This window comes from Homo sapiens, chromosome 3 (genome assembly GCF_000001405.40).
Source record: "Homo sapiens chromosome 3, GRCh38.p14 Primary Assembly".
Classification (NCBI taxonomy): domain Eukaryota; kingdom Metazoa; phylum Chordata; class Mammalia; order Primates; family Hominidae; genus Homo; species Homo sapiens.
In genome coordinates this window covers 107,407,685-107,984,400 of record NC_000003.12, presented here as the reverse complement: position 1 = coordinate 107,984,400, position 576,716 = coordinate 107,407,685, and the positions used below count along the sequence as shown (strand labels likewise).

Here is a 576,716-nt window from a genome sequence, read left to right as displayed (position 1 = left end):
GTATCTTTGTAGCATCCTTTATAGTAAAATGGTGAATGTAAAAAAAATATATATATAAACATATTTATTTTATATATAATATAAATTCCTGGAATTGACCAATGGAAATGACCAATTTGAAACAAACTGAATGAAAATACAAAAGGATTAGCAAAAGATAGAGAATCAGGATGACAATCCCTAAGAAAAGATAGGAAAAGAGATGTTTTACTATTTCTTAGGAGGAAGGGATTGGGTTTAAACATCAAAACCACACTGCATATTTTATATTGAATGGTCCATAACTGAGTCTCCAGGAAGGGCTTACAGTCTATACAAGTTGAAACTTCAAGGATGTCTACTAGGCCTGTGGGCAAACTTCAAGCCATCATTCGGATACCAAGGGGCCTCGCGGCATGGAAAATTGACTGGGCATTTTGAGGATGACCACTGAACCCTGGCTCTAAAATGCCTAAGCCAGAGGAAAACAAAGTTTACCTCTAAACACCCTCCCCTCACCCAGCCTCCGGCAGTGTACAGGATGGGCAGTGTTCCCTCCAGGCAGAAGCAGGAGAGTTGAGTTAAGCAGTAACTTCCTTAGGTATGCAGGTTCAATAGCGGATGCCAGATTGGCTACCAAGTCAGCCTCATTTGGACCAGTTCCATAAGTTATAAGGAGAAAGGGCTATATGATACAGAGCAAAATATAATAACAGCAGTAATAAACATACAAAAAAATCTGAAGGCACAAGACAGCACTGCCTTACTTATGGTAAACTTGAAGGGATATTTCTTCTCTTCCATTTCAGAGAGAGATGTTTGGTATGGAAAGGAGGGGAAACAATGATCACACATTGGAAGAAGACTGGGAGAGACTTGGTAATGAAACTGGCAGTAGAAATAAAATGGGGCCCCACAGGCTCTGCAAGGCACTTCTGTGGCAGTGACGGACTTCCCGCTCTGGCCACTAGGATGGTAGGAAGGCAGCCATCTTTGGCAGTGGCAGAGACGGTGCTACTTCTTCCACAAGCAATTGTGTGACATGCTATGGGTTTGTGCTGGGACCAAAGATGGAATTAGGGAGTAGTGAAGACCCTAGAGCTGTACCTGAGAACAAACCCAGGAGTTTCTTATATATCTCTTAGAAAGACTGATTTGCAGGTGTGGAATAGGCAAACTCCAGCTAGTGACTTTGATTATTCTTAAATGACATATTCTGTTGTCATGTATAAATTATATGATAAAATAACCCCTTCTTGTAGATGGTTAGATGTCTTAGCTAGGTGTGTCCACTAGAAAATTTCAGCAATCCTTCTAGTGTCCACCTTTATATAAGGATGTTGGGAAGATAAAGTAGTATCACCTTTAGGAAAGCAATTTACCAATACATACCCCATGAATTTAAAGTCACTTTTACTCTTTGTCCAGTAATTCCATTTTTAGAAACTTATCCGAAAGAAAGAATGCTAAATGCAAAGATCGATGCCTAAAGATGTTTATTATTAGTGTGTTATTTTCCTTTTTTTAAAAGACAGGGTCTCACTCCTTCACCCAGGCTGGAGTGCAGTGACTTGATCATAGTTCACTAGCATGATACTTATAAAAGTCGAAAAGTGCTATCAATCTAAATGCTTAAACATTGGAGATTAAGTAAATTATGAAAATCCACATTATGGATGTAATGGAACTATTAAAATGATGGTTATAGTTTTTTTAATATCATTGAGGTCTGATATTTTAAAAGGAAAAAAGCAAGCTAGCAAAATTTAATATTCAATATAAATTCTCAGCCATATAAAATAATATGCAGTATACATAGAAATGGGAAATAGATTAAAAATTATATCTCTGAGTGATAAGGGTCTCTGATTTTTATTCCATTATGTTTACTTTTTTAAATATTCTGTTTCTCAAGTTTCTATAATAGGCAAATAACCTATAATCTAAAAAAGAAATGCATACATGTGTGTGTATTTCTACATAAACAGGCATGCACACACACATATATATATTTGGTGTCTTGACAGGGAAACAGCTCCACCTGTATATGATGTTTGCCTCCTGTGTCACAAGCTCATTATCTTTATAGCTTTTTCCCCCTAGTTTGAATAATAGTTGTGAATATATTTGTACTATTCCTTTTATTCCCTCTCCCCATAAACTACCACACACACCCTACATACCCACACAACACACAGACATACCCACACACAATTAAAATCTTTGTCGACAGGGACCTGACATCCATTTGGATAATGTACATAAACTCCCTCCTCTGAATGTTTTCTCTCGGGCTCCCTTCCTCCCGTTCTTCCTTCCTTTTTCACCTTCCTCTTTGCTGCCATTTGCCACTCAGGCATGCCTGTGGCCTGAGGAGGAACTGAGTGAGATGGAGGTGGGGAGGGGAAGCAAAGGCCAGCAGATTTCCTTGGCAGGAGCAGAGGTGGCCGTGTCAGCGAGCAATGAGCCAGAAGCTGCTGAGACAGGGTTCGGGGAAGTTGGCCAAAGGCCTGGGAAGCAGGTTGGAATCATTTGGATAAGAGGAGACAGGCCATTTGGAGCCCCAGTATGTTGCCCGGCAGGAATAACCAACATTCCAGAGAAGGCTCACTGTAAGCATCGCCCCTGGCCAAGGTGCACTGCACAGCTTGCGAGCCTGTCCTCACCTCCAGTGTGCCAGGAAACACAGCAGCAGTGCAGAGTTGTTCTTTTGCAGTGTGTTGAGGAGGATATTTCCTCTCCCCTTTCCCTATATCCCTGGCTTTGTGTACAACAGAGGTCACAGATTCAAGTGCCTCAGGATGAGGCTGTTATGTAAGTGAGGCAGGCTAAGTGTGATGAGACACGGAGTGACAGGGACTGCAACATACTGGGAAGGCTTGCTCCCTGAAGTGGTCAGGCATAGTTTCATGCCAGCATTTTTGCTTATCAGGTATAAGGCCAAGGGTTGCAGGTCTTCCAGTTTCTTAAGGAAAGCTGAAAATCCAGAGAAGCTTGGAATTCTTGCATGTGCACACACTCACATGTGTGTATATGAAATCTAACTGTTTAAAATGTTGGCTCAATTACAAAAACACTGTGTAGACCAAATACAACATATCTGCTGGCTGGATTTAACCTATGTACCACTGGTTTGGGAATCTAAAATAAAATCATATAAGACTGCCTCCCTTTTTTATGGCTAGTAAGAAACATGATGTCTCTTATAAAGAGACACATATTTAGCTGCTATTATGTACCCATCGTTATCCTAGATACCACAAGGGATCCATGAGAAAGAGTGTTGTTCTCTGCCTTCTAGGAGCTTAAAATATTGTTGAAGCAATAAGATTTTCACTCAGGAAAGTTAGGTAATAGTGCTATGCTGGATATCAATATTGAAGCCTAAATGGATCAGATCAGATACACCAAAATCACCTTAGAAAGAAAGAATGGCTTTTAAATCTACAGCAAAACTCAGCCATAGTAAAACCAGTGGCATGAAAGCATCTAGGGTATTGTTCACCTTTGTATTCCCAGCACTTGGCACATAGTAGGTGATGTTCAACAAATATTTCTTGAATAAAAGAATAAAATTAATGAGTCACAGGAGGGAAAAAGTCTTGGGGGCTTAGAAAAATGTCAAAACAGAGAGGCAGATACTTTTATTGTTGGTATGACACTATTCACTGGAGAGAGACACTGAATTTGGGAGACTGGAGCATTTGGTCATTAGGGTCTTCATGGCTGCTAGGGAGCAGAAGTATGTAACCAGCTCTCACTGTAACCCATATCATAGTTTACAGGACTATTTGCCTTCTTTGTTAAAAACATCTACTCAACCTCCTAATGACCAATTAAGCTTCCCTGACATTTTGATGCAAGGAGAAAGGAGCCTGGACAGGGGACCCGGCACTCTGCTGATATGAGTGGTCTGTGTCTCTTCATAATGAGCATTCTGATTTACATTTTGGTGTCTGGATTATTGGGTTAGCCTCCTTCCATGTCCCCTGGTCAGCTGCCACTCTTTGGGATCCTGTCTTGGTAACTGCAACCAATCTTCCTTGAAATACCTCAATGAAATCAGACCCTGTCAGACCCTTGGTCCAGTTCATCATCCGTTTACTCCTGCAATTGGCATCACAGAATAAGGGCCCAAATAAGCAAAGCAGATAGGATGCACAGTTGTAGATCAAAGACGGAACTAATTATTTTGTTTTCAATAGTCAAGGGAGTCTCAGAAACAAAAAGGGGCCAGGGATGGGTTTTAAGAAAATGAATCTGTTCTGGAAAGATGGAGAGGATGGAGAAAAGATGATTTGGATGGTGGGGATGAAACCAATTTGTTTTATCAGAAAGTTTGTTTTGGGGGAGCAGGGAGAAAGAATGTTGATTAGGTCAGCCTGAAAGCCAGGCTGAAGGTTTGGGCTTTATCCAACACATGTATGGAGGAGAAACTAAAATTCTGAGGAAATGAATGACAGGAAGAAATTGGTGTTTTACTTAGATTGTTTGGTATCGGTGGACAGAGCTTCATTGCATTCTCATTATTGTTCAGAATTAATGAATCAATCCTGAAGGGCTTTGTGGGAGTCAAACAAGGCCCTCGCCAGGAATGTGAGCTGATTGCAAATGCCTTACGCTTGGTTTCCGGGAGACAGGTGGACTATCTGAGAACACAATGGTCCCTGGATTTCTGGAACAAGCTCAGCCATGAAGAATGCAGCATGAGAAATACCTCGATGAAATCAGACCCTGTCATTATTAATAGCCCATCTTTGTCAATCCTGATGGAACAAAGCTCATGTTTTCATGGTTGTCCTGGACAACATTTCCAACACAGCCATTTACACCCCTTAGAAGCACGCTTAGCCTTTGGCAATGCCAGGAAATCAAAGTTGTAGCCATGCGAGTCCCCAAGATTTAGAAGTAAGAGAAACTTCCCTGGGCCTCATGGTCACAGTTCCATGAGGAACTCCTGGCAAGCAGCAGGGACAGGTGCTCACAGGGCCACTAAAATGAGCTGGGGAACTTGCACAGGTCACAAATATCTGGAGCCACAGTTTTCCATTTGTTGTGAGCTTAGAACCCATTCTTTAAATGAGAACTTATCTAGAATTCCAATACATTGAATGGATAAAAATGCCAAGGCTCTGGCTGGAGGATGGGGGTGTCTTTTCTGATGAGTTTTACCCACCAGGCTGTCCACAGCTAAGAGACCTCTATCTCTGGGGAGCCTGAGCCATCTCCACCCAATCCCAGGGATCCCTAAAACACAATGTGAAGCCAACTGGCCTAGGGCATACACCTGCAGGTGAAAACTTGGCTTAGCTGTGGCTCACGGTAATGTTATTAATTATAGTCACACTTTTAAGTTACACTTATTTTTCACTTATTATGTGCCACAGATTATTCTAATAACTTAACATTAATTTATTGAACCCCCCACAAAAACCCCATGAGTTAGGAACTATTATTACCCTTCTCTTAAAATCAGGAAGCCAAAGTCAAAGGAAATATAGCAATTTACCCAAGCTAGGAAGTGGTAAAGCCAGACTTTGATCCCAGGAAGTCACATTTCAGAACCAGCTTTCTGAATAACTCAGTCTAATTAGTTCTACCTTATTACCTTGGGCAAGTTATTAAATGTGTAGGATTTGTGTGCAAGCGTCTAGTTTTAGCTCTCTTCCCCTTCCCTAAAAAGAGAGGAATGGGCAGAAGAGCCAATCAGGTTTCGCAGGGGCCTGGACCCATGGCTAGGTTTCTTCTGTTCCTCTTTGCAACACTGGAAAACAAACAACTCCTCTAATAGCGCCAGAGAAATCTGACATCCTTGCTCAGTGTTTCACAGGAGGAAGAACTATAGCACTGAAGCCATGGCTATAAATATCAGAGTTAATGAGGGAGGACTCCTGGAGACCTAAATGAATCTATTTTATGGGTTTGTCATACAGCAGGTTAATATGATTCTGACAAATAATTATATTGAAAACTGGACAGGGACTGAGAATGTTGTTATTCCTTTTGAATGTTACAGCAGAGTCTTCTGGCCAATTAAAGGGTGATGACGCCAACACCCAAAGTGCAGAGCAAAACTGTAACAATTTGTGGCATTTAGACAAAGGAGCTTGCAGCCGGCGCCCACCCTGGCACAGGCAATAGGATTGTCATTGTCTAATTCCTTAATGAGCAGAGAAACTCCCTCATATAGAATATTGTATGGTTAGACTTGGTGTGGATCTAGGAGGAAGGGGATAAAGGCAGATGGACTACAAATGTGGCTTTTCTTTTCTTTCTTTCCTTTTTAAACACCAACTATAAGGTTTTCACATGGAGGGACATATACATTGGGTGAGCCCCGAAAACAGATTTTCAGTTTAAATATGTCAAACCCTGATGGCAGCTGCTTCTTGGGCTGGAAGCATGGCTTATTCTCTCTTGGGTTAATTACAGTGGCCTCTGAGGGGAAAGGGCTTCTTACTGAAGAAAAAAATAAAAAGATATTCTGTGGCTGTGATATTTGCCCTCATCTAATTGGGTTGCCCAGAAGTCCTGGAGCTGTGTTCCAGCCAGGAGGGCTGGGACTCCCAGGAAGACTGATCCCAGGGAAGACATTCAAGTTCATGAGTCTTTCCTCAGCCACTGGGGGCTTCTCTCCCAGGTCTACAGGCTGTTACTGCACAAGGGCATTTTCCCAAGGGACTGCAGAGAGGCTGAAATTCAGCCCTTCCTCTCTCACCCTGCCTGACCTCCTGGAGGAAAGGGGACATTTTCTAATTTGTATAAAGATGCTACCAGGGTTAGCAGGGGTCCTCAGCTCTTCCGTCATGGTCAAGGACCACTGCTTGGGCTGCAAGAGCAACTTAAAGGCACGATTTTTACTTGTCTTTCTAATGTTCCCACGCTACTGCCATTGCCCTCTGTATTTTTCTGCCGTATCTGTCGCCTCTCATATGGCGTAAAGAGAGTGAGAAACAAGACATACAGTTACTACATTAAGAACGAAATCCCATCTGGCCTTGACTCTGTTGGCGCTGTTTCTTTTCATCAATAAGATCCTTTTCTCACTATGTCCCCCTTCCCAGTAGTTTTCCAGCCAGGAATTGCAAGTGAGATATTTTTCAAATGTCCACACCAAAACCCTCTTCTCACAACCTGAGTCAATCTGGACCTTGTGCAAAGTAAAACTTAGGGGAACTGCTTTAGCAAGAAAGCAACTCAGACACTGTGACCAATCAATGGATCAATCAATCGATCAAATTTAAAAGTACAGACTTCAACAATGAGCTTTTCTTTATAACATCCTCTAAAGCAGTTCCATATTAAATTGTTTAGCTAAATTCTCATGAAGGTAAGTGTGGTGACTTCCAAGAGAAAACAAATCATAATATTGCCATGAGAAAAACTCTCAATTCTTGAGGACAGCTGCACCCTCCCCTCATCCAAAAGGTTGCAAATAGTGTGGGACTCTCTCCAGGTCACTGAGCACTGGCCTGGGGACCCTCTGCCAGGCCCCTGTCCCTGCGTGGCTCACACTCCCTTCCTGCCACCACCCAGTTTGAGCAGAGGGCCCTTGGTTTGAGCAGGTCATCCCCAAAAACAGAGAAAGACCTACCTGAAGTTAATCCCTCAAATCCAGTATTTGGAAAAAAAAAAAAGTCCGTCCTCCTTTATTTTCTTTCCCAATTTCAAGCCAGGATAATGCCATATATTTTTCTAGACAGCAGATACACAGCATAAGATAAAATCATTTTTTTCCAGTTAAGCCTCCTGCTGGGTTCCCTAGCCAACTTTCTGCAGCTCATAAAATAAACACAATTCCCATTCATCCCCCTAGCACAGATCCATCATTGCTTGGCTATGGACAAACGGGCAGGTGGTGCTGCACAACAGGCTGGGATGAGCTCTTTTTTTCCTTCCTGGACGGAAAAGGTAGGATTAACACAAGATCTTTTCTATTAGTGGATGACAGGGCAGACAACTGGGAAGTTAGAGTAAATTTCATCCTGGAGGAAAAATAAATACGGAGGTGGTCATCAGAACAGTCTTGCTGTCTCCATAAAGGCAAGTCTGGAATCTTCCATATAGATCACTATCTCATGCACAGTGCAGGCTGGCTTTGTTAGATGGAGATAAGCAACTATGTATATGTGGGGATGTGAGGCGGTGAGGGGGTGGGGATTGGAGAGGTAATAATTTGAGTGCATCAAAAGTGGACCCTGATGCCAGGCAGTGGCTCATGCCCAGCATTTTTGGAGGCCAAGGCAGGAGGATCGCTTGAGGCAAGGAGTTTGAGATCAGCCTGGGCAACACAGCAAGAACCTGCCTCTACAAAATAAATTTTCTTAAGTGTGCCCTGATCAGAAATATGATGACCTACTTACAAAGCATTACTTCCTGTTAGCATTGCTTCCTTTTAAATTTTGAAAGTGTGGGGGGACTTCAATGAAACAGCTTCAGCAAAAGAAAGACATACAAACAGACATAGATTTTCTATAAAGTTAATAGAGCTTAAAGTCCCTCAACTGCTTGAACCTCTGAGTAGTGAGAATTGTTGGGAGTTGCAGAATGTTCTAGGTGGGGAGGGGAAGCCGGGCTGTAATTAGAAAGCATTTCTGTACAAGCACACAGTAATTTCAAAGCTGCTGAAGCTTTTCTGTACAATCACACACACACAGCTGCCACGTCTTTGAGCTGCTGAGATGTTGCCATGATGTGGTGGTGCCTGAGGAGTGGTCCTTTCTTTGGCATCTGCAGGCCCTGAGGCATGGTCTGGAACTGGAAGAGGAACAAAGGGTTGCTGAAGTCTGCTTTGCAGGTAGATGTCAAGTGCTAAGGTTGCTAGAGGAAGAGTTAGTTGTGCAAAATTAGTGCTGCCATTAGAAAGAGTGTCTCCTCCTCAGTTAAGATTCAGAAATTTCTGTCTCTGATAATTAATGATTTCTCTAGGACCTTATCTACCTGCAAGAATATGATGCACTTGATTCAGTGACAACCTATTGGATGAGCTTGCATAGTGAGGAGACAATCTGTACTTCATCCTATAGGAAACACCACAAATAGTCCTGGACTTGGAGTGCAAAAAATGCTTTCTGAAGTATCCTAAAAGTCCCTATCCCCACTGTTTCCTGAGGGAAGGATGGGATGGATTCTAGGTCAGGGTACTCCTTCTAGCTGGGGAGCAGATTTGCTTGGAGGTGATCTACATATAAAATTGTTAAGTGAGAATTTGTGAAGGGTCAGAGATTTTGTCTCACTTCCAAGCTAACAGGTTAGCTGGCCACAGTTTTCACCTAATGGTTCTTTTTGCCTAAGGAGGCAATGTGACCTCACATCAGTTGCCCAAGTCAGCTAGACTCATTGGATGCCCTTGACTTCAACTACTGCACACGCCTGGATAATTCTCAAATATGCATCTCCAATTCAGCTTCTCTTCTGACCTATCAGACATCCTCATTTGGATGTGACAAACGTACCCCAAATCTGTGATGCCCAAACACACATATATACAATGTATAAATTTAACAGATTGATATGCATACACACAGATAAATAAACATATATATATATATATAAATACATAGATATATATGTATACACACACATACATAAAATATGAGATCTCTGGGTCAGAGGCAAAGATCTTTTATTACTGTTAGCAAAATCAGCAGGTTAGAGTAATATCCCCCACAGAGCTATGCAGTGAAGGCCAAATGGCACCTATATGCACAGTGGGGTATGTTATTGGAGAGAAACCCCACAATTAGCAAACTCTGGTCTTATATAGAGCCGCGAGTGACCTGCACATCATACTATCCAGAGAAACAAAAGTATTATCTTTACTCTGAAATTTAAGCTGCCCTTCTTTGGGTGAAGGACATGTAGGCTTTTATCTATACTACCTTGAAACATCTCCAGAGAGGGAAACCTCTCTAAGGTTTACTATCTTGGAATATCTCCTTATACAAGTGTTCTCAATTTGGCTGTAAATATCTTTGTTCAGAGGACCCTGACTTTGAAGAAATGTAAGATATTCGTAGAACATTCTCTTCCCTAAAAAACATGTAGGCAAAATAAAAATCCCTGTCCCCCAGCACAACGTCCTTTTAGTTATACACAACCCTTAAGGAACATTTTGTATAATGATGCTGCCTCTCCCATATAGTAGCATTTTGGACGCTAGAAGTAAGGACAGTAAAGGGAAGTGTGGCTAACTTCCACATTTATCCTTTTATTACTGACCACATGTGGAAAGCAGCTTTCTATTAAGGGAGGCTGGAGTCCAGGTGTTTGAGGCTGTGACCATCAGTAATGTGAATGTGGTCGGAAGAACAGCAAAAAAGAACACATAATATGAAGGAACATCTGCCCAGCAGATAGCTCAGTAGAAAACATTGGATAAACTCCCTCTTTCTCAAAGTACTCTAGAAGGATGCGAATCTTTATGCAGAGAAGCCTTATACTTGGATTGCAAGGGCACATTTGTTTGCTCTAAGGTGTAGCTGGCTTGCTGAATTCTTCTCCTTTGCCTAAAGAGAGAGGCTGGACCATTCCTAATAAGGTAAGCTCAGGCCTGGAAAATATCGGCTCATCACCTAGCTTCTTCAAGCCAAAATGCTTTTGACCTACCTGCACACTGCTCTTTTGCTAACAACTCTCTTCCTATCTCTCTGGGTTTCCCTATAAAGAAGATAGAAGGGTCTGTTTCTCCTTAAGGTTTGTAGGAACTCTATCCCAAAAATAAATCCCTCCTTAACTGCATAGCGGAACGGTTCACTGACAGCTCCCTGTCTCACTGTGGGCTGACCTTCTCCTGGCTGACTCTGCCAAGACCCTCATATTTTAAGGATGATGTCTTACTTCCCAGTTTCCACCCCACAGCCCACCTGCCTCTTCCATTCCTCCCTCTACTCAAGCAGGAGATCGATGATCTAAATCCCTATTTGCAGATGGTGAGAATGAAAGTAATATAAGATATAAAGTAATAAGGCATAAAGATGGGACTACTTTTAGTATGAATCATTTGAAATTCCTTTCTCATTGGTCAAAAAGCAGTTAAATATTGGCAATTTCAGATGATTCACCTAACGATTCTTTTTGCCCAAGGAGGCAATGTGAGGTGCACATCAGTTGCCTAAGTCAGCTAGACTCATTGGATGCCCTTGACTTCAACTACTGCACATGCCTGGATAATTCTCAAATATGCATCTCCAATTCAGCTTCTCTTCTGACCTATCAGACATCCTCATTTGGATGTGACAAATGTACCCCAAATCTGTGATGTCCAAAATGGCATCATTGTTCCCCACTTCAGACCTGCTCATTCTATATCCCTGTGGCAAGTGCCTCCATTATCCAAAGTCACCAAATTCTACCCAAGGGAATATTCGTAGCTGTTCTCTCTTAAATCCTCCGTCTCAGTTGATAGACACATAAGTTAATAATATCTCCTTCATCGTGTTTAATCTCCTTTCTACCTCCCCACTGCTCTCTTCTAAATTCTCATAATTTCTTACTGGCATTCTAGTAACAACCTCCTAATTATTTTCTCTGCCTCCAGTTTTCTCACATCTCCAAAGCCTGTGGAATCCTTCAATCAGGGACATTTTTCTGAAACACAAATTTGATGATGCTCTTCTTCTTCCATGTCTCCTATTGCCTTTTGGTAAAGGCCTCATTCCTAAACACCCACAAGAATCTTTTATCTCATGGTTATCAAAGGAGGTTGGGATCTGGCAGTATTATCTCTCTCTGTCTCTTTTTTATTTTCAGACAGGGTCTCACTCTGTTGCCCAGGCTGGAGTGCAGTGGCACAATCACAGCTCACTGCAGCCTCCACCTCCTGGGCCCAAGCTATTCTCCTTCCTCAGCCTCCCAAGTAGTTGGAACAGCTACCTGTGTGACCTTGGGCAAGTCACTTGGCATCTCTGTACCCCCATTTATACAAAGGTAAGGTAAAGATGAACTAAAGTTTATGGAAAGGTAAATTAAAATTTGTCCTGTGGGATTTTGGATGTTTAAATGAGGTGATACATGCCAAGTACTTAGAACACTGTCTGCTACAGGGTAAGTACTCAATAAATATCAACTAATATTATTATTAATAATAGCAAGAGTATTATAAAAAACACTAGCTTCCCTTATCAATGACAATCATTATTAATATTTTCTTATGTATTACTCCGGAAATGTTATATGCATACATAAATATATGTATGATATACTTATGGTTTTTGAAGAGCAAATGGCAGCAAATTACGCATGTTTTACCTTTTTCATTCAACAATATGCTTAGAGACCTCTGCCTAACAGCTCATGCAGCTCTAACGTATTATTTTAATGGCTTTATTGTCATGGCAATACCATGATTTATTGACTAGTTTCATAATTTTTGGCCAGCCCTGCCCCCACCATTGATAAATATTTCCAGTTAATTTGCCATTCAATGAAGTTTGTTGCTGAATGAGTGTGCTCATCACAGATAGTTCTGTCTTCCTCGGTAGAAGGGAGCCTCAACTTACTCTTTAAACCCTCGAGGCTTTTGATCATCAGTCTTCACATGGTCTCCCACACTGCCCTGTGCTGATGGAGCAGAGACGCAAATGACGTGGGCCATCCACTTTAACTGTCTTTCAAGGCCTTTCCACCAGGACAGTACCTCACAGGCCTTATGGCCTTTGGAGTCTGGACAGCCTGAATTCTCATCAGTAAATACTTCAGGTACCTAATTACTACCCAGGGAGGAACAATGTGGAACTACAAGCCCAGAGATGGCTACAGGTGGGCAGAAGCGGGAGACATGCACCATCATCCTTCCAGAAGAGGAAAGTGATACGTAACTGTCAGAAATCTGATTAAAATTTGCACATGAAATCAGTTAGATAAATTATAGAACATAAGTCATGATTCTACTTCTGAAAAAGAAATAATGGGTAATTTTTCATCAAAATAGAAAATAAATATGAATCACTACAATACCCAAGTAGTTGTTCCCATCCCTTCCACCCCCAGCAAATGTATGCACACCTTGTGCCAGTGGATGGGATGCAGTATTGGAAGTAGAGGAGGCTGGAGGGGGTGGAGGGTAGGAAGAAAGAACCCAGATGGGAAGAGGTGGGAAAATGTCAGAGAGAAATTTCCCTTGAGTCCCAATTTGCCTGGAGCTGCTTCTGCCTGGAGCTCTACAAGAAAAGCTGTTCAGAAAGGAGGCCAAAGAGAGAGGGGAGAAAATAAACTCCTTTGTGAGGTTTTCCAGAGGTACACATTTCTGAAAAGCTGATTGTATTTCTTCCTAATCATTCCAGTCCAGAGTCCAATCAGCACAAAGACTGAGACAATAAACTCACATCACAAAAGTTTCTGGGATCCAGGCTTCTTTTCAGGGACAAATAATACAATTTCCATCTGGATAATTTGTTCATCATGGCCCTATGTTTTCTTAACTGTCGAGTGGAGAAACAAAGGCAGGACTCAGTACCAACTTCTATCCTCTGTGGATAGCACAAAGACATCCTGCATTTGCCCTGGAGGAGCAGTTCATCATTTGACTGTATTTTGTACACAAACAACCATTTTTCAATCAGATCAAGATTTTCCTACTTTCATTCATCCTAATACCCTACTTCTGCACAATCAGTCAGATTGGCTGAGCAGAAAGGCTAGCTTGTTCATCCGTGTCTGGAAATGCCAGATGTACTTTTTTTTTTAAGCCTGGAATGTTTTTCACTGAACTTGGCCAAGTGTCTGCTCAGAGGGGAGCTCCAGGTGCTACCCCTGGACTACCGGCTCCCGGGCTGCAAGGGGTCTGGGTCTCGAGTTGGATTGTGAGGGCTAGAGCATTCCCACTCACCCCAGTACCCTGCAGTGAGCCGGCTTGGAGTGGTGGCAAGAGCATACATTTCAGAGACAGTTTCTAGCAACCTTCCTTACTAGCTCTGTGACTTCATGTCTCATAGTTGGCACGCAGTACATGGTAGCTATTGTTAACATTTATTAGTGACAAATGCCACCAGCATTAAGACACTATTATCCTCTAGTCCCTTGCTACTCATAATGTACCCACAGATCAGCTGCTTCTGCATCACAGGGAGCTTGTTAGAAATGCGTCAGAATCTGCATTTTAGCAAGATCTCCGGGAAGTTCCTACACATTAACGTTTGGGAAGTGCTGCAGTCTAGTCAACACTCCCTGGCTTCCTGGAAGGGCCAACCCACCCAGTCACAATGCTTTTTTCAGGACAATCTCTCCTGTGTTCAACATTTTTTTCTACAACCCAAATCTTGGCACATAGCCAAATCAAATATGAATTCATCTAATGGAAACAATGAGGTAGAATATTTGACATTGAGTTTCACTATCACTATGTTTAACTCCTGTCTCATAACCATTTTGCTTTCCTATATCTGAAAAAGGGGAAGAATTATTTTAAACAGTTCACCACTCCAGCCCCTTTTATTCTAGTCATGGGTGAGGCTATATGTTAGCTTTTTATGCATTTCTCTGCCTAAACATTTCTTCTAAGGAAAAAAGATTCCCCAGCAGACACACCATGGGAATCTGCCTTCTTCTGGAAATCAGTCCCTGCACTGATGGAGCTGGTCCAGGTAACGCCTGGCGTCCCCTCTTCAGTGAATGCCACAGGCCCTGCCTTTTTGATGCCCCTTTATTTCAGCTGCGTGGGCAGGACACCAGGCTATTTGCAACAGCAATTTCTGAACATGACTTGCAATGCATACTTGCCAGAGAGCTACCACTTCATCAGGACTGACTGAATTAGAGGCAGAGACAGCTGCTGCTGGTAAAGTCTTGGTTTCTTGGTCCCAGGCCTCTGGTTCCCACATGCGATGCCATGGAGACCCTGTTTGGAAGCAGCAATGCCCCCTGAACTGTGAGCTATCACTCTAAATGTTTGTGCAAAGGGAGTTCAGTCCACATTCATTTTTTGTAATTATTTTCTATTTTTCCGATTTTCCATTCTAGAAGATATATATGTTCACGGTATGAAACTTTCAGCCAGAGTGGGCCTCATCAAGTAGCCTTGACCAAGAACTATGTAGTTCATGGGCTGCATGGAATTGCTCTGGCAACCACTAGAATCAAAGGAGGGGCTGACTGTGGGTTCTGGAGATAGTATGATATGGTAGCAGGGATTTGGTCATTTCCAAGTAATACAAAACCAACTCAAACCAGCTCAGATTGGCTTGGTAACTAGGAAGAATGCTGGGTGGCTCACAGGTAGAAGAAAGAGTTATAGAACCAGAAACTTATGAATTGTAATGGGGATCTTAATGTTTCCAGGAGTTTCTCTCCTTGCTGTGTGTGTGTATATATGGATCTATATCACACCTACACACTTACATGTTTGCATGTATTTGGTTATAATGAAACCTCATTAAATGGTGGTGTGCTGGCTTCCTTTATTCTACCAGAAAAGAGGGCTATGAGTCTTTCTTTGTCTCATTTTTTCTCTAATATGACCCTAAGGGGTCAGCAACCTACTGGCCTAGTAGCCTGTTTCTGTATACCCCCCCACTCCCACACCTGGCAAGTTAAAATGATATTAAATTTTTATAAGGTTGTGAAAAAGCAAACAAATAATGAAGGCTATGAGACAGGACCATATGGCCTGCAAAGCCTGAAATATTTACTATCTGGCCCTTTATAGAAAAAAGTTGCTGACTCCTAGAAGGTAAGAGACAGTCCCTTACCTCCTCCATCAATTCTAACAGAAACTTCCCTGGGAGAGAGGAGTCCTCCCTGAAGAGTCAATGTGGCAAGGGAGACCAGGGATGCTGATTGACCAGGCTCAAGTCCTGTGACCTCAGGGTACCTGGGGGCAGAACAGGAGCTCTCCCAAGAAAAAGCAGTGTACAGTTTCCCAAAGAAAAGGGAAGAGTCACTGGGAAAGCCCAGTGGGATACCCTGTAAGAAAACAGATGTCACTCTTAAAAGAGGACTATTTGCAACAGCATGGACAGCGTGGAAGGATGGAGAAGAGCATTGGGACTAGGAACAGAGGACTCTTAGGCCTGAAGGGGTAAGGGAGGGGAGTCATTACCTAAATCTACAGGAGCCTTGACTGTCAGCTTGGTCCCTGAGCTGGAGAGAGAGAGAACACAGCAACCACTAAACAGCAGCCCAGGGGTAAGAAAGCTCCCACTTTCCCCACCCTCCAGGCAAGCCAACAAGAAGCCAGAGGCCAAGTCCGAGAGGCCAACTTCCTGGGCACAGAGCAAGGTAGAGGAGTGTGGGGAGTGGATTAGGAGCAGCAAGTGGAGGAAATCCTGACACCATGTCCACAGGAGACAGCAGGGTTCATGTTTTGAATCTACTCCGGGTGACTTACACCCTGAGCACTCACAGAGGGCCTGAACGCAGAAGGTTCCTGTCCTTGGTTTCATGCTCTGCTGTCATGTCCTGAAATTTTTAATAATATCTGAGACTGGGTGTGGCGGTGCATGCCTGTAATTGCAACACTGTGGGAAGCTAAGGCGGGAGGATCTCATGAGCTCAGGAGTTCGAGGCTACAGTGAGCTGTGACATGCCACTGCACTCCAGCCTGGGTGACGGAGGAAGGCCCTGTCTCGAATAGAAAAAATAAATAAGTAAACAAATAGATAGATAAATAAATAAAAATAATAATGTCTGAACAAGGGGCCTCACAATTTTCTTTTGCACTTGGCCCCACAATTTACATTGTCAGTCCTAACTCTATTCTATGACTGCGTGATCTCAGAAATAATTTTCTCTCCTCTGACTTTCAGTTTCCTCATCTGTACCACGAACTTAGATACGCAAAGGGCCTGCTCCACAGGCATGAGCAACAACACAGACAGTTTCCTGCCTTTCCCCCAAGTACTCTCTCTCCCTCTTTCCCAGGAGATGGACCTAAACAGCTCTGAGCAGCCAACGGAGGGAAGAAGAGATTCCTAGAAGGCAAGAAACAAAATGGCCAGGTAACCCATCTGAATAGTATCCGGGCATTAGCACAGGCTACCAGCCAATCAGAAGCAAGGAAGTGAAGAGGAAAGGAGGACTGAGGGATTGTTTTGGCTGCTGGTCACTCAGAGACTAAGAGAGAGAGCCTTCAGACTCCCTCATTCCCTTGTGGGATTTATGAGGAAACTAAGACCCATAAATATCAAAAATGTGACCCAAGGCCTTGGATATAGTGATTGTCAGAGTTGCCCTCAACCTGGGACCTCTGGGATCAAGAGAAGTGAGCCTTGGACTAACTACATGTTCACTCTCGCATCGGAAATTGGGTGTAATTTGGCTTAAATATGGGGCTTGGGGATTGTTATCAATTTGTTATGGCACAAATTGTCCTTTTTCAATTTGCCTTTTCTCTTCCCTTCTTCCCTCCAAAATATCCCCCTATTCTTTCTCCCTCTGCACTTCCAATTCAGAGGAACTCAGGTTTTTACTTCCTTAGGAGGACGTGCTAGCATCACCGGTGTTGTGGGCCTTGAGCCGAGGGCCTCAGGACTGTGATGAGGCTCAGGGCCACAGTAAGAGCAGGGTTTCCTGAACACAACACTGCACTTAACCACACCTGGGTGAAAATTTCATTTTCTTCACACAAAGACTGGGCTCTAAAGTGTCCAGTGTTCTATGAGTCTCGATAAGGTGAAATAATTCTGTTATTGTTGACTCATAGATTTTCTGCTTGCATGTATACCTAAAGACTTTTTGCAATTCTTGCCAGGGTATATATTTTTTAAGATACAAAACTGTCTTACACCCCACAGCAAGCTTTAATCCTGTGAGGACAATCTGTTTCTCCTGGCAACACTAAGGCTACTAGATGAACAGGGGTCAGCCGGGTAGTTTGAAGAGAAGCCTTGGTAATCTGTTAGACAAAGCTGAGAATTCTCTAAAGAATGTCTAGCAAAGATACTTCAGTTTGAAGTGAATAGAAAGGGTTTTGTTCACAGGCCCTGCCTTGCTGCTGGATTCAAAGAATGTGCAGCACCAGAAAAGGACATCAATGTCCTTCTTGAAAATGAAACACACACGCGCACACACACACACACACACACACGTGTCTTCTTTTCTGCCTGCATTGAGCATTGCATAACTGTGGAAAAGTTCATCACGCCTGAAAATATGTATCTTTCCTTTGATCCAAAGCAAGTGCTATATTGGAATAAAGATGCCATATCTTCCGCCTTTAGTAAAATGAATTGTCAAGGATTTTGCTTCAGAAAGATCAAGAAAAGACCAAACGATTCTGCAGGGTGAGGCCTCAGAGTTCAGGCTGTTGATTAGGAGTTAGGGGCCCTGTAAGTCTTATTGGTTCTCAGCTTTCTCACTAGCTCATGTTTGTGACCTTAGGCAAGGCACTTAAGCTCTTTGTACCTTCATTCCTCCATTTGAAAATTAGAGATAATACTTGCCGCCTACTTAAACTCAAAGGGATATGTGAGGATTAGCCAATTAAAGTTTGCCAAATGCTTGGGAATCAATGGAGGGAAAAATCTGTATGAATATAAGGTATCATTGTCAGTCCCGCCTGACTCCCTCTTCACTCTCTTACCCCTCCTGTTTCCACCCTCTCTTTTAAAGGATTGCCTTCCTGGGAAACTCATGAGCATTATGCATGGTTTTACTTATGGTTGCTATTGTGGAAAGTGGCCATCTCCTATTATTAAGTGATTTGTTTGAAGTTGGTCCTTTCTATACCATCACGGGGGAGGTTTCCAAATCAAAGCATCCTAGACTGATTGTCAGTGAGGCACAGCTGGCAAGGTTTCTTTTGGGTTTACCTTTAGCATCCTGTAGAGAGGAGAAAACAACCATTTTAATGTAAAATAGTAAGCATAATTTGGAAATATTTGCCCATTAGGAATACAAAGCTAGTGAGGTACAAAAATAAAGTCAATTTAGAGCCCTTGTTACAATCCTTGAAGAAATTCCCCTTTTAACCAAAACAATAATAGTGCTTCCTATTTCATAAACGTTGCTCCTCTGGCTGTTACAGCCACGTGAAAAATGAGTGTAACATAACTATGGCATATTATCTGTTTGTTTCACAATTGGAAAATTGAGATGCAGAGAGATTAAGTGACTTGCTCACCACAACTTAGCTAACGAACGGAACGGCAAAGCCAGGGCTGGACTCCAAACATCTTTATCTTCTGGTTACAAGGGCAGTGGATTTCCCCACAACACCCTGATGCCACCTATGACTGTGGCCCAAATGATGATAAAAGTCCAAACCTTGTTGCTTTGGTAGGCTTTCCTCTACTTCACAGAGCATTTGGACTTGAGCAATGTATCTAGTCTGATCTGAGAACCTCCTGGAAAGCCTAGAGCACCACTTCCCCTGTGCTGTGGGATCACGTAATGCCAAATGTTCAGAATCACCTAATGGAAGATAGGAAGTCAGGACCTAGAATTCTTATTGAGAGTGTTTGTCTCACGGTATTGCCACTCTCTAATTCTGCCCATTCTGTTGCTCTGCCATGTCTAAAATGGGGTACACGGTCCATCTGTCAGGAGTGTTTTGTAGGCCTAAATCAGAGTTGGAAAATAGTTTTTATCTTGTGGATCCTTATAATGGAAGTTATGGTGTGCCAATCAGATCCCTCTTTCGAACCAAAGTTCCCACTTCCCTAGATTCTGGGCACTCTTGGCTGAGTTCCTCTCTAGCAACTGGCAACAGCCAGATAGTTGCCTCCACCAAGATCATCCTCCCCTCTCTGGCAGAAGAATGTTTGGCTAAAGGAGAAGTCCAACACCTCTTCCTCAGGGCAGAACAGCTCTGACAGACCATCTCTTTTCCAGAAGTCCTCATAAGCTTGGCTGAGGCCTTTGTTGTAATTGCATTACAGTTCCATTTCTTACTAGGCCCAATACTTTTCCCTTACCTCTTATGGCTATTATTCTCAAAAGTATGCTCTCAATAAACCTTCTGCATGGAAATCTAATACTATCAGAGTCTGTCTCCTTGAAAACTTGACCTGTCAAAGATGGTACCAAAAGTGGCTTGAGAGAGCAGACTTGGGCCTCCTGGAAATGATGACTCCACCATTGGTGGGATATGAAGCATGAATAGCCCTTGGCATGTACTTGCAGTACAATTGTTAAGTTTATGGGGTGAACTGGGATGGGATATTGGTGGAAGGGAATACAGTAGCAAGTGCAGTATTTCTGGCATCAGAGAACTTTGTGGTAAATAAAACTATTAGGACTTTGGATTTGGAAGACTTGCTAGGGGCCATCCATGGATTAGAGAAAATCAATGAAAAGCTGAAGACAACTAACCAACAGGGGAAACCAAGTATGGAAGCCAGAGGACCTCCTTGGCAGTATTTCAAGACTCTTCTGCAGCAGGAAGACAGAAAAAGCTGAGGGTCAGGACCACAATTTAAGTGGAAGAGTAGCAGAGCTTCCTGGAGGTTGAAATCTCAGCTCAACAGGTTGTCTGCACCAAAGTCAAGTGGGAAAGAGTGGGACCATGAGATTTAGGCTGAGGAATCTAAAATCTCAGATTTTTCTGGGTTCTCTGGGACTAGTAAAAAGAAAAGCACCTTCTTTTCTGTTAAATGCTAGTGCTTCCTCCTTACTTGAAGTTGTTGCAGAAGCCTCTGCCTTGCAAGACAACATGCAACCCTAAGAATTCACCCCATCTCCCCTGCTAATCACCAGAATAACAATGTAGGGTCAAGCCACAACATAACTCGGTTGAGGAAGTGCTGGGATTGCAAAGCAAAGAAAGGGATTGTACACTAAGGAGCTGAAGGACCTAGCCAACATTTACTGGCAAAGGCCAACAGAATATAAATGGACTGGCTTCTTGGAGGTGCTGGATTAAAGGAGGTAGAATATAATGTTGGATTAAGGATACTTTATTATTGGTGTGCTCATCTTTAGTACAGAATTCCTGACCCTGGCAAAAACCTCAAGAGACATACCAACATTATTGGGGCAAATGATGAAGAAAAGGATGGAAATTGAGCATATTGAAGCAGGTATATTTTGCAATGTCAGAAAACCTGTTAGCTGATTATGTTCTGCGACAGAGTTCAGAGGACATTCCATTTACCAAAGTTAAATGGGATGCACTAGGGAGACCAGTATTGTTAAGAATCTCGGTCGTGGCTGACCTCTGTAGATCAGGATTGATTTTGGAAGATGCTGTCCCCAAAATGGGCTTTCAGATAGCAAAGCACTGATAGATGCCTAAAACAAAATAGAGAACAGATGGTAGCACTTAGCTATCAAAAGCAAGGTGAGCTCAATCACTGTAAAGAGTGGCCAGGCTGGGGGAGGGTGGTATGACTCACATAGTGCTATAGAGACAGTTAATAGAAAACAGCGTTTCCAGGGTCAAGATACAATGAACAGGCAACGTGGTTATTTCTCAATCTACACAACAAAAAGAAACAAAGGCTGAGGGCTGCTGTCCCAATAAAATGTCACAGTTTCTTGCTGAGTTTCTGTACCTGGTCCTGTTCTCAACCCTGAGCCCACATGACTGAAGGAAAGGCTGTGTCTCATCAGAAAGAGACTGCAAAATCATGGCAAGTTTTAATTTTTAATGATTCTTCCTGTCCTTCTCCAAAAGGATCTACAATCATCTACTTAGGTAACAATGTACTGGGGAAAGGGGAACACTTAAGCCTTTCAAGAACTGAGTGTTAACATTAACACCTGGGGGCCCAAAGCATCATCAGGTACACACTCATACACACACACACACACATACACACACACAAACACACCTATTTTAAAGGGTGCAAATGAGGACTCTGGATAAAAATTGGCTCATAGTAGATCAACTACGTGTATGGGCCCAACCAGTGGTCATTTCCCTAGTTTCTGAATACCTAATTAGAAGAAGCAATTGACAGAACCCCTCTATTGGTTTTCTGGCCTATAAGGTAAGAATTATAATGGGAAAGCCCAAAGAAGCCTCTGATACTACTCCATCAACTCTGGACAACACATTAAATCAAAAACAATATTGCATCCTGGAGGAAATGACAGAGATTAGAGTCCATCTTGAAGATCAAAAGGATGCAGGGTTAGAAGCCACACCCTATCCCTATTTAATTGACCAGTCTTACATCTATAAAAGCCATGTGGCTTCTTGGTATGAATTTTTGGGCAACCGACAATTCTACCAAGTAGCAGCCCCAATTGTAGCTGCTGTACAAATTGTGGTGTCTTTGCTAGAGCAAGTTAACACGGTGTCTAATACATGCTGTGAAACTGATAAGAAATACACATATTGGTTTCTGCCAGCAGTCCTTGGCACAGAGCTCCTCAAGCCTTCATAATTTCCTGATGAATAGGGGTGCTACAAGCATCTTGTATTTTAATATTTGGTCTTTGACTCTGGATCCTGACCCAGCGCTCCTAAGTCCTTTGGCATTTTCTGGGCGACAGGAGCTTCTTTTGCTCTAATAAGGTGACTCTTGGTGGGCTTTTGCATAGCCTCAAGATAAGAGCCAGTTATCAGGGAACCAACTATGGGATTAGAAGGTTGGAAGTTTCAGCCCCAGCCCCTGACCTCCAGGGAAAGGAGAGTGGCTGAAAGTTGAGTTCATCACTAATGGTCAATGATATAATCAATTATGCCTGTGTAATGAAGCCTCTATAAAAACCCAAAAGGACAGGGTTTGAGTGGGCATACAGATAGCAGAACACATGGAGATCCCTGGAGGATGGTGTGCCCAGAGATGGCATGGAAGCTCCTCCTCTCCCATTCCTTGCCCTGTGTATATCTTCCATCCGCCTGTTTCTTTGTAATATCCTTTATAGTAAACCAGATAGCATAAGTAAGTATTTCCCTGAGTTTTGTGAGCTACCCTAACAAATTAGTTGAACTCAAGGAGGTGGTCACAGGAGCCCTGATTTACAGACAGTAGGTCAGAAGCAGAGGTCAGACAACCTTGAGCTTGTGATTACCATCTGAAGTGTGGGGCAGTCTTGTGGGACTGAGCCCTCATCCTGTGGGATCTGTTGTTGATTGTTGAGTGGGAGAATAGAAAAAGCCCTTTGGTTTGGTTTTCTCCTATACACCACACATGGCATGCAGCCATTGATCTGCACTGAAATGAACAGCAATATATACTTATGATCTTGCCCCAGGACTATGTTAACTCTTTCCCTCTCTCCTAGTATAGTGACCAGACCAGTAGCTCCTGAGAACCATACATTTCTCCACTTTAAGCAGGAAGTCACAAGCATTTTGGAGGACTTGGTGAGACATATGAATTGCAGAATGTGGAAAATACATCTAATGAAGATTGAGGGCCCTGAAATATCAAGGAAATTTCTTGATGGGGTCTAGTGGTTTGGGCATGCCATGACAACCCTCTCAAGGCAAAGAACAAAGTATTGTATATTACCCCTCCCACCACTAAGGAGGAAGCATAATGCCTGGTGGGCCTTTTTAGGTTCTGGATGTAGCATATTACATACTTGGTAACAGTGCTCAGACCAAGTGTTCATTGCTATGTTCAAAACATAGCTTAAAACAATAATCATTTTATTGGTAGTTTCTGTGGGAATCCAGGAATTCAGGAAGGTGTCATTCAAGTGAATCTGGTTTGAGTCTCTTGTGTACTTGCAGTCAAACACTTGTTGGACTTAAAATAGTGGGAGACGAAAGAAGACAGCCAGAGAGAGGAAAGGAAGACTGGAGCCGCTGAGAACTGGCCAGAGTCCCCTCCCGCTTTCCCCCTTCCTTTCTCTCTCCCTCCCCACTGTAGTCTCAGGATCTCTCCAGATAGTCTCTCCACATGGACTAGGTTGGGCTTCCTCATGACATAGTAGCTGGGTTTCAAAAACAAACATTCCCAGAAGGCAGGGTTGAAGTTGCTTGGTCTTTTCTAACCTAGCCTCAAAAATCATGCAGCATTACCTCTACCATTCTCCATTGGTTGGAGATGTCACAGACCCCATTCAGACCCCTGGGAGGGGGACATAGGCACCACCTTCTGATGAATGGAGGTTCAAAGGATTTGGGGGCCATTTTTGGAAACTGCTATAGTATGATACACTGGAATCAGCACCAATTCTAGAAAAATCTTGGCATGTGTCTTGGCTCTACCATTTTCTGCTTGTGTGGTTATGACCTATAATCTCTCTTTGCTTTAGTTTTCTCAATAGCAATATGGAGGATGACAATGCTTTTTAATAAAACTCCTTTGAATGCAAGGAATAGAGACTCATTCGTATTACCAAGGGTTGCCAGAAAAAAAGAAAAGCAGACTAAAAGCAGGAACTACAGCTGTCCCGGAACTGGAGGTGGATCTTCATGACCTTAACAGTAGGAGGTCATGGAATCTCACTCTAGTGCTCTTGAATCTATCTGACTTGGCTATTCTCTACCTTTCATTTTCTCCCTCCTACTCCCTAATCACCTTCTGCTGTCTCTTTGTCTCTTCCTTATCACTTCCGCTGACTCATAGTTTTTGCTCTTAGAACTTCAGCTAGCATCATGGCCTCTGCCACATCTCTCTACATTAAGACATTTCAACATCAGCTCTCACCACTCTCTTACTCTTTGGGAATTTCTTGGTTCAAATTCTCAGGAAAGGGATAATTTGCTGGCCTCAGAGTGGATTGTGTTTGGGTCACATCCTTTTCCTGTTCATTTAGCAACCACTCTTGTGTAAAGAATAGCTTAGCTCTTAGCAATTCAAGATGTAAGGAAATACAAGCACGCCAGCATATTAATGTATATTAGCTGGCATAGTCCAGTGGAAATGTCTACCTCAAAGGACTGTGGTGTGGATCAATTTAAATAAGGAAAGTAGGAGGTACTATAAAATACAAAACATATTAAGGAGATGTGATGCCAGGTTTTAAACACTGCTGTGGTTTAAATGTGTTCCCAAAAAGTTCATGTGTTGGCAATTTGGTCCCCAGTGCAACAGTTTTAAAGGTGGAATCATTTGGGGGTAATTAGGTCATCATGAATGGGTTAATCCATTAGTGGATTAATGAATTAATGAATCAATGGGTTATTGAGGGAGTGGGCTAGTTATCATGAGAGTCGGTTTGCTGTAAATGCCTTCTTGGCTGTCTCTCACGAGCCCTCTTGCCATGTGATGCCCTGTGCCACCTCGAGGCCTGCAGAGAGTCCCAGCCAGCAAGAAGGCCCTCATCAGATGTGGCTCTTAGACCCTAGGCTTCCCAGACTCCAGAGATGTATAAAATATATTTTTTTAAATAAATTACCCAGTCTGTTGTATTCTGTTATAGCAATGCAAAACAGACTATGACAAACATACATTTAAATGTATCCACAGATTTATTTTGTAATAATCAATACATCAAGTTAACATCCTTGGTAATTAGCCCAGCAAATTGATATTTATAGATTAATGTTTTGTTTCCACAAATGATCATTGCAACCATTCTTCCTTAGCATCCAGCCATATGCTAGCTATGTCAGGACCTCCACCAGTTGAGACTGAATCTTGCAAGTCTCAAGCAATTAGGCATTCAAATGAATGCTGTGCTAATATATAGATTTTAGCATTGTATTTTCTTGGGTTCTTTTTAAAAAGGGGAAACTCAAAAATTATTCTTTGTTCAATAATAAAGGCTTGACAATGCATCTGTTTCTAAGTGCATGCAGTATCTACTCAAATCTGTATTGGAAAATTACACTGTAAATGCTTTGTAGGCTTTTTTTTTTTCTTACTCATTTTCAGTCTCTCACAGTCTCTCACTTCTTAATCAATTCCTATTTTCTCAACACAGACTGCATTGCCACCAAGCTATCAAGTAATAACTTTTTTAGAACTCAGAATGAAAAGAAAAAGCCCAACCAAACAAACAAACAAGAATGAAGCTTCAGGAACCCTTTTCTCCTGTACCGGTACACGAAGTCATCCATCTCTGCCACAGTGGTGGTTGAATTCAGATAGGCACCTGATATGCTGATTGAAATTTTTTAGTTCAAGGTTTTTTAAGAATCTAAAATAAATTTCCTTTTCCTTGTCTTCAGGAAAGCCTACAAGTACCAAATCCAATTATGAGAAAAATGTAATTTCCCTTTTGGTCTATGACACAGCACAACAGTTATCTGTGGATGTTTAAAAAAATGCATGAAGTAGGATTCTCTTGGTTCACACCAGATAAAGTCCCCAGGAAAGTGATCCATAGTTGGCATCATTTGCTGACATTCATGTGTGATTCAACACCTCTAGACAATGATTTGGGGGAATCTGTTTTTCTATTATAAGCCAGACTTTGTCTTCTTGATAGAAACTGAAAGGATCAGCATTCCCAGCTTTTAAAGTAGATGCTTCCTGTGAGACCCAGCGCCCAGAAGCCACTCACAGACCCTTGCGGGTGTCTCTTCACATGCTGTTCAGTGCCATTGTAGAGATGAGGCATCCAGGTGACTGACGAATTTCTCACTTGTCCTCTGGCTGCTTTTGCATCTGTGGATACAGTCTCTGTATTTATAGGCGTGATTAGATTGAGAATTCTTGGGTCAACCACTCACAGATTGTATCAAAAACAATCAATCTAGTTTGACTGTCTTAACATTTTGGCTATTTTTGTTGTTAAGGCAAGCAGATCTGATGAAGTGTTCACTCCTTAGTTTGATGTTCAGCAATTGTCTGTCATGGTTCTGAAGTTGGAGGGAAAAAAAAGTAAAAATCAACTGTCAAAACAGTCAATCCAGTCGTGAATTTCTCCCTGACACCAGAGAGCATTGCTTCTCTTCTCCCTCCCCCTTTCTTCCCTCCTCCTCCTCCTTTCCTTGGGTCTGTCCCTCCCACAAACAGTTTCTCTTCTCCAGTGATGTTGATAAAAGGCAGAGAAGGAAGATATTTTAGGTTTGCAAAAGCTTACATTCTCCTCAAAGATTTCCCTTTCCTTTGTTTCGATGTTGATTATCTTTTGCTATTGAGTAGTACTGAAAGGATGGCTACACTGTATGTATGGAAAATGTGTATCTTAATGGAGAATTTAGGCAGAAGTGTCCTCTGCTTTCTCTTTCAAGATGAATTCCACTTTTCAGGGCGCACAGTTCCAAAGCCAGTGAGAGGGAGGCGGCTGGCTTGCAAAATCCTTTCCTGTCCCTGAGCCCGCTCCAACCTCCTTGGAACAGAAGAGCTCTGAGTCTGGCCCTGGTGTGGGATGTGGCTGGCTTTCCAAGTTGGGAAATGTGTTAGTAATTACTTTTTACTGCTGTCTCCATTTGTGTTTCCAGACTTTTCCCCCTCAGCCGGTGTTTTTCTCCACCCAGCTTCCTATGTCATTCTCACTGCTAATCTAACCTTGGCTCCTTTCCTCCAGAAACGTTTGACCTTGTGCAAGAACTTGGCATCCACTTCTGTCCTCCTTCTTCCCTAGAAGGGAAGCGCTGGACTGGGATCATTAGCATGAGCAGGCAGTGCTGCCAGCTGCCCGCCTGTGTCCTCTGGGCTCCGGCTGGTACAACAGTAGCCCCCATTTTCTGAGCAAAAGGGTGGTGGCCACTGGTTGTCAGGAGACCTTGTCCAACATTTTGTTTCAAGATGGTGTTACCAGGGATGTGGACTAAGTAATTAGCTCCTTTAATTGAAGGAACTTACAGGAAAAAATGTAGAAGCAATAAAACCTCTTTAGTTCACACATCCTTGCTTTGGATTTGAAAGAGCTCAGTCGATATTTTTTATGAAGACATGATACTCTGCATTAATTTGAATCTGGAAAGGGTTACAAGGAAACTGGGAGTTGTTTAACCTGCTTAAGAGAACAAACTTTGCAATCACTTAAGAAATGCTCACATTTCTTCCTTCTGTTGATAAGCTGATTACATACCACTTTTATCTTTCCATTAATTAAGTCCCCAAGGACAAATACCATGCATAGTTTTATAACTGAAATACCATCATATAGATACTTGAAATTAATACTACTTCAGTTCTTTAAAAATACTCCACAATTCCATATTTTCACTAATTCAGTCCAAACTTTCTTGATTAAACTGAACAAGTGTGATTTTACCATATCTGTTTGTGAGTGTATGTTCCTGGAGTTTATAGAATATAGCTATTTTTGTAAAATGCCTTAGGTTATAGGGATTTGGTATAGAGCTGGAAATTGGTTGCGTAGGGATGGTGATAGAAGCTGAGGGTGGGAACAGTGACTAGTCATTTACAGTACGCATTCAATATAACCCAGACTATGAAGGGGTATACGAAGTACAAAATTGTGGATAATCTATTCTATTCCTTTATTTATTGGACGGGGAGAGGGAAGAAACTTACAGGAGGGAGCAACTGTATGGGTCCAAGTGATAAGGTCTTTATATATTAGGAGATTCATATCCAGAGATAGGATTTCTCCATCTCATTCCTCTCAGATAAATGAAAAATCGGACTGTTTTTCTGATAATGAGATTTTTCCCTACCCCTACGTTGGAGGACTAGCTTTTTAGTTCAACATAAGCTTTCAGTAATGCAGTATACTACATATGGCCAGAAAGAGTGGATGTGGGAGCAAAAGCATCAGCTCTAGAGCTAAAGCCCTGGCTTGCATACTGGCTTTCCCAGTTATAAGCTGTAAGATCTTCAGTGTATAAATTATAGTAAGTCAAAACTTTGTCGTAGAAAAATACGAAGATACACGTAAAATTTTATTATTAATGAGGGAAGCATTAGGATTTTAAAATTGATTCCAGAATCAAAAAGACTAAATGTATATTTACAGATAGATAAATAGGTAGATAGATAATGTCCTCTGACATTATACTTTTTATTGAACAGAAATCATTTGCATTTTTATCAAACAAAAATCTACCAGCTAACCACAGATTCATAGACTCTCGTCCTAATCAATAGTAAACAGTAAATCAAACAAAGGTGTAGTCTCCAATAGAATTAATAATCCCCTGGGCCCAGTTTGATATTGAAAGGATATATAGGCATCTTTTTGCCTATTTTCAGGTTTGAGGTAATGTTTTTCAACAGGAGGTAGGGCAAATTACTTCATCTCTCTGAACCTCTGAAAAAAGAATATAACAACATCTACCTTACAGGTTGCTGCAAGATTAGCAGAAAATCAAATATCTAAAGCACCTCCCATGTCAACCTAAATAGCAGAGAGAGGCTCTCTAAAAGAAAATTATGTTTATTTGGGAATCGAGTATTGCAATGGGAATACACGTGCCATAGTAAATTATATGCGTATTAAGGGAAGTAAAGGGAGACAAGGGTTTTTAAAGAAGAAATGAGGAGGACTATTACAGAATTGTTTTGAGGCAATTATCCTTGGCTACAAAAATCAATAACAAGGTGGCGCCTGTCTGAGGTTGACAGGCAGTTGCTGGGCAGATGTCCTTGCAGAAGTATTTTTTGTGTAAGGTTATGGTGGCTTTTGCACAAAGTTGTGGTTTTTGCAGAGTCTTTTGTGGTGGTTTTATTTTTGGGCATACGAGCATGAGAACCCTCTCTTCATAGCCTTCTCCAGCTATATATGTTAGGGTTTTTTGTTTGTGTGTTGGTTTTTTAACATGACTGACTCCATTCTGATTCTGACAACTTTCACACCTACAATACCTCAATAAAGGGTAATTCTCACCTCTTCCTGTATTCTCCTTACTCCAGGTTATCTGACATTTTGCCAATCAGTTCTCTTTCAATTGGTGCTTTCACATATAACCAAAATAATAACTGAAGACTATGATGATAACACTGAGATTCTTCGCAGTCACTGTGTCATTACAGATAAAACTGTGTTTTCAGCATAGTATCAATGTTAGGTGTAATTGATTATGGTCTGCATTAAAAAAAAAACTCATTATCCATGGACATTGACTTAGTTGAAACAAAATAGTTAACCAAAACCATATCTTCCAGATTATTAAGCATAAAGGAAAATTCTAGCAAGGGTTTTTACCTGGAACACCAACTTGAATTCAGAAGTGCCTTTGTCAAGCAGTAGATTTGAACAAATGTTCTCTACATCTCCTTCCTATTCTAGGATTTTATAAAAAATGTGTAGAAAGGATACCTAAAAAAAATAATATGCAGAAAGGAGAAAGCCCATGCATTTTAATCACCAGGAAAAAGAACTACAATAGTGTATTAAAAATAATGAAAGTGGTGATCATATTTTTATTTCTTCAAAAACATGTAATTATGAACAATTACAAATATATACAAAATTAAAAAAAAAAACACTCAGGTACCCACTACCCAGATTTAACACATCTTAACATTTTGCCATGTCTCCTTAAGGTTTTCTTTTTCTTTTTTTTTTTTCATAAATAAAGAAAATAAGATAAAGCTAAACCTCTCTTCCTGTCTATTTCCTCCTGTAAACACATCTAATAGCATTAATTTAAGCGTACCCTTAGAATGACCCTATCTGGCAGATGCACCTGAATGTGTGCTCTGAGTTAGAGAATCCAGGAGTGACCAGCCCAGAGATTCATTCCTTGTCTATGAGGAACATCTGAGCCCCCTGCCTGTCCCATGGAACACGGGCTGTTAGGGAATTGAGGCCCTGAGTTTTGGGTTAAATGAAGGTTGCCAGATAAAGGTCGTTAGGGGGAGGGTATTAAGTGAAGATGCCGTATCAGCTGCATGCTGTTTGCAAGTGGTTGTGGTTTTCCTGTCCAGCCCACCACCACTTGACAGTATGTAAGCCTCCAATAAAACCCCATGTTTTGTATGTAAGCCTCCAGTAAAACCCCATGTTTTGTATGTAAGCCTCCAGTAAAACCCCATGTTTTGTATGTAAGCCTCCAATAAAACCCCATGTTTTGTATGTAAGCCTCCAGTAAAACCCCATGTTTTGTATGTAAGCCTCCAGTAAAACCCCATGTCTTGTTTGCTGGCTCCCAGTCTCTTCTTCAGCCTCTTGAATCTGGTGCCATCCCTACTGAGGTTGATAGGGGTTTGGCACGACACCTCCCTACTCCCCTATCTCCCAAGAATTACCATTATTCTGAAGCTGATCTATGCATGGCAATGTTATGTGCCCATAACAATAGATAGTAAGATTTTATGAGATTTTGGGATCTGTCCAAGTGCTGTCATGCGGTATACATCCTGTTCAAATTACCTGTTTTTCACTCAACATTTCTTTTTGAACTTTATCTGTTCAGACACATCTAGATGTATTAGATGCATTCCAAAATGTAATTATCTCACAATTTATTGAACCATTTCTTTACTGAGTTATTTCCTTCAGTGTTTTGCTATAGCAACTCTGCCAACACTACCTTTATATACACAAAGGGTTTCCTAGATTATAGGGAATGTATATCTTCTACTTTAGTAGATATTGCCAAATTGCCCTCCAAAGTGATTATACTGATTTATCTGTTTACTAACATGCATATTTTCATGTAATTTTGGCTATGTGCCTTTTTGACGAGTTGGCTTTTCATAATCTGTGCCCGTTTTCCTATTGGATTGTTTCATAGTGATTTGCAAATATATATATATATATATTCTTTTGATGGTTGCATGCATTGAAAAGATTTTCTCCTTGTATTTGGGTTGTACTTTTAATTAGTTCATTTAATATGTATTATTTTAACTTGAATGTAATCAATGTTTCTATCTTGAGAGGTAGTATAGAGCCAGAATGCCTGGGTTCAACTGACACCTCTACCACTTACCACACAAGATATGGAAGATAATAGTCTCTCTAGGCCTCTGTCTTTTATGAAGATTATAATAATAACTGCTTCATAGGTTTTCATGAGAATTACAAGAGTTAGTTAGATTATATATTCAGAATATTGTATAGTACATAGAATAGCTTAATAAATATTGGCTTATTATTATTTTACTTTATGGTTTGTACTTTTTATGTCTCATTTAAGAAACACTTATCTTCCCTGATATAAAAACATTTTTCTTAAATTTTCTATTAAAAGTTTTAAAATTTTGCTTCTACATGGATCCATCTGGAATTTATTTTTAAGTGTAGTATGGGTAGGAAGTCTATTTTTTTCTCACATGAATAGCCACTTTTTAGCAGTATTTATTGATAGCTTAACTTTTTCTCATAATGCTACCTCTGCCATGGACTCCCCAAATATTTATGTTTTGACAATGGAGTCTCAATTCTACTCCAATGGTCTATTTGTCAATAGCATACTGTTATATTTTCTGTAGCTTTATAACACACCTGCAGATGTGGTAGTATGAGTCTTCCCTCCTTATTCTTCTTCTAAATTTCCTTGATTATTCCTGGCCGTTTTCTCTTACACATGAATGTTAGGACCAGGTTGTCAAGTTCTGTGGAAAGTTTCACTAGTTCACTTTGGATTTGAGGGAGGTTCAATTACAAGGCTGTATTTTAAGGAAGTTCATTTGCACTACATGGCAGGCAGTGTGTTAAGTGGAAAGAGCCCAACTAAGATTTGAAGACTTGGGTCATAATTTGCAACTATCCAAGCTCCCGTGGACAAGCCCCTTCTTAACTCTGGGCTTCAGTTTCCTCACCTGTAGAACAGCCTAGCTCTTGATCATACAATAGCAGACCAAAACCATGCTTCTCAGAGAATAACTCCTGGAAGCGCTGCCTCAGCATCACTGGGGAGTTCCTTAGAATTGAAAAATAGAATCTGAGTCTTGAGGATGGAGCCCAGAAATCAGCTCCCCAGGTGCTTCTTCGGCATGGTGGATGGGTAATTTAATGTGTCAGTTTGGCTAAGCTACAGTACCGGGATATTTGTTCAAACATTATTCTAGAATTTTCTATGAAGAAATTCTTCAAATAAGATCAACATTTAAATCAGTTGGACCTTGAGCAAAATAGATTGCCCTCCATAATGTGGGTGGGCCTCATCCAGTCAGTTAAAGGCCTTAATAGAAAAAAGACTGACCTTCCCTTTGGATTCTAACTGCAACTCTTCCCTGGATCTGCAGTCTACCCTACAGATTTCAGACTTGCCTATCCCCACAATTACATGACACTCCAATTCCTTAAAATTTCATAAAATAAATTTCAATTCCCTAAAATAAATCTCTCTCTCTCTCTCTCTCATTCTTTCTCTCTCTCTCTCACTCTGTCTCAGGTTCTGTGAAAAAGTCTACTAGTTCACTTTGGATTTGAGGAAGGTTCCAATACACTTCCTATTGCTTCAGTTTCTCTGGGGAGTTCTGACGAGTACACACGGTAAAGTTTGAGAAGCTCACCCTGCAATGTACTTGGCATTAATCCATCCTTTTATGTATGACTTGTCCAAATTCACCTATTTATGGAAGAACTGTGTCTAGAATCTAGGTCACAGGATGCCCAGTTCTCTGTGTTTTGTTGTTTAATAAAACATGCTATAAAGAAAATAAACTGTTTATGTTGAGTGGGTGAGTTAAGGAGAGCAGAAATTTTATTTTCACAGTGAATTAATTTAAGTGTTCCTTTTAAATAAGGAGTTCGCTTGGTAATTCATTTATAAATTTCTATATGCTTGACAGAAAAAGTATCAGCAGGGGACTGAACTGTTAGAGCTAAATACCCATTTAAGGCTGAATCATTAATGAAAATAAAGTATCTCTGAAATAAAAACATAAGACTTCATAGGTTTTCAATGTAAGCATCTTTTAGCAAAATATTTGGTTGCCCTATACAATTTAAGAAGCTTTTTTTTTTTTTTTAATGAAGCCATAGCCCTAAGTGTAGAAATAAGCTGTGCATCCTCATTTGCCTGGGCCCAGAAAGCACTTCATGGGGGAAATTAGGCCCTGGGGATGTGAGAGACCTCACTGTCTTAGTTAGGGATCTCCAGAGACACAGAACCAATAGAATATACAGTGCATAGATACATAAGAGGAGAGTTTATTATGGGAATTGGCTCACATGATTGTGGAGGCTGAGAAGTCCCACGATATGCCATCTGCAAGCTGAAGAAACAGGAAAGTCGGTGGTGTGATTCAGTCAGGAGGCTGAGGAGGAGTGGGCACTGGTGTAAGTCCTGGAGTCTGAAGCTCCAACATCCATGGGCAGGAGAAGACAGATGACCTAGCTCAAGAGGAGAGAGACTGAATTTACCCTTCCTCTACCTTTTTGTTCTATTCAGTCTTTCAGTTAATTGGATGATGCCTGTTCACATTGATGAGGCCTGTTCACTATTCAGAGACTGAATAGTCTACTGATTTAAATGCCAATCTCTTCCAGACTCCCCGCCCCCGCCGGCCACAGTGCCAACCCCGGCCCCCACAGACACACCCAGAAATAACATTTTATTAGCTATCTGGGCATCCCTTAACCCAGTCAAGTAGACATATAAATTAACCATTACACCCACATCCAAATAAGAAGGGAGAGTGTGTATATGGAGCTCTAGACTTCATGCACTTCCCGCCCACATACCTAGGATGTGGGGAAAACAGCACACAAGGATGTAGGGTTAGCACACAGGAAAAGATTCCATTATGTGAGCATTTTGAGATAATGGAATATACTCCACATGACCCATATCCAAATTCCTACCCAACAGGTCAATGACCTTTGTAGTCCCTGCTAGGTCTCACATTTTATGTTTCTAAATGTACGAACCTATTACTGGCAAAGAGATTCTGCTGACTTGGACTCAATAATGGATGAGGCCTTAGCAAGTAACCAGTGGATTTAGCAAAAGGAAAATTAAAAAGAGCATCTTTCCAATTGGCAGATCTGTTTTCTCACTGTGTGAAGCACAAAACACACAAAACCATGACTACTTATAACAACTGGGAGAGTTTGCAGAGAGTGAGACTAATCCTCTCATGTGGAATACGAGCTTGGACACACAGACATGTATAACCTTTTATCTTCACTGAAAAGTCTTCTGTGTTTTCAAATGGCTCTGGCTTGGCTGGGGCTGAACCGGGGCCTTAGGAGAAATTAGGCACTGACTCTCTTGCTAGGGTGGGGAGGCTGCACAGAATCAGTGGGAGAGGCACTGGAACACTGCATGAATATTTATAAGTAAAAATGTGTCAGAAGAGCTTAAAGAACTTCTATCCCCAACCCTCCAAGAGACAAAAGAATTGTCCAAGGAAGACAGCTGACTGAATTTTTTAAGCTTTGGATATTTTTAAACCTATTATTTTTAAATGGCACCTCTCCTCCCAGCCATTGAATGGGGAATTTCAAACATACAGTACCCCATCCCCTGCCTTTATCAGTTGTCCTCTTAGGGACCCTTTTGGGAAACTTTCTTTTGAGCTTATCAAACCCAACTCTCCAAAGGGAAGTCAACAAAGCCAGCGTGTTTCAGAAATGCATATGCTGTCATTAAAATAGCTGTCCGTTCTCCCAGAGTGCCTCCCATAAAAGCATTTTAATTCTCTAACGAAAATGTAGTTCAGCCTTTATTCTGCAAAGCCAATTTGTTTATGTTTCCAAGTTCAATCACAATCTATTTGTAAAACCTATTTAGAATCAGAGTCACATAGCCAGAAATGATCATGCTCTAATTTCCTTATTAGAGAGATTCTTGTTGCAGCTGGCAGCTTGATTTGACTGCTCCCAGAGTCTGGAGCGACATGTTCTTAACCTCTTTTCTCGATTTTGTTCATCATTTCTTTTAGCTTTTTTCCCCCAACATACAAATATTAAGACAGAGAAGAATAATTCCAAACCCTGTTGCTAAGATGGAGGTAAAATAAGAGACTACCACCTTTTTACCTATGGAAAAAAAAATGAACAAAATTGGGCAACTCAGAATATCTGCAGGGAAAAGAAAAGGAAGAAAAGGTTCACAAAATACACCATGACAAGAAAAATGCTTTAGGATGCAGATGAAAGGTCAATTATTTCAAAAGACTTGAAGGGCTGATGTTTTCTGGATAATTGAATCCAGATTAAAGCAGAACACCAAGGCAGCATTCAAGAAAACTTCTTATTTCATCTACTTTTTTTCTTTAAAAATTTTCTTTATAAAACAGGTGAGTCAATCTCTCTGATGCAGCCATATATGTCTTTTCAAGACAATTTAAAAGTTCTCTGATGATGCAGGGTCCTGAGGTACTCAATGCCTGCTGCTTCAGTTGGTGAAGTCTTACTCATCCTTTAAGGCAGTGGTCCCCCACATTTTTGGCATCATCGGGTCCGGTTTTATGAAAGACAATTTTTCCATGGACTGGGGTTGGGGGGATGGTTTCAGGATGATCCAGGTGCATTACATTTATTGTGCACTTAATTTCTATTATTATTACATTGTAATATATAATGAAGTAATTATACAACTCACCATAATGTAGAATCAGTGGGAGCCCTGAGCTTGTTCTCTTGCAACTAGACAGTCCCATCTGGGGGTGATGGGAGATACTGGCTGATCATCAGGCATTATAGTGGCTAAAGTAATGTCATATCATAAGGGTCACCCCTGTAATAGATTTTCAATTGGCTACCACCTTTCTCAAACTAGATTGAGAAGCAACATGGTCTACCAATAAGTAAGTGTCAGATAAATGTGTAATACTTGTCACTGAGCACTAAGCTTGTTCTCCAAAAGAGTCTGCAGTACAGGGAACCAGGCAAAATGGAATGTTCCAGATCTCAAAATGGAGTTTTAATTTGAATTGGGCAAATCTAGCCCTCCTTAAGGCCATAGAATGGTTTCCACAAACATCCAATCTAGTATAATCTCTTCATTCATGCTTCCAAGTCTCTTTGGGATTGCTCAATGATCCACTCATTCTTTCTGTTTTTCTCTCATCCCTCTCTCTCTGTTGAAATGCCACCTCCTCCATGAATACCTTAAGACATGCTGATAATTGCCCATTCAATATTCATTCATTCACCCCCTTTTTCTTACTAATTTATTCAAGGTACAAGTGTCCAATTTAAAATAATTTTCCAGACCCCCAGCAATGACCATATGACCCAGTTTTGGCCAAAGTGATGAAAATGAGATTTACTGGGCAGAATTTACAAAAACTTTTTTTTTTTTAAAGAACAATTCATCTGGCATGCTCTTTTGCCCTTTAATCTTGGTCTTTACCTTTTTCCATCTTCTTGTCTGGGACCTGGACTTAGCATTTGGAAGTATAGCAGCCATTTTGCAATGTTAAGAACTGTAAACTAAGGATAATTAAATTGTAAGATTAAAGGAATTTGGACTTTTGATGACATTGCAGATTCACCCCACTAGTCTTAGACTGCCTAACTCTAATCTTCTGTGACATGGGACTAGTAAACTCCTTTCCATTTAAGCCACTCTTTTTTGGGTTTTGTTGCTTGCAGCTATAAACAATCCTGACTGATACACCCTTCATAATCAATTGAGAGGCTCATAGTAAATTTGTCTGGGATTTTCCCTGTCCAAACATACAACTCCAATAACTCCTATTTCACTCTCCACCTATATTAGTCAGGATTCTCCAGAGAAATAGAAAAAAATATATATATGAACATTTTTAATTTTATGTTGTTTAAAAAATACATATTTTTAAGGAATTGACTCATGCAATTATGGAAGCTTAGAAGTCTTAAGATCTGCATTCAGAAAGCTGTAGACCTAGGAGAGCCAGTGATGTAGCCAGTCCAAGTCTGAAGGCCTGAGAACCAGTCCAGGGGATGCAGCAGTCCCAGCCCAAAAAAAAAGGAAAAGACTGATGTCCCAGCTCATACAGGTAGGGGGAGTTTCCTCTTACTCAACATTTTGGCCTATTCAGGTCTTCAGTTGATTGGATGAGGCCCACTCACATTAGAGGACATCTGCTTTACTCAGTCTTCCAATTCAAATATTAATCTCAATTAGAAACACCCACACAAACTGCTATGGTTGGCTCTGTTTTCCCATCCAAATCTCATCTCGAATTGTAATCCCCACAGTCCCCAAGTGTCAAGGGAGGGACAAGGTGGGAGGTGATTGGATCATGAGGGCGTCTTTCCCTGTACTGTTCTCATGATAATGAGTTCTCCCAAGATCTGACGGTTTTATAAGGCAGTGCACCCCGCTGTTGCGTGCTCTCTCTCTTTATCACCTGCCACCATGTAAGACGTGCCTCTTCCCCTTCTGCCATGATTGCAAGTTTCTGAGGTCTTCCCAGTCCATGAGAATGGACTAATACACAAACATACCCAGAATAATCTTTGGCCAAATATCTGGGCCCCCTATAGTCCAGTTTGACATCAAATTAACCATCAAAACCACTCCATCACCTTCCCTTACATGAATGTTTGGCAGGCGTTGTCCGAGACACTGGTAATCCATGTAAATGAAATTCCTGGAGATTATCAAAGCCCTCTGATTTTTAACCATTTTTAGGGTTGCCAGATAAAACATTTTCATTTGCTAAATCTAGGAACCCCATTTTGTTTGGAAACATCTAAAATGTTTTCCATGCTTTATCGTTACCTTGAACATTTTATAGTTTTTATATTTTCTGCATGTTGCTGTGATTACTACCTTGTGCTTCCTATACAATGCTCTTTATTGATACTTACTGATGTGTTTCCCCTGTATTACATTTTTCCAATCCACACAGTTTTTGGAATATATAAATGAATATATCAGTATGCATATAAGCATGTGTACACACACACACACACACACACACACACACACTTTCTCTTCTTGCCAGCTGGCACTGCTTTACTGTCAGAATGCCTGTCAACAACATCTTGACCTTTGTCTATACAATTTACTGCTGCTAATCTGTTTTTAATATGCCTATGTTAGAATTTTGTCTAAAATAAAAAATGACTCTAAAGAATGATTTGAAGGACTAATTTATTAGTAAAAATGATGGACTTGGTAACATTTATTTTGACTGCTCCATCACAGAAATGTTTCTGGGCTCCTGGTTCTGGATTGTGTTTGGTTGTAGTACTTGTATATTCAAGTGATCTCTTAATCAGAGAGGTACAGCTATACAATTTGTCTCTTTCAATATTTGCCCATTCTGTTTGTGTGTATGCATGCCTGTACATGCTCATGCATATGCGCACACACACACACACACACAGACATACACATATAATCAGGAGTTATTTGATAGTTTTTGTGTCCTTAAAAATTTACCTATATGAGCATTATCTGTGTTAGCATTTAAGCTCTTAAATGACAGGGAACAATTTTATTGAATTCACTTGACATCCCAGCATTACTCATTAGCTGGGCTTAACCAGTGGTCTCTGTTGGTGTGAATTCCCTCTATATTCTTGCTACTATGCAAGGACCCAAGGCCTGGAAGCACAAGCCTAGCCAGGGAGCTTGTTAGAAATGTAGACTCAGAAAACCTTCCCCAGACCTACTGAATGAAAATCTGCATTTTAACAAGTTCCCCAAGTGATGGTTTATCAAACTTTAGTGAGTCTCAGAATCCCCTGGAGGGCTTGTTAAACCACAGGTTGCTGGGCCCACCCTCATCATTTCTGATCCAGCAGGTCTGAGGTAGACTCTGAGAATTTGCATTTCTAACAAGTTCCCAGGAGGTTCCCAGGTATTGACAACGGGTCTTTGGACCACACTTTTGAGAGCTTCTGCTCCAAAGGAAACATAATAACAGAACTGGCCAAAATCTATTGGCTTAATAACAAGAGGTCTGCATTTTAGCTTTTATTCATCAAGCTGTGTGACCTTGAGAAGGTCTTTTTTGGTCTTTTTTTTTTTTTTCTTGTGGGTAAATAAAACAATGTGAGGATCGAGTGTAGCACAGTGCTTGTCTTCTCAACATCTGTTTACATGCCTACTCTCTCCCCTCTGCACTGTCAGCTCCTTGAAACCAGGAAGCATATTTTATAATCATTTTATCCTCAGTGAGACCATGAAGTCTCTTTCTTGAATGAGTGAATAAATGAGCAAATAAAGAAATGAATCCAAGACATGAGATGATAATGGTTGTAAAAGTGTCTTTAAAATGAAGGGTATTTTTATTATTGTTGTATATGGTGCCTAATTCTTTAAGATGGCTGATAAACTACTGTAGTTTCAAGGACATCTATAATAATAATAACAACAATTGCAGCAACTAATTTATATGGTAGTATTAGGCTCCATGCAAAAAATAATAATTGGTGGGGAAGACATTTTCAAAATACTGAGTCCAATATGCATGGAAACTGTAAGACACCAAGAGGCATGATTTGGTGTGTGTAGAGAAATGAGGATTGGAACGATAAAACCAGACTCAAGGCTAGTCAAAAGTTCTAGCAAACTGGCAGCCAACTTCTGCATTAAGGTTGCTGCAGCTTGGGTGAGTCAGAGGACTTTGGGGGAAAGAACTCTGCAGTTTGAAGCTTAGCAATTTTGCTCTCTTTCTGGAGGAGGGTTGGAGAAGTAAGCAATCATGGGAGGGGCTGGGAAAGCCCATGTTTGCCTGTATCCCATCCCCTATCTGTGCCAGGTTCCTCTTGGTTTATATGGCAGATGCACCCAACAGCGATAACTTAAGCATACTCTGAGAGTGACCCTATGGCTTAAGAAGAATATGTGTTCGGAGTTCTCAGCTAAGGAATCTGGGAGTGGCCAACCCAGAGATTCATTCCTCATCAATGAGGAACATCTGAACCCTCAGCCCACCCCATGGAACACAGGGCGTGCAGGGGATTGAGGCCCTTTGTTCTGGGTTAAAATTTGCCAGCAAAGGCTGCTAGGGGAAGGATGTTAAGTGAAAATAAGCTGCATGTTTTTTACAAGTGGTTGTGATTCTGTCCGGCCCACTGCCACTCAGTTGCCCTGTATCTAAGTCCCCTCCATAAACCCTGTATCTTGTTTGCTGGCTCTAGGTCTCTTCTTTGGCCTCTCAAACATGGTACCATCCCTCTGAAATTAATAGGGTCCTGGCATGACATGGTTCCTTGCACAACCTTCAGGTGCAACTCAAAGCTCTGAGCCAGGCCTTAGCTCTCTAACTCTGATTCCACAGATCCTGCTATTTCCAAGGGACTCAGCCTGGCTTAGAATTCTGTTCCCAGCTGACCTTGTTGTATACAAGGTCTGACCCCAGGAGAGTTTCCAACTTTTTTGTCATCTTGGAAACTGTGAAAGTTTCCCTGCAGGCCACAACCTTACCACATCTGATTGCAATAAAACCAAGAAGCAAATGTTTCTGCGCCAAGAGAATATAACTTTTACAAAGGAAGATTTGATCAACAGCTCTCTACGTAAGAATATGAGCAGCTGAATGTGATCAGGAACTGGCAATATCATTTTATTAAGGGAGAGTAGATGCCCTTGGTACTTGAGAACTCAAATCTGTTTCTTTCCAAAGTTTTCATTTTCCCCTGCCTTGTGCATCTGTCACCTACTTGCTTGTATTGATTAAAAAAAAAAAAAAGAAGAAGAAGAAAAGAAAAAATTTAGCCTATGTCTAGGCTACAACGTGGTACGGTTTAATTCATGTTTGGAAAGTAGTAGAATTTATTCGATGAAAGGTGTTGGCTGTCACTCAGAGTCTTACAGCACAATTTCCTAGTGTTTATTGAGGTTTTAAAGTGAAATAAAATTCAATTGGATCTGAAACACTGCTGATGGATGACTTTTTATTTAATAAGTTAAGGAAACTATAGCATGAGATTCACTTAAGCACCTGAGTGCATCTGTGATATTGTTAAACTATAACCCAACATATCTGCAGAAGAAAAAAGGTTACAAAGCCCAGAAAAATGGGTATCAGCTTTCTATCAACAGATAATAGTAACGACGATTGTGGGTTCCTGAGAGGTATGGCAGTAGAATCACCAGGATTCCCTGGTGTTTTAGGCAATTTACGTAGGAAAGTTGAATGTTGCTACAACTTGTATTTGAATTTGCAGTGGAAATTGGTAAATCTAAGGAACAGAACATTTAAGCACAATGTGGGTGTAGCAAACACAAACATTTATGTATTTACGTGTGCAAATTAGTATAAACATTTGATGGGCTTCGAATTATTTTGAATGGCTTTTCCTTCTCTCTGATGAAACTGAATTGTCACAGTCTCCAAGCCCTCATGCTTCTCCAAGAGCTAGAGCGGCTCAAGCCCTCCTCAGTGCATACCTACTCTTATTTGAGGCATAGTTCTAACGAGTTTGTTTAGGTGGTTTCTAAACCCACGACGTGTGAGAGGTGGGAAATTAGATCAGGGAGTAGCCAGTTACTCATTCTCTGAGTCTGTTTCCTCTGTAAAATATGAATCATAACAGAACTTAACCTAAAGGGTTGTTCAGAGGATCAAATGAGATAATGTAAGGAAAGCACTTCGCACATTTACAAAGGTTGATGTAGGAAACACTTTGACCTAGAAGAGGTCCTGACAATCGAATGATCTTCACACCTCATTTTGAAAATTAGGAAAATGAGTTCCAGAGACGTCAAATGTAAAAGCCAAACATTGGCAGAACAGGAAATTTGATGAAAGGAAAGAAAAACTTTTGGAGACCTAGTCTATACCAGGAATATCACATCTGCATCATTTGTGAGCCTCAGAAAGTTCTATAAGTTATTATCTCTGTTTTCTGGAAGAATAAAGCTCAGAGAGGTCCAGTGCGTAAGGCCACACAGTCAGTGTGTGCTGGAACTGGGTTGTACACCCAGACTTGCTTGACTTCAAAGCCCATGCTCATTCCTCTTTCCTACTCTGTCTTAACTCTGTCTTATGTAACCAACTTGATAGTGGGTATAAAATGCTTAAAACAAACCAGAACACTCTGGAGGTATTATTACTGGGGTTAAATCTCTTTAATTGTATCATAGAGGTATCCAATGGAATATTCACTTTTTAGCTGAAATCCCAATATTAACGTTTCTTTTTAGCAAAGGCAGGGAAATGTGGCTCTCTTCACAGCCTTAATATGGCAGAGAATGCTAATAGAGGAGAGAAACACAGACAGGGCATGGAGGGCACAGTTCTGAGCAGACAGAGTCACAGTGCCATGTAAACAAACCCAGAGAGAGGCATTTCTGGGCAATTAGAGGCAGGTTATTTTGCAGAAAGTATTGGCGGGAGCCAATCTCTATAGAAATCAACAGACAAAGAATGTATTTAAAGCAAAATCTAAGAAATAGCAGAGATGGAGAATAAGCTCCAGATAGCATCAAAGTTCCACAAAGAGCTGCCACCATTCTAGCACTGGCTGCCCATCACCAAAACAGCGGAGGAGCCACAAGGACCAGCAGAATCTGATAGTGGACAAGTCCTGCTCATTTATAAGCAGCAATGACTCCTTTAGTCACAGAAGAAACTGGAGCTTTTCACTAGTCCACATTCACCATGTATTTTTTGAGGGATGGTTATCATTTATCACATGGGATTCGAAATCAGACAGCTGGGTGTGAATCCCAGCTTCACTCATTGTCAGCTTTACAACCTGGGGCAAGTTCCCTAACCTCTCTGCGTGTACTTCAGTTTCCTTATTTATAAAATGGGTTGAAAACTCGTGCCCATACCACATGATACTAAATAACCCACAGTATTACTGGGAGAATGAAATAAGTAAATAAGGGCATGCATGGCAGTTGGAATAGTTCCTGGCACAGAGTGAGAGCTGAATAAATCTTAGCTGTTATTATGACCTCGTAGAGTTGCTTAGAGGAAAAGATGAGATAGAATTCTTGCCTGGCATGTGGTAAGTACTTGAAAAATGTTTGCCATTGTTTTATACTTGATGTATTTATCATATACAGGTTTAATGGACATTTATTGTTAAATTCATCAAGTCCTAGGTTAACGAATCCAGATATAATTGTAGATAGATATCGGACTTGGCTAAACCCTACCTGACCTTTGCCGCTAAGATTCTAGTACACAGAATGGGCAAATGGGAAGTGCCAGCCCCCTACCCCCACCTCCACCATGACAAAGGCTGTTCTAGAAAAAGATTTCTTTCCAGTGCCTGCAATGTAATCCATCAGTATGAGATTGTGGTACACTTTCTTTTCCTGATAACTTTGGTAATTAAAGGACACCAAACACCCATCATGATTCAGCATTCTCTCCCAAAAAATCATATGGATTAAAGGCATCACAGTATCTATATGGCATCTGATCCTTTCCCATGAACCTCTTCCAAAATTCTCCTGCAGGAAGCAAGCCCTAACCTGCAGTGTCTTGGAGTGGGAAGCTCTAATACTGTCAACAAAAGATACTTTATTTAAAAAAAAACCATAACTGATCCTAATACGCAAAAGCTGAGAAAGATGAAAGTAGTGAAAAAGTAGCAGGAAAATATACGGACTGTCTTTGCACGAGTCAATTGAGATTCAGAATGAGGTTCACACAAAGGCCACCCTCCAACTGAGATTTACATGGTCTAAGTAATAAAGCAGCCACGGGGGAAAAACTCACTAACAAAAATGTTGCTTCCTCTGCTGCCTGACTGCAGTTGGAGAATGCAAGAAGCCGTGTGATCCCCAGAGAAAGTAAGAGAATGTGCGGTGCATAAGGAAGGGGTTAGGGAGGAGAGCCAGATCCAAAGGCTCCACTTTAACCTGAGAAGTACTGAAATTATCAAGAAGCAAAGAAAGCCTTGGCACCCTGTGGTCCATGATAAATAAAGCAACATGAACCATGTGACAAATCAGATGCCAGCAAAAAGTATGCTGTCTCTGGCCATCTTTTCAAACCTACTAAATCAACATCCCAAAGGCAAAGCGTCCATGATACTAAATAACCCAGTCTTAAAATGTCCAGTGTGAAGTTTGTTTGCTTTTTTGTTTTAAAGAAGCAGCTTTGTATTCTCAGGCTGTGTCTATATGCAATTGCTTTGATCATTTTCAGTGACACGGGCAGTCGATGCAATTGAACCAAATCAAATAAGAAGTGTCCTTGGTCAAACAGCTTGTTGGATCTGAGTGGCGCACTTCTCTCAGAACCTTCACACAGGTGAAGATTGCAGTATGGCTGGCCAGCCAGTCAGGCAGTCCATCATTCAGTCAGGATATCTACATCTCCTATGGAAGAGTCCTCAGGGTACAGTGTGGCTCCAGTGGAAACCCAATTTAAAGTGGTTACCAGATGACCAGCCTGGGGCCTCTCTGTCCAAAATACAGAGAACCTTGGGGCTGCGTCTTTAGTTTAACATGACTATCAGCCACTTTGATTTCTCCTGGCAGGAAAAGTAAAAATGAAAATTGCGCATATCCTGCTTTTGACGTAATGAAACATTTCATAAACTGAAAATCTTGGGATCCAATTATAAAGGCCAAATTGCTATTTTACTCACTAAGATAAATAGCTATGGTCTCCTTGATCTTGTCCTTTCTAATTTACCTTATCTCATGGATTCCTCACAATAACTCCATGGAAAGTATTTGTTCTAGTCAGGGATCTGTTGGTTGTGGTAACAGAAGCTCAATTCAGCTCAAGAAAACAGAAGAATAGGGGTTGGGGAGATGACTGTACAGTTATAGCGTAGTCTCACAGAATCTAGGAAAAGCTGACTGAACCATCAGGCTTCAGGACAGACAAAGTTGCCATGGTTCTCTCCTTCCACCACACCTCCCTTGAGTCAAGTGCCTACCTTGGTCTCAGCAGCCTCCATTTGGAGGCAGGATCACATGGTTAAAGCAAGAGGTGTCCAATTATCAGGGCCAAAGTGAAGGTCATATTGCTGAAGAAGAGGGCAGAAGCAAAGGATTACCCCCAAACAATTCAAATACAGCAATATGATATCCATTTGTCCCATTAAAAAAACAGGCACAGAAGAGTCAGGAGGGTTTAGTTATATGGCTAGCAAATGGCTCAGGCCTTTCAAGACCATAGGTGTTGAATTCAGACAGGTTTAACTTTTAATCCTACAGCTCGCTTGCTGTTGGCTCCTGGGCAGGTTATTTAATCTTTTTGCTTCCATTTCCTTGCCATTAAAATGGGCTCATGTCAAAGGTTTGTTTTTAGGATTAATTAAATGAGATAATTTATGTAACCCATCAAATTTAGTGCCTGGAACGTAGTAGCGCGCGCACACACACACACACACACACACACACACACACACAAAATAGCTTTTCTCTCACCTCTGAAACCATGTCCTAAGCTGCATGACCGTTTTACCATTGAATTACACATGGTCTCCTGATGTTCTTCTTCCATGCCTATGTGCTGCCACTCCCAAAGACTGCCAGCTTCCTGGGGACCATGTCTCATTTTTCTTGCATCAGACACTGGGGCTGGCTGAGCACATTGGCAGTCTCTTCAAATTCTTGTGGAATTAAACTGGCTGAATCAGTTTGCATGTCACTTCTTTTCCTAGAAAATCCCCTGAGGACCATGTACCATCTTGGTTTTATTGAGTCTTTCTCAGGCTATCTACTTCTCTGGAACACCAACCTATTTTTCCCTCTTTTCACTTCTCTCTTTCTTTCATGCAGCTCCACCTGGAGGCCAGTGGCTTCAGTTTGTCACAAAGACAAATTTATTACAGCAAAAAAGTGCCCCCTACTCAAGAGCTGTTCAACTCCAGAAGACTCCAAATGAAGAGAAGGGATCCTGAATTCTGCTTCTTGGGTATGTTATCATGGGATTTATTTGTTGTGGTGTGGAGTAGAGGGCGGGCAATCTTTATGCCAATAGATAATTGAGTAGTGTTTAAAGTGGAGAAGTACTTTTATTTTTTTAATTTTATGTATTGATTTTATTTATTTTATTATACTTTAAGTTCTAGGGTACATGTGCACAACGTGCAGGTTTGTTACATATGTATACATGTGCCATGTTGGTGTGCTGCACCCATTAACTTTTACATTAGGTATATCTCCTAATGCTATCCCTCCCCCCTCCCCCCACCCCACGACAGGCCCTGGTGTGTGATGTTCCCCTTCCTGTGTCCATGTGTTCTCATTGTTCAATTCCCACCTATGAGTGAGAACATGTGGTGTTTGGTTTTTTGTCCTTGCGATAGTTTGCTGAGAATGATGGTTTCCAGCTTCATCCATGTCCCTATCAAGGACATGAACTCATCCTTTTTTATGGCTGCATAGTATTCCATGACATATATTTATTGCAGCACTATTCACAATAGCAAAGACTTGGAACCAACCCAAATGTCCATCAATGATAGACTGGATTAAGAAAATGTGACACATACACACCTTGGAGAAGTACTTTTAAAGCAAGTATTCACATTATGAGAATATATCAGGTAGGAAGTTGATAATTGCTTGTCCAAAGATGTCTTCACATTAGTCATCTCACAATCTTCTGTGAGTTATATGCAAAGTCTAGATAACAACACAGTGCTTAAAAATCTCCTAGACAAGGTTCTGACTTTGAAGAAAGATATAGCATAAGGATGCATTAAAGATAGAATTAGGAAGGGGAAGAAAACTCATATATGACAAACATTATCATGTGTCTGCATTGAATTAGGCACTTTTCATGCAGTATTTCATTTTCCTATAGCAATTTTGCAAGATTGGTAATATAATCCTAATTTCAGAGGTGAGAATTATAAAGTTTATTGCCATAGGCTATACAATTAGTAAGGTGATATGCTGGGACCCAGCAAGAGGGTAGCAATAAGAAGATACCAAGTCAATCTTGCTTTCTCATACTGTTCATTTCCCTTTTTCATGCTTTAGGCAACACAACTTGACCACTGTGGACTGAGAGAGAAGAGTGGTCATCAAGGTGATTGGCTGAGTAGAACAGAAAGGAGGAATGGAGTTGTTTAGAAACCAAGCCACTGGATTGGCCATCATTCCAATGGAAAGTTTTGCACCACAGGTTTGCAGCTATTGAAAGACCATTCTGATTATTGCAAAATGATTAGCACATAGGCTTTTGAATCAAATTGAACTGGGCTCTGCCCTTTATTATATGTCCTTGGGCAAGTTACTTAACCTTGCTAAGTCTCCATTTTCTTACGTGTTAAAAAGGAGGATAATATTAGTAATTACCTCATAAAACAATTGTGAAGATTAAATGCAATAGCTTGTATGAAGTGATCCTTGTTTAGCATCCTGGTTCATAATAAGTACTCCAGAAATGTTAGCTGCCATCAATAGCGCATAATTTTAAAGAAATGGGCATTTTTTTATTACTGGAATTGCTGCAAAGATGACAAATAGACATCCTTCCTTAATAAAGGGATGTGATTCGTTTACAAATAGCAGCACACATTTGCATGTAGACAATAGTGTGATAATATTCTTAAATACAGTTTGTTCAGTTTGTTCTTCTAAGAAAATAAAAACACACTGCTTCCCGTTGATCCTGAACATTTCTCCCCCTCTTACTTGTTTACATTGTTAAATTGCTTAGCAACCTCTTTTTTAGGCTTGACTAGAGACATACAATTTCAATCAAGAGCAGGACAAAATACCACAAAACTTAAATAAATATACTACTGCCACATTAAAGATAAAACATAAAAATCACATTTATTTTTAATCACATTTCTTTTATCTTCTCATGACTTTGACTTTCTGCAAATTCAAATGTTTTTCCTTCCCCATATAAGAGGTGAAGTTTGGCTTCAGTAGCTCAGCGTGTGAGTGGAAGGGTGAGGAGCATCTCGGGAAGGGATGGGTCTCTCTGCTCTCAGTTCCAGAATCCCATCTCGTCATTAATCTTGTACTTTTTCTTCCCTTACTTTGGCACTCTGGACTAGCTCAACAATCATAGAGGGGGGAAAAGTGACAGTGATCAACTTTCCCTGTAGAAAAGGATCGAAACATTTCCTTTTTATGTTTTCAAAGGACAGGAACCCAGTCTTGTCTCATTTGCTCTGTTGAGTGGAGTAATTCATGAGCCCACATCACCTAGTCCTGAAATTCCTTCAACTACCAATGTACCCCTGCCAAAAGTAATATTCTCAGCTTTCTAATAACAGCCTTTCTTACCCTCTATATTATCATCCTATTTGCCTCATCTGTAACCTTCCCCAGAGGAGCTCTCATCATTGGCAAATTATTTTAAATCCTGTTTTCAAACCAGGTAGAACAACAACAACAATAATAATAGGCAAATGTTAGATGTAATAATTGGCTCAAAAGACCTAAGTGTGTTTTCCAGTGTTTCTGAGGGTAGGTCACTTCTGAATTCCAGAATTGGAGCAAAAACTTCAGAATTGCTCTCTGTTTCAGGTAGAGCCTTCCACAATATCTTCTCTCTTCCTCTCTTTCTCTGCTCCCTGTCCTCTTGAATAATAGATGGGATCAGAAGACCTCCCTCAAGTTTACCTCAGGTCCAATTTCTAGCTTTATCGTTTTTTTGGATTTGTTTGTTTGTTTTTTGTCTTGAATACATCACTTTACAATTCTGAGCACATGCCAAAGTCCGTTCAAGCTCCAAAATTTCTGCCCCCTTATACATCTGAGAGGGACTTTCATTTCTAGATAAGAAGTAGATGGGCTGGGCCCGGTGGCTGAAGCCTATAATCCCAGCACTTTGGGAGGCTGAGGCGGGCAGATCACGAGGTCAGGAGATGGAGACCATCCTGGCTAACATGGTGAAACCCCATCTCTACTAAAAATACAAAAAAAAATTTTTTTAATTTAAAAAAAAAGAAGTAGATGGTCACAGCAGGCTAACACACACACTGTTGCAATAAGAAAAAAAAAACAGGTAAACTGAAAGCGTCATTAAAGACACTATCTTGTTGGAAGCAACAGGAACTAGATAAACTCAAGTTCCTACATGAGCTTATAATCACCAGCTGTTTGCTTCCCAAGGAGCATTTGTTCATTGCAGGTAAAGGCTGAAGATGAGATTTCGGCCAAAGAGAAGGACTTTACTGGGTAAAAGAAAAATCAGCAGAAGTTTTGGTGAATGAATGGGATTGGCATAATAGATGGGAAAATAGAAGAGTGCAAAATGCAAGGCTCATTTCCATATGTTTTGGAATGGTGGGGAAGTCTTAAAGGGGCAGAACCAGAAAGAGAAAATAAAATCTGCTGTAGTCTGCAGTGCTTGAGAAACAACATCTTGTTAGAAATACGGGTTTACAATAAATGTCCAACAATTTTTCCTCATAAACCATTTGCCAGATTTGAACCTTTGTGGCATGGATATCTAAGATACAGCCTCTAAACCTCTGAAGAGCAAACTATTTAGAACTGTGGAGACAGGTAGCTGCTAGGCTTCTCATCAAAAGCCCAAAATTGACCTCTGCAAAAATCAGGGACAAATAAAAGGTGAGCTGGGATTTGCTAAAAATTGCAACTCAACCTCCTATCCAGCACAATCTCTGCCTGTCTGCCCATCAGAGGATAGGAGGAACCCTTGCTGGTAGACATTTCATCTGAACATTTTGTTTTGTTGTTGTCATTATTTTGTTTTGTTTGGGGTTATTTTTAATACCCAATATCTGTAAGATAACTAAAAATTACTAACATGAAAAGAAAATTGAAGGTATGATTTATAATCAAGAGAAAAAAATCAAACAATAGAAGCAGACTCACAAATATAAAAATTAGCAGAAAATGACTTTAAAATAATAAAGATTATTATGTTAATGGATACAAAGGAACTAGGTATGTATTAAAGGTTAAGAGTTTCAAAGAGAATAAAAATGGCTAAGAAAGCCATATGGTTATTATGGAATTTGGAAAATATAATATCTAAACTTAGGAACTTATTGCATGAATTTAATAGCATGTGGGACATAGCATATTTAACTCAAAGACAAGATCAGTTTTTAAAAATGACCAAACTGAAATACAAATGTGAGAACTAAGATAGAATAGAAAGAATGGAAAAAAACATTACAGACATTGACTACACAGTCAGAAGATCTAATACATGCATAACCGAAGTCCCAGAACGAGAGAAAAGAGGGACTATAGAAGAAATTGTTGCAGAGAAAACAACAGAATTTTCCAAAACAAATCGAGGATATCAACCCACAGATCCAAGAACAGGGAATATCAATAAGAATAAAAACAATGAAAACCCTATTTAGGCACATAATATTCAAAGTGCTAAAAATTAAAGACAAAGAAAAAATATGAGACAAATCAAAGCAGAGGTGGAGGAAGGGGGACACATTACTTTCAAAGTAACAACAAAATTGATGGATGATTTTTCAGTAGAAACTATGGAAGCCAGAAGACAATGTCTTAACATCTTTAAAGAGATAAAAGAAAAATATTGCCAACTTAGAATTTTATACCAAGTAAAAATATACTCAAAAGTTAAGTCAAAATAAATATATTTTCAGACAAATAAACCTTGAGCAAGTTTAAACTTTTTTCCACTTTTGTGTTTCAGTTCAGGCATTTTTAAAAAATGATCTCGTCTTTGAGTTAATAAGTTGTGTCCCACATGCTCTTAAACTCATCCAATGAGCTCCCAAGTTTAGAGTATCTAGAGAATGGCACTATAAGTTTTACTCAAGGAAATGTTTCAGGCTGAAGGAAAATAATCCCAGGTGGATATATTAAACTTTAGGAAAGAACAAAGGGCACAGTAAAGGAAAAGTCTGTGTGTAAATATTAAAAGGATACTGACTTTTTAAAACAAAAATAAGGAAAGAGTTGGAGGAACATAACAATGTGGAAATAAAACTAACAATATCACAAACAAACTGGAGGGCCTTAATGAGGTTAAACTGTGGTAAGCTTTTTGCATTGTTTGTGAAGCGTAAAATATGAATTTAAAATATATATATTGAGAAGCTAGGAAGGCATATTAATTTCCCACATAAGAGCTAATAATGTCAGGAATATAAAACTAATAGAGGAGATAAGTGGAATGAATACAATATACTTAATTCAAAACCAAGTAGAGAAGGAGGAATAAAGGAACGAAGAACAGATACGATAAATAGAAAAAAAATAGCAGGTAGGTAGAATTAAAGCAACTATTTCAGTCATTATATACGTAAGTACACTAAGCACTCCAAAAAGAAAGATATAGTAGATATTTTAAAAACAGAAGACTCAATTAAAGGTTCTTTATAAGAAATATATTTTGAAGTTTAACATTCTTATCTGAGAAGCAATAAGCCATAGCTTTGGCGATGAAGCACTCTGGGTTTGAATTTTAACTTCTAATTATTAACTGTTCAAACTTTAGTTAGTTACATAACTTCTCTGAGTTTTAGTTTCCTCATCTATAATGAAAGAACAATAATATGTATCTAATAGGGTTGATGTCAGAATGAAATAAAATTAATGAGAAAATCTAGGGCAGTGACTGGTAGACCCTCAATAAATGATAGATATTATTTTCACTCTCAGCACCAACACCTCCTCATCCCAGTCTCTCTTAGGGAGGCACTCTTACATTTTGATTAATAACCAGGGTGATAGAATTACATTACTTGACTTTTAATTCCATCTCTATCAGTTACTAGCCATGCAACCTTGAGTAAGTTGTTAAAACTCCCTACACCTTGGTTTTCTCACCTGTAAAATGAGTACTTCTCAGAATTATGAAAGTAAAATGAGGTCCTCTGTTAAGACACTTAGTACATTTCCTGGAACATAATGAGTACCCTCTACATGGTAGCCAGAGTACCTATTAAAACATAAGTCAGGGCCAGCCGCAGTGGCTCACTCTTGTAATCCCAGCACTTTGGGAGGCTGAAGTGGGCAGATCACCTGAGGTCAGGAGTTTGAGACCAGCCTGGCCAACATGGTAAAACCCCCTCTCTACTAAAAATGCAAAAATTAGCTGGGCATGGTGGTGGGCACCTGTAATCCCGGCTACTCAGGAGGCTGAGGCAGGAGAATTGCTTGAACCTGGGAGGCGGAGGTTGCAGTGAGCTGAGATCATACCATTGCACTCTAGCCTGGGCAACAAGAGTGAAACTCTGTCTCAAAAATAAATAAATAAATAAGATCCTGTCAATTATTTGTTCAAAAGTTTCTATTGTTCCATTTTACTAAAGTTTCTAAAGTTCCATTGTACTTACAGGAAAAGTGAAAATCTTTACACATACCTACAAGATACTTCAAGATCTATTGCCTCTTTGAACTCATGTCCTAGTTACCTCTCTTTACTCATGTAACTAGTCACCCCCTTGCTTATTCCAGTTACTTTAGACATACTGGCCTCCTTGCACTTCCTTCAGATTCATGGCAAGTCAGTCATGCTGTAATCTCAGGGTCATTGCCCTTGAAGCTTTCATTAAGGTTCTTCCCTCTGTGACCACCCACACCTGCCCCTCAGATCAACATAGCTTGCTGCTTTAGCACTGTTGGGTCTTGCTCAAATGTATTATTCAGTGAGGGCATACAGGACTTTCCTAAATAAAATGGTATCTCACTGCCCCACCAACTCCACTTCCCTATCTTACTTCCTCAGTTTATTTTTCTGCTTAGGGGAAATCAACAGTTAACATTCTTTTCCATGAAAATTATGTGTGAGTTTACTGTGTGCCGTCCTCCATAACAGTGTAAAGCCATAAGGGCAGGAATTTTTGTCTCTGATCACTGTTAAAACTCCTAGCACTTTGACGACTACCTGGTAGATAGTAGGTACTCAAGAAGTATTTATTAAATGAAAGAATTTTAAAGGTAGTCACCATTATTATTTATTTCTTTGGTCATTTCTTCTTTCTTTAGTAACCATTGGAGACATTGGGCCATAACTGAATTCAAAACATAGCTAAGCCTAGTCGTCACTTCCTCAAGGACTTCTCCCCTGAATTCTCTGACTATGTCCATTCCTCCTGTTTTACCCACTCACAGCATTGATCTCTGTTTTGTGATTCTTTGGTTTAAGTCTTTCTTTTCCACAAGACCCGTATCAGTAGAGACCTCATTTATTTTTGCTTGCCGCTCTGTTCCCAAATTTTGTACAGTGTGCTTGGCACATAAAATGAATGCAACAATGAATGAATGATCAAAATGCGCTCGCATTCTTTTTTTTTGCCTATAATAAAACTAATTTTGCACATTGTTTGTCCCCGCTGGCTGTGCTATGTTTAGTGTTTGTTTGTGGATGATAAGCTTTCCTCATTGACACTGCACTATATGACTTAAGCTAAGCTGTGTGCTAGTAGGTATTCACAACTGTTTCTCTTTGGTTTGTATTCAGAATAAAAGTTAGAAGAGCAATAGGTTGCTAGTTAGCAAAAATCCATTTACTATTGCTCATGTTTGTGAACATGTCCAATTAATATTATGCATTAAAATTTCACAATAAGGATGACCCTGGAGATCAGACTAGTAAGAAAAAGAACAAAGTGAAGATAGAAGAATTCTTCTTTCTAGGAATAGGAAGATTATGGCAACTGTAGCATGGCCAAGAGAAAGGAATGGCTGTGTATTGGAAGGCTGTCATACCAGATTCCATTCAAAGTACTTTGCATTTATGATCCCATTTGAACTAAGCCACAATGGCAAATGTGGAAATGTGTGTGTGTGTTTTTATGTGTGCATATTTGTGGGTGTTTGAAAGTAGTAAGCTCTATCCCTGTCTCTGCTTTATATTAGCTATGTAAGCTTGAGCAGGTCAATTAATGCCCCTGAGCTTCTGCTTATACATACCAGCTTGGAGATCAAATAAAATAATGGATATGAACAGTCTTTGAAAATATCGAGAACAAGTGTATGTGTGTCCATGTGTATGTGTATGCGATGTTACAGGGGTCAAAGCAACAACCTGTTCCTCTGGATACATAATAATTTTGCATGTCCCCAGGTGAAAGGTTAGACTTGGTGTAAAGTCATACTATATCATCTTATTACCCATTTACTCATTGCAACTCAGTCCAGAAAATGTATTAAACATCTGTAATGTGCCAGACTCCATAAGGACATGGAGAATAAAATGAACTAAATATGATCCTGCCTCGTAGAGTTCACACTAGAGAGGAGGAAGCATATGGGCATAAAAATAACTATAAAACTCATGGCAGAGTATGCAGAATGCTATTAGTGGCATTTTACAAACAAGACACTAGGAAATCACACTCAATAATTTATTTAATCAATACTTACTGATTTCCAACTATGGACCAGGCACTATTCTAGAACCCAGAGAGATCACGGTGTACAAGAAAGACAAGGAGCCTGTTTTCATGGGGCTTACATTCTAGTGTGTGGAGACAGAGAACACCCTGGTAATGCCATGGATATATAAAATAATGTCAATTAATTACTGTGTTGAAATGGAATAGGGTAATGTGATAATGAGTACAGTTGAGGGTTGGGACAGAAGGTGGTCAGCTCTGATACCTGAGCTGAGGCTGGAATAAGAATGAAGTAGATTTGCGAAGAATTTATGAAGGAGATCTTCCACACTGAATGAATAGCAAGAGCTGGGATTAGGAGACAGAAATAAGCTTGTGGGGCTTTGGATCTGAAAGAAGGGATATGTAAAAGCATGCTGTGACAAGTGAAAAAGTGATATGAGATGAGGAGCGATGAGCGAGGGTGGATGGGGCAGATGGCACATTACATTTTGGCTATGGTGAAGAACTTGGGGTCTAATCAAGGTGCCATGGGAAGGCACTGAAGGTTCTAAAAAGAGAAGAGATAGGATTTGATTTCCATTTTAAAAGAGCAATCTTTTAAAATGCTATGTGGCAAGTGAGGACTGCAGTGGGGAGAAAATGAATTCAGGAAAACCAGACAAGAGGCTATTTTTGCAATCCAGGTGAATGATGATGAAGGGTGACCAGTAACTAAACTAGGAGCAGTCTAGGTGGTGAGAAAGACAGATGCAGGATATATTTTGGAGGTAAGCCAACAAGAGTTGGAAGAAGAGGAGAAAGGTTGTTTCTAAATGAAGAATGCTTCCATTTCTATCTTTAGTTCAAAAGCCTTTTATGTCAAACAATATAGCAGCTAATAAATTGATTCTATAAATATATCTAATGTACATTTAAGCTAATATTAAATTTCTTTGGGTCTTCAGAGTTTTTACTGTAAAAAATAGCACAAAATAAAAATGCTTAATAAAGAAAGTTGTAAAATACAGAAAAGCATAATTTTTAGATAAAAATATATATTATAAAATATGCTACATACATATCTAAGATGAGAATGCCTATTTTTTCCCTTAAAAATGTGATTCGATCTCGTATTTGGGGGCGGGAGGGGCATGCTGCTGTGCTGTATCAGGTTTTGCCTCTTTTTCTGCAGCGTCTTTCAAAAACTGAAAACAATTTAGCCACGTTATCCCAAATGCTAGGTGTGGACATTTATTTCCTCATATATGGGCGGTGACTTCCACCATTGGGGCAAACGGACCTGGAAATGCCGAGATGTCCCAGGAAGTCTGGAGCTGATGGAGCCCGTGTCCATCTCACCAAGACCTTAAATATAATGCAGAGTCCCTGCTGCAAATCCATTCCCATCCGTGCTTTGAGACGGAAGGAGGGAAATTGCAGCTATTTACAGCAACCACCATCTGAGCAAGGACTGATTCATGCAGTACCTCGGGGAAGCTAGGTTGGAAACCCTTGTCAACATGCAGTCAAGTCTATGGTTAGAACTGGCCAGTGTGCGCCCTGCATCTGCGGGAGGGTCCGGGGGCCATTTGGAATTTGGTTTTTTTTTTGTTTGTCTGTTGTTTGTTTATTTGTTTTTTAGCCCTCTCTCTAAGGGCTAAGGATTCCATCGAGGTAAGGAATGGGCGGGAGTGAGTCCTAAGCGGGCGCTCCCGGAAGAGCGGCTGCGAGCAGCGGGGCCGCAGTTCGGCGGTATGGATCCTACCCCTGCCCGCCCCGAGCCGACCCGGGCTTGATGAAGTCCCGGGCAGCCCGCGAGGCTGCAGTGTGTCACGCACCAGCTCCCGGCGGCGTCCTCTTCCCCGCCGCGCGCAGTAATGGATCTCTGCGTCCTAAAAGAGGAAGATAATGCCGGTGTTAGCTTATAAATAGATGGTTGCATGCTCTCCCTGCGAAGCATTGATTGAGGCCGCTAAGCTGACTATTGATCTAATTTTAACTTACATGTTCGCACGCACCCTCCCCGCCTCCCTGTCGCGGCTTGGTGGAGCGCGGGGCACGCTGTCTCTCGCGGCCGCCAGAGGGCGGGCCACTGGTCCTCCCGCCACCCTGCCCGTCTGGCCTCTCTGTTTACGCAGACGTACAATGCTGGCCTTTATTGGGTTTGAAAAATAGGAGTTTGATTTTCCTGCACCGGGATGACCTCATCACTCATGAAAGTCGGAGGAAAGCGGGGAATCGGATGACAGGCAGCCGGGAAAATAAAGCTTGCATTTCACCTCCTCCCACTCCACCACCTACACAGAGTACTCGGGATGTGCTTCTCATTTTAAAACCACCTTGCCGAAGCCGGGAAGTGGGAGACGGCGGTAGGAGTGGAATGTTAAATTCTTCTTGGTACTCTGGCACTCGGTGTGCAGCGGCTTCTGTTTAGAAGGTTAATGTCACCTACTCTCTGCCTACAGAGCCTCTTGTAAGGGCGCTCTCCTGAACTGTCACTAAATGGCAATGCAACAACATTATCTAGGAGTGACTTGACTAACATATTACTAATTATTTCTAGACATAATTCATCTTGCCAAAGTTTAAGCAATGGTCATCAGCAATTTTATACTGCTGGCTTGTAAATTTCAAATCTGCTTATGACTTCAAATTATTAAGGTAGGGAATTACAGTCTATCATAGTTTTGCTTGCCGCCTTTTGGGACCACAGCACATCAGGATGGGGGTATAGGGTAAAGTAAATGAGAGGGAAAGGGAGACAGAAGACAAAGAAAGATGCCTTCCCTGAAATTCTCCAGCCCTAGAACTCAGCACGTGAACAAACTTTCCTCTGGGATTCAGTGAAACATATTAATAGGAGTCAATGTTTATCAGGCACTTGCTATGTCCCAGGCATTGTACTAACCGTTTTATATTTGTTACTTCATTAAATCCTCAAGACAACCTATTGGTTAGATTATATTATTATCCATATTTTAGAGTTGAAAAAAACTGAGGCAAGTTAGTTGCACAAAGTCGATTAGCTAGAAAGGGACAAAACCAAGATTCAAACCTCAGTAGAGACTGACCCAGAGCCTTGCTCCACATCACCATGTCGAGTGTCTTGACGACATACCTCCCTTGGCAAAGTCTTAAACTCTCTGCATCTCTAAGCAAAGGAGGGTGCGTGTGAAGAGAGATGGCCACTTTCAAATAAGGCCTATCTAGGCTGAAATGGAAAAGCTCTTCATAGGGAGAGCTCTTGCAAAAGTGAAAAACGTACAAAGAAATGATCATCCTCAGTGTTGCTCCTGATAATAGCTTATAGGATGGAAATAAACCAGAAGAAGGAAACTTCCATTAAGGGGACCTCACCTGGCTATTCATTCCACAAACATTTGCATACAGTGGACTGGCCATTGTGGTTGGCACTGAATTATGGTAATGAAGAAGACAGAAGTGCTCTATCCCCTCATGGAACCTCGTGAGAGAAAGGGGTTATAACTAAGTGAACAATCAAACACATAATTGTAATTTGTGATGATTACAAAGGGGCCTGGTATACTTCGGAGGAGGGAGTCAAGAAAGCCTGTCCGAGGAAATGCCATTTACACAGACAGATACAGCATGAGTAAGGGTTAGCCGGGTCCAGGATGGGCCTGGGCATAATATGGAGAGATATGAGGAAGCCTTGAGGAGGAAATGGTGTTGGGGAATGAGTGGGAGAGGAAGCTGGAGAGCTCACGTGGGATCTGATAAACCAGAGTAAAGATTGGTGACATCATGTTAAATGCAATGGGAATACCCCCTTAAGAGATTCAAGAATGAGAATAAAGCGATCCAAATTGTATTTTAGAAAGATTGCTTTGTTTGCAGTGGGGAGAATGGATAGGAGGTAGGATGAGGGAGTGAGTGTGGAGAGACTTCAGGAAGTTTGTGCACTAGCTCAGTGAGGATTGATAAAGGTTTGGACAAGGCCTGCCATAGTGGAAATTGAGAGAAGTGGATAAGCTATTTGCAGTTTGGTGATGGATTGGACAGGATGACTGATGGACAGAGCAAGGTCAAGGATCTCTCCCAGTTTCTGGCTTGAGGCACTGGATTGAATGAGGCATCATTTACTAATCCAGATGACATGAAAAGAGGAGCAAGTTGGGGAACCCTTGGTTTGGGCCTTTCCTATTTGAAGAGTGAAGGCTGCTGACCATCCAGTCAGAAAAGAGACTTCAAAAGTAAGGTTTGAGTGAGTTGCTGATATGGACAGAAGACAGGGAAATACTGGGTAGAAGAGGGCGATTCCCCAGCAAAGGCCCCACCCTCAAGCCTGGATACCCACGGCCCTAAATGAGGACAGGCATTCTTGTTTTTGCTCCCAAAAAGTTGCCCTTTGGCCCACCATACCCCCTAACCTGTACCCATATAAACCCCAAACCCCAGGCTCCAGAGGCAGACTAGGAGATGAGGAGACACACAGATGAATGGCGGAAAGGTGAGGCAGAGAAAGAGAGAAGAGAAGGAGCATCTGAAGGCTGAGAGGAGTTTGGCTGGGGACAGTCAGAGAGGAGTTTGGCAACTGGATGGCCAAAATCCAGGGTAAGATCATCTTCCCATTCCCTTGCCACTTTCAGCTCCCCATCCATCCTGCTGAGAGCCACCTCTACCACTCAATAAAACCCCTGCATTCATCCTTCAAGTCTGTGTGTGACCCAATTCTTTTGGGATGCCTGGGTACCAAGGGGCCAATGAGCTGGTTAACACTTAAGCCATCTGTGGATGGCAGAGCTAAAACAGCATTGTAACACTAGGGTTGCAGGCACCCACCCCTAGACGCTGCTGTGGGGCCAGAGCCCAAAAGTGCTCGCCCCAATTCCTGCACCTGCCTGTCTGCATACTCCCCCTCCCGTAAGGGGTTTGAGCTCATGGAGGTCGAACAGAGAGCTGCACCCCTTGTCACACACCCTGCAAGGGGGGGCCAGAGAACTCTCCCACCTCATTATCATTTCTTTATTGAAGTGACCTATTTGTCATTGTTCTTACCATTGCCACCACTGTCAAAAAGCTCAGCTTTAGTATTGCTATGTGTGAAGTGGAAGAAGAAAACAAGAAAGCTATGGTATATGTATTTGCTTTTTGATATGTTTTGGATCTATGTCCTTACCCAAATCTCATGTTCAGTTGTAATCCCCAATATTGGAAATGGGGCCTGGTAGGAGGCGATGGGATCATGGGGACAGAGTTCTCATGAATGGTTTAGCACAAGCGCCCCAGCGCTGTTCTCCTGATCCTGAGCGAGTGAGTTATTGTGAGATCTGGTTGTTTGAAAATGTGTAGCATCTCCTCCCGACACTTGGTCCTGCTCCTAACCATGTAAGATGCCCGCTCCGGCTTTGCTGTCTACCATGAGTAAAAGCTTCCTGAGGCCTCCCCAGAAGCAGATGCAGCACCATGCTTCCTGTAGAGCCTGTGGAACCATGAGCCAATTAAATCTCTTTTCTTTATAAATTACCCGGTTTCAGGTATTTCTCTATAGTAGTGCAAGAAAGGACTAATATACTTTTGTTACAAAACCTGGAGTCTGTGGCGGCCAAACTGAAAAAAACAACAAGCAGCAACTCTTTACCTGTATGTCACTTGCAGGACTGGTAAGCAGCATTGTGGTTTATAGCCCTACATATGAGGAGAATCACAGAAAGTTAGAACTGGAAAGGATCTCATTACACTCATTAGGAAACCAAAGACACAGAGATGAAGTGATTTGTCCAGGGTCACACAGCAAGTATGTAAGTGAACAAAAGCGGGGGTCAGCGAATAGGTCTCTGGTTCTTTCTTATGCCACCCTGCCTCTCAAGGGTTAAGACTTTCTCTGTTAGACACATATGCCTTATTCATAAGGACAGGATGCCAGGCTATTATTAAACCTGGGAATACACTTTCATTCAACCTCTGAGAAATGCAAGTGTCTAGACAATACATTCTCCTCACCATTCTGCAATTTTCCAGGACAAGAACCCCAACTTCCCTTAGCATAGCTTGGCATTTGGCTAGGCCCGAAGTCATCCAGCTTCTGGCAACAGATCATTCTCCAGGCAGTGGGTATGGACAGATCATTTTCTTCCTCAGGTCCAGTAGGATGTGCTCTTGCCTGTGGGAGCCTGCCAATAATGAAGGAAGAGTTGATCACCTGCTATGCATCAGACCCTTTACCTACTGAGCTCTCCTAAGTTATCATAAAGACTGGTTGCTCCTTTCCTTCTTGCTCATTCCTTTTCTCGCCTTCCATTCTTTGAAAATTTTAGAATTGGAGTGGAACTAGAAATCATTATTCTGTACTAAAGAAGCATCTCTGCTTTAGAGTCATAGAAATGTCTGTTTCTTCTTCCTGATATGTGTAGAAACATGAGATCAAATCAGTTGTCCCAGGACTTTGACTTATTAAGAGTGGCAACATAATTAAATTTTGCCACTACCAAGGTAAATCAAGAAAGATGAAAATGGTTTAAGTCTATTTATCCATCACACCGTTTTGAAATAAGGTTTTCTACAGCTATGATTTGTGGAGGTTATGGATCTTAGATGTTAGATACGAACAGTCCTATATCCCCAAATTCATTAATTTATTTTTGTCTCTTCAAGTAGTAAATACTACTGTTCATTCATTCATGATTATTCTGAAATATTTCATTTCTAGAATTATCACCCTCTCTTTCTTCTATTACAAGGACAGTAATATTTAATGGCAGTAGTTTTGGAAAGAAGGATACATTCTGTGCTATGATTTACAGAAAAGCATCTGATGGCATTTCTCAGCAGAGATTGGCATTTATGTAACAGAAAACAGTCAAAACAGTTTTTAAATTAAAAAACTACGTAAAAACAATGGCACAGAGAGATAGTTAGGAGTCATTCCTGCAGTGTAGAATTCAAGCACTGGGGACTGTCAATAATTTAATCAAATTACTTAAGTGCAAAAAGTTGCCTCATCATTCAGTCATAGTTCTTTTCAAGAATTCTTCCCACCTTGTCCATGGGAGATTTAATATTTTTATTTATATTTTTCTGCATTTTAAAGTTTTCTATAATGCAAATATGTTACCTTTTTCAAGAGGAAAAAAAGCAGAAACATTTTTTGAAATGTATCCTGCATTGGAAAGACCACCTCAAAATTTAGAGGATTATTGAGTAAAAGGTAGATGCTCCTTTGATATTAATCCCCAAAAAAAGTCATTGGGGGCAAGATGCCTGCAAAAGCAGGGAGGGTCTGCCATATAAATCAAGCTTGTCCAACCTGCAGCCCAAGGGCCACATGTGGCCCAGGATGGCTTTGAATAGGGCCCAACACAAATTCGTAAACTTTCTTAAAACATTATGAGATTTTTTCGCGATTTTTAAAAAAGTTCATCAGCTATTGTTAGTGTTAGTGTATTTTATGTGTGGCATAAGACAATTCTTCTTCTTCCAATGTGGCTCGAGGAAGCCAAAAGATTGGACATCCCTGAAAACCATAGGAAGAGTTTAAGAGTTGGAAATACTATTGATGAGGCTGCCCTTAAATGGGAAAAACATGTTTATTCTTTGATATTGGAGAATAACAGTGATTTACCATTCACATACCAAGATACACCAAAATGACACTGCTTTGAGTTATTTCTCCAGAAGAGGCTAGGCTGGTGCTGGCCCAGAACATAGACGTTAAATTGGAAGATGTCTATTTGGGATTAGGTGTCCAGTTTCTAACTATAAAATACAATCAGTTAATGATCCTAATTAGGTTTATAGTCCTTAACCTTGACCTCATTAGCAGACAGTGGTCCTAACTGCTCACTCGCATGCAAGAACATTCTTAACATAAGGTGCAAAGATTAATGAAGAAAAAGGACAATTTAACACTGTAAGAGACCTTTCCCGATCAGCCAATGGGCAAGGGATGGCAATTTCTTTCTGGAGATTGTAAGCAGATGAATTTTTAAGAACAACTCTCTAAATAAGCAAACAGAAGCATTTTTTTTCTGCTTTTCATGCTGCTTATCTGGCCTTGGCAAGCTGTTCATTGAAGGGAAAACATTTCTTTAACAACAAAGATTTTAGGAGGTTCCATTCTTTTCATGGCCATCTTGATACCCTTTGACATGCTGAAACATAAACACAGAAACATGGTGCTTTCATCATCTCTCCCTACTGGGCACACATAGCTTTTTTGTTTGTTTGTTTTGTTTTGTTGTTGTTGTTGGTGGTGGTAGGAAACTAAATCTGTCTTCCTGATGCTAATCAAGGAAAGAAGACTGGGAATGAAAATGTCTAATTTTTGTTTTCAGTTGCGTTGAGGCAGAAACACCTTTTCCTACTCTTCAGTTGTTTTAATTGTTTCCTCTCCTTTTATTCCTTCCATTTGGAGTTGTGGTTCCCCATGCTTTTCCTGCAGAGATCCACATATATGCATGTGCCACCCACTCCCCGGGTGCAGAGGCAGGATGGGCTGCAGGCTGGTAACACTCCTCCACAACCTTGCAAAGGCTTCACCCACTTCTCTCCTACTCTGAGAGCACATGGAAATGTGTGGGAGTGAGGTGACCTTAGGCAAGGATAATCTCACATCCACTCCAATTTACATGAAAAATGCTCCATTTGCAAACTTCAGAACTTAATTACTTATAACAAATTACTTGTGGAAAACTCTACAACTGACTGGGGCAGTATGTGACAGTGCTGTACTTGGGAATTAGAACTGTAATATAGTCCCATTTTCACGACAGAGTGTGGGACAGGGTCTATAGAATTTTGCCACAGGGGGCCCCAAGACCATCCAACCACAGGATTTCATATTCAGAGCAGAAGTGTCTTTGTCCGTGGTGAGTCGGTGTTTAGTCTGTATAACAGAAAGACCTTAATTCTTTAAGACCTGATGCAAATTAAAGAATCACCATGTACAGAAATACTGAAACAATCCAGATAAGAATGATTCATATTAATATTGAAAAGCTACATTGATCAAGGCACTTACCCTTTTGGTTACTCAGTTTCCTCTTCTTTAAAATGACTAGGATAATAGTACTTACATCATAGGACTGTTAATACCTGTAAAGTACTGTGAATGCTACTTGCCATACAGTAAGTTCTCCTTAAAGGTTAACTCCATTATTATTACTCTCATTACACCAACACGGCCATTTTTGTGGCTAAACTGAGGATAAAAAACACTGCTAGTGTTGCTAATTTTAAGTTCTACACTCACCCTAAGTATAACATAATAATGAAAGAAAGATGGATATATGAGCATCCTTCAGCCAGTTCAATTTATTGTTGAGTCAGAATGAGATACAGATAAATAGAAAATTAGCCTTTAAAATTATTTCTAGTGGAATTGTAAATCAACACAAACCTTCTACAGGGTGTTAAGAGCCTTAAAATACAAATACCCCATGCACCAGCAATTCCTTAACTGTGAATTTATCTAATGGGCACAATCAGAGATGTGTGAAAAGATACATGTGTAAGATTCTACATCAAACTTATTTATAATACTGAAAAATTGGAACAGCCTTAGTGTTTAACAATAAGCTACCATTTAAATAAAACACATACATTCATGTGGTAGATGCTGCACAGACATTAAAAACCATGTTGTAGAAGACTATATATTGACATGGACAAATGTTCACGATATATAACCCAGTGAAAATAGCAGGTTGCAAAAGAGTGTATCATAACAATCCTATTTGAATGTAAGTGTAACAGTTGGACTGAAGTAGATCCATGCAAATTTTTTTTTAATGAAGCTTGCTATATTCTCAAAACTTCTTTGAACCTTAAAATCTACCCAGAGCATATGTCTTATTTTTTGTCCTATTTTTGTTTAAATCTTAGTCTAGTCCACTGATTTTTGTAATCTATTCTTGTTAAAGTCTTAGGCTTTCTCTGTTGACAATTCTGTCAAAATTCAATATCATTAGCTGTCCTTACTCATAGGTACAAGCTTTTTCTCCCTGAACTAATACTGTCTATCCCAGCTTCACCGACTCCAACCCCAGCGGGGAGGAGAAAGAACTCCTCTTCTTGTGGCTGGGAGCAGCAGCCTCAGTAGTAGGAGGTGCCTGTGTCCTGATCTGGTGGCACTTTGTTCCGTGGCATCTGCTATCTTGCTGTAGCTGTATGCATGGTTTCCTGAGGCCATGTTCAGCTTCATGCCAGCTCCCTCATGGGATGCTTTTGCCCTAGAGGGGCAGCTGCGTGTCCCTTCGGCCCCCACTCAGGTTGCTGTACACCTGTGATCTCTCTACAAAGCTCTGTGCTTCCAGCAGACATCGGGGTCCTCTTCTGTGCCTGAAAGTCACAGAGAACAGGGGAAGGCATGTCCACTTCCTCCTTCCTCCTTCCTCTTCCAGGCACACTAAAGGATCTCTTCAAGCCCCACTGGCATACATTATGCCATCAAGCCTTCTACCTTCTGAAATTGCATGGAGCAGGAACCTTCACTGTCAAAGAGATGCATGTCAAACAGCTCCCTTACTTTCTGGGGTGGTGGTGGGAGGAGTGGGATGGCATGGGATGGTGGAAGGACCATGGAGCAGAGAAGGACAATTTGTCATCCCTGAGGGATCCCAGAGAGCCACCCTCAGAATCCCTTCAAATACTCCCTCTATTTTTTTAAACAAATCAACTATATTAAATTGTATTACATAAGATGAAATGCACCATTATAAATGTACAGTTTGATGAGCATTAACAAATGCATACGCTTATGTAAGCACCACAATCAAGATATGGAACATTTTTATCCGTCCACAAAGTCCCCTCTTACCCTTGTCAAGTCAATACTGGCTCTCCTATCCTATGCACCACTGATCTTCTTTCTGTCCCTTGAAATATAGTGCACACTTGCTAGCATTGCATGTAAGTAGCATAACACAGCATGTACATTCTTGCATGTGGCTAAGCATGATGTTGCTGAGATTTTATCATGATGTTGCTGTAGTTTGTTACATTTCATTGTCAAGTTGGGTCCCATTATATGGATATGTGACAGTTTGTTTATCCATTCACTGATTGATGGATATTTGGGTTGTTTTTCTGAGGGGGGGCTATAAACATCTATGTACAAGTCTTTATTTATGTGGATTTGTGCTTTAATTTCTATTGGGTAAATACCTAAGATTAGAGTGACTGGGTCATATGACAGTGTATATATAACTTTATGAAACTGCCAAACTGTTTTCCAAAGTAGTTAGTTGTACTATTTTTTATCCCTATTGGAGGTGTATAAAAATTCCTGTTCCTCCACATCCTTGCCAACACTTGTTTTTGTCAGTCTTTATAATTTTAGTCTAGTGGGTTTATAGTAAATCTCATTATGGTTTTAATTTCATTCCCCTGATGATTAATTACGTCGAGCATCCTTAAAGTGCTTCTTAGCCACTTGTATGTGTTTGTTGGTGGGGCGTCTGTTCAAACCTGTTGTTCATTTTTTTTAAAATAAACTTTTTATTTTAGAAGAGTTTTTGATTTACAGAAAAGTTGCAAAGATTGTGCAAAGAGTTCCCATATGCCACACACCCAGTTTCTTCTACTGTTAACATCTTACATTAGTATGGTACATTTGTCACAATGAACAAGCCAATACTGATATATTATTATTAAAGTTCATAGTATATTCTGTGTCTTCCTTTCCTTTCTTACCTAGTGTCATTCCCTACCTCTCCCAGGATCCCATCCAGGACAGTACATTAAAAATGGTTGCTATATCTTTTTAGGCTCCTTTAGACATCTGTTTCTCAGACTTTCTTTGCTTTTGATGACTTTGACACTTTTGAGAAATACAGGCTAGGCATTTTATAGAAGGTCCCTCAATTGGAGTCTGTGATAGCTTTCATGTGACTCTACTAGGGTTGTGGGTTTTGTGGAAGAAGACCACAGAAGTAAAGTGCCATTCTCCTCCCATCATATCAAGGGTATGTACTGTTGGGAACAGGTCCCCCAAAATCTGGCCATAAACTGGCCCCAAAACTGGCCATAAACAAAATCTCTGCAGCACTGTGACATGTTCGTGATGGCCATAACACCCACGCTGGAGGGTTGTAGGTTTACCGGAATGAGGGCAAGGAACACTTGGCCCGTCCAGGGCGGAAAACCATTTAAAGGCGTTCTTAAACCACAAAAAATAGCATGAGCAATCCGTGCCTTAAGGGCATGTTCCTGCTGCAGATAGCTAGCCAGACCCACCCCTTTTATTTCAGCCCATCCCTTCGTTTCCCATAAGGGATACTTTAAATCTAACATCTATAGAAACAATGCTAATGACTGGCTTGCTGTTAATAAATACGTGGGTAAATTTCTCTGTTCAAGGCTCTCAGCTCTGAAGGCTGTGAGACTCCTGATTTCTCACTTTACACTTCTGTATTTCTGTGTGTGTGTCTTTAATTCCTCTAGCGCCACTGGGTTAGGGTCTCCCCGACCGAGCTGGTCTCGGCAATGTGCTATCAGCATGACTTATCACTACTGATGCTAACCTTGATTACACAGCGAAGGTTGTGTTTGTCAGCCTTCTCCATTCTAAAGTTACTCTTGTGTTTTCCTTTCCCATACCATACTCTTTGGAAGGAAGTCGCTATGCAGTGCCCACACTTACATGATGGGGAGTAATACTCCACCTTCTCAAAATGGAATGTATGAATAAATTATTTGTAATACTTCTGTATTGTAGGTTGGTCTATTTAACCAGATTTTTAAAATCCAATGATTTTTTATATCCTATGGAGAGTATGCATTCAGTATTTATTTTCCACTTTGGATGGATTATAAATCAATATTTCATTATTGATTTTGTTGCTCACATTGTTTCAGCTTTGGCCATTGGGAGATTCTTTACTTAGTTCCTGTATCCATCTGATATATCCCCATCATTGTGTTTTCTCGAGCCCTTCCTCACATTCTGAAACTACAAGATAAGCCAGGCTCATCTAGTATAGCCCTTGCCCCAGCCCTGAGACCAGCCATTTGTCTCAGGAGCCACAGTTCTTTTATTGGAGAATGTTAAAAGAAACATAGAAATAGGTTCTGAGTGTGATTATTTTTACTAAGGTATCTGTTGTCTATTTGTAAATTGGATTGTTTATCTTTTCATGGTGGAATTATAAGGAGTGTTTTGGGTTTTGTTTTGTTTTTGATTCTAGATACATATTCTATATCTGATATGTGTGTTGCAAATATTTTCTCCCAGCCCGTGGCTAGTGGAGGGAGGAGGGTGGGTGGAAGGGAGTGCGAGTATAAAGAATTGTTTTGGTTACTTGGATGAGGCTAATCAGGACATCATTGAAATATTTTTAAAATGTTCTTTACATGGAATTCCCGGTGCTCAGACTACAATTGTGGGTGTCGTTTTGCCTCAAGGTCCACTAGTCTCAAAGGAGGAAAGTGTCCCCAGGGTTTGTTCCTTCTCCTCGGATGACCAACAGTGTGGAACGAATGGCTGTGAGACACTTGAAGAAATGTTGAATTCAAAAGTGAGTCCACAAAAGACTTAAGCTTCAATAATGGCTTCAATAAAATCTGAGCTGAAGTGAGCATGATTATTTTATATGACATTGAAAAAACTCAATGTCAAATATGGCTGCTGTTTTTAGGCTTAAAACAGAAAAGAAGCTCATGTGTGGAGATAGATGTGTAGCCACTCACAGTCTAGAGCAAGAGGAATGTTGACACTAAAGTTCTGGCAGTTTTAAATTGTTTCTGATGATGGAGATTTCAGTGGCATTTTCTCAAAATATAACAGTAGGCTAAAATATTCATTTCCACACCAACTGAATGACTACTATGTGTAGGCAAAGCATTATGAAGGAAGAAAGATCAAAAAGTACTTCTCTTTTCTCCATAAGCTTATGGTTTGGTGCAATGATTTCTGGATTTTTAAAATTGTACACCCACATTTAATTATACACCCATGAGCTAGAGTATGACCTAATCCTAAAAAATAAATTCAAAATGATGAAAATTGAGTGAATTCAAATCAGTTAATTAATAGTATCATTTGACTATAATTGTTTTGCAAGCTTAGCTACTATTTAGAAACTCAAGCGAGATGGAAACAAGTTGACTCAGGACTTACCTTAAAAAAATGATCATGGTTGTCAGTACACTTTCAGCAAAAAGTCCTCTGCCATTTAACTATATCTTATTGTACAATCTTTGTACAATAGGAATTATTGATTATTATACTGTGCCTCTGTTCTAAGGTAATCTACCGAGTCATTAAAGAAAACGTGACATTGTTTCTAGTTTGCTCTTTTACTGAGGCAGGGAAACCTTTAAACAAGATGTGTTAGAAATCCAGACTTTTTCAGATTTTTGAAAGGTAACATAATGCATGAATAGTATATTACATAACCCCCCAAGCAGGATCTGGGACAGATCCCATAATCAAACTCATTAATATCTCTAAATGAATATTTGAATATAAATAGTATGCATAAGGGCTATACATAATCTCCTGTCAAACCAGTTAGGTTTTGCCACCAAATGACGATGGCACAAAATACATTTTTTAAAAGAGAAAAGTTTTATTTCTAGAGATTTGGGGATTTTGAAAATTCAGGTAAGAAGTTGTCAAACTGAGTTATGTTTGAAAAAAATTTCAACAAAAGAATTAAACCTAAAAGGAGTTTTGGGTCTTGTGTCAATTAATAAAAATTGTGCATCAGTCAAAACATCTTCATTTCTATGAAAGATAGTCATTTGAGATAGGCTCTTCACTAATATTTGTGGGGGCTGGAGCAAGAACGTAATGTGTTGTAGAAAAAAAATGGTTTCTTGTCACATGACCAGGAAAGATTAGGCTCATGGACACATAGAAGGGTTAGGAGTGAAATTTTTTGGGTGGAAAGGAAAAAGGAGAAACAACTCAGCAAAATAAGATACAGTCCCAGTAACAGTCTCTCCACCTCAACGATATAATCCCAGGTCCCCACCCAGGAACAGGAGAGGCCAGGCACCTCCCCTCTACAAATGGTGAGAACTTCTCAAGGTTCCACCCCGTCCTCCCAGAGCACAGGCCAATAGGAGATTCTCCGGTGAGCCCTTTTTACTTGGCTGTCTCAAATGGGGACCCTCATACCATATGCTAACAAATTGTTTAATAAATATGTCCTGTCTGTCTACCTTTTTAAGGATACCTTCATAATGAGAAATTTTAAAAAGATGACTGCATTTTATTTTTTTTATATGACTGGGTATCCTGAAAGGGTGAGTAATAAAATAAAGACATATATAATTTATGAATTATTATTTGCTTGCTCCATAAAATTGAATATTTCTCTTCTCAATATAAAAATACAAATTATGTTGTTATAATCAAATTTATACGATTGACAGTAATGAACTAATTGATTAAAATCTTCAATATAGATTAATAAAAATGTAAAAAGTTAATGTAAAACTTTATATTGGCAAATAAAAAAATTTTACGTTTCCCAAAAAATATATTTTTATCTATTAAAATTAAAAGGCAGAATATGAATTATATGACAATACATTTTAAATTTAAAAAGTATATGAAACTAAAATTTATTACTTTATTTTTAAAATGTAATTACCTTTTAAAAATGCATGTATAATAAAATATTCATAATTCTAACATTTGATGTTTATCTAGTTGCCAATGTTAAGAATCAGTATCTTGATTCTTGCATGTTATGTCTAGACCTACATATATACATTTATGCATATATACACATTTAAGAGTAATTCAAACTTTTTAGCATTGCAAAGTGTTTCTCAGCTACCATGTGGAAATGCTGTGAACATCACATTAATGCATGAGCCCTTCTGGATCATGAATCAGATAGAACACAGAAGGAAACAGGAAGGTGGACTTTTAGCCTACTGGCAGAGGATTCTTCATTGTGCAAGAATCTACTGCATTTTTGCTATTTGAGAGAAAAGATTTGATGAGTTAATTTCCTTTTTTCCTACCCAAGTGCTTGAAGGGCTCAAATCCTCCCACTCTCTGTGGCCATGACCCTCTTAGCATTCAGACACAATCTTTTGTTTAGAAGACATTGGGCAAGACCTGTAGAGAAAAATTTCCCTGTAACTTAAGTGAAGTTCATAGAAAAAGAGGATTAGGTGACTGGTAGTCCTGTGACAATATTGAGTAGAAGATTCTGCATGTCAGAAGCACCAATGTGTTAAAGGAGGAATTAGCATATGAAAGCCAACCCAAACAAGTAACTGCCCAATCTGTTTTTAAAATCATCCAACAGGCGGGGCGCGGTGGCTCACGCCTGTAATCCCAGCACTTTGGGAGGCCGAGGCGGGCGGATCACGAGGTCAGGAGATGGAGACCATCCTGACTAACACGGTGAAACTCCGTCTCTACTAAAAATACAAAAAAATTAACCGGGCATGGTGGCGGGCGCCTGTAGTCCCAGCTACTCGGGAGGCTGAGGCAGGAGAATGGCGTGAACCCGGGAGGCGGAGGTTGCAGTGAGTCGAGATAGCGCCACTGCACTCCAGCCTGGGGGACAGAGCAAGACTCCGTCTCAAACAAAAACAAAAACAAAAAAACCTCCAACAGCAGAGCATTTCAGCCAACGGTTCCAATGTTTAAATAACGTTTTCCTATGGATGCTCTATATCTGTGGTCAGCAAACCCTAGCCGGCAGGCTGAAACCAGACCACGGACTGTTTTTGCAAATAAAGTTTTACTGGAACACAGCCATGCATTGATTTGTGTTTATGCCTGCTTTCAGGCTAAGATGACAGAGCTGAGGAGTTAAAAAGGCTGAAATATTTACTCTCTGGCCCTTTACAGAAAAAGGTTGCTGACCACTGCTCTATTTCTTTTTTTTGTTTTTATTCATTTATTTTATTTTATTTTATTTTTGAGACGGAGTCTCGCTCTGTCGCCCAGGCTGGAGTGCAGTGGCGCGATCTCGGCTCACTGCAAGCTCCGCCTCCCGGGTTCACGCCATTCACCTGCCTCAGCCTCCGAGTAGCTGGGACTACAGGCGCCCGCCACTACGCCCGGCTAATTTTTTGTATTTTTTAGTAGAGACGGGGTTTCACCGTGTTAGCCAGGATGGTCTCGATCTCCTGACCTCGTGATCCGCCCGCCTCAGCCTCCCAAAATGCTGGGATTACAGGCGTGAGCCACCGCGCCCGGCAGACCACTGCTCTATTTCATGACTAGCTGAAATCTTGCACAACAAAGTGGGGTCATTCTCTTCAGTTAGAGCCTCACTGAAAAATAGAGAACCACCCACAATGCCATCTCTACAAATAACCTTCGTATGAGAAGTCTTAAATACCCACTCTTAAAATGAGGTAACCTTGTTTATCTAATCCCCTTGATTTAACCTTCTCTCTTTTACCTGCAACCAAAATTTACAGTTCCCACATGTGCTTAATTGTTAAACAGGTTCACAGGTTAAAAGTATGTATGAAGAAGGCTAAAACGTTAATCACATATTATTCAAAAACTTAGGAGTAAAATTAATTTTCTCCTTAACCAGAGGCCCTTGAACATTTAAAGAAGTGAGCCATACCTAGATACGTCATGGGGTTCAGATCATTCCCATTTTTCTGCTCCCCTAAATTCTGAACACTGTGTCAATTTTCAGAAATGCTTTGGGCAGTCTGTGTGGCAGGGATACCACAGGTATAGCAAGGTCTTCCACACTAAAATGCAAACTGGGTTTTGATGAATGCAACTATTGCAAAACTATGAAGTGATTAGAAAACTTTTTGTTCTTTCTGCTTAATGTGGGTAAGCACTAATTTACTTTCTTTTCTTCTCTGTACATATTTCTCCACAAAAATGTACAGACTACTGAGAATGATTATGAGAGCAATAAAGAAAGGGCTAAGCCTCCAGATAGCTATCCTAACACAAGGATGATGTGACTAAGAATTCTGTTGCCCGAGGCTAGCAGAAGGTGTGCTTGTCTTTGTGGACAAGTGGTGCAGCCTAGTGGAAAGATGGTCGTGCCTGGCCTTGATTGCTAGCTCAGCCACCCACAGTTCTGTGAACTTGAACAAATTCTGTACTCTGTCTGAGCCTAACCTGTAAAATGGAGGTTTCCTGTGTCTTGCAGAGTTACAATGAGGATATGAAATAATAGCCATCCAGCATATGGCATTTGATAAATGACAGTTTTCATGACTGTTATTCTTATTGCCAGGACACTACACAGCTACCTACTCCAAGAGTAAGAGTGTCAGAGGGTGAGGTGAGAGGAGACAGACCACAGGCATTCTGGAATAACCACTATGGTCACCACCTCACCTCCCTTAATGTTGACAGTTTGCATGGCCCTGGAGATGTTTAGAGAGCACTTCCACAGTCACCACCCCACTCGCTTTCCTTTTCTCCCTCTGCCTAGAAAGTCAGGGACCTCTGTGACAAATTGCAGACACCCCTGGAACAAATGCAATGAAAGCTCAGAACCACAGGGAATTCCTAGACATGCAACAGCATGGCTGGGTCCTGCTTTTACTCAAAAAGTTCATTTTCTCTAGCTCCAGAGAAACAGACAATTTAGGATTGAAGTGGGAGCTTCACTTGGTTTCTCTTCCAGTTCCCCTCACAGCCAGTGGGCCTTTGGTTTCATCCTGAAAGTGCCCTAATAAGTCCACATCCTGTTCATCTTTCTCTGAAAGATCAAGAAGGAACAGAAGCCCGTGGACTCCATGACCCTCAGGAGGCCAGACCGGGGACTGAGGCATGAGGAAGCCAAGAAGACAATCTGTAGTGCTCACCCCAACAAGGCTGGCATTAGTAGGTGTGGGAGAGGCAGCTGCCTGCATCCTACAACCTGGGAGGAAGGGGGCGGGGGTGGGACTTAGAGAGAGTATATTATTTTGCTAGGGCCACCACAACAAAGTACCACAACCTAGATGGCTTAAAACAGCAGAAATGTATTGCCTCACAGCTCTGGAGGCTGAAAGACTGAAATCCAGGTGTTGGCAGGGCCGTGCTCATCTGAAACCTGTAGGGGAAAACCCTTCCTTCTGTCATTTGTGTGCAGCACTCCATGCTGCCTGTGACATCACATGGCACTCTCCCTGTGTGTCTTCACATTGCCTTCCCTCTACTTGCCTCTTCTCTTCTTATAAGAACACCAGTCATACTGGATCAGGGCTCACTCTACTCCTGTGTGACCTCATCTAGACTTGATTATGTCTGCAAAGACCCTGTTTCCAAATAAGGTCATATTGAGAAGTTCTAGAAGTTAAGAGTTCAGCCTATCTTCTGGGGGAGGACACAATTTAAACCCATAACAGGTAGTGAAAGGGGGGCGGTGGACTCCGGAGGTCTAACTTCCTCAGGTCTCCCCGCAAGCCCGGCACGACCACTCTTTTTTGCAGTAATATCCTTAGGGTTTTTTACCTTTAACCTTCAGTCAGTTTTTCCCCTGCAACACCCAACATTACAATCCTCTGTGGGATCTTCTTCACAGCTAGATTCCTGGGGAGTGGGATAGGCAGAAGAGCTGCAACCTCAGAATCTGCATTTTCTAGCCAGCCTGAGAATCACAGCCTTCAGGAAGAAAATAGGAGATTTGCTCTATTGCTGAGTTGGAGCAGGGACCCCTCTCTAAGAGGCTTGTGGTCTCCCTAAGCAGAAAAATAGAGGAAAATCTTGAGCTTCTCCAAGGGAAATTCCAGGCACCTAGCTAGCCCTGAGAAGTAAATAAGCAACTTGTTAAGCTAGAAGGTAATAGTAGCCTACAAACAGTAGCCAAGGAAGCTAGATTCACAGGATGTTTGGTTCCCCTATAGAAACTAAAGACAACATCTTAACATATATCTCTGAGTTGTTTTTTTAGAAACCTGGACCTGCACCAAATGGATCCTCCAGCACATAGACCTCAGATAAGGGGGAACTGAATACCGAACTCTACCTATCATTCTTCGTCCTAAATTTCTTCCTGAGGGGCCTGGAGAAAAGTCACACTCAGGGAGCTAACATTTGTTCTGCCAATCCTAAATTTTTGTTATTTATTTATTTATTTATTTATTTATTTATTTATTTAGACAGAGTCTTGCTCTGTGGCCCAGGCTGGAGTGCAATGGCAGTATCTTGGCTCACTGCAACCTCTGCCTCCCTGGTTCAAGTGATTCTCCTGCCTCAGCCTCCCGAGTAGCTGGAATTAAGGACATCTGCCACCATGCCTAACTAATTTTTATATTTTTAGTAGAGACAGGGTTTCACCATGTTGGCCAGGCTGGTCTCGAACTCCTGATCTCAAGTGATCCACCCGCCTCGGCCTCCCAAAGTGCTGGGATTACGGACGTGAGCCACCGCGCCCAGCCAACCCTAAATTTTTAAACAAAGCTCCTCCTTAACCAATTGCAAATCAGAAAATCTTTGAATCTACCCATGACTCACAAGGCCCCACTTCAAGATAATCTCTCCCTTTTAGGCCAAAACCAGTGTGTAACCTCCATGTATTGATTTATGATTTTACCTATAACATCCGCTGTCCTGAAATTTTCCCCTGCCTTGAAAAACACTTGCCTGCAAGCCACTGGGGAGGTCAGGATTTTAGTGTTAGCTGCCTGGTCCTCATTGCTTGGTGCCCTGCAAATAAATGCCTGGCTTTCTTTTGCTGCTATCCTGATGTCAGTGTTTGTCTTTGCTGTGCCGGGCAAGCGGATCCCAGTTTGTTTTTATAACATTGCCAGCCACATCTGCTATATGGTGAATGATCGCAGATCCTTTTGGAGTTCAGATATGGATAAAGTAAAGGAAAAAGAGAAGGCTTGGGGAACTTGGTGTGGGATAAAGAGGACAAGGGATTAGAATAAGGGTGCTGAGAATCTTAGATGGGGGAAACATCTTCCCACTACTCTCTTTTGCCAACAATTGGCCCTGGACACCAGCCTTTATATGTGGAAGCCAGGATAAATATTCTGCTATGTTGCTCCCATTCCCTTGTCAGTTAGCAAGTAAGGGCAGTCAGCCCAACAGGCTAGGCCAAGTTCTCCATTCCTCTTGGATTCTCAGGGCACAAACTGAGGCCCCCTCAGTCAAAACACCATTACCTGAGTAGACTCGGACACCTTGCTGATGTGGAGATGTGAGAGTGGTTTAAGAAACAGTAACAGGGTTTGTCCTGCCCTACTTCGTCATATGCTCCATAAGTGATAGATGCATAGGGCATCTGACTAGGAATAAGCCTGTTATTCCACTCCAGGGTAGGGATGTTCCACTCCAGGGGAGGGATGCTGGTGTATATCTTCTCTGCACACTCTGGGCCCCAGAATTTTTATTGCAAAAAAGAGTTGAGGGGGGACCTCCTTTGTAGTAGCTATCTATTACCTTTGTTGTAGCTGAAGACGTTCTTCCATGGAACTCAGTGAAAATAACAAAAAGGAAAACTGAGAGTGGTTGAGCCAATACAGTGAAATGAATTATCCACAATTTACTAAGTACACAACAAGCTCTAAATAATAGAGTTATAGCCTGGTGTACTTCCCATGCATCCTGTTAGAAAGATCCTGACCTTCCAGATATTGGAAGGAGACTCTGGGTTCCTCTTCTTCAACTTCCTTTCAATACTGCTTAGCTTCCTGGAAGGCTGGTGGCTGCCTGGTAGAGGAGAAACATATAGGAAAGCATTCAAGAAATGAGTCATTGATCTTGAGCAAAGTAAAGAAGAGAGGCTGTCCCAGAAGTGAAAGGACAGAATAGACTCTGCATTTCCAGAAGGAAGAGTAATATTAAATGTCCAAGTACATGGACAAAGATGCCCCACTGAGGAAGTAGGGCAAGGAAAGGAATACTGTGGCCATTCACAAGAAGGGCTGGGCTAAGGGTAAAGATGTCAGTGTCCATCAACGAAAGAGACTTCTGGGGAAGGGTGTGGGAGGAATATATAATCAGTTTCATGCTTCTGTGTTTGGGGCCTAGAACACTAGGATGTAGTCCTGTTTTCCACAGTCGATTAATTGATATAGAATAAACTGTTGTCACTAGTAGCTGTCAGTGGAGCACTGACTCTGGAGCTAAGACTCTCTGGGTTTGAATCCTAGCTCTGCCATCCTAGTCGCATGACTTTGATCCAATTTAATTATCTTATCTGTTTCTTAGTCACAAAGGACTTATCTATAAAATGGAGATAAAAATAGTACCTACTTTGAAGTGTTTTGTAAAATTGAATTCATCTGAATAAAACAGAGCGTCTGGAACATAGTAAAGACTCTTAAACATTCTTTGTAAGAAAACTAATTAGCCAAAATTGCCTTGAGGGTCTGGTTTGATTCTGGTTTTGGCTGGGGATCTGAGTCTGCATTGTCTTCTGACCCCTTTCTAATTTGTACTTGACCATATTTTCCGATGTCCCACCATAATTCATGCTGAATAAGTCAGAACCTTATGAGGGGGGAAGATAAAATTTCAGAGAATGTGTGTGCGTTTGTTTACAGTTGAAGGTTTTTCAAATCTCTCTCTCTCTTTTTTTTTTAGTATTTTTAAATATGTTCCCCTATATCTAGCTATTTCTGTTTGTGCTACTGCATAGATTCGGGCACACTTCTCATCTTCAAGAGGGATAGCTCTTCTGTAGTTCTTAAAAATGTCTGTTGTAGCTTCCTGAGAATGCCTCTTCCACTTGCCCTGCTATGATGGGATGGGTTTGTGGACTCTCCTGGCTTTCCGTGGGAAGAGAAAAACTTCCAGATGAATTTAACCCAGTAGTTCCCCCACTACTTAGAAGTCATTTACTAGGTGCATATTTCCTATATTGTACTGTTTATTATCAGTATCCTCTTCCTCTCTCTCCTTTCCTACTTTACCCCTACTGCCCTATCTCTCTCTTTCAATATAATAAAAATGTCCACAGACATCTGTGCCCTGAACAGTTTTCTGTTTAGAGTTCATGTCCACTTGTCTTGCTTCATATACAGTGTGATTTGATGGGTGCATATGGCTATATCTGCCCCTAAACATCATCTATTTTAGCTTCTCCCAAAGTCTGAAATTTCCATGATTAAACAGTCTCCTCTGGCTCAAGGCATCTTCTCCTAAAGACTCCTGTACAAATACAGGTGATCTCCCCTAGGAAAGTTGACTCATGGGTAACATCTCCATGGTTTGTTAGATTCCTCCTTGACACAGTGTGGCAGCAGGCTCTCAAGGGCACCAAATTAGTCTGTGAAGGAAGAAGAAGTGTGGTTCGATAAGAAGAAAAATCCTTCTGCCCAGCAGGCCCTAACAGCCCAAGGAAGGGGGCTGTCCATGCATGATACTCTATGCTGGGATCATGGCAGTACTGGGCCATCAGACAAGGAAGAGTGGGGACAGACTGTTCCAAAGGGTGAAGAGAGAAACACCAAAGATGAACTCAACTTGTTAGCAAAGGGCCTTCAATGAGATCTACTGTTTAGTTTTGGAATTCATTTCTAAAAGGCATGCTTTATGTTTTAGGGACTTTCTATTTTTTGCAGCTTAGAAGAACATGTTTTCATTAAGGAGAACTGTGCCCAAGATAATGTTACTCAGAATGTTAAAGTTGACGTGCAGACATTGCCTTGAAAAGGATGTGTTTTCATTCCTTTGCTTGCTTTTAGAATCCCCGAGACAGGCACAGCCCTAGGACTCAAGGGTTTCCTTTCGTACTGGGGTTGAATTCCTTTCCCCTTCTCATTCCAGCCTCCCTGGGAGTGCTCTCCTTGGCCTTGGGGCTCTTCTCCCTTCTGCACAGAGCACCCCTAGATTGCTGGCTCCCTGTATCCTTCCTAATAAGACTCTGTTTAACCCGAAAATTTATTATTGTGCATTTTGAATTCTACTTTTATGAGAATGAAACAGCTATGTGAAATACACATAGGACACATAACAATTAAACAAATATAATCCCTTTTAAAATTTTTTATAAGATTACCCTATCTGTTTAAAGCAGATCTCTGCTTTAGAATAATTTGATATTTTTTTCCCTTCTTTTCTTTTTAAAAGAAGGCAGCAAGTCACAATGAAAAAAACTATGAGCTATGGACCTGGACACACATGAATTCGAACCAATTCTGTCTCACTCCTGAAATGTGGCTGGAGAAGTTGCCTAAGGTCTCTGTGAGCTGCACCCATTCAGCTTGACTAGAAATCGTTATGTCTTAGAGTTGTTGTGAGGATTAGGAGTAATTCTTCCATCCTAAGACTGCTTTGAGGACTTAAAAAGTTCATATATGTCAACTAATTAGCAAACTGTCTAGTACTTAGCAAAAGCTATAAATACCATGTACTCTTATTCATATTACTGATAAAAATCATAAGCTATAAGGAAGAAAAACTAGAGACAGAAAAATAAAATTAAGCCAGAGAACAGAGAAGAAACACTGAGCAGAGAGGAGTAAAGTTAGATTCTTTTTCACTTTGAGTTAAGGTCCCGACTTTCTGACTCTGGGCACTCAACAGCGGAAGAAAGATGAGAACCTCCTATGGCAGGGAAGATGGAGCGAGGAGGAAAATGACAGAGGAGAAGGGGGCATACAGGCTTTCAAGCAGCTACAGTGTGGAAGCATTTGGTAATAGCTTGAAAATGGAAAATGCCATTATCATAAAAGCATACAAACAAGGAAATAGAGTACTGTTCATTGTTTTAAAGTCACTTAGTCAATAACATTTATATTTTTGTCTGATTATGAAAGTAGTACATTTTCATATTGAAAAATTGGAATATGCAGAAAGACACAAAGACTAAAATGAAAATAATCTGTAACACATAGAGGAACATTCATCATTTAGGGTAAGTCCTTTTAGCCTCATCTATATCTATTTACATTTCTTCTAGAAATTTGAGCTTATTTTATGAAAGTAGTACAGCTAATGAGACAGCCAAGTAAAACGGGGTCACCGGAGGATCTCCTACTGGCCTGCACACTGGGAGGATGGGGTGGAGCCTGGGGAAGTTCATGCCATTTGCAGCAGGGAGGAGTCTGGATCGTCTTGTTCCTGTGTGGTAACCTGGGATTCAGTCAGTGAGGTGGACAGCCTGTTAGCAGGACTCCATCGCACTTTGCTGAGCTGTTTTTCCTTTTATCCTTTTCGCCCAATACATTCCATTCCCCCTCACCCTTCAAAGTGGCTGTGAGCCAAATCTTTCCTGGTCGTGTGACAAGAATCCAGTTTTGTCCTACAACACTAGGTTTTTACTTAATTATATATGAACATTATCTATGTCATGAAATATTCTAGCATATCTTTCTTTAAAATGTCCAATTAAAAATTCAAACATATGAAAATAGAGAGACACCAAAATAATAACCCTCGTGTTCCTATCACTCAAATTCAACAATTATCAACTCATGGCCAATTTTCTTTCATCCATACACTTATCTACTTTCTCCTACTCAACTCCTTAGATTATCTTGAAGCAAATCTCAGACATGAGGGAATTTTATCTACAAATATTTCAATATGTATGTATCTCTGTAAGACACGGGATTCTTCTAAGGAATAGAATTAAAATGGTCACACTTAAAAATTAAAATTAATTTCTTAGTATCATGAAATATAAATATGCTGCTTACTTTTTCCCGATTGTCATATCATTTTTTAACTGTTTGAACCAGGATCAGATTTTTGATGTTTAGAGATTAGGCCAAAACTCTGAGTTTAAATTGAAAGTATTAATATGAACTCACAATACATTTTATCTGAAACAAAAACTGTAGTTTTTTAAGCTCTGCATATTGAAAAAGCCTAGAGACAATGACTAACCCAGGAGCAAAGAACACCTCTAATGCCAACATTATAGACTCCAAATACCATTTTTCACTAAAAGAAAATAGGATTAATTGAAGAAATGTTGGATTCCAGGTCTGGGGCAAGAAAAGAACAAGATAAGCCTGAAACATCATATATCAGAAAGCAAAGAACGTGTGCAGGAATATTAGGGTGAAGTCCAAATGATTCAGGTTTTTGGTTTTAATTCTGTATATGTGATGAATCACATTTATTGATTTGCATCCCAGAATAAGCCCGCTTGATCACAGAGAATTAACTATTCGATGTGCTGCTGGATTCAGTTTGCTAGTATTTTGTTGAGGATTTTTGTATCTATGTTCATCAGGGATATTGACCCATAGTTTTCTTTTCTTGTCATGTCTTTGCCAGATTTTGGCTTCATAGACTAAATTAGGGAGGAATCCATTCTCCTCAATTTTTTGGAATAGTTTCAGCAGAATTTGTACCAGCTCTTCTTTGTACGTTTTGTAGAATTCAGCTGTGAATCCATCTGGTTCACAGGTTGGTTGGTAGGTTTTTTATTACTAATTCAATTTTGGAGCTCAATATTGGTTTTTTAACCAATTGTTCAGGGTTTCAATTTCTTCCTGATTCAATCTTGGAAGGTTGTCTGTTCCCAGGAATTTAATTTCCTCGATATTTTCTAGTTTGTATGCATAGAGGTGATCACAATGGTCTCTGAGGATCGTTCGTATTTCTGTGGGATTGGTTATGATGTCACCCTTGTTGTTTCTGATTGTGTTTATTTGGATCTTCTCTCTTTTTTTTCTTTGTTAATGTAGCTAGCCATCTATCAATCTTGTTTATCCTTTCAAAGAACCACACGATCGTCTCAATAGATGCAGAAAAACCTTTTACTAAATTCCAACATCCTTTCATGAGAGAAATGCTCAATAAACTAGGCATCAAAGGAACATACCTCAAAATAATAAGAGCTGTCTATGACAAATCCACAGCAAGCATCATACTGAACAGGCAAAAGCTGGAAGCATTCTCCTTAAGAACTGAAGTAAGACCAAGGATTCCCACTCTCACCACTTCTATTCAACATAGTACTGGAAGTCCTAGCCAGAGCAATCAAGCAAGAGAAAGAAAGAAAGGCATCCAAATAGGAAAAAGAATAAGTCAAATGATCTCTTTTCACAGATGATATGAGTATAAACATAGGAAACCCTAAAGAGCCCACCAAAAGGCTCCTAGAACTGATGAATGACTTTAGTAAAGTTTCAGGATACAAAATCAATGTAGAAAATTTACTAGCATTTATATACACCAATAACATTTGAGCTGAGAGCCAAATCAAGAACACAATCCCATTTACAATAGCCACAAAATAATGAAATACCTAGGAATTCATGTAACCGATGAGGTGAAAGATCGCTACAAGGAGAACTACAAAACACTGCTGAAAGAAATCATAGATGATACAAACAGATGGGAAAACATTCTATGCTCATGGATTGGAAAACTCAATGTCGTTAAAATGGCCATCCTGCCCAAAGCAAGATGAAGATTCAATGCTATTCCATCAAACTGCCAACATCATTTTCACAGAATTAGAAAAAAAATCTAAAATTCATATGGAACCAAAAAAGAGCCTGAATCACCAAAGCAATCCTAAGCAAAAAGAACAAAGCTGGTGAAATCGCATTACCTGACTATAAACCTTACTATAAGGCTACAGTAATCAAAACAGCATGATACTGGTACAAAAATAGACCCATAGACCAATGGAACATAATAGAGAACCCAGAAATAAGGCCACACACCTACAACAATCTGCTCTTCAACAAAACTGACAAAAATAGGCAATGAGCAAAGGACTCCCTATTTAATAAATGATGCTGGGATAACTGGCTAACCATATGTAGAAGAAATTGGACCCCTTCCTTATACCATATACAAAAAGCAACTCAAGATGGATTAAAGTTTTAAATGTAAAGCCTCGAACTAAGAAAATCCTAGAAGAAAAGCTAGGGACTACTATTGTAGATATTGGCCCTGATAAAGAATTTATGGCTATGTCCTCTAAAGTAATTGTGACAAAAAAAATTGATGAGTGAAACCTAACTGAACTAGAGCTTCTTCACAGCAAAAAAACAAGCAAACAAAAAAACTATCAAGTAAACACACACTACAGAAATGGAGGAGAAAATTATAGATGAAAAGGAGACTTAAGAGACATTCAAGCAATTACACTGTATACTACAATTTTAATTTATTCAAGCTGTTTTGCTGAATACCTAGTTGGTCCAAATTTTTGTTTTAATAACTAAGACTATGACAAATATCCTGTTACATGCATACATCTTTGCACAAATTTATGTTTTTTCCCTAACTGAAATTCTCAGAAGCTAAATTCCTTGGTCTAAAGTATATACTCTTTAAAGCATGGTACAATTTTGTTTTTATTCATTGGTGATTTAACAAATACCATGAGACTGGAACTCTTAGACCCTATGAGATAAACAAAAAAAAAAGGCATGACTGTTACTCTCTAATCTCAATTCAATTCGAGATATAAAAAGAGGATTTCAAATGGTGTCAAATTAGTGGGCTGGATTATAAGTACTAGAACAGTTAAGAGAAAAAAGAAAGTTCTATGGGTTGGAGTGATCCAGGAAAGCTTCAAGGAGGAGGTAGAATTTGAGTCCATGATTGAAGAAAGGAAAGATTCACAGAGTTGGAGGGAAGCATACAGACAATATCAGGTTACAGAACATACACAGGCCAAATTGGAGCCACAGTGGAGCTTGATTTGGACAGCAGAGTGTTTTTCTTGTTTAATTTTAATTAGTTGTCAATATTTCAAAATCAAGAGATTTCTTATGAAAAATCTGTATTTCTGACCTAATAGAAGACTGACCTGACAATACTGGGTGCACAGTCTTTCATGCTACCAGTTGACTGGAGTTGAAAATTGGCACCGCCATTTAGATGAGGCTTGCTCTCTCTAGCATTCTGTGGGCCCCACTTGGCCTATGGCACTCATTTATTTAACCTGTCCCTGTGAACTTGGGATCTGGTATATAGCATGAGGAAAGTCACATGGGTGGATGAGGAAGATCATGCCCCAAAGACATGTAAGTGGACTAAACTGGTCACTGTGGATGGGTCACACCTGGGAGTAGTATGAAATGATGTTGAAAAAGTAAGTTGGGATCAGATCATGAAAAGTCTTCCATGCCAGACTCGGAATTGCCCTTAAATCTTGCAAGAGAGTCTTTCCCTTAGCCTCGTGTTTGAGAAGGCCCTGCTCTGACCCTCCTCCAGCCATACCCCTCTACACAGGATTAGTAATCCACAGGGATAAGGGACCATGTCCACCTTCTCCCAGCACTGTCCTCCCCCTCTAGACCATGCTCATTCTCATGTTCAGGACCCTGGAATTTGCTGCCTCCATGGCCTTACCCCACTTCCAGGTCCTGAACAAGCCTCTTCTTCTAGTCCATCCTCTTAAGGATAGACCACACCACCAGCATACATCCCTAAATCCAAGAATGGCCAAGAGGTGACTGTTTGCAGGTGGAGGCTGGAGGGTTATGGACAGCATTTGACTGTAGGGTGGCTATTCACACACATGCCTATTTGGCCCCTTGTGGAATTGAGAGAGAAGAGGGGTGAGTCAGAGACCTTATTTGTATTTTTATTGCAGTCCTACAAATGTTATACCAATGTCTGATGGCCTAAAACGTTTTTAATACAGCATTCCCTAGGCAATGGGGAGCCAGGGATGGGTTTTTGAACACGGAAGTACCATGGTGAGAAAAAGAGTTAGGAAGGTTTCTTTTGTAGCTCTATAGAGGATGGATTGATTGGATTGGGAAGGGAGACAGGAAGCTCAGCTCAGAGGCTCTTGCAATAATGTAAATAAATAAATTATGAGTCAGCTGGGATGGGGATAGAAACAGAAATTCAGGAAAATTCAAACACCACTAAATTGCATGGCAGTATAATCTCCACTTCTGAAAAATTACAGTATTGCCCAAATATTCCAGATCTGCTTCTACGTGATAGTTCTATTGGCAAACCTCAGAAAGTCGGGTTTATAAAACCATGATGGTAACTAGATTAAAGAATCAATTAAAAATTTGTGGACTTTGTGCCTAGATATGATTTCAAAAGGACAGTTAAGGCAGAAGTGAAGTGTTCATTTAGAAGAGGGCACACAGGATGGCTATAACAGAGAAAACTTTAATAGTGAGATGTACCAGAAGTTGGTAGGAGAAAGCTAACAGTGAAATTGTGGTGATGGAGCAGAGAAAATTTTCAGCAAGGGAGATGGAAGGCAGATGGGAGTACTGTGAAATTAAAGAAGGAGGCAGGGTAGTTATTCATAGCTATTCTTCTGTTATAACTCTGAAATATGTGTGCTTAAAGAATAAATAGAAAGTAATTGATTTGAAATAGAAAAGCATTAAAGCTTAGAAATATGGAAACATGAGAAATGACCCTGAATTAAACGTGTTTGAAATGGTTTTTAGGGCTTTCTTTGGTCCATGTAAGTCACCTTAACAAAATATTTAAATAAATCATTTTGAAAAAATAGTCACTGGACTTTTTGAAAGAAAAAAGCCCTACTGACTCAAGGCAAACTGTATGGCTAAAAATTATGAAAACTGTTGTAGGACTCCAAAAGGCAGCCCTTGCCTCAAGGTGGGTGCTGGTTTTTGTTCCCCAGAGGGGGGTCATGTTATCAAACACCACTTGTCCCAAGTCCGGTTTTCTAGACGAGACCCTGCAAGGGGTGAAGTGACCAAAGGCGATTCTCTATAGAGGAGGACAGCTAGGCATGGTTACTAGCCAGCATTGCAGCCGCTGGGAGACAGGTGCACCAGCTGGTAAGGCAGAGCTGGCAGGGCACTGAGAGCCCCCACTACATCACCTAATCATCTTCAACCTGGTGATGCATCCCACCACGATGAAATTGTGTGCTTTCATCACAGTCAAAATTAAAAGACCATGAGGCAGCTTAGTGCAGAGAAAAGAATCCCTTTGATGGAGGTAGCTGACCTGGGAAAAGGTTTCTCTTCCACCACAACTATGAGATTTGGGGCAAGTCACTCGGCCCCTCTAAGCTTGTTTCCTCATTCATAAGGTCAGAAAAATTAAAAAGACTATTTTGAGAGTCAGACTAGGAAATTAATATAACATACATAGACAATATATTGATGCATGATATGCAAGTGTACCATATATTTACTTGTTTATATTAATAAGAAAAGATCTGGAAAACTATATGCTAAGCTTAACTGTAAGTTATCCCTGAGGGAGGGGCACTGTGGATGGTCGTAGAGAGAAGTACAACAGTGTGGTGAGCAGCGCTGACTTTGGAGCCAGGCTGTTTTTTGGACTCTGGGCAAGTTGTTTAACCTCTCTGTGCCTCAGTTTCCTTTTCTGTAAAATAGGGATAGGTAAAAACCTACCTCATAAGGTTGCTTTGACAATTAAATGAGCTTATATGTAAAAATCATTTACAATTTTGCCAGGCATGCTGTAAGAGGAATATAATTGTTAGATATTCATGTTCTTTTATTTTGCTTATTCTTGCCCCTAATTGTCTATAGTGATTGTACATTGATTTTACAAGAAAAACGTATAAAACATAGAAAAAAGTTCTTTTTAACATGTGAACTATTAATAGCTGGTAGACATTTTAATTAACCTTTATTTTAAATGGGAATAAAATAATTAAAACTGTCCAAGCAATACATCAAATAGAGAATAATGGTCATAAGCTTTCTACTGCTCCACTCAGGAGCATTAAGTTTCTTAGCCTTGAGGTTGATGTGTTTGCATGAGTTTTTGCTGCTATTATTTTTATCTCTCCTTTTGCACAGCAGTGGGAATCCGAAGTCCTGCCTTGCATTCTGTTTTTTCACAGCCAACTCTGTGTAAATGCAACATCAGTATTTCAACTTTTAGCAGTGGGGGTCATCTTGTATAGTTGTCTAAACTGTGCAGCGTTTTTTTTTTTATTTTAAGAGTATAAAACAGTAACAGCTGCTGTCCCACTCATAATAGACAAATGAATACAAAATGGCTGAATCATCAGCAGCTCCTGGCAGACCCTAAGACCTGTGGACAATAAACCTCTCCTGAGACCAGACACTTCGGTTACAGCCTTGTGCTGTCATGGCCACATGTGAACTCAGCACGTTCTCCACATACCAGGTGTCTCTTGCCTAAGGTGTGGGTTCAGGACAGGCAACTGCTGTTTTATCAAGAATATTCAGCTGGCTGAGCAAGGCCAATATTGAAAAAATTTATTATTTGAATTGTTCAATTCCCTGGGAACTTTCCTTTTATTGCACAGGAGGAATGAGGAAGTGACAGCACCACACATACACACACACACACTCACACTCTCACACTCACAATGCTTTAGGTCAAATTATCATCAAGGAGCCAGTAGGATTTCTAAGAGAAAATGGGCTGCTGCAATCATGTTTTCAATCTAGCCACTACACTTGGCAGGTAATTGCAAGCCAGGGGCAAGCCACAAATACCATTAAATACAGACATTATCGTTCCTGACACCCACAAGCGCCATCATAATAATGAACTACCAGTATACTCAGATTTCCTGATCACATGGACTATACATTTCACAAGAACTTTTAAAAGTCCAGACGAATGGAGGAACTCTCCAGGCTGTAAGATTTCTTTGGAGACTAGATGAATTCAGCGGGATAAAGTTAATTGAGGTAAAACAAAAATGGTGATGGATTTATTCTAAATTTAGAGAGCAGAAAGGTTTTTCTTTTTCAGTTCAGCTCTTTCCTTCCAAGATTTCTTTCTGTTTTTTTTCCAGTGAGTCTATTAGGAAGGCTCTCTAGACCTAATTGGCAAACGGAAATAAATAAATCATGGGCACCCACCCAAGCATTTTGAGGGAATTTATAGCCAGAATTGTGTACATATTGATCAAAACAGGCATCCTGCCACAGTCGATGAGGTCCCCGGCAGACAGACCTCAGGAAAACTGAGCAAAATTATAATACCATAAACCATAGAATCACTAAACATTTCAGCATGTATCACAAATAAAGCATTACAATTTTTATAAGAGGAAATTATTCCTGATAGAGCCACCAGACTGCTTGGAGGTGGTAGGCGTGAAAATATGAGATTCCAGGAAACTCAATTTATTTCCATGTTTCAAAAACCTTAAACAAGGCTTTATTTCAAAAGTAATTTAAAACATTGTCAGCCTGAGTTGGGGTGGGGACTTATTGGGGGAAATGTTCATTAAGAGATTTTGAAACAAGTCAAAGTTTAATTTAAAACATTGTCAGCCTGAGTTGGGGTGGGGACTTATTGGGGGGAATGTTCATTAAGAGATTTTGAAACAAGTCAAAGTTTAGGGCCGAATAAGTGTTTTTCTGGAGAAAGAAGCATACAAAGTAGCATCTCTGGAAAAAAGTGCCACTTAATATATTTTATAAATGATCAGGAAGAGGGAATACAGAAGAAGGAATACCTTCAGGGTTGCAAAGACAGTAGATGTTTCTAGGTGGTTTAATGGTAACTGAAGGAATCAATTGAGTCTGTATGGAGTACAATATGACATGAGAGCTTCAAGATGGGTCACTCAGAGGAAAAATTGCTTCCAAAATTATAGTCTCTGACATAATTGGTTCAATTAACAAATATTCAGTGTCTTTTATGTGCAAGGTACATGTATGCAAATTCTGGAGCAGGGCAACATTGCTTTACAAAGTATCCTGAAGATGTGGGGCCAATGTGTTGCTAAAGCCAAAAGGGACACTAAGCTCTAGTTATCATTAGAGTGAGAACCAGAAACAAATTGGAAAATGTCTTTAACTTTTAGACAAAATCGTGGTGTGTGCATATCTGGAAAACTGGTTCAATTTTGGACATGAAATGTAGCGAAGCAACTGAATAGGGAAAATATCCTGGGAGGTCAGAGAGCCTGATTCACACATAAGGGGAGACACAGATCTTAACACTGGGCTAAGAAGAAATCAATATCTGTTCAATGACATTTCAAGGGCTTCTGAGAAGGTTCATATGACCTTAATCTCTATCCTTCCCTTCTTATGCAAACTTCTTAATAATGTATATCTTTTACATTTCCAATTTTGATTTTCTTCCCTCCATTTCAGTCTTTAATCATTTAATCAAGTATCTGCACTCATTGCTCCAATGAAGTAATTTTCTAAGGGAATTAACAATTTCCTAACTCCAAATCCCATAGAGAACTTTTCTTCTCATTGATTTGCTCTTTCTCCATTGGCCGTTCCCTTCTTAAAGTTCTCTTCTTCCATAGCTCCTGTGGTGCCACCCTCCCTCGTTTGCTTTCTGCCTTAGATTATTTCTTGTCCCACTAATGGCTCCTTACCATCTGCTTGCCCCCTCAGTTAGGTCATGCCTGCCTCTTCTCACTCTACATGCCCACCTATGATCCTAATCATGCTCATGACCTGAATTACCACCTGTTCTCTGATGAGTTTCACAATCCTGCTCTCTTCTCTGGACCCCAGCCCTCCTCTGAGCTCTAGATCCGTATTTTTGATTGTCAACTAGACATCCCAGCTGTAAGTCCTTAATAAGTACAGAGACAGCATGCCTAAAATCAAACCTGAGTCTCCCTACACCCTCAACCCACTCCTCCTCAATCTCTGTGCCACTGGATGGAACCACTACCAGAGACCTTATGGGCACACATTGGGTTTTGGATGAATTAACAAAAGACAGCACTTCTCTAGCCTGCTTCACCCCAGCACCAGAGAGGACAGTGGTGCTCGGAGAAGACTTTAGCTTTCCCACCCCCTCTGCTGGGTATCGTTGTGAAGGACACAGATGGAACAACTGTTGGTGGTAAGCAGTCCCGCCATCTCCTTATCACTCAAACAAAACTGAAAACACTGAGTCATCACTTCTATAACTACTCAGTCATCAAGTTCTGTCCATTTTATCTTAGAAGTGTCCGTACTATATTCCCCAACAGAAATATATGTTAGGGAAAATGCTTTTGCCTAATGTACCAACCTTCAGTTCATAAAGTACAGATTAGCAAAGCTTAATTTCTTTCTTATTTGTTGAAAAAAATAATTATCAATACAAGTTCTCATATTTTCTTTCTCAGCCTAGTAGATAACTCTGTGTAGACTGATTTATCTCACTTTGGAGACTACTGGTAATGAAGTCCAAACTCCATAGCGTAATGTACAAGACCTTTTATAAGTGGCAACAGAATGCCTTTCCAGCCCCTGTTTCATTACTCCATGCTTACTCCACCAAGGCCATGGCACGTGGTGTTTCTTCAATGGATCCACATAGCTTCATGACTCTGTACATTCGCACATGCCCTGGGTCTCTGGAATCTCCTGACTCCTCCTTTCCTTAGTGCCCTTTTTATCGTTCAAGGTTTAGCTCAGATTACTTCTTCTGTCAAGCTTCCTCCAATCCTTCTCTCACCTTCTACCTACCCAGCTGCCATCCAGGGAAGAGTTGCTCCCTACCTGTGCTGTGGCCCCTAGCTCCTTCCTCCTACCTGAAGTATGTACAACAACCCTCTCACACTAGTTGATTACTCTTTTTTTACATGCATTTCTCTCCTGTTAGATTTTTCTCTCTTCGAAATAGAAATCATGTCTTATCCATCTTTGTATACCAAAGACTTAGGATTGTTTGACACATTGTATGTGCTTTGTGACAGTTGAATGAATGAACAAATACATGAATGAAATACACCTAATTGAAGTTCTCTTCAAATATATTGGGCTGTCCCAGGAAGCTGGAAGTTCCTTTTCTCTGTGTCCAAGCAGAGGCTGATTGAAGGAATTCAAACATTAACTACATATGTGGAATAGAGATGCTTTGACATACATGAATAACATGTATGTGCCAACAAGACCCTCTGTAGCCCTCTGAGTTTGATGTAATGACAGACATACATGACTTCCTTCTGACCACACTCTCGTCTGGGAGAGACCTGGGCTGTGAAGTACAGAATTAGGAGAGTATTAATTATCCCCGCATAGTTAAGGTTTTTGAGTTGATCACTCACAGATGCCTAAATAATAAGCCTAACCTTTTATCTGGAGCATCAAGAGAAGCTCCTTTCATTTTCAGAGAACAAGGCATTTCCTCTCCACATAGCGCTCCAGACACACAAAGGAAAAGTAGAGATCACAGAGCATCAATATAGTCAAAAACCTAGAGGCTTATCCTGCTTTTCCCATACAGAAATTTTTAGACATTTTAACAGGAAATTTGTGGCACAGATGGAAAACAAATTTCATCTAAGTTAAGCAGAGTAGATGAGGAAAAAAAAAACCCTCAAAGATCAAAAAGCTGTGTAAGAGATACTCTAAGGACCCAGATTATATAAATGCCTGTAGGCTACGACTGTTTTCATACAGTGCTATTAAGGAACCTGCAATTAAGGTGTTGGAGGTTTTTCTTAAATACACACACACACATCCATACACTCACAGGGAAATCAATCTCCTCTCATAAAAGAACAGTGGTAGGTGTGTGGAGCCGTTTCTGTGCCCCAGGAAGACACAGCGCTTCTCCTGGAAATGCAGCCCCCCTCAGGTCAAGTCGATCTAACCTATGGAAAGATAAAATTTGCTGCACCACTGAGAGCTCGCAGACAGCAACACCTCCCTGGGAGCCTGCCACTTCTACAAACCCCAAACAAAGAGGTATGAAAAACCCTGCCACTGAGCAGGGGAAATGTGTTTTCCTATCTGGAGCCAAGGCGGGGATTTGTGTGACACTGCTGTCATTCCCTAACTGAATTACACACATGGGCTGCACACCTGCAGCCTCTCTAGCTTCAGGCCTCCATGCCTTGGCTTAGCCAGATTGCATTAAGGGCACAAACGGACTCCAATTTCAGCAAGACCAATGTCACTGCCAGTGCTCTCTTCCCAGTGCTGACTCACAATTAAAGTGTTTGAATAATTTAGACCCACTGTCGTCTAAAAAATCCAACTTACACTTGGATAAATGAGACTCACCCAAAAAAGCAGGATATGGGGAGAACCAGAATTCTAAATCATTTCCTTATGATAGTAGCTCTCAGAGTGTAGTCCCTGGACCAGCAGCATTGGCATTAACTGGGAACTTATAAGAAATACAAATTCTCCAGTGTACATACTCCAAAACATATAGTACATACCCAATACATATGATTTTTTATTTGTCAATTTAAAAAAATAGAAAAGAATAAAGGAATGAAAAAAACCCACTCTAGACCTCCTGAATCAGAAACTCTGGGGGACAACCCGGCAATCTGCATCTTAAGTCTTCCAGGTGATTCCCACTTAGCACCTGGTAAGTGAGATGCCGTAGAGATGAAAGTCATGTATGATCCCATTCTATGGCTATTTATAGAATAATATGAATGCTAGAGCAGAACCTGGCTGTTTCCAAAGGTTAAAAAGCAATTATGCTTCTACACTTTCAGATGAGAATTTGCAGCTTCTTGGCTTACCTAACTGATTTCAGAAACCATGGTTAAAATCCCAGAGAACATCTAGCCCTACTTGTTAGGCTGATGGCTGCTGTGACGTTTGTGCAGCCTGCATCCCTTAACCTTAAACTTTCCAGGGATGCATTATAACTGAGTCTAGTTCATCACGTTCCATATGGGATGAATGCTTTCCTAGAGATGAGGAAACTGCGCACAGTCAGTGCTCACTGTGTGTTGATAATAGGTAACCGTGTTTTGGTTGTGGACATACACAAAGCCCCACAAAGAGGAAAGTAGTTGTCCCCCAACCAACAGCCACATCCAAGCATCACAGAATAGCACGAGCTTCAGGGCAAAGGCAGGTAGAGAACCACAATATTGTGGCATTATTCCCTCCTGTCACTCAAACTTCTTCACTTAGAAAATGTAAACTTTCTTCAGAATTAAAGAGGTGGAGGACCCATGGCTTCCACTTACATTTAAAATAGCCTCTCAATTCAAGGCTTTTACAGCTATTAAGCTAATGTTAGTACAGTGCTTCTGACTTACAAATGCAGAGAGCTAAATAACTGCATGTGTAATATGATTAAAAGCAACAGGAAGCAAAATGTCAGGGTAGAAAAAAACACAAATCCTATATCTCATTGTTCTTCTGACATGCTTGCTCTGTTGCACAGGTGTCATTAATCCCAGGGAACTGACCTGTAATTTCTTTAATCATAATCACCGAGTATTATATTAAATAGCTCTGAGGGTAGGATTTTCTTTTCTCCTAATGTGTAGTGAAAAGGATTTCTGCAATCTGGACATTATGCACAGACTATGGTGGCAGTTGTGTGACAACTTGAAGATAAAATGTGACTGTGTTGAGAATGTTGAAGTGAATAGATGGAAAGAACCTGAGTCCCTACTATGGTCACTGAGTCACTGGATCAAAGCTGGAACTGCCTACCTACTACCAACACACTGACATGTAAAATAATTAAATATCTGTATTGATTAAGTATTGCTGTTTGCAGCCCAGGTCATTTGAAATTGAGATATAACCATAGGTCAAAAATTTTGTTTTAGTTTTTGGTTTAGAAAATATCAATGTAAATTTTGGTTAATCAGTAAGTCATCAAAATATTTTTTGGAAGAGATTTCCTGCAAGTTCCTTTCTCTCCATTCACATTGTCACCTTATGTGATATGTGGATCAAAACCTGTTTGGGACTAAGAATCTTTTTCATAAGGAAGCTTAATATTAATTTTTATTTTAGAGACATTATAGACAACAAATGAGGAAAATATAAAATAATACTTATTGATCAATTTGTATATATCAGGAGCTTTTATTCTTAACTTCCTCATAAATAATAATTGTTGTTGTTGTTATTACAATAATTATAATTAGAAATGGGGAAACTGAAGCCCAGAAATGTTATGAAACAATATGTCCAAAGTCTCTTTAATAGGAGTCAGGGTCAGGACAAGTCCCATAATCTTTTTTTTTTTTTTTGAGACTGAGTCCCTCTCTCACCCAGGCTGGAGTGCAATGGCATGATCTTGGCTCACTGCAACCTCCATCTCCTGGGTTCAAGTGATTCTCCTGCTTCAGCCTCCCAAGTAGCTGGGATTACCACCATGCTCGGCTAATTTTTGTATTTTTACTAGAGACAGGGTTTCACCATGTTAGCCAGGCTTGTCTCGAACTCCTGACCTCAAGTGATCCGCCCGCCTCGGCCTCCCAAAGTGCTGGGATTACAGGCGTGAGCCACTGGGCCCAGCCAAGTCCCATAATCTTAAGGCAATGACTCCATTCTTTCCTCCTTACCCAAACCCTCCCTCCCCCACATTCTTACAGAACTTGGCTTATTCTATTCATGAAACTCTTTACATATTGTCTTTCAATATAGATATTTGTATAGATGAATGCACGTAATCATTGGCAATATAATGAATATACAGTCCAAAGCTTATTTACCTACCTTTATTTATTTGCATACCTTTTTTTTTTTTTTTTCAGTTTGAGCCCTTGAGAACAGGGACTGTGGACCTGAGAAATTATGCCTGCACACTGAGGTTCCAGTAACTTGAGTGCCTGGTGCTTGATGAGAAACTTACATTCCTATTAGGAAAAGTGTAAGTTTATAACCATTTCTCGGAGTTAGAGTTTTTATAATAAAAATGTTATTAAAATAAAGATTGAAGTCATTAATTTTAAAAACTAAAAACCTTAGTGGATGACAAAGGTAAAGAGTTGGGGATAAAATATTTTGCGAAATTGAGTTATTGTTTCACCATTAAAAGTGATAGGGTATAGAATAATATGTTTTTGAATAAGACTGTGAGTAGGAATTTGCCATGTTATAGGTTCTATAAAACTCTTGGTACCCTAAGGACATCTCACAGATGGTAATGGTTATTATCACCCATAAAAGTACCAGTGATGAGATCATCAGAATACTGTCCAATCTAAATCTTAGTAAAATAAAAAGTATTAACTAATATAAAAGCAAAGTACATGAAAGTTAATTATATTCATCTGCCAGAAAGTTTAATATACATATACAAGTATTACTTATAATAACAACTGGGCTTAAATAGGGTAAAGGCTCAAAATATTTTTCATCTCATTCCTTTGAAAAGTACCGATTTTATTTTAGGTAGATGAACATAAGAAAGGAATAAAAAACACCCTCCACTTTAATACTCAGGTACTTTTCAAGAACCATCTAGCTGTTGTTCTAACTGCCTAAAAATAAAAATGATTTAGGAGTAAGAAAGTTTGAAACAATCTTTAAGTCAAGTAGTATATAAAAGCAATTACAGGGGGTAACATGTTCTACGCTATGTGGAGAAAACTGTATAAAAATGTCCAAATAGTAGCAATAAAAAGACAATAAACTTCATCCTCATGACCAGTCAGGAAATGAAAGATCTTTGTACAGGCTATGCTTTGAAAAAGTTAAAAGTGCTCATGAGTTAAAGACATTGCTGATCATTACAGCTTCCTAGAAAGGATAAGGGGGGGAAGGTATATACAACATAAAAGTAGTCGTTTTATAACTTTTTTTCCATTTCTTTGTACATGGGATTTCATGAGGAAAATAAAAGGCACATGGGGTTTGTTCTCATGTTTAGGTGCAAGCAAGCTCTGTACAAAAGTGACAGTGTAGTCACACATCCTTGTCCTCCTTTATCATATTTTCTGCACTTATACTTCCCTTTTGTGTTGTACCCTCTGCCTCTGCATGGTGCGAAAGCTTCTCTTTGTAGATCCCACCTGTACCTGTCTCCCAAGAACAACTCTATGTCTTTGTCTTCTCTATTCCTGTCTTTCCCTAGCAGCATTAACCTACCCCGAACTCCATTCTCTTAGTCTTGCTAAGTAACTTGCCAAAAGGATAAATCATATAAGCCAAATATGTCTCTCACTGATAATAGCAAAATGTGTTATCCAACCTAGAAGACATTTCATTTTTTTTTTTTTTAATTTTTTTTTTTTTATTATACTCTAAGTTTTAGGGTACATGTGCACATTGTGCAGGTTAGTTACATATGTATACATGTGCCATGCTGGTGCGCTGCACCCACTAAAGTGTCATCTAGCATTAGGTATATCTCCCAATGCTATCCCTCCCCCATCCCCCGACCCCACCACAGTCCCCAGAGTGTGATATTCCCCTTCCTGTGTCCACGTGATCTCATTGTTCAATTCCCACCTATGAGTGAGAATATGCGGTGTTCGGTTTTTTGTTCTTGTGATAGTTTACTGAGAATGATGGTTTCCAATTTCATCCATGTCCCTACAAAGGACATGAACTCATCATTTTTTATGGCTGCATAGTATTCCATGGTGTATATGTGCCACATTTTCTTAATCCAGTCTATCATTGTTGGACATTTGGGTTGGTTCCAAGTCTTTGCTATTGTGAATAGTGCCGCAATAAACATACGTGTGCATGTGTCTTTATAGCAGCATGATTTATAGTCCTTTGGGTATATACCCAGTAATGGGATGGCTGGGTCAAATGGTATTTCTAGTTCTAGATCCCTGAGGAATCGCCACACTGACTTCCACAATGGTTGAACTAGTTTACAGTCCCACCAACAGTGTAAAAGTGTTCCTATTTCTCCACATCCTCTCCAGCACCTGTTGTTTCCTGACTTTTTAATGATTGCCATTCTAACTGGTGTGAGATGATATCTCATAGTGGTTTTGATTTGCATTTCTCTGATGGCCAGTGATGATGAGCATTTCTTCATGTGTTTTTTGGCTGCATAAATGTCTTCTTTTGAGAAGTGTCTGTTCATGTCCTTCGCCCACTTTGAATCTCACTCAAAGCCACTCAACTACATGGAAACTGAACAACCTGCTCCTGAATGACTACTGGGTACATAACGAAATGAAGGCAGAAATAAAGATGTTCTTTGAAACCAACGAGAACAAAGACACCACATACCAGAATCTCTGGGACGCATTCAAAGCAGTGTGTAGAGGGAAATTTATAGCACTAAACGCCTACAAGAGAAAGCAGGAAAGATCCAAAATTGACACCCTAACATCACAATTAAAAGAACTAGAAAAGCAAGAGCAATCACATTCAAAAGCTGGCAGAAGGCAAGAAATAACTAAAATCAGAGCAGAACTGAAGGAAATAGAGACACAAAAAACCCTTCAAAAAATCAATGAATCCAGGAGCTGGTTTTTTGAAAGGATCAACAAAATTGATAGACCGCTAGCAAGACTAATAAAGAAAAAAAGAGAGAAGAATCAAATAGACACAATAAAAAATGATAAAGGGGATATCACCACCGATCCCACAGAAATACAAACTACCATCAGAGAATACTACAAACACCTCTACGCAAATAAACTAGAAAATCTAGAAGAAATGGATACATTCCTCGACACATACACCCTCCCAAGACTAAACCAGGAAGAAGTTGGATCTCTGAATACACCAATAACAGGCTCTGAAATTGTGGCAATAATCAATAGTTTACCAACCAAAAAGAGTCCAGGACCAGATGGATTCACAGCCGAATTCTACCAGAGGTACAAGGAGGAACTGGTACCATTCCTTCTGAAACTATTCCAATCAATAGAAAAAGAGGGAATCCTCCCTAACTCATTTTATGAGGCCAGCATCATTCTGATACCAAAGCCGGGCAGAGACACAACGAAAAAAGAGAATTTTAGACCAATATCCTTGATGAACATTGATGCAAAAATCCTCAATAAAATACTGGCAAACCGAATCCAGCAGCACATCAAAAAGCTTATCCACCATGATCAAGTGGGCTTCATCCCTGGGATGCAAGGCTGGTTCAATATACGCAAATCAATAAATGTAATCCAGCATATAAACAGAGCCAAAGACAAAAACCACATGATTATCTCAATAGATGCAGAAAAAGCCTTTGACAAAATTCAACAACCCTTCATGCTAAAAACTCTCAATAAATTAGGTATTGATGGGACGTATTTCAGAATAATAAGAGCTATCTATGACAAACCCACAGCCAATATCATACTGAATGGGCAAAAACTGGAAGCATTCCCTTTGAAAACTGGCACAAGACAGGGATGCCCTCTCTCACCGCTCCTATTCAACATAGTGTTGGAAGTTCTGGCCAGGGCAATCAGGCAGGAGAAGGAAATAAAGGGTATTCAATTAGGAAAAGAGGAAGTCAAATTGTCCCTGTTTGCAGACGACATGATTGTTTATCTAGAAAACCCCATTGTCTCAGCCCAAAATCTCCTTAAGCCGATAAGCAACTTCAGCAAAGTCTCAGGATACAAAATCAATGTACAAAAATCACAAGCATTCTTATACACCAACAACAGACAAACAGAGAGCCAAATCATGAGTGAACTCCCATTCACAATTGCTTCAAAGAGAATAAAATACCTAGGAATCCAACTTACAAGGGATGTGAAGGACCTCTTCAAGGAGAACTACAAACCACTGCTCAAGGAAATAAAAGAGGACACAAACAAATGGAAGAACATTCCGTGCTCATGGGTAGGAAGAATCAATATCGTGAAAATGGCCATACTGCCCAAGGTAATTTACAGATTCAATGCCATCCCCATCAAGCTACCAATGACTTTCTTCACAGAATTGGAAAAAACTACTTTAAAGTTCATATGGAACCAAAAAAAGAGCCCGCATCGCCAAGTCAATCCTAAGCCAAAAGAACAAAGCTGGAGGCATCACACTACCTGACATCAAACTATACTACAAGGCTACAGTAACCAAAACAGCATGGTACTGGTACCAAAACAGAGATATAGATCAATGGAACAGAACAGAGCCCTCAGAAATAATGCCGCATATCTACAACTATCTGATCTTTGACAAACCTGAGAAAAACAAGCAATGGGGAAAGGATTCCCTATTTAATAAATGGTGCTGGGAAAACTGGCTAGCCATATGTAGAAAGCTGAAACTGGATCCCTTCCTTACACCTTATACAAAAATCAATTCAAGATGGATTAAAGATTTAAATGTTAGATCTAAAACCATAAAAACCCTAGAAGAAAACCTAGGCATTACCATTCAGGACATAGGCGTGGGCAAGGACTTCATGTCCAAAACACCAAAAGCAATGGCAACAAAAGCCAAAATTGACAAATGGGATCTAATTAAACTAAAGAGCTTCTGCACAGCAAAAGAAACTACCATCAGAGTGAACAGGCAACCTACAACATGGGAGAAAATTTTCGCAACCTACTCATCTGACAAAGGGCTAATATCCAGAATCTACAATGAACTCAAACAAATTTACAAGAAAAAAACAGACATTTCATTTTAATGGCTTATGCCAAAAAGAAAATAACAAGGCCAAAAGAGGAAAATTCCGTAGCTTTGTTTGAAATTTTTTTCAATTAAACTTTCTTACTCAGATTCCTAAACCCTCCCTAATTCAACGAAATCTCGACTTTTTAGTCTCATCAACTAGTTCCACGTGAAAACACTAGATGTTAGAGTCTGAGATCTCCCTACCTGAAAAGATGCTTTCATATAAACACACACACACACACACACACACACACACGCACGCACATGTTAAAATTTAATAAACTGAGTCTTTAAGCCGAAGTAGAAATTTTCTGTGATTGTATTTGTTTTTTATTTTTGCATAAAAAATTACTGCAAACATAGCAACTTTAACCAGCATCCATTTATGAGCTCAGAGTTCTGTAGGTCAGAAGTCTGGGCAGGCCCAATTGAGTTCTCTGCTTAGGGTTTCCTAAAGCTAAAATCAAAGTGTCAGTTTAGGCTCTTCTTTGGAGTCTCTGGGGAAGAATTCCTTCCAAACTCATTCATACTGTTGGCATAATTCCATTCCTTGTGGTTATGATGGAGATCTCCATTTCCCTGGAGGCTGTCACTTAGGGAACCACTCTCAGCCCTTAGAGGCCACTCTCAGCTCCTTCCCCTGGGGCTGTCTCCATCTCAACAACAGACAGCTTCCTGCACATTCCTTCTCTCTCTTGCTTTACTCTCTGACTTCCTCTTCTGCTACCAGCCAGAGAAAACTCCCTTCTTTTAAAGGGCTCATGTGTTTAGGTTAGGTCCACCTGGAAAGCTTTCCTGTCTTCAGGTCAACTAATTACTAACCTCAGTTACTCTGGAAAATCCTTTTTTTGCCACGTGAGGTAACATAATTTCAGGAGTAACACCAGGGGGCAACGTTCATTGGGACCATCTTAGAATTCTATCACAGTGATCTTACAGAAATTTGCTTACAACACTTTTATGGTCTTCTTCATTTTTGCCTTTTAGTGTAGGTGATTTTTGTATATGTCTTGGCTCTCTCTACTAGAATGATAACAACTTAAGAGCAGAAAAGATGTTTTTGTTCTCCAAAAATTACTTTGGGATAGAGCTGAGACACACAAAAAAAGAGGGTGCTGAATTTCTTATGTCAAATCAGGCAGCAAAGATGTAAGTTACAATATAGCTAGAGAATTCAGATTCCATCTATGGAAATCAAATAATACAAAGTTGAAAATGTAGGTAAAGATGAAACTTGACAGACACATGATAAATTGAGTTGTGAAACTAAATTGTATCCCAGTTGAGATCTACAAGCTTGGAGTGTGCCAGGGATGAAGCAACTAAAACCAGATTATAGGAGGAGACTTGGAAGGTATTATTTGGTGGCTTAGGAAGTACCATTCTTTAAGTAACACCTAGATAGTGTCCCCAGGCCACAGTCCCTACCCCAACCTGAGTTGGTAACCTTCTGATGATCCCAAGTTTTACACAAGTAACCACAGCAGGCCCTTGATGATGGTTACTTGGGTAACCATCCTCTTAGTTGGGTAACTAAGTGTCCAACTCCAGGAAGTATAGATTTAAGTGGAATTGATTTTTGCATGTGTAAGCTATTTTATAGTCATTGTGTTGCTTCATATATGCTTTATCTGCTTTAAGATGTTTGAAATGGATAAGAGAATCTGCTTTATTAAATTTGTCTAATTTATTAAATTTATTAGATTTTCACAAAGATTGCAAATATCTTGCATGTTAGACTTGTAAGTTTGCTTAATAGGTGTTTGAATTATTTGGGAGAACTGGTTTTCAAATTGGTAATAATTGTTTGAAATGTCTAAAAATATCTAGTTAATAAAGTTTCTATATACTGTTAACATTTGAGAGATCTGATCCATAAAATTTATAAACTAATTGAGCATTAATTAAATAACAAATGAAGTTAAGTGCTTAAAATTCTTACACCATTATTAGATTTGCAAATATAGCAACAAGATTTGTGAGTTAAAAGTAAAGGCTTATAAAAACTAAGTTATAAAATTTATACCTTTTGTCAGTTCAACATTAACACAATCATAAGAAACTATCAGCATTAACTTCTGTGCAAGAAAAAAAGTCACATTTTGGGAACTAAAAACCCAATTACCATTATTAAACACTGAAGAGCAATATAACTGAAATGGAGATGAATCATCATAGCTATCATTTATTAGTTCCAACCACATAACAGTTCTGTGATAAGCTCTGCATTTGTGAGTTTGTTCATTTGTTTGTTTTTGAAGGTCAGAGATAATATAACTAAAGTATCTTGCCTCTTAAGTATATGTTAAACTGAACTGACAATCTTTTTAAATCTAAAAATATTACTTCACATACCAATCACAGTTCCTTTGCTCACAGGTAACAGAAAATCGGTCTAACTGTTTAAATCATAATAACAGCAACAACAGTAATAATATAAAGATTTTGTGGTTCAAGTAATTTAAGAAACCCAGAAATGGAAGGAGGTGTACTACTTACTTGGATCTCCCTTCAAAAAAGAACAAACTATCCACGTGTGCAGGATGCCGGTAACTGACAGCCGCCAGCCAGTGGGCATTAAGGGTCCTCTACAGTGTTGAGTTGGAACAACAGTGTTGAGCTTTCTCGACAGCCCTGGCGAATAAGTACAGTGGGAGTACTAGTGTCTGGGCATTTCCGCCCATTGTCATACTCTTCCAACAAGCAGCTTTTGCTCTAGATCTCCCTTTGGTGCTGGCAGAGACTTTATGAAATCTGCATCACAGTTTGAGGCCCTTCCTGCCCAATCCTGCGGGGTTTCCCTTTGTTTTCACAGGTGTCAGGCCTGGATCAAGGTCTGAAGGGTTTTGCTGCCCATATATTTCCTGTGCCTTGCTTTTATCTTTCACAAACATTACCTCAATAAAGCTTGGACACTGGTAATTCCATCTCCATATCTGCTTACCAGATGACCCTTCAGGTAAGCTTGCTCCAGCAGTTTAATGATGTCCCAGGACCGACTTCCTTTCTGTGTCTCAGCCTTCCCCAGTGGCAGAATAGCCCTAAAACTATTTTGATAGCTTCACCATATCAACATAGTTACCAGAACAACTGGGGTGGTTGCTTCCTGATTCACAACCAGTGGATGAAGGGAGCATCTTTTTTTAGCATCCATGAAAGACAGAATAATTTTATTCTCCAGATGCTCCCCATCAAACATCTTCTCTCTTTTTGACAAAGTTTGGATCATAATGCCATCCCAACCACTGTAACTAGGGCCCATCCCTGGAGCTGCTGTGAGATTAGTCCCAACCAATCTGCATGTCCCCATCAGAAAGGGAACAGAGAGAATGAATGCTGGGGAGGCAATCACTAAATTTCCATGACTACGAACATAAGCATCCTCAAACAATATCACACCACGGAATTAGTCTCATGAAGACACCGCTGCTACTAACAATGTGTATAGAAATTGGAGCATAAACCACTAAGAATACAGGCTGTAGAGGCCAGAAACCATTGGAACTGCACCGCTGCAGTTTCTGGAAGCTGAATGTCCTGTTGCTTCTGTTCCCGGTGTTGCCAGAGTAGACTCTGTAGAGTTCTTCCTTCTTCAAGTCACTGTATTTAATTCAAACACGAGCTGGTGCATCCTGCAGGCAGAGCCTACAGCTTGAGCCAATGTACTGGTTTCAGGAGAAGCAAGGGAGAAACTGTCTATTTCATCCCAGAGTGGGAGAATGTCACCTGTGGCATCACATGCAGAAGATTCCAGATTCTGGATTCTTTTGCGTTTGCTTTAGTTCTGCTAAAGTCTCCTGTGTATGATCCTCAGAAAGACATATGAGGGTTTTCCTCAGAACCTAAATTCTGTGAGTAAAGAATGCACTAGTGCTGAAACATTTGGGGCAAGAACAAGCATCAGTCACAACCGTCAACAATCACTCTCAGTTTTAACTTCTTTGGGGAAGCTGGTTACCGTACTTAAAACACTTGTATTCCATTTTGTTTTGTTAGTAAGACAAAAATGTATTGCCTTTATTAATACCAAACCCGTAGACTTTATACAGAATAGTTGCACTATTACCTCACTATGCCTATAAACATTCATCCTGGAAAGATTAAATTTAGACCAGCAAATGTTTATTCAGCTCATAATAAATGCAAGACCTTGTGCTAGGCGCTGGGAGATGACAAATTTGTCTTAAATTGTCACTGTGGTGACTACTTAGTCATTATTTTAATTCCTTCATCATGGAAAAATTGGGTATTAACTATTCATGATCTACTTTTATATTTCACTGTCAATTTTCCATTATTTCCAATTCTACAGAACAGCTGCATAATCTTCACAATACATTTTTAGAGGTTAATCTTACTATAATTTCTCTTTTGTTCATATCACAAATATCATTTTGGAATCCAAGGCAATAGATTATTTGAATAGAAAATGCAGCTATTAAAGATGTAAATTATTCTTATACTCAAGTTATTACTATTATTTTTGTGACAAAGGAATGTTAGAAATTCACAAATGTTTGTGTATGTTTTAAGGGGATATACTGTTTATGCTTGCGTTTGATGCTAACATATTTAGTAAGTGTCAACAGCAGAGAAGCCTTATAAGAAAACATTGACCAGAGCTCTATTTTAATGCTACATTTGGCACAATCCTATACTATTTGAACTGGATAAAAAGGTAAAGGTCAGGACACATCTTTGAACTGAGCTTTGAATTGACTTTCATCTCCATATATTTGTCACTTTGTGACCCACATCAGTTTTTCCATATTGATTCTATATAGCCTTTTCATGTTATACTCGAATCTTTTCATTTCTCCATCTGAAACCAAATCTACCACATTTGATCACAGGGGTGATGAGGCTATACTTTTTACTTTTATTTTCATGGTGGTTAGCCATTACCTGGGTAAAGTTAGTAGTAACTACAGAAGAGGTAACAGTTAAGGCCTGCTTCTCTATAGTAAAACAGCCTGGGCCAGGCCTGGTGGCTCATGCCTGTAATCCCAGCACTTTGGTAGGCCGAGGCGGGTGGATCATGAGGTCAGGAGACTGAGACCAGCCTGGCTAACACGGTGAAACCCCATCTGTACTAAAAATACAAAAAATTAGACAGGCGTGGTGGTGGGTGCAGGTAGTCTCAGCTACTCGGGAGGCTAAGACAGGAGAATGGCGTGAACCTGGGAGGCGGAGCTTGCAGTGAGCCAAGATCATGCCCCTGCACTCCAGCCTGGGCGACAGAGTGAGACTCCTTCTCAAAAAAAAAAAAAAACAAACAAAAAAAACACCCTGGGTTTATCTGCACTAGCCATGTAATTTTAGGCATACCTAACCTCTGTAAGTCTTAGCTTTGATTCCTGAAAAAAAAACCCAAAAAACTAACAATAGTATATTTTCCACAGTTGACTGCTGGTGAGAATTAAGTAACATAATATATTTGAAGCTCTTTGGCTGGGTATGGTGTCTCATGCCTATAATCCCAGCACTTTGGGAGGCCAAGGCAGGAGGATCGCTTGAGGCCAGGAGTTCAAGACCAGCCTAGGTAACATAGTGAGACCCCCATCTCTATTTAAAGATGATGATGATAGATAGATGATGATAGATAGATAGATAGATAGATAGATAGATAGATAGATAGATAGATAGATAGATGGATAGATAGATAGATGACAGAGATGATAGATAGATTTCAAGCTTTGTCACACAGCCTGACAATTCATTTTTCTTGGGTAAATACCCATTTCTCTTTGGGTAAATACTTAGGAAATGGGTAAATATTTACCCATTTCTCTTGGGTAAATATTTAGGAGTATTTACCCATTTCTCTTGGGAGTATTTACCCGAGAGAAATGAAGGCATATGCCACCCAAAAACCTGTACACAATTTTTTAGCAGTTTTATTTATTATTGCCAAGAACTGGAAATAACCCAAATGTTCATCAACTGTTGAATGACCAAGCAAAATGTGATGTAGCTATACTATGGAATACCTCTCAGCAATAAAAACGAACAAACAACCAATAGACACAACAACATCAATGAACTTCAAAAGCATCTTGCTCAGTGAAAGAAGCCAGGCTCAAAGGTTACATATTTTAGGATTCTACTTATATGGCATTCTGGAAAAGGTAAAACTAGAAGGACCAAAAACAGTTCAGTGTTGCCAGAGTCTAGGGGTGGAGGTAGGAGACTGACCACAAAGGGGTACAAGTAAACTTTTCGGAGTGATGAAAATATTCTGTATTTTGATTGGGTACTAGTTACATGATGGCACATATTCATCAAAACTCATAGAACTGTACACTTTAAAAGGGTGCATTTTACTCCACGTAAATTATACCTTAAAAACCTGACATTTTAAAAAATCACTGATGATATCATTATATATTGATTAAACATTTTAAAAACATCCTCATGAACAGTGTGCCTAGCACTCAGTGACATTAATGTTAGTTGTTGTTGTTGTTACCATTGACTAAGGTGACAAAAGTATAGAAAAACAAAAATAAATTAGAAATAGTTTCATTTATTATAGAACCAAGATTAGGATCTAGTCAATGTAAGGGTCCAAAACTTTCGTTGATTCTATAAATTCAATATTTTAATTTAATCAAGTAAAATGTCTTGTGTACAATGTTGCTAAACAGTAATAATCATTACAAATAGCAATTCTGTTAAACAGATGTAAGCTGAATAATTAGGGCTGTGTGTGATACCACCTCAGATGCCAGAGTGACAAAGCCTTTCAGGAGTTATCAGGCTGCTTTTCCACCTGTCAGATGTGCACATCTAGAAAATCAATTTTTATCAATGCACTCTGAGATGATAACGTTATAGGAGACTGATTTACGTTAACGAATCTTAGAAGGCACTGATGTATAAACCCGATGTACAATGTGTCACTCAACAGAATGATAACTGCCACTTGGGTCACCACAGTACTGTGCGCTGATGTGATCATCACATTTTTTCCTTGTGGGCAGGTTTAAAGGGGGAGCCGAGCATTAATCAGCTTCCTCGGTGGGCAGGGGGTCAGAATAAGGAAGAGAAGTTAGTGTTAGAGGACACACAACCCAGGTCATAGTAAAAGTTCCACAAATCATTCCTGTTCCCATAATTCACCAGATTCAATGTCTTTCTTTATTAAACAATGTGGTATAGAAACCAATATAATCTTGTTGGTAACTCTCTTTTATGTAGATTTCATGTTCCTCACTCTTTAGTCTTTCTGCAGATCTGGTACATTACCATTGAGAGAATCAGCTTTCATGATGACAGTCACTTCTGTTCCTTCCTTCCTGAGATTTTGCCTTTATTGAATTTGGTGTTCCCAAGTCTCCTCCAATGCACACTTAATAGATATCATCTGATGTTACTTCTACAGATAATCTCATCCTTTCATGGATTGCTTTTGCTAGTTTAACAATCAAAGAGTGTTTTGGTTGCCTATTGCCCCATAACAAACCACTCCCAAACTTGGTGGTGTAAAATACCACCAATCATTTTATTATTAACTCCCACAAGTTTGGGAAGTTGCCTGAGCTCACTTAGGCGGTATTCACTCAGAGTGTCTCACACACTTGCTGTCAGACAATGGTTGACACTCAAATATTCTGAATGCTTGATGCTCACGTGGCTGGCATGTGGGCTGGGACCACTCAAACAGCTGGAATTTGGAACTTCTAGGGACCCTAGGAATGCTTCTTTGTCTCTGTGTGGTCTCTTCAGCATAGCAACAGCAGCGTAGCTGAACATCTTACGGATGGCCCAGGGCTCCAAAGGCTCGTTTCCTAAGTGAGAGAGAGCCTGGCTGAAGCTGTATTACCATTCATTCTCCAGCCTCCGAAGTCTCAAAGCATCACTTCCACCATACTCTAACTGTCAAGACAAACACAAAGGCCCAGGTAGGTTCAAAAAGAGGGGGAGTAGGCTCTGCTTCTTGATGCAGATGTGGCCAGGTTCTGGAGGAGAATGTGGGACAGGAAATATTATTGCAGTTCTGGAAAACACAATCTGCCATGAAAGGCAATCTCAACTTTCAGTTATTAGAGGACTGAGGGTATTTTATTACATACTAGTCAGATGCCTATTTTCAGGAGCACTGAATACTAAATATACGGCCCCTCAGCCCTGTGAGGTAGAGTGAAAGTTACAGGAACGGCAAATGAATAAATGAAGACATCAAGATGATTTACAAATTCATAAATTTCCCACAAAATATAATATATATATAACATAATATATATATTGGGATCTCTGACTCTGATCTAAATAGACAAATGTTTTTCAAAATGATACTTTGATTTAGAAAGAAGAATACACTATCGATGTTCCTTTTAAACAAGTATTTGAGTAAAAGCGATGTTTCCAATGTGTGTCAGAAAGTGAATACTTGTATATTTCCGCACGGTTAGAGCTGAGCTTTCCGAGCAAATTTTACTGGGACCCGGTTGAAAGACAGGTCTTGGAAGTGAAATGATGACTGACTAGATGGTAAGAGATTTTCCTTCCAGGAGGTTTGTGTTTTCATTTCAAGTGGGGGATGAGACCCAAAGCCTTTGAGACATTCCAGAGGTTGTAAACTCAGAGACGGTTGTGTCTTCTTTCCTCATGGAGACATGTATTTATATTTCAAAGAGCAGCAACCCAGAATCCTCCTTTTTTTCTCAAGGAGAATTTGTTTACATTAGGTAGATTCAGTTTGCTTCTCATCCTCAGAAGGGGAAATTTTATACACGCTCCCAGGTTCATATTTTTGGGGCTTCCTCACGACAGTACCAACCCCATTACATGTAGAGTGGCCTCCAGCTCTGTTCACATCACTCCAAAGGGAAGCATTGGGAAAAAGGGCAGCTGAGGAGATTGTTACTGTGAGTAACTAACAATCTCTCAGTCCCACAAATCTCATGTCTATATAAATACAGAAATCAAAAATTTATCAATATGAAAACAGTACAAAATATACCCAAATATGTCTATTTAAGTATATTATTTTGAATTCTCTTTTTCTTGCTGATAAATTTAGTGTTGCACTGGTTTTGCTCACAGAGGAAATTAGAATTCACTGAAGTTTCTTTATGTGTACAATTAAGGGGCTTGTAATATATTCACAGAGTTTTGCAGCCATCACCAGAGTCAATTTCAGAACATTTATATTCCCCCCCAAAATAAACCCCATATCCATTACCAGTCACTCTTCATTTCTCCCCACCCAGCTCCCAGCCCCAGGCAACCACTAACCTACTTTCTGTCTCTCTAAATTCTTCTATTCTAGACATTACATGTAAATGGAATCATACAATATGTGATCTTTTGTGACTGGCTTCTTTCACTTAGCATAACGTTTTCAAGGTTTGTTCGTGTTGTAGCAGGTATCAGTACTTTATTCCTTTTTATTTCTAAGCAATATTCCATTGTACAGATGTACTGCTTCTGTGTATTCATGCATCAGTTGATGGACATTTGGGCTGTTTTCACCTTTTATTATTGTGAATAATGCTGTTGTGTTATTCATGCATGTACAAGCTTTTGTGTGGACATATGTGTTTATTTCTCTTGGGCATATACCTAGGAGTGGAATTGCTGGATCAAATGGTAAATCTATATTTAACATTTTCAGAAACTGCCAGACTGTCTTCTGAAGTGGCTATAATATTTACACTCCCATCAGCAGTGTGTAAGTATTTCAGCTTCTCTACATCCTCACCGACACTTACTATGTCTTTTTTATAGCATCATTGTATTTTTTAGTTTGAATTGTTCATATACTATCTTACTTTTATTTGTATGCATTTTGCAACTTTAGTACAAAGCACCTTCACATAAACTCTTTGTTTCAATTGGTGTGTGAGATAGATATTATTTTCTCTAAAATCAAAAGGGTTGAATGTATTGCCCCAAGTCATATAATTAATAAATGGCCTAGCCAGAATATTCTTCAGCCTAGGTCTTCTAATTCAAACCCTCAGATATTTTTCCTTTTCTACCCAAATAGTCTGATCAAGTGATCATTTCTTTGGTCTTAGAGATGTGAGAAGGGAGGAAAAAAGCAACCAGTAGTAATCATGACTATTCTCTGTCTTCACATTTTGTCATTTGAGAATCAGCTACACATTTTCACCATCTCCTTCCATTCTACCCAATATCAGAAGGAACTTGATGAGGAATTTGCCTGTTGAGTAGTCACGTTACATGGAATGATCACCTTTTCTTCCCATCTTCATTGCCCCAGTTAAAGGAAAGATCGCTTTCAGTTTCTGAATACCCATGGAAGGACATGGTTATATTATGTCATATCATTATATCTGACCCAGTTTCTAAGGATCCAGTTGCTGATATAAATCCGAGGTTGGATCTTGCTTCATACATTACCTGGCTTAAATCTTCACCCAGCTTTCCAGGGGTTTCAACTGTATTAAATTTCCCTCTTTCTCGTTCTGAGAAAATGTTCTCATGAAAAAACAACAACAACCACCTCCTAATCTCCTTCCACTATCTTTGGGAATTTTGGAGGCCTGGTCCAGCAGGGTGTCTTCTGATCTGATGTTCAGATCATCTCCAGGCTCTGCTGTTCCTAGTGACTCCATCTCTGGCACCTCCTTGCACCAGTTGACAACTGCTCCAATCCTACCTTCTGTTTCTGGAGCTGCTTCTTCCCTCTGCTAGGCTTCAAAGGACCTTCTCCCACTCATCTGAGAAGGTTTGCATATGGTCCCAAAGTCTGTGCTTCTTAGGGTTCCACATTCTCTATTTTGCTGCCACCAGGGAAGATTTAAGGCAAGGTATCCCAGAGATGAACCAGGAAGCTACTCACTACAGTTCCACACATGGCACCAATGTGCCTCCTTCTGAAAGGAATCAGAATGTGCTTTCTCAAAGGAAGCCTCTTTGGCATCAGGATTATTTTGAGCTGAAGACAACTGAGAATCAGCAGATGCTAGACAAGTTCTCTGCCCTTCCCTTATGTGACTAAGGACAAGGCATAAATTTCCCATTGAGGAAGGTACCCTGACCCTGCACCCACCACCCTGTACCAGGAAGAGAAAAGGGAATCTTGTCATCAAAAATGGGGAGTCAATACCAAGATGAGTTTGCATAAACAGACCTTACTAAAATAGCTCTTATGTTCTGTCAGTTCCCCCCATATATTTCCTAGTCACTTCCCCGCAGTTTATCATCCCTTGAAGCCCAAACTCTCTTTCTTTTGTCAAGAAAGGAATACAAGTTTCCTGGTCAAACCACTTCTCTGAGCTTTACTTATTTTCTTTATCTCCTGTACACATAAAATATTAATACAAATTGTGTGTTTTTTCTCCTATTAACATGTCTTTTGGTAGTTTAGTATTTAGGCCCCCAGTTTCTGAACCTAAGAGAATAGAGAAAAAGCTTTTCTTTCCTGATGCTTCACTAATGACAACCTTATGTCCAGAAAGGGAAAATCACCTTTAAATTTATCCATATCAGGGTACTTTCCCTAGGGACTAAAAGATAGTCTTTGATATCTCCTCTTTACCTGGACGTCTTAATCCAAGGGGCCATGATTATAGGTCCTGAAGTCCTTTTGACTGGACCTATCATGGGGGTAGAAAAGCCTTACTTCCCAGAGAAGACAGGCACAGACCCAGTAGGGATCAGTGTGCCTATTTCATGTCAATATAGTATGAGATTAAAAGTTTGATGGAGTCAGAAATTTTTTATTTGTCTCTTCCACAGTGCCTTTTTAATAAGTGTCAGTTGAATTGAATTCTATTAATCCACAAAGATCCAATTTAAAGACAATGAAACTCTCTGGCCTGCTTAATTTAGTTTGCATCTCACCATTTACAGGAACTACTTGTGCTAGAGACCACAATTCAGAAATGGAGTATTTTGCTATTTATGTCAGTAGGCAAAGGCACACCATTGCCCTGCCCCTGAGTGGGCCTATTTATTTTATTGTTGTTATTATCATTATTATTATTGTTATTATTTAGACAGAATCTTGCTCTGTCGCTCAGGCTGGAGTGCAGTGGCATGATCTCAGCTCACTGTAACCTCTGCCTCCTAGGTTCAAGCGATTCTCCTGCCTCAGCCTCCCGAATAGCTGGGATTACTGGCGCCCACCACCACACCCAGCTAATTTTTGTATTTTTAGTAGGGACCATGGATCTATAATCACCATGTTGGCCAGGCTGGCCTCAAACTCCTGATCTCAGGTGATCCGCCTGCCTTGGCCTCCCAAAGTGCTGGGGACCTATGTTTTAAGGACATTTGAGGCAGGAAAGAAAGCCCAATGATTTAAAACCTTCACATGTAACCACTACATTTTCTCTAATCTTTGAAAGTAAATCATGAGCTTTTGTCAGTCCCACTTTCACTAGGTTTTCAGGCAAGGCTGTGGATCTGAGCTACAGAGACAGTGAAATGAGGCAGGGCTAACAGGTTTTTCTCATTACCGTTATAGTAGTAGCAACACAATTACAGTCATGCACCAAATAAAAATGTTTTGGTCAACAATGGTATACAATGATGGTCCTATAAGTTTATAATGGAGCTGAAAATTTCCTATCACCTAGTGATGTGGTAGCCATTGTAATGTCATAGCGCAACACAGTACTCATGTGTTTGTGGTAATGCTGGCGTTTGTTTATAACAAACCTACTGTACTAATAGCACATACAATTATGTACAGTATATAATACTGGATAATAAATAGCTATGTTACTGGTTTATGTATTTACCGTGCTAAACTTTTTATTGTTACTTTAAAGTGTACTTTTGCTTTTTTTGTTGTTTTTTAGAGAAGGGGTCTCACTATGTTGTCTGGAGTGCTGTGGTGGAGTGGAGTGGCTATTCACAGGTAAGATCATAGCCAACAACAGCCTTGAACTCCTGGGCTCAAGCAATCCTCCTGCCTCAGCTTTCTGAGTAGCTGGGACAGGCAGGCACCACTGTGCCCAGCTACTTATTTAAAAAAAGTTAACTGTAGCCGGGCGCAGTCGCTCACGCCTGTAATCCCAGCACTTTGGGAGGCTGAGGTGGGAGGATCACCTGAGGTCGGGAGTTCGAGACCAGTCTGTCCAACATGGAGAAACCCCATCTCTCCTAAAAATATAAAATTAGCTGGGCGTGGTGGCCCATGCCTGTTATCCCAGTACTTGGGAGGCTGAGTCAGGAGAATTTCTTGAACCCGGGAGGCGGAGGTTGCAGTGAACCGAGATCGCGCCATTGCACTCCAGCCTGGGCAACAAGAGTGAAACTCTGTCTCAGAAAAAAAAAAAAAAATGCTTACTGTAAAACAGCCTCAGGCATGTCAGGTATTCTAGAAGAAGGCATTGTTATCATAGGAGATGACAGCTCCGTGTGTGTTACTGCCCCTGAAGACCTTCCAGTGGGACAAGATGTGGAGGTGGAAGACCATGATATTGAAGATCCTGTCCCTGTGTAGGCCAAGGCTAGTGTGTGTGTTTGTGTCTCAGTTTTTAACAAAAAAGTTTAAAAGGTAAAAAATGTAAAAATAGAAAAAAGCTTACATAATAAGGCTATAAAGAAAATATATTTGTGCAGCTGTACAAAGTGTTTATGCTTTAAGCTGTGTTATTACAAAAGAGTCAAGTTTTAAAAAATTAAAACGTTTATAATGTTAGGAAGTTAGAGTAAGCTCATTTTATTATTGAAGAAAGAATTTTTATTATAAATTTAGTGTAGCCTAAGTGTATAGTGCTGATAAAGTGTACAGCAGTGTATAATCACGTCTTAGGCCTTCACATTCACTCATCAGTCATTCACTGACTCACCCAGAGCAACTTCCAGTCTTGCAAGTTCCATTTATGGTAAGTGCCCTATAGAGGTGTACCACTTTCAATCTTTATTTTATTTTATTTTTTGAGACAGAGTTTCATTCTTGTTGCCCAGGCTGGAGTGTAATGGTGCAATCTCGTCTCACTGCTACCTCCGCCTCCCGGGTTCAGGAGATTCTCCTGACTCAGCCTCTTGAGCAACTGGGATTACAGGCACCCGCCACCACGCCTGGCTAATTTTTGTATTTTTAGTAGAGACGGGGTTTCACCATGTTGGCCAGGCTGGCCTCAAACTCCTGACCTCAGGTGATCCACCTGCCTTGGCCTCCCAAAGTACTGGGATTACAGGTGTGAGCCATCGCACCCAGCCCATTTGAAATCTTTATAGCATATTTTTATTGCACCTTTTCTATGTTTAGATATGTTTACAGACATAAATACTTACCATTGTGTTTTAGTTGCCTATAGTATTCAGTACAGTAACATGCCATACAGGTTTGTAGCCTAGGACCAATAGGCCATACCATTTAGCTTTAAGCAACATGTGACTGTACTTGATAAGTCCCAACATAGGGCCAGCACAGGAGGCTACTCAACTGGTTCCCCTGATATGCATGAAAGATGATACCCTATGAATAAGTAAAATTGTACTGAACTGAGAAAGTCCATCCTGTGTTGATTCTATCCTCAAATGTAAGCTGCCCTCCAGCAAATTACATAGACATTCAAGCAGGAAAGCCAGTTAAATATCAATCCTCAGAGAACAGTGATGTTTCCTGAATAAATTACCTTACCTCTTAGCAACACTCAGTTTTTTCCCCTTGACTCAATTCTCACCCACTGAGATACGATGATGCTCAGATCAGATAATGTAATGTGGCTGCCTGGATGAAAGTAAAATCCCCTCACAGAGGGGCATTTACACTGGTGAACTCACATAACGAATGGTAACTGCACTTTAATTGGTCTCCACTGTTTAAATTCACAATTACTTTTGATTAGGATATGTTTACAGCAAGATGAGAGACTAAGTAATCCCACAAAGGAAGATATATATTATTCACATTTGTCTGAAAAATTAAATATACTTTCAGAATTATTCACAACCTGATATTTCAGCAAAGCTAATTGTTCCCAGAATGGTGTTCAGCAATTACAAAATAAAGACAGGAAAGGAAATATCCACATTATAGGTTATTTCAATGACTTGGGAATTTTCTCATATGTAACATTTATAGACATTTCCATTTAGCCCTAGTTTAAGTCACTTATTAACAGATATAAGAAGAAAATTAAAAAGAAGGAAGGAACAGAAGACTTTTTCTTTTCAAGGTAGCTATAGAGATTGTGTCACCCTAAAGAGTCAAGCTTAGGGAGGAAATTAATTTATTCAAAACACATTTGTTGAACTGCTAGGGATAAAAATTGGTGCAACCTACTTTGGAAAACTGGTGATTTCTATGAAAGTTGGAAATATGTGAAACCTATTATTTATCAATTTTTGCCTTAGAAATGCAAATATATGTGCACCAAAATACATTGTTAAGAAAAACTGATGGAAGGCCCTTAGGCTGAATTGGCTCGACTGCCTTGGGTCTTTTACATAAGCAAGCAAAAGCCCAACTCAATGTAAACAGTAAAATGAAACTTAAGCTTAACTAATCAGAAACCACCAAACTAACCTCTAACTAAGGACTTTCCACTTTAACCAGTCAAATATATTTTCTTGGTGTTGCTTCCAAGAACACCTTATAAAAGCTTCCCCCTCATGTCCTGTGAGTAGAGCCCAACTGCTTGTGTTCTGATGCTGCCCAATTCATGAATGGTTGTCTGCTCAAATAAACCCTTCAAAATTTTAATGTGTCTAAATTTATCTTTTAACAACATGTGTCAGAATGTTTATAGCAACACTATTAACACTATTGATAATAGTCCAAAACTAAAAACCTAGAGGTCCAAGAACAATTGACTGGATAAATTATGGTGTATTTATACAATAGAAAGTGATCAAGCTAGGAAAATAAACTACAGCCATACACCCAAAAATACTTAGATGAATCTTACAAACATAATGGCTTATGAAACAAGGAAACACAAAATGATGCAAAATTGTATTATTCCATTTACATAAAGCTCAAAAATAGGCAAAATGAATGTATGGCATTAGGACTCAAGATAGGTGTTAGCTTCGAGCAAGTGAGAGGCATTGAAAGAAAACATAAGGAGTGCTTCCAGGGCTCTGCAAATGTTCCATTCTTTGATCCAGAGTGCTGGTTACATGGGTGTGTTTACTGTCAGAAATCAACTGAGCTGTACATGTATGACTTGTGTAATTTTCTACATTGGGTAATGTTAATTTAAAATTTTACATTAAAAAATAAACCAAACAATTTTGTATATGCTGGGTACTGAGTGACAGAAGAAAATAATGAAGACAGAGCCCTGTAGCAGCTCACAGCCTTGAGAGGAGACTGGCATTCAAGGATGAGATTTTAAATAATAGTGAGTCACTGAGAGATAGTGTGGCAGCTCCAGAGCAGGGGCCTTGAAGTGGGCAATAGGAGTAGGGAAAGAAATCAGGAAAGATTCCTGAGGGAGGTGAGGTCCATCTGATGCTGAAATGACAACCAGGAATTATATGGTCTAATAAAGCCAGTAAGGTAGCTATAAAGGGGGAAATCCTGAGGGGCCCCTGAAAACAGGGAATATAGAGGAGCCTGTTAGTTCTAAAATGGGGGTTTTAACGTTTTTGCAAGGTCTTTGACTGTGTCTCAGTTAATAATAGATGAAATCTTGAAAGTTTCTGCCTGAGAATTAAGATCACCTATATCAACACCATTGTAAACCTACATGGGATATGGCACCATTTTTTAATTTCCTCCTCTTTTCCCTACTAAGAGATTACATCTCTTTTAATCACTAACTACTCCACAATGTTTACACAGAAATATGCACCTATGGACTTGAGTTTTGTAGGATTTATTTAAAGCCAGTGAGCTTAAGTCCTTCTAAGGGAAAAAGCATTCCACATTATGAGCATCTCAAGAACTTACAGCAAATTGCTGTCCTTTTGCAATTTGATTTATAATTGAATTAACCAACCTCTTGCATGGGTGACCTTAGCTTGTTCTCTGCAGCCTCTACCTGCTGGCTCAGTTTCAAAAGACTGTTTGATGAGCAGCTCCTTGAGAGGAACCAGAAAACATCCCACCCACAGTGCTTGTTAAGGGAGCTTGACCTGAAGCCCAGAAATTAAGGTTTTAATATTCTTATCTCAAGAAAAAGGAGATACTTAAAAATAAAGTGCTCCTCTTAAATACTCAGATACTAAGGCTTCTACACTCCAACACAATAGGGTTTCTTTCTTGGGAGTTGCTGAGTCATGCTCATCCATTCCTTTTTTCAGGAACTAAACTAGAATATTTGACAAAATCCTTTAATTCTTGTTCACATGCACCTCCCCTCCCCCATAAGGCTTGGGGTGCCTACTCAAATTAAGTCCCAAAGACTGATCACTTGGGTATCCCAGTTCTTCCAAGTAATTATGCAGATTTGGCTGCAATATGTCCCTGGGTCAAAGCTATATATTGAAAAAGAGCAAGCTATATCACCAAGAAGGAGATGGGATTTGCAAAATCCCTTCTCTAGAGGAGAAGTCATAAACTGAAGTCTTGGGATAAGGCAGAGGGGGGAGGAAGAGGTGGAAAAGCTGATCTGAATCTGTCAAAATCTTGCTCAGTGTTGCTTAGGATGAGGGAGGCAAGTGCAACAGAGCCACACTCCAAAGAAACCCAGAAGTGGAGAGTTGTGGTACTCAAGAAGATAAGTATTATCAGGATCACACACAGGAGAAGCTGGGTAGACAGCATCCACTGGGCTCAGGCAAATCTGCTGTGAATACCATAGCACTGCTGCTTTCCCACTGGGCCCAGGACTTGACAGTGCTGAGAGGCTTCTCCATGCACCATGACACGGTAGTCAGGTAGTCAGGGGCAGAACAGCAAGCAGTACCAGGGAGTCCCAATTCCCTGCCTAGGGCTTTGCCTGGGCCAGTGGGATTTCAGGAGTCACAGCACCCACCAGCTCACCAAATATTTGAATAGAAAAATTGGTAAGAGGCTAGTTTTAGCAATGTTACAGACTAAATAATCTGAAAATTGTCCATCTACCAAGAAATGCCAAGAGAACATAAATTCACATCCTTATACATTTTCATTTGAGAATAGTAGAAAGTAAAGAAAATTCCCAAAGGCCAAAAACAAAAAGGAAACTGGAAGCCAGAGTAGAAAATGCATGAGATGATGCTGTGCCAGCTGTGGAGATAGAATGGTGCCTGCTTCCATTACCTAGGGGCTTGGGTGTTAACCCCATAAAGGAACAGGAACTGGGACTTACATAATGAGGCAGGGAGGACTGAAACTGTGTCCATTCCTCTTCCACATGAATCCAGGATTCTTGGAATGGACTGTAAAAGTCTGGAATCAAGACTTTGTGTTTCCTCTCTAACATGTAAAGAGCTTAGAAGTTGTCGCTATTGCCCTTACAACAAAATGAAGCTGGACAAACTGAAAATCAATGACTTTTCTTGGACTCACTATACAGCTGAGTTTGCAGAGTAAACCACTACCCTGAAATCTGGAAAGGCAGGTGCACCCACAGATCCTCAGCTGAGATCCAATTACCTGAAATAGAAGCTGCCATTAGGAACACTTAAAAGGTAATTTTAATGAATTGCTGGAAGCTGAGTGTGGAATAACCTAAGGGTCAGAAACTCCTGGAAGACATAGTATTGGGGCCCAGGTGGGGCACATTTTTCAGGGTCATTACCTCCAGGGACTCTACCAGATTCTCCTGGTGAAGATCTAAGAGAGATTCCCTGATGACTCTGACTCTGGCTGGGAAGAGGGCAGGGGTGGGCCAGGAGATCATTGTGAAATACACCCAGAGATCTCCCGGGGAAAAGACTTTGTCAGAGCCTTATCCCAGAAAGAGAAAGTACATTTCTCCAACTCTAGCTCCCTTTAATCTTCTTGTTTTCTGTAAAGGGGCTTGGGGCATGGGGAGGGAGAATAGAAGTCAGAGTTTGAGGAAGTAGATTGGGAACACTGCAGCTAGGAAAAGAGTTGGAGACTGGTGCTGGGGGCGGGACGGGGGAAGCTATACTATTGGAGAAATATTTCTGAAGGTAAAAGACTTGAAACATAGACTCAATAATGGACTGAGATTTAATTTAATTGGAAGATTATAGAACATTTTCCCTCCCATACATCTTAGTGCCACACAATCGGGGCTCCAGAATAACACTGGATACAGCTAAAGGAGCTGCAAAACAGAGACTGAGGATAATGAAAGCCCTAAGTCACGAGTGGAGACAAAGCAAGGACACTAGACGAATTTGAAGCCTCTGGCACCTACAGCTACAGAAAACATTAAACACAATCTGTCTTAATCTGTTCAGGCTACTGTAACAAAATACCTTAGACTGGGTAACTTATACACAATGGAAATTTTTTCGTTCACAGCTCTGGAGGCTGGAGTTCACCATTCAGCATCTGGCAAGAGCTTGGGTATTAATCATTTTTGCTTTGAAGATGGTGCCTTTTCACTGCGTCTTCACATGGCAGAAGGGATAAATGAACTCCATTGGGCCGCTTTTATAAGGGCACCAATCCCATTCATGAGGGCTCCGTCCTCAAGACCTAATCACTTCCTAAAAGCCCCATCTCTTAATACTATTGCACTAGGGATTAGGATTCAACATTTGGCGAGAACAGAAACATTTAGGCCATAACACAGGTAAATTCCTAGCCAGATCCTCATACAGGCTTGTTTACCTCAATCCATATTACCTGACACAACATTTTCAGCTTTTAACAAAAGATTACAAAGCATACCAAATGGGAAACAAAAATACAATCTGAAGAAATAAAGCAATCATCAGGATCCAACTCAGATATGAAAACGTTGAAATTATAAGACAGAATTTAAATAACCATGATTAAAATGGTAAAGACTCCAATGTAAAGAGTATACACTGTGTAAAAACAGAGGGCAAATGTAAGCAGAGACATGGAAATTCCATGAAAGAACTAAAAGGAAATATTAGAAATCAAAAACTTGGTAACAGAAATCAAGAATACCTTTAATTTGCTCAACAGTAGATGTTACACAGATAAGGAAAAAATTAGAGAGCCTTAATATAGGTCAACAGAAACTTCCTAAACTAAAATGCAATGAGAAAAGAGAATGTATGTATTTTTTAAAGAAGTTGTGCTCACATTTGCCTTTTTTTTTTTTTTCTTATATGAATTTATAGGGTAGACATGTAATTTCGTTACATGGATACATTGCATAGTGATGAAGTCAGGGCTTTTAGTGTATCCATCACCCAAAGTAACTTTTTATTATCCACCCCCTTCCAATCTTCTCCACTTTTCCAAGTCTTTACTGTCTGTTATTCTGTACTCCATGTCCATGTGCACATGCTATTTAGCTCCCACTTGTAAGTGAGAAGAGGTGGTATTTCTGTTTCTCAGTTGTTGCACTTAAAACGATGGCCTCCAATTCCATCCATGTTGCTGCAAAAGACATTTCCTTCTTTTTTATGGCTTCATAGTACTCTGTCATATATATTTATATAGTGTGTGTGTGTGTGTGTGTGTATATATACACACACCACATTTTCTTTATCCAATCATCTTCTAATGGCCACTAAGGCCAATTCCACTTTGGTATTGTCAATAGTACTGTGATAAACATGAGTGAAGGTATCCTTTTGGTACAATGGTTTCTGAGAAAAGATAATTTAAAAAGGAGAACAGAACATTCAAAAAAATTGTAGAACAATTGCAAAAGGCATAACGTGTGTAAATGAAATATTAGAAGAAGAAAAAGAAGAAAGTAAAGTAGAAAAAAATACTTGGAGTAATAATGGCTGACATTTTCTCAAAAATAATGACAGACACCAAACCACAAATTCTGAATGCTCAAGAAACACCAAGCAAACACCAAAAATGGACTAAGCATATCATATTCAAATTGTATAAAACCAAAAACAAAAAGAAAAATATGGAAAAAAAACAGGAGAAAAATCTTATCTATAGAACACGAAGAATAATAATTATAAAAAAAATTTTGATTGCACACCATGCAAGCAAAAGAGAGTGGAGTAAAAGACTTAAAATGTTGGAAAATAACCCCACCATCCCAGCATTCTATATGCAGCAAAATTATCCTTCAAAACTAAGAATGAAAAAAAGATTGCTTAAACAAAAACTGAAGGAATTCATCATCTGTTTTGCAAGAAATGTTCAAATATTCTTCAGGCAGAAGGAAAATAATACATGTTAGAAATTTAGATCTTTAGAAAGAAAATCATCGGAGAAAGAATGGATGAAAGTAAACCATAAACCATACCAATTTATCAGTTGATCTAAGAGATAATTTAAAACAATAATTACACCAATTTATTGGGTAATCATAGCATATCAGTAAGTGAAATCAGGCTAGGCATGGTGGCTTACACCTGTAATCCCAGCACTTTGGGAGGTCGAGGGGGGCGGATCACAAGGTCAGGAGATCGAGACCATACTGGCTAACACGGTGAAACCCCGTCTCTACTAAAAATACAAAAAATTAGCCAGGTGTGATGGCAGGCACCTGTGGTCCCAGCTACTCGGGAGGCTGAGGCAGGAGAATGGCATGAACCCGGGAGGCGGAGCTTGCACTGAGCCAAGGTCGTGCCACTGCACTCCAGCCTGGGCAACAGAGCAAGACTCCATCTCAAAAAAAAAAAAGTGAAATCAGTGACAGCAATATCTCAAGTCACAGGAGAAAGGAATTTAAAATATTCTCTTGTAAGGTCCTTGCACTACCCCTAAAGTAGAATAGGGCTATTTGAAAGTAGACTTGGATTTGTTGTAGGTGTATACAACAAACTCAAAGGAAACTACTAAAAAAGTTGTGTAAAAAAAGTGTAATTGATATTCTAAGAGAAGAAAAATTTGAAATAATATAAAATGCTCAATTAAAAGCAAAGAAGGCAGAAATGGAAGAGGAAAAAAGAAAGTATAAATGCAACAGATAGAAAAGTTATAAACATGATAAATATTAATTCAGCAACATCAATAAGTTGATATTTAGATATAATTATGTATTTAGATGTAATTATCTAAATACAGCAGCTAAAAGACAAAGATTGTCAAAGTGGGTTTTAAAAGATCCAATTATACATTGCAGCAAGAAACTCACTTCAAATATAAAAACCCAGATAAACTGAAAGAAAGAGATAGAGAAATACATAACATGTTAGCGCTAATTTAAAAAACTGAAGTATCTTTATTAATTTTAAGCAAAATAGGCTTCAGAATAAAAATAAGTCAGTATATACTTGTTATTATTTGAATAGGAAGGAAAATACCAGAAGAAATACATAAAATAATTGGAAATGATTGCCTCAGATATTGGATGATGACCAGGTACCAAGTGCTTTCCATTATAATGTTAGTGGTATAATTTGATTCTTAAAACTATGTGTGTGTATGTATTACTTTCATATAATATTATTTAAAACAGGGTATAGTCATATAAATGTATCTTCTTAGCAGATTAAAAGAAAAAACTATATAATCTTCTAGTAGATGAAAAAAAGAGCACATGATAAGATTCAGCATCTTTTAATGATAAAAATCTTAGCAAAATAAGAAGAAAACTTTCTAAACCTGATAAAGGATATATATATAATAGGAACTCACAAAAAACTCATAGCAGACATAATTCTTAAAATTAAAACATTAGAAGCATTCCCTTTGTAGTTAGAAAGAATCTAAGAGTTTCTTTTATCACAGATTTAACCAAACATTATGCTGGAGGTTCTAAACAGTACAATAAGATAAAAGAAAGGTACTAAATTTATAAAGCTCAGAAAAAAAGAAAACTATCACTACAGGTAATATGATTGTCTCCAAATGAAAACTGAGAATATACACCAAATCTCCTTAAGCTAATAAGAAAATTCAGCAAAGTTGCTGGACCCACAATCAACTCACTAAAACTGATTTTATTCATATGGACCAGTGACAAATACGTGATTGAAGGATACCATGTGCAATAGCAGAAAAACTCCAGATATCGAGGAATTATGCCAACACAAGATGTGCAAGATCTTTACCAAGACATATAAAAGACCTAAATAAATGAATAAATGAACAAAATTCATAAACACAAAGTCATATTGTTAACATCTGCCAATAGGAAGGTGGACAAATAACATGGTTTATTTAAAAGTTGAATGCTATATAGCCGTTAAAATGAGTAAGTTATAACTACATGCATAAATATTGATAAACCACAAAAAGGCAAGTTGAGTATAAAAAGCACATTATAGAATATAAAATTATACAACATGTATATTTTAAAACATGCAAAACTGTATTTTGTTTATAAATACACATATGTAGTAAAAATATAAACATCAAATATTGGATGGAAGTTACCTTTGGAGTGGGAAATAGGACAGTATTTTCCAAACTTTTCACATGTAATAATTACCTGCAGAGCTTACAAAATACTAAAGGCTGCCTCTCCCAGACATTCCAGTTTAATTGGTAGGAGGTGAGACCTGGGAAATGGGAGTTTTAAATTTCTCCAAGTGATTCTAATGTGTAGCAAAGTCTGGGAAAGAGTATGAGTTAAGGGCAGTGTCGTTTTAAAGGTAGCTTCAATTCTAATTGTGAATTTCTATTTCTTAAACTAAGTGTATTAGTCCATTTTCACACTGCTATAACTGAGACTGAGTAATTTATAAAGAAAGCAGGTTTAATTGACTCTCAGTTCCACATGGCTGGGGAGAGCTCAGGAAACTTACAATCATAGAGGAAGACAAAGAGGAAGCAAGGCAGGTCTTACGTGGTGGCAGGAGACAGAGAGCACTCAGGTGAAACTGCCACTTTAAAAACCATCAGATCTCGTGAGAACTCCCTCACTCTCACGAGAACAGCATGTGGGAAACCAGGGAAACTGTCCCCATGATCCAGTGACCTCCCACCAGGTCCCTCCCTTGACACAACAGAGATTACAATTTGAGATGAGATTTGGATGGAGACACAGAGCCAAACCATATTAGTAAGTATTGGATGAAATATCAAAAAATGGTAAGACTTAAAGTCAGGTGACAGATATAAGGGTATTTGCAATATCATTTTCTATATTTTTCTGCTTCCTTGGATTTTCAGAAACGGGAGGGAGGGAAGGAAGAAAGGGAGAAAGGGAGGGAGGGAATCATAGTCTATTCCTACTGACTCAGTCACTCATACCAGTGCTATATCTAGCTGTTCAGAATGGAAGATCATACCAGTTCTCTAGTTCAGCTGTTGTCTGTTTACCAAATTTGTTGCCACTTAACTGGAACACAAAAGTGGTGACAAGAAAAAAAACCCTGGAATGCTGCCCTTGTTAGCTAATCCTGGTTCTACATTAATGGAAAACACTCAGCTCAGAGTACGGGTACATGGTAGCAGCTGAATGTTTACACATTTTGTAACAGGTAGAATTATTTCTAGATTCTTATTGTGACATTAATCATTCAGTTTGAGCCTACTGTGTGCAAGACACAATAATAATAATACGTTTTTGTTATTAAAAAATAATAATAATAACACATTGGGTGGGCATGGTGGCTCATTCCTGTAATCCCAGCACTTGGGGAGGCTGAGGCAGGAGGATCACTTGAGCCCAGGAGTTTGAGACCAGCCTGGGCAACATGGTGAAACCCTGTCTCTACAAAAATACTAAAATTAGCCAGGCGTGGTGACATGCACCTCTGGTCCCAGCTACTTGGGAGGCTGAGGTGGGAGGATCACGTGAGCCCAGGAGGCAAAGGCTGCAGTGAGCAGTGATTGTGCCACCGCACTCCAGCCTGGATGACAGAGCAAGACCCTGTCTCAAAACACACACACACACACACACACACACACCAAACAAACAAACAAAACAAACACATGTAAGGTAAAAATATGCTCTAACATTGTATAACAATCTCAACACTAACATTTGTTGGTGGACATTTATAGATTTACTAAAAGACACCATCTTTTTTTTTTTTTTTTTTTTTTTGAGACAGACTCTCACTCCCTCACCCAGGCAGGAGTGCAATGGTGCGATCTCGGCTCACTGCAACCTCTGCCTCCCAGGTTCAAGCAATTTTCCTGCCTCAACCTCCCAAGTAGCTGGGATTACAGGTGCATGCCACCACACCCAGCTAATTTTTTTTTTTTTTTTTGTATTTTTAGTACAGACGGGGTTTTGCCATGCTGGCCAGCCTGGTCTTGAACTCCTGACCTCAGGTGATCCACCTGCCTTGGCCTCCCAAAGTGGTGGGATTATAGGCATGAGCCACCACGCCTGGCCAAAAGACATCATCTTAATTAAATGAAACCCATCTCTTCTCGATAACAGATAGAAATTCATAAAATTAAATGATAAAGTCAATGGTTTGAGAGTCATAGCAGCTATTACTTGAAGGACGTCAAGATGGGAATGTTGATTTATATAGGAATATGGAAAGAAAGAATAAACTAAGCTCTATAAACACACATTTTCCTGGGAAAACTGTCCTCTGGCAGAAAAAAAAAAAAAAATGAAATGCTTCTCCTACCCATTTCTACCTGGAAGGAAATCAGTGCAGTTGGACTAAACAATACATCTCAACCCTGGCTGCAAGTTGGGATCCTCTAGGGAGATTTTTTAAAATGTTAGGGTCCCGCATAAATTTACTGAATCAGAATACGTGTGGATATAATTTGTCAGCGAGGGTTCAGAACTAAGGACTTAAGTGAACAGGAAATTTAGGAAGATCAAATTAGGTGATTTTCAAAATAATTTACCAAGATATAAAAAAGAAGATACAAGATATAGAAAAGACATTAAGTTGTTGGAGACTCTTCTTCAAACCTAATTAAAGCAAGCCAATTAAATATATAAAATTTGTGTTATGCTAGCTTAATCAAGGTTGGGAGGGGAGTGTTAGGGTTGGTAAGAGAGTAAATCACATCTGTTCCTGCTCATACATCCTACCTCGCTTTCTGTTCCCCAAGTTGCTGAGTGGTTCTGGACTCCTTGGAGCCCACATTTAAAACTTCTCCTCTGAAAGTTTCAAACATCTCATTTGACAGGTTAGGTATCTATGAAAAAATACACACTGACGATACAAAGAAAAAGTCTCAATAATAAGTGCAGGCCTAGTGTATTAGTCAGCATTCTCTAGAGGGACAGAATTAATAGGAGATATATATATATATAAATATAAAGTGGAGTAGTATTAACTCACACTATGTAAGTATTAACTCACTCGATCACAAGGTCCCACAAGAGGCCATCTACAAGCTGAGGAGCAAGGAAAGCCAATCCAAGTCCCCAAACTGAAGAACCCGGAGTCTGATGTTCAAGGAGAGGAAGGGTCCAGCACAGGAGAAAGATGTAGGCTAGGAGGCTAGGCCCATCTAGTCTTTTCATGTTTTCCTGCCTGCTTTATATTCTAGCTGCGCTGGCAGCTGATTAGATGGTGCTCACCCAGTTTAAGGGTGTGTCTGCCTTTCCCAGCCCACTGACTCAAATGTTAATCTCCTTTGGCAACAACTTCACAGACACACCCAGGATCAGTACTTTGTATCCTTCAATCAAGTTGACACTCAGTATTAACCATGGCACCAGGCAAAGATTATTAAATGTCTTATTAAGACCATTACAGTGAGGGCTTATTTGTCCACAGTGGTTCAATATGAAGGCAGTAGGAGGGACCAGATGAACTCGCATGATTACACATTCACATCCGATATTCCACCATTCAGCTCTTCTTCCAGCTCTTTTCCCAGTGGGAGAGCACTAAGACTACTGGTTTGTGTGGGTTTTTTACAGATATTAACTTAAGCTGTTAATTACTGTTGCTGTTTAATGATTCACTTATGATAATTAACATATTAATTCTTTGTACTTGTGCCCTCAAGCAATTCTGTGAAGGGTGTAATTTTTTAAATTCAGCAAATACAGCTAACAAGCAGTAACTGTCCAAGCAGTACTACTTAAGTGCTATTTCATGAATTATAATATTTAAATTCCATTAACTTAAAAGGATTAGCTTCCAAGGGACTGTTGTCTTCTGATCCTATTTCATATTAATTACTTTTGCAATACCAATAACACTGGCATTTGGACAGCATCTTTCTTTCACTGGGTCTTCATTTGTAGTGAAGATGAGAGCTTACAAAAACAAAGGCCAGCCTGGGCAACACAGTGGGATCTTGTCTCTACTAAAAATAAAAATTAAAAAAATTAACCGGGTATGGTAGTATACACCCATAGTCCTGTTACAGAAAGTTAGGTAGACATGAGCAGGGCAGGAAAGCCCCCTCCCCCATAAGGAATATCAGACAACTAAGAGGCAAAATAGCAGAGTTTAACTGGTATACGACCTTCCTCTAGGAATACTTTCCTGGTAAGGGAAGAATGCCCCTTAGTGCTTGAGCCCACTGGCCCAACTCCTGAGATCTTATTGGGAAGCTACTAATCACCAACTTCAGGTGTTTCTACCTATTGGGAGACTGCCTTTTCCTGGCACCACCTACAACCAATTATTATTTTAGAGAGAGTTTAACAACCACCTGACCATCACCTAATGGTTGCCTGATATTCCAGTGGGGTGAGGTGGGGACCTTTCTGTCCTGCTCGTGTCTGCCGGACTACCTACTGGAACAGCTCTAGCTACTCGGGAGGATGAGGTGGGAGGATTTCTTGAGCCCAGGAGTCCGACGTTGCAGTGAGCTATGATTGCACCACTTCACTCCAACCTGGGCAACACTGCAAGACCCTGTCTCAAAAAAAGGAAAACAAGAGAAAAGAGAAAGAGGGAGAGAGAGGGGAAGGAGAGGGCAGAGAGAGAGAAAGGGAGTGAGGGACAGAGAGGCGGGGGGGAAAGGTCAGTGTCCTCAAGTTCAATTAAATCCAACAGCTATTTATGGAATGCCTGCTATGTGCTGGACATGTAGACAGATACAAAGATGTGAGTGACAGTCAGTGGTTCAAAGCAGGGTAATGGGCGTTATAATATAATTGCTCCAATTCATTAGGGACCTACGATATACCAGATTTGCATATATTTTCTTTAATCCTCATGACAGTGGTTCAGGGTAGGAATCAAAATCTCTATTTCACAGATGAGGAAAAACTAAAAAGAGTTAAATGGCTTGCTTACAACCACCCAACTAATATTTGGCAAAACCAGGATTTGAACCTAGCCATAACTTGCTGGGAAATTCTGCCTTTTCCTCATAGAATATGTCAGCAGAAGACTCCAAGCAACACTGTGAAACAGGCAATGCTTGCCTTTGGTCTCCCTACCACTCTTATTTTATGTGATCCTATTTCTCTATTGGAGCTCTTCCCCTCCCCCACCTACATTTTTTCTAGTACTTTCTTGGCTGTTCTCTGGATTTCAAGTACAACATAGAAACAATGTATTTAGACATGCTCTCCCCATTAAGTCCCCTACACTCTAGACCAGAGCTGTGCAATCAACTTTCAGCACATTCAGAAATGTTCTGTATCTGCACTCTCCAATATGTCGGCCACTAGCCACATGTGGTTACTGAGCCCTTGAAGTGTAGCTAATGTGACTGAGGAATTGAATTATTTTATTTTAATTAATTTAAATTTGAATTTAAGATTAAATAGCCACATAGGGTTAGTGTCCATCGTTTTAAACAGCATAGCTCCAAAACATTCTCAATTCACTCTGTGCTTAAAATGTTCTTTTTCCATGTTTTGTTTTTCAGAGCCTGTTCTGCTGGGACACAGAATCACTTGCTCCATCTCATACATTGATGATGATTAATTTGTATGTGTACCTTCCAAAAAAGATGGTTGTGTTTGAATGGAGGCCTTCTGGACAGGAAAATGTAAGTTTTCATATGAAATGACAGGCCACTTGGGGAGGTATTTGATGATCAAAAGGGCCTTTAAACCTCATTAATTCCATACATGGGAATGGCCAGATGTTGGTCCCACTTAATTTTTTGTCACATTCACCCTTTACGATAATCGAGCAATTTGTATCACACACCTTGACACAGAACTCAGATGTTTTCACATGCTTTTTCCAAGTACTTTTCCCAGGGTACATGTATTCTGCTTTCTGCTTTTTTTCTGTCAAATAGCCCAAATAGTTAATACCAACTGGAGTGCCCAGTTTCCTGAAAAATACTGTTGACAGGAGCCCAAAAGCAATAGCCCCCACCTGTCACAAACCTGTAGCAGGTCTCTGGGAGATGCTAGAAGCTACAACAGGCTCTCCGCCCCAGGGATATTGCATTTTCTCCCTAGAGTTATAAAAGGGAAAGTTTTCAGAGTACAAAATTGAAGGCTTTTACAGTATAAAATTGAAGAGGCACAAAGTATATAGCTGAGGCACAAAACCGGACACTAAGGGCTGACCTCAGCCAATTAAGAGATTCTGAGAAAAAAGAAAGAGGCAGAGGGCTGGAGGAAAGGTGGGTCCGGAATCAAAGCAGAAGCCAAAATCCAAGGACCAACAACACAAACTCCAAATCATGTCCAGGTGGGAGGGGACAAGTTCCAAGGGGCTTACAAAGCAGCTCAAGGTTTTCAAGTTGGTTTTAGGGTCCGTTGGTCTGAGAGTACCTTCGCTTTCCAGAAGGTCGCTTGGTCTGAACTTAACATGGCGTAACACAAGGATCTGTGAGGATTTTTCTTGCTATACATCCTTTCTTTCATGTGTACAAATTGAGTGCAGATCCTTAGACGAGCTACATGCTGTTGGTCATTAACTTCAGGAAACTGGCATGGGTCCGCCTGAGGAGAAACTCGGAGAGATGGGCCCTCCAGAACAAATACGTTTATTTTGCAACAGCAGGGGATGGCAATACAGGATATGTGTGCCATGACAGATCACACGCACATCCAAGGGGGTCAGGGCAAAGGGGAAGCTTTTAAAGACAAAGAGAAGTCCATGTGAGTTGCTTTTTAGTAACATTCATAGGTCACAAGCTCATGGCAGTTAGTGTTTGTTCGCTGGTGGAGACTGTTGCTAAGTACCTGTCCTTGTGTGAGTGGCTTATCCAGAATACTGCCATCTCGAGGAAGTTCTTGAGATAGGTCCCGTTACTGATCTATGTGCTAGAGTGTCTTCTGTAAGGCTTGTTACAGGCATGTGTGCGTAAAGGCTTCTTCTTCATGGCCTCCCCTGACTCACTCTGTTTTGTTACAGTTTGACATAAGTGACTCCATTTTGGCACCAGCACCTTTCACACATGGTAGGGAAAGAAAGGTAGGAACCCACAGAGAACAACTGAACAGAATTCTTAAACAGATGCCTCCAAATTTTTACTCAAATACGGCTTAGGGAAAACCATCCTTCCATCCTTGTAGGTATCATCAGTGTTTATTCTCAGAAATGTTTTAATTCCTCCATTCAGAATCAGCAGACCTTCACTCTGGGTTACTCACATAAAAGCACCACATAGCTCATTTCTTACTGAAATTAGAGGGTTGCCCTCCACGAAGAGCATTAGGGCTTATTCGTTTATCCATCAGACACAGACAGCTCTTGAGGTATCTGAAGCCTGTCTCTTCAGGTACACAAAGCATTACAGCATTAAGTCAGCAGAGCGAAGGACCATGATTTTGCAATGAAAATAATAATTTAGGTGAGTAAAATAAAACATCCTTTTAGAGGGTTCACAACCATTAATTTTCTGTCTTTCAAAAATTACGTTCTGCATTGTTTTAGATGGAGAGTGCGTGCTTTGGATTCAAGACTGGGAATGAGGGGACCAGAAACCTATTCTGTGGCTGTTTCTTGTTAGGACTTTCCTAAGCCTCTGGAAAAGGTGACTCTGCTGTGCTCACTGCTCTAACTCTTTAGGTTTCTTTCTGCATACATATTAAAAGGAGCTTATTCTCCCTGACAGAGCATTTCTGATTTGACAGAACGGTGTAAGATATATTCACTCAAGTGAGAAAAAAAGAAATTGAGGTCTGTTTGTATTTCCTTTAGGCTATAAGCTTCTTAAGCAGAGACTGTCACGTTTTTACTCCTTAGTGGACTGTAACGGTAGCATAATATTCTGCATCTAATTAGTCATTTCATTAATTTTATTGGAACCAGAATGGTGACTACTGGCCTAATTAGAAGGAATCGCCCTTGGCTTCTAGGCTTAAAGATAAGCTCTTGTCGTTCAGAGAGAGAAATGCACTTTACAAAAGACGTGACTATCAGAGGCACAACCCTGTTCTCTCTGCTTTGCATTTCTCATTTCCTTCAGGTTCAATCCTGCTGATGCTCTCCATGGAGATGGTCAGCAAGGTGGGTGCCCACGAACCAGAGAAGAGTGAGGAGGGAACAAGGTTCCTCTGTGTGGTGATTTGTGGCTTTGGGATAGCTGGTGTCAGTTTTATCAATGTATGATTGGGTTTTTTAAATTATGAAACTATTTGAATATACATATGTGTGTATGTGTGTGTATATATGTGGATATGTGTGTGTATATATATATATATATATTTTTTAATCAAAAGACATTGCTGTCAGTAAAGATGACAATTGTTTAAGAGCCTTTACCAAATTTATAATCTACATAATGGTGAATATTCAAACTGACTTTCCTCAAAACACTTCTTAGCTAATTTTTCAAGCTTGCCCAAGAGTGCTCATGACAAGCCTCTGCCAACACCCAGGGGAGTTCTGTTGTGTCCACTACAATTCCAAAGCTAAAAGTAGAAGGAGATTTCATTTTCACACCTCAGAGAGTTTATTTTGCTGTTCTCAGAGGCCAGTTCCTGCCCCCAGTTTCCCATAACAATTAATTATAAAAAGGTGATTTCCCAAGGAACAAATGGTTAAGCACAAAGATTTAGTTGTCCTAGTGTTTGCATGGTTTTATATCCACTGTTTAATTTTTCCAGTGCAAAGTACAATTAACATTTGAGTCTGTCTGAGTCATGAAGAAATGGAGATTACTGAAAATAATTCATTTTGGTATCTTCTTACATCCTGAGAGACTAATCTTTCCAAGTTCATCTGAGGCTCCTCTTCTCCATGACAACCTCATCCAGGGATTTCTTCCTGTCCTGGTGTTTTATGACATGTAAGTGAAGACCCACATGCTGCTTTGTATATTTTTGTCAAAAGAGGAAAAACTGTCTTGTCGAGGACAGGAACTAAATTATATGCAGTATTTCTTTAGAAGCCCATTCAGCATCTTAAAGTGTTAGGTACAGAGAAGGCCCTCCATAAAAATTTGCTAAATTGAAACTAGGAGCAAACGTTAAGTCAAGATCAAACTCAGGAATAACTATGGCTATTAATCATCTTTTACCCAGAATTTAAATAATTTCATAAGTATTGCCTGAAATCTTTTTCTTTATGTCAATAGTAGCATGTTTTACTGGTGGTAGGATGTCTGGGGTGAATATCAAAGATCTGGCCCAAGTTGTTCCTGGGAGCTGGGGGTTAGGGAGTAGGAGAGAAAGATATTTAACTCTTCCAAATACCTAGTGGATTAGGATCCCACAGGGAACTACTGAAAATGCAAATGGGGCTGGGGTAGGGGCTCACACCTGTAATCCCAGCACTCTGGGAGGCCGAGGCTGGCGGATCACTTGAAGCCAGTAGTTCAAGACCAGCCTAGCCAACCTGGTGAAACCCTGTCTCTACTAAAAATACAAAAATTAGCTGGGTGTCGTGATGCACGCCTGTAATCCCAGCTACTTGAAAGACTGAGGCAGAGAAACATTTGAATCCAGGAGATGGAAGTTGCGGTGAGCTGTGATGGGGCCACTGCACTCCAGCCTGGGCAACAGAGGGAGACTCTGTCTCAAAAAAAAAATTAAAACGCAAATGGGATCATATCTTAAAATCAGCCAATAGCTTCCCATTATCTTTAGAGGAAAACTCCAAAGTCCTCCTTGAAGTGGTACCCAAGGCCCTCCTGAATCTAGCTCTTGATTTCTTTTCCGCTCATGTCTCACAGCTCCCCAAGGCACTACCACAACCTGAAGCATGACATTGAAGTTGCCTATGGTTTGCAATGCTTTTCCATTTCCCTGTCCTCATTAATTTCCATTTATTCTTCAAGGCCCAGATCAGGCTTCAACTTCTCCAGAAATCCTTTTCAGACACCTCTATTCTGGATGAGTTGCCCTTCCTATATGCCCCTACTCTAGCTTTGCTTACCTAAGTATACTAACTGTTGCATAGTATCATCATTTTCTGTCTTCCTCACCTGTCCTACCATTTAGTAGGTTGTTTTTTAATAAACTTTTTGTCTTAGTCCATTTGGGCTTCTATAACAGAACACCATAGACTGTGTAGCTTATAAACAACAAAAATTTATTTCTCACGGTTCTAGAGGGTGGGAAGTCCAAGAGCAAGGCACTGGCAGATTGGGTGTCTGTTGAGGGCCCTCTTCCTGGTTCATACACAGCCGTCTTTCTGCTGTGTCCTCCCATGGAAGAAGGATCAAAGAAACTCTCTGGGACCTTCTTCGTGAGAGTACTAATCTCATTCATGAGGCTTCCACCCTCATGACCTAATCACCTCCCAAGGCCCCATTTCCTAATACCATACCATTGGGGATTAGGTTTCAACATATAAATTTGGGGGAAAGAGGTCACAAACATTTAAGCTACAGCAGTTTTATAGTGGTTAAGAACATAAGCCCCGAAATAAGATTTCCCTAGTTAGTATTTCATCTCTGCCTCTCATGAGCTTTGAGAACTTAGGTCAAGTTATTTACCCTCTCTCTCCTTTATTTTACTCATTTGTAACATTAAATGAATATAGTAGTACCCACATACAATGCAATTAGATGCTTACCACAACGCAGAAAGAAAGTAGTTAGCTTGTGCATTTATTTGCTTATTTTTTATTTTTATTTTCTCTCTGGAATGTAACCTCCAGGAGATATTGGAACTTGTCTCCTCATTCACTGCTGTATCCCAAGCACCTAGAACAATACCTGTAATATTCTAGGAGCCCAGTGCATATTTGCAGACTATCTGTTGAATGGATATATTGATAAATGGCATGTGAGTTAGTCATAGCATCTTCAAGCCACTGTAGGCCTGCCAATTTTCTTTTTATTTTTTTAAAATTTTTTATTTCCATAGGTTTTGGGGGGAACAAGTGGTATTTGGTTATATGAGTAAATTATTTAATAGTGATTTGTGAGATTTTGGTGTACCCATCACCCAAGCAGTATACACTGAACCCAGTTTGTAGTCTTTTATCCCTCACCGCCTTCCCACCCTTTCCCTCTGAGTCCCCAAAGTTCATTGTATCATTCTTATGCCTTTGCTTCCTCATAGCTTAGCTCCCACTTATGAGTGAGAAAATACGATGTTTGGTTTTCCATTCCTGAGTTACTTCACTTAGAATATTAGCCTCTAGTTCCATCCAGGTTGCTGCAAATGCCATTAATTCATTCCTTTTTATGGCTGAGTAGTATTCCATCGTATATATATACCACATTTCTTTAGCCACTCTTTGATTGATGGGCATTTGGGGTGGTTTCATATTTTTACAATTGCGAATTGTGCTGCTATAAACATGCGTGTGCAAGTATCTTTTTCATATAATGACTTCTTTTCCTCTGGGTAGATACCCAGTAGCAGGATTGCTGGATCAAACAGTACTTCTACTGTTAGTTCTTAAAGGAATCTCCACACTGTTTTCCATAGTGATTGTACTAGTTTACATTCCCACGAGCAATGTAGAAGTGTTCCCTTTTCACTGCATCCACACCAACGTCTATAATTTTTTGATTTTTTGATTATGGCCATTCTTGCCGGAGTAAAGGTGGTATCACATTGTGGTTTTGATGTGCATTGCTCTGATCATTGGTGATGTTGAGCAATTTTTTAAATGTTTGTTCAGCTCTGCCAATTTTCTACAGAAGTAGAAGTTCCCTGTCTTCCTGGTATGGTCCCACACATAGTAGATACTCAACAAATATTAGTTTTCTGTCCTGCCCATTGTCAGCCACAAGGTCTTGCATGAGAATGAAACCCTTTGGCAATATCCGTTTTGGAGTTTGGTGACAGTGACAAATATGAGTACAAATATCAGCAACTGCAATCTCTGTTTCAGACATGCACATATACAGACTCGCAATGAACAATGACAGTCATAACAACTATTTCAAAACAACTCAAGCAAAGCAACTTCCTAGTTATCACTCATATCTCAACAGATATTAGAATCCAAATCTTTGTAGAGTTTCTATCCTCAAGCAGAAATTCATATTTTATAGTCACTGACATCATCATATAACAAATAGAGCTTGACATTTTCAATATGAGAAATTTATCGTGACTACTTTTTTCTACAGAAGAAATTTTTAAAGCATCTCAAGTAAAGAGAGCATTATATGCCAACTTTTTTTTTTTTTTTTTTTTTTTGGTTAAAGGGCTATTTTTTACAAATAGAGTTTGGGGAACATTGCTAAATTCATCAAAGTTTGAACTTATTTTTGCTCAAGCTAACTTGAAATCTTGTGTATAGGAAAGAGTATTGAACAGCGGATAAGGAGGCCAGGTTTTATTGCCCCCTCAGTTTGCCCCTGCCTGGCTGTGTGGCCTTGAACAATGACTACCTTTCTCATTCTAGGTGGAAGGGGACTGTAGCAGGTGATCTCCAAAGTCTCTGGAGACTTACTAATGTGGTAATACTAACTTAAGAGCTGTGGGGGTAGGTGAAACGGGCTTTGAAAGCAGAGCAGTGCTTTGTTCCATTGCCTTGATGCCTTGGTTTTATTTCAAATACACCATTTGATTTGTTTTAAAAGACTGCAAAATCTTTAAAAAGATTTGCTATGCTAAAAAGGATGTGAAATGTGTTATTTCTATGGTAGGGAAGGGGTACAAGAAGTGGTAGGTGGTGGGAGAAGATGGTGGTAGGATGGATTTAAAAGGGTCTCGTGAAACAGGATGTGGATGCCAGCTGTGCGATGTTAAACAAATTCCTTCACCTCTCTCCCTGTCTTCCAGCATCCTCATCTCGCTTGTAAGGATAATAGCCTTCCTCCAAACCTCACACACTTTTGGAGGAGATCACTTTTTTTAAAGTGCATGGAAATGTTTTGAAACAGTGAAATCTATAATGATAGGTTTCATAATTCTAACATCCACACCATATGGTAAGGACAAATAACACTAGGTGACATGAATCTTATTCATAATTCAAATGTACAAAAAAATGTAAACTTTCTACCACTAAACTTAATGTCTATTTTAAGCCTAGAAACTCAATCTCAGTCACTCTTGTGTTTCCTTCCTGTGGAATTCTGGGGGTTCACAGAGTCCCAGGGTGTGGATGTGGTAGGAGTCGGGGGCACCTGGTTGCCAGGGTCATCTCTCCACACAGATGTCTGCTGGGGCATCCACTTGCCCTCAGTTGTTGATCCACAACAGGCTGCAAGTGACATCCTTTCTTTCTGTCCAAATGGCACGTTTAGGCCCCACCACCTCCCTGCTGTGTCTATGCCTCCTTGGAGGTGCACAGGCTCCTGTGAGGCTATCTACAGCCCCTCTTCCTATATTCTCTCTGAAGTCCCTCTCTGGGGTCTTCCTGTCCCTGGGCTCAGTCAGCTTTTCTCATCTGTCACTTCATTCTAAGATCATCTCTAGGGCTAGCTAGGTATTAACAGGAAGGAAACACCTGTCCTCTGCTCTTTGGCCTCCTCATCTAGTCTGGGAAATCCCTTCCAGTCCTCAGAGGAGCCTTGCTTCCCTTATAATATCCTTCTTCCCAAATATTTTGTTTTTCCTCAAAGCCCTCACAATTTCCCCTGAGGCCTGAGGTTCGGCTTGCTCACACTTCTCTCTCCCCTGCTTCCCACAGAATCACATCCTTCCTGAGATAATGAGCACACAATTGCCTGGATACCTGAAGGAATGGAGACAGCGGCAGAAAACACTGCAGAGAGGTGGAAACATCCGTTAATATTTTAAAATCCCATTACTGCTACCAACAATAATAATGGATGCATAGAAATAGATCTGGATTAGCTGAGCTTGAAACAGTCCATCTCACACACACACAAAAGAATTTCAGGTAATGAAGAAAAGAAAAGGAAAAAAATAACACATGGCCTCTGTAACATTGTTGCTTTTGAACCTTATTGGATTTGTGGCAAACTGGGTGCTTTTGGGACATGAGTCTCCTACCACTCACCTGCCTCTGAGCTCTCCTCTGAGGCCGGTCACTGCCCAGAAGGGATGCACCTGTCTTCTGTCCTGTGGTCTCTGGGTAGCCCCTGGGTCAGCATTTTGGGTGCTAGCATCTGATGCAACTGCTACAGTTGCTGATGAGAAAGTAGCTACCCTCCTCCACTCCACCCCTGCCGCCCAGGCCCTGCCACTCCTGCTAACCTGTCAGGCTACATTTTCAATTACTGGCTTTGAAAAATGTCCAGGTGGATTAAATCAATGAATGCGATGAGCTGAACACAAGGCAATGGCAATTCTGTGGCCTCCCTCGGGATAATTGGTGAGTGCATGGGGTGTTGAAAATCCAAGCCTGAAAATCATTGCTTTGAAGAAAGGGAGGACAACAACCAAACTATTTCTTCCATGAAAATGCATAACATTTAAATAATGTCCCCGTTCTTCTCAGTGCCCATCAACCTTCATTTTTTAATGCACTGAAAAGTCTAAATATTTATTCAATTCACAGGATTTATTACAGCTTCATTCAGCTAGGGCACATACACATTTTTTAACTACATGGCACTTTTTAAATAGCATCATTTAAAAATAATTAGGAAATAATTGTGATTGTATTCTAAAGATGTAAGATACTATCTAGTTTTAAAAAGTAACCAGAAAGAGTGTTCCTAAAGGACGACCCATAATCAACAGCTAGAAACAGCTGGCATTTATTTTACATAGAAAAACAGTTCGCATGTAGGGAATCACCATCTGACTCACTAAACTGCCCAGTGTTGTCGGGAAAAAATAGGCTGGTTAGAAAGTCAGCTTGTGGCTAACCATGTTCCAGACCACCTGGCCTTGCTCTGCTATGAGGTCAAAAGGCTGGTTTTGTGTTATCATGGAAAGAGGTGAGATTCCAGCCAGACACTTGCCGCGTGCAAGGTCACCTGGGCGTCACCTTTTAGGACGGCTAGAGGAGATGTCAGGGATTGAAGGGGGTGGCGAGGAGGAGCTTTGTCCATAATCTCTATAAGCCACTCTCCTTCATTGATAACATAGACAATCAGAATTGCCATTTTCTGTTTCATCTAAAGTGCTATGAAACACAGCTTCAGCTTGCTCCTTCCAACAGATCCCTACATAGATGCTCTGGAACGGCCTCTTTGTGTTTATTAATGGAAATTTCCCACAATAACTGCAAGTGACTAAAAAGATGCTGTGTCTTTCATCCCTGTCTCTGTCATCATCATGCTTTCTTAACTAACATAATTTTTGAGAAATATTGGGAAAATGCCAACAAAGAAATATAATTTGAAATTCCACCATCCAGAGAAAATCACTTTTCCTAGGGAATAGAGACATCTTCCAACTTATGCAATTTATACAATCATCTGTTTTTCAAAGGTCTTAAGTAAATCATATTTCATATACATTGAAATGCTTTCGATTTGCTTCTGCGGCTTTTTGTATCACCATTCATGGTGTTACAGTTCCTTTTTAAAATGATTTAAAAAAAAAAAAAAGACAAGGTCTTTGAAATTATTGAGCCACCCATGCCTAGCCACCAACTTTGTACTAGGGGTGCTGTATCTTTCCCTTTACGCCTTCAAATAGACTGCTAGCCTCTGTCCTTATCAGCACTTTCCAGTTGAAATTAGAAGGCAGTAAAGGCGAAATGACACAAACAACATGGAATTAGCGTGGCTGACACACAGAGATCACAGCAGGTAATGGAGACAGGTGAGGACCCAGTGAGGGGCATGGGGAAGGGGCTGTGGAGCTCTGAAGTGCATTTCCCACATTTAGCCTTGCACTGGATGTACAAATGTCCACATCTCTAAAATTAAATTATGTACCTTATGGAGCAATTTGCATAAAACAATTTTGTATCTGTTGTGTGTTTCATAACCTGCGGTACATCTGTACATTTATAGATTTTAAAAAATAGTATATATCCTGCTTTGTAACATGCTTTTTTTGTTGGCACATGCCTCTTTATGTCCATAAATAAATACAGACGTCATAATTGCCGATGACTACAAAACCCTCTGCTGTGTGTATCTATAAGAATTATTTAAACAGTTTCCAGTGAGTGGATCTTCTGGGTGTTTCCAGTTCGGCTTATAATGGACGCCTCGGGTTCCCAGGGTTGTGTTCTTTGGTCTGCCTCTGGTTTCAGCCATAGCTGCAATGAACATGGTCATGAGAGCTCAGACTCACATGGAAAAGCTAGCAAAGGGGCTTTTCCGATGCTAAAGAGCCTTGAGGCAAAGGAGAGTCTTTCTCCTTGCTCCTAGACAACCTTAAACCAGTGGGGACGGACTGGTGAATAAATGCTTCAGGAGACCTTGTGAGTGTTTCGCGAGAGGGCGCTGTGGAGTTGAGTCCCAGCAGCCCAAGGCATCAGCCTCACTAAGTTTGCTTTTCCCTCTTCCCTACTCTCTCCCTCCTGCTTCCCAGGATCATGTTGGAAATAAACTACCTGTATCCAGACAAGTCCTAATCTCTCCTGTTCTGAGCCAAGATAGGGACTCTGATAAACAATGATGTGGACAATATCCTTGAATGCACATCTCTGCCGTGGATCTAGTTATTTCCTTAAGACAAATCTCTAGAAATGCTCATTGCTGATCTGGTTATTTCCTTAAGATAAATCTCTAGAAATGTTCACTGCTGAGTCAAAGGGCATGGACTTTTAAAAACAAGCTCAAACAAGTGCTCTGTTTAACAGAGCTCTTAACTGTAAGGCGATTGATTTTATTTTATTTGCCTTTGCCTATTCAATCCCAGAGCTATCATGAAGCTCTCTTCCATCAAGAAGCAAAACATTGATACTAACTTCCTGTAGTCTTTTAAGCCACCCTCTCCAGAGGCCCCAGAAATCCCTCCCCGTTGCTGTCCTGCAAACACGATGAATGGAATAGTTGGAATGCACACCCACTGTCTCTCAAATAGACAGCTCACTTTATTGCCTGGTAGTTATTAAGAATGAGTAGTAATTTTGCTGTAGAAAAGACTACTTATAGGGAAAGTAAGAAACGAGAGAAACATTCACTCATAATTTAACACAAGGAAATAAAACCAACCAGAAGATAAAATGTCTGTTTCTCAAACAGCTCAATCCTTATATCACTAGTAGCACTGGAGCTCTTAATTATAGATAGTAAAGCCTCTGGATGTTATTTTTTACCCAACATCAGTGGTAACAGACGCATAAGGAACTGCTCAGAGTAGTACAGAAGGAACTCTAATGCGCAGGCGCTTCGGTGGGGCAGCAGCAAATGTGCGTGATCTGGCTAAAGAGGGAACCCAGAAAGGGTGTCAGCTCCAAATATGGATTAGCCACAGCCTTTCCACGAGGGGGAATGGTGACCATATGTTTGCAAGTATAATTTACAGAAACATATATGTGATTATTTTTTAAAATAAGTGAACTATTTATAAATCTTAGCCAATGAATCTTTGTGACATCTCCTTTCAGGAAGCCTAATTTTAAAAGGTATATAAAACCGTTCTCCTGGCCAACACTTGCAGGTTCTGCCCGCTTGGATGGCTTCCCTAAAAAAGGAAAAAACAAACAAAACCAACCTTCCTTGGCTGTGTTTGCCATCAACATCAAGAACTGCAGCAAAGGCATTCTGACTGCTGTTTATTACTACTGTTTATTCTGTCATAATTACTATCACCAAACCCACATGATTACAGTGTTAGTAATTTTATTGATTATAAATAGCACTAATGCTGTAATACATTAGCAAAGACACAGCATTAGGGAGACATGGTCCATACTCACTTGGAGAGTTGCACCTTTGAGGATGATTGTTTAAACCATCCTGGAAAGCATTATCCTTACATGGCCCCGGTTTCCAGTCACTCCAGTGAAGGTTTCCTTTAAACACTACCGCCATTCTCCCTGCTCAGTGTTTCTGTGGCCTTCTCAGATGTCCTTCATGCAGTCTAGGCTGTGCTTTGTATTCAAAAGAGAATCCCTTGATAGTATATGGACCCAGTAATGTCCTAGTTTCTTGAATTTGCTAAAAGCAGGGGCATTAGATTGTGAAAGCCCACTACAGCCATTTCTATTTTAACAGTGATACATCTTCCTTTTGGCAAGAGTACTATTGAGTGAATTCGTACAGTCTTGGGCCCTTCCATGTTTATTTAAAGATTGTATTTTCTGAGGGAGGAGGACAAAGGGCACAATTGGGACTTTACTCAAAACACCCACATATCATAGAGGGAATCTACATTTACTGTTTAATTTTAGTTTTCAAAATTTATTGCAAAGAGTCACCTGGATAAAGAGAAATCCCCCCACAGAACAATGTCTTTCTGCCTTCTCCAAAGCACACTCCCTTTTCTGAGGAGTGATGCTTTCACTTAAAATGGTGTATATTGATTAAAGTCAACATATTTCCTGTTTTTTAGGTGTCTGCTGGGTTCTTGGGAGCATTTTTTTTTTTTTTTTTTTTTTTTTTTTGAGACGGAGTCTGCTCTGTCGCCCAGGCTGGAGTGCAGTGGCGGGATCTCGGCTCACTGCAAGCTCCGCCTCCCGGGTTCACGCCATTCTCCTGCCTCAGCCTCCCAAGTAGCTGGGACTACAGGCGCCCGCCACTACGCCCGGCTAATTTTTTTTGTATTTTTAGTAGAGACGGGGTTTCACCGTTTTAGCCGGGATGGTCTCGATCTCCTGACCTCGTGATCCGCCCGCCTCGGCCTCCCAAAGTGCTGGGATTACAGGCGTGAGCCACAGCGCCCGGCCGCATTTTTTTTTTTAACATAAGCCTTTCTTTATTGATTCAGAACTAGAAAACATTTTAATATAGTGGTAACATTTAGTCACAATGGGGAGTGTGCTTTTGGCAATTCCCTGGTTAATGGCATGAATGTCTGTGTCTGTATGTGTGTATAGAAATCCATTAGACTCATTTTAAGGTGGTTTTTTAAAAAACACTAAAATATGTAAATATCCTGATGATTGAGACTACAGGTTGATATTTTATAATGTTGTTTTCTGTTCACATTCAGATACAGTGAACCCACATGTTGAAGCTTTCTAGTATAATAAAAATTTCAACTGTTCTGTTGAATCATCTGCCTGATTGGAGGCTACAGAAAAGATGTCATCTTAGGTAAGGACTGAAGGGTAAATGACTGTAAAACATGATTTAAAAAGACACTAAATGTAAGAAAGCCTTAGCCCAACTTTTACTTCAAAATTCCTATTGATTTGTTATATCAGGAAGAGTCTTAGAATAATTCCTTTGATTGTCCTCTAAATTTACTTCAAGTTAAATTCATGTTCTCTCGAATCTTCTCACCATTCTCAGGCTGTATGTAGACACCAAATGGGTGCAAATAATGAAACATATTCTGTAACTAGCTGCCTTGTATAGACCCAACTTAAAAGAAACAAAAAAAAAATGATGGATTTTTGGTAATGTGCTTTTATTTTAAAAGGATAAAGAAAATTCAGCCCCATCGTGGAACTTATCTGTAACATGAATTAATCTTCTTAACAAATAAAGTCAGTCCCCCTATTTTACTTGACCCTGCCCCAAAGGGAATATATAGCCTCCCAGATTACTACTGAACATTTTGAGTAGCAACAAACTTCAGATCCTTGCATATCTTAGTCTGTGTTGCAATAAAGTAAGCTTGTCCAACTCGCGGCCCATGGGATGCATGCAGCTCGGGACAGCTTTAAATGCGACCCAGCACAAATTCGTAAACTTTCTCAAAACATTATGAGTTTTGTTTTTTTTTTTGCAATTTTTTTTCGCTTATCAGCTACCATTAGTGTATTTTATGTGTGGCCCAGGGAAGCCAAAAGATTGGAAACCCCTGCGAATACCCAAGGCCAGGTAATTTCTAAAGAAAATGGGTTTATTTGGCTCACAGCTCTGTAGGCTGTACAAGCAGCACGGTGCTAGCATCTGCTTCTGGTAAGAGCTTCAGGAAGCTTCCAATCATGGCAGAAGGGGAAGGGGAGCCAGTGTGTTACATGGTGAGAGCAGAAGTGAGAGAGAGAGAAAGGAGGTGCCGGACTCTTTTCAATAACCAGATCTCACAGGAACTAAGAGTGAGAACTTAATCATGAGAAGGCCATTAAGCCATTCATGAGGGATCTGTCCCACTGGGCCAAACACCTCCTAATAGGCCCCACGTCCAACTTTGGGGATCCATTTTCAACATCAGATTTGGAGGGGACAAATACCCAAACTATATCATTGCAATGATTGTGACAAATGTCAAGTGGAGAGAGTCTGACTTCATTTTATTATAACTACTTTACATGAAAAGTCCTTTTATGAGGCCCAGAAATTTCTATGAAAAGTAAAATGTCCCCAGTGGCTCAAATGGCTGTATGGGGTTTTATGTTGAGGTATACCAGACCATGACATATTTCATATTTACTCTGATTTCATATTTACTGTAATTTCATATTTATTCTGATTGAAGATCTCATGACTTGACATAAGGATGATATTATATAGACTCAAATTCCAGAATTCTTATATGTTTCCAGAGAGAATGGGCAAAAAGCCTTCAGTTAGAGTCACATATTGCTTACTTTTTTTCTTTTTAATTCTAGGAGTGCTTGCTCTGAGTGAGGCTCATCTTCAAATCTGAATGACCACAAGGAGATTTGATTATACATGTGAACACCTCAGAAGGCACAGCCCACCCAGAAGGCAGACAGGTCAGGCTGCTTTTTCTTCATTGCTTGGATTCAATCCTCCGGGCGGCTCAGGCTCAAACATAACTTAAGCATGATTAAACTTTAGAAGAAGCTGCCAGGAAGACTGTGAAATCTTCATGCCCAAGGATCCCTAAAATTAGGAGCAACAACCACTTGGCTCAGACGGTTTATGGAGGCAAAGGTTTGGATGGGATTAGAGATTTCTAAATGTGAGTTCGTGTCCTCTGCCAGACCACCTTACTTCCACCATTCCTCAGCAAATCAAGAAAAACAGGAGAAAAGACATGCCTTTCCATAAGTTAAATCTATTCTGTTTTAATTCTATATTATATCTGCTGTACAACTTCTTTTGTTTGTAACACCATATTGTTGCTAGTAACTGGAAATTAATTTTCACATGCCTCAGCTTAGAAAAATAAAAAGCAGCCCTGCATCAATCCCAATTTCCTTTTTAGTTTTAATGAGCCTTGAAATCCGAAATTTCGGAAACCATTGGTCTAGATAATCTTCATTCAACAAATATTCATTCAGCTGCCTGTTCTTATGTCATACAAAGGGAAAATAACTTTTTCCACAGGATTATGAAAATAATTAAATGAACTAATATTCATTGCGCATGGCACCATGTTAAGCGCTTTACATATGCAAATTATTTTATTTAATTCTTGCAAAAACCCTAAGACAAAGACAACCAACAAAAAGCATGGAGGGTGGGATTCCTGCCAGGTCACCTCTGGCATAGGCTGCCATAATTAACCTAGTTTTTACTCTGCTAAGAAAATGACTGGTGTTTGCAGGGAGGTGGCATGATAGCAGAAACACATTTTAAACTTTTTAATGTTTTGCTTTTTTCATGAAACCAAAGCTTGAGTGGTGGGATGGCTGGGCATAGTGATGCAAACAAACAAACGGTGGACGATAGAAACATCAGTGGAATTTGTTGATGTGTGAAACACCTCCAATCAGTCAGAATTCAGAGTTAATCAGAGACCACTTGTTCAGAGGCCTGATCTTTCTGGCTCAACAAGCCAATCACATTCCCCTCTGTTTCACATGATGTCTGTCTTCCGCTCCCTGATTTGTGAGAGCAATTCTGCATGTGCTGAAGAACTACAGGATATAAACAGGAATTAACAGCTAGACAACTAGCTATTGGCGATGGCTAATTATAGAATGGAGAAAAATAATACTTTGCTTTGAGCCACTTCAATCTGAATTTTGAATTCAAAATCGAGGGTAGGAATGTTATATGCCAAGGCCTCTTGGAGCTACCATCCTTAAAGCACTAAGCCCCAAACTAAGTGAGTTATCATTTTGATACTATTTTTCACAGGTAGAATGAGAACGTCTCCTGCACATTAAAATGACTTTTTGTTCTTTTTATGCAGAAACAAGACAGAGATCAGAAAGCCACTTTGGCTTAGGCACAATAAGGGAAGAAAATAACCTTTAAGTTACCAGAGTTAGTTCTCCCCCTATTAGAGGGGAGTGATTACCCTGAAGATATTCAATTAGCTCTTGCTATGGACTGAATTGTGATTTCCCCTGCCACCAAAAAAAAAAAAAAAAAAAAAAAATTCATATCGCTGAAGCCCTAATTCCTAATGTGATGCTATTTGGAGATGTGGTCTTTGGAGATCATTAGGTTTAGATAAGGTCATGACGGTGGGCCCCTCATGATGGAATTCGTTTCCTTATAGGAGGAGACAGACACTAGAGCTCACCGGCTCGCCCTCTCACTCCTACTCATCTGAGAAGGCAGCCAGCTAACCCTTCAGCCAGGAAGAGGGTCCTCATCAGAACCTGGCCGTGGTGGCATCCAGATCTTGAACCTCCGGACTCCAGACTGTGAGAAAATAAGTGTGTTGTTTAAACTACCCAGTCTACGGTGTTTTGTTACGGCGGCCGCATAACGAGCACTCCCTGTGCAGAATGAGCAGCAAATCTGTTCTCTCTCTTTCGAGTGCTCCTCTCCCACTGAATCGGCCCGTGCTGCAGGCCACACAGGACAGGAGCGATGATGCTCCTTGCTTGACCAAACTTTGGACTGTGAGCTGGTAACTCAATTGCAATGGAAAGGAGTTGTAACCAGCACTTTTTATCTGAGGTTTGAAAAAGGAAAAGAAGCTTGACCCCAAGATACCTGAGTTTTTGAGGAGTAGAGTCGGGAAAGGTCTGCATTCATGAGGCGCTGGATGCCTGTTCCACTTCTGACCCGGTGGATAGAGAGCTGCAGCTCCAGCCAGTCAAGCAAGGCGCATCATCTCTCCAATCTTATTTATGCTACCTTCATCTGCCTCAAGTTCCCTAGTGATTCTCCCACCTGCAACATACCCACCAATCTCACCCTTATGGCAGATCTCTCCCTAGACACAGGATCCTCCTGCCCTGACACAGAGCTCCTCTTCTTCCTGAGATTCTGTATAGGACTGAGTTACTTCCAGGCGCTGCCCACATCCCGTGGAATCCAGCAATTCCTCTGGGATCCTGGGGTCTTACCTTTCCCAAGGCCTGAAGTTAACCATTCATTCAGCGCATGTTTGCATGTGCCGGGCACTGTTGTAGGGACTGGGGATACTGCAGTGAACAAGATGGACAAAGTTCTTGCCTCCTACAGGCAAAAGGGAGATAGGCCAGTTCAGTGGGAAAGGAGCAATCAAAAGAGAGAGAACAGATTTGCTGCTCATTCTGCATAGGGAGTCCTAAGCTGTTTTGCACTTTTTTTTTTTTTTTTTTTGAGATGGAGTCTCCCTCTGTCGCCCAGGCTGGAGTACAGTGGCACGAACTCGGCTCACTGCAAGCTCCACCTCCTGGGTTCACACCATTCTCCTGCCTCAGCCTCCCGAGTAGCTGGGACTACAGGCGCCCGCCACCACGCCCGGCTAATTTTTTGTGTTTTTAGTAGAGACGGGGTTTCACTGTGTTAGCCAGGATAGTCTCGATCTCCTGACCTCGTGATCTGCCCGCCTTGGCCTACCAAAGTGCTGGGATTACAGGCATGAGCCACCGTGCCCGGCCCTGTTTTGCATTTTTTAATCAGAGAAAAAGAGAAGATATGTCCCCTTAGTTTATTGAGTTGTTACAATAGATAGAAATAAAGAAACAAAATGGCTTCTTTTCATATGAAAATTATCAACTCTGAGCCCTGGAAGTTCTCTTAGAGAGGCAGTATGGCATGACGCTTAAGAACAGGGGCCTGGTACCTCATCACCTGGCGAGGCACTCCAGCCCTGCCCATTTGCCAGCTGAGTAACATTAAGCAAATTCCCTTATCTTCATGTGCCTCATCTGTCAAATGGATGTAATGATAATGCCTTCCTTCAGGAGTTGTGGTATTAAGCATAAATAATTTAGAACTGCACCTTGCACAGAATAATTTCTTATTATCAGTTTTGGCCTCAATATTTTATATAACAGGTTACCAAGACTCAGAGGTAAATTCCAGGAGGTTACAAAGCAACATAGTATCATTATTATTGCAAACCATGTTAGGCTGACTAGCTGATCCCAATTTCCCAGGACTAGCCCCAGTTTTAGCACTGAAAGTCCTGCATTCTGGGAAAACTGGGAGGGTCACCCTACAATGATGAAGATAAAGTCACATAAAGTGGAATCAGCTGAATGAGGCCCCAACCACAGAAGAGATATTCATTTGGAAGGCAGCAATGTCACTATGGAAGATATGACTCCAAATGCAGGCACCTGGTGTGAGACTCTGATAACAGTTAAGAAAGCATGTGTCGAGTTATGTGGAACTATATAAAACAAAGGTTCTCTAGAAATGTATTAGTTTGGTGGTCAGGAATTTTCCAGACATGCTTTCTATCCTCTGGGGGAATTCCAGCAGTGCAGATGTGGTCTTTATGAACCTGGTCTCATAAGCTGCAGGTCTGTCCTGATATTTACAGAATAAAATTTTGACTAATCATCTAAGATTGCATTTGTAGAGCGTTTATCTCAAAGGAGCTCGGTGTTCTTGGCAGTCATTATTTAATTAATCCTCACACTGTCTCTGTGCGACACAGAGCGGCAGGTGTAATTATCTCTGTTTTGCAGATTACATGACTTGGAGTTATGCCTGGTTATAAGGTGTCTTGGAAAGAGATGTTTCACTGTGATAACAGGTTTGATTTGGTTCTTATTCTTTCCAGTGAGTCTTAGACTTGATTTGACTCTAGGGAACCCTAAATGAACATCATAAATGATATTCTCCATATCCATAGTTCATCTTTCTTTGCCTGTCACCATGTTTGGTGACCACGTTAAACAGCTTGTGTCTAACAGGCAGGAAACTCAGCTGTGACACTGTGATCATTAGGTCAGGCCTCCAGAGGTCAGAATCAGCACTCATTCCATTCCCTGCGCTAAAGTTGTTCATGCTATGCCTTTTTCTAAACTGCAGAGATCTTTACTAAGTAATGGATTAATAAATGAGAAATGTCATAAAACTCAATCCACACCATTGCCTCAAGAGCTGTAAATCCAAACAGGAATAGGATAAATGAGAGAATAGACATTGATTTCCCCATCAGAAGAGATGGGCTGAAAAAATGGTGACAAGAATAATGAGATGACAAGAACAGCCAACATACATTGAATTCTTAGGATACACCAAGCCCCATTCTAAATGTTTTATATGTATAAATTCATTGAATCCTCCCCAAGAAGTTAGGAATTTATATTTCACATAAGGAAACTGAGGCACAGAGAAGTTAATTTGCTAAAGGTTACACAGCTAACAAGTATCAGAACTGGGATTTGAACCCAGGCATGTTGGCTTCAGTGACCTTGGTCTTAACCACTATGCTGAAGGCAAAAATAAAATACTTAATAATCATCAGAGACATCTGCACTCCCATATTCATTGCAGCACTATTCCCAATAGCTAAGATATGGAAACCACCTGAATGCCCAGTGATGATGAATGGATAAAGAAAATGTAGTGTATATACACAACGGAATATTATTGAGCCTTAAAAAACAAGGAAATCCTGTCATCTAAGACAACATGGATGAGCCTGAAGGACGTGCTAAGTGAAATAAGCCACACACAGAAAGAAAAGTACTAGAAGATCTCATTTCTATAGAATAAAACAGTCAAACTCATAGAAGCAGAGAGTGGAATAATGGTTGCCGGGGGAATGAGGCAGGGGTGGAAAGATGGGGTCAAAGGGCCCAACATTTTAGTTAGTCAGGAAAAAGAAGTTCTGGAGCTCTAATACACAGCATGGTGACTATAGTTACTGTATTCTATACTAGAAATTTGCTAAGAGAGCAAATTTTAAATGTTCTCACCACACACACAAAAGTAACCAACTGTGGGAGGTGATGGATATATTAATTAGGTTGATTGTGGTAACCATTTTGTAATGTATACATATGTGAAAACATCACGTATGCCTTAAACACACAATTATTTGTCAATTATACCTCAATAAAGCTGGAAAAAACAAAACACTTGAAAACATAATTTCCTTCTTATTAAATGAAACTCACATCATGCCTAAATGACAAACCCAACAGTCTCATCCTTTGATGCTCACCTGCTCTGACTGGTGGAGGTGCAAGTTTCATCTAACCTGAGACCAGGAGGAGTGACCCTACTGGGCACAGCAGCAGGTTTGGTGATTAAAGGGTTTTTTTGCTTTAACTAGTTTTCCAACATGTCATTCAGGTTAATTGGAAATCAACATATTTCTTCAATGCCAATGCCTCCAAATTTTTTTTGAGATGGAATCTTGCTCTGTCGCCAAGCTGGAGTGCAGTGGCATCATCTTGGCTCACTGCAACCTCCGCCTCCTGGGTTCAAGCAGTTCTCCTGCCTCAGCATCCAGAGTAGCTGGGACTACAAGCACGCGCCACAACGCCGAGCTAACTTTTGTATGGTCTCAATCTCTTGACCTCGTGATCCGCCTGCCTCAGCCTCCCAAAGTGCTGGGATTACAGGCATGAGCCACCGCACCCAGCCCAAAATTTACTACGGTTTGCTCACAGGGACACAAGCTTATCATTTATTAAGACCACAGCTAAAGCACCTCAGTTTGTCCATCATGCAAGTCAGGAGGAGGTGGGAGGCTACTTCTGAGATAAAATATTTTGGAAGTGCTCAGATCAGGAAGGGAAAAGTCTGTTTCATTTGGAACATTTTGAAAATAGTTCCGAAGGTTCAGAGCTGTCACTCATGGGTCCCAGGTACACTCCAGGCTCAGGTCACCTCTACATGCATTTGCACCTCAGGGGTCCAGGGCCTCATAAGCACAGTGCACTGACAGATAAGTGCATTGACATAAGCTAGTGCTCTGACAATCCTAAAACGTTACAGGGTGGTGGCCTCATCACTGGGTGTCTTAAATCAAGCCCCATAGGCAATTCTAATCAGTAGATGCTTTTGTGAAACTTTGGAAGTTGCTTCTACTCTGCTGGGGCAATAACAACTTAGCACATTTCCACTTCAGCTTTACCTTTAGAAAAAGCCAATGTAAGCTGGCATATCACTTGCCAGTTTGGATATTACTCTTAGTAAAAAAAAAAAAAAATTGAGTGTCACCAACCTCCAATCTTATTTATGCTACCTTCACCTGCCTCAAGTTCCCTAGTGATTCTCCCACCTGCAACATACCCACCAATCTCACCCTTATGGCAGCTCTCTCCCTAGACACAGGATCCTCCTGCCCTGACACAGAGCTCCTCTTCTTCCTGAGATTCTGTATAGGACTGAGTTACTTCCAGGCGCTGCCCACATCCCGTGGAATCCAGCAATTCCTCTGGGATCCTGGGGTCTTACCTTTCCCAAGGCCTGAAGTTAACCATTCATTCAGCGCATGTTTGCATTTGCCGGGCACTGTTGTAGGGACTGGGGATGCTGCAGTGAACAAGATGGACAAAGTCCTTGCCTCCTACAGGCAAAAGGGAGATAGGCAATAAACAAAGTAAACAAGAACCACTTTAATTCAGGAAGTGAAGACTGCTCTAAAGAAACATCAAGCAGGGGAAGGACAGAGAGAGTGATGCAGATTGTGGAGTTGGGGGAAGTTTTACTCCAAGCCCTAAATTGTTGGCTGGGATCCCATTAGCTTAGAAGAAACACTGACCTCCCCTCCCTAATCCAGGCCGCATTTTTTAGGACTGGCACACTAAAAAATAAATAAAATTTAAAAAAGAAAAATGCCAAGCCCGTAATGAAAGAATTATTTAAAATTTCAAGATGGCGGCAGCAGAGCCTCAAACAAGCTCGGGGCCCTGTGTGCCCGCACACTGCCTCGACCATGATGATGGTCCTGCCACACCTGCTACCTTTGGAGGACCTGCCTGAGATCCCACGGTGGGTTCAGCTCAGCCTTCAGGGTGCCTGATGGCTTCGTTTGCTACCAGAGGTACTGCCTGTTTGCCTCCGAGATTGCTTAGTATTTGAACCCTGTGCCTGGGCCCCCCTTGCCCACCCTCCGTACCGACCTCCCAGAACCTCTCCTGGCAGCCAGGCCCACTTCCCAAGATTGTTCTACAGAGGGGCGGCTCCACTGGAGACCCGGAATTACCCCTCCTCACTCCGCCCCCTGCCCCTCCTCTCAATACCCAGGCTTTGGCCCCACCCCATTCCCCCCTGCTTCTTCTTAGTCTTGTGATCAGCAGTAGAATTCCATCAATGCACAAAAGTGATGCTAGTATCTGGCCTTGTGTTCAGAACCCCTGGGCATCTTCTTCTAAGCACCACTTAAGGAGAATGCTCAAGGGATCGCCCACAAGGAGAATATGGCTGCAGGGAAATAGCCAGCCTCTCCATTCAAGAACACAGATTACTCATTTACCAAAATGTGGCTGTTGCAAAGATGTAAGTGGGAATCCTTAGCGAGCGGTTTAAGCCACAAGCAGAGGCATTTCAGCACCCAGGTTTAAATGCCAGGTGCGTCCCTTCATCCTGGCTGCGGAGTGAGATGAAGGGGAGGATATAACTGAATATGTGTTGTCGAATCAGCTTCTGTGACAAGAGAGATAACAAATGTGACTTAGAAGGTGAAAGGAATAGGCCTTGCAAATAGGACGCAGCCTGGCGCTTTCTTCCGTGGATGGAACGCAGAGTCGAGTCACGTGGAGAACATCGGGCTTGGTAAGCTGCTTTAGTGCATAGGAATGAAGGCGGACGATAAGGACTAGAGCCTGGTACTCATTATTGTATGTCTAGGAAAAAGAGAACTGATACCCTTTCTAGTTTGGTAATGAAGGGGATTAAAAATGTGCTTTCAGAACTGCGTGGGCTCTTTTTTATTTTCTCTGGCCGTAGCAAAGAATATTCATTAACCCGGACCCATCTTTCCACCACATAAAAACTATGGGAAAAATATTTTTTAATATTATAAACTGATACGACAAGCATATTAAGCTAATCTGAGACGGTGGCCTGTTATTTTGAAAAAAAGAAAATATGAAAGCATGCAACAGATCTTTAAAGACACCTTTACCCAAGGCATGGTTTCTCTCAGAATCAAGACAAGAGTCAACGGGGGAAGTTTAAGCTTGAAACCGTGGCATTGATTCCTCCCAAAGGAGAAAATGGTGAGAGGATGATGCCAGCTGCGCCGCGGGGAAAAAGAGCGGCCATGCGCTGGCCTGGCCCCTGCAGCCGCGCTAGGTTCCCTAATTCTATGTTCTTTCCTTCTCTCCATTTTCCTGTTCTGTTCTGTTTTTGTTTTGTGTATCTTGGCCACTTCTGGCTATGGTGTCCTTGACCTTGAATTTCCCTCAGTGTCCATTTTCATCTGTCTGGTTTTAGATTCCTTTCTGGGTGATAAGGGTCCCCTGGGATTCTGCCCTGATCATCTGCAGCCTTCAGAGCCATCCAGCTCTGGAGCTGAGCGTTCCTGGACAGCGCTGCCCAGAGCAGTGGGTTTCTAACTGTATCTTTCCCGCAGGCAGCTCTGTTCCTTAGCTCCTCCTCGTCTCCTCCTCCCTGCTTTGTTCGTGACTTGTCTGCTACCTCAGGTTCAGCTGCTACCAAGCGAATAGAGTTCATGGATAAATGTCATTGAACAAAAGCAGACAAATTATTTGCTACTTTCCTGTCTCAGCCTTTCTAAAAAGTGATTTTTTAAAGCTAAGCCTGGATTCTATAAGTAATATATGTAGAAGTGTCTTGAAAACTGTAAAGTGCTGTGAAAACATTACCTATCATGTTCCATCTGAAGGAACCCTTCTCTAATGGCAGGTAGAAATGAAGCTTTCACAAGTGGGTATATATACTCACTTCAGGGTTTTGTTTTTGCTTTTCAAAAAGACTCTTAAAATTCAAATGCCACTTAATATTTGAAAGTTCCCCTTATCCATACTTGAATCATAGCTCTCTTAAATAATTCTATTCACAGCACATGCCTATTGTATGAAATTACAAATTACCCTGGAGTCCCGATAATCCCTGACAGGCAAAGCTCTGTGCTAACTAGAACTTTTCAGCGTCCTGGTAAAAAAAAATCTTCCCCAGGATAATGTCTACTTGTACTCAAAAGGGAGCCGTGATGCAAGATCTTGGGGTATGTATGCAGGGAAACACATCTGTGAACCTTTAAAAATATCTCTCCAATACGCTGTTTCAATGATTTATCAACAACAAAATTTCCCAAATCTATTTGCTTATTCTGTCTTTATTGATCCAGAGTGATACATGATAACAACATAAGATTTAATTCTAAATCAAGGTTTATAGGCTCTTTAGTGATGGCATTAACTTGAAATGGGTCTATTATATCTAAAATACTTTATACTGTGCCCATGTTATTTATAGTCAATACCACATTGTTTGCTTAGCTTCTCCATGTTTGTTCAACATTTTGCTAGACTCTTATTTATTTTATTTATTTATTTATTTTGAGGCAGAGTCTCGCTCTATCACCAGGCTGGAGTGCAGTGGCGCAATCTCGGCTCACTGCAACCTCCGCCTCCAGGGTTCAAGCAATTCTCCTGCCTCAGCATCCCGAGTATCTAGGACTATAGGCACGTGCCACCACACCCAGCTAATTTTTGTATTTTTAGTAGAGACGGGGTTTCACCATGTTGGCCAGGATGGTCTCAATCTCTTGACCTCATGATCCGCCCACCTCGGCCTCCCAAAGTGCTGGGATTACAGGCGTAAGCCACTGCGCCCGGCCTTGTTAGACTCTTATAAGTACTTTAGGAAGGTCTGAGTAGAACAAATTGAAAAATATTTGGGAGTGCAATTCATGTACCTATGTTTTATTTTTTTAAATATGCAGTAAGAATTATTTTAAGAAGATATTCATAGCCTTACCAGTATAATGTGAGCTAACAACTCAAGTTACTGCTAGTGTAATAGTTAAATCAGTAAGTGCATTCAAAATTAGGTCAGACTTAATGTTCAGCAGTTGGTGTTATGTTACCTTTGTATTTGGCATAAGATTTTTCATATCACACTTAACCTTGATATAAAATAAAAAGGTACATGTTAGAGAAAGAAGTCCTGCAGATTTGTCATTTGCAGCCCTAATTGCACATTAGAATCACCTGGCATGTTTTTAAAATCTAACTGCTAGGCCCCATGTAAGACAAATTAATTCCAGTTCTCTAGGTCTGTGGTTCTCAAATTGTGGGCCCTGGACCAGGCACTTCAGCATTACCTGGGAACTTGTTAGAAATGCAAATTCTCAGGCCTACCCAGGCCTACTGAATCAGAATTCTGGGGCTAGAGATGGTGATGGGAATGGGGATGAGGCCCGGCCACCTGCGTCTAACAAGCTCTCCAGGTGAGTTTGATGCAGTGTTTGAGAACTGCTGCTCTAGCTACTTACATTTGTATTTTTTTTTAACCTCCAAAGATTAAAATATGCATCCAGGGTGGAAAATTATTAGGATAGTACTGCTCTGACTTCAGAGGCATAAAACAGGAAAGAAATTGCTGGAACAGAAAGGTACATAAAACTTCTAGCTATAGGGACCTGCCTCCTACAAATAGAGCTCTGTGAAGAAACTAGTCAGTATAGCTTGCGTAGGTCATGCATGCTTAATGAATGGAATAGATGTGGCCACCTCCTTTGATGGGACATTACCCACATCCCTGGCACCCAAGATCTGCTTCTCCTGGTCAGGATGCAGGTGACAAGAATCACTAGTCAGAGGGTGCTTGACCCAACTGTAGGGTTAGACATTTTCAAGGCCTGCCTCTATAGAGAGCATTTTAGACCAGATGGATGAATTTGGAATTTCACATACATAATAGTTGATATGAACCTCTACCTAGTAAGTTTCATTGAAATAAATATTCCAAGTAATTATCTTTAAGAACATTCAGATAAATACATAATTATGACAGAGCAATAAATGCTTCTACTTCATCAAGCGTTCAGATTGAATACAATAAATCATTTTCAACAATTATTTCAAAACTCATCGCCTCAGGAGTGAGTCTATAAGAGGCTGATAAGAGGCATGTGGAAAAATACTGATTTGAGTTGATATTATAGCTAAGCTTTCTGCAATTAATTCCCTATACTAAATTCTTGGTAATTAAATGTATTTTTATGAAATGACCTATTTCATTTTCCCTATAGTTCAGTTGTTTTAGTAAATGATAGTTAAAAGTTTACAAGTTCTACAAAAATAAATGTATGAATAAATGAGTAAATATATGTGTGTATAATGTGTGTGTATCTATATATCTTCCTAGATGTCAATAGAAATTTAAAATTATCTAATATTTTTAAGCTTACTTGGGTACTTTAGGGTTAAATAACTTTTCACTGAAATCACGTTTTTCAGAAAGAAAGGAGGTCTTATATTTACACCCCGTAAAATATATTTAAAGAATTATTTAAAATAGGCTGGGCACGGTGGCTTATGCCTGTAATCTCAGTGCTTTGGGAGGCTGAGGTGTGTGGATCACTTGAGGTCAGGAGTTTGAGACCAGCCTGGCCAACATGGTGAAACCCTGTCTCTACTAAAAATACAATAATTAGCCAGAAGTGGTGGTGGGTGCCTGTAATCCCAGCTACTCGGGAGGCTAAGGCAGGAGAATCGCTTAGACCTAGGATGCAGAGGTTGCAGTGAGCTGAGATCGCACCACTGTACTCCAGCTTGGGCAACAGAGCGAGACTCTGTCTCAAAAAAAAAAAAAAAAAAAAAAAAAGAAGAATTATTTAAAAGAATACTCAGAAAAAGAGTCAGAGTAAGAAAAAAGGTATTAGATGCAAAGTCAGCTCGCAGCAATGTAAGACTCCTAAATGGAACCTTCTCATTAGTCTTCAACCAGAAGGCTGCTCCTCCTGCGTGCCCTCACTGCATGTGGATGAGATTTCATTTAGAGCTGTTTGTCATTCTACTTTGTGTTTGGAAAAGATATCATCCGATGCTTGAATCCTCTCTGCTATGTCCCTATCCAGTTGTCTCCAACCTGTGCCAGATCACCTCCATCATGTGAAACCACCCCCTCCTGACACCAAGGCTGCATGCTATGATTGTTCTGAAAGTTAGAAAATTACTTTTTCATATTGACCCTTTCTCTATCTTTCTATTGCCCATATCTGTCTTGCTCCTAGCCCCTGGACACATGGACCATGTCTAATCCCTCCACAAATATACTAACCCTTCACATGTTTGAAAATTGCTACCAAGATGATGAAATTCTACAGAGATAAATGTAAAGTTTTCCACTGGGGCCTAAGAAACACGCTGTATACGTACAAGATTGAAACAACGTGACTCAGTCCACGTATTTTACCTCCAACTTATAGAAGAGGAAGCTGAGACTGAAAAACAAACTAGCACAGAGTTCACAATGTTGGTCCTCCATGGGATAAAACTTGAGCTCAGGTCACATTATACCAAATCTTGTTCTTTTTCCACCTTGTCTACAATGGCACACCTAGTCTGTTAAGGTTTTGTTTTGTTTTGTTTTGTTTTGTTTTGTTTTGTTTTGTTTTGTTTTGTTTTGTTTGAGACAGTTTCACTCTTGTCACTCAGGCTGGAGTGCAATGGCACGATCTCGGCTCACTGCAACCTCTGCCTCCCGAGTTCAAGTGATTCTCCTGCCTCAGCCTCCCAAGTAGCTGGGATCACAGGCACATGCCACCATGCCTGGCTAATTTTTATATTTTTAGTGGACACGGGGTTTTACCATGTTGGCCAGGCTGGTCTCAAACTCTTGACCTCAGATGATTCACCCACCTCGGCCTCCAAAAGTGCTGGGATTACAGGCATGAGCCACTGCGCCCGGCCTGTTAAGACCTTTTAGAATTTCCACTTTAATATCCAGTTTATTTTCTTCACATGCCAGCACACTCTATATGGTGAATTACATGCATCTTCCTTGGCATCCCTTATAAAGACGTTTAATTTAGTCTGCAGTGTCCCATGGCATCATACATATTCAGATGTGCAAAAAGCATTTATTGAAGTGAAATGAGGGGCCATCTATCTTTCTGTTGACAATTTACTGTCTATAAAAGCAACAAAGATTAATATAAGAAAAAGGAAAATTATCTCAATCCAGAAATGTAATTCCCTATTTTTGAAAACAAATGTGATTTTACATAGCATGCAGTTCCTGGTGCCAAGGATATGTCTTAGTTAGTTTAAAACTTGCATCACTTATTTTTTTTTTTCTAAAGATGTGAAGGCTTTAAATACAGTTCTAACAAATGCTTCAATATTTTTGCATTTGTCTATTTCTCTGATTAAACATGTTTCCTGACCAGTGTCTCTGCTTCCAATCTTTCCTCCAAATCTGTTTACAAACTCTTTCTATACTACTCTCCCTGCATAATTAAATGAGTCCCCTAACCTCCAGAGTCAGTTGTATACTCCTTGGCATGGCTCAGGGCTGCTTGATCTTGCAGACACCATGCACATCCAACCAGACCGAGCTATGTGCCCTTCTCCAAGACCACACCAACTTCTCCTGCCCTGTGCTTGCAATACTCTTTCCACCATTCTGCAAAACTATGGAATTTGAGCAGTTCCTTCTATGGCAAGATTTCAAGAATAAAGCATGGCTCGATCAGGACAGTGATGACATGAAAAACAAGTGTGTGGTGCTGAGGACCATTCTCTGTACTTGTTTTCTGAATTCACTCTTGTGGCTAGATCAGCTTTATTTGTTTTTGATTCCCTTCCCAACCATTTCTTAACATTTCCAAAAAATAATCTGGTTCTTCCCATGACTCTAAGCCCTGAAGGGAATGCATTTTCCTTCCTGGTTAGTCCTCACATAGGTAGGGGACTGGTAGAGGACCGGCTTAGTGTCATTGATTTGCTCCAGGTTCAGCCTCATTGGTTGTCACTGGGAAAAACCTCCTGACCTGGCTTCTTATGAACATTCTGTTCTATCCTTGAGCCAAATGGTGATGCTGAGGAGAAGAATGAGCAAGTAGTGATAGCTAACTTTAAGTGGGAACTTACTGTATGGCAGGCACTGCTCTAAGCTCCTTCCATGTACAGTCTTATTCCCCTTCTTTACAATCCTGTGAAGTGCATACAGTCCCTATGAGAAAATCGAGGCTCAGAGAGGTTAACTTACCCAAGGTCACACAGCTAGGAAATGGGGGAACAGCACTTAAATCTATATAGTCTGATCCAAAGCACTGGCTTTTGAACAGCGTGAAACATTGCCTCCCCAGCGTTAAGCGTTTGTAAACACCTACTTTGGGTAGATTTGGGCACGCTAATTATTGTCCATTAGTACCAGATAGATCTATCCTCAGTGCCAAAGGACTTTGGGACTGACTCTCCACATTGATGTGTACAGAAGTAAACCATCTGATAGTGCTCAGATTTTGCTGTGATTCCTTAACCTGGGTGTATACTAGAACGAACTGGTGGGCTCTTCAGTTGCTCCTGCAAAATTAGAGATGCTCAACCCCAGAAATCCTGATTAAGTTGGTTGGAGGTGAGGCTCCAATATCTGTGGTGCCCAGTTGCCACAAGTAAGTGGACTAAGGCTTTACTTTATTGAGGAGGGGCCCACAAATCCACTCCTTAGAGTGCAGCGAGTCCGCTGGAAGGGAAAGGGGACACCAGGGCCTCCTTACTCTCAAACTCCTGCCACGTTTCACATCCAAGAGTTTCAGAGCCTGCTCTACAGGCCCAGAGGAGCAAAGAGAAGCCTTCGGGGGTGCGTAGAGCTTCCAGCCAGTGTCCGAGTCTCCGAGGCACCCAAGGCCTTGGCAAAGGCCCAACAGGCGGTTGTCACCAGAATCTCCCCGGGGACACTCAGAGCAGATCCCTCAGCTAGCACAGCTTCTAAATCTGTCCTCCAGAATGATTAATCTGTTTAAGCAAATTCCTGGAGCATAATTAAGATGCTCTAATCAAGGAAGGAGATTGTTATGCAGCAGCCTCAGGCACTGATTTGGTGGCAGGAGCTCATGACCAAAAGGCCTCAATAACCTAGTGGAAACAGTGAAGGTGACAGAGGATGGCTCGGCCAAGGAGACAGGGGAAGGCAGGCCACGGGGAGGTCAGGAATGTCAGAGGAGGAAAAGGCTGTGAAGGCAGAGGGGTCGACTGTTGACGGGTGAGGGTCAAGGGCAACGAGCCCTGAGGCCACACCTTCAGATTTGGGGGTTTGAGTTTTTAACGCAGTAGTAGTTAATAACCACAACCAGCAGTAGTGGTTGCGGAAGTGGATGTTCTTCCAGGAGAAACAGCTCAAGGAAGATGAGAATTGGCTACTTGGGTCCCTGGGGACTTCTGAGGCTGGAAAGAGTGTCAGGGACCCTTGGGGACTGTTAAAGAAATGGGTGGGGTTTGCGGGCAGCTCCCCAGTGATGGACTGAGGTGGGCCCGTGGCGCCCACTCTGGCTGCTCACACCTCTTCCCTGGGAAGCAGAGTTAGACAACGATGCTCAGATGACATTTCTGGGCCCTATTGATTGACAGGAGTATATCCTCTCCCCGGGAACCCCCAAGTCCTAACAGCACAATGGCCTTTGCCTTGTCTCCGTTTTGGCTGGGCACTGGGGCTACTGCTGCCATGCACGTGTTCTGCTGGGACATGCTGACCTTCCCGTGATCCCAGGCCTCAAACTGCAATGACAGGTAGGAGATCCTCCTCTCCTCCTCTATGCGGGGCAGTGTGATCTGGAGAATTAGGCCCACTGCACCTGCCCACCCTTTCCTGGAGAAAGCTTGGGTGGGAGGGGAGCAGGTGCTTGGGGGGCCGATGAGGGGAGACTGGGCAGAGCAGGCGGGGGTGGAGTGGGTGTGTTTGGCATCACTCCTCTCCCTGGGGTCTCAGGTGCCATCTGCCCTCACTGCCTTCCCTTCCACTGTGCTGTGTCACTCTGTGCCTCTGGGTAACCGGCATCTCATCTCATGAGTTTTCTCCTGCAAACCAGATGCCCCAGGGCAGGCTGCAGTCACTGATGGCAACTCAGAGTTTGCCATTAGCTCTCTAATTTCTTCCCTAACCTGCCTGAGGCCCACAACGTAAAGCATTCTTGCAACTCATGCTCTTAAAACAGAAACAGCTCATAGGGCTGCGTGGTCAGAATAGGGAGGATGGAGAATTCAACCCTCCCTTTGTCCTGGGGACTGGTGATCTCTCACCCACAGACCTCAGCTGGCATACAGGGTCCCAGAGGTACAAATTAGGGCAAATGAGATGGGGACATGACAGATACAGAGGCACGTGTGAGACATAGAGTTTGGTACCTCTCAGAAACATTTATTACCTCTTTCACCTGCCCGATGGCTCAGCTCCCAGCTGGTAAATTACTTTTCCTTTTGTGACATCAGAACATAGTTTCTGAATTAGGGGCCAGGTTAAGCAGAGGCAAGTGGGCTCAAGTGTGTGAAGCCAGTGCCAAGAAGCTAGAGAAAAGCTTTCTAGGAATTCAGGGGGAAAGGAGAAGGTACATTGCTCTGGAAAAGAACCATGTCTTTCTCCAGAAGTGGAGGCTCCATACTGTACCAAGGACAAATGCATGCCCTCTAAAGTGAAATTGGCAGGAGCAAGAATAGCAGCCGGTGTCTCTCTACAATCCTTGCCTTTGTTGCCATCCTGCCACAGTTCATCCCCCTCCTCCAATTCAAGAGCCTCTTTGAGTAGCCTGCACGGTCCTGATTCCTACTAAAGTGTTTTCTTAGGTTTGTTGACTAATATTGAAGACAGATTCCAACTCCCTAAAGAGTACAGCTATGGAACAATGTCAACAGCATTAATGTTCTACAAACACAAGATATGTTTAACTCAAATATTTAAATATAAATGTTCTGTTTTGGTACGTAGCGTAGATGAAGGCACTCTGCTGCTTTTCACTGCTGAGAGCTAGTGAGAGATATCAACATTATTAAATAACACAAACATTTTCCCCTGGAAAAATCCACTGGGGTGTTGTGTGCTGACCCCGATTATTTTCTAAATTGGCTGTGTGTTGACTCCGTGCTTTGCTTGTTTGCTTTTTTATCTCTCCAGTGGGACAGCTTGCCTCTTTAAATATGTGTCTCTCTAACCCTGACAGGTTTGAAGTATGCTGTTGTCACTAGAAAGACACAGAGATTGTGGGGGTGTGGGGGTCTGTCTGGTGGCAGAGCCTATGTGTGGCCTAGTTAACAGGTTACAGTTCTTCCCTGCCCTTCAGGATGTCAGCAGAGCCCCTCTCAAGGTCACAGCCAGTGTACTGAGACTGAACAGAACATATGGTCCTTCCTTGGGAGCCTTTGATATTCTGGGCTGGAGTTGACTGATGAGGACCAAATTATTCAATTGTGCCATCTATTTCCTGCTGGGACTTAACTAATACAATATTGACAGGGTTCAGGACACACTACCCAAAAATATGGCATCTTGCATAGCTAATATTTTAAGCTGAAGGAATTTAAGAAAACTGCAGAAGCAGAAAGGCCACTCTTATCTTGCCCTGCCATTCTCCTCTGAAGCAGATCATAAAACCTAGGAAGGATTTCCTGGCCTTGCCCTGAAGCAGGTCATAGACCCTCAGGAGAAAGGGTCCCTACCCTCCTAGAGGAGAGGAACATCCTTATCTCTGGAGATCAAGGGTCACAGAAGAATCTAGACAAACAGGCCTTGGTAAGTGCTCCCCCGCCCCCCCACACGGCAGTTTATTACCATTTAATCATACCCTTTTTGCCCTATCATATTTCTCCATGACTCTACTCTTCATAAAATCTAGCATAAAAACATACATGTTTAGCCATTTGATATGATTAGGCTTTTTGTCCTCACCCAAAACTCATCTTGAATTGTAATCTCCAGGTGTTGAGGGAGAGACCTGGTGGGAGGTGATTGGATCACGGCGTGGAGGAGGGAGGGGCAATTCCCCCATTATGTTTTCATGATAGTGAGAGTTCTCACGAGATCTGATGGTTTTATCAGTGTTTGGTAGTTCCTCTCTTGCTTGGTTCTTCTCTCTCCTGCTGCACTGTGAAGAGGTGCCTTCCACCATGATTGTAAGTTTCCTGAGCCCTCCCCAGCCATGCTGAACTGTGAGTCAATTAAACCTCTTTTCTTTATAAATTACCCAGTCTTGGGCAGTTCTTTATAGCAGTGTGAGAATGTGCTAGCACACCATTTATCTGGGTCTTCATTTTCTTATAAAGGTTCCCATGTCAAATAAAATTTATACTATTTAATAAATAAGTTTGTATGCTTTTCTCTTGTTAATGTCTTCTATTATAGGGGCCTGAGCCATGAACCTAGTGAGAAAGTGCTTTTTCCTCCCCTACTATGCCAAGGTGCCATATTTTGGAGTAGTGTGTACGGGACCCTGTTGCTATTGCATTAGTCAAGTCTCAGCAGGAAATAGATGACACATTCAAATCAGGCACATGTCAACTTATTTCAAAAATGTTTCTTTTGGTGCCCCAGCCTTGCTGATGCTTTAAGAATATATTGAGAATTAGTCTTGGTAATCTAGTGCTTCAAGTGAGGGCCAGTTTGCAGTACAGAAGGACAGGTCTTGAACTTCCAAAACAAGAGCATCTGCCCTCTATTATTAAAACACTGTAGATGTACTCAAGGGCAGATGGCCATTGACAACAAGCGTAGGAGCCCAGGATGGGAATATTTAAAACCAAATAGTCAGTACTTTTTTTTATAAAAATTCAAAGAGTGATTATGGTTTTTAATTTAGTATTACTGAAGATCATAAACGATTTTATTACCAAAATCTAATTAAATAAAAATGATTTGGTTTCAGCACTGCCAGCTGAAACATTGTAAAGAACCTAAAACATTGTGGAGAAAATATGATTAAAGGATCAAATTTTGTAACTTTTGTGCTCACTTGGAAATCCACCTGTAAACTAAACATAAAATCCTAAGTCCCTCCACCAGATGAGCGGGCTCCCTTGTGGCCAATGGGAACCCAGAAAAACATTAAGACTGAGTTCCCTGCCAAGACGGCACAGGAGGTCAGACACCCCTCATTATATTCCCCTTCCATTTATGGTTTAGACACAACTGACCAGCATTCATGTGAAAATAGACATCACAAGACCTAAAGAACAGACTATGGCAATAAGATACTAAATTATAAACAGGACCCAAGGCTATGCTGGGCAAGGGTTAAGTCACGGTCCCCCTACACTTAAGGAATAAACTATACTCTTAACTGCCACAAGGGTTTTCTTTTTCTCTGGCAGCTGAACAAGCACTGGCCTCGAGATAAGCAATATTAACACAACTTGCAGCTCAAGATCGGATGCTGAGTAACTAGCCCCCTGTTCCACTAGCCATAACTAACAGCTTTGATTGGACAAGAGACTGATTTCAGTAATTTTCCAGCAACTGGTTCTGGCTGGTTTATGGAGATTGTGCACTTGCGTGCCTTCATGTCCTGAAAAGACCTTCTGACACCTAGAGCCTAATATTTAAATGTTAATTCTCCACCCCAAAGTGAACATGGATGTAACACGCATGTTTGTTCAATACCCATGTGTTAGGACCATCTTCATGAATATTCATATCTCCTCCTGTAACCTGTTGAATATGTATGCTTAACCAACCTGTTCAGCCTAAAGCTCCTACTCCGATCCCTCGTTTTTTGAAGTGCCTGTCTCTGGTCTCCGCTAGAGTCTCGCTTTCCAGCCTGTGGGATGGGATGGTCACGATGCAGGCTGTAACCCTAAGTCTCCCCTCTTTTTCTAAATTTACAAATTGTGTTTTTGTTTGTTTGCTTTAACACATCCATGCTTTTTCTCTCTTTATGCCAGGGTCTTTGTACTTCCTGCAGAAGATAAACGAGCTACTCTACCGCCAACAGTGAAAGATGTGTTGGCCTGTGATAAACCTGATTCCTTGGTGGCCTGTGATAAACCTGATTCCTTGGGTCAGAAACAGATTTCAGATGGCTTGTCCTGATTCCAGGCTAATTAGTTATATCCTTTGAGAAGCCTCCTGGCTCCCTCAGGCGAAGGAACAACTCCCTCCACGGCATTCCTAAAGCACTGAAAGCATTATTATTTTATATTGCAATGATCACATTTCTTGTCCTCCCAACAGATTGTGATTTTGTTGAGGGCAGAAATAAGATCTTTCCCCGCTATCTCCCACATGAACATGACCTCTCCCCCAGTTTTCAGTGGGCTCAGTAGATGTTTGCTGAGTGAATGGATAAGTGAATCTGTGTGAGAATGAAGATACACCACCTCTCAAAATAGATTCCTCCTTCTCAGATTATTTTTTCAGTCCCTAATCAATGTAGTACTAGCAAACCTGCTATGAAATGGGTGTCCCAATAGTGACAACGTTAGTAAGTCATTTTTTTCTAAACCTGAAACACCGAAGTGGTTTAGTCAAACACCCCAAGTCACAACTGCCTCCTTTTTGAACTGCATCAGGACTTTCTGATGAGCATACTTATAAATATATTATTTATATATTTATATATATATTTCATATCTCAAATAAAGCCAGAGCACCTGTGTAAAATGTGATGGCTGTCCTCCAGAGAGATTCATTTCTTTTTATTTTCATTTAAGTACCATGTTTACCAATTTTTTTTTGTATATGAGCCATTTCAGGAAAATCAAGTTTACCAGTGATTTGTTTTTTCCTTTCAAAGTAGAAAAATAAAGCCTTTGTTGAGGCCCAAAGGAGGAAAATGCCATATATTTTTTTACTTAGTTTACCTACTTTATTAAACAGAAAATTGTCATTGAGAAAATTAGCATGGCTTTTTAGCCGCTCAGCTGTTCCTCTTTGGTGATATTCGAGTAGACACTTGGCGGAGGCTTTCTAATTTTTTGTTGACTTAACAGACTTTATTTTTTAGAGTGCTTTTAGATTTACAGAAAAATTGAGCAGAGAGGACAGAGAATACCCACATACCCCTCCTTTTTTCCAACCCTCTCCCACCTCCCCCCACCAACTTTCCCTATCATTAACATCTTGCATTAGTGTGGAACATGTGTCTTACAGTTGGTGACCTAATTTTGATACATTATTATTCGCTAAAGTCTATAGTTTACATGAGAGTTAACTTTCTGTGTCACACATTGTGTGTGCTTTTTTTCTGTTTTTGTTTTTGTTTTGAGACAGAGTCGTTCTATTGCCAGGCCAGAGCGATGTGGCGGGATCTTGGCTCACCGCAACCTCTGACTCCTGGGTTCAAGCGATTTGTGTCTCAGCCTCCCGAGTAGCTGGGATTACAGGCGTGCACCACCATGCCCACCTAATTTTTTTGTATTTTTAGTACAGAAGGGGTTTCACCATGTTGGCCAGGCTGGTCTTGAACTCCTGGCCTCAAGTAATCTGCCTGCCGTGGCCTCCCAAAGTGATGGGATTATAGGCGTGAACCACCATGGCTGGCCTGTGTGGGTTTTTTTTGGCAAATGTATAATGTTATGCATCCACCATCATAGTATCATACAGAACAGTTTTTCTGCTCTAAAAATCCACTGTCCTTCACCTATTTACCCCTCCCTGAACCCGAACCCCTGGCAAATACCAATGCTTTTACCATCTGTATAGTTTTGCTATTCCCAGAATATCATATACAGTAGTTGAATGCATGCAGTATGCAGCCTTTTCAGATTGGCTTCTTTCACCTAGTAATCTGCATTTAAATTCTTCCATGTCTTTTTGTGTCTTGATAGCTCATATAATATTCAATTATCTGGATGTATCACTCTTTCTTCATTCACCTCTTGAAAGACATCTTGTTTGCTTATAGTTTTGACAATTATGATAAAAGCTGCCATAAGCATTCTTGCACAGATTTTTGTGTGTGTGTGGACATACGTTTCCGTTCGCTTGGCTAAATATCTAGGGACATTTGCTGGATTGTGTGGTAGGACTATGTTTAGCTTTGTAAGAAACAACAAAATTGTTCCAAAGTGGCCGTAGTGTTTGGCATTCCCACTAGCAATGAATGAGAGTCCCAGTTGTTTTACATCCTCTCCAGCATTTGATATCATCAGTGTATGGGATTTGGGCCATTCTAACAGGGACATAGTGGTATCTCATTGTGGTAACTTACAAGTCCCTAATTACATAAGATGTGGAGTATCTTTTCATATGCTTACTTACTATCTGTAGATTCTCATTCCTAAGGTGTCTATTCAGATCTTTTGCCCACCTTTTAATTGGATTGTTTCCTAATTGTTGAGTTTTAAGACTTCTTTGTATATGTGGGGTACGAGTGCTATATCAGATATGTGTTTGCACATATTTCTTTTTCCCAGTCTATGGCTTCTCTTTTCATTATCTTAAAGCTTTTTAATTTTTTAACCATTATATTCTTATATAGCATTTTAGAGTTCACACAATTTGTTCAAATGTAATATAGCATCCCCAAAGGACCCCTGGAGCTAGATGTTATTATGGCCACATTAGAGATATGTTGGCACTGCATTAGTTAGGTGCTGCAGAGCTGTACAAACCAGCTCCCTCCTCCCAGCCTGACTGATTCCTGGGGAATTTATGTTTGTTGCTTGTCCTGGGCTGTGGGTTTGTATTAAGGAAGATTCTGATTTTCAGAGTGTCCAGTCCTCCCACCCACATCACTTACATGAGGCTGATGCTCTCCAGCCAGTGCTTAGCCGCCATCCTGGAGTGCTTGTGGTCCCGCCCTCATTGGGGGCAGATACCTTGAGCCAAGAAATTTAAAAAACTTTTTTCGGAGTCCAAGGTGATTGTCCTGGAAACTCTTTCTCCTCCTTTGGCAGAAACAAAACAAACAATACCAAAGAAAAAAAAATGAAACCCTAAGAACTTGTGTCTGGAGTTGGTTCCTTCCAGTGGGTTCGTGGTCTTGCTGACTTCAAGAACTGAGCGCCGGACCTTTGCGGTATTACAGCTCTTAAAGATGGCAGGGACCCAAAGAGTGAGCAGCAGCAAGATTTATTGTGAAGAGCAAAAGAACAAAGCTTCCACAGCATGGAAGGGGACCCGAGCGGGTTGCTGCTGCTGGCTGGGGTGGCCAGCTTTTATTCTCTTATTTGTCCCCTCTCATGTCCTGTTTCTGTCCTATCAGAATGCCCTTTTCTCAATCCTCCCGATTGGTTACGTTTAGAATCCTGCTAATTGGTCCATTTTACAGAGCGCTGATTGTTCTATTTTACAGAGCGCTGATTGATCAATTTTACAGAGCATTGATTGGTGCATTGTACAAACCTCTTGCTAGCTACAAAGCACTGATTGGTGTGTTTTTACAGAGTGCTGATTGCTGCATTTTACAATCCCCTCGTAAGACAGAAAAGTTCTCCAAGTCCCCACTCGACCCAGGAAGTCCAGCTGGCTTCACCTCTCAAACTGACATACTGCATTTTGGATCAGTTGTGAACACATTTATTAGGGGCTGCTGATCACCACCTTCAGAGTCTCAGGAGGAGGGTAACACCCCCTGAGATTCATGAACCACTGGGAAGCTGAATAGGCTTCTTCAGTGTGAGCATTACTAATGTAGCAAGAAATTATGATGACGATGCACTATGGATAATCCTAATGACATCTTCCATGCACAACCTTCACCTACTTGGATCCACCAACCTAAAGCAGCACTGGGGTCTCTGAGCTTTGCATCTTTCCAGAGTCTAGAGATTTGTCTTCTAGTTTTTGCTGAATTAAATAAAAACAGAATTAACAACACAAAGACTTTCAGGGAGTGGTTAATGGTGTGGGTGATGTCAATAAGTATTTGGCAGCATCTGCTGAGGATAATCTGAGAGGAACAATCAGGAATTGACAGCCCTTCTTATAAAGCAAAATTGCCTGGATCTGGTGATATCAGTCGTTATTGGCTTCCCTGCCTGCAAAAATGTCACACAGTAATTCCAATAGAGTTGTTTACACAAGTGGAAAAATCTGACTCCTTGATAACATGTTTCAGTTGCAAACCACTCTAATGACACTCAATGGTTTTCTAGTAAGAGAGAAATTTCCTCCAAACTCAAGAAGTTATCTGGGAACAGTGCCCTTCTTCAGTCAGGTTATTTATGTTCATTGGGCTAATGGTTTTTGTCCAGTAATACATTTAAATTGCTTTCCATTTTACTGTTATGCTTCACTATCACATTTCAGAATGTCGCTTCTCTTCCTCTGTGCAGCCGGCAATTTTTCTCAAGTATGCAATGAGAGCATTGTCCTTTCGAAGTCATTTGAAATAGACCTGGTCTCAGCCATCTCAGGAGAATATTCTCTGGCTGATAATCATAGCCAAGTGGAATGTACAAATGAAGTGAAGCTGCCTAGCAGTTCCTTTCTCTCTGGTTTCCTGGAGGCCTTGTTGCAGGGTGACAGTGCACCTATTGATCTGGGAAGAAGCCAGACATTCAGCCTCTGATGATACCTAAGAAATAGTTCCCCAGCTCTGGTATAAGAAGTACAAGGAGGTTGAGAGGAGACACTGTCTTCAAATGATTTACAAACTGAGTCACACATATCTGGCATGGATAAAGAAAAGGAGGTTCTGTAGAAGTGAACACAGTTAGGTTTATACAACCTTACAGAAGCAATTGCTCAGTAAAACCAGCAGCTTATGAGCAACAGAGGGGATAAACCCATATCCTTTATTTTGAATTTTTTTTTTCTTTTTTAGAGATAGGATCTTGCTTTGTCACCCAGGCTGGAGTGCAGTGGCAGGATCATGGCTCACTGCAGCCTCGAACTCCAGGGCTCAAGCAATCCTCCTGCTTCAACTTCCCAAGTAACCGGAACTACAGGCACACACAACCACATCTGGCTAATTTTTTAAAATTTCTGTAGAGATGACATCTCACTTTGTTGTCCAGGCAGGTCTCGAATCCCTAGCCTCAAGTGATGCTCTAGCCTCAGCCTCCCAAAGCACTAGGATTATAGTCTCGAGCCACCACACCCAGCCTAAAACCCATAAATGGAAAAGGTAGATCAGGCTGTTGAGTGACTCGGAAGCACATATAATTCTATGTAAACATCTGGAGTAATTAGTGCAACACAAGTGCTAAAAAAAAAAAAGCTGTATTTAAAAAAAAGCAGAGGCAAAGGGGTAGGACAAGTGCCCATTTCTTAGCTTCTGAGTGCTGGCAACACAAGGTCATTGTTTACATGACAATGGACCACCTTTGTGCCTGATGCTCAAACTCGGAAATGTGTATGTATATTGTACGTTTAGAAGGTAAAATTAAGAAAAGCTAATTTGAGTTTAACATTCGAATGAAAAAGTTTTAACCTCAAAATAAAATTGACTAGGAAAAAAAATGAGGTACTAGGAAGTGTGAATAGTGCTGCTCATCTGCAGCAGTGTAATCCTGGAAACTCCGGCTCTGTTCCAAAACTTGGAGAATTATGACAGCAGACAGTGCTCCTCAGCAGGGCAAGGTGAACTGTCGGGGAAAAACTGTTCTCTGCTGAGTGACTGGAGTATCTTTCAGCATCCCGCCTGCTGTGGAATTTTGCCGCTTGGTTGGTTCTGCCCTCCTTTTGAATGTGGGTGAAGCCCTGCTATTCCCCGGAAAATATTATTCATCAGTTAATTTATGACTTGCTTCATCTTGCCACCACTAATTACTGGTGTTGCTGCTCTCTGCAGTAGGCTCAAAAGCTGAGACGGATTCTATCTAAAATAGATCTTTGGCTGAGGAGCAGGCAGTGGTGGTGGCAGGCTAGAATGTCACACAAAGGCAACTCGGAAAAGGAAAAGCCTACACCTGGACCAGAAAACTGTGTTTTAAAAGGAGACATATGGGCAGGGTATGGTGGCTCACGCCTGTAATCCCAGCACTTTGGGAGGCCTAGGTGGGGGCAGATCACGAGGTCAAGAGATCGAGACTATCCTGGCCAACATGGTGAAACCCCGTTTCTACTAAAAATAGAAAAACTAGCTGGGCGTGGTGGCACGCGCCTGTAGTCCCAGCTATCAGGAGGCTGAGGCTGGAGAATCGCTTGAACCCGGGAATTGGAGGTTGCAGTGAGCCGAGATCACGCCACTGCACTCCAGCCTGGCAACAGAGCAAGACTCCGTCTCAAAAAAATAAAAAAATAAAAATAAATAAAAAATAAAAATAAAAGAAGACATATGGAATATTGGATGTGTGGGCAGGGGAGTGAAAGAGGAAGCCAAAAAAGTAATTTACATGGATAAATGCCCATATGTAAAAGAAAATATCTTGGTCTGATTCCAATTTCAGTGTCCCAAGGAGGAAGGTAGCATACTTATTACGGTCAACCCCTATGCACTATGGTTAGAATTTTAGGTGCCATATCAGGTGGGCAGGTGGAGGTGTCGGAAGACAAGCATCCTGCCTGTTGGTCAGCCAGTCCTCTGTACACATTAGGTGCTTAGGAAATGTTGCTCCATATGTCACCAACTCACTTAAAGTCAGATCTTTGGGAAGTGGGGAGAGGAAGTTCAAATTAAACCTTTGGCAACACAGATTTTATTGACTGAATCTTCAGGGGCCGCGGACAGGTGCCTGATGAACTTTAAATTAAACTCTAAATTTCTAAAACTTTGCTGCATACATACATAAATTACAGTGCAGCTTGCATACCTGAGAGAGATGGTTTTGCTTTTTTAAAAGATGTTTTCAGAGTTAGAAGAAAGAATTCCTTTAACTACCAATTCCAGAAAAGGGGATTTTGATTTGGTCACATGAAGGTGAATGTTTAAAAAGTAGAAACAAAACCTTCCCTACTCCCAAAGGAAAAGTAATCCCGGGGAGTCCTGTAAGAATAGGTACCTTCTGTAGTAAAGTCCTTTTTTAAGGATAAGGATTAGCAAGGGCTCACGTGCCCAATTTAGACCCCAAACGAAGTGGGGGCAGCACTCATCAAAAATGAGAAACCTTTATAGCAGCTCCTTTTTGTTCCAGGAATCCTCCTAGAGCAAAGGATTTCTTGAGTCATTCCCTCAGCCATAAAAACCTTACAGCTATTCTCAGTGAAGAAAAAAGTAAAAAAGAAAGGGAAATTAAAATAGCTCTGGTGGGCATGGGGTGCCATCCCTGTAGAAAAATTCAACGATTGAAAAAAATTAGATTTCAGCAGTATGTGAGAGCTGGAACTAAGGTGAGGAAAGAAGGGTATGGCAAAGGGAGAAGGAAAAGAGTTGGGGGAATCACACTATCTGGTGACAGAACCACCTCCTTCCTGGGCCAAATGTTTGAGCTGTACTTCCTGACCTTACGTTTCCAAATATTCTTAGGCTATGTCAAGGCTGTAGCTGGTGCACAACCCAGCCCCACAGTGACATCAGTCCTGGAACCAGCCTGGCTGAGATGCTCCCTATCCTAAGCCACTCAGAAAGGAAAGGTACACAGCATGATGGATCGCCCCCAAAGACTTTGATCACATATTTGTCAGTCTTGGAGCTCTGTGGCCTAGTCTCAGCAGTTCCTTTTGTCCTTGCGCTAAGATCTTTTCTGTGAGAAAAAGTTTTAAAAATAAAATTTTAAAGAACAGTAACACATACACTTTTTTTTTCTTGATGTCTTCAAAATGCAGATTATCGAGTTTCCCATGAGCTCATATGTCATTTTCCCCTGACAGGCTTTGATCCCCAGCTTCATCTGTACTGCATTTCAACAGACTGTCTCTAACCCCTGCTAGACTGTCTTCTTGGTACTTGCACACAGTAGACATCCAATGCAGATTTGCTGAATGGATTATTGTTATGGGTGCATGATATGAGCTGTGGGTAACAGAAAACTCTTCTGAAGTCAAAGCATGGGAGATGAAATAATTTTCCATGGGCTTTGAAACAGAGTAATGGAATGAAGAACTGTATGCAATTTTATTCTAACAATACAGTTTTTAATGCAGGTGAGGCTAGCATTCACCTGTTAAATACTTCATATCCTATGTATTAAAAGGTTTAAGGTATTCAAAGATTCATGTGCAGAATATTGCTTTTAAATTTATTTTTAGCACACTACCAAATACCCAAGCCAAGATACATGGTATGGGAAAATTGAAAATATTTTATAAAACAATGTCTAAATTTTTCCAGTATTTATCTCAAGGATTATATATTTTGACCTGGGAGAAATTTTTTTATTCTACAAATTCGCTTTTCTATTAAATATATTTGAATACTTCAAAGTATATGGTAAATCATTACCTGTTTTTGTATCTATTATATTTATATTGCTTGTACATATTTTTCAGGGCCTCATATGTTGATTTCTGGAGGATATAAATTTTATCTGAAGTTTAATTGGCCTTTTATAAGCACCATAGATAATGATGCCCAACAGTAGAAAAGATCAGGAAAAAATCATTGTACTTGAGCTTATTTCTTGGACATATTTTCATGCTGGCTTTAAAACCATTCTGACTTCTAAACATAAGATATCCACAACCTATTTTATATAAACTTCCCCTTTCCCCCTTTCATCCTCTATCACCCTTAAGAGACTTTCAATCTCACATTTTTCTCTTCTGACTCTCCTACATACAACCCTGCAACAAAATGACCTTTTGTAAAATTCCACAGGGTAAGGAATCTCCAAGCGGGGTGAGCCAAACTATCATTTTATCTCTTCCAGAAAGAGATTTCATTTCATGCTTTAATTTTGGGCCAACTGACCTAGCATTTCAGATTTTTAAAACCTTTGGCAACTTGCCTTCCAGGGCTCATCTAAAATATTCTCTCTACCCCTCCAACAGATTTTCTCTTGCAAGTCTAGGGGAGAAAAAAATGCAGTGGGAATAGTGTGGGAGGGAAAAGTGTAAGGACATACAGTTGACACAAATCAAGTTTTAGCCTTTGGGCCTTTCATTAGGTCGTCTAGGGAAAAAAGAATCATAAACAACCCTCCCCCTCAACCCCTAAAAAAAGTCATCATAAAGAAGGGATCTCTTTGATGAAGTAAGTTAAAAGTCTCTCTCGACACCGTGGATCAAAAAAGGTAAATACAGAGAGAGCAAATCTGAACAGTGTCTTCTAATTCCAAATGACTTTCACTTCAGCACTTCCGTTCTTTGGGTTCATGGGTTCCTTTATGCTTTAGACAACATTTTTGGAATCATGAGGAGAAAATATTTAAAAAATTAAAATCTGTGAGTACCAAAAGATTCACTTTTAAAGGCTTCTCTGATAATTTTCTCAGATGAAATGTTTCTGGGATATGCATATCTTCTGGGGTACGTAAAAGGGAAAAAACAGACACAGATAAAACCAGAGTGGGAAAATGTTATTTGTTGAAGCTAGATTATGTGTATATGGGGTTCAAAATACCTCTCTACTTCTGCATATACTGTATTTGAAAATTCCTATAATTTCAAAAAGGTAAAAAGGTTTATGATAAATTATGATTCATAATTTTATCTTTAGTATAAATCCTTTTAAAATATGTATGGAATGGAGTCAGTAGTATGTTTTAGCTGACTGTTGATTAGAATCACTTAATTTTTCCTTGCAATAGGTTTTATGTTCTATTCAAAAGGATCGGTGCAATTGTGTAATACACACAGGACCATAAAACTACACTTATGTATATCCTGTCACTTTTTTCCTAACAGAATTTTAATCTTTGGTATGGACCCCATGTTCTCTCTCTCTCTCCCTCACACACACACAATCTTATTCTCAGCAATGGAAAGGAGGTGTGCTGGAATATCTCGTATAATTCATTAGACAGGCTAATTTTATAGAAAAATCTTACATAGTGCTACATATAAAAGTTATGAGTTAATGGGTGCAAATTTTTACCTATTCTGAGTTTTCCATACCATCAAATCTCCTGCAACAGCTTATCTCTACAGCATCAAAGTTTATCTTGAATAGTTATACTCATCATATCTTTTGAATGTACTTAAAAAAATGCTAACCTTACAGTTGGAATTAAAACAATACAATCAATAATTACCATTTAATGGGCATTTATGCTACAGGCCCTATGACAATATTTTCATATATACTCTCTTTTCTTCACCACAGCAATGGTATGAGGAGGTATCATCACTATCAATAAATCTGAATTAGGGAGGTTAAAAAAAACCCAATGGTACATGGGTAGAAGAACTGTCTGAATACAAAGTCTATTTGTTGATAATTAATACTGTGTGCATGCATGCGTGTAGTTTCCAAAGGATTAAAAAAAACAACTTAGGAACATTGTATTCACCAAATCTGAGGTGCGAGTTTATACTTAGGTAACACTCTTAATGAAATCGCTTCCACAGTTTTGTCCCAGTTCAGGGAAAGATGGTGTGTTCTGATCACTAGTCCCAGAAGCGCACCCCAGAAGCGTTCACCCAAGTGGCGTACTGAAGCATATCCTCTTCTTCTATTGGGCTGATCATCACTCTACACTTTTGGGAAAAGCAACCAAGGCTGTCCAGACAATGGCAAATCACAGGCAAACACAGTTTAGGGGGACACATCATTCGATGTTCTAAAATAGTTGAAATATCTTACTTTTATTAGTATTTTTCCTACTGTTTTTAGTGAAAATGGTACATTAAAGGCACATACTCTACGGCCAGTAGTGTGAACATAAAGAAATATATTTGAATAATATCTTTAAAATATTTCAAAGTTTTATTAAATATTTTTATTCAGTTTTAAGATCACAGTTAAAGTACTTTAGCATGTTATACACATGACTTACATGTGCAATTTTTAGAAATATCAAATTAGGTATAAGATTTTGAAGAAAGAAATTATATAAATGTGTATATTGACTTTTACTACACATACATCTAAGAAAGCAATAATTCTGTTGTACCATTAAGTGGAAATCATTTATTACATGGCATGTTTACACCAACTCTAAAGAGAACCAAGCCAATTTCTGAAAGCAAAAAAAAAAAATGAGCGATTCAGTCATGCTGAAACTGTCAACAGACTTTAGACCTGGTGGTCAAATGAAGCTGTGGTTAATTTATGACATGTGAGTAAGCAATTCAAACCTACGAGAAGAGTTTATAATCTGGTATGTGGAGTCTCAGGTGATTTTATTCTTTTTTCTGACAAATTCCTGAGAGCAAGAGACTTGTTTAGTGCTAATGAAATGGAGAAAACGTTGCTGAGCCAGTTGCTGAGCTCCAGATCGCAAACCTTCCCTACCCCCCGTTCCACGGCTCTTAGAGCTGAGGCACTCATGTGAGGAGTCAGGGGACATGAGCCCACCCCTCTGGTGGGCCACAGAGCGAAATCAGTGTTAATGCATGAAACATGCATGTCTCTGTGATTTAGGTTAGAGCTTGTGAGGTAAGATTTGCATTGTGGGTGGAAGAGTTTTGAGGCATTGAATTAGATCCTTGTTACTCAGTAACCACCTCTGGCCCAAGTTATCAGGAAATCTTTGGAGGGAGCAGTAATGTTCACAATAACTAGTTCTGTGCATAAAAATCGATTTAAGCACATGATCAGTTTTGACCACTGACTGCAAAAAGAAAACAGCAGCCATATAATTTTTAACCACAAGGTTTCCTCTCTCAATTTAACAGTATGAATCATACCACCATAGATCAAATTTGGCCAGAAGAGGAACCTTTTTTTTTTTTTTTTTTAAAAAAAAGATGCACATTTATATATTTGAAGGAAGGGTAGCACATACAGATGGGGATTATGAGGGAGTCAAATACATTTGTCTTTTTATTCACGCTTGTTGCTTCTTTGTTCTGAAATATAAGGAAGATAAGGTCCTCAGTGAAATGAACAAAGTTGTTTAATATAGAGTATAATAAACTTAGCTATCACTTCCAAACGAAAGTAAAGCAGTCCATCAAACCCTGAATACTTCGCCAGACACATCTGGTAAGATGAACTGAACAACAGCTTCTTTTAAAATTGTAAGTATGCTGTTAGTCAATCTAAATAAGATAATTTTTAAAAATCCAAAAACTCAAAACAAAATCCAAATCTAGTTCTTTGGGAATGCTTGTATAAACAAAAGCAACATCTAATTAACAATTAGTATACTTTTTATAAGGTGCAAAATAAGGAGCTATTTGGGAAAGCTAAGTTTTAATTTCTACCTAGCAGTCACTCTGAATACTTTATAGGTCAAATGTAACAACAGCATTTGCTTCTACTGCCCATTTTCAGCAATACATTGTTCTCTCTGGAGGAGGCAGTTTGTGAAGTCAAAACACTGCAGTGGAAAATAGTGGCACTGAAGGTAGAAGCAAAAAAAGACAAACTTTTGAAACAGGACTTACTGAAATTAACTTTTAAAGCCGAGGTAGCCCATTAGGATTGGCCTTATATGAGGGCTCTGTGGAGCAGTGCAATTGAAGGTGAATCTCCTCAACAGCATCACACCCCGCAACATCCCCTTTACAAATGATGGCTCCAGGCCTCCTGCAATTTCCTTCCTTTTCCCAGATGAAGTGGTGGGTGCTTCTCCTTTGCTGTATGGAATGCCATCCTCCAGCCTCCAGCTGCTCGTCTTCAGAACATTTACGATTCATACAGTAGTTTAGCAGGCAGCATGGTCCCACTGCTTCACATTAATGTCAAATGCCAAACTTGGAACAGAGTTTTTTGGTATTTTCCCTCCCCTCCCCACCTTATAAACAAAACATGGCATTCAGTTTTCAGCTTACTCCTGTTCTGTAGCAATTTGTAATTAGCTTGTGACTTTACATAGGTGCAAACATTTCCATACATTGAGCCAAAGACTGCAGAGTGCAAACAAAATTTTATCTGACTTACAGTAGCATCTGACTTAATAAGAAAACAAAAGGATTTGAACACATTGGATTCTAAATAACCAGACCAGTTCAGATGCTCCTTTTTGTTCATAGTGTTCCATCATTATTTTGTTTCTCCAGCAATTTTAGTGGCAGGAAGTAGAATCACAATGATAACGTGGGAATTATTTTAACATGGCTTTGGGACATGGCATCGGTAGAAAGCTCATCTGACAGAATTAAATAAATATATTTCTGATATTTGTGGGAAAAAGACTATCGGAATTACAACAGTAGAATTTACCTTTTAAAAGGGGTTTTAATGAATTAACAGTTTTGATCTAAAATCTGGGAACTAACCTAATTTGGGGACAAGAACCTGTATTTCCAATGTGGCTGTGGGACATTTTTCTTTTTCCTGATCTCATATACAGTACCCAAACAAATAAAAACTTTAAGGATGTCTTACAGTATTTTTTCTTTCACTCAGCTTCTTACAGCTGCAGCTTCAGTTACTATAATATACTCTACACACTTCAAAATTACATAGGAAATACCCAGAATAACTAAATAAATAAAAGGCTAAAGAAAACTGGAACAGTACTGCGTCTCCATCTGAGACGCAATCTTCTACTTCCAGCATCGCAGAGAAGGGCTAGGACAATTTTTTTTCAAAAGATTTATATACAGGCTTGAATCCAGAAATTAAGGTTAAAAGCATAAATATTGATAATTTCAACTAAATTCAGAATGGTTTCAGAAAGATATGATACAACAATTTAGAATAAAACAAAGCAGAAGAGCATCATATTTTGGTTTGCTTGAGATATATATAAGGTGCAACAACTTTTTCTCTTGAGGATGCTGTGGGACAAATGTTAGTGTAGATGGTATCTGCTGGCAGATTAAAGTACACACTATAGCAATATGATTTTCCAAAATAAAAAAGAATGAGAGAAATGAAATGAAAATGATAACAAAAGGTGGGGTGGAGAGCACTAATATTGGTCTGAAATATTTGTGCTAACGAATGTTGTTACCTGAAAATAACAACACTCCTCTCCAGCAGTTTCAGGGCATGAGAAGCACAATTATTGAAATCAAGACTTTACTCAGAGAATCGACAAGGTGAGTCTAAGGAACTATAAAGCTTTGCAGGATTTCTGCTACTCTCAGTGCCTAACCGCTTAAAAATTAAGCATTTCTACAAAAAGGTTTGTTTTAAAGTATCTGAAAACAGTCATCTCCAGTAAGTTGCCCTCCCACCCCCAACCCTGCCTAAGGGAAAAGCCACTGAGGTTTAGGAAAAGCAGATCAAGTAAGATATTAATCACATAGAAAAAAAGTAATCTTTTGTTTTGCTTTTTTTTTTTTTAAAAAAGGTCCCAGGAATATACAGCAATCTCGTAAGGAACTCTAGTGAAATGTAATCGGAGGACTGAAGGAGGGTGCTCTGGCAAAAATAGATCTATTCTAACGTGTTCTATAGAATAACAAGTTAGTACCATTGTCAAGGTGCATGTTCCGCACCATACAATTTTTGTTGTTGGTTTTTTGTTTTGGATTTTAGCTAATTATAATCTTCAAATCACTGCTAGCGAGTGGTCCAAAACTCCAACAGCCACCAACATCGGGACCCAGCAATTTCAAACATTCACTTTTTGTTTTGAAATTTAGAAAATATTAATAAAACAGCATCATAGTAAAAATATTATGCAAAAGTCTGGAACTGCTCACTTGATTTATTCCTACATGAATGGGGTTAAGTTGTAACGTTTGATTAACCTTTTACTAATGCCTTCTTCCTCCATCCCCACCAGGAATATGCATTTTTGAGCACATCATTCCGATGCTTTGCTACCCTCTTTACCTGCTTTGGAAAAAAAAACAAGAAGAAAAACCTCTATTTTTTTTTCAATCCTGTTAGTATGTTGTACATATTTTCCAGCACCGGAACTGAAGTAATATCTACAACCATGAGAAGCTAAACCTAGTATGAATAGAGTCATTTTTTGTATGGCTATTACGTCAAATTACAATTAGAAAAAAAATCATTACAATTCAGTCAAGTATAAATAAGAAAGCTAGATAAAACCATGTAAACTGTCACCATTTAGAGATCTAATTCAAAAGCTTCAAACTCGAACTAGCACTGTCAAAATTCCGCCAGTTTGAAAACCATTAAAAATTATTGCTGGAATCCAATAATTAAAATTTGGTAGTTTGTGCTGTGACGCAAGAGTGGGGAAATACTTTGTGCTATAGAACAAATACCCTGTAAAATCTGTAGCCTCAGACTAATTTTGATTTATCACTTTGCATCTGTTGCTAGGAAACAAGACACTGTGAATGTCAGGTGGTTAAGTCAATATGTTGAATGTTCTAAGCCAGTTAATCCACTTGGCGCTGCTTATGTATGGTTGGTTTTATGTTCAAAAGCAACAAAACACAAAAAGGAAACAGAGACTTGCAGGTGGATCTATGACTGAGAGTCCCACTCTGGTCAGGCATACCTCCCTCATCATTGACTCAGTACCTCCTAAACAACACAAACTCAAAATGGCTCTAAAAACCTGCAGTGCCAATCAGGCTGTGCATAGCAATTGCAACCCGTCCAGCCAATCTGTGATGGATGTAAAAGGTCTGTAGCTCCAAGTCCACATGAAGTGAGTGTCTTCAATGTGTTTAGAATAGTGAAGTAATACTAAGGTCACTTCTGAATAATATTTTTGTCTTTTTTTTTGTTTGTATGAACAATCCATTGGTCACTTAGACCCCTATGTAAAAATAAAAGAATCCTCAAGGCATGAAAACACCAGTAATCTGTAATCTGCAGGACTCTTCCCCTGTCTGGGAAAATATTTGCCACAATTTGCCTCAAGCAAATTCTTCTTGGTCACTCAAGGCTAAGAAAAAAATTCAGATTGTAAGAGTTGTAATTTTTTCTCTCTCTCTTTTTTTTTTTTTTTTGCCAGCAAACTACCATTCTGGTGGCAAATATAAAAGTGCAGAATATATGGACCACGAGGCCGAGCATACACCACTAACAATGGTACATCTGCCTGCCCAGGCTGCTTGGGAGTCTCTGGAACAGGCTTTTTAATATTTATTCTACAATATAAATGTAGGTATAACCTATTATATAAACCATCTTAAACTTAAATCTCCATGTACAAAAAAGACTAAGAATATCTAATAATAACTAGTGCAGTGCGTCAGTTTTTGTTTTTTTTTTGTTTTGTTTTGAAAGAATAACTAGGTAATATATGAAACTAGTTTCACACTCTCTGGTTGGTAAAAGAGATGCTGGGTGAGCTACAGTAAAGGCAGCCTTTTACCAAGTTACCACCTATTACCGTCAAAAGCCTTCAATAGAAAGCAAAGCTCCAGGATCATTCTGTTTCTGCTCAGTATCAGACAGATAACCTTACCCTCAAAGATTCTGGGTTCTGAGAGAACAAACTGGCCCAGGATGCTAACTTCTGCTTCAAGTGAATCTGGGCCGTGTGGGGCAACAAGCACTTGTTTGCAGTCTATATTTTCCACCACTTGGACTCACTAGCATCCCTCGGTAAAGACAAGGCTAGGGTAGTAGGTAAAGCACAATGTTTTACAATGAAAGGGCGCTTCACTGGTCAGCGCAGGAAATAAGTACAGGAGCCTGCGGCATTTCTTTTGGCTGTCCATCATGGGTGAGCGGAGTTGACCTCTGACCTCTGTAAAATAAAAGGAAGAAAAAGTCACTTATTCAGCATATGTTATTAGAGACAGGAGAGGACGATGAATAACAAGTGTGTTCCAATATCTTGTTTAACAGTTACTGCTGTTACTTACATCATTTAATGAAAACTGTTTTTGCTTTAGAGTTTTTTCTCTTCTGTCCCCTTCCTTATCCTTTTTTTCCCCTTCCTCCTTCCCATTCTGTCTCCCTTCCTAAGATTTTATATCTGAATTCCCCTCATACAACTCAACAGCATACCCTCTGGCCTCAAACAACTAACCACTTCCATTTTGAAGAGATGAAATTTTAAGTACCAACAGATTTGGGGCAACTCTTTAAGAAGTGGGAAAATTTCAATCAAGGACTGGGGTTCTTGGACAATAATTTTCCTGTTGATCCATTGGTATTAAAAATGACACATTCCTTTTCTTGACTTGCCTGAAGGGAAAGTTCTCCTATAGTAATTGGTAACCTTCAGGTAATTTAGTGATAATAAAAGCAATGACTCTGGAAGAGAAACAGAGATGGACTGTGACTCCAAAAAAAAAAAAAGGAATGAAGAAACAATAAAACCCTCTGAACTCACATGCACATGGACAGAGAGTGTTTAGAGGAAGAAAACAAGCACTGATGCTGGATTTTAGATTTTAACAAAATCTACCCTAGTTGGGTGAAAATCAATACACATGGAGGGAGAACTCCAGACAGGACTAGAAAATTCATGGAAATTTTCATCATTTGGATAGAACCTATGCCAAACATAGCTGATTTTTCATTCAGCTTTTGTATAATTAGTAGTAAAAATACAATTTACTTCATGGTTATGAGAAAACTGTCCAAAATTCTTGGTAATTTCTACAGAGCTTCTCATTCTAAAAAGATAGGACTGGGTACTTCCTTGACATTTTCCAACAGGCCTACCAATCCTAGAAAATGCACACTCACTGCTCTGTAACCTACAATGGTCTGTAGTGCATAACACTGTGCTGAAAATATGTGATGTATCAGCAATGTTTTCATTGGGATGACCTTTCAAAATCGTATCTTCTTCAGAGTACATAGAACAAAAGGAGCTATTTCAAGATTTAGCTTGTACCTGCTCTATAACTATACTCAAGTTTCTCTTGATGCACAAAAAAGAAAAATAATGTAGACAAATTGCAACATTTGGGGGTTTCAGAATCAAATGATCACTTAATAGCCCAAGATATTTAGGATTTTAGAAAAGCAAAACATTTTAGAATCAAACCTCTGGATTAAGCTATTCACATGTGGATGTTATAGATACCACCTGTTCAATATGTTCAGCTCTTTGTTCAAGAAAGATGAAATTAAAATGCTACTTTTTACTTTTAAGATATTAAAAGACCCAAAAGAATTTTAATAAGTATTAGAAAAGGAAAAAAAAAAACAAAAAAGATGAAAAGTGCAATGTAAAAAAAGATGGCAAGAAGGAGAGAGAAATTGGGGTGAAAGTCCAGCTAAATCAATGGAAAAAGGAAAGAAGTCAGAATCACAGTGGGAGAGGACTATGTGCTGCAACTGATGATTCTAGCTCCCAGAGGAAGGGTCAGGTGAGATTCTTCATGATTTTCTCTGACATGACTGAAGCTTTCCTTTGGCAGTACGCGAGATAAGGAGTTCAAATCTTGACTTGGGCACAAATTGGCTGTGTGCTCTTGGCAAGTTAATTAACGGTCATTAAAATGGGACTAAAAAGGCCCACTTGGGAGGGCTAATTTAACTTCTAGTAAATAAACTGGTCTCTTAACAAAGGTTTGTTCCAACTCTCTATTTTGTGTATTTTGTAAAACTGTCTAAGTTAGGTTTCTGAACCTAACGTTAGATTTTTTCATGGCATGAGTGCAGGTCGTATATTTCCACCCCTAACTCCATGGGCCACCCTTTAAACTATGAACCGAGTTGATGCTGAAGTAATGCTTACTTCATTGGTATGCAACCCAGGTTCAATAACAGTGAGCCTACAGGTAGAAGCCTGGTGGGTAGATCTGCTTTAACAGGTAGGGGCTCAAGTTACAGCTAAGACTCTCCAGGGTGATCTGTCCTTCTAGCTATTAAGAACACTAACCATTTATTAGGTTGATGGTAAAATTCTAGTAATCATTACTGTTCTTTCTAATGGAAGGTTAAAAAAAATAAAAAGAATCTTTACTCACATTATTTTTTCTATACCTGTTATCTAACTTAGGCAGTCATACTTCAGAAACTACCTCATTTATTCATTCACCCACTCATTTGTTCATTTATCAATTGTTATAACAGGAACTAAGCAAGCTGGTAACATAGAGAATAAAACCACTGTTTTGCTTTCAAAATATACTGAAAGTAGACAGAAGTATCGACAAATCAATACATCCCAATGTGGTCTGAGAGAGGTGTGAGCATAGCATGCAGGAGCAACAAGAAACACACAGCCTAGGGCATCAGGAGGACTGAGAGAAGAGGACCGGGGACTAGGGTGGGGAGAAGGAGAGCAGTTCACCTGATCAGAGGATGTACAAGGCAAGAGCTTGGCGTATCTGGAAAGGGGTAAGTGATTCCACCTAACTGCAGGGTAGGGAGTGTGGAGGGCAGAGACAATGAGATTGGAAAGGTTTGCTGTGGCTTTCTGCTGATGCAAATTGGGAACCATGGAGGGCTGGTTAACAGAGCAACGGTGTGACCACGCTTAGAACACAGGCAGCAGCCAAGCTGCTTATGTGCTAGCCTTTTCCTACCCTTGAATTATTATCCCTCTCTCAATTCTCAGATTCCCTCTTATTTCCACAATTCACAGGGACACTTAATAACATTCAGGCAGATATTTTAAGTTCTCACTGCACGTGTATGTGCTTGTCCTCTATCCTTGACTGCACAACTCCACAAATGGAGAAGTATCTGTGCATTGTCTCCCTCAGAGACCTCACTGAATTTTAACAATGTCTGTGAGCATTCACTTGCTATTAGGAACTTGCAGTGTACACATAAAGAGGAATTTGACTTCTTGGAAATATCTAGAGGCTATTTGTGAGGAAGTACTCAAACTGTAATATGACAGGTAAATAGCAAGAAGCAAACCAAGCTCACGTCAGGGGACTCCAGGTTTACCTGGATGTCAAAAAGGAGCATGGGGCCTACAGCTGGCTACACAAGCTGCACTGGGTTGAGAGCTCTTTTGTACTGAAGACTGAAAGTCTAAGAAAGCAGCTCATCCATGGGTAATCCACTTTGAATAGGAATATAAAATACCTGAATTTACAACAGGCTTTTTTGCCTTCCCAAAGGATCCATTAAGTAGCAGAATACCCAATTATACACTTAGAACTTAATATACTTTCTGTGGGGCTTCGCTGAGTTCAAAGGGTTTTCACATCTATGATCTCGTCTGATGCTTACAACTTCGTAATTCTTTGGCGATATCACTATGCTCAATGTGTGCTGAGAAAACTAAAGTCCAGAGAAAAAAATTACTTTGTAGGAAATCACAGAAGAGTTGAAGAAAAATCCAGGCCTCTGGCTGCCATGAGTCAGATGCCAAAATGCTCTTTCCCTTGAACTGCACTGTCTTCTGATGGCTGGTGATGGCACCAACACCATCACCAATAAGGGGCATTCCACACACCAGCACTGGGATGCTAGAGTTACCCCACATAACATCTCTGTGAAATGAGTGCCACCTGCCCCTGTTTTTTTAGAGGAAAAAAACCAAGGGTAGAGAGGTTAATAATCTTGGTCAAGATCTTTCGGTTTGCAGGTGATGGAGCTAGGACTCAAACCTCAGTCTGCAATGGGACTCCAAAGCTCATTGGTCAGATAATACTGCTTCCCTGCTCTCAGGCTTTTTACGGAAATGAAGTTTAGCCACAGGATAACATATTCAAAATAAAATACTTGGCTGACTATATTCCCTGGTATTTTCCCGCACTGCTAATTAGCATATATGCTTTTGTAATACCTCATATAACCAATAGTGCTCTTGAACCAAGTTTGAACCCCAATGCCCTGTAAAAAATGTCACAAATCACATCAAAGAGGTTGATCTGGTTTCCATGTTGCTTTCTCCTTCCACCTTCTACCACTAACCTGTGCACATTTTCCATGGCTGCCACTTCAGCCAGCGCAGCGAGGCTAAAGAACGCAGACACGGCAGGCATTTCTGGAGTACTGCTCCGCGTCTCCCCGACCTCGGTGTTGTGTGAGCATTTGTCATTGCAGTCTGTCTCAGTTGCTTTAGGGAGACTCCTCTGCAGTTGTTCCTTTGGTTTGTCATCTGTAACAAAAGAGAAATCCATCATGAGAGGATCACTCTGTTCTCTCCAGAGAAGAGACATAGAAAACGCTGTGCCAGTCAACATGAAAAGAGCTAACATTCTCTACCATTCACTTTTGCTATCCATCGAATATTAAGGCTTTTACAGAATCTCTTCTCCTCAGTAACAAAGCTCTTTTATTAAGCTTAGTTGCAACTATGGACAGCACTGTGCCCTGAGGCTGAGCTGAAGAGAAGCTGTGTTTTATCTGAGGTCAAAGAATGGGTCAGTCTTGGAGTGAGAAGGAAAAATGAGCCTCAGCTAAAATAAAACCCAAGGGACTTCTGTAGAGGGGCCTGTAGATGCTGTAAAAGAGCCCTTAAAAACCCAACTGACTAAGCATTTCTCATGAAGCTGTAGCATGCCCTACTATGGCAACTTGGACATTGGGTATGCTGTGATACCAACACTTAGGATGGCCTATACAGCACATTAACCAGTTCTAATGAGAGCCCAAGTTGTTATTTTGTTCTAAAGACCTACTGGAGAGAAGACAAAGCCCTCTGGTCTTTACAAAGAGGTGGATGAAATGCTGTGCAAGTATGCCTGCTACAAATGAGTATACTTTCTTTCTTATGTAGCCATTATAGAGAAGGGAAATTTTTATCATAGTTTTAAAAAAATTGTAAATATAGAAAATGACTGATAAAAGCTTTAAATATTATCTATTAGGACACAAAAGTGGTATGACACTTTTCTATGTAAATGGGACTGTTCTCATATTTCTTCACTCCTCCTCCAAGTGAAAACAAATGTGGATGTAACAATCTACAAAATGAAAGTCACAGAACAGAACTCAGATTGGACAGAAAAGGAGGGAGGGGACTGCTGGGCTAAACATCAGGACATCTAGGTGTTAGTCCTCATTCTACTTCTATTGTATTGAATGTACTCAAACAAAAACTTCCACCTCTTTGAATTTTTTCTCTTATATGACAGGGCAAAATCAGGGCCTTTAATATACTCTATGTTTCTAACAATCTAAATATTCAAAACACACAAAAGAAGTGCACAAAATTCATAAACTGTCCTCTAACTAAGCAAACAGTTCCCCTCTATTAACACCTAGATTAACCCAAATCACATAAAATAAAATTGCGGAGGTGCTGAGAGGCAGAAAGGCAACAGCCAAGGCCACTAGTACCTAGCTGGTATAGCACTCCAAGATTTTGCGGCCGGGGGGTCTCAGTATCACTCTTCGGCCACACCCCTTACCTTGGGCTCCTCCGGTCATTCTACTGCCAAAGAGGCTACCAGGAACAGCAAACAGACAACAGGCCATGATTGAAAATGGAGAAATTCACCAGTTGGTGAATTAAATCAGATAACTCAAGAAATCCAGAAGCATTCTCAGGCTCCCTGCATGGTCTAAACCAGTTATATAGGAAGTGAATGTTGGATGCATTTTAAGCTTAATCTACTGGTTTGAATGCCTGGTAATCTGGCTTGTAGTGACCCGAACAGCAGACCATGGTCAAATACTGATTCATCTAGTATCTTTAAAAGTATAGGATCTCCTGGAATTAAGATTGCTTTTGTGCACATTGAGAAAGATAAAGGGAAGATGACAGTCCTAAAAACTACCTTTCTTTTCTAGGAATTCAGATATGCTCTTGGAAAACTAGCTATGATTTTAAACATGGAATAAAACATGTTTGGAGGTCTGTAGAAAGCTGCAGAATAGACTCATTTTTCAGTAGGAACCACAGTTGCTTACAGTCATTTGCTGACATGGTGGTCATCTGCTTGCTCTGGTTATCTCTGTCTAAAGCAAGCTTGTCCAACCCATGGCCTGCAGGCTGCATGTGGCTGGGGACAGCTTTGAATGCAGCCCAACACAAATTCGTAAACTTTCTTAAAACATTCTGAGATTTTTTTGTGTTTGTTGTTGTTGTTTTTTTTTTTGAGACAGAGTCTCACTCTGTCGCCCAGGCTGGAGTGCAGTGGCGCGATCTCGGCTCACTGCAACCTCCGACTCTCGGGTTCACGCCATTCTCCTGCCTCAGCCTCCCAAGCAGCTGGGACTACAGGCACCCACCACCAGGCCCGGCTAATTTTTTGTATTTTTAGTAGAGATGGGGTTTCACAGTGTTAGCCAGGATGGTCTCGATCTCCTGACCTCATGATCCACCCACCTCAGCCTCCTAAAGCGTTGGGATTACAGACGTGAGCCACCGCGCCTGGCCTGGTTTTTTTTGTTTTTGTTTTTTTTTTTTTTTAGCTCATTGGCTATTGTTAGTGTATTTCATTGTGGCTCAAGACAATTCTTCTTCCAGTGTGGCCCAGGGAAGCTAAAAGATTGGACACCTCTGGTCTAAAGCTCTCTCTTCTTACCCAAAGTACCTCCTGCTGGTGATACCCGGCCATCTGCTGTCCTGACAAGGTGTGTAATCTTGGTTTTCCTTGCTTTTCTCTTTTGGCTGCCCACCAAAGGTTCTTGCGTTGTTGTTGGCTCTGGAGTGTTGAAAATGGATGGGATATTTTTAACCTTATGAACAGGCTCCATGGTGTTTCTGTCTTCTGAAAATATGGCTGAAATAGGAAATACCATGCATAGTTATGCACAAAAACAGAAGGCACCAAAATTGCTCTTAGAAGGAAACATGTCTAAATTTCTGACCCGTCTGAATGGAGAATTTACACTCAGAGTTTTCAAAGTACTGATGGAAAAAATGAAATAAAACGTTGCCCCTAACTTGTTTACTACCAATTGATATTTGCTTTGATAAATTAAATGCAGTGAATTAAGACACCCCCTCTTTTTTACATTTTCTAAGTCTCTGGGTGTTGCACGTTGGTGGGGACGATAATTTAGGTAAATCTGAGTAAATTATGTCCTCTTGTAAATTATGTCCTAGTTGTGATCAGGGTCCCTATCTGAGAGATCCTTTTGGCCAGTTGGCCTAGAGAGGATGGTAAAAGAAATTTCTTCAGAGGACACTAAAATTAAATATGTCCTTCTTAAATTTATATTTATGGTTGGGACATTTGCTTTTAAGCACCAGGTTGAATTGATCAGAAAAGAAATTGAGGCCTGACTTTCTTTCATGTAGATTGACTGTGCAGTAAGGACAGGACAAACATTGTTGAAGCCAGCACGCCAAGGAAAGAAACTCTCTTTCATTCACTGAATTCTAAAACAAGGAATACACTTAGTGAGATAATTTAATGAAGTCCCACATGTCATCCTGGCTTGTGGAGAGGCTAGTTTTAGGTATCCTAATTGTAACCCCAATGAATCATTTGATAGCACACTCCTATATTCTGAGTCACTCTGTCAAGAGCAAGGAAGACACCTGTACCACAGACTTTTCTCCTGGTTTACACAGATTGGGGAAGCTTGTGTCTTTTCTTACATACTCATTTTCTTAGCAGTTTACCCCCTCCTGACCTTAACTTAAAAGTAAGACAAGATGTGTAGATATGAGTTTAGTAAGTGTTTAGGGGTATACCATAGTTGAGTTTTATGATTGGGACTTTAAAGAAATTCCAGTGACCCAAGGGCTTTTAAGCCGGGAAAAGATGCACTTTCATAATTTTTAACTATCCAATTTCTTAGGATAGACATAGAAATTATTTTTGACAAAGAAAAGGAGAATGTGGGTCAGAAAACTAATGTCAGACATAACAAGCCCTAAGCAAACTAAATCCAGAGGAGGCATATCTGAAGGTAGATATTGGCAATAAAGCTATATATATATATATATATATATATATTTGGAAGAAAAGCTAAACTAAGAGGAAAAAAAAACTAGAGCAAGAATAACTCAGGGTGTGAAAAAATGAACTTGTTGGTATAAACACTTGCACAGCCCTCATTTAAAATGTTTAATCTAGGTGTTTAATGGATTTAGGTACATCCTCAAGAAAGAAGGCTATGAATTAATAAGATTATTTGTCCTGGAAATCATGGCACCTTGTCTTTAAAAGATGTTTCAAAAGAAAGGCTGATTCCAGGCTTCACATTCCTAAACAAGTGGGAAATAATTTCAATTACATCAAAAGAAAGTATGTAAAGCAGAAATCACACCATCATTTGTGGTTTGGCCTTACCTCAATATTGCATAACAGATGGCTGTGTGCAGACAGGCTTAAGATAACAGTTGTTTTAAAAAACTACTTGGCAATGCTCCCAAACACCTTTTCAAGTAAGTAATCAAAGGTCAGAAAACATACTCCTTTTAGATTGCAGATCTATTCCCAGGTCAAATAGATCTACCTCAATGGTGGATTAATTTACTCAGTTATTATACTTAGTCTTAGAATATTTATACTTTGATATTTAGCTTAACATAGGCCAGTGGTGGTACATATTTTAAGTTTTTTTTTTTTAGTTTAAACTTCAATAAAAGCTTCCAGCAAAATAAAAAATAATTCGGTAAGAAACACTCCAAAGAAGATGCATGATTCTATTTTAGCCTTAAAATTCAAAGCCTCCTTTAAGTATAAAGAAGCCCAAAATCTGAATTTACAATGAGCATTAAATAACATCTATTGCACATTCATAAGCTTCGAGATTTCGAATTTCTTATCCAGATCCATCAGCTGTCCCTTCTGATTACAGGAGTCTTGTTTACCTCTCCAATAGAATCACCACATTGTGGATGGACATTCCAGAAAGAACATTAACCTCTTCCCTTTTCTACTTCCCCTTCCCAGGAAAGTACAGAACATGTAGAAATAAGGGTATATAGTGGGGTTCCAAAGATGGAAAGGTGTATCATATCTTACATTAGAACTGACTGCGGAAAGAAGAACCAAGGAGGTCAATGAAAAGGCATGGATACCAGAAAAAGGCCAAGTCGGTTGGGAAAGATGACTTGCTTTTTACACAGAGACCATGGGGTAATGGAAGTAACAGTCACAGAGAGACCAGAATTCTACTACTGACTTTTAAATTTACTAACAGCAGTCCAACCAACCATGGGCCTCTGTTTCTTCATTCAGAGATGGAGGTTGGACTGTATTAGCTTTAAAGGAGCCATCTAGCCCTAAAATAACTTTGCTACATAGGCTACCATCAGAGATCTGGCCAGGGGCAACAACAACAACAAACCACCAGTCAGCTCCAGAGTCATAGGCTGGGAAACAGTACTCCTGTGACTAGCACTGTTTTTGTTTGTTTGGTGAGCCTTCAAATGGTTTCATTTCTACTTAATAGTTGTTCCTTTTCTAGTTTGTTCCAGATGAATTGGTAAAAACACAGTAAGAAGCGTAAGGCACAGCTGCAAAAGGGTTGATTGCAAATGGAGGTACAGTTTCTGCCTAAAACCAGACTGTGACTATGGAAAGCTCAGAAACCAGCAGGCAAAGAGCCTGAGGGCCCAAAGCAGGCCAGCAATACCCAAGTCCCAAGGGTCAGTATATTGGAGGAAAGTAAAGGAGTGAATCAGACTGCAGACCAAGTGGAAGAGGCAAAAAAAAAAAAAAAAAAAAAAAAAGACTACGTCGGAGGTTCTCATAAGTTCCCCAAAAGAAGGTAATGCCAATTAACCAGAGGTCTCCTCTAAACCTACTATTACATCAAAATGCAATGATGGGCCCTGCAGATGATGCACATTTGCAAAAGGTATGTAATGTGACCTTCCTAGAGTTTGAAAGAGGATAAGGGTCCAGACTAATGTTCTGACCCAAGGGTTAACCCCAGAACGTATGGTCTTGTTTGGTGGTTTAGACTGAGGACAGCCTTCAGGATCAGCCCTCAGGGAGACCCTTCCCCTAAGACAGAAGAATTAGGGAAGGCAGATGGGACTGTATCCGAGAAGTAATTTTCTGGAACAAAACAGTAGATCTGAGTCCAACGACATTGGCAAAGCAGACAAAAGCTTGGTGGTGAGGGACATGAGATGAAAAAAGTTCAGAGAGGGAAACAAGCACAAAAGTTGAGTACAAAGATAGCAAGCTAGTTCCTCCCGACAACCCGCAACCTAATGGAAATGTAAGAAAAGAAAGGCTTTGTGGCTCCAAAACAAATTAGTCATTTCTTTTCCAGCTTTTAATTGAGCACACAAAACTACCCGAACACTTCAGAACAAATCCACTGGGCTAGTTTTTACACCCAAACAATAACCATAACACACTTGGTGCGTATCATCTGAGAGTGATGATGCAAGCTCACTCCTGGAGCCACATCAGGAATGTAGCAATAAGAGACCGTCTTGTTTTCCAAAATCTGATCCCAAAATGTGGAGTAGGTTTTTTGGGAAAGCAGCATTGCTCTTGTATTGTACCCCATGAGGCCACTAGAGTGCTCCAGAGTCATGAATTCACATTCCAACTGGGGTTTCAAACTTGCACTGAAATTATTATAGCCAGATCTGGAATCTAATTGCCTTTGGTAGGTCTCCCATGAGCTGAAACAGCAGTCAGATGCTGAATAGAACACAGGAAAAAGAAACGAATGAGCCTTATCCAACATCCTGGGAGACTTTGCTGAAGTTATATAGCAACTATTTCAAACTTAAGAAAAGAGATCGAGTTAGATTGGGCACTGTGGATCGTGTGTGAAAATCTAACTATAAACCAGAATTTTCCTGCCTGTAATTAGATTTATACACTGCAAAGAAGTGAATTTTAACAGAGATTCCTAGTCCTAGGTTTTGGGGTTTTTTTTTTCCCCGTTGTGAAATACCATTTATATTTTCAATATTTGAACCAAATGAGGGTTAAAAGTCTACAAATATGAAAAACGGAAAATGTAGTAGCTGATGTACTTAAATGGAGATATGGTTTCTTCCCTATCTGCTTGTGTTGCTCAGGCCATAATTCCTTACCATGTATTCGGGGCTGATAAACCCTCCTTAATTCACTGGGAATGCTGTTAAGATGAAATTGAAAAAAATATATACATATATATGAAAGCCCCCTGTAAACTATAAAGTGGTAGTAAGTATTAGTTATCATCATCATTATTATTGCAATTAGAAACTTCTAGCTTAAAGCATGAGCATATGGCACCATAACTAGGTGGAAAGATAAACACAGTGGCAGAGGTAGGAGGTAGTGTTCTTGGTTTATTTGAAAATCCTACCTTTAATTCTAGCCTGTGGACAATTTTTTTTAATACATATATACCGAAATTTCAAAAAGTGGTTTAACAATTTTGAATTGTAAAAGCCCAGGGTTTAAGACACATTATAAACTTAGCATTTAAACATATTACTAAGCATCTAAATATTTCTGATATTTTGAAAAAAAAGAAAGATTGCAAGGTGCCTGTACACAGGGCAGTATAAAGAAAACACAGTGAACTTGAAGTCATCTACTTTAGAAGAAATCAGAATAGCTGAACAGTTATATAGCATCAGTTGACTCAATATTTCTATTAAAGACATCAGCTACAAACAATGCCTGTCTAACATTTGAGCAGGATTTTAATTTTAGACATGTTTAAATTATTCTATATTATTGCTATATTTTCTGTCATATATTTATACCCTCTCCAAGGTGAAGTTTCAATAAGCAGTGATATAGTCATAGACGAGAGAGAGGATTAAAGGCCTAGAAAACTCACAAAGCACATAGTCACTACACAAACAAGTAAATGTTGGAGATAGTAAGAAAATGAAAAACCAAAAATGGTTACTTTAAATTACTAGTAATTTCTGATGCTCAAATTGATTCCTGTTTTTCCTGGCCACATAAAATGAGTTTGTACTCTACACTAAACAATGGACATGCATTTTTCAGTGCATATTCTCCAAAAGTTGTTTCATATACATTAATAATAAATATAATTAAATATCACCAATTATAACTATATTTCTGCTAAAGCCTGGGACTGCCTGTAAGACTCAAAAGTGATTTACTTTTCTGCCCCCAAAAGCAGAAAATTAGGGCTACAGAATATAGTACTTCTAGTAACACAATACTTACTCAAGATATCAGAGCAATAAAATCATTATCAAGTGTTAGAGGGGAAACAGAATTTACAGTCTGTGTACTACTACATCTCATCATTCACCCAATCTCTAAACACACAAATTATATATGTACTTAATACCAATGTGGAGAGTAATCCTAGTGAGGTTAAACAATTTGTCATACTGAAAAATGCTGATTAGTGGCAGGTCTGAGACTAGAACCCAGATTTCCTAACTCCCAGGTAAGTGCTCTTTCTACCACACTGCACTTGCTCTGGTACCTCTGTAGGGTTTTCAGTGTTTAAAAAAACAGAACAAAGTACTTAGAACAGTATCATTTTAAGTAAAGAGTAAACATTTTAAGTAAAGAGTAAAGTGGTCCTAAATGTCCTTCAAACTCTTCTGCTAGTTCATCAGTGCCTTACATTAAAAAAACTATATGGAATATATTTTTAAAATATACAAGAGCTAATGTATCAATTTGAGGATGTTAGGATTTAATGCTGTGAACAGCAGAATTCATATTTTGTTTTGCCAGCACTGAAGCAGAATATTCCATAGAGGCTGTGAATGTGAATCAACAAGTGAGATAATAGATGTAGTGCTGGCGTTTTCTGTAAAAGTAAAATGACACGGAAGCTGATGTGGCTCATGTAAATGATGCCTACTAAATCAAAAATACTTATGTTTAACATGAACTCAAACTTGACCATTTTTGCTAGCTATCTTAAAAACATGAATATTTCTGATAAGTGACTTACGTCAATTGTGCATTTTTTTTCTCATTTTCAGTAAAGGAATGATAGCATATTTGAGAGTCAAAAGATGTGGACTAGGTCATGAAGTTCCCATTTCTGGATATAAGTGAATCAAAGGAGTTGAAACAAATCATCTCTAAAATCCCTTCTAGTTTTCAAATGAAGTGACTCCTAATTAAGCCCTACAAAAATGTCAGCTCTTTTAAAATATCTGCAATGAAAAAAAGAGAATCAACAGGAAGAAGGGAGAGGTGGCCTCTTAACCATTGAAGAAATTAGGCTTCACCTAAGGGCTCAATGCTTAACAGTAATAATATAAAGTCACAAATAAATATGGCCGTGAGAAATTTCAAAATCAAATCTGCACCTAGGACCTATAACATGACTAGTTAATATTGGATTTTTCTTGGGCTACCCATAAGCCTCAGGGTGTTCTATTCTTTTTTGTTGTTGTTGCCCAGGCTGGAGTGCAGTGGTACGATCTTGGCTCACTGAAACTTCCGCCTCCCGGGTTCAAGCAACTCTCCTGCCTCAGCCTCCTGAGTAGCTGGGATTACAGGCATGCGCTATCACAGCCAACTAATTTTTGTATTTTTAGTACAGACGGGGTTTCACCATGTTGGTTAGGCTAGTCTCGAACTCCTGACCTCATGATCTGCCCGCCTTGGCCTCCCGAGGTACTAGGATTACAGGCGTGAGCCACTGTGCCTTGCTGGGGTGTTTATTTTAATGGGCTAGGAAAACACCCAGGTCAGAAGTTACTCCTGCAGGCCTGCCCATGCCCAGCCAACCAGGTTGTTATTCCAGCTCCCACTGGGCATAAGCATCTGCCTGCAACATGAACTGCAATGCTGAATACATTTAGCTATGAAAAACTCCAATCTCTGATTAATGCGATTCAAAGGTTACAAATCGCCCTTTAACAGATTAAACACCACATGACACATTGCCTGACCCTTGGCAGGAGTCCCCCAAATAGCAGCTTTGATGTGAAAATTAAAAATAACCTAATTATGAACACATAAGTCTAGTGCTGTTGTTTAAACCTATATAAATTATACCTTTTAAAAACCTATACAACTTATGTCATTTCCAGCTCCGATTGTCTCAAATTAAATAACATTGCTTGTCTTACCTTCTGTAGGGTGAATGGCATCCAAGAAGAGTTGCTTGTTTGACCATTTATCCCCACTTCCTAAAAACAATGACAGAAAAGGAAAGAAAAGTGAAACTCTACTCTTAGTAGATTCCCCATACTACAAAAACAAGATGATATACAAACTAACTTTTGAAACATCACACAAATAAAGCTGAATTTTATGTCAATTACTTAATTCTTAAAATGGTATTTGCCAACTAAAATAATGAGGCTGTACAGAAAATGGATTAAAAATAAAATTTTTGTCTTTTATGAAATATAGTGTTGGATTATTTCTGTAACTTTAATCAAAGTAATCTGAAGATCAGTAAAACGGAATGAAAAAAGCTGATGTTTTCACCTAATGAATAATGTTTCTTTACTGTAAGCAGAAGAAAAAATAATATCAATATACAAAACAAAACTAAGAAGCTGAAGTGGAAGTGAAAAGAAGGCCCAAAGTAAGTAAAAGGTTACATACAGGAACATACAGGCACACATGTCTACACACAGGAGACAGCTGCGTTTAAAGCCTCATTCAAGAAACACGGAATGCTTCACATCTGGCCATGCAAGTAGGATGCAAATGGGCACCGGATGAGTTGGTTTATGGTAGTCACGACACTAACATGCAGGGAGATGCTAAAGAAAACCCGACCTACAGAATACTTGGCTGCACTGAGCCAGATGGGAAGATTTATCTTTTATGTGAAATAAGAATAGGAGTCCTGCACTATGGGAAGAAAGAGATCTTAAGATGAGCCCTGAAGAGGTTTAAAGGCCCATCAAGATCATACCAATGAGACAGACGTTCCGAGTAAAGAGGGGACAGAGTACAATCAGTCTCTACTGCCCTTTCAAGTAACAGGCATGTGACTGAAAGAGGTCGGAACAAGAGCCTGGCAAACGAGGGGGGGTGGAAGAAGAGACACAGGTTACAACTTAAGAGTGGAGAAAAAGGTCCGCAAGAATCCCCAAGTGTCAGAGGAAGTACAGAAACGGGGGCACTTTCACATGAACACGAAACTGTAAGATTTCATGAAGTAGGAAAATGTGGTCATGGTATGAAGGGCTGCCAAACATGTGAAAACCAAGAATAGTCAAAGAAAATAAATGGATAAGTGGTCAAGAAGACTGAATTGCAAAACGCACCAAATACAGATGAGAAGAGGCAATTTTAGGATTCATATGGGGCTCTGAAAATAGAGACAAATATGGATTTGAACAGCAATCCAAGTGAAGGAGATTTGCATTAGCTGCAGAGTCCGGAAAGAATGAGAACACCCGCGTCAGGAGCTGATGGCACTGAAGCAAGCAGAGGGGAGGACAAGGCAAAGGCAGTGCATGGGAGCATTACTCAAAGATGAATCACAATGGAGGTGACCAAGAACCCTTCATGGAGGATGGAGGGCACCAATACCTTTTTCCGGAACATTGGGCTTCTCCTTTTTGTGCTTATATTTGCTGACAATTTTGTGGAATAAGTTCTTTTTCTGAGACTGGAAAGGACCTACAGACAATATTAATATAAATATATTTTAAATTCACAATGTTTCATAAAAAATATTGTGTATTTCTCAACAATTCCACCCTCCTCCCTCCTGTGGAATAAGCAAATTGAATCTCAATAAATGTCATCTTGCATCTTCACCTACTTAACTGGTGCTTAGCCCCCTTTTTAGGCTTATTTAAACCCAGTGAGATTTTCCTTAGAAATGTATTGGGCAAAGCCTCCATTAGGGCTGGGACTCCCTAAGCAGAAACTGCAGATACAGTGAGTAGAAACAAACTACAACCAATAACAGCAAAGTGGCTAGAGTCTGTAATAGAGAAAAGATTTTACTTTAGACTCCTAAATACCATGAAGGAAAGGATGGAATATGTGTTTTATCTCTCCAATGAAACTGCTTTTCACAACAAGGATAGCACTTTCAGGACAGCAGTTGACCCGACAGCATTAGATAGCTTTCTGGCCTTTTATGAGAATAATCTAAGAAGAAAAAATGACTTAAAAAGAGAAAATATCTGCCAAAAAACTTTATTCTGGTTGGAAGGGGGAGATGTTTCAGATTCTTAGTTTTCTCAGATAAAGAAACAAAATTGAGATTTTTTTTTTTTCAGTGAACAATCAGAAATACCAGCAACAGCACTGACCTCCCCAAAGCCCCGGTGGCATCTCTCCACCTACCAACAGCTGCAACTACATGCTCTGCCTTCTGGCCACAGGTGAACCATTTGATGCTCCCATCTGGTCAGTTCCTCCACCCATGGCATAGCCCCACCCTCCTTGTCCAGCTCAACACCATCATTTCTCCCTCTCTAATGGGCCATTCCATCACTATACAAACAAATTCTTTTAACTTAGAAAAGAAAAAGGTGGCTCCTAACCTAACTTCCCTCACATCAGTTACTGCCTTAGTTCTTCATTCCTTCTGTAGCAAAAATTCCACAGAAGGGTTGCCTAGGCTGTCTCCAGTTTCTCTCTTTCCATTCTGTCTTTATTTATTTATTTATGTATTTATTGAGACAGGGTCTCACTCTGTCACCAGGCTGGAGTGCAGTGGGATGATCTCGGCTCACTGCAACCTCCACCTCCTGGGCTCAAGCAATCCTCCCACCTCAGCCTCCTGAGTAACTAGGACTACAGGTGGGGATCACCATGCCTGGCTAATTTTTTGTATTTTTTTTTTTGTAAAGTTGGGGTTTCACCATGTTGCCCAGGCTGGGCTCAAGCAATCCGCCCACCTTGGCCTCCCAAAATGCTGGGATTACAGGTGTGAGCCACTGTGCCCAGCCTCATTCTGTCTTAAACTCACTACAACTAGGTTTCTGCCCTGCCACTCATGGAAAACTGCTCTTCAAGGGGTCATCCAGTACCCCCATGCTGTGAAGGCCAATTGTGGGTCCTTATTGCACCAGGCTGTTCCTGTAGCTTCTGACCACTAGAGCCACACCCTCTGCCTTGAATGCCTCCTTCATTGGGCTTCTAGGATACCACCTTCTCTTCTTTTCTCTTCTCCATCACTGATATTTCCCTCTCTCTCCTTTGCTTATTATTTTCCCTGACCTCTTAATTTTGGAAAGCTCTGGGCTTGGCCCTTGTCCTTGTCTCTATTCTCACTCATCTGGTGATTACCTCTACTGTCAGGGCTTTAAAATAAAATGAAATAAAATAAAATAAAATAAATACCAGCTATAGGTTGAAGACTCAAAAATGCATCACCCCAGCCAGACCTCTTATATTGGGTGTATATGAAAAGTCAGCAATCTTATACTATCTTACGAGGACTTAAGAGATCCAGAGCTCCATTACCTCCATAACCTCATATCCTGCCACTCCTTTCCTTTGAGTCTCTCTAGCTGCATGGGCCTCCTGGCAGTCCTCTGCACATGTAGTCTCAGTGTTCCTGACTTTAGGATCTCTGAACCAGCCATTACCTTGCCTAGAAAATGTTCTTCTCCAAGATGGCCTAGAAAATGTTCTTCTCCAAGATGTCCGCACGGCTAACTTCCTCACCTCCTTCAAGGCTTTACTTAACTATCTTCAGACCACTCTATATAAAACTGCAAGCCAACCCCATGCCCATCACTTGATCTCCCGTTCCCTCACAAACCTATTGTTTTAACTGATTTTTAAAAACAGCTTTGTTGAAATATAATTAACATACCATACAATTCACCCATTTAAAGTATAAAACTTGTGTTTATATTCAGATATTTGCAACCGGCACCAATTTTTGAACATTTCATCACCTCAAAAATAAATTCCAAACCTTTTTAATACTACTACTCCTATACCTGTATTCCCCCTCTCCCTAAGCAACCTCTAATCTCCTTTCTGTCTCTATAGGTTTGCCTATTCTGGAAATTTCATATAAATAGTATCATATAATGTGATTTTTGACTTAGCATAATGTTTTCAAGGCTCCTCCATGCTACGGCATGTATCAGGGCTGAATAATATTCCATTTAATGGATTGTTTATTCATTCAACAGTTGGTGGGCCAGGTGCAGTGGCTCACATCTGTAATCTCAGCACTTTGGGGGGCCAAAGCGGGTAGATCACGACATCAAGAGATCAAGACCATCCTGGCCAGAAGAAAGGAAATAATAAAGCTTAGGCCAATTTCTCTACATCTTTGTCAACATTTGTTATTATCTGTCTTTTTTATTATGGCCATCCTAAGGATGTGAAATGGTATTATTCCCATTGTGGTTTTGATATGCATTTCCCTGATGACTGATGATATTAACTGGATTTTCTTGTACTTATCGGCCACGTATTTGTTATATATCTTATTCGGAGAAGTATCTATTCAGATCACTTGCCCGTTTTTATGAGCTGTCTTTTACTGCCAAGTTGTAAACATTCCTTATACAGTCTAGATAAAAGTTTTTTTATCAGATATGTGATTTGCAAATATTTTCTCCCATTCTGTGGGATGTCTTTTCACTTTCTTGGCAGTGTTCTTTGAAGCGCAGAAGATTTAAATTTTGATATGGTCCAATTTATCTATTTTGTCTTTTGTTGCTTGGGCTTTTGGTATCATATTTAAGGATTCACTGCCAAATCTGAGGTTATAAAGATTTGCCCATTTGCTTTGAAAGTTTTATTGTTTTAGCTTTAACATTTAAGTTTTTGATCTATTCTAAGTTAAATTTTGTACATTGTATGAGGTAAGTGTCCAACTTCATTTGAATGTAGATACTCAGTTGATCCAGAATCATTTTTTGGAAAGACTCTACTGTTCTCATTGGATATTCTTGGCACCCTTGTTGAAAATTAGTTGACCAAAAATGTCAGGTTTATGACAGGTTCTCTACCAATTCTATTCCACTGATTTATATGTCTGTCTTTATTCTAGTACAACACTCTCTTGATTACCATTGTTTTGTAATTAGTTTTAAAATCAACTACTATTTTCTTCTAAGATTGTTTTGTTTTTTCTGAATATCTTGCAATTCTACATTAATTTTAGACTCATTTGTCAATTTCTACAAAGAAGTCAGCTGGGATTCTAAGAGGGGTTGGGTTGAATCTGTAGATCAATTTGGGAGAGTGTTTCCATCTTAACAATAAGAAGTCCTCCAATCCATGAACATGGGATGTTTTTCTATTAATTTCTATCATATTTGTTTCAGCAATGATTTGTTTTCATTGTACTGTACTTCTTTTGTTAAACTTATTTCTAAGTACTTTACTCTTTTTGATGCTATTGTAAATGGAATTGTGTTCCTAATCTCATTTTTAGATTGTTCATTGTTTAAGTGTATCAAAATATAATTAAGTTTTATCTAATGACCTTATAACCTGCAGCTCTACTAAACTCATTTATTAGCTGTAATAGTTTTTTGGTGGATTCCTTAGGATTTTCTATATACAAGGTCATGTTATCTGAGAATAAATATAATTTTACCTCTTCCTTTCTAATCTAGACACCTTTTGTTTCTGTTTCTTACCTAATTGCCCTGGCTAGAACCTCTAGTCCAATGTTGAATAAGTGGTGAGAGTGGATATTCTTGTATTGCCCCTTTGCCTAGGGGGAAAGCATCCAGTATTTTACCATTAAGTATCATGTTAGCTGTGTATTTTTTGTAGATGCCTTTTATCAGGCTGAGGAATTTCCCTTTTAACTCTAGTTTGTTGAGTAATTTTTTTTTTAAAGGGCATTGACTTTTATCAAATGCTTTTCCTAGATCTATTGGGATGATCAAGTGGTTTTTGTTTTGTATTCTATTAGTAGGGTATGTTACACTAATTGGTTTTTGAATATTAAAGCAAACTTGCAGTCATGAGGTAAAATCCCATTTAGTCATGATGTATAATTCTCATATGTTGCTGAATTTGGTATGCCAGTGTTTTGTTGAGGATTTCTGTGTTCACATTTGTAAGAGATATTGATCTGCAGTTTTCATTTCTTGTGATGTCTTTGTCTTGAGAATGTCTTGAATGTCTTTGACATTAAAGTAATACAGGTCTCACAGAATGAATTGGGAAGTGTTTACTTTTCTTGTAATTTCTGGATTCATTTGTGAAAAATTGGTGTAAATTCTTTTTTAAATGTTTGGTAGAATACAGTGGTGATGCCATCTGGGCCTGGGCTTTTTTTTTTTTTTCCCCCAGATACTTTAAAAATTACTAGTTCAATGTCTTTATTAGTTATGCATCTATCAAGATTATCTATTTCTTAAGCCAGTTTCAGTAGTTTGTGTCTTTTTAGGAATTGTTCATTTCATACATGTTATCTCATCTATTGGCTTTAGTTGTTTATAGTATTGTTTTATAATCCTTTTCATTTCTGTAGCCAGTAGTAATGTCTTCTATTTCATCTCTGATTCTAATAATTTGAGTCTTCTCTTTTTCTTCTTGGTCAATCTAGCTAAAATTTCTCAATTTTGTTATTTTCAAAGGACTAGTTTTTGGTTTCATTGATTTTTCTCTACTGTTTTAGTATTATTTAATTAATTTCATTTCATCAACTTCTTCTCTAATCTTTATTATTTCCTTTCTTCTGCTTCCTTTGAGTTTGGTTTACTCTTCTTTTTTGAGTGTCTTACAGTAGAAGGCTAGGCTACTTATTTGAGATTTCTTTCTTAATATAGGCATTTAGAGCTATAATTCTCCCCTTCTCCCTCTAAGTTTGCTTTAGATGCATCTCTTAAATTCTCTTATACTGTGTCTTCATTTTTATTCATTTCAAAGTACTTTCTGATTTCTCTTTGATTTCTTTTTTGATGTGACAGTTATGTAGAAGTGTATTTAATTTCTATATATTCGTGAGTTTCTCCAATTTTTTTCTACTACTGATTTTTAAATTTCATTGTACTATGGTCAGAGAACACACTCTGTATTATTTCAATCCTTTTATATTTATTGGTTGGTTTTATGGATTAACATATGGTCTACTGTGGAGATTGTTCCATGTATGCTTGTGAAGAATATACATTCTGCCATTACTGAGTGGAGAGTTCTATATGTTTGTTAGTTCTAGTTGGTTTGTAGTGTTGGTTCCAGCCTTTTCTTGTTGATCTTTTGCCTAGTTGCTCTATCCACCAATTCTTTTTCCACTGTACGTCTCACCTTCAAACAAATTATATATTTTGCTTATTGCTTAGGCTTATTTATTGTCTGGTTCCCCCATTATAATGTAATCTTGATGGCAGTAGGGTTGTTTTCATTCACAGATATAATCTAAATGCCTACAATGGTGCTTAGCACATGACAGGTTCTCAATATTTATTCCATGAACAAATAAAGCTCTTAATGCACTGCTTATCACAAAGTAAGAGCTCAAGAAATTACAGCTGTTGCTGTTATTACTGATACCATAAATCTGTGCAAGTGTTTTTTGATGACTACACTAAGCAATCCTTCTAAATAACCAATAGCAAATGCTTCTAAATTGACTAGCGGTGGTTTGAAATGAAACTAGAAATGCTTCCTTGTTTGCCTCTTTGGGAAAAAGTGAGCAACAAGAGAAAAGAAAATAAATTTAACAAGTACAAAGAAAATATATCACATGTACATACTACACTAATATTACAGGTATCTAAAATCTATTTGCAATCACTGCCTCATGTGTTTTATACAACCCAAGAAACTAGGCTGGTGGACCTGAATGATACATAGGCAATCATGGAAAACCAACGTAGGAGAAAGGAGAAAAATTACTACTCAGGATTATAAAGATCCTAGTGATTTACCTGTAGGAAAATAACTTAATAATAGGGTATTGGCTCATAGGAAGAATGATATAAAGAAGTAGTTCACAGAAGCAAAATGATTTGACGTATGCAGTGTGTTAGGAAAGAAGAAAAGAAATACATATTTTTGGACCCAATCATAATCAGAGAAATCTAAAAAGTAATTTAAAGACTAAGCTAAAGATAGAGCTTGTCAATTTTAACATGAAAAAATAACAATCATAGTAGTTTTGTACACAGAAGAGCTTATATAAACTTACATTTTTAAAATTCCTTTCTTCTGGCCACCCCCCAAATTATAGATATAAAACTACTCTAAGTAAATGACAACTTCAGATGAAAAAAGAAAGTGACAAACTCGAAAACAAATAGATAAGATTTAATTGTAGTCACTGAGAAGCAGCCATTTTAGAGTCAAGAAGTGAAAAATTTGATTTCTGCCAATCAGCATAGTGTATATGTTGGGTATTTTGTCTACAGAAAATAAAGTCAAAATCTGTAATAAATAGCAAATATAAGGAAATTTACTATTACATCTTTTCCTTAGTCAATTATTATATTAATGTAGAAGTATCCATGGAGGAGGAAGAATGGTAGAAAGTAAAATGCAGAAGGGCTTTTAGAAGGAATCATTCAGAAAACAAATATTCACAACTGTTCTTCACTCTACTATGATATCTCAAGCTTCCGTCCCATCTCTTTCCCTACCAAATTTCTTGAGGGAATATCTGCATCAGCTTCAGCTTCCTTATGAAAAAAAAATCACTCATTGCTGGTATGCAAACTGGCTTAGGTCTCCACTTAAGTTTTTGGGCAGATGACCCGTATTCTGAAGGTATCAATCTCCTTTGCACCTCAACTTCACAGCTGGGCAGAAAACAAAAGGGCCAAATGACAAGCCGAGAGATTAGGAGGGGTGCCAGAAGGACACTGACAATAACCTTTCCAGAACATTCTTGTTCAAGGTTTGCTGAAAAATGAATGTTTTGGGGGTGAGAAGTTGCAGTGACACAGGAGCCACTTCAGCATGAGCCTAGCACGATACTTTCTCAAGGTCAGTGAGTAAGGTGAATTAAGTGAACCTGCTCTTTACACCTGTTGTGAGAAACAAATGTCAGGCGTAACTCTGGTGGTGGTGGCTTTTGCCCAGGTTCTATAGTTTCATGTTTTTAAACTATATATATGTGTATATATATAAAGAGCAAGGGTTTTCTTCTAAGACTAGGCTACCATTTCTGTATTGGACTTGTAAGTAATGAGTACCCAATGAAAAAATATATTCCTATGCAATAATTTATAGCAATGTGCTCCCACCTGCAGGGCATGTGCATTTACTGACTTGAATAAGTTCTCTGAGTCAATCAGTCACAATCAAGTTAAGATTCATTCAGAGGGAGGAGCCACTTCATTGGGCTGGACATGCATGCATTGTTAAGGAACTCAAAATTGTATCAGGTATACGTTTTATACCTGCAAAGGTGCTGCCACCATATTCCTGTAGAAATCTGGTGGCAGCGGAGACTTTCAAACAGTTATGGAGAAAGATACAGAACTCTGCCCAATCTGGAAGCTAAAATTTCCTAATAGGAGATCTATCATCACATCTCGGCTCTGTAAGACTGAAAGTACTATTGGCTTGGCCCCACCTCAAACAGAGGATTCTGTCTTTTCAATCTTGTAAACCTGCTTCTTTTATTCCCACTGTGATTTTTTGAAAGACTCAATGCCTTAACCATTTTTGATTTTAGTCTTAAAATGTAAGTGTGGATTGAAAAAATATAAGAAGGATCAACAGTATGTTTGATAATAGGCCAAGGAACTATGTAAAGATAGAAGGAATAAGGTGAAGAAGTGAGTCTAATAAGTCAAGATGAGGCATAATTTCAACACAATTTTTTTTCTCCATGATCCTACTTCCACTGAAAAATTACTATTCTACAGAGAACTGACTTCTAATACTTTCGTAAACAATGCTTCATACATTATCAGTACATGTAAAAACATGTGTAAAACAAATCTCTTAGGAAGTTACAATTAAATTTAGACATATAATTTAAAGCTTTCCTTTAAAAATATTTCAAAATAACAGAGAGATGACTCAGAAAACATTAAGTTTGGGCTGATTCAGCTGAATTGCATTGTGAGTTAGATTAGAATTTACTGGATAATTCATTTTTAGAAGGAAAGGGAAATCCTATTCCTGTCATCATGCTCTGTTCTATAACATAGCCCAAGTTGGAGGAAAGTGGCCTTTAAAGTTATTTTCATCCCTTTTCATTGTCAAGTTTTTGACAAGACCTATGACACAGACATAAGAGGAAGGGCAGAGATAGTAGGATGACCATGGGAAAGACAGGAAGAGACTCCTTAGAAATACAGATACGAATATGGAGACTACTGGGAAAACAGAGGAATAAATCCAAGCAGGTACTATGACTTTGAGATATACAACTATATAAATGCATACATACAAATTTATTTTAGAAATTACACTTTAGAAAAATTCTATACATTTTATGTAAGCTGAAGTACCTAAAAAGGCACCTAGTATAAGTCATGAAGGAAAATATAATGAATATTGAATGATGACAAATGAAAAAATAAAATATAGACAAATGGCAAATTATCAGAGGAAAAATTAGGTTTCTGATGGACATATACTCTTTTATTAATGAACTAATGATCTCATACACAATGTTTGCTCTGAATGATTCATTATGCAAAGGTGGAAAGGGTCTAGAGTCTAAGAAAATAATCTCCTCTGTCCCCTAAAGATCAGGCAATTACAGCACAGCTGGTATGATAATTTCATTAATAATAACTTGTAGTCTAGTATATTGGTGCTGCTAATGCCAAATTACAATCAGTCACAAATACTATTTCTTTAGTTTGCTGAATAGATAATATATTATTTAATTTCTGCTTATTTTAATTGCATTTTGCTTCACAAATCTGAAGGCAGAACAAAATCTCATCTTGGAAGACTTCCCACATATGTAATTACTGATATACTATATAAGAACCAGTGACTTTGTGGCTTGAGAGGTATAATGGAAGAGTTAAGATGATATTGTATGAAGTATAATCCAAAGCTCCAAAAAGCTATTTCACATCAAAAGAAATACTGTTAATCTCAGCTGGGAGAGAAAAATCGTACAGACAACTAAGACCCAAGAGAAGGTCTCATGAAAATAGATCCTAACTTCAGGGTTTTATAGCTTTACAAAAATAAATCTATTGTTACATTCCCTGAGACATAATTCAGCCAACTTCAAAGCTCTAACGTGAATGTTTTGGGAGTGGAAGAAGGAATAATGTCCTGCACATCTATCAATTAAGTTCCATTTTATTGGCTTGTCAGGTATTTATCAGCAACTTTAAATCCAAGAATTATGGGAGCTCAAGATACTTGGTATCTTTGGGCTCATGGACTACTTTTCCTATTCCTAAATATCTCCAGGGCACAGAGACTATCATTTCATTTGGCAATCCATTATGGTGCTCAGCTCCCTACCTGTCAACAAGCCTACTTTATTTCTATCTTGGAAGATCTTGATACGACCCTATTTTATTTTCTCAGACGAGCAAACTTGGCGATGCAACAACATTTCTTTTTTAGTTCTTTATTCACTAGACTTGTTTTTATTAACCACAGAGGAAAACTGAGCTAATTCTAAAATGACGTTTCTATACCTCCCTGGCTTTAATCATGAAGGGGAAATTTTCTTCAACCTTTCAGTTCTGTCTTGAGATACAGATCTCAAATTGACCCTGTTTGGTTGTGTCAATTCCAGTGTGCAAAGGGTTTTTAGGCTTTGAAGGAGAAAGGTTCAGGTTTCTCCAGAGAATAAACCATAATTTTCCCTCATCTATATATCTTAAATATTCCCTAAAATGCATGAAATTATATCTCTTTGTTAATATTTATATCTGATCGATTAATTGGTCTATTTAAAATACAAAAGAGTGGAATTAATCTGATTTGATTAAATTATCCAATTTGATGAAGCAGGCAATAGGCAGCAACTTTTACAGGATAATTAAAATAACTCTTCCAGCAAATCCTGCTAGAGTCTGATCTTGAAAGCAACTACAGCCCAGCCACCCAAGTTCTTCATCTCTCTATTCCATGTCCTTATAGGAGAGCCAACTGAATGAAGTATTTCATATATGTATGGAAAACTAGAGGTACATTTTCCCTATCAATCTTTAGACCTTAAGAAAAATCAGAAGGTAAGTTTCTCAATGAAAGCAATATTGCCATTTTGGGTAGTACAGTCCTTCACTGTGCTTGAAGGGCAAGATGTTTAGTACTCCAGTGCCTGTCCCACAAATGTCAACAGTGGTCTCAGGTGATGAGAGCACTGAAAATGCCCCCACCCTCTTACAATCCCCTTTAGGACTGCAGCATTGTCACTGATGAATGCTGAGATCCATCCAAGTCATGCTGATAACTTTAAAAAAGCTTCCCTGATATAGGCAGTAGAGAAGCTGATTACTTGAAAATGAATATACTAAACAAAGCATTTTTTAAATTTAACAAAACCAATGTATATGTGTGTGTGTGTGTGTATATATATATATATATATATATATATGTTGCTGGAGGATTTCAGGTAGTTTTATTTTCCTTTGGTCTATAATGCCAGTAAAGAGTAGTTAGCATCTGCTTATCAGGTGAAAAGAATGATTTACAGTCCCCGAGTTCAACCTGTTGCGGACACAGGGAACAGAAGAACTGGACTCAACCTGCAGTTTCTGTTCAAGAAAAGGTTAACATTCCAAATTAGAATTCTGGAGAGCAGGAGGTTGAAGACCATGTGTAACATCTTTGCAAAAGCTTAGCTACACCATCACGGGCAAATATACAGACTGAGATGCCAATGGACAGAGGCTACAGAAAATAAGGAAGAAAAAAAGGGACAAAGATAATCTTGGAAAGCAACCTAAGATTCTAACTCCCTACTGCCTCAATTCCAAATCCAATGATATGTCTAAAGGGAGCTAAAAGCTTGGCTGAAGGGTCACTTGAGATTCTGACCACATGGCAGGAAGGTACAGGTCACACCTAACCTTTGCTGGTTTTAGTCGGTTCTGAGGACACATTTCCAGTCTTCTTCTTTTTTCTTGGGACAGGTACACATTTCCGGTCAAATGTAACAGGACTATATTGAGGGAGGCTGTTGAATTTTTTTTCAAATTCTTCATCCAGCTTTGCGGAGCTATTAAAAGGGGAGAGGGGAATCAATCAGCACATGACCAAATATGACACAGAAAGTGACATGAAATATATTTTAGGATATTCTATTTGAAAACAGGGTCTCTGGGAATTAGGTAAGTAAATTCTGTGCAAGGAAAAAAACACCTTTTCTGAAATGCTTGAGATTTACCAACACAGTTTTCTTAGTAAACTCGTATGACAGGTTATGTTATTACCTTAGAAAAGTAGAAACATCATTTATAATATTAGAATATTTCTGAAGTGGGGAATTTGGCATTTTCTCCACTGGCATGGGAGTTTTTCATAAAGTTCAGTACAAAGCATACTCTATTCATATAATTCTCATTTTACAGACTCATATACATGTATATATGGCAAGCTTATTAAATTACCATATGATATATTGGTATCAATATCAATCTTATTAAATTAATAAGCTTATTATTAATAATCAAGCTTATTAAATTACCATATGATATATTGGTAGTTTTGTAAAATTAGTTTCTTTAAAAAAATGTACTGACTACTGTTTGATTAAAACATACACAAACAAAAAGCATTAATACTAGGAAAACATTCTGGAGAGTGGACTAGAATGAAGACAAAATATTCAATGAGCAAAGTAAAGCCAGTTTTCAATGAATGCAATGGCACAGAGGCAACATGCTTTAACTTAAATCATCAATGACTTCAGAAATGCCACCCGTAAAGTTGGGCAATCTCTGGGCTGGTGCTGACTGTCTCTAGGGTCCCACAGCAATGGCAACATGCCTGCTGGATCCTAGGCTGGCTTCTGGCTTTCATTAGGTGAGACTTATTAAACTAACATGCAACCTAGACAGATGGAAGAGGCTGTAGGACAACTGCTGTGCCTGGTAGATGGAAAATGGAAGAAGGTGTATTGGGAAGAGGAGAGCAATTTTAGTACCAGCTTATAAGCAGTAAATGTGTTAGGCTGCTAGCTAAGGGGTGTCCTAAAAATGTTTTTAACTACAACTGTTTTGGAGGAATATACAAGAGTTGAGAAGCAGAGATAAGAGGGTCAGATGACCAACTGAATGGTCAACAGGAAATGGCAATTATGGAAGCACCCCTTTACTGGAGGGGGGATATACTCCAAGTCCCCCAGTAGATGCCTGAAACCGCTGATGGTACTGAACCTTACATATGCTACGTTTGTTCCTATACATGCATATTGTACAGTGAAATATGATAGACAAAGGTATGATTTATGCAGTGGGTGGAATGAAGTGGGATGGCACGAGATTTCATCATGCTACTCATTGTGGTGCATAATTTAAAACTTATGAGTTGTTTATTTCTGCAATTTTCTATTTAGTATTTTCAGACCCAAAACTGCAGAAAGCAAAAATATGGCTAAGGGGGAACTACTGTACTAAGTTCTGTCAAAGCAATAAAGGGTAACGGGTGGAGGTGATATTTTCCCCTTAATAACATCACCATTTCTCATTTAGTTAAAAAATGTTTATTCTGATGGAAAATCAGATACAATTGGATACTAATTAAATACTATCAGAAAGCTGTCTATAAGTTGTGAATTTTTCAAATACTCTGAATACCCAAAAGAAAACTGAAAATGTGAGACGTAACTCATAAGGTCTCTTGAGACTTTTCTTAAAAAGAGAACAATAATAATCATTTATGTTTTTCTTAGAGAAGTCTATAAAATTAGATCTGTCAATACTGAGAGAATTTTTCTTGGCTACAGTTAACAGGTAGCACATTTTCTGAGATAAAAAAAGGTTTAAAATGCTCATCTACAAATCTCAGAGCAGACTGACAGGAAATGGCATTTCTCCCTGCTTAAGTATTATACTGGCGTGTTCTAAACAAGGCAAACCCAAATACTCGAATCCTGACAGGCCAATATTTAAAGGGAGAAAGGAGGAAAAGGCACTGAAGTTTACTGTTAATTTACAGCTATAAAAAAGCATCTCCCAGTTATACACATGTGCCTTCCTCAGAAATGATTAAAAAAACAAACACATACAATCCACATACCAATCTCTTTTCAGGAACAGATTTTCAAGATTGTTTCACTTATCTTGTTCCTCAAAGAAAATTGATGAAAATCTCTCTTACAGCTTCAGCAGTTTCTAATAGAAGCATCAGAGAAATGCTTCTGTTGGGGAGCCTCAATGCTTGCTTTATTCCCCTAGGACCTCACACTGCCTACATAACACCTGCTCCTCTCTCAGTGAGCAGACCCACAAGGCAGTGGCAGTAATTCCAGACTACAGAGAGCACTGGTCTAGATGCTTGCAGGTCATTTTAAAATGATATTCTGCATTTACACTATGATTTGACACTGAAATACGAGGATTTTCATGTCATTACTTAAGCAAAATGTAAGCAAAACTAATTTGAAGTACTTTGGATTTTTAAAAATATTAGAAATGAAATACATAAAATTATAAGCAAAATTAATTTGAAGTACTTTGGATTTTTAAAAATATTAGAAATGAAATACATAAAATTATAAATATATCATTTCAATAAAAATAATCTTAAAGAGCCAGCACTATGGGAAATAATTTCTACCTCGCTACTTTGTGATGACCTAGAGCCTTAGAATTAGCCAGACTTAAAGCACTGTGACATCTAAGGAAAAATATATTATTCCACAAAGAGATATGCAAATATTATGAATAAATCAAATACAATACACCCAATGCATACAATTTGCATAGCTTTAAACACACTTTTGAAAAAATATGGTGAATATAACAATGTACTTATTTCTATTCAAAGTATTCTTTTCAAATTGAGCCGACAAGAAACCTCAAGAATTTTCAAAATAGTCTAACTGAATATGCAGATACTTTCCTCACCAGTATAAAGTATTGGATCTCCTAACTAACAAAATACTTTATATTAAGATGGTTATTAACAGTCTTTGGCATAACGTTAAATATAAAATAATTCTTAAGTGATTTTATCTTGATGCATGCCATTGCTTAATACTGCATTTCAATATATAATTAATATATTGAATGTTCTCTACAGCAGAATATTTGACCTGATATTTTTATCTTAGAGCAACAGAAGACAGCTGGAACAAAATAAAGTTGGCGATAGAAGCATAATTTCATTTACCTTACATTTTTCAGCTGTCATTTTATAAACAATAAATACATATAGTATGTAAAATGGGCAAAATGTAAACATGCTAATACTATCCATTCTAAGCTTCGGATGGAAAAATGCATCCTGGTGAAGGGATGTTGATTCAAACTCAGGTCCAAGTCTAAAGTCTATATATTTTCACTATGATCAAAATGTGAATGTTACTGTCATTCACATGACCATGTTAACAGCAGGAATGATGTGATGCACTTGATTTGTGTTCACTAGGGTGCCTACTAAGATTGTAGGAAGTCCTGAGCGAGTAGTCAAAGAACAAGCATGCGTAGTTAGTGATCTGTTTACCTTGAAAATCCCACCCACACTTGAGGCTTGTGGAGTACAGGTGACTGTGCTCACAGGCACTTACCCAAGGAGACAGTCTTCTTTTGGCTTTGTCTTCTTGAACTTCTTGCTCCCACTGGTCCCACTCTGACTAAATGTCCAGCTTTCTTCATTCCAACACCCTTCATGATCAGAGGAGTTTCCTTTTCCTGAGCTTCGTTTTCCTAAGAAAATTCAAGAGAAAGGATGTGTTTGGTATACAGGTGGGCGAGGGGAGATGATGTTAGTTGCTTCACGAGCAACCTCTTGACTGCTTGCATATCATTTGCATGAAGCTAACTGTAGCTATTTCAGAGTTCTCAGAGTGATTCATGCTGGACCATCTTTAATAATGGAACATGCAGAAAAGTGACTTAGAGCTTCTGGGATTAATTGTCATGTAATTCAACAGGTATCACATGACTCAAAGAGACAGACTAACTGCTGCTAGCTTTTCCATTCAAAAACCAGCCAAGGTATGGGAGTCCTTTGCTGGTGGGCACTATTCAGTCTAATTTCCCTAAAACTCACTGAACTGACATCCCTGGGGATGAAATAGGCCCAAGTATCTTCATTTGGGGCTTGTTAGACCTAGGACTCACACATGTCTTGTTGGAATATAGCTTGGCAAAAGGTAGTCCTCCAGGCAGATGCTATATTTTAAAATAGAGAATTTATATAAAACACTCAATGGAATAAAGGTAAACAGGTTAACTATTTTCTGGACATTATAATGTTTTAAAGAGCTCTTCGGTTCAAATGATGCACCCGCCTTGGCCTCCCAAAGCGCTGGGACTACAGGTGTAAGCCACTGTGCCTGGCCCACTTCAGTTACAGCTTTGATTACCTAATGAAGAGAGAAAGGCAGTTGCTTCTAGAGCCTACAGGTGAAGATTCTGACAAACATACGTGCTTGATTCTCGAAATTCCACCAGTTTTCAAAACCAAACCTAAAGCTCTGAATATTTAATAATAATCTTTCAAAACAAACAGCCAGCCCATACCAGTGGGGGGAAAGAAGAGATTAAAATTACTTTAATTACATCCTGAGAACTACCTACAAAATGAATACACTTCCCTTAATGGTGCTAGAAAACATGTAAGTAAAGTAACAAATAATTATGATCTATAAACCATAAAGAAATATACAAATGTAAGGTATTATTTTGATACCATATTGTTTTTTATGGCAGTTGTTTTCAATAGGTCTAAAGGTGAAATTCTGTTTGGTTTTTGAATTCTTTTCAGGTTTGTAGAAGTTACTTACCTCTGTCAACATTAGCTCGCAGAGAGGTGAGCATGCCCTCAGACACCAGGGTTTTATAAAGAGCACCTTTGCAAGACCTCTCGGATTTCCTGGAACCACAAGTTTCTATTTTTCTGTGACAGTCACTGTCCTCAGGCTTGGCCTGTCCTGATAGGCTGGGTGGTAGTGCATCTTCCATAGGGGTCAATGGTTCTGCTTTTATACCCTCTGGTGTCTCACCAGAAATGTTCTTGCTAGCAGAAATACTAATGAAATCTGGAGGTCTTGACTCTTTGGTGGTGTCTGAGGATTTCTCCTTTGACATTTTCTTCTCTCTTGATTTCACTTTTTTCTTTGGTGGCTTGGCATCCAAAATGCTTCCCTTGCCACTTGAGGATGTGCGGACCTTCTTGCGAGGGGTATCTCCAAGTTTCTCTATGCCCCAGTCTCCTTTTGCGACGGCTTCAATGGTATATATGACGCTCTCAATGTCAGATTCCGAAGACTGCCTCTTTTTGCAAGTCTTCTTGGGTGTGGATTTATCATTTCCATGTCGATCCATTTTGCTTTTCTTCTTTTTCTTTTTTAGCTTTTCTGGCTTGTTTAATGCTGCGGGATCCTCAATGATCATAATTCCATGAGGATGGCACATATGATCCTTTCTACTGGGAACATCACTAATTATTATCTTGCTACTGGCAGAATAAGAAAAATCAGGAAAATGACTACATTTGTGATCTTCTTCTAACTCTTCCTTTCTAATTTCTTTGGGATCTTCCATTTTTATAGCCATTATGTCATCTATTTGCAATGCCTCAAAATTTCTCAATTCCTTAGAATCTCTTAAATTTTCCTTAGCCGATTTTTCAAATTCTGCTTCCTTCTGTAACCTAGTTTCATCTGTTTTCTCCATTTTAATTTCTTTTTCTTCCTTTCCCTTCTCTAATTCTTTAATTCTTCCACCATCGGATTCTTTTGCTTTTATTAGCTTTGATTCTTCCATTTTCATCCCTTCTGATGCCAGGCACATCTAAACAATTAAAACAAAATGGGAGAGCACCCGAAAGTATCCTTATTATTCCACCTTCAAAATTAAAGTTTTCAATTATATCTGTTTTAAAAATAATCAAAACACACTTTAAACTTTACAACAATCAGCCCACTTCTGCCAAACTAACTGAAATGAATCAAATTGATAGAAGGCTGTGGGCACTGTTATACAGTCATTTAACTCGTCAAACGTATCTCTGAATTGTCATTTTCTAGCTTCAACAGAAGCTTTTCCTATGAAAACAAGACCTGGAAGAAGGAGGAAGGGATTCAGAGTTGAAAGACCCAAGTCTGATTCTTAGTTTTGCTACTTATTAACTTTGTGACCCAGAATGAATCACTTACCCCCTCACTCCTCTGTGGCTTCTGTAAAAGGAAAACGATCCTAGGACCTATCTCAGAGGATTCTGTGTGGTCTAAGTGAAACGATGTACTTAACTGTAGCACAGGCTGAATATCCCTTATCCGAAATGCTTGAAAACGAAAGTGTTTCAAATTTTGGATTTTTTTTTTTATTTTGGAATGTTTGCGTTATATACTTACTGGTTGAGAATTCTTAAACCAAAAATCAGAAATCCGAAATGCTCCAATGAGCATTTCCTTTGAGCTTCTTGTTGGTACACAAAAAGTTTTGGATTTGGCAGTATTTTGGAGTTTGGATTTTCAGATTAGGAATGCTCAACCTGTATTTAATCATCCTCAAACTCTGTTCAGATATCTGCCTTTTCTTTTTTTCCAGGGGAAATGAGGAAAGCAGAAATAATTTCTACCTGTCCACTTGAAATTAGAAATGATATAACCATTTGCTAAACAATTACAGAAGGTTTTGATTAATGAACAAAACATTATAGGTCCACAAATGCTGATAGACAACTCTAAAGTCATAAATGCTCTGAGAACAAACTTGTTTTTGTTTTCTTAACTCACTTGCTGGCAAATTGATCTGATGTGAACTCAGCTGGCTGCAAATTCTGACCTGAACCAACCTGAAACTTTATAGTCTTAAATAGTTTATTTCACTTACTGTGACCATTCATACTTTTTGTTATTGGAATAGTGGTGCATTCAAATATGCACTGGGGAAGTTACTTAGTGTAATATGTATCTACTGTATAATTTTCCTAAAATCTGAAAGATTCTGAACACCAAAACCCATCTGGCCCCAATTTGGTTAAGTTTTTATATTTCTCATCAAAACTCCCCAAATTTCACGTACAGAACATTCAAGGGGAAAGTTGCCATTTTCCTCTCTGGCTCCCAGATACCTTGAAACTTTAATATAGAGCTATTTTTTAAAATGGGAAATTTAAGCTTATTGTAAAACCTGTTTTCAGTGCCTGGGTTTTCATTTATACACACTTAACTGCAAGGCTCCCAAAATGCCAGCCCCCATGGAGGACACTAATGATACAAAAATCAATAAGGTCAGGTCTGTCTGCCTTTGAGGAACTTATAAAGAGATTGATGATGCCGATTTGGTCAAGGGCAGCAAGGAAGTCTTAGTCATAATTTATTTTATCTACTTTGTATTAGCAACTTAGAAGGGAAAGAGTATTGGGGGTTGCTGAGTCAATGCAAAATCAAGCACATGAGTAGGAAACTGATCTGTTTTTAAAAACCATCATTTTATTAAATGGCAAGTTGTCAGAGATCATTACCATCTGTAAAATTCATTTTTAGGTGGATAATACATTGAATTAAATACCAGATGCTTTTTTACCTCATTTTTCTCTTAGTATTTTCAATGCATCACCAATCTTCCTGTGAGAATTATGTTATGATTAGTAAGTCTGGGAAGAAATTAAAGAAAGGGTGGAGAGAGGCAGACACTGCAATTAAAAAAAGTGAACATGACAAGAGCACACAGCCCTTCGGATCATTCACAGGGAAGACATGAAATATTAAGGATTCACAACAGAGCTGTCTTTTTCAGGAATTCAGGTAAGCTAACCTTTAGACCTCAGCAAGTGGCTATGAAGACTATGAACTTCTCTTTATTAAACATAACCAGAAATAAGCTCAAAGCAAAATGTTATCTTAATTCTGAATCACTGAAACCTTTAATATTCCCTGCATGTTTTACTCTTATGGGAGAATGTACTATTTTTATATCAATTTTGAAATAATTTTTATTTTCCTTTCTCAACTTCTATAGCCCTTCGTGAATAACTATCCCATGTGGGGGGAGAGAAATTATACTAGTTCTGGAAAAAAGGCTAGAAAGGCATTCTCAAGGTAAATTTTATGATTTTTCAGCCACTGTCACTCTGGTGGCTTTTAATAGGTCACTTCAGGAACATTTACCTTACCGGCGCTAGTTTTTAGTGGTATGCTGACAGTTTGCATTTGCACAGGTTCATCTTAGCAAACTTAATAATATTTTGCAAACTCTATTCTAGGCTTCAATATATTTCAAAATGATTCTCTCATCACCCCTGAAAGGATTCTACAGCTAGGAATGAAATGGAACAAACACAGACATTCACTCTGGGGACGTATTCTGGGAAATAGCACAATATTTCTTGTGTAGGTAATTACGCTGAACACTAGTCATGCTTTACTTCCTCATTTCAGGCTCTTAAAAATTTTTTCACAGATTATGTTAATCCTAAATTATAGGAAAAACAATTATATTGCTGGAAGTGAAACTATACATGTAAATCAAATAACTCTGAATTAAAACTACAAATCACAAATCTACTCATTAACCGAAAACCCAATCAGACTCTCAGAGTTGGGCGTCACTCTAGAGGTTTTCTACTTTAACCTACCCAAGGCAGGAATTCATTTTACTACAGTATTCCTGAGAGTCAGTTAAGCAACTTTTGCACAAAGACAGTGAGCGTATCACTCTATCAGACAACAGTTCTGCTTGAATTTTTAAAATATTGAGCAAAAATCAATCAGCCTCAGTTCTGTTCCCTGAAGCCACATGAATTCACTCTTGCTCATACGACAGATACGATACTCGAAGACAGACTTTATGTTCCCGTAAGTCTCTTCCCATCTCCCTTAACAGCTCATCACATGTAAAGGCTTCCACACTTCAAAAGTTGGGTCCCTCTTACCTAGATGCAGTAGGTGTCCTGAAATGAGATGGGTTTTATTGAAAGGGGCTGGGCTCATGACCAAGCATCCTAGTTTGCTTAAAGCTCCAACAGTAAGCTATGTAACTTAGACTTGAACCCCTATGAGGAAACAGAGGCTAAGAAATGGGGTAACAGTACATCCTACATTGGGCTGTTGTGAGGCAAAAGTGAAGAAATGTATATGCAAACACAACTTGTAAATGATACAAAGCTTTACAAAGCTTGGGGAAAATGGATACTTCAAAATTTTTTCTATCTATCAGATTATCTATCTATCCTATCTATCTGTCTATCTATCTATCTATCTATCTATCTATCTATCTATCTATCTATCTATCTATCTATCTATGAATGATAGAGTCGTGCTCTATTATGTAGCCTGGAGTGCAGTGGCATGATCATAGCTCATGGCAGCCTCGACCTCCAGGGTTCAAGTGATCCTCACATTTCAGCCTCCCGAGTAGCTAGGACTACAGGTTCATGCCACTATGCCCGGCTCCCCCCCCCCGCCGCCCCCCACCCGTAGAGAATAGGCATCTTGCTATGTTGCCTAGGATGCTCTCCAACTCCTGGCCTCAAGCGATCCTCCTGCCTCAGCCTCCTAAAATGCTGGAAGTACAGGCATGTGCCACTGCATCTGGCTGGCTATTTCAATTTAGCAATATCTTTCTAAGATTATGTTCCTAGCCTATACTAGATGAGAAGGGGTAACTACTTGTCAGTTGATAGGAATGCTCTTTTAATGGGACCCAGAGATTAATTTTTTTTAATAGGTCACATTTCTGGCTTGTATTGGGTTTACTGTCATGTAAAATCCTGGTTTTCTATACCCACATAATATGCTGGTAAACTTGATCTCTTCTATTCTGTATTTTTATAATTTATGTTTTGCACTTAGATGTAAGACTTTCCATTTTTTCTTATTAAGTTTATCTCTTCAAAATGTGAATTATCTTCCATCTGTGTATTATACACACATTAAATAAAGCTGCTTTTCATGTCTTTGTCCAAATCTTTGGTAATAATGTTGAGCAAAACATGGCCAAGGACAGGGCCTTCTGCCAAACTTCTAGAGCCCTTTCATGAAGATGATTTGAACATTAATAAACTTCAGCAACCTAAGAATGTTTTTTCTAATCCATTTGAAATTCCTCCCATTTTGTTCACAAAACATTGTAACATCTGTCAAAAGTCTTGCTAAAATCTGGATACAGCATGCCAACAGCATTCTCTTACTCAATTTTATGACCAACCGTAACTATACCAAATAGAAAATGAGGTCGGCTTTTGTACCAGTCGGGGTCTAATTAGGGAAACGGAAGCACCTAAAGCAAAACTAGCAGCGGGAATTTAAGGCAGGGAATAGGTTAGTTACACAGGCCATGAAGAACTGAGACACCCAAACAGGAGGCGGTGACGCAACACAGGGGTTAGTGACAGCAGAAAGCCACAGAAGAAACAGATGCGGAAAGAGTGACACTGAAGCCCATGGGACAGGTCCCCAGTGGAAGATGGAAGCATGGGGCACTTATCTGGAGAGCACTGGAACATGGAAGAGAAGCTGCCTTTGCCTTACCCTGATGCCTCTTTACCAGTTCCCTCTTGACCCTAACCTGGCCTCTCCCTTTCTCCCATCTCCCAGTCTCCTGTCAGTGTCTCCCATTAGTAGAACCTACGTGGAAGCAGGGGACATAGGAGCCAAGGAAAGGCAGTCAGCAGTCACATGGGGCAGAAGGCAGTGGGCAGGGCAAAGAGACTCTGGGATGGCACATTTGACAATGACCCTTTTCAGAGAGACTTTGATAATTCCCTGTTTTCTTCTTCTTTTCTGTGGATTCAAACATGATTAGAATGATTTTCCAATTAAAATAATTTTCAAAGGTTTCTAGGAATTAATCGTCTGTATTTGAGAAATCAGGCTTATTCTTTTTAAAAATTAAAGTGAACTTTTCCCCTTTTTGTTCCTATTGAGCTCTCCTATTTCACACAACTTGTCAAAGATGATCAAAAGTGAGGTTGAAACCCAATTTGCAAGGTCTTGTGGTATCCTACAATCTGTTTTTTCTGTTGTTGGAAACCTAAATTAATATACTAAGACCATGTGTATTGTATTCTAGCTTTTCTCCTTTTTTAAATTGGATATGTACCAATGGAAGACAAGCTGCCTCTGCCTTACCCTGATGCCTCTTTACCAGTTCCCTGTTGACCCTGGCCTCTCCCTTCCTCCCATCTCCCAGTCTCCTGCCAGTGTCTCCCATTAGTAGAACCTGCATGGAAGCAGGGGGCATAGGAGCCAAGGAAAGGAAATACATATGTATTTTATACTTTAAGTTATGGGATACATATGCAGAATGTGCACAGTTGTCACATAGGTATAAACATGCCATGGTGGTCTGCTGCAACATAAACCTATCATCTACATTAGGTATTTGTCCTAATGCTCTCCCTCCCCTAGCTCCCTATCCTGCGACAGATCCCAGTGTGTGATATTCCCCTCCCTGTGTCCATGTGTTCTCATTGTTCAATTCCCACTAATAAGTGAGAACATGCAGTGTTTGGTTTTCTGTTCCTGTGTTAGGTTGCTGAGAATGGTTTCCAGCTTCATCCATGTCCTTGCAAAGGACATGAACTCATTCTTTTTTATGGCTGCATAGTATTCCATGGTGTATATGTGCCACATTTCTTTATCCAGTCTATCTTTGATGGACAATTGGGCTGGTTCCAAGTCTTTGCTATTGTGAACAGTGCTGCAATAAACATATATGTGCATGTGTCTTTATAGCAGAATGATTTATAATCCTTTGGGTATATGCCCAGTAATGGGATTGCTGGGTCAAATGGTATTTCTGGTTCTAGATCCTTGAGGAATCATATTTTAGCTTTTTCTAACTTTGATTTAATATACAATTATCTTTTTTTTTACCTATACTTTTTGGTTTGATCATAATTTTCCTTGCCCCCCACTCCCCACCAAATTATTGCTTTTTTGGCGACAAAAGCAATAATTACATAGTTTGCCTTCTCTTGTTTCTTGTTGGCTTTATCTTCTCTAATCCAGACAAAGCCAATTTCTTTATGTAGCTCTAAACAGTTAAAAATAGTCTTAAGATTTGTTTGTTTTTGCCCAAGCCCTACCTCATACTGGATTTTAGAGTAATTTTTGTCTTAACAGTCGATACCATACTTTTGTATTTTTGTATTTCTCCTTGGTTGTCATGCAAGATTTATATTCTTTTACAAATGAATTCATTAGAGTTTATGCATAATCACAATTTGAAAAAATCTTCCTCGTTCTTTTACTGAGATTGTATGTGTATATGTGTGTGGAGAGACAGACAGACATTCTCATTGACCTTGGTCCTTTTTCCATTTTAGTGCTTATTTGCATGTTCAGTCTCTTAATTTTTTTAAACTCACTCTTCCTTACGTCAAAAGTATACGTTTGACTTTTTAAAGCATTTTCCTTCTAAAGCACTCTCCTTTTAAGCATCTTCTTCTGAGCACTTTAGTTTCTTGTCTACTAATATGAAAATCATTACAAGTAAATTCCACAGTTTGTCTATTACTATGAAAATCATTACAAATAAATTCCTTAATTTTTATTTTTGATATTTGTTCCACTGCATATTAGGCATTTCCATAAGATACAAACAAAACCTGGGAACAGCTATGAATGTAGTAACATTTATAAGACGCATCACTCTTGGATGTAAGCAAATCCTTGGCCTCTCCCATCCTCCCATTCCCCAGTCTCCAGCCAGTGCCGCCTACTGGAGGAACCCAGGTGGAAGCAGGGGACACAGGAGCTGAGGAAAGGCAGTCGGCAGCCATCGGTGGTCACTGTTTTGTGTAGTCAGAAAGGTCTGACAGTGATGTACTGGAAGGCAGTTTCAAAAGGCAGGGATGGGCCAGGCGAGGTTAGCTCACACCTATAATCCCAATGCTTTGGGAGGCTGAGGCAAGAGGATCGCTTGAGGACAGGAGTTTCAGACCAGTGTGGGCAACACAGAAAGACCCTGTCTCAAGAAAAAAGAAAACACACATACACACACACACACACATACACACCCACACCCACCCCTAAACCCACACAAAAAGCAGGGATGCTGGAGCCAGAGCCAGACTGTCTAGGACTATAGACAGGCTCTGCTACTGATTAGCTATTTTCCCTAAATTTTTCTGTGCCTCAGTTTTTCAATCTATAAAATGTGTATGCTAAAATTACTGCCTTGGGAAAACTGTGAGGTTCAATGAGTTGCACATGCAACAGTACTTAAAATAGTGCCTAGTACAGAGCTAAAATAATGTAATAACCATCCCTCTGGAGCCTTATGCCATATGGAATAAATACTAACTTACCAGTAATACTCATATTAGTATCATTAATAGCATGACATGTCTTTGGTAGACTGTTTTGCTCTAAGTGTTCATTTTAGGGTTGAATGATTCTATCATTGGAGGAAAAATATTCAACAAAATGAGATTCAGGAAGACCTCAAATCAGTTGTCTTTCAAGAAGCAACTCTAAGAAACATGTAGGAAAGCTCAGTTCTACTTTGGGGTACAAGTAGATCCACTTACATCTACTTTTGGATGCACTCATCAACACTGTAGTGGGGTTTACAAATGTATGCATGGATGTGCACACAGACAAGCACACAGAAGACATAAAAGAACATAAATCAATGTGAACTCAAGTGAATAAGGCTACATTGTGGGAAACAGAATTAATGGCTGTTATTAATTTACTCAAGCTGCCCTTAATAGACTGTGAGTTATTAATCAGGCTTTGAAACAGTACATGCCTCAGTAAATGACAATTTATTCTTCTAATATTATTTTAAATTGGACAATAACCTTTTTAAAAAGTAAGAATGAAAAATCATCTGGACACTTTCCAGAGATGGAATTCCCGTGACTGCATTCAAAGAAGTTAAAATGTTAATGTTTTAAATCAAATGATGGGCATAAATATTTGATACCTATCGTCTATTCCCTCAGGTACTACTTTATTTTTTTATAACTGTAACTCAGTGGGCATAAAATGTATTCTGTTCACCTTTGTATTCTCCTGCAAGAATACCCTAGTACCTTTCAAAAAGAAGGCATTCAACAGATAATTGTGTTTAATAGGATGGTTCATTAGTTCTGAGGTAGTCTATGAGTCTAAAATGCATTCTGATTCGCACAAGGAAAGAGTTACTTTAAGCCTATAAAATACAATGCTGGCTGGGCGTGGTGGCTCACGCCTGTAATCCCCGCACTTTGGGAGGCTGAGGCAGGTGGATCACCTGAGGTCAGGAGTTCGAGACCAGCCTGACTAACACGGTGAAACCCTGTCTCTACTGGAAACACAAAATTAGCTGGGCATGGTGGCGGGCGCCTGTAATCCTAACTACTCAGGAGGCTGAGGCAGGAGAATCGCTTGAACCCAGGAGGCAGAGGTTGCAGCGAGCTGAGATCGTGCCACTGCACTCCAGCCTGGGCGACAGAGCAAGACTCCATCTCAAAAAACGGCAACAGCAGCAGCAACAAAAACAATGCTAATTATGACCATGCTACTGCTTGGTCCGGCCCAGCAATCATACTGTCCTTAGTTATACCTCCCAAGAATACCAGTGAAATTAATCACCAATATTTTAATATTACCTCTGTCAATAAAAATCGCACTGAGGTTTCTCAGTGTTTTGTGTAGTCAGAAGGATCTGACAGTGATGTGCAGGAAGAAATGGAACTCACTCCCAAAAGAAAAAGAAAAATCAGTATGTTAATACCTAGGATTCCTAAGGATGTGCATGTTAGACCATGTATAAAAAGTTATCTTCTTCAAAATGATTACAAAGAAAACAATTCAATAGAAATACTGAAGGGGTGAGATAAAATGTGTAGTAAAGGGATTATATTTTATGTTCCTGGGTTCAGGGGGACTGTCACACTTTTAGTTCAGGTAAAACCATACCTTAGGCTCAGTTTGTTACTACGGACTCGCTTTAAAGATAAAATAAACCTTGGCTGCAACAAGCTTTTATCTTTCTGAATCAGATGTATTTTAAAATGTATTCTTTTCTACTGATGTTAAGATATTCATTTTTAATTTGTTCTGCTTTAAAAGACGTAATAAAATGATCAGTGGAAAAATAACAAATTAGGTGTACTAGATAAAAAGTAAGGGAGGCTGAGGCAGGAGAGTGGCGTGAACCCGGGAGGCGGAGCTTGCAGTGAGCCGAGATCGCGCCACCGCACTCCAGCCTGGGCAACAGAGCGAGACTCTGTCTCAAAAAAAAAAAAAAAAGGTAATACCACAGAAGTACAGAAGCAGAAACCATTTAACTGGTGGAGGCTGTGTATCCCCTGTGCGAAAACCTTGGCATCAGAAGTGTCTCAGATTTTGGACTTTTTAGAATTTTGAAATACTTGCACATACATAATGACATATCTTAGGGATAGGACCCAAGTCTGAACACAAAATTCATTTATGTTTCATATACACTGTATATAAATAGTCTGAAGGTAATGTTATACACTATTTGAAATAACTGTATATGGAACAAAGTTTGTGTACACTGAACTATCAAAAAGCGACGGTGTCAGGTGTGAAATTTTCTGCTTGTGAGGTCATGGCAGAACTCAAAGTATTGGATTCTACACCATTTTGGATTTTTAATTTTCAAATTAGAGATGCTCAACCTGTCCTAAGAAATGATAAGCAGTTCCAAAATGCACCATATAATTTCTCTTTTAATTATATGTCATCTTTCATTGTCTATTATAAAGGAGTTGGCCAGATTAAAAACAAGGCAGTGTGAAAACAGACCTACTGACACCAATCAAGAAGTTTCCATTTCCAAATCTCTGCTTTTTAGTACAAAACAAATGTTTTGCAGCCAAGGTATATTTACAATCATTTTGTACTGGCTTATTATCTGCCAAAACAATGTAGACATAACCTTAGGATGGCATTTTAGCAGTGTTTTTCAGGATGTGCATTTCTCCCATAATTAAATAAAACCCGAACGCTTGTGCCAGAGAAATATACACTGGTTGATGGTTTCTGAGAATAGCATTGCTGCTAAAAAATTCAATTCCATTTATCATAAGAGATAACTGGTCACAGAACAGTGGTCTAAGCTTCTCTCAACACTAAAATCTGGGCATATTTAACAGTTCTGTAGTTTGCTGCAACAACTGGACTAGGTGAAACGGTGATTTAAATATTTTTCTTTACTCACCATTTCCTCAGAAATGGTACTGTTTCTGAAGACTCTGAATGGGGTGGAGGTGGCCTTTCCTCCATAAGCCCATCTACTAAAGTCTTCCCCCAAAGAGGTTAAGGGCAGTCAATTAGATACATTCCTCTACTTTCTGTTCCTCCAAAAATAACCTAGTGCAATTGGGGATGAGGTGAAAAGATTTAGAACAGGAGTTTTCTAAAAACAACTCACAATTTTGTATAAAATGATAAGGAAAGAAACCCACCACACGGGTCCCCTTAAATGCATTTTAAGTATTAGAATTCATTTATATGACGATAGTGTAGGAGGAGCTGAGGTGGGATGTTCTGGGCTTTAAGGGGGTTACCATAGGATGGAAGGGATAATGCACATCAATAATATGAAGACACAACAGAAATCTTAAATGGAATCATACACTGATCAAATATCACCAATAATTGGGAGCAGTGGAGGGATCTATGGTGGCTGCCTCTGTCGTCTGTGCTCTCAGGAATGCAGGTCTCTGCTTCCTAAACTCAACTATTTACTTGGCTAGCAATCTTCTCCTTTTTCCACTCTTCTATTATTGAATTTCTCTTTCCCCCACCCTCAGCATCTTTCAGCTCTTCTTTTCTACTAGCAGGGCTTACTCTTTGTTTGCAACCAGCCTTCCCGAAGCAGGGTTCCAAGGTCAAGGTCAAACAATCAGGTTCAGTGTTGGAGTCATCTTTGACTCTTCTTTTTCTTTGCCTCTCACATTGACTCACTCAAACAATTCACTTGAATACCCCTGGCATCTCTTTCTGTCTCCCGTTCCCACTGTCAGCTCTCTCAATTCCAGTTCTTATCTTCTCACACCTTAAGTCCACAGGGGCTTTCCACTCCATTCCATACATAGCTGCCAAGAAGATCTCTCTAAGTGCTGCTTTTATCACTGTGTAACACCGTCCCAAATCTTCAATGGCTCCTCATTATTTTCAAGTATATATTTATTTGCTCTGCACTAAACATTCTCCCAATTCTGACTCACAGATACACTTTACCTTCATCTTCCATAAACACAGTCCTCTATTCCTGTCAATCTGATAGACTTGTTACCATCTACCTTTCTCCTGTGCTTGCCTTAATCCCTTTGCTTTATCTCCCCCAGCTGTCCACTTAATTATGTGTAAGTCACAATCCCCACTATGTATGGCGGTCAGGTATAAAGGAGGGAAATGAGCAAATTTAAGCGGATAATGGCAATGACTGTTGGCCTCAGACTGAGGGCTCAGCAGGGAAAGGAGAGGACAGTCATTTGGAGAACAAGCATCCAAAAGGGCAACCACTAATCAACTCTGAGCAATTGTTCTCATGAAGGAAGGCTAGCTTGATGTCTCCAGGTCCTCCAAATTTTCAGAAGTCAGAAATCTATATTTATTTGAAGTTTTAATCTTCAAATATTAGCCATGAATTGAACTGTAGAATATGATATAGGTCAACAAAATATAGGCCAAACAAAGGATCTCTGTAGGTTGGATGTCACCCAGAGACTGCTAGTTTCAACTTCTAGTGGTTCCTAAGTAACTCCTTGATTGAAAACCATCATCAGTTTTTTCCCCTGTGCTTGGTCTCCAGAACATGCCTGCTAATATTTTCTCCCTTCCCTAGTTTCACACATTCATTTTTGTGTGTCACTCATCACTCAAGTGGAGTTTCATCATTTCCTTGCATGATTCCTTATTAAATCACTTGCACTCTTTATTTCTTATTCCTTAACTTGTTATATCTTATCTCTACAACTAGAGAATAAGCTCCTTGAGGACAGGAGTTGTATACCATAATTTCCTACAATCCCCACAGTATCTTCCAAAGCACATTCACAAACAAGCACTTATTTAAGGGTGTAAGATGCATCCTGGCAGTTTCAAAAGCACAGACATTTTTTAAAAAGAAAACATGAGCTCCATTTCTTTGACAGCAGTCTTGGACAATCTGTCATCTTATTCAGCCACACATACATGTGTAGGAGTAAGCTGTCTTCCATAGAGACTTTTATAATATGCACACTCCTATAACAAGCAACTTGCACAGTCTTTTATATTCATCTAAAACAAGGTGAAAGAACAGCCTGGTGTTTAAGAGTACAGGCTGTGGAGACAGTCTGCCTGGGTTCCTGTGTAGGCTCTAACACTTATTGTCCATGTGACCTTAAACAAGTTATATAACTTCTATAGCTTTTGGTTTCCTAATGTGTAAAAGAAGAATGATAGTAGCTACCTCAGAGGATAGTTGTGAGAATCAAATTAGTACATATAAAGTACTTAGTGCCTAACACACAGCAGATAATAAATGCCAGTCATTATCATCTTAGGTTAGATAGCATAACTTATCTGTAGAAAGATCTGCCATTCAAATTTGTAATGTATTTTAAAGAACATTCAAAATTGTTTCAGAAAAGTGAGAAGCAGAACAGCAATCTTTTTAGGCTTATGCTGCAGCCTCTAGTCACACTTTAAAATACTCTGTACTTGGAGGTAACATGTTCCTATATCACCGATCTTAGAAGAAGGTTTACAGGTTTTAGTTCTCATTGCACCAAAAATATGTGTATATACACATACAGGTAACTTCAGTCACCTCTGTTATTGGCACAGAATACATCCTCAATAACTACTGTGAGAATAAATGAACAAGTTGCTCTACTTGTTATATTAGACAATTTTGGTACTAGAGATCTTCAAGGGTAGAATTTTTCTTTGCTGAAATGTACACAGGTTCAGATATCTCTGACCCTCTTCAGTGTCCTCCAACTATAGCCACTATAATACACAATGATCTCCAGTGGGGATGCTTTGCTGTTCTTTATATGACCTGACCTAATTAATTTCAAAACGAAAGGAAACACAATACCTTATAGTACCTGCACAACTTAAATGAATGATAAACTGAACAGTATGAACTTCATGGAGGTCCAAACATAAAGCATTATATTTCTGCCAATTCCCTGACCTCAGACAAAACCCTTAAAAATATCTGGAACAAATCCCAGAACTTTCAGGTCACTTTCAGCTATTAAAAGTCTACCCAGTTTAAAATGCCAATCATATGCCTGAATTAGGACCTTCCCCAGGAAATCTCCTGGCTCCAGGGTCCTGGAAAACGGGAAAGGGGTCTTTACAACGCTAAAGTTGGGAGTACAGGCCAATCCAAGTATCTCTGTGCCTGCTGCCAATTTCCCCCAGTTTTTTTTGTTTGCCTGCTTACATGGGTACAGGGCACAGCAGTAAATATATGCCCCAAATATTTCTTACTTCTCACTAAGGAGAAGACATTTGTTGGAAGCAACAACCCCCATGTTTGGAAGGACTGTTCATTCACTCCTCTTACTCCAGCCCACAGGAATGGAGTTGGGGAAAGGTGAGTAGTTAGTTTGGGGCTGGTTCCTGGCCCTTCTTTCACAAGGCCTAAAACCTCTCATTTAGAGAATAGAAGACAGAATGGGGGAGGTATAACTAACTGCCCAAGGTTATGTTTTTCTTTTTTTCTTTGTTACTGTTAACTCTACACAAGACTCAATGGCATTCTCAGGGGATGTCACAGGCAGGGGTGATATTCAAAATATTTAACAGGCAGGGGTGCCACCTAATCAGAGGGGATGTGCCCTCCAGGTGCTGAAGAGTACTCGGGTGGTTGGGTTACAGGCTTTTTCCCGACAGTAGGAAGTATCTTGTTGTTTTAGTATAAGGACGGCAAACCAGTTGAGTATCACTCCTGCTTGCAGGCACACCTCAGAGGTCCCGAGCAAAGGCATCTCTACCATATTCTCCCCTGATGTGAGACTGCCCCAGGACTACCTTATGCAACCCCTCTCTGTTACTGTCCAATAGTCTCTTGCCTGATCACATGGATCTATTTTCTATTTATCCACTTGACCCTTGGGAAACTCATACATCTTTATAATGCCCAAAGTACAGCGGGCCATTCCGAGTCTCTCCATGCTGTCAACTTCCTTCAGTTTTCTTTTTTGCCTGGTCAGATAGGTAAAGGATCCAGCAATAAATTGATGTTTGAAATATTTCTTGTTTCTTGCCAAAGAAGAAGAAGAAATCTTTTGCATGTACCTCCCTCAATCTTTAACAGTGCTTCTCTTGGAGCTGCCTTCACTTCCCTTGACATGGGACATAGATAAAGAATGAGAATTAATATCTCTTCTTTCCTCCCTGAGACACAGAGAAAAGGCAAAATATTCCAGATGTGTGGACAGCCTATGATAACCCTCTACCAAAGGATGACTTGAGATTGGAGTGGGGATAAGAGGAGGAACTCCTGGAGTGGTAGATAGGATAATAAGTTGTATTAGGCTATCTCTTTAGAAATCCCGAGATGGGTGTGGCCCAAATTGGAAGTAGTTTCTTGGTGACTTTCCCTTTAGAATGTGTGAATTTAAGGTTGTGTCTTCAAATTGCAGACACCATCACCAATTCTAGGCAATAGGAAAAATCTTCAATATCTTCTTATATTTATTTATCTTAAAATGCATCAGAAATAATTAAACGTTATATTTTGTGAATGAAAAATGAATATCAAGTACACATGCAATAAAAAAATTAAGGAAGCATAAATCTGCTGGTGATTATTTGGAGATGCTGGTTAATCCATTGTGCATATACTTAAGTTTAATTAGAAACTGGGAGGTTTTAGAATGTTATTCTAAAATACACTGTATTAAGACATCACACTGATTCAGTGCAAATAACAATGCCAGAAAGTTTTCTTTTTTAGGGATTCTGTTTAATCAAAAGTATAAATCTTTGCTCAAATGTCATAAGAAACTCAGTCTTGGTATAAGCTGATTTGCTATAATTGGAATAGGCTTATTTCAGTCATTTTACCCCGTTAAATTATGATACCAACATTCAAACATCTGTTAAACCATAGCATCTGTTTCATATTTGGGATGCATCCCTACAAATTAGAAGAGTGTTCTTTTTAATGAGCTCTGATTTAATAAGGAATCCTTTTTTTATGACTGCTATGCCAAAGAAAGAAAATGACGAATCCACTTCTTTACCAGCCCCCCCATGCAGCAAAGTACCCCAAAGGTTCATACATTTTTAACAAAAAAAAACTGTTTAAAGGTAAATATCATACATTGAAAGCTGGTTTTACATTTTAGTATTGTTTAATATTTAAGAAATCATATGTATTTTCCTATATATGTGTGCCCACATACATACACATGCAATTATATAACCAGCACAAGCAGAGGGTCATACATCCATATTATTCAAGAAAAATAATCACTTCGTTCAAATAAATTTTCTTGACAATCTATATACAGTCTTAGAGTTACTAGACAAATGCATGACCTCACAGTCTGTCTGTTTACTAGGATTTGTTTACAACTCTAACTCTAAAGGCACTCTCTTGTCAGATCTTCACTGTTTCAGCTCTGTTTGGAGTAGTACTTTGCACTGACTCATGCAGTTCTTTTGAGAACTATTCCCTGCTGTCTTCATTAGTTTTCCTTAGAGTTTTCCAGTCACTTGTAGCCCTCTATTTTGGTCTCAACTTGTCTTACACAAGAAGCGTGTCATTGTAGTGTCAGACAACAATGGGGTAGTTTGTTCCATTGTTTATTAATTTTACTTTTTAAGGCCTTTGTATTTTTATATTTCTAATTTGGACTTGGTAATCTTTAAAAACCTAATTTAAAGATATTATATATTTTAAGTGCATAAGTTTTATGATACAAATTACCATAAAATTTAGCAATTTTAGAATATGATTGGTCAGCTCATTAAGTTAAATAAACTACAAAAAATTTACAAAAGAACTCAAAGGGAGCTCATTGAAAAGAAACCAGAAAAATGAGAAAATTAAAAAAAATTTAGTAAGAGATTTTTGGTTATCCACTTTCTACCTCCTAATTTATCTTACCAACAGAGAAAACTGCTACTAGAATGTCCTGGTGCTGAAAACATTTCTTCTGCATGTTTCCTTGAGGTAGGGTAGTCACAGCCTGGCAGAGAAAGCCATTGCCTTGCCCACCCTAGCAACAGATGCTTCCGGCGTCTTCCTCCCCAATCCATCCCCCACTAATAAGGTCTCTGTTCCTCACCAGCTTTATGAAAGCAAGTTTTCTACTTTGCCAATGGAAGAGTAGCATTTTACACACATCACATCAAATGTACAACTGATTGATCTTATAAAATCAGATTTTAGAACATGTCATATGAATTCTTCACCAGGAAAAAAAAAATTCAAACATCAACCATCTGATTTAAAAGCAGTGCATTCTGGAGATTTATAGACGGTTTACGGGAATCAGAAAAGGGAAAATAACCACAGATACTCTTCTGTGTTCAGGCTGGACTTACATAGCCAATCTAAGTAACCTTATTTTAAAATACTACCTGTGAAAAAAATTTTGCAATATCTCTAGGTAACCTTTAGCAATGCTTAATGACTCTTAGTAGCAAAATTCAGTTTTCCCAAATTAAAGGTTAACCCTCTCATTGTTGAAAATTAGATGTAACTCATTTTATGGTCACAGGAGAGATGGTACAGTTTAGGGAAACACTGTTAGAATATTTTGTAATTTCCACCTCTGCAGATCTTATCTCAATATATTCTTAGGAACTTGCCTCTGCCAGTTGAAAGAGTGCAGACTTTCCACAGCGTTTTACAGGCTCAGCACCACCCAACTGCGAAGTGTTTGAAGAAATCTATATTAAAGACAATCCAAATAGGGAATATTAGTTGTGATACCAGAATCTTTGCTTCTCATTCATATACATTCAGGAATTTTTCTTAGTTACGAGAGTATCATTGCTCCCATGTACCAAGTAACAAAACATGTCACATTTGGGATGATCATTTTGAGAACCATTTTTAGTAAATGACCTCAAAAATAATAACAAAAGTAGGTATGGCTGTTTAACAGTAAGAATATTATCTTGGATATTCTAGGCTTTAAATTTAACTCTGTAACCTTAAAGTGAGAAATGCATTTCAATTTCTACTTAAGTACTAACTTAATAACTAGTCAAATATAAAAGAGATTTAGAGTTATTTTGCATTTACCAAACAATTTTTTTGAAGAATATATCTGGGATCTCTGTGGAAAGACAGCATCAAGTCAGTCAACAAATTTTGTTTAGAATCCAATATATATGTGCAAGGCCATATGACAGCAGCTTAGGAATCTAAGAGTTTTATATAAAACACTGACCCTGGCTTTCAGAGTATGCTTTAATGTACATGCAAAGACTGATAATCAAGGCCACAAATCTGAGTTGTACAGTTAATGGCCTATGCTGTGTTGCAGTACATAACATATGTACAACATTAACATTGACTGCATCCTCTTCTGCAAATTTGGCTAAAAAGTGGCTGGGCATTGATAAAAATAAACAACACTGCCTTTTCTCATTTTTTAAATAAAAACTTCATTTTCCATTTCTAGCCTCAATAAGAGCTGAGAAGGACATACATTCTTAAAGACATTTACAAGCATCTTCACCTGAAGTTCTGTCATTGTTAGAGTAGATAGCTATAGTCTAAGATTTTTAGATTCTTTGTGATTCTGAATTCTTTCTCAGTTAAAAACAGAGCTATTTCTTATTTCCATTTAGTAGGTAATCCTGCTTGTGACTATATCCTTAAAGGTGACCACAGATCCCACAGGTGATTCTACGAAGTTGTTAGCTCCAGGAGGGACTGGGTGCTTCATGCTAGAAGAAATTTTCCCTAGAATACTTGCTGAATAACAGGCCTTTGTAGAAGCATGTATTTAATAATGGCCTACCTAGGCTATTAAAAAGGGCCTAGCTTAAGGAAGTTATGAGGACTCTTTCCTCCTGGGTGTTATCAGTTTTAACAGAGTGCTTTTCTATTCATCTCTATCATTTACTTTTCCTTTAGAAGATACATTTATGGGGCTCAAACTTTCTGAAGTTTGGAATATTTTCTTCTGGCCGAATTTTCACTGATAAATGCTACTTCTACCTTTTCTAGACATGCTGAATTCAATTACTCACCTTATCAGGAGACTAAGAGAAAACAAACACATTAATACCACCGGCTCTCAGTGCTTCAGGGAATGAAGGACTGAACATAAATGCCAGTGCCTTGAATCAACGCTCTATAATAGAAAGAATATGGCCTTTGTGCCACACAGGCATGCTTTCATTACTTGCTGCTGTGTGGACTTAAGCAAATAAGATTTTGAGCCTCATTTACCTTACCTTCAAAATATGAACAGTAATACCTGCCCGCAATTATGCTGTGAAGATTAGGTGTGATGCTAGTGTAGGGCAGTGCTGAAGAGATATTATGCTCTCAATAAATGGCCCAATTATTACTAATAATGATTTATCTTTAACACTTAATAAACATAAACACCTTTTTGGTACAATTCCAAAAATTACTTAAACACTGAAATTGAACAGAATTAAAAATAGCAGTGTGTGTGGATATTTATTAAATTTAGTAATTTGCAGAGCACTAAATTTGTCACATAATCCCATGACATGCTCAAGAATTACTGAAGGACCACAAGCTGCGTAGCACTGCACTTCACACCCATGCTGTTTTTCTGTTTCTTCCACTGGCTCCCTCTGCTGTTGCTTTTGTCACTGCAGGTTTTTGTTCCCCGTGTGTGTCACTCCCACATATCCTGTGCCTAATGCAGTGCATGGCACACTGAGAGGCTCATGAATGACTGACTGCATGGATGCACTACCTGCCTTTAGAGTTAAAGCAAAGCTGTCAGAGAGGAGGCTTGAGAATGCTCTCCTTAGGTTTAGTAAGAACAGTTTTCCTTATTGCCTCTGGGAGGATTTTTACCTGTTTACAGGTACAGGGAAGCATTTTAAATGCTCAAGGTTGCTGGAAGCCTGATTCCCAAAAGGGCATGTGTGGGGGGAGGTTCAACATATTTTAGTGGCCCAACATTTCCAGGATCTCCTAACAGTAACATTTTTATGGCATTACTTAGTGTGAGATACGATTTCTAAAAGTTAAATCAAAAACTTCTTAATTTGAGGGAAGGAAGGGTGGAAAACTGGGCATACGTTAATTTCCATGGCTTGGTCCTTATCTTAATTTCTTTGCAGCATTTGACAGTGCTAGTCTTTCTTTAGAAAAACTCCTTCCTGCCCTTCTGTTATTGCAGGGTCCTTGCTTTCCTCCTATGTCTCAGGCCACTCCTTGTGGTTCTTCTTTGCTGGCTCTTCTTTCCATAATAATCCCTTCAATGTTTTTCCTCAGTGTTTTGTCTTAGGACCCTCTCTCAGTAATCTCATCTATGCTGATGGCTTCAATTTCAAGCATAGCTGATATAATAATGATTTGTTATATTACTGTTCACTCCTGCCCATGCTGTTCTACCTAAGAGATATATACATCCTTTCAGATACGAACAATATAGTTAACATCTGTTTTCCAATGACTGGTCAGCTATGGAGGGAAGTGTGTGTTTGCTAGGTTGGTAGGTAGAGGGCACTAGTGGGCCATACGGCATAGGATGTTCATGGGTATGCTTCTTATTTTCCTCAAATTGGATAGGGCTTGCCAATAAGTTAATTCCACTGTAGTCTCTCTTGACTATTATGTAATGTTTGGATAAACAGTATTCATCCATAAAGTCTAGCTACAGGGTGGGTGCAACAGTACATGAGGTACAGCTAAAGTGCTAAGAAAAATGATCACCCTGGATGTTAAATTGCTAATTTTATGGCTGTCTGAGGTGGGTGAGCAAACAGGTGGTAAAGATGAGAATCAAATTAGGTAATGGTGGAAGTCTTGCAATTATGACGGTATTGTAAATATTGTAGCTTGGGAGAAAATGACTGATAATTGTTGAATGAATAAATGAGTCAAAGAACAAATAAGGCCTTCTTTACCTTACCTTTCTTATCTAAAAAGAAATATTAGTGCTTCCAATAAAACACAAAATACATCCACTGATTAGTTACAGTGTAAGTATATGGTGTTTTTAATCAACTGTAATATAGTGTAACAAACTGAGCATTCCCTCATGAAAATAAATGCATTAAATTTGTACCTATTGCTTATATCCAATGGTGACAATATTTTAATTTTGGTGAGATTATAGTTATATTTATATAGGCAAAGCAAATATCTTCTAAGGGAAGTTTTAAAGTCCAAATCTATCTAAATCACCCAGATTAGCTGTGTCTTCAAGGTAAATATAATTTTTCAATGCAAAGATATACTCTAGGTGTAAGAGTGAGCCACAGAGCAGATCAGAGAATATGTGGATTGGTCATGGCTTTTAGGCCTGTTAAATAATTAAAGACAACAGTTCCCTTCTGACATTATATCTGGTCATTAGTCTTTGGTAAACCAGACCTAAAAAGTAACTGATGTGTCACTCTACCTGTAAACAACAGAAGACACAGATAGGAAATTCATTCTGACCAACTTAATGGATCGGAGCCTGGAAACACAGAGTAGATGGCACTTTGGATGGGCCAAGCTGACTCTGGATGAAATATGAGTCTCACCTTGGAATGGGAGACAGGCTGAAATTGGGGGTGGTGAGTGAGAAACTGTCCCTGCAGTCTGTATTTCTTTTTAAATCCTGATTTTTCTTCTCTTAAATGTAAACATTTATGAGGCACCTACAAACAAATATGCTTTATTCAGTTTCATGGCTCCACATAGATTAATTTCAATGAGCTTTTCAATGATCAGATTTGGTTAAGAAGGAAAAATATCTTTCTCATCTTGCAGGGAAGAGATCCAGGACTCAATGAAAAAAAATCAAAACAAACAAAACATTTTCGACTTAAAGAAATCACCAGGGTTTACTGTTAAAAGTATGTTTCTAAGATAAATATTTTACACGATAAATGACCCATTTTCAAGAGAAAATCTAGTTAACTTTTTCCCAGTGTTAAAAGAGTTTGTAAATAAAATGAACGGAAATAGTTTCTGAGAATTTTGCACGCCTGATCTTAAAATGATACTACAAAGCTAAATACTTTTAAAGAGTAAATTGTTTCCTAGATTACATAAACACCCACTTCTCTTTAAGTGTATATAATAGGACCAGGAATCCCTCTGAAAAGAGACAGGGATATAAAGCTTTCCACTCAGTAATTTTCTTTTATACATCAATCCCTTCCTCTCTTGACCCTTCCACCGTGAAGTTCCAGAAATATTAATAAATGCCTTAACAATAATGATTTAATAATTTGGTGTTTTTTAAAAAACACATAACTATAGAGCAGTGGTCTCAAACTGTGGTTCTCTAATAGGAAACTTGTTCAAAATGCAAATTCTCAGGCCCAACACCAGATTTAATCAGTCAGAAGCTTTGGTGGCGGGGCCCAGCAATCTGTGTGTAAACAGCCTTCTAGGTGACTGTGATGTATTGTAAAGTTTGAGAACCTTTGCTTTTGACTAATTAAAACAAGAATTTCAAGAATCTTTGGATTTTCTCAAAGGTGATGGTGTTTTATGAAATAATTCTAAGAGCTTTAGGGATATCGCAGTGAGTAATTAGAGCCTATTCTATTTCTGTTGCAATACATATGCTCATAGCAGATTTTAGTAGATATTTTTCTTAGTTCATCTAGTTAGCTCTTATTTAGCCTTAAATAAAACCAGCCCAGTATTAGTCTGACAATATGGTCAGATTGTAAGATGTTAAAGATTGAAAGTTAGGGTACTGCTGGGTCAGAGGAGGAAAGTGACGAGAGAGGTTATGTATCCTTTGAGAACCATGAACTACTCTTGTATAAACACATATAACATTTACAGCTAAATAACCAAAGATACAATAATTTAACTTGCTGAGGAACTAGGGCTATTACCAATGGTTACAAAATATAACTAGGAAAAGTTATATCTTGTAGGGACTACATCTCATTCTAGGGCAAAACAGAAAATAATATATTTTTACACTATCCATTTTATTTTGGTCTTTCTGTCATACATGCCTTCCTATATTTTGAAACAACTCCTAATAAGTTTTCAAATTAATAATTTTTTAAAAGGCTCCTCAAATCCTGCATATACTTTATAGCTAAAAACCCCAAGAGTCCTCAGGAGATGAGTGCTGTAGAGCAGAGGGGCAACCTCTGGGAATGACACCCTGCATGACTCTCTCCTCCAAGTAAGAAGTTCTTTTCTTCTCTAGAAGAAAACTTAGTATAATTAAGAGGCAAGGACCAAATCTCATTCAAGAATTAGTGTACGGAGCAGCAAGGACAAATTAGTTTATGAAAGGCATGGGATCTCATCCTGCAGAATCACAGGATGGTGGCTATTACACCACCAAACCAGTCCCTTAGAGCTGTCCCCAGTGCTTCAGGAGCTCCTAATGAATCTGATGATAGTGGTGCTAAAATAACAATCATGGCCAGGCACGATGGCTCACACCTGTAATCCCAGCATTTTGGAAGGCCGAGGCGGGCGGATCACCTGAGGTCAGGAGTTCGTGACCAGCCTGGCCAACATGGCGAAATCCCGTCTCTACTAAAAATACAAAAATTAGCCGGGCGTGGTGGTGGACACCTGTAATCCCAGCTACTCAGGAGGCTGAGGCAGGAGAATCGCTTGAACCTGGGAGGTGGAGGTTGCAGTGAGCCGAGATTGCACCACTGCACTCCAGCCTAGGTAATGAGGGCGAAACTCCATCTCAAAAAAAAAAAAAAAGAGGTCATACACTGAATCATATGCTGAGCGGTGATAACGGTTAGAACCAGCATCAGCTGAGATATTCCATACTGGTATTTTAAGTTAAGCTGAATACTCTTGGTAGTCAATGGATATGTAAATATCAGGTGTGTCAAAGATGAGCCGCTACCTTTCTAATATTCCTGCTATGCAGTATAGAATTTAATCAAACAGAATACATGGCAAATCAATTGTTTTGAAAAAAATGTTTCTGAAAAGTTAGATAGAACTGGCTCAGACATCAACATTAAAAATAAATTTAGTCAATATGGCAAAATTCCTTTTTAACTCTGAAGAATCAATGGGCATCAACAACTGGAGAAAAGCAAGAAAGTATTATTAACAATTATTATCTACTTCCCCTAGACAGTGAAAATAACATTTTGCTTATTATAATGGAAAACTGTAACAAAATCTTAATTTATTCAGTTTAATTAAGCAAATTATTCTTCATGAAATAACATTATATATTTTTGTTACCAATTTTATACAATAGCCCTCAGCAGCTAAGCAAATACTATGGCAGGGAAGCCTAATACATAAGCAGGCCAACCGATGGTATAAAGTCATAGTAGTTGACACGAGTTGTCCCAAGAGGAAACAGCTTTTTTTTTTTAATGTAAGAGCCAAAAGTATTTTTTTCTCATTTTCAAAGTAAGATGCTAGGTTTTCTTCTGCCAAAAGGATATCATTTTATATTCCATTTATGCAGTATTCTTTATTCAAATGAATCAAAGTGATTCAATACATCAATATTAAACAGCACAGTCCTGCTTGTCATTTTCTCTCAACCCTATAAAAATTGTTGGTTTATGACATGCATTTTTTAGTTGGGATAAAAAGGGAAAAAAGAAAAGACCTAAAGCAGATAGCATCTTATTTTCATAAACTGTATACGTTTTATTATTTGTCATATAGTGCTCATTAGAAATGAGCATATGGTTGAGGCCAGGGCTCCTGTGGCAAAATCAAGAATATCAGATTTGTCTCTGCAGCACACCAACCAAAAAAATTACCCTCTGGTGTGTGCTCTCTTCGGCTGACAAACCAAGGAAGTCTGAGATCTTACAAAAGCTGATCTGATCTGAGCCTGGGATTAAATACTAATAAAAATACTGGCTGAAGCTACATCACATTGAAAGCTAATTTAACCTGATTTAACAGGTCGTATTCACCACTGCAATCACTGTGAGAGAGTCATTCATGAATTATAGCATCTAATTTCACTATTGGAAAAATTTAATAAATCGAAAGCCTCTGACATTCTTGTTGACAGCAGTTTTTCCAAGCTTTTAAAATAAATTAAAAACAAGATAAAATGAAATAAACACATTACTGGTATTCTGAATGAACTCTTTAATGAATACTTATAAAATGGGTGTAAAATCGGGAGCTGATTTGACTATGATTAGATCAAAGGCAGCAGAAAAAGCAATAAATATTCTGTTATGTGTATTATGTTAATAATGACAACAGGCATGCCTAAAGTTCACTATACATTATTAAAACTCCATTCCAGTATTCCTGAGCTCAACAAGTTTTCTTAGCCTAAAAAGCATTTTAAAAAGGCCATACCTCTGCAAACTGAAACAAGGCAGATGTTTGACACTGCTTTGTAGAAGCATCAGAGTGGGACGTACTTGAAGATATCTGAAAGGAAACAAGCAATTTTTAATATACAATGACATTTTTCCACATCAGATCATAAGATTCTGCCATATATTTTCAACTGTAGACACTGATAAAGATTTAAAAATGAGTCATTACCCTCAATCCCTTTAGAAGAGCAGTATAAATGATAAGGGAAGACAAAGGCCATGTTTCTAAAAACAGATGATTATAAAGAACAAAGACTGAGTATGGCTCATTTGCCATGTCTTTGGTAAGGGTACCAGGTATATATCAAACAGCAGTTAAGGAGACCTGTTGACATAAATTTCCTTACTTAAAAAAAAAAAAAGGAAAAAATGTATATTGTTAAAAGCTGGAGGTTGCAAGTGAAGCCACTCCCTCACTCTCTTCCCAATACCACTCCTTCCAAGCTGTTCTCTAGTTAGAGGCAGCTGTGATGCAGTGTTGGTGAAGCATATGGATATGGGTCAGGGTATCTGGGAGACTGAATCTCAGCTCTGCTACTTACCCACAACATGACCTTGGCCAGCTCAGCTAAACTTTCTAAGACTTATTTTTCACCACTGTAAATTGATGATGATGATAATAATCTGCATTTTAGAGGATTATGGTGAAAAAAAATAAGCCATAAAAGATGTTACCTAGCATGGCACCAGAACTCAATAAATTGTTTACTAAATATGAAAAGCATTTTCTTCTTTCATAGCACCTGCGTCCTCCCACCCAACACAAACACACACACACACACACACACTCACACGTTAGTGTGTGACAATGAATGGAAGAGTCTGCCACCCTACACTTGATTCAACTAGGGGACCTTTTGTTTCCAGTTGGCAATTATGGTAGCTTTCTTCAACTTTGCTCAGAGGAACATGTGGAAATACTTTTCAAGGACATTTTGGGAGCAAGGTGAGTTAGTAATTTTGGTTCCAAAGTGAAAAAAACTTTTTTTCAGCTATAATACAGGGTAAAAGTGGGTCACAGGAGCAGAAAGCCTGGGCATCATAATAACTTCAGCCCATTCCCAATCCCACAAGTCTTTCCTTCAAGTAACTGTTCACCAACAACTCCATCAAAGGGTACTTACTAAGCAGTAAATCCACTTCATCAAAACTCTTTCATCACAAAAACTGCTTTTTCGTTTTAGTTAAACTGGTTAGAAAAACAACAGGGCCACGTAGTTATACATATAAAAGTGATGTTTAGGAATGGGAAAGAATCAGGAGGCTGGCATAGTGTGGCTCACATCTGTAATCCCAGCACTTTGGGAGGCTAGGTGGGAGGAGCACTTGAGCCCAGGAGTTTAAGACAAGCCTGGGTAACATAGCAAGACCTTGTCTCAAAATTAAAAAAAAAAAATTAGTAGAGAGACTGACTGAGTAATTAATTGTATTCACTGCTGAAGCCATCAGGAAAATTTCATTCTACTGTGCTTTTTAATCTGATAAGGATTTTTAGAATAAATATCAGTAAGAAGAACAAATATCAACCAAATCCAATTTAACAAACTAGGTAGAAATAAACCATTTTATCCATTGTAAGATCTAACCAAGTGTTCTGAAGACATTCAAGGATAAAATTTTAGAACTTTTCTTGGTCAAACCATGAATCTTATCATTTCAAGTGACCACCATGTGCAAGTATGACAGAATGCAAAAATGAACCCAGAGAAATCTTCCTGTAATCTTAGGAATTATAAACTCAGTACAACTTATTTCAGACATCACTTTTCATCCCTACCAACCCTCTATAAAAGTTAGAAAAAAATAAACAATTTATATAAGGGGAAATACACAAATATTGTAGGTTATACCTAAATACAATATATTCCTTTAAGAATTAAATCAAGCAGTGAACAAAATAGAACCAGTGTTACAATCCATCCAATTTTGTGAAAAGTATCTCAGAAGTTCTAAAAAAAGGGGGAGGGGGATGTTATTATAAATTAAGATAAAGATTTCAATTAATAACATAAATAGGAGCTCCTGGAGATAGAGACCTTTTATATAAAAGCAATAGGATCAGGGATCTCTCTGGATCTTAGATATGCTGTTAGAAGCCACAAAAATGTACACATGCTAACATATCCAAAATTTCCTGTGAAATTTTAGAGGTATCATTAGATCTTTAGAGGTTCAAGGATCATCTCTTAAGCCGTTCTGCTTTCAAAGTTGGGACCAATCTTATTTAACATGTTTATAACTGCTTTTGACAAAAAAGAGTGCAGGCTGAGCATGGTGGCTCATGCCCTGTAATCCAGTACTCTGACGGGCTGAGGTGGGACGATCGCCTGAGATCACTAATTCAAGAACAGCCTGGGCAACATAGTGAGACCCTGTTTAAAAAAAAAAATTAGTTGGGCATGGTGGCATGTGCCTGCAGTCCTAGCTATCAGGAGGCTGAGACAAGCGGATCCCTTGAGCCCAGGAGTTTCAGGTTACAATGAGCTATGATCATGCTGCTGCACTCTAGCCTGGATGACAGATTGAGACTCTCTCTTAAAAAAAAATAAAAAACAAAAAATGTTCCCCCTGTATAAAACTGTAAAACAGTTGGGCAAACACCAGGAAGGATGACAGTGGTGAAGAATGTGTAGTCAAAGACAATTCAAATGATCAAGGAAAGACCAGGTGGCTTAAAGTTTAAGAAAAAAATGTATCAGTGAGGGCTCATATTGAGTTCCAGAGTAAATTAAGATATTCTGAGCAGTCTTAAACTTTAGACTTGATATCAAGGACAATGTGCTTTTATACACCATCTCTTTGAACCAGTGTCAAGAGACCTATTGAGCTGAACAAGTCTGACAAAAGAAGACTTTGAAAACTGCCAACCTCATGCTAAAGTTTCAATTAAGATGAAAGTGCACTAAAAAAAGAAAAGAAAAAGAAATGCATAGATTAGCTGCATAGCCAATAACCATGAGCTGATTTTGTCTTCTGTTTTATCAAATAAACACATCAACAAATGACTAAATTCTAATAGTAATTCAATATATTCTTAACCTTACTATCCATGAGTAAAAATTAGTAATGAGGTTAATAATATTTAGTATGACTTTAATGATAAGCTTCTATAAACGCATAAATGTAGTTATTTCTTAATTAAGAACTCTAGAGACCCAAAATATCTTTTCCAAAATTTGATTCTATTTTCCCACTTATGGTTGAGCTGAGTAGAGTTCTTCATTGCTTTCAGTTACTGTTATCAGCCCCAATTTAAGCCCACTTTACAATTTCCTCATTAGTTAAGTATCAATTGTAATATATTACCTCGGCAAACTGAAACAATGGTGACTTCTGACGTAATTCAGGAGATTCTGAAACATCAGGCCTGCATGTGCCAGAGGATACCTGAAACAAAGAAAGATATCATATTTTCTTTTGTACTATTTACTGTGTTAGGTAAACATTTAATGCTCTATCTTCATTTGCGATCTTTATTATCAACAACAGTTACAGAAACATCACTTTTTAATCAAGTATTTTTCTCAGGATATACATTTCCTCTTTTATCTCAATGCTAACATTGACCCACTTTTGCATTTGCTTTGTGACAACTGCTTTGGTAGTCAACTGTTATTCAAAAGTCATAGGAAGCTTAGAATGTTAGAGAGGGAAGGATTTCATTATTCCTGTGATCTAAACCTCTCACTTTTCAAAGAGGAAGAAACTTTGACACTTCCTCTCCCAATGCTAAAAAATCCCATCTTTATTAAACACTGATCACCACAAGATGTAAATATTTATTTATTGTACATCCTCTCCCAGAGACTTTATTTAATGCATTATCCCCAACACTGCCTGGGCACAATGTAGATACTCAACAAGTATTTGTGGAGTGAACTAATGAAAGCTGACAACAGTTCTCTTAACCCCAATTCAGTGTGATTCCTTCCCACTTTTCCTGAATAATGAAGTTAGAGAGTCTAGGGGGAAAAATAATCTTTCACTTTAAAGAAAAAAATGAAAGTTACAAATACTTTTTAATAACTTGTTTTCTGATTACAAAATAATCCAAGTTCACTGTTAAAAATCTGAAAAAAAAAAAAAAAAAAAAAAAAACCACTAAAACAAAGAAGAAAAATCACCTACAATGTTACCTCCCAAAGATAAGTACTGTTAATACTCTTATATATTCTTCCAGTTGTGTAATTTTTTAACAAAAATAGAATATTCTACCACAGTTACAGAATGTTCTTTTTTAAAAAAACTTTAATATTAATTTTTCTGCATCACTAAGTCTTCTCTAGTGTAATTTTAATAGCTGCATGTGATTATATTTGATGGATAAATCCTATGGAAAGAGCTACTAGTTACCCAGATTATGCTCCTAAAAACAGTTTCTCACTGACCCTCTTAAGACATTGAGGACGTGTTTCTCTAACAATGTCACAGGCCACTGGGCAGGAGCAAACATTTGAAATTTTAATTGTCACCTTTGGATTTTAAAGAGTAATGGTCACCTTCTCCCAGAGATAAGCACATTAGTGAAGGTGCAGAAGCTTTTATTAATTTGCCACCTGTGGTTTGGCTGCAAAGCCTGACTCTCTTATTGTCACTATTTGATATGCTGTGCCAAATGTCCCACCAAGGAGACACAAAATGAATTAAAAAGGCCAACAAATCCTGAAATTCGTAGCCACAAAAAATTGAGAACTCCTTTATTGGTAGGAATACCAGAACAAAATATATCTTTATAATTTAGAGGTATTTTAAAAAAATCAACTTCTCTGCTTTATCAAAAAATATATTTTTGGCTCCTAGATTATTTGGTAAATAATCAAAATTTTACTTACATTCAAGCTTAGGACTTTTTGAAAATTATAAAATGTCTTCATAAAACTTTAATAAAACAGGTGTGCATAAGACAGAAATCTATAAAATATATTTGGAATTAAACGTATTATTATTTAGAGTTGCTCCACTGCATAAAGTCTATATGACATACATGCTTATTTCAGATCCCACAATTCACAAGAAATAGTGACCATTTATGAGGAGGTAAATTACCCTATGGCTTAGAGTTCACATTAACAGCATGAAGAAAATTCAACTTTCTTTTAAGTGTCATTTATAGATTATTTGGCCACGACAACACATCAAGTCAGAAAGTTTAAAAGTTCAATAATACTGTTTGCAAATCTTTAGGATGGATGGTCTTATATAAAACTTCCTATATGAACACATAATTATGAAGGCATCTATAATCCTGTACATGGTTTGTCAATTTTAGCATGCAATCAAATAAGTCTACACATGTTTGTGCTTATCATGCTCCTGACAAAGAGGGGGTGGCACAATGAATATCTATTAACTTAATTCTCTCCATATGTATGTGAATAGGAAGAATCTCAGTGACCTGGCCAGGAGTACAACAAATGCTATCCAATGGCTAAAATAACAGTAATAGAATCACTAATGCTGTGGATTTTACTCTAGTGGACCATGTCCTCTCTTAAAACCTAGTTATTCTTACTTTAAAGCATTACGGATTTAGCATACATCTTCAGTATAGTATAGTGGAAACAGCACAAAATTAGGAGCCAGGAGAATTGGGAGAGTACTAAGCTATGTAGTTAGCTGACTTGGTTAGCTGACCCTCTAGTCCACAAAAGAATAGAGGCAGCGTATCAGAAGGGGCCAAGAGGGCCGACAAAAAAAAAAAAGAAAAAGGAGGGTTGGGAAGGAAAGAAACAATGCCAGCAGCAGGATAAGACAGAAGGAGAAGACAGAAAAGCTGTAAAGAACAGATACAAATGTTTCATAAAGCACTAGAGTCTGTCTAAAACAAATTGAATAGGGAAAACAGCCCCCAAATTTCTCAAGAAGGCATCAGCTCAATGCAATAATTATTTACAACTATAATTCTAAGTTGTCAACGTAAGAAAAATTGTAAAATATATCATTTATTAAGAAGGCAGAAATCTGTGTGATACAGGTTAGACATATTTCTTCTGGGGATCTAAAATCTCAAAATATAAAAATGGTTCAATGACATGGCAAATATAAATATGAAGAATTCATTATTGAGTACTTGATAAGTAAGGCAACCCATAAAATGTATATATCTGTGGATACACTGATCTACACATGAATTTGATAAAGAAATAAGAAATTCTATCTATATAAAAGGGAGAGAATACTTCCCACAAAAGGCTCCCATTTGAGTAATGTCATTATTCAGAAGGTTCTAGATGTTGTGAAATGTTTAAAATATTGTGCCATATCATTGTGATGTCTGCATTTAAAGTACTTCACTTATTTTTATTAGGTGGGCCACACTTTTTATGGATAAACATCAATTCTGTAATATCTATTCCTATGCTAGAGCCAGTTTACTTTCTAAATACAAAATAGTCAAAGATATTTGTTCGTTAATTAAGAGGAAAGAAAAAATATTAAATAAGTAGTGGTTATTTAATAAGGGAGAAAAAAACCCAAGAAGCTGTTTCTAGAAATAGTCTCTGAAATAATCGATAAAGCCACTAGGTGTTGCTATATGCCCAAAAACAAAAATAGCTAACGGGATTTTTGTTAAGTACATATTCATTTGATTTCCCCAAATTCAATCCTCTCTTTGATTTAGTTATAATTCTCAATAACCATGGAAGGGGAGTGATTAGTATAATTAAGAATTACAATAATGCAGTTTTTTTCACAGGAGCAATTCACATAGTGAAATTGAATACATAAAAAAGTGAACTGGCCTCCTGATATAAAACAAGATCAAGCCAGTTACATGCATTGTGAGTAGTGTGGAAAGCTAGGTTGTTATCATGAGCCTGTCCTTACTTTGCAAAACACAGGACCACAACCATGCACTGCCGGCATGAACACACGGTCAACAAAAGGAGTATTGCACTGGTAGTATCTGAGCCATACGTTCCTACCCTTGCTAATTCAAACATTTATTGATTACTCACTCATTCAACAAATATTTAATAGGCACCTATGACATGCCAGACACAAAGACTGCTACTTTCAAGAAGCTTGTATTCTACTTGTATCTAGTATGTGTTAGGGAATAAAATGATGACCAAAGGAAATGTGCCTAAGCCTTAGTTGCTTGCAACTCATATGCAGGGGACAGCAACATCATATACAAAAATGTAAGTGCATAATGGTAGAATATTACAAGGTCTACAGGAGGACGGAGAGGCAGCCTTCACTCTGTGTGGGAACAGGTGGAAGATAGATAACATCTAAGATACACCTTAGGAAAACCAGTTCTCTCACAAGTGTAGAAATGATACGGTAACAGGAGGTGGGAAAGTATGAAGGTAAGAACACAGTGTGTTTGAGAGAGTGACTTTCTCAGTGTGGCTGAAGAATAAGATGCATTGGAGTATAGTGGGAGAATCTGAATTCTACATGAAGAAGTTTGAAAATTGGGCTGGAGGCAGTGAGGAGCCAGCCAAGATTTTCAGTCAGAGAGATGTGTAGTCAGGTAATTCTGTCAGTGGAGTGCAGGGTGACGCTGTCTGGGGATGACTGGAGGCAGGAGGCTAATTAGAAGATTAAGGAAATAAGCCATTTGAGATGTGAGACTCCAACTGAATCAAAGATGGTAACTGCCAGGCTTCAGTAATTGTCTGGAAAGATGTCAGAGCTGAGGGAAAGGGGTCAGAAACACAATGCCTGTGTTTCCAAGGTAAGTTAAAGCTTTCACTGAAAGAGGAAATTTGAGAGATGGAAGGAGGTTTGGAAGGAGGCAGTGAGTGTCTTTTATGAGAAGAGATGGTTTTGGGGTAGAGGATTCCATCTGAGAGTTAAAGGAGAAGCTGGTTACTAACGCACTGCACTCGGCTACCTGACACAAGCGGTGCACTACATCTGAGAAGAGTCCTGGGCCGCCACGGGGGGCATAACCCAACAGCACCACATAGAGTTGAGCTCTCCCACAAGCAGAATACATGTCGAGTCATCTGGCTAAATGGAAGAACACATCCTTGGTTTTACTCAGGGCATCAGGGCTGCTGGAGTATGGATTTTACCCCATGAGTCAAGTTCTCCTAACATTATAATCTGTGTGGCTGAGCACTAGTATGAAAGTCCAGAACAGACTCCAGGCCAGTTGTAAAAATAACTGCAGTAGCAATTGAGATAACTCCGATCACCTTTCTGCCTCAGTTTCCTCATTTGATAAAGTAGGTACAATGCCACTCTGTCTACTTGCCTTCTTCACAGTAAACTGTGAGAATAAAATGCAACAGTGTACATCAATGTGCTCTCCAACAACCACCTAATTGACAATAACCACACCTCTCTTGTGAAGGATGCCTCCTTTATCTTCCTGCTCTCCACCCTTCTCTTTCGAGCCCAGCTCTCTTTCTGCCCACCTTCCACTCTACCTTTGCCTTCATCTCTGAGAGCCCAACGAGCATACTCAATTTCATCAACGCAGCTTAGGGACTTACGGAGGATGTGTGATTTGTCAATCAAGCTGGGTAAAAGGACCCAATTATCTGGGCTTGAGCCCCACAGTGGACAGATGGTAGAGGCTGGGTTCTACCATTGGATTTGGATGGGCAGGTCCAGCCAAAGTGGGCAGTGAAGAGTGACATAAAGGGGGAGCCACCCAAGAAAAGAGGAAGCTCAGAGAGCCCATTTCCTTTTCAGTGTAGAATTTAAATAAAGTAAGCTATAAAACTATGAGAAGGGAATAAAAGTTTTGATGAGGTTCAGGTAGGAACTGGGGCAAGGAGTTTGGAATTCAATGGATTAAAGTATTCTGGAATAGTCAAATTTAGCAGCCTAAAGGAGGCACATATCTAATTAATTCAAATACACCAACAAGCAGGAACATATAAATAGCCTCATTTCATTGATGTTAGAAATTAGAATAAAGAAAGTGAAAAGTTTCCATTTTATTTAAATCTGTATTTGTTTAAAATTGTTAAAAACTCAGCATTTAAGATGTGGACATAATCATTCCTTTATCCAACAAATATTGGTAAAATTCAACCTTTCTGTGTCTCAGATTTTTGCCTATCTCATCATTTAATGAAAAACAATGTGGGTGTAATTCTAGTATTATGAATTCCTCATTCTACGACCTTTGAGAAGTTATTTCACCTCTCTGACCTAGTTTCCTCATTTACAAAATGGGGAAAATAATAAACCAGCCTCAGAGGGTTCTTGAGAGAATGAGATACTCAATGTCAACTGTGAACACAGTGCCTGGCCCCAGAAAGCACTCACAAAATGCCCCTGCTCTGGCAGTGATGAGCTTCAGTAAGGGTGCAGCACAGGACACAGGACACAGGACACAGGAGAAGTGGCCAGAGCTAAGGTTGGATTGTCAGAGGCTGAATCACCAAGGCCCCTGCGTGCTGCAAGAAGACTGAAGCTAGTCCTCCGGCGTTGGAATCCCAGTTCTGCCACTTTGTAGCCTCACCATCGTGGGCTGTTACTTTACCCTTCTCTGCCTCTGTTTCCTCACCTAATGGTAAATATTTACTTATAAGGTAAATAAGACTTAACTCACAAAATTGTTACAAGGATTAAGAGTTAGTCTTACGGAATACACTTAAGAATTGAGCCTTGGAGGCAATGTTCAATACATGTTAGTTGTGATATAATAACAACTATTCTCCAGGCAAGTGGGTAGACCTGCTGCAGTTTAAATCTTGTCATTGTTCTTGATCCCAAGTTTCTTAGTCTTCTAGAGACAATACTTACATATAATACAATAAGAAAATTTTTTAAAATATGACTTTTATTATACAGTTTATAATAAATTATAAAACTAAATATAATCAGTGTTGTAAGGTATGAAACTAACAATATGGGATATAAGAGATTAGAATAAACAGAGAATTGAATATGGCTCAAGAAATCATGAAGGACTTCCTGGAGGAGGTGACAGATTGATATTACAAACTTACAAGGCAAAATATATTTATTACAGGTTCAGTATCCCCAATCCAAAAATCTGAAATGCTCAAAAAAATCTGAAACCTTCTGAGTGCCAACATAATGCTAAAGGGAAATGCTCACTAGAGCATTTCAGATCTCAATTTTTTGGATTTGGGATGCCCAAAAGGTAAGGATCATACAAATAGTTAAAAAAAAAAAAAAAAAAAAAAAAAAAAAACTGGAACTCTGAAGTACTTCTGGTCCCAAGCGTTTTGAATAAGCAATATTTAACCTATATTTTTGGATTTTAAGAAATCTTGATGCATAAGCTGTAAACATTTTAAAATAGGCAGATCATGGTGAACAAACGAAAATCAATGTGATTTCCTTTTAAGCTAGAAGTATCATGTGAAGAATTTGCTATATCTAAAAACTTGAACCTTAAGACAATATCAGCTTCAGGCTGTCTGGTTTGTTCCCTGACATGCCTTACACATACAAGGCATTCAATAAACACTTGTCATGTAATTAAATATAAGAAAAGATGGCACACAGTTCAGCACTGTTCAATTCTCAGAGAACACGACCTTTACAGTCCTTTTATGGAGGTGTGCCATCATCTATTAGCATCTTCTCCACTAATCTGACACTAACTCAGCTACTCTGCTGACTTTGGACTTCCTATACTGATTTTTCCCAGATATTAAAAAATTGTCTCCTTCTTGAGCACCTGATGATAAAGATAGTAAATTACAACGGTAATTTCTGCTAAGTTTTCAATAGACAAGAACTCTCTCTCTCTCTCTCTCTCTCTCTCTGTGTGTATGTATGCATGTTGCTGGTAAAGCGTATCAGCCTGTGGGAGAAATGTCTGATATAATTTAAACTTGCAAGTTGAATATGAAATGCCTAGAATAACTAATGGCAATAATATATACCTACAAGAATTATTTGCAGGAGAGTTAAAAGTGCCTTACAGCTTTTATTTAATTAATCTTCACTGTAGCCTTGAGATTTGAAGGCAAGCAGGTATTATTAGCTCCATTTCATAGGATGGAAGGCAAAGAAAAGAGTGGCTTGATCAATACTTTACTGTCATTATCTGCTGGCTCCAACAAAACAGGCATTCTAAAATCACAGACCCAAAGTCTAAGGTACTTCCCATATATTTGAAAGTTTAGCTTCCAACAGTCATACAACTACACAGATATTGATACCTTCGAAGCTTTTCATCAGCTATAATTAATCTGACTAACTTATATTCTACTTTTCTCCAACCACCCCTCTCCTTCTGTTCTAGCCAAGATGAATTTACGTTGCTCACTTAGGTCTGATACTGGATGTCATCCTTTCTGAGATCAATCCAAGTTGTTGTATACATGACATGGTGAATAACTGCCCCTTCCACAATCTGAATTATATCACTCCCTGCCTTGTTTTTTAAGATTTAATTTAGCTTTCCATTTTTATTAAGATAACTAACAAATATAAGGATTTCTAGTCCTGGAGATTACTTCTAGAAATTCTAGATCAAGTACTGACAATTTTTTGTATTTTCATTTTTAGATAACTCTGTGGTATAAAACATAAAGGCTTAATTCTCTGCCTTCTCATTAGTTCTTCCCTGAGTTTGATGTGAACATGATTACTTTTATTTGTTCTACATTTTTATTTCTGGTTCTTTAAATTAAAAAAAAAAAGGTGATATTCACTTAAACTTCTGGGCATTCTATTTAATAGAGAGGCTGTCATCTCCGTTGTAGCTCCCTGCCGCCTATTTTTGTCTGGTACTTACATTTTACTGATTAAAGAACTACATTTGATTTCTGATTTAAATAATTTGCTGTAATCTCATATTCACTGGACACACTCCTTTCCATTTCCTTTATTATTATGGGGTTATTTACTAATGAGACTTCTATACTTCTATTTTACAGGGTCTCAGTAGGGACATGCTTAGTCTGCTATTTTGAGCCAGGAGTCACTCCTTTATGTCTTTCGTGCTCAATGTATCGATTTTGCTTCCTCAATCAATAAATTCTGTAACAACCAACATTGTTTTAAATAATTTATCCCAAATAATTTATGCATTTCAATGTACTCTGGGTATAAAAAAACAAGGCCGATTATGTGCAAATAAAATAAACAAAACAAACTATCAAAACGCATCCATTTTTTTTCATCACAGACCCAGTTACCACAATGAGACTATAGAACCACGCTAGGCTTAGTAATAGAGGCACATAAAAAATGTTGAAATAATAATGCAAAAAATCTATTATTGTAGATTAAGAATTGATCAGAAGACAGAAAAAAAGAGAATACACAACATTTTGTTTGTTATTATTTGCGATTGATATCTCAAGAAATTATAATTTCTCTCTAAAAACTCTAAGTGCATTTCAGTAGATCTAGGAAGCAGTATAGGCTTTTAATCTGGGACTTTATTATTTCAGTTACAGTAAGCCTCTCTACCCTCTAGAGATGCTTTTTTAAAAGAAATCTATTCCCTATGTTAAAATTTTCATATTTAAAAAAATAGTCTTTTGAGGACTTTTTCTATATGGTTAGGTCTCAAGTCAGTGAACAAAAGAAAACCTTCTCTGTTTAAGAATAATATTTCAGAATAAGGGTTCTGTCATGGCATTTTTAAAAGCCAGTATGATTAGACCATTTGCTGGTGGCAGAATTTTTGAAAATGTCACTTTGGTCTTACCTCACAGTACCAACAGACTTCACAGTAATTGTTCTAAATGTCAGAAATATGAAATTTCTGTATTTCTCTTATCTCATTATCCTGCTAGTCTTCTTAGGAAAACATAAGTACATATTTATTACATTTGTCCCATGTTCATCTGCCTATGCATATAAGCTCTTAAAGTTCATTATCATGTCTACATATCTGGAATAAGACTTCGGATAGAAATTCAGGTGCTAATGCAGTCTACTGATAGCTGTGAAGTAAATTCTCAAACTACCTATATTTAGAGACAGCATTATTTTATACAACTTTCACTGTTTAAATATCTCAAGACTATTTTCAATAATGACCCAAATATCTCTGAGATGGGAAATACTGAATATGAAGAAAGAGTTGTGTTCTTTGAAGTGATTCTTAAAGACCTAACTGCTACCACCTTCTTCCTTAGCATAGATTCTCTTCTCCCATTATGGTTCCCTTCTTTCAATCATTTAGCTTTCTTTGATTCTTCAGCTTGAGAATTCTCAAAACATTTCCACTTCAGAGATAAAGGGTCCACCACAGTATTGAGTTGCATGTGTCAAAACTCTGCCTTCTTAAGAAGGAGTAGGAGAACTTCTCATTGAAAAGAGCCCAAAAGGCAAACTTTAAGCAAAAAGGGGAAAAAGAAACCATGCTTTTCTTTGACTAGCATCCATGAGTTCTACAGACGTTGATTTGTTTACATTTGTACTTGAAGGTTAAAAAGAACACTAAATAGATGTTGCGAATGAAACACTATGATAATTTAAATAGTTAAGAAAGATGATGCTGGCTTTCACAATTCAATGTATTCTTGGGAATCATATTGAGTCAGACATGTTGAAAGGTCAAGTGCATATTATTAGTCCAACATTCACCTTTGGAACACGCTTGGGATACTCTACACCTAAGTGAGAGTTTGATTTGTTAAGAGGTAGCAGCAATGTGTTAGAAAGTGAAATGATGCCTGACAATGCTATTATGTTAGAAACTACAAACATGATGAATAATGAATATGCAAAGGCACAAAGTAACATGTATGTTTTTCCAGCTGAAGATTAGCACAAAGTAACTACCAGTGCATTTTTTACACATTTATACATTTCTTGCTACAATGAAGTGAACAGAATCAAAATAATTCTGTTAAATTGAATATATAGTCAACAATTGTGGATCCCAAATGTAAACTATAAAAAATAAAAACCTTTTATAATGTAAATAGGTTATTATCTAATTATATGTCTACAAAACCACTATTTGAATAGCCTTCAAGTATAATATGTATGACATAATCACAACTAAAAAACAAAAAGTAAAAAATATGACCCAAAATAAAATTGAGTCATTGCTATTTGGCCCTAAACAACAATTCTGGTTGGGGATTGAAAAATTTCCATCTCAAAAACCTGAGTGTGGTAAAATAACATGACCTGTAGGTTAATTCAATTGGCCTCTGTTAAATGTCTCTGGGAAATAGGGGAATTCTACAAATGCAGACTGTGCATGGTTAACTGCCACTACCTGCCCGTCAAAATCATACCTAAAAATGTTTAGCCAAAGCAGTCCAATAACTAGATCATGAAACCAAGGTCATGAAAGCCTAGGTCCTTTTTCCATTTTAAAGATTCAAACAGGCTGAGCACAGTGGCTCACATCTGTGATCCCAGAACTTTGGGAGGCTAAGACGCTTGAGCCCTGAAGTTCGAAACCAGTCTGAGCAACATGGCAAAACCCTGTCTCTACACAAAATACAAAAATTAGCTGGGCTTGGGGGCACATGCCTGTAGTCCAAGCCACCCAAAAGGCTGAGGTGAGAGAATCACCTGAGCCTGGGAGGTTGTGATCATGCCACTGCACTCCAGCCTGGGCAACAGAGTGAGACCCTGTCTCAAGGGGGGGTGGGAAAGAAGAATAAAACAATCCTGAAATGCCATGTTTCCTAATTTTCAAAACAGCTGTTTGGAATTATTCAGGTACCAGAGAGACTGACAGCTGCAAATTTTTAGCTATCATCTTTTCACTAGCATGTGAACATCACCCAAGCAGAGAATGTTTCGAATAAATGAATTACAGCACCCAACTGACATAACCATGACAGAGTCATGCAAACACCAGTGATCTATATATTGCATTACTACAACCTTACTTGTAGGTTCAGAAAACAACACCTGTGTTTACATCCTCATGGCCTTATTTACACCACTTTTTTTTTACACTCAACACACAAGACACACAGAAAGATCTTAAAGAGAAAGATTATAAAGTTTGTTCATGAGCTGTAAACAGTGAAAATGCAGAATGAACAACGTAAACAGACTATAACTGTGTTCCCAACCCACAGTATGAGCAGAGTGGAGACGGAAAAGGACTGGCTTACCTCTGGTGTGCCAAGAGCATGTTCTCCAGCTAACAGCAGCATACTCAGGCCTCCCATTTGAGTAGGATCTAAATAAGTCAAAAACAAATCACCAACTTATAAGCATAAAGTACATACAATCCACAGAGTCAAAAAGAATACTCATAAAGACTAGCAATCAGAAATCCAACAGAACCACATATAACTTTTTATAAAAACTTTTAAAAACTCTTTATGCAACAGTAACCTGGCATATATGTGCTTAGTGCTCATACTTTGTGAGCCTCTTGAATACCACTCTTGTCTCACCATTCCAACAACACTTTCTTCAATACCATTGCTGTTTGTAACATTAATTTATCTCCTAATGCAATGTTTCTTTCCTTACTGCTTAGGGAGTTTAGATAAGATTTTTTAAACAAAAGAATGTTTCTGTTTGTCTTCTGAGAAATTTTAGATTGTTATTCTCAAATTATTAATTCTGCCATGTGAAATCAGGACTAGTTTTAAAATAATAGGCTATCAGAGAACTAGAGAACAGAGAGAAGTTTTCAAATCAGGCCTGTAAAATCTGGTAGGTTTTATTCAAATAATCTTTCTTTACAGTTTTAAAAATAAATTTATATTAACTGATGTGTTTTTGACATTTTAAATCTTAGGGCATGTGTCAAACACATGCCCAAAATGCCTTCAAGGTATAAAATTAATGCTTTTTATGTTATCAAAGTCTTTGTTTTCACTATTTCAATAATCAATATAAACAGAGAAAATAAAAACAGCAAAGTGGTAGATCTATAACCCAGGTTGTATCTAAATAAAGAAAGCAGAATTGGGAACAGTGGCTCATGCCTGTAATCCCAGCACTTTGGGAGGCCAAGGCAGGAGGATCTCTTAATGTCAGGAGTTTGAGGCTACAGTGAGCTAAGATCGCAACACTGCACCCCAGGCCTGGATGACAGAGTGGGACCCTGTCTCTAAAAAATTAAATGAACAAATAGAAAATAAATAAAAACAAAGAAGTTATCAAAGAAAAGGCACCTGTGTCCTGTAAGTCTATCTTGAATTAAAATTCAGAAGTGTAATGAAAGAACATATGTAAAAATGCCTAACTCGGCATCTCTCCTAGTACATATAAGGTCCTCAACGTATATTTAATTTCAGGAATCTACAATTGAAAATGAGGATCAGTCAAAATGTTGCACAAAGAAATTCAGTTGTTTCTTTTCTTTTTCGGGTTGAAGATATGTCCTTAAGTACATCTTTGTATACAACCTGTCTTAGGAACTCATAAAGCAACTTTGACTATATGTTATCGACAGTTTTAAAAAAAAAATTGCAAAAAAAGTTCTGAGGTAGTAAAAAAAAGGGGCAGGGGTTGGGGGAAGAGGTTATTAGAGGAAAAACTATGTTACCAAAAGATCAGGGGGTCAAAAAATAGCTCAACATTGGAAGGCAGCCACATAGGAAGACATACACAGAGAATACACAGACAAACAGTAGCTAATTTGATGAAACAAAGCTCTTTGGTATTGTTTTGAGACTCCAACTTCAACTAAATGCTAAGTTTAAGAAATACTATGGCTGTTGAAATAGATACTTAAATCTACTTAAAAATCAAGAGAGGGAAATGAATTTAGTAGAAAGTAAAAGTTTAGTTTGGTTCTTTCAAAGAGAAATACTTTTGCAGCTGTCATCCTAGAGATCAGGAGGATTGGATGATAGCTTTCTAAAGATAAAAATGTGTTAGTTCAAATTACAAAGTAAAATAGGAACATGATTACGTGATAATTTATATACCAATGTGACTTTGCAAGAAGTTTGCTGTATAGATACTAAAACATAGGCCAAGAAATTACCAATATCCTTTATATTAATTCATACTTACATAAAGTTATTTAGAACTATCAAAAACATATTGACATACATAGGATGCTTTCTTTAGTGCAATTAAATGAAAGGGCTTGCACTAAATTACAATCTACACAGCTTTCCCTTCTTGGATATCATACATTTGGTAATTTGGGGTTATTCAAAATTGCAAAATGTCATGTGACAAGGACTACTGGGCAAGCAAAACAAAAGAGATTCCATATTGAGGTAAACAATCTGGCATTTAGAGGCCCTCTATTATCTCCTAGATTCAGATGTCTAGGCACCAGGATTTAATTAAAGACAAATTAGTTCGCTTTCATCTTGTTGAAAAGGAACATACCTGGAAATATCAGATCAATGTTATCCACTATATGCAAGCCTATCAAGAGTTCTGAACATGGATTTGCAACATATAACCCAAGCCATTACATAATGAGATAAATGCAAGGAAGGTGTTTTCCTTCTTTCCTGTACTTTCTTTTGAGAACACTGATCTTAAATACCGATCTGTAAAGATCTTGTTTGAAGTGTGGGTTCGACTTTCAATTTGCAGGTAAAAGGCAGATTAATAAAGTGTCAGAAACGGTGCTTCAAAAAAGATATCTTTCATAGCTTTCTGCAGTTCACCTACAATTGTTATATGGTTTGTGAAGAGCAGATGTATGCAAAAAAAAAAAAAGCCAACAACAACAACAACAAACTACATACCCTGGATCTAGACTGAGAATTGGGAGAAAAAGCAATGGATGTTACATGATGACCAAAGAAAATCAGCTGGAAGTCAGTTATCTATATACTCTTTCTGGGTTCTGATAATAAGATATGTTAGAAAGTACTCCAACTGATATAACCTGGGAAGTCCAGAAAACTCACCAAGACTATCTAATAACAAATGATTTGAAGCTAAAATTGTACAAAATTGACAGCTAAAGCAAGGACAAATAACTATGTCTGATTCTTCTGGGACATGTAGAAGCATCATTTTGGGAGCTTACTTAGAATTACACTACAGACACCCACATAGCAATCACCTGAATCCTTTTTTCCGCCCTAGAATGCTGCCATTATGTTAGACTTCATTTTTTAGAGGCAGGGTGTTGCTCTGTCGCCCAGGATGGAGTGCAGTCGTGAGGTCACAGCTCACTGCAGCCTCGAACTCCTGGACTCAAGTGATCCTCCCATCTCAGCCTCCCAAGTAGCCAGGACTATAGGCACATGCCACCATACAGGACTGATTAAAATAATATTTTTTGTAGATTATATAGAATACTGCCACATACTTTACATGGTATGAATCACACACTGAATCATAAAGTCTCGTTAAATTTATTGGTTATTCAAAAAAAAAGTGTTATCACAGTATCACTCAACCTCTTTTCCCAACCTTTCCATATGCAAATAGTTCAATACTCTGCTTTGGAAGAAAATTTGCTTCTAATACCAAAATAGGAACCCTGTAGCTCAATTGCAACTTCACTGCCTTTCTCCTGCTCAATCTGCTAATTTCATCTGGCAAACTCATCTTTTGATTACTGCACTGTAATAGCTAAGAAAGACAGAGCCCACTTGTAGGGTGAATATAAGTACTTTATTTCATGGTAATAAATGATTTAGCATACCTTACCACCCAAAGAGTACTAAAGGTCCCATAACAAATGGCACCATCTGGAATTTTAAATTTGTCTGTCCCATACAAGAATGGACATGAGAGGAGACAGACAGGATGGGAATTCTCTCTAAGACACAGCTATCAGGTCCAATCTCAGATTTGTGATGTACTTGTTCATATTCTTGCCCTCAATGTTTCCAACACCCAGATGATCTACATGACTGTAGCTGTTTAAGTAGCATGATAACTAAGGTGCATCCTGGGATGGCTTACTAGTGTGTATGTGTGTGTGTAAGCTATTTTGTGAACATAAAATTTCCTAAGCTTCTGACAATCTCCATGTTGCTGTCTACTTTTCCATACTGTCAATGTCAGGAATTCACATATATTTATAATGACACTACCACTGAGGCCATATATCCTTTTTTAAATTACCTGTATTCTATATATATCATGATCCAATGCTTGAAAATATGCTATATCTTTGCCACTGCTTAATATTGGTTATAAATTTTGTCCCCCCGCCCTCAGTATTGTTTAAAATGCTGCCGAAATGTATTGCCCTGTCCTTAAAGAATAGGTGGAAATAGTGTCTCAACTCACCAGCCATTCCAAAGTTAAGCTGAGGCATTTCTTCAGTCTTTGCTTTCTTGGGGCTTGGCAAGTCTCTTGAAGAGTCAGATGGGAAGGCCCAAAGTTTCTTTCGTGGATTGACAGTGGGTGTTGGGGATTTCACAGGCTTGTTTGTGGTAGGACACCATTTGTAGCCAGGATTTGCTTTCATAAATGCATCCTTATACTATAAATAAAACGACAGACAGCAGATTTTAATTAACAAATAGATTGAAAAAGTTCTAAAGGCTGTCACCCCATTCCCCTATTTAGATACCAAGTGAGAAAAACAATTTCAGTGACTTCTGTGGCTCTCCTTGTAGAAGAATGACAATCTCAGCATAGGGTTCTAGAGATAGGACATGGAGTTATCTAATCCATTTGTGGGATAAGGATTCAGAAGCTGTATACTTTGTGTTATTTAATCCTCAACTTTAAAAAATAGTATCCAAAAAGCTTTCTGACCTCGGTGGGGAAAGGGAGTTGTTTATAATGGAATGAGCCTAGGGCTCTGGAGACAGAAGCAGGTTCAAACCCTCAAACTTCCACTTAGGGCTACAGTAACCAAGAGAAGGTAGCTTCTCTGGGCCTCAACCTTAGATTCCATAAACTGAGAATAATACCACCAGTGCCTAGGGTTATTGGAAGCAGTGGTGCATAGCACATCACTCATATCTTTAGCTAGCTGTAGACATTAAGCAAGTTGTTAAACCTTTCTCAGCCTCAATTCCTCTACTTATAAAGTGTAACCACACTTGCCACCATGCCAGGGGTCTGTAATGAGCATACATAACTGAATGGATAAATAAGCTCTAAGAGCACTGATATGTGATGTTGCAATAATCCATCACAAATTTTGTCTTACTTGGAGGTTTCAACCTTCACTGACAACATCTTTCTCCTTCATTTTTCTGTGGCTTGCTCCTGTTACCGTTTCTCTCAATTCTGCTACCTCTTATCTCTTGCATGACAATAACGTGAAACAAAATACATTTATTGCTATTCGTTACATATTTCCAAAAGTTATCTGTTAAGAATGTATTTTCCACATATTCTTCAATTTTTATTATTGCTAGACATTTTATTAAATTAATATTCATTCAATCCCATAAGCTTGCCTTTTAAAATGGTAACTTAATGTGTGACATGAACTAACTATAACTTCCAAACAGCTTTTAATTTTACCCAATAGTTTGAAAAAGGTCCTTTATCCTTGCTATATACTTTCCTTATACCAAGGATATACTTTTTTTCTATCATTTCCCTTTAAATCATATAAATGAAAACTGTAATATAGATAATTATGCAATGTTAATTGACAATGGTGTAGAATTATTTCACATTATCTTAACTCAAAGTTTCTGAATAATCCATTTTTTTACCTGTAAGATATATATGCCTATTGATACATGGATACATGTAGAAGGAAGGTAAGCATAAAAAACTGTAGAATACAGTCCCATTTTTCTTACAAAAATAATTAAAGTTGGACACAAGGCCAAACTAGAATTCACCATCAAAAAGCAGAACGTGTTAGGAGGTATCAACTGTGATACAAGAGACACACTACCACAGTGCATTCATGTGCATGAGGGATTTACATATTAAGCTGAGGCAGACAAATAGCTTTGCCTGCTGTCTGGAAGTGGAAAGTGACAAATGGTAGGGTGAGGTGAAAATGGAAGTAGCAGACACATGCATCATTATCGTGTCCCAGTAAAAGCACACGGGCCGGGTTTGTCAGATGAACAGTCACTTGAACAAAGGTCACCACTTTATAAAGTGTCAAAAGACTTTCAAACAAATTGATTAACATATTTGTCATGAGAAATAAAATTATCTATTTTTTTTGGGGGGGGTAGTTTAAAATTTTTAAGAAGAAAGTCATAATTGTGAAAAATGCTAGACAGGTGTCACCAGAATGATTGCCAGCATCAACCAATTTTAAAGCACCAATCATACCAATAGAGTCCAGCTTAAACTAATTTACAATGGGGAGCTGGTGCTGAAAATCACATAGAGCAGTTATAATCACCACATCCTAATTTCTCTTGCATGTATTCCACTCACCTATCCACATCTCAAATATTCTGTGAGCACTGACTAGATGACAGAAACTTGCCAGACATTGGGGAGAGAGAAGAGTATGAATTAGATAGAGTCCCTGTCTTCATATTGCTTACAGTCCACAGTTTACTACATAAATACATTATTTCTTTTTACACATGGTCCATAAAGCTGGACCATGGCTTCCCCTGGCTCGGGCAGGAAAAATGCTTTCACAATGGATCTGCAAAAGGGCTAACTACCTATATGAGTGGAGTAACAGAGAGCAAGAGAAAGGCCGGGAATACGTGGGGTTTTATGGAAAACAATAACAGAATTTACTATGAGGGTCAACACTCTGTAACTGTATCACAATATTATTCTTGCAGATTCTTAAACTCAATGTAGATGTTCAAAACCACGTTCATTAGTTCCATCAAGTATAAATTGAGTGGAAGAGTTAAGAACGTGAGAGATAGAGAACAGAATAACACACAGTCTTTGTCCTTAAGGAGTTTAAAGTTTAGATAGAGATGCCATCAATTCATGTAAAAACACAAGTTAACACAAGCAGTATATGAGCATCAAGGGAGGGTGGAGGTGGGAAGAGCCTCAGGGTATGAGGATGTCTATCTGTTCTCGGAAGTTGGCACTTCATCAATCACTCGCTCTGATTTAGCTAAAAGACAATAGTAGAAAGGCTTAATCATTTGTTGTGATGAGATTATTAGGAGAAGGCTGGGTAAGGGACAAATGGGGGAAGACTCTGTATACTCCTCTGAAGCGAACAGCTGAGTGAACTTATTAGCATGCCGTTCAATCATGTAGGCAAAATCCCTCATTACAGGACTGAAAAGGCCTAAGAGACAGGCCCCAGATATCCAAGGCCAGACTGTTCATACTGATGGTGGGAGGAGAAGCTCACTTATCCTCCGAAAACATCAGAAAAGCTATTGCTCCTAAGATTTCAATGGAAGACTCTCTCAGATAACAACATTTTTGTTAAAAATACTGATTTTCAAAATTCTCCCATTAAATGAAAATTCACCTCATGGCTTCCAATTTATTTCTGCAAATTTCCAACCAATTAGATGAGGTAAGGGAATCCTACTTTGCAGTAGACACATAGTTCCTGACTTACATGTGGTGCTTGGTAAATGCTGGATCCCTTCCCTCAGGCCCTATCCACTACCATGTTTCCGTAGCAAGAATAATACATTAGAAATCCTGCTACTGATTTTACTGTTATTTAGCATTGGCATCAAATACCCTTTGTCACAGTATTTTGTCTACTTAATATTTGACAAGGGCATTTTTATGTGACAAAAGACAATATTCTGTCAATCTTTTAAAAATGGAGCCTCAACATTACTTTTCCAGATCATTTACAAAAAACTGGAAGCATTCCCTTTGAAAACTGGCACAAGACAGGGATGCCCTCTCTCACCATTCCTATTCAACATAGTGTTGGAAGTTCTGGCCAGGGCAATCAGGCAGGAGAAAGAAATAAAGGGTATTCAATTAGGAAAAGAGGAAGTCAAATTGTCCCTATTTGCAGATGACATGATTGTATATCTAGAAAACCCCATTGTCTCAGCCCAAAATCTCCTTAAGCTGATAAGCAACTTCAGCAAAGTCTCAGGATACAAAATCAATGTGCAAAAATTACAAGCATTCTTATACACCAATAACAGACAAACAGAGAGCCAAATCATGAGTGAACTCCCCTTCACAACTGCTTCAAAGAGAATAAAATACCTAGCAATCCAACTTACAAGGGATGTGAAGGACCTCTTCAAGGAGAACTACAAATCACTGCTCAGTGAAATAAAAGAGGATACAAACAAATGGAAGAACATTCCATGCTCATGGGTAGGAATAATCAATATCGTGAAAATGGCCATACTGCCCAAGGTAATTTACAGATTCAATGCGATCCCTATCAAGCTACCAATGCCTTTCTTCACAGAATTGGAAAAAACTACTTTAAAGTTCATATGGCACCAAAAAGGAACCCGCATTGCCAAGTCAATCCTAAGCAAAAAGAACAAAGCTGGAGGCATCACGCTACCTGACTTCAAACTATACTACAAGGCTACAGTAACCAAAACAGCATGGTACTGGTACCAAAACAGAGATATAGACCAATGGAACAGAACAGAGCCCTCAGAAATAATACCACACATCTACAACTATCTGATCTTTGACAAACCTGAGAAAAACAAGAAATGGGGAAAGGATTCCCTATTTAACAAATGGTGCTGGGAAAACTGGCTAGCCATATGTAGAAAGCTGAAACTGGATCCCTTCCTTACACCTTATACAAAAATCAATTCAAGATGGATTAAAGACTTACATGTTAGAACTGAAACCATAAAAACCCTAGAAGAAAACCTAGGCAATAGCATTCAGGACATAGGCATGGGCAAGGACTTCATGTCTAAAACACCAAAAGCAATGGCAACAAAAGACAAAATTGACAAATGGGATCTAATTAAACTAAAGAGCTTCTGCACAGCAAAAGAAACTACCATCAGAGTGAACAGGCAACCTACAGAATGGGAGAAAATTTTTGCAATCTACTCATCTGACAAAGGGCTCATATCCAGAATCTACAATGAACTCAAACAAATTTACAAGAAAAAAACAACCCCATCAAAAAGTGGGCAAAGGATATGAACAGACACTTCTCAAAAGAAGACATTTATGCAGCCAACAGACACATGAAAAAATGCTCACCATCACTGGCCATCAGAGAAATGCAAATCAAAACCACAATGAGATACCATCTCACACCAGTTACAATGGCAATCATTAAAAAGTCAGGAAACAACAGGTGCTGGATAGGATATGGAGAAATAGGAACACTTTTACACTGTTGGTGGGACTGTAAACTAGTTCATCCATTGTGGAAGACAGTGTGGCGATTCCTCAAGGATCTAGAACTGGAAATACCATTTGACCCAGCCATCCCATTACTGGGTATATACCCAAAGGAATATAAATCGTGCTGCTATAAAGACACATGCACACATATGTTTATTGCGGCAATACTCACAATAGCAAAGACTTGGAACCAACCCAAATGTCCAACAATGATAGTCTGGATTAAGAAAATGTGGCACATATACACCATGGAATACTATGCAGCCATAAAAAAGGATGAGTTCATGTCCTTTGTAGGGACATGGATGAAGCTGGAAACCATCATTCTCAGCAAACTATCACAAGGACAAAAAAACAAATACCTCATGTTCTCACTCATAGGTGAGAATTGAACAATGAGAACACTTGGAAACAGGAAGGGGAACATCACACACCGGGGCCTGTTGTGGGGTGGGGAGAGGCAGGAGGGATAGCATTAGGAGATATACCTAATGTAAATGACAAGTTAATGGGTGCAGCACACCAACATGACACATGTATACATATGTAACAAACCTGCACATTGTGCACATGTACACTAGAACTTAAAGTATAATAAAAAAAATTAAAAAAATAAAATAAAAATGGAGTCTCAACATTACTTTTCCAGATCATTTACAAAAAAATGCAAATTTGATGAACAAAAGCACTTTAATTTTAATAAAAGATAGACTTACCAACTGTTCTCCGTTTGCCTGTTTTTAACTGGGAGGAGGTGCTATCTAAAAGTCCACTAGTATTTCCAGTTATTATTACAGTCTAGATCTTTTCAATAGGGTGAAAGAGAAGTGGCAACCCTAGTGAGATTCAGTCAGGAGGGACCCAGAGAATGTCTGTATAATTAATAAAGATAGACGACTCTGGTGCAAATATATGAAGTATCATCTACCAAAATTGTGAAAAAGAGATTAAACTAGAAAATTATTGGATTTTTTAGAAAGAGATATAACAAATGTTTTACTGTATAATCATATATGCAATAGAGGGCTAAGTGAATATCTAGCATAATAAATTCTGAGACAGCTGTTTCTCTTCCCATCCACGAGCAGAAATTACATTATACAAGGGTGGAAGAAGAGAAGGAATTATCTGATAAGTGGTACTAATCTGTTACTTCCTTAGTTTGAGGACCTTTCCTTCATAAAAATTTAAAAATTATCGTTAGGATAATATAACTCAATGCATTATCTGATCTGAATTATTCTTGCTAGCTGTTTTTAACAGAAAAAAAATTAGACTATTTCACTGACAGAAAATTGAATTAAATTTATGGTTTGACTGAACAATATTTTAAGTTCTACATTAAACCTGCAAAACTTTCATAATAAAGCCACTCCAACAGAAATTATACACTTGAAAAAGTGGTTTGAATATGTGACCAGGAAATTATTTGCTTGTTGTGTTGTGGAAATGTCATAAATGAAAATTTGAAAGCAAGGAAACTGGCTACTTCATTTGGCTATAAGGGCGAAAATTATTATGGCAATAGTAGTTTTTTTACAAGTATAATTTTACTCTTTAATTTGAGTAATTACCAGAAGAGTCAGTTTAATCAGTGTGCACTAATTTTAAAAGCTGAAATTTCAGAATTTATTTAAAAATATAATTTTACTACTTTTAAAAAGGTGGACAGTGATCTGTCTACTAAGATCTGTCAATCTAAAAATTAACATCTGAAACCAAATACCAAAATGAGTTTTGAGAGACGCAGTTTAAATTCTCAATTTATTATTCCCTAGTTATGGAGTTTTTATAGTCTTTATAAATTTATTTGAATATTTAAATACAAGTGTTTACTTAACAATTGGCAAATGGACTAATATTTCAAAATCAAATAGTTCACTTAATTAACATCTATGTTGCTAGAGGCTATTAATAACACTGGACAGTATTGGCCAAATTGGGCAAATGATATTTTTAGTTTTGTTCATTTTTGTGTTTCAAAGACTGATTTTGCATTTTAGTAGCCCTTCAATGTATTAACAGTTCATAATAAAAATAATAATCATTTAGATAGAGAAGTATGAAACAGAAACCAACATAAAGCTGCTTATCAGAAATAACCCTAAAACCAACATTTGTATAGAGTTTTAAACTTTATGTAATGCTTGTACATATATTTCCTTATTTGTATCTTACATAAACTCTGTGAGGGCAGGCATCTTAATTGCCATTTTACAGATGTGGCAATTCAAAACAGTATGAGAAGGGAGGTTAAATGAGTTAGAATTTAATAATTTAACTTAATAAAATGAGTTTATAAACATTTAAATGTTTATAAAAGAACCTGGACATGATACAGCAATATTCACAAAGTTATTATCATTCCAAAAGCAAACATCTGAATATTTCTTTAAACACAGTAAGAAAGTTCTAATATCTGGAACACAGGAATGGAAAAGGTCTCAGAAGCAAGGAATGTTGTGAAACACAAACCACACATCTTTAGGTTTACTATCTATATTCCACAAATGTGGTGGGGCCCCTAATTAAACCATACTCAAAAAGTGTAAGCCATTTGATTAGAAGTAGCCAAAAGGGGCTGACGGAGGAGAGAAATGGCAAGTGCTAGCTGAGGGTGGAACCCCCAACCCCTGCAAAAAAAACAAAACAAAACAAAAAACAAAACAACTATGGAAAAGCAGAGAGGAAATTCAAGGAATAAAATAGTTGAGAATTACTATATAGACAAAACATTATTCACAAAAGTCTCACAAAGTCACAGATCATAAAGTGATTCCTGTGGAAATAGTGTGTTAAAGGTTTCAAAAAACAGTCAAAAGATGTTCTGAATGCTTTGAGAAAGTATGTAAACAAAATTTTAATGAAATTTCTAGGATAAATATATAAAATAAAAGTTTTTAAAAGAAGAGTAAAGTTTCATCTATGTGGAAATCACTTAGGTATAGCAGCTGTTTCTCAGAATGCTGGATAAATGAGGTGCTACTCTAATAGTAGGCAAAGTGCTATATAGCATGCTTGCAAGAATACAAATTATACTATTTGTTAAGCATGATGCATAACAGTTAAGAAAAGTTCTCCAGATTATAACAGAAGAGTAAATGAGAGAGTATTTTCTTTGGAAAAGAGTCCATATCTGATGAACCCAAAATAAGGGAATGAATGGTCTTTACAAAAATTATCCCAGCTGAAAATAAATAATCAAAAATAGATTCATTTTGTCTTGAAGAAATATGAAAGAACTAGTCAATAAAAAACCCATGGAGTTTTGTGGCAGTGAAAACCTTTCCCAGAGTATTGACAAAAATAGATACCAACACTTTCAAAGGGCCATTATAGTTCACCTTCAAGTTGCATTTTATTACATTTAATTCCATAGCTGTTTTATTGGCATACAGCTGAACCTCCAAACTTTTAAGTCTGGTCTCTCGTGGTTTTTGCCTTATTTACCTTTGTATCATCATTTTCTGTTACTCTTCTATGTATAACCTAGGCTCCAGGTGAAACAAACTATCTGGTTCCTGAAATTGATTTCAGTTTCCCACTTCTACTCTTACCCTTTTCCTTCTCTCTGAATCCTTATACAAAAACCCAGGCCAAATTCTGCCTACTTTATAAAGGCTTTCCTGATCCACTTCCACCCACTTCCCTCCCCAGCACAAGCAGATTCTTCCTGTAAGACTCATGACATTTTATTGTTATCATTCTTGCCATAATTACCCAAATATACTTCTCTTTCAGGCATCTAAAGTGGGTAGGTTGCTATACGTATTAGAAGAACACACAGGAGTCAAATGGGAAAGAATAACCCAGCTCCACTGTATACTGAATGTATGGTTGGTCAAGACACTAACTCCTTCAGAGCCTTAGATTCCTGCTCTGAAGAATGGGAATAATCATAACTCACTTTACAGGTTGGTGCTTACTTTATATGCTAAGCACAAAAAGGACCAATCAATCAATAAATGCACACATTCTGCCTCATGCCTCTGATGCTAAAACAGTGGGTATGATAAAGGTCATTCAAATTGTTTAAGCTTTCCAAATCCTCCCCTCCTCTTTGTACTCTGTTCTAGCTGAAGTTCAAGATGTGTGATCCTCTCAATTTATCCTCAATTCATTATGATAATTAGTTTAAATGACAAATAGAAGGTTCCAGCAGTATTGCAGGCAAAAATGCAGAGATTTGTATTCCTGTAAGAGCACATACATGAAGATGTTAAAAGGAAAGATATAATTGTTTTGTATCTCCTAACGGGCAGTCACACATTCAAAAATTAGAACCTGTGAACATCCACAACATTGCACATCATGTACATTACTGAATTTAAGAAAGCAACCCAGGTTGTATTCTTAGAATAGTCTTTTAAAATTTACTAATGAATTATTGCTCTAGTAAGGTTCATCAGAGAACACAAAATGTGCAATCAGCCTTTTTTTCCAGCAATGCAAATTAGCACTGGGCAATAATTTAAGAAACTAAAAACAAATCCCAGAACAGGTGCTTTGTCTTACCAGATGCAATAAGATAATCAGGAGGAAGGAAAGGGGTCAGAGGAAATTTTCATGAACAGGTAAACAAACAATCCTTTCAAAATTGTATTATTACTCACTCTTGCTTTTAAAATATACTTCTTTTAAAAACAACAAGAAAAAGGAAACATTTCTCACTCAACTGATAATGGCAGGACAGATACTGGCAAATACCACCTAAGCATTCACATCCACATCCACACACTATGCTGAAAGAATCTGTCTTGCACCCTAATGGACAACGTCTAAAATTTGAGGTTTAAAATTTAAACGTTACACATCTAAAAAGAGTTTTAAAAATGATTGTGTGTTGGGGGAGCCTTGAAAAACAGACCATATTTATCAACAGCCTTGTATCACTAGCAACTATCACAAAACCTGGTTAAATTGAAGGCACTTATTAAGTATTTGTTCACTGAACTAACATTCCAGTTAAGGCTGCAATATTAACACAAAAAGCACCAGCACAATTACCTGCCCTTTAACGTAACTGCAAAACCATTTAGAAAGTAAGATGAAACAAGTAGGAATCACTTACGACTAGAGATCAATTGTGTAATAATTTTGAAAGTAGCCGAATCTTCTACACTTTGCAGTAGAAATGAGGCAACATTTCCTAACAGCAACTACAAACAAGGCAAATTATAACGTGGAACATCCAGTTATAGTCTCCACACTTAGACTGCACTGGGCTACCTTAACAGATTTCATTTTAGTGCCACATTGGCAAATATTGTGAACCTAATTAAGTAATTAGTAAGGGATTTCCTGTATGAAACTAATACTTCCTTTTCTTAAAAGTGGCCACCTATTGGGTTTGTAAATTAGGAGTTTTTAAGAAAAAACAAACAATATTCTGGGGACAGGCTGCATGTTATCCAAAAACAGCAATCTAAAACAAACTCAAGTATTTAATTATAGGAAGCTTATGCATTTCCCTATGAGGTTTCAGATAATTATTTATTTTACTATATAAGCATGACTATGAAAAATGTAAGGCTATTTAATGGGAAAGTTTTACTGTTAATTACTGTTACGCTATGGAAATCTAATGAAATATTTAAAATCATGTAGGTTACTGTAATTGATTTCAAATTTTCCACAGGCCCTATATAGTTAAAATCCTGTCTTTAACAGTCAATTTTTGAAGTCTTGTATGATTAATTATATAATTATTATAATTATATTAATACTATTATAATTAACAATCATATTATAATCATTAATACTATTATAATAGTTATATTAACACTAATAAAATTAATAATTATACTAATATAATTATAAATACTAATATAATTAATAATTATGGTAATATAATTATTAATAATTTTTAGTAGCAACTATGCTAATAATTTAGATTCAAATTTCCATGAAACTTTCTTAAGAAATTTTTACGTGGTATTTTTTTAAATTTTTATGTTTAATGTTTATGTTTTTAGCTAATTAACTCAATAAAGGCATAGCACCTGGAAGAATTATTTTTTCACATACCGAGATGTCTAATAAAATGTCTTGAAACTCTGTATTTTGTCCCCTGCTGGTTCATTTTTTGATAAAACTTAACCAAGTGTTTGGGTGACAGGGGTTTTCATGAATCAAGATCTTTTTGCAAGTTGCAACGCTGAGGAAATAATGTTAGAATTATTCCTTTCAAGTTTAGCCACAGTAATATTGCTTTGCTTATCCCTTACTTGGAGCTAAATCCATCACAATACATTTAAGTGTATAATGGTCTCACATTAATTCCAAATATAGTAAAAGAACCATGATACAACTTTTGAAGAAATTTAGTAACTGCTATCATTCTGGAAGTGATTAATGTCCCACCTTTCTGAATAGCCTTCCTACATGGAAATGCTTCCCACTAACCACCGCCTACACAGTATTTACAGGCATGTACACCTTGCAGTACATCCTGTTCCACTGGTATTCAATCATTTATTGGTTTTAAATATTCATGCAGCACTACCTACAGAACAGAAACAAGTCAAAGCATATTTCTTGACAATTTTATTACAAAATCAAAAAATGTTAGCACTAGAAAAGATACAAATCTTTGTCCAACTTTCTCATTCCAATAACATTAGGAAAGAAAAAAAAAGAAGCTGAGATGCAGATGTTGACTTATGGATATGGCCACAAAGCTATTTAGCAGCAGAACTAGATCAAGGCTCTTTCCCATGATATAACTACAGTAACCTAAGATTGTCAACTTTACCATGGGCATTCTCTGACAATAAAAGTAGAGTTTCTAGAAAAACTTAAAAAAGAAAAAAATCACCATTCACAATAAATTACCATGATAAATAAACAAATCACCATTCACTGTAAACCATTCATAATAAACCTTCACAATAAATCAATCCCTTATATCAATCAGTGGGGTATAGACAATGAGAAAAAACTTTTTGTTAATATATTGTTCTTGGCACCTCCACCAGCATTTCTACATGGACTTGGAACACAGGAACAGGAACAAGTCATACAAAGAAAGCGGTTATGTTTTTACTTAACATCTCATTTATGATTCACCTTCTCATTGCTAGACCTTCAACAGGTGCTTCATATTTGTTGACTGGGAGTTTCAGGACTGGTTGCTTTTAGCTATCAGAATACCTTGTCATTGTAACCTACCTCCTTGGCCATGTCTGTGTATTTCTGCTTTTCCTTTGGATCAAGAACAGCCCACCAATCAGCTAGTATCTTGGTAGCACCTCGGTTATCAAGCCTGGGGTGTTCCTGACGTACAAGAGAGCGATGGCGTTTGCAAAATAAAAGAAATGCATTCATTGGTCTCCGGGCTCGCTGCTCTGGTGATTCATCATCTTCAGTTTCACCAACATCTTGCTCTAGGCCATCGGCCCCAAGAAGTTGAACCTATTACCACCAAAAACAAAGCCAGATCTTTAACATATTTTGGATAATTTTGATTTAACAGTTAGTCTTGGTTTGCAAATTGTATTTTTTTCTTAGCTCCATTTAAACAACTTACACATTGAAAAAAATATAATTTTAAAAAATCAACAACCACTGTTCATGGTTGGTAACTAACTTATGATGTATCCTTCTGCTTAGTTTCTATAGCAACCTGTGCATGTCTCTATTACAGCATATATTACATTGTGTTATAATTGCTTACATTTTTTTCTCTCTCACTAAACAGTGAGCTCTTTGAGGACAAAAGCTCTTATTCACCTTTACAACCATAGTGCCTAGCTCAATGTCTGATATAATATTAGTACTTAATTAATTGTGGAATGAATGAATAAACCCATTCTATGGTTAATGGGCATCAAGATTAACAACATCCACATAAAATATATGAATAGTACCTTTGTCTTTCTCTGCTTTGAAAAGTGCCTTTTTCTACAACTAATAATATGAGACTATTTAACATGAAAGTAAGACATAAAAAGGTAATATAGACTACTCAATGTTTCTGCAAGCATCACAAGTAGAGTCTTGTGTAAAAAAATCAAAATCGATATTTAACATGATTATTTGAAAGAAGAACTACACAATAAATCTTCAAACTTGTAAATCTCAAGCTTTCTTGTTTAGTGAAATGCTCTGGTGATAGGAATAAACTCCTCTAGGCTTAAACCTTCAAAATCAATTTTGAATCCTCTTTTATCCTACACTTCATTCAATCATTGTTCAAGGTCTTCGAGGACTTCTACAAAGCTCCGAATCTGTCCATTCCATCTGGGTGATTCTCATTCCCACTGCCCTAGTACCACTTTGGCCTACGCCTAGTCTTCCCGTTTTTCATCTTCTTTACAATACTTCTTGCACATGGCTGCCAGGTTAACTTTCTTAAAGCCCATCTCTGATTACAGAATCTCAGAACATATTATGATTGTAAAATATTTTCTAAGGAAAAAATGATTCTATAATGTTTCTTAGAAACAATGTAACTATAAACAGAAGTCCACAATGTTTACTAAACCCATTTCCTTAATTTCTGGTTTCAAAATTAAAATCAAGAAGGACAAATTGCAGGTTAAGTATCCCTTATCTAAAATGCTTGGGACCAGAAGTGTTTCGAATTTTTGGATTAGGGATACTCAACTTGTAACCATTAGTCTGCATTATGCAGCAGAGTGGTTAATTCTTAAACTTGAGTATGCATTGGAATCCCTGGAGGTTCTGTTAAAACACAGGTTCTAAATCCCATTCCCAGAGTTTCCAATTCTGAGGTATGGAGTGGGTCCTGAGAATTTGTATCTCTAACAAGTTCCCAGGTGATGCTGATATTACTGGTTTGAGGATCACTCTCTGAGAACCACAACTTTAAGGCAACCATGTTCTTTTATTACAATGTTTATTGGGCAATTGTTACAAGCAGATACTTTAGGACTAATCACCTGCTTAATCCAACTGGTATTTTTAAAAAGTCTTGGCCAGGCGGGTGGCTCATGCCTGTAATCCCAGCACTTTGGGAGGCCAAGGTGGGAGGATCATGAGGTCAAGAGATTGAGACGATCCTGGTGAACATGGTGAAGCCCTGTCTCTACTAAAAATACAAAAATTAGCTGGGCATGGTGGCGCGTGCCTGTAGTCCCAGCTACTTGGGAGACTGAGGCAGGAGAATTGCTTGAACCCAGGAGGCGGAGGTTGCAGTAAGCCAAGATCACACCACTACACTCCAGCCTGGTGACAGAGCAAGACTCCGTCTCAAAAAAAAAAAGTCTTTTGCCGTTAAGTATTTCAAATGCAATCAATTAACCATTAATTATCTTCAAACACAAAGAGTACAGAAAAAATCTTGAGGTCATAGCCATCTAATTTGGAAATATGTTAGGAATTATTATTGGGGTGAAGCCTACATATTTATCTTCCTCATTATGTATATAATGGTAACAATAATTTGCATTTTTCAAGCGAGTTTTATTTAGCATTCTGAAACTAGGAAGCTAAAAAAAACTAAAAAGTGTACTATTAATATATAAGATGAAGAAGCAATTATATTTCCCCTTCAGAAAAGAGTAACTTTTCATTCAGTTATTAAATTATAAAATTCAACGTGTAACAGATGGACAAAGGACCTCATGTTTTGGGAGGGGGAAAAACCATATAAACATAAATTTAAAAGCAGTGTGCTGACTGCAACAAGAAACCAGCAAGATAACAAAGCACTAGTGGATGGGAAGAAGCGCAAGAAGGCCTCCCTGGAAAAGGTTGCCTGAGCTACATTGTGAGAAACAAATCAGGTTGGGTGTGGTGGCTCTAATCTCAGCACTTTGGGAGGCCAAGGTGGGGTGCGGATCACCTAAGGTCAGGAGTTCAAGACCAGTTTGACCAACATGGTGAAACCCAGTCTCTACTACAAACACAAAAGTTAGCCAGGAGTGGTGGTGGACACCTGTAATCCCAGCTCCTCTGGAGGCTGAGGCAGGAGAATCACCTGAACCTGGGAGGAGGAGGCTGCAGTGAGCCAAGATCACACTACTGCACTCCAGCCTGGGCAACAGAGCAAGACTCTGTCTCAAAAAAAAAAAAAAAAAAAAAAAAAAGAAAAAAATTATTAAAAAAATTAAAAAATTACAAATTAAAAAAAGGAGAAACAAATCAGAATGTGTCAGGTCGTCAATGGAGAGACATGGGGAACTAACAGGGATTAAGTCTTGCTGGTTTATCTGAACATTAACTTGCAGTTCGACAACACTGGTATGTAAAAGAGAACAGGGCTTCAGGAGACAAGGATGAAGAAGATGATCTGTGCCACTTCATGAAGAATGTGCTCTGCCATATTTAAACGCATGCATTTGATCCTGTAAACCAGCAGTTTGGAACTGTATGGACCAATAAAAACATTTGATTTGACACAGTTTGTCAACTTTTCATTCTGCCAACTATGAACATCGAAAAATGTTTTAATTGCTATTTAATGTAATTATTTTATTAATCAAAAAGTAAATACATAAATACATGAATAACAAAATACAAATAAAAACGCTCTTAGAGTTTAGAACTTATTTTTCTTTCCCCAGGAGCTCATTAATATTTTCTAAGAAAAATCAACACTAGTTCCCACAGCTGGATTGATGTAATGGAGAGCCATGAGTGACTTTAAGCAGTGGAGGGACATCATTAGATTGTATTTTAAGGAGATAACTTCTAACAACAGCATGAATTTTAAGAGTAAAACTAGAAGCAACCCAAACTAGAAAACCCAGTTAAAAATGTATTCCAGCTGTCCAGGCAAAAAAGGGATAGGGCTGAAATCTAGGCAGCAGTAATGGGAACAGAGAAGTGAGAACAGGGACAATATTTATGAGGCAGAAACAAGAGTGGCTGGTAACTAATTGGATCTGAAGGCAGAAAAAGGAAGAGTGATTCTGGCTTGGGTGGCAAAGTTTCTTCATATACAACAAAAAATAATTGTTCTCAAATGAGAGAAATCAGCCAGGTGGAGAGTAGAAAGATCAGTGCTGGGCAGGCTGAATTTGAAGTGGCTATGGGGAATGCTGTGTGGATACCTATGTCTGCAGGATAATAATATGAGATACCAATATGCAGAAGGTGCTAAGACTAAAAGTATGGACTAGACCACTGAGTGTGAGTGAAAAGAGAAGAGGACTCAATGACTTTAATCCCTCCCCCAATAAATATTTACTGGGTTCCTGCTATGAGCCAGCCACTCTTCTAGGTGCTGTGAGCACACAGTGAGCACAGAGAGCAGTGAGCACACAGAGTCCCTGCCCTCACAGAAACAGGAGCCGCACAACTGGCCTTACATTTTGAAGGGATTCCTCTGGCTGCTTTGTTGAGAATGGACTGCAGGAGGGCAAGAGCAGAGGCCGGGAGAGAGGGAGGTAGATACAATAATCTCTGCTAGAAATGGTGGTGGCTTGGATCAAGGTGGTACAGGAAGGAACTGTTAAAAGGGCAACAAAACTGTGAACATATCTTGAAGGTAGAGTCTGAGAGGATTTGCTAATGGATGGATGTGAAGTTTGAGCAAAATAAAGCAGCAAAGTATGAACTACAAGGTCTCAGGTCGGACAAATGGGAATGTTGCAGTTGCCCTTTACTGAGAAAGGGAAGATGCAGGAGAAGGTTGGGAGAAGAAAAGCAAAAGCTTAATTTTGAATTCATTCAAACTGAGATTTCTAGTTGATAACTAATGGATATACCAAGTAAATAGAAATATGAGTCCAGAGTTCAGAAGAAAAGTCCAGGATGGAGGTAGAAATTAAGATTGGAGGCCTAGAGAACACAATCATTTGAAGGGTAAATAATGCAGGGACATTAACTGAAAGAAACTAGGAAGGAACAGTGGGGAAGGTAGAAATAGAAAGAGGGGCCAGACATGGTGGCTTGTGCCTATAATCCCAGCACTTTGAAAGGTTGAGAAGGGAGGATTGCTTGAAGCCATGAGTTCCAGACCAGCCTGGGCAACATAGTCAGACTCTGTCTTTACAAAATATAAACAAAATTAGCTGGGCTTAGTGGTGTGTGCCTGTGGTCCCAACTATTCAGGGAGCTGAAGTGGGAAGACTGCTTGAGCCTGGGAGGTGGATGGAAGCTACAGTGAGCTGAAATGGTGCCACTGTACTATAGCCTGGGCAATACAGTGAGACCCTTTCTAAAAAAAAAAGAAAGGATAAATAGAAACAGGTGTGGGTGGCCAAAGGAAAGAAGGAAGAGAAACAGGAGTGGGTGCCCTCATGGAAACAGGAGACTGCTTCAATGACCAAGTGATCAACACATGCAAATGTGTTTAAAAAATGAAATTAAGTACAAGCTTGATAATACCCTCAAGTAAGAAGAATAAAACCTGTTTCTCTGAAACAGGAAAGGTGGAAGGAAAGATTAGTAAGGAGTGAGACAATTACATAGATGTGTACAGGAAGCTAAAAGAGTAACTTCTGGTGGCCTCTATTTTCTCTGTGAAAAAGGAGAAAAGGTCATTAGTAAGAGAGACCTTAGAGGGTATCCAGATGATGTCTGAAAAAGAGTAAAATTGTTTTTAATTCCTGATGAAAGCCAAGAGAGACTGAATGGATGTCAAAGGCCTGAAAAATATTAAAAACATGTTTATAAAATTCGTAGTGACACAAAATATGTACTCATTTATTCTTTCATTCAGCATACATCTATATTTAATACCTACTATGTGCCAGGCACCATTCTCATTTCTGAGGCAAGAGGAAAGGACGAGACAGGCAAGGCCCCTGTTCTTATACTGAGCTTCTATTCTGGTCTGAGAGAAGACAGACATAAATAAGTATACAGCTAAATACATGGCAAATAGCAATAAGTGCCATGAAGAAAATCTTTTGACTTTGAATGAGTTGGGTGGGACGAACACTTGAGACGATTTCTTAAGTCACCTGCATGGTTATGTGACTGAAGAGCCAGCTGCTGAGGCCTGATGCCAGAGAAAGGACTAGGAGGAATGAGTCATCACAAAGACTGGGGGCAAGTGCAGCCAGAAGCTGTGAAGGCCACGGATAGAGACAAAGAGAGCAGTTCTAAGACTGCCAATGGTAGCAGGGCGAGGCCAGAAGCCAAGACAGAGAGGCCAGAAGAGCCACAGGGTAGAACGTCAGATGAGCACATCAAGTTTTAGGAACATCCCCATCTCAATGTATTTGAACATTACCCACAAATCATTAGTTAGGTGACAAAAATCGTATTTAAAAGGATGTGTCTCAGTCTACACTATTAGGAAGTACAAATACTTTAAGAGCAATCAAGAATTGGAATAAAAATGTAAACTAAGTAATTGAATAGGATTCAAGCTATACAGGCTTTTGGAAACACTTTTGTAATATCATTCATGTTCACTATTGTTTCTAGATTATGATTTGCTCTAATAAACTTGAAACTTCTATGGTAAATATAGGACTTACCTTATCAATATCCTCCTCTTCGTCTTCCTCTTCTTCCTCTTCTGAAAAATCAAGAAGTTTCTTTGCTAGCAATGGATGCCACTGAAGACACTTTCGTTTTGGTCGTTTTCCAACCCCTTCTCCTTCTGCTGAATGATCCTTATTTCTATTACTGCCTTTCATTACTGTGACCTGTAATAGGAAGAGAGAGAGAGAAACAGGGAAACAGGGAGAGAAAGAGAGACACCGAGATAAATCAAAGTAAATTTGATTACAATTAGTTTATTTAGCTCCCTTTAGGATTAATTAGATTATAATTTTAATGACTATACTATCAGCTCATTTACTGGTAGATAAATACATAATACATAATGAATCCAAAATACATAATGAAACATTCATTTTAGTGGGCTAAATGGAGCTAATAAAATTTGCGTTTTGTGAAATCTACTTCCCTCCTCTCCATAGCTTCTGAACCTAAAACCCCAGTAAGCTTAAGGATGTTACCAGTTGTCTTCACCTGTGTGTATTTACTCAGGGAAGCGTTTCTCAATTTCCCATCAGAAGAACATGAAGGATGCCTCCCAAGAGAGTTGAAGAGTTCACAGGGGCTTGCCCCCCAGGCATTCTCTGATGGCTATTTTACTATAATGATTTACATGAATTTTGCATTCTATACCATGTTAAATCTGTGCTTACAATATTACTAAATAAAATGAGTAATTTGTAAGAATCCAACATTTTAGATTTGGGCAGTTGGCTAAGCTAAGAAATGGCCAAGCAATGGCCAAGCTATAAACGTGACAAAAATCTTTTAGAAGCCTAAAATTCTGAATTACTTTTCATTGATGTAAAAAAAAGTTCTTCTCCATGATAAAAGCAATACATATTTCTATTAAACAGGTGAAAATAGCATAAAACGAGGTTTGCCCTCTCCATCATGTCCTGCACCATGGTCCAGAGGTAACTGCATGTTAGTTTCCTGTATGTTTTCTCACAACTTTTTTTCTGATGTTACTTCTCATTCATTCATTCACTCATTCAAAGTAATGTTAAAATAGAAATTACTGTCATGGAAAAACTCAAACAATACAATTAAATGCCATTGGTTTAAATGGTTCATGAATGCTGACAATACAAACACAAGTACAGTTGCTAAAATTACCAGGTAGCAGCCTATTTGCTCAGTATGTTTGCATTAGTCCAAATGCTTGAGAAGTGGTACCATTAAACTTTTAACACGATGTTAAAACAGAAACTGGGATTAATGAACACATAATATAAAGATTCATCTAGTTCTCAAGCCGTTCAGAGAATATGGTATAGGTTATCTGTCTTCCTTATTTCTGGATTCTGGGTCATGCCTAGGTCTTCCTTACTTCAAAAAATTATTCACCAATGTTTTCTCCTAGAACTTGTACAACTTCAACTTAAACATTTAAATACTTGATTAATCTGGGATTCATTTTGATAAAATAAGTGAGGTAAGGATCTAGCTTCTTTTTTAAAAAAAAATAGCTAGCCAACTATACCAATACCATTTATTAAATAATCCAGCTTTTCATTATTCCTTCTATCCTATATTAAATTATCACATGTATATGAGCCTATTTCTGGATTCTCTTCTGTTAATAACCTCCCTCCAACTGCTTGCCTATCCTTTGACCAATTTCAATGTCCTTAGGGACTATATCATTCTACATCTTTTTAAATATACAAATATATCAATAAACAGCCATTAAAAAATTTAAGCTGCATATATCATACTCTTCTATGTAGGTAAATATATGTCGATTGTTCTAATTCTAAAATAATTGTGTTATATTCTAAAACATGAATGTATCACAATTTACTGAGTCTACTATTGATGAAAAGATTATTATGCTACAATAACTCATTTTAATAAAATCATTTTCTAAAAAAATCTTCATTTTTAATAAAAGTTCTGATTAATTTTTTTTTTTTTTTTTGAGACGGAGTCTTGCTATGTTGCCTAGGTTGGAGTGCAGTGGTGCGATCTCAGCTCACTGCAACCTCTGCCTCCCCGGTTCAAGCAATTCTTCTGCCTCAGCCTCCTGAGTAGCTGGGACTACGGGCGCCCGCCACCACAACCGGCTAATTTTTGCATTTTTAGTAGAGACGGGGTTTCACCATATTGGCCAGTCTGGTCTTGAACTCCTGACCTTGTGATCTGCCCACCTCAGCCTCCCAAAGTGCTGGGATTACAGGTGTGAGCCACCACGCCCGGCCTTCATTAATTTATTAAAAGCTATGTCCAGTCAAGAAAAAGAAAGGGGGAAAAGAAAAACATGTTCTTGTGGCATTCTTAGCAAGAAGCTCATGCTGGAATATCTGAAGCAATTACATGACTTGTGTGGCTGACTCAATAATACAAGAAGTTATTGAAAACTAAATGGAATTAGGTATCTGGTGTGCTCTTAATAAGAGAAGATTTCTTGTGAATTGATAGTCCATTTAACAATTCCCATTCTATCTACAAATAAAAGTTGGCACAGGTAACTCAATTTCCAGAAATGCCAATGCTGTATAGAAAGAAGAGGAAATGGTTGTTTCTGTGACATAGTAATCACTTCAGGATGAGTTGCTTGAGTGGTAGTTAAACCCATTTAAGGGTCTAATATTTTAAACAGTAAAAGAAATCAGTGGGAAACTGTAAGTAAGGCAACTTCTATCAGTTGGAGAGGGTAAAGTGATTGCCACTGCCAAGAGAAAAATAAATCTTTAGCCCCCAAAATTTTGAATTAAATTATTATTTAACTATGTGTGAATGTATATATATGTGTGGATATGTGTGCACCTTTGTGTATATACATGTAATTTCAATATTCAAAGAGAAAAACAGGGTCTCAAGAATCAAATTAATGAGGGTTATATGTGGCTTCTTTCTGGGTTCAAAATAATCGCATTCAGTCCTCCCTCATTTCTAATTCTTCCCACGTAGCTCACATACCACTTTGGAGAAAATGTCTTTTCTGATACTCCAGAAATTAATCTTTCTCACCCAGAAATACATTAGAAAGACTCTACATTGCTAATGGCACTTACCACATTTTCCCTTCAATTATAATTATTTAGATACATCATACCTCCATTGCTAGGCCTTTTTCTTAATGGTCCAAGACTATACTCAGAAACATCCTGGCACATCAGATCATTAAGATCAGTTAGTTGTGAGGATTGTCACAAACAATGACACAAACTCCTGTGCCAAATTGTGATGATGATTCACTATTTATATTCTCCAGGATAGCTTCAAGATTAACTACAATTTCTTACACTTTCCTGAATTCAGATATTCTTTTCTAAGTGGGAAACAAAGGGAATTGAAAACTGTGCACAGCTCAGACACACAGACCAAGGTGGCATGTGATGTCTGAGAACCACCAGATGCACAGGCTTGGGGAGAAATAAGGCTGGCAACCCCTAGTACAGGGCCTGGAACAAAGTAGGTACATTTTTAGCAGGTACAGAAGATGAATAAAACAGTAAGTGAATTGGAAATGGTATACCTCAGATGAAAAATCAAGAAAAATGTACTGTAATTGATCTAATAACTATGAAATACCTCAAAGTATAAACTGTGCACTTTAATAATTTATAGTTATCTAATTCTTTCTTAATTCCTTATGGATCTATGTTCAAATTATTGAAAGAAGGCAAAACAGTGAAGGGAAATGATGTTCCTGATTATGATTCAGAAGTAATGAGAAAGCAAGAGAGAATCATTTTAAAAAGATGAAAAAAAGTGGGAAAGACAAGGGCAAAGAAAGCATAATTTTGAGACAATGTTATCACTCATCTTACTTCAACAATGAGGAGGAGGTAAAATTGTTAATTTTTGAAGTGACAGAGGACTAATCTTGTCATTATTTTGCCACTAAAAAGCCCACACATTTTAAAGTTTGGTTTCTTGGTCTTAGAACAAGAGCAAATTAAGCTAATAACCTCTATGCAGTAAATGAAGCAAATGTTGGACTTTATTCAAAAGACGTTATTCTTCCATTCTGCATTGCAATTTTAGAATAATTGAAATCAGGTTATTTAACTATCAATGGACTCTGTACTTGAAAAACTAAACATCATCAAATTATGCTGCTGAGACTGTCAAATGATGATATAAAGCCCCCTACCAAAATTTACCTTGTGAAAAAAAAACCAACCCATGTGTACCCCCTTTGCCCCCTTTCTGTGTATGGCAGGACAGGTGACCCTAAATTGACATTCATTGTACTGAATTCAATGTAAATTGACAGATTAGGAAAAATTTCATTTAATTATATTCTTCAAATGTAGCAAGCCAAACCGGGCGTGGTGGCTCACGTCTGTAATCTCCCAGCATTTTGGGAGGCCAAGGCGGGTGGATCACGAGGTTAAGAGATTGTGCCATCCTGGCCAACATGGTGAAACCCTGTTTCTACTAACAATACAAAAATTAACTGGTTGTTGGTGGCATGCACTTGTAGTCCCAGCTACTCGCGAGGCTGGGGCAGGAGAATCGCTTGAACCCAGGAGACAGAGGTTGTAGTGAGCCGAGATTATGCCACTGCACTCCAGTCTGGCTACAGAGTGAGACTCTGTATCAAAAAAAAAAAAAAAAAAAGTAGCAAGCTCATTCATGAAGGACGTTTACTGAGGTCAGACTTCATGAGAAACTTAAAGAAGAAAGATTTTAGAAGGAAAGAGTACAAAGCAAATGCCATATTTATTAAAAGAAGAAGAAAAAAAAAGGACACTGGAGCCTGATAGGCTTCCTTTAGAATCCTGCCTCTACCACAAACTACCTGTTGGAAAGTTAATACTTGTGCTGATCTTTCCTCATGTTAAAACTAAATAATAATAGCTCTACTGTGAGAACACATGTAATACCCAGCACAGTGTCTAGAAGATTCTCGTTCACTGTTGGCAAATCCACCCTTTACTCAACAAGCTTTTTAGACTGGGAAGCATGGGATTAACAGGCAGCATCTGCTCACTTAAACTCATCCTAAGATGTCATTCAAAAGGGAGCATAGATGTCTCCCATTTGATAGTGATCCATATGCTGCCCAGATGATATAATCTGCAGCCTCAGAAACTGAAAAAGAAAGATGGAGAGTTTCCTTTCCTTTGTCTGAGTGATACACAGTCAGAAACAGTGCCTTGGCACCGTCATAAATTTTGTGAATAAGATCCTCTCATCTATTGTCTTGTCTTACAATTTAGGCAATCAGTTACACTTTAATCATTAAAACATTAGTATACACTGAACTGTGTCACGGTGGTATTTTAAACTGTTTCCTAAAAGTCCAATGAAATTCCACTCAAATCCTGGTCATTAAAATTCACGCCCAGTGAAACAGGAGAGTATGGGAGGCCCATTAAATACCACTGCTAGACAACCACATATTCTAACCACAAATAGGGCCTCTTCTGGGTCCAATTAAGACTACAAAACCGCACGGCCTTCTCCAGAGTCTACGGAGGAGAGGAAAAACCAGCCCAAAGACACTGTAACATAGTGGAAACTCTAGTACTTCCACACAAATTGGACCCACCTGCTTTCATTCTTTCTAAAGAGTTCTGGGACTTTCAAATCACACCTTGCTTTCAGTCTTTCAAGGGGTCCTGCTGCCACAGAAAACAGCAAATACTCCAAATTTGAAGCCTTTCTCCTTCTCACCTTAAAAGTCTCCCATTTTCTCTGAAAGTCCTTCTCATCCTCCAAGACCCGGGTCAAATATCTCTTCTTTTATCTGAAAGCCCTAAGTCAAAGTCCATCACTCTGCTATGAGCTTTGATTGTACTTGATTCTGTTAGGTCAAGCACTTATCATAGTGTTTTGACAACTCCCCTGCACCCTGCTTTGATTGAAATGTGTCCTCCAAAGGTAATCCCCAGAGTAACAGTGTTGGGAAGTAGGGCCTAACAAGAGGCAATGCAGTCATGGGGGATCTGCCCTCGTGACTGGATTAATGTTGTGATTGTAGGAGTGAATTAGTCATCACCAGAGTGGGTTTGTTATTAAAGCAAGTTTAGCCTCTTCTTACTCTCATCCTCTCTTGCTCTTCTGCCATGGAATAATGATGCACAAAAGCCTTCCCCAAATATTGGCCCCATGCTCTTGTAATTCCCAGCCTCCAGAACTGTGAGCCAAATAAACTTTTGTTCATTATAAATTACTCAGTTTGTGGTATTGTTATAGCAACATAAAATGGATTAAGACATCTCCACGTCCACAAAAGGTTGTGACCTTCAGAGTGCAGGTGCCATCACTACCTTTTTGGTCTCAGTGCCTAGCACGGAGCCTACTGCACAGTAGTTTCTGGAAAGGGTATTTATTGGCTTATAATTTCCTCATCTAACACTTAACCACATATGACTTCTCAGAATGACATGCTCCTAAATTTTTTTTAAAATTCTGATATGCAACTAACATTTATTAAATATTTAACTGCTACATATTTACCTTCTCATTTAATCCTCACAAAAACACTCTGATGCAGTTACTGTGATGAATTCCACTTAAAGCAACAGGGTTAAGTAACATGCACAGGATAACATGGCAAGTAGAGGAACCAGAACTGGACCCAGGAAACCCAGCTCAAAGAACCCAAATGCTTACCTGGGAAAAAGAGCTATAATACAAAGCTCTTCAATCTGCCAACTCTCTATTTCCTATAGAACAAACAGCTCATAGACCATGAAAATACCAAAAGGAAGCATTAAGGGGCTGGTAAGGGAACACCACTTTTCATGGTAGAAAAGCAAATACACATCTCTGATGATGCCAAGTGACAATTAAATTAGATTAACTCTAAAACTCTTTGAAGATAAAAGCCCTACAAGTGCTAATCATTATTATTTCTTGTAATTCTAATGACAATTCTAAACTGTAGACAAAGTACATGAAAAATATCTCATTCAATAAAGTAATACTCTCATTTTAGAAGCAATTCACTCACTAGTCATGCAAAAAGTGTCTTTAAATATGCTCCTTATTGAAAAGCAGTAGCTCTTCAAGTTGAAACTTTAACTCTGTCAAGATGTTATCGATATGCTCTTCATGAATACTAATAAGGCACCCACTATTCAAAGAAGGGCTTAGCTGTACTGGCAGTTCTGGTCCCTCTGCCTTTAACTCATAAAGAAATATGTAGTTTTAAGATCTCTAATACCTGCACTCCACGACACTTAGCCTTGGGACAGCTTAACATGGTTCTCAAATGGAATGCTGTTCTAGGCTACAAACAGAGACGAAAGCTACCTTGAAAGAGACAAGGCATCCAAAGAGGTGGCTTGAGGAGGAAAAGCTATATACATAGAGAAGTCAGTAGCAAGCTAGGACTATGTTCCCCACCACACCTTCCAAAAATGCAACCTTCTGTTTTCCTATAATTTTACAGAGGTGTTTACATTCTTAATCAAAAAGTCACCAAATTTCTATTCTTCAGTGGACCTAACAAAACAGTATTTGCCTCTTTCAGTTTACAAATTCACAAAGGTTTTTATTATATGCACTTATTACATGGCTAGGACATAATGATCACATTGACAAGAAGCTGAAACACAAGAAGATTAGCTCATGGGTGTCTCCTCCTCCTTTACTCTCAATGCAGCTGAACACATACGTATTGATCACCTGCTGAGCTATGCTCTGGAAGGGTTAAGTGTCCAGTCTTACCTCCCATTCAACTCACCTCCTGCTGGGCTGGTGCCTGACCTGCTCTCCACACCCGCCACATGCTTCTGCGCAGTCCTTTCTCTGCTCTCCCAGGCCTGCACACCGTCCCCCACACCCCCATTCTCCCTCTCTATGAAAGGCCTCTCTGAACATCCATTTCTAAAAGGCTGTGTTTGCCTCAGCTCATGTCTCTCTCCTTTCTGAGCACCTTTTTTGATCACTGCAACACTTAATGGCTGTGCCATAATTTTTGACACTTGATTGTATGACAATTATCATTTTCCTGTACAATGTATGTATAATGATTTCATGTGAATTCCTCCCACAGAGACCCTTGAGGGTAATGAACATGCCAGATGCTTTTTTTGGATCTGTCAGAGCAAAGATTTCTGTGCTAGACAGGGAATAGATGTTCAGTGAATATGTGGAGAATTGAACATAGAAACAATACTTCTCTGTTTTCTTATTATGCGTTTCTTTATGTTGTTTTGCTACAAGGCAGAATGGACAAAAGGCTTGAAATATGCAGAGAAGAAGAAATAAGAAGCCAGGAAAGGTTGTTTGGATGGGAAAGGAGAGAGAAAAGAAACAAGCAAATTGACAAGGCAATGTAATAAATACAATAAAATCAAAGTCACTTTCAAACAGCTGTCTAAAACATGTTCCTTTATTCCTTTCTCTGGTTATTTGTCAATGACTTTCATTATTCTCTCAAAACAGCGTACTATTATACCTTCAGCTCACTGGCTCTCTTATAGTTTCACAAATGGTCCAGTAATAAACCCTAACTCTAAACTTCTCCAACCATTTTTCTTCTCAGGTCTATCCCCAGGTTTCTGGCTGCTCCTGTGTTCTGACCCTACTACAAAAGTTTTCAATCTCAGGTTGGTCCTAAGTGCTTTATCACTTGTTCTTTACTTTTATCCTTTTTACTTGTCTTACTCAGTTACATAGTCAATCCCACCGTGCCCATTATAAATTCTGTTTCTCAACTCCTACTGATGATGGTGAGCAGGGATAAATGTGACAATGCTAGCTAGACATATATAATGCTTCCTATGTACCAGAGCTAAGAGATTATATCTATTAACTCTCTTAACTTACAATAAGCCTAAAAGGTAGGTACTATTATCCCCTTTTTTTTTTTACAGATGAGAAACCTGAGGCAGAGATAACATATTTTGCTTCCTTTAGTGTATAAATTAACAAAGGTTTTTACTGTATCCATTCGTCAAATGGGTAGAACATAAGCATGACATTGGCAAGAACTCAAAGCACAGGAAGACAAGTTCATGGAGTCTCCATATTTATTGTCAATGCAGTTGAATACATATTTACTGAGCACTTGGTGAGCTATGAATTATGTTTATAAATCACACTACTAGCATGAAATTGGTGAAGCTAATATTTGAACTCAGCGGTCTGGCTTCACAGTCTGGTTCTTGACCATTATACAATATTGCTTCATCATCACAAATTTTATTGAACATTTGCTACATGCTAAACACTTTACATGAATTAATTTCTTTAATCCTTAATACAACTCTAGGCGAAAGATCCTACAATGAATATACCTTAAGTATAAAGCAACTGAGAATGACAAACCTTAAGCAGCATGCCCAAGGCCACTCTGCCAGCACATGATGGGACCAGGAATGAAAACAAGGTCTTCCGTTCCCTAGAGCCTGAGCTTTCAATCATGTCCCCATACTGCCCTTCCCCTGCAATCCTTGTCACTCTAAGAAAACACATGAAAAAATGCTCATCATCACTGGCCATCAGAGAAATGCAAATCAAAACCACAACGAGATACCATCTCACACCAGTTAGAATGGTGATCATTAAAAAGTCAGGAAACAACAGATGCTGGAGAGGATGTGGAGAAATAGGAACACTTTTACACTGTTGGTGGGACTGTAAACTAGTACAACCATTGTGGAAGTCAGTGTGGCGATCCCTCAGGGATCTAGAACTAGAAATACCATTTGACCCAGCCATCCCATTACTGGGTATATACCCAAAGGATTATAAATCATGCTGCTATAAAGACACATGCACACGTATGTTTATTGCGGCACTATTCACAATAGCAAAGACTTGGAACCAACCCAAATGTCCAACAATGATCGACTGGATTAAGAAAATGTGGCACATATACACCATAGAATACTACTATGCAGCCATAAAAAATGATGAGTTCATGTCCTTTGTAGGGACGTGGATGAAGCTGGAAACCATCATTCTCAGCAAACTATCGCAAGGACAAAAACCAAACACCGCATGTTCTCACTCATAGGTGGGAATTGAACAATGAGAACACATGGACACAGGAAGGGGAACATCACACACCGGGGACTGTTGTGGGGTGGGGGGAGGGGGAAGGGATAGCATTAGGAGATATACCTAATGCTAAATGACGAGTTAATGGGTGCAGCACACCAACATGGCACATGTATACATACGTAACAAACCTGGACGTTGTGCACATGTACCCTAAAACTTAAAGTATAATAATAATAATAATAATAATAATAATAATAATAATAATGATGATGAAAGAAAATACCTTTGCCTCCTGCTTAACTAGCAAGAAGGTGTTAATTTTCCTGAACCCTCCCAAATTCTCATCTTCCCTGCCACTTTCAAAGTTTATTTTCTTCTTCTGTTTTCTTTCAAAGGTAGAGATTCAAGGTCAACTCCTTCCCTCACCACACTCCCAATCTATATGTTTCCCTCCAGTTATCCTGAGCCATTAGTCTTTTAGTTACTTTGATGAACTGTCAATAGTTTATTCTACTCCTTCAGTCTATACACAATCTCAAGTCTAAAGACCTGCCTGAATTCTCACTCTCCTTTAGCTAGTCCTCTTTCTTTGTACAAACTGGCCTCTAGCCCTTAGGCTATGGTACTGCCTAATGCAGCTAGGATCCAAGAACCAGGCTGCTTGATAGTGTCATTTGTTCACAGCCTCCACACCCAACGATGTGCTTCACTAAGTGACCTGGTTCCTAATATTCTTGCTTCTAAACCTCAGGATTAGTTTCCTAGAAAGAACTTACAAATTGTTCCAACATGTCTATCACCTCTGGCTTCTCTACCTCACTATGACTCACATGTCTTTAATTTCTATCCTCTCGAGAAAATATCTTGTCTGGGCCAGGCCTCTGCCTCCACCATACCCTTGTGGAGTTATGTCAGAGCCTGGTGAATAGAAACTAGACATCCCTTCCCTTCACATAAGCATCTGGAAAGCCTATCTTTCTTTGCAAGTTTCTCTTCATAAACTGAAATCACTGCAATCAGCTGTTCACCCTGACATCTAATCTCTCAAAAATCTGTCCCTTCTACCTCTTACAAAGAGTCTACTCCTCTCCAGCCCCACAAGGTTGGTTCAGCTGTCTGATCTTCTTACCTATAGCTTTGCTGACTTTAATTTTCAACAAATATCTGCTCATGTCCTTCTCCTAAAGGGAGTCTCTTTAATAGTCCCTCAATGTATTAATGAAAAATTCCAAATTCCTTCCTTCACATAAACATGTAAGACTCTTCCTGACCTAGTCCAGCTTGCCTTTACAGCTGATGTTTCTTTGCTCATTCTCACTTTCAAAGTTCTACCCATATTGAGCCACATGCCATCACCCGGAGCTTGCCATGCACTCCCACCTCCTGGAACCTGGCTGCTGTTTCCTTCCGGTGGAACTCTTATCCCTGCTTCGGGGCTTAGCTTGGATCTCACCTCACGCCACTTCTGGTCCTTTCAAGTCTGAGAGAGGTGTCTCCACAGCACCCTACACTTAATAGGCTACACTGAAATGACCTGTTTCCTTCTTTATATCACACTCAACTGTGACAGAGAACAGGGGCTGCATCGTGTTCACCATGGTGTGTCTCCAGGGCTTGACACAGAGCCGGGCGCACTGCAGGCAAATGAATGAATGAATGAGTTCTAGGACTGTTCCCTGAAGTCCATTCCTCCTGCCCATAGTCCTTTTCCTTGTTCACCATCCTTCTTTTCTAATCCGTCCTTGCCATGCCCTGCTCTGTGACCCTCTGTTTCAGACATTCCTAACAATTACTCAAATAGCATATTCAAACTGCCAAACTAAAACACCTGGTGATTTTATTTACTTAGAAATAGTTTCTAAGTATTGCAGATCTGAAGAGAGAAAAAATGACTCTCTATTTGTAATTTTGACCTCAGAAGAGAAATAATTATCCATTCCCTTTTCTCCTGTATCAATCACCGAACACTGATTTTTAATCTTCCATGCTCCAGGTTACACAGAGCCCTTGGAATTTTTTTTTTTTTTTGAGATGGAGTCTCGCTCTGTCACCCAGGCTGGAGTGCAGTGGCACAATCTCGGCTCACTGCAACCTCCACCTGCCAGGTTCAAGCAATTCTTCTGCCTCAGCCTCCTAAGTTTCTGGGACTACAGGAGTATGCCATCACACCTGACTAATTTTTGTTATTTTTAGTAGAGATGGGGTTTCACCATATTGGCCAGGCTGATGTCAAACTCCTGACCTTGTGAGCCGCCCGCTTCAGCCTCCCAAAGTGCTGGGATTACAGGTGTGAACCACCGCATCTGGCCTAGCTCTTTGAATTTTAAGAGCAATCATACATTTTTTTTAAAAAAAACATATATATATATTAAATTTCATCTAAAATGGTAAAAGTTTAAAAGGTAATTTTTCTTTCATATGACTTAGTCGTTGTTTTAGTTTAAAATAATTAAAAGGCGGGAGGAGCCAAGATGGCCGAATAGGAACAGCTCTGGTCTACAGCTCCCAGTGTGAGCGACCCAGAAGACGGGTGATTTCTGCATTTCCATCTGAGGTACCGGGTTCATCTCACTAGGGAGTGCCATTCAGTGGGCGCAGGTCAGTGGGTGCGCGCACCGTGCACGAGCCAAAGCAGGGCGAGGCATTGCCTCACTCGGGAAGCGCAAGGGGTCAGGGAGTTCCCTTCCTAATCAAAGAAAGTGGTGACAGACGGCCCCTGGAAAATCGGGTCACTCCCACCCGAATACTGCGCTTTTCTGACGAGCTTAAAAAATGGCGCAGCAGCAGATTATAACCCACACCTGGCTCGGAGGGTCGTACGCCCACGGAGTCTCCCTGATTGCTAGCACAGCAGTCTGAGATCAAACTGCAAGGTGGCAGCGAGGCTGGGGGAGGGGCGCCCGCCATTGCCCAGGCTTGCTTAGGTAAACAAAGCAGCCAGGAAGCTCGAACTGGGTGGAGCCCACCACAGCTCAAGGAGGCCTGCCTGCCTCTGTAGGCTCCACCTCTGGGGGCAGGGCACAGACAAACAAAAAGACAGCAGTAACCTCCTCAGACTTAAATGTCCCTGTCTGACAGCTTTGAAGAGAGCAGCGGTTCTCCCAGCACGCGGCTGGAGATCTGAGAACGGGCAGACTGCCTCCTCAAGTGGGTCCCTGACCCCTGACCCCCGAGCAGCCTAACTGGGAGGCACCCCCAGCAGGGGCAGACTGACACCTCACAAGGCCAGGTACTCCAACAGACCTGCAGCTGAGGGTCCTGTCTGTTAGAAGGAAAACTAACCAACAGAAAGGACATCCACACCAAAAACCCATCTGTACATCACCATCATCAAAGACCAAAAGTAGATAAAACCACAAAGATGGGGAAAAAACAGAGCAGAAAAACTGGAAACTCTAAACAGCAGAGCGCCTCTCCTCCTCGAAAGGAACACAGTTCCTCACCAGCAACAGAACAAAGCTGGACGGAGAATGACTTTGACGAGCTGAGAGAAGAAGGCTTCAGACGATCAAATTACTCCGAGCTACGGGAGGACATTCACACCAAAGGCAAAGAAGTTGAAAACTTTGAAAAAAATTTAGAAGAATGTATAACTAGAATAACCAATACAGAGAAGTGCTTAAAGGAGCTGATGGAGCTGAAAACCAAGGCTCGAGAACTACGTGAAGAATGCAGAAGTCTCAGGAGCTGATGCGATCAAATGGAAGAAAGGGTATCAGTGATGGAAGATGAAATGAATGAAATGAAGCAAGAAGGGAAGTTTAGAGAAAAAAGAATAAAAAGAAACGACCAAAGCCTCCAAGAAATATGGGACTATGTGAAAAGACCAAATCTATGTCTGATTGGTGTACCTGAAAGTGACGGGGAGAATGGAACCAAGTTGGAAAACACTCTGCAGGATATTATCCAGGAGAACTTCCCCAATCTAGCAAGGCAGGCCAACATTCAGATTCAGGAAATACAGAGAACGCCACAAAGATACTCCTCGAGAAGAGCAACACCAAGATACACAACTGTCAGATTCACCAAAGGTGAAATGAAGGAAAAAATGTTAAGGGCAGCCAGAGAGAAAGTTCGGATTACCCTCAAAGGGAAGCCTATCAGACTAACAGCGGATCTCTTGGCAGAAACTCTAGAAGCCAGAAGAGAGTGGGGGCCAGTATTCAACATTCTTAAAGAAAAGAATTTTCAACCCAGAATTTCATATCCAGCCAAACTAAGCTTCATAAGTGAAGGAGAAATAAAATACTTTACAGACAAGCAAATGCTGAGAGATTTTGTCACCACCAGGCCTGCCCTAAAAGACCTCCTGAAGGAAGCACTAAACATGGAAAGGAACAACCGGTACCAGCCACTGCAAAATCATGCCAAAATGTAAAGACCATTGAGACTAGGAAGAAACTGCGATCAACTAACGAGCAAAATAACCAGCTAACATCACAATGACAGGATCAAATTCACACATAACAATATTAACTTTAAATGTAAATGGACTAAATGCTCCAATTAAAAGACACAGACTGGCAAATTGGATAAAGAGTCAAGACCCATCAGTGTGCTATATTCAGGAAACCCATCTCACGGGCAGAGACACACATAGGCTCAAAATAAAAGGATGGAGGAAGATCTACCAAGCCAATGGAAGACAAAAAAAGGCAGGGGTTGCAATCCTAGTCTCTGATAAAACAGACTTTAAACCAACAAAGATAAAAAGAGACAAAGAAGGCCATTACTTAATGGTAAACGGATCAATTCAACAAGAAGAGCTAACTATCCTAAATATATATGCACCCAACACAGGAGCACCCAGTTTCATAAAGCAAGTCCTGAGTGACCTACAAAGAGACTTAGACTCCCACACATTAATAATGGGAGACTTTAACACCCCACTGTCAACATTAGACAGATCAACAAGACAGAAAGTCAACAAGGATACCCAGGAATTGAACTCAGCTCTGCACCAAGCGGACCTAATAGACATCTACAGAACTCTCCACCCCAAATCAACAGAATACACATTTTTTTCAGCACCACACCACACCTATTCCAAAATTGATCACATAGTTGGAAGTAAAGCTCTCCTCAGCAAATGTAAAAGAACAGAAATTATAACAAACTCTCTCTCAGACCACAGTGCAATCAAACTAGAATTCAGGATTAAGAATCTCACTCAAAACCGCTCAACTACATGGAAACTGAACAACCTGCTCCTGAATGACTACTGGGTACATAACGAAATGAAGGCAGAAATAAAGATGTTCTTTGAAACCAATGAGAACAAAGACACAACATACCAGAATCTCTGGGACTCATTCAAAGCAGTGTGTAGAGGGAAATTTATAGCACTAAATGCCCACAAGAGAAAGCAGGAAAGATCCAAAATTGACACCCTAACATCACAATTAAAAGAACTAGAAAAGCAAGAGCAAACACATTCAAAAGCTAGCAGAAGGCAAGAAATAACTAAAATCAGAGCAGAACTGAAGGAAATAGAGACACAAAAAACCCTTCAAAAAATTAATGAATCCAGGAGCTGGTTTTTTGAAAGGATCAACAAAATTGATAGACCGCTAGCAAGACTAATAAAGAAAAAAAGAGAGAAGAATCAAATAGACACAATAAAAAATGATAAAGGGGATATCACCACCGATCCCACAGAAATACAAACTACCATCAGAGAATACTACAAACACCTCTACACAAATAAACTAGAAAATATAGAAGAAATGAATAAATTCCTCGACACATACACCCTCCCAAGACTAAACCAGGAAGAAGTTGAATCTCTGAATAGACCAATAACAGGAGCTGAAATTGTGGCAATAATCAATAGCTTACCAACCAAAAAGAGTCCAGGACCAGATGGATTCACAGCTGAATTATATCAGAGGTACAAGGAGGAATTGGTACCATTCCTTCTGAAACTATTCCAATCAATAGAAAAAGAGGGAATCCTCCCTAACTCATTTTATGAGGCCAGCATCATCCTGATACCAAAGCCAGGCAGAGACACAACCAAAAAAGAGAATTTTAGACCAATATCCTTGATGAACATTGATGCAAAAATCCTCAATAAAATACTGGCAAACTGAATCCAGCAGCACATCAAAAAGCTTATCCACCATGATCAAGTGGGCTTCATCCCTGGGATGCAAGGCTGGTTCAATATACGCAAATCAATAAATGTAATCCAGCATATAAACAGAACCAAAGACAAAAACCACATGATTATCTCAAAAGATGCAGAAAAGGCCTTTGACAAAATTCAACAACCCTTCATGCTAAAAACTCTCAATAAATTAGGTATTGATGGGACGTATCTCAAAATAATAAGAGCTATCTATGACAAACCCACAGCCAATATCATACTGAATGGGCAAAAACTGGAAGCATTCCCTTTGAAAACTGGCACAAGACAGGGATGCCCTCTCTCACCACTCCTATTCAACATAGTGTTGGAAGTTCTGGCCAGGGCAATTAGGCAGGAGAAGGAAATAAAGGGTATTCAATTAGGAAAAGAGGAAGTCAAATTGTCCCTGTTTGCAGACGACATGATTGTATATCTAGAAAACCCCATTGTCTCAGCCCAAAATCTCCTTAAGCTGATAAGCAACTTCAGCAAAGTCTCAGGATACAAAATCAATGTACAAAAATCACAAGCATTCTTATACACCAACAACAGACAGAGAGCCAAATCATGAGTGAACTCCCATTCACAACTGCTTCAAAGAGAATAAAATACCTAGCAATCCAACTTACAAGGGATGTGAAGGACCTCTTCAAGGAGAACTACAAACCACTGCTCAAGGAAATAAAAGAGGATACAAACAAATGGAAGAACATTCCATGCTCATGGGTAGGAAGAATCAATATCGTGAAAATGGCCATACCACCCAAGGTAATTTACAGATTCAGTGCCATCCCCATCAAGCTACCATGACTTTCTTCACAGAATTGGAAAGAACCACTTTAAAGTTCATATGGAACCAAAAAAGAGCCCGCATCGCCAAGTCAATCCTGAGCCAAAAGAACAAAGCCGGAGGCATCACACTACCTGACTTCAAACTATACTACAAGGCTACAGTAACCAAAACAGCATGGTACTGGTACCAAAACAGAGATACAGATCAATGGAACAGAACAGAGCCCTCAGAAATAACGCCGCATATCTACAACTATCTGATCTTTGACAAACCTGAGAAAAACAAGCAATGGGGAAAGGATTCCCTATTTAATAAATGGTGCTGGGAAAACTGGCTAGCCATATGTAGAAAGCTGAAACTGGATCCCTTCCTTACACCTTATACAAAAGTCAATTCAAGATGGACTAAAGACTTAAACGTTAGACCTAAAACCATAAAAACCCTAGAAGAAAACCTAGGCATTACCATTCAGGACATAGGCATGGACAAGGACTTCATGTCTAAAACACCAACAGCAATGGCAACAAAAGCCAAAATTGTCAAATGGGATCTAATTAAACTAAAGAGCTTCTGCACAGCAAAAGAAACTACCATCAGAGTGAACAGGCAACCTACAAAATGGGAGAAAATTTTCACAACCTACTCATCTGACAAAGGGCTAATATCCAGAATCTACAATGAACTCAAACAAATTTACAAGAAAAAAACAAACAACCCCATCAAAAAGTGGGCAAAGGACATGAACAGACACTTCTCAAAAGAAGACATTTATGCAGCCAAAAAACACATGAAAAAATGCTCACCATCACTGGCCATCAGAGAAATGCAAATCAAAACCACAACGAGATACCATCTCACACCAGTTAGAATGGCAATCATTAAAAAGTCAGGAAACAACAGGTGCTGGAGAGGATGTGGAGAAATAGGAACACTTTTACACTGTTGGTGGGACTGTAAACTAGTTCAACCATTGTGGAAGTCAGCGTGGCGATTCCTCAGGGATCTAGAACTAGAAATACCATTTGACCCAGCCATCCCATTACTGGGTATATACCCAAAGGATTATAAATCATGCTGCTATAAAGACACATGCACACGTATGTTTATTGTGGCACTATTCACAATAGCAAAGACTTGGAACCAACCCAAATGTCCAACAATGATAGACTGGATTAAGAAAATGTGGCACATATACACCATAGAATACTACTATGCAGCCATAAAAAATGATGAGTTCATGTCCTTTGTAGGGACATGGATGAAACTGAAAACCATCATTCTTAGCAAACTATTGCAAGGACAAAAACCAAACACCGCATGTTCTCACTCATAGGTGGGAATTGAACAATGAGAACACATGGACACAGGAAGGGGAACATCACACACCGGGGACTGTTGTGGGGTGGGGTGAGGGGGGAGGGATAGCATTGAGAGGTATACGTAATGCTAGATGACGAGTTAGTAGGTGCAGCGCACCAGCATGGCACATGTATACATATGTAACTAACCTGCACATTGTGCACATGTACCCTAAAACTTAAAGTATAATAATAATAAATAAATAAATAAATAAATAAATAAATAAAATAATTAAAAAATCTGGATGTTTTCTATCATCCTGATATCTAATTATAATTTTAAAAAACAATGCAGAAACAATGATTTAGTTAAGAATCAATAGTCTGTATCACTGATTGGAAATCTTTTTCCTTAGCTACTGTTCTTTACTGTAAGAAAGATGGTGAATAACTTAAGTAACAGTCAAATCGACTTCACTTCATAAAGCAAAACTTCTCAATCTTAATGGTTGCAAAACAAAAATATTTTTCTCAAAAGCAAAAAAAGAATACGTATTTCTTATTTTAAGTAGTATAGTGTTTAGCGAAGTTGCTTATCCTAGCTGCTGCAACGCCCACCTACTTTCACTTTGGTACACTAGAATTAGACTCACCATTTACTAAATTACAAATTACATAAAGGTAGGTGTGGTTTACCTTTACCTTCCCAAATGCTTAGAATACTGCCTTGAATATACGTATTTAATAAATAGTACTTGTAAATGCATGAATCCAATCATCTTATATCAGCCTGCACATTTGCCAAGGAAATTAATTAGAATGCATAGGATGCTATCATTGATTAATTTCTATATAACTAGTGTTGAGCAGAAAACCGTTTGTTTTATACTTGCGTCATGCTGGGTGAAATTTTTATGTTAAATATTTTCCATTTTCCTGATTTAATATATATGATACAAAATGTAAGTGCTTACTTGATGATTCAGTCATAACAGTGCTCTGTTTAGAACATTAACAATTCCTTTTATATTTCTTTCAGGTGTTATTTATATTCCTTTTATGTGTTTAGAATGAATGTGCTCCAACCAGAGCCAAGTACTAAAACCTTATTTTTATCCAGTAAATTTACTAAATTGATGACATTTATTTACAAAAGATTCTTCATGTCTAAGAATAACAACAATAACAAAACACAGTTCCTATTCGTGTATTATTTGCTCGCCTTTTTTCTCTTTTAAAAAGTACGAGAGTGGCCAGGTGCCATGGCTCATGTCTGTAATCCCAGCACTATGTTAGGTCAAGGCAGGAGTAATCGTTTGAGCCTAGGGGTTTGAGACCAGCCTAGGCAACATAATCAGACTCTGTCTCTACAAAAAATTTAATAATTAACCAGGCATGGTGGTGCACACCGGTGGTCCTAGCTACTTAGGAGGTTGAGGTGGGAGAATCCCCTGAGCCTTGGAGCCAGGAGGTAGAGGGTGCAATGAGCTGTGATCATGCTATTGCACTTCAGCCTGGGTAACAGAATGAGACTCTTTCTCAAAAAAAAAAAAAAAAAAAAAAAAAGGGGGGGGGGCATCAAAGTGAGAACATAAAGAACTGGTTTTAATATGACTGAAGTTCCTTCCTTTAATTTTCTTCTCAATGCACAGTACAAGAATGTTGTAAATCACTACCCACAAGATACACGTTTACTGAAGTACCCTAGAGTATCTTCCTTACAGCCCAATTTACATAAGTCTGCTCCCTCTGCTGGCCAAATTTTTATTTTCTAGCATCCTATTTAAATATAAAGGTAATGCTTTATAATACCAAAAAAAAGCTACTCTGTAAAATAATCATAAACCATATAAACCTGGGAAATCACTGAAGAAGCTCTTTATATCATTAAGGCATTGTGTTTGCTGATTTTAGGGATAGGTAACCATCCACATATTGAGTTAAACCCAAGAATTTTCAAATACAATATCATTTTTCCCCTAAGCAAGATTCTTAACCCTGCTAAAACCATTTCTCATTAATTTAGTCCATTTCTAATTGGAATCTCCAACGTACTTTGTGATAAGTGTCTAACCAAGCCTTTCCATATTTACACAATGGCATTATGTTGGGGAAACAAGAGGGAGAGAATGCTTTCACTTAGTAATTTACCAGGCCACAAGAGTTAGTGGCAGAATACAGGATAAATAAGAGAGACTATATGCTAAAAGTGAGCCCATGCTGCTTTTAGTTTTTTTCAAAGATAGATTATAATATAATAATAAAGTCATTGTTCTGACATATCTAATACATTCGTTTTAATTTTTTATGATAAAGCACTTTATAATATACAACTTGAGTACATTTCATTAATAAGTTCCAAATATATTTTCTTATACAAAAAGCTAGTACTGCCATTAAAAAACCCTAGGCTACCTTATTTGCTGCTTTCCAACTATGTACCACTTTATAACTTACAAAGCCTTTATTGCACACATTTATTATTACAAAATCCCATGAAATGGGTAAAATTATGCCCATTTGAGAGGCGCCTCAGAGAGATTTACATAATCTTTATAATGTCATTAAGAAGCAAACTAGGAACACAGCCTATAAAGGCTCTGGACTTTAAACACAGGTACTTTCTTCCATCTGATTGTATCACTGATTTTAGTTTTTAATCAATACATTTACTTTGGGAGGAAAAGTAATTCCATTTTACAAGCCTTGTTGGTATTTCATTCATACCTCTCAGTAATTACTTTAGAGGAATCCCAAACTTCCATTCGTATCTCAAATACTCCTCCATATAGACTTAACTATACTAAATACACTGAGGAGGGAGGGAATCGGAACAAGACAGCACATGTCTGTGACGCAATGTACTTTTCTTCACTTTGTATTTTGTAAATATTGATGCTGCAGCTCTTAAAGTACTCTCAGAAGTCGTTATGACTGACAGCCCGTGAGTGCTGCATCTTTCAAAACAAATACGCTTTATTGATGGAGAGCACACACATCTCCATCTAATTTTTCTGAGGCAGAAGTGGAACAAACATATCTTAACATTTTAACTAAATTCAGCATTCTGTACTGAACACAATAGGCAGGTTACAGTTTAACAGATATTATGAAAGCTTGTCATTTTCATAAGCAACACAGCACGTAAGGGAAGGGCACTCTACAAACCTCCCCTATAATCTCAGAGTAGCATACAACTTCCTGTGTTTATTGTAAATATTTTTAAGTACAAGCAAAAATTCAAAAGACATTTTGTACCAAATAAAGGTCTTCACAAATGTCCAAGTATTGCTAGATTTTAAAATATGTACTACTATACGGCTTAAGAATAAAAGTTTAGGCGAAAATTTGAAAAAGAACCAACTGGAGAAAATAAAATATACTTGATCGCCCTGATTCTAGGGGGAAAAAAATAAGGAAAACCTGTCGTTGTCTGCTGTGTACCAAAAATCACAATCTAACAGCAAATATCAGACATATTTTATATCACATTATAGCTTCCCTTGAACTGAAAGGTAGGGGCTCACTGAGGAGTCAAAGGAGAATTCTGCTTGCTGAGCTCTCCCAGCCATTTGCTTTGATGACTGCCAAATCTGTACTAAAAGGTGGGCAAATTCTTTCATAGCTCTTATATATAACTCCTCTAGGGAGACCTTCTGATCCCAAATCAACCTTTTGAGGACCTATTAATGGACTAGCATTAAGAGAGATGACAGTGATTATAAAATATGAGTTGGAACAATAAAGAACTTGTTGGTGAGATAAAACCTATATAATAATAAAACCATTTGGAAACTAGGCAGCAGGTAATAGAGTGCAACAAATGTGGTCCAAATCATTAGGGAATAGATAATATATAATAATATAACATTCTCAGCACTGGACACTTGGCAATTATAAAAGCCATTGGAGAATTCAGACAATTCTCTTTACTCCCTCTGATGATCTCAATTTGTCCCATTATTAACCCCTTAACTAATGGCTAAATTTATCCACACTGCCAAAGACACGGTCAAGAAGGAACCCTGGGTTCCCCAAGAGCTTCCTGCCACTGCAAACTTTGCCAACTGTGACCTGGATTCTCTTACTTTGGGCATCAACAACACATTGAAAAGAGTCTGAAAAGAACTGTTCAGTTATTTGTTGTGCTATTATTTAGGACTAAGTAGGTTCAGCAACTTTCAAGGGATGTGATCACAGGAAATAGGTCAGGTAACTGGCCATTCCTGGAACCTCAGGATTGACCTAGAAGAACTGGCTGGGCCTTTATAGGAAAGTAATGCTGAAGAGAGAACAGAACTGGAATTTTGTGGCATTCATACAGAAATGGTCAAAGATAATCTGGGAACAGATATAAAATGTAATAAAGTGTAAATAACATTTTGTATTTTTCTTCTTTTTTTTTCAGATGGAGTTTCGCTCATCACGCAGGCTAGAGTGCTGTGGTGCAATCTCAGCTCACTGCAACCTCCGCCTCCCGGGTTCAAGTGATTCTCCTGCCTCAGCCTCCAGAGTAGCTGGGATTACAGATGTGTGCCACCATGCCCTGCTGATTTTTGTATTTTTAGTAGAGATGGGGTTTCGCCATGTTGGCCAAGCTGGTCTCGAACTCCTGACCTCAGGTGATCCTCCCACCTTGGCCTCCCAAAGTGCTGGGATTACAGGTGTGAGCCACCGTGCCCGGACCATTTTGTACTTTCCATATTCATTTTCTGTTGCTTGTAGAGCACTTTTTGGGTAGTGAACTATGGGACCAATAATGGTACCAGACAGAGTAAAAATGACCAGTGTCTAGTCCTGGCTTTCACCTCACAAAAGGAAAAATAGATCCAATGTCAGGCCGGTTCAAGACAAAATTAGCAACTGATGAAGCTGAAAAACTGTGGAGAGTCTTCAAGCATCAAAAAGTTGGGCTAGATGACCATGAAGGCCTGTTATTACCACTGTATGCTATGATTTTACCTCCTTATCTCCAGCAGGGGCCAGGCTGTCCTGCATTCCCCGCTTCTCTGTCTATAAGTTCTCCATTCCCCCCTCTCCATTCTCTACAAGAAAAATAAAGACACAATATATCAGCTATGCGGGCCTTCACAGAGCCTTTATACTCGTTAAAAAAAAAAAAAAGAAACTTAACTGTGTAGCTGAGTCTTAAGAAAAACTGTAACAGCTGTTTTGTATATTTGTCTCACTCCCTGTTTTTCCCAGTTTATGCAAACTGCCCTCCATTATTAATTAACGCTGGATTCTATGATTTGAAAATTGGCTTAAAGCTGAATTTTGTAAGCCGTCACTAAGTTGTTTTTTAACTTCTGACATTTTAAACATTTCTGATGTGCTTTCTTAGAATTCTGTACTAAGGAAAAAATAACTTCTCCAACATTTTAATAAGAATTCCCAACATCTATTTAGAAAGTATATTGAAAAACATTTTTTTCCTTAAAAAAAGTCAATTTCTAATGTCCTCAAAGCAAAGCCATAGAGGCCCTTAATAAATATAAATTTTTTATTTTAGACACAATTCAGTGCATAATTTATTATGGAGATGTTAAACTTTCAGAAATTAGGAGATCTGGACCTTTAACGGGTTGGTTAGGACTAAACCACCTTAGCCCTACTTTTGCATTTATTCAGAATCTGGAGCAAAACTGCCTATGACACTAGAAAATGTGAACACCACAACTGTCTGCAGCTCAGACAAGTAATAAACATGGCCAAACCTGGGCCTTTAAATTGTGGGCCTCCTCACATCAATCCAACCATTCGTGTGCTCAGGGAAGAACTACCTGGAACACTGAGAGGCTCCTCCATGATGAAAAAATCAATGGGGAGTTCAAGTGCCCCTAGACATGACTAGTGGAAAGAGGGGTCTGTCCTTGACCATTAAAAGTGCTAAATTATTGATACTGCAAAGTCCAGACAACTACTGTCACTATTTCAACTATCTTCCAAAACAGTTTTAAAAACTTTCCTACTTAAAAATCACCACAGGTTTATAGTCTTAGAAATTCACCAGAAGAAAAAAAAAAACAAAAAACAAGAACAACAAAAAACACAGACAGCTCTTCTTATATTAAATCTACTACTGCTCAAACAGACAAAGGAAAACCAGAAGGTTTCTCTTATGGTTATTTCTAGATCTGAGATTTTATGAAGCATACATTGGGAATCACAGATAAAACTGTACAATGTTAGAACTGATCTAAACTCACCAATTTAATGATCTGTAAAAGTGAATCCACAAGAGGGTAAGTTAAAACTAAACATTTTGCACATAAACACACACACATATTTACGTATTTTCCTATTAAATTATAAAACTGAGATTACTTGAATTTGTACTATTAGTATGAGTAAAATGAGTACAGTATTGTTTTTAAGAGTAAAAATGGCCAGGTTTATTTACAATAAGATAATAAAAAGGACTCTTAGTTTCTTCTTCACTTTCCGCCTCTGAAATGAACTGGATCAATAAAGGAAAAGCTTCTTAAGGGCAATTTTATTCTATTATCCTAATGAGAGAAGTCACAGCCGAATGGAGCAGACAAGAAGTGATCTATTTTGAGAACAATCTAACAATTCTCAGGGTTCCTTGCTATTCTCAAAGGAAAGAATATCACAAAGAAAAGGTACATACCAACAAAAAACCTTGTGGTTACAAAACAAACGTGCAAAAATCTGCACTGAGAGTTTTACTGGAAATCAATAAAGACAAAAATTAGAAAAGTTGAATGAAAAATTATGTGGTTATTGGGACTTCTGCCCAAATAGAGTATTAGTTAAAATGCTCTAGGACACAGGGAGAATGCCTGTAAGGCATTACTTACAGCAGATAGCAAGCAATCAGAAAAGTGGAAATCAAGGTCCATTACTCATGGCAGGATAGCCTGCATTATCCTCTCACAGATGCATCACTGGCGAGAGCTGATGAAGAAAAATGAAGGCTGAGAAGGAAAGGGAATAGCGTATCTTCTACATGTAATTTTCAGCAACCTTTGATGAGTTTCCTCCCCTTTGCTTCCTTCAATTTCATTTAGAAAAATCATCTTGGTTAAGGCTATTCAAGTGTGACTTTGCAAATAGCCTAATGTGGCCCCAAATTACTACCCTCAACATTCGTTATACCAAACACCTGATTAAACACCCTCAAGTTAAAGTGGATCAAGGTAACTTTATGCTGATTCCACGAACAAGAACCTGTCAAACTGACAAATCAGTGTCTACTCTCATGGATACTGTCTCCTATCAGATGGGCTTCCTATTCTCTTAAAACTTGTTTCTTGATCCTGGCAGCCTCCTGTCAGTCTATATAACACCCTGGCTCCTAAAACTAATACATTCTTATTTTCTGTTCTCTAGTTTCTCTATAGATTATACTGTTGACCTCTGCTATTATTTGGCAGAAGTCTCTTGGAAGCCATTCATAGTGACCCTACCACAAAATTACCACAAAATTGCATTTCTTCAGAACCAACTCTACTTTCTAAAATATGTAATTCAGTTGTCCATGTTTTAAAACAGCTCTTAAAAAAGGACTGGCACTTCTACGGTGCTGCTTCCCCGCACCCACTTTGCCTACAATCAGAAAAAAAAGATGAAAGGCAGGAAGTGGCCTATCAACATGCAGCTCTCCTTCGAAGACAGATAACAAATACTGCAGTTAAAAGTATATTTGCAATTGCAAAGTTACTCTTCCTGAACAAATTCCAAATACAGTATCTATCTTTGATCTTACAAAGGCATTTTTCTTACTGTTCATAGCTGACATTGATGATTCAGTTAGGCACCCCACTCTCAACTATGGGAAAACTGTTCCCTGAAATTCAGTCATGTGAGTTTTCAGCTTTTAGTTGCCAGGCTAGAAGTGGCTGCCTTTGCTCCGCCACTGCTGCTTCCTTGGATATTTCTGCTTGTCATGGTGACGTAGGAACTTACCATAGCAACAGCATCCATTTGACTACCTGGGAGACCCTCTCAATTCCTTCTCTGTGATGTCAGACATTGTTGGACATTATTAGAGAGTTATTCAGCATCTCCTTGGACAGGGCTTATTACCTCAGAAAAAAAATATCGCAACTATGGGAAAAATTTTGAAGACCTTAAACTGAAACATAGTTTAAGTTTTTTATTTAAAAATGGAATCTATTTCTTAACCTTTCATACTTACTGCTAAGGCAAAAGTCTAATGATGATATGTAGAATGAAACAAGCTTATTTTAAAACAATAAAATATCCGTCATCTCCATGGTTCATGTTAAACAGTTAGAGAAGATAAATAGCAACCACATTATAATATTTGTTAAAAAATAGTTTCTTACCTGCAATAGGTATTGCTGAAGGGAATTTAGAAAGACAATTTTCCATCTGGGGTCTTTTAATGCAGGGAGGTAACAACAGATATTGACATAGTAAAATAATGGGAAGGCTCTTATTTTTGATAACTTAAAGTTCAGTTAGTAGAGAGCAACAGTAGGATTTAACTGAAGCCTAAGGAAGATGTATAATCCTGGGTTAGAAGTTACCATTACCACAATAGAATCTTTCTGGGTAAGAAAAAATAAAGCAGCTTTCATGGAAAAGAACTATGCTTTTAAGGTTAACACATGTGCAGGCACATGCATGCCTACTTTCTACAAAGTGTAGAGCTGATAGACACATAGATAGAAACTGGAAAATTGCCAACAGCACTTGGACCATAAAGTATTCGTTGCTCTCATAAAACAGAGTTTTGTATGAATGTGACCTCTAACGCCAAATCTAACTTTTGGGACGCATCCATAAAGTCAGCAGTTAGTACATTCTTGACTGACAGCCTGATAACTTAGCTTCTAAAAGGAGCATTAACCACTCCAGTATGTGAACATGCAGTGACTAAGAGCATCTGCAGCAAAGTTAAGAAAGCAGAATAAAAGAACGACAATCTAAACAAGCAATGTGTATACCATTGCATCTATCAGCATCAGGCAAATGTGATCACAAATAAATCCTTATAATACCCTGAAGTTTTCCTTCTCTAGCAAAATAGCTATTTTCTTTTCCCTGAAAAAGAAAACTATGCTTCCCATCCTACTAAAGGGCAGTAATTTTATGATACATGGCAAACATATGAGGAAGTATCTATTTCTAAAAAGTACAAGTTTACACCACATCACACCTTGAATCCCACCATCTTTGTGAAATCAAATAAAACACTAAAATCGGAAGCAGGGGGGACCTCTAACAAGGGCAGGCATAGGAATTTGATGGCAAAATCAATCAATAAAAATATTTTCCATTAAATGCATTTACAGTAACATTTATGTACCATAATTCTAATTAAAAAGAAAAGAAACTGTTCAACTATGTTTATGCCTAGTAAACATGCTGAAATGACAAACAATAAAATGTTCACAACAGATATGGAGTGGTATATGCATTGACTGATATTTTTGTCTCCATGCATTTTGGTGTTATTCTCATTCAACATGTCTTATTTTACAAACAAAAAAGAAAGTCAATAAGTTATTTTAAAATCAAATATTTTAAACATGATTTAATGGAGGACAAAGTATCAGGCTTCTGAGGTATCAGATCAATATGCTGCAGTGGAAAGTGATTTTCTCTTTCTGATCCTTTCTGTGACAACGTGACATCTTTTCACACTTGTTCAAAATTAACTGCTTCACCACATAATTACTGCAACTGCAGCAAATGAGCCTTTTTGTCTGTAATTCAATTACTGTGGGACATCTTATAGTTTCAGTATTTAGAAGTGAAGCATTTACTTGACTACATACATGGGAATAAAATAGACTCTCAACATATCATATCTTAATTAAGAATGAACTTTAAATTTCTATTGTTTGTTTATACCAGAGTCATCCTAGCTTATTAACCAATGTTATGGAATCTAGTGGGAGAGCAGAAATACTGTTTTATCTCATTTCTAGGTATCTTAAGTGATTGCCCCATTATGATCAGAAGCTGGAGTTGGTTTGCTGGAGTAGACCCTTCGGTCCCACAGTATTTTATCTACACAGCTACTGTGACATTATCACCTTCGACAGGGGTTTTATTGTTTGCAGGTTTGTCTTCCACACTTAATAGAAGCATACCTACTACAAAGAACAAATTCTTAGTGATGAATGAACGAGTGAACTGTCTTAGAAATAACTTGGGGAAAATGTCAGAGACAGCTTAAGAAATCATAGTGAATCATCCATAACCTCAATAACACTGGAAAAACTATTAAATGTTCTTTCCATAAGAAAAGTTCCCAACAACTTAAGTCGTCTTTCCTTCCTCGAACCTCACTCACCCTACCCATGTTCCTAACATCTTCATGAATTTATTCTACATCTGCTATTAAAAAGAGTAATCAAATTAGTTTTATGTGAAGTACACTTTTACAACACCTGATTTTTACTATCAATTGGCCTCTGGATTTCATTACACTGCACTGTTATGAAGCACGTTGAATGTGTGTGATTTTATTTCATGTTAGCTTTATCAGTAGCTGCTGAAAACATGCTTTTGGTGCAGCTTCCCCAGTGATCTAGACTGACTTTTATGGTCAGCAGGTGTAAGATTCTGGAAATTTATATTTATAGCCCCCCTGTTGCTAGCTTTACTGACAGGGAGAAATAAAATTTACCCTCAGTTAAGCAACTGAGTAAAACTATCCACAAGGTAGTTCACCTTAATAAAATAGTAAGTGTGGAAATCTCCAGAATTTCTACAGGAAATTCTACTTTATTCTCTCAGTATATGATATGCATCTTCAGAGTCCAAAGGGCGGACACTTCCAATTACTTCTCTGGTTAGGCTTAACTTACAGTAATATCCGGTACTCTAAAATCAGCATTTCTCAGTGAGGAAGCTTTTGGCATCTTGAGTGAGATAGTTCCTTACTTGGCAAGGCTGTTTCACTTCCTGCTGAGTTAACATATATCTAGGCTCTTCCCTGCCCTTTGACCCCTACACCCACTCCCAGACTGTGGCATTTCCCCAAATAATGTCCCACGAATTTCTAAACACTCCTTGTAGGGTTGTGGGATCCCTAGTTGAAAATCACTGCTCTAAATTGATCCCTAGTTGAAAATCACTGCACTATATAAATTTGAATTTTAAAAATAATTTAAGACTCCTTAAAAAAGACGTTTCATAACACCATTATTAACTAAACCTTTCCCCATCTATTTCCAGGAACATACAAGACTCATCTACTATATGCTTAAGGCATCCTTGGTGGACGTAAATATTTTCTACGTGACCTCTGGTTGCTAACAATCCTGATATCATAAACCTTCCATTAATATTTCTGTGTCTATTTGTGTTGATTACTTATAAGCTATCCAAATTGGCTTAATTTTGTTAAAACAGGTTTCTAAAGCATTATTTATCAGCACTACCATCAGGGCTTCCACCATTCAGGTGTCATTTTGAAAAGCATTACAGGAAGGGAGTCAATCGCTATACCCTCTATGCTGGGCCACCATGGTACAACACACGTAAAGAGGCACACTCCAAAATCCAGTGAAAAACACTACTTCTGCAAGTTTAGGCTTTCCAGTCAGCAGAGCAATGCAAAGCTGATGAGTCATTTCTAAAACATGAAGTGCAATTCTAAAACTTTCAGAAGAGTAACAAAGATCCAATCTGTTTAATTAATGAAAGGTTACATGGAATTGTAAATCTGAACTTTTTTAAACCATAAGAACTTCATGATCACTTAGTGTGGATGTTGAAACTTGAGTGTCTTCCTTATCTACATGGGCAGCATGTCTTAACGGACCGGTCAACAATCGAAGAAGCTTTTAAAAACTGCTATAGCGAGACAGAGCAATTCAATTGAATCACACATGGTCTCCCATAAATATTACATAAATAGTGGTTTCAGTGGTTTCTGACAGAAAACTCAGCCTCTTTCTGCTCCTTTTTCCAACAAGCCATACTGTCAGGTATGGGAAACCCTAATGCTTTCATAAATTTGGCTCTGTCACCTCTTCAAGTCAATCAACAACCTCATTTTACTTGGAAACCACTTCACCCTTACTTTCTGCATGTCTACTACCACTTACACCCCTTGGCCTCCTCTTAGAAATATGGGGCTTCTGAAATCCTATTTGGATTTTGGAATATTGGCTTTGTAAAGAGGTACTCGTAAGCGGTGATAAAGAAGTCCAACTCAGGAGTAGCTCTAGGTAAAACAGGGAAGCCAGATGTGTTCATTTATGCCATCCTTCGACTTTGGTCTGTGAGGAGCTTTTCCAGACATTCCTAAGAACCAAAAAGCCCCATGTGGCCAGTAAGGAAGGTTTGGCTTGCTTCTCCATCATCCAAAAATAGGGCTCACTTGTCAAAGTCTGACAGCCTTCTGGCCACAGTAACACTTATGGGCTCAGCAGGAAGTATCTGAAATCCTGAATTACATTCACACTGAACACTTGTTCCTCCCAGCCTTCCCTGATCCCAGGGACTCAGACCCTGCTTTCTTACTGAAGCTGTTCATTGCTGATAGACTTTCTGTTTTAAAATGCCAGTTCTGAGTCCTTCCAGGTTGTCATAGGCTGGGCTTTCCCAATGAGACAACAAGGGTTAAGTAACATAATAAATTAAAACTCATTTTAAAATATGGCTTTGGGGAAGAGTAATTTTTAATGAGTCTTCATGAAGGAATTTTAGGTACTACGACATCAAGATGAGAGGGGCTTTTTTATAAAGCCCCCATAGTACAAGTTCAGAGGAAAGAGAAAGCCTGGACTGTACTAATCCCTTTCTGGTTCTGTTTGTTCATGTTTTATTTTTTCCATTTTATAAAGAAACAATCCTAAAGCAAGTAAGCAAGCACTTTAACAGAATCCTGTTGTTTCTGGGATGGATCTTTTCAATGTTGCTAGCCACACACTATGTCTTCTTGAAGAGGTGATATTTTATTTATCTTTGTATGCCCAGTGCTATTGTTGTGCCTGGCATATATTAGGTGCTTAATAAATGTTCATTAGATCAATGGCTCTGCTGCTGGGAAACCACACAGCTTCCATATTCAGCACAGCAGGACCTGGACAAAGCTGAGAAAATATGCGACTCAAGCCCAGAAAACTCTATGAGCCTGAATTTTGGGTAATATGCATTAAATTATTACCATGATATGTAAATTCCATACAAATTAAAAATTATGTATCATCTGTGTCAAAGTAAGATATGTACGGTGTCAAACATAACTGTAATCTCTATTATCTAGACTACAAACTTTACAACTTGCGATCTTATATTCAATAAGAAAATGGCACAGACGCCATTTCAAAAGAACTACACAAATCTTTGGCTTTTTTTTTTTTTAATGAAGCCCTTAAATATGACTTTGAAAGAAATCCTAGACCATCCTGCTTAATTTCACTTTGTCTATGCTTCATATCTCATGCGATTTGACACAAATGTTAACTGTGAACTCTCTTTTTTCCTGAATTTGTAAACCCGCATCTATAAATTATTAGCTGCAAACTGTGTAATCTTGGGCAAGAAACCTAACCTCCCTGTGCCTTGGCATCCTCATTTGTAAAAGGAAGGATAATAACAGTATCTATTTCATTGTGAGGATTAAGCCATTTTTATATACACATACACTGCTTGGAATAGTGCTTTGCAGTAAGTGCAAATGAAGATTTGCTATCATTATCATCATAATTAATCATGGACTATAAACATTCAAGTCAACTTGAAATAAACTACAATTAACAACTTTTTTTTTCTTCTTGAGAAACGGTCTTGCCCTTCTTGCCGAGGCTGAAGTGCAGTAGTGCAAATACAGCTCACTGCTGTAGCTTGACCTTCTGGGCTCAAGTGATCTTCCCACCTCAGTCTCTAGAGTAGCTGAGACTACAGGCGTGCACCACCACACCCAGCTAATGTTTCAAATTTTTGCAGAAGCGAGGTCTCACTGTGTTGCCTAGGCTTATCTCAAACTCCTGGGCTCAAACAATCCTCCTGCTTCGGCTTGCCTCCCAAAGTGCTGGGATTATAGGCTTGAGCCACCATGCTAGGCCCATAATAACTTCTAACCATTAAACTCATGTAACCAAAAAAAGTAAAAAATTCATTCAATATTATTGAGAACCTACTATTAACCAGATGTTGTGCTAGGTTGACCTATGCTGCTTTAATCCAGTGCTCTCCTCACTAAATACCCTTAGGTAAAGAAATATCTCTGCATGTCAAAAATCTGTGGGTAGAGAAAAAATGGGGGTGGGGGGCAAAATATAAACAGCAGGAGCTTGGTTAAAATGTAACAATTTATAGTGACTAAGAATTCCATGAAAATGCATTTATTGGCATAAAAAGACACTGAAGATAAGTGGGAAAAAAGGTTGCATAGAATATAAGAGCCTGATTCCTTTAAAAAAATACATAATAAATATGTGCTTATATACACATAAACCAAAAAAGCCTGAAAGAATGAATGCTAAATTGTTTACGACATTATTTCTCTGTGATAAAATTATGGATGAGGTTTTCTTCTTTTTGGTAATTCTATTTTCTAGCTTTTCTTTAACTTAAAATACAAATAATTCAAAAATCAAAAAAGAAGACGTTGGGGTATACTTATAGTTCCGTAAACAATAAGCTTTTAAAAATACTAATAGGCTAAAGAGATTAACCAAATCATTGGTAAATTTGTATGCACTTAAGAATAAGATTGTTAGCTTGTTAATACAGATGTTTCTCAACTTACAAGTAACTTAAAAATATAATTAGTGGAAAATGTCTTTAATATACCCAAGTTACTGAATATCATAGCCTAACCTAGCTTAAACATGCTTGAAAAACTTTTAGTATTCGATAAGTTACATAAGATATGCAACACTATCATAAAATAGGCTTTCTGTTAGATGATTTTGCCCACTTGTAGGCTAATATAACTGTTCTGAGCATGTAGGCAGGCTAAGCTAAGTTATGATGTTTGGAAGGTTAGATGTATTAAACGCATTTTTTGACAGGATATTTTCAACTTACAGTGAGTGTATCAGGATGTAGCCCCATTTTAAGTCAAAGAGCATCTGTATTTGAAAAATAAATTCAACACTAAGAAATTTTTCAGAGGATCAAGGTCAGTGGTTCTTAGAACTTTAAAAGAACTTTGGAACCACACCAGAAATATAATCTGTATCTCTGCCACAAGCACAATGCCCTACCAAAGCAAAATACCAAAGCTTATTTTCTAACTAATGGATATTCTAGCAGGGGACCAGTTTTCTATGCTTTCCATATTTTTATAAAATTAAGAATGTAAAATGGTTATGAAAGCAAGTTTCCCAATGTTATTAGTACAGGTTACCAATGTCATGCTATGTTTGAGAACATATCAGGAATGTTCTAGAAACGTTTCCTATGATGAGTGGGCAGTATGACAAAATGACTGGTTAAAATTTTTCACTTAAGATTATTTTAAAGTATATATGAATCCATATATTCATGAACAACCAACCTTCAGAGAAAAAAATAAAAACCTGTTCCAATTATACCCTCTAGTCAAGAATGCTTCAGGATAATGCTAAACACAATTACAAGATGCCATCTAGTGGATGTTTTTATAAAATTTCTCTGCTTGCTTACATTTAAATCTTGATGAAATGATCTTTTAAAAAGCTATTCTGCATGAAAAAACACCTATCCCTTACACCGCTTTCTCACCAATTACTGGTCTGAGCTGGTGGACAACATATTTTAAACACACACAACTCTGACTGGTAATATTGATTTTAAATCTCAAGTTGAATATCTGCCACTACCACAAAGAATAAGGAACAGCCCAGTTATCTCCTAAGTGGTCCAGGACCTATAATGGCTGCATAACACAAGTTAGAAAGGAGATTCAATTTAACATGCTTTTATCATTCACTTCAGATGATGATGATAAAAGATTAGCATCATTATATCAGGACAGTAATTACTGTTACTGCTGCCCTACATTTTATGAAAACAAACTCACTTGTTCTAAATAAGCTATGTCTGATATTTAGAAATCAGTATAGTGTTTCCAGCAAAGCTGTGAAAGTGGTACCATGTCCCTACATGTACACAGCTGTAAAGGCTCCTTTTACCATCAGGGTGGCAGTAACACAAGTTATGATCAATTAAATGGTATTAATGAAACCAATTAATGTAGCATAAATACATAAGGCAAAATGGAAGACTGATATCCAACCAAATGTTTATTTATAGTATTAGTCTATGATAATTCAGATACAATTTATAATTAAACTTAATCAGATGAAATCCACATCTATCTAAATTACCTTAGTTATAGACTCATTGTTTTGTTTTCTTTTGATCTTTGGAAGCAGATTCTATAATTTTTTTTAAAAGCTTCTAATTTTCTAGATATTTTCAGATTCCCACATTGTAAAACAGAAATTATCAATTTATTTGGAGGGCATTCCTACTGTGTGATAATAAAAAGTTTTTATTTTAAAAAGTTTTCTGTAGCCTATCATAACTGGCTTCCCTAGGAAAATTCTCCATTTGTCACTGCTATTTCTGGTGTCATATTTAATTTATAGGATAGTTTAAAGAGCTACTCTTCTAAAAATGAAACCCTTCAATATAGACTTGATAGGGACTGCAAATCCAGCCCCTGGAGATCATCTTGTCCCCCAATTCACAGATGACAATAAAAAGACCCACAGGAGTTAAAGGTTAGCTCAAGTTCACCAAACCAATTAGTGGCAGAGTTAAGCTCTGGGTCTCTTGACCACAAAATCAGAACTCTTTCCGCTATATCATACTGCCTTTTTATTCTTCCCCAAATAGTAACAGAATGTCTCCTTTAAAAGCTTCTTAAGGTACTATAGTTTCATTTTTGATCTAAAAGGTCCATGAGGGAACTGCTGCCTAAGTGTATCAGACACAAACGACGGTATTAAAACTGAGCTCCTCCATGATCATGAGAAGAGAGGGGCAAAGCAGCTTCTGTAGAGCAATCCAGATCAGTGGTTTTGACAAGGGGACTGAGAGACAACAGAACAGACTCATCAGTTATTGAAGTGAGAATCTGTGTTGTTTACTAAGAGGGCACAAGGAGCTGCTTCTGCTTCCCATCAGCACAGTCCTTAAACTAGCTGAGGCTGAGGGAGCACGATTTCCTCCGCAGGTGCTCAAAACATGATGGCCAAAAAACAGAAGTTCACAAACTAACCCTCAGTATCTGAGAAGAAAAGCTCTGATTTCCGTCAAAACTGCCATCTTTTGCCTCTCATCATATCACAGAGTAAGGACAGATACACTATACATTCTTTCAGCTCTGAACCCTTTCCAGTCTCCAGGGTCTGAAACTTTAATCTGGATCTTCCTATCAGATTAATGGCAGTTGACACCATTTATGGTATAGTTAAAATGTCCTTTCTTTCTTCTGCAACTTATTTCTTACAATTCATAAACCATATTCTGACATAATAAATGCACACATAAATGGAAGTCTGAAAACTTGGACTCTGTAAGCAGGAGCATGCCTTAGCTAAATCATCTAACCTGTCAATCTCAGGTTCCCTCTTTCGTGTCTGGAGATGGCTGGCCCCTACATTCTAAATTACTCTAAGCCTGTTACTTCTTAAAAACACTCTGCAACAAATTCAACACAATAGAACTTACCAGGCCTTGCCCTAACACTACCTCTTAGCAAAGGCTTTAACAGAAGTCTGAGGAGTGTAGTGATAGGACCAAATCTAAAAGGAGTTCTTTGTAAGATCACATGTGAATTGCTTTTGAGAAAGTCTCTTTAGATGTCTTACTTTGGCTCCTCTTCTATACAAACTGCTGTGGGAGCCTAAGAAAAGCAGCTTTCAAACATGCAAGTACACAGATTTGGTACTGCTGCCGCCAGGCTGCAACCGCTGCCAGGGGAAAGAAGTGAGTCAAAGCAATTCTACGCATCGCACGCCTCAATGTCTTCCCTTCACTTGGCAACAATACACTGGGATCAGTCATCCAGCTAAATGTCCAGAGTCCCAAAGTCATTACTAGCGCAAGGGTTTCTAGTCTAAAACTTCCAAGGTGATATAAAAGTTTAAAATCAGTACAAAGGAGGTCTTTTTATGTTACTACTAAACGCCTGGAATAATCTGTGAAAAATTAGAAGGGTAGTGAGACAATGACTTAGGAATCCTACAATGTGTGTGTTAGAACTTTCAGACACACCTTTCTGGCTCGAAGGCGTTACGGTACTTACTAAAAGAATCAAGAAGAATCAAAAGGCAGTTTTTGGTATTAGTTACATAGTCAGAATTTCCAAAGATATTTACATGTGAATGCCTAATTTTCAGGCTCCTCTGACATGTATTTCCAATTTTTAAGGGACTACAGATGATTTACTGACACGTTCTTTTCCCTTGAAAAATGTATCATCACAAGTGTTATTAATGGTTTGCGTCAAATTCTATCATATATGTTTGAATGCATTTTTTTTCTAAAGAGAGTGATTAATTTTACATTTTGTGGCCATACCACTTGTAAAGAACAGTTCACATCTGTCCACCAACATAAATAAAATACTTGAAGACTGTCACGAGGACAGTGCCTCTTTTGTCAAACTGCTCTATGCGTGTTTTACATGAAACAAGACTTCCAAATGTGGAAAAGGTATGTGTTTATACATGAAGAAATGTATTTCTAACAAGTGGGCTTCTTTATTTTAAAAATAGTTCTACATGTAGTATTTTATGATAATTTTCAAGAGTTTACAGTAGTCAAATGTTATCCAGAATAAGAGAAATTTCTAAAAAAAAACTTGAAGTGGGTCTTACTATAATAATTATCCGGTTGTCTCTAATAAGCAGCAATTTATAAAACAGAAAACTTTATTGTAAGGAGGCATACTTTTAATCAGTATTATTTTCATTCTTTGAGAGTCTTAGAATGTTTACCTTTTGCCTATGCTCTGAATTTTTCTGGGGAATTATACAACTGTTAAAAAGGAAACAATATGATTCCTGTGAAGGTTTTTTGGGGTGGGCAGGTAGGTACAGAAGCCAAAATGCTGGGTTTAAAAAAATGTAGATTAAAGCTTTATTAAAAACAGATTTTAAATGGCCATTTTATTAGAAATTGTTGAGCCTTTATCAACATAATAGGAAAACTTACTACCATACCCCAAGAAAAACTCTTTGCCCTAATCAAACATATCTAATTGTCATTACACCCCATAAAAGGTTTTGCAACTCCTGAAACCATTTCTACTACAAGGAACGTTTTCTCTAACTCTTGTTCTCTTTTCTTTATTATCAAAAGTCTGTTAACGTGAAACTCTTATTAATAACTCTTATTAACTTCATCTAACTTGATTTAGGAATAATCTTCTATTCATTTTGGACTCCTACTTTACTTCATTCAAAATCACAAAATTATAGAAGTCAGAACATACTTCAGAGATTATCCAATTTAACTCCCATATTGAAAGACAAGAAAATTCAGGCCAAAATTAAGAAATTTGCTCAAGGTCCTAGAACCTGTTCAAGATGAAAGAGCTGGGGCTAGTACAAAGTCATCCATGGGGTTAATTTTTCATTTTCATTTATCACTGAGAAAGACTAACAATTCTAAAGCCAACAAAAGTTTATTTAATTTTTTAAAAAGTAAATCGTGACACTCTTCACAAAGGATAAAAATTTCACTTCATTAAAATTTACTTCATTAAAATGACCAACAGTCATTCCACATTCAAAGTGAATGTAGTGAGCACCCACAGCTGTGCCAGGCCCTTTAAAAACAAAAGGCAAAACAATATATGAGAACTAAATACTTATCATAAGATCCTAATATTTCAGCACACTGTACTCCAATGGACTCTTCTACTTAATAAAAATATACCCTAGTTTGATACTCTTCCTCTATTCTGGTTGCTTTCTTTTACCATTCCCTACTTCAGCTTCTAAATAATTCATGTCTTATACTTAGGAGATGTTATCTTGAGGAACTGGCGATAGTACAACACAGCTTCAAAAATACACACTTTCTACCTGAACTACAAAATGTTTCCAACATAGGTTCTTTTCATGAAATCCCATACTCAACTTATGCTTGAACACTGCAGTCATGTTATCCTAGATCCCCTTTAACTCAAAATATCACTTTGTATCACAGGGTTATAAAATAGCCAGGACCTTTCTCCTAATAGGTCAAATCCTCTCAATACGTACTTTGTAGATTGTGATTTGAAGATAAGAACAATTTTTCTCAAATAACCTGCACTAACAGTTATATAATTAACATAATTATTTTACACTTGGGGAGCTAAGGTGAAGAGATACTTAAGGTCTCATACAAGTGACTCTAATACATCTGCTCTAATTCTCAATTTAACAGTCCAGACATAAGATTATGCCTCATTAGAAAGTTATGAAACAGAAGATATCCTTTTCCAATTTGCCTCCAAGTTTCAAATAAAATACACTACATGTGGATATCAAAACTTCAAAAATTCATTTTATCAACGATTAAAATTTGGTGTTTAGGACTTTTCTAAACCATGTTGATCTTTCTGTAGTTGTCTGAGATAAAGAATCACAAGTAGAGACTTTGAAGATGTAAGATTTTTCAAAAAGGATCTGAGAAAACAGAATCGTAAAACTAGGCTGCATTCGTGTGGTCATTATTCTTGTAGCATGCTATTCCATTATGAATATTTAGTTATGTCAGAGACTCATCAACACTCTTTTGCTCCCTACATATTTACAGCAATGGTCTCTCAAGGAGGCAATGAGTTTGCAGTGCTATACGGATCTAATAAAATGTGTGAATTGTTTTATTCTGCAGCGCTCAATTTTACAATTCTGAAAAGTCTTTTTGAGATATGTTTCTCTGTATGTTTCTGGCCTTGTCCATGTCATTCTTCGAATTGACTTTCTTCAGTGAACTAAAGCATTCACTTAATTTCACCAAATAATACACACAAAATTATGACTTTTTTTTCTCAGCTTGTGAATAACATTGAGATGTAGCCCTTGTTAGGTCAATCTTGAAATGAAGACTCAATGTTTTCCTCTGAGGATCAGAAAAATAATTCAAAAGAAATACTGAGCTCTATCAGTTAAGTTCTCTTAATAGTCTCAGTGGTGTTTAGGCTCAAATCTCTACAAATTTTAAGACAAAAATACACTACATGTGGATTTCAGAACTTCAAGTTACAGACAGAAGCTCTTATTACAGCAGCCAAAATATAATCTGAATGCTAATTTTGATTTCTTTGCACTACCCAAAATCAAATAACTTTTGTTGGGCAACTGCAGACACTCGGCTGAGTCAATGAACATATTTAAGACAGCTGCTTCTTGTTTGTGAACCCAAAACTATTTTCACTGAAGGAAGCGCAGGTTGTACAATGAAAAAAAAAAAAATCAGAATACTCCAAAAAATTTTTTTAAAATGCTCAACAGGAAGGATCCATTTAACATGTTTAAGGATAAAACAGCAATCTGATCTACGTAAATCTCAGAACACAACTAACAGACATTCCTCAACTAGCCATATATTTTTTAAAATTGTTTTTAGGAAAAAACAACAAATTATAAAAAGCTAGCATCAATTAAAAACAAACACCAGCCTTCCAGAATGTCTTGTGCAGGGAGTGCCGAGGTAGAGATGTTGTTGGTGTTGGTAGTGGGCAATTAATTGGGTGTCAGTACCTACTTCTTCAAACATCTGTAAAATAATTATTATTCATTAAAGTGATCCTCTCATTAAAAAATAAGCTTCCCTCTACTATTTCTTATTAATCCAGTCAAGTGTATTCAACATTTTTATATTTGTAACACAAATATGAAACTAAAAAGTTTTCTAGCTTTCAATGAATAAAGTAACCTAAACTCTTCTTTCCTAAACATTCCTGTTTATTCCATAATTTTTATTCTTTTTGAAATTTTTATTTTATTTTTTAATTGACATATAACAGCTATACATATTTATGGTGTTGATATTTCAATACATACGATGTATAGTAATCAGATCAGGGTAATTATTGCATATCCATTGTCCTAAACATTTATCACTTCTCCCTGCTGGGAACATTCAATATCTTCCTTCTAGCTATTTGAAACTATATATTATTATTAACTACAGTCATTCAACAGCAGTATTACACTAGAACTTATTCCTGCTATTTAGCTGTCATTTTATATCCTTTAACAAATCTCATTTTTATTCTTGAAAATTAAGACATCAGTTTCATTTCTTAATATATTAAAATTACTATTTGGTAGAAAATGTATTCTCTTACTGTATGTTTTAAGTTGATACATTAATAAAATGTATTAGTGATCTATTTTGTTAACTGACATTTTCTCTCAATTTAAAGTGCATTTCCTCAAATGCTGTGAATAAGAAATAGTTAAATCTAATTAGCTAAGTCTAATACATAACATCTGATTCAAACTCAGGTGTACTAATATACATGAAAGAATATATATAAAAATATGTATGAATATAACCCTAATTTGGATCCATTTCATAATTCCTAATAAAGTAATATTTTCAAAATAAAAACTAAAAAGTTTATCTGTTTTCCATTTCCATGCTCATGAGTCAGAGCAGGGGTGTTAAAAGGCTTGGCGACTTGGCAGTCAGGCCTGGCTATGAATTTTGACCACTAACCTAAGGACCTCTGTTCATTAATCTGTAAAAGTAGACTAGGGCCTACTTCACAGGATGGTGACAATGGAAACAGATAATAAATCTGAAAAATCCCTTTTAGAGTACCTCATATATACTGCCTTGTATACATACTATTATACTATTAAAAATGCATATTTCCTTCCCTCTTCAAACCCTTTGGCACCACTTCAACCCAAGAGATAACTATAGCAGTTTCTAAGTGATAATCTCCATTCAAACTAATCTGTATCAGATTTACTTAGAATCATGCTTTGAGGTTTTCACTCCCTGAAATCAAACCCTTTAGTGGCCCTTTACGGTCTACTCCTAGAATTTAATTCCTTAGTTTGGTATTCCGCATCTTTTTTGTGCCCCTTCCCACCTCACTCCCCACCCACATATTCAAAACCTGGCCTCAAACTTCCTTTGCCTTTTACTATATCCCAGAAGATGTATTCAAGGCCCAGCTCCCTGCAATGGAGTGCTTTTTTGCCTCTTATCATTTGTCCAGAGATCCCTTATTTAAAACGGCCCTTCTCTCTTCCTCTTGATGCAAGTCAAATATGATCCTAGGCAAAATAACATCTCCTTCCTCTAAATTCTTAATTCTCTACAGCATGAGCCATAAACTGCCTTGTGACACTATTCTATTATTATCTCAAATGATAATTTTAAATCTGTGACTCAGCCTCTTATTGTACCTCTACCTCAGAAATATTCACATCATCATCATCATCATCATCGCTAGCCTCTTAATTACAGGCAGGGAGTCTTAAAGTTCCCATTGAAGACCACAGATTTAAATCTCTGAAGTTAACATTGTCCACGGTTCATCCTTAACTTTAACCTCTGAATGTGGGAGGGGGATGGGAAAAAGTAGGTGTCTCCCTTATTTGTCTTTGAAGTTGCCACAATAGCATAAATCAAGAAAAAGGAGAACGCAGTCCCATCATGATTTTGTCAACCATAGTAAGTACAAAAAATAAGAGCCAGAACCTTTGCGTGAAAACTGTCTTGGAAGCCATTTAAATGCAAATAATTTCAAACAAATCAACAAAAGTCTCCGGCACATTTTTTAAAGATTGAAAGAAAAGGAAACGTACTCAAATCAATCTTGATTAAGCTCCAATGAGTGAAGAAGAAAGGCTGTCTCCATGAGCTTTAATTTTGAAGAAACAGCTGACTGGATGACTCCATTCAGTGAAAATCAGACCCACTCCTGCCTTGGCACAGAGCTCTATTAGTTCTCTGACTCAGAGTTCCAGAGCATGAACTTTCTTAGGTCCAGAGTGGTTCTTAGCAGGTAGCTGGTTACTAAGGGATGAAAACGCAAGCCCAATGTTTATTGAGCAGCTCCGGGCTCATAGAAATAATACTGCCATCAACCTGATTATAAGAAACACACATCTATACGTGCTGTGTAGGGGTTAAGTTAACAGGAAATAACCATAAATGGATGAAAAGGGCAGCCAAGAATCCTCTAAGTTCAAAACAGACCTTAACCTAAGGGCAATAATGTCATCATTCAAATGAGACACAGTGCTTGGCTAGCACAGGAAAAAGGAGTAGTGTCCACTGGCTGAGCACAAAAGAAACACACAGATTCTGAGTTAAGATTTGCTGGGAGAAAACAGTTTGGCACTTGCATAGAAGAAGAAAACCATATTTAGTAATTTTCAACAACATAATATGTAGGTGAGCTTCCTAGAAGGGTCCCAATTCCTCAAAATAAATATCAATATTAAAGTGCAGCTGCTCTACTTTCTGTTCCATTGTTTTTACAAAAACAATCAGCGACTTATTTTTCAAATTTAATAAAACCTAGTCAGGCTTTTGGAAATGTAAATTTTTATAGCTAAGATAAATACTAGAAAATATTCAAGAAAACAGATTCATTGCTCACTTCTTTTTCATCAAAATTACAGATCCATTTAAACATTTCAATTTTTAAATTTCAAATACAAACTACGAGACAAAATGAATATTGTTATTCAAGCAAGACCTGAATCTGAATGAAACTATTCAAAACTATTTTAATAAAATACTTTCTAATAATATAGATAAATCTATTTTTAGAATACTTCCTTGGATAATTACATAAACCTCAATGCTGAGTTACTTTTATATTTATTACCAACTTTACTGTATAATAGATAATAAGAGTAAAAAATATGCAGTTCAAAATTTATTCTTAATTTAGCATTTATAAAACCTTTTCCAAATTAAGCCCATCCAATACAGAATCTATCATAAATGCATTTCCTAGCATCATCAGAAAGAAAATTTTGTATCACATATTTATATATTTATAAATTTTTCTACTGTACTTAAGGATGGTCCAACTTATTTTATTAATAATATAGTTTATTTTTAATATTTGTTGCAACTTAAATCATTAGAGAATATATGGCTTTCAGAAGACATTAAATTAAAATAAGAATACTAAATGAGTGTTGTAGGTTTTATGAAGCACTTTCAAGCCTGTCTAAATTAATAAAATATTAAGTGAATTAATACTACAAAAGAAACTTTTATCACTGATAATTTAAAATATTAATGTGAATACTTAACAGGTCAAGACTTTTACATTAATCAAAGACACATTATAATAACAGTCAGAATGAACATTCTCCTATCAGTAAAGTTTTCATGTCAGTAATTTCTCCCATTTTTTCCCTGATAAGCATAAAAGAATGTTTCTCTCCTTGAATTCCTGAGGAACAAAAAGTAATCTGTTCTTCTTGAGATAGGGTGGTATTAACTGCTTCTCTGAACAGAACATTGGGCATAATACGTTTCCTTAACAGTTTTGTCAAGTAAGCAGTTAGTTAGGAGGGGTGAATTCTCACAGATAGTCTGGCTTCTTGTGCCTCATGGCTGTATAGCCCAGTGAATCTTGAGTGTTTTATGTGTATGGAGGCTGGGGGTAGGAGGTTAACAGCTAGGCTTTCAATAATAAATAATTTTATATTTTAGGCCGGGTGCAGTGGCTCGCCCCTGTAATCCCAGCACTTTGGGAGGCCGAGGCGGGTGGATCATGAGGTCAAGAGATTGAGACCATCCCGGCCAACGTGGTGAAACCCCGTCTCTACTGAAAATACAAAAATTAGCTGGGCGTGGTGGCACGCACCTGTAGCCCCAGCTACTCAGGAGGCTGAGGCAGGAGAATTGCTTGAATCCGGGACCGGGAGGCAGAGGTTGCAGTGAGCCGAGATCGCGCCACTGCACTCCAGTCTGCCAATAGAGCGAGACTCCGTCTCAAAAAAAATAATGAATAATTTGACATATTAAAAACTCACAATTTTTAAGCTTCCAAATTTGATTCAGAATTCAGTTAGTGTTATTAAAAATAAATCCTTCACTAAAGAAGTTTCCCCCCTTTTCCTTGTTTTTTAGTTGTAAAATTTTTCTCCTGCCTTCTCATTTTATGCTAAAAGTTGCAAGACTTAAATGGAATGTTCACAAACCAGATCTATTAACATCATGAGGAGCGTAATGTGTCCACTGGCTAAGCACAACAGAAATGTACACATTCTGTATCGCTGAATAAAGGTGAGGAAGAGTCTATACCTGACCTTTGTTAAAGAACAAATACATAGCTCTCTGTCCAGGACCCTCAGGAGTGATTAGTTACAGTCTACAGAGAATTAAAAGGAAGTTGGTTCCCCTTCCCATTGTAGCCTGATCTCTGGCATCTTTTGCCTCTGGTGCAGAGTTCAAAAGTACTCACAAGATGAATCCAGGACCAGCAACACATTTAGGAAATATTAGTCACGTGAGAATCTGGAGTCAAATAACTCCTTGAAAGTGGTTTAGCAATTCCCTGCAATAGTTAATGGAAAGACTACATGAAGGTGCAAGGAAAGAAGTCAGGCTGTCACTCACCATTCACCTGGAGTTGAGGTGTCCCAAGCAGAGGAACCACAATAGAAAGGAAGAAACAACTTGCCTTCAGCACCAGATACAGACAGACTCAACGACTTCAAGGAAAAGCCCAACAGAAAGAATCAATACTGACTCAAAGATGGTAACTAGAGTGTGAGAAAAGACATGGGGTTATGCTGTATAGCAAATAACAAAGGTAAGGACGAGTTGCCCTGGGCATGGCTGTCGGGTTGAGGGAAGAGAAGAAGGAGCAAGAAGGCAGAACTCAGACATTAGCATAGAACAATGCCTGGGTTGCCTGATAAATGAAATCGGGAAGCCAAAGGCATTTTTTATACTAGAACAAATCAACCCTAAAGAACAAAGAGAGGAAGAGAAGTTCAATGTATGCCCCCACTTGCTTGGTTATGAGAGACAATCACTGGCAGGTTGCTGTGACACAGTTATGGGCCTAAAGCTCAGTAAGGTAGATAGATTCAGACTCTGGTAGTGGTGCTCAGACAGTGACAAAGCGTTTTTCATTTCAATTAGAAGATAGAATACAAAATTGTGGCGTCAAAAGGAATCTTACAGTTCACTGGTCTACCACTCTAATTTTTCAAAAAAAGTAGAGTAAAGCTCAAGAAGAAATGACTGGCTATGGTTTAATAAAGCTACTTACTAGCAAAACTATTTAAGGTATTCATGATTTCGGCCTAGTGCTTTTAGGGAAATTATTGTAGCTCAGCAGGGGAAAGGTATTTCAGTGCTGACTGTATTTACATCTTTCCTTTCTACATTCAATAAATACCCATTGAATAAGTACCAGGAAATAGGATAGATCCTGGTATATTTCCTGGGAAACTGCAGAAGATACATGTAGTAGTGGCAGCAAGCTTGACAAAACGCAAAATATTGAGATCAGACAATTAAAATTATAAAACACGAAGTACCCATTACGAGATTAGGAGGAACTTTTGATATTAAAATTGGAACAGTGTGTACAAATATCAGATACCAAAAGAATCATTGGCTAACAAAAACAAAAGAGGGCGAAGGACAGAAAAGGGGACCTGAGTCATTTACTCAAGCTTTTGGAACTTTTGCAATACAGAACAAAAGATGGGTTGATCAAAGCGCTGCAGCTTGCAAATAGTCCTCTGTGGGTCACTCTTTCTCTATCTCAACAAGAATTAGGGGGAAAAGAAAAGAAATGTACATTCTCTGCAAAAACTGTATTTCTTAGAAGTCAGAAACAGCTGACAGTTTTCATTTATTGCAAGAGAACATTTATTCTTATGATAAGGTTTTCTGGAGGCAAAACATTTAGTGAGCACACATATCCAGCTATTTCAGGATGTCTAGATTTAAATGAGTTTGAGAAAAGGTATGAGTGACAATTGGGAAACAAAAATAAAAGCAGCTTCCACAAAGAGTAAAACTAACTTTTAAAAAATGAGGGTCATCAGGGTTTTTGTTAAGATGATGTTTACAGGCAAACTAAAAAATCTTTTCCATTTTTAAACTTCTGCTCGGATATAGTCACATTCATGCAAAGTATCATTCCTAAAGATATGGTGAACATATTAAACAAAAATCTAGTAATTTTAAAGAACTATAGGAGCCAGAGAGAGAGAATACTTACATTCTGTTAGTGGGAGCATAAAATGTAACAAGTTCTATGGAAATCCACGTGGCATTATCTTGTGGAATTTCAGGTTGGGCATATCCTATCACCTAACAATTCAACTCCTGAACATATATCCTGAAGAAGTAATATGTACATAAAGAGGGCATATACAGGACTCAAGAACTTTTCCTCTGCTGCTTTATTTCCAATGACAAAAATAAAAGAAAAGAAAAAGAAAAAGAAAGAGGCCAGGCGCAGTGGCTCACACTTGTAAGCCCAGCATTTTGGGAGGCCGAGGCCGGTGGATCACAAGGTCAGGAGATCGAGACCATCCTGGCTAACACGGTGAAACCTCGTCTCTACTAAAAATACAAAAAATTAGCTGGGCACAGTGGCAGGTGCCTGTAGTCCCAACTACTTGGGAGACTGAGGCAGGAGGATGGCGTGAACCCGGGAGGCAGAGCTTGCAGTGAGCCGAGATGGCATCACTGCACTCCAGCCTGGGCGAGAGCGTGAGGCTCCATCTCAAAAAAAAAAAAGGAAAAAAAAGAGAAAGAAAGAAAAACAGCTAAATAGCCATTAAAAGAAAGTAAATAAACTATGGTATTTTCATACAATAAAAGATTATACATATATGACAATAAATGAATTACAAAGACAAGCAGGAATGAGTCAAATACGATGTTGAGCAGGAAAAATAGTTGTTGCAGAAGAAAACATGTAGTATGTATTATTTATATAAAATTTAAAAACAGGCAAAATTTAATGTAGGGGGTACATAAGTATGAGAAAAACGACCAAGAAAAACACAGAAGTAATAAACTCAACATTAAGGATTGTGATGAGGGGGTAAAGAGAGGCAATGGAATCTGGGTGGGGCACACTGTGGGCTACAAAGAAACTGGTAATGTTCTATTCTTAAACTAGTGGTAGGTTCTCAGTTATTCGTGTTAATGTTATTCTTTGTACCTTATCTACATAGTATAAATATTTTTGTGTAGGGTAGCAAAAAAAATTATCATAGTTTAGATTCATCATGATTCTAAAGATATGACTGCAGAATTATAAACACAGACAATGGTAGAGAAGGTAGCATAATAGGGTGCTGACTATAGCCACAAACTTATTTCTCAAGTTAATAAAATTTTTTGTTTAAAGGCACATATTCAGCTTGCAGACCATAGGGACATACAGAGAGTCTAATTCACCATTTCTAATATTTAATTCAGTATTGTGACATTATACCTGTTATTACTGTGAAACACAGTTTTCTAATGTTTTATTAGCAGAAGGTACAAAGGGTCATTAATATCCATGCACAATAAATATTCTTGTATCTATAGCATTTTCTGTATATACAAACATTCTTGTATATATAGCATTCTTACTTTTAAAAAGCTCTCAGAAATAACATATTTATTTAACAAACAATTTTAAAGGTATTTTTAAGTATCCGCGAGTAGCAAGTACCTAGCACGTACTCAGGACTCTTTGAGGTAAATATTTCCGGTGTTAGTTTACACATGTGGAAATTGAGATTCAGCATTGTGAAGTAGATTGCCCAACGTTTAAAAGCTAGTACAGCTGGGATTCAAACCATATCCAACTCTGATATCCAAACGTGAAAAGCATGCATCTACTAGCTAGGACCGTCTAAAAATACAACAGCAAAAATAAATTTCTAATGCAAAAAAAAAAAAAAAAAAACCCAGACTTGTTATATTTCAGCTTACTATTTCAGTTTATGTTATTCAGAATGCATCCCTGAACCATGTTCTAATGGTCTGTATCAATTTTATGTCACAGTACTTCTTTATTACTTCATATAATCACAATTTACACTTAAACCCTAAAAATTCTAAACTGGCAGCGGATACCAATTATGTTTATGGAAAGTCTCAACTTGGCTGTACTTCTTTTCATAACTGGAATTTCTCTAAGACTGGAAGTAAAGTTAGCTGTTGGGAGACTGAAACTTAGCACTTTCATTTCATTACCCGCCACCGTCAGGGATTCACTCACAGGGAAGCAAAAAGGCTTGCCAAGCCCCACAGAAATTACTCACTTCCACTCTCTCTTTCCTCATCTCTCTTCCAAATGTACTTCAAAACCTAATTTTAAACTCATGCAGGAAATCTGATTAATACCACTTGGCTTTCTCTACTCCATTAACCCTAGGCCCCATCAGCACACATAAAACACAATTCGTTTATATGATTATCTGTCAGCTTTTTAATTTGTCATTGTTTTTTTCATTTGCATGTTTGTCTAGCCTGCAAGAACCACTGACAAGAGTTTACAAATTTATTTCTTCTGTCCTGTGTCCTAACAAATTCTTCTTCCCCAAAAGGACCACCAACTATGCTGCGTGAACAGTAGTCACTTAACAAATGCTGAATGACTTACTACAGTGGAACAATTCGCCTCTGGTATTTCTCAATATCCCAGTGAATCCTCCACATCTATAACATGCTGGAGATGATACCAGGTACTGCTAGAGGCTTGGGGTCTTCCTGAGGGTGCCTGGGACAAGAAAAACACAGAGACCAGAGACAGTCAGGAGAAACACAGAGAGAGGAAACATGGAAATAAACAGAGGACAGAAATAAAGAGTTGAGAGGAGCAAAAGAGTCAGAAGTTAATGGAGAGATTAAGCAGCCAGAGAAATCACAGACAGGGAGGAAGCTGGCAATCTGAACTTGGGTTTTGGTTTTGAAACCACATTTCTGGTTCTATTTACTCATGTAATAGGTGCTCTCATGTTACTAAATCTGTGATACCGTCAACCATTTTGAAGTTATTGCCATGGTTTTTCTGAGCTTGTAACTTTACCTATTAAAATTCATCTTCACAGGGTTTCATCTTTGGAGATACATCTACACACACAATCCTCCAAACAACCCAGCTATAAATAAGGAAGTATTTTTCCCAGTTTAGAAAATGAAGGTCAGAGAGGTAATGTGACTTGCCCAAGACACAAGCAAATGAATGATAATCGAGGCCCCCAAATTTTCTGATTCCAAAATCCACTGCTTTTTCTGGTATCCTATATTGTCCCTAGTAGAATATTAAAGAAATCCAAACTGGTTTTGTAAAATAAAATTCAAATAAACATAATTAAGGATAAAATTTTTCTATCTTATGGGACACTGAATTACTCACACTACTCACTAGGATATTTTTAAGATATACCATAAAAAAATCTGCATAAAAATATCAGAATGATAAAAAAATTAAGAACAGAAATGAAATTAAGTGAACAGTCACTTGACAAAAATTTTTAAAAAGGGCTAGAATTAGTTTATTTGCTTCTACAACTTTGTAATTTCAGTCTTAATGATTCAACACATTTCAGCTGACTGGAAAGATAAACTGATGTTCTGCATTTCAATGAATTCTTAGAGCTAAGCACTAGTAAAGAACCGGTGCTCAAAACTACTTGTTCTCTCAAATGTCTCACCTAAAGTCTACACTGCAATCCAATTTCAGGGTACTTCATAGGGTAGAAATTATAAAATGTATTGCTCTTTGTATGCACGAGTATTCTCTTTTGAGGGGCACTTAAACTCTTCTAAATAATCATGCCTTTTTAGTAACATTCAATGGAATTGCCAGAAAAGCTCCTTTGATAAAAGTATAAGCATGTTATTGGATTTTACAGCAAAATAAGACAATAAGAACACAAAGAAATTTCTATTCAACTGTGTATCAATATATTTTCCATCATGTTCAGCAATTTTTAAACCAGAAATTTTCAAATAAGGTCTAAAGTACAGTACTGCTCTGCCCTCTAGTGACTGGATAGGTTTTGTGAGCTACATGCTTTTTTTTTTTTTTTTTTTTTTAATGCTTTTTGCACAATACTTACGATTTAAAAAAATTACATGATGGCTTCTTTTTCATCATTTAAGAAGTGAACAAAAAGTACTGGTCAACTTTTAAAATATGAGTGGTATGAACACAATGCAGGAAAGAGACTAAAGTTGAAGAATTTCTTTTCATCAGGCCACCCAAGTATTGCAAACCAGAAAAAAATTTTAATATAAACTGTTGCAATCCTTACATCTTTATGCAATTTATTTGGAAAAGTCAAATAATTCCATTACAAATATATTTGTTAAAAACCTTATAAATTTAACTTATAAATTCCAAATTAGTCAATTATATTATTTCAGAGTCTGAGATATCTAGATGAGTGATACTATATATATCACACACAGATGAACAATTTTCTACTAATTATAAAAGAGCAAAAATGCTTAATACAAAGCTATACTGAACATAATTTACGGTTAATTGCTCAAGTGGTACTTGAGGATTTTCCTGAACCTCAGTGTCATCATTAGAAAACTCACTATCTCTTCACTGCTATGTGTGGAAACATTAATCAAGGATGCCAGTTAAGACAGAGCTATTACATAGAGATTCACCCTACTACTTCAACGAAGGGAATCTGTCATATTATACGTCCCTCTTAATTTATCCTGCCATAAACCTCTTGCTAGGAACTGATGCATTTCTAGAACAGCATTTCTAGTCTCACTAAACCCAGGGTACCACTTCTGTATCTACACACTTACGTTAAAAATAAACAGTGCATTCATGCACATGAATGTAAAAGGATACCCAAACATGTGAGGATAATCTACAGGCAGTGTGGTGGTGTGGTTAGGAGAACAAACCCTGCAGCCAGACAGCCTGAGTTTGAATTCCAGCTTTGCCACTTATTAGCAGCGTAACCTTGGGCAGATAATTTCACCTCTCTGTTCTTCAGTTTCCCCATCTAAAAAATGAGAAGAAAAAGAAGCACCTACCAGTACTAAGTAATGGGTTATATTTTGATAGGTATTTGGGTTACACAGGTGTATGCATTTATCAAAATTCAGAAAATGTACTTTTAAGATGTATGCTACCAATGAATGTAGACTTACATCAAAAAATTATACATAAATATTGAACTCTAGTTAATATAAATATTATATAATATAAATGCTGAAGCATTTAGGGAGCTGTAGTGATATCTATATGTTCAGATGCATCAAAAATTAAGTTGAATTGATGAGGAATAGAGAGATGAAAAGATGACAGATATGTAATAAAATAAATATAATAAAATGTTAACGGCCAAATCTAGGTGGAGAGTATGTGAGTTTCATAATAAAATGTTGGGGGAAAATATGCCTACCTCTCATCAGACTGATGTGAAGATTAAATATATATAATACTATTAAATATAAAGAAGAATGCCTGACTTAATAACGGCATTTGACAATATATTTATTTAAACAAATGGAAAGTAGTGATCTATTCTTTCAAGTTGGTAGAAAAGGGGAGGAAAGTAATAAGGCACTGAATTCCCAAACTGGGGTCAGTAGTTGCCATCAAAGGTGTTACAGGTCAAATTTCAGATACATCATAAAACTGCACAGACTATGCAAAGAATATAGTCTTTGAAAGCAAGAATGAGCTGGATTTGAATCTCAGGTCTGTTTTTAACAAGTCAAGAAGCTCAGACAAGCTATTTAAATGTTCTGAGACTCAGTTCTCTCTTGTATAAGATGGGAATAATGACACCTACATTTAAGGCTCACTGTGAAGACAAGGAAGAAAAATACACACACACACACACAAACAAAGAAATTAGCACACAAAAGACAAATAACAGCTGTAGTTTTTAATCATAATCATCATTACTACCTAGGGCAAGTCTTGTTTATCTTTACCACCATTCTCTGAAGATGAAAACCAAAGTGGCTATGTATCTGTTTCTTAAGACTAGGAACTGCATATGCAGTTGGCCCAAATACTCCAAAGGGCTTTCTAAAGGATCTTTATTAAAAGAGTAGGCCTTATTTTAAGTTTCACTAAGTGTGAAAGAAGAGTCGACAATGACAGGAAATTTATTATTCATTCCTCTGTAATGCCAATTATAATAAATATAAGACTTATGAGTAAGGCATTTGAAAGTATTTGTTTGCTGATGGCATTTTAAAGAAAATCACTTCAGTGCATTTGAGGAAATGATATTAATACCTGGATGAGCTTTGATTTAAAATAGTCTAAGGTAACATATTTAAAGAATATTACAACTACATTTATAGAAGATGAGTTCTATGCTCCGAGGGAGAGGATTTGTAAATCATTATGGATTACTCAACGAAGACAGTGACTCAACACACAGTTTCAGCTAAAAAGAAAATCAAGAACTTGGCACTCAAAGAAGGAATATTGGAAAGATTATACAACATGGCTACTTCTTTGACTGCTCTATAAAACTGCTTTCTCCAAAGGTTATTCACCCCTGGATTACTAACTCAAGGAACTTTTTTCAGGCATTTAGATATCCCTAAATTTTCAATACTGTCAATCTTGAAAGTCTTCCCATCTTGCACAGCACTATTCTGCTTTTCCCACCACAGATCTGATTGGATTTCTTTCCTTTAGACTTCCCTTAACAAAGAATGGGTATTTTCAACAATTCCACTTTAGGCATATTATCTTTCACCAATTTTCAAAGTTTCAGCTCTTACCTCTCTCTTCTATTAAACCTATGTTCAGTCTGAATCTCTACCAAACCTCATCTCAAATTTATAACTACATCCTAAATATAATGCCATGGATATCCTGTGTGTTCAAATCCAATCCATCCCAAACTTCACCTCCCCCTCCCACAAATCAGTAATACTAGTAGCTCCTTACTTCTGATGGCAATATTAGCACTCTTGTGAACACCCACACTTAAATTAAAAACCTATCTTTGACTTTCTTTTAAATACCCTCCATTGCCTCCTAACCTCTCTGTCCCTCTACATCCCCAAAATGAGTTCAGTCTATTGTCAAGTTCTGTAGATTAATAGTTTCTAAATTGATTCAGGTGACAGATACCTAGACTTCATATTCAAGAAACACAGTGAAAGCTAAATTTACGATAACTAAACACACAAAACAGAGGCTAAATAGTAGTAGGAATCAAGTGTTTTAGAAAATTGTCATTGAAGGAATCCTTAAAACTGAGTATCCATTAACTTTTGCCCCGTAAATGGGAAAGACTAGTTCTGTAACTTGGAATACTTCAATCTAAAATATTTCAAGATCCAGAGTATAACCTTCATAATGTCTCTCATAATAGCCCCTTTTACAACTGTCAACACACTACAGAAGAATGAATGTTTTCTTACCTAGGATAATAGTAAAGCCCCCTAAACCAGTCTTTCCAATGTCTACCTTTTTTTCCTTCTGTTCCATCTCATTTATATCCATTGCTCAGAAGTTTTCAGTGGCCCATATGCCTTTTGAGGGGAAAAAAAAGTAAACTCACCTTAACATTCAAGACCCTCTTTACATCTCTGCCTTCACACCAAAGTTTCCCACCGTAACTTTACATGTATCCCATCCCACTGGCCCAAGTAGTCTATTCACCTTTCCATACTTCTGTTATTTCCTCTTCTTTGTGAAGTCTTCCCTGATATCCTTAAGTGGGGTTTAAGGTCTTCCTCAGAACTTGAAGTTTATTTGTATATCTCCCTCTTTTGTGCCTAGACATTGCCTTATATTACCACATCCTGATCTTGACAGTGTGTAACGCACTGCCTTGCACATGATAATTAGTAAATATTTGTTAGCTATACAGAGGAATAGAAAATACATTATTTATCTTTAAAGAAAACATTTTTCCAGTGAGACCACTATACGTTGTTCAGGTTCTAAAAAGAAACAGAACAGAGCAGGAGAAAGATTAAAGAGGGATAACGATCCAGAGCACAAACTCTCACAAGCAGTCTGGAAAGGTTTAGATTTCTCAATATATATTAATAATTTTAAAAGTATACAATTAAAGTCTATAAAATCCATGGTGGTTATGGTTTGGATGTTTACATACTCAACAAGGAAAAGGGAAAATTGCTATAAAAGAACCACAAACACCTAACACATACACACTAAATAAGAAGCAGCTTTTAGAAGGAACCAAAGTATTTCATAGATAGTACTAAAATACCTTGAAAACAAGTTTAGATATATTAATTGTTGAGAGATATTCAAAATTAATACAAAATAGCTATTGATACACGGGACAAAGACCAAGCTGTACTGGCTTTTATGCTTATGTGCATGAAAATTATTAGAAAATAAATACTTTCACAGAACATTTCTGAAGATAGAGAAAAAATATTTTTTTCTCTTGGACCAATTATGAAATGTTAAACCACTAACTTGAAATGAAGGAAAATTTTGCATCTCTTTTCAAGTTTATGAATTAAATAACAGAATAAGATCATGGTTGAATGAGCTATTTAAATTTTTTAAATATTTATATAGTTATCAGTGTGTAATATTTTTAAAAAATAGCACTTAGCTGGACATGGTGGCTCACGCCTGTAATCCCAGCACTTTGGAAGGCCAAGATGGGCGGATCACGAGGTCAGGAGATCGAGACCATCCTGGCTAACACGGTGAAACCCCATCTCCACTAAAAATACAAAAAATTAGCCGGGCATGGTGGTGGGCGCCTGTAGTCCCAGCTACTTGGGAGGCTGAGGCAGGAGAATGGCGCGAATCCGGGAGGTGGAGCTTGCAGTGAGCTGAGATTGTGTCACTGCATTCCAGCCTGGGGGACAGAGCAAGACTCCGTCTCAAAAAAAAAAAAAATAAAATAAATTTAAAGAAACTTAGCCAGGTGTGGTGGCACACGCCTGAAGTCCTGGCTATTGGGAGGCTAAGGCAGAAGGATCACTTGAGCCCAGTAGTTCAAGTCTGTAGTGAGCTCTGATGAAACTACTGCACTCCAGCTTGGGAAACAGAATGAGCCCTTATCTCTTAAAAAAAAAAAAAAAAAAAAAAATTAATTATCATACTTTAAGTTCCCATACTTAGTGAATTCTCATTAAGAATCATACGATATCTCCTTGTTTTGTTCAAATAATTATAGTCTTTGAAGAAAATTATCTAGACTATATAAATTTGTTCTTATGCTTAAAAAATTGACATAGTTTGGGCTGATAATCTTGTTAATACTAATAGCAGGTAGCAATAATATTCTTAAATAACTATAATCCACTGAATGACAAATGACTTATTTCCTAGTATTTTCATACGTTTGGGCTTTACTAAAATTGCAAAATTGGGGGAGGTACAATTAAAATAAAATCAAACTTCTATCACTTAGAATTGTACAGAAAATATTTTAAGAAATCCAACAATAAAAGTAAATGTTAATTTATTCTTTCCTAATGAAATCGTCAGGAAAGCAAGTCCATCTTGTATTCAATAAAGATTTTCCCAACATAGTAAAAATGTACAGTTTGAAGCCGGACATTTCTCTTGCTGTGAATAGAGATAGCAATAAACATGAAATTAAATTTCAAGGACCAGTTAAGAAGCAAAAAAAGTTATAGATCATTTTTTACTTGCTGCCTATTTTAAGAACACATTTCCTTAATAGTGCCTGCCATATGCTGGGTTGACATTATACCCTCTAGTACCTTTAATCCTCTAACAACTTTACATGGCAGGTATTTGCCCCATTTCACATAAAGCTAAGTAACTTTACCACATCCCAGTTACGGTAAACAGCTGAGTTAGTTTAGTCTTGAGTCTATCTGACTCCACAGCCCATGTTTCTAAGAGATCACCCTACAGTCAAAAACAAACAAACAAACAAAAACAAAACAAAACAAAAACATATTTTTTAAGTGATCCATTTAGATCTGTCTCCTATAAGGAAACGCTTAAGTTTCTGCCTACCCATATTAATATCAGGAATCAATAGTGAGCATTTTGGAGCTGACAATCTAGAGGTAAGAATCAAGATCTTTATAAGTATTCGAAAGTAAAAGTTCTAAAATATTTTTTCAGAGGCACATAATAAACTCCAATGTATAAAATATTCTATTATAGCAGAAAGCCAGTAAAAAAAAAATCTATAATTTTGCTGATTAGGGAAAAACTCATAAAAAGAGACATGATTGAAACACTTCTACTATCAATAAGATATAATAGCCTTATTAGAAAGATATATCTTTTGTTCTCTAAAAAGTGAAACTCTAGGTGAATAATAAAGACAGGCAACACCCAGCATTTTAACAGGAACTAAACTTTCAAACCTGAAAACTTTATGATTTATTTAAATGTTCACTTCACCAAATGAATTGAAAGATGATCTGTATGCTTCTGTCCTTCCAAATGGCCTGACAAAATGATTGCTATAAAAAGAGGTTTGGTATTTAAGGGGATTGACAATAGCTGCTGACTTCAAATTTTTCTTCATTAACTTTTATAATACACCTATTTAATGATTTGGTAACTCTAACAATGCTGAAAACATAGTGGTATTCAAAAACTCTATTGAAGGCATGGACGGAGTTTCATGTCCATCCAGGTGCTACCTGCATGGACAGGAGGGTATATACTACTCTGCACATGGATACATCTCACATTTGATAGGTGTTAATTTTTCTCTTATTTGGCAATTCTTCAGTATAATTATTGTGGCACAACTTATTAGGACAGTGCTCACCACATAAACAGTAGGTTGCTAAGCCCCTTTGGAAGCCAGTTCCTCCACATCTGGCTGGCTCTCTCAGAAACCAGGGCATTCTAAGTGCCTATGGTAATGTTCGATACTCTAAAACAGAACATTTCTGTCATAAGGAGACGCTTGGTAATAAATTGCTTTACGGTAAATGTTAAGAACACTGAAACAATTAGATAACTCATCCGTTTTATAAGAATAGTAATATAGCCACAGCAGAGACAGAACAACTGCAAATTAAGCAGGTTATACAAGATAATACAAAACAAACACAATATTCTTGTCTATCAGCTTCATAGATCAATTTGAATATAGCAATATCCTAAAAATACATCCCAGAACAAAACACCTAAATGTTGACTTCAGTCAACCTTTCTGGTACACATTAACTGAAGCCAGGTATCACATTGCATCTCTTAAAGCCCAACATGAACCAAAGTGCCTGCCTTAAATCTCACAACCTTCACATGTACTCCACTCACAGGGTCGCTGATGAAGTGTTGGAAAAGCACTTGTTAGAAGACTAATAAATCTTAACAAACACCTGCTGATTCAATGTAAGCTACAAATGAGCCAACAGGTATAGAGAAATTTTTTGTGGTTGCATTTTAAGCTCTCAGCCCACTAATATTTATTGATTATAAAACTAATGGCAAACTTGAAGGCACAAAGAGACCGTAATTTGGAAGAACACTCCTCTCCCTGAACGAAGTCTGGGAAAAATTTCCATGTAGACCAGGAGATGCTTATCAACACCAAGTTCAGTGGAATATAGGTTAATGAAATGTGAATTCCTGTAATACGAATTCATCACGTTTACTGAGCAACTTCTATGTACCAGATGCTATTTCTAAATTTTGGGAATACAGACATGCACAAAATAGACTTTCTAGTAAACTTTCTAGCATAAACAAGTCCTGTAGCATCTTGAAGAGGTTCTATGAAAGAATTACATGTATACATATATACATATGTTTATGTGTTTATATAGAATATCCAGTAAATGAATATTTTACACTAAAATATATGAAGATCCTAGGAGAAATGTTATGAGCAAGTTCCCCGCCTTAGATCCATTTATTTTCCTAGGAAAACACACTTCTCTATAATAGAGATCAGAGGGAATACAGACTTCAATATAAAAATACTTAATTGATCCAACACCTTTCAGAGTAGCATTAAATGCAGGAAGCCATGCCTGAATATATTCATACTGTCCTCAACTAGTGAATTTCACAATCATTAGATTGATCTTAATGTTAAGAAGAAATACACAGGTAAAATTCCTTATATACAAGGTTTTTGAGTTTGAGTCATTTCATAAATAGCTTTTAGGGAAGACTGAAATCAAAAGTGGACAAAACAATTACACTGACAAACTGATTAAAATTATATCACTGCTGAATAGCATATCCTTTAGTCTATAAGTACACAGAAAAACTGGTAAATTTTACAAATGAATTTAAAATTATTTTTACATAAAAGTATTTGTCTAAAAGGTTTGTTTCCTTTTTTGATTACATTTTTTAGACAAATGCCAAATCACTAGAAACTAAAATTATTCTAGTGATGTAGAACACACAGAAACACATATGTACACACAGACAAAAATCGTCCAAAAAAGAAACAAAGTTCATTTGAGCCTATATCAATATCCCACAAGTTAATGCACTATTTACTCAGCACTAATCCCAAGCACCCATCAACTGACTTACCTAATAGAAAAAGAACTGCAAATTAAACTAAGCAGGTTATAAAAGACTATATAATAGAAAGAAGTACTATACAGACATTGCACTTAGGTGTCCAAGGGAGAGAATTCAGTCATGGGTTCTTAGTTTCTGTTTCTGGTTGAACCAGTAAAGCCCCTTCCTCAGCCCTCTTTTCTGCTTACTAGAGACAGAAACTAAAAACCATGGCTACAGGCTGCTAAAAGCCTAAAACAAAACAAAATAACAACAACAACAACAAAATAAGGCAGGTTGAGAAATTCAAGCATCCATTACCTAATTTAGAAGCTGATGTCAGAGAAAAAAGGGGAAAAAAGAAAGAAGGCAGGTAAGGAGACAGGACAATAATTAAGTAGATCTATCAGACTTAGGACTCCCTGACTTCTGTTGGCATTATTTCAAATACACAATCTTTTTTTTTTCTGTTTACCAAAAATCTTAAGTATATGCCATTTCCTTGTTTGCATTCTCAACTGATTCACAAAGTAAAAGAATATTGCCTTACAAAATGTGAATTGGCTTGATAAAGTAAACAGAAACAGGTATAACCCAAAAGAGTAATTATCTTGTTCAACTTAATTTTCAAATACATTTCTAGTATTCCTAGATAACAATAAATACACATGGAAGTCAATTTTTATAATGATGTAATTCCTCCATCATATAAATCACTTGAATTTTCAAGTTCTTAGACTTAATTCCTTCACTTGTAAGAACCTTATTTTCATGGATGGTGACTTCAAAGTGGAAGAAACAGGAATTCAGTAATTTCAAACGTCTCCCTCCTCAAAAGTATCAAAGATATTTTTAGAATCTTAGAAGACTGTTAACGAACCAGATTATCTTGTTTATAGACTAAATCACGTAGAAAGTATTTTTTAAAACACTTTTACTTCATTCTTTGGTAAAGAAAAACAAAAACCTATGTTATAGATGAAATTGTGTCCCGCTCCAAATTCATATGTTGAAGCCCCAGTCCCCAATGTGATGGGACAGGGCCTACAAAGAGGAAATAAAAGTTAAGCAAGGTCATATGGGTGGGGCCCTAATCCCAAAGAACTGATGTACTTATGAGAAGAGGAAGAGACACTAGAGCTCGCTGCCTACACAGAGGAAAGGCCATGTAAGGACATAGCAAAAAGGCAGCCCTTTCTGGTGGTACAAGCCAGGAAGACAGACCTCACTAGAAACTGACTTTTCCGGCATCTTAATCACTGACTTCTAGCCTCCAGAACTTTCAACTTAAAATAAATGTCTGTTGTTTAAACCACCCAGTCTGACACTTGTTTTTTATGTGTTACAGCAACACAAGCAAACTAATACAACCTCTAAAGATGCAGAGTTTATATTTTTTGAGGTGGTTTTACTCTACCAATAATCCAGGTGAATAAGCAACTAATAGTTACAAAAATACTCCATTTATAAAGAGAACAGCCTGGAACAATTTGAAGACTAATCCAGGCCCAAAAAAACCATTTTTATATACATGTGCTATTTTAAAATTAAACAAAGTAGTCATTTTAGAAAAAGCATAAGGCTTTGAATCATAAAAGATATTACTATGTTGTACTTGATTCTGAAAGTACAAGGGGACAACGTCAATAGAGAAGTTCTTTAAGGCAGTGGTCCCCATGTTTTTTTTTTAGCACCAGGGACCAGTTTCATGGAAGACAATTTTTCCACGAATGGTAGGGGAGGTGGGGGGGATGGTTTGGGCATGAAACTGTTCCACCTCAGATCATCAGGCATTAGATTCTCATAAGGAGCATGCAACCTAGATCCCTCATATATGCAGTCCACAGTAGGGTTCAGGTTCCTATGAGAATCTAATGCCGCTGCTGATCTGACAGGAGGCAGAGCTCAGGTGGTGCTCAGCTCCTGCTGTGCAACCTGGTTCCTAACAGGCCATGGACCAGTACCAGTCCGAGGCCCAGGAAGTCGGGGACCCCTGCTTTAAGGAGTCTAAATTAATTAAACCTTCACACTGGGAACAGCACCATAAAAATCTTAAAATAGAAATGTCTATTTCTTCTGAAACCAAACAGTATTTCCTCTATATGAGGAAAAAAATTTCAGTAGCACCATTTTCTGTTCTTGTACCTTGCCTAAAGATTATATAAAATTTGATACTTTTTGCAACTTAATGCTGACCTTATTAATATACAGAGTAAAAGCCATAAAGTATATGAACTTTTGACCATCACTCTGTCCTTGGGACTTCCAAATTCCCAGTGGCAAGAAGCAAATTCCCAGTGGCAAGAAGTTAATTATTAGATTATGCGGTAACGAATATTTCTACAGGACTCACTCTTTCTCTCAGCAGTAAGGATAAAGCCACTTCCAATTTCCGGTAGAAGTAAAGAAGAATGCCTAAGTTCTTATGCATTCAGGACAATTTTTTAAAAACCCTTGGCAGGTGTGTGGACATATGTGTTTAAAAACAAACACATTTTAGATATGCACTGTCGGATGTCTATCAGAGGTATGGTACAGGGTATCAAGATTCTTGAACTTTGATCACATCTTTCTTTTTCAAACTACTACTTCTTGAGTGCTTCTATGTGCCAGGGACTCTTTTCAGGCAATTAACCCAATTATCTCATTTAATTCTCACAATCCTACAAGGTAGAGATCATTAGCCCTATACTACAATGAGAAAACAACATTTCAGAGAGGTCAAATATAATCACCCAAATGCTTTCAATTAAAAAGTGCCAAAACTAGGATTTATCTGAATCCAAAACCCATGTTTTGCTATAGTGTCTTGCCTTCTAACCTTATTTTTTTTTAAGATATGCAGATGTTGATATAGTTTGGCTCTGTGTCCCAACCCAAATCTCATCTTAAATCGTACTAATCCCCATGTCATGAGACGGACCTGGTGGGAGGTAACTGAATCATGGGGGTGGGTTTGCTTCCATGCCATTCTTGTAATGGTGATTAAGTCTCAAGAGATCAGATGGTTTTATAAAGGGGAGTCCCCGTGCACGTGCTCTCCTGCCTGCTGCCACGTAAGACGTGCCTTTCCTCTTCCTTCACCTTCTGCCATGATTGTGAGGCCTCCCAGCCATGTGAAACGGTGAGTCCATTAAACCTCTTTCCTTTATAAATTACCCAGTCTTGGGTATGTCTTTATTAGCAGCATAAGAACAGACTAATACAGATGTCTAAGCATGTTCCTTACTCCCAATCTTAAGGAACTATAAACTATCACAAAGCATTGTTTATATACTATTGGATCTTTAAATCAATCATCTTAATCCACACAAGTTTGATAATAATGTTTTTTCATATTGTGAGATGAATAAAACCACTATTGGCTGAGGAGTTCTATGTGCTAACAATTTTCTAGAAGATTCAAGAGATAATAATAATGCAAAAGTCACTGTATAGTAAATGTGACCTCAGGTAGAGTATCTTAGAAAACTCCCGGATGCAACTGTTAAGCTCCCTATGGTGTCTGCATTCTTCATCACTAGAATGATTCTTGAAATTGAACTTAAGTAGACAAAGGTATTTGGCTCCCGTTATATCTAGTACGATTAATATATTACTACTGGAAAAAGCGAAGTACCCATTTCCTCATTCTCATCCTATATCAAATTAGATAATATCTGTCAAAGTTCTGTAACCTATTATACATAGGTAAAAGAATTATTTTAAGTATCATATTTCCTTTCTCTAATTCTGTATGCAAATTACAGAGGGTCCAGTTTGCAGTAATTTTTATTCACTTTAAAATTACCTATAAAAGAATAATGTAAGTCTATTATACATATTAGAAACTTTTCCTAAGTTTTAGGAAAAGTTGTAAGGTTCAAAACATCAAGAAACTCTTGAATTGTATCCTTAAAACTTGTCACTGACAATATTCCATATAACAACAAAAGGATTCATGGTCAAACAATTTGACATGTTAAACAGATTAATTTACCGAAGAACTTCCTGGAATCTTTAATACATTATGTGCATTCTGTCTCTAAAAAAGCAGCAGATAGTATTTTGCAGATATAATAGTTAAAATATGTACTGTTTCTCCCTATCAGTCTTTCCCTATCCCCTCTTACAAGGCCACTCTCTCAGATGATGCAGCTTTCACCCTGTGACATGCTCTAGCCAATTAAATATGAGAGTTAATGACATGTGCCACTTCCAAGCAGCCTTGTTAAGAGTCATAGTTCCATCACTTTTCTCTTTCCTCTTTCCTCTGCAAGACATGTACATGCCAGAAAGACTGCTCCTTCAGCTTTGGTCCAAGAATGAAGAGGACACGGAGCGGAGTGGCAGGAGACTAATCAGGGACATGAACATAAATGAGAAATAAATGTTTATTGCCATAAACCACTAAGATTTGGAGGCTCTTCTGATACTGAAATGTAATTGACTAAGTTGACTGATATGTTTCCCAGATTTATTGAACCCTGGCATCCTTTTGCCAAGTAACATCTTCTAGGATTTGTTTCCTCAATTACTCCTGGTTTTTGTATGGCATCTTTTCTATTTCTCAGTTAATACTGCATTTAAGACAAGCATATAGGTCAGCTAGAAAGTATGCAGTCTTAGCCATCTGCAATTAAGGTTCCATTTTAAATTTTATCAGCAGTGTGAATTTCTGTCAATTTCTGCTTATAGTCAATAAAACACTCTATTGCAATAATCTGATTAACATTCAGAAATCATTGCTCAGATGGCTACTTAGTGAAGTCTGCCATGGTAATCTTGGTTCATTACTTAGTTTTTCTGAACAGGTCAGATAAAGTGTCCGGCTTTGCTTTTTGTATATGTATTCATATTTAGCAAATTCAGAATACTGCCACAAATTCCATTTTCTTTAAACCTCACCATACTCAACTCTCTTTTAGATTAGCAAATGAGAACATACTTGAAATTTCAGTATCAATTTTTGAAAATTCCATAGTCTATACTCCTGACTCAGTAAAACCATAATTAACTGTATTCTGGCTGACATTCTTAAGTTCAGAATTTGTATTAATATTTGTAACAAGTGTGCCTTGAAGGATAGCACAGTGAAGAAGAAAAACAATAATTAAATTCCAATCTTCTCACTGGCATTAAGGTTTTGTTGTTTAAATGACCTATTATAAATACACATTCAAGTAAATCATATACATTTTACTATGTATACAATCCTAGACAATGACTTTTAGGAGACTCGTTCAGAGGCCTTATATTTATACTGACATCATAGAAGCAATATTCAGTGATATAGTTACCAAAAGGGGAAGGTAGACACATAATCTAGACAGATGTAATAAGCTACCAAATATACTTTAAAATAGAAAAGGTTTTGGATTAATCTTAATTAAAAAGTTAAAGAATAAGTTCCTTTCCTGAAAACTATAACTAAATAATATTTACTATATTTGCTCATTTTAATTCACAACTGTTTCTTCAGTCTTATAAATCAACAGTTCACCATAAAGTATTCAGATACCAGTAAAGCAATCCCACATCTGATTCCCAGATTGGGAAAACTCTAGGCATTTAAGTAATTATTATTAAAACTAATTTTAAAATATTATTACCATACATTAAAGTTAAAAAAATTTTTCCCCTAAAACGACAGCTTTGAAAATAACTAACATATAAAAGGACAGTTATAGTATCTGTGAGTTTCAGAGTTTTATATAATTTGGCACATGTATATATTTTAAAATCTCAACTTTTTCCTTCATTATGTGGTTTTCATATATAAAGTGATTTCAAGATGCAGCTACACCCACCTCTATTATTTTTAACAGGTAAGAAAAACTCCATAATGCTTCGATACTGATTCATTTTTCAATTAAAGCCAACAGCAGTACAAAAAACAGCTTTTGGGGAACAGATCAATTTAATACCTATTTAGGTATATAACCTCTTAGTATCTAGGACTTTAGAAAACTGACTTTCACCAATAATGCACTACTGTGGAGAAACGAATCAGAGATTTTGAAACCGCTAGTTTTAACACTTTCATGATTTTAAAAGAAAATTTAACTTACTTGATAATGGAGATCAATAAAAGTCACACTTTAAAAAATAATAAAATTGACAAGAAAAAAATATCCAATGATCACACTTCCTTGATCATGCTGAGACCAGCTCTGACAGCACATAATTCTTGACTGCCTCACTGCTTCCAGGTAAGTAAGTAAGATGTACCTTCACAACAGCTCTTACCAGTCAAGTCAAGACTTTCCATTGTGATTTCAGTGGAACATCAGAACTTCCAGCTTCTGTGATGCAGCAGGATTCTGTGAAGGACCCATAGAAAAGTAGTTAAAATGGTGAGCCAGGAAGGCCTTTCAAATTAAAGCTGACACTCATTCTCTTTAGCAAAATAATCTCCAAATAAAATGAATTACCAGCCAAACAATCAACATGAGGCAAATATCCTTATGCCAATGCTAGTTAGAGAAAGTGGCCCTAAAGTGTTTATTTTCAATTTTAACAAAAAGACAGTCACTAAAATTATTCAACGGAAATTCTGAGATTAAGGTTACACATACTAAGAATTAATCACGGGCAATAACTTCCTGGCCTTTTGGCTATAATTAAGTGTAGAATTACAGGCAAATCCCCTGGAAAAACATGGGGTTAAATCGACACCCTAACTAAATTCAAGTTATTTTAAATGACTGGCCCCACTCAACTAGATAAACTGTGATTCAGATATTAATACTTATGATTTGCCTTTTAAATATTTTAAAGTTAATAGGGCAAGATAGTAAAAACGAACAAACAAGAAAGCAGCCTGGGGTGAGGGGGACAAATAGAAAATAATTTTTATTTTTTAAGGATAAAGGATGAAGTAATTATAAGATCAAAATCAGTGAAATGGTGTACATGTAAATTAAATGGAATATTTTATTTTAATAACACTGCAAATATATATCCCTAAACCATATCATTTCTAAGAATTCAAAAGTTATCATTTATGTTTCTTTGTAAGACAAATTTAGGCTGCTTCAGTGGTGAAACTAAATCCACACTCAACTAAAAGAAGCAATTCCCTGCTCTAGGCAGATTATGACAATATATTTCTTCTAAATCTGTAAGCTACACACTGTAGAAACTGGATATCACTTTCTGGCTTATGGCTCTATCAATATAATATCAGTCATTTTATGGCTTAGCTTAAGTTTTTTTTTCTAATAAGCCACTATGATATGGAAGAACTGGCTCTTCACATTAAATATCAAAAATATGTAATGATTCATCTGAGTAATCCTATCTAGAATTAGATGACTCAGTTGCCACCCCGTGCTATTAACAAAAACAAAAGCTGGAAAGAATGAATAAAGTATTAATTGGTCTCATGTGGCTTCAGGCAAGATACTACTCATTCATCCATATTTTTTAAAACAAGGGCATAGATAAAAGAATAAATCCAGATCTTTGAAGCAAACTATAAAGGACACATATGAATACTTTCAAGTCAAACGTCTACGCTTTTACTACAGTTTAGGAAAGCAGCATGCCAATTCCAAACACTGATGAAATAAATAATATCAAAGTCTATTATTATAAAATAGGCAACATATAAATATCAAAAACATTTTTAAAGAAAATCTCATAATACTATCACATTCACATACTTTTCATATACATCTATGAAAGTATACAGAAGAAGCATTAAATATTATGAAACAGATGAGTAAATATCATGAAGTAAATAACTGTAAATAAACGTCAAGTAAATAAACTGGTATAATCTAAAAATATATATAATTTGTACTGCCAAAATTGGGATAAGAAAGTCTACCATTAATTTTGACAGTGTGAGTTTCATTCTTATTTTGATTTAAGGATTTTCTCTTTAAGAAGTGAATATATGCTATCTGAGAAATAAAATACCCTATACATCCCTATATACGTAAGTAAGTTCTTTCAGGAGCTCAAAGATAAACTCATTAATCTTCAGGTACCCTTGGAGATTTGTTTCTATTAATATAATTGAATATACTCCAAAAAGTTGACCATAATTGCACTTTGTCTTGATAACTGTTCAATAATTTATTACCCATGATGCAACTATCTATAGATAAAGTAGCAGAGGGGTGAGAGAGGAGATTGGCTATGCTTTGCCCAATATGGGTTTTTTAAATCTCTTAAAATAACGAAGGAATCATGGTAGACTTAAGAAGCCAGGAAATCAGCCACAGAGCAGACATCAGTTTCAAGGCTGAGGGTCCTGCCTGTGATAAGTCTATCACAGGCCTTTGAGTTCTCTGACAGCCAAACAGAAACACTCCAAATTTTATCTGGCTATTACAAATGGCCACATGAGTAGCCTCAGAAAAGCAGTTGCAGCATAGCCTGGTCTGCATTTAAATCACTAGTATTTCAGAGAGTGTACTGATTTGACGGAAATGAGTGGTGATGTGAGGTATCAGAAAGGCAGGTGGGCCAGCAGGGGGAAATGCCCTAAGTATGAGCACAACCCTATAGAACGGTGACTTGAATGAGCCCTGAGACCAACGCCTGGGCAGATTTTCATCTGAGCCACCTGGTACCTGTCTGTGTTCTCTGGGTCCCACTTTGGCTTACTTTCAACCCCCAATCACCCCCACAGAGCCTTGGCTTCCTGACTCCTGGTGATTAGCTCCACTGCCTCGCTAGGAACTTGTCTTTCCCTTTTCAAGGCCTCTGCTTCCCACCCATGACACTGCACACCCCCCTCCCAGTCCTAGCCAGCACTGATCTGGCACAGCTTAGGATTCCCTCTAAGAAACTTCATAATGGCAGGTGGGACAGCCATCTATTAAATATTATTTGTCCCTTACAAACAGGGCATCTGAAAAACCTATCTTACAGATGTGGCCTAAACCACCACTGACACACGCTGAAGCAACTGGCTTTTTGACACAGCTCTCACACTCCCCCTTGAGGTGCTGTTTTAAAAAGCTTTTTATACTAAAAAAGGTGAGGTGCCACCTCCTACAATGAGGCAGATTCCCAATTAGTGTTAATGTCCAGCATAACATTCAAAGGCACGTCATTGCAAAATCCCCTAGTATGCCAAAACTGTGTTTTGCACCCTGATGTCACTACTACCTAGTCAGTGCAGAAGGGACTCCGAGGTAACGATGCTGCCCACTTACACAGAAGAATATTTAATCCCCATGAATGACTGCTTTTCTGATGTTTTCATCAATTCTCTGGGTAATAGATTAAGCTTTAACTAACTCATTTTCATACATACCCCTAATTCAATCAAGCTCAATAAAAGTCATTCTGGACTGCAATTATTTGCTAAGGAACAATTACATTCAACTGAAAAAAAAACTGCTGGGCATGATACCATGCATGGTACACATGCCTCTCCATTTATAGAGTAAAAACAACAACAAAAATAGCCATACTGCTAGAAAAAGGAAATAAGGATTTTTTCCTCATCCTCTGGAGAACAGAATACTCATGCTTTCATACCTTAAAAAGGGGGGAGGTAGGGAATGAAAAAGCAAATTTTTAAATGACTGCTTTCAACTACATGTATGCTTTCAAAGAGACTGTATTTCTAATTTAAGAGCCAGCATGATTTCTGAGACCCCAAGCAAGTATAGGTCACGAACTAGGAGTTCTAATACCCACTCTTCCACAAAACCTTCCGCTGGCTTCCTCCATTTCGTCAGTAGGTACTGTATTCCAATTTCCATTTTATAATGCAAGTTTTCTTAAGAGACTTTTCCTACTTTAAAACTACTTCTCCATCTTTACATGGATACAATTCTTATCTTCTTCTTGACTCATTATTTTATATACTACATGTTGATAAAATGAACTTAATCACCAAGCTTTTACCTCCATGTAATATAATGGAGTTGTGTTTGTAGTCAAAAAATTCTTGTTGATTTAATTAAAGCCTTCCCTGTCCTGGGTGTGCATAACCCTTTCCCATTCTATATATTCTGTTATTCCCAACAGTGGCCTCATACACATTACGCAATTTGTAGTACTGAAAATGATGTTGTTATACCAACTGTTATGCAATTTTGGCCAATTAATTCCATGCCTCAGGTCACTGTTGTCCACTACAGGCTAAAGGCCTAGAAATGATAAACTGACAGTCTGATCTCTAGTTAAATCATCTGCTGAAATAAAATATCTTCATATAGAGAAAGATAACTGCAGGAACATATATACACTCACATACACACACATATAAAATAAAGAAAGTGGCAACATAAACTATGAATAAAGAGAAAACTTTTGTTAAAATTACCCGTCTGTCTTTTACAGTTGAAGCTTAAACCACAGCTGTTTCACAGGCATTTCTGGCCAGGCACCAATCTTTAACTGAAATTACAATGACAGCTATACTGAGAATGGAAATCTCTCAAAAGAAATGCAAATCTGAATTACCTCTTTGTCACTTTCCCACCCCTACCTTGGCATTTCCTCATTACTCCCAGAGCCTTTCAGTTGAAAAACATTAAATATAGTAATAAAGGCAAACATGTCTTAAGAGTTCCCTAGATAATTTGGCAGTAAACCATAGTAACTACTAAGTAATTACAGATTTGTCCATTTGTTTGGATTCTCCAAAAAAAAGTATAAGAAAACACTAGGTAGGAGGGACAGAAAACTCCAGCATTCATTGGTTCAGATGGGCCCTTTATAACAGCAGATGAAAGATTTGCAAATCCTCTCCCCTTCAGTACTTAATATTGAACCAAGAATAAAGTTATTTTTAAAAATGACCGGCAAGGCTTGGTGGCTGACGCCTATAATCCCAGCACTTTGGAAGGCCCAGGCAGGTGGATCACTTGAGCTCAATAGTTCAAAACCAGCCCAGGCATCATGGTGAAACTCCATCTCTACTAAAAATACAAAAAGTAGCTGGGTATGATGGTGTGGGCCTATAGTTCCAGCTACTCAGGAGGCTGAGGCAGGAGACTTGCTTAAACCCGGGAGGTGGAGGTTGCAGTGAGCTTAGGTAATGCCATTGCACTCTAGCCTGGGCGACAGAGTGAGATTCAGTCTCAAAAAAAAAAAAAAAGAAAGAAAAGAAATTACCTACCACCTACCTATATGCCAACAGAATAGCAAGGCAAATGATGTAGCCTTTTACTGTTTGGGAAATTACTAACCTCCTATGCATTAACACTGCAAAAACTATTAACAGACCGGGTGCGCTGGCTCATGCCTGTTAATCCCACCACTTTGGGAGGTTGAGGCAGGTGGATCACCTGAGGTCAGGAGTTCAAGACCAGCCTGGCCAACATGGAGAAACCTTGTCTCTACTAAAAATACAAAAATTAGTTGGGCATGGTGTTGGATGCCTGTAATCCCAGCTACTTGGGAGGCTGAGGCAGGAGAATCACTTGAACCCGGGAGACGGAGGTTGCAGTAACCAAGATTGTACTACTGCACACCAGCCTGGGCAACAGAGCAAGACTCCATCTTATGAAACAACAACAACAACAAAACAGTTATTATAATAGTTACTGCTTTCTTAAAGCTGATGAGATCTAGTTGGGTGATCACATACACAAACACACAAAGCTAAATAATAGTAGCATAATATGTAATAAATGTCAAAATGGTAAGGAAAGGAATTTTTTAAAGTTAGAATATACCAGGGGATCTCTACACAGGAGACGAATAAAACTGGAACCTGAAGAACCAATGGCAGTTGGGAATACAGACAGACAGGATGGAGGAGAGTGTTAAAGGCATAGGATGAGCAAAGGTTCAATACTAAAGCAAGCATGACTTGCTGGAAGGGATAGGAGGCATATGCAGCAGATCTGGTTGAAGTACAGGGTTCACGTGAGAAAGTAGGACATGAAATGTGGGCAAATGAGAAAGCAATGTGATTTGCTCTTTTTTCTCTCCATAGTTTCCTAAATAGCAGAGTAATGTTAGCAGCATGGTGGTATACTAAGCATACTGGCCTTAGGTTTACTACCCTGCAATTGTGGGCCAATTCCTAAGCCTCTCTGAGCCTCTATTCCTCATCAGCAAAATTGGGATAACAATCCCTACATCTCTAATTGTTGCCTTCAGAATTATTAGAAGATATTATAAATTCAAAGCATTTGCTATACAATAAGTGCTCAATAAATGTCAGTAATCTCATTAGAGATAAAAACTAAGGGGTAGAAAAGCATTTAATAAAGTTACATTGTGAACACACTTAAGTTTGCCTTGACTATTCTCAGCATTTGGGTGCTGAATGAATTGCTACTTCTCAAGTGTTATTTCACCATAGATTTTATTTTAATTTAGATGGCTTTCATATATGTTTAATTCTGACAGTCTCACTTTTAACCCTACCAATTTCAATATACATTAGCTGATTTAATGTACATTGCCATAAGATCTTTGTACATTATGTACATTATGTACATTGCCATAAGATTTTTGCTGCAGGGACCATGGTGGAACCATGAATGTCTACAGTTTCCATAAGTGGAGAAGTAAAAGGAGTAGGCATTAGTCCAGTCAGATGCCTCTTTTAAACTCCTATGAATTGTATCAATGAGACCTTCTCAGGTATGGGATATCGCACATTTAAGGCAAAAAGAGTTTCACTTCCAGGAAGGGTATAAAAACATGTTTGCCAGCAGCTACATCAGGAATAACGACAGGGAAGCCCCAGGATCTTTGGGAAGATTCATAAGCTCTATCAAGCCACTGAGAACTAAGCTGGAAAATAAACAGTGAAGATAATCCCAGCCCCATGGGATACCCCTCAGAGATTGGGTTAGCTGAAGTAAACCCTGACCTACACTGTTTAGGCATCAGCCTGCACCTTCAGGAAGGGGTTCTGCAAATGAAACCCACTGGAGAAACCTTAAGACCACCTTGTCCCCTGTTGAGGCAAGAGTGTTCCCTGGGCTCCTTTCACGTCAGCAATAATTTGGCAATAATTTGCAATATATTACAAAATCACATTCTTAATAAAAAAATTTAGTCCAAAGTCATTTGATAAAAAGGGAAGTCATTAATTATCAATTTACATAATTTTAAATGGAAAATCTTCAGTTCCAAGAAGCAAAGGACAGTGATCTCTTATTTTCCCTTATTAATACATTAAATATCACTTAACAGCATATTATGATCAAAAATTATAACATATTCCTTTGCTTTTTTGAGACAGGGTCTCACTCTGTTGCCCAGGCTGGAGTGCAGTGGTGCAATCTTGGCTTACTAAAACCTCTGCCTCCTGGGCTCAGGTGATCCTCCCACCTTGGCCTCCTGAGTAGCTGGGACTGTAGGCACATGCCACCAGACCTGGCTAATTTGTCTGTGTGTGTGTGTGTGTGTGTGTGTGTGTGTGTGTGTGTGTGTGTGTGTGTGTATACTTTTTTTTTTTTTTTTTTGGTAGAGGAGTGGTTTCTCCACGTTACCCAGGCTGGCATCTTGAACTCCTGAGCTCAACCAGTCCTCCCACCTCGGCCTCCCAAAATGTGGAATTACAGGCATTAGCCAGTGTGCCTGGTCATATGTTACTTGTTAAAAAAACAAAAAACTGTACTGTCCAGAAAAAGTACCTGTTTCAAGTGTGTCTAACATGTTTCCAGCAAATCGCTTACCTGCAGAAAGAATTGTTCCAGGTATATTAATTCCAAGGATATTCCTGATAAGGAAGACACACAGGAGTCTGCTCAAAAGTGACCAATGGCAACTGTCAATATGCTCCTTTTTGAAGTAACTTATTACAAAGCAGTTATCCTTGGGACAAATAACATCACATAGCAATTAGTTGTTTTAAATCAGAAAACTAGGCTGGGCTCCATGGCTCACGCCTATAATTCTAGCACTTTGGGAGGCCAAGGCAGGAGGATCACTTGAACTCAGGAGTTTGAGATCAGCCTGGGCAACATACTGAGAAGACCCTGCCTGTACAAAATATTTAAAAATTTGCTGGGCATAGTGATGTACACCTATAGTCTCAGCTACTTGGGAGGCTGAGGTGGAAGGATTGCTTGATTCCAGCAGTTCGAGACCAGCCTAGGCAATACAGTGAGACCTGCCTGTACAGATTTTTTTTTAATTAGTCAGGCTTGGTAGTTTGTGCCTGTAGTTAGTACCAGTTACTTGGAAGGCTGAGGTGGGAGGATGGCTTGAGCCTGGGAGTTCAAGGCTGCCGGGAGCCATGATTGCACCACTGCATTCCACTTGGGTAACAGAGCAAGACCCTGTCTCAAGAAAGAAAAGGAAGGAAATAAAGGAAAGGAAAGAAGAAAGTAAAGGGAAGGAGGAAAGAAGGGAGGGAAAGAAGGAATCCAAGAAACTTTCCTTAGAGTCCATCAGGGAAGTCCAATCACATTTCCATAGCTGACGCCAAGTAGGACCCAGAAAGTTTAAGTGACTACACAAAAGGCCATCAGCTGGTTTATGATAGAGCTGTGACAACATCCCAGGTCTTCACATTGCTTTTCTCATGACTTCACACTGCTGCCCTTGTAGGAGTTGATGTTTCTCCCTATCACACATCCTGTGAAATCACAGGATTACAGAATGTTGGAGGCAGATAAGAGTTTGAAGCCACTCAGTTCAACCCATCGACCACACAACCAAGACAGAGGCAGAGGTAGGCCAGAACCCAGGGCTACTGCCATGGTCAGTACACTTGCCCTGTATCACACTGCCCTTCTGGAATATGATCAATCCGTTTGATCTGCAGTTTGTCATCCACAGACTAGCAGGAAGCTCCAGACCAGATTACAATGCATCCCTACTCTTCCTGTGTTCCTCTACAGAAGCGTTCAGTTGGAAAAGTATGGTAAAACCAGGGCCTAAGTTTTTACTGTCAATGCTCAGTCAGAGAATGTTTCTTGGCTCTAAAACATTTTCTCCTTTCTAGTCTGAAGGCAAAGAAAGATGCCTTCTACAGCCTGTTAGCTGTAGAAGTGAGCATGTAAAATATTTCTTTGTGTTCTTAAATATTCCTATAAATACCTTAGAATAAAAAGTTAATGTCAGTGTAGACAGTATAGAGGAATTCTCTGTAGTTTCCACTCAATTTTGCTGTAAGCTTAAAACTTCTAAAAAAAGGTCTATTATTTTTTAAAAAGTTAATGCCAGTTTATTACATTCTAACTATATTAAAATTATATATTGACTGAAGAATAAATAGCAAGCCAATGCCAGTTGAGAATATATGAAGAGTAATTCTCCTTTAAATGCTCACCACACTAGAAACACCTAGTACCAATTAAAATTATGTTTTCCATTAAAACTAAGCACATTCTCTACAGTAACAACCTCTTTACGATATAAATGCTCTACCAATAATTAATCCTCAATAAATGCCCTCTGCATTAGTTCTACTGCTCCCACAGCAGTCAATATTTAAAATAATACAAAACATTTAGTTTAGATTAAGCCAATTCAAAATAGCAAAGGAAATATTCTCCAACTATTTCCATTGGTAGACATAAGGGTTATCCTTTGTCACTAATTCCAGTGTAGCAACCCACAGAAATCAGTGCTATACAACTCCGGGGGCACCAATTATAAGTACTACAAGGCAAATGGCAAAAGACTTATCCTGAAGCAGCCTGAGAGATACCTGTAATAGCCATGGTTCTTAATACTGCTAATAAGTATTTTGAAATGTTAACTTCTTATATAATTATCAAAATCAGATTGTCAACTTTCAAGTCTCATGTAGAAACTTTATTTAAATAGCAGAATAATCAGCTACAAAAGTGTATTTTCCATATTAGCTTTTCTTAAGCAGCAAATTATAGACATGTATGCTTTTGCCTGCTCATCGTACAGTCTCCCCCACCTCCATTCCTTGGTAAAGGCGCTTAGATTTTTAGGAAAATATTCCATGTACCTTGAATGTATATATATTTTGGGAAAATAGTCCATGGCTCCTTGAGTGGGACTGACCTAATTCTACCTGAGTTTCAGGTATAGAAATATCACCCAGGCTTGGCCACTCAGCTTATTCCATCTTCGTGAACACTGCAGCTGGGTGATGAATGGGTACGAAACCTGAATCATGGCAAAGCATGCAAAATAAATAATACCAAGTTTATGCTATATTATTCCCAGTGCCCAAAGGGAGAGGAGACAGAGAGTAGAACAATTAACAGTTTTGTTGAAATAAAAGTACTCCGGGCACGGTGGCTAACGCCTGTAGTCTCAACACTTTGGGAGGCCGAGGCGGGAGGATCACCAGGTCAGGAGTCTGAGACCATCCTGGCCAACATGGTGAAATGCCATCTCTACTAAAAATACAAAAATTAGTCAGGCGTAGTGGCAGGCGCCTGTAATCCCAGCTACTCGGGAGGCTGAGGCAGGAGAATCGCTTGAACCAGGAGGCGGAGCTTGCAGTGAGCCGAGATGGTGCCACTGCACCCCAGCCTGGGCAACAGGGTGAGAATCCATCCCAAAAAAAAAAAAAAAGATGAAAATACTGAACCACATATATACTTCCTGAAAAGAAAGGAAAGAGAATACTGATTTATTTTACTCTATTTCAAATCCTAATTTCAGTGACTTTATTCAAAATTTTTGGCACATGATGATATTCAGTAAGTCAAGATGTTTAGATTTGAAATTTTTACTACACATATCAGTTTCTCCTTCAATTGTATTTCCTATAAAGATAAGTTTCAGGTTTCAACACAAATACTAAAAACTGGCAAATGTTAATTTGACTTCTAAAACTAATTCTATGGTATTTCCAATATCTTGAAATTTGCTTATGGATGGCAGTATACTTAAGTGGACAGTGGCACACAATTCATTTTCCATGCAAGGTTATGGCTTGATATGTTTTCTTAGATTTAGCAGAAAAAATTAAACAAAATAAAAACATGGACTCATTTGGAATACAGTGTTTCGCTTCAGTGAGAGTTACCATACATGCCTCCAGAAAAACATAATCAATTTCTGAGGAGTTAAAGTAAACTATATCAATACCCAAACTATTCTAAATATAATTTTCAAATAAAATCTTCATAGCTTGAAGAGGCACAGTGTTTGAGTTATTTTTATAGATGGTAATAGTCACAAGGAACCCAAGAGTTGGGTATCATACAATATATATGATAATTATTTTCTTCACTAGACTAGATCCCTCATATCAACTTACTTGACCCAGGTCTCTTTCATAAAAGTTGAATTTAATATATGTGATATGGTCACACATGAACATCACATAATCAAAAACATAAACTTCAAACTACTGAGCTCTACCATTACTCAGATTCCAGACAAAGAGAGTACTTGCTATAACTTAAAAGCAACAACAAAAGTATTTGTTTATTCTCTGGAGGTAAGGTGGATAGAAAGAAAGGAATCATTAAATGTAAATTCAGACCTAAGATTTATTTCCAAACGTTAGCTATATCAACAAGGCTTTTACAGGTTTCTGGAAATGCCAGAGCCTGCTTTGATAACAAGAGTAAAAGCAAACTTCAATTATTCTATTTTCAGGGTGAACAGTAACAGGAATAGTAACACACTTTGGATTCCAATTCTGAATCATGGTTTATAGCCTTCAATGAATCTCATCAGCAACAAGTTTCATATAATAAATTTTGGGGAATCTTCAAGAGATTGTCTATGATATAGACTTGATAGGCTTGAAATTTAACATTATTTGTTTACAGTAAAATCTACAACACAGTTCAACACTGTTGCTAGAAAATAATTTTAATTAATTAGGTCGCGCTTTGTCTCCATACTCCAGTCCTCTCTCCAAAGCTATTTTAATATACTTACTGAATATTTTGTATGGTACTAATTCTACATAGAGCTGAGAATGGTACAACAGATAACAGAGGTAGAGGAGAGGACTAAGAGGGAAACTCTAGGTTTCTCTTTTGAAGTTCTAGCATGAGAACTCAATGCATACTAACAGACATCTGTCTAAGTTAAAAATCCAATGGTAGAGTAATAAGACGAGGTGGCATGTAAGCATACCCACAGACATAAGTAAGCATTGTCATCTTTATCTGTTTATATAACTGAAAGGTATCACCTATAGTCTAAACTTAGTAGCATCAAGTGGAATGAATAGAAGTCCAAAAGTAGAGAATAGAGAGGGGATGCCTACCTTAACTGAAAAGCATGTGAAGTGACATATTGTAATATGAGCCAACACTGTGAAGTAGCTGGCTAGCAAGAAGAGATGAAAGCCCACTCTATCTGGTGCTATCTGTCTACATCTGGTAAGAACATAAGGACTATGGAGAGGTTATGAAGAGGGGCTAAGAAACCCTGTTGGGGGCACAATAGTTGAAGGAAATGAAAATGTTACTCTGGAAAAGAAGAAGTGCTCTTTTCACATCCTTTTATGGTCTTAAGGAAGAGACATCAGACATAATTTTGTATGGTGGTTTCAGAGGTTAAAACTGAAATCAATAAGCAGATGTTTCTAACAGGCAGTTTTGGGGGTTCCGTATGAGGAAATTCTTTCTAACCATCAGATCTGTCTAAAAATGAAGTGAGTTCCTCTTGGATGTTTGTGCAGGGCACTGAGGCCTTAGAGTCTAAGATTCTAACATTTCAAGATTCTTTATCTTTCAAAAAACAAAAGAAATGAGAGCTGGAAACCATGATGCCTGAAATCAATCATGTCCGCAGGCATGATGCCCAGAGATGACAGCTCTATCCCTTTGATCTGCGCCAAATATGCTAGTGCAGTAATAAATTTTCAAAAGTTCAGGTTATATGCATTTTAAATCATGATTAATATCAGTATTAATATCAAACTGTTTAAGAAACTAAGAATTGATCATATGCTAGTTTCTAATTTAAAGATAGTACAGAACTTTTCATAAAATCAAAAGATTTAATAATAATATAATTCAACTATTATATATTTAGCTTATGCTCATTTTATTGCACTAAATTGAAACTGTTAACATATGAAATTCAAAATAAATAGCATTATTATCTATTTTCATATAACTGTTTTTTGAAATTCAAAGCACTTAGAAACATTCAAATCTATTAAAAATTATTATAGTAACTTATATAATAAAGTTTTCCCATGTTATATATTAAGAACAGAGCTAACAATAGCTACAGTTATACTCATTAACTGTACAAATATGAAAAATAATCTCCACAGTACAAATTATCAGATGGGTAAGTCATTCAACTACAAGGCTTCTCTATGTACATCAGTTTTGTTTTACTTTTGGTTGTCGTTGTTTTTTAATCAGTATTTTATGAACATCCCGAAAGAACAGACTACTAATTGTAAAAGAGCAAAAGGATTTGTCAGAATCATTTAACAAGGGATTTTATCTTCTAATTTGTATCTTACAGACTTAGCTTCACATTTTTATTTCATTATCTTATAAAATTTGCTTTTCAGCATATTTTTAGCTGACCTTGCAGGGTAGAGAATGCACCCCAGAATTGAAGATCATAAGGTTAATATCTTTGTAGAATTAACATGCCTTATAATTGACTTGCTAAGGGATTTTACCATTTTTCTCCTGCCAGGGGACATTCCCTTTCAGTTAAAATTCCACTATACAGATAACTACTTTGATAACAGGTGAGCTCTTTTTGTAATCACATATTTTTATTGTGTGAACCCTTCTCTTAAGGTTATTCCAAACATCTGACATAAAAGCAATAAAAGAAAATTCCAACAACCCTAAATTAAAAAATCATATTTCCTTTATAAAAATTAACTTCAAATAGATTACAAGTAGACACACCTAGACACTTTCAAAAACTAAAAGTACTAATAAATATGTAAAAGCATTTCTAAGGCCAGGCGTGGTAGCTCACGCCTGTAATCCCAGCACTTTGGGAGGCCAAGGCTGGCAGATTATCTGAGGTCAAGAGTTTGAGACCAGCCTGGCCAACCTGGTAAAGCCTTGTCTCTACTAAAAATACAAAAAAAAAAAATTAGCTGGGCATGGTGGTGCATGCCTGTAGTCCCAGCTACTCGGGTAGGCTGAGGTAGGAGAATCACTTGAACCCAGGAGGCGGAGGTTGCAGTGAGCCAAGGTCATGCCACTGCACTCCAGCCTGAGTGGCAGAGGGAGACGCCATCTCAACAACAACAACAACAAAAAAAGCATTTCTAAGATTCCACCAGAGGTTCCCACTAGGATCTGAAATTGAAACCTGTGAGCCAGCTCTTGATTGCCAGTGCTAAAGAAAGGCAACTGAATTAAGAATTCTGAAAACCATTTTCAAATCACTTTGAAATATCTTCTTCTCCCATAAATACATTTTCTTAAAATGATATAAATATATGCAAAAATAATTTAAGTTTTCAAATATAACACATTTAATGTAACTACTATTTACATTTCTTATGGTTAAAAGTAAAATCAATTTTACATTTCTTAGACGACACAAGGCAGAAAAGTATCAACTGCAGAGAAGTTAAAGAGTCTTCCGTAGCTAAGGAAAATTGACCTGGAACTGAAATGTCATCAGGTTGTCATAAATAATCCACAAACAGCAAAAAGAATGCATGCACTGGTAATATATTTCTAGGTAAGAGATCCCACAAAAATGATGATGACTTTAAAAACAAAATAGAACCCCAAAACCTGTCTGAAGTTAATTAGATTTTTATTTTTAGTGTTTTTTTTTTTAACTAATTCTAAGCAAGGAGAATGGTTTTTAACCCAAACATGCCAGAATAAAACTTACACTATGTATCAAACACAAAAATGTTTGGTTAAAGTCTTCTAGATGACCTACACTGGGAGACTTACTTGACACTTTGAATTTTATCCTAACACTTCACTTTCTCCCACCGCACGTATCTTCTACAGTGATTTTCTTCTTCCTTGTTTTAATCTAAACATCTTCACTATTTTTTATCCAAGTGCCTGCCCGGGCACTTTATGAGGTATGTTTGATTAGGCTATAGTCAGATGTGCCTAGGATGAGCCTAAAAATGAGCCCAAAGGCTTAGAAGGCTGGGCAGAGTGACAAGGTGGTAATTTCTCTATTGTAATGGAAAAGACTCCTGTCCAGGTGATTAGGATGAGCAGCAAGCTAAACAGTTTGTTCTAGTCAGGCAGAGATCCAGTTTGGGATCACTTTGACATGGGGTGTTATAATTAATGAATCAGAAAAAGTTTGAGCAGACAGGAAGATCTGTGAGTCATCTAAATGCACACCACTAAACCTATGGTGAAGAGATGTCACCCAGGGTCCTCCTCAAAAGAGAATAGGGAAATCAGGGGCCCATGGGCTGAAATCTCAGGGAACCTTCACAGCATGGCTTTTGACAGTTCCTTTTTCATTGTGAGAAGAGTTAGGAAAGAAACATGAACATCATCACCCTTGCCCATGACTGACACTGTTGAGTATTTCTAGGAGTTGGTCTAAACCTGCTCTCTGGGCAAGCTAATCCTCAAGTACCCCATCCCGACAGCACATGCCTGTCTACTGTGTACACTGTTCCTCCACAACTTTTCCTTATAATCCCACACATTTCAGAAGATCTCTCAAAAGATCTCTATACTCAAAACATGTTTTACGCACTGAATTATGTTTCCTTGGCCAGATCACATCCTATTTTCTGTCAGAATTGGTTTAAAGATGAAAGATAAGCTCATTGCTTTGGCAGGCAACAGAAATGGCAAACTCACTGGGTCGGGGCAAATTCTATCTGAAAACTGAACGTCATTTTCCCCACTTCCACCCCAGAAATGTAAGTCCAAAATAGTTTAGGCAATGACAGCAACCAAATAATACCAGAGTTCCCCCCTCGCATCGTGCAAAGGAGTGGGGAGGAGGAGGGAGAACATATTCAAATATAAAGAGTCCTTATATTTACTCTGAGACATTTAACTACTCACAATCTGTAGGAACCTCAAAAAGTTTCCACAATTATTTTTGAATCAATCACTCTCAAGCTAGACTACAAAACACAATCACAGGAGACACTTTAAAATATGCAGATAACCACACATTCTCTCCCCTAAACCAATTAAATCAGAATAATCCTGAACATTGGTCTCAGGCATCCAGAGCTGGAAAAGCTCCCCAGGGGATTCTAAGGTGCCGTCAGACTTGAGAACCGCTATGGATATAGAAGGACTGAAGTGATAACAACTAAGTGTTAAAAATTGATAGTATTTGTGACTGATGAGCTCAGAGGACTAAAGTGGAGGGTTTAAAACGGTCACAGGTAATATTGAATCAGACCAGTTAGGCTTATTCTCTTTTATAGCAAGACTGTACCTCTACAGACACGCATCTCACCAGTTTATGCCACATATTTGAATGGATCTGTGTATTAAAAAAAATGGTGTTGGAGGAAAGTCTCAAAATACGCAATGTGAAACTGTCCTTACGTTCACAAAGCAATAAGGAAGAGATGTGGTTGGTTCATCATGCCCTTTCCTATGTTCTCCACCACATTTGATAAACATGTTTTGCAACTCAGCTGACTATATTAAGAATGCATTCTGTGGCTGCAAGAGGAGGGCAAAATTTCTGTGTGACCACTAAGCTCCAACCAGAAGTATGCCATGATTACTATTAAATAGATGGAACACGTTTGGCACTGAATGATGTGTTTGTAGAAGGAAAAAAAAAACATATCCCATGGCCAAAAGTTAATGACATTGGTTATCATCTTTAACATACCAATGAGCAGGGGAGATGAGGGGGAATATATCCTCTGTGAGGCTGCCCAGTTATTTCACAGTAGCTTCAAACATCATTCCACAATGGTGCTCAACATCATGTGCATAATGGGTACTAATTTAGGGACAGCTTTCTCTCATAATTCATCGGTATCTTTGTCCCTATATAAATAGTTGGCCCTTCTATGTAGAAATAAGTTGGGATTTATATATTCATGGACCCTGGATAGGTTTCAAGTGAAATTGTAAGGAAGTTGTTTGCTTTTCATATTATTTTGTTTTGTTTCCTCCTCAGTAGCAATTAATTTGCATCTCATCTTCCTTTTGTGAAGAGGAGGTTCTAACGGAAAAAGCTACTGAACAACCTGAGAACTTAGCTACTCAAATCACCCAAAACACACATTCTCAGCTCTGCAAGCTGAGTACAAAGAGACCCAAATTTTATGGGTGGGGAGGGGAAGCTTAACTAACTACCTTAGAAATTGCAAGCTTCCCAGAGCTCAGCTCAAACATTTAAAAAGTAAACACTTCACAATTACAAAGAAATCAAAACACTTCTTTCAAGTGGAAAAAGATCAAGGAAATAAAAAATGCTGTTTGTGATAAACATGATGTAGTTTACTATCTAGAATTTCTCTAGGCAAAAAGATGCTTCTCTCGGGTACTAATACATGGAGTTTCTAATCTCTCACCCCTATAAGTTCCCATTTTATTTTAATAAAGAAAAACAAGCTGTGAAGGACAATTTTCAGAGCAAGACAGTGTAAATTGCACATCTTGACCAAAGAAATACTAATTTTAAGTATTAAAAAACCCTAAAAATCAGTGATAACCAACTATTTGATGACACACCTATTTTATGTTTGGTTCAATTTCACGTGTCCTAATGTTCTGTGAATTTTAATATTATGTCACTAAGATAACTGGAGGGTTTCTTAAATTAAATGGAAATAATAATCTCAATGAATCCTTAAAAAAAGGTTTCCTCATATAAAAAATGGTACATATAAAAAAGATATGAGAAAAAAATTATTTAATCTATTTCAACTTCTTTCTTTACTGAGAGGCTTCAAATGATTAGTTTTGTATTTTGACATCTGAGTTGAGAGATATTTTATTTTAAAAATTGGGTAATATGTTTTTTTTTCATTTCAATAAAAAAAGCAAACTCTTGATAAATACACTTTATTTGCACATGCACACAATTTTCATTTATAATCAGCTGCTTTTTAATTCAATATCTTTACTTATTAGCAATTCTACTCCAAAATATGGAATCCTTTATACCTTTCTATACTTTAAAATTGTATAGAATTTCTATCTTTAAAGTTGGTACAGTAAGCATTTATATCTTTGGTATAATTTTTTAAAATATGGAGCCCTCCAGTGGCCAAATACTTATAAATACCATGATAAATCAAGATAGTCTACTGATTGCCATGGGTACCACCTCTTTATGAACTTGTTTTATTCCTATGTTTAAAGAAGATAATTGCTTCAGTTAATTTCATTCACAAATAACCAGATGTAATCAGACTCTAGATTTTATAAAATGATGGACATTTTCCAGTATTATAGTTCCCTTATTATTCATTGCTATAGTGAGAAAAAAACTCATTGAAAACATAATCAAAACAGGCATTCTAAGAAAAAAGAAGCAACTCTTTCAGATACTAAAGAAAAATTCATTTAGAGAAAAACATTAAATAAGAAAGTTCATGCTTTCTTTCTTACAACATATAAAAATAACTATTTTACATTCTTGTTACATATTATTTTTAAATAATTAGTGTCCTCTATAAGGAAACCATACCTATATCACTATCAATAGTGAGATATGGTCAATTTAGAAAAGAAAAAAAAAATTGAACCTAGTTAAACTTAGAGAAAGTAAAAGTTTAAATGATATTCAATCATAAAAAATGCATGTATAACACTTGAAATGCATTATTCTTCTTCAATGATTACATGCTAGGTGGTAATCAAATTAAAGAGTTCACTGTGGGTCAAAATTGTAGCTTCCAGCACTTATCAATATTCTTGCCTCAAAACTAATTGCTACTACCTAAATAACAACCTAAATAACCTAAATAACAACCAATCAAGCTTCTAAACAAACTACCAATTACAATAACAATCTCAACATTTAATCTCTTTGGCCACAGATCAGTGTTCATCTCTTCTTCATAGAGATACATAAGCCTCTGCATTTGGGAAACAGCCAGAAATTGATTTCTTCTGCCCAGTACCATCAATAGGAAACACACTAATCAAACAGGTATTGCAATGAGCACCTACTAGGTTCTAGAAGCCTTCACTGGAATAATCTCATTTAATTGCTACAGTAATCCGGTAAGATAAGGTGGTAGCCAGTAAGCCCAACCAATAATTTTCACTTCCTAGTAGTACTTCCTTCCACAATGAATAGGGCTGACCCGTGTAAGCAGTAAAATACTGAAGAAATGATAGTAAGAATTCTGAGGCCAGATCATTCAAGACATTGTGGCTTCTACTCTCTTGGACTACTTGCTCTGGGAAATACCAGCTGCAATGTCATGAGAACATTTAGAAGTCCTATGGAAGGCCAGGTGCGGTGGCTCACACCTTTAATCTTAGCACTAGAGGCCAAGACGGGCGGATCACTTGAGGTCAGGAGTTTGAGACCAGCCTGGCAAATTTGATGAAACCCCATCTCTACTAAAAATACAAAAATTAGTCAGCCGTGGTGGTGGGTGCCTGTAATCCCAGTTACTCGGGAGGCTGAGGCAGGAAAATCACTTGAACCCAGGAGGTAGAGGTTGCAGTGAGCTGAGAACATGCTACTGCACTACAGCCTGGGTGACAGCATAAGACTCCATCTCAAAAAAAAAAAAAAAAAATCCTATGGAAAGGTCCACATGGTGAGGAAACTCATAAGCTCTCCTGCAAGCCAGGCACAACCTTGCCAGGCATGTGAGTGAACCACCTTGAAGTGATCCTCCCAGTCCTAGTCAAGGCTTCCCATGAATAGAGCCTAAGCCACCATCTTGACTGTACTTCATGAGATACCCTGAGCCAGAATCACACAGCTAAGTGACTCCTAAATTCCTGACCATAGAAACTGTGAGAGAATGAATGTTCATTGTTTTAAGTTTCACATAATTTGTTACACTTCAACAGATAACTAATACAGATTGATACTACAACTATTTTTATTTTACAGAAAAGCCCAGGAAGGTATCAGATATGCTAGGAACAGGAATATCTTTTTGTTGAACTGTTTTTTCTCTTTTTGTCATTATTTGGTCATTTCACCAAAACATTTAACCTATAATATCTCAGATTTTCCAGTCACCCATATAGAACATGTTTCTTCTAGCTTTGCTTGTTAAATAGATTAATGTTCCTAAACTTTTAGAAAAACTTTAAAATTGTTGACAGAAAATATATTATCGATTGTATAATTTGGAGCCTATTTTACCAATGATCATGTCTCAGCTTGTGTGCCAAGCATGTAATATGTCCAGAACTTATGTGTAAGTAAGTGAAAATCCCCTTTTTTCATAACTTGTCTTTGTAACTCAAGATGTAAGGTATATATATTATATGTATGAAAACATCACTATGTACCCCATGAAAAAATACGATTATTATTTGTCAATTTAAATAATCTTACATGTAACAAACCTGCACACATACCCTTTGAATCTAAAATAAAAGTTGAAATTACATATAAAATAAAAACAAAGAGAAATAAAAGACAACAGTTCTAGAGCTACAGGGGACCTAGATGAAGGCACCTATATGGTGAAGTTTTTATATACAGACTATAAGCATTTATGTCCAAAAGGCCAGAACAAATTTAAGAATTTTAACAAAGAAAAAGAAACTACAAAACAAAACCAGAGTTTCTGGACATACAAAAAAATAACTGATGTTAAAAAACTCAATGGATGAATCTAGAATTAGATTACCAGGCATGGTGGCTCCCATCTGTAATCACAGCACTTTGGGAGGCCAAGGCAGGTGGATCACTTGAGGCCAGGAGTTCGAGACTAGCCTGGACAACATGGCAAAACTCCGTCTCTACTATTAATAAAAATACAAAAATTAGCTGGGTGTAGTGGCGCATGCCTGTAATGCCAGCTACTCAGGTGGCTGAGGCAAGAGAATCGCTACTGTGTGTGTGGTGGAGGTTGCAGTGAGCTGAGATTGTGCCACTGCACTCCAGACTGGGAGACAGAGTGAGACTCTGTCCCAAAAAAAATAATAAAATTAGATTATACACAGCTGAGGAGAAAATTAGTGAACCAGAAGCAAAACTGGAATAAAACAATCAAAATGAATCATGTAGAGATAAAAGTATAAAATTACAGAATAGAGGGTAAGAGATACAGGAGATACAGTAAAGTCTAACTCTTAAGTCTCAGAAAGAGAACAAAAAGCTAATGAGGCAGAAAGAAGAAATTCCAAAGTTGTCCAGCAACTCTCTTTGAAATTATTTAAAATCAGCTAGCTTTAGCAGTACCTTCTCCAAAAATCAATGCTAGAAGAAAATAAAATAATAGAATTATCAGTCATGGCCTAAGAATTTTATAACCAGCCTAATTACCATTTGCCTAAATTCAGGAGCAAACTATGAATGTTATTCTCCTAAGTAAACTACTTTTTATTTTTTCTTTTTTTGATATGGAGTCTTGCTCTGTTGCTCAGGCTGGAGTGCAATGGCACGATCTCAGCTCACTGCAACCTCCGCCTCCCGGGTTCAAGCGATTCTTGTGCCTCAGCCTCCCAAGTAGCTGGGATTACAGGCACCCACCATCATGCCCAGCTTATTTTTGTATTTTTAGTAGAGACGGTGTTTCATCATGTTGACCAGGCTAGTCTCAAACTCCTGACCTCAGGTGATCTGCCCGCCTCAGCCTCCCAAAGTGCTGGGATTACAGGCATAAGCCACTGTGCCCGACCAACTACTTTTAACTAAAAGAAATCAGTCCCGCATTGCATGATAATTCTATTAATATGTTATACATTTTTAGTGATAAAAACTGTTCTAATACTTTTATTACGCCCTTCAGCATTTTTAAATAACTTTTCATACACTGTATATTTTTTGCTTTTAAGCTTGTAAATATGATGTTTATTAGCCTATAGAATCCAAAGCAAAAAGGATTCCAAAAAAATAAAAAAATAAAAATTTTTAAACACACACACAAAAAAAACAAGGCTGATGAGCACAGCAAAGAAAGTGTGATATAATTTATCTAAATGCCTTGTTTTATGTAATGGATAAAAAGCACTTACTATATGCCAGAGGTATTCTAAATGCTTTACATTAACCACTTAGTCCTCATAACCACCCCTTAGGTAGGCTCTATTATACCCATTTTACAGAGGTGCAGAGGTAAGGAAGGGTTGAGAAGCTTTCTCGGAGTTACACTGATAGCAGAGACATGATTGAACCCTGGCAGCCTGGCTTCTGAGCAGACTCAACCATGAGCCTAGATTGATGCTTATAATCTGTAATCTCTTTCATAAAGTGCGATGGGTGGTCAAAAGATAAGGTGCTTTGGAATTCTGCCACATTTGAGTTTTAAAAGTCAATTCTAACACTTCTATCTATACAGTATTACTACTCTACATCTGCTTTACAGACGAGAGTCTGTAAAATAGGGAGTAAAATAGGTTACATTCTTATATTTATGAATACTAAGTGAAAACATGAATTTAAAATCACCCTGTACAGTGCCCAACCCATAATCAGTATTTATGTTTTATCTTTTTCCCAAAGGCAGGTTTATATTAAAACCAATGAAACTTTAAGTTTCAGGGGTCTTCACTTTCATGACCCCTTCTAAATAGTGTACTTAATTTCATATTCATAACTTTCTATTCCTTTTCTTAAAGAGGGTCTCCAAATTATACAACCTTCAGACCCCATGAAACCTGGATCTACTCCTGCTCTTCCTGTTAATGATTTCCATACTAAAGCAACCCCACTGGATCCCAGGTTCTGAGTAAGAAGGAATAAGCACACTTCACTTTGTCTGTCCCATGAAAAGTAGCTATAAAACCTGGACAAGATGCATGTGGCAGCTAAAAGTAGAAGGGAATAGAGGAAGAACAACAAAATTTGAAGTACCATTTTCTCTATTCTTTCACATGCTGGGCCTCAAATATTTCTGTGGAGGTAGAAAGAAGGCACAAAAAACCAGGGTCCACAGAAAGAGAGCAAAAATTCTGAAAGTGGGAAACCTTCATCTCTGACTGACGGAATACTGATCCCAGGAGGGTAAGGCTAACCCCTGTTGTTTTTATCCTCTTTATCATCCCACTGCTTGTCCCCAGGTAGGGGCACAATCATGGAAACTGTACAGCAGATCACAGTAATTAAAGACTCCAGCTTCCTAACCAGAGAACCAAAAACAAAGCACTGCGTCGATGGCAGAGAGGGAGGAGCTCAGGGAAGTGATTCCTTCAAGTTATTTATGAACTCTTCATCTCACCCAAGCTACACAAGCATGGATCTGATCCTAAACAGCATAGGCAGACACTGAGTGCTGAACTACTGATCAGAGCACTGCCAAATTCCCAAACTGGCCATTGGGTGGCAAATAAGTGGGACAAATTCAAATAACACTGAAAAGACTTTGAAAACTGAACTGACATAGGAACCACAAGTCACAGAGGGCTGGATCAAACTTGAATCCTGAAATTAACTGAGTTGACTGACTACTAAAACGACAATCTCAATGTTTTCCACAGGATGTGTAAAAAAAGACCCAGAGTCTCATAACAATTAAAATGTCCAGAATAAAATTCAAAATCAATCAACACATGAATAAATTTAAAAATCTCAATTTGCACAGAAAAAAGACACTCAAGCAACAGATATCAACTCTAAAATGACACAGATGTTGAAACTACCTGATAAAGACATTAAAGAGGCTTTATAAAAATTCTCTAACAAGTAAAGGTAAATGCTGTTGAAAAGGATAGAAAGATAAAGGGCTTACAGGTGGGGTACAAAATGGCATAGCTGCTCTGAAAAAATCTGGATATTTCTTATATAAACACGCATGTACAGGATATGTATGCAATCCCACTCCTAGGTATTAACCCTGGATAAATCAAAAGTTACGCTAACATAAAAATCTGTACATGAATGTTTACACTGTATTTATTCACAATTACTATAAAGTAGAAACAACCCAAGGGGTAAATAAACTGCATATATATAGTTACATATAACGAACTACTGATAAGCACAGAAAGGAAATGAACTGTTGATATAAAGCAACAATGTGGATGAACCTCAAGCATTATGTTGAGTGAAAGAAGGCGATCTCAAAAGGTTGTATACCACGTGACACCGTTTATATGGCATGCCCCCAAAAGACAAAACTACAGTAATAAAGAAGAGAACAGGGGTTGCCAGGGGTTAGGGTTGGGAGGAAAGTATGACTACAAATGAAAAACATAAGAGAATTTTTTCAGGTGATGAAACTTTTCTAAATTTTAACAAAGAACTGTACACGAAATCTATACATGTTTTAAACTTCACAGAATGATACACACAAAAAGCCAGTATTACTGCTGGTAATCGAAAAATTAAAGTTTTTTTAGGCCCCATGTTTAAAAAAAGCAAACCTAGAAAAACAAATTACTGGTGTATCTATGAATAAGAGTATTTAAAGGGGATGAGCTGTATCAGTTCATTGATTGAAATAAATTTGGCCCGTGGCACTGAAGGCCAGTAGGATCAACCGAACTGCATCAGTGCTGAAAATGACTTACAAAGGTATAATCCTACCCAATATGCTTCCTGCTTTAACTGTATATACAAAACCAAGACCAAAATAGCACATGGAAAGAAAATCAAAGAACACTATGTCACTGCCTGTCACCAGGCAGCAACTCAGGTCTTCAAGCTGAACGATATCTAAATTACCTGAGATGACAAACTGTCTTTGAAAGACCCATTCCAATGTTAATAATTCTACCTAGAGTTCTAAGCTATATTCTTTATAATGTAATCTATGCAGCATTTTTATTTTCTCTGCTACATTAAAAAGCAGGTGAATAAATTCCACTTCCAGAAAAATGAAACATGTGCATATCCATGAGGTAGAATTTTAAATACTGGACATTATATATAAAACAATCATTAAGAAGACTGTGAAAGGCAGAAAAAGGGCAGAGAAGCTCGGGACTTTGGGGACCCAAGAAACAACACAGTGGTACGTTTCCTGGATTTTCCTTTCACTTCACATATCTGCAACTTCGAACTGAAGAAGCTGGCAATCCAAAAATGCCAACAGGGCACAGACAAAAAAGCCAGCTCCCCCCAAAAGTCAGCTTTCTCTAGCCAAAGGAGCAGGAAAGGAGCAGTATAGCAAGACAGAAAACTTTTAGACAGTAACTGCTCTATACAAGCCAATCATCACAGAAAAAAAACTGTGGCCCTTCACCAACCAATGCTGGCTATGGTTGAGGACTAAACCTAGACTTCTACCCTGGCCAGGTTATAAAGATGAGCCACAACCCCAATACTGAGGGGGTGGTAGAGAAGCAAAAGTAGTGACCTCCGATTTTCTCCCCCCACCCCCCCACACACACACTCCGCAGAAATCAATCATGTGGCGACACAGAATTTCCAACCCCCTATGCAGCAATAATGTCTCTCTCCTCTCCCTGTTTGGGTGGCATCAGAAGGGGCCTAGTGAAGTAGCAGGATTTTGACCACTGCCCAGTAGTAAAGAGGCCACCTCCCCCTTTCCCACCTCTACATCCATAGTATCAGTAAAGGCCATGTATAAAACAGTAATGAGTCATTCCTATCCCTTCCAGTTAGAGTGATATCAGCAGAAGCCTACTGGTGAAAGGTAGACTGTGCCCCTGCCCAGCAGGAATGAAAAACTCCTTTTTCCACTCAGGTGTCAATGGAGGACAGGTGAGAACCTAGACTTCTCATCTTGCAATAATAAGACAGCGCCATCCTCTTCATGCTGCTAAAGCAGTCTCAGAAGGCACCACTAAAACAAGAGGTTTAAGTAAAATCCACAGTCTCACAACATAATACCCAAAATATCTAGGTTTCAATGGAAAGTCACTTCTCATACCAAAGCCAAGAACATCTCAACTTGAATGAGGAAATACAATCAACAGACAACAAAACAAAGATGAAAGTGTTGTTAGATTATCTGACAAAGATTTTATAGCAGCCATCATAAAAATGTTTTAATAAGCAACCGTGCCTGAAACAAATGAAAACATAAAATGTCTCCCCAAAGAAACAGAAGATATATTAGTAGAACCAAATGGAAATTTTGGAACTAAAAGCCTCAATAACCAAAATAAAAAATTTAACAAATGGGCTCAACAGTAGAATGGAGGGGACAGAGGCAAAAAGATCAGTAAAGGAGAAAATAAAACAAAAGAAATTACCCAATCTGAGCCAAAGAAAGAAAATATATTGAAAAAAATAAACAGAGCCTCAGGGACCTATGAAACAGTAACAAAAGAACTAAAATCCATGTCACTGTAATCCAGAAAGGAGAGAAGAAAGAGAGCAGGGCTGAAAAAGTACTCAAATAATGGCTGAAAACTTCCCAACTGTGGCAAAGAAACATATATACCAAGACACAACATAGTCAAACTTCTGGAAATTAATCATCTCCCCTCCCTCTCAAATCTTGAAAACAATAAGAGAAAAAAGACACCTTACTTATATGGGAATAACATTCAAATGACAGATTCCTCATTAGAAACCACAGAGGTCAGAAGGAATGACACATTCTGCAGTGCTAAAAGAAAAGGACTGTCGATCCAGGATCCTATACCCAGTGAAAATACCCTTCAGCAATGGAAAGGGAATAAAGACACTCTCCAATGAAGAAAAACATGGATATTTTTCCCCAAAAGACTACCCTAAAAGAGCAGCTAAAAACATTCAATAAACGGAGAAGAAAAAGTGAAAGAAAAAACCTGATATTCATCAGAAAGGACAAAAAAAAAATGGTAAACAAAAATATGGGTAAATATAATAAGTTTTCCTTCTCTTGAATTTTACAGTTATGTTTGATGACTGAAACAAATTAGAATACTATCTGCTGTGGATCTAAATGTGTTAAAGAAAGCTTTTAAGACGATTATATTACCAATGGAGGAAGTAAAGAGACATAAAGGGGTTATGGGGTTATGCACCAATTAAAAGTCAGACTGGCAGTGGTTAAAAAAATGATCTAACTATATGCTATCTACAAGAAACTTACTTCAAATATAATGACATAGGTAGGCTGAAAGTAAAAGAAGAAAAACGGTATATCATGCAAATATTAATCAAAATAAAGTAGGAGTGCTATATTAATAGGAAAAAGTAGACTTCAGAGCAAAAAACAATGATCACAGACAGAAACACTGTATCATGATAAAAGTGCCATATCGCCAAGAAAATATACCAATCCTAAATGTGTATGCATAGATGGAGCTACAAAATATATAGAGTAAAAACTTATAGAACCGAAAGGAGAAACAGACAAATCCACAATATAGTAAGAAACACTGACACCTTTCTCTCAGCAATTGACAGAACAATTAGAAAATCAGAAAGGATATATAAGAACTCAACATCATCAACCTACAGGATCTAATTAACATTTACACAACATCTGACCCAACAGCAGAATACACATTCTTTTTCAGGTGCCCAGGGAACACAAACCAAAACAGACTACATGTTATGCTATAAAACACATTCTTCAACAAATTTTAAAAGAACTGAAGTCATACAGAGTGGCTCCCCTAGTCACAAGGGCATAAAATTAGAAATTATTAATAGTAACAGAAAGAAAACAGGAAAATACCCCAACACATGGAAACTAAACAACGTACTTATAGATAATCCATGGGTCAAAAGTTTCAAGGGGGAGAAAATAACATTGAAACAAGTGAACATGAAAATATAGCATATCAACATGAGTAGAACAGGAAACGCAATGCTCAAACGGGAACCTGTAGCACTAAATACTTTTTTTGAAACAGGACATCATGCACATCAATAATTTAAATTCTCACCTCAGGTACCTGAAGAAAAGTCAAAATAAACCTAACATAAGCAGAAATTAAGAAAAGAAGAAACAGCAGAAATCAGTAAAATTGAAAACAGAAAAACAATTTTGGTATTACTTTCGAACTAACACCAGACAAAGATGATGCCAAAAAAGAAGACACACACTAATATTCCTCATGAATACAGATACAAAAATCCCTAACAAAACATAAGCAAAAGGAATTCAGAAATATCTAAAAGAAATTATACAACGTAAATAGGGATTTATTTCAGGAATACAAGGATGAGTCCATATTCAAAAATCAAGGAATGTACTCCACCATATTAACAGGATAAAGAAGAAAAATGATATAATCATATTGATGTATAGAAATATTAGATATAATTCAACACCCATTCATGATAAAAAGAAAACTTAAATGAAGTTAGGAATCAAAGGAAACTTTAACTTGGTAAAAGAGCATCTAAAAATAACCTACAGCTAACACTACAAGAGAAAAATACTGAATATATTTTTCCTAAAATCAGGAACAAGAAGGGCCAGTCTCATTACTCTTATTCACATAGTGCTGGAAGTGCAAGCCAGTGCAATAAGTCAAGGAAAAAAAAAGGCATACAGACCTGAAAGAAGAAACAAAACGATCCCTATTTACAGATGACATGATAATCTATACAGAAAATCCCAAGGAATCTACAAAAACATCTTCTAAAATGAATGACTTTAGCAAAGTCAAAAGACACCAGTTAAATATTATATTTAATCAATTGTACTTTAACATATGAGCAATGAACATGTGGACATCAAAATTAAAATATTTTAACATGTAGACACTAAAATGAAGATTACAATAGCTGAAATAAAAAATAGTTAAACATGAATCCAACAAAACATGTCCAGGATACATATGCTGAAAACTGTAAAATGCTGATGGAAAAAAAATCAAGGGAGATCTCAGTAACTGAAGAGACATACAGTGTTCATGAATTAGAAAACTAAACATAGCGAAGATGGCAATTCTCTCCAAATTGATATACAGATTTGACACATCCTATAATCTTGTAGACACAGCAACACAGACAAGATTCTAAATTCTACATGGAAATGCAAAGGAACTAGAATAGCTAAAACAATTTGAAAAAAAAATGAATAAAGTGTGAGGAGTCAGTCTACCTGCTTTCAATACTTACATAGCTATGGTAATCAAGAATGTGTAGTATCAGTGGACGATCAGACACACAGACTAACGGAACAGCATAGAGAACCCATAAAGAAACCCACCAAATATGCCTGCCTTCTTTTTAACCCAGGTCCAAAAGCAATTCAATGGAGGAAGGATAGCCTTTTCACACAAACTGTGCTACAGCGAGTAGACTTACACAGGCAAAAAAAGGAACTTTGACCTGAGATCAACTCATACAAAAATTAACTTGAAATGGGTCATGGACTTAAATGTAAAATGCAAAACTATAAAATTTTAAGAAAAATAAATAAGATAAAATCTTAGAATCTAGAGCTAGTTAAATTTGAGTTATTGGACTTGACACCAGAAGCATGATCCATAAAAGGTAAAATTAGTAATCTGGACTTTGAAATTTGAAACATTTGCTTTTCTAAATACCCTAAGAAGATGATGAAAAGACAAGCTACAGATGAAGAAAATACATGCAAACCACATATATAACAAGGTGCTAGTTATCGATGATATATAAAGAACACTCAAAATTCAACAGTAAGAAAAACTCCAGTTAGAAAAGGGAGAAAATACATGAACAATTTACCAAAAGAGATATAGATGGCAAATAAATGCATGAAAAGATGTTCAATATTATTAGGCATCACAAAAATGCAAATTCAAACCACAATGAGATTGCCATATACCTACTGAAACAGCTTAAGTTGTTTAAAAAAACACACACACACAAAAAACGATAGCACCAAAAATGCTGTTGAGGATACAGAGAAACTGGATCATTCATATACTGCTGGTGGGAATGAAAACACAGCCATTCTGGAAAACCATTTGGAAGTTTCTTTAAAACAAAAACAAAAACAAAAACTGAATATGCACCTATTATAAGAATCTGGGTAAAGGGCACGTGGGATCTCTCTGTATTACAGGCTGAGTAACCCTTTTCCAAAATGTCCAAAATGCTTTAGATCAGAAGTGTTTCAGATTTTGAATTTTTTCATTTTGAAATATTTGCATTATACCATTTGAGCATACCGAATTCAAAAATCCAGAATCTGAAACGCTCCAGTGAGCATTTCCTTTGAGAATCATGTTGGCACTAAAAAAATTTTGAATCTCAGAGCATTTTGTACTTCAAATTTTCAGATCTGGGATGCTCAACCTGTATTTCTGATAACGACATGTGAATCCAAAATTATCTCAAAATAAAAAGTTTAGTTAAAAAAAATTTTAAACAACAACAACAACAGCAAAAAAAAAAAAAAAAAAAAAAAAAAAAAAAAAAAAAGCAGGTGAGTAGCGTGTGCTTCTCCTAGGTTCTCATTCCATGGGTGGGGACTGCCTCCTTTGAAGGGCCTCAGGCCAAGGTTACCAAATAGAGCTTTTACTAGCTCTACATTCCTCCTAATCTGGTCTTATTCATTCTGAAAGGCTTCAGTTAATATATGCCAATGATTGCCAAATTTGTATTTTAAGCCCGTACCACTCTTCTGAAGTCCAGGCATATTTTACTTTTAAATGAATATCTCAATCTAGGTATCTGAGAGGCATTTCAAGCTCGATCATTGAAACATAGTATTTTCCCCTACAGCTCCCAAATCTGCTTCCCTTGGATCTTTCCCTGTTTCAGTAGTTGTCACTTGCTATGGTCTGAATGTGTTCCTTCAAAATTGCCAGGTTGAAAACCTAGGCCCCAAGGTTATGGTTTTTGGAGTTGAACCTTTGAGGTAGTGATTAGATCGTGATGGTAGAGTACTCATGAATGGGATTAAGTGCCCTTATAAAAGAGGCCCCAGAGAGCAGCCTTGCTCTTTCTACAATGTAAGGACTCATCAAAAAAAATCCCATCTATGAACCAGACACCTTATATGCCCGGATCCTGGACTTCTGAGCCTCCAGAAGTATGAGAAATTAATTTCTGTTGTTTATAAGCTACCCAGTGTATGGTATTTTGTTCTAACAGCCTGAACGGACTTAGGACGTCAGTATTACCATCCAATGCACCCAGATGCTCAAGCTGGTGTCTGGTTTACTCATTCTTATTCTCATATATACTAGTAAATTATAAAACACCATTAACTCAAGTTCTTAAATACATGGTCAATGAGTCCACTTCTTCCCATCCTCAACACAGCCAGCTTGTTGAAACACCAATATACCAGTCTCCTAGCTGATTTCTGTAGCTCTACTTGTCCCCTCCTCAAAAGCATTCCTCCTGGCAAACAGACTGATCTTTACAAAATGCAAATCCAAACACCTCACTCCTTAGCTTAAAACTTTTCACTGCTACTACTGTGCTTATAGAAATCCTTATCAAAGCACACAAAATCCCACAAAGTCCGGTTTCCACCCACATCATGCCACTCTTCACATTCATTTCTAAACTCCAGCCATAATAAGATTTTTCTAGTTTCTCCAAGGTATTCTGATATTCTCCCTGCAGGGCCTTTGCACTTTCCTCCTACCACTCCCAGACCAATCTACCTAATATACAGTCAGTCTGCCAGATCTGGGGGTTTCACATCCACAGATTTAACCAACCATAGCCTGAATATATTAAAAATAAAAGATAACAATAAAAAATACAGTATAACAATGATTTACATGGCATTTACATTGTATTAAGTATCAGAAGTAATCTAGAATGATTTCAAGAATATAGGAGGACATGAGTATGTTATATGAAAATACTACACCATTTAATATCAGGGGCCTGAGGATCTTCAGATTTTCCTATCCACAGGGGTCCTAGAATCTTCACAGAGAAGAAGGAAGAACTATATTCTATTTATATACATAAGTCACATGTATATTTAGGTTAACTTGGGCCTAACTGGATAGTCACTTGACATCCATTTTTTTTGGGGGGGTGGGGGTGAAGCTTTCTAAATATGAAGTACAATAATAATAATTCTAGTAACAGCCTTTGTCATTCACAGTTAAACTATAACTGTTACTTCTTATGAATACTGGTTGCTAAAGTATTCATATATATACAAAATTTTTAGAGGTTTTTAAGTTCACTGTTTAAAAATTAACACATGGGCAGGGCACGGTGGCTCACGCCTATAATCCCAGCACTTTGGGAGGCCGAGGCAGGCGGACCATGATGTCAAGAGATCAAGACCATCCTGGCCAAAAGGGGGAAACCCCGTCTCAACTAAAAATACAAAAATTAGCTGGTCGTGGTGGTGTGTGCCTGTAGTCCCAGCTAGTCAGGAAGCTGAGGCAAGAGAATCGCTTGAACCCAGGAGGCGGAGGTTCCAGTGAGCCGAGATTGCGCCACTGCACTCCAGCCTGGTGACAGAGAGAGACTCCATCTCAAAAAAAAAAAAAAAAAAAAAAAAAAAAACCATGGTATGTTGACCCTGAATTTCAGCTATACAGCATTCTTTCTAAAGTTTATTGAGCTCCACTCAGTCTCTTAACAGTAATAATAAAAACAACAAGGGAAAAAATAGGAAAATGACTGTTGCAATGTGCCGTGTACAAAATAATTTGTTGGAAGCTTTAGAAGATAGGTCTATAAGCAATCTCTGAATAATAATTTTGAGAGGTTAGGGTTTTAAATCTTTACATTTTAAAATTCTACAACAAAAAGCATATGTATTGAATCTATTCCCCAATGTGATGGATGGGTTTTTTCCCCTGATATCCTATCTCTGTTTTCAAATTAATATGAATACTTTGTAAGTACCACTCAAGAATTAACTAATTCTACTAGTAATTATACTTTATCTATTTGTCATACGTTACAGTTTTCAACTGTACAATTCTGTATAGTTCACACATACATACATGGTTCATCATGGTTGTGTATATATTCAAATTTTATTTCCTATTAAAAACATCTGATTAAAAGCATCATTATGAGAAATCAAAATAATAAAAGGATAACAGGAATGTATTTTAGGATACGAGATAAAAGAAATAGCCAAAATTAACCGGTCGTGGTGGCGGGCGCCTGTAGTCCCAGCTACTCAGGAGGCTGAGGCAGGAGAATGGCGTGAACCCGGGAGGCAGAGCTTGTAGTGAGCCGAGATGCGCCACTGCACTCCAGCCTGGGCGACAGAGCGAGACTCCATCTCAAAAAAAAAAAAAAAATAGCCTTCCATTTCTGACCTACCCTGGGCCAGAGGGGAGCCCAGTGCCCTACAGACTAAGACCCAGGCTTGGCAACATTCACCACAAGCTGACTAAAGAGCGCTTGAGGCTTTAAGTGAACATCAGCAGTACCCTGGCAGTACTCTCCATGGGTCTGTGGTGGTGGTTGTGGACACTGAGAGACTCCTCTGCCTGGGGAAAGGGGAGGGAAGAGTGAGAAGGACTTTGTCTTGTGGTTTCAGTGCCAGCTTAGCTGCAGTAAAATAGAGCACCATGTATACCTCTCAGGTTTCTGACTCCAGGCTCTGGTTCCCAGACAGCATCTCTGGACCCACCCAGGGCCTGGGGGAATTTGCCACCCTGAACAGAAGGACACAAGACTGCCTGCCTTGACTATCTGCTGACTGTGGAGCCCTAGGGCCTTGAGCAAACATAGGCAGTAGACAAGTAGTGGTTACAGCAGGCCTCGGCAAGACCCAGTGCTGTGCTGGCTTCAGGTCTGACCTAGAACAGTTCCGGTGGTGTTGGCCACAGGGGTGCTTGTGTCAGCCATCCCCCAGCTCTAGACAGCTCAGCATAGACAAAGAGATTCCACTTGTTTGGGGGAAAGTAAGGAAAGAGAACAACAGTCTCTGCCTGCTAACCCAGAGAATTCTTTCGGATCTTATCCGAGATCACCAAGGTAGTACCTCTACAAATCTGCAAGAACCACAGCATTGCTAAGCTTGAGGTGCCCCCTAATACAGATACAACTACAGTGACAAAAAAATGGATCACAACACCCATGACCCTTCTAATACCTGGAAAGCCTTCTTAATGAGGACAGGTACAAACAAACCTGGACTGCAAAGACAACAGTAAATACCCAACTTTTCAATGCCCAAACACCAATGAACATCCACAAACATCAAGACCATCCAGGAAAACATGACATCATCAAACAAACTAAGGCACCAGGGGCCAAGCACGGAGAGACAGAACCATGTGACCACAGAGCTATGTGACCTTTCAGACAGAATTCAAAATATCTGTTTTGAGGAAACTCAAAGAAATTCAAAATAACAGAGAAGAAATTCAGAATCCTATCAGATAAATTTAATAAAGAGATTGAAATAATTAAAAAGAATCAAACAAAAATCTGGAATTGAAAAATGCAACTCACCAACTAAAGAATGCATCAGAGTCTCTAAATAGTAGAACTGATCAAGCAGAAGAATTAGTGAGAATGAAGACAAGCTCTCTGAAAATACACAATCAGAGGAGACAAAAAGAAAAAAAGAATAAAGCATGCTGGCAAGATCTGGAAAACCTCAAAGGGGAAAATCTAGGAGTTACTGCACTTAAAGAGGAGGTAGAAAGAGAGGGGTAGAAAGTTTATTCCAGGGATTTATAACAGAGAACTTCCTAACCTAGAGAAAGATATCAAAATCCAAGTACAAGAAAGTTACATAACACCAAGCAGATTTAACCAAAAAAGACTACCTCAAGGCATTTAATATTCAAACTCTCAAAGGTCAAGGGTAAAGAAAGGATCCTAAAAACATCAAGAGGAAAGAAACAAATAACCTGCAATGGAGCTCCAATATGTCTGGGAGCAGTCTTTTCAGTGGAAACCTCACAAGCCAGGAGAGAGTGGCATGACATATTTAAAGGGCTTAAGACAAAAAACTTTTACACTAGAATAGTATATCTGGTGAAAATAATCCTTCAATCATAAAGGAGAAATAAAGACTTCCCCAGACAAACAAAAGCTGAGGAATTTCAACACCAGATCTGTCCTACAAGGAAAGCTACAGGAAGTTCTTCAATCTGAAAGAAAAAGACATTATGAGCAAGAAGAAATCATTTGAAGGAATAAAACTCATGGTTGATAGTACACAGAAAAACACAGACTATTATAATACCGTAATTGTGGTGCATAAAGACACTGATCTTAAGTAGAAAGACAAAACGATAAAGTGATGAAAAATACAACAACTTTTCAAGACATGCATCGTACAATAAGATATAAATACAAAAAGCAAAATGTTAAAAAGTGGGGATATGAAATTAAAGCATACAGTTTTTAATAGTTCTCATTTTGCTTATTTGTTTAGGCAAGCAGTGTTAAGTTATCAGTTTAAAATAATAGGTTCTAACTCATGGTAACCTCAAATCTAAAAACATACAACAGATGAACAAAAAATAAAAAACAATAAATTCAAACATACCACCAGTGAAAATCACCTTCACTAAAAGGAAGACGAAAAGTAAGGGAAAAAAGAAAAGAGGACCACAAAACCAGAAAACAAATAACAAAATGGCAGGAGTAAGTCCTAACTTATCAATAATAACATGTGATGTAAATGGACTAAACTCTCCCATCAAAAGACATAGTGATTAAATGCTTAAAAAAAAAAAACACCCAATGATCTGTTGCCTATAAGAAATATACTTCACATATAAAGACACATGAAGGGTGAAAATAAAGCCAGGGGGGTGGGGAAAGACAATCCATGCAAGTAGAAACCAAAGAAAAGGAGCAGGAGTGGCTATACCTATATCAGACAAAATAGTATTCAAGACCAAAACTAGAAGAAGAGACAAAGAAGATCACTATATAATGATAAAAGAGTTAATTCAACAGGAGAATCTAATAATTGTAAATACATATGCACCCAACACTGGAACACCCAGATACATAAATAAAATATTATTAGAGCTAAAGAGAAAGAGAGAGAGACCCCAATAAGAGCTGCAGACTTCAACACCCCACTTTCAGCACTGGACAGAAAATTAACAAAGAAACATTGGATTTAATCTATGCTACAGATCAAATGAACCTAATGGATATACACAGAACACTTCATCCAATAGCTGCAAAATACACATTCTTCTCCTTAGCACATGGATCATTCTAAAAAATAAACCATATCTTAGGCCAAAAAACAAATCTTAAAACTTTCAAAATAATAGTAAGCATTTTCTCTGACCACAAAATAGAATAAAACTAGAAATCAATAATAAAAGAAACTTAAACACATGGAAATTAAACAATATCTTCTTGAATGACAAGTGGGTCAAGGAAGAAATTAAGAAGGAAATTGAAAAATTTCTTGAAACAAATGATAATGGAAACATATACAAACAAACATACCAAAACCTATGGGATGCAAGCAAAAGCAGTACTAAGAGGGAATTTTATAGCTATAAGTGCCTACAATCAAAAGAAGAACAACTTCAAATAAACTATATGTTGATGCATCTTAAAGGATCAGAAAAGTAAGGGCAAACCAAACCTAAAGTAGAAGGAAAGAAATAAAGATCAGAGTAGAAATAAATGAAATTGAAATAAAGAAAACAATACAAAATATCAACAAATGAAAAGCTGGTTTTTTTGAAAAGATAAATAAATTGACAAACCTTAGCCAGGCTAAGAAAAAAAGAGAATAATCAAATAAATAAAATAAGAGATGAAAAGGACATTACAACCAACACCGCAGAAATTCAAAGAATCACTAGAGGCAACTGTGACCAACTACAAAACAATAAATTGGAAAAGTAGAAAAAATGGATAATTTCCTAGACACACAGACACATACAACTTACCAATATTGAATGATAAAGAAATTCCAAACCTGAAGAGACCAATAACAAGTAATGAGATCAAAGCCATAATAAAGTCTTCTAGCAAAGAAAAGCCTGGGACCTGATGGTTTCACTGCTGAATTCTACCAAATATACTAATACTAATCCTACTCAGACTATTCCAGAAAATAGAGGAGATGGGGAATACTTCTAAACTCATTCTTCAAGGCCAGTATTACCCTGATACCAAAACCAAATAAAGACACATCAAAAAAAGAAAAGTATAGGCCAGTATCCCTAAGGAACCCAGATGCAAAACTCCTCAACAAAATACTAACAAACTTAATTCAATAACACATTAAGAAAATCATTCATCATAATCAAGTGTGATTTACCCCAGGGATGCAAGGATGGCTCAACATATGCAAATCAATCAGTGTGATACATCATAGCAACAGGATGAAAAAACTAAAAGCCTTTCCTCTAAGATCTGGAACAAGACAAGGACACCTACTTTCACCACCGTTAAGAGTACTGGAAGTCCTAGCTAGAGCAATCAGACAAGTTTCTTAGGCAATAAAGGGCATCCAAATTGGAAAGGAAGAAGTCAAGTCATCCTTGTTTGCAGATGATATGATCATATATTTTGAAAAACCTAAAGATTCCCCCAAAAACTATTAGAACTTATAAACAGATTCAGTAAATTTGCAGGATACAAGATCAGTGTACTAAAATCAGTAGCATTTCTATATGCGAACAATCTGAAAAAGAAGTCAAAAAAGTAATCCAATTTATAATAGCTATGAATAAAATTAAACACACAGGAATTAATTTAACCAAAGAAGTGAAAGATCTCTACAATGAAAACTATTTAACATTGGTAAAAGAAATCAAAAAGGACACAAGAAAATGAAAAGATACTCCATGTTCAAAGATTGTAAGAATCGGTATTATTAAAATGTCCATACTACCCAAGCAATCTACGGATTGAATATAATCCCTCTCAAAATAGCAATGACATTCTTCACAGAAATAGAAAAAAAATTCCTAAAATTTATACACAACCACAAAAGACCCAGACTAGCCAAACTCATCCTAAGCAAAAAAGAACAAAACTGGAGGAATCACCTTAACTGACTTCAAAGTATACTACTGGGCTATAGCAACCAAACAGCATGGAGCTGGCATAACAAACACATAGACATAGAACAGAATAGAGAACCCAGAAACAAATCCATACATCTATGGTGAACTCATTTTTGACAAAGGTACCAAGAACATACACTGGGGAAAGGACAGTCTCTTCAATAAATGATCCTGGGAAACCGATATCCATATGCAGAAGAATGAGACTAGACTCCTATATCTCACCATATACAAAAATAAAATCAAAATGGATAAATGGATTAAAGACTTAAATCGAAGACCTCAAACTATGAAACTACTAAAAGAAAAAAATTGGAGAAACTTGCCAGGACTTTGGAGTGGGCAAAGATTTCCTGAGTAATACCCCACAAGCGCAGGCAACCAAAGAGAAAACGGACAGATGGGATCATATCAAGTCAAAAAGTTTCTTGCAAAACAAAGGAAACAATCAGCAAAGTGAAGAGACAACCCACAGAATGAGAGAAAATATTTGCAAACTATCCATCTGACAAGGGATTTATAAACAGAATATATAAGGAGCTCAAACAACTCTTAAGGAAAAAATAATCAAATAATCTAATTTTAAAATGGCCAAAAGATCTGACTAGACATCTCTCAAAAGAAGACATACAAACAGCAACAGGTATATAAAAAGGTACACAATATCACTCATTATCAGAGAAATGGAAATAAAATTACAGTGAGGTATTATCTCACCCCAGTTAAAATGGCTTTTATCCAAGACAGGCAACAGCAAATGCTGGCAAGGATACGGAGAAAAGGAAACCCTTGCACGCTGCAGGTGGGAATGTAAATCAGTACAACCACTATGGAGAACGGTTGGGAGGTTCCTCAGAAAACTAAAAATAGAGCTACCACATAATCTAGCAATCCCACTGCTAGATATATACTACCTAAAAGAAAGCAAATCAATATGTCAAATAGACACATGCACTCCCATGTTTACTGCAGCACTACTCACAATAGCCAAGATTTGGAAGCAACCTAAGTGTCCATCAACAGATGAATGAACAAAGAAAATGTGGTACACACACACAATGGAATACTATTCAGTCTTAAAAAAGAATAAGATCTTGACCAGGCACAGTGGCTCACACCTGTAATCCCAGCACTTTGGGAGGCCGAGGCGGGTGGATCACCTGAGGTCAGGAGCCAACACGGTGAAACCCTGTCTCTACCAAAAATATAAATATTAGCTAGGCATGGAGGTGGGCACCTGTAATCCCAGCTACTCGGGAGGCTGAGGCAGGAGAATTGCCTGAACCCAGGAGATGGAGGTTGCAGTGAGCCGACACAGTGCTGTTGCACTCCAGCCTGCGTGACAGAGTGAGACTCCATCTCAAAAAAAAAAGAATAAGATCTTGTTATTTGCAACAAAATGGATGAAACTGGAGGTCATTAAGTTAATAAGCCAGGCAGAGAAAGACAAACATCATATGTTTTCACTAATCTTGGGAAGCTAAAAATTAAGACAACTGAACCATTGGAGATAGAGAGTAGAATGATGGTTACCAGAGAGTGGGGGGAAGTGGGGATGGTTAATGGGTATAAAAAAGTCGTTATAAGGAATAAGATCTAGTAGTTGATAGCACAGAATGGTGACTATAGTCAATAATTTAATCATACATTTAAAAATAACTAAAAGAGTATAATCGGATTGTTTGTAACACAAAGGATAAAGACTTGAGGTGATGGATACCCCATTTACCCTGATGTGATTATTATACATTGTGTGCCTGTATCAAAATATCCCACATACTCCATAAATATATATATCTACAAGGTACCCACAAAAATTCAAAATAAAAACTTTTTAAAAAGAGAGAAATAGCCATGTAAAAATATAACCAATATTAATTGAGTAATATAAAATATTCTACAAAATAGGAAACAGACATTTGGAAATACTGGGGTAGAGAAACCAAGGATGTTTCAAAAGTGTCGCATCACATGGTATTATTATGATATGATGCCAGCCTCAGGTTAATAAAACCAGGGGCTTCCAAACTATGAAGGAACACAATCAACCTGTATTAACCAAACGGCTGAAGGAATAGCCCAGTCTGATTGACTAAATGTACTTCTGAAGCCTTTTTGTTTCAAACATCTGCTATTGCAAACCATTTTAAAATATATTAGAGTATACTTCCTTGCTTTAGTAACTACAATATAGTGAACATAATTAAATCTCCCACTGCTGACCGTGGGTCTTACCATATATTAGGATAAGCATTGTTGTGAACATTATTTCTCACTGGACCCAAACAAAGATGTGAACATTTGGGTTAGATACATATACAAACTGACCCTAGGCTATTCATTCTTTGGAAACTCCTCTTTTTTTAACTACAACTATTTAAAATCAATTTTTAAAGGGGAGAAAAAGAGCTTATTTTCCTAAAAGTCAAGAGCAGGAAAAATAAACCTGGTTATCTGAACTTTTACTATATCATTGGAGCTTTTCGAAAGTAATAGGTATTCTTGAAAAATCTGTTCCATTTTCAACAGTTAAGGCAATGAGTATCCAACAGCAAAGCTTGGGGACAAGAAAGGTAAAATCCAAAAAGCTTGGGGACAAGAAAATAGTACTGAAGAAAGCTGCTCAGCATCCAGGTAATTATTAAGCATGTCTTACATACTAGTATGTCTTATGTACTAAGTACCCTGGCTAAGCACTATGTCTACAGCAAGCCTTCACTTCCTGTGCTTCCATTTCTTCATCTGCAAAATGAGGAGATGGGACATACATGCCTGTCCCTTTATATGCAAAAGTTCTCATACTGTGATTTATTAAGAACAAAACGATATTACTCTACCATCAACTGTGTGTGTGTTTGGGTGGTGAGAGGGTGGTAGGAGAAGGAAGGGATATCTAACTCTCCAAGGAAAGTAAAAATTTGGATGCCCAAATTCCTAAGAAAACTATTCTCTGCAGTAACCTTAGGAATGTTGACTTTAGTTATTTTACTCCTCTTTTTATTGCTTTGGGCAGAACACTGAGTGAATAACAAATCCATGACTGGGCTATATGTTAAAATGCTGTGGGGTTTAATATTAAATCCCCCCCCCAAAAAAAAAAATAGAAAGTGAAGAATCCATGGAAGCTTTTGTTTCCTTTTAGTTTTCTTTGAAGTCTTATCCTAAATGACAAATTGCATCAGCTACTGTGGTTTGATACAAAGAGTAATGAAGTGGGGACCAGCAGAGTTAGATTGGGGTTCTAGGCTTGACAGTAGTGAACTGTACACAAATCACCTGCTCATTTGCAAAATATTTCCTTCTGTTGTTAATCAAGAATGTTATGATAGATACAACACATTTCCTTTTAAAATAAAGGTGTTATGCCAATAGGTCAGGAGAATGCAATGGTTATCATGTATTTTGATTGTGAAAAGGCATCTCACCGAGTACTGAATACAAACATTAAAATAAGCTACGCAGTCAAGTAAATTCTTAACTCTGAACAGTGAGTTTTGAGTAATGAATCAAAAGGCACACTGTAAAGATGAACTGAAATAAGAATATATTTAACTGTGGCTCCAAACGAAGGGCCTAGATCATTCTTTAAAATTGCTGCTGTATACATGTAATAAATTTCTGGCATTCAGTTTGGATGTATTATCTCCCTGTGTGGAATAACTTATCCACTGGGTTTTCCTCTTATGTTTCAAAAGGAAAAATGTAAATTCTGGCAATAAAGTTGGGGCGGGGGTGGGAAAGCCATGTAAGCATGGGGAAGGAGAGGCCTGATTTAAGTAGTTTATGTACTTGAAAAAGAACTAAGGGCTTGAGCTGACTTTGAGCTCCACATGAGTCAACAGTGTGACATGACTGCCAAAAAAACTAATGTAATCTTGGCCACCAATAACAGAAGTGTCATGTACAGAACCATGGAGTTACAGCTTTACTGTATTCTCTGCATCCTCTGCTGGGCCCCAGACATCTAGAATGATAGGCTCAGTCCCAAAAGTACCCTATTTAAGAGTAATAGTGACAAACAAGAGCAATTCCAGGAAGGGGAGTGACCAGAATACCGAAGAACCTAGAAAATAAGTCCTGAAGACTGCAGGAACTAGGACTATTTAGGCTGGAAAAGCTAAGTCTTGGAGGAGAAATGATATTAAATATGTCATGAGCTGCTCTGTGACAGAAGAGTTCCGACCTAAGAGGACACATACCAAAGCAGATACAAACAGTACCCAAAACGGAACAGGCTGCTATAGCACTAGGAATGTTCAGGCAATGCAACTGTCAAGTCTGACTACACATCAGAAACACCTGGGAATAGTTTTAAAACTATCAATGCCCAGGCCCCATCCCCAAGCAATTAAATTAAAATCTCTCGGGAAAGGCCCGGGCAATGGGAGGAATTAAAAACTTCCCTGGGGGTTCCAATACGCAGCTACACTTGAGAATGACCACGGTAAAGACAGGCAATCCTTGGAGATACTATGGGTTCAGTTCCAGACCACCACAATAAAGCCAGTATCACAAGAAGGCAAGTCTCACCAACTTTTTGGTTTCCCAGTGCATACAAAAATTAGGTTTACACGATACTGTACTATATTAAGCAAGCAAATAACATTATTTCTAAAAAAAAAAGTACACACTAAATTTTAAAATATCTTATATTTTAAAAACGCTAGTGATCATCAGTGAGTCATACCCTTTGCTGCTGAGGGGTCTTGCCTCCATGTTGATGGCTGCCGACAGATCAAGGTGGTGGTTGCTGAATGTCAGGATGGCTGTAGCAATTTCTTAAAATAAGATGACAAGGAGGCCGGGTACGGTGGCTCACATCTGTGATCCCAGCACCTTGGAAGGCCGAGGCTGGTGGATCACATGGTCAGGAGATCGAGACCATCCTGGTCAACATGGTGAAACCCCCATCTCTACTAAAAATACAAAAACTAGCCAGGCATGGTGGCATGCACCTGTAATCCCAGCTACTCAGGAGGCTGAGGCAGGAGAATCACTTGAACCTGGGATGCAGAGGTTGCAGTGAGCTGAGATCCCACCACTGCACTCCAGCCTGGGCGACAGAGCGAGACTCCGTCTCAAAAAAATAAATAAATAAAAAATAAGATGACAAGAAAGTTTAATGCATTGACTCTTCCTTTCACAAAAGATGGATCTGTACCAGGAGATGTGGTTTGATAGCATTTTACACACTTTTTTCAAAACTGGAATCAGGCTGGGCACAGTGGCTCACGCCTGTAATCCCAGCACTTTGGGAGGCCGAGGCAGGTGGATCACAATGTCAAGAGATCGAGACCATCCTGGCCAACAGGGTGAAACCCCGTCTCTACTAAAAACAAAAAAAAATTAGCCAGGCATGGTGGCGGGAGCCTATAGTCCCAGCTACTTGGGAGGCTGAGGCAGGAGAATGGCGTGAACCTGGGAGGTGGAGCTTGCAGTGAGCTGAGATTGTGCCACTGCACTCCAGCCTGAATGACAGAACGAGACTCCGTCTCAAAACAAAACAAAACAAAACAAAACAAAACAAAAAAACACTGGAATCAATCCTCTTAAACCCCACCACTGCTTTGTCAACTAAGTTTATATAATGGTCTAAATCTTTTGTTGTCATTTCAACAATGTTCACAGCATCTTTATTAGAAGTAGATTCCATTTGAAAAACCAGTTTCTTTGCTCATCCACAAGAAGCAACTCCTCCTCATCGGTTCAAGTATCCATTGTAAGACTACAGCAATTCAGTCATATCTTCAGTCTCCACTTCTAATTTCAGTTTTCCTGCTATTTCTACCACTTCTACAGTTATCCTTTCCACTGATGGCTTGAATCCCTCAATGTCATCCATGAGGGGTAGAAGCAACTTCTTCCAAACTCCTGTTAATGTTGATATTTTCACCTCCTCCCAATGAATCACCAATATATATTTTTTGAGACAAGGTCTCACTATGTTGCCCAGGCTGATGATCTCAAACTCCTGGGCTCAAGTGATCCTCCTGCCTTGGCCTCCCAAGTGCTGAGATTATAGGTGTGAGCCACCATGTCTGGCCAAATCACCAATATTCTTAATGGCATCTAGAATGGTGAATCTTTCCAGAAGGTTTTCAATGACTATGCCCAGATCCATCAGAGCAATCACTATAATCACTATTTATAGCAGCTGTAGCCTTAGGAAATGTATTTCTTAAATAATAAGACTTTGAAGTCAAAATTACTCCAGATCCATGGGCTACAGAATGAATGCTGTGTTAGCAGCATGAAAACAACATTAATCTCCTTGTACACCTCCATCAGAGCTCTTGTGTGACTAGGTACATAGTCAATGAGCAGAAACATTTTGAAAGGAAACATTTTTTCCGAGCAGCAGGTCTCAACAGTGGGCTTGAAATATTCAATAAACCCTGCTGTAAACAAATGTACTGTCATCCATGCTTGGTTGTTGCATTGATAGAGCACAGTCAGAACAGATTTAGCAGAATCCTTAAGAGTCCTGATATTTTTGGAATGGTAAATGAGCAATGGCTTTATCTTATAAAATCACCAGCTGCATTAGCACCTAAAAAGAGTCAGCCTGTCCTTTGAAGCTCTTTGAAGCTAGGCATTGACTTCTCTCTAGCTGTGAAAATCCTAGATAGCACCTTCCTCCAACTGAAGGCTATTTTGTCCACATTGAAAATATGTTGTTTAGTGTAGCTGCCTTCATCAATAGTCTTATCTAGATCTTCTGGATAACTTGCTGTAGCTTCTCCATCAGCACTTGCTGCTTCCTCTTGCACTTTTATGTTATAGAGACAGCTTCTTTCCTTAAACCTCATGAACCAACCTCTGTTAGCTTCAAACTTTTCTTCTGCAGCTTTTTCATCTCTCTCAGCCTTCAGAGGATTGAAGAGAGTTAGGGCCTTGCTCTGGATTAGTCTTTGGCTTAAGGGAGTGTTGTGGCTGGTTTGATCTATCCAGACCAAACTTTCTCCGTATCAACAACAAAGTTGTTTTGCTTTCTTATCATTGTGTGTTCACTGAAGTAGTACTTTTAATTTTCTTCAAGAACTTTTCCTTTGCATTCACAACTTGGTTAGCTGCTAGTGTAAGAGGCCTACCATTTCACCTCTCTCACCTTTTGACATGCCTTCCTCAATAAGCTTAATCATTTCTAGCTTTTCATTTAAAGTGGGAAACATGAGACCCTTTCACTTCAACACTTAAAAGCCACTACAGGGTAATTAATTGGCCTAATTTCAATATTGTTGTGTTGGAGACAATCGGGAGGCCTGAGGGAGAAAGATGGGAACGGCCAGTGGGTGGAGCAATCAGAACACACAACTTTTACCAATTAAGTTTGCAGTTGTGTATGGGTGCAGTTCGTGGTGCCCCAAAACAATTACAATAGTAACAACAAAGAGCACTCCTCACAGATCACCATAGCAGATATGATAATAATGAAAATATTTGAAATGTTACAAGAATGACCAAATTGTAACACAGAAACAGGAAGTGAGGGCATACTGCTGGCAAAGTGGTGCTGATAGACTTGCTTGAGGCAGAGTTGCCACAGATCTTCAATTTGTAAAAAATACAGTATCTGTGATGTGCAATAAAGTGAAGCACAGTAAAGCAAGGTACACATGGACAGTCAGGATGGCCACCTGTCTCTCTGTGGTGTAGAGGTGAGTCCTCCTCAGAGGCCTGTATTAGGTTTACTTCCCAGATTCCGTCTTCTCTAGAACTTTTAATATTTTTAACTTGTTAGGCCCAACATTATCCTCTATGATCATGAAGATTAACTCCTGTTTACAAATATTTGAGAAGAAACGAAATTTAAATGGCGCACTCTCAAGAATTTGTAATAGCTTGGGTTATAACAGCCAGTGTATTCTATTCATGAATAAAAGGTTTCAAAGATTTAAGCACTACTGTCTTTGTGGAAAAGAACAGTGCCAGCACCTTTGTATGTAAATTAACTTAAACAATTTAATTTCCCAAGTTTTGTAAAATAAATTTAAAACATACTAACATTCAAATGTTCTCCAGTATCTTCCATGATAAAATAATTCAAATCAAGCAGAAACTACTTTGTAGCTTGAATGGTCTCTACCACTAGTAGCTCATCTAACGCACATGATAAAATGTTATATATTTTCCTACTTCAAACATTTCTAAAACTTTCTATAACAGAACAATGTGGCTTCTTAGTAACCAATATACAGTTCTCCATGCTTCCTTAGGTATTGGTTATAGTCTTGTTCTTAATACTTTTCTCTGACTACTGAATAAAAACATGTATAAAGATTTCTTAATTTCCTTTGAAAATATACATGCATGTGTGTTCAAAAGGCTTCTGGCCTTAATATAGGTCAGGCATCAATGGTTTTAGGCTATGCTTCTAAATTTTAGTGGCTCCTCCAGATTTTTCCACTTAAATGTAACACACCCTCTAAAAACTTTAAAACTTTCACTTTAGTTTACAATAAATCATCACCCATTTCCTTTTACTTTTGCCATCTGTCAGTGCAAAAAGCTCCTCATGAATCTGAAGCTTCTAGGCTACTTGGAGTCTCTCATTAATCTTTGTCATGTGGTTCATAAATAATGAGAGACGTATTAAAAATCATCATCTTGTTTACAGACAACCGCCACCAAAAGAGCCTGGAATAACACTGTGGATTTGACTAGACGTTTTCAGCCTGAACCAGCATTTCAGGAGTCCTGATGTGGGGACGAAGCACATATTTAACCTTTTTTACCATTAAGCTGGTTAACTGTACTACGTTTCAAGTAAGGATTACCCTTTCCATATCAAAACACTAGATAGAATTACGACCTTACAGCCATCTAAGCAGCTGCTGGACGGGCAGTTTGTTCCACAGCCAACACCTTTCCATTTTTCAAGCACATACCTCTCACAGAAATGTTTTCAGTGCGGCAGTCTACAGAGCTGGTTATAACACCGGCACGATGTGACAACAAAATTCAAGATGATTTTGCTCTTTCAGCCTGCCCCCACTTTTTTTTTAAAAAAAATTGTTTCCTCCTCCTTCATCCCCCAAAGGAAACCAAACCAACAATACTTCCACAAAACCAGCCTCAGACTTATGAATATAATTCTTTCAGTGAAAGCAGACCAGCTTTATAGGGGAACAGCTTTCATGAGAAGCAGGAAGCTGATCTGAGCAGCAGAGAGCAGGGATGGGGCGGAGCAGAAAGGAACTCAGCTGGGGGAGAGAGCGAAGCACAGACAGTACTGGCTGCTTCTAGTTACTTATTGACAGTTTCATCTAATAGCAAGGATTTATAAACAGCGTGAACATCCATCCTGCCATACCTTTCCTTCCTTGTATGAATCTCTGTCAATCTGGTAAACTATTACACAGGGGAAAGTAAGGCCTTACAGCCCCGCCAGAGCCCAGTTGCAGGGAAATGATGTAAGCTTCCCACCTCCCACCAGCCCCCGCTCTGCCAATCCACCTCTACTCTGACCTGTTAATATCCCCTTCCTCCCCCAGGGTCACTGCCTGGGGCCAGAGGGCCCCAGGCTTGCCTAGCTGGGTCCTATTGTGGGGCAGAAAGTGTCTGCCAGCGGGTAAGAAGCATTTTTGTTTTGAGAAAGTCTTCAATGAGAGAGTAAATGCCTTTCCATTTAAAAAATAATGCTGCATCACTAAAAGCTAATCAGTCCTCAAGAGAAATAGTATTAAATAGGATTGAGGTGAGGAATGCAATCTGCCAAAAGGCAGCAGAAGGTGTGATGTAGCAAAGGTTATAATACTGGGAGTTAAGGGACATAGGTTCTACTTTTTTCCTACCACCTATGTGACTTCAGGCAATTGGCATAACCTCTCTAGTTTCATTTTCTGTAAAACTAAAGAATTAATATAAATTATATCTGCAGTCTTTTGTACTATTGTAATTTTATAAACTGACACCCAAAATAAATAAGCCGGGAAGCAGAAAGTAATCTTACTGTGGCCAATTGTTTGTTGTTTACTCAAAATTGCAAGTAGTTCCCTATATTAAGCTATTTTAGATCTGCTTTGCCAAAGTACTAGTCAATGTGAGTAAGACTAGCACAAGATATAAAGGGGGATAAGCTACAGGTAGTTCAAGTGTCACTCCTGATCTGGAAAACTTACAGAGAATTAGGATTGCAAAGACTCATGCGCAGGAAAAGACAATTTATAAACAGATGCATAGATGCAATCAAGACCAAAGACCTAAGACATTACCCTAGACAGCATAAACAATTTACCTTGGTCAGCAGTGTTCTAAGTTTAAGGGACACATACACACACACCCCCTAGAAATTCTTATTAAAAAATTAAGATGCCAAAATACGCCAATGACTATCACAATAGTCTTCAAACTGGGATAAGCAAACTTCTGGAAGCACATGGTTTTCCAAAGGATATGCAGGCACACAGGTAGTAAATCAATTTCCATGTCAACTTTTCCAAGTACCCTCTCCTAAAACTGACCTGTCTGAGAGTGCTCCAGGGGAGTAGATTACCCTATCTTACCTTCCCTTTCCCAAACCCCTCATTCTCCCATTTTACAAAATCAGGCACACAGCTCACCCATCATCAGTTTCTCACTCTGGGGCATTGCTTGGGGTAGGGGACCAAAAACAAAACAAAACAAAACAAAACAAAACCTCTGGGCAGGACACAAGGGGACAATTGGAAATACTGTTGGTGAAAAAGTGAATGGCCCTAATCAATCACTCTTCTTTTGCCACTCAGGTGGCTTTGCCAATTCTTTGTTTAGAATAAAATTGGAGAAGGACCTAATTGAGTTGTCAGCTGATAAATCATTAAATCATCAAAAATAATTTTACATGATAAATCATTGAAAGAAATGAGCAACACTGCTATATAAGTACTCTCATTCTTTCAACTTATGTAAACAAAATTCCAGAGTGTATATATTTAAAAAGAATGAAAAATATGCTGAACTCTTTCCCCAATAATATTCATATACTAATTATGAATTAATTAGAAGAAAAACACCAATGATGCATAAAGAGATAAATTTCTAGTAAAACTGTATTTTTATCTCTAATATTTTTCAAAGCTTTGCAATTTACATGTGTATTCTGACCTACTGTGTTCTAATCATCACTCTAATGATACTTTTTAAAAACAATCACTGGGAGCCGTATGGTCACAGAAAATTAACTTTTTTACCAGAAATATGATAGGGTAATCAATAGATTTTTAAACATAACAATATATAAAGATAAAATGTGGAAAAAGTTTTAAGGAGGCAAATTAACACAAAAATTTCACACAAACAGTAGTTCATAAGTGGACAACATAAAGTATTATAAAGTTATAGGCTTTGCTTAAGACAAATATATTTAAGAATATAACAATTTTACTAAGAAATGCCAAAATTTACAATAAAATGGCAATTACACCATTAGCAAATGATTTAGACTTACGATGAAAAATTTCAAATGTCAATAAAGTAATCCATAGTTTTCAAAATTCTTTTACAGGAGTAAAAAAGTTTAAAGGCCACTGTACTGGTTTACTTTTCGTCTATTCTACACACAAAACACCTTTCAAGTGCCATTACAGAGTGAAAAAACTAACAAACAAACCAAAGAAAACAGCAATTTAGACCCTCAGGAAATGAGCCACTTTGATCAACGAAGTGTTCCAGATATTTGTGGTTATACTCGTTGAGTACCAAACAGTTTTGTTTTCTAATTTTAAATTATTCTAGATGAAAATGTTGCCAAAATGGGGAACTCTTTCCCATCTTCTTAAATGGACCACATCAACATGATTTAACCTTTATTAGTGTTTCCCAGGCAATCACCAGTAACATTAATCCCACTGAGCACTCAAACATAATGCCCCCAAGATCCAGGAGGCTGCTCTGGTCTGCTTCTCTGCATCTCTGCCAGGAAATTGCAAGGTGTGGAATCTCATGAGCTGGGTTCAATTCCTAGCTTAGCCTATCTCACATAAGCTGCCAGCCCCTGAGAGAGGCACTGAAACTCTCTGGGTCCCAACTTTCTTCCCCATAAAAAATTGTTAATACCATTACCTTCTTAAACTATCTCACAAAACTGACATGAGTGCACAGATGTGAATACACTTTTTATTTAAAGATGCCATATCAAGAAAACTTACTATGTTCTGGATTTTTCCCCTTTTTGGTCAGGCTCCTCCTATCACTTCTCAACACTGAATGACTGCATGAAGTCCCTACCCCCATTCCTGCCCCCAACCCCTGCATTCTAACTGCAGTAGGCATGGAAATCAGCCAAAAAATTAATTAGATGTATTTAATTCTAATAAAAATAGGTTAAGTAAGAGATGAGTGTGCTGTCTATAAAATACAGTTGACCCTTAAACAATATAGGTTTAAACTATGTGATTCCACTTACACACAGATTCTTTTCAAAAAAATATATTGGAAAACTATTTGGAGATTTGCGACAATTTGTGAAAACTCACAGATGAACTGCAAAGCCCAGAAATATCAAAAAAATTAAGACAAAATTAGGTATGTCATGAGTGCCTAAAATATATGTAGATACTAGTCTAATTATATGTTAGCCAACTATTTATGTTGCTGGTAAGGCTTCCAGTCAATAGTAGGCTATTTAAGTTTTGGCGGAGTCAAAAGTTACACACAGACTTTTAACTGTGCAGGGGTCAGCATGTTAAACCCCGTGTTGTTCAAGAGTAAGCTTTACATCAAGTTTGTGAAATTTATTTTTAGAGATCATATGCATTCTGGATCACTGATAGTGACTGCTGAGTAAGGTATAGAACAATTTAACTATACGTGTTCCATACAAAACTTCAGTCTGCTCTGACATAACAAGAGTCACAGAAAGGAGGGGCCTAATACAATTTTAATCTCTGATCATCATTCATTTCGGTGTCAAATCCATCTCCTTCCCAACCACTCACACAAGTCCGTATTATTATACTTTCATTAGTTATTTCTGCACTAAATGTTTTTGCTTATTAATGTGTTTGATAGTCCGAAGCTTCAGTTTCCAAGTTCTTGGTTCACCCTGTCTGAAACCTCAGGTTCATTCCCAGAAGCATGAAATAAACCTTTCACTTTCAAGAAGTAGCAAATAAAATTCAAATAACATCAGAGGGGAGGTATTCTGTTTTTCAAAATGCACATATGGTAAGCTAGGCCCCTTATTCTCTTCCACAAACTATTATAAAGTTACTATTATTATATTCTCACTTGATCCTCTGTGCAACTCTGCTATTATTCCCAGGTTACTGATTTGAATCTGAACCTCGTATGTATTTAAGTGACTTGCTCAAGGTCACAAAGGCAGCAGATGAAAGTCAAAACTAGAACTCAAGCCTCCAGATGGATGGTCCAGCCTAGTTCCCTAGTAAACATGCTTGCCCCACTGAAACAGCTCTGTTAGGATAAACACAGACTCTGCCGCAAGGAATGGCAGCAGCATTCTTGCTCTGTTCTATGATTCCTGTGGGACATCGTGTTTTAAAGAGCAGACATTCTGGAGTCACACAGATGTGAGTTTGAATCCAGACAACATAATAACTGTGAGCAAATTATTTAACTTTACTAAGCCTCAATTGCCTCATCTTTTAAAGGTAATAACAGCATCTTTGAGGGATCAAAAAAGACAGTATCCTTAGCACATGCCAGTTATCAACTTGAGTTTATCAAATTTTTTTTTTCTTCAGGCAAGGGGCAGTGCAAAAATTTAAAAATAAAAAATAACGTTTTTAAGCTATTATTATATGACATGTGTTAATTCATTTAAATCTCCTAACAATCCTATGATGTGGTAAATACTATTATTTTCATTCCTGTTTCATTGATGAGGAAAGACCTTGTCTAGGAGAGGTAAGGCAATTTGCCTGGGGTCACAGAAATAAGAAATGAAAGAGCTGGCATTGAAGCTAAGCAGCCTGACTCTAGGGCTCATAGTCAGAAATGCGATCTCTCTGGAAATGATATAATTATAGCACTGCATTTATTCCCACCACCAACACCATCATTGTCATCTCCGCTGCCGTCACCAACCTTGTCTACAGTTAGGCTAGAGGGGCGGCTAGGTCTATGAAGCACCCCAGTGGTGATGAGACAAAGAGACAAAAACTTGACTAAGTAAGACTGACAGGAATAAGGGCTTCAAGGGAAGAAGTCACCAAGGAAGCTGGTCCCCGGAAGAGAATAATGTGCAGCGGAATGGATGAACTAAATGGAGGCCTGCAACTGTGAACGTGAAAAAATATCAGCTACTAGACAGGGGGAGGAAAGGGAAACAGCCCAAGAAAGACAAACTTACATATAAAAAAATTTATCAGATGCCTAAAAGAATACTAAAAAGAAAAATAGCAAATACCTGGTCTGTGATACAACTTGGAGTCTAATCCTTGTCTACTAAATAACTGCTATCTGACACTAAGAGAAAAATGTGATCATTTTAATCTCCCTTCATTGATGACCTGATACAAGCACAAAGAAAAGCATTTGCCTCTGAAAATATCAGAGCCCAGCAAAACCTCCCTCTCAACTACTGAACTGCAATTCTATTTCTTTGGCAAATCTTAAATCATATGTGCATGCAATGTTATTTCTGGGTTCCTTTGAATAACTGTGTTTTGGGCTTTTAATCCACATTATTTTCCTCTACAGCTTCCGTATAAAACTAAAGCCTGTTTGGTTTTTGGGGGGACTTTTTTTGTTTGTTTGTTTCGTTTTGTTTTGTTTTTCCACTTACAGGGACTGAGAGAAATCACAGTTTGCCCATTTCCCTTGGGCGGAATTAGGTTGCATCCTATGTATTCCCAAATACTCTGCATATGCCACTTAGAGAGCAGATGACTCCCATCTGTGACTATAGATCTGGTTTCCCCATTACCCTCTACGATCCCATAGAAGACCCATGTCTTGTTCATCTTTACAACCCCAGCACCTAGTATGCTGTGTTGCACTCAATAAATGTTGGAAGAAAAACTATTTGAAAGTTTTCAAGTCTGTTTTCTGAATCCTTCAAGGTTTCCATTGACACTGAACTTACTCTAGAAGCCTATCTCCTTAGGCAGTAATAATCTCAGATCACCAAAATTGATTAGGATTTAGTGGATTAGTGATTACTCTGGCATGGCACTTGGTTGGGAAAATAAAAAGGAAGCCTCCCTTGGGTTGATCTTTCAGTATCTATTTTGGTGAACAAACAGCCAGTGTTCAGTTTTCAAACAGAAGATACGCCTTAGGGTCATGATCACTTAAAATTTATTAACTACCTCAAAGGGCTTTGTTTATCCCATAATATCTAGCAAAGTGCCTAGCACAAGGTCAGTGTCAGATAAACACTTTTATATTGGTTGATTAATTGACTCCTGTTATTAGAACTGCCACAGGCCAAATGCAGACAATCCTTGAACTCCCAACGAGGGTGTTAACAGATCTAGCAGAACACCAGTAAGACTTTAAGATCAGATAATTAGCTTTTTAGAAGTACAAAGTTAAAATTATATATACTTAGAGACAATTTTGAAAACCTTAAAAAATCATAATTCTTTACTTCTGTATAGAAAGATCAAGTAGATCTTTGAAAAACAAAGTGCTAAACGAGCATTTGACCTTGATCTTAAAAAAACCACTCTTCCATAAGATAAGCTGTACAACTTAACAGAAATTGTTGGCCCTTAAGACATGTGTGGAGGTGGGAGGCTCAGGATCAAGGATCACCTATTATAATATTCCTGAAACTCCCCAAATTCAATTACTATTTGATGAATCTAAACATACTTATTTGAAAAATTTGAAAAAGTTACCTCGGCATTCCTAAAAATTGCACATGCCCCTTTTATCAATAAAACATGAGCTCATACATACTGGTAAACACAGCAATATCAATAAATAAACACATTTTAAATTTAAACTTTAGGTTCTATGCAAAGATCTATTTTTAAATGTTTCACATTTCCCTAAAATTTCCTTGTATTACTGGACTCCAATAGACGTTTAAGATTGAGCATTCTGTTCAATACTAAGGCTGCTATTATATTAAAAATCAGTTTTATAAGATTTTTTTAAAATCAGTAATCTCACAAAGAACATACAGTCATCTTAATACACCTTTTTTTTTTTTTTTTTTTTTTTGAGACAGGGTCTCGCTCTATCACCTAGACTGGAGTGCACTGGTGCAATCTCGGCTCACTGCAACCTTCACACCCCAGGCTCAAGTGTCAATCCTCCCGCCTGAGTAGCTGGAACCACACGTGCGCACCACTAAACCCAGCTGTTTAATACACCATTTTTAACCCAAAACATTAAGAAAAATATAGGAACAGTAAGTAGATTACATTTTGTAAACAGACAAGCTTACAAGTTTTCTCAAATATGAAAGTCATACTAAACTGGGAGACTGTTAACTTCTTGATGGGGTTAATCTCTAATATGAAGCCACAGTCATAGCTAACTACAAATTACATATACAATGCCAAAAATATTCAAAAATAACATTTTTTGCACCTTAATGATTACAAATGCTAACCAGCATAAAGACACTGGAAAGTTTCAGAATCTCCTCACCACATACTTTCAAATATCTTCCCTTTACTTCCATGAAATTGTACTAAGAACATTTCAATCACCTATAATACTCTGCCTCAATAAAATATTTCAGTGTGGGGTTTGGACCTTTCTTTTAAAAGTGTTTAGTAGATGTAACATTTACTGGCCGGGCAGCTCATGTCCTGTAATACCAGCACTTGGGAGGCCAAGGTGGGAGGACTGCTTAAGCCCAGGAGTTCAAGACCCGCCTAGGCAACAAAGCAAGACTTCATCTGTACAAAAAATACAAAAATTAGCCAGGCGTACTGGCGCATGCCTGTGGTCCCAGCTACTCGGGAGTATGAGGCAGGAGGATCAGTTGAGGCAGGCAGGTTGAGGCTGCAGTGAGCCCTGATAGCGTTACCGCACTCCAGTGTGGGTCACAGAGTGAGAAGTGTCTCAAAAAAATAAAATAACACAACATAAAATATCTCCCCCTTTCCTTTCTAACCCCTTTTAGCAGTTTACTGACTGTTTATAGATCTTAAACCAAGTCTTTATAAGCTTCTTTTAATGGACTTACACTCCTCCCCTGAATTCTCCAACCATGCTTTTGACCCATTTTACTCTTAGGTAAGTTTTGTAACTTTCTTCACTGTCCTATGAAAAATGAAGAATGTTAAGGAGCTTATTGGAAAACTTATCTAAGTTTGCTTTTTTCTTCAGATGGGCATTACAGTTAAAAAAAAAATCCTTAAAAAGGTCTTCTTTAGAACTGAAAGCACCAATAAGAGATATGAACCTTGAAAAGGAATGATGTGTTTCTCTGCTTAATCTATTATACTATACTTAAGACTGGGGGGAAAAAAATCTATCCAGAATGGCATTAACCTTTAGAAAATTGGCCAAATCACAAGGGTGGGTAATGCCTGGAAGCTGGAGGTATTTCAAGTTGTGTTAGGGAAGCAAGGTCATGAAAGGTCAGTAACTAAGTTTCCGGCAATACTGCAGCAGGCAAACTGACTTCCACTGGGACCACATGCAACTTGTGCTGCCACTGTTGAGTGGAACCCCAACTCCATACTCCAAACCAGCTTAATTCCTACTATCTGTCCCCAACCCAAGTGCTGGGCACAGCCCACTGCTATAGCTGTTGAAAATGGAGTAAATATCAAGTAAATAAGCTCCAAGATGTAAGAGAGAGGAACAAGCAGCCCAACTCACTGAAATAAAAGGGCCCCATCAATGTAGGTAGGAGGTGCTCTGATGGTACTCAAACTTTAAAGTAATTTAAAGAAATAAGAGAGGGATGGGTAAAATAAGAGAAGTGGAGACTCAGAAAACGAATGTAAGATAGATGTGTATAGTTCTCACTCATACATGGGAGCTAAACAAGGATCTTATGGAGGTAGAGAGTAGAACAGTAGATACCAGAGACTGAGAAGGATCGGCAGGTTGATTAACGGGTACAAAAATACATTTTAGAAGGAATAATTTCTAGGGTTCGAAAGCACAATAGGGTGACTATACTTATCAACAGTTTACTGTGTATTTCAAAATACATAGATTTGCAATGTTCTTTACACACAAAAATGATACATGTTTGAGGTGATATCCCAACTACGCTGATCTGATCATTACACACTGTATGGATGTATCAAAATATCACAAATATCCCATATATGTACAGTCACTACATATCAATAAAAAAATAGATGCCTATATACATAAATACATATAAATTTCTGCTTAACCATGTTAATAAATGCACACAGGTAATTATTTTATAAAATCTTTATACTAAAAGCTGGTACAACCCTACTGACAAAGGTCCCACGAAATGATTATTTATAAAAATATTTTCAGAGATGTTTATAAAAGTTCACTTTAAGGGAAATAGTTCATATTTGAAACTGTAAAAGTATGTTACACATGTGATGTCACATATTCTTGGGGTAAAAAAAAATGAAAGACTTAAGACCTATAAAAAAAATGAAAGTACCATATTAGACCCCAAAATGATAGAAAGCAATAAAATAAAAGCATAAAGAACTAATCAGAATTCATAGAGCATGAAACCTCTAGCCAACTGTGAAAATCACACTTTAAAACAAATTTTGTTTTGCTAGATCTTGCTCTTTCTCTAAATACATCTGTGTGACTTTTCTGTGATTAAGAAGGCCAAAATACTCAAAACAGGCATGGAGAAATTCTGACTTATTTCTGTGCTTGAGTAATAGTCAGGTTTAACTGCCTTCTTTGGTATCTTCCCAGAGACAATGAAGAGTCTGATTCCACTTCTGAAACTGAAAAAGAACTCTGTGGCACTGCTCAAAAACCAAGTCAAGACTTGGGCTTTCATGCTTCCTTTGGTGGAACTTCTTCAAACAGTGCCAACTACAATCATGTGATCACTTAAACCGGTGCTGCTAAGTTGAAAGCAGTGGTCATTTCTCTGCTGTATTTTTATTTTCAAGTAACCATCTGGAGGACCAAATAACTTGATCAATAGGGTAATCTGGAAGCAAGGGGAAGACTACTGGACTAGAAGGCAGAAAACAGAAAAAGAGTTCAGAATTAGGATTAAACTGCTTTGACTTCAACTGTCTACCAATCATTTTCTTCTACTAGCTTTGTTTTCTCAGTTCTTTTATAAACTTTCGGAGGTAAAGAACCAAATACACTTATTTATTGACCTTCCTAAGAACTCAAGATGATGGTCAAATAGTAGATGTTCAAAAGATACTTACTCACTAAGTGTAAATAACAAGCTCAAGTAATACAATGAAATAGTTCCTTAATTTTTCCTCCACTAAAGTCAAGTTCACGTTAAAATATGGGAGAACAGCATAAAATGATACCCAAAGATTCTAATGTGGTGTGTAAAAAAGGTCAAATGGAAGGTTCATGGGGCAGGTTAAATGACAGAAATCTAAGTAGGTGTAACATATCCCCCTTAATTTTGACAACACAGATGGTCTTTGGAGACATCATTTATGGTATTTCTTACCTAACTTGGGAGATTTAATTTCTTATATTCATGGGTGTTGATTAGTAGACTAAATACGTAATTTTAAAATTAAAATAAATAAATATTGCCTGTAATCACATCACTATTGATATTTTTTATTCCCAGTCTTTTTCCTTTATAACCCTGGCAAATAAAGAGGCATACTGCCTTTAAAACATGTTATATGTTCAATTTTTACCCCATTCTTTTTTATTCACTTATTTCAGTTTTAGGAAAAATAGCATAAGCATTTCCCCATGTTACTAAAAACATCAATGAACAGAATCTTAATGGCCAAAGTGTATATTTTTAAACTGGAAATGGGAAATTCAGGCACACAGGAGTTAAGCAGCTTAAACAAAGTCACCCAGTTTATAGGTGGCAAACTGGGATCTGAATCTTAACATATGTGATTCCAGAATTCATGCTAGCAACCAAATTGCTTCTGTGAGTGCAATGTGTGCCACACCCCTCTCATCCTTCCACCTGCATCTCATTCCAACACGTTAGCTCCTGGCTTGTCTCCAGCATGAAATGGTTACTCAATCCAGGCTGGCTTCCTTACTGATCCTCCTACACACATCACTCCATTATTCCTCACCCCCTGCTCCAGGCCCCCCCTTACTTTGTGATCATGTTGTTCACACAGCCCTCAAAGTGTCTGTCAGTCACTTCTTCCTTTCTCTACCTCCTCAAGGCCTAACCATCATCTAAGACCTGGCTCATACACCTCCCCTCCATAAAGCCTTAGCTGACCAAGCAGAACCTTCAGTCATTCAAATCATTTAATAATTACTCTTTTAACACATACTATGTATCAGATACTGCTCTAGTCACCAGGATAGAAAAGAGAATAATAAAACAAAAAAGACTTCTACCCTAATAAGAAGAACAGAAAACAAACAGGTAAAAAAATACAAAGATAATTCTGGTCAGTGATACGTATTGTTAAAAATCGTGACTCTTGTACTAGTTTTTGGCTGGCTTTCTGCCAACTTGCTGTAAAACTGTGAATTACTAAAGGTAGGGATTCCATGTTATGTCTAAAGCTTGGCACATAATAGGTACTTCAGTGATGAGTAAATGAATGCATGTATAAATGAGAGGATGGATGGATGAATGAATAAATGGGTGGATTGTAGATAAACCATTTCATCTGTATGTTTTACCTCCCTCAACCAGACTGTTAACTCCTAAAAGAGCCTCGAGCCTGCAAATCTGTGTTGGTCTAGCGTACCCAGTGAAGGTGAAAATGAATTCGAATGATTTCAGTTGGGGCCCGCATCTCCTGTTAAGTCACGATCCCGACTATTTGCTGTGGTATTACTCAAGGCCCCACTCACATATTCATGCTTCCTGCCTGGCTCCTCTAAGCATCTCCCCCAGACAGGATCTGCTTTAGGACAGAAACCCAAAATTTAATAACTAACAGTAGCCAGCAAATGGAAAAACTTTGTAACATATTCCCAACTAATTCTTTAGGAATTGTGAGAACAGCAATTTCTAGGGTAGATTATTTAAAATTACAAGAAGATCCAAATCATTCCAATATGTAACTAAATTCTCAAAAGCTTACCAAAAGTAATTTCACTCCTTTTTTTTTTTTTTTTTTGGAGACAGGGTCTCTCAGTCAACCAGGCTAGAGTGCTGTGGTATGATCTGGGCTCACTGCAACCTCTGCCTCCCAGGTTCAAGTGATTCTTCTGCCTCAGCTACCAAAGTAGCTGCAAAGTAGCTGGGATTGCTGGCATGAACCACCACAACAGCTAATTTTTTTGTATGTTTAGTAGAGATGTTCTTTTAAAATATTAGCTTAATTTTTAAAAAACATTCATAAGAAATGGTAGAATATATTTTTAAATGAAGCAAAATAAGATGGCAAAACTCTCAAAAGTGTGGAATCGGCCAGGCGCAGTGAGTGGCTCATGCCTGTAATCCCAGCACTTTGGAAGGCCGAGAGAGATGGATCACCTGAGGTCAGGAGTTCGAGATCAGGCTGGCCAGCACAGTGAAACCCCATTTCTACTAAAAATACAAAAATTAGCTGGACATGGTGGCATGCGTCTGTAGTCCCAGCTACTCCAGAGGCTGAGGCAGGAGAATCGCTTGAACCTCGGAGGCGGAGGTTGCAGTGAGCTGAGATCGCACCATTGCACTCTAGCCTGGGCAAAAAGAGCGAAACTCCATCTCAAAAAAAAAAAAAGTGTGGAATCACTTCCTTACAACATCACAATAATTACAGACCATTATCAAGGACACTATTTCTCAAACTTGCTTAGCCTTGGTAACGAAAATAAATCCACAGACAACTCTGTGAACCAGCCTAAGGAAAACAGTCTTAACAGTTAAGCATTCATTTTAGGTATATTTCATGGCCTCATAAACACAAATGCAAACTTTATGATGAGAATCCAATAGGAATGCTCAGTTATAATCAAATTAGGCAACCAAGAAGACATTATTTCTTTTATATTTATCATCTAAATGAAACATTAAAATTGTTTAATTCACATTAAAAACTAGGTGACCCCTGATATGTCCATTACTTGACTCAAGTTTCAGAAATCCAGATCTAAAAAAAACAATTACGAATATCTCTCAAGAAATGAATATATAGTTGTAGTACCAGAATACGTATGTACAACAAACTGCATACAAGTTCATTCTTGATTAATATTCAAAAGTCTTAAATTTCTTAATTTTAAATTTCTCTGCACTCAGCCACAGTTCTCTGGTATACAAGTTAGTTAATAATATATAAATAACCTCTTTAGAATATCAGATTACTGTTAAGAGAATGATGTGGGTGAATTATCTTAGCCAAATAATCACCGTCTATTTTTTTTATTAACTTCAGATTTTGCATTGGGTTTTCTTAAAATGAGAATACTAAACATTAAATGAAAATATTTAACAATACAGTTATATGAAAGAACATCAGAAAACATATTTAAAACTCAATTTTGTATCGTTCTTTCACAAAAATATCCAAAAATTATAATGTGACCCTAACCAAGAGTAATAGCCAAGTGAAAACTGAAGTTTGTGAAACCTCTTAGTTAATGGGTCACTGACCTTTTTTCTGAAATAAATATAACCAAATAGCTTGTTTTCTTACATCCGCCTACTGTGTTTTTAATAACATAATTAAAATAAGTTCACTTTTTAGTTTAATTTTTACTTTAGTTCTCCAGAGAGTCATATATATCACAAGTTTCCTATTCTAGGACTATTTCTCTTATTTTTTCAAGTGGTTATGCCAATACAGCATCATTAGAAATTATAAATTTTGATAAAACATTTTCCAAAAAAGATAAACAAAGAACCACAGATAAAGAAATAGGATAGTATTTTTGGTATATTGAGTTAGGTAAGAGCCCCATAATGGCAGCGGGGAGGGGAGCTTCTTAGGAGCATTGGAATTATAGAAAATTGAACAATTTAAAGACTTTTTAATTGTTCTTGCTTTCATATATAGTACAGACCATTCAAGAAGCTAAGCCTTCATTAGCTTCCAAAGTTATTTTTTTCTACTTGGGTATGAAGATACGTCTCATTTATTTTAGCATAAATAACCAGACTACTGTCAATTTCACCCCCACCATCCTCTCTCTCTTCTCCGTTTCCAGGTAAAACTTTAAAAATATGTGTCAATGGTAACTATCACCTTTTTCTTCCTTCTCTCTCCTCAACCCACTGTTAGATGGCTCTGACCCTTCTCCATTCCTCCAGAACACCTCTCCACATCATCGCAATGGCCTACACATTGCTAAATGCAGTGGTGGGTTACCTCCTCACCTTATTGTTTCCTCCACGTGGATTACTGACTGGACATTCTCCTGGTTTCCCCTCCTGCTTCCATGGCCAGTTCTCAGCCCCAGTATGGTTCATGCCACTGAACTGGATCTCCAAGCTTTGTTCTTATATACTCACCTGCATTTTTGTCTCTCAAAGGCCAGTAATTATTAAGATTTCAACTGAGGCCGGGGGTGGTGGCTCACACCTGTAATCACTTTGGGAGGACGAGGTGGGCAGATCATCTGAGGTCAGGAGTTCGAGACCAGCCCAGCCAACATAGTGAAACCCTGTCTCTATTAAAACCACTGGGTGTGGTTGCGCATGCCTGTAATCCCAGCTACTCCAGAGGCTGAAGCAGGAGAACTGCTTGAACCCGGAAGGCGGAGGTTGCAATGAGCTGAGATCGTGCCACTGCACTCCAGCCTGGGCAACAAGAGTGAGACTCCACCTCAAAAAAAAAAAAAAAAAAAAAAAAAAAAAAAAAAAAGATTTCAACGGAAAAATCACTTTTTAAAGAAGCCTTCCCCACCCCATAAAGTTTTGATCAATTCTGCACCCATCATCCAATCCTCTTGATATTCCATTGTTCTGTGTTAAGCATTTATGACAATCTGAATTAAAATAATGACATTATTAATTATTTGGTAATAATTACCATCATTACAGTGTAACGTTAGGGGCTATCATCCCCGGTGCCCACCATATAGTTTTCCAGACATGAAGATTTGAATGGACAAATTTCACAAACTAAATTGACAACTACTATTTTTAATTCTAAAATGTGTGCAAAACTAAAGAAAAAATAGTATTGTTTCAATTTGATTCAGGTGTTAAAAACAAACCAACTGCAAAGTTAGTTGAACTAAGTTCAGAAGAACTAATAAATTAGAGATATTATATATAAAGTATAATTTATACTTTATACTTTATACATATTATATATAATATATATAATAATATATATATCATATATTATATATAATATATATAATAATATATATATCATATATTATATATAATATATATAATAATATATATATTATATATAATATATAATATATATAATATATGATATATATAATATATATAATATATGATATATATAATATATATAATATATATAATTAATATATATAATAATATGTATAATATATATAATAATATAATAATATATAATAATATAATAATATATATAATATATATAATATAATAATATATATAATATATATATTATATATAAAGTATAATTTATACTTTATACTTTATATATAATATATATAAAGTATAATTTATCTTGAAGATTAAAATAACAAAATAATCCTATAAAAAATAGTTCCAGAAATTAAAACTGAGGACTATTTTGCAGAATCATTAATCTGCTCAGGCTCATCAGAAACCAGGCTATAATGAAGAAAGCCATAAACACAGTGGAATAAACATTTCTTAAGCCTGAAGTTGGTTAATGAGTACAAAAATAGGTAGAGGAATACTTTCTAATACTGGATAATACATCAGAGAAATTATAGTTAATAATTTATTGTATACTTCAAAATGGTTAGAGGAGAAGAAAAGATAAATGTTCAAGGTGATAAATATTCCAATTATCCCGATTTGATCATTACATACTATATACATGTATCAAAATATCACATACAACTCCAAAGTATGTACAACTATGATATATCAATAAAAAATGAGATGCAAAAAAAACTACTCAGTCACTCAGTTTGTTCCTAAAATGATAAATAAGGTATCGATTACTCCAAAATCTTTTATCTTGTGCCACTGGTAATAAACAGGCAAATCATTCATGTTCTGTTTCCTCACTTATAATATAAGCAGTTGAGCAGCTGATCTGCAAGTTCCTTTCCAATCCTTTTGAAAGTTAAAGAGTTTAATCAGAAAGCTCACTATAAGACTCTTAACTACTCAAAATACAAAACAGTATAAGCCTTAAAAAAACACTGAAGGTCCTCTGTATAGCCAAAACTTGTTTTTACTGATATCCGACAAGTCCCATATACTTAAAGCAGTTCTTTAAACTTCATATGTTGATTTTTATTTTGATTATAGTTGCAATACTTCATAGTTGCTTTATTATCTAGTAGCAAATTATGTAATGAGGCTAACAGCCTTGCGTCTAATGACATGAAAAAGAGAATATAAAAAAGTATTAAAACACAGGTCATTCTCCAAGGAACAGCATTGTAGAACTTTTATAGCAAAGCAAAGAGCACAATACACTGCACAGCACATACCTACACCTTTCTATTAGTCCTAACAACAACAAAGATGATTTTGAGTTATCAAAAAAAGTAAAATTATGTTTGTTAAATTCTATTTAGCAAAGCAGAAAAACAGATCATTATTGAAAAGTTTAAATCTAACCGTTACATTAAAAAATTTTAAAACTAAATGTTCTGGAACTTAAACTCATAAGCATACTAACTTACCACTACATTATATTCCCATCAATACAACATTAACACAGGAAGTACTACTTTTCTTATATGCCAACAGATTTAAGGTAGGATAATATTAGTATGACAATAAGGAAAGAACTGTTCTCCACTTATGATTAAAAACGAACAAGCAAACTATAAAAACAGGGAGAACGTACCCTCCTTTGTTGAAATTTGTCCCTGGGAACTGTCTTAAAATTAGTATCAATAGTTTGGCTTTGGGTGGCTATTGGTTTTCAAAGATGACAACTGACAGACTAGGACGATCCTTCAACCATAAAGATATAACTTCCATCTTTTTGTCAAAAAATCAGTTATTAAAAAATATTAGTTTTGTAAATATTGTATGGATACTGAGATAAAACTCCAATGAGACTTAAAACAAAAATGTGTTTAAAAAAAAAAAGCTTCCACATATGCCATATGCGTGCTAAAAATGTTTAAGGTAAAAACTGCAGAAATTTTTCCAAATATTTTCAAAAAATATAATATTATTTTGCTTAATATTTGCTACCTATAGAAAGTACTTTAACAATACCTCTACTAGGTAAATGTGATTTTTTTTTAAAAAGAAGGTTTGGCGAAAATTTGATGAAAATTGGATGCCCTAGCAAGCTAAGAAGAAATAACTGCTTCTGCCTAAAGTTTTGGGGGAAAACATTAAAAATAAAACGTTAAAGAATCTTTCTAAAAAATACCTTGGCTCATATATATACACATTATATACTAAAGTAAATATTTTACAAATATGCCACTACAGATGTAATAATACTGTGTACAAATTGATAAAGGTAATCTAGATTCTAATTTTAAAAAAAGCATTCTAATGGTAATGATAATAACATAATTCTTTTCTAAAAATATCAGCCAACTATTCCCTAGAGGACATAGTACATGATAAAGAATGAGATTTAACAAATTCTATAAATTCTGCCCTGCTGTTGATAAATAAATTCTTCATGTGTAACTCAAATTCTTAAGTTCCTGGTTGCAAAGTAAAAGAAACAGCCAATTCAAGGACACTAACGACGGAGTATGAAGCAGTGTATAAAAACTGAATAAATCAGCTGATGCCCACAGCACAGAAGACCAGTTACCAAACCACTAATTATAATTTGGCATATACTTATATTATCAAAGCTAGTTTTTAAAAATCTATGCTTAATTCCACAATTTTTAGCTATCTAGTATATGCAAAGTACTGCTAAGCCCCTAGAAGAAAATATAGTCTCTTCACTTCAAACCTGGTAGGAACATGACACAAATGAAAGATCACAGAAGGGGAATTTCCAAGTTTAAGAATCATAAAAGAGACTGGCCTGCATAACCAAAAGAGATTCAAAGGAGATGGGAAAAGGCCATTTCCTTCCTAGGACACAGGGAAAACGTCTTAAATTTCTCTTTTATCCACCCTACACTGCCAACAAGTGTGTAATAATAATATATATATAAGTGTATAATAATGAATGTAACTATTTTACAGATGTTTAGTAAGTAAAAATATGATCAAAGACATTTTAAGGCAAAATCATCAGCTTGGATATGAAAAATTAAAAGCTTGGTTTAAATTTGCTCCTAGTTAAATACAAGATTGTCTTTAAGCAAAACTCATTCAAGAATTCATTTATGAATAACAATTTAAAGATTACACTCAGACCAGATATTAGGTAGATTTTAGGTCTTCCATATTTTAACATTTGTTTGCATAGTTACAGAAGACTGACTAAAATCATGAAGTTTATTATCTCTTATTAAAAATATTGACTGTGCTGGGTGTGACGGCTCACGCCTACAATGCCAGCACTTTAGGAGGCCGAGGCGGGCGGATCACCTGAGGTCAGGAGTTTGAGACCAGCCTGGCCAACATGGTGAAACCTCATCTCTACTAAAAATACAAAATTAGCCAGGCATGGTGGTGCATGCCTGTAATCCCAGCTACTGGGGAGGCTAAGGCAAGAGAATCACTTGAACCCAGGAGGCGGAGGTTGCAGTGAGCCAAGATCGTGCCACTGCACTCCAGCTTGGGCAAAAAAGAGCAAAACTCTGTCTCAATTAAAAAAAAAAATTGAGTGCTTAACAGTTTTAAAATCATAGGATGTTTTCCCCTGATAACTTACCTACATATGAGTCATATATTTTGGTAAATATTTAAATATTAAGATTAAACTAAAATTTACTATAATTACATCAAAAGACAATGTTCTTTACTAATAGAAATTTTGTTTTGGAATCTTCAGTAAAATAAAACAAATTGTTAGTATATATTATCACATGAATGTGCTTGTATAATAATACTGAATAACAATGTTGGAGGATAGTGAAAATAATTTTTAAAAATCACAACAAAAAAAACCTGTGGATTTAAAATTCATATTCTGTCCAAAAGCTCACACAAGAGAAACAAGATTAAAAATCAAATAGCCAACATAAACTCCTAGTAAGTGAAACTATTTTTTCATGAAAAAAGCATGATAAAGAGCCTATTTTGTATTACATTAATGTTTCATAATTTCCTATGTCTGAAATTGGACTCTATAACTGATGTCAAGTGATTAAAATGAACTAGACCCAATTAACTGCATATATAATGCCATAAGTAAGTCAAATTTTACATAAAAGATTATTGGCTTTTTAAAATCTGCTGTGCTGATTTGCAATGAGCTTCTCAAGTACAATCCAAAGTTACGTAGGGAAAAAAAATCCACCGCCATAAATATATAATTTATATAATTAACAAAAAATACTCCAGAGCTTGCCAACTTGTGTTCTTAAAACTAGATTTTAAAATTCTATAGAAAATGATAGTAAAACTAAAGATATTCAACCATCATAGGTACCTTTCTAATGTTCCCACAAGACATTTAAGAACACAAATAATAGAATGAAGACCGATATGGTAAAAAAGAGGCAGCTCGATATCCAACTAAAACCCGAGTATGCAAACTGGGGAAGAACAAACTATTACCAACAGTGAGGATTAAACTCCTTTAACGTCTTCTTTCTGGTAATAAAAGAGGCTCCCTCAACATAGGTTAAGTGCCTATGTAAAAAGAGGCACAAAGAAATCTGCTGGGATGGGAGGGACTGCAAAGCATCCATCAACATCTGTGTGAAAAGACCCGCCAGGCTCTCAGGAGTTACACTCAAATAATGTGACCCTTCCAGACAGGACAATAAGGAGACAGATTAGACCCTTCAAGCAGTGATTCATCCCCGAATACATGGCAAGAAGGGATCCAGTATGAAGCTTGGACCCTGTGTGTTTGCTTAAGTGTCTGGGCAGCTCTTTTGGTGGCCCTATAACTAGCTAGTGGGTTGCCTATAGTCTCAGGACAAGTTACTAAAGGAGGCTCCAGACTGAGAGATGAAAGACCCAACTGTTCCAGGCACACTCTCAAACTTAATCAAAAGATAAATTCCAGTGCATGATTCGCCCAAGTGCTTACTCGCCCTTTACGAGACCTATCTTCTGACATAGATTTTGAAGAAAAACTCCTAAATATAAGCAGTATAATAAAACAATAAAGCCTATCTTAAAAGGAGCTCACCTCAACAACTAGAGGAAACACAATGTGAAAGTGAGAAAAAATAATGCAGGCGTTTGAGACATGCATCTCTTCTGAGTATGGGTAATCCCTCTCATTACGAAAGAGCTGGAATATAGAACAAGAGGGTCCCTCAGGGCCCAAGGAATGACTACATTACTTATAAAATCTTTAGTGGGCCAATATTTAAATCATCAACTCAATATCTCAAATGCCTCAAGAATAACTCACCCCAATCAGGTAGCTGCCGCCTGCAACTGCCTTCTTCTACTCTTCCAAATTTGCTACTCTTGCATTTGACAGGTTGGGGAAAATGTCACAAGCAGGGGACAGGTCCACATTCCCCTTGGCCCAGGGAGCAGGAAGAACTCTTCTCTCATCTGCTCCCTGTGAACCTCTGGATGGGCTTCTTCAAGGGAGGAGGCACCTCCCTTTGAGCTGAGTGTGCTGTGCTTCTCCTTCCTGCAGATGGAGTCAGGCAGGGAAGGAGCCTGTTTCAGGGCCACGAGCCCCTCTGCTCTTTAGGCAGAAAGACAGGAAAATGAAGCCATAAAAAAACCCATGTTTCTGGAAAATTGGAAGGAAGGCAAGCGTAGATGCTACTATTTTTCAAATATTTAAAAATGCTAACCTGGCCACTAGTATGTGATATTTTTCATACATACAAAACCTAATGAGAAATAGGTTTCTAATAACTTTACCCACTGACAAATGAAGCTTCAACCTCACTCTATCTTTCAGTCAAGTCTGCGTCCTCACTGCTTAGAAGGCAAGGTGGTAAAATGTCCTTTCTTGAATGAATTTATATTCAAGTTGCTTTCCGTCTGTAGCTCCTTGCTGTTGCCTGGAAACAGGAAACCCTTCCCACCTACATGCTTCCTGACTACTCCCCCCATGTCTCCCTCTTACAGTGCAGTGAATGCACCTGGCCATGCTTCTAGATACTGTTTATCTTAAAGAAGAGCTGATTCTTTACAACAGAGCAATGGCAGGAATTTTGCCACTAAGCTGTTTAAGAGAGAACATTGACTAGTCAAACAAATTAGTTCTGAAAACTTGAATTGCTTAGGTAGGAGAACCACAAGAACAACAGCAAAAATGCACTTTATCTAAAACCACTTAAACATGGTCAATGTTAGATACAAATTCATTAAAACAAGTGTGTCAAACAAAAACAGAAGTTGTTCTCAAGGGTTTTTTTCCCCCTACTTCTTTGCCTTATTGATATTTGAAAACCTTACTTTCTTGAGATAAGACAGTACTTCTAATATAGCCCTCTATGCTTGGCCAGGCTCGTCATCTTGGTGAGCCTCCTTACTGCAATACCCACACCACATCAGTCACTAAGCACTTATGGGGTCTACTTATCTACCCTTTGTTCATTTGATATTTTCTTTCCAGTCCCTTTGCTACCACTGAACTTCAGGCATTAATTTTCATTTACGATTACTGCAGCAATAAGAACTACCTTTTACTATTTATTATCAATTGCTTAGAGAATACCATGTGTCAAGTACTACAGAAGCCATTTATATGTCTTACCTCACTATTCATAATTCTATTATTCCTTATGCCTAATAATCAGTGAGGCAGGTACTATTACTTTCCCATTTTATAGATGAGGATACTGAGATTTAGAAAGTTTAAATAACTTGCCCAAGTCATATACCCTTAAAGTAGGCCTCAAATTCTTCTCCTAGTAAGATAGTAGCAGAATATCTTTACTTTCCAATCTTTCCTTCCATTCCCGCCATGTTTTCCCTTTGGAAATGTTCTTTCGACAAATTTAAAACCAAATATGGGTTTACTTCTTAGCTGGGTGAATCATATTGTGATCCACACTCACACCAACAGTACCATATACTGAGTCCACCCCCTCCTCTTTAGAGAAGAGCAGGCATATCAGCGATCCATTTCAGTGTTTTAATAATGAGATTCATGGCAACAAATTTTATGTGCTTTACAGAGATACCACAAAAAATAAATATCTTCAGCCAGGCACGGTAGCGCTTACACCTGTAATCCCAGCACTTTGGGAGGCTGAGGTGGGTGGATCATGAGGTCAGGAGATCAAGACCATCCTGGCCAAGACGGTGAAACCCCATCTCTACTAAAAATACAAAAATTAGCTGGGCATGGTGGCACACGCCTGTAGTCCCAGCTACTCAGGAGGCTGAGGCAGAAGAATTGCTCGAACCCAGGAGGCAGAGGTTGCAGTGAGCCAAGATCGCCCCAATGCACTACAGCCTGGAGACAGAGTGAGACTCCATCTCAAAAAATAAATAAATAAATAAATAAATATCTTCTTGCAATTTAATGCTTATAAAGAGCTTCGGGAGGAAAGAAAAATAGTGCGTTTTGGTCAATCCCTTGTAACCAAAGATATAAGCCCCTAATGTTAAAACAAAAATCACAAAGTAAAAATAACTAGATAGATAGATCAATCAATATTTGGAATCTTGACTTGTATCTAAAAAATATTGAGTGTCAAAAAGTAAATTTGCATCACAAATTTATTGAATTTATAATTTCATCTGATTAATGTCTCACTGCTCTTAGTTCTATAGATTCTTTTAAATTTTGGCTTTCACACACATGTAATATACATTCAAGCTTAACTATACCTTAGATCACACAGAAAAACCTTCTAAGGCAAAACTGAAAATGAGAAACTGCCCAAAGTCAGGGAATTAGGGAGGTCAATAAACCGATGATAATTTTCAGACAACATCTTCTCCAGCTAAAAGAAAAAAAAGCCAGTTATTCATTCAACAAAATATAAGTAGTGTTTTGAAAAAGATATTGAAAAAATCACATTTGTGCCAATACAATCATAAAATAGCTATTTAATTCTAAGCAAATATTAAGGCAAGACTGGATGCCAGTTATAGTATTATAATTTATGAACCACTTCAACTTCAGCATATCACTGGTATTGACTGAGCCCCAGTTTCCCCACATCTGCAAAGATAATAATGGCAACCACTGGTCGTGGTAAAAATTAAATGAGAATATGATGGGAACATTTGGTGTCTTCACATTTTTATTTTTATTTTTCTGAACTAATTTTATATTCCTTGGTTCTTATCACATTTCTTTTTCTCATCACTTTACTTTGAGACAAAGTCTTGCTGTGTCACCCAAGCTGGAAGGCAATGGCACAGTCACTGCTCACTGCAGCCTCGACCTGCCGGGTTCAACTGATTCTCCTGCCTCAGCCTCATAAAATGCTGGGATTACAGGCATGAGCCACCACGCCTGGCCTCAACACATTTTACATTGTCAAACATACAAGAAAGACCTGAAGACAGCACAACTATCATTTCTGGCACACATGCTTCATTTATCTACATTTAGAAAACTTGCTATTTACTAAAACTTTTGAGATACTACTGCCTATTGAAATTATTTAAATTAGACATAATTACCCGAGGAAATGAGTAGAATGTCTGGTATTACATCATCAGATATTGTTAGATATAATTAAAAAAAAAATTCAGCCATGGAAACTATACTTCTCTAAAGCTAAATGCCAAAATAAATGAGCAGATAAAATGCTATCTAACTAAAATATATAATTAGCATTACCCTGCACTTTACTTCTTTTTAGATATCCATCCCCATCAGATGATCAGTGTAGGCAACAAAGGTGACAATATTGCCAGGATTTTTTTCCCTAAATGAAAACCTAAAAAACTCAATGAAAATATAGTCCAAAAACATCTTATTAACTAGAAAAGTGATATAATCAAGCAAACATTGAATAATCAAACTGTCCATAAACACTGGCAACAAAATAAGAGAATGTCAAAAAAATCTGAACTGATATTAATTATTTTCTAAATTTAGTAATAGCTCATCATTTGGTAAACAACTAAACAGTCCATGTCTTTATAAGTTGGTGAAGGTAGAGAGAGGAAAAGGGGAGGACGGTGGAGGATTTTACTATTTTTAATTGAAATTATACAACTAGACAAGTAAAGAAAGTAAATTCTTTACAAGAAACTTTATCATAAAGTTCACTGAGACGAATTGTTTTTAGGCTGGGATTATCCAGGTAATGGCTTTGGTTTTGCCACAAGAATTTCTAAGGGTGGAAACAGCTGTTGCATAATTGCCACCTTTTTGTGGGTTTATGTGATTCTTTGGTTCTAAAACACTTTCCATTTTATCTTCCTTTATTTTTAAGTCTGAAACAATTCTAATGGCCAGTGGTCAGATACTTGGGGTATCAAACCTAACTGGACACTTGGACAGTAACAACAGTTGTACCACTTCACTAACCCAGGAAAGTCCACTTGAGTTGGCTTATACTGCCCTCTACAGCCTTGAGTCATTCCTTCTCAAAAATAAATCAATTTTTATAATGTGGAAGGACAACACAGAAGAGGTCAAGAGATATTCTTCAGCATTCAGTTGCATCTCATTCATAATTACATTTTTTAAAAGTTATAATTTGTAATTAAAATTAGTAATATCTTTAATAATGGTGATGTAAAAGGTGGATTTTACAATATTGCTCCATACCTTTTCACCCATTTTATTCCTTAAGCTCCCAATGAAGAATTTCCTTTACTTCATTTCAACGAATTGAGTGTTTATTATCATATGTGACACTGAGCTACATGTTGAGAGTACCAAAATATAAATAACATGATCCCTCTTCTTCATAACATTCAAAGATCAGCCTAAACTTTAATAGATACTTATCTAAGATATATATTTCCCTGAAATTACATTTCTCAAAAGATCAACCTAAAGTCGCTAAATTGCAAAGAGTGAAATAACCTGTACCCAAATATAACACAATGTTAATCTTGCAGTAAGACGATGCCAGGTTTAAGTTTGGAGCCCCCTATTAGGTGTGTGATATTGGATTACCTACCTAACCTTTCCAGGTCTCAAATTTCTCGTTTATAAAATGGAGATGTTTACAAATCTTAACTTTTTTTTCAGAAGAATAAATGATATAATCTTCCAAAGGTCTTAACCATATTGCCTGCTTCAGAGTGAGTATTCAAGAAATGATAGCTGTTAAACTATTTTTACTATCTATTTATATTTTTCAAACCAAAAATAGAGATACATGGTCTGAACAAACATAAGAATACTTATAAAGAAAAAGATTTGCTGGGAGTGGTGGCTCACGCCTGTAATCCCAGCACTTTGGGAGGCTGAGGCGGGTGGATCACCCGAGATCAGGAGTTTGAGAGCAGCCTGACCAACATGGAGAAACCCGGTCTCCCGGCTAATACAAAATTAGCCAGGTGTGGTGTCACATGCCTGTAATCCCAGCTACTCGGGAGGCTGAGGCAGGAGAATTGTTTGAACCCAGCAGGCAGAGGTTGCGGTGAGCTGAGATCGTGCCATTGCACTCCAGCCTGGGCAACAAGAGCGAAACCTTACCTCAAAAAAAAAGAGAGAGAGATTTTAAATTAGGACTGTCACAGGAAACCAAAGCTGTTTATTTCCTTTAAAATGTACTGAAAATATTTAACAAAACTGTAACTATGTTTAATCTATATTTAGTTTCATTTTTAAAGCCCACATAACATGTTAACAAACACTGTTTGTTTGTTTGTTTGTTTGTTTTGAGACGGAGTCTCACTCTGCCACCCAGGCTGGAATGCAATGGCGTGATCTCATCAGCTCACTGCAACCTCCGGGCCTCCTGGGTTCAAGCGATTCTGCTGCCTCAGCCTCCCGAGCAGCTGGGACTACAGATGCCCGCCAAGCCCGGCTAATTTTTGTATTTTTAGTAGAGACGGTGTTTCACCGTATTGGCCAGGCTGGTCTCAAACTCCTGACCTTGTGATCCACCCGCATCGGCCTCCCAAAGTGCTGGGATTACAGACGTGAGCCACCGCACCCAGCCAACAAACATTTTATTTATTATTTGTACCTAAAAAATTTTGAGTTTATACAAAGAGATACCAGATGATATACTAAATCTTCACGGAGAATGCTTCTTAATCTCCATTAGACATAGCTTGTTTGATTCTTTTTAATTGTTGTTTAGATTTATTCTACGTACACATTAAAGAATCATAACTTTGAAACACTGAAAAATAGTTGCATTGATGTAGGTTAATTATTGTAAATACGATCTCATTCCAATAATGAGGATGTAAGATTGAATATAATATTTTCATTGTTTTCACTTGGTTAATTTATTACTAAACTGGGATAACATTTAAAATATTATATTAGTTGGAAATTTACTTAAAATTTTTAAATAAGCCAAGAAACACATATATTGGGTACACCGGTAGCAAATTAAATGCACAGACTTCTTTTGAAGACAAAATTAACAAAGAGGGTGGCTCACTTAACAATATCTCTTCATGGAATTTTCCTGGATGTTTTGCATTCTTTAAAATGAGCCTTTTAATACAACAATAGAGGTAAATCAGTATATTTTTAAAAATTAGCTTTCCTAGTCATACTTTTAAGATATATAATTTTTATTTGAGGGTTGATAATTTATATGTTACTTTTAAAATCAGCCTGTTTATACATTTTTATATTAAATACTGAAATGATTATACCATATTGATGTTAATTCTAACCTTTTTCTAAAAGAATCTGTAAACATACTAACGATCAGAATGTTACGAAGAAAGGAAACACACTGAGAGTTTACCTGTAATTATAAAGCATTCAGATATAAAGACTAATATGCAATTACTTTTAATACATGAGAATCTCCAATCAGCTTCAGGCATTTTTGGCATCTCTGAAGAATAACAATCCCAGTAAAATAGCCATTTAACACATACCAGTTGTCTCAAGATAATATATTAAATAGAAGAAAAAAGAGTTAATTGCTCACATTTAAAAAAAAATAAATGATTGTCACAAAGTCTTTCGCTGGGAATTCTGAGAACTAACGAAAGGATTACGTGAATATAGCAGACGGGAAAAGTTCAAGAGACAATGAGTGTCCGATGTGGTCACCAGCACACAGTGGTTCTGCTCAGAAATAAATGTACCATCCTAAGCACCTTAAAGAAGGTAACGTACTTTCTGGGTAGTATTTTCAGCCTCTTAGTCTAACATGATATAATTTCCCATAACCTTTATTTACCCTTTCATATTATGTTGTTAAATGATTTCTTCATAAAATAGGTACATTATCCTTTCAGAAAAAGTAAATGCCCTGCACAGTCAATGGCAAGCAGAACTTGCACCAATGGTACCTCACTCAGCTAAGGAATCCCAACAGGTGGATTAAAGTGAACCACATGTGCATGCACATACGTACCACACATACACACATATACACATGCACAGGAACCAAACACTGAGCAGATTTTTAAAGGAATAAAACAGGAGGCTGACTCTCTTTTCGGACTCAGCCCGCCTGCACCCAGGTGAAATAAACAGCCTTGTTGCTCACACAAAGCCTGTTTGGTGGTCTCTTCACATAGACTCGCGTGACATTTGGTGCCGAAGACCTGGGACAGGAGGACTCCTTCGGGAGACCAGTCCCCTGTCCTCGCCCTCACTCTGTGGGGAGATCCACCTATGACCTCGGGTCCTCAGACCAATCAGCCCAAGGAATATCTCACCAATTTCAAATCAGGTAAGTGGTCTTTTCACTCTCTTCTCCAGCCTCTCTCGCTACCCTTCAATCTCCCTCTCTCACTACCCTTCAATCTCCCTGTCCTTCCAACTCCAGTTCTTTCTCCCCTCTAGTAGAGACAGAGACACATTTTATCCGGAAACCCAAAACTCCGGCGCCAGTCACGGACTCAGGAAGACAGTCTTCCCTTGGTGTTTAACCACTGCGGGGATGCCTGCCTGATTATTCACCCATGTTTCATTGGTGTCTGATCACCGTGGGGATGCCTGCCTTGGTCATTCACCCACGTACCCTTGGTGACAAGTCAATTGCGGGGACACCTGCTTTGGCTGCTCACCCACATTGCGTCCCAGGGCTGCTCACCACCCCCTTCTCCGTGTCACTACCTTTCTCTTTAAACTTACCTCCTTCACTATGGGCAACCTTCCACCCTCCATTCCCCCTTCTTCTCCCTTAGCCTGTGTTCTCAAAAACTTAAAACCTCTTTAACTCTTGCCTGACCTAAAACCTAAGCGTCTTATTTTCTTCTGCAACACCGCTTGGCCCCAATACAAACTCAATAATTGTTCTAAATAGCCAGAAAACAACACTTTTGATTTCTCCATTTTATCTGGATGATTTTTGTCGAAAAAATGGGCAAATGGGTCTGAGGTGCCTGACGTCCAGGCATTCTTTACTACACATCAGTCCCTCCCTAGTCTCTACTCCCAGTGCGAACTTGTCCCAAATCCTTCTTCTTTCTCTCCTGTCTGTTCCTTCAGTCTCCACCCCAAACTCTTGAGTCCTTTGAATCCTCCTTTTCTGCAGACCCATCTGACCTCTCCCCTCCTCCCCAAGCTGCTCCTCACTAGGCCAAGCCAGGTCCCAATTCTTCCTCAGCCTCCGCTCCCCCACCCTATAATCCTTTTATCACCTCCCCTCCTCACACCCTATCTGGCTTACAGTTTCTTTCCTCAACTAGCCCTCCCCAACCTGCCCAACAGTTTCCTCTTAAAGAGGTGGCTGGAGCTGAAGGCATAGCCAGGGTTAATGTTCCTTTTTCTTTATCCGACCTCTCCCAAATCAGACAGCATTTAGGCTCTTTTTCATCAAATGTAAAAACTCAACCCAGTTCATGGCTTGTTTGGTAGCAACCCTGAGATGCTTTATAGCCCTAGACCCTAAAAGGTCAGAAGGCCGTCTTATTCTCAATATGCATTTTATTACCCAACCCGCCCCCGACATTAGAAAAAGCTCCAAAAATTAGATTCCGGCCCTCAAACCCCACAACAGGACTTAATTAACCTCACCTTCAAGGTGTACAATAATAGAACAGAGGCAGCCAAGTAGCAACGTATTTCTGAGTTGCAATTCCTTGCCTCCACTGTGAGAGAAACCTCAGCCACATCTCCAGCACACAAGAACTTCATAACGCCTGAACCGCAGCAGCCAGGGGTTCCTCCAGGACTGCCCGCCCCAGGATCTTGCTTCAAGTGCTGGAAATCTGGCCACTGGGCCAAGGAATGCCTGCAGCCCGGGATTCCTCCTAAGCCATGTTCTATCTGTACGGGACCCCACTGGAAATCAGACTGTCCAACTTGCCTGGCAGCCACTCCCAGAGCCCCTGGAACTCTGGCCCAAGGCTCTCTGACTGACTCCTTCCCAGATCTTCTCAGCTTAATAGCTGAAGACTGACGCTGCCCAATCACCTTGGAAGCCTTCTGGACCATCACAGACACTTTGGGTAACTCATAAAGTGGAGGGTAAGTCCGTCCCCTTCTTAATCAATATGGAGGCTACCCACTCCACATTACCTTCTTTTCAAGGGCCTGTTTCCCTTGCCTCCATAACTGTTGTAGGCATTGACAGCCAGGCTTCTAAACCTCTTAAAACTCCCCAACTCTGATGCCAACTTGGACAACATTCTTTTATACAGTCCTTTTTAGTTATCCCCACCTGCCCAGCTCCCTTATTAGGTCGAGACATTTTAACTACATTATCTGCTTCCCTGACTATTCCTAGGCTATAGCCACATCTCATTGCCGCCCTTTTCCCCAGTAATTTTCCACTACCTACCCAAATCCTATAAAACGGCCCCACCCCTATCTCCCTTTACTGGCTCTTTTCGGACTCAGCCCGCCTGCACCCAGGTGAAATAAACAGCCTTGTTGTCATAAAAATAAAAAAAAATTAAAAAAATAAAAAATAAAAAAGGAATTACTCTAAATAAGAAAGACAGTCAAGAATATGCCAAACACACCTCCATAAAATACTGTTAACGTGGTAAGTTTGAGATATCAATATGAGAACTAGTGATCAAAGACTCACTCTTGTAATTAATTTCAACAAGTTCAGTTACTTTCAAGGAAGTAGGATATCAAGAAACTATCAAGGATATATTCTTAAGATTGTTATGAAGGAATTGCTCAATTAAATGAAATAACACGTGAATAAAATAACCTAGTACAGTTCCTGGCACGTAGTTAGCTAAGTTAGGTAATATTATTACAATTATGGGATTTCATCCCTACAACAATATAGGCAGTATAACATTTTTACCACAATTTTGCTAGAAAATTGAAGCTCAGAGGAATCAGGTAACCAGCCACAACACAGTTAATGGCAGAGAAACAAGATCTGAACAGAGCTCTGTGTGATTGTTGGAATCTATACTTGTATCACACACATATTTTACATAGACTTCAAAACATTTGGATGTATCTAAAATGAACCTTGAGTCCTGGAAATGAAACTTTGGGAAGCTGGAAATTAAAAATTTATTTATTGAACTATAAGACTGATCAGACTGTTAGGACACCACTGAAAGAATATCGTTGAAGAAAGAATTATGAGTGGAACCTGGGCCAAGGATTTCCCCAGAATGCAAAAGAAAGAAATAAAGAAATAAATGGTTAAAAAAAGAAAAGTTAGGAGACATAGAGGACAGATCTACCTTCCATCTGTTGGCAATTCCAAGAGGTGAGAATAGAGAAATTGGAGAAGAGGCAACATAAGAAAAGAGCAGAAAATGGTCGGGCGCAGTGGCTCATGCCTGTAATCCCAGCACTTTGGGAGGCCGAGGGGATCACAAGGTCAGGAGATCAAAACCATCCTGGCTAACACGGTGAAACCCCGTCTCTGCTAAAAATACAAAAAATTAGCCAAGCGTGGTGGCGGGCACCTGTAGTCCCAGCTACTCAGGAGGGTGAGGCAGGAGAATGGCGTGAATCTGGGAGGTGGAGGTTGCAGTGAGCCGAGATTCCGCCACTGCACTCCAGCCTGGGCGACAGAGCAAGACTCCATCTCAAAAAAAAAAAAAAAAATAGCAGAAAATAGAGAATCTGACATAACTGAAGAACATGACTCCAACAGCCTCCACATTGAAAGGAGGCTGCCAATTGGGATAAATTAAAAACAAAAACACCTAAAACATATCAATGAAAAATTCTGAGTAGCAAGGATAAACAGAAAACCTTAAAAACTCTCAGGAAAAGAACAAAAGATTATACACACAAGAAGCACCAAACTTCCTTTTAACAATAATCCAGGAGATGTTTTCCTTTTTTTTTTTTAATCAACCTGAGAGGTCCAAGAAAGAGAATGGAGGAGAATAAGAGAATACTCAAGTTCTCTTGCTTAGGGAGAAGCTACAAATACCTATAACTGTAGATGTTGTGAGAAAAACATGTTTAAATACGCATGTTAATAATATAAAGGCAACCACAAAATAGAAAGGAATGTATGCTATTCAAACCAATAGAGCAAATAAAGAGTAAAACAAAGACAACTTAATCATTCCAAGAAAAGTCTGGAAAGTGGAAATGAAGAGAAAGGATAACAGAAAATACAGGAGGTTTAAGTCAAAATAAACATAAACAGGCTATTCAGAGTTACGTTCAGACTAACCAAAAAGTAAAACCCAGCTATGTCCATATCCGTAAAAGATACACCTAAAACAAAATGACACGTAAAGGTTTAAAATTCAGGGATGTGAAACCATACAGCAGGCAAATGAAATTTAAAAAGTAGGTATAGCAGTATCACAATAGACAAAAAAGTAATCAAGAAGCAAATCTTTAGAAGGGAAAAAGAAATATTTTTACCACCAAAAAGAATAACCTTCCACAAGTGGATAACAATCACCAATTATCTATATACTTAACAATATAGCTTTGAAATATATAAAGAAAAAAAGACAAAACCCATAACACAACTTGACAATCACAATCAGATTAGAACACCTCTCTCTGAAAATAAGAGACAAATCAAAAGAAAAATAAGTAATACTATGAAGGCTAGGAATAACAAATTCTAATCAACCTAAGAGACATAATATTAACCTGATACGAATATATGTACTCAGGACCCCACATAAAAAGAACTCACTTCACAGAGAATGGCTGCACAGCAGCCAACAAAGAAAGTATTAACAAATTTCTAAATACTGCTAACCTGCAGATCATACTCACTAACCTAAATACAGTAACATAAGAAATAATGAAATAACAGACAAAAAAAATTAATGGGAAATTTTAAACCACATTTTAAAATAATGTATTGGTTTGAGAATAAATGAATGGTTAAATTTTAAAATCAAATTGAATGACAATCACTACACTACCTGAGAAAACTGTGAGATACTACCAAAATGGTACTCATAGGAAACAGTACATCAAATGGCATTTCAGAGAAGAAAAGAGTTTAAAAATAAATGAATTATTTCAAAACAAGCACTAGAAAAATGAACAAAGTAAAAAGAACAAAAATAGTAGAATTGATTAGGATAAAAGAATGTAATAAATACATGAAAAACAAAAACTAGAGACACAAAAAAGATTAAGCATTAGAAAAGAACAGTAAGAACAACTTTATACCAAAAACTTCAAAGCCTACATGAAGTGGACAGTTTGCTAACAAAATATAAATTATAAAAACTGACCAAAGAACAAACAGAAAACCCAACAACAAAACCACCATAGGAAAAATACTAAAGCAGTTGCCAAAGATCTACATTCTCAAAAAAAAAAAAAAACAAAAAAGGTACCAGTCCTGAGGCAGTTTCATAGAAGTTCAAATAAATAATTCTCACTCTAAGTGACTTATTCCACAGCACAGAGAGGTTATAGAAAATTATTTTAGCTGAGGTTCACTTTAACCCTGTGCTAGAAGCTGTAAGAACAGCAAAGTTATTATCCACTCACACTTCAAAGTAGATGTAAAATTTCTTAGTAAAATAAAAAATAGAATAGTGTTTGAAAAGAGTAAGATCAGGTTGAGTTTAATCTCAGAAATGTAAGGATGTTTAACATCAGAAAATTTATCAATGGAATTCACTACATTAACCACTTAAGAGAAGAAAATGACATGATTAGGTCAACAAACTATCTTTTTTTTTTTTTTTTTTTTTTTTTTTGAGACAGAGTTTCGCTCTTGTTGCCCAGACTGGAGTGCAATGGCGCGATCTCGGCTCACTGCAACCTCCGCCTCCCGAGTTCAAGCGATTCTCCTGCCACAATCTCCCAAGTGGCTGGGATTACAGGCATCCACCACCATGCCTGGCTAATTTTTTGTATTTTTAGTAGAGATGGGGTTTCACCATGTTGGCCAGGCTGGTCTTGAGCTCCTCACCTCAGGTGATCCGCCTGTCTCAGCCTCTCAAAGTGCTAGGATTATAGGTGTGAGCCACGGCGCCCAGCCCAACAAACTATCTTAACACCCATTCATAATAAAATTTCTTAGCTAAGAAAAGAAAAGAACTTCCTTAACCTGATAAAGAGGTCTAGAAGAAACACACATACACATTCAAAAAAATAAAAAATAAAAAAAAAACTAGGTTGGGCACGGTGGCTCATGCCTGTAATCCGAGCATGATCCCAGTGGATCACGAGGGCAGGAGTTCAAGACCAGTCTGACCAAGATGGTGAAACCCCATCTCTACTAAAAATACAAAAATTATCCGGGCATGGTGGTGGGCATCTGTAATCCCAGCTACTCGGAAGGCTGAGGCAAAGAACTGTGTGAACCTGGGAGGCAGAGGTTGCAGTGAGCCGAGATTGCGCCACTGCCCTCCAGCCTGGGCAACAGAGTGAGACTCCGTCTCAAACATACATAAATAAATAAATAAATAAATAAATAAATAAATAAAATAAAACTATTGTTAATAGTAGTGAAATAAATATTAGACTAATTAAAATATGTAAAAAATATGTACAAATAAGGATGTATGCTATCACTAAAAACAATCAACATATTAGAAGTGCTAGCCAATGTACTAGCCAAAAAAAAAATAAAGAGAAGAAAACTAAACGATTGAACAGGCTGACACAACTTTTACGATTTGATTTTGCGTAAGACAAAAAACAAAAAAATCAACTGACAAACTAGTAAAACTAATAAAAGGTTTTACAAGGTGGCCACATATATGATCAATTTTTTAAAAAAATCAAATAGTTTCCATACACCAGCAACAATCAACTGCTGAAAACAAATCCCCTTTATCATGGCAACAAAAACTATAAAGTATCTGAGAATAAACCCAAGAAAAAAATGTGTGAGATTTGTAGGAAAAAAACTAACATTTCCTGAAAGATGGAAGAAAAAGCTTGAATAAATGGAGTGAATGTTCCCAGATGGATAATCAGTATTTTATGATAACTTTCCCCACATGAATCTATTAGTTGCATGCAATTCAGATAAAAATCCAAATGCAACATTCAGAATCAAGAGGCGATTCTAAATTCATTTGGAAGAATGAATATTCAAGAATAGCCAAAAAATTGTGAAAAGAAATAAGAGAATTTGCTCTATCTGATAGCAAGAGGATTATAAAGCTATAAGTCAATCACTTATTTCCAAAGAAATACAATAATAAATTGATAGAATATAACATGTAAATTCAAAAAAACATCTCAAAAACATTTGTACGTGATAAAAGCATTCAAATTAAGAGAAAACGCCCACTAGACTACAGACGGGGCTGGAACAACTGTCCACCCCCTGTGTGGAGGATTGAGATGATGGGAGGGACAAAAAGATTCATCTACATCTCACAACATTAACAATAAATTGCAGATAGATTTTTTAAAGGGCTTAAATGTGTGAATCAACCTATATCAATGACACTGGTATACGAAAGAGTTTCTTATAGTTCAAAAAGACATAAAAAGGGAAAAATTGATAAAGTTGACTACCTGCAAACTGTCAACATCCCCATGAGACATGACACTACAAAGTTAAAAAAATAAACTGTAAAAAATATTTGCCATATAAATATATGTCTAACACATACATACATATAGTCAAATAATATACAGACTATATATGTAAAGCTCATTCAAAAATAGTATCAAGAAAAGGTAGAAAAGAAAGGAGAGCCCAATAGTGAAATGGGCAAGACATATAAGCAGGTCATTTCAGGGGGAAAAACACTGGCCAATAAACAGATGAAATCACCCCAGTTATCATGGAAAATTCAAATTAAAACAAGATACTATTTTCTGCAAATCAGACTGGAAAAAAAAAAAGTCTGATAATACTAAGTTTTTCAAAGGTATAGGAAAATAGCAACTATGCTCTGCTTTCTCTGTGAAACCACAGGTAAGTACGCAAATGCACTGAAAGGATTTTGAAGAATACACACCTAAGTGACAAGGTAGGTAGCTTGGGGAGTTGGTGGATATGGGCTGGCAAAACATTAAGATTGAGAATGAAAGTCGAGAAAATGTGCTCTTTTATTCACTCAGTATCCAAACACAAACATTTGCTGAGTGTTTAATACATGTCAGGCCCTGTAATAAGCACTGGATATAAAGGGCAAGTAAAATGAAGGTCCCTGTTTTCATGAAGCATCCTTTCTAGAGAGGCAGGCTATAAACATGTAAAACAGCAAACAATAAAAATGTTTCCTATTTTACTTTAAAATAATTTCAGAAATTAGTACAAAAATGAAACAGGCCAATTTTATTCTGAAATGTATTGGTTTTTGACACAAAAAAATGTATTCATGTATTACTTGTGAAGTAGAAACATCAATTTTTAAAACTTTATACAATTTTATTTTCTCTATAGAAGTTTTATATTTGGGGAATTTATGCACATAATAATATTTAACCTTCTGTGATGCCCGGATAAAAATTCCTAAAAGGCCAAACCCAGCAATGACTGACCAGAAAATATGAGTTTAATAAAAAGAAATGCAGGCTTTGTATAGAGATATTTGTACACTCCTTGTGGTAGGAAGTAGCGGGTACTGCCTTCAGTCTGGCTCTGTGAGATGGACCTAAAATCTGCAAGGAGCTTCACAGGGGTATGTGAACAAGATCCATGGATCCTGAGAAGAAGGCAGGGAAGAGGAGGGCCTCTGAGGCCACAAACAATCAGGCCCTGACTGGGCAAAGGAGATGTTTGGAAGAGATCCCTCCATTAACAACCTCCACCCCTTCCCTCCCTCCACACACATAAATCGCTGACCCTGAGCACTCCTCCCACATGGGAGGCAAAGCTGTGAGCCTAACACAACTTCTGAACCAAAGAACCTAACAATAAAATAAAAATTCTCAGGCTTCCAGGTCAAAAGGAGATGTCAGTTTGGATATTTCCTAAGTATTTGCATAACACCACACATAAAAATTTCCCCCATATTTTGGAGGGGAAAAAGAAGACCACTGGCTTATACTCTGCAGTTCATTTGGTAAAAATAGATCATCTCAAATATCAGTACTTTGAAAGTTATTTTCTGTTTGATTAAAATATTTTGTACAAGTCTGAAGCACGTTAATTCATTTCTTTTCAGGTTACACATGTAACCTGATTCTTCTTCATCCATTTCCACTTCAGCAGAAATATAAATGTGAATAGTATCCTTCCTGGTTTAGAGCTTTATTTTCATTCTAAAATATGAAGTGTAAAAAAAACAGTTTTGTAAGCCTGCTTAAGGAAGAAGCAGTTTCCAAAATTAAAAAAGTCTCCTTCACTTGTTATTTTATCATTAATGTTTCTTAAAAATATACTCACAAATATATTTTACATATTAATTTGTTTAAAATTCTATTCCATTCAGTTAACCTGTCAAAACTAAATGAATTACTACATAAAATGAGATATTCCAAGATTTTTATTACTTATATAGACAATTACCAATATATTAAAAAAAAGCACATTAAATAAATTCTGCATTTGTCTAAAGCAATGACTCAGCCTCTAAAGAACTATTATTCTTTTAAGACACTCTACATCTGCCCTCTATAAAACACATGTTCAAGGCATGAACATTTGAGTAAAGCGAAACTTCCCTTAAAACAAGTGTGTTTATTTGAACACACAATTTCAGAACCAAATCAACAAGTGTTTTATGGGTTCACGCTCATAAGGGATCCCATGTGTGTTTATTTGAATGTAATCGCATTGAAATAAACACAGCTGCGTTTATTTCAACGTGTGAGAATCCAGATCTACATGTTTGTGCAAGAATGAATCATGAAACCATGGCTTAGTGCATGGAAATGTGAATAGGAAATGGCATAGAGCACAATTACTTTCTTCAAACACATCACGGATTAAATGAAATCCATGGCTAAAAGGTATTTCAAAAAAGGTACAACTCAATGTATCCCCAAATGCAATAAAGAACATCAGTTTGTGCTATCAAGTCTTTTCCTTTACATTTTTGAAAAAGAATTAATGAAAGCACAAAGAATTAAACTGAAAAAGAAATAATGAAAGTGCAAATAGTGATAAATAACAAATATGCATGAACTTACCACCCAAATTTAAGATTTTGTAGCATATACTTCAGACTTTTAAAAATTTCTTTAAATTTAAATGAAATTGAGACCCTCCATTTTTCTCTCTCTAGTCTGATTCTTCTTCATCCATTTCTCCCCAGAAGCAGATATTGTCATATTTTTGAGTAAATAATATATAGCATTTTGAGGGTGTTTCTAAAATATATACGGATGATATAAAGTAAAAATTATTCTGCAATATGCGTATTTTCTATGACCACTGTTGTGATTAATCCATAATAATTCATTCATTTTATCTGCTGCATATTTACTCCATCATGTGAATACACCATAATGTATCTCTTTCCCTACTTGTGGTCAATGATGCTATTTCCAGTTTTCCCTATTACAAAAACATTTTACTATGAATATTCTTATACATAAGTCCTTATGCAGATGTTTTAGAGTTTCACAAGGGCATATAGATCGATATAGAATTGCTATATATTTTTCAACTTTTGCTAGATATTGGCAAATTGCTCCCCTCAGTGATTGACCAATGTGTCCTCACTTGGAATGGATTCTACATAACCAGGACAATCTGTCCTAAGCACAGTGTTTAAAAAATCAGTTTCTCAAATGGCAAATATTCATTTATTCTACATCTTATATAACACCTAACATATGGACCATGCAGACTTTCACATTCTTGCTTGATCCACTTGGGTTTGCTAGCATGCTGGTTCTCAACCAGTGATTTCTGCCCCCAGGAGACATTTATCAATGTCTAGAGATATTTTTGATTGTCACGACTATGAGAGTGGTACTAGCACCTAGTAGTTAAAAGGCCAGGGATGCTGCTAAACATTCTACAATGCACAGGACAGCCTTCCACAACAAAGGACTCTCCAAACTAAAATATCAATAGTACACTTGCAATAGGAAGATCCAGTCTCTCCCTTCTTTTAATTTGGTCTTCCTTCTTAATTAGATTGTTACACTTTTAGACTTCCTCATTGCTCAGAATACCTCCCTCCTAGCTATTCCCGATAACCCAAAACTCACTTTCCCCAATGTTAAATTTTGAAGAATAGACTATCCACCTGTTTGTACTAGCTTAAGCTGGAAACACAAATTTACTTACAATCCTTGGCCAAATATGAATTCCAGAAACTTTTGGCCTAGGAAATCTTTAGAATTTCCTTAGATAATAAGCAGTGATCTCTAATGGAAGTGTTTTCTAACACCACAAACAGCTGGATTCAGAATAAGGAGAATGCTACAACAACTAATACCATTCTATAACCCCATTAATCAGAATATTTACAATATCTCTTTCTGAACTGTGAATTATCTAAACTGAAACAACTGGAAATACAACTAAATCTGACTATCACAGCTTATCAGAAAGAAATCTTATTCTCACTTCCTAGCTGACTTTACTTAGTATCTCAGCTGACATTTTCACTGTTTCTTTTATTTATAAATCTAAGCCACAGTATAGTAAGAGCAAGAAAGACTTTTAAAGTGAAATCATTTAATTACTTTTTTTTTGGAAAAAAACAAGACGGGATAAAAGGTCAAGATACCACCTAGGAGGAACTGAGAAGACACATGTTTGCTTTCACCCATCCCAGAGGTTTGTTATTTTTTTTTTTTCATGTTTCCCATTATTTTCCCTACACTGAATTAGAAAGTAGTAAGGCTTTTAACTTTCTTTCAATTTAATATGCAAAATCTAACTTCGGTATTCATTTGGAGGGCATGTGAGTCGACGAGGAAAAAACTGAACGAGAGGTTAAGAGACCAAGAATTCTAATCCTGGCCCAGTGTGGTAACTCACACCTATAATGCCAGCATTTTGGGAGACCAAGGTGGGTGGATTGCTTGAGCCCAGAAGTTCGAGACCAGCCTGGGAAACATGGCAAAACCTCGTCTCTACAAAAAATACAAACATAAGGCAGGCATGTGTTGTATGGCTGTGGTCCCAGCTACTTGGGAGGCTGAGAGTTGGGAGGATAACTTGAGCCTGGGAGGTCGAGGCTGCAGTGAGCTGAGATCATACCACTTCACTCCAGCCAGGGTGACAGAGCGAGAATCTGTTTAAAGAAAAAACAAAACAGAATTCTAATCCTAATAACACTGACTCCCTCTTACTATTTCCATCCTTGGCAATTTTATTATCAGCCCTTTTAGCTTTCAATGACTGCCTCTACAATGAAGTTCTCTAAATCTACATATCCATCCCTGAGTTTTAGTTCAGCATTTTCCAGTACTTGCTTGACATCTTCACATGGGATGCCTCTTGCCTAACTGCATGCTCCAGTTCTGAACTGCAATTTCTCTACACACTCCTATCACCCTCCACCTCAGAAGCTGTATCTATTATATCTGTAAAAGGACTGGTATCCCCTTAAGCAGCTAGCACCTGCAGTGGCTCCCTCTCCTTCAGTCCCCCAACTTCTGTACTGCTTCTTCTGTAGTATCTTTTCAATCTATTTCTTTTCCAGTTTAATTGCCTCAGCTGAGAGCAGGTCCCAGTTTATCCTACACATTGATTGCTTCCAGACTTGTCTCCCTCCTACTTATCTGATCCAGTTTCTTTTCCTAAAATTTCCCCTATTCATCTGTTGTCACATTAATATTTCTAAAGTATACTCTGATTACGTCATTTCCCAGTTTAAAAATCTTCACTTGTCTGGCATCTAGGGATATCCATTATTTGGCCTCAAACCAATGTTGAACAACTTTTCTCCCAGAACTCTCTTTGATAAGCCAAATCGAAGCCAAACAGAATAACCAACTTTCTTACACACAAACCACATTTGCATGCCACTATGCCTTTTCTCAGGCTATTCCTTCTGCCTAAAAAGCCTCTCACATAAATTTTTACATGAACTACTACTTCAAAGCAAAATCAAATGACATCTCTTCCATGATAATTTCTTTGTTTTCCCCCCGGTCAGAAGCAACTCCTTTCTCTGAATCATCCCTTGTTCAGTTATGCCCCTGCTATTATTGCTACTGTTGTTCTGACTACTGCACATGGTATAGCTAATGGTTAGAAAGATGGACTCCGGTGCTAGGCTGCTTGAATTCAAATCCCACTACTAGCTGTGGAACTTTAAGCTAGTTAAATAACTTCCTGTAACTCAGTGTAATGTCCCATCTAGACCCCCTTTACCTAATTGGCATACCCACTGCCCAGATGCTGTGATTGTTGGATGCTATCAGCTCACAGCTGCTTGAGAGCCAACTTGCCCAAAGAATCTGGGAAATTATGCTCCTCTCTCACTGTCTGTCAACTAGGACAGCCCCTGACAGCCCATACCTGATTAATATGGAGTATGAAGATAGCCCCCTGTTTTTTGTTGTTTTTGAGACAGAGTCTCGCTCTGTCCCCCAGGCTGAAGTATGGTGGTGTGATCTTGGCTCACTGCAACCTCCACCTCCCAGGCACAAGCGATTCTCCTGCCTCAACCTCCCATGTAGCTGAGATTACAGATGCAAGCCACCACAACCGGCTAATTATTGTATTTCTTAGTAGAAACGGGGTTTCTCCACATTGGCCAGGTTGGTCTCGAACTCCTGACCTCAGGTGATCCGCCTGCCTTGGCCTCCCAAAGTGGGGATTACAGGCATGAGCCACTGCGCCCGGCCAAGATAGCCCCCTTTCTTAGTGACAACTCTAAGGTGCCATTCACACTCCAAAGCTCCCTGAAGTATCCTGCTGAAGCTCGATTTTAGCAGAACCCACATCTTTGCCTGGCTTCTTCCTCTAACCCAGTAGATCTCAAATTTTAGCACCATTAGAAGCACCTGGAAGACTTATTAAACCACAGACTGCTGCCAAGCCCCGCTGAGTTTCTGATTCAGGATTCTGGAGACCTGGGTATAGGTATTTCTACCAGGTGATGCTGACCCAGCTAGTCCAGGGGCCACTGCCCTCCTCATCCTGCTTTCCCCCCTTGCTAATATTACTAAACATTCCTTGACCATAGGAGTCTATCTATCCCTTAGCCAACTTTGTGTCTCCTTTATTACCTAACACTAACAACTGAAATCAATCTACTGAGCTTAAGGTATGCACTGTACTACATACAATAACTAAAACTTGGTCCCTACTGAAATAGAGCTTTAATATCTACTCCCTGAAAGATTCTGGAGGAAAAGAAGGTACAAACACTAAGAGCTGCTGCAGGCAATGTTCAAGAAATAATTCAAGAAATAGGAATGAAAGCCGGGAATAGGTCATCAGTGGAGTTCCTGGAGGGTAAGTACTGGAAAGTATCAAATGTTCACATGTATATGAGTAAGACCTTACTATAAAATAGATTACCAGCAAAAACAATGAATGTGACTGACTCTTTAATTTCCTGATCATAGATCTAGGGTTTGATTTGATAAACTGTTTGCAATTAGAGAAACAGGAATTTTTGGTGTTTCAGTGAATAATGGTCATTAGCCAATTTCTCTAACTAATGTTAGGCTTTAGCTAACGAAAGTCCATTATGATGTCTAATCATTTTGCACAGCTATCTTGGTGATGAAGGCCACACTTCTCAAAATGGAATAATCATGCCATTGTCCACTGCCATCATCCCTGAAGAATACAGAGTGGTATATCAAGTAGAAGCCACAAAATGAAAAAGAGAAAATATTCCTAAGACATCCATTTTCTTGATGGAAAATAATTTCAAATGCTACTTCTATGTTAAAACATGTAGTATATTCTCAATAGGTATGTGAATTACACCAGTGTACGCTTTTGTTAATACTCAAACTGTATACAGAACTTAAGACCTATGCATTTCACTGTATGTCAATTTTACCTCAATTTTTTAAAAAATCAAAAATCAAAAGAAGGTATACCTTATGGAATACAATATAATATTCACATGGACTTTTAAGATAAAGCATTCTAGAAACTTCAACAAACCTGAGCTCTGGCAACAAAATTTGGGCTATGACCCCTGACTTCATAAGAATATAATAGTTTACTTCCCTCTGCCACTCAGGTACTTTAGTAGAAAAATGCATGAAGTAGAATACTAAGAAACCCAAAGATCCCTCTGATTCTAGCTTCCGGGTTAATTTAAGAGGTAGCTCCAGAATCTATCCAAAAATGCTCGGTTCCTGAAAGTTTCCCAACATCTTCTTTGGTAATTTTATGTAAATTGAGCCTTTTCTGGAAATTTATAATGGGTAACCTGCTAGGATTACTACTTAAGGTAGTCTGTGCCTTAACACGCATTTCCTAAAGCAATCTCTTCATAAAAAATAAATACCAGAAAATCGGCACAACCACAGTGACCCCAGCCTCATTGGTTCTGTTAATCAAAGGAATAACTGCAGAAAGGTACCAGGTACTTATAAAGCTGTATAACACCCAGCATTTACATGTAATACTTCCCTGCAGGGAGAAGGGCTCTGAAAGTTTGCTTGGCAAAATGGTTCTGACTCAAGGCCAGCATCTAAACAGCATCTAATTCAAAAAAAATTAAATAAACAAAATACACACATACCAAAATTATGAATCTAATATGAACCATTTTTATATATACTAATAAATAGATAAACCTGTTCAATAAACATCTATTGAATCACAGTGTTAAATAGGCAGTGGAGTCTATTAACCAGTAATTTTCTAAAATGAAAGGCAAAGTCCTAGTGTCTTGGAAGAACCTGACAGGACAGCAGCAAAGAGTGATATAATATCAGAGCCCGTGAACCAAAAGAGTTGAGCAGATCCCTGAGCCACGGCCAGTACTTGATCTGACAGTGGACAGAAGGACTTGGTGTGGAAGAACATGGCTTTCTCAACCCTGACATCAACCTCACAAGATCAGGGATAAACTTCAAAGCCTCCTACTTGCCATAATGCCCCATTATGTTTCTATCACAAACAAATTTATTTAAATTATATTTTTGCAGAAATATGTATTTTCTATTATCTTTTCTGAGGACAACAGTTTATAACAGTTCTGCCCTAATGTTTAAGACAGCCATGAATCCCAAGGGGAGGACTATTCATACAGAAATTTTTAGGACTCTAAGAAATTACTACTTGTTCAGATTCACCAGAATTTGAGTGATTAATCCTTTGATGCTTCATCCATGATTTCACAGGATGAAACCAGAGACGCTTTCAGCATTCAAGAAGAGAATCTTCTTCAGTGGCAGCTTTCCATCCCAGCAGTGTTACAGATGCCTTTCCTTGGGGCTTCTTTAACTCACATCTTTCTAACCGAGGGATACATAATTGTATTTTCAGAACATGAACACCACATTCTTAAACATGAGTGGGATAGTAGTTTTGGTTCCGGTTCTGCTTTTTGATGAGTAACTTTTTTGTTTGATCTTCATGATCATAACAGTGATGTGATCACAGCAGTCAATGTCTTCTTGAAAAGTTAACAAGCACTCTCCAAGCTTTTTCTGGGTCTTAATGACCCAATTGGTGAATTACTTAGCCCTTTGCATATTACCTTCCCTTTGCTAAAATGCCCTTGGAAATCTATAAATTCCTTTGTGAGCTAGGTATATAGAAAATCTTAAATCAAGGAACCAACACAAGAAACGTATTCCAACTGTTCTATATTGTTTAGCCAAATAATCCTGTTCTCACCCCATCTACTCAAAAGTACATGCAAATAGAGAGAAGATAGGAGGTGGGAAACTGAGCAACTACACCTCAAATAGGAGCTTTGGTTTAGCAGAAACAAATATCAATACTATGAAAATAAAGTAGAAACATATGTATTTTGTTGTTGTTGTTGTTGTTGTTGTTGTTGTTTTGAGACGGAGTTTCGCTCTTGTTGCCCAGGCTGGAGTGCAATGCCACGATCTCGGCTCATTGCAACCTCCGCCTCCCAGGTTCAAGCGATTCTCCTGCCTCAGCCTCCCGAGTAGCTGGAATTACAGGCATGCGTCACCATGCCCGGCTAATTTTGTATTTTTAGTAGAGATGGGGTTTCTCCATGTTGGTCAGGCTGGTCTTGAACTCCCGACCTCAAGTGATCTGCCCGCCTCAGCCTCCCATAGTGCTGGGATTACAGGCATGAGCCACCACGCCCAGCTACTTTATCAATCTTTTAAAATGTCATTGGACTCAGGACACAATTAAGAATTCTCCTTTTCTTTTGAGACAGGGTCTCACCCTGTTGCCCAGGCTGGAGTGCAATTGCATGATCTTTCTAGAAATCTAGAAAATAAGTACTCACGAATCAAAGAGCTACAGAAACTAGACAGAATAAATTAAAGAATAAAAAATGCATAAGTTAAACTCCGCAAGTAACCATACCTTTTGGTTACTTTGTATATTAAAATTTGTATATTACCTTCTCTTTGCCAAAATGCCCTTGGAAATCCACAAATTCCTTTGTGAGCTAGATACATATAAAATCTTAAACCAAGGAATCAACACAAGAAAAGTATTCCAACTGTTCTATATTGTGTTTCAAAAGTAAGTGAAATGACATCAGTCTATTTACAATTTCTTGGATACCAGGTCACTAAAAACAGACCATTCTACACATAGAAAATGTGAGTGAAAAAAGACCAATTTATTTTCCACAAGTAACAGCCAAAAGGGGTTTTTAAATTAAGAATGACTAATTCTCTAAATCCGTAATCAATAATCCCTCACCACTGTCTGTTTTATTCCTTCATGTTCAGCTTCTGTTCTCCAGTAAAGGAACAGCCTTCCCCATACCCGGCACTCCTGGGTTTAGATCCCAAATCCCTTTACCTTCTCTACACGCGTATTCAATTTCCTATCAACATTTGATGCATATCATAATCAACTTCAGGAATTGTGAAAAACATACATTCTTGGATCCCACTCTCAGTTTCTTATTTGTTCAGGAATAGACAAATAGGGTAATTAACTGCTTATCTGGAGAATCCAGAAGAAAAAAAAACACATAACAAACCTAAAATACTACCATCTTCCTGAAAGAACATAGTCCACCATTGTTAGAAATCTAGAAAATAAGTACTCAGGAATTAAAGATCTAATAACACTAGATAGAATAAATTAAAGAATTAATAAAATATGCATAAGTTGAACTGGGTAAGTAACCATACCTTTTGTGTAAAATTAATACTGTTTCAAAAAACAAGTGAGATAGTAATCAGAAATCACAGCTAGACCTCAAGTTCTCAGTGACTTCTTCATCTACCCTTCCTCTTTAGTGAATGATACAGTATCTTTCAGTTGTTGACTTGGATTCTCCTGCCAGCTACGGTTTTCTTGTCCTTAACTCAGTTTCTAAAATCTACCTCTCCTATTAGGCCCCAGGTCCCTCCTCCCACAAACTGCCCTCATAGACACAGTTCTCATACATCCAATCTGTCCTTTAGCCCATACGTTAAAAAGCCAGGACTTAGATTTTAGCAATAATTACTTGGGAGCACGGGAGAAAGTAGCAATATGGTAACTGACTTAGCCTCTAGAGTTAGAATGACCAGAACTCAAATCCTGAAGCATAGAAATAGCTACATGGATAGATATTTAACCACCTGGAGTCTTAGGTTCTTCATAGATAAAATGGTAAACAATAATGTCTATCTCTTAGTCTTATTTGTAAAGATTAAATAAGATGGTTTAAAATATCTATCACATTGTCTGATACATAATGTTCCATAATCAGTAGTAATTATTATTGTGAATACAGAGGATTTTATGAAAACAGTATAATGCAATGAGAATGTTCAACACTCATTTTAATGGGATGCCTAAATACCAAATAAGCCAAATTTTTCACTACTGACCAAACCATTCAAACTCAGCAAATTTAGCAGATCCTTAGCACCCTGAGATCACTGTTAACACCAAAATAAAATTTTTGAAATCAACATTTTTCTTTATGAAGTCAAAAGACGTATAGCATTTAAAGGGTGGGTAAAATTAGGTCTTCACTACCTCAGCAAAAATGACTAAAAATGGCTTTGATCTATAAATCCCTATATATTTGGAAATGCAATGTCCTTAGAGATTGCGTATCTCCTTGCCTCTCAACATGGATGTTGAGACTAGCTGAAATATATCTGTGCTTCAGACCTGAAAAAGGAAATTATGAAGAAACCATATTAGAATTTGTCATGTTACTTCAAAAGAAATAACCTTTAGTTGGGGCAGGAAAAATGGGGATGAATCCAATTGTGATTAATTTTTAAGCACTTTTACTGATTTTTAAAATACAATTTTACTTTCAACAATGATTTAGAGAAGTCACTTGATTTCACACTTTTCTATCTGTAACAATGGAATAAATCCTATATGTCCCAAGTCCCTAATGTCTATTTTCCCTACCATAGCGAAAGCTCGTGGGGGTACCTATTTTTATTTACTTCATATTCCCAGGCCTTAATACCATGCCTAGGTTTCTGTGGTTATCCATTTAAGAGTTTACCTTTGAATACATTAAGAATTGTTTCAGTTGCTTCTCTAACATGAGCAGAGGATCAGACCAAGTCCAAGAGCAATCCCTTTTTTTTTTTTTTTTTTTTTTTTTTAATGAAACAGGGTTTCTTCTGTTGCCCAGGCTGGAGTGCAGTGTGGCATGATCATGGCTCACTGCAGCCTTGACCTCCTGGGCTCAAGTGATTCTCCTACCTCAGCCTCCCAGGTAGCTGGGAGTACAGGTGTGGGCCACCATGCCTGGCTAACTTTTTGTATTTTTTAGTATAGACAAGGTTTTGACATGTTGTCCAGGTTGGTCTTGAACTCCTGGGCTCAAGAGATCCGCCTGCCGCAGCCTCCCAAAGTGCTGGGAATACAGGGGTGAACCAGTGCGCCCAGCCCCAGGAGCAATCCTTTAACGCTGTACTAAACTCTCACAGCTGAAACAAACCCAGCAATTATTTATTGGGGAATCTTCCATGTGCCATGTACCCTGTTCAGAAAAGCTCAATGTTCTGCAACTAAAGTAAACATAGGGCTTTCTTCAGCCTCTTACATGAAAAAGGATAATAGTCTGGAACTTGTGAAGAATACAAATAATCTGAATTTTAAAATATTTCAATTTGTCAATGTTTATGAGCAGCTCTTCCCCATGTGGCCCTAACAGGGCACAGAGTCACAGGGAATTACTCCCAGAAGGATGTTCCTGATCATTCCAGGGCAGGCTCTTATTTATAAATGAGAAAACTAAGGCCTGTTGAAATAAAGTGTCTGGCACAGGATACTCACATCAGTGTAAAAACCAGGGTTGAGATCTGGTTTAACAATTTTCAGGACTATATTCCCTTACACACAAATCTATTAATGAGGTCGGTGATGCCAGAAAGAAAGGATCATGCATATTACATTTTTATATTGCCTCTTCTTACAGTCTTATACATTTATGCTAGATGTGAAAGCAAAAGCTGATACGGTTTTTCCGAAGAATGCTTCCCCCAACAAAAATGCATTGTATTAACAAAACTTAAACAGCATCACTATTGTAAATGTTTCTTTAAAAGAAGAAAAAGATGGGTGAAATGCTTTCGTGGAAACCACTTCATAACACTGATGATCATAAAGAATTTTCACATAAAAATCAACAAAGTGTTGTCACTGGGCTCATTAGTAATCGAAGATGCAGCATCAAATAATTAACTAACACGTGGCTACTTCTGTATTTCCTCTCTCCTTTCCTGGTATGTGTGTGTTTGTATGTGAGTATGTATAACACAGAATATACAAAGGGTCCAAAAGAACTATAAAAATATATTTACAGTGTATAAATATTGAACTGTGCTGTAAATTACCTGTTGATATAATAACTTTATTTAACATTTTTTTTGCCTTCATAATGTTTTATAAGAGCTCCTAGGAGAATGACTTAGATAGCGCTAAACTCTCCAAAAAAGTTGTTCCAGGAAATTTGATTTGAGGTTTTCATTTTCTCAAAAAGAGTTCCTATAGCAAAAGGAGGCATTCAAAATCATTCCACTGAGCTACAGTTGAAGTACTTACTTTAGTGTGCTGTCAATTCCGCCTCTAAAATATCACTTACCTCTATCCAGGTCTCTATAGTCCCTATGGCCACCCTAGATGAGTAATTACTTCCAGCTCTGATGCTGTAATAGTCTCCTCATCTGAGGCTCCTGCCACCCATACCCTGCTCCAATGTCACCAGTGTTGGCTACCAAGCCTGCTTTAGATCCTACATGGTTGGCCTGGCAACTATGACCTCCCCAGGATCTGACCCTGATCTTACTTAGAAGATACATTTCCCTTGTAGTTACTCTTTCTTCAGCTGAACTGAATCACTGCTGGAGCCCCTAAACTCTGTTGTACTTCCCAATCTCTGGCATGCCATTGCTTGCGGTTTACCCCTCACCAAAACTGTCCTTTCCCCTCATTTATTCATCTAAAAAAATTATTTCCAACCTATGCTGTACCACCTGCTAAAAATACAAAGCCAAATAAGGTGATCTCCCCACGCTCAGGGGGATGTGCCCAAATCCCATTCAACTCCAAGGCCCATTTCAAGTTTCCATGAGGACTTCCCCAACAATAGCGTCAAAAGTTACCGATCCCTCATCTGACCATATTGTCTGTACCTCTCCAGAGTGACTAATCACTTTATCCAAGAGTCAACAGTTGACTCTTGGTATTGAGCATCTACTATGCCCAGGTATGTGCTAGATTATTCCCCTTGTGTTATCTCATTAAGGTCTCATAGGAAAGTTGTTTCTGTACTTCTTCCTCTCTCTTCCTGTTGTATACACTCCTTGTGAGCATGTATCTTACCTATCCTTATCTACTTTGTAACATTCACAGTGCCTAGAATACAGGAGATGCTCAATAAATACATGCTGAAAAAATTAATATCTATAAATGAATGTATAAATGAATGAATAAGGAGGAAAAGAAAGTATTTATTCCCATAAGAATTTTTGAAAAATTAATATTAGCTCTTCTCCCTTGTCCTGGCTCCTTGAGAGTTATTTTAAAATTTAAATGCACCTTTCCTTCCATTCAGTATTAAAAAAAAAAAAAAAAAAGGTAAGAACAAGCACGCTTACTTAAGACACTTTTTCTCAGTCCAAAACACCCACTTAATAGCTCACCTGACTGCTATTAGGAATTTCAAGGAAAAGTCTTAAGAGAAGTATCAATCAGCACTTCAGCTGCAAGGAATGCACATGGCTTGCCCCTAATTCTGCCAACTATGGAGAAAGCCATCCAGAGTACCAGGCATCCTCTTCCAAGCATAATAGTAGATTCCCAAAAGTCTGCCACCAGGTACAAACTTCTGTACAACTTTTCATGCTGAACAGGAATGTCTCCAAGTCTGCCAGAGCTACTCTAAAAATGGTGCAGAAAAAGACGTGCATGTCTTGGAAGAGGACGGACATCCCTAAGGTCAGCACACTGTTCGCTATCTTTGCACACACCTATCCTGGACTTGCATAATTCCTGAGAGTATGATCCCTATCTCATCACAAACCACACTCTAGAGCAACCTCCCCTCTCTCTCCTTCCCTTGCTTTATTTTTCCTATAACATATAGCCATCTAATATGCACCATACAGCTTACTTATTTTATTTATTTTCTGTTTTCCCCCACTAGAAAGTATACTTCATAAAGGCAGTATTTTTAATGGTCTTATTACTATAGTCCCAGGAACTAGAATGGAGCCTACCCCATTTATTGAGTAAAAGCTTGATAAATGTTTGTTGAATAAATACAATTATTTTACTATTTATTTTTCATATTCTATTTTTAAAACTTTTTGATTCAGGGAATACAAGTGTAGGGTTGTTACATGGGTATATTGCATGATGCTGAGGTTTGAGATACGGATGGTCCTGTCACCCAGGTGGTGAGCATACCCAATGGTTAGTTTTTCAGCCCATGCTCCCCTCCTTCCCTTCCCCATCTAATAGTCCCCAGGGTTTGTTGTTCCCATCTTTATGTCTATGGTGTATTCAATGTTTAGCTCCCACTTATAACTGAGAGAATGTGGTATTTGGTTTTCTGTTCTTACGTTAATTTGCTTAGGATGATGGTCTCCAGTTGCATCAATGTTGCTGCAAAGGACATGATTTTGTTCCTTTTTTATGGCTGCATAGTATTCCACAGTGAATATGTACTACATTTGCTGTATCCAATCCACTGTTGATGGGCACCTAGGTTGATTCCACGTCTTTGCTATGGTAAACAGCACTGGAATGAACATAACAGCCCATGTGTCTTTTTGACAAAACAAATTACTTTTCTTTGTGTGTATACCCAGTAGTAGACTGCTGGGTCAAATGGTAGTCCTATTTTAAGTTCTTTGAGAAATCTCCTAACTGCTTTCCACAGTGGAACTATTTAAATAATATTCTGCTTTGTCTTTAAATGTATACTACTAACCATTATTAAGATCTCTCCCAAAACATCTCCCAAACATCTCCCAAAACATCTCCCAAAAACATCTCTCCCAGATGTTTTCTGCATCTGTTTTTCTCATTCATAAATTATCAGACCACATAGTATGCTTATAAATAGACAAATGGAACACACACATAAACACAGATACGCTAAACACGTCTAACGAAAAAGGCAAAAGTGTTTTTAGCAAGAGTATAAATTTATGACTAGTAAGTAGCTTTATATAGGTAGTATCTTTTTAATTTTCAAAATGACTTCAAAAGGTAACTATTATTTTCCTCGTTTATGGATGAGGAAACTAGAATCCAAGAGGTTAAGTGCCTTGTTCATACTGACACAGTTAAGAAGTGGTACAAATGACATTCAAACAGGAGTTGTCTGACACACAATCATACGTCCAAACCTCGATGCCTCCCAGGTAAGTATTTAAAACACCAACTTAATTAGGCTCTGAGAGTGTGGCTGAGCCCAGAATTGCATTTTATATCATGAGAAAGAAGCCATAAAAATGACAAAGACAAGCAACCATTCCAGGAATCAGCAATTAGAATCTAGGTGTCAGAGTCCCTAGATATGTGATGAAAGTAGAAAAGGAGTTGGCTTTGGCCCTCCTGTGTGATTCCACCTAAGTTACTCAACCTCTCAAAGTCTCAGTCTCAAAATTTGTCAAATAACAGAGAAATGAAGAATAAGATCAATAGAAGGGAAAGAAGAAGGGGAGGGGAAGGAAGGAGAGCAGAGTGAGGTGGGGGAGTGGAGGAAACAAGAAATTGGGGGTTGGATAAATTACATCTACCAGTAATATTTGTTATGATCTTCAAAGTGAGATATCTGAAAGTACACAGAAGAGTGCCGGGTACACCACAGGCAGTAAGTACATATTATATTTAATATCATATTTTATTCATTTATTGAAGGGTAGAACAAATATAAAACGAAAAGAAAACCAACTGGGATAGGTTTCATGGGAATCTGTGAGAGATCTGATCAGATCTTAAAGTCGTATGTCAAAAAAGCTTGCAAAATTCAAAATTCAGCCTTACATTTCATTCATTCATGAATGCTCATTTACTTAGTAGGTATTGAACTAGGTACTGTGAAGTCATGGAGGGCACAATCATCACTTACACAAATAAGATGAAGTTCAATGATTTCATTGACTGAGCAGATACTTACTGAATGGTCACCAATACCATTAGCTTATTAAAGATACTGTTTTAGAGCCATTATCAGTTCTTTCAAATTTTTCTTTCAGTTCTGCAGTATAATTACAATTTATGCCATCATCCCGACTACAGCTGAGATTCAAAGCTATAAATATTCACAAACAAAAAAAATTGAGGATGTTTGAGCTTTATTTCATGTTGTCTAGGGAAATACTTCTCTTATACTACCTCATTATAAAACAACTTGTTTAGATAACTGTTACTTGAATAGCTCTTATACATTTGTAAAGCAAGGAAATAAGCATTGATTAATCTTTCAAACTATCTTGAACATTATAAAGTTTACCTAAAATATTCATGCCCACAAGTCAGAATAAATAAACTAACAGAACAGTTATGTTAATATACTATAACAGAAACTGGTTGAGTAAGAAGTTACTCAGCAAATCAATATAATTGCTTCTCCTTCTGAAAATACAGCAGTAGTAGAGAGGATAAAGGAACCATATATTACTTTCAGATACAGTAACTATATTACATTTATAAAGAAATAAGATAGTTTTTCAGGTCCCAAATCATGATCAAATATCTAATTCACACACTTTAAATCAAAAAGGCATTTAACAGAAATTTTCTTCTTGGATTAACATGGATTTTTATAACAGTAAAATGTAACTTTTTAAATTATTTAACTCAGAAGTCCCAACCCTTTCAATAAACAACAAAGAAAGTAATAAAAATTCACGACAGGCTACATGTTTCTGATACAAGTTTCTTACAGAAATTATCTGTCTCATGTAAGATAAGATGATGTAGCCCTAAAAAGATTTGTCACTAAAAGCACATAATAACAACTGATTTAATCATATGGTTCTGTGTATCATGGAATCTAAAAAATCTGGGTTTTATGTCACAAAAAGTAAGTAAATAACTAGTGTTCTGACAATGGGCTATAAAAACTATGGTCCTTAAGTTGCCCAAACTAAAATTTCCTAGATTTATGACAGTAGTAAAGGTAAAACAAAATTGCAAATAATTTATAGGCAGGAATGACTAGAGAAGACGTAACATCTTGGCACAGTCTTAGGAGTTAAGGAATGAAAATATGGATGGTCAGTAGCTCCCAGGTCTTAGATCTTCAGAAGGCACAGAAGAGTGTGCTGATTCAAACAAACTAACGTTATCTAATGAGTCCGAGCTAGGAAGCTGCATGAAAGCTTGGGACAGGTTGTGTATTACAGTGCAGTCAAACTGTTCAGTAGCCAGTGGGTTAAGCATGACCTTGAGGTTTCATGTGTAATACTCCTGCTAGAAACAATTAGCACCTTTGAGCTACGATAAACAAGCACTCTACTTTTTACAAACCAGCAACATTTTAGTGCCCTTTCTACCAAACTGTGAGGAGGATTAGTAAGAGAGCACCATTTCAAAAATCTTTGTTTGAAACCCTGTGTTTTACAACCATGTCACTGAGCCAAATGAAAGCCCCAGCATGACTGTGGTTTTATCCACTTAATGCATCATCACTACCTACTGAGCAAGACCCAAACTGGACCAGGGGAGCACCACAAACTACCCAAGACACAGACAGGGTAATGGATTTCCTACTGAATATCCCACCAATTGCCATTCCCTAAAGAGGAGCAAGAAAGGTCATTATTGCTCTTGTTAAGAAAATAACTCCATGGATAGCACAAAGATAAAGAAGGCATTACCATTTTTCCAAACATAAGGAATTAACCCTGTACAGTCTTCAGTGGCCCAAACCACCACCCTAGCAGTCATACAAGCACATTCTGAAAACTTCGGTTTCCAGCAAAACATAAGGTACTGATCTGCTATCACTACTCTCCTACAAAAATTAAAAGCTTTTATTTCCATTTAGCTACCACTTAAGATTTATAAAAGCTTCATTTTTTCTTTCATTCTCTTAACTTGAGTCCTCACAGAGCCCACTTTCCTCATCACAGATTGCCAATTTTTGGTACGTTAAAAATCCCATCAAGTTGCACTTATATTATGTGACAATTAGCTTTTAATGATGGATAAAGGGGATAGATGCTTAAAGTCATTTTGCATTCTATTACTGTACCCATCTAATAAAGAAAAGCTTTTTAATAAAGGTCAGAAAATTTTCTTCTTTAATCAAACTCTAAAAGACACACTAACTTGGAAAATACATTAAATTGGTTGGGCCAAGAGATATGTAACAGAATGTAAAGACTTTTGTCAATAAACCGCAGAGGTAAAGAAACGTCTCTATAATGTATTCTCTTAATTTCTATTACTTTTTAAAAAATTTTTTTTTTTTTGAGACGGAGTCTCGCTCTGTTGCCCAGGCTCGAGTACAATGGCGGATCTCGGCTCATTGCAAGCTCCACCTCCCGGGTTCATGCCATTCTCCTGCCTCAGCCTCCTGAGTAGCTGGGACTACAGGTGCCCGCCACCATGTCCGGCTACTTTTTTTCTTTTTTTTTTTTTTTTTTAGTAGAGACAGGGTTTCACTGTGTTAGCCAGGATGGTCTCCATCTCCTGACCTCGTGATCCGCCCGCCTTGGCCGCCCAAAGTGCTGGGACTACAGACGTGAGCCACCATGCCCAGTCAAATTTTTTATTTCTTATAGAGATGGGGTTTCGCTATGTTGGCCAGGCTGGTCTTGAACTCCTGGCCTCAAGTGATCTGCCCGCCTTGGCCTTCCCAAAGTGCTGGGATTATAGGTGTGAGCCACTGTGCCAGGCTTCTATTATATTTATAACTTTTAAAGTAACGATTTTACAAATAACTAGCATTTTACATTCAATAAATATATAATATGTACAGGTTTCCAGATGTGATGTTTTAACATCTCATGTCTAAAGACATGATTTCCTAGGATATAACTGCCTGCAGGGTCTCTGTATACATCTGTGGAAGTCATGCTATGTTCTAGAACCCTAAGAGATGCCATTCACATCAGCAAGCACAGATCTGTATCTCTGTGACGACATTTCAAAATGCAGTAAAGTGTTGTGTTCTAACAAAATCAATCTATTATGACAATTTTCCAACACTTAGAAATAAAGTATCACAAAAAGAGGTAACTTTTTTCTCATTTACACAAAGGAGCAGAATAGAGTCGCAGCTGCCCAGATTACCTGGCTAGTATTTTCTGGAAGTTCAGGGCTGAATGATGGTCATTTCCCAGGTGAACTCCCAGGAGCAGAACTCTGATAAGGCATATGAAGTTTCCTCCCTGAACTGCAGGACAAAAGATATTTTCTCCCAAATAAAACTTACAAATATACTAACCTTAAAAATATTATTTGGAATTTTAACTTACTAATGTTTAGCCTGCATACATGTAAATGGATTCAGTCCGAGTGACAAGGTATGTGGTCGCAATATTTCACTACAGTAGTTTCTTAATACAGCCACCATGAGGCGTCGCAGTACACAAATCAGTTAAATGACCCTTTCACAACTAAATCTGTTATGGCTTTACAAACTTCTTTTCTCCTCATCAACAGCTATGAGCAATTTATGCTTTCATGGACAGAACAAAATCTAACAGCTTTGAAATGGCTTTTAAAGACTCTTTTGCTTAAGATTAGGATGAGCTGTTGTGAAGCTGGAATGGTTTTTCCTAAAATCAGACTGTAATAAACTTAGGGCATTTGATAAACTGGTATGCCATTTAACAATGTGTTATTGTTTTGCAAATTCTTGCTCTGTTTTCACAGGACACAGGGAACTAAACTGAAGCCACGTACAGTTTATTATCCGTTAACTACTAAAATCATGTTGTGCCACTAAATAAAGTAGAACTAGTAACATAACTTCAAAGTTGACATGCATAATGTATTACCTATAGTTTCATTCTAACAATACATAACATTTTGGTTTAATTTTTTAACCATTTATAAACAATAAAAACAAATTGTTCACCTATTCCTGCTGTAAAGATGGTGTCGTGAATTGGCTAAAAATGTGTTTTACATCATTTTGGAGCTAAACAGATTTCTACAGCAAAACACCAAACCAGAAGTCTTATATCTCAGTTCCACCTCTGCCACTCAAATGGCCTGGGTCCTAGTTTCTTAATCTAGGCCTTCCTTTCTTCAAATTTATAATGATAGATTATAATGCTCCAAGATCATCTGTAGAATCCCTTTTAAAGCTAAAATATAATTCTCTTTGGATTTAAGTTATCTGAATCCAAACCTATTTTCTTTTTTATATTGTGACATGATGTTCATTTTTTTAATCACAGATATTTCATCTCAATATAACACTAACTTTTTTTAACTTTAGAAGTTTACCATATGTTTAGAATGAGTCAAGAAATAAGCTACTGAGGAGCAACTGTGTGTATGACAACAGGCTTAACAATGCAGAAACACAAATAGAGAAAAAGCTCTTTTACCCTGGGCTGGAAAGCCATGCCTTATTGCCATAGGCATAAGAAATTCAGTGGGAGCCTAGACTGGTCCATGCATTGTGGAGTGGTATGAATGCCACGTGGGAAGCCTAGGAGGCACGATAGGGGAGTGAGTGATTATAAATATGGCCTCCAGTAGACAGAATGAACTGGGATGGAATGCCAGCAACACCATTTACCAGAAGAATGACCTTGGGCAAGTTGCTGAGCCTCTGAAACTCAGTACCTCATTCAAAGTGGAGATAATAGTTCCTACTTCACAGGTTGTTGCATGGTATAAAAGAGGGTGGAAACACTAAATTCATGGTTTACATCACTGCTTAAAAACAGGGTGAAGAGGAACTCTGCTGAACTGTCTTTAGGACTTTTGTTTTCATATTCCACTTTACATGAAAAGCCAAACTAAAGAAAGTTCATAGTTTCTAACCACTTCCATCTCTATATGCTCTCTTCAATAAACATATGCTGTTCTTTCAAATTACAATTCTTCAACAAACCTCTTCTGTAGCCATTAATATTACACTATGTTCCAAAGTTAGTATACTCAAATACAAATTATGAAAACTGAGTTGAAGTAATGACAATCTATAGAAATAAACATTCTAAAATAAACCGCTTTTGTGTCAAATCTTAAATCTTTTAAATAAATAGAAGTTCTGGAGTTCTAATGTAATCAATCTTCTATCATTCTCCCACAGTATAATAATGACTAGACCTTTTTACTCTTGGGGAACTTAAAGATAAAGTCCTAACAAATAAAACCTTTCTATTATATAAAATATTAATTGAATAATTGATCCTGAAATAACTTGTAGATAGAAATATCTTCTCTTTCATAGTTGGCAGAGGTTCTCTTACTGGCTTCTGGAACCTCCTTTACTACGGAGTGCCAAACTAAAAAGCATTTTAAGTTTAAAAAGAAAAACTATCCAGTCGTGGTGACAAACACCTGTAGCCCAACTGCTTGGGAGGCTGAGGCAGAAGGATCACTTGAGCCCAGGAGTTTGAGGCTGTGGTGAGCTATAATCACACCGATGCACTCTAGCCTGGGTAACAGAGCCAGACTCCATCTCTTAAAAAAAAAAAAAATTATAGAATTTGCTTATACTTCTTTAAAAACATCAGTTAATATCAAGTTACAATATGAACATGTTACAGAAATAGGAGTAGCTCAGGTATCTGAATATCAAATCATATTCTCTAATTAATTTTCATTGTAACTTCAGAAATATGTCTCATGGGGGGGGGATTAACATAATCTAAATATAATCCAAATCTCACTTACAAATCCCAACATACACCTAAAAGTTCATTGTTTGTCAGTATGTGGTCACTATACATTTAATTTGCCATCACAAGTTGTGAAAAAAGTTAAGTCAAATGGACAGTCTTTCTACATAATTTTAGTACACTTATTTAAATGCACAAATAAATTTAAGTACACCCAAAATTTAAGGCCCTACATGGGCCTTAACTGATATTTTGTAGCTCACAGGGCATGAACAAAATTAGCACCGGATTTTCTTCACCACTGCTACTCCAAATATTTATAATAACTTATCAGGTTGAAATTAAGTACAAGAAAAAAAAATTTTAGCTCAAAAAGATAAATTTTGCACTGCTCTCTAGACAAATGGCCAGAATATATGAGTGCTGGTCGCAGGGGAGCCACTGCAAACTCAATATCCTAGGTCAAGACACTTAACAACTTTGAGCCTGTTCCTTCATCTGTAAAATGGGAATAAGGACACCTACCTAAGAGCATGGTTATACAGAGCAAACAAAGCAACGTCAGTGAAATCACAATGTAAAGTCTAAGTTGCAATAACAAGTATAAGAGAGCCAACGAGGCATGCTTTCATGTGGCCAGCCACTAAAGGAGAAAGATGCTTCTCAGGGAGGAAATGTTTGTTCTCCCCAACTCTGATGATGCTCAAGTATATGCATGACAGATTTATTTTATGACCATAAAATAAGAATTTTTAACCATCATTTTAAAAAGGAAGTCTCAGTAAAAAAAAATTCCAAAAAGAGGAGTGAATACATAAACTACCTTGTTTTATGTATTTATAAATAAATTCAGTACTAATTGTAATAGTATAGGTTGGGGTGATCCAGGACATATCCCAACTTTAGTGATGAGGGAAGAAGGAACAGGATAGCAGCATATATGAAATAATTCAATCATAAACTCCACATTCTTGATGGGTAATATGTTAATAAAAGTATGTTAATAGCAACCTTTAAATAAATATACACATAATGTGATTTGGCAGTTTTGGTCACTAGAGTACCTCTATACAGGCAACACTGCCAGGGCTTAAAATCATTATCTACATATGACATAATTCCAGAATCACTGGCTTTGCTTCATTCGAAGCAGGATTCATTTACAGGCCTCTGATCTTGATGCTGATCCACTCCAGCAGGCTCAGGGCCTCCTACACCCAGTACATAGTATTAATATAAAACGGAGTAATTCGATTCAACAAAAAATTTATTAGACACCTACCATACTGCATCCTAGGACTCGGGAAACAAAGATAAGATCCAGATCTTACTGCTTAAGATGGTCACAATTTTTGCTTTAAGATATGAGGTTACCAAAGCCATTCCTCAGAAATGTTCTTGCTAACACTTTGACCCCCATGGGCTGCATCTTTCTGCCTACCCATAGTTGGCCTATCTCTATATGCTGTACTGCTTCAGGGGAGCTTCTAGAACTTAACTTTTCATGTCTATAAATCTATGGCCTCTGCCAGATCCCTCGTGCTGAACTACATAAACACTGTCCAACTAATATATCCTGAATCCCTACTATTTGGCAGGTACTTTTATAGGCATAGGAGATAAAACAGTGAACAAAAATTGTCCCAATTCTTACCAGATCCCCATGCTGAGCTAGACTGTTCTCATCCCTATCAACCAGCCTAATTCTACATACTCATTTAATAGTATCTGTTGAGCTTTTACCATGTCCTAGGTGCTAGAGATAAAGCAGTGAACAAAACAAAGTCCCAGGTCTCATGAAACTTACCTAAACTTTGTGTGACACTGCTCAATAATGACCAGTGGTCTCCAAAGTGAGATTCTCAAACACCAAAAACATGAACAGGATAGTCCACTTGGAGTGAGTGACAGGAAAATATTAAATTTTTATTTATATTCAATTTATCTTATCTTTTTCAATTTCTAAGCTATTTATATTTCGATATACACATACCATATTAATAGCCTAGTATATATAATTTATAAAGAAATGTATACATATCAAGGAACACATGCTCAAATTCTTATACTGAGGGGAATAGCATTTTAAAAGTCTGGAAGGTCATTGACTTGGATAATCACACATTTGGGGTGAGTTGTTTGGCCCAGGTGGGGTTAGCCTGGGCCCTCCACTGGGTCCACTTTCTCTCTGATAGATTAAGTAAGCATTTTGCAAGGATTCCTAGACATCCAGCTATACAACCAAAGCTTGAAGTTCAATTCCATCCCAATTTTCCCTCCCTAATCACCCATCACCCTGTACTCACCATCCCTGCAACACATGGATATTATGGCATGTTTACCTTCTATTTCACATTTGGTATATGTATGTCACTACTATACTAGAAATATCCTGAGACCAGAGCTGCTGCCTTTTTATTCTGCAAGCTCCAGAATTCCTAACCCAGCTTTATACATTATGGGTCCTCAATAATTATATGTTGCAAAAAATAAAGATAATTCAATACATTGAACCCAGAATTACCAAATAGTTATGATAAAGGACATTATTATGATAAAGCAACATTATTGCTTTACTAAACATTGTTCTGGACAGGTGCAGTGCCTCACACCTGTAATCTCAGCACTTTGAGAGGCCGAGGAAGGAGGATCACTTGAGCCCAGGAGTTGAAGACCAGCCTGAGCAACATGGTGAGACCCCATCTCTACTAAAAAATAATAAATAATAAAAATTGGCTGGGTGTGGTGGCATGTTCCTGTGGTCCCAGCTTGGAAGCTAAGGCGAGAGGATCACTTGAGCTCAGGAGTTTGAGGCTACACTGGGCTATGATTACACCACTGCACCCTAGCTGGGGCAACAGAGTAAGACCTTGCCTAAAAAAAAAAAGATGATTCCTCTTCACACAATGATTAGTACTGTGTTCCTCTGATCCTTTTCAAAGCTCCCTTATGTATACTTTATAGACCATTGATTAGTTAATATAGAGACCTGGGAATATTAAAGCTTCCATCTGTAAAACCAACAGCCACTGCTAATTGAAGATCAATTAAAAATAAATATGAGGCATTCTGAAATTATAGTATATCAAAAAATATATATATAGTTCTATTTGAAAAACTAAGTCAAAACTTTTCGGAAAAATATCTATTTAATGAAGAAAAGTATCGATCATCCTAATTCTTAAGGATATACTAGACTTAAAAGCCATCTAGCTGTTTTTGAAATATATAGATCAGAAATGACCATATAAGGTCATATTTTTTAAAAATTAAAGAAAAAGAAACAACAACTGATTCATGATCACAGTTCCTTATGCAGTAAATACATCACCATATACGTGAGACCAGGTCCTCAAACGTATAATTCTGTGCTCATGTGTGATCCCATTCCTCAAGACTTTTCAGAAAACTACAAATAACTTGTATGAATTTGCATCGCTCATGCAGAGATTATCTGTAGAAAATTATTAACATAAAAAAAACCCTAGTCTTATGACAATCTGAACATGTTCTCTGGGTCTAAGTATGTATTGCACCCAATGAGATAAGAATGCATGTCCACATACGAAACCTAAAAAGAAGTTCTTATTACCATGAAGACTGGTACATAACAAGATCCAAGTGGTTATGCTTCCATGATGTCAAACAGCCCCAAGACAAAGAATGGAAGAAAGACTCACAGTTACTATTCCATGTGTCTGTTTCTCTTTGCTGCTTTAATGTAAACATTGGGGTTATTACTGATGTGAGCTTTGAACAAATTCTTCCCAGGTCAGCTTCTTCTTTATGATTTCACATATGAATGTATTTGTTATTAAAGTACACTGGCATCTGGAACACTGAGCACAATATTTCAGAAACAAAGTTTTAATCTAAACTGGGCTGATGTCCAGAAGTGACCAGTCAAATAAGGGCCACAAATAAAACTGAGTGAAAACACATACATTCTGAGGTATAACAAACACAAAAGTCATGAATGAAAGACCAGACCTAGATCACTATGCATAAAAGAGAAGACTGACCAAGCTCACGGGTGTTCTCCAGGCCATGGCTTACTAAACCACAAGAGAAAACACAACTGTAAGCACAGATTGAAGACATCCTGGAAAACCTAAAAACTGCCTGATGGAAGCTTTGAGCATAATTTGTAATCTATTAGTCCTCAAGATAGGAAAACACATTTTCCCCTTTTCGGAATCCCATATTGGGCTAGAACTCTTATTAATATACTCCCAGTTAGTATAATTTATTTAACTAAAAGTATCAGCTACAGTGGTTTGTAGTATTTTTATTGGCATATGTTTGGACCCCTGTACATCTAGCTCAAACTTACTATCTATTAAGTGCGCTTTTAACATTATTTGGTATATGTAGAATGCTCTTTCAGATATGTTACATAGCTGAACAATTCTCTTTGGTTCAATCAGTCATGTTGTCTTTACATATGGTGACGTTAATAGCAATAAATAAAATGGAAGTCCAAAACACCTGACTGAAATATAATTTTAATATGTTTAAATCTTTATCCAAAAAATGTCAGTGGCCTTTTAAAATACCAGAAGCCAAAAGGATGAACTACTATTTAAATAAAAATGAAATTATTGTTAGAAGTCTGATTTTTAAAAATTCGCTATAATGCTTAGGCCAAATTAGTTCTACAGACTTAACGGGCAAACACAGGGCCACAGTAAGAAACTCGTCCCATATTTCAAGGTCTAGCGCCTATGCTGGAACTGGCCAGTTTTTCAGATATTTACTCAGCACTATTTCATACCATATCTATTAAAACAATTAGCACAGATTAATTTATATGATAGATATTTACATTGACTAGCCTTTTCCAGCCAGTAGAACATGTTTGCTTTGAGGACAAGGGTTGTTCCATATTCATCTTCATATCTCCAAAGTCTAGGTCAAGCACCAACATTCTGTAGGCACTCAATCAATGAATGTTGAAAAAATTGGTATAGTTTCTGCTACCCTAGCCTCACCAACACTTGACCTAATTATTTAATTTGGAAAAAGTTCTTCGAATATTACCCAAGAAAACAAGCAGAAAGAAAGGTGTCAAATGACATAAAGTTTAAACTTATTTCCGTTTACCAACCAATGTGAATGGTGTTTTTTGGAGGTGGGGAATGAAACACAACAAACAAAAGACGAGCGCCTTCGGAAAACCATTGTTCGGCTAAAACAAGGCAAGAAGAGCACACTCTTAGTAAGATCATATCCACAAAAGCTACTTTGCTAAAATAGACAGATACCCTATTTCCATGTTTCATGGATCAGGGTAAAAGAAAAGCCAGTTTTAAAAAAAAGACAAACTTTTAATCTTCCATATCTGAATTAGGCTCTGACTTTGCTGAATTTGCAAAGATAAAAGATTTTAATTTCAGATGAATAGGGCTCTTAGTACCAAAAAGCAACATGTTATGCTGTATTTTCGAAATGTTTGGCTACTCGCATACAAAAGTGTAATTTATGAAATCTCTTCCACTTAGCACAGCAGAAATAAGTTCCTCAGGTAAAATTAAAAGCACACTTAAATCACTTCCTAAACTGATGAATTAGAACTGCTGACTGACCCTATATCTGATTCATGTTTGATCAGGCACTCTGAAGTGAAGGCCATGAATCCGCTTATTAATTTTTCCACTAATATGGAACTGCCTTTCAAAGCTAATGTCAGAAGTAAACGTTTTATAACATTATGCATGTTATACTGTTAATTCCTTTAGTAAAATATATTCACTGATTAAGTATTTAAAAGTACAAAGTACAGGCTGGGTGTGGTGGCTCACGCCTATAATCCCAGCACTTTGGGAGACTGAGGCAGGTGGATCACTTGAGGCCAGGAGTTGAAGACCTGCCTGGCCAACATGGCAAAACCTTGTCTCTCCTAAAAACATTAATACAAAAAGTAGACGGGCGTGGTGACCCGCACCTGTAATCCCAGCTACTTGGGATGCTGAGGCACAAGAATCGCTTGAACCCAGAAGGCAGAGGTTGCAGTGAGCAGAGATTGTGCCACTGCACTCCAGCCTAGGCGACAGAGTGAGACTCTGCCTCAAAAAAAAAAAAAAAAAGGAACAGAGCACAAACGATATAGAATATTCAGCTAGGAAAACTCAACTTCTCATGAAAGAATAAATAATTTCTACTGATATACCAGAGGAATTAATAAATATTAAAAATAACAGCTGCCATAGACATTTCTATACTAGATATACCAACTAGAAAGAAAGCTGACTAAACATCAATTATATACTAAGTTTATAAACAAAGGCTTAGTCTTTGACAATGATCTTACAGATGAAAATTTACAAGCCCCAGGTCAGAGACTTTTTCACGTAACTTTCCTTACAAGTGATAAAGTACAGAGTTTCAACCTTATTACTTGAAAATGAAGACCTCTCTTCTAGGAGAAAAAAAAAATTGGGGAGAATTCTTAGCTAAAAGTTGTCCCAAACCTTTCATTTTTAACTTCTTGGAATGTGGCCCTAATGGCAGGTAAATAGAGAAAAAGCCTCAGGAGATTGTGGCACTGCAGACAGGCAGTCTAAACCTGGCATGATCACTTACCAGCTGTGCGACTTCAGACAAGTTATTCAACCTGAGATTTAGTTTCCTTGTCATTAAAATCGAGTATTTATCATCAGAAAGTTGTTGTGAAAAATAAAGTAATAAAAACAAAACTGGGCCTCATAAGGCAGCCCTTAGTCCAGATTATCTTTCTCCCTTCCTCCTAGTGTAAAATACTCTTTGGGAAACTTCTAAAAACTGCATTCAACTTTCCTGAAGTTTAAATGAAACTGTGTAGTCATTCTATCAACCTAAAACTGAAAATGTTTGGATAAGGAGTTTATTTCCATTATTTCATAAAAACAACAGGTGCCTTAATTTCACAGAGCCCTGATAAAGGTTCCTTATAATCCCTTCCTAACTGACACTTTCATATGTAGGGATGTGTATAAGTCTCAAGCTCATTTATCAACAATTTTTTATATAGGCAGTGATAAATACCAAAAGGACTCAAAAACTACAAATCGATCTTTAAACTCAAACAAAGGTGTTTTAAAAAAGGAAAGCTCAACTCCCTATTCCCATTCTAAAATATTTTTATGCAGTATCACAGATGCACATTACCAAACATAATAGACTGGGAGAGAAAAAAAGAGATGAGAGAGAGGAAGAAGAAGAGAAGGAGGGAGGGAAAAGAAGGGAGGGAAACCCTAGGAGGGAAGAAAGAAAATGATAATTTCAATAACTCAAAAGATAATCAAAGTCTGACAGCTGGATGTAAAGAATTATTTTCTCATTTTGTTCCATGCTCCACCACATTCCCTCTGCAGTCCATGAGAACTCTACACTTGGGTGAGTTTTGAGAGGTGCACCAAAAGCTGAAAAACAAGCCAGCATTTTTAATATTAAAAGAATCAGCATTGCTAATAAGAGTCCCTCTGAATTACTTAATCTGTGGCTTTCCTACACCAAGGAATGTAGTCATGTAAATAAATAATGAAAGCCCTATCAATAAACAATTCCTTAGCATTAACAGTTCCAGTCTATATCAAATGAAGACTGACTTAAGTCTTACCATAACAAATCAGATAAAGCTATTACTTTATTCCTAGATTGCCATATAGACTCTTCCCCATGACATATTTTTCATTTTTCTAAAGTAGTTTTATAGGAAATTAAAAGGCAAGATCTGAACATTTCATAATTAATTATTGAAAATAAAGGTATCTAGAACCTCTACAAAACAATATAACCTGAAAACATTCTCATCTGAGAACAGACTAAATTACAGAAAACACTGTCTATTTTTATTTTCCTGATAGATGGAAAAAAAAATGTGCAGGTAGCAGTATAATAAAGGAAATATAACCTCTAATAACAATAAACCATTAATGAAAGTAGCCTTTCATAATTACATAAGAAACATAAGAAACATTTTTCAACATGGTACAGGTTTCAAATGTTATGCAGATTTTAGTGTGTGTTTAATAAAACTAAAAACAACAACAAAGGAATCATCACGTCAAAATGGAATATAAGAGGTTCAGTGAAATGTGAACTAACCAGGTTCTGCCTGAGTTTAAGCTTTCCTTACCCAGAAGCCTTTAACTTGGCTCAACTTAGATGGTACAAATGATGTCAATGACTACCATTTTGCTTACCTGACTTTATATCCTTATGCCTTACACCTGTACATTTGGAGCCACAGGGTTTCAGCAGACAGTCTGATTGAGGTAATATATAATGTTAAAAAATCTTTCATCATTTGTTAGCTGGCAAGGAACTTAAATTGTTCAATGATCAGTGATCAAAGTTAGCAAAATAATTTTTCATTGGGTTAAGTGGTTAGGCATATCAGAGAATTTCACTCTACCAACCAAGGAAGTTAATGCAATAGGATCACAATCCCTTATTTAAAACCCTTAGGTCCTGATATGCTTCAGGATTCAGATTTTTGTGGGGTTTAAAAAGGCAAAATGGTACCTATAGCACATATTACATAACATTCCTAGCTATATCTAGGATAATACCTCACAATTAATCAATATTATTATTTCCAGCAAAATATGTGAATATTCTAAGCAGGCTTGAAAACTACTTTAAACAATCCCATGACAGTATGGGTTAGGTTTTGCTACCAAATGAGTTTTGATACCACACTTCTGAAGGAAAAAAAAAACTTTTAGTTTTTCAGAGCTTTTTAGATAAAAGATTGTGAATCTATTTCCAATACTACTACATCAAAGTACTGAGGCGTTTTCAAAATATAGAGAGCTTATTAATTTACCGGAGATCAAAAACGTATGGCAAATTAAAATTTAGCAAAGTGGGAAGACGTTCCTGGCAAATATAACCTTAAAAATTAGGAAATGCCAAAGTCACTTAATTTTGATTTATTCACATAAATTTAATGATTGTTGAGACTACTTAAATTTTTGTGTCAATGTGTATTTGAGTACGACAGTACCATTTGAAAACCCTGATACCTGTAGTCTTCTGTATTTTCTGTACATTTCCCCAGCTTTTGGTTTTCACATTGTTTTGAGATTTCAGGGATTTAATGTATTCCCCATTTATCTTCTCCTTAGCTTGCCCCTCTTTTCAAGTGCCTATTTTGTGCAATGTAATTTGTTAAGCACTACATATGTAACACTTCTCAATCTCCATGCCTTGACACAAGGATGGGTTTTGTTTATGAGGAACACCCCAATTAGAACAATTAAAGTACCATAATTTACAATTTTCCATGTGTTTATTAAGTATATTCGAAGTTTTCATTATAGCACCATTCTCACTTGCAATTTGATATGCCTTTCTTGACTTTTTTTAAAAAAGGAGTGGCTTTATCACACTGTGAACTACCTATAAAACTCACAGCATAATTTATCTGTCTGTTAACCAGGGGAAATCATAATGTCCCATATGTAAACATTGGTCACATGTTTTTGTTTTGGTTTTTTTTTTGAGACAGGACCTTGCTCTTTCACCCAGGCTGGAGTGCGGTGACACGATCATGGCTCACCGCAGCCTCAACCGTGCGGGCTCAAGTGATCCTCCCACCTCAGCCTCCGAGTAGCTGGGCCTACAGGCACACACCACCACCCCCAGCTAATTTGTTTTTATTTTTAGTACAGGCAAGGTCTCACTATGTTGCCCGGGCTAGTCTTAAACTCCTAAGCTCAAGCAATCCTCCTTCCTCAGCCTCCCAAAGGGCTGGGATTACACATGTGTCTTGACGGAAGAAAGTTTGAGAACTGATACTCTAAGACATTCTAATATCTATAAGTCACCAGAGAGAATGCCCTGTGCTGACAAGGGAGAACTACCGTGAAATATGAAAAGAGCTGTTCTCTCATCCCATACTCTACTTTTTTAAAGAGGTGGGAAAATCATTCCCCAAACCTGAAGGAGGACTGTACTTTACTGTGGCGTGCCTCAGCTGTGCTTGGCTTTTCTCCTTCTGGTTACTCTTATTATTTCCTTCCCTAACAAATTACTTGTCCAGCACCTCATGTCTAGTTAAAAACATACCCATGTTTCATGATAACTAGAGGTGAGAATCACTTTAGAGAAAAAAAAAAAACTAAAAGGCTTTCAGAAATTTCAAACAGTGGAGGGTAGGGTGAGATGAGATGTAATTACAAAAACAGAGACTATATATTGAGCGCTAACTGTGAATAAGGGTCCTACATTCATTACTGTCTTGTGTAATCCCCATATTATTGCATGGTAAACATTACCATACCCATTGTGCACATATGAGAATAAAAGTTTAAGGGATGTGAGGTAACATGCTCAGAGTCCCGCAACTAATAAGCAATAGAGGCAGCAGGAGTGGAACCTAGAGCTCTTTGGTGGTACGGCCTCTGTTCCTTGTACTACACCTTCTACTACAGGAGCACCTACAGAGGGTGATGAGGACCTTCCTCAGTATTGCAAACATACTGACTGAAATACAGCCAAAGAATGGTGAAGATGCAAGACACCTCATAAAGTCAATGAACTTCAGCCCCACATTCAGAACATCCAATCTTAGGCCATCTGTCCTTTGTACTGAGGTTTCTCAAAGTCAATTGGAGGACCTCCTACTTGCTTTAGAATCACCTGCTACATGTGCTAAAATCTAAATTCCATGGCCCCACCCCAGAAACACTGAATGAGAATATCAAAGGATGAGGCCTAGAGACCTCCATTTCTAAGAAGGCAAGCAGGCACTCTAGGCCAGTGTTTTTCAAACTATAAGTCATGAAATCAATTTGATAGATAATACCTAGTATTTTTTGTTTAATAAAATGGCTTGAAACAGATTGGATTTATAAAGATTAGTTAGGAATAGAAAATATCAGAGGGCACTGCACTTTGTCCTGTTTCAGGAAACTTGTTTCAGTTCTTTTATGTGGATTGGGATGTTAAAGGTATTTTTTATAATATACCTCAGTCAAAAGTATTTGAGAAATACAGCTGTTTTGAATAATTTTTACCCCATTCTTATTTCTCCTCTAAAGTAGGTTATTGGCCTTTTATTTAATTATTCCTATTACAAAAAATGCAACCTTGTATGTTCCTTTTAAGAGTTCAGTTATTCTGTTCCAGGAGTTTGTTTTATTCCCTGAACTTTTCATCCGAGGACCATGTTTAACCATTGGCTTAATTATTTAATCAACATTTTAAAATATTTTTAATTTTTTAAGATTTCATAAAATCCAATTCATTCTCATTGTTACTTTGTGTTTTTCTGTTTTGTTTTGTTTTGTTTTGTTTTGTTTTGTTTTGGAGACAGAGTCTTGCTCTGTCGCCCAGGCTGGAGTGCTGTGGCACAATCTCAGCTCATTGAAACCTCCAGGTTCAAGGGATTCTCCTGCCTCAGCCTCCCAAGTAGCTGGGATTACAGGTGCCCACCAATACACCTGACTAATTTTTGTATTTTTAGTAAAGACAAGGTTTCACCATGTTGGCCAGGCTGGTCTCAAACTTCTGACCTCAGGTGATCCACTTGCTTCCGCCTCCCGAAGTGCTGGGATTACAGGTGTGAGCCACCAAACCTAGCCTGTCACTTTGCATTTTATACAAACCTTCTCATTATCTGAAGTCATTTCACTATCTAGATTCTCGAACTTACATATTTTAACTTATTAAGTTTACATTTTGGTACATTTGGTAATATCAATGCTTCATGGTCTACATTTAATCTTTTAAGTCTTTCATTCTCTCATCTTCTATTTATATATACTTTTAGATGAAATTCTTTACTGGCTTGCTTCTTTTGTATTCTCTCACATAACTGGCACTTATTTCAATTCTTACCTGTTTCCTTGAAAGCAAAAAAAAAAAAATGAAGACAATCCCCATTAATACATGAGGATTTTCTGGGTATATCTGTACAGTTTTAAAATGATGTACTGGCATTTCAAGGAAATATAACTGCCTTCTAAAGGATAATATCACATATGAACATTGAGCGAAGTTGTAATCAAAAAGTGCTTTCCACAGGTATGACTTAAAATACAGAAATACTGACAATTAGACACAGTATGTGATGACTACCCTTGAGGTAGTACAACACCCAGTGACTGAATGACAGTCACAGAATCTTCAAGCTGGAAGAGCCTCCATTCAGTCTCAGTCTTTCTCTTTACCTATTCCCTTCATAGCAGTGTTGCTCAGTGTACTGAGGACTGCCTGCATCTGATTTCCCTGGGACACACGATAAAAACAAAGCAGTAAGATTACAATGTCCTTAGTAAAGTTGAGTTTGTTTTCATTTCATAGTGACAAGAAGGAATCTGACAAAAAATACAGGAGAGATACCACTCAGGCCCATTTCAAAAGGTACCCTCAGTGGTGAAATGTTAAACAATGAGATGGACTTCAAGGTACAAGTTCAAGAAAAGCATCTTCCTCTTAAGTTAAGCACCTGCTTAAGGTTAAATCTTAAAGCACAGGTATGCCACGTTGGTGGTAATGTAATATGTTAAAATTAATGCCTATATTTAGTAATTTGGAGCATTTGATGTAACAATTGTCAACATTTTATATACTTTTTTAAGACACTAATAATAACTTCAGGGACTTCCTGTAGTACAGCAAAAAGGCACATCTGTAATGGAACTGTTTTCAAAAAGTTCTTTTTTTAGTAGTATAGAGCTGTGAAGCCTTTACCATTTCTATTAAAGATTTCTAATATAAAAGTAATTGAAATTCATGACAAGATCTACTTAAAAATATACCCCTTGCTTTTACCCATGTTCTTTATGAAATGTAAGAAAACATATACTGTTAGTAGGCTGACTATTGACTAGTAATTAAAAATTGCCTGTGATTTTACTGAAAAGTGTGGCTTTATAAATATTTTAGCTACTGAGTTAGATTTTCATGAGTTGCACAACATCTTCAGACCTATTTATTTTTACAACATACAGAAAACTTATCAACTACGTAGTTACTTACGGCACAGGCCAATCGTAATCATATGTGCAACCTCATTTTCATTCAAAGATATGTTCTAAATTCAATGTCTACATGAATCTGTTTTAATGGATTAAGTATAAAAATCAGATCTATAAGGTCAAAAGTGCTATATATACCATTTTCAAAGTATGTTAAAAGCACAGCTATCTCAAAAACTCATATACCTTGAACAAAAAAATGGATACGAAGATCAAGATACATTTTCTTAATGTTTCAAAAATTGCAAATTTTAAAAAACATCTATGTCTCTAGAGAAAGATTTTTCCTAAAACTGCCACAGTACCTCCAAAGAGGTAACACTAGGAAACAATATAGATGAGCCACCTTTTCAATAGCTAGCATTAAATGTGAAATGCAAACTAGGGCTTCAGTTTCAGAACCTAACAGAGACATGCAGAATAATAAAATGGGAAGTTTGGAAACACTTGGAAATGGAGAAGCAAAAACGTCTTTAAATTCTTATTTTGATAAGTAAGCCTCAAATCTAATAGATACATTTTAGATGCCAATAACTGGCAATTCATTGTCAAAATGACTTTTTTTAGATCACTATTACAAGATTTACACTATCAGAACTACTTCACTGACTTCAAAGTCCAAGACTGTTCTTGAAAATATTGTTTTAATGAAGCAGTCACTTGATATCTCAAAGAAATACAAGCACTTATCAGACTTTTATTCTCAACATTACTAACCTATCATATTAATTTCTGAATTGGTCAAACACATTTCCATGGGGAAGGAATATTAACAGTTTGTTGCAATGAACAAAATAATGTGCCTAACAGTATAAATGTGGTGTTCTTTAGTAATCAAGAATGCATTTTGAATACTCTTGCCCAAAATGAAACTTTTCAAACAAGCTTTAAAAAAACTCAAAGACAATGAAATCCATGTATTTTAGTGTGCACTAAATTCAACTTATAGAACCTTCTCATTTTGACACTCCGATTGGCCTGCTATGTATGTGATGTATTCTGAGCTCTTAGTGAACAAACCACCTAATTATCAGCAGTAATGCAATATTTATATTCCATAGAAAATGTTCGATGCAAAACATATACAGATTATCTAAAGTTCTCTAGATTTTCTAAATGTTCAATGCAAAACTTACATAGATTATCTAAAGTCTTCAATAACATGAAAGTATATTTTGTTACCAAATGGACACTACCAGAAAGGTCTAGTCCTCTAACTCAATACTAAGACAACAGTTTTATATTCTTAATACAAAGACAATAATTTTGTTAATGTACACATTATGTCAGCAATCCAGGAAACACCACAGATGAGGTCTCTAAATTTTCTTTCACAGAAAAGTAAGTTCAAGTTCATTTTCATTCACAAAATACAATCTCTAAATTCACTATGGTAATATTACAAAGCACTACAGCTGATTTACACAATTTAGTACTAGTTTCCAAACATCAACAACTCAAGAGTACCTGGGGTGTTCCTTTACAATGGAGGGGCAAACTTACAAGGTGGTTTTCTGCAGATTAGGCTCACTGTGCTGCTTTCAAATGCTCTGTAAACCCTCAGTTCTTACCCACACTGTTACCTCTCACAAATTTTCCACACACTTACTGTCCCACACATATTTTGCAGATTTTTCCACTTGGGAGTCATATATCTGAAAAAGGCACTTAACAACAGATCTCAAAGTCTTTGTTTATTAAATTTACAGGCTACCGAATTGTTCCTAATTTCTCCAAACATGTAAGTTTTAAAAGAAATTATGATCAATTTTGAATCAAATTAGTGCACTAAACGCTAGATTTACCACACTGCCAATCCCACCTTTCCCCACCCCAAAAGTAACTGTTACAAACACCACAGGTTACTCAAGAAAGAGAACTTGAGAGAGAGTAAGCAAATGTCAGTCACTATAATTAGAGGACTTCTGCACAATGCTTCCTTGGGTTTTTAATAATTCTCTCCACTCATACACTGCACTCTTCCTATAGTATTGTCTAGCATTAAATTTACTAGACCTTCAATGCCATGTAAAATTTCATTATAAATTAAAATGTCTATTTGAGAATAAGTTTTGAAACGACAATTACTTGTAGATAAACACAAAATGAATATTTACTATCTTAATAATAACCCACAGCTGAATTCTAAACACTAAGAATCATAAACTGACTTATGCTGTGGGAAACTCAGTGAGACAAGGTTTCTGGGGTGCTGTAACCCCAATAAAGCATCTTCCTCTGTGAACAATAAAGACCCTTATGTCATTACTAATTGTCATCCTGCTTCCCTGTACGAACAGTTTGCATACTTACCCAGGAAGGCAAATGGAAAGTACACAGGGAGGAAGATGAACTGCGGCAAAGCCTTTGTCATATGATAGTGACCTATAAAGTATCAAATAAAGGTACATCATCAGTATAGTAGGGCTTTACAATAGTACAGTCCCAAGTCCTGTAACATCTATGAAGAGAAGGTACCAAAACCCAGGAGTCCAGCTCCCACTAACCCCTCCCCTTTCTCTACCACCCCCCGACACTGGAGAACTGTGGGAACAGAAGGCAAAGAAGCTCCCCGTATTGAAAGGGCAGAGGCTGGGGGGCAACCCAACTGGCATTCTAGGGTATCTCCCGTACCCTCGCTTCCTACTCCCCACATGTACAAAGCAGAAAGTTGATCCATTCTGCAAACGCAAAAACCACACCGCGATCATTCATCAACTTGCACAAGTGATCACCGCCCCCAGGACAAACACACCAGTAACCAAATCATAGGGATCGATAGGCAGCCCGAGCCTCGCCTTGCCCAGGAGACGGCGGGAGGTGCCACCGCGGCGGCAGCGGGTCCAGGTATCGAAGCCCTCAGCCTTTCAGACCTGGGCGGCCACTGCCGTCTCCCAAACACCCAGCCCGGGTCACAATCCCCAGATTGGAGATAGGAACCGACCAGGGAAAACACATTCGCCAAAGCCCACAGCGGCAAGTGCAGGGCCACCAGGTCTGCGAGGTCGGGGTGGGGGGAGCTAGGAAACAAGGAGGGAGGAAGAGAGCGAGGGATCCCACCCCGGCTTTGTTGCTGGTCACCATCAAGTTTGCATCTTAGTACAAAATGTCGATCTTAAAGGCTGACAAGACAGAGGCAGAGGCAGTGGGAGAAAGAGAAAGGGAATAGAGTCCATCTTGCTTTGGGAAAGAGGGGGGAAGAAAAAATGAAGTGCAAATACCACACTCCGGGCGTAAAAGTCTGCTAAACACCTTTCCATAACGGAGGAGCAACGAGTGGGGTGTCCCCGTGCCCGTGCCTGCTCGAACTGGCGGCGGTCTGGGCAGAAAACGCCTCCCTCTCCTCCTCTTCCTCCTTCTTCCCCTCCTCCTTCTCCCTCTCCTCCTCCTCCTCCCGCGGGCCCCGGCGAAGATCCCGCCGCCACTGCCTCTGCCTCCGCTGCCCCCCAGGGAGGCACCGCCGGCGCCCGGCCCGGCGCTGCCATTCCGGGCTTGGACCGCGCGGCGCAGAGCGCGTGGGGCCGGACCCGGGGTGGCCGCGCGGGGACGTCGGCGCCGGGGACCCCCGGCGCCCCTGGGCCGCTGGCTGCCTACAAAAGTCGCGCGAGCAGAGGTGGCGGCGGCGCGCAGGGGCGGGGGGCCGCGTGGGGGCCCCCACGCCGCCAGTGGGCAACCCCAGGAGATGGCGAAGAACGCCCCTCCCCGCGCGGGGAAAGTACCCCAGTCCCAGTCAGCCACCCCGGGAACGGCAGCCCGGCGTCCGCGGCCGGGAGAAGAGAACTGGACGTGTCATTAGCAGGACAGGCAATGGTTTCAAAGCCCCAGGCCAATGACCATTAGCAGAGGCAGAGCTCGCTCCGTCCCCATCCCCCACAACCTCCACCCACCTTCCCCTTCGCCCCCCCCCCCACCTCCACCCCACCTCGCGAAACTTTTCAACAAGATCCACCTGGACTAATTTGTCCACAGACAGTTAAAATATTGACTAGACCCTACACACTGGGAAGGAAGGGGAATGCACGCTTTATTTTCCTTCCTACAGAAAGGAAAGCAAAAAATAGCTTCTCTCTCTGTCTCTCCCTCTCCCCCCCCCCCCCTCTGTCGTACATGTTGTGTCTTAGCTTTTTGCATCGTTTCGTTTTACCTTCCTCATTTAGCAGAAATGATCGCGGCTATTTCACACATAAACGTGTTCCAGATTCTGGGATTCAGGGTCCTTGTAAATTACAGGACTCGGGTTCGGTCTCAGTTATGTTAAGTTTCATACAATACCAAAAAATAAATAAAATATGATAATAAATTTCAGAGGGTGAGTGAGCGAGACGAGGTGGAGGAGGAAAAGAAACCTCGAGTCTGATTTCTGTAATTTACTAGCGACCCGGATCGCAGCAAATAACAGTGTAACACGAGTGTGGCTTAAGAGGGCTAGGGAGCTCTTTCTAGAGGCATCGACCCCATCCCCGGATAAAGGATCTGCAAGTTTTCTGTCATCGCGACCAGGCAAAGCCGTAACTTACCTTCAGAAATAAGACTTTAAACGGCCAAGGCCTTCCTCCTCCCCTCCACCACCACCCTCAGCCTCGCTCTCTCCACCTTAAACTTATTGACACAACATAATCCCACATTCAAGCAAAATCCTGACACAGCCTCCCTCCTCCTCTTCCCCCTCCTCTCTTCCCTCCCGTTCTCTCTCTCCCTCTCTCTCTGTCTCCCTCTCTCCCCCCCCTTCCCTCCCTCTTCTCTCTCCCCTTCTCCCTCGCCCTCTTCCCCCTCTCCCCCTATTCTTCCTCCAGGCTACTCTGGCACTAAAACAGCACTTTCTCTACTCGCCGCGCATTTGGGTAGGGGTGGGGGGTGAGAGGGCACTGATCTGCGGGGCCGGAACACCCAAATCCCAACTCTCCAGATGAACGAGCAACTGGGCTGCTGTTCCCGGTCACCAACGCAGACGAAACGTTCAATAAATCCACCGAAGGCTGGCTCCTCGTACCTTCCTCCACTGCCCCTGCTCCCCAGGCCCCACCTCCCCGGCAGCCGAGACCAGGCAGGGCTCCACGTACTTTCGCCGAGATGAAGTTTGGGGCTCCCCGGGCGGCCACGAGCCGCCCGCCGGCGTGAGGGCTCTGTTGTTGTTTTCCTGGGGCCGCTCCAGCCCGCGCCCCGGCGCCCGTGCCCCTCTCAGGCGGCGCTGCCTGTGTGCCGAGAGGTGCTGGTTGCAAACGCAGCCTGGCACCGGCTGGCCTACTACTCCCCAGCCCGGCCCCCAGCCTCCCGCTCGCAGGGCACTGCCTCAGCGCCCCCCGCCCCCCGGCCCCAGCCGGCGCGGCCGCCGCGACCCTCGCCCCCGACCTCTCCCGACCCAAAGTTTTGGCGGAGGGGGAAAGTGCCCAGGGAGCGGGCCGGCTGGCGGCGGCTCCGGACGCGCGGGGTTCCCTCCGTCTTCCTCAAGTCCACCCTACCGGCTGCCGCCGCCGCCGCCGCCGCCGCCGCCGCTGCTCCTGCCGCGGAGTCCTTGGGGCTGCAGCCCGGCGGCTCGCAAGTGAGTAGGAAAACAGAAAGTGAGGGGAGTGCGCCCAGGGAGGGCTGGGGATGGGGGGCGCCTACCTCGCGGGCTCGCCGGGCGTGAGGGCGTGTGTGTAGCTAGCCCTCAGCGGCCAGTCAGGGTTTCTCTATGGGAAAGTGGAGAGAAGCTCGCGGAGCCGCTCTGCCTCCGCTTCACTGTACACTGCTCCACATACAGTACATGCAACCCGGAGAGACTGAAAACACTCATTTTATATAAGGCAGCCTGCCATTGGCCCGCGCAGTGACGGACAGGCCGCGCAGCCAAACAAGAGGCCCGTTACACCCAAACACACGCACACATACACACATTTTACAGAGACACACAAAGATCATCACATTTTCTATTTTCTAATGTTCGGGACCTGTAGACAGTAGGAGAGGACAGGTAAAGAGGCCCAGCAGAGTGGGGTAAAGGGGAAAACCCCTGTCTGCACCAAGTTGCAAGGCTTGAAACTGGTGTCCTTTTGACTTGGGAGGGTTATGGTAATAAACTACAACTCCACTGGATATGGAAGTGAGGGGGGTTTTTCATCGCTGCCTTTTGGTGCCCCATGGAAGAGGCCTGCATTGTGTTACGATTTTACAGCCTGACCCGGCTAACAAGTGGCCAAGAAAGGCTTTTATCACCTTGGATTTCTTTTGTCAATGGGTTAGCTATCACATAGGCCAAAATAGTGCAAGATAAGTTTATCAGGACTCTAATGCATTGAGGTTGTTAGTGCCTCATTCGTAGGTAGATTCAAAAAAATCAATATAACAACACACAAAGATAAACATTTTGCTGAAATAGCCAAACAACTTTTAACTGGTCAGTGGACTGCCATCACCTGTGTGGACATGCAAACTGTGCTGTTAGGTAAAATAAGTCATGGAAGATTGGCTATTGACCCTTAGCCTTCAAAACAGACCTTTGATTCAATATATACATGATTTATATTTTGCATATTATATATAAAAATATATGACTCTTTACATATTTCACATCTCATGTGAACATCATATGTTGCATGACTTTTGGAGATGATGAACCTCAGGACTGGTCTTTCTGATTGTTTTTCAACAATGCAACTTCAGAAGATTATATGAGACAGTTCAATACACATAAGTCAACAGGTTGGTGGAAAGAAGTCAAAGCTGGAAATTAGAAGGAATAAATTGTAGATTAAACTCTTTAACCAGCTGAGCAATCTTGAGCAAGTTACTTAACCTCTCCAATGCTCAGACTTGGTTTTGATTTTTAAGATTAAAATAAGAAGCTTTTCCAGATTCCCTCAATTAAATGTTTATTCAGCATCTACTATGTGTCAGGCATTATCTTAGGCCTAGATGTTTTCTTAGGGTTCCTTCCGTTTTAAGAGTTGGTGAATTATTCTCAAATACAAACATTTTGGAGATTACATAAACACTACGATTTTATGGCCTAGGTAAGTAGCTTTAAAACTTAAAGAAAACCCAACTAGGGCAACTTATTTCAGTTCCCCTTTTATTTCCTTGATGCTGTCTTAAGGTTTTTCTCTCGCATCCATAAAGTTGTTAAAAGAGTGTATGTGTGCATGTGAGCACTCCTGTGTAAGAGGGAGAAAGAGAAACAAAATCAGAAAAGTTTAAAAAGTTCAGAAAACAAAGTGGTATTTAGAAATGTGATGTTTATTTTTTTAGAAAAATCATTTTTAAAAGGAAAAGTATATAAAAAATCACAGCATTTTATTTTATTTTATTTTTGAGATGGAGTCTAACCCTGTAGCCCAGGCTGGAGTTCAATGGCGTGATCTCAGCTCACTGCAACCTCCGCCTCCCGGGTTCAAGAGATTCTCCCACCTCAGCCTCCCGAGTAAGCTGGGACTACAGGCACCTGCCATCATGCCTGGCTAATTTTTGTATTTTTGTAGAGACAGAGTTTCACCATGTTAGTCAGGCTGGTCTCGAACTCCTGACCTCAGGTGGTCCACCTGCCTCGGCCTCCCAAAGTGTTGAGATTACAGGCATGAGCCACAGCGCCCAGCCAATCACAGCATTTTAAACAGATAATATCAAAGTTTGTATTAGGGGTGGGCGCGGTGGCTCACATCTGTAATCCCAGCACTTTGTGAGATGGAGGCGGGTGGATGACCTGAGGTCAGGAGTTCGAGACCAGCCTGTCCAACACGGTGAAACCCCCGTCTCTACTAAAAATACAAAAATTAGCTGAACGTAGTGGTGGCACCTGTAATCCCAGCTATTCGGGAAGCTGAGGCAGGAGAATCACTAGAACCCAGGAGGTGGAGGTTGCAGTGAGTACAGACTGCACCATTGCACTCCTGCCTGGGGGACAGGGCGAGACTCCGTCTCAAAAAAAAAAAAAAAGTCTATTAATGGCAGTTTCATTTAGTTGACACAAGGAACAAAATGTTCTTTATCCACACTACACTGCTCTGAGGTCAGTGCTAAGTATTATCACCTCTAGTTTACCCATAGGAGAAATGAGTCAGGGACAAGTTATATAGCCTGCTCCATATTGCACAGAATGATAATGAAGAAGGAACTTAAACCGAGGACTTTTAATACCCAGCACAGGTTTTGAGTAATTTGACAACCCTTCCCTCCAAATCATGAACTTCAGAGGCAAGAGGGAATTGGAGGGAAAACCAAAAAAACTTTCTTAGAATTTCACTGTGCTCCTTTTTGAAAAGGAAAAAAAGTCGACAGGAGTTGCTACATTTAATTGCAGAGTGAAGTGTTGTGCATTATTTGCTAGTAGAACTATGTTGTGAAAAATAGAAAAGCCTATCCTACTCCCCACTCTTATCCCCAACCTCCAACCATAGGAAAACATTCTTCATATTTTTATGGTCACAAGATATTTTTGTTGAATTACACTTAGCTTAGCAGAATTATTTAGAGGTACGGTCTTCAAACTTTTAGATCACACATTGCTATCAGTAAAATGTTTGAGCATGTAGTCTCAATATGTATATTCATGTACACATTAAAAATTCACCACTGGACCAGGCATCGTGGCTCACACCTGTAATCCCAGTGCTTTGGAAGGCCAAGGCAGGAGGACTGCTTGAGGCCAGGAGTTCAAGACCAACAGTTTGAGACCAGCCTGATCAAGATAGAGAGACACTGTCTCTACCAAAAAAGAAAAAAAAAATGCACCATTGCATAGATTATTATTTATTATTATAAATCATATATTTACAAAAACAAAATTTAAAAGCATGAGATAAAAAATAAATAAGAGTTTAATTTCTTCTATAGTCCATAGAAGTGTGGATTCCTATGATAGAGTCTTAGCACATGCCCCAGGACTTTGCATTCCAGTTTGGACACCTCTGAGAGTGCAAGGTGCTAACTGACCAAGACTGATGCAGAAGAACATAAAGTGTATTGCAGTGACTTCCTATGAGTCATTACTGCTACTAGAAAATTGTTAGGTCCACAGGCCTTCGGATTGAGAGAATGACACCTTTTTAAACACATATTATATATTGGTACCGTATTTCCATTGGGCGTCATGTTCCAGCATAAGCCATTTTTCAATATTCTTTGGCAGAATATTTATTGAGAGGGTTCCATGTGCTCTTGTGCATGTCAGATGCCAGAAAAGGAAAACTACCTGCTCCTAGGAGAAGGGATAGAATAGAATTCCATTCTACTGTGTGGTCCGTAGGGCCTCACTGCTAAGTAAGGAAAAGAGGCTTAGAGCTAACTTTAATGTAGTATTTTACCATTTTGGAAATACTTTTAAAATGTTTATTACCTCATTTGAGAATAAATACCAAGAAATTTTAAATGCTAGTTATGCTCGAAACTTAAAATATGATCAGAAAAAATCATAGCTTTCATGGAGTTTACTTAATTTTTATAATGTAGGGTTATGAAAATAAAAACAATGGTTGGTTACTTGGGCAAAATGGCATTAAAAAGGGACGACCCTTTTCCCTTTTTGTTTTCACATTTGATGACCAATCACAGACTAAACTTACATGATTATCGTACTTCTCCTTCTCATGGCTTTGTCTGTTTTCTGAATTTTATTTTATATGGGCCATTTTTTGTGACATAAAATAATTTTGGGAAAGTAAATTTAAGTGTGTGTTTAGATGTGTATAAACAAATGTATATATTGTTTAAATGTATGCCTACACATAATTTATTTCTTTATTCATATATGACTTCTTTATACAATCCTAATACAAATCCTGATTTTGCCACTTTCTTTTTTTTTTTTTTTGAGACAGAGTCTTGCTCTGTCTCCAGGCTGGAGTGCAGTGGCACAATCTCCGCTCACTGCACCTTCTGCCTCCCCGGTTCAGGCGATTCTCCTGCCTCAGCCTCCCAAGTAGCTGGGATTACAGGTGCACGCCACCATGCCCGGCTAATTTTTGTATTTTTAGTAGAGACGGGATTTCACCATGTTGGCCAGGATGGTCTCCATCTCTTGACCTCGTGATCTGCCCGCCTCGGCCTCCCAAAGTGCTGGGATTACAGGTGTGAGCCACCGCGCCGGGCCCTGATTGTGCCACTTTCTAGCTGAGTAACTTTGGAAAAATTCCCCAATCACTTTGACTCAGTTTCCTTGTTTATTAAATGGGAATAATCATAATTGAAACAATACATATAAAACGCATCAGCCTGGAATATACTAAAGGTTCAATCAGTATTATTCGTGTTTATCTTTCCACACAGACAAACCAATGACAGATGCTTTACAGAAAGTGTTCTAGGACTTAACTATCATATCAAATGGAGTTTATGGAACCTGTTACAACTTACTTGCCCAGTGTTTGCAATTTCCTTTTAGCCTACACTCTACCAGCTCCACCATCTCTGCACATAAAAGAGATGTCAGCCTGATCCCAGGATAAAGCAAACATCTTATTGGGTGGGCATTATTAAGCACCTAAAAAAGCAAACTTGTAATAAATCACTCTTTGAAACAGGCCTTGTTTTGTGCACTGAAACTCTAGATAGTTACAATGATGAGGGTCTGCCTTACATAACAATTTATGACTTGTACTTGACCTTGCTGAGCTTCAGCGTTTTTTCTCTTTCTATAGGAAAAAGTGTTTTTTCTCTTTCTACAGGAAAATAAATAGAGAAAACCATACCTTTCTCCTCAAGCCAATGCAAAGGCAGTAAAAATTAGAGCTTGGATAGTTGGACCACTTGTTAGCACCAATGCAGAAATTCATAATCTTGAAGAGAACCAGCTTCTATGGTGTCCCAGAAGACTTGGGGATAAGAAAGAAAGAGGAGAATATCCTGCTTTCCTAGGGTGATTCTTGGGGCCAAACATCTTTGAATTCCCACTCTCCTGTGATCTTTTATAGCATTTTATCTATGTTATTCTTAAGGCATTCAAATATCTTGCCTTGCATTATGTTATGTATGTATTGGTAGAGATCTTTATTTGATGGCAAACACCTTGAGGAAAATGTTGTCTCCTTCAAGGTTTTATTTTCCAACAGTGGCTAGAACAGTAACTAATACATGACTGACATGTAACAATAACAACAAAGATTTGTAAAATTAATGAAGAAGACAAGCAAAAACAAACAAAAATGCCATAAATTCTAAGGAAGCTCAGAGAGAATCCAAGGATAAGAGAAGTGTCAGAAAAGGTTGGGGGGGTCCCAGATATATGGTAAACAGAACTTACATTGTAGGCATTATAAATTATACTTGCATATTGTTGTAATTTTCTAAAGCACTTTTACATGAGACAGCCTAGCATACTCACTAAAATCCAGATGAGGTAGGTGAGACAGATAGAGGGACCTTCTTTATAAATGAAAACAATTAAAGCGAGGAAATGTTAAATTATTCCTTTAATATTATAAAGCTAGTAACAGAGTTGGGTTAATACAAAGGTCCTAGACTTCTCATTCTGGAAGCTGTCTACTTTTTTTTTGGAGGAAGGGAGAGGGGACTGACCAGGGAGACACTTAAGAATCATACCATAAAAATAGGTCTCTAAGTGGACAATGATTTTACACTAATGGAGTTGATCATCAAATCAGTATGCTTTAGCGTTAGCAGAGAGGTCTTTCTAGCCATGGTCCCATTAGAAGCTTCAACAACATCCCCAGCAAGGAACTTCTGCTGTGACACATCCATATCCTGGGAACTCTCTTCTTGCCAAGACAGTCTATTTCATCTTCTGACAGTTTTGACCACTACAAAGTTCTTTTTGGTATTTTAACATCATTTCTCTCCTTTTAAGTTTCACATTGTTTCTTTTTCTACCCCCTTGAGACCACAAAAAAAAATCTAATCCCTCTTCCATGTGGCACTTGATATATATATATGAAGACAGCTATCATGACTGCCCCCTGAATTGAGTTGTCCATTTTCCAAGCTAATAGTCCCAAGTCCTTAAAACTTTCTTCCTAGGAACCATTGTTGATTCTTGGTCTCTCAAACCCTGCCTATTGTCTTTGTGGATGTGCTCCTTGATGTGTGATATACAGAGCAGGTGGGAGCTGAGGCAGTGTGCAGAACAGCATGACCATGGCTCCTTGATACAATATTTCTATTAATGCAGCTTGAGATAGAGCATGTTTTTTTGGCAGTCACTTTGTTACAAATCACTCTGCTGACCCATATTGTGCTTATTCTCAAAAACAAAAAACGTTTTTAAAACGTGGGCTGTTAAGCCGTGTCTTCTCCATTGTGTATTGTATCATTTATTTGGGACATATTGAGGCATACGCCTTTTTAACCTTGGTATTGTACAGTGATTAAGAGCTGAGTTTTTGGAGTTATACCAAGATGGGTCAGTATTTGGATCCAATACTTACTAACTTTGTAAACTTGGACAAATTATATAACTTCCCTTTGCTTCAGTTCCTCATGTAAAAAAGAGGTAATAATAATGTACCTTATAAGGTTATTACAATAATTAAGTAATATATGTAAAATACTTAAAACAGTGCTTGTCATGTACGAAGTACACAAAGTAGAGTTTTCCTTTCTCTTTTTTTTTTTTTTAAGCCGGTGAGATTCAGCCCATAATTCCACTTTGCCAACATCTTTTTGTATGCGATCATTTTATTCAACACATTTGCTATTGATCTCAGCATCTTGGTTCATTCACAAATTTCATGGCTTCTTTACGTTTTTCCAAGTTGTTTTTAAAAGCATTGTCCAAGGCAGAACCAAAAAGCACCCACCTCCCAATATATTGGTTAACATTGATTTATTAACCAGCACTCCCATGGCCACAGTTGTTGAGCCATGATAGAGTCGCCTATTTTCACCTAAATTTTTATTATTTAAACCTAAAGAAATTTATAGAGAATAATATAATGTAGCGGCCACCTAGGAGCTTTATTACTACTTAACATGTTATTATACTGCCTCAGATTTATTTATAAGAGGTAAAACATTGCACATTCAGTTGAAATCACCTTCCCTGGTCCAGTCCTCTTCCACTTTTCCCCAGAGGTGACCATTATTGTATAATTTCACTCTCATCCTATCCATATTTTTTGCAGTTCATTTATAAAAATACTTGATGTAGCTTTATCAAAAAGGGTTTATGAAATTTGCATTTACTAATATTATCAGAGAGTTCTTTGATAAGTGGGGTATTTAATAATGCTGGTTAATTAAAATAAAAAAAAGAAATTATAGAAGGATATGGGGTAGCTCCTAGAAATAAAGAAGAAGCTAGAGAATGAGATCTCAGAAAGCCCAAAAACAGTGTCACCTCCAGGTATTGACATCATTTTAGGTTAGAATATCTTCATTATGATGAATTTGCTCAAACTTTGTTCCATGCATTTATCATGCCACTAAAGAGAGTGGGAGAGTGGCTTCGCCATGTTTGGTGCTTACCCTTTGGCTAGGGTAGTAGAGGACACTTTGCTTGCTTACCTGGTGTGGGGAGGAGGTGCGGTGAGGGAGGAGGCAAGAAGTCGAGTTAGGACAGAAATATTTAGAGGGATACAATGTATTGGTAACATTATGGTTATTGGTGGATTCACAGATGTTCATTTTATAAGGAATATAAATGTTAGATTATTTTTGTGATATGTATCAAATATTTTTAAAAATAAACTTTAACAAAACAATAGAAAAAAAAAACATTGCATGCAAAGAAGGTTTTTTGGTTACCGGTGTAAAAGTAGAGAACTAGTAAGACAGGAAGGCAAATAGATACCAGACAGGTGGAAACGAGAAATCTATAACATCCCCAACAGCCACCATGCAACTGAGCTATCGTTTATTAACCCTGTTACAAAAGAAATATAAATTTAGGCTAGTCTTGGTGACACTGTGCTGGCTTCTAGAGATTATGTCATCCTTTTCTAAGTATGCACAGGTCTTTCCTTCACTTGCCTATCAGATTTCATTTAATTTCAAGGGCCACAAAGCTACTCAGATAAGCCTTAAAAAGGGGGAAATTAATTGTACAGCTCTTGGGGGTTTCTCACAGAATTCAAGAGCTTTAAAGATAACTAAGCATGGAAACAAAAGCACACACCTCTATGTCACTAGGTGTCAGTGTCATCAGGTGAAGGGCAAGGATTCACCTGTAATGGAGGGCTGCTCTTTTGGTGTTTGTAGGCAGAAACAGTCTTCTAAAGTGATCATGGGAATGGGAGGATGTAATGGGCATTCTACTACATATCACTTTCTAGAATCTTATCTAGGCTCAATGTCTCTTTTACCGTCCTATGATTTCCAGAATTCACCTTTTCCCCCTCAACCCCAAGACATTTAACTAGAATTACTCAGAATGTTTATGGTCTGAACTTACATCTGCAAATATTCAGAAATAAATTATTTCTTAATATGTTTATTTATTTGTTATATTCATTGACTTGTTCTGGAAAGGATTTTTGTTGGAGTTCAACAGTTCAATCTTAACTGCATATTTTCTTAAGACCCTCAGGTATCATTCAAGAGTGTAGGAAATCTGAACTCATTTTGAGTGTCTAGGTGGTCTCAAAAATTTTTAAACGCTTTAACTTCCTATTATATTCCACAGTCATCTACTCAAACTAGCTGAAGAAAAAGGAGGATTTATTAGAATCATTATACAGGTAAGGTTACAGCAAGAAACAAGTAATTGAAAGCTATAACTGAAACCCCAAATGAAGTGAGATTTTCAGGGCTTGGAGACAGGAGATAGGCGATAGGCCAGGAGCATTGTCTGAAGGTGCAGTTGCAATACAGGAAGTACAGTTGGCGAGAAAGTCTGCTTTTTCCTGCAGTAGGATGGGACATACAATTGAGAAGTTAACTAAAACAATGATGTTTTGAGGTAAAGGGGCTAAAACTAAGGGGGGGGAGTTAAATGATGTTATTGTATGAATTCCCCTCTATGCTCACCCCCACCTATATGAGTTACTGACAAAAAGCAAATGTGTTGCAAGTGGCCTACCAGAAAGAACAAGCCTTATTTTTTCTTTTTTTCTTTTTTTTTTTAAGAGAGGGTCTTACGCTGTCACCCAGGCTGTAGTACAGTGGTGTCATCATAGCTCACTGCAGTCTCAACCTCCCAGACTCAAGTGATCTGTGATCCTCCCACCTCAGCCTCCTAAGTAGCTGAGACCACAAGTGCACACCACCACACTCCGCTAATTTTTAAATATTTTGTAGTGATGAGGTCTCACTGATCAGGCTGATCTCGAACTCCTGGGCTCAAGTGATCCGCCTCAGCCTTTCAGAGTACGGGATTACAGGTGTGAGCCATAACACCAGCCAAGGACAAGCTTTAAAAAGAACAATGTGACAGTGCTCCAAAAGGAGGCATTAAATACTATTCCTGAAATTAGGCTGAAGTCCCTTTACAATGGAAGAATGGACTCCAGGACTTAGAAGTACTGAGCTATTTGGAAAGAGATATTTTCCTTTTCCATCATCTGACACTTTTCTTTAAACACCATCTTCTTCCTTCAAAAACAAAACTAACCTGTTGGATTGCTAAAGTTCTCTTTCCAACTATCAGATTGATACAAATTTGTTAAAGTGCTGACCTATGGCCAGTGCCATTGAACAGAGGAAAAATAAAATGAATAATTTTGCCTGTCACAATATAGAAGGAAGGAGGAAAGGAAGAAAGAAGTAAATAAAGAGGACTGTGACCTGAGTAGGAGAAGAGGGAGAGGAAATAATATTAAGTAATATTAAGGAAACCTTTTGCTGAATATACAACTCTGAATTAAGAGAAGCAAGAGATCTCCTGAGGCCCCTGCAGCAACAGCTGGGACATATCACCAGGTGGAGAAATAGGGGTCTTCATGCCCGCTAAGTTCCCATCTCCTCTATTTTAATCTTATTTATTTATTGAGACATGTTCTCACTCTGTTGCCCAGGCTGGAGTGCAGTGATGTGATCTTAGCTCACTGCAACCTCCACCTCCCAGGTTCAAGCAATTCTTGTGCCTCATCCTCCTCAGTAGCTGGGACTACAGGCATGTACCACCACGCCCAGCCAATTTTTTTTGGCGGGGGGTAGAGATGAGGTTTCCCTGTGTTGGCCAGGCTGGTCCTGAACTCCTGTTCTCAAGTGATCCACCACCTCAGCCTCCCAAAGTGCTAAGATTACAGATGAGAGCCACCGTGCCCAGACCCCCATCTACTCTAGACATGACCAAGTCCATAGCTGCAGCAGAGTCAAGGCCCCCTGTGGCCATCCTGACTTAGTGTGTGTCTTCCTTCTAAACCTTAATTGCTGAGTAGAGTCCCATTCCTTCTCCTCTCCAGTCATACTTTGTTCAGAGGAGAAAGGCAAGCAGCAGAAAGCACCTCCACCCCATCTAGGCTTCCCTTCCTAATTTGGAGGCTATATCTGCTCTCCCAGCCTTCATTGACTGGAAATTACCTCTATCACTCCAGCAGGAGGAGAGCTAGCAATTCAGAAGGGCTCTCCAAAGTGTGAATGGAGAAGAGCTGGTCTAAGGACTTGGTGATCATCTGAGAAAACAGTGACTCTTCAATCCTGAGTGAAGTAAAGAAGAAAGAGGCACCCAATAATTCTCGAACTATTATTATGGTGAGCATAGAAGAAAGAACCAAGCTCTAGAAGTCACTAAATTGTATGGGTCGTTTACTTATTAATTCATTCAACAACATTTATGACCTGGCTTCCCTGTGCCAGGTACTATGATTATTGTAAGAGACAACAAACAGATCCCTGTGCTAATGGAGCTTATGGTCTAGTAGCAGAGGCAGCTGTAATATCCAAAATAACACAAAATACTCCTCAGAATCAGGGATGGAGGCAGAGCAGACCAGCTTGCAATGCTAGAGGAATATGAAAGTGGAAGAGCAAACCTCAGGACCTGAGGGTGCTAAGGTTTGTTTTAAAGAGTAAAGTGGTTTTCTTTAGTCAGCTAAGGAAAAAAAAAAAGCTGGATTATAGGATCTTTAGGTTTTTAGTTTGGCTTTATATTCTAAGTGAAAGAAAATTCCATGTTGGGATGTGTCCTTTTTGATTTGTGTGGTCACTGTTATTCTTTTTAAACTCTTTGGTTTGTGTGTAGTAGTAAGTGGTTGGGAGAGATTATTTTGCTTGCCTCAGAAATTTCTGTAGGAGGCTAAATGTATTAGGAATATTCAGCAAAAAAATGTAAGTGTTAGTGGTTATAAGAAAATATGTCAGAAAATACTACACATTGGAGGTTTCAGGTGGCAGCTACACAGAACAAAAAATAGTTCATGTGCTGGCAACAGGAATGACTATTTCCATAGTTAAAGCATGTCTGGTAAGAATGGCAAACACTAGATATTGATGTAGATTTTAGTTTTTATTTATATTTTGGAGAGGCATAATTACATTTTGATTTTATGTCATTTCTTGTGGAATAGACCTGTTATTCTACTGGGATTGTGTATCCTCAGTAAGCTATGCAATTTGTATTGATATTTGCTTTATCTGTACATGTTCATAGGGTGTGTATGAACTAAGGCTCCCAGTGGAGGCAGAATTACTTAGAGCTTAAAAGCTGGTGCTTCTGGAGTCAGAAAGATCTGGATTCAAACACCAGCTCTGTCATACTACTGACATGACCTTGACCAAGCTTCTTAATTCTGCCAAGGCTTTGGCCTCAGTTTCCTAAACTGTAAAATGGGAATTTTAACGGTTCCTACCCTTAAGGGTTATTATGAGAAATAAGATGATGCATATAAAAACAGTCACTGACAATAAATAATAGCTGTTAAGTGTGGCTTGTGATATAGAGTGATGTTTAGTGCCCAGTGATAGGGAGCCCTGGATAATAAATAGAAATTTTATCTTCTAATTATAATAATTAAAATGCTTGAGAGATTTGGGAGGGCCATTCTTTGAAGATTGCTAAAAATTTAATATGGTGGCAGAGTATTATACAATGGATGAGATGAACTAAATATTTACTTATGTTTTCTTTACAAAAGATAGTGGTATTCCCAATTATTTAGGTAACACTGGAGAAATCCAGAGTATTTATGTATTTTTTACTTGACTTATTTAGCTTTTTGTTTGTTTTTTTGTTTTGAGACAGGGTCTCACTCTGCTGCCCAGGCTAGATTGCAGTGGCATGATCTTGGCTCATACAGCCTCAACCTCCTGGGCTCAAGCAATCCTCCTACCTCAGCCTCCCAAGTAGCTGGGACTACAGGCATGTACCACCATGCTCAGCTAATTAAAAAAAAAAAATTGTATGGTCTGGGTTTCACCATGTTGCCTAGGCTAGTCTGGAATGCCTGGGCTCAAGTGATCTGCCCACCTCAGACTCCCAAAGTGATGGGATTACAGGCGTGAGCCAACATGCCTGGGCTTATTTAGCTTTCTTAATATGTGTCTAGTAGAAGAAGATCTCATTTTTAGCTCCAAATTTTCATTGCATCCTTAGTATCATATAGCCTTATGATAGCATTTTTCAAAGTGTGGTTCACTAGAATCATGGAGGTGACTTGTTAAAAGCTCTAATTCCTGGCCGTGATGTGGCAAGTATCTGAATTTTAAATAAATGCCCAATCCAGCTGATTTTTATGAACATCTAAGCTTCAGAATGACTAGACCACACAAATTATGGTGTTCCACAAATAAGCTATACTCCTGAAGCTCGGTCAGGTTGTGCTTATTACTTAAATAGTAACTTGGGTGATATATTTATGTGGCATACCCTGACACCTTCACAGAACATAAACTTTTTTGTACTTTATGCCTTAACAACCCCTTCCAAATCACTTGATTAATAATGATTAACTTTCTCTTCTAGCCTTGAGAAACAATTGTCTTTCTCTGCTTTTTCTGGTAACAGCTAAATTGTTAAGCTTATCCTTTTTACTAAAGAGCAGGACTCGGCTGTGCACCTGGCTCACGCCTATAATCACAGCACTTTGGGAGGTCAAGTCACTTCAGCCTGGGCAACAGAGCAAGATTCTGTTCAAAAACAAAACAAAAACAAACAAACAAACAAACAAACAAATACAGTAGGGCTGGACGGCCGAGTGCAGTGGCTCACACCTGTAATCCCAATAATTTGGGAGGCTGAAGTGGGAGAATCACTTGAGCTCAGGGGTTCAAGACTATCCTGGGCAACATGATGGAACTTCATCTCTACAAAAAATACAGTACAATTAGCCAGGCGTGGTGGTGTGCACCTGTAGTCTTAGCTACTTGGGAGGCTGAGACAGGAGGATAGCTTGAACCCAGGAGGTCAAGGCTGCAATTCGCCAAAATCACGCCGCTGCACTCCAGCCTCTGTGACAGAGCAAGACTCTGTCCCCCCAACACCCCCCATACCAAAAATAAGAAGAATAGGGCTGGGGATGAAGCAAAAGTTAATAGTTGTGTGATTGGTATCCATAGAGAACCCGTGGCTTATTCCAGCCTCTTCATGGTTGAACTTGTTAAAGCTGGTCTTTCTCTCCCCCATCCCTGTCCCTAAAGTCTCATACATCCCTGGCATACCAAGCCTTATGTCCCTGACCCTTCCTGTCCTGTTCACTGCTCCAGATCCATTTTGATCTCTGATTGCTATCTGATTCTGTTTCTAGAAATTTGTTAACCATGAAAGTGGTAAAACATATTTTAATAAGTTCCAGTTTATAAATGGAGAAGAAATATATGTGTAGAAGTGCCAGTGTGAGTCGAGGGCAAGGAGGAGAAAGGGAAAAATGCCTATGAATTCAGGGAAATAATCTCTACCTTTATATTGCCTGACCCTTAGGTAGTTACAGGCAAAGACAGGTGAGCCACGGAGGTACATCTGATGCTGCCTCAGCATGTTGAATCTGCAAGTATGTAGCCTGCTAAGCCATTTTCTACTGCTGAGGCAACTTGACACATTTTGATATTTGAAGTTCCCTGGTTTAGAGGATTGATAGGTGGGGAAAACAATGCTAATTGCCTTTTGATTAAAGATGTTTTTAGGAAATCCTTCTAGCTTTAATGGAAGTAACATTCTTTATATGGTAAATTTGGAGATTGCAATTCAGGAAAGCAAAATCTCTTCAGCATGAATCTACAATGAAAGATGACACCTGTCCGATGAAAGATACCTGTCCATTTATAAACTTTAATAAAATCAGGCCCATATGCTGAGATGGCTCCCACTAGTACTGTCTGGGCCACAGGGGTGGCCTTATAGTCTGTTACAGAGCAGTAGTTATACACATAGCCTTTGAAGTCAAATAAATGTGGGTTTTGAATCCTGGCTTCACTGCTCACCAGTTAAGTGAACTTAGACAAGTTATCTACTCTCAGTTTCATAAACTGTAAAATGAGAATAATAATAGCTGTGTGAGAAAAATAAGGTAATGGGCATAAAGCCTGTAGTATTTTCCCTAGCATGTAGCGGTACTCAATTGTTCACCTTTGTTGTCTTCTTATGATTCTATTGTCCCACTCTTTTTGCGCACCTTGTCCAAATCTTTCCAAATGTAACCATGTAACATGTCAAGATGTTCCTAATTCCCTATTCTTCATTTTCTCAAATTCATTATTAAGTCAACAAATATTTCCTGAACACCTATTATGTGCAAGACACTATTCTGCCTACTTAAGTCACAGAACAAAACAGACAAAAATCCTTGTCATCATGGAGTTTACACCCTAGTTAGCGGGAGAAATACAACAGATAAGAAACATAGCAAATAAGTTACATAGTATGCTAAATGGGATTAGTATTGTGGGAAAAAAAGTAGAGTAGGATTATACATGGAGACTGAGTGTGGCGGTGGAGGTTTCATCCAGTTTCAAATGTAATGGTCAGGATAGGCCTCACTGAGTTGCTTAAACATAGAGGGAATGGGAAATACCTTTTTTTGTGAAATTATGCAGAGCTCAGTATACTTGGGAAATTTTAGGCAAAAGTAAGGGGCTAGAATGCCTAAATCAACTGGGAAGTCATGCCTTAATTTCTCAAATGCAACAGAAAATTAGCATAAGGAAGCTTGGTGGTACTTGCCCATTGGGTAGTACCCATTTTCTGTTTGTTTTCCGTTTCTGATCTCACTCCCCTCTATTCTCCAAGGTTACAGACTCTTCATCCTTCAACCCCCTCAGTTTCACCTCTCAGGATCTTGAGAGATGGATAATGTTATCATTAAAATTGAGAAATTAGAGCTTCTTATGCTATATCTCTACGTTTTCTGTAATGTAGAGTTTATATAACATAAAACTATGTTTTATATAACAAAGTTAAATCCTTTGCAACTCAGGGATACATACAATTTAACTATAAATTTATGATTAGGTTTAATGTTTGGCAAATTTTATTAAAACAGCAGCACAATTTTTTGTTAGCCTAGTAAAGTAGGAAGAGCACTGCAATGGGATTCAAAGACCAGGAGCTGCTCTAGCCCTGCCACCAGTTGTCCTTTGACAGTTCTGTGCCCAAGACTTTCTCATCTGTAAATTGGGAGTGGGAGAAAGTGTCCCTTCTCCCTGTGTAATTCCACATGTCTTTGAAAAACTCCAAGGAAAGTTTTCTTCTAGAAGCTAAAGCAGGTATAATGTTTAAGACTAATCTCTTGACAATTGCTTTATTGAAAATTGCAATTAATGTGATTTGTCCATTTTTGGATAGGAACAAAAATGGAATGGTATTCATCTACATATTATTTGGGCCTCTTTACTTTTTATGTTGTAAATGAAGGAGATAATTTATTCTTACCACATACTGCTCACCACAATTTTGCCGTGTATGTAGAAATTCAAGGCCTTGTCATCAAATGTTGGCTATCACATACTTAAAATATTCCACTATTTGTGAACTTAAAGAGATTTACAAATGATGCACGCCTCTCAAAGGCTTTTAAACATTATTAGTTTAGTATCAGAAATATGTTATAAGTAAAATGTTTTCATCTTCATTTCATATGGGAAAAATCGAAATGCATACAAGATCCAGTCAAAAAAATCAGTCAGTCTACACTGTAAACCCAGGCCTTTCCTTAATCTTCTAAACCAAGGAATGGCAAACTGCTGCCTGCAGGCTAAATCTGCTTTCTCTTCTCCTCCTTATATATGGCTGCTTTCTTAAGAAGATGGTAGAATTGAGTAATTGCAACAGAGATTGTGTGAGTCACAAAGCCTATAATATTTACTATCTGTTCCTTTACAGAAAAAAAATTGCCATATGGTCTAGACCATATGGATCTCTTTGTTAGGAGACTAAGGAGAACATACCTAGACTCATGGCATTTCGGCTCTGCCTTATTTTACATATACTGGCACATGGTACCATTTTGTAAGAAAACTACACATCTCTCTTGCTTCTTCATTTTCTCCTTTGTGGGCTGGTTACTTGTTTTTAATTGTTATTTGTTCATCCATTCATTTATTCCACAAGTTCTTATGGTGTACATACCTGGGGACAAGTGACTAATAAAATGTAGCTTTATCCAGTTAACTTGTATAGACAAATAACTGACCATTACTATAGGGAGAAGTGCTATCAAGGATTATGACTAGAACAGAAAGGAAAGGTATTTGACTCAGCTGAAGGGGTTTGTGAAGGTGTCTGGGAAAAGTAGATACTTGAGCTGAGGAGAAGAAGAGGATAGGGACCGGGGGAGAAGGGGATATGCATTCCATGTCCCAGCAATATTTTCCAAGGCCCGTATCAGTCAAGGTTCAGTGCAGAAAACAGAAACCAATGTAGTCATCTTAAGACAGAAAGAATAGGCTAAAAGCCATAAGTAATTAGGAAAAAAATCATGAAAGGGCCAAAAGAATGGGCTATAGACTGGCCCACCAGGAATGATTCCCAGAAGACCATAGTACTGTCCTGGAATTATTCAGCCCAAGAATATCTTGCCATCCACCAATGAAGAATCAGGAAGCCATCCTAGATGCTGCCACTGCAACTGCCTCTTAACACTCAGGCTAGAAAATGGACACAGAAACTCTGTTATAGAAAACAGTCTGTGCAAAATTGCTTACCAGTAGAAAAAAAAACAACTAGAAAAAGGCAGGTAGATGGCCTCAACCCCATTTTCAATTTCTGTGTCTTAGAAGAATGCATCTATTTTGTGCATCTGGAACCCTTGCGCAAAAGTTGGGAAAGATAGCTTTCTACCTTCTGCAGCCCAGGAAGGCACCCATGAAGTAATGTGGAGTAGAGGTTGGGCAAGCCAAGCCAAAGAATTTGTCACATATACAAAATCAATGTCACTGTCCATTCAAGGAATTGCAAATAGTTTGGAATGTTGAGCAGTAGTCTCTAGATATTTAAGTATGGATCCCTTCTTAATATCAAAATGTTGAGCCTCCGATGCATATGATAGTAGTTATATTGTAGCAGCCTGTAGTTGAGAAATATATTGCAAACAATTACATTCAGATAAAATTTTACTTTGTTAATCACAATCACAAATATATACATTTAGAAAATGGTAGTGATAACAATAGCTCACATATGCTATATGCATTATATATATTAAGTCCTTTGGTAGTAATGTGTATGTACTCAAACTATATCATTTGTTCAGTCAACAAATAATACATGGGCTACTTACAGATTATAGAACTCTTTTCAGAATACAGAACGAAGGCGTATATTTCATTCTCATCATAGTCCAGTGAAGGGTCTATGTGTGCAGAGGTGATGGTGAGGAGGGAGGCAAAATCTGCTCCATGTGATTATTCAGAGATCCTGGCTTTTCCTTTTTATTGGCTTCACCATGTCCTTGGTCCACTGGATTCTCTTCATTCTTCTGGACTGAAATTAGAGATCTGAAATAGGAGGATGGCCATGCTTAGAAGAAATGTACAACACTTGTGCACACATTCTAACTGGTTAGAACTCAATCATGTGGCCACAACTGAGATGATCAAGAGAACTATAATCTAGCTACAGAATTTGGCAGTATGATTGAAGTGAATCATAAAATTATTTGAGTTTAATTAGACAATTTCTAAATGTAATTGATGTAACAAGAGAAATGTGAACCTGCTCCATTTTCCCTCTCTGCCCCATGTGATTCTTCAGAGATCACGGCCTTTTCCTTTTATTGGGTACACTGTCTCCTAGGACCACTGGATGCTTTACTTCCTTCTGGGCTTAAATTTGAGATCAGAAATAGGAAGATGGCCATGCTTAGAAGAAATGTACAGCATTTGTGCACACATCCTATTGGTTAGAACTCAATCATGTGACCAAAACTGAGTTGATCAAGATAAATATAATCTAGCTACAGAATTTGGCAGTATGATTGAAGTAAATGATAAAATGATTTGAGTTTAATTAGACAATGTCTAAATGTAATTGATATAACAAAGAAATATGAACCACTTCATTACGTTACTGAAGGAATTCTGTGTTCATATCGTATGAGGATTGAGGAGAAATGGAGGGAATAACACATCTATTGAGTCTAGAAATAGGTGAACCAAAGATAAAAAAATTATCACTATTTGCAGCACTGCCTATGAATTGGGGTACTCCACCTGTCCATCCATTAACTATTTACTAATGGCCTGCCATTTGCCAGGCACTGTTCTTGGTGGTGGAATAAAACAACTTATCCTCTCTGCCAGGCAGATGTATCCATAAGATAGAGATGGACCTACCAGATCCTCATAGTGTGAAGGCCCAAGTTTTTATAGCATTCCATGTAATTAACTTTGCTCTGATTCTCTGCTAGCTGAGTGTCTTCTAATTCACTCTTGGACTGTCTTAGATCTCAGGAAGAAAATATGCTGATTCCAGCGTAAGCTTTCTAATCCCCGTGATTCCAGCAACCTGCTTTTTCTCCTTTTCCTCCTTCTCCTTCTTTGTTTTCATCACCACCATCAAGTTCGTCCTTATAGTCACCATTCACTAACTACCAGGCTTTGTACTTTATTTATGTCTTTTAATATTCATGGCAGTTGCATTTTATAGATGCAAGTAGTGAGTCTTAGAGAAATTTAGTAATTTTCCCTCATAGTAAGTAACGGTGACGGTGGATCAGAATCCAGCTCTGTTGACATCATAGCCCAAGTTCTGTCTACCATTATAAAGGAATAAATTTGCATCTAGGTTTATAGGTCAGTCCCTTGAGAATTTAAATAAACACGAATTACTTCCTTGAAATGGTCAAATCTGGATGTATCAACAAAATCAAATTATTGGTCTCACGATAGTTCAGGACCTGCTACTGACCTAGAGAAACTCCTCGAAGGTCATTTGACCCTATGAGGTCTTGCCAAGGCAGTTGCTGGCCACCTCCCTCTGACATTCCTGTTTCTGAATTTTAACTTCAACATTGGTGACCCAATAATTTCATAAACTAATCTGTTTACCAGAGAGTACTATTAGCAAATTTGCATTTTTATAATGAAAGAAACCACTCTCATAAATAAAACCCATACCTTAGACACAAAATTTAGTGAGTTTACCAGATAAAAAGTATATTTGATTCCTTCAACAACAACCATACTGTGTAATTGCAATTATTGAACGAAGATATAATCAGAAAAAGATATTTTTGAATTAAAATGTATTGATAGGAATAAATCACAGTAAATGTGTTTTCTTCTAATGGCAGTTTTATTTTCCCAGAGTGAGAATTTAAAATTGCTTCAATTGCTTCTAAGTTAGTGAATAGGAAAAGTGCTTAAATGGTGATAAAATGCGTAACAAATGTTTAACCAGCATACAAAGGATGACAAAGAAAAGACCAGTTCTGCATGTGTCACAATAAACCATGCAGCTTATGCCACTCCATACTTTCCCAAGCAGTGTGCAACAAGCAAAAGCATCCTATTTTTCCAATCAGTGTACGAGCAAAAGCATCTACTTCATCTTAATCTTTCATGATATTACATATCTTTTTGTAAAACTAACCCTTGCACAATATGTCATTTCTTTTGTTTCACATTATTTCTGTCCCTTTTTATCTTATATTGTCATTTCTGCTGGTTCTTCACTTCTGAATTACATCCTCACATTATAGAAGGAATAAAAACATAGGTCAAAGTGTATCTTTGCGAAATCACTGTAGGAACACTAGAAGAAACAATGAAGGGATAATGTGTTTTTTATATTTTTATACAGTATATAGTAATGATGATGGTTGATCACTGCTGGTCTTTGGAGAAGTGCCATAGTAGATATGTGGTTTTGGTGACAATGACATTCTTCTATTGAACTATACAAACTTGAAAGTCCACCATTCTCAACTGAATTACAATAAAGCCAAGCTTTATCACAAGTAAATATTAGTGATTATCCAACTCAATATCTGTATCCATAGGGTGGACCAGCAGGGCTTGATGACACATCCATCTATTAGCACTTTAATGTGGCAACTACAAATCCTATCTCAAGAAAGTGAAGGAACACTCCCTTGAATGAAGATACTACTGGATTCTACTCCAGGTTTAACTCTGTGACTCTGGAGAATTCATCCCTCCTTCTGAAGGTTCGAATTTTTAATCCATAAAATGGGGGAGTTGGACTAGATGTACAAGATCCCTTCCAGATTTAAAATACTGCAGTTCTACTCCATTGGAGGGTGGAACAGAGGAGTAACTTTCCTTTTTAAAATTGGTTAGGACCCACATGCGTGGCTCGTGTCTGTAATTCCAGCAACTGGGGAGGCTGAGGTAGGAGGATAGCTTAAGGCCAGGAGTTTGAGACCAGACTTGGCAGCACAGTGAGACCCTATCTCTACAAAAAAATAAAAAATTATTAGCCGGGCATGGTGGCACACACCTGTAGTCCTAGCTACTACAGAACAGGTTGAGCCCAGGAGTTCGAGGTTATAGTGAGCTATGATTGTGCCACTGTACTCCAGCTTGGATGACAGAGCGAAACCCTGTCTCTAAAAAAATAATAAAAATAAATAAAAATTGATTAGTAACATCATACGTGAAGTGATATTTAGAAAATAGTCACAATCTATATGGTTGCAGTACAAGTATCATGAATATGAATGTTCTTAGTAAAAACGATTGCATTTCCTTCTGTCCTGTAAACCAGTTTTTTTTTTTTTTATTATACTTTAAGTTCTAGGGTACATGTGCACAATGCGCAGGTTTGTTATATATGTATACATGTGCCATGTCGGTGTGCTGCACCCATTAACTCGTCATTTACATTAGGTATATCTCCTAATGCTATCCCTCCCCCCTCCCCCCACCCCACGACAGGCCCTGGTGTGTGATGTTCCCCTTCCTGTGTCCAAGTGTTCTCATTGTTCAGTTCCCACCTATGAGTGAGAACATGCGATGTTTGGTTTTTTGTCCTTGCGATAGTTTGCTGAGAATGATGGTTTCCAGCTTCATCCATGTCCCTACAAAGGACATGATCTCATCCTTTTTATGGCTGCGTAGTATTCCATGGTGTATATGTGCCACATTTTTCTTAATCCAATCTATCATTGATAGACATTTGGGTTGGTTCCAAGTCTTTGCTATTGTGAATAGTGCTGCAATGAACATATGTGTGCATGTGTCTTTATACCAGCATGATTTATAATCCTTTGGGTATATACCCAGTAATGGGATTGCTGGGTCAAATGGTATTTCTAGTTCTAGATCCTTGAGGAATCGCCACACTGTCTTCCACAATGGTGGAACTACTGTAAACCAGTTTAGACTTGAGCCTGAGGCATTGTGCCTCCAGACTCGTGAAAGATTTAGTCTGTGATCATTAGGACTCACTATTCCTGAAAGGGTTCACACGAAATTGCCAGATTCTCTTGAAATCACAGAGCTCCTGGGAAGCCAATCTGATTACGCTAGGAGCAACCCTAGTTTCCACTAGAACCTATGCCAGCCCCTGAGCACCTGCTGTCTCAGGAGTTCTGATGATTTGGTGGCACTGCCGGGGCAAGACAAGTCTGTGTCTGGAACTCATCCCTGCCATGTACTCCAATCTAGGGCCACCTGCCCCAGAGTTATGTTTTCCTTCTACCCCTGACCTCTCCCTAGGCAAGAGAACAGCCCTTATTTTTCCCTCTTTAAAACTTCAAAGGGTCTTTCTTTTCTCTCCTCACTCTGTGGGATAGCTTGCATAAACTCTTCGGTAAGTTTAGATTTGTATCCAAGTTGAGAAGAAAATTTGTTTCACATAGCCTCTACTTGGCCATGCAAATACCTCCGAAGAAAGGAAATATAAAATCTTGAGGCTAACATCTGGGATTGAGCACAGACCAAAACACAAATTAATATTTTAATAAATTCTTCTGCCACACTAGCAACTAATTAAAAATGTAATCATGTTTAAGGGGAAATGCATTATTTATGTTTATTTATATTGTAATGTTTAAAATAACAGCTTTATTGAGATAGAATTTCTTTACCATACAATTAACCTGTTTAATGTGCATGTGTTTATTTTTAATAGAGTTTGAATAAAGGCAAGTTTAATTAGAGGGGATAGCTGGAGAAATTTATGGATGTTTTAAAGGGGACTTCTGAATACCTTCAAAGATTTAGGAGGTTAATGGTGCTGGCATTTTTGTTATATAAAATTTCAATAAAATATTTTATGTTATAGGATGTTATAGGGCATATAATGGCACAAAAAGTTTTTATACTATAATGTTAATTAAAAAGAGCAGGCTACAAAATTGTAGATAAAATATGACCATACCAGCCAGGTGTGGTGGCTCACACTTGTAATCCCAGTACTTCTGGAGGCCAAGGTGCATGGATCATTTGAGGTCAGGAGTTCGAGACCAGCCTGGCCAACATGGTGAAACCCTGTCTTTACTAAAAATATAAAAATTAGCTGGGTGGTAGTGGCATACGCCTGTAATCCCAGCTACTTGAGAGGCTGAGGCAGGAGAATCCCTTGAGCCTGAGAGGCGGAGGTTGTGGTGAGCCCAGATCAGGCCACTGCACTTCAGTCTGGGCGATAGAGTCAGACCCTGTCTCAAAAAAAAAAAAAGAAAGAAAAAGAAAATGACCATGCCTATAAAAAATATGCAGATTAAAAAACAGGAAGAAAAAATGGCTCAATTTGGATGGTCAGACTTAGGGTAACTTTTATTATTCATTATTTATTTATTTATTTATTTTGGAGAGAAGGCCTTACGCTGTCACTCAGAGTGGAGCACAGTGGTGCATCACAGGTCATTGCAACCTCTGCCTCCCGGGCTCAAGCGGTTCTCCTGCTTCAGCCTCCCAAGTAGCTGGGACTACAGGCATGTACCACCATGCCCAGCTAATTTTTGTATTTTTAGTAGAGATGGGGTTTCGCCATGTTGCCATGTTGCCCAGGCTGGTCTTGAACTCCTGACCTCAAGCGATCCACCCTCCATGGCCTCCTAAAGTACTGGGATTACAAGTGTGAGCCAGTGCACTCAGCCAATTTTTGTATATTATTTCACTCTTCAACTAGAATGTGTACTTTTAGAATGAGGGGAAAAAAGCTTTATTTATGAAACTTTGGTTTTTCTCCTTTTCTGGAAACATATATTATGAACACTGTTTATCAGGCCTGACTTGGGTGATTTGGGGAGATCATAAATGATGACAATAAGCTGCATTCATACATTGCTTTACAGTCTACAAATTTCATTCAAGAATATTGTCTCATTTAACCAAGCAAAGAGGTGGAGATTTTACAGCGGCAATTGTCAAAAGTTGAGGAAGCTAAGGAAATCAGAAGGGCGTCTAAGAGAATCTCTGCATGTAAGCAGTTATCTCTGGTGGAAAAGAACTGTAGCCTCAGTTGATGAAAGCACAAGGGCATTGAGAATGAGAAGAGCACAGAAAAATTCCACAGGGCTATCACTAACCTGAGAAAGAAAGAAGGGGGTTTCTGGGCATGCGACTTCTATGCATGATATTTCTTTGTCTTTCTTTAGTGTTATCAGCTCAGGTTAGTGGTTGTCTGTGGAGGCATCATTCAAAGGAGGAAGAAGAGCAGTGAGGAGTAAAGAATCCCCTTTCAGAGTGAGTGAGTGCGTGTGAGGGAACAAAGGAAACCACTAAATGCAGTATGTGGCCTTATGCCTGGGGCGTTTGTCAATCAGTTATTTGTCACTCTGAAGACACCTCGCTTTGAAATAATAGGGGAGTATGTGAGACTGGTTTAGGTAAAATATATATCATATAATTTTAAGAGAAATGGAATTTATTTCTTCCAGTATAATGACTAGATCATATTGACAGCAGTAACATGAGGTGAATGAAAAAAAAAATTCCTGACGGACCCATATTTTACTTTAATATTATAAACACTTTATTTAATATACATACTTTGACATAATTGTTGGCTCCTAAATGTAAATACATTTCTTTATTTTTATGTTACAGGTACCTTATAAGCAAGGTTATGAACATACAGAGGGAAAAACATATCACCTATTTTACCCAACAATAATTGCTTATTTTATCAGAATCATCATTAAGTTAAATTATTATGGATTATATTTTTTGTACATAGGACTTTTTAAATAACCACTGCTATCTTTATCAGAATTTTTAGTACTCTGAAACCACTTGGATTGAAGGAATGTTTTTCAGTGTCAAACCCTGGCAAGCATTTGAAAGATGCCTGAATGCCATAACCTCAATGTAATGTTATTGCCAGAAGTGAAATAGAATATAGACTGAAACACAGAAGCACAGTGCACTGGAATATATAACCTCTGCCTTCAGCACAGCCAGAGTTTGGAAAGCTCCAGATTCTGATCTGCTGCAAAATTTTTGGCATGAGAAATTCTATCAGTTCTCTCCAAGCTCAGCTGGAGTTCAGCCTCCTCAAGGAACCTGCCCTCCGCAGACCCAAACACTTCAGCCTGTAGTGACTTTGTGCTCATTTGAATGTATCACTCCTATAAAGTGTGTCTGTAGGTTGACAGTTGTATAATAACAGGCCCTTGTCACATCCCCTTGACCCACCTCTGATTTCAAATGCAGCTGTGGTGGAAGGGTCCATGTACGTTCAGACTCACCTCACTCAGTGGGCAGCCCACCTCACCCTCTTCAATTGCATTTGCTCAAGGGGCTTTCTCCAATATCAGGGAACTTGAAGGATCTATGAACAAGCTCAGCCTGGAATTGTGGGTGATTTATCATCCCTGTGGAAAACTCTTCATCAGTGGGGTATGGGAACCAGTGGATAAATGCTTTCACTTTCTGTTTTTCAGGTGGGTACTTCTGTTCTGAATGCTTTGTAGAAAGTAGCCCCGAGTGCCCACAGTACTGACCCATGACAGACACTCGCATATTGGCTTTTCCTCATGCATTCTCCCTATTCTCTCACTCCTGCCTCCTGGGTCCACCTCCAAAATAGATTGACTGACTCAAGTCTTTGTCTCAGGTTCTGCCTTGGGAGAAATCCAAACACAATGGTTATGGACTGCTTTGCATTGCTCTTGTAATTTTGCTAAGTCAATATTTAAAGCCTTATTTGTGTGTGTCTTGCTTGGACAACTAGATTGTGGTCTGCGAAGGATAGCAAGAGTTTTTTATACATTGTATCATCCCCACTAGTACCTAGAGTACTGTTTTGCCCATGACAAATTTCCATTATTAATAGAAAGTATTTGTAAAATAAGCAGCTGTAGAGGTAGTATCAATCCCTTTGAGAATTCTGGTCACCTGACACCCAGATTATTGTAAAAGCACTGAAGGTAATGTTCATCTGCATGAGTTTAGGGAATGGACATTTGACATTCTTTATGTCTACCCAGCATCCGGACCCCTTACTCATAAGATGAGTAACCCTTATCTTAACACTGAAAATACCAGCAGCTCAATTTCTGAGTCTCCCCTGCAGCTGTCATAAAGTCTACCATTCATATCTACCTGCTTTGGACCCTGAGTCAAAGTAAGGATGCGAAAAAGCAGGGACCACTCAGAATCCATCCTGGGGTGGTGGCAGTTGCAGTGGTAGCCGTGTCATGTGGACAGTTTTTAAAATTAAAAATTAAGGTTTTTTGTTTGTTTGTTTGAGACCGAGTTTCACTCTTGTCACCCAGCTGGAGTGCCATGGCACAGTCTTGGCTCACTGCAACCTCCACCTCCCAGGTTCCAGTGATTCTCCTGCCTCAGTCTCCCGAGTAACTGGGATTACAGGTGGCTGCCACCACACCCGACTAATTAAGGGTTTTTTTTTTCTAAGTAATTTAGCTAGGGTGGCAGTTTTTTCCAATACTATGATCGGGTCTATATTTCATATTTTCAAAGAGTCTTGAGGGCAATTATTTTGAGTCGCTGGCTGGAAATGTATAGCAAGCTCCCAGAGAGGGAGGGGAAGACCCAAAATCTCCTGAAGATTTCTAATACAGCCCATGAAGGCATGTGTCATACCCAAGGAGAACACTTCAGGAACCTCCTTCATCCTCATATAACCCACCCCAAGGACTCTGGATGTGTGAGGTATTGGCTGAGAGGACAAAAGTGCAAGATGGCCATCTTTTGTGATAAGCAAGAAAAGGAAAATGCATTGCAAGCCAGAAGAATGGGGTAGGAAGGGGCACTTTGTAAAGTTACCATTTCCTACAACTCCCCTGGAATTGCTGCCAGATATTTCACAAGCATAAAACACACACGTACATGCACACACACACTCCTACACCTTCAACAAAGACAGTATTTAAAATTCAAAAGACTATTACATGCCCACGAAATTTTCCTACCAAGCTAGAAAAATTCATTTTAGCAGACAGAATTTACTCACATGTTGACAAGAATAATTTCTTTAATGAAAATCATAAATAATAATATACTTATAAAGGCTAGGCCATTATAGATACTATACACTTCATCAGGCAATCATAAAACAAATAAAGCAAAACCATATTTATCATTAAGTTGTTTTAAAAAGTCACATGACTCAGTTTCTCCAAATTTCCATCCCTCCAAAAATGCCTGGTATTTTTAAAGATCTTGCAAATATATTAAGGTTAACTTTCAGATTATAGTTAGTACATTATTACATTTTTAGAAAAAAATAGTCCTACTCTATCATGTGGTACACTAGAGCTGAGATAACAAAATACCCAGGAGTGAATTTAAAAAGGTAAAATAGAGGTGACTCTGATGTCAGGATGAGGAGGAACTTGCTTAACATAAAATCAATGTAAGAAACTCTAAGGAAAGGACTAATTATGTAATCAATACATAATCAAGATACTTGACTATATAAAAATATAAAACTTGGCCAGGCACGGTGGCTCATGCCTGTAATCCCAGCACTTTGGGAGGCCGAGGCAGGTGGATCACCTGAGGTCAGGAGTTCAAGACCAGCCTGGCTAACATGGTGAAACCCCGTTTATACTACAAATACAAAAAGTAGCTGGGCATGGTGGTGCACACCTGTAATCCCAGCTACTCAGGAGGCTGAGGCAGGAGAATTGCTTGAACCCAGGAGATGGATGTTGCAGCGAGTCGAGATCATGCCATTGCACACCAGCTTGGGCGACAAAAGCAAAACTCCATTTCAAAAAATAAATAAATAAATAAAAACTTTACAAACCTATCATAAAACTAAAATGAAAATTTAAAAAATTTTTCAAAATACATGAAAATTGGTTAATAGCCATAATATATAAACAACACTTAAAAATTAAAATCTGTTGATCCCAGTTTTTATAAAACAGAGTATGTACAAAATAAATAGATGCTTAATATCAAAAGGAATACAGAGAACTATGGAAACATACACAACAGTTACTAAAAATAAATACAGATGGAAGTAAATAGTATTTTCAACAACTAAATTGGCAATTTTCCCCCAAACTATTTTGTTGTTGAGTATGCATTGAAATGCTATTCTCATGTTGGAGTACAAATTGGTACATGGTTTCTGGAAGGAAATTTGGCAGTAGTTTAAAAAAACCATAGAAATACTTATATGCTTTGATCCAATATGTCCTCCCACAAATTTCTTTTAAGGAAACAGTAAAAGGTATGAATAAGTATTTGTAAGAATGTTTATTTTAATAATATTTTAATTGCAAAAATTTAAAACATAAATGTTCAAATAATTTGATAAATTATTGATGTTTATTCATAGAATATTATTCAGCCAATAAAAACATGTTTTGCAAAGAGTATTTAATAGGAAAATACTCACAACATTACATTGATGGAAACAACAGGATAAAAAGCTACATATATAGTTTTTTTTCTATTGCAGTTTTTACAATGTTTACAGGAAAAGTGCTGAAAATAATTATATGAAAATATTAATAGTTTTATCTCTGGCTAATAGGATTTTGAATAATTTTTATTTTTAAAATGCTTTTTGTGTTCTTCAAATAATGCTACAATTAATTATAATATTTGGAAAATCAAATCTTGTTATTAAAAGAGTAATTCTTCAGTTATTTTTCCCACATGAAATAACACATTTAGTAGCATTATCTGCCTTCTTCAACTGTACTAAGGAAGTAGGAGCAAATATTCATTTAGTCTGTTTTAAGAACTTTAGAATTAGATAGAGCAGGTGTTAATGATCCCAGTTAGAGGAGAAAGAAATTGAAGATTAGAGAGACTACATGATTTGCCAGTATTCAGTTAGTTCAACAGTGTATTTTATTTTTTGGAGCATATAGTAATTACTGTGAATTAGATTAGGCATTTAGGCATTAAGGATGAAAGATTAAAAATTGTTGCCAAGAATGTGCAACCTTATAGTAGGTGACATTATTTCAAAAATTGATATTTTCAATTAGTGAGAGAAGTGCTGGTAGAGGTATGCATTGGAAACTACAGAGAAAATACTAGTTTGAACCACTTGAAATTGTCAATAGTCAACTATTTTTGACCTACAAAAATGGCACTTTTATGTAATTCATTCTGATACACCTAAATCAGAATGGTAGTAATAGTTGAGATGAATCTTGCTGAGGAAGGAGGATATACCAGACGAAGGTATGTTCATGAGTCAGGTTCAAATCAGGAGACAAAAAAAAAGAAATGCAATAAATTGAACATAGAGAGTTTAATATGAAGAATGATTAACTACAACAGGGGATCTGATTAATGAGGGATTGTAGGAAGTAAAGAGAACTCTAAAAATATAGAAATAGATGTAATAATCAGCCACTACTCAAACCTAGCACTGACACAGAACACCCAAGGAAGAGCTGTTTCTGCCCTCTGCCCCAGGTCTGCTATCCAGACCTCCAGGACTTAATGAATTGCAGAGAAGTTGCTGTGATGGAAGTCCTGGAAATACACTCTCCAGAGTGCAGGGGAAAGCTGTTCACAGGGAGGTATCTTGCTGAATGCACTCTGCTAGGAAATAACCCAAGCCCGTGCTAGAGGAAGATGCTGGCTGCTCCTTGTGCTGGCTGCCCTGTGTTGGAGAAGCTGCCTGAGCTGCCAGTACCTGGTGTGGGAGAGGCTGCCCACAGTGCAGGAGGTGGGTGCCTGGGAAGCCATGTGCCCAGGAGAAGCCTGGTGCTGGAAAAGCTGCACATGCTGCAGAAGCTTGCTGCAGGAGCACACTGGGAACAAGAAGGAAAATCCCTTCCTCCTGCAGTATCTTCCCACCACCCTCTATTGACAAAGTTTAGCATTATGTCCACTGGCAAATAAAAACTATTTAAAGGCCAGTTGCATTTTTACACAGCAGGTAATTAAGTGTGAATTTGGAACTGAGACAGTAATTTATTTATTTAATTTTTTTTTAATAGAGATGGAAACTCACTATGTTGACCAGGCTGGTCTCGAACTCCTGGACTCAATCGGTCCTCCCATCTTGGCCTCCCAAAGAGCTAGGATTACAGGCTTGAGCCACTGTGCCTGGCCTGAGACAGTAAATTGATAACCAGCACAGTGTGGAAAGAGAGCCTTCCAGCCAGTGGGAGTAGCACCAGAGAAGACACATAAAAAGGACTTTCATATCTGGCAGCATGATGAACTTAATACCCAGACTGACGCTCCCACTATAAAACAAACTAACAAAAAAACCCTAAATATCCTATATTTTTAAAATAAGAAACTTGGGCTTAAATGCTTCAGCGAAATAGCAAGAAAGTAAGAACACTTAAAACTAAGTTAAAGCATGAACTTGAACACTGGAGATAGCTTTCATTTTGGTAGTATTTGCCAAATATTTTGAACTTGAACTTCACTTCTCAGGGTCTTGTGATGTGCAGTGGAACGAAAGTTTGATTCCAAGATCCTCTCAAGTTGGGGAGTCTAATTTTGAGACCATATTACATTTTATTAGGATGCAGAATACTCAGTAAACTAGACACTGAGGGTGAATCTGTACACTTACTCATTATGACAGTGAAATAAACTCACCCTTACTCCCCATTTCCTAAGGGAACTTCAAAGAAAATTATGGTATTTAAACTCTGGCACTGGTTGAAGGAGGAAAATTCTCCCAGAATCCCTAATCATAAGCCCTCCCCTCAAGGATTACAGCCTGAATTCACACCACTCACATGTTCTGAAAAACTTCAAGGTGAAAATTAAAGTGATGCCAGGTCGGTAGTGTTCATGTAAGGTTTGGAAAAAGTAAGCACAAATCCTCTCAGAAGGGATGTGCCTTGAATCACAAAATACACAAGGAAACTACCCACAATGAGCAAGAACCAGTGGAAACAATAAACCCACAAAAGCTTCAACTATTTGTATTATCAAAACAATTGGTATGTTTAACCAATGTTTAATTGGTATGTCTAAATAATTTAAAATATTTAACATATGTTTAAAGAAATAAAAGACTAAAAGATGATCAAGATGATCTGAAAATGAATCACATAGAATCTCTGGAAGTGAAAAGTGCAATACTTGAAAAAATGTCAATAGGTTGGTTTAAAAACAGATTAGACACTTCTGCAGTCAGAATTAGTGAACTGGCAGATAGAACTAAAAATTATGCAGAATGTGGTACACAGAGAAAAAGAGGCAGAAAACATAAAAAGACATCGAGACATGAATGATAGAGTGAGAAGATTCCACATATATAAAATTGGAATTCCAGTAAGAATGAGAGGTAGAATGGTGCAGGAACAATATTAAAAGAGTTAATAGTAGAGAACTTTCCAGAACTCATGAAAAATGTATATCTGAAGATTTAAAATGCACATCCATTTCCAAAGAAGAAATCTACACCCAGCCACCTTGTAGATAAATGTAGAACACCAGTAGCAAGGAATCTCCTAAAAGAAAAAGACTGATTATCAAGAAAAGGTAATTAAACTGAGAACAACTATAGAAGACAAAAGAAATAATAATTTTAATGTGTTGAAAGAAAATAACTGTCACTCTGGAATTGCATGCCCATGAAGAACATAGTTCAAACCAAGGGCAAAATGAACACAGTTCAGACAAAAAAACCTGAGTTTGCGATTAATTCCTAATCTAAGGAAATTCTAAAAAATGTACTTCTGATGAAAGAAAGTGATTCCAAATTGACAGTCTGGGATTCAAGAAGAGATGATAAAACAAAATGTTAAAATATAGGCAAATCTAAACAAACACTAAAAAATAACTTTGGAGAGACCAAAAAAGATATATAGAATACACAGCTATAAATTGTGAAAGATTAATATATTAAAGTGTTCTAGAGACCTTGTATTATTCAGGAGGATGATACAGATATTTAGTAATTTTTGAACATACACGTTAACTGTTACGGTAAATAAGAAAGTAATAGAAATATACTGGGCTTTCTGTACTTTCAGATTTTTCTTCTATGGTTATTAGTTATAAAAAAATTCCAGTCAGCTAAGATCAAAATCATTTAGCTTTATGAAAAAAATGTATTAAGGGCTTTGTGAATGGTTTGATCTGGGCTTTGTTTCTATATTTTCTTTTTATGATTTTCTCACAGTGGACATCTTGGTATGTGAACTTCATTCTTACAACAAAATGGCTGCAGCAGGTCAAGAGATCATATCTGTATGACTCAAATTCCTGAGAAAGAGAGAACTTCAATTTTCTCAACAAACAAACAAACAAACAAACAAATAGATGTTTTAGACATCACTCTGATTGAATCTACACGTAAACCAATGACTGTGGCCAGGGGAGGGGCGGTCACTGATTATATTAGACGGGTTGCACAGACCTCTCTAGGCATCCAACTAGGTGAAGGTTCATTAAGCTAAAAGAAAATAAGACAGCAGCTATGAAGACTGACATCTGTCTGTCTATTACACCATGTGCTGTTATTGAAGCTTTGTGTTAGTTCTAAATCTTACCTTTTTAGATTTAAAAATAATTTGAGGCCACACCTCATAACTGGAATCCCAGCATTTTGGGAGGCTGAGATAGGAGGATTCATAGAGCCCAGGAGTTCAAGCCCAGCTTGTGCAACACAGTAATATCTTTTCTCTAAAAAGGAAAAATAAGAAAATTAGCCAGACGTAGTGAGTCATGCCTGTAGTCCCAGCTACTCAGGAGGCTGAGGTGGGGGGATTGCTTGAGCCTGGGAGTTGGAGGCTACAGTGAGTTATGATCACACCACTGCACTACAGCCTAGGTGGCAGATTGAGGCCTTGTCTCAAAATAAAATAAAATAAAAACTTACATTTCTGGGATAAACCCCTCTTCGTCATGATATAATATTATTTTTGTACATGGCTGAATTCAACTTGTTAATACTTTCTTGAGAACGTTTGAGTCTGGAGTGATACTGGTTTGTAGTTTTCTTTCCTTGTAATATTTGTATGGGTATAATAGTAGTGCTATCTTCATAAAATAAGTTGGGACATGTTCCCTCCTGCTTTATTTTATTAAAGAGTTTGTGTTTTTTTAATTTTTTTTTTAATATTCAGTAGAATTCACCAGTGAAACCATCTGGACCTAGAGTTTTCTTTGTGAGAACATTACTTAAATTATGGAATTCTAGTTATTTAATATATATAAGATTATTCAGATTTTCTGAATCTTTTTTGTCAGTTTTGTTCATTTGTGCCTTTCAGGGAATTTGTTTATCTAAGTTGTTGAAATTATTGACAACAAAGTATTGATAATTTTTCTTTATTATCTTTTTAATATCTATAAGACTTGTGGTAATGTTTCCTCTTTTATTCTTGATGTTGGTAACTTGAGTTTTTAAAACCATTTTAAAATAATTTGAATAATTATATATATTTCTATATTACATAATTGAAAATAGCAAGAAGCAAACTTGATGCAAATGTGGCTTAACTACTAATGAAAGTCACATTTGTAGATTTAGTACAAAGGAAATCTAAGAATATTGGGGTTTCTTGGAGTTAAAAGGAATTAACCTTTAGTCAATCAGTGATAGTTATATAGACATGGCCATGATAACTCAAAATAGGATTCTTGGTGGTAGTCATTACATGAATAAATGGATAAATACATGTCTTAATTGCAGAATGAAATAAAATAGATTGATATTACATGGATATTCATGAAATTATTTTCCTTGATCAGTCCTCATTGCCTCATGCATTATCTCTCTAAAATACAAATGTGTTGTTGTAAATCCCCAAATTAAAATTTTTAATGGGCCAAATGGCTCATGCCTATAACCCCAGTACTTTAGGAAGCCAAGGCAGGAGGATCACTTGAGCATAGGAGTTTGAGAACAGAGTGGGCAACATGGTGAGACCCTCTCTCTACAAAAGAAAAAAATTATCCGGTCCTAGTGGTCCATGTGTGCCGGTAGTCCCAGCTACTCAGGAGAGTAAGGTAGGAGGATTGCTTGAGTCCAGGAGGTCAAGGCTGCAGTGAGCCACGATTGTGCAATAGCACTCCAGCCAGGGTGACAGAGTGAAACCCTGTATCAAGAAAACAAAGACATTTTCAATCATTTCTATTATTCAATTGAATGCGCTGTGGTGGCATATAAGGCTTTTGATACCATGATCCCATTTTATTTACCCAACTTTATTTCATACCTCTTTCCACAATATATTGCAGCCACCCTAAACACAATTCTTTCACTAATTTAATTATTTTGCCTCACTTCCCCATACTTTTTCATGTTGCCCCTCTATTATCTGAATTTTTCTTTTTTCTTTCAAGGCCAAACTCAAAGGTCATGTTTATATGAAGTTTTTCTTATCCCACTCCCAGTATAATTAATGGCTTCTTTTTCTGATCTTCATGGCATTTGCACACCCCTCTAGTCTATTACAACACATGCCACAATTAGTAAGGTTTAGATGTTTAAGTGGCTGCTCCCTAACAAAATAGAAGCTCTTTGAGGACAGTAAGTGTATTATTCATTTTTGTCTCCCAAACTTCTGGCACAATGCTTTGAATATTGTAGGCACTGAACAAATGTTTACTTAGTAATTCATAGTCCCAAATCAGTCTCACTCACAGGATAGATGAGAACAATTTTATAGAGGAAGATGCTGTTCTTTGGTCTGGGAAAACACCAGCAGTCTGGATCACTTCATTTATCAATATGAGTACTTTTTATCACAAAGGGGAACAATCCAAGTCTAAGTTCAGCTGAGAAAGGATGATCATTTTCATGTACAAAAGAAACTACAGCCATCAAAACAATTTTAAAATAATTGGAGGTTATACTTAGCTGCTGGATGAACAGCATGAGTATACTGTTAATTTTGCAGGTCAACATTATGACCTCAGATGTGAGTTTTCAAATGGATTAATACTGCATTATAAATATAATCCTAAGAATGTGCTGGGAAATTGCTACAAGGTGTACTGGGACAGAGACATGATAACATCATTAAAGCCTACCAGCACACTAGATAGTCTCCTGTTTGACAAGCCTCATAAAATTGTGGTACTTATTAGTATTCCTCTTTTACTAAGCACAAATATTACAAGAAATACACAGAAAGCAAGCAAATAAATAGGTCAGATTAAGGAGCAAAAAGAAAAATAACATTTACAGCACATCGAAGTAATGCAAATTAGCATCTCAGTGCCTCTATTTAATTATCAGTTGGTGTTTAAGGATATATACCAAGTTAAATATTTTAAGGAACAACATTCATGATGCTTGTGTTAGTTCCAAATATAATGTTTCTGAAAATAACAAAGCTTTTTCTTCTTAGCATGATAAATTATTATAAATCACACAAGGGTATGGTTTTCCACCTCTTATCCACACAAGCAAAACTGAAAGATGTGATATACGCCTATGAGTAATAGTGGTTCATTACAGTACTTATAATGCAGTCTGTCTATACACCCACTCCCATCACATTGAGAAGAATTGTAATAGGGCATGTTAGTGATGACACCATTTATTCTCCTTATACAGCCTTCTTGAGGAATTTGACCCTCCACAATGTTGGAAGAAACAGAGGTTTATATCACGTATTCCCTCAGCAATTGTGCATTAGATGCTTGAACCAAGAATGCAATCAGCAGCTGTGTTAATGGCCACAAAAGCTAGATGTGTAAGGTTGTATAGCAACTGAGGCCATCACTGAGGGGTATTAATTGTGAGTCATGTGTGTTCGATAAGCAGGTAGGGAGCACTGAGGTAAGAGATCATGTGATTTTGGAAAGTGGGAGAGATGGAAACATAATTGGCTGTGGGCTCTGATAGCTTTCTTATTCTCAGTTCATTCCAGTTGTAATACTCAATGATTCTTCCTGCCCTTGGATTCTGTGATTTCCTTGGTTTCAGCTTTCTCCAGAGTGCATCTCTTTTTTACAGTCATACAGTTCTTAAGCATCAGGACAGAGAGTTAAAAAATAAATTAGTAAATGCCTATGTAATTGAAAATTTTATGATCTGATTAATCTGGGAACTATAAGTACAGTTGATCTATTAAAGTACTATCAACATACCAAGGTTGCCAAATATTTTGAAATATTTATTCTTTTTTTATTTTACTTTTTTTTGTTTACCTCATTCTACAGTCCAAAGCCAACATATTTATTCTTTATTGAGGTTTAGGAAATAAGGATTTGGAGTTCATAATATTCCTTATTTCAGATCACCTTTCGGAGTGGCTTTTCTAGGAGTTGACAAACATTTTCTGTAAAGGCCCAGATGTAAGTTTAGGCTTCATGGACCATTGGTTTCTTGCACCTTCTCAACTCTGCCATTGTGGTGTTGAAGGCGCTGTGGAAGCATCCATAGGCAAGTAAATGAGTGAGATGAGTTTCAATAAGACAGGCAGTAGGTTACATTTGGCCTTTGGCTGTAATGTGCTGACACCTGGACTAAGCAGTTATGAACCTCTAGGCTTAAGCAACTTCAAGTTTTAATATTAATTCTTCCAGTGATTCCCTGTGACCTAGGAAATATATTCAGTGTTTAATAGACTCAAGTTTTTTAGTTTATAAAATGACAGTGTGATAATTTTAATTGGCCTCATAGAATTTGATCGAGAATATTTAATTAATCAGACCAAATGAGATTAACTACAGTAAAGTAGTGAATACAGTGCCTGGCATGGAATTTATTTAAGAACTATTGTCTGTGTTAGACTTTGTTCTAAACATTGAAGATATCAGGAAAAGAAAAAATAAACAAAAGTAGTAAAGAGTGCCGTTGTTATTTGTGAGAGGGAGATGGAACATTGAAGAGAAAGACGTTCCTAAACTCTGTTCATTTTACTGACCAATCACCTATTAAATAGGAAGCCTTAAAAAATTTAAAATACTGGTAAATTAAATTTACAGCCAGGAGCTATAAGTATCCCCATAACAAGAGGGGAAAAAATAAATCACACTGTAATTGCTAAGAAATATAATTTGGCATGGTGTTATATATAAAAGATTGTTTAATATGTTAGGAAAATATGTTATTTGCTTCTTTGTTAACATAAAAAAACTACAATTCCAACCTGTCAGTTTAGATTCATTCAGGCCTGAATGAAAAATCTTACCACTTGTCTGCTAGATAGAGTCTAGTTAAATTTCTAATAACGTCTTGACTGGTGAGACTAAAGATATAAAAGGATCAGGAAGCCACATCCCTCCCTTCTGTGTTTCTTCCAGAAAAAGGTCAAGGATCGAGTGGCTGAGAGCGAGGCTTATATCATTGTTCTCTTAACAAGTCTGAAGTTATCTTCCAGACTGCAGATAAGTAGATTATAAAGGAGTGATCCCATACACTGTAGAACAGCAAGCCTCCTAGGTCCAAGATATCCTTACCCTATGTGCTTTAAAATTATAGGGTTCTTGAAGCATCAGTGTATTTATCTGGCATTTATTAGAGTTCAAGCCTCCCTTGTAGTCTTTGCAGCATCCCCAGGGAAGAATAGAGGAGGTGGGGGAGAAAAGGAGGGAAAATAATTTTCCTTTCGAGAAAGAGGAAAATTTAGTCAAAAGATTTAATTTCTGATGGCAACCATAAACCACTCTGTCCTGATGGTGAATCCCTAGATTTTGGCTGTGGTCAGCCCTAAAACATTCACCTGATGGGCTGACCTGGCAACTGTTGGGAAACACTCTGAAAGGCTTTGCTGCTTGCTTCTTTCTCCTCCACTTGGAAACTCAAATTACTCTCAAAAGAGGTCTCTGGCAAGCTAGACTCCAGGCCCGTGTACCTGATCCAAGCCGCTTAATCATCTGGCCTGGAAATTTAAGATGCATATCCCTGGGGCCTACCCCAAACCTACTGAAATAGAAGCTTTGAGCTTTATGGGAGGTGGTGCCTTAGAATTCAAGAACCTGCATTTTTTAATAGATTCCCCAGTTGATTGTTAAGCAAAGTAAAAACAAAGGTTGCCTTCCTTTCCAGAAACACTTTTGTAACTAACCCTTCTTCACCACACTGCTTAATTCTTGTCATTATAAGGGTCACCATGTCCAAAGTGCTGCTGTCAAGAGGCTGTGTCCTGAACTTCTGGAGAAATTTTCATGACCAAATGATATTAACAGTGATGGAGCTGGTCTAAGGAGTTTTCTTAAATCAAGATGGGCCAAACTGGACAGGATTAAGCAGACAGGGTTAAGCTGTTGAAGTTCTGTATGCTGTAAATGGGGTTTTTAACCTGGGGTCCACAGATCCTCACAAGAATCTTACCACTTGTAAGGTTCATGGACGGGAAAAATATGTTTACAACTTTATTTTTACTAGTCTGTAACTGAAAATTAACATTTCTTTCTACTATGAATTTGGCAATAAACCACACTAGTGTTAGCAGTACCTATGACTCTGTCACCATTAGAAATCACAGATATATCTGTTACCACATTTAAGTTGTTATGAATAGCTTAAAATATCATTTACATTCATCACAACTTCAAATTACAGTTGTTTTTAGACATGCCACTAGATCTTTTTAAAAATGTAAAGGAAACACAAGATATTACCCTATCACACATTTAAAAAATATTTTGATAACTGTAATTCAGTATAGTTGGTTGCCTTTGTAAGCTCATAATTTTATTATATACATTGAGAAACATTATTCTGAGATGTAGTCCATAGGCTTTACCTTTCTCAGAATAATTTTCTAATGGTATATTACTATATGACATAATATATAACATACATTATTATATGGCAATCATAAATGATTGCCAAAGAAGTCTATGGAATTTAAAAACCCCTGTTCTAAAGGAATCCTAAACAATCAAGTGGCTTTTGAAATAATAGAAGTGAGTGTTGCCTTGTTTTTTCGTTTTTTTGTTTTTTGTTTTTCGTTTTGAGACAGGGTCTCCCTCTGTTACCCAGGCTAGGGTGCAGAGGTGTGATCTCAGCTCACTGGAACCTCGACCTTCCAGGTTCAAGCCGTCTTCCCACCTCAGCCTCCCAAGTAGCTGAGACCACAGGCATGCACCACCACTCCTGGGCAATTTTTGTATTTTTTGTAGAGACGAGGTTTCACCACGTTGCCCAGATTGGGGAGCCACCCACCCGCGTCAGCCTCACAAAGTAATGGGATTACAGGCATGAGCCACTGCGCCTGGCCAGCATTGATTTCTGTTGGTTTAACTCTGTGTTAATTGTCATCACTAATATACTGGAGGCTTCCCAAGTACTACCTAAACCTCAGACTAAGGACAAAAGCTTCTTTATCCTTGTCCATTTAACCAGTTTCACAGTAACCAACCCTGTCAGCACGTGGAATCTAACCCCTTGTAGCCCTGACTGGTGATCTTGATACTGTGTACCCTGTAGCCCTACTGTAGTCTAGCTGGCAATTCTTTGGTTCTTTATTTAATCATGGTCTTTACTCAAAAGTGCACTTTGGCTTCTCCTGTATATGAAGCATTCTGCTCCTTATGGAAAGGAATAGAAATGAAATATGGGGTATGTTTTCTAGCAGGACAGTGGTCCTCATGCTCCGATACTTGAGGTCCTGTGATTGGGGTTAAGTGCATGAACATGAATGCCTAGGTTACTTTCTTTTTTCCTGCCACTTACTAGCTGAGTGACTTTGGGCAGACTGCTCCTTGTACCTCTGTTTTTCCATCCGTAAAGTGAAGATCATATATGGGTGCTTTCAGGACAGTACTTACTATATAGTTAGCATGTGATAAATATTAGTTATGAAATATATAGAATTCAGGTCCACAGCCCAAACTCCTGACTCAGAATCTCTGGAGGCTTGGCCATGTGCATTTTATCAAGCTCCACAAATGATTTTGATATACTTTAGGGTAGTGTTTCTAAGCCTTTCATTATTTCCCCCCAATAAGATTTTTTTCCTCTGATTGCCACCCCCCTCATGAAATTTGCTTATTAAATTTGAATGGCATAGATATATGGTACCATATATCTGTTTATGTACTTTGGCCATTTGAAGGCTGACAAAACCATGGTTACTATTGCACTCCAGCCTGGGCGACAGAGCGAGACTCTGTCTCACAACAAACAAACAAAAACATGGTTACTAAGATTTTTGTACGGCCTCCCCACCAAGAAACAATTTTAGCCCTCCCCATTGAGAATGCTTTAAACCCGTGGGTTCTCAATCTTGGATCCATATTAGAGTGAAATAAGGAAGCTTTAAAAAAACACCCATGCCGGGGACACACAACCAGACCAGTTAAATTAGAACCTCTGGGGTGGTCTTTTTAAAGATCCCCAGATGATTCTGATATTCAGCCAAAGTTGAGAAACACTGTTTTAGAGTTTGAGATCCTCTTACAAGAGATTAAAATCTGGTTGGCAAGCAGGACCTACAAACATGATCATAAACAATGCAGAAATGTACGGAACAGTGAGTGCGATAGAGTTCAGAAAAAGGAGAAACGAATACAGGGTGTTCTGACTAGGAGAGGCTTTGCTAGCTGGACAGACAATCTGGGCAGTATTTTGAAAAGAGAATGAAAAAGAAATTTTTAATGTGGAAACAACAGAGCCAAAGGTATAAAAGGACATAGGGTGCTTGGGGGAGGCAGTAGATTGTATGGTGGCCTCCCAAAAGACAGGTCCACCTGGAATCTGTGAAGGTGACTTTATTTGGAAAAAAGGTCTTTGCAGCTGTAATCGAGTTAAGGATCTTGAGATGAGAGCATCCTGGATTAGAGTGGGTCCTAAGTCCTTAGAAGAGAAGACAGACAGGAAGAAGGCCATGTGAAGACAGCGGCAGAGTTTGGAGTGATGTGCCTTCCAGCCAAGGAACACCAGGATTGCCTGCAGCCACCAGAAGCTGGAAGAAGCAGTGAAGGATTCTCTCTAGACCCTTCAGACGGAACAGCTGCTGACACCTCAATTTCAGAATTCTGGCCTCCAGAACTGTAAGAGAACAAATAACTTGCTTTAAGCTACCTAGTTTGTAGTCATTTATTACAGTAGCCTTAAGAAACTAATACAGGGGACAATATGGAAACCAATCTGATAGAGTAAATGAATTGTATTGAGTGAAAAACAAATCTGGAACTATAGTGTGGGTCCAAACAGGAAGGCTATTGTTTGCACGTCATATTAGTGAGAGTTCTCCAGAGATGTGGAATTAACAGGGTATATATAGAGATCTATGAGGAGATTTATTATGGGAATTGGTTCATACAGTTGTGGAGGCTGATAAGTCCCACAGTCTGCTGTCTGCAAACTGGAGAACCAGGAAAGCCAATGGTGTCATTCAGTCTGTGTTTGAAGGGCTGAGAACTGGGGAGTCAATGGTGTAAACCTGAGATCCTGGGGAGCTCTGATGTTTGAGGGCAGGAGACGATGAATGTTTCAGCTCCAGAAGAGAAAGCAAATTTGTTCTTCTGCCTTTTTGTTCTATCCAGGCTTTCAGTGATTGGATGCTACCCACCCACATTGGTGAGGGATCTTTTTAACTCAGTCTACTGATTTAAATGCTAATCTCTTCTGGAAACACCCTCACAGACATCCCAAGGAATAATGCTTTACCAAGTTAAATGAGTATCTTTTTAGCCAGTCAAGTTGACACCTAAAATTAACCATCACACACAGTATAGTGCCTGCAATGAGAACAATTAGAGGTCTGGAGTTAAAGTGCCACCTGATGAAACCAATGTCACTAGAAGATTAATCTAGTAATTAATGCTATATAACCTGTAGGAAGTAAGTAAAAATAGGGAAGCCACCTACAATTATAATAAAATTAGATAAGGTAAATAAGGAAAACCTGAATGAATAATATGGTTTTTTTTTTTAGAGAGGAAAAGAAAGAAATGGTTTCATGCAATAGAATTTACAGGAAGAATAAAGAAGGCCTTGGTGCCTCATCTGTATGGCCAAGAAGAGGAGGAATGCTTCAAAAATGACTTTAATCTTTGAATTTGGCCAGGCACAGTGGCTCATGCCTGTAATCCCAGCACTTTGGGAGGCCGTGGTGGTAGGATTGCTTGAGTCCAAGAGTTTGAGACCATTCTGGGCAACATATCAGGACCCCTGTTACTGCAAAAAAATAAAAAAGAAATTAGTCGAGTGTGATATGTGCCTGTAGTCCAGCTACTTGGGAAGCTGAGGTGGGAGGACCCCTTGAGCCCAGGAGGTCAAGGCTACCGTGAACCATGATCACCCACTGCATTCCAGCCTTGATGACAGAGGGCAATCCTGTCTCTAAAAATAAAATATAAAAATAAGTAAGGTTTGAACTTGAGCAAATAATGTACATTAGATCTAAAATCAAAGATAAGTTAGCTTTTAATAATTTATTTTAAAATTTAGGGTTTTTTTTTTAGCAACTTTATTGAGGTATATTTTACATATTCACCTATTCCAAACATACCATTTAATGATTTTTAGTAACTTTACCAAGTGGTACCACCATCACCATAAATCAGTTTTATAACATTTTTGTCCCCGAATTGGATCCATTATGCTCATTTATAGTCACAGCTCATATAACCCTACTCCCAATTAACCACTATTCTACTTTCTTTCTCTATAAATGTATCTTTTTGAGAAACCATTTTAGATGAATGGGGTCATTCAATGTATGGTCTCTTGTGTCTTGCTTATTTTACTTTATACAATGTTTTTGAGGTTCATTCACCATGTAGCTTGTGTCAATGGTCTGTTTTTTGTTTTGCTTTGTTTTTTTTTTGAGACAGGGTTTTGCTCTTTTGCCCAGGCTGGTCTTGAACTCCCAGTCTCAAGCAGTGCTCCCACCTCAGCCTCCTGAGTAGCTGAAATTACAGGTACTCCACTGCACCTAGCTTAGTCTGTTCCCTTTTTTTGCTAAATAATATTCCATTGTAATGATATGCCACAGTTTGTCTATACATTCACCAATTGATGGACATTTGGGTTGTCTTTAATATATGCTGGCATAAACACTCTGGTGAAAGTTTTCATGTGAACATATGTTCTCATTTATCTTGGGTAGATACCTAGAAGTAGAATCGCTTGGTTGTATGGTAGTTTTATGTTTAACTTTTTGAGAAACTGGCAAATCATTTTTTAAAGTGGCTATATAATTTATATTCTCGCTAGCAATGGTTGAGAGTTCCTTTTTCTCCACCTGCTCACCAACATTTATTACTGTCTGTCTGCTAGCCATTCTAGTGAATGTGATATGGTGTCTCACTGTGGTTTTCATTTGTATTAGCCTAATGAGTAATGATGTTGAGCATCTTTTCATATGCTTATTAGCTATTCATATATCTCTGTTCATGTCTTTTGCCCATGGTTTGATTCGGTTTTTTGTCTTATTGAGTTGTAAGTATTCTTCATATCTTCTAGTTACAAGTCCTTTATTTTGACATGAGTTTTGCAAACATTTCCCCCCAGTCTGTTGCTTGTCTGTTTATTTTTGTTATGATGTATTTTGAAGTGCAAACGTTTTAAATTTTGATGAGGTCTAATTTTTCAATTTTTTTCTTGTAATGACTGTGCTTTTAGTGTCATATCTAAGAAATCTTTGCCTAATCCAAGGTCTTGAAGATTTTCTCCTATATTTTATTCTAAAAGTTGTATTTTTAGCTCTTACATTTAAATCTATAATCCATAATAATTTTTGTATATGGTGTGAGGTGAGGATCTAAGTTCATCTTTTTTGCATCTGGTTTGCATCTGGTCCCAGCACCATTTGTTAAATGTAATCTTTTGCCCAGTGAATTGCCTTGACACCTTTGCCAAAACTCAATTGACTTAAAATATAGAGATTTATTTCTGGATTCTCAATTCTGTTCCAGATGTATATGTTTATCTTGATCCTAGTCCTACTGTCTTTACAACTGTGACTTTATAATAAGTTTCTACATGAAGATGTGAAAGTCCTTCAACCTTGTTCTTTTTCAAAATTGTTTCAGCTGTGCTAGGTATTTTGCATTTCCACATAAATGTTTGGCTGTGCTTGATGATATCTTCAAAAATGCATACTGAAATTTGCATGCAATGTATAGATCAGGCTGGGGAGAATTGTCATATTAACAATACTGAATCTCCCATTCCATAAATATGGAATGTTTCTCCATTTATTTAGATCTTCTTTTTTTTTGAGACAGAGTCTCGTTCTGTTGCCCAGGCTGGTGTGCAGTGGCACGATCTCGGCTCACTGCAAGCTCCGCCTCCTGGGTTCACGCCATTCTCCTGCCTCAGCCTCCTGAGTAGCTGGGATTACAGGTGCGTGCCACCACGCCTGGCTAATTTTTTGTATTTTTTAGTAGAGACGGGGTTTTACCACGTTAGCCAGGATGGTCTCAATCTCCTGACCTCGTGATCCACCCACCTCAGCCTCCCAAAGTGCTGGGATTACAGGTGTAAACCACCCCACCCGGCCTTTATATCTTCTTTAGCTTCCTCAAAGTTTTGTAATTTTCAGTGTATAAATCTTGCATTTCTTTTGTCAAATTTATTCCTTAGTATTTTATTCCTTGTGATGCTATTTTGAATAGCATTGTATTCTTAATTTTATTACAAATTGTTCATTGCTCATATATACTAATCTATTTTCCCATCTATTACTTAATAAATACTTTTAAATCAATGGATTTACATGTGAATGAGCAAGAGGAAAATTTTTAGCCAAAGGAGAGAGAGAGAAGGAAGTAAACTTAAACATTTATATAGCACAAGTTTGGTATCTAGCAATTTAACATTTGTGAAGGTTCCTAACATGTATAGTATATGGTGGAGTTTGTTATTTTAAATAAATTGTATTGTGTATATTTAAGGTGTACAGCATGATGTCATGGGATACCGATACATAGTAAAATGGTTACTGTAATGAAGCCAACTAATATTAATATATTCATCATCTCACATAGTTACTTACATTTTTGTGGTAAGAGCAGCTAAAATATACTAACTTAGCAGAAATCCCAAATACAGTATAATTTTATTAATTGTAGTCCTCATATTGTACACTAGATGTCTGGACCTGTTCATCCTACATATCTGCTACTTTGTATACTCTGACCTACATTGCCCCATTTCCTCTGCCAGTAACCTCTGTTTTATTCTCTCTATATATTATTATTTTTTTTAGATTCCACATATAAGTGAGATCATGCAATATTTTTCTTTCTATGTCTGACTTATTTCATTTAGCATAATGTCCTCATATGATGGAGTCTGTGATGCATACCTCATGGTAGATGATTGTAAGGTTAAAATAGAATAGGATACATAAAGTTCCTGGCATAATACAAATCTTAAATGCTCTGGGGCTGGTATTCAGAAGTGAGGCATTTTACTCAGGAGTGAACTTGGTTTAGTGCTCACTGTTCCCTTATCAATCTGGGAAATCATGGGATTCTTAGGACTGTCCCTCATAAATATTGTGGTTCCGTAATACTTTTTAATTTTTTTACTTGCATCTGTCTCCCACTGTTTCTTTACTCTGGGTTTTCCTTTCCATTCTTTCCACTTAAGTCAATTCGAATGATAATTGTTAATAATTGGATTCATTTCAGGCCAAAATGTTTAGAAAATATTTTTGGCAGGGTTTAGTAAATTGATGCATTTCTTGATTGTGTTTCTTTATTGCCTTAACTGGAATAGCACTGACTTTTTTCATCTCATACCCCCTCTGAATGAGAGGAAAACCTGTTTATTCATTCATCACTCACCATCTCTTGAGTGCCTGCTATGTGTCAAGTCCTGTTCTAGTTGGGAGGTGGTTCCCCAGAAGCAATGGACAGAGTCAGTCTTTTGTCATTTTCTGGGTAGAAAGACATGGACTTTCCAGAGTAGGAGAAGGAACACAGCTAGTGGCCTCAGAAGACATTGCTCAGATTAGGATAAATAAGGGCCATGTGAAAGACTGCTGCTTCATTAAGTTCCCTCTCTGGGTTAGAGATTCTTTGAAAAAGTTATCACCATCTGGCTGATGTTTCTTCTCAAAGGCACCTCTGAGTGGTGTAAAAAATTATGGAATCAAGTAACAGCATATTTTCCAAGATCTCTATGAACTAAGGGATACTAGCCTAAGATTTTCCACTAATTAACTGTGTGACCTTGGACAAGTCACTTCACCTTCCTGCACTGATGAGGCAGGCTGAGTGATCTCTGAAGACTTCTCTAACTCTATATTCTATTTTCCAACTCTCCTTAAGTCCTTGGACTATGACTTTATAGGTGGTGGAGGAGGGACGTGACAAAGAAGGAAGAAATTTATTTAAATTCAGTTTTCAGGATATGGGGCATCCATATGTATAAGTGAGTTAAATAATTTGTTGGTGAGTATGGGATGTGGAACTGAACATTCATGGCTCTATCCCTTCTCTTTTACTCTTGAGAATAAATTGCTGGGTGTATGAATTCTGGTCAGCTTTTCCATGCCTGAAGTTGTTTCACAAGGTGAATTCTCACCTGGAGAGGTCTGTAGTTGTCTTCTTTTGCATATGACTTGGTGGATAAATTTGTTCAATTGTAGGGTTTAGCATTACAATGCCCATTGTTGCTCCTCATCTAAGCCATGTCTTTTAGCCTGGCCTTTATCAATGGTGGTGATGATAATGGTGATGATTATGATGATGATATAGGAGAAATATTGTTCTCCATTGACCTAATGTTCTTTTTTTTAATATGTATACTTTAAGTTCTAGGGTACATGTGCACAATGTGCAGGTTTGTTACGTAGGTCTACATGTGCCATGTTGGTTTGCTGCATCCATCAACTCGTCATTCACATTTGGTATTTCTCCTAATGCTATCCCTCCCCCAGCCCAGTGTGTGACGTTCCCTGCCCTGTGTCCATGTGTTCTTGTTGTTCAACATCCACCTATGAGTGAGGAAATGTGGTGTTTGGTTTTCTGTCCTTGTGATAGTTTGCTGAGAATGATGGTTTCCAGCTTCATCCATGTCCCTGCAAAGAACATGAACTCATCCCTTTTTATGGCTGCATAGTAGTATTCCATGGTGTATGTGTGCCACATTTTCTTAATCCAGTCTATCATTGATGGACATTTGGGTTGGTTCCAAGTCTTTGCTATTGTGAATAGTACCGCAATAAACATACGTGTGCATGTATCTTTATAGTAGCATGATTTATAATCCTTTGGTTATATACCCAGTAATGGGATGGCTGGGTCAAATGGTATTTCTAGTTCTAGATCCTTGAGGAAACGCCACACTGTCTTCCGCAATAGTTGAACTAATTTACACTCCCACCAACAGTGTAAAAGCATTCCTATTTCTCCACATCCTCTCCAGCATCTGTGGTTTCCTGACTTTTTAATGATTGCCATTCTAACTGGTATGAGATAGTATCTCATTGTGGTTTTGATTTGCATTTCTCTGATGGCCAGTGGTGATGAGCATTTTTTCATGTATCTTTTGGCTGCATAAATGTCTTCTTTTGAGAAGTATCTGTTCATATCCTTTGCCCACTTTTTGATGGGGCTATTTGTTTGTTTCTTGTAAATTTGTTTAAGTTCTTTGTAGATTCTGGATATTAGCCCTTTGTCAGATGGATAGATTGCAAAGATTTTCTCTCATTCTGTAGGTTGCCTGTTCACTCTGATGATAGTTTCTGTTGCTGTGCAGAAGATTTTTAGTTTAATTCAATCCCATTTGTCCATTTTGACTTTTGTTGCCATTGCTTTTGGTGTTTTAGTCATGAAGTCTTTGCCCATGCCTATGTCCTGAATGATATTGCCTAGGTTTTCTTCTAGGGTTTTTATGGTGTTAGGTGTTACATTTAAGTCTTTAATCCATCTTGAGTTAATTTTTGTATATGGTGTAAGGAAAGTTTCAGCTTTCTATATATGGCTAGCCAGTTTTCCCAGCACCATTTATTAAACAGGGAATCCTTTCCCCATTGCTTGTTTTTGTCAGGTTTGTCGAAGATCAGATGGCTGTAGATGTGTGGTGTTATTTCTGAGGCCTCTATTCTGTTCCATTTGTCTATATATCTGTTTTGGTACCAGTACCATGCTGTTTTGGTTACTGTAGCCTTGTAGTATAGTTTGAAGTCAGGTAGCGTAATGCCTCCAGCTTTGTTCTTTTTACTTAGGATTGTCTTGGTTATACGGTCTGTTTTTGGGAGTCCATGTGAAGTTTAAAATCATTTTTTCCAATTCTGTGAAGAAAGTCAGTGGTAGCTTGATGGGATAACATTAAATCTATAAATTACCTTGGGCAGTATGGCTATTTTCATGATATTGATTTTTCTTATCCATGAGCATGGAATGTTTTTTCATTTGTTTGTGTCCTCTCTTATTTCCTTGAGCAGTGCTTTGTAATTCTCCTTGAAGAGGTCCTTCACATCCCTTGTAAGTCATATTCCTAGGTATTTTATTCTCTTTGTAGCAATTGTGAATGGGAGTCCACTCATGATTTGGCTCCCTGTTTGTCTATTATTGGTGTATAGGAATGCTTGTGATTTTTGCACATTGACTTTGTATCCTGAGACTTTGCTGAAGTTGCTTATCAGCTTAAGGAGATTTTGGGCTGAGACAGTGGGGTTTTCTAAATATACAGTCATGACATCTGCAAACAGAGACAATTTGACTTCCTCTCTTCCTATTTGAATACCCTTTATTTCTTTCTCTTGCCTGATTGCATCGGCCAGAACTTCTGATACTACGTTGAATAGGAGTGGTGAGAGAGAGCATCCTTGTCTTGTGCCAGTTTTCAAAGGGAATGCTTCCAGCTTTTGTCCATTCAGTATGATATTGGCTGTAGGTTTGTCATAAGTAGCTCTTATTTTGAGATACATTCTATCAATACCTAATTTATTGAGAGTTTTTAGGATGAAGCGGTGTTGGATTTTATCGAAGGCCTTTTCTGCATCTATTGAGATAATTATGTGGTTTTTGTCATTGGTTCTGTTTATGTGATGGATTGCATTTACTGATTTGCGTATGTTGAACCAGCCTTGCATCCCAGGGATGAAGCCGACTTGATTGTGGTGGATAAGCTTTTTGATGTGCTGCTGGATTCGGTTTGCCAGTATTTTATTGAGGATTTGTGCATCGATATTCATCAGGGATATTGGCCTGAAATTTTCTTTTTTTTGTTGTGTCTGTGCTAGGTTTTGGCATTAGGATGATGCTGGCCTCATAAAATGAGTTAGGGAGGAGTCCCTCTTTTTCTGTTTGGAATAGTTTCAGAAGGAATGATACCAGCTCCACTTTGTACCTCTGGTAGAATTTGGCTGTGAATCCGTCTGGTCCTGGGCTTTTTTTGGCCAGTAGGCTAATTACTGCTTCAATTTCAGAACTTATTATTGGTCTATTCAGGGATTTGACTTCTTCCTGGTTTAGTCTTGGGAGGGTGTATATGTCCAGGAATTTATTCATTTCTTCTGGATTGCCTAGTTTATTTGTGTAGAGGTGTTTATAGTATTCTCTGATGGTGGTTTGCATTTCTGTGGGATCAGTGGTGATATCCCCTTTATCATTTTTTTTGTTTGTTTCTATTTGATTCTTCTCTCTTTTCTTCATTAGTCTGGCTAGTGGTCTATCTATTTTGTTAATCTTTTCAAAAAAACCAGCTCCTGGATTCATTGATTTTTTTTTGAAAGGTTTTTCGTGTCTCTATCCCCTTCAGTTCTGCTCTGATCTTAGTTATTTCTTGTCTTCTGCTAGCTTTTGAATTTGTTTGCTCTTGCCTCTCTAGTTCTTTTAATTGTGATGTTAGGTTGTTGAATTTAGATCTTTCCTGCTTTCTCCTGTGGGCATTTAGTGCTATAAATTTCCCTCTAAACACTGCTTTAGCTGTGTCCCAGAGATTCTGGCATGTTGTGTCTTTGTTCTCATTGGTTTTGAAGAACTTATTCATTTCTGCCTTTATTTTATTATTTACCTAGTAGTCATTCAGGAGCAGGTTGTTCAGTTTCCATATAGTTGTGCAGTTTTGAATGAGTTTCTTAATCCTGAGTTCTAATTTGATTGCAGTGTGATCTGAGAGACTGTTTGTTATGATTTCTGTTCTTTTGCATTTGCTGAGGAGTGTTTTACTTCCAATTATGTGGTCAATTTTAGAATAAGTGTGATGTGGTGCTGAGAAAAATGTATATTCTGTTGATTTGGGATGGAGAGTTCTGTACATGTCTATTAGGTCTGCTTGGTCCAGAGCTGAGTTCAAGTCCTGGATATTCTTGTTAATTTTCTGTCTCATTGATTTCTCTAATATTGACAGTGGGGTGTTAAAGTCTCCCAGTATTATTGTGTGAGAGTCTAAGTCTCTTTGTAGGTCTCTAAGAACTTGCTTTATGAATCTGAGCACTCCTGTATTGGGTGCATATATATTTAGGGTAGTTAGGTCTTCTTGTTGCATTGATTCCTTTACCATTATGTAATGCCCTTCTTGTCTTTTTTGAGTTTTGTTGGTTCAAAGTCTATTTTATCAGAGACTAGGATTGCAACCCCTGCTTTTTTTTTTTGCTTTTCATTTGCTTGGTAGATCTTTCTCCATCCCTTTATTTTGAGCCTATGTGTGTCTTTGCATATGAGATGGGTCTTCTGAATATAGCACACCAATGGGTCTTGACTCTTTATCCAATTTGCCAGTCTGTGTCTTTTTAATTGGGGCATTTAGCCCATTTACATTTAAAGTTAATATTGTTATGTGTGAAATTGATCCAGTCATTATGATGCTAGCTGGTTATTTTCCCTGTTAGTTGATACAGTTCCTTCATAGTGTCAATGGTCTTTACAAATTGATATGTTTTTGCAGTGGCTGGTACCGGTTGTTCCTTTCCATGTTTAGTGCTTCCCTCAGGAGCTCTTGTAAGGCAGGCCTAGTGGTGACAAAATCTCTCAGCATTTGCTTGTCTGTAAAGGATTTTATTTCTCTTTTGCTAATGAAGCTTAGTTTGGCTGGATATGAAATTCTGGGTTGAAATTCTTTTATTTAAGACTGTTGAATATTGGCCCCCACTCTCTTCTGGCTTGTAGGGTTTCTGCAGAGAGATCTGCTGTTAGTCTGATGGGCTTCCCTTTGTGGGTAACCCCACCTTTCTCTCTGGCTGCCCTTAACATTTTTTCCTTCACTTCAACCTTAGTGAATCTGACAATTATGTGTCTTGGGGTTGCTCTTCTCGAGGAGTATCTTTGTGGTGTTCTCTGTATTTCCTGAATTTGAATGTTGGCCTGTCTTGCTAGGTTGGGGAATTTCTCCTGGATAATATCCTGCAGAGTGTTTTCCAACTTGGTTCCATTCTCCCCATCACTTTCAGGTACACCAATCAAATGTAGGTTTGGTCTTTTCACATAGTACCACATTTCTGGGAGGCTTTGTTTGTTCCTTTTCATTTTTCTTTTCTAATCTTCTCTTCATGCTTTATTTCATTATGTTGATCTTCAGTCTCTGATATCCTTTCTTCTGCTTGATCGATTCAGTTATTGATACTTGTGTATGCTTCACGAAGTTCTTGTGCTGTGTTTTTCAGCTCCATCAGGTCATTTATGCTCTTCTCTACACTGGTTATTCTAGTTAGCAATTCCTCTAACCTTTTTTCAAGGTTCTTAGCTTCCTTGCATTGCATTAGAATATGCTCCTTTAGCTCAGAGGAGTTTGTTCTTACCCACCTTCTGAAGCCTACTTCTGTCAATTTGTCAAACTCATTCTCTGTCCAGTTTTGTTCCCTTGCTGATGAGGAGTTGTGATCCTTTGGAGAAGAGGCTTTCTGGTTTTTGGAATGTTAAACCTTTTTGTGCTGGTTTTTCCTCATCTTCTTGGATTTATCTACTTTTGTTCTTTGATGTTTGTGACCTTTGAGTGCAGTTTCTGGGTGGACATCCTTTTTGTTGATGCTGATGCTATTCTTTTCAGTTTGTTAGTTTTCCTTCTAACAGTCAGGCCCCTCTGCTGCAGGTCTACTGGAGTTTGCTGGAGGTCCACTCCAGACCCTGTTTGCCTGGGTATCACCAGCAAAGGCTGCAGAACAGCAAAGATTGCTGCCTGTCCCTTCCTCTGGAAGCTCCATCCCAGAGGGGCACCTGCCAGATGCCAGCCAGAGCGCTTCTGTATGAAGTGTCTGTTGACTCTTGCTGAGAGGTGTCTCGCAGTCTGGAGACATGGGGGTCAGGGACCCACTTGAGGAGGCAGTCTGTCCCTTAGCAGAGCTTGAAGGCTGTGCTAGGAGACCCGCTGCCTTCTTCAGAGCTGGCAGGCAGGAACGTTTAAGTCTGCTGAAGCTGCGCCTACAGCTGCACCTTTCCCCAGGTGCTCTGTCCCAGGGAGATGGGAGTTTTATCTATAAGCCCCTGACTGGGGCTGCTGCCTTTCTTTCAGAGATGCCTTTCCCAGAGAGGAGGAATCTAGAGAGGCAGTCCGGCTACAACGGCTTTGCCGAGCTGCAGTGGGCTCCACCCAGTTCGAGCTTCCTGGTGGCTTTGTTTACACTGTGAGGGGAAAACCGCCTACTCAAGCCTCAGTAATGGTGGACGCCCTGCCCCCCCACCAAGCTGGAGTGTCCCAGGTCGACTTCAGACTGCTGTGCTGGCAGCAAGAATTTCAAGCCAGTGGATCTTAGCTTGCTGGGCTCCGTGGGAGTGGGATCCACTGAGCTAGACCAGTTGGCTCACTGGCTTCAGCCCCCTTTCCAGAGGAGTGAACAGTTCTGTCTCACTGGTGTTCCAGGTGCCACTGGGATATGAAAAAAAAAACTCTTGCAGCTAGCTCGGTGTCTGCCCAAACAGCTGCCCAGTTTTGTGCTTGAAACCCAGGGCATTGGTGGTGTAGGCTCCCGAGGGAATCTCCTGGTCTGCGAGTTGCAAAGACCGTGGGAAAAGCATAGTATCTGGGCCGGAATGCACCATTCCTCATGGTGCAGTCCCTCACGGCTTCCCTTGGCTAGGGGAGGGAGTTCCTTGACCCCTTGTGCTTCCTGGGTGAGGCAACGCCCCACCCTTCTTCTGCTCACCCTCTGTGGGCTGCACTCGCTGTCTAACCAGTCCCAGTGAGATGAGCCTGGTTCCTCAGTTGGAAATGCAGAAATCACCTGCCTTCTGTGTTGATCTTGCTGGGAGCTGCAGACCGGAACTGTTCCTATTTGGCCATCTTGCCAGCCCTCCTCCTTAAAACAAAAATTAGAAAAGGAAATTCTATATCCCAATTAGTGAGTATCCTGAAATGATTGTTCCAAGTTATATTTATGGAAAAACATTATTAATTCGGAATTAATAATGGGGGAATACCAAACTGAAGCTGTCTCATTTTATCCTTTTCCTTGGTCAGTTTGTTTGGATGCATCCCAAATGTATACCTCTGGCTCTGGCTCTCTGGATACACCTTACCTGCCAGACTTCTCCAGATTAATAGTCCGCCTTGCATTCAACAGATCCAAACCCCAACCACAAATTCTCTTCTTCCTGCTATAATATATTACCTCAGTTTAAGACAACATCAATCCAGTGAGTCATGGGCTTCATTTCTGAGACCCTCCTCTTCTTCTCCATCTTCCTTTCTGGTGTGCAGTCCCGGGAGCATCTCTCAGAGTGTCTTCCACCTATTTCCTTTCTCTGTTCTCACTGTTAATGCCCTTGTACCATCACTGATTATGTCTCACCTTGGCTCTAATGATAGTCTCCTGTCCCTTCCTCCAAGCCATCTGAAACATTGTGCCAAAATTTCTAGAGTAATTTTGCTAAAATAAAAATTTAATCATGTCACTCCAGTAATCAAACATATTTAGTCTCCTTGACTACAGGATAGAGACCCTACGGGATAGAGTTTAAAGTTGCTCGACAGGACATGTAAAGAGGCCTCTTTCTGATTACTGTTTGTCTTTTGGCCATATTTCCCTCTATTCCTCCTCGTTTGTGAACCCTAAACTCTGTTTATGCAGGGATATTTGCTTTTAGTGATGACTATGCACCCTTCTCCATCTCTTTGCTTTTAGTCTTGTAGTTACTACAGCCGAGTTTGTCATTCCTCCATCACTACCTCCATCTTTGTGTGGCCCTACTAAAAATACCACTTCTGCCAGCAGCCTTCTTTCATAATCAAATCTGGAATCATATTTCCCCCTTGCATGGGAGATACAATGAGCATCCTGCCCTTTCCCCCAGGCACATCATCTCCAGGAACATAGTTAGGTTTCCAGCTGTGAGCAGTTGCCTGAGGACATTCCTCTTGCACCTGGTACCAGGGCAGCTCACAAGTGCCAGAAGTTTTCATTCCTCAGGAGTAGCCTTTAACCAATGGAGGAAGCAAACTGGAAGATAAATACCTGAGTGTCCTTGCCCCTCAGGCTAACGAAGGCATCTTCTGTTCTGTCCCCAGAGCTCCCCAGCAACATTGAGCCCCAGTTGCTCACAGCAGGAATCTGTTCCATAATATACCTTTTGCTATCGGCTAGTCTAACTTCCTGACTCCCCTTTTGGTGCTGTCTGTGATCACCTCCCAAATAAACAACTTGTGCATGCATTCTTGTCTCATGGTTGGCTTCTGGTGGAAGCTAATGTAATACACAGTCCCTGTGCTCTCATAGCAGGCTACTTAGACTTTCCCCTTCCTAACTTCATTTAGCGTGGGCAATACTCGTTTGAGAAAAGTCGTTGAGATCAGAAACAGCATCTTTCTCAGCATGTTCCTTTCAATACCTAGCACAATCTCTTACTCGAAGTAGGCGTTCAACAACTAAAGGTTAAGTGTAAGTGCTTCAATGAAGAGGAAAATCTGCATTATGGCACTTAAAATAAAAAGATAAAAAAAATTAAGTATTTACAATAATTCTCTATAGAGCAATGACCACATCATACTTTAGAAGCTCCGCTCTAATGAACAGAACAAATTATCTGTAGCCTTCATATTCCATACTTTTTGTTGTTGTTGTTGTTGTTGTTGAGATAAGATCTCACTCTGTTGTCCAGGCTGGAGTGCAGCAACGCAGTCATAGCTCTTGCAACCTTGATCTCCTGGGCTCAAGCGATCCTCCCTCCTCAGCCTCCTTAGTAGCTGGGACTACAGGTGTGCACCATCAGGCCTAGCTAATTTTTAAATTTTTAGTAGAGGCAAAGTCTCATTAGGTTGCCCAGGCTGGTCTCCAACTCCTGGCCTCAAGCAGTCCTCCTGCTTCAGCCTCCCAAAGTGTTGGGATTACAGGCATGAGCCACCACACCCAGCCTCATTCCATAGTTTTTGAGTTACCTGGTATTGAGAGTCACATTTCCATGTACCTGACCCGTTTCACCCACTGGCCTCTAAGCTCACTAAAGACAGACCTTTGATCTATGTTTTTTTATAATACTAGCCCCTCACCTGATGTGTTGCACCCAGTATATACTCAATTCCAAAAATATGTTTTATTAATTTTTTAAATTTTATTTTATTGAGACAGTGTCTTGCTCTGTTGCCCAGGCTGGCATGCAGTGGCATGATCTCAGCTCAGTGCAGCCTCAATCTTCCGGGTTCAAATGATCTTCCTACCTCAGCCTCCCAAGTAACTGGGACAACAGGCACACACCACCATGCCTGGCTATTTTTTTTTTTTTTTTTAAATAGAGACGAGTTCTCACTCTGTTGCCCTCACTGGTGTCAAACTCCTGAGCTCATCACGCAATCCTTCTGCCTTGGCTTCCCAGAGTGCTGTTGTTACAAGTGTGAGCCACTATGCCCAGCCCAAATTATTATTTAATGAAACCAAGAATTTTAAAGCACATGAGGGTGTTTTAAAATTGTTTCTTTTTAAAGAGGTGGTTTATTTTGTTGCCCGGGCTGGAGTGCAGTGGTGCGATTTTGGCTCACTGCAATCTCTACCTGCTGTTCAAGTGATTCTCCTGCCTCAGCCTCTTGAGTAGCTGGGATTACAGGCGTGCACCACCACGCTAGGCTAATTTTTCTATTTTTAGTAGAGACGAGGTTTCACCATACTGGCCAGGCTCATCTCAAACTCCTGACCTCAAGTGATCCGCCTGCCTCAGCCTCCCAAAGTGCTGGGATTACAGGCGTGAACCACGGCATCTGGCCTATACCTGTCATTTTTGTGCCCACTATAGAAAGATAAACCAGCGGAGTTCTATTATATTACTTATACAAATTTTAAGTTGAGAGCATCCAAATTAATGAGGTTTTACTGTACTTATGAAATTAATTTGACAATTATTGAAATCAAGATCTTGTAGAGAGAGTGTGTGATTCACATTAACAGTCTCTGAATATCCTAATTGTGTAGTCTTCATTCTTTTTGGCCATCATCTCTACTGCAGCATTTATTCACATTTAGCTCTGTGTTTTCACCCCAAAGAGGCCCAGATCTTGTAACTTTTCTGCAACCAGAAAATCTAATTCATTGTTAACAGACACAGTTGTGTGTCTGCTAGGCTGCTGTAGACATAACCCTTTAAAAGTTAGCTTAGTTAAAGGAAACAAAATAACACAAAACAATAGAGGTGTGTGTGTGGAAATCAGTGTTGTATGGCCTGGACCTATTCTTACCGCTCTTATAAAGCAACTCTTTCTGTGTGTGGTGTTTCAGCTTTACTTTAATAATTAGCAAGTCTTGGTAGATCAGAATTTCACTTGGGCCTTGTCCCTTAGAAAATAGTGTTAGAGGTTCCTCTGCCAGTGGCATTGGCAGCCAAGAAGGAACAAATTAAGGGATCAGTCTGTACTCACATGTAGAGACCTTTACTTCTTGGGATGATCCAAATATCTGCGTAATTTTACAATGGAGATAAAAGTTGATGAAATACTTTTGAATAGATTGTGCATATAGATATGGCCAGAGAGCTTGTGGATGTAGTTGTTCAGATGCAGTTACTCTGCTAAAAGGAATACAGATACAACTCAAAGGTACATAAAGAAAAAAATTCTGCAGGAAACTATACTTAGGATTACATCTCTGGCATTTATGTTTCTTTATAGTATTAGCACTTTACCTGATGTCTCACACACAATGTATGCTTGATTCCAAAAATATTTTTTATTTTTATTTTATTTTTTTGAGACAGTGTCTTGCTATCTTGCCCAGGCTGGCATGTAGTGGCATGATCTCGGCTTACTGCAGCTTCAATTTCCTGGGTTCAAGTGATCCTCCTACCTCAGCCTCCAAAGTAGCTGGGACAATAGGCACACACCACCATGCCTGGCTGATTTTTTTTTTTAATTTAATAGAGATGAGTTGTCACTCTGTTGCCCAGGCTGGTCTTGAACTTCTGAATTCACTCAATTCTCCTGCCTTGGACTCCCAAAGTGCTAGCGTTACAAGTGTGAGCCACTTTTAATGGCTCACCCTGCAAAATTTAAAAATTATTATTATAATTTTTTGAGAGAGAGTCTCACTCTGTCACCCAGGCTGGAGTGCAGTGGCATGATCTCAGCTCACTGCAGCCTCCACCTTCTGGGATTAAGCAATTCTCCTGCCTCAGCCTCCCAAATAGCTGGAATTACAGGCATGCACCACCATGCCTGACTAATTTTTGTATTTTTAGTAGAGATGGGGTTTCACTGTGTTAGCCGGGCTGGTCTGGAACTCCTGACCTCAAGTAATCCTCCCACCTCTGCCTCCCAAAGTGCTGGGATTACAGATGTGAGCCACCACACCGGCCCAAAATTATTATTAAAGAACAATAAAACACATGGTTAGGGAGTAGCAGTTTATTTTAATTATGTTCCCTTTTGAAAAACATCTGACAAATATTGCAACTAGTAATAAGGTGCCCAGACAGAAGGGATTTCCCAGAAAGGAGAGGTCTGTAATCCAGGTCTTACATTGTTAACCTCAGGACTGGCTACAAACTTATTGCCTGATACAAAATGAAAATGCAGAACTCCTTGTTCAAAATGTATTAAGAATTTTTTTAGCACAGTAGAGCATTAAACCAAGTAGGGATGTGGGGCAGGTCGGGGAGAGGTGCTTGGGGACTGTGTTACTGGTGTTACTGTATAAGTCCTACACTTGTGAAACCAGTCCTGGTTACCCACCAGTTACTGAGATCCTTCTCCGCAAGATTTTGTTCTTAGTGTTTCTTGATTAAATGATGTATCCCTGGACACACATGAGAAATCCAGATTATGACTGAGTCTATAGAGGTGCTATGTAAACATGATTCTGTGATTTTTTTTTCTTATTATTCTGTGATTTCTTAATATACTAGAACCCTTATCTATCCCCCAGTGGAAGACATCAAAGATTTTTTGGGTAGGGCTGGCTCTTAATAGAACTCAATAATAGGGCCAGGTGTGGTGGTTCATGCCTATAACCCCAGTACTCTGGGAGGCCAAGGTAGGCAAATCACTTGAACCCAGGAGTGCAAGACCAGCCTGGGCAACATGGGGAAACCCCGTCTCTACCAAAAATATAAAAAAATTAGTCGGGCTTTGTGGTTTGCATCTGTGGTCCCAGCTACTTGGGAGGCTGAGGTGGGAGGATCGCTTGAGCCCAGGAGGTTGAGGTTGCAATGAGCCGAGATTGTGCCATTGCACTCCAGCCTGGGTGACAGAGCAAGACCCTGACTCAAAAAAAGAAAAAAAAAAAGGAACTTCAATAATTCATCCTAGAAGTATATGCTTGCATTCCTTCCCACTTGATTGTCAGTTGTTAAAAGCCAAGACCCCAGTCTTGGGATTCTGAGATTTCATGCAGTCATCTACCCCCATATAGTTTGGAATGAGGGAGAAATGGCAAAGGCACTTACATGATTATTTCACTATGGCCTTTCTCACAAATTCCTCCCTGATCTCTGTCCCTTGCTGAAACTGAATCTGTGTACTCCTTTTCTTTCTGGGCCACCTTCCAGGCAGGTGGAAGCCATCTCCTCTAGGCCTTTTCTCCTCCTTCCCAAACCACCCCTCCAGGCAATAGAGGGATGAGGATCGATCTTCCTGAACCAGAGAACTTGGTCTTTACTCCTGTTTCCCCACACTCTACTCCTCCTTATCTTGGAGGCCCAGCTGTATCCTTTAGTTTATCTTTGACTTGTATGACTTTGTTCTCCCTAGGGATAGAGTCAGGGGATAGAAACACTTCAGTTCTGTCTTGAAATTAGAATAAAGATGCAGAGGGCATGAGACCCACCTCTGCCGTAGATTCAGTTTTGATTGCTTAATCAGGTGAGTTTTATGTGTCTACTAAATCACAAATAATTAGAGAACAGCATGTGTTAATAATCCTGAAAAATCCCAGGAACAGTTCTATAGCAGTGCCTCCAAATGTGATTAGAATTCTTTGCTCACAGACAGTATATTTCTTCCAAGTCTAAGAAAACACATGTGCTGTGTGAATTAATTTTATTGTACTTTTTCTAATTAGTCTTCAAAAGGCTTGGCTGTTTTGCTTATTGGTGAGCTCCTGTGACAAACCAGGGCATTCGATTGAATTGTAAACCAACTTATGACATTGAGCAAAGCAAACTTCCAAACAGATTGTGATTCTTCTTATCAAAGCAGTTATGAAAAAAAAGTTGTAGAAAAGGCATTTTTCGGGCAATTTAAAAATTAATGTCTGGTAAATGAGAATAATTCTATCTATCCTCTTATTTATTTCAGAAGAAAAATTTCAGAGTTTTTAAGGTATTTTTTAAAATGGGAAACTTAATAAGGAAATGGCATTACTTCTACTACTACTATTATTATTGTAAATATATTTAGGTATTATTTAATACTTAAGTAATTTTAAGTAATTTATTTAAGTATTATTAGTTTTTAGAATTCGTGACCTCTTATGGCCAAACTGGTTTTTAATAAGCTAGAATTTAGTAATAGGTTTTTTCCATTGAATTAGGTTTTAATAGAACCTAAGTTATTACTTAATGGATAATTTCTACTTGGAAATTGGTAAGACATATTGAGTATACATTAGATATGCTGAAGGGGCTATTTGTCAAAATTACCTGTTTTATAGGTATACTGAACACAATTTTCAATCTGTTATTAGTAGAACAATAATACTGGTCTACTTCATAGGATTTGTGGATTGTACTAAACATATTTAAATTCAAATATGTTTTTTGGCTTCATTGAACTATAATTAACATACGATAAACTGTGCATGTTTAAAGCATACGATGTGATGCATTTTGACACCCTTGCAAGCATCTCCATCAAGGTAGTGAATATATCCACCACCCTCAAAAGTTTCCTTCTGCCTGTTTATCATCCCTTCCTTCCTACCTCTTTTCAGGGTGCCCTTCCCTCCACTCCCTAGGCAATCACTGATCTGCTTGTTTTTCATCACTATTGGGTAGTTAACATTTTCTAGTCTTTTTTTTTTTTTTTTTTTGGTCTGGCCTCTTTCACTCACCATAATTATTTTGAGATTTCTTCCTGTTGTTGGGTGTTGTTTTCCATAGTTTGGTTCATTTTTATTGCTGAGTCAAATTCTGTTGAATACACCATTTTCTGTTTATTCACCATCAAATGTTTTGTATGTATTTATTCTTTTCTTCTCTAAGCTAAACTTCATGTTCACTTCAATTCTGCCTCCCGAAGACTTCATGGTATCACAGGAGTTTTGTTGTCAGCCCATCACATCTGGATCCAAATCACAGCCATATCTCTTGTGAGTGTGTGAACACGGCCTTTGCAGGTTTCTTCTCTGGGCTGCAGTGTCCTTATCTGAAAAATGAGCATAGTAATATGTACCTCTTAGGACTGTTGTAAGGGTGAAATATGTAAAGCATATAGAACAAAACTTGGCACACAGTAAGTGCTATCTGGTTGGTAGTTATTATTATTACCGTCATTAATTGCATATGATATGTTTGGTAGAACTTCCAGCCCATAATAAACTCTCAACAAATGTTAGCTATTATTATTATTCATACTAATATCACTATAGCACATAACAACTCTTCATTTCTTTCCTTCCTTCCTTGTCCCTCTTATGTTTTCAGTCTCTTCACTATTTTTGTTACTAATAGTACCCGTGTTACCTGACCAGGCAAAATAAAGGAGGGCAGTGATTTCCAAAGTATGATCCCAGAACCAGCAACATTAGCACTGATTTGGGAACTCATTAGAAATGCAAATTCTCAGGCCCCACCCCAGACCTACTGAATCAGAAACTCTGGGGGATGGGGCCATGGTCTGTGTTTTAACAAGCCTGCCAGGTGATTCTGATATAGCTAAAGTTTGAAAACTAGTGCAGTCGGGTAATCGCCAGGCTGGTGCAGGAGTTAATGCAGGCTCAGTTCACGTCAACTTTCTTGTTAGGAAAAGCACACTGTTGACTAATTGAGCTTAATATCAACTAAAACCCCTAAGTCCTTTTCACACATGTTGCTGCTAATCCCCATATTCTCCATCTAGCACTTGTACAGGATTCTTTTTGGACTGAAGTATAAGTCTTTACATTTATCCCTATTAAACTTAATCTTGTTAGATTCGGCCCATCGCTTCAGTCATGTTTGGGGAAATTTTAGTTCAGCTGGAATGAACCATGACAAAAAAGCAGGGCCCAGAGACCAAGGAGGAATGTTACAAGGACAACATCCTTTTATATATTGGCCGAATACTGGCCAATGAGATACTGACTATGGTGGGCTTCTAATTAAACACTTGAGACCCTGGGGGGATGTGGTAATTTGATTTCAGTTTAATTCAACTAACATTTATTGGGCACCTACCAAGTTCCTGGCTGTGAACAAGGTACCAGAGGGGGTGCTAAATAGCTCACTCTTTAATGTCAGATATTAATGTCTACTATCTGACATTAGTAGTAGAGACAAGTAGAGATGAAGGGGTTTTTGGTTTTGGTTTTGTAGCAGGCACATTGTAGCCCAATATACCAATACTCACAAGTTCCTTAAGGAAGATAACTAATATTCTTTGAGCACCAGATCCTCCACCATATGCTTTGTTGACACTTCCATATTTAATTTTCAAAGCAATCATAGGAATGATTGCCCCATATAAATTTGAGGAAACATAGATACAGAGGTTAATGCATTTCTTCAAGGTCACACAGGTAGTTAGCAATAGAGCCAGAGGATGCTCCAAATCTGTATGGATTTAAAGAACATACTGCATATAAGCTTTCTCCTTGTGATCAAGAAAATTAAGCTCTTTAAATATCAAAACCCCTAGTAGCTTAAAGTCCAACCATAAACTATTGATTTATAATAGTTAGGTTTAAAATCCTAAAAACATTAAAATAGCGATACATTACCTAGTCCTATATACACAGAATAGTGCATTTAGCTGTGCTCACAGTCCTAATTTAAAACAACAACAACAACAACAACAACAAAACTTATGTTTGGGCCAGGCGCCGTGGCTCATGCCTGTAATCCTAGCACTCTGGGAGGCCGAGGCAGGTGGATCACTTGAGGTCAGGAGTTCGAGACCAGCCTTGCCAACATGGTGAAACCCTGTCTCTACTAAAAATACAAAAATTACCTGGTCGTGGTGATGCATGTCTGTTATCCCAGCTACTCAGGAGGCTGAGGCAGGAGAATCACTTGAACCAGGAAGGCGGAGGTTGCAGTGAGCCAAGATCGCGCCATTGCACTCCAGCCTAGGGGACAGAGCAAGACTCCATCTCAAAAAAAAACTTATGTTTGGTTTTGTTTTTATTTGCCTCTTTTAAAGTGTTAGCCACATATTTTAATCCATCTATATCACAATATTATTATATAAATATACAATATTAATACAATATTATTAATATTATAACTCCAAGTTGTTACCTGTAGCAACCAAATCTTTGGAAAATATATAATTTTATCCTCTAGGGGGCAAAACTAATCAATTCTATTCTAGCAGGTAATAGCTGTTATATTTTACTGATACATAATGTGCATTTTAGTAAAGTATCTTGTAGTGTAATGGAAAGACACTGGACTTGGAGTCTAAAGATAAAAATTTGCTTCCACTTACTAGCTATCTCACCCTGGGCAAAAAAATTTAACTTATATAAACCTCAGTTTTTAGATCTCTAAAATGGGATGATAATGTTCATGGGGTTGTGAAAATTAACTGAAATAGTATTTATGAAGTTTCTCTGTGGTCTGGTAATGTTTTACAAATATAAGGTTTTTTTAAACTTATCTATTTTACAAGCTACCAAAATGTGAAATATTTTGGACACTTCTGCCACCTACACATCTACCTAATTCATAGAGTAGAATTTGAAATTTTTGAACTTCTCTGAAAATGCATCCATTCTTTCATAGTTTCTTTTTAGCAGTAGAGTTTCCTGTAGAATTACATACAAGCAGTGGAATAGAACTGATATTGAAATTCTAGATTCTGTTTGTTAACTTGCATTTCAAAGATAAATTCTGTTTAACCAGCATTAATATTGTCAACACTACTGGCATCATCATTATAAAAAGATTCCCACTAGGTGCCAGCATGCCTGAAGCCATGTGCTATGGTTGTATAAAGTGAGTTAAGCTGGTAAGAAGCCTAGTTCTTTAGGACTTTATAATATGGGCAGACTTTACATGAATAGGGGAAAAAATAAAGATATGCATTTGAATCCCTGGATTTAAACCCCTGCTGTATCCCTTATTAGGTGTATGACCCTAGGCAAATGACAGTCTTTTAAACTTCAATTTATTCATCTTTATAATTGGGATAACAGTACCTACCTGATAGAGATGTTGTGAGAATTAAATGCTATGTTATGGATAGAGTGCTTAGTACAATAGCAGTATTTAATGCCCAGTTAATATCAGATATTATCTGAGCTAAGAACTCTATACTGCAATATCAAACTCCTAAACTTTTCATCTTTCTTTTCTGGTCCTCATACCATGCAAAAATGGGGTTACTCTGATAATAATGAATAAATGTGAAGCCTGGAAATTACTGTCAATCACCTGCACTGCTACATTAACCCCCTGGAATCACAGAGTCTTAGAGTAGGAACCCCAGACTTCGAAAGTCATTTAGACCAATGACCTTGTTTTGCAAATGGGGAAACTGAGATCCACTCAGGTTAAGTGTCCTATCCAAGGCTATAGAGCTAGTTTGTGATGAAGCTGGACTAAAATCTGGGCTCTACACTCAAAGTATGTCACTCTCCCTCCTCCATACTGTCTCCCTAGACAGCTTGGTCATTTTAATCCCTTCTTATATTTGCCTTGCCAATAGGACCATGCTGTTCTGGCCTGCTGCCAATTTAGGCTGTCCAGTTCCAGCCAAGTCTTCATGGTTAATCTTGTTATTCATCTCCTCTTTTTTTCCTAGCATGTAAGTTTCACAATGTATTTAGCAGGGGGAAAAACCCAAAACCTGCCTTTGTTTTCCAAATAAAACCTTATTTGTGTCAAAAAAAAAAAAGTGAAATCAATAAAAGCTTCCTTGTTTGGATAGGGATGGGTTGTGAGTCCACAGGCCCATAGGCTCAGCTCAGACCCTTCATTCCCATTCCCTCTAAAGTGGTCCCTGAGGGAGTTCTACTGAACTCTCAGGTTTCTCTTAGCAACACAGTTTAAAAGTTACTATCTCACATGTACACTTAACAATGGTTATTCCTGGGGACTCTCAACTTGTCAGGAGCATCTCAGGCCACTTCCATATGTGTAATCCTGTTTAGCATTTCTGTATTTTTTAATACGCTAAACAGGATTACACAAATTATGACATATTTTAAATGTTCCCACTCAATAGATTAACATTTTAAATTCAGATAAAAAATTGATGACAGCAGGTGTGGCCTCCTTTTGATATAACACCAGAAGTTGAAAATTGAGATACTTCCACTTCCATCCCCAACTTGGCATTGGCCCTTACTTTTCTTAACTTGGCCTGTTCCTCAATTCTCAAGATCCAACTCAACCATCATTTAATGGGTGTCCACTATGTGTTAAGTTCCCCAGTAGGTACTTGGGCCACAAAGATGAAAAAGATATAATCTTTGCTCTTCAAGCAAGTAGCAGATTAATAAGGGTGACAGCTCCAAAGTGGTCCCTATGGAACTGTGTCCTTTCATGCCTTTGAGCAGTTCCTGGCCCCGACTTGTGTTAATAGCAGTGGAGGTGACACAGTGCCAGTTCAGGGCCCCCTTTAAGAGGACTGACAGCTTCTGATTCCTTCCTTTTGGAACGCTCTTACACCCTGAGCAGCTGTATAAGAAGTTGGGCTGCTTTGGTGGAGGGACCACATGAAAAAACATGTGGAGAGACCTCATGAAGAGAAAGAAGCCCAGCTTTCCCAACACCAACATCCCAGCTTGAGCCCAATCCTCCAACTATCTCAGCCAAGGTCCTAGACGTATGAGTGAACTGTCTTACATGCTCCATCTTTATGGAGCCCTAAAGTTGACTGTAGCTCCAGCTGATGTCACGTGGAGCAGAACAACCACATAGCAGATCCCAGTCAACCCATGGAATGTTGAGACAATAATAACTTAGTTATTACTTAAGTCATTATGTTTTGGAATGATTTGTTACATAGCAATAGATAACTGAAACAGATGGGTAAAAAAATGATGATGCCATGTGGTAAGTTCTACCGTTAAGGTATGTACAAACTGAAGTGTTAGCATTGACAAAGCACTGACTAGACATTATTGAAATTGGGACTAGGAGTATACCAGGATTCATGGAGGAACTGGCATAATGAGCTGAATCCTGAGGAATGAGTAAAATGTCATCAAGTAAAGAAAGTAGCATGTATAAAAAAGCTTAGGAGAACATAGTAGCAATACATATTTAGTATGTAGTTCAGTGTCAGTTGGGAGATAAAGCATCACAAAGGTATACTAGAGCCAACTATAAAGGCCTTTTCTTGTCAGGCTAATATTAACCTGCAGGCAGTGGAAAGCCAATGATAGCTCTTAGGCACTGCTATGAAATGAGCAGTTATCATATCTGTTATCTTAGGCTTCCTTCTCCTTAGCCATTTCACACTATGGATCACTTCCTCTTTCCCCTTTCTCTTCTTCTGTGACTTTATCCAGGTTTTCCTCCTGCTGATCTATAGATGTTTCTTTTTTGGCTTCATTGGTTCCACTTACTTTTCTACTGGAATTTCTCAAATTTCTGTCTTTGGTTCTCTACTCATCTTTCCCAGTATTCTCTTTTGGCTGCACCTGAGACTCCTTGGCAGAAGATTTGAAATCTCTGTCTCTAGACTGGCCTTGCTTTCTAAACGCCATGTTATCTCAGACAAGTAAAACCTAATTCAGTCCTCTTTCCCTCCCCACTTTCCCCCTATTTTTTCTTTTTTTAAAAAACTTAATCCCAAATGTAATAGTATCCACTTTCCCCCTAGAAAATCCAGTCCCTTCTCTTCATTTTCCCATTTCTGTCATTTCTTTCTATCACCCAGGCTTACAACTTCAGAATCACGTCTTTAATTCCCAACTTTCTCACATACTTAACTATCACTCAAGTTCAATTGTTCCTCCTTTACACTGCCTCTCACATTTTTTGTTTTATTACTTTCTTTATAGTTTCCTTAAAATTTATGTTGATCTTGCCAATCTCCTGCTGTATTATTTTTTCAAGGCCATTGACTCTGTAGCTGAAAAACTGGTCCTTCCACAATCTGGTCCATAAGTGTCTTATTTTTCAACACTCTTCTTCTTGAACTCATCCATACATAGTATAGCTTGTAAAGGGCCTTGATGTTAAGTTGATTTTAGGACCCTGATGCTATGTTGTATGTTTTGTGTGTAACACTATTTTTTTATCTTGCCAAATAGGGAAGTAAGTTTAGCTAAATAAGTGCAAAGTTTTCTTGATAGGCAAGAGTGGAGAACAAGAGGAAACATGTTTCTTTTTTGTTAGGGGATTAGAGAAAGCTAACCAAGGAATAGAAGATAGATGCCTTGGTGCTGAGGATCAAATGTTTTTCATGGGTTGGCTAGAATCATTCAGGAGGCTTACTAAAAGCACAGATAGCCAGGCCCTACTGCATAGAAGTAGCCTGTACTTGGGTACATGTTGGAATCACCTGCATAGCAGTAGCCAAAACTTGGCTACATGTTGGAATCACCTGTGGCTGGTGGAAGGTGGGGAGGGGGCGGGAGATGCTTTAGAAAAATACTGATGCCTAGCTCCCATCACCAGTAAGTCTGATTTAATTGGTTTTGACTGTAACCTGGGCAACAGAATTTTTTAAAGCTCCCCAGGTGATTTATAATGTACAGCCAAAGTTGAGCACATGACCCTAGAGATTCTGTTTCACTATGTCTGGGACGGGGACAATGAATAAATGTCCCCATGTGATTCTGAGAGCCACTTTGCCACAGGAAGAAGCATTTGTTTCCCTGGGTATTTCTGAAAAAGGATTCAATAAATGCCTAAGACAGGCATAGAATGGAGTTGTTCTTATAGATGGGGTAACAGGCTGACTTATGAATGGAAGCTAGTGAATATGTCCAGTTCATCCTCACACCCTCCTCTCACAATGAGATTACCCATCACTCTTCAGTTCTCTCCTCCCAGAAACCAAATTGACTTGGTTTTATCACTTTTTCCGCTTCAGCCAAGCTGCCTGTTTGTTGTCCTCTATGAATTTTCACTTTCATTGTATCTTTCTTTTCCTACTACTTAGCTACTTATGTCAAAACCTTACCCACCCTTAATGCTCAGCATAAATCCCACCATGTTAGTGAAAACTTCAGACACATACTGAAGTACTGGGTGTTAGAACTTCAACATATTAATTTGGGTGGAGGAACACAATTCAGCCTATGTTCATATCTTATATGTCAGGTGAGAATATAAATTTTAGCACACTGAAAACAAAGAAATACCTAGTTAGGGCTACACATGTGTTTATTATCATGCCAGTAATTTTGCTTTGAATGATAATTTCATACATATGACTCAGGAGGCAAGAAAGGATAAGTAATTATGAACTTAATTTTAATTAGTTTTATTGATACTACTTATAACAGTTTTCGATTCATAATTGCCCATATGAGAGTTCGAGCAATAGATATGGCTGAAGCTAAAATAGAGGAACATAAACGGCTTTAGGATATAGTTGAAAAAGGGTGAGATTTGGAGGGTGACTTTGGGTATATCACGACTTTTCTGAGCCTTTGCCCCATCATCTGTAAAAGGGAATGTTAGCTGTGTAATCAGTGAAGGTGGAATGAGCAAATTAATATGAAAATTATTTGCAAAATTTAAAACACTATTCAAATATTTTTATTATTATTGTGATGGGTGAGAAATTTGAAGAGAAGCCTCCAGAACTGTATCATTCCCCACAAAATAAGAGGTTCAGAGAAACTGAGACTAGAATGCTGCAATAAAATCTAGCTGTCTTCTGTTGCTTGACTTTACCTAAAATCTCCTCAATGGTGTAAATATTTTTTCTGAATATATTACATAGAAGAACCTTTATCATTGAAAATCCATATGATCGCTAGCAATGAGTTTCAATGTTAATGAAGTGCTGACTATTTGCATAGTATATAGGACCAGTCCTATTTTTTATTACTTACAATATGGATAGCATTTAGAGGTTGTTCTCAAGGCATTAACAGCTTTTGGGTAAAAAGTCAGATTTCAAAACTAGAATGAGATAACCAGGTCTTTTCCTGACACACTGATATTGAAAGGGCTCCTATGTATATATATGTGTGTGTGTGTATATATATATATATATAGAGAGAGAGAGAGAGAGAAAGAGAGAGACAAAGTCTCACTCTGTCATCCAGGTTGGAGAACAGTGGAGTGATTTCGGCTCACTGCAACCTCAGTCTCCCAGGTTCAAGTGATTCTCTGGCCTCAGCCTCCCAAGTAGCTGGGATTACAGGCAAAAGCCACCATGCCCGGCTAATTTTGTGTATTTTTTTGTTGAGACAGGGCTTCATCATGTTGGCCAGGCTGGTCTTGAACTCCTGACCTCAAGAGATCTGCCCACTCTGGCCTCCCAAAGTGCTGGGATTACAGGTGTGAGCCACGCGCCCAGCCAATATTTTTGGAATAATGATTTTTAAAAGTTGCACACGGTTTTAAGCCACTCGCCACTTAGCCTCCCCTGACAAATTAAGGTGGCAAATCAGTCTTGGGCCCTGGGCCAGTCCTGTTGGCAGCCAGCTGAGATGATGGAGTTGGGGGCCAGAAGTCAGGATCAGGAAGCCTCTTAATACCTGCAGGATGCCTCCTCTCTCTCTCCTTGCTTCCCCATGCTGCTGATTTGAGGATACTATTTTGCTGTTTGCACTTGGGTCAAAATTGCTACTTATGGCTTTGGAAGACATATAAAAGGATCAATAGCTATGAAATTAATGTTTAATGTCACCCTGCTCACAGCTCCTTGATTTTCTGATATGTGTCTAAATTACTGTTGTAGGCAATAAATGTAGTATGAAGTTTGAATCCCCATTGTGCCTATGGCATATTAAATAAATAGCTTATATATTTGCAGTCCTTTCTTCTGATCCTACTTACCAGTCAACAACTCACTATCTTGTTCAGCATTCTTTCTTGTTCATACTTATATACAGAGTATCTACCATAACCCCTGATACTTAGTGAGTAGCTATTTCAATGGAAAGGATAGTAAGTAGGGTTGCTAAGGCCCATATGGTTCAAGTGAATCATATTAAAACAAAACAAGACCCATTGGAAATTATTGCTAAGTTTGCTGCTGCAGTTCTTACAGTCATCACACTTGTCAATAACCCCAGAGCCATGGAGAATAGATAAGTAGCTAAGCAGCTCCTGAAAGGTGGGAAGGTAACGTCACGTCTCTTGTTTTTGGTGTTGCATAATTTATTTATTGTTGTAAAGGTTGGAAGGGCAAATGTAAGGAAATAGAAATTAAATGCAGGAGACTAGGCCAGACCACAGCCCCTCCATGTCCCAGGCTAGCTAGCTGGAAGATGAGGCACAGTGACACAAAGGTTGAGAGGATGACTTCTTTAACTAATGTCAAGGATCATGAAATTGCAACTAGCCTAGAAAGTAGCTGGGATCTTCTGCAGAATTAAGGACCAGTGTTGTTGTCATTGCTTTTTCAGGAGAGTATGGAAATGAAGCATCCTTGTGACAGAAGGTGGGGTTGTTAGAGTGGTGATGGCAGCCAGATAAGCAATCCTCATGACCTTTATGGAGCAGAGAAAACAGCTGGACAGCTGATATTTTCATCAGCTATGTCTTTGCCCAGCTGCACAGATGGGCACTTAAATTATATAATAAATCACTGGCTTTCCAATGCACCCATCAAACCCTGTCAGTCATATAGCTTAAAACATTTAGAATCACAAGATCCTTGAAGATGTTTGTCACAATTGAGACAATTTGGTTCTTAATATAATATTCTACCTATTGTGGTGGAAAAAGGAATTTATTAGATAAGGAGAGGTAATACTTGTGTTCAAGTCCATGTTATACCTCCACTTCTTTCTCTCTGCTGAAGATCCCATTTGGCTTCTTAGGGAATAAGCTTCCTCATATATGAATGATAATTGTTACTATCTAGCCTCAGTGTCTCTTCTAGGTTAAAAGTGAAATTGAGTTTTATAAAATAAAAAAGTAGTAGTATTTTTATTTCTTATGATTATAAAGGATTTAACTTCATCAGTATTCAAGTGGTCTTGTATCATTCACGATGACTCAATAGCAACGTGTCTACAAATTATTCAAGCTCTTTCCATGACTCATGCCATGTATTATAACAAAGTAAGTTTCCTCTCTCTCCTGAAAAAAAAAGGCCTATTTTTTATATGAAAAGGGGTAGACATTTGGAAACTTTTAAAAAGAGATTTGCTAATAATATAAATGGTTGTTAACATTTTTAAAGTGAATTAAAAGCTTGTCACCAAGATACAACTAAGATTCTAGAAGCTATAGACTTCCATTTGGTGGAAAACGAGCATCAATATTATAAAGATTTTATAATGACTCCTTCAGAAATGCTGCCATGGAGGTGCATGTACCCAGGTGGAGGGAGGCTGGTCTATGGTCTATGGAAGTGCTGCTATAACAAAATACCACAGGCTGGGTAACTTATAAAAAACAGAAATGTATTTCTCACAGTGCTAAAGGCTAAGTCGAAGATCAAGGAGCCAGCAGGTTTGGTTGTCTGGCAAGGGTTGCTCTCTACTTCCAAGATGGCGCCATACTGTTGCATCTTCCAGAGGGGAAGAACCTTCACATGGTGGGAGGCAGAAGGACAAGCAAGCTGAAGGCTTGTATTTCATTTATTTTTTATTTTTTTAGTTTTTATGAGACAGAGTCTCACTCTGTGGTCCAGGCTGCAGCGCAGTGGCACAATCTTGGCTCACTGCAACCTCTGCCTCCCAGGTTCAAGCGATTTGCATGCCTTAGCCTCCCGAGTAGCTGGGACTCCAGGCATGCACCACCATGCCCGGCTAATTATTACATTTTTAGTAGAGATGGGGTTTCACCGTGTTGGCTAGGCTGGTCTGGAACTCCTGACCTCAAGTGATCCGCCTGCCTCAGCCTCCCAAAGTGCTGGGATTACAGGTGCGAGCCACTGTGCCTGACATGAAAACCACTTTTACAAGGGTCTTAGTCCCATTCACAAGAGAGGAGCCCTCATGACCTACTCACCTCTTAAAGGCCCTGCCTCCCAATGTGACATCTGAATTTTGTGGGAATTCATTCAAATCATAGCAGGAGCCTACTGTCATTCAGAACGATCTGAAAGGTCAGCATTGTTCCTGAAATAAGTCAATAAGCATACTATAAATGTAATAGCATGCTGAATAACTAAGACCCATATTCTTGAGTAACCTGGGATGACTGAGCCGTTTCCAGCCTATACTCTCCTTGCTCTTCCCACTTCTCACAAGAAGTGATGGTAACTACTGCTCTATAAGGTCAGAGGTCCAACTTTATCTGAGATATTTATTAGTGTCTTCTTCTACCCAGCTGGTTCTGGGGAGTCTTTGGACTGGGAGTGGAGGGGAACCCAGGACATGGAAACTCCTCAAAATTCATACCTGATGGGTTCTGTGGGTAGCACACTGGCCTTAGATATTCAGCAAGAAAAAAAAAAAACAGAGTTTTTCAACTAACTATATTAAACTCTGTGGCCCTCCACTCCTTAGGAAAAAAAAAAAAACTTACATCATTATTTTTTTTCTGACATATCATTTTTATATTTGGAAAATTTTGAAGATAAAAAAATTATATGTTGCCTAGATATTTTATCATTCAGAGATAACTTTTAATGTTTTGGGAAATTAAACATATATGCACTTATAAGTCATTCATATGTATAAAACTTTGAAGGAATACACATTTGAATGATTTGCCCTTGAAATTTGTATATAAATCTGAGCAGATATGTTTTATGTATTTATTTGTGAAACATATTCAAGCCACTAAGTGCCTTATTAGCAGGAAGTCCTAACTATCACTCTTGAGCTTTCTCTACCTACCTGGCCAATTCATCTCTCCTCTCTTCTGGCCAATTTCCCAAGAATACCAGGGATATACTTACTTGCTGCAGAGGATGGGTTGATAGGCAGGGCCATTCCTGCTCCCAGGGCTGGGCATAAAGAGATCAGTAATGACTAATCAACTCAGGATTGCTATTGATCCTGGCTGGTACCTAGTGTCACTGTTGAAGACTGTGCCCAAAGGCCAACAGATGCTTGTCTATTCTGTGTCATGCCCTTGTTGGTCTGAATGCCTCTCAGCACACCACTGGGGCTCTGAACTCGGGCTTTGAAATTATAGCTCTTAGTTTGCATGCAGATATTCTGTCGTTATTCACTACAGCAAAACCTTCTGTGTATCACTATGTCATCATGGCTAGCCTTAGTCACACACCATTGAGACTTTTCACAGTGCAGCCTGGGAAGTGTGTGACTATGGCTAGCCTTAGTCACACACTACTGAGACTCTTCACAGTGCAGCCTAGACTTGCCCATTCTTCAAGGTTATTTCAGGGACCTCCTTGACAGTTTTAGCCACTGAGCCTGGGGCAGGACCACTCTGTCCACCCTCCCAAGTCTACTTAACTCTGAGTCTCAAGAAGCAGAGTCAATAAGTGGGTCCCTTTGCCACATAGGCCTGGATTCCTTTGGCAAATGAATCCATGGCCTTATAAGAACAAGTTCTCTTTGTAAAATAGTGAGGTAGGTTGTGTTAAAACACTTTTAAGAAGCCAGTATTATGTCTCCTTTTAAAACTGTGTGTCTTAGTTATTTATAGAACTAGGAATTTCCTTTCAAATAATTCATCTCTGAACTGGATTTTTTTTGCAAGTAATTTGTAGTCTATACATCTAGACATAAGAATAAGTGATATAATTCTTAAGTAGTTTTCTACCCCCACCAAGGGGCATCCCATTGATGCTCAACCAATCATAATAGATATCCTGAATATATAAATATCATCCCAGTAGATGGCACAGTATTTGCCACATTGTGGAAGCTAATGACATGCTTGATTTCTCTTATTTTAATATCCAGATAGGGATGTTAAAGTCCTAGGGAACAAATAGGATATATCACAAAATATATCTCTGTCATCAAACATATCAATATATCATCAAAATATACCACCAAAATATATTTCTATTTTTTAATCTCAGCAGCCTCCTCCTAGCCCAAATCACATCATTTTTCACCTGGACAACAGGAATGGAATCCTCATTGGTCCTCTGCTGCCAGTCTTGCCAAATTCTAATAGATTTCCTTGCCATAGCAAGAGAAAAAACAAAAAATCAGATCATGTCACTCCCAAATTTAAAACCCATCAAAGGCTCTTCCTGGGTTTTAATTTATCATAAATGAAAAGCCCTTTGCCACCTCTGGGCCTTTGCTCTTATTCCCTAGTCTTGATGTGCTTTTCTCCAATTCTTCACACAGAGGCTCATTCTCAGCTGTTGGATAACTTCTCTCGCATGGTTGTCTCAGAGGCATCTTCCCTGACTTCACTTCTAAGGCTGCTACCTGCAGTTTCTCTCTTATTTCCTTTATGGAATTGTCATTTTAGTGGAGTTTCAAGGAAGAGTAAAGGTAAATATTGTCCAGTCTGCAATATTTACCTGGCTATTGTGATCATACTTATTTTGTGGAACAAAAGTTGTTACCATGTTCTGTACAGTTGTAAAACCTGCTTTTTATAATATTAAATCATAAACATTTTTAGATTAGTAAATATACATCTATAACATGATTTTTTATTATATTGATATGTCATAATTTAGGTAACAGAACTCTACTGTTAGAAATTTCAGCTGCTGTTTTGTGAAAGAGTTGGAGAAGACCAAGGTAATTCTTAAAGCCTTAAAAAAATGGAGATGGACTTTTGAAACTAAGATTATAGTCTGAAAGGAGAAATATGGATCAGTGACAGGGTAAACAGAAATTATTCTCAAAATCACAGAAAACTAGAATTGGGGTTGCTCTTAAAGCTCAAAAGAACTAAATTTTGAACAAGTAATGGAAATACCATATTAACCTTATTGAGCCAATTACAGTGTGGTTTCTCATGTAACAAACATGGTGGATTAGGATAGAAGAATAGATTTGATGGTTAAAGCAATGGGTGGAGTTTTTGAAATGTTAAATTTGAGATATTTATAGAACACCTAGAGGGGAGCTCTCTAGTAAGTAGTTGGTACGGGGCTTAGGAGGAAGTTCTAGATTGGGGAGACATCAGCATATGTTGAATGGTAATTGACACCAATAGAACTGGATGCAAAAATTCAGGGAGAGTATGTAGAATAGCAGACCTATCAACAAAATGGTGAAGAACACAAACATTTGCAGGATGGACAGAGGGAGATGAACATTTAAAGGAGGAGAACAAGAGGCCAGAGAACTAGGAGTAAAGCCGAGAGAACGTGTGTTGTGGGATTCTCCAGCAATGATTAGCCTAACTGTGCTTGACTGGCCATATGATTGCTTTTCCTCCTCTTGATTCTTCGTTTGTATCTCCCCAAACTGTGCTCACACAGAGAATAACTTTTCCAGACAGAGCATCCTCTTCTTCAATAGAAAATATACATATTATTGTATTCCCCAGATAGAATATCCAATAAGTGCATTAAGCTCATTGAATGATTGCTAGGGTGTGATTTGAAGCATTCAGGGAAGGCTACTTTTTTGTCCTGAAATAGTTCTCTGGCTGACCTACAGCGATGTCTGACATAGTGGGCACTTAGTTCACCTTAGCGAGTAAATGGTTCCATGAATATTGAATGTCTAAGTATCTTATTAAAATGCAAATATCCTGAGAGGGATGACAAATAAGCTGCCAACCCCTATTAACAATTTGATAGGCTGGGGACTTGTTTATTGAAACTCTTTTCATTGTGGTCAGTCTCTGTGCAATAGGCTTATAGGGCTAATTACTGTGGAAAGTAGACCTAGAGTGGAGGCTTACCTAGGAAGGCTGTATCTAGCACATTAGTTCAGTTTTAAGATATCCATACACACCATCTATATTTGTCTCCTAGGCTGCCATAACAAATGACCACAAACTATGTGGCTTAGAATAACAGAAATTTATTGTCTCACAGTTCTGGAGGCCAGAAGTCTGAAATCAAGGTGTCAGCAGGGCCATGGTCTCATCAAAGGCTCTAGGGAAGAATCCTTCCTTCCTTCCTCCTACCTTCTGGTTATTAGGAACCCTTGGGGTTCCTCGCCCTGTAGATGCAGTTCTCCAATTTCTACTCTTCACATGGCATTCCACCTTCTGTGTCTGTGTGTCCCTGTATCTCTCTTTTTTCTTCTTACAAGGACACTAGTCATTGGATTGGGGCACACCCTAATTTAGTATGACATCATTTTAATTTAACTAATTACATGCAAATATCCTATTTCCAAATAAGATTGCATTCTGAGGTTCTGGTTGGACATGAATTTCTGGGGAACACTGTTCAACCCAGCATACCATTTATTGTGGCTAGATGATGGTTAGATACTCAGCTAACCTCTAGGAAAAATCTGGCTGTGGGGACCAGGAATCATCATATGATATGAGACATTGACGTTGACAGGTATGTGTGTATGTCCACCAGGTAGCATAAAGGCCCTTTTCACTTACTGAATGTGAGAGGTAACCTACGAGCACCACACAGTAGGAAAAAAAGAGCGACAAAAACATTAATTTACTCTAAAAAAATACACTGTGAGTGCATATTATGGGCCAGGCTTTGGGTGAAGGACTGAAAGAAGTGGTAAATGAAAGAGATATTACTCATGTCCCCAGTGAACATACAATCTAGCAGAAAAAGATATGCAATAAAGAGGTATAGAATAAATATCCACTTGAAATTTTAAAACTGAGCAAGTGTTATGAGATTTACAGAGTGGTCTGTGAATGAGAACAACTGAGAGGAACCTACTGAGATATGGTGGTCAGGTAGAAATATTGACTCTGTAACTTGAAGGATGAGTCAGGATCAGGTGTTTCACTTCCTTCATCTGTCTGTCGGGGCTGCTGCTGAACAGAGACCTCAAAATTCAGCAATTAGAAGAGGGTCTTCATATCCTATCCCCCATCTTAACTGTTTAGTTATACTCTAGATAGAAACTCTGACATTTTTCTCCTCACTTTTGCCCACCCTTTCCCCAACCCCCACAGACACAAATGCATATTTCCTACTTTTTCCTGAATCATTTGAGGGTTACAGATATTTAACTCTTTAGCCCTACAGTTTCAGCATGCCTAAGAAAAAAGATATTTTTCCTACTTTTTCCTGAATCATTTGAGGGTTACAGATATTTAACTCTTTAGCCCTACAGTTTCAGCATGCCTAAGAAAAAAGATATTTTTCTACATAACTATAGTACAATTATTATACTTGGACAATTTAACATTAATACATTATTATTATCTAACTACAATCCATAATTTAAATTCTCTGAATTGTCTCAATAGTATACTTTATAGATATATTTTTTCTGATCCAGAATCCAATCAAGAATCAAGCATTATATTTAGTTGACCTGCCTTCTTAGTCTCTCTTAATCTACAACAGTTTCCCAAACATTTTTGTCTTTTATGACATTGACATTTTGAAAGAATCCAAGTCATTGCTTTGTAGAATGTCTAGTAGAGACTCAAACATATACTGGATGTGTAGTATAGTTTTTGATATTTTGTCAAAATGCTTACTTGTAGATTTGCAATTAACTGAAATTGCTAACAACCTATAAGGATGCAGTTCAAATCATCCCAAATCAGTTCCATGGGGGTGTGAATGATATTTTGTCAAAGGGGGACTTGGAATTGCATTATGAAAAAGTAAAAACAAGTTTCTTTGCTGCAGGACTTCTCAAGAGCCTTTATATACTAACAGATATTATAAATCTTTAAGAGGATTATAGAATACAGGGTTTCCCAAACTTTGTTTGAGGACCATATCAGCTATGTATTGCTGAAAAATTACCCACAATTTATGGGCTTCAAACAACAAACATCACCTCATACAGTTTCTGGGAATCAGGAATCTAGAAGTCGCTTAACTGGGTGGTTCTGGTTCAGAGTCTCTCTTAGATTGTAATCAAGATGTTATGTGGGGCTTCAGTCATCTGAAAGCTTGACCAGAGCTGAAAGATCTGCTTCCAAGATGGCTCTGTCATGCGGCTGTTAGTAGGAGGCCTCAGCTCCTCACCATGTGGCCCTCACCATAGGGCTGCTTGAATATTCTCATGACATGGTAGCTGCTTTCCCTCAGAATGAATGATATAAACGACATCAAGGAGAAGGCTGTAATGCCTTTTATGACCTTGTATCAGATGTCACATATGATCACATCTACTAATGAGTCACTAAATCCACCCTACGCTCAAGAGGAGAACTAGGTTTCTCTGCCTTTCCCTTTTGTAGGCTGTAACTTTTGAATAGAGTAATGTCAAATAATTTGTGGACATATTTTAAAACCACTATAAAGACCATGTTGAGGGTATAGAATTCTTCATAACACACTTTAGAAAATATTAGTTAAAATGTTAAAAGCGTTCAGGGTTGACCAGATGTGGTGGCTCACGCCTTTAATCCTAGCACTTTGGGACGCCAAGGCGGGCAGATCACCTGAGGTTAGGAGTTCCAGACCAGCCTGGCCAACATGGCAAAACCCTGTCTCTACCAAAAATACAAAAAATTAGCCGGGTATGATGAGGCGTGCCTGTAGTGCCAGCTACTCGGGAGGCTGAGGCAGGAGAATCACTTGAACCCAAGAGGCGAAGGTTGCAATGAGTTGAGATAGTACCACTGAACTCTAGCCTGGATGTCAGAGTGAGACTCCATCTCAAAAAAAAAAAAAAAAAAAAAATTAAAATGTTGAAATCTAGGGTGAGAAATTAGAAGTAGGTGTGTCTGAAATCAGACTCATTTATTAGTTGCACTAACTTGGGCTTTCTTTTAACTTTGTGAGCCTGAATTTTTATATAAGTAAAATGAAGGTGATAATATTATTTATCTTTGAAATATCTTAGGGTTGTTGTGAAGATAAACCAATGTACATAAAAACTCTTTAACAATTATAACGTACTACACAGATGTTCACACTTACTAAAATTGTTGGCCAACATATGACCTGTCAAAATAACTGAAAACTAGATGTTTGACTTTTCATATTTAAAAAGCTCCTCTTCCTATCTTCCAGAAGAATGTCATATGCATAGATATGCTTAAAAATACTTTTGATGAACCTTATATCAACCCTTTAGGAATTTTAACCTGACATTTGTCATCTTCTGCAATTGCTTCTTTGCTAGATGCATAGAACTTTGTCTTTGCAGGGTACTGAGTTACCTTGTAAATGAGTAGTAGTAGTTTTTTTTTTTTTAAAGAACTTTATGTACTTCCATAATTTCCCTAATAAGGAGGCTATTTTTCTCCTGTGTCTCATAAGTTGACTCCAAGGCAGTGCCTAAAGAGAAGTTCAGGAAATGTTATAAGCAGTGGAATCCTCATCAGAATAAATATAGAGTTTCCCATGGTGACCACATGGCAGGACAAAGCAGGTTTGGATACATGAGTCTTGATGGGATATGCTTGTCCAAGATTAGTCTCCTTACTTTAAAGCTGTATCTCATTATAAAATGAACCACACAGACTAGACATAAAGAAAATGTTACTGCCAGCCAACTGCAATTTTTAAATCCAAAGAGCTTAGAATATTTATAGGCATAATCTTGTTAATCTTCATAATACTATGAGGTAAGTCAAAGTATCATTACTCTTAGAGGAAAGTGTGACAAAACTTGGATTTATTCTGAGTCCTTCTCTGTGTTTTTCGAAGACCTAACTCTGTGTAACTATTGTTTAAATATTGAATACGGTTCAGTTCTAGTACATAGAAAAAGAACGTATGTATTATGGCTGAATTAGGACAAGGGTTTTCAGCCTATAAAGATCTATTGGTCAATACATTAATTAGGACAACAAGTTTATACCCTGTGTCAATGTAGTTGTTTATTGCTTAACTTAACCCTCCTTAATTTATTATAGTCATTAGTGTCTGTTAGCAAGAAACAATGTGTTTGAATTTTACAAGAGTATGTGGTTAGCAGCTTTCTGTCTCTGAGCTGGGACGTGCCTCACTTGATCTTCTCACCTTACACTTAACTCAGGACTGAGCCTTCCTTAAGAAATGATTATTCTTCCCAGTAGAACTGTAAATAGTCATAGCTCCTATTTTGCATCTCAGCTCACAAAGCTATAAAATGAGAGGATGAGATTAAGTGATCTCCAAATAATCTTGTACATCTAAAATTCTGAGTTAATGATTATCTATGTTGATACAGAATTAAGGCAACAATGATAGAAAAAAACACTCCAAATTAAAGTATTCGAGACAGTTAGAGTTATTTGTATGTTTTCATAACTATGTAAAATCAGTTTGAAGGTTAATACCTTCATCCTAATTAGTTAGTGTACAGGACTGCTGCCACAAAAATTTGGTTTAGGTTTACAGAGCATGACTTTTCTAGGAAAGTGAAAGTCGCCTGGCTTTTGGAGAGGGAGCAGGGAAGAGGCTTTTGCTATACCGTTTAGCAACAGATGTTTGGGCAGCAGGACATAGCCAGGAATCCAGGAATTTAGACATCATTGAGGAAACGGACTATTAAAGAAGAATTGCTAAACCTGTAGAGGCAGATCTAAGTTTTACAGGGCCTGAAGCTTATTCAATTATAAAGAGCCCTCTTAAAAAAAGAATACAAAATTAGGTATGAAAATGTATGCTTATTCAGAAATGAATTCTGTTAGAAGTGAATATTTACTTTGAATGCTCACAGCTTCTCCAACAGCATCCAATACAGGGACTTCTCCAACAGCATCCAATACAGGGAAAGTGCCATGGGGGAGATTTGGAAAGAGACTAGTCTTAACTAATCACATTTGAAATATCTTACTCTTGTAAATTTTACAAAAATCTATGGCCATGTGAATGTGTTGCTAACCCCCAATCAGGATCCCTGGACAGGGCCTGTGAGAGTGACGGACCCAGAGCCTGAACATCATTAGTTTCACATCACATCCACTGTTATCTACATGTCTAGAATATTCCATAGACAGTTCAGTTGGAAGTTCATTTAACTTAAAACAGTGAAGTCATTAAAGAAAGAGGTAGATCTGTATAAACAATCATAAAAGTTGTAGAATATATTGTTAAATGAAAAAACAAGGCATGGGATAATATGTATAGCATAATCCCATGTATGTAGAAAAATTAAATATAGGCATCAAATGTGTGTGTGTTTGTGTTTGTGTGTGTATGTGTGTGTAATATATATTTGACACATATCAAATTCTTTCTTTTTTTTTTTTTTTGAGACGGAGTCTTGCTCTGTCGCCAGGCTGGAGTGCAATGGCGCAATCTCGGCTCACTGCAACCTCCGCCTCCCAGGTTCAAGTGATTCTCCTGCCTCAGCCTCCTGAGTAGCTGGGGCTACAGGCACGCGCCACCACGCCTGGCTAATTTTTTTGTATTTTTGGTAGAGATGTGTCACCATGTTGGCCAGGATGGTCTCCATCTTTTGACCTCATGATCTGCTCACCTCGGCCTTCCAAAGTTCTGGGATTACAGGCATGAGCCACCATGCCCGGCCATGTATCAAATCTTTAACAGTGATTATATTAATATTTGGAGGTTGTATGAGGTAATGGGTTATTTGAATTTTTGCACAACAAAAACTATTCATGTGTTACATGTAGGCCTCCTATTAATAACTGCACATGCCTCCATAATTTCAGGCATCCCACTCTCATACCATCATTAGCCATCTTTCCAATTCAATTCCCCTACAGCTTAACTCTATTTTTGACTCACGAGGATCCACAATCAAACCTCCTATCATTTCAATATCCCTACTCTCTTCATATGCCCACTTCCATCGTTACCCAGCTTAATTTCCATGGCCCATTATTATAGTCATTGTGCATACATCTTACTGCCCAGCTACCTCTTGCTTTGTCATACTTACTTGGCAAAACTCCATCCCCGCTTGACTCCAACTCTCCTCCTACTCTGCCCCTGCAACTAAGCAGCTGAATGTGGCTGGAGGAAAAACACACAACTCATGCTGACTGGTCTCATTTGAAATTCCTCACCTCACCTCAGGGGGCTTTCGTTGCTGCCCTGGAATCCTTCTCCATTTTTCCCAGTCCATTCGAGTGAATGGACTGCCACACTCCTCGGTGGCTGTTTCACACTTTTTCCTCCCTCCTCAAACATCCATGCCTCCTCCACCATCCTCACTCTCAGCTTTTGACTGTGCTTACATTTCATTGAGAAAATAGAAACAATCAAGAGAAAAAAACACCAAAAAAACCTTGCACCCATTCCCATCACTGTATCTACCCACCTACCTGTGCCCTGCACTCTGCTCTCTGTCCTGTTCTGTGGATGAGCAACCAGGGCTTGCATCTCAGGCCAACCCTCCACTTGTCCACCAACCCCATTCTCTTCTTACCAACCTAACAACTTTGAGGGCAGATGAATCCACAGGCTGGTAGGTACAGTGTCTGGGGTTCATGATACTTTTAGAGGCGCCTTTAAAATCATAAGAAAAGTAAGAACTTCTAGGTCAAGGAAAATGCTTTAATATATGTTAATTTATTCACTTTTATATAATGTGTAATATTTTAAATATGGGCCCATGATGGCAAAAGTGCCTAGGGCTCATGGAAGTCATAACATAGCCCTGACTACACTGTCTTTTCTTCTCATTCAGCATCAGTTTACCCCTTTCTTTTAGGGTATCCCCCAGTTGGCAAGCATACTGCAATTTTCCCATCTCCCTAAACCCTATCTTGATTAGCCTGTTTCCAACCACTCACCATTAATTTTCTGCCTCTTTCTGTTGTTGTTGTTTAAACAGCAAAACTTCTTAAGAGATGCATCTGTATTTACTGTCACCAATTCCTCTCCTCCTATTTTCCTTTGACCTCAAGTCCTCATGCCTGCCGCAGCACTAAAGCCATTTTCTGACAGGGTCCCAGTGACCTCCATAACACTAAATGCAGCCACCATTTCTCAGTCCTCCTCTTACTTGTCTTAGGAGCAGCATTTAAATACTTGATTATTCCTTCTACTTACACCACTTTTTTCACTTGGCTTTTATGTAGGAAGGCCAGGTAATTTATCATCAGAATAAAGACACTTTCGAGAGTGAAAGATGGGTGGTACTCTTACTACGTACAGCTGAGACACAGGCCTCAACTTGGACCATCTCAGGCAACTGGACCTTACAGTCACCGTTCTCCTAGGACACCACACAACTGGCATTTCCCGCATGTCACTGGCTGTTTCTGCTCAGTCTCCTCTCTGTCCTCCTCCCCCAGCCTCTAAATATTGGACTTCCCAGGGCTCAGTCCTTGAAGGACTTCTTGTTCTGTATTCCTTCGGGGCTAATTTTCACCTGCTGTGTCCTGGTGTGCTATGCTATTGATAAAACGTGGAAATGCTGCCCTTTGGGCCAGTTGAGAGCTGCTCCTCACCCTCTCCTCTGCCCTCTCCAGCCACTCTGGCCTCACTCTGGGACCCTCAGACCTTCCAAGGATCTAATTTCTAAAAGGTTGACACCTGACCCTTTAGAACTGTGCTCCAGTACTTTGATTGGTTAGTACCATTACTATATTGGTTGTTAATTATTTTGAATAGCACCTTTGTACTCCTTTACAGGGCTTTAAATGAACTCTTAATGGATATTTCCAGCTGGGACCTTTCTTCTGAATTCCAGACTTAACTATCCAATTGTCTATCCAGCATCTCCGTTTGAACACATAGGGGTATTTTGAACTTAAAATGCCCTGATTTTCCCCGCAAACCTGCTCCTCATACAGGCTTCCCTAAAACTCACGTAATGGTAACTCTATCCTTTCAGTTGCTCAGGCTCCATTTCTTATGGTTTTCTGATGGTTTGTTTTTTAAACTCCTCCCTTTCTTTCATACCCCTTATCAAAGTTATCAGGAAATACTGCCAGCTCTACCTTCAAAATACCTGTGCTACTCCTCACTACCTCCACTGCTGCCATTATCCACCGTCACCCCTCCCTTGACCACAGCAGCAGCTCCTGTCTCCCAGCATCCACCTTTGTCCCTTTCTAGTTATTTTCAACACAGCAGACAGAGTGACCCTGATAAAACAGAAGACAGCTCATGTCATATCTCTGCTCAGAACCCTTCCATCTCACCCAGAACCAAGGCCAAGCCCTTACAACAGCATCAAGGCGCAGTGCATCTGGTCCATGCCATTCACCCATGACCTCTGACCCCATCTCCTTCTCCTCTCCCCAGCCCTCTCTCAGCCACACTGGTCTCCCTGCTCTTCTGTGTGTGGCAGGCACACTCCTGCTTCACAGGCTGGACACTTGCAATCTCTCCCTGTCTGCCCTGCTCCCGCTCCATGCTGCACACAGCTGGCTCTGCTTCAGTTCATTAATTAAAGGTCACTCACCCTCTCAGTGAAGCCATTTTTAACAAATTATAGCCCCCGCCCCATTGCCCTTCCTGCTTAATTTTTGTCCACAGCACTTATAACCACCTCATGCACTGTAGATTCTACTTCTGTGGTCTTTGTCAGTTTTGTTTTGCTGTAACTGCAGGGCCTAGAACAGTGCCTGGTATGTAGTGGTTGCTCAGGAATTGTTAAATGAATTCGTTAGGAAAAATTGTCAAATATCATTTACTAATCTGTAATTGCTCAAAAAAGTTTTACTATTATTCAATTTTACTAATTATGCATCAATATGCTGTAGAAAAAGTCCCCCCAAACACAGCAAGAGGTTAGTCACAGCCCTGTTTTAGAGCTTTTGCAGAGTTAGTAAAATAGAAATTTTGTGTACTCTTTGGAAGCTTATGTGCTAAAAGACATACTGTGCAGATTTACACACTCAGGGTCAGGAGAGAAGGCTGAAGCCCAAGCACTGAGGCCAGGAACACCGTGTTCCAAGCCAGTCCATAATCAGGTTAATCTACTCCAGCCTCCAGCCTCTAGTCACACTGCTGACTTCAAGATAACACGGTGGCTATGGAACTCTTGCTGGCAAAGCCATCTCTCTCAAATAGCATTGAGGACTGAACTGAGGAAAGGCAAGAAATCAGGCCTTCTAGTCTGCAAGGAAGATTAGAAATAGAAGAAAGTTATAAAAGAACTGCAGCCGTGGAGGTGCCCTGAGGGTTTGCCTACTCATCCTTCTTTTCTTATGATACCTAACCTGACTTTCCTTGTGAAACCCCTTCTTTTGTAATCTGTAACAATCTTGTGTAAACATATACCTATCTCTTATTCTGTCCACTTAAGAACAATTTAATTTACCAAGTTAATCAGGAAACTACAATCATAAAACTGAAGAGTCATTAATAATTCTAGTGGGTGTTTTCTAGTGTTTTTGAACATTAGCCTCCAAGGAATCGCTTTAACATATCCACACATACAGATACCTATAGTAGAAACCCCTGGACACCTTCGCAACCCTGTAACTGAATATTACTCACTTCTCAGCCTTTCTAGGAAAACCTCCAGCGAACATCACTTATTTGCAAAGAGATCGGAATTACCAGTTATTTACTCTACACTCCCCACTACAGAGATATCCAAAATCATGTCAAACCTGTTCTTCTTTGTTTTTTGTTTTTTTTGAGATGGAGTCTCACTCTGTTGCCCAGGCTGGAGCGCAGTGGTACAATCTTGGCACACCGCAACCTCTGCCTCCCAGTTTCAAGTGATTCTCCTGCCTCAGCATCCCAAGTACCTGAGATTACAGGCGCCAGCCACTATGCTCAGCTAATTTTTGTATTTTTAGTAGAGATGGGATTTCATCATATTGGCCAGGCTGGACTTGAACTCCTGAGTTGAAAGCCATCTGCTGGCACTGACCTCCCAAAGTGCTGAGATTATAGGCAGGAACCACTGTGCCCAGCCCAAACCTGGTTTCTTTACCTGTCAGAAAGGAGCTTAGGGCTGGGTGCAGTGGCTCATGCCTGTAATCGCAGCACTTTGAGAGGCTGAGGCGGGTGGATCACGAGGTCAGGAGTTCGAGACCAGCCTGGCCAATATGGTGAAACCCTGTCTGTACTAAAAAATAAATAAATAAATAAAATTAGCCAGGCATGGTGGCGCATGCCTGTAGTCCCAGCTGCTCGGGAGGCTGAGGCAGGAGAAATGCTTGAACCCGGGAGGCGGAAGTTGCAGTGAGCCAAGATTGTGCCACTGCACTTGACAAAGTGAGACTTCGTCTCAAAAAAAAAAAAAAAAAGAAAGGAGCTTAGTTTAGTAACTCACTCAAGATGATTGTAACATCATAGAATTTTAAAAGAATCAAATAACTTAATTTTACACACAATTTGTATGTAATTTATTTTGGCAAGTGATGCTCAAATTTTCCCTTTCCTTACCCAAAATAAATTTAAAAAAAAAAACCGTAGGTTGTTTTTTGTATTTTCATTTTGCAATAATTTTCCTGTTTACTGCAGTAGTTAGGAGGTAAGATGAAAACGGGGACATGTTAATGCAATTATTATGAAAAGTATGTCCATTTTAATCACAAATCACCAAACTTACAGGGAAAAGTAGAGGTGGGAAATGAAACAGAAAACTTAACTGGAAGAAATGGGTGTTGTTTTGAGTTAGGATGAGTTAGTTAATTCTTATACAGCTATTTTTATTAATACATTTTCCTCTCATTTCCAGTTTGAACAGCACCAGTAGTTTAAAATTATGAATTTGTAGCATCTTTTTGCTTAGGGAAAACTGGTTTCAAAATCAAATGTGAAGGTCTAGCAATAGGACACTTTTTTGTTTCTCAGTTTTCTCCTCTGCCTTTCATATAAACTCATAAATGTTTGAATAAATGGCTATAGAATTAATAATTTTTAAATTGTGTATATATAAGTGTACATCATATTTTTATATGCATACTACTTTACTGTAGTCAAAGACATTAACATATGCATTATTTCGCATAGTTACTTTTTTAAGAATACCTAAAAATCTTGTTAGCAAAGTTCTGTATACAATACATTGTCATTAACTATAGTCCTCATGCTGAACATCAGATCTCTAGACTTATTGAACCAACATAATTGCAACTTTGTAGCCTTCGATTACCATCTTCCCATTTCCCCCTTATAAATATTTTATTAGCTATCATTATAGATACTAATAATGAATCCTATAAAATAAATTAGTAAAAATAATACAAACTCATAGTAAAATAAATTCTGTAAAAGGACAGGAGAAGTCAATGATACTTTTTGTCATTGCATTGGTGCTTTCCTCACCAGTTTAGGAATCAGAGTAGAAATTGTTTGGCAGCTCTAGCAGTATCAGAACTCATTTTCCTGATCAAATACAAAGCAAAACAAAATGGACTAATATTTGAGAAAGTGGTTTCTTGTTATCTAATTCAGAGAATTCTATTCTGTGAGTGATTCCAAGAATCAATTTGGATATTCCTTTTATTAAATTTCAAGGAATATTTCTCTTAATTGAAAATTGTGTGACCTACATCAGAAACACATTTGCACTGCTGTGCATTTCACAGTGCAGTTTCTCATCCATTACCTCATTTGATTCTCACAGTATCCCCCTGTTGGTAGACAGGGCAGTAGAGATATACCTGTTTCACAAAGGATTTAGCCACAAAAGGACAGAAGTGATGCAAGGTCATAGAGCTGGCAAACTGAAGAGTCAGGATTTGAATCCAAATCATCTGGCTCCAAATATTTCCAATATATTGTGTTACCTCTCCTCATTTAAGTTAATACAATTATAATGGTGATAACTACTGAGGTAATTCAAGCAATTTATCTAGGGGTCTAAATTACTCAAATAATCGACTGGATATTTTTGGTTGCTTTGCAAATTGAGACACAACCCGAGTGTCAATGAGGATTAAAAGAAAAATAAATAAATAAAACTGCGTTTCCAAAAAATGATATGTTTATATCCCTTATTTCTCAAATCTGTACTCTAAGAAATGCTTTTTGAGCCAAAAGTTCCGAAAGTGTTTTTGTTGGAGAATATAATCTCTTCTCTGAACTACAGACTTCATTAATTCTCCATAGCTTGCTATATTTCCCATTGCTTTCCTTAGAATGAAAGAATCTAGAGTTCTAGATTCTCCTCCCTGGTGATATACAAAGTCTACTTTAATGATATTAAAAAGTATATTAAACTATACCTATTATCTCACAAGCATTCTTTCTAATTACCTTGTGGTGAGCATATAAACATTACTAATATATCTAAATAAACAGACATATAAGATAGTCATGGTATTATTATATTAAATGCGAAATAAACCCTTCTAGAGATGCAGATTCCTTATCATATGAGATCAGTTTGTTAATTTGAGACCATTTGTCAAGGAAGTGGTCCATGGGTATACCTATTTGTGCTCCAGAGGTTCTGTAAATATTTATCAATTACCTTTTGAATTTTGCATAAATATACACAATGTGCTTTATTCACTAAAGAGTTGACCTGACATGGAAAATTTATTCAAGCAAAATCTTTAAGTGGCTAGTCTTGGGACACCCTCATGGTCCCGGATGGTACAGAAAACATTTGCCCACTCATAAGCTTCTAGCAGTATGAAATTGTGCAATAAGTACAAGTGGGGAGGTTGGATAAAACAGGACTCCTCTACATGTCTGGGAGGCCATTCCTTGGCTCAGAGTCTGACACATAATGGATGCTGAAAAAATATTTGTTGAATAAATGAATGAATGATCCAGTAGCTGTTTTGAAGGCCTTATCTACTCTATTGCTCCATTAATTGTCTCTAACCCTCAACAACTTGTACTGTCACCAATGGGGAAGAATGTAGGGACCTCCTTCCCTAATAAATGTAAACAGCATACATACAATTATAATTTAGCTAAAAGCATTAATACAAATGGAAAGAGCAAATACAGGGGTTGATTGACAAAGTGACTAAAGCTGATACGAGCTCACCAAAAGGAGAGACAGAAGGTTGAACTGTGATAAGCTAGAACTGGAAGGTCCTGGATCCATGGATATTTAAACTATTTGCTCAGTTCAGTTTAGAACAATTCAACAGATTCTATGTGTTGGGAACTGGGACATAGTGTTAGGTCCCCGGATTACAAGGTGTCTGAAAGTCAGGAAACAGTGTGTACTTATATTTAAACATTATTTTAGTTACATTTTCAAATCTGCTTAGTATGTTTTTCCTCATTCTCCAGAAAAGTTTCCAGAAGTTTAAATACCTCTAAATTTAAAGTAATGGGGTAATGTGAAAAAGTATAATAAATACACTATGTTTTCCTCTGTTTTCAGATTTTTTTGACATTCCGTAGTATATGACAAATGGACATATTGCTTTAAACATACTGAAGGTATTATTTGAAAATGTAACATTCTATTTAAAGTAAGTTTAGCCTCTTTCCTAAGTTTTCAGATACACTAAACAAAGTTTACATAGACAGATTCCTCAGGAGCTCTAGTGAGAAGAGAAGGATATGGAAAAACTCCTTATACAGATTAAGGATATGGAAACAACTCATTATACAGATTAAGAGCCATAAAAGAGACTATGTAAGGAACAGAAGAGGTCTGCTGCACAAGCACGAGGTTATTGCTCTGTGGGAGGTAGCAGAGGGTCAGGAAAATTCACATGTGTGGTGCTGTCTGAGCAGAGTTTTGGGAAATGAATGGCATTTTCCAAGAGACAGGTGTGGAAGGAAGGCCAGGCAGAGGATGGGAATAATGCAAGAACACAAAGCAGGGGACAGCACTATATGTGCAGAGGACTACAGCGTGTTTAGTATTGCTTAAAGTTTGATGAGAGGCAGAATTGTGGGTGATGAAAAGTAGTAATATCATGTAATATTTTATCTGCCTTCTTCATAAGTCTAATTTTAATTTTATCCTGTAGAATGGATGGGAGATCAGCAAATGATTTTAGGTAAAGGAAATAATTTGCTCAGAGTTGTTGAGAAAAGGCAGTAGTCTGCATGGTTCTCTCTTTCTTTCTTTCTTTTGAGAGAGGGTCTCTCTGTTGCCCAGGCTGGTACACAGTGGTGCACTATGGCTCACTGCAGCCTTGACCTCCTGGGCTCAAGCAACACTCCCATCTCAGCCTCCTGAATAGCTGCACTACAGGTGCACACCACCACACCTAGGCCGGAGTGCAGTGGCATGACCATGGCTCACTGCAGCCATGAATTTATGGGTTCAAATGATCCTCCCACCTCAGCCTCCTGAGTAGCTAGGACTACAGGATGCACCACCATGCCCATTTTTTTTTCTTTTTGCAGAGATAGGGTGGGGGTGGGGCTGGGGGTTGCGGGGGGGGGAGTGATGGATTGTCTGTGTTGCTCAGGCTGGTCTTGAACTTCTACTATCCTCCTGCCTTGGCCTCCCAAAGTGCTGGGATTACAAGCATGAGCCACCATGCCTGGCCCCCATTTTCCTTTATAATATTAGCGTTCTTACCAGGTAACATGAGCAGAAATGAAATAATCGAGTTTCACACGGTTTCTCTCTCCCTCTGGGAGAGAAACTAGATTAACAGTCAAAAATCCAGAAGGCAAGCAATTTGAAGGGGAAACTAAGGATAATCAAGATTTGACTGTACACTTTTTGTAACTGTTGAATTATTTACCTTCTTTGACTCCTCCTGGACTGAGCCAATGTAGTCTGGATAGTAGAAAGGACCTTAGCCAAGAAACCAGGAACAGCCTCTCTGAATCTCTTTCTGCAATTGTGTGTTTCCAGAAAAATTGCTTCTTTGAGTTTGTTTTCTGATCAGGAAAATGAGGAAGTTTGATTACATCAAGGCTTCTCAAGTTCTAATTCTATCACATTCACCTAAGGTGGTTCCAAAATATACAGATTCCCAGATCTGACTGAAGGACACATTGTAGAGGTTGGGCTGAGGTCTCTGTATCAGACTGGGCGTAAAGTGTAATGTCCTGTCCTGCCACTTATTAACTGGGTGACCTAGAGTAAGTTACTTCATGACTCGTATATTTCTCATAGGTAAAGCAGGGATGATAATATCTCTACTTCATATGTCCCCGGGAGGGTAAAATGATAGAATCCTTTTTAAGTAGCAAGTATATTGCCTGTCACATATTAATCATTCAACAGATGTTATATATTATTTGTATAGCCCACAGTATTCACTGTGTGTGTGTGTGTGTGTGTGCGCGCGCGCGTTTGGTGCAAGGTAGACGATCCATAAGTATCTGCTGCGTAAATAAAAGTTGTTTTTTTTTTTTTAGCAACTTCTTTTGTTCTCAGATCTGAAATGATTAGCCCAGGAATTACTTCCCTAAAAAGGTAAAGCTAGTTTGAGAGAACTGCTTAAATGTGGCGCTCAATCTTTGCTATCTTAGACTGAGAGCCTCATGATAATTAAAAAATAATTTAAAGATGAAAGTCCTACTAGAGTGGGCGAGCTGATTACGAAAAGGAATGAGCCTCAGAGACTGTTAGCCGGATCCAGCCGGCCACTGCGTAATCCACTCCAGTGACTCTCACCTAGGTGCGCATCTCCATTTTATCTCACAAGATGCCGTGAAATTCTCAAAGTCATTGTAACTACAATTGATTTTGAATCACAAAAAAAGCAATATTCCATTTTCCGTGTTGTTGACCAAGCAGAAAACAGAACGTAACTTTTAAAACGCTTGAAAATCAGGGCTATCAAAAATAGAGAACTTCTATTCGCCATGAACTCGCTGATGCAAACAATCAACGCACACTGAACCGTGTGTTTTTCTGGGTGGTGGTGGTCCCTCGCCAAATAGTCAGCGTTTGGTTCTCCGCGTCTGTAGCGAGAGGAGTTACAGTTTGGTACCGGCAGGGAGGAAATCGCCTCGCAATCTCTGGAGGTGGCCTCCTAGAAAGATCGCCGGGAGGGGAGGAGCCCCGATTGTCCTGGAAGAAAAGCATGGCCCCATCCGGGAAGTCACAGCTTGCCGGGAGCCCAGGGCTGGCGGCTCTGGGTCCTGGAGGTGGCAGACGGCGGAGCAGCCGGCCTCGTAGCCCGGGCCTGCGCGCCTGGCAAGGGGCTCAGTGTGTGCGAGTGAAAGACGCACACCGGGCGGACCTGCGTGGGCTTCGGCCTCGCCCCGCCGCGCGCGGGGTTGCGGCTGAACCTGACCAGGGCTCATCCCTGCCCGGCGAGGGTAAGGGCGGCCCGGGATCCGCTGCTGCTCGGATGGGAGCCGCTCGGGGCCGGGATCCCTGGGCCTTGCGGGGGCGCGGCAGCCCCTCCCCCCGGAGCCCGCGCTTCCGCCCGAGCCCCGGCGGCGGCGGCGGTGACCGTGGCCCCGCCGCGCCTTCCGCCTGGGAGCTGCCGCCGCCCGCCCGCGCCCTTGTGCACCGCGCCCACAGGCCGCGGGAACCCAGAGCGCCCGGGCCCAGGGGCCTCTGCCGCGCGACTGAGACGCACTCCGAGCTGGACGTGTGGAAGGTTCGGCCAGCTCGGCGTTTCGCCCCCGCTGGGGATGGGCCACTGGGCACCTGCAGCCACCCAAGAGCGGGGAGTTGGCCGGGCCCTGGCCAGGGGCCGCCGCCACAGCGTACTGGCAGGGAGAACAGAGCTAGCTAAGCCTCCTTCCTCTCCCAGATTCCCAGGGAAACTGGACAGCCCGACGCCCAGAGCGGACGGGCGAGAGCCCCTGAGGTGCCAAGTGGACCCCGGTTCTGCTGCTGCCACTGGCCGATTGGGGACGCCGGCACTTGCGCTGTGGGCGTGTGGTGGGGCATTTCCGTTATCCTCTCGAAGACACCCCGCCACTATTCCTGCTCAAACAAGCACAGTCTGGTGTGCAAGCCGACCGTACCTCCTCCCCTCCCTCCTTTCTTGCACGCACCTTCGTTCGTCTATCTATTCTTACCTTCTTCCCCAGAGCGCCAAGACAAATGTGGACAAGAGTGAAGAAGTTAGGATACTGCCAAGTGTGTGTGTATTGGGGTGGGGGGGTAGTAATAAGCGGGGAGAAAGTGATGAAAATAAAATTAGAAATCCCAGAGTATGTAGCAACACACACACACACACACACACGCACACACACACGTTCCCAGCCTGTTAGCAATCTTGGCTATGTCCAAGTGGAAGCAAATTTTAATGCTCGGTCTCAGAAGAAAATTTCACATATACAGGCTTCAGAGGTAACGGGGTAACCGATAGCTTCCTTTTACTTCTCGGCATTTATTTTTGCTTTTCTGAAGCATAGTCCTATGTTTATTAAAGGGACCACAGGAGTACACGCTGTTTGAAAGCCATTCCTGGACACCACTGAGGCCGGCTTCCCAGGGAGCCTTTGTCGCCTCTGCAGCAGAGGTCACTGGACTCTCCTCAAGGTGTAATGTGAGGGAACAGGTGCCTCGGGGGCTTGGGAAAACACCACGCTGTGCTCTGATGTGTGTCCCCATCCCGGGAGAAGGCAAGTGCTTTGCATAAGGACCAGATGGGTTGCTGAATAGGGAGGTGGAAAACAAATAGACCCTTGGGTGTATCTTGAACCCCTTCAACACCCCCCCTTCCCCACTCCCCGCCTTCACCGAAGCAGTGTCAGAGTCCTCTTCGATCCAGCATGCTCTCCTACAATGGCGAAAAACTGCATTAAAACGAGGCAGTCGGAGCTGACTGCGGAAACCCATGTTCTTAGAGAGTCGTCTGGCTACTGCGTAGTCCTGGAATATTCTTTTTTTCAAAAGGCCTCTTCCAGTTGATTCCAACCGGGTTCGGGTTATTGTTCTCACCACCGATAGGGGGCAGCAGGTGTCCTGCGATGCCCCGGGGATGTGCGCGCAGACTGCCCTGCTGTCCCCGGGAATCCGACTACACTGAACGTTTGGGGCAGAAGCAGGAGCTGCTGCCTCTAAGTCCACCGCAGCAGCTGCCGGGACTTGGGCCTCCCAGCCTGGGCGCCTGGGGGGGGCTTGCCCTGTGCAAAGGGTGGGCGAAACCATCTGTGCACCAAGCCTGCCCCTAAACTTAGCGTACAGCATAGATAAATAAACTCAGTTGTATGCAAATGCTATAATTAAAATATACAGTCATTTGAAAGTACTGTAGGCTCTATTGGAGTTTTTAATTGTTTTTGAGTTTTCTCAATCAGTAGAGAATTTAAAAATACGGCTATCACAGTCTGTTTGGAGGGTGGTGGTCTGTTACGTTGAATTTTAAAAGGGCGTCTGTCCCTAGAAGTTGGGAACTACTGATCCACAGAATCGTTTGATAACCGTGGTAAAGATTCCGAGGCATCTCGGAAGGGAAACTGGGAGGACTGAGCTAGTCCTAGCAGGGTGTGTGTCCGCCCGCGCCGCGAGGCGTGGGCAACACAGCCCCATCCCGGGAGCGCGGAGCTATGGCAGCTGGGATTGGTTCAGATCGAGAGTCCTGAGGGGCTGGGATTTCCTGAAAACCTACTTCACTTGGTAAGCCAGAGCGCTTGAGTTTTCGGAATTCCCGAGGAAAGGTTCTATATATTCTCCAAATCCACATTTTCTCAGATATAAGCACTTTTTCCCTAAATTAAAAATATATTTGGGGTTTGTGGAGCAGTAATTTTTTTGGAAGAAAGAAAAATCCAATGTAAAAATGTAGAGACTAGCTATTATAGTCATCTCTAAATAGATTTTTGAAGTGATAACGGCTAAATTATCCAAATGAAAAAAAATGTGTAATAGTAGTAACAAGGCTGTGCCCCTACTTTATGAATCTCACGCACAATTAAAAACTCTAATCCCTGAAATACCTTTGGAAGGGAGGGAAGGATTACAGACTAATTATAGGATTTATAACACAACACTAAGATGTTTTCATTTTATTACAATAATGAACAAAACATTGATGATATCTACTTTTAATGTAATTCTTCCAACATCATAACAGATTTTAGAAATGCAACCATAACCACTAGAGAAGGGAAGAATTTCAATAGCACACTAAATTGTCAGAAATTTCATTAACATGGAAAGTTCATATCATGATGTCAGAATATAGACTCTCTTCAAATTAATGATGAATACTAATTAAAGTCAGAACATTTGTAGGAAAGTATAAAATCTGTATCTGAGAGGGGAGAGGAGGAATTAGAGGAAGGAAAGGTCAGGGAAGTAATGTGAGTAAATCTGAGGGGGAGGATTTCCATATTGGGTTCATGATACTAAGAGAAACCAGAGGCCCAGCTGCTTCTATGGATAGCCCTACAGCTGTTGAACCGTGGGACAGAGGTCACTATGGCATTTGAGAACACAGATTATTCTTTGTGCCTAAAGATAAACCTGAACAATTTTTAAGTTTGTCAGGGACCAGCACTGTTCACCTTCAAATGTGTTGAAGGACCTGCACACTGAGCATGGGCAAGTTTTAGTCCATGTTTAAAGGAGCAAAACTATACCAAGGACCAATCACAAAAGTGTCTTTTACATTTTTTTGCCACAAATTGGCAAAAATATGAAATAATTTCAATATTGAAAGCAGTCTATGGATTTATAGCACAACTTGGTTTATTTGCTGAATAATAATGTCTATCATTTCCTGTGCCACATACCAGCTAAGCAAGGTAGATATGATTAGCTCTATTTTACATATAAGGAAACTAAGGTTCAGTGAACTTGATCGACGTGCCTACATTTACACAGCTATTAACTGGAAGGCCATTTTCTGATTTTAGAGCCCAGGCTTTTTCATTGTCTCACTGCAAACCCTAAAACTGCATGTATCCGTATAAGGGATTCAAACCTTGGATTCTCAGATATCTGATCACTGAGCAAAAATGGGAAAACTTATTTCTGTCATGATTTGAGTGACCAAAAACCAAAAGCTAAATTCAAACAAAACCAAAACCTACAGGCCACAGAGGATCTCAACCTCGAGTTTCTATATCCCAAGTGCTTTTTGGAAGTAATGATGGGGTGGGGAGGAATCTACAACCTAGTTTAAATTTTCAAAAATCTAAACAGATATTGCGTGATTACTGCAGAAAATTCTATTGTTTTTGCTTTGCCTGGCATTGCATAAAGTCAATCCAAAGTAGGAAAATAAATTTACTGTTAATAAATGTAGTTTGTTTGCTAGACAATATCTTTAATTATATTAGGTCCATGGAAGGGTTGGAAAATGATAATAATAAATGTTAAAAGGGAGGCTTTGGACATGGAAAAGAACCACTGATACTTGGCAAAATCTCGTATATTTATTCTATGTGTTATTAGTTCTGCCACTTAATAGTAGGTCTGTGATTATGAAGGAGTTGTGCTGCATTTAAGGATTTTATATTGCATTTCCACAAATATAAATGTTACCTGAAGAACACTAGTGTAAATTGGCCAACTCTAAATAATCAACACCATTCAGTCTGGGTCATAAAGCGCTGGAGGAGGAAGGGTGTGTTTGGAGATTATGAAATAGCAGGTCCCAGAGAACAGTTTCTCTAACTTCTCCTGATGGCTGCTCTTTCTCTAGTCCAGTGATTCTCAAATATTTTCGTCTTAAAGCCCCACAAAGCTTTTGTTTATGTAAGTTTATGAGGATTGCATCTATTGATACTACTGTATTAGAAATTAAAATTGGAGAAATGTTTAAAATATGTTACTTGAGTTACTTAATTTATAATAATGACAAGGCCATTACGTATTAACGTAAGTAACACATTTTAATAAAATAATAAGTGTTTTCCCAAACAAAAATTTGAGAAAAATGTTATTTTATATTTTGGAAGTCTCTTTAATATCTGGCAGCTGGATTCTCATATTAGCTTCTGCATTTTCATCTACTGTGACATGTTGTGTAGGTTAAGTACATAAGAAAATCTGTCCCCAAAGAGAAGCATCATTGAAGAAAGGAGTGTTTTCAGATAATTGTGGATAGTCTTTAATACTACTACAAAATCCTTCAAATGATAATTTCAAAAAAGTTAATTGCAATGGGGAATTTAAGTGCATATCAATAAACTTTTCATATTCTGTTACATTAAAACCCACTGGTCTATTGCTTGGATGTTTTACGCAAATCATAATACAGTGAGTGATTTGTAACAGCATGTAATGGTCACTGGGAAATTATTCCTTCACTGAATTATGCAGCTCTTCCAAATGTCTATTTCATTGTACAATATCAAAAATATCATATTCATTAGTTGTATTTCATCAGGAAATATTTTACATATTAGGATATGAATTTTCCAATATTTTAATTTTTACTTGTAAGTTCAAATAATTTTATCATTGGTTAAAAAAAATCTTGTCAATTGTTTTCCTAGAAGTGACAGGCTCACTTTGTTTATTTCTGAGAAAAAAAATCTGCCAAATATTCGAGTCTGAATAACCACAATTTGTCTTGTCAGTCAGTTGTTCTTTCAAATAAAAATGCTATTCTATAAAAAAAGTGACTAGTTCAACTTGAAACTCAATTGCACTAGTGCTTCTCCTAGACAGCCCTCGTACATCTGTGTGTAATAGAAGCACTTTACGTATCATTTCTATTTTGTCCCACAAAATATTAAAAAGACATACCCTAGAGGGTCAGGATTTAATAAATTTAGTCAAATACCTTTTTTTTTTACTGCTTTATCCAGTACATTCTTGAGTGAAACTGACTTTTTTTTTTTTTTTGCTACAATTTGATTCCACTTCCTTGCTTTGTGCCAAGACCACCACAGTTTCACCCAGCATCAGTGAAAACACTGGCAAAGTGAAAAAGGCAAATATCACCTTAGTACTTTAAAATAGTTCTAGCCTCACAGAACCCCTGAGTCTCGAGGACCTCCACAGACGCTTTGAGAACCAGTGCTCTAGTCCTACAACAGTTGTTATCTGGGTCACTCACTTGCTACTTGACTACATGCTACCTTATGTTGTTACTTGTCTTCTGCTGCCCACAAATCTAACCTCCCTAATTAGGAACCGTATTATTTATGTATGTATCCTGAGGATGGTTGAAGTGCATGGCAGGCAGTACAACTACAGTTTTTTGATGACTGATTGACTGACACATTGGAATTAGTGGTTCATGTGCACTCTTAGTTTATCGCAGATCACATCCTAGCTGGTTTTGCTTTTTTACTTATGTTACCAAGTGAAGAAATACATTTGGGGGAATATATTTATTCTGAGGAAGGAAAGGGACATTCGTCATGATACGTTATTATTTTTCCAAACAGATATCATCATTGGAAGCCATGTTTGTTTGTGTTCTATTTTAGCTATTCCATTGCTAGTACAGGAAACAACTTTCCATACCAGTGGATGAGAATTTGAGTCCAGTTTGTGATGAATTTAAAATATGACAGTCATGAATGCCACCAGAGGAATGGCTTCTAATAGTAAAGGGCTTGTCCAATTTGTACGGCAAGCTGCAAAACACAGCTGAAATTTGGACAGTTCATTAGTTTCACTCCTTGGGGTCATGCAAGACTTCTTAAATGTGTGAGGAAGTTCTGTTGCCTGTGAGGTCACAAATCAATCTACTATAAATAGCAATATGCCTGTATTTTTTTCACTTTTCACACTCTTAGTCTTTACTATTAGAAATTGTATAGTGGCAGAATCATCCCTTAATCCAGCAAGGGGAAGTGAAATTATGCAGCCAATTGATTACTGGGAGCAATACCTCATTTTCAGTGTAGGAAATGACTTCCCTTTTTGCAGATGAATTTGCTAAGAATAACTTAACAGATATGTGACTCAGTGATATTAAAGAAGGCCAAGAAAGTAGGTAAGGATACACAATTTACATTCTTTTAACATGATTAAAATTTAGATTTGAACTTGCTGAGTACTAGGTGTATTCAGGCCTATTACCCTAAAGTAGCATGTCCGGTGACAATATTTCACTATTAACCCCTTCCAAGAGGAGATATGTCTAACAAATTAGCATCTAGATACATGTGCTAGTGCAACTGAGAAACTTGAATTTGAATTATAATTTAAATTTTAAAACAGATTCTCAATTAGTCATTAAAACAATTATGTTTGGAAAAACTTGGGTATGTTAATCTACTTTTTCAACAGTAAATTTTATGAAATCTAAATACTGATCCAGTACTTCCAGTGCAAATTTAGCAACCAAATTGAGATGTGCTGCACATGTTAAATTCACATCAGATTTCAATGACTTAATATGATAAAATGGATAAAATGTCTCAATAATCTTTATACTGATTATATTTTGAAATGGTAATTGGATATATTGGGTTAAATAAAATATGTTATTAAAATTAATTTTGCACATTTCCTTTTACTTTTTTAAAATGGTGGCTACCAGATAATTTAAAATTATGTGTGAGAGGCTGGGTGTGGTGCCTGGCCCAGCACTTTGGGAGGCTGAGGTGAGCGGATCACTTGAGTTTGGGAGGTAGAGGCTGCAGTAAGCCATGATCATGCCACTGCACTCCAGTCTGGGGATGGAGTGAGACCCTGTCTCAAAAATAAAATAAAATAAAAATAGTAAAATAAAATTATATATGTGATTCATATTTTATATTGGACAGAGCTGGTATAGGACACCTCCTTCTACCTATGTGGATAAGAAGGCAAATGGAAAATATTATATATTAATTTTATTCTCATTATGTGAGATATAGATTTGCATAAAGCAATTGATATCTAAAAATTTATTAGACAAAAAATTTTATTAGACACCTTTTCAGCATACCTCAAAGCCTTCCTCACTAAATCAGCATTGATTTTATGTTTCTGTGCTAAGCAGTGGCAGATTTACTTTGCATCCAGTTTGCATTCTGGGAATCATGTTTTTTTTACTGTATTTTTTAGAGCAGTTTTACATTCTCAGAAAAATTTAGCAGAAAGTACAGAGAGTTCCCTGTTCCCACAGGCACAGTCTCCCTCACTATCATCATCCCACACCAAACTGGTACATTTGTTCCAATCTATAAATCTACATTGACACATTGTATCACCCAAAGTCCCATAATTTATATTAGGGTGCATTCCTGGTGTTGTACATTCTATGGGTGTGGACAAAGGAATCATTTTTTAAAAAATGTATGTTACATATGACATTTCTGTTTTTCTATTAATATACATGGCCTGAAATGTATATTTCATAATAAATGGAATTGCAATGAGGGTCTTCACTGGTTTAAAACAAGCCTTTTTTTGTTTAAAACGCCATATTGTTGTAGAACATTTGAAAAAACCAAAAAAAAAAAAACATTCAAATAAAGTAAAGAAATTAACCATGGTCTTACCGCTCAGGAAAAATAAAAAATTTGTTTGTTATTTTAACAATTTTTCAGTTTCTTCTGTGTATTTAAGCACATATTATGATCATTACATAATATAGTTTAATAGTTGTTTAATCACTTAGTAAATATATGAATATTTTCCCATGTAATTATTTTTTAAACTGAATAAATAATAGTATTCCATTATATATATGTGCCATTATTCATTTTACCAATCTCCACTGTGATTATTCTCATATACAGATTTCTTTTTACATCTTGACTATTTTCCTTAAACATACAGGACTGTGTCCTAAGAAACTGCTGGGTGAAGGGTAAGGGGATTGACTATGGATATACATTGTCAGTTGTCATCCCAAAAGTTTGTATGGCAACACTATTTTTGCAATACCCTTGGTGAAACCAGGTATTAAAATTTAAAAAATATTCATCAATTTTAAAAGCAAAACTTGCTGTTTTAATTTGCATTTTTGATTGAGATTGAACATTAAAAAATATGTTAATGAGACAAAAATGTTTCTTTTGAGTGGTCTGCTCATGGTTATTGCTCATTTTCTGCTGTATAGGTATTTATCTTATTATTTGTAAGATGTCTTCTAATGTAAAGATATTAAACGTTTAGCTGCCATTAATGTCCAAAATATTTTTTCCAAGTTACCATTTGCCTTTTAATTATATTTATGGTGTTTTAAACAGAGATGCTTTTAATTTTTAGGTTAATCCACTTATCAATCTTTTTATTGATTCTTCCTTATCTATGTTGTAATCAAATAAGTATTCATTTGTGTTTTAAAATAGACCTTAATTTTCAAATGGCTCACTCTACTTTTTCTGGATTTATTTCATTTTGGTGTATTTATGAAGTAGAAGTTATAATTTTTTTTCAAATAGTTGACCAATTGTTCTAACATCATTTTAAAAATAAGCAATCTGCCCTCACTTTAATGCTTGCTAAATTCTTAGCTATACTAGGGTCCTTTTGCACTCCGTTCATATGTTCTTGTTTTCAGACACTGATTCCACATAGTTTTAATTATTATTAATCTCTGATAGTATACCTCCTCTTTTAATAATCTTCTTTTTCCAGAAACTTGATTTGTAGTGGTTATTGTCTTCACTCAATTCCTTTAGGGGAATATCAAAATTATTTTGTAAAGTTCCTCCTTCTTCCCAAAGTTATCACATTGAAATTTTAATTTGTTCAATTTTGAAATTAACCTGGGGCGATCTGACAAACTGCTTTGAGGATTAAAATAAGAGAAGGCTTTGTGTATGTGTCCTTTCCAGTCAGACTCTATGATTAGTGTTTTGTAAAATATTTGTGACATTTCACAATAATCATATATTTTTTAAAAAAAACTGTTTATGAAAAGTACTTGTTGGCATTGTCTGAATAGGGAATGGATTTTAAATAAAGGGAAAACAGAAAGAGGGCTCTGTATATATTGCTTATAGGACATAAAAGAAATTGGCTAATTACAATGGACTTTCTAAATTAAGTAAAAATAAACCAATGAAGAGGAGAAGATAGAAAAGAAGATAAGGGAAAGAATAAGTGAAAGGAAATGAAATAACATTAGACCAAGAGCAGATTATGAAATAGAGAGCTGAACTTCTAGAAATTTTTTTTAAAGCAGGAGAAAGAAAGAGAGAGAACGAGAACATTCTTGATGTAAACTGAAATATTCAATTCAAACACTAGAAAGCTGGCACAAAGTTACTTTTAATTTTTATGTTAACTGATAAATGAAAGAGGACCTAGAAGGTAAAGGGGAAAAAATCCTATTTTAGCATCGTCAAAGAGGATTTAAAGAGATATATTTCTTGTAAAATGTATAAATGGGTCATGGAATTATTTCTTAAAACACTGTACCAATATTTTCTATATATATATTTCATTATTTGAGTATAGAAAATATTTTGTAACTTGTTCTTCATGTTTTGTAATTTAATACCTGAGAATCCCTGGTCTTACTGAAGAAGTTTTACTTTTATCTATAATAGTGAATTATCTTCATTTGTTATTTCTGGGCAGCTTTTCACTGTAATGTCTAGCTATTCAGGAAAAAAAAAGCTATTAAGGAAAAAATCTACTAAAATAGATTACTAATATTTAGTTTTATAGAAAAAATAACTTAGGATACATTATAGCTATGCTTTAATAAAGGGCCGTGTGGAATTTGGATTTAAGGGTTCTCAGTCAGATTCCCTCACTAATGCAATTGCAGATTCCTACATTTCTTCCTGAAGGTGGCAGTATTTTAGTGACAAAAACTGACAACAAGCTGAGGAACTGTACCAGAGCTCTCGGAGATCAACAAAGGTGCCGCTTTTGAATGTGAAAGTTTTTTCAAGACTTTTCTATTTCTTGGTTTGAATCGTGTGCCTGTAGGGACACATGCTACCTGCTTACTGGACAGTGACTACTTAGGATAAGGACTCAGGCAAGTAAGGTTGCATTTTAGTCTCTCAGATATGGGGGGAAAATTTTGGTGACATTGGAGAGAGAGATAAATGAAATATTTTATTAAATTTAGAATTTAATGTAAAGTAGCATATACAGAGGCAAGAAACAGAATAATGTGTTTTATGGTTGTCAGCTACCATCTTTAATTGGTGAGTGACCATTTCATTTGTACTGTTACTTTTCTTAAGAGACAAACAAAATTTTCTAAGTGTTTGTAGATGTAATGACTATGGAAACAAAACCTTATTTTTGTTAGCAATTAACACATTGCCAGAAGAAATGAGAGCATTAACAGATTTTGGAACAAATACCATATTAACAATCAAAAGAAAATGACTTTTATACGTGTTAAGCTGCAAATTCTGGGAGGAGAATGTGTAGACGTCTATGTATATATGTGTTAATTAACTAACATGGGGAAATAAAGAAACATAAACAAAAGTAAATACAGATGAACAAAACTTATCTAAAAAGTGAGTTTCAAACTGGTTGTGTTACTTAGTTTATTATGATATTTTAAATAACCAATAAACATTAACAGTGTTGATGTTTCTGGTTAATTCATCATTTACTTTGATTGGACAAGGACATATTAAAATAGGCTGGCTGATTTGTGGTACTGTCTGTTTGCTGAAAATATCTGTATTATAGTTCTTCCAAAGGAACTAGAAACTACAGAGCCCCAAGCGACACTGGATTTGTAGTCCTCTGAAAGTTGTCACCGATAATGGAGATAAACTTGTTCTTATAGTAGTAGCAACATGATATTTTATTCAGTTTATAATATCCTTAAAAATTATCTTGAAAATAAAATATTTATCCTTCAGGTTTTTCATAAATTCAGTGACAAAATTCTCCTTTCTGTGCTAGCTATATAAATTGTGCCAATTTATGTTGACATTCCATTTATGAGTGAAGTCCCACAAAGTTTTTGCTGGTTTTTCAAAATGTCAATCTCTACATTTATAGACACCTTAGGGATATTTTCTTATACATCCCACTAGCTAGTGAACTAAAACTCTCTATTCTTGCATCATAGGTATTCACTGAACTCTATCTTTTCTCTTCTTTTTTACATTATACTGTCAATGTCTACTAGATTCACAGCTACTCTTTTCAAAAAAAAAAACATTCAATTCTTTACTTTTTTTTTTTTAATACAGAGAAGTTTTAGATTCACAGCAAAATTGAGCAAAAAGTACAGGGAATTCCCATATACCTCCTGTCCCCAAACATCCACAACCTCCCCTGCTGTCAACATCTGGCACCAAGGTGGTACATTTGTTCCAATCAATGAGCCTGCATTGACACATTATTACCCAAAGTCACTAGTTTACAGTATGGTTTACTCTTGGTGCTGTACACTTTATGGGTTTTGACAAATGTTTAATGACATGTGTTCACCATTGTAGTATCATATGGAATAGTTTTGCTGCCCTAAATAACTTCTGGGCTCTGTCTTTCCTTCCCTCTTTGCCCTCTAACTTCTGGCAGCCACTATTTTTTTTTTTTTTACTGTCTCTATAGTTTTGCCTTTTCAAGAATGTCATGTAGTTGGAGTATGAACCCTTTTCAGATTGGCTTCTTTCACTTAGTAATATGCATTTGTTTCTTCCATGTCTTCATGCCCTGATAACTTATTTCTTTTTAGTGCTGACTAATACTCCATTGTATGAATACACCACAGTTTCTTTACTACTGAAGGAGATCTTGGCTGCTTCCAAGTTTTGATAATTATGAATAAAGCTGCTAAAAACATCTGTGTGAAGCTTTTAGGGTGGACATAAGTTTCTAGTTCATTTGGGTAAATACAATGAAGTGCAAATGCTGAATTTTATGGTAAGTGTATGTTTAGTTTTGTAAGAAACTGCCAAACTGTCTTCCGAAGTGACTGTGCCATTTTGCATTCCACCAGCAATGAATGAGAATTCTTGTTGCTTTAACATCCTTGCCTGCATTTGTTGTTAGTGTTTTGGATTTTCGTCATCCTAATAGGTATGTAGTCGCATCTTGTTTTAATATGCAATTTCCTGATAACATATGATTAGGGAAATTAATATGTATCAGAAAATTATTTTTCTTAGCATTTTGCTACTTTTGCTCAGAATTTTGCCTATAAGACTCATCTATGTTGTTCTATGTATCAGTAGTTCATTCTTATTGCTACGTAGTATTCTTTTGTATTTATATACTGTAATTTGTTTATTCATTCTCCTGTTGATGGACATTTAGATTGTTTCCATTCTTTGGCTATTGTGAATAAATTTGTTATGAACATTCTTGTGCAACTCTTTTATTACAGTAATATGTTTTCATTTCTCTATGATAAGATACAGGAGTTGAGTTGCTATTTCAAGTAGATGTATGTTTAACTGTAAAAAACTGCTTAGCATTATTGCAAGGGATACCATTTATCTGTCAGTAAAATTTGAGAGTTCTTGTTGCTCTGCATCCCACCAACACTTGGTGATGTCACTTTCTGCTTTTATTCATTGTGTAGGTGTACAGTACATCTCAGTGTGCTGGGCTTTAAAAAATTATTAAACTTTATATTTATTTATTTATTTAAAATTTTTTTTAAATTTTTTTTTTTCTTTTTTTTTGAGACAGAGTTTCGCTCTAGTTGCCCAGGCTGGAGTGCAATGGTGCGATCTCGGCTCACCGCAACCTCCACCTCCTGGGTTCAAGCAATTCTCCTGCCTCAGCCTGCCGAGTAGCTGAGATTACAGGCACTTGCCACCACACCTAGCTAATTTTGTATTTTTAGGAGAGACGGGGTTTCTCCATGTTGATCAGGCTGATCTCAAACTCCCGACCTCAGGTGATCCGCCTGCCTCGGCCTCCCAAAGTGCTGTGATTTCAGGTGTGAGCCACCGCGCCAGGCCAACTTTATTTTTAAAAGCAGTTTTAGGTTCATAGCAAAATTGAGAGGAAAGTGTAGAGTTCCCGTTTACCTCCTGTCCCCACACATGCACAAAGCTCATAGTTTATATTAGAGTTCACTCTTGGTGTTGTACATTCTATGGGCTTTTAAAAATGTATAATTATTTCCTCCCTTCCTTTTGTATCATTGCTGTTATTCATTTCATTTATACATAAGCATATATAATCAAATGCATTGTTGCTATTATTTTGAAGAAAGTATTATCTGTTAGACCAAGTAAGAATAAGAAAAATAAGTTTTTATTTCACCTTCATTCAGTCTCTGACGCTCTTCTTTTCTTTACGTAGATCTGAGTTTCTAGTCTATATCATTTTCCTTCTTTCTGAACAACTTATTTTAACATTTCTCAGTCTACTGGCAACAAAGGCCCTCAATTTTTGTTTGTCTGAGAAAGTCTTTATTTCTCTTCCACTTTTAGAGGATAATTTCATGGCGTACAAAATTCTAGGTTGGTGTTCTTTTTTTCTCTCAACACTTTAAGTATTTCACGCCACTCTCTTCTTGCTTGCCTGGCTTCTGGGAAGAAGTTGGATGTAATTCTTATCTTTGTTCCTTTGTAAGTAAGGTGCTTTTTATTTTCTTCTGCCTTCTTTCCAAAAAATTTTTTTTTTGTTTCTGAAGTTTGAATATGGTATGCCTCGGTGTAGGGGTTTTCATTTTGTTTTTCTGTTTTGCTTTTTTGCATTTATCCTGCTCGCTGATCTTTTGAGTTTTCTGTATCTGTGGTTTGCTGTCTGACATTAATTTGGAGGAAATTCCCAGTCGTTATTGCTTTAAATATTGCTTCTTCCCCTTTCTTTATGTCTTTTTCTTCTGGCATTCCTATTACGTTCATGGTATATCTTTTTTAGTTGTCCCAGAGTTCTTGGATATTTTGTTCTCTTTTTTTTTCAATTTTATTTTTCTCTTCACTTTTAAGTTTTGGAAATGTCTATTCATATCTTTAAGCTCAGAGGTTCTTTCCTCAGTTGTGTCCAATCTACTAATGAGTCCATCAAAGGCATTCTTCATTTGTAAGTGTTTTTGACCTCTAGGCTTTCTTTTGATTCTTTCTTAGAATTTCCATCTCTCTGCACTATCTGTTCTTGCATGTTGTGTACTTCTTCCAGTAGAGCCCTTAGCATATTAATCATAGTTGTTTTGCATTCCTGGTTGGATAATTGCAACATACCTGTCATAGCTGACTCTGGTTCTAATGCTTGCTCTGTCTCTCTAAACTGTGTTGTTTGCCTTTTAATTTTTATATTCTGTATTGTATGCCTTATAATTTTTTGTTGAAATCATACATGGTATATATGTAAAAGAAGCTCTAATAACTAGGCCTTTAGTGGTGTAGTTTAAGGTATGAAGGAAGAAAAGCATTCTGTATCCTATGATTAGGTCTCAGTGTTTCTGTAGGCCTGTACTTCGCCAGTGCTTCTCAATGCTATTTCCCCTATTAGGCTGGACAGGATGGCTACAGAGGGCTGGCATTGGATATTTCCCTTCCCCTGCGCAGGTTGGGCTCTGATAAAACTCTAGCAGGTTAGCTTCTGGTCCTGAGGACAGGACTTGTTAAAAAGAACAGATAGATTCTTTTTTCATTCCCTCGCCAGAAGCATAGGGAGATTTTTCTCCATTATTCACTATCAGGACATGGACATGGTAGAGTTCCCAGAGGTAAAATTCACAAAGCATGAGGGATCCCCTATGCCTGGGTCCTCCTAAAATTGTAAGGTCTCAGGCTGGTTCTCACTCAGCCTCTAGAAGTTCAAGTTTTCCCGCTCTGCTACTAGTTTAGGCTGAAGTTTTCTAACCTGCCCCTGGGGTTTCTGCTGTGGTAAATTCCAATTCTCTGTATTTGCTTGTTGCTCTCTTCAAGTTTGGGGCAGTGGTTTGCCCTGTGACCTCACTTCTCTGACAGCGCTAAGTGCTGTTGATTTTTCAGGTTGTTCAGCTTTTTGCCTCTTGTTAGGAAGTGTGACAACTTCTAAGTTCTTCACAGGCCAGACTAGAAACGGAAAGTCTCCAGTTCTTTACTTTTTAATCACAGATGTGAGCCTGCTATGCAGAAAAATTGAGGCAATGTCCATATATTCATCTGATTTTTGTACCTAATGCTTTGGAAACCTTTTGGATAAAAATATTAATGAAATATAATTTTTACATTCTCCTGAAATAGAGCAGAATAAGCATGAAAGAAGTACAGAGTAATTCTAGCTTCATGTTGGTATGTAAAACCTGAGATAAGCAAAATTCTAATTTTTAAATCACTCACTATTTGTGTATGGTTTCAAAGGCATTATGAAATGTTTATGTAGACATAATACCAAACATGAACAAAATTCACTCCTACCTCATTTATCCCCTGACTCTTCTCTAGAGCCCTTACTGTTAGTGGCACTGAACCCAGTTTGGTGGTAGAAGGAAGACAAGCACAAGTTGACTACATTTTAAAAAAAATTTTCTTTGTTTGAATAGTCACAAAGAGGTTTTGTTCTGAAGCTATCAAAGTACAAAATGTTCCTAAACTATTAAATATTTCACCAATATGGTTAACTTTTCCACATGGATTATAATTCCTGAAAGCTCAGAAAATATTTTTTGGAGAGACTCTTGTTCTCTGAGACAGCTCTGATTGTTGGCATTCAGTAAGCAATGCATGCTATTTTCCCAATTTTGGCTCCCCAGAAAAATAGGTCCCTAATACCTTATAAGTATTGTTTCCACACTTTTATGCATAGAATAATATAACTCAATGGACATAAGGATCAAAGATGCTATGAAAACTCATAGGTGAGTAAAATTAGTTTTGATTGAGGAATGAAGACAAAGATCATAAAAGCTAATGGCATTAAACATTTTAAGACCAGTAGTATGCACCAACAGCTTTAAAAATCTCCATGCCCATTTGTCTAGGTATTCCACTTCAAAGTTATTGCAATTACAAAGTTATTCATCATAACACTATTTAAAACAGCAAAACAACTAACATCTGGGAAATAGGAAAAACCAAGTAAAAATGTGATCCTGTCAATAGAAAGCCATGAAACCACAGGAATAACTTTGAAAATGTTTGTCTTCCATGCCATTAGCTTCATTATCTTTTTGATCCTTTGACTAAGGGTAATTTCACTCACCTATAAACTTGTACATTATTTTTGATCATTATGTTTATCAGATTACAGAATTTATGTATTTTATTGACACCCATTAAACTATAAACTTGTTGAAGTGAGGGATTTTGTCCTTCTCATCTATTTTTTTAACATGGCATATACCATTATATTCTTCGAGAAAAACATAAATGAGAGACAAAGTCTGTCAAATGAATTTCAGTTACCATGGTTTAATAAATAGTACCAGTACCCTCATAACATGGTTCAAGTTTTAGTTACTAAGGTATATTATCAGTGACTAATTACATAAGATACAAACTTTGTTGCTGGGGACAATGTCACCTGCAGTATGTTGCAGTGTCCAGGAAGTGAACTAAAGACTATGGCTGCCATGTCAAATCCTCCAGTAGAACACTCACTCTTCCCTCTAGTTTTTTTTTTTTAAATCATGACAGAAAACACATAATATAAAATATATTCTCTTAATCATTCAAAGTGCACAGTTCAGTGGTATGAACTATATATTCATTTGTTGTATAACAGTTCTGTAGGACATTTTGATCTTGTAAAACTGAAACTCTATACCCATCAAACAACTGCTTATTTTTCCCTCCCCTCAGTCACAGGAAACCACCATTCAACTTTCTGTTTCTATGATTTTGTCTGCTAGATATTGCATGTAAGTGGAATTGTACAGTATTTGTCCTTCTGTGACCCTCTAGTTATGTTGTGTACCTAATTTGTCATGTGGCCATCTCACAGAGGGAAGGATGAAGAAAGGGAACCATGTGTATATACTGTATTAAATATTGGTTAAGATTATTTTTCTGATTTTTCAAAACAAAAATTTATAATTAAAAGTTCTCACGTTTTCTTTCTCCAGCCTAATAGGTGCTTTTGTATTAACCCAATGTCAATACCCTCTAGCCAGAAACCCACCTGTAGCTGAAAAAGTTGAGTTTATTTCTCACTGCAGCAAGACAAAAATCATGCCAAGGGAACTGTTTCAGTAAGAGGATGTTAAGAAAGGTGTATTAAAGAACTGGGGCTTTGAATGGGTGATTTTGAAAAGAGTCTAGGGAAACAATTTATTCTGCATAACTGCTGTCAGGAAGTGAAGGAAATTCTATGATTGGGTATCTCAATAAACCTTATTTATAAAGAAGGCAGGTGTATTAGACCATTCTTGCATTACTGTAAAGAAATATCTGAAGGCTGGGCGTGGTGTCTCACACCTGTAATCCCAGCACTTTGGGAGGCCGAGGTGGGCGGATCACTTGAGGTCAGGAGTTTGAGACCATCCTGGCCAATATGGTGAAACCCAGTCTCTACTAAAAATACAAAAAAAATTAGCCCGGTGTGGTGGCGCATGCCTGTAGTCCCAGCTACTCGAGAGGCTGAGGCAGGAGAATCACTTGAGCCCTGGAGGCAGAGGCTGCAGTGAGCCCATGTTGTGCCACTGCACTCTAGCCTGGGCAACAGAGCAAGACTCTGTCTCAAAAAAAGAGAAGTATCTGAGACTTGGTAATTTATAAAGAAAAGAGGTTTAATTGGCTCACGGTTCTGCAGGCTTTACCAGAAGCATGGTGCTGGCATCCGCTGGGCTTCTAGGGAGGCCTTAGTAAGCTTGTAATTATGGCGGAAGGCAACAGGGGGGCAGGCATGTCACATGGTGAAAGCAGGAGCAAGTGAGAGAGAGTTGTGTCTGGGAGGTTTCACACAATTTTAAATGACCAGATCTCACGAGAACTCGCTATCAGGAAAACAGCACCTAGCCATGAAGCCTCCACCCCTATGATCTACACACCTCCCACTAGGCCCCACCTCTAGCATGGCGAGGGATTACAATTCAACATGAAATTTGGGTGAGAACAAAGATCCAAACCATATCGCAGATTAGAGCAAGGGTAAAGCTATAATTAGTAAAGAAGCAACAGGGACTCATATTAGCTAGGAGAAAGAGATGTTTGGTATTTTGTGGGGTTTCTACAGTGGCCTTATTTTGATGTGTGCTTAGATAAAATAATGAAGTGGACTTATTAATATTTTGTTTCACTTTATCATGGTCTCAGAGTGGCTTTGTCTCATGCTGCTGTTTTGTGAGATTGCTAATGTTCAACAGAGCAACAATATGGCCTACCCACTAGCATTGGTCCAGTTTGTGATAACACTGAGACCTGGTTGTGTCAGATTAGTTTCTGGATTTAGGGCCTGCTATTTTCTTGTTCATCACTTTCATAGACATGTAGGGTTGAAATCAGAGAAATCTATGATGCAACTTCAATTTCGTTATTTACTTTCAGTGTGATCATGGGCAAATGATTTACTCTCTGTCACTTCAATTACCTATATGGTACCTACCTCAAAGGAACACAGTGAGCATTAAATGAGATAGAGCATCTGGAGTGCTGAGTAGATTGATTTGTACTGAGAGCTCATGTTAACAATAACTGCCTTTTATTAGCTCTCTCTCATGGAGGATTCTTTTTTTTTTCCATTTAAAAAACACACGTTTTGGGTGACTACCAAGTGTCAGGCACCACGCCAGGGATGCAATGATGAACAAGTCATCTGTGGCCTCTTCCTCACAGAACCTGCAGCCTAGCATGAGTAACAAACAACTAGACAGGCAATTTAACAGAGGGTAAAAGTTTCTACGAAAAAGGACTATAGGAGTCTCTAAAATAGCTTAGCAGGCCTGGAGAACTGTCTCTAGAAAAAAGTGTTGCTTATGATGATATCTAACAAAGGAACAGGAGTTATCTGTGATCTAGGTAGAAGGAACAGCATAAGCTAGGGCAGAAAAGTGAAAGAGAATATGGCACAGCCTGTTCGATGGAGAAACAAACAAATAAATAAAAAACAAAAACAGAAAGAAAAAGACTTGCACTTTTTAAGTGCACTCCATATGAAACAATTTCTTTTCAAGTCTTGTACATAATTTGATTTGCCACTGCAATAGTGATTACAGCTGATTAATTAATGATGATACAATGCTTTGAAAATACAAAGTGCAGCACATTTGCTAACAAAATGATGATTAATTAGCATGATTACTGTTTCAATATAGCCTCTGTTTACTATCTAAACTTGGACTTCCAAATGTCTGCTTGCCTTCACGCACCAAAGACAGCTGCTTCACAATGGTTTGGAGGCTATTTTTGGCCTTTCCTTCCCTGGGTTGTGAATGAACGTAGGACTAATAATGAAAGAAAAAAAAAGTGGTCAGAATGACTTCCAAGGTTTTTGCCTAACAAGGAATTCTACAATGTCTACTATTCTCTCTCTCTCAGTTTCTGCTACACTAAAATCATGCTGAAAAGTACTGGGAGTCTGTGCTATGGGGGCTTCTGGTGAAGCAAATGCACTGAGGGCCATTGTTTCAGTATATAAACTTTCTTGGTTAGGGTCCACTAAATAAACATAACTTCTTGTGGATTTCAATATCACCCCACTATTACATACAATTTCTAGAGAAATAACAGACTAAATGGGATTCTAGCAGTGTGTATTTTTCCCTTGATAAAAAATACTTCAGTGTTATCATCTTCTGCTATTAATTAAAAAAATACAGAAACAATGCTGCTGAGTTTTAATTGTTGATGAACATCTAAACGTGCTTAGTTTACAGTTAAACACTATCCAAAGTGATTTTTTGTTTCTGTAATGAATAACCAGGATAAGCAGATGTGGGTGGCAGCATCCTATTGATAAAAATCATCTTGGTTAATAGACATAGGTGCATCAAAATGTTGGATTTAACCCAGTCTGAAGGAAGTTTCTAGTGAAATATTGTTCTTTTTAGGATGTAGAAAGTTCTCTTCAGTTGTCCAGTGTGTCAAGTGACTCCTGCATTTGGCTGGCTGGCATGATAAGCTGATAGGAATTTGGCTTGGAGAGGCTGCACTAACAGATATTGGCCTAAAAATGGTTGCAGACATGTTTTCATTGCAGGTATTAAATGCTTGCAGCTATCTTTTGGCCTAGAGTATGTTCCTATTATTAGGTTAGTTCAAAAGTAATTGCAGTTTTCACCATTAAAAGTAATGCCACTAGATCTGCCTTAATAATAAGAACTTATTTCTGGTAGGGGAGAAAAGACAAATTCACAAATATATTTACATTAAATTGAGCAGTTTGTGGTAAGTATAGTAGGAGATTATATAAATCCATGCTGAAAAGAAAGCAGAGAATGGAGGAATTACTCTGAGCTGGGTATTTTTCATGGTGGAGGTGCCTTTAGGAATGGGTCTTGAACAATAGGAAGTATTTCAAATAGCAGAGATGGTATTATGGATTGGAAGAGGGAGAGCATTCCAGGACTTGGAAATGGCATTGAGCAAGAATGTGGGGAAAAGCTGGCAATAGTTATTGCGTCCTGTCTATTCTGTCTCTGAACTCTCATTACATTTAAAGTCATTATTGATAGGTAAGGACTTACTACTGACATTTTGTTGTTTTTCTGCATGTTTTGTGTATTCTTTTTCCCTTCTTCATCTCTTCTATCTTCCTTTGTGATTTGATACTTTTCTATACCGGTAAGCTTTGATTCCTTTCTCTTTGTCTTTTGTGTATCTACTATAGGTTTTTGTTTTGTGGTTATCATAAGGCTTACATAAAACACCTTATAATTATATTATTCTATTTTGAGATAACAACTTAACTTCAATTACATGCAAGAGCTCTGCACATTTACTCACCCACATTTTGTTTTTGATGTCACAATTTACATAATTTTATATTGTATATTCATTAACAAATTATTGTAGTTACAGCTCTTTTTAATATTTTGTCTTTTAACCTTTGTACTTGAGTTATAAGTGATTTACACACCCTCATTACAATATTAGAGTAATTGGAATTTGACTATATATTTACCTTTACTGATGAGTTTTATGTTTTCACATGTTTCCTATATTATTAAAATTCTTTTGTTTTAGCTTGTGGAACTCCTTTTAGCATTTCTTGTAAGGCAAATCTAGTGGCAATGAACTCCTTCAGCTTTTGTTTGTCTGGGAAAGTGTTTATCTCTCCCTCATTTCTGAAGGGCAGATTTGTGGGTAGAGTGTTCTTGGTTGTCAGGTTTTTTCTTTCTGCACTTTGTATATATTATCCCACTCTCCTGACTTTCAAGGTTTTTGCTGAGAAATTCCTGGATGGTCTTATAGGAGTTCCCTCATATGGAACAAATCTGTTTTCTCTTGTTTTCAAAGTTATTTATATTTTATTTTTGACAGTTTGATTATAATGTGTCTCACTGAAGCCTTCATGGGTTGAATCTGTTTGGGATGCTTTCAGCTTCATGTTCCTGGATGTCTATATCTCTCCTCAGATTTGGGAAGTTTTCAGCCATTATTTTCTTTAAATAAGCTTTTTGTCCCTTCCTCCTTTCTTTTTGTTTGGAACTCCCATTATGTGTATGTTAGCTCCCTTGATGGTGTCACGTAAATCCCATAAGGTTACTTCATTACTTTTCATTCTTTTTTCTTTTTTTCCCTCTGAGTAATTTTAAGTGTCCTGTCTTTGAGTTTGCTGATTCTTTCTTCTGCTCGATTGAGCCTGCTGTTGAAGCTCTCTATTGCATTTTTAGTTCAGTCATTGTATTCTTCAGTTCCAAAATTTGTTTGGTTCTTTCTTGTGTTTTATATTTCTTTATATCTAATTTTGTTCTTGTATTGTTTTCTTGATATTGTTAAATCATTTATCTGTGTTCTCTTGTATCTCATTGAGCTTCTTTAGAACAATTATTTTGAATTATTTGTCAGGCACTTCCTGGACCTCCATATTTTGGGGTTGGTTATTGGAAGTGTATCGTATTATTTTGGTGGTGTCATGTGTCCTTGATTCTTTATGATTCTTGTAGCTTTTTTTTTAGGTGTCTGCATATTTGAAGAGGCAACTACCTCTTCCAGGCTTTATGGACTGGATTTGGTAAGGACAGACCTTTGCCTATTGGGGTAAGGGAACACTGAAATATGCTTTGGCACTAGGTTTAGTGGCACTGGATCTAGAGACACATAGCACCAAATGTGGGGGCATACAGTGGCTCTGGCTTTTGGGGGCATGGTGTCTGGATGGTGCAAGCAGCTGCCCCTCTGACATTGGCACTTGCATGCTTCTTGGTGGCAAGAGCTATGAGGGGGCTGGTTCACAGTGGCTGTGAAGGCTGTTGGAGTCAACAGCGCCTCTAGGCACAGCAGCAAGGGACCAGGGAAAGCAGTGGTGGGGACTGCGGACAATGATATGCATCCACTTGGCTACAGGGACCAACTGTTGGGGCCAGCTAAAGGCACATGCACTGGTGGCAGGGGCTGGCTGCAGGCAAATACATGATGGTGAGGGCTGCTGCCAGTGGCAAGGGTTGGTCCAAGTGCAGTGCATGCGTGGCTGTGCGGGCCAGATGCATGTGCATGCGAAGCTTTGGAGGCTGGGGCTGGCATCATGCACACATGCAGCTGCAGGGGTTGGCGGTGGGCACACATGCAGAAGTGGGGGCAGCTCTGGCAGGGTGAGTGGTGTGGCAGCTCAGGCAGCTGGAGTCTGCAAAGACAAACAACTGTAAGCCCTTGGTGGCAAAAGCTGCCAGGATCTTCTGTGAAGCAGGCCACTGAGATTCATTACAACAAATATTGTGGATCCTCAGTGGTGAAAGCTGTAGGGACTCTGCAACAGTTGTGAGGGCTACTGAGGTCCTCAGTGGTGAAGGCTGGGTGAGGTGAAACACAGTGGGTCCTGCAGGCAGTTCCCCAAAAGTCTAGGGAAACTGGTTGTTCCCCTTACTCTCCCTTTCCCTGGGAGGAGGACTCGTGGCCTGGGAGTTTCCTCTCAGTGTATCATCCACAGAGATGGGATGATACAGGCAAAGTGAAACTGTTTTTCCTACCCATTTTGTGCCTTTTTTCTCAGGTATTTTACTCCACTGTGTTGCTGCAGCTTCTTAACTGGGCTCCTGAGCATCCCCAGAGCTATTTTTCTTCATGAATAGCTGTCTAATGGTTGTTTTTTTTTTTTTTTTTGTAGGGGTGCAAAGGCTAAAATCTTTACCATCTTGCTGATATCTCTTCTGATCTCTCATTTGAAGGGGTGACCTAATGTTTCAGTCATGTTGGGATAGTCCCAGTTTATAATCCTAGTTTATACCTCTTGCCTATGTTAACTGTGATCGGCTGAGTAATGTCCTTCAAAGATGTCCACATCTTAATCCCTGGAACCTATAAATTTGTACCTTACATAGTATAAGGGAAAGTACAGATGTGATTAATTTAGGGTCTTGAGATGGGGAGATTATCCAGGATTAACTAGGTGGGCCCAATGTAATCACAAGAGTACTTATGAAAAGGGGCAGGCAGATCAGAGTTAGTAGAGGGAGATGTGATAATGGAATGTGATAGTAGACGCATGAGGTTGGAGTGATATGAGAAGAAGCCATGAGCCTAGATAAGCAG

The 576,716-nt window shown here is 38.3% G+C and overlaps 1 protein-coding gene and 3 long non-coding RNA genes across 33 annotated transcripts, besides 22 other annotated features; 1 reads left to right on the top strand and 3 right to left on the bottom strand.

Moving 5' to 3' along the window:
• Positions 2,069-2,569: an enhancer, noted in NCBI's record as "H3K4me1 hESC enhancer chr3:107700679-107701179 (GRCh37/hg19 assembly coordinates)". NCBI's record gives its function as "activates a minimal SCP1, AML or CMV promoter by ChIP-STARR-seq in primed H9 embryonic stem cells {active_cell/tissue: H9 hESC(primed)}" and the evidence as "EXISTENCE:reporter gene assay evidence [ECO:0000049][PMID:30033119]".
• Positions 2,570-3,070: an enhancer, noted in NCBI's record as "H3K4me1 hESC enhancer chr3:107700178-107700678 (GRCh37/hg19 assembly coordinates)". NCBI's record gives its function as "activates a minimal SCP1, AML or CMV promoter by ChIP-STARR-seq in primed H9 embryonic stem cells {active_cell/tissue: H9 hESC(primed)}" and the evidence as "EXISTENCE:reporter gene assay evidence [ECO:0000049][PMID:30033119]".
• Positions 30,372-30,572: a silencer, noted in NCBI's record as "peak4759 fragment used in MPRA reporter construct". NCBI's record gives its function as "represses an SCP1 promoter by STARR-seq MPRAs in K562 erythroleukemia cells {active_cell/tissue: K562}" and the evidence as "EXISTENCE:reporter gene assay evidence [ECO:0000049][PMID:32103011]".
• Positions 55,494-101,196, bottom strand: LINC00636 (long intergenic non-protein coding RNA 636). The gene is made up of 3 exons (NR_015394.1): positions 101,095-101,196; positions 60,601-60,770; positions 55,494-56,528 (listed from the first exon to the last, which is right to left on the bottom strand). It is a non-coding gene; the product is annotated as a long intergenic non-protein coding RNA 636 (long non-coding RNA).
• Positions 56,560-57,181: an enhancer, noted in NCBI's record as "H3K4me1 hESC enhancer chr3:107646067-107646688 (GRCh37/hg19 assembly coordinates)". NCBI's record gives its function as "activates a minimal SCP1, AML or CMV promoter by ChIP-STARR-seq in primed H9 embryonic stem cells {active_cell/tissue: H9 hESC(primed)}" and the evidence as "EXISTENCE:reporter gene assay evidence [ECO:0000049][PMID:30033119]".
• Positions 56,812-56,871: an enhancer, noted in NCBI's record as "active region_20206". NCBI's record gives its function as "activates an Ori minimal core promoter by ATAC-STARR-seq in GM12878 lymphoblastoid cells {active_cell/tissue: GM12878}" and the evidence as "EXISTENCE:reporter gene assay evidence [ECO:0000049][PMID:35858748]".
• Positions 56,882-56,971: an enhancer, noted in NCBI's record as "active region_20205". NCBI's record gives its function as "activates an Ori minimal core promoter by ATAC-STARR-seq in GM12878 lymphoblastoid cells {active_cell/tissue: GM12878}" and the evidence as "EXISTENCE:reporter gene assay evidence [ECO:0000049][PMID:35858748]".
• A 5,136-nt stretch (positions 101,197-106,332) lies between the features above and the next one.
• LINC00635 (long intergenic non-protein coding RNA 635) lies at positions 106,333-142,739 on the top strand. Of its 2 annotated transcripts, NR_015414.1 has the most exons (11): positions 106,333-106,499; positions 108,215-108,271; positions 111,375-111,433; positions 127,199-127,321; positions 129,172-129,271; positions 130,347-130,528; positions 134,050-134,104; positions 134,430-134,578; positions 135,283-135,495; positions 140,622-140,725; positions 142,189-142,739. It is a non-coding gene; the product is annotated as a long intergenic non-protein coding RNA 635 (long non-coding RNA). The 2 variants fall into 2 exon arrangements; NR_024276.1 differs by lacking the exons at positions 129,172-129,271; positions 130,347-130,528; positions 134,050-134,104; positions 134,430-134,578 and having other exon boundaries at positions 142,189-142,296; positions 142,382-142,739.
• Positions 142,740-173,061: 30,322 nt separating this feature from the next.
• Positions 173,062-461,439, bottom strand: BBX (BBX high mobility group box domain containing). 29 transcript variants are annotated; one of them, XM_024453646.2, is made up of 19 exons: positions 461,294-461,439; positions 458,003-458,074; positions 342,537-342,610; positions 338,492-338,565; positions 273,779-273,949; positions 267,552-267,794; positions 255,441-255,636; positions 251,378-251,445; positions 239,691-239,771; positions 236,362-236,436; positions 228,723-228,803; positions 210,765-211,773; positions 209,544-209,682; positions 205,882-206,030; positions 194,525-194,614; positions 193,102-193,161; positions 185,681-185,878; positions 183,120-183,306; positions 173,062-179,031 (listed from the first exon to the last, which is right to left on the bottom strand). In XM_024453646.2, the coding sequence occupies exons 5-19, from the start codon at positions 273,938-273,940 to the stop codon at positions 178,944-178,946; spliced, it is 2,826 nt and encodes a 941-aa protein (XP_024309414.1). In that variant the 5' UTR covers positions 273,941-273,949; positions 338,492-338,565; positions 342,537-342,610; positions 458,003-458,074; positions 461,294-461,439; the 3' UTR covers positions 173,062-178,943. The 29 variants fall into 29 exon arrangements, with proteins under 29 accessions (XP_024309414.1, XP_005247701.1, XP_011511303.1 ...); XM_005247644.5 differs by lacking the exon at positions 342,537-342,610 and adding an exon at positions 322,457-322,573; XM_011513001.3 differs by lacking the exon at positions 342,537-342,610 and having other exon boundaries at positions 338,474-338,565.
• Positions 333,292-333,492: a silencer, noted in NCBI's record as "peak4758 fragment used in MPRA reporter construct". NCBI's record gives its function as "represses an SCP1 promoter by STARR-seq MPRAs in K562 erythroleukemia cells {active_cell/tissue: K562}" and the evidence as "EXISTENCE:reporter gene assay evidence [ECO:0000049][PMID:32103011]".
• Positions 382,897-383,397: an enhancer, noted in NCBI's record as "H3K27ac hESC enhancer chr3:107319851-107320351 (GRCh37/hg19 assembly coordinates)". NCBI's record gives its function as "activates a minimal SCP1, AML or CMV promoter by ChIP-STARR-seq in primed H9 embryonic stem cells {active_cell/tissue: H9 hESC(primed)}" and the evidence as "EXISTENCE:reporter gene assay evidence [ECO:0000049][PMID:30033119]".
• Positions 385,065-385,887: an enhancer, noted in NCBI's record as "NANOG-H3K27ac hESC enhancer chr3:107317361-107318183 (GRCh37/hg19 assembly coordinates)". NCBI's record gives its function as "activates a minimal SCP1, AML or CMV promoter by ChIP-STARR-seq in primed H9 embryonic stem cells {active_cell/tissue: H9 hESC(primed)}" and the evidence as "EXISTENCE:reporter gene assay evidence [ECO:0000049][PMID:30033119]".
• Positions 458,850-458,899: an enhancer, noted in NCBI's record as "active region_20204". NCBI's record gives its function as "activates an Ori minimal core promoter by ATAC-STARR-seq in GM12878 lymphoblastoid cells {active_cell/tissue: GM12878}" and the evidence as "EXISTENCE:reporter gene assay evidence [ECO:0000049][PMID:35858748]".
• Positions 459,100-459,309: a silencer, noted in NCBI's record as "silent region_14590". NCBI's record gives its function as "represses an Ori minimal core promoter by ATAC-STARR-seq in GM12878 lymphoblastoid cells {active_cell/tissue: GM12878}" and the evidence as "EXISTENCE:reporter gene assay evidence [ECO:0000049][PMID:35858748]".
• Positions 460,763-460,832: a silencer, noted in NCBI's record as "silent region_14589". NCBI's record gives its function as "represses an Ori minimal core promoter by ATAC-STARR-seq in GM12878 lymphoblastoid cells {active_cell/tissue: GM12878}" and the evidence as "EXISTENCE:reporter gene assay evidence [ECO:0000049][PMID:35858748]".
• Positions 460,943-461,032: a silencer, noted in NCBI's record as "silent region_14588". NCBI's record gives its function as "represses an Ori minimal core promoter by ATAC-STARR-seq in GM12878 lymphoblastoid cells {active_cell/tissue: GM12878}" and the evidence as "EXISTENCE:reporter gene assay evidence [ECO:0000049][PMID:35858748]".
• Positions 461,063-461,372: a silencer, noted in NCBI's record as "silent region_14587". NCBI's record gives its function as "represses an Ori minimal core promoter by ATAC-STARR-seq in GM12878 lymphoblastoid cells {active_cell/tissue: GM12878}" and the evidence as "EXISTENCE:reporter gene assay evidence [ECO:0000049][PMID:35858748]".
• Positions 461,773-461,822: an enhancer, noted in NCBI's record as "active region_20203". NCBI's record gives its function as "activates an Ori minimal core promoter by ATAC-STARR-seq in GM12878 lymphoblastoid cells {active_cell/tissue: GM12878}" and the evidence as "EXISTENCE:reporter gene assay evidence [ECO:0000049][PMID:35858748]".
• Positions 507,506-508,091: an enhancer, noted in NCBI's record as "OCT4-NANOG hESC enhancer chr3:107195157-107195742 (GRCh37/hg19 assembly coordinates)". NCBI's record gives its function as "activates a minimal SCP1, AML or CMV promoter by ChIP-STARR-seq in primed H9 embryonic stem cells {active_cell/tissue: H9 hESC(primed)}" and the evidence as "EXISTENCE:reporter gene assay evidence [ECO:0000049][PMID:30033119]".
• Positions 512,989-513,727: an enhancer, noted in NCBI's record as "H3K27ac-H3K4me1 hESC enhancer chr3:107189521-107190259 (GRCh37/hg19 assembly coordinates)". NCBI's record gives its function as "activates a minimal SCP1, AML or CMV promoter by ChIP-STARR-seq in naive H9 embryonic stem cells {active_cell/tissue: H9 hESC(naive)}" and the evidence as "EXISTENCE:reporter gene assay evidence [ECO:0000049][PMID:30033119]".
• Positions 513,728-514,466: an enhancer, noted in NCBI's record as "H3K27ac-H3K4me1 hESC enhancer chr3:107188782-107189520 (GRCh37/hg19 assembly coordinates)". NCBI's record gives its function as "activates a minimal SCP1, AML or CMV promoter by ChIP-STARR-seq in naive H9 embryonic stem cells {active_cell/tissue: H9 hESC(naive)}" and the evidence as "EXISTENCE:reporter gene assay evidence [ECO:0000049][PMID:30033119]".
• Positions 520,489-553,471, bottom strand: LINC01990 (long intergenic non-protein coding RNA 1990). The gene is made up of 3 exons (NR_110039.1): positions 553,443-553,471; positions 523,611-523,728; positions 520,489-521,828 (listed from the first exon to the last, which is right to left on the bottom strand). It is a non-coding gene; the product is annotated as a long intergenic non-protein coding RNA 1990 (long non-coding RNA).
• Positions 552,276-552,465: an enhancer, noted in NCBI's record as "active region_20202". NCBI's record gives its function as "activates an Ori minimal core promoter by ATAC-STARR-seq in GM12878 lymphoblastoid cells {active_cell/tissue: GM12878}" and the evidence as "EXISTENCE:reporter gene assay evidence [ECO:0000049][PMID:35858748]".
• Positions 552,676-552,925: a silencer, noted in NCBI's record as "silent region_14586". NCBI's record gives its function as "represses an Ori minimal core promoter by ATAC-STARR-seq in GM12878 lymphoblastoid cells {active_cell/tissue: GM12878}" and the evidence as "EXISTENCE:reporter gene assay evidence [ECO:0000049][PMID:35858748]".
• Positions 575,097-575,597: an enhancer, noted in NCBI's record as "H3K4me1 hESC enhancer chr3:107127651-107128151 (GRCh37/hg19 assembly coordinates)". NCBI's record gives its function as "activates a minimal SCP1, AML or CMV promoter by ChIP-STARR-seq in primed H9 embryonic stem cells {active_cell/tissue: H9 hESC(primed)}" and the evidence as "EXISTENCE:reporter gene assay evidence [ECO:0000049][PMID:30033119]".
• Positions 575,598-576,098: an enhancer, noted in NCBI's record as "H3K4me1 hESC enhancer chr3:107127150-107127650 (GRCh37/hg19 assembly coordinates)". NCBI's record gives its function as "activates a minimal SCP1, AML or CMV promoter by ChIP-STARR-seq in primed H9 embryonic stem cells {active_cell/tissue: H9 hESC(primed)}" and the evidence as "EXISTENCE:reporter gene assay evidence [ECO:0000049][PMID:30033119]".

What these genes read in the sequence shown, in the direction of transcription:
- BBX (XM_024453644.2), bottom strand. Translation starts at nt 306,957, where the DNA reads ATGGGGCTACATCCTGATACACTCACT. An exon ending in ACACAGACATGGCCAAGGAG is followed by an intron (nt 255,637 to 267,551) that starts GTAGGTTACAAT and finishes TTTTATTTATAG; the next exon opens with TATAAGGATGCATTTATGAA. An exon ending in GCGAGCTAATGTTGACAGAG is followed by an intron (nt 209,683 to 210,764) that starts GTAAGTAACTTC and finishes GAATTTTCTTAG; the next exon opens with GAAAACGAAGCTCAGGAAAA.